At 49.3% G+C, this 432,857-nt stretch overlaps 5 protein-coding genes and 1 long non-coding RNA gene across 19 annotated transcripts; all 6 read left to right on the top strand.

Moving 5' to 3' along the window:
- The first annotated feature begins 7,641 nt into the window (after positions 1 to 7,641).
- Positions 7,642 to 215,190, top strand: GRIK4 (glutamate ionotropic receptor kainate type subunit 4). 2 transcript variants are annotated; one of them, XM_055695858.1, is made up of 20 exons: positions 7,642 to 7,696; positions 79,036 to 79,167; positions 137,392 to 137,556; positions 144,601 to 144,698; positions 148,148 to 148,313; positions 154,282 to 154,460; positions 157,650 to 157,703; positions 169,625 to 169,786; positions 175,731 to 175,883; positions 177,135 to 177,239; positions 186,043 to 186,150; positions 187,164 to 187,367; positions 196,297 to 196,410; positions 204,021 to 204,130; positions 206,253 to 206,426; positions 206,575 to 206,740; positions 208,200 to 208,425; positions 209,863 to 209,991; positions 212,763 to 212,881; positions 213,421 to 215,190. In XM_055695858.1, the coding sequence occupies exons 2-20, from the start codon at positions 79,086 to 79,088 to the stop codon at positions 213,784 to 213,786; spliced, it is 2,880 nt and encodes a 959-aa protein (XP_055551833.1). In that variant the 5' UTR covers positions 7,642 to 7,696; positions 79,036 to 79,085; the 3' UTR covers positions 213,787 to 215,190. The 2 variants fall into 2 exon arrangements, 1 of the variants encoding a protein (XP_055551833.1); XR_008729783.1 differs by lacking the exon at positions 213,421 to 215,190 and having other exon boundaries at positions 208,200 to 208,376; positions 212,763 to 212,877.
- Positions 215,191 to 225,771: 10,581 nt separating this feature from the next.
- TBCEL (tubulin folding cofactor E like) lies at positions 225,772 to 247,744 on the top strand. Of its 2 annotated transcripts, none has more exons than XM_055728486.1 (8): positions 225,772 to 225,906; positions 229,705 to 229,854; positions 232,119 to 232,258; positions 235,380 to 235,561; positions 236,633 to 236,889; positions 239,637 to 239,763; positions 240,236 to 240,352; positions 245,584 to 247,744. In XM_055728486.1, the coding sequence occupies exons 2-8, from the start codon at positions 229,722 to 229,724 to the stop codon at positions 245,900 to 245,902; spliced, it is 1,275 nt and encodes a 424-aa protein (XP_055584461.1). In that variant the 5' UTR covers positions 225,772 to 225,906; positions 229,705 to 229,721; the 3' UTR covers positions 245,903 to 247,744. The 2 variants fall into 2 exon arrangements, with proteins under 2 accessions (XP_055584461.1, XP_055584462.1); XM_055728487.1 differs by having other exon boundaries at positions 225,861 to 225,906; positions 229,708 to 229,854.
- A 2,429-nt stretch (positions 247,745 to 250,173) lies between these two features.
- TECTA (tectorin alpha) lies at positions 250,174 to 286,186 on the top strand. 8 transcript variants are annotated; one of them, XM_055728481.1, is made up of 25 exons: positions 250,174 to 250,299; positions 252,164 to 252,322; positions 252,556 to 252,936; positions 254,459 to 254,523; positions 257,551 to 257,684; positions 258,981 to 259,268; positions 263,314 to 263,451; positions 263,998 to 264,163; positions 266,632 to 267,044; positions 267,339 to 267,909; positions 268,474 to 269,066; positions 269,550 to 270,123; positions 271,285 to 271,895; positions 272,220 to 272,781; positions 274,138 to 274,337; positions 275,247 to 275,630; positions 276,232 to 276,518; positions 276,610 to 276,890; positions 277,057 to 277,167; positions 277,494 to 277,696; positions 278,406 to 278,569; positions 278,724 to 278,972; positions 279,486 to 279,648; positions 279,933 to 280,020; positions 280,664 to 286,185. In XM_055728481.1, exons 4-25 carry the CDS (start codon positions 254,460 to 254,462, stop codon positions 281,056 to 281,058), a joined length of 6,639 nt encoding a protein of 2,212 aa, XP_055584456.1. In that variant the 5' UTR covers positions 250,174 to 250,299; positions 252,164 to 252,322; positions 252,556 to 252,936; position 254,459; the 3' UTR covers positions 281,059 to 286,185. The 8 variants fall into 8 exon arrangements, 7 of the variants coding, with proteins under 7 accessions (XP_055584456.1, XP_055584454.1, XP_055584458.1 ...); XM_055728479.1 differs by having other exon boundaries at positions 250,691 to 252,322; XM_055728483.1 differs by having other exon boundaries at positions 250,174 to 252,322; positions 280,664 to 280,780; positions 281,183 to 286,183.
- Positions 286,187 to 286,798: 612 nt separating this feature from the next.
- On the top strand, positions 286,799 to 291,035 carry SC5D (sterol-C5-desaturase). Of its 3 annotated transcripts, none has more exons than XM_055728512.1 (5): positions 286,799 to 286,901; positions 287,472 to 287,689; positions 288,651 to 288,783; positions 289,340 to 289,440; positions 289,718 to 291,035. In XM_055728512.1, the coding sequence occupies exons 2-5, from the start codon at positions 287,480 to 287,482 to the stop codon at positions 290,141 to 290,143; spliced, it is 870 nt and encodes a 289-aa protein (XP_055584487.1). In that variant the 5' UTR covers positions 286,799 to 286,901; positions 287,472 to 287,479; the 3' UTR covers positions 290,144 to 291,035. The 3 variants fall into 3 exon arrangements, with proteins under 3 accessions (XP_055584487.1, XP_055584488.1, XP_014136234.2); XM_055728513.1 differs by lacking the exon at positions 286,799 to 286,901 and adding an exon at positions 286,911 to 287,071; XM_014280759.3 differs by lacking the exon at positions 286,799 to 286,901 and adding an exon at positions 287,176 to 287,323.
- A 12,731-nt stretch (positions 291,036 to 303,766) lies between these two features.
- SORL1 (sortilin related receptor 1) lies at positions 303,767 to 357,163 on the top strand. Of its 3 annotated transcripts, none has more exons than XM_055728510.1 (48): positions 303,767 to 304,052; positions 313,998 to 314,114; positions 314,437 to 314,562; positions 315,345 to 315,506; positions 316,892 to 316,959; positions 317,303 to 317,483; positions 319,559 to 319,660; positions 320,613 to 320,782; positions 320,957 to 321,149; positions 321,340 to 321,457; positions 321,997 to 322,070; positions 323,847 to 323,935; positions 324,046 to 324,224; positions 325,595 to 325,781; positions 326,862 to 326,990; positions 327,228 to 327,313; positions 328,905 to 329,077; positions 329,295 to 329,426; positions 329,947 to 330,038; positions 330,801 to 331,047; positions 331,530 to 331,668; positions 332,359 to 332,532; positions 332,708 to 332,821; positions 333,980 to 334,102; positions 334,765 to 334,884; positions 337,313 to 337,435; positions 337,660 to 337,767; positions 338,238 to 338,369; positions 338,629 to 338,760; positions 339,481 to 339,615; positions 339,990 to 340,145; positions 340,725 to 340,874; positions 341,282 to 341,410; positions 342,931 to 343,057; positions 343,579 to 343,748; positions 344,335 to 344,447; positions 344,794 to 344,898; positions 345,866 to 345,938; positions 347,140 to 347,222; positions 347,508 to 347,604; positions 348,189 to 348,373; positions 348,846 to 348,965; positions 349,051 to 349,215; positions 350,101 to 350,275; positions 350,817 to 350,923; positions 351,585 to 351,777; positions 351,897 to 352,109; positions 352,484 to 357,163. In XM_055728510.1, exons 1-48 carry the CDS (start codon positions 303,837 to 303,839, stop codon positions 352,549 to 352,551), a joined length of 6,570 nt encoding a protein of 2,189 aa, XP_055584485.1. In that variant the 5' UTR covers positions 303,767 to 303,836; the 3' UTR covers positions 352,552 to 357,163. The 3 variants fall into 3 exon arrangements, with proteins under 3 accessions (XP_055584485.1, XP_055584486.1, XP_055584484.1); XM_055728511.1 differs by having other exon boundaries at positions 337,310 to 337,435; positions 351,903 to 352,109; XM_055728509.1 differs by having other exon boundaries at positions 337,310 to 337,435.
- A 25,980-nt stretch (positions 357,164 to 383,143) lies between these two features.
- On the top strand, positions 383,144 to 430,627 carry LOC114016128 (uncharacterized). The gene is made up of 2 exons (XR_003560429.1): positions 383,144 to 383,297; positions 430,370 to 430,627. It is a non-coding gene; the product is annotated as an uncharacterized LOC114016128 (long non-coding RNA).
- Positions 430,628 to 432,857: the final 2,230 nt, after the last annotated feature.

Below are 432,857 nucleotides of genomic sequence, written 5' to 3'. Positions count from 1 at the left end.
TTATCAGCTACTCACTGCATTTTAGATTATTGTTTTTCTTCTCCCAAAATAGTTGTGAAGGTTGGTGTAAAATGGAAATTGTCCTGTCCTTAGCACGTATGCTTTGCCAGTTGGTCAGATTATCTTGAGGGTGAATATATTGCCAGAGAAATGGACTCGGGCAGGGCACAGCTGACACAAAATGAAAGCTTGGATGTATTTGCTTTAAGAGTGATCCAACATGCTGGCAGTAAAGACACGAGTGTCGTGCCACAGCATGGGACTGATACTTAGCATATGTCTGTTTTGAGATGTTGGCTTAAAAAAATCTTCAAAACTTTGTAGACACCTGCTCTTTAAAAAGGAGGGCCAGGGTAGCTTCTGAGGGGGAGGCTTAGGTAGCCAGAAGTTTTGTTAGAACCTTCAGTTCCACGCTGGAAATGTTGGAGCAGCGCGGCCCAGACGGTGTGAGATGGAACAAAGCAGGAAAATACGGCGGCTGCTGTGTGAGAGACTGTGGAGCTGGAAGTGTTGCAAATTGGTTTCCAGCCCCATTAACTAATTTGATCACTTCTTGGAAAATATTTCTGGGAGAAGTGTGTTCCTTGCTTGAGATGACTGTGCAGATCCCTCCTGCATCTCTCCATATTGCAAACAAAACAAACAAACAAAAAAAAACCAAACCAAAAAAAACCCCACAGGGCTTCCTCCTTCAGTCAGGGAGCATCTATTTCTCCCCTTCCTTGCCAGATGGGAGTTTACAGCTGCAAATCATCAGTCGGGCTTTTGGCAGAATAAAATGCCCAAAATATCTCTGCCACTTTCTTGTACCAGTTTGTTTGTTTCCAGATGTCTGCGGCTTATTCAGCGTGAAGTATTTTCCCTGATCAATATTTTAACCTTCTTGTTGATATTTACTTAGTGCTGCTGAATAAACTGTATTAAGTGGAGCTCCATGGATGGGAGAGTAAATCTACATTTCTATCAGCTCTCTGGGGGTTTTGCAATAATTCATATTATCTGAGGTTATTGTTATACTAGGATATTAATGAGCACATCTTCCTTCCTCCTGTCTCTTGAAGCTTCAATTCAGGTCCCACTTCTGGTGCTAAAACAACATCTCAGTTCTGAATTAGCATGGAAAGGAGAGAGCTTTGTGTTTGCCTCCGGTTGGTTCCAGTTTGAAAGAATGCTTCCTCTTTAGTTCTATAAAGTCGTGTTTGATATAACTCCATCTGTTTCCCTTTGACCTTTGTGATGAGAGGGAGATTAAACCCTTCTCTGTGGGTCTTCATTGCATTTTGAAATCCTGCTGGAGGTTTCTGCTCCTTCTTGTACCATCTTCTTTTAAACCTCTGAAGTCTAATTAGACAGCACTGAGCAGAAGAGATGCTCTCGCTTTTCTCCAGCAGTTCTGGTGTTTGTTTATATTCAACACAAGAACTTGATTATAGAACTGCCTGTTCTGTGTTCTGCTGTGCATGCCCTTTACGTAGCATTTCACCTCCAAATACTGACTCTTTTTAGCTTTTTTTTTTTAATAATTTCTGTCCTGGAAGAAACATGTTCTCAATGTTTTGAAAGCTCTTCTGACCCATTCATCATCATCATTTTAGTGAATGCATGCAGCAGAAGTCAAATAGCCTCAATTGTATCTTATATTGAACTCTTTTTTTTTTTTTTTTTTTTTTTTTTTTCCTCTGCAATGTCTTTATTCTGCTATAATAAAACTACCCCTGTCACTGCTGAGCTATTGCTCATCTGTCTCTCTCCATAAGATGGGCTCTGCTTCTAGACTGGAGTTGGCAAAAAGAAAATGCTTATGTGAGGTAGGACACCATCAGTCCACCTTCAAAACAAAAAAAGAACCCATCACAAAGTATTTCTTCCATGCTGCTGCTGCTGCTGTTGCAGGTGGCAGCTGCAGCGCACGTGGCGTGGCAGGGATGGTGGGCATCTCCTGTTAGTCTTACACGTGGGAGAGCTGGTGGTAGCTCAGCCGGTGGCAAAGGAGCAGGGAAAGGCTCCGCTCTTGGCTTCTCTTCCTTTGCAGTGAATGCCACCCTCCGATGGCACATGTTCCTGTGCCAACGTCTGCACCAGAAGCGTGTGCTGGGGTGGCTGCCTTGCTTCAGCTGCTCCTCTGGGATCTGCTCTGTACTTGGAATCTGCTTAGGAGACCTGGGGGCTGGATTCTCAGCAGATCTAAACCTTTCTGTTCAGGTGACCATGCTGATAGACACCATCCCAGGCCTGAGCCTTGGTCTTACCTGCTTTACTTTAACTCTTCAAGAAGTATTAAAGCTGGAAAAAGCCGAGCACTGTGCCCATGAGAAATACTGGAATGGGATGCTTGGAGGCCAACTTGGGACAACATTCGCTGGCTCGAGGCAGCTTGGTGCATGGACCTGCCACCCCTGAGGCAAGCGGGTCCGGGGCACCAACAGCTCCTTCAGAAACTGCCAAGAGAAAAGGTGGCTCCACACCCCCGAACGCTCCTTCCCTGAAGACCGGAGGTTTTATAAATCGGTGGAGATTTAAGGGCGCCAGAAGGAGCCACGGCGAGAGCAGAGACTCCAGGGTTGGAGTTCCCTGAACCGACGGCGCAGATGGGGAAGGTGCTGCGGCTCTCTGGGCTTCGGAGGTTGTGCCAGTCGATGCCAGAGCCTGGAGCAGCTAAACCGGCATCTCCTCCTCTCCGCGCTGCGTTCCTGCACCTTGGACTGACCTGCTGATGGGATCTCTGAAGTCAGTTTCATTCTTCGTTACTCCCTTTCCTAATTATTTCTCACCTGAAAGTCTCTTAATCTTTTGCTTTCACTGCATTTCAAAGAGAGGTGTTTTTTGTGGGGTTTTTTTTTGTTTTGCTTTGCTTTTTAAATTACTGCTTTTATTTTTCTTAGGTGCGTGAATAGAATACATACAGGAGAAAACATCCTTTGATGGCAGTAATTACAAGGAAGAGAACACCAAAAAGCAAGGAAAACTAAGATGCAAGTGAAGATAAACACTTTGCAAATAATCAGTGCGATATTTATTATTGTCTGGGGAGGACAGATCTCCTTGCGAAAGCCCAAGGCTGTGGATAAAGGTGGTCTGGGTTTCGTTCTGAGGTTTGCTCCGCAAGCCTGACCTTACTGAAACGGTGTCGTTGCTCCAGCCGCCTGTCTCCCTTCTTGAAGATGGCAGGGCACCACATGTGCTTCTTTAAACCTTATTTACGTGCTGTGATCTCCCAGGGTTGTCTCACCTTGTGCTCAGCACCTGAGGAGGGTACGTAATCAATCTCTCTGGAAGCGTTGGGCCCTAACTACATACATATATATATATATACACACACATATTTATGAGATTAAATGGCAGTTAAAGGAAGGGGTTGCTTTCAGAATTGGGGATGAGTGGGAGTGTGAGGATGGAGGCTGTTAACAGGTAAGATATGGCCTAGAAAGGAGCTGAGCGCCTGGCTGTTGATGGAGCCTGACCAGGCGTTCTGGTGAGCAGGGGTGCGTCACCATGGCCCGAGCAGAAACGGTCGCTGTGGCTGTGGCCATCCAACGGTCAGTAACTCCCGCTTGGCCCCAGGGCTCCCGCATCCCTGGGCAACAGGCCTGTACAGCAAGTCACCCCCCCAGAGCGCCTGGGAGACCTGTGTCCCTGGCTGCAGCGCAGTGAACCGGCGGATGCCAGCGGTGGCCACCACGTTTCTTATCTCGCGGAGCCTGGATCCTGCAACCACGTCACACCTGCTTGGTGCTGTGCACGATCCGGCAGGGGACCGTCCCTCACCCAGCGAAAAGCTTTGGACCTTTGTGTGCCTTGCGGGGTGTGTGTGTCTGTATTATACAACACAGGGTGTGCAGCAGCCTCTTCAGATGGGTCTACTAGTATCCCCCCGGATTTTGCATCAGGATCACAGATGCCATTTCTGACTTTAGCTCTTTTAAATTCACTCGCGTTTTCTTTTGCATAAAAAAGAAAGCAAACTGTTCCACAAAATGTTCCTTATTTATCTAAATCATCCTACTAACTTCTTTGAGCCATCTAAATATATATATATAATGAGATGTGCTTTTTTTATGTAACTACCACAAGATACTTACTCCGCTTAACCAGTTCCTTCGAAGCTGTTCTTATCTAGAAGATTGTCTAATTTGGACATGTTCTATTACCAATAGGAAGTTGTTATGAACCTTGAAGAAAAAATCTGGCACATATAGAATAGATTTATTTTTTTTATTTTTCAATCAAATGAGAAATCTTGCCTTTTGCAAAGTCTTTTATCTCCGGAAATCTCTCAGTACTTCATGCATTTGACTGATTTTTTTTTTTTTTTTTTTGCTTGGTTTTTTTTGGTTTTTTTGTGGTTTTTTTTTACAGTGGTACTGTTACTTACTCTTGTACTGAAATGCAGCCACCTATGAAGATAAATGTAGCAGTTGTTTAAATGATTCACAACTCGACTTAACGTCAATTTGAGATCAGAGCCCCTCTTAGTGCAACTGAGAGAGAAAAGATAATTTAATTGCTTAGATATATAATATGCCATGAGGTAAGCAGTGTGGTTACTGATGGTGGCTATTTCCCCCAGATGTTTGGATCTGCAGACGGATTATTCTGTGGAACAAACAGCCTGTTGTTTGTGAAGATGGGGTGGGCTGATCCATACGTGTCAGTGCAGGCGTGCTTACACCCTGCATGGGCACAGCTAGTAAAGCTGCTGCTGGGGAAAGCGTGTGTTGGGCTGGATGGGGCTGGCCCTGTGATAGCACAACCATTGTTTTGAGCTCCTGGTTTGGACAATTAACTTGTTTTCTAAGATGATCTGATCTCCCCTCTGTGTCTCGCTGACCTCGGGAAGCACCTGAGCAGTGACTCCCAGAGAAGGAGCTTTCAAGGGCTGCCTGGTGCAGCAGGGACCCGTGCTCTGCCCTGAACACCCCACAGGGTCCTTTGTCCCTGAGACCCTGGGACAGATGCTGCCTCTTCGGCTTTCTGAAGTGTCAGTGTCTCTTCTCTGTCTTTCTCTGCCTCCGCGTTTAAGCGGGATCCCAAACCCTCTGTAATCTCTGGATTCGTAGTCTTACAACAACAATAGTTCCTTCCACAAACACAATTTTCTAGGTCATCAAACTCCCTTGCTTTTGCAGGCAACTGTGTCGCATAACCTCATTCATAAAATGACCAAAGTCTATTTAAAAAACAATTGGATGGCTTCCCTCCCTCTCCTCTCCCCACGTAAGACTTCGTATGAGAAGTCAGTTTCAAAACCTCTCGTTGTTAGAATCCTTTTTATTTCCAAACCAAAACAGCTTTATTTGCAGACCGTTTCTACCCCATTTGTTCCCTTGCTGACTTACCCCAAGCACAAAGATCCTAAAAGGTTTTAAAGAAAACATAACTGTCTCGGAAAGTGGAGAGAGCAAATGAAGTTGGAAATAATTGGAATCCAGCCCCCTCTGCTCAAACTTGGTGGTGAGCAGCAGGAGGGGAGCTTTCCGCAGGCGGGGGAGGGGGAAAGGGAGCAGGACCGAGCTCAGCCATGCTGTCCTTTGTCATGCAAGACTCATAGGATGGGTCTGGTCCTGATGATATGGTGAGGGGTGCTGGGCTGCTCCCCTGCCTTCAGCTGGGCTGGAGCTGTGCCCACCGTGGGTGAGGTGAAAGGAGGGCATCATGCTGCCCGTCTGGGTCAGGCAGCACATCTGCCTTCTGCTTCCTAGGTCCCTGGCGGCCACACACACCTCTGGGGCAGCTGTCCCCTCCGCATTGCTTGCTCTCAGGGAGCTCTCGCCTGCTGCTGGCTGGCGAGGGTGCTCTGATTGATACCATGCCAGGGGATGGCTCACGGAGATTTTGAGGCAAAGGCTCTGTACTGGCTTTCCAGGTCTGAAGTTACCTTCTAAGAGTACAACAGCAAGGCTGAGGCTCCACATTGCATGAAGGGCTTAGGGCCATGCAGGGCTCTACCTGAGCTGTGCAGAAGATGTCTGAAAGAAAGCAGTGTGGTTGCACAAGCGAAGCCCTCCAAGGCAGGAGGTAGCAGGAGCCAAGAGGAGGTTGCAGCATCTGCCGGGATCATGCCTGCAAGAGGCAGGCAGGGGAAGCCCTGCCTAACTGTAAGAGGTGGGTTCTGTCTGTCTTCTACTTCTGGAGCTTGCACAGAGGCTGCTTTCGGTCCAGAAGCCCTCCCAGCTCTGCCAGCCAAGCCTGCGTGTTCCTGTCGCCCAGAGCCCTGCTGCCACCGGCTCTGTGCACACGCAGACACGAGCAGAAGGCGTCGCTCTGTGCAGTACTGAGCTGCGGTCAGTTGTGAATCTGGACCGTGAGGGCCACAATCATAAACTACAGGCAAATGCAGCGCAGACATAGGGAAATGCTCTTCTATTCTGAGAGTAATAAATGCTGGGAATGGACTGTTGGGCAGGGTCGCTGGTGCAAAGGCACAGGGATCCTTCACAAAGCAATTCACGGGTAGCTGTTGTCCTGAGGGAAATGATGTGTAAAAGGGATGAGCTCAAAGCACCCTCTGCCTGTTACCTCTGTATCTTATGAGTAATTTGCCTCTGAAGCAGAGGCGGGTTTTTTTGGTTTGAGATTTTTTTTTCCCCTTCTGTGAAGCTGATTCTTCTCTTCCAGCTTATTTCTTCTCAGCAGGAGAGGAAGATGAATTTCTGTCAAATAATAGTTCATTGCTCTTAATGCAAGAGTCCAATTAATTGATGGTTTAAAAGCTTTGCTTTTCTCGCTATTAAAAACAAACAAACAGGAAAACAAAACTGCAGTGTGGGAGAGAGGGCTGGAGCATTACAGCCCACAGGGACATCACGGCTCAGAAAAGGGAGCGTCTGGTACTGCATTTCTCAGCCTTGCACTATGAGACAGGTCCAGTTTGTCCCATTCCTGCCAGTTTCCTAGTGCGACATGATGTCTTTTGCCCAGCATACATTACTGTTCAGGGCACAAAGAGGAGATTAACATTTAATATGAAGATTTTTAGCAGCTGTGGGCAAAAGTGTCTCACCCTGTGTCCTTCTTGGGCAGCATAGATGGAGAGGACACAGGGGGGAGAGTCGGGGCCCTGGCTAATAGCCGGGAGTCCCAAAGCAGTTAAGGATTTGGGAGGTGAGGGGACAAGGTGCAGCCTTTCCAAAAACCAAGTGTCCCTCCCAGGAGCGCTCAGTCTGGGCTTAGGAAAACTGGTCGCCTTTGGAAGGAATAGTTCCAGTGCCCCACCGCTCCCTGCCCGCCCGCCCGCCCTCCTGGGTCCCCAGTGCTCCCGCCATCCTGACTCCTGCCCTCCCTCTATCCCCAGCCTCCTGCCACTCTGCCATCCTTCCCCTCTCCACGCTCAAGCCCCTGCCTTCCCTCCATCCCCGGCTCCCCCATCCCCCCATCCCGCCCTGTCCTTCCCTCCCGGCTCCCCGCACCAACCCCCCCCATCCCCTCCCGCCTCCCCGCATCCCCCCATCCCCTCCCGGCTCCCCCATCCCCCCAGCCCGCCCTGCCCTTCCCTCCCGGCTCGGCTCCCCTCCCCCCGGCCGCGGCCGGCCCGGCGCTGCCCCGCCCCCGCCTCCCGGCCCCTTCCCGCGGCGCCGTGCCCCGGCGGGCGCCCCCCGCCCCCTGCAGTTCCCGCGCTGGCCGCTGGGGGCCGCGGCCGCCGGAGCGGGGCCGAGCGGGGCCGGAGCAGCCGCGGGCAGAGCCGCGCCGCCCAGCGCAGGTAGGAGCCGCCCGGCGGCCGCCGCGGGCGGGGGGGGGACCGGGATGCTGAGGGCGGGGGCGGGGGGTCCCGGCGCCGGGGGGCGGCGGCCGCACGGGGCGGGAGCGGCGCCCGGGCGCGGCTGCGGAGCCGGGGGGGCGGCGCGGCCGCGGGCTGGGGGTGCCCGGGCCCCGCGTGGTACCCGGCGGGCGGCGAGGGGGCTGGCCTGGCCCGCGGCCCGTCCGTGCGGCCCCGGGGGTGGCGGCGGCCGCAGCGCCGGCAGCGCGGTGAGAGTTGCGGGTGTCACACTCCGGCTTCCCGGGGAGCTGAAGTTCAGGGAGCGCGGGGAGGGGGGGGCTCCGCTCGTCCGGGCCGCCCGGGTGGGGGCGCGGGGGGGGCTCCCGGGGCGGGGGTCGCGGAGCGGGGCCGGGGCTCCCCGTACTCGTGCGCCGCGGGGGGCGCAGCGCGGCCTCCCGGGCGCTGCGCTCGGGCTCGGGGTCCCCGCAGAGCCCCGTTCGGGGGCGCGCCGTGCCGAGCCGTGCCGAGCCGTGGTGGTCGTAGGTTTGTCTTAAGCTGCCCGAGGCGCTGGTCGCGGGCGCGGACGTGCAGGTGCGATGCTGGTCAGACTCCAGTGAAGAAGCAGCCTTGACTCTGGGCAGGGGGGGAAGCTCCCCGCAGAGACCTTTTCCCAGGCCTAACTTTATTCTGTGTTATTTGTGCATAAACTCTGGCACAGCCTGGAGCTCTGCATAGGGGCGAGATGCAGCCGGTGCTGTTCGCTCTCCTCATCCAGCGGTCTCCCCCTTTCCCAGCCTGGTAGGCTCGAGACCCCCAGGTTGCGACCCTTGGGAAAGTTCGCCCGACACACCGAGGTTCACCTCGCCTCCCACACGTGCGTCCTTTGTGGCGAGGGGCCACTTGCCGGAGGACCCGGGGCTGCGCCCTCACCTCCCTGGGGGCCTCCCGGGAGATGCCGAGGGGCTGCTGGCTCTGCCACCGCACCCCGGGCAGTGTCCCTGCGGGCGGCCACCGGCTGCCCCCGCCACGGCAGCGGGAGATCCCCCTGCTCAGCCCCGCTGCCTTTGTCTCTCCGAGGCGAGACAGCCTTTTCTCTCTGAAAAGACGTTCAGCAGCCACATCCCGGCTGGATGTGGCTGCTGCAGTCGGCGAGCAGAGCCCTCCTGCTTCCCTGGACAGGGAGCCGAGGCTCTCCGGCACCGGGGAGCGAGCGAGCGTCCCCACGGAGCGGCCAGCACTCCTGTAGAGCTGCCAGCGGCTGCTCCTGCGACCGGCTCCTGGCTGTTAGGACGTGTGTGCTCACAGGTAGGAGGTGGATGGTAACCGCGCTCGGTGTTTTGCCGCTGCGGCTTGCTTTAGTCCTCAGCTCGCACAGGGCTGGAAGCGTGCGCTCTGAGAGCAATCTGCGGCGAGGCTCCCCGTGTGCCAAGGCATTTTTAAAACGTCTTGATGCAAGTCTGCTTTAGTATCTGTGCATATTAGGCTGTGTATTTGAAGGGAACCATCTGGGTAGAGAAATAGACGGTAAGCGGCTGAACCTTTCCCCGTTGGTTTCCATTTCAGGGCTGGGCCTGATCAGCAAAGCCAGAAGTTGGGAAAGTTGCCGTGTGGCTCCTGGTTTGCAGGTGCCTCTTTCCCTGCGCCTGGGACGAGCGAGCACCCTGAGACCAGAGATACCTGTGCCTGGCTGTGGGGAGGGGGCAGCTGACACCCCTGCTCAACAGAAAGAGGGCTTCAGAGGGGCAGCACAGCAGGCAAGAATGCGGCCCCCCGCAAAAACCCACCCATTTTTCTTAACCCTTTGTGGGCTGCCTCCTGTGGGGATGGTGCCTCTGTTCTTGGCAGTGGGAACAGGGTGCCTGAGGAAGGTGAACCCCGAAATGAAGGGCTGTGGGTAGGGGCAGGCCAGCGTGTCTCCCCAGCTCCTGCCGGGGGGGTGGGAGGGGAGGCAGCGAGGCTGATGAAGGCATCAATGGCTGCCTAAGGAGAGTCACCTGTGAGGGGCTGGCTCTGAGGGGCGGTTAGAGCAGCTGCCTGCAGCTCTGACACACGCACACAGGCAGCGCTGCTGCTGCCTGCAAGTTTCTTGCTGGAGATTTCTTTTGCAAGCTCTGCAAGGAAAATAAGCCAAGGAGTCATGTGGGCTGGCAAAGGCCTGAATACCTAGATGCCAAGGAGTGTGCAGCAGTCTGTGGGTGAATGGCGAATGATTTGAAGGAGCTGGTCTTCGGAGAGCTCCTCAAGGGAACAGCCAGGCAGGTATGTGCAGTGCTGCCTCCAAACTTACCTGTTCCGAAAGTAAAGCGCGTGAGGAAATCCCACCTCAGCTGCACGTGTGCGTGCTCACGCTCATTTCTTTGCTTGATGGAAAAGCAGCGGGTGAACCTAACGCTCACCCAGGACTTGGGGGAGATCCTCAGCTAGACGCTGGCTGATCGCATGGGTTCTGCTGGGAAGGCATCCGACTGCAGCACGGGATCTCTGCTTTCTGCCACGGCAGCTGTGCTGACCGTGTTGGTTTAGGTTTCCCTTTCTCTGGAGCAGCGGCTGGTTTTGCACGTGCGATAGGGCCAGAGGAGACCGAGGAAAGGCCTTGGGCCCCTTTGGCTGGAAGACAAGCTGCGTGGTTTTACTGGGTGCGTGTACAGAGCGAGTGATGCTTGAGCCTGCGTGGGGAGCGAGGGCCTGTGTGGGTGGGAGGAGGGGTGGGCTTCCATGTTAGTGGAGGAAGATGAAGGAGGGAAAAGCAGGGGAGAGGAAGAGCATGGAGCGACACAAGTGATGAAGGACTGGGAAGGAGCAGATGTGTGCTTAGAACGGGATGCTGCTGGTCCATACGGGCAGATGAGGACTCCCTCATCCAAGAAACCCGATTTTCTTTGGAGATGGTTTAAGCTTTATTCTGTTCTCAGTCAGGACTAAGCATGTGCGGATGGGTCAGTGTCTTGCCCCTTTTAAAGGCTTGCTGCTGTGCCTGGGTTGTGGATATTGATTCTCGCTGACTTTAGGGGGGAGCTTTTCATGCGCAGCACTTGTTACAGTCAGATTTTATTTATTTTTCATGCTTCTAGGCAGCCAGGCAGAAGGCGAGACAGAAGTTTTGCAAGTCTTCTCAGGAATGTTTTCTGCTCTGGGCAAGAGGCTTCTAAGGTAGCATGTACAAGGCTGAGGTTTCTGTTAATACATGGAATGAATCTCTTGCTGTGTGTGAGTAGGAGGAACACGCTGAAATTGTGGTCTAACAAGGTGAGAACAGCTTGAAGGACGTCTCGTGGGCTTGAGGGAACGATATGGATAGATCAATGGGATATTAGCGATTCCATGATGAAAGCTTTGTACGGGGACGGAAAACTTGGCTTTCAGCTTTGTACAGAAAAGAGACTGTGGTACTACTGCAGAGTCGTGCCTGGGCACGGGAGACTACAAACTCCAGTTTCATGGGCTGCGTGCACTCAGGGGAACTGTGAATACCGTTTGTGGGTTCTCTGACAAGAAAAATGGGGGACTTGGAGAGATAAAAGTTGTAAAACCTGTGAGGAGGTAATGGAACAGTTTTAAGGAACCCCATCATATCTTTTCATCTTGTCTGTGGGATATGGCTTGGAAGGACAATTTGTGGTGTTAATGTAACAGTGCTTTTCATGGTGTTCTGGTGCCTGTGGAAGACTTCGTGTGCTAAGATGGGGGTTGCTGTGGTGGTTACTTTTAATGAAAGTGGAGGAAAATGTAGTGAGGGCCAGCTTGAACAGGGTTATTTCCACACTGGTCAACAGTGAGTGGCTGCTGGGTAGAACAGAGCTGGCAAGCTTCAAGCAGTTCAAAAGCTATCAAGGCAGTAAAACCAGAACTGTTTTATGTACCTTAAAATGCTCAACTAGTGTCAAGAGGAGCTAATGCAAATAAGTGAGCACGGGGCTCCCGGAGTACTTTTCAGCCATGCGTTTGCAGGTGCCTTGCAAGGCAGATGAGAAGGGAGCTCAGCTGTGATTTACGCAGCTTTCCCCACGTCAGCTCCTCTCTGTGACTCTGCCAAACGAGGTGAGCTGGACACGGGACCTGTCAGCTGTAATGTTGCCCTCTGCTTTGTTTGTTTATTGCTCTGCCTCTGTGGGAGACCTTGCTGGGGCTGGAAAAAATCTCCTTGTGTTCCTGGGAGCAGCGCAGGTGGCATCCAACACGGCTGAGCCACCGCAGGATGCTGAGATGCCTCCAAGGGCAGCAGCAGTGAATGGCGGCGCCCCAGGAGGTGTAGGGGGCTGGGGGAAAAGTGGAATCATTTCCCTGCACCAGGATGCTGAGGAAATCCCGGTTTGCGATAAATTAGTACTGATTGAATCATTTAGAGAGGAAGTAATGGGCCAGAGGAAGAAAGCTGGGTGTTGTAAATCAGTAGGACTGGGGATGATGCATCCGAGGGCCCTGAGGTGAATAAAGTGTGGAAGAGCAGCAGGTGTTACCGTGAAGGGGAGGACTCTTCCTCCTCACGGGGAGTTGCTAAGGCAGGAACCCAAGCGGCCAAAGGGAACTGCCAGGTACAGCAGGGGCAGTTTTGCCATGCGATTCCTTTCCAGAAATCACACCTGAGGAAGAGCGAGGATATCGGGCAGGTGAGTTTGGCTTCTGTGCTGTGCCTGGGGGGGGGACAGTCACCGCTCCAGCATTTGGATGGGTCAGACATCACCACAGCTTAGATGAAGAGGATGGGTGCGCAGCGGGGCAGCCTGCCTTCCTAATGCTGCTCGTGCTTTGCAAAGCTAATAAAACAGGAACTGAAAATGTACCAATGGACCTAATTTATTTGGATTTTTCATTAGACTCACCCAAAAGAGACTAGTTTAGGAAATAAGTAGCAGAATGTGGGCAATAAATAGCTGGTAGGGTAAGGGGCAGAGTTCGGTGCTGGCTTTCCTAGTTAAGCAGTAGAAAATACCAGTGTAATGGAGGAGCGCTGATCGGAGCGTAGATAGGTGATTATGAGAAGGTTCCTTACACTGAGTCTGGGCTTATTTATTATCTTTAATGATTTGGAGGTGGAAACGGATCAGAGCTGGGTTAGAGAGAGCGAGCGTGCCAACAGAAAGGGTGTGCTTTTGCTGCTCGTAATCTGGAAGAATTAAGAGACAAGGCTGCTGGATTTGAGTGTGCCGGTGGTTGGGCCACTGTAGCAGCAGTCAGGGTGTAAATCAGGACTGAGTGTTACAAGCATGTGCAAAAGGAAGAACCTGAGCGGGTCTTTCCCTGATGATGTGAGAATGCTTCTGTGGGATTCTGCCAGCAGGACGTGCAGGGGCGTGCAGGGGTGCGTGTGGTTTGTGTGTGCAGCTTACGAGACCCCCTGGGCGTGTGAGCAAGCTGCAGGTGATGGGGAGCCACAGGAGATGCTCTGATGTGGCACACAGTGCTCTGCATCTCGGGCACTGCCGTGGTCCAGGGGCTCTGTGGAGAGCGGTGGTCGCCGTGACATAGCAGTGACAGTCAGCTCTTCCCAAAGCCTCTCCTGTCGGATCAGGGATTCGTGGCTGCTGGAGCAGGGGCTGTGGGCATCCAGCTGGGCCGGCTGCCTTTAGAATGAATCGAGAGGAACTTTGCTGAGTCCTGGTGAGCTCCTTGACCGTCTGCTGGGACCTTCCCCAGGATTTTCCAAGGGTATAGATAGCATGTCAGTGATTTATCAGGGAAGGAGCCAAGATGTAAGCTGTCCATCGATGTGGGTGATTTCCCACCCAGACCCGCAGCGCCTCTTACCCAGAGGCTTGGGAAGCACTTGCAGTGCTGGAAGGGGAGTGTTACTGTGAAGTGCCTGCAGCGCAGTGTTGGAAGAGGCTGTGGTCTCGCAGTGGTGGGAGGGATACAGAGAGCCCGGAGGGTTCCTGCTGCCTTCTGCTTGGTGCAAAGCCCTGAGCCAGGTCTCAGTCAGGTGGCAGGGTAGCAATATTTATTCTGACCATCCTTCGCGTGGAGTTGGCTACATAACACAATACCCAAGCGGTGTCTCAACTGAGCACCCGGTGAGCCATCCAGCACGAGGGGATTTTCATCTCTGCTGAAATCTGCCAGCTTCAAAGTCTGCAGAATTTATTTGCATCCTTCATGAGGGAGAAAGCCAGGCGTACGTTTTTTCCTTAGTCTCTCAGTTTCCGCCCTCCCCCCCTTCCCCACTCTCTTTTTGGTTTGTTTATTTGGTTAGCTCAGCATCAGCACAATGATGTGGAAATAAAGCAAAGGAGCTTCATCCTGGCCTTATTGCATATGCATAAATGAGAGAAATAGATCATACTGGCAACTCCTAGCTAGGCTACAGTTAATGGAAATTCTTCTGTGACCTTATAAACCCTGCTTTGCAAGGGTTTATAATGAGTCTGCAAAAATACATTCTGGGCACAAACAAGTCGTCTGAGGTCTTAGACCCTGTGAGCACAAAGTAATAATAATACTAATTTCCCACCCACTCAGGCATGTACTCAGCTCCTTAAAGATTTTGCTATTTTTGAAAAAGCAGGTTTTTCCTTTCTGGGACTGTCACAGTGTGTGTGTGTATGTGTGTCGGGGGGGACGGTGGCTGGTGAGCAGCTCGCTCTGTGCAGCGTCACGCCAGTTCCCCTGCATCGCCTCCCTTGGGAGAACCACTGTGGGTCCTTCCCATGGCTCTAGCTGAAGCGGTTTACGTCATTAATGTTGCAGACTGATGAACTGTGATCGCACCTCGGCTGTTTCAGCAGAAAATCAGCTCTTTCCACATGGTAGTGGCTCTGCACCCTCTCTCCCCTTCCTACACGGACATCTGAGTCTGTTATCAAAGATAGTCTGGGCCTGATCGGGAGGGGATGGATTGTTAAAAATCCCTGCAACGTTTTGTTCGGCCTTAACAATTGATTTTTTTTTTTAACTTTTTGCTGAAAACCAAAGAGGTTTTGGCTCAGTGACGGAAGTTGACGTTTTTCAGTAGTGTGTGTTGCATTTTGATGCTAAGCGTTTTTTTTTTAATGGCTCTCTGGTGCTACTTGGGGACAGAAGGATTGCAGGGCTAGTTGTCACTGATATTCGAGTCTGTAGCGGGATTCATGTTGGGCATCGGCCCCGTGCTTTCTCTTTGTAAACTGTGATGAAGCAGCAGATTGCTGTGCCTGATAGAGTTGCTCTTATGTGGCTTGCCTCAGGTGAAGTGGCAAGACTGGGAAGTGACTGAGCCACGGGCAGATGCTGGCTGCAAGCACATTAGTGCAGTATCGTACTGCTACTGCACAGTTCATTGAAAACAATGCAAACTGTTACACGTACCAAAACTGCTTTTTTTTTTTTCACCCAAAAAAGGTTGATCAAAATAAATCTTACTCTACCCACGCTCATTGTTTGCCCTTGCTGTTTTCTTGTTTGGTCTTTGCTTATTTTCCATTTTTGCTCCACCTTGTGTGTGATCTAGTAACATCTGGTGTTAAAAGATTGTATGTGTGCATGGACAGCTTTGAAAGCAGGCTATCACATCTCTTTTTAGACTGAAAAATGTTTGGGGCATAGACTGTGCTAGTGTTCGCAGAGCATCTGGTCCTCTCCAGGTCCAATTCATCACTGTCTTGCAGTTTGCATTATTGTTCACACTAAAGGAAAGTGGGTGTGAAGCTGGAATAATAATGTTTCACACTTGCTTTGCATTGGTTTTGATATCCAACAGCATTTTAACCTATCAGAAAAGGCATGAAGACATTGAGTGGTTGGAAGCTGAAAACACAGTCTACAAATAACAAGTTAATGACCCTTTCTGAGAAAATGACCACTTGCGCTCGATCCTGTATCCATGGCAAATTTAAAATCAAGATGGGATTTTAAGGTTCTGACTTAAGTGTTCAAATCATCACGCAGGCATTGGTAGGTGAGGGCAGCAGCAGAGCTCAGTGCAGTGGTTTGCCCCAACTTCAACTTTCTTGTGGTGTCCAGACCTTCCAAAGGGAGCTCCAGCGTGGCTGGGCAGCGGTGATGTTTTCCTGATCGGCAGAGATCCTGAACACTGTCTCTGTGGTGTAATACACGCTGCTCATTTAAAAAGGGGTGTGTGGGAATACATGGTAAATGTCGGATGTCAGCGTTGTAGTTTCTTTAAGCAAACCTAGTAGCATAAACGTGGAGAGAATTTAAAGCCACAGGGTATACCTGAAGTTTTGTGTCTGGGAGACAAAGCCTTGCGGTATTATGGTAGTTGGACTTCCCGAGGGTCTTTAAGGAGACATGTCTTTCAGCGATTTGGACTGGCATGCCTTTTGTTCTGTTCCTGCTGAGTGTTAAATAAGATTTAAGTCCCCTCAGTCACTATTTAGTTATTGAAGAACATCACAGCCAACACAAATGCAAACAAAACTGTCTGGATGTTTGTTTATGCAACAGATCATTAGAAAGTCTGTAGGAAAAAAAAATGTTCTAGTCTGTTAGATAATTAATCTGCATTTTAAGAATTGTCTAAAGACATATTTGCAAGCTAGTCCATTGAGCTGCTTCTCATCTAGTCAATAATCCCCATCTTTAATAGTCCCTAAGAATGTATTTCCATAATGTGCGGCGAACAGTTGAGAAATCTGCATCTTTTTTGACTTAAGATGTCAGTGCTTGCACATTTTCTATGACAAATTTTTTTCTGACTGTTGGTGAAAAATCCAGACATAGCAGCTTCTAACTGGTAGGGCTGGGGATATGGAGAGAGAAAGCTTCTTAGAGCAAACCCCTGGGTCCAGATCCTTCAAACGCTGGATGAGTTTGCAGTTTCCATCTGGCCTCGGATGCCAGTGTCGTGGTGTGAGTCTGCAACGTGCTGGCAGCGTTGCCAGAACGCAGCTCGTGGGGAGAGCGGCTTCACCGGCTCTCGAAGGCTCCTCGTCCTGCCGGTGCCAGGGAGGCAGGAGCATGTCTGCAGAAGGAGGGTCTGAGGTACGCCTCGAGCTACATCTGACCCAGCGCTGTTGTAGGAGTAGCTCTGTCGGGAGGGGTGTGAGATGCTGTAGCCCGTGTGTGGTGGGCTTGTTCTGGCAGGAGCCCGGGGCGCAGGTACGCTGGCACCGCTTGGCTGTGGCTGGTGGAGCTCGCGGCGCTCCCGGGAGCTGGCTGTGCCGCGGCGGCACAAAGCGTGGCCGGGGAGCGCGGCTGGGTGATGGATGCCCCGTTTGTGCCCGGCATCCTGACGGCAGGCAGCTTCCCTCAGGGGCGGTGGACCAGGCTCTGATGTTGGGGTGTCCGCAGCACAACCAGCTGCCCGGGTCGTCTGAGCCAGGGTAGCCTGTGTTCTTCTACTGTGACAAGTGTGAGGGTTTGAGAAAGGGTGTGAAGTTCAGTCAAGTTATCTTGCATTTAGAGTGGAAGAAGGGTAAATGTACAGACAGCTCTTGCAGCGTGGCTGGCATGTGACAATTTACTAATCCACATTAACGAGAGCAGGGAGTAAAGCCCACACTTGGACAGAGGAGCTCATGGGAGTCACCGTGTCAAGGTGAGAAGCTGGAGCTTAATTTCATTATCTTATCAATAACTAGCTGGCCTTGTGCTATGTTGTGAATTCTCAGGAGCGTTAATGCTATCTTTGGCTGTCTAAGCAAAGAAATAATGAATACAAGTAGGAAGAGCATTGTGTGCAGTCATGGTATCTGTATCTTAAAAATGATGTTGGCAAACTGGTGAGAGATAAGAGCTACAAGGATGACGTGAAGTCTGTAAAGCATGCTGGGGAGAGACACTGAAGCTCAATCTGTTTCTTTTAACAAAGAGAACGTTAATGGGTGATTTGATTCTTGCGGTACTTAACCAGTAAGTTAACCAGGGGAAGAGACTTCTGCTAGCCAAAGGTATGAAGGCCGGACATGGTTCTGTGGCTGGATGCTCAAGCTAGATAAATTCAGGTGAGAAAAAGGCATGTTTTATTTTTGTACAGTTTTATACTTAAGCACAGGAGCAAATTACCCAGGACTTGGTACATTTGCTGTTTTTAAATTAAAACGATATATCTTGCAGTGTTCTTGTAGGTCAACTGCAGGCTGTGAAGGCTTGGTGTGGGAAAACTCAGCATGAGTCAATAGCTTGTAAACTAGTATTTTCAAAATGGTCAGTATTGTCCTTCAAATCTTTCTGTTATATCATGACTCCCATTTTTTTTAATTCTTCAGGGGGCACCACATGCAAAATCCATCAGGGCCTTGGGCTGCGGTTTAGAAGGGATTGGGTTGGTGTCAGCAGAGCCCATTTCTAGGTCCTGGCCAGAAGCTCAGGCCATAATGGCTCAGTGCCCTATGTGCTAAACTGTCACCCTGCTGAGTTTTTGCTTGTGAGGGCAACTCCTTTGAACAACAGTTAAAGAATCCCCTCTTCCCACTGCTGTTAGGACAGGAACAGGCAGGACAAGCTTTGTCCAAAAACTTCTAGCTTCTAGCATGACTTTACAGCTGGGGCTTGGGATGTCTTGGCCAGAATTGCTCCCTGTGGAGGGCAGAAGGTGGCTAGAAATCTGCAGTTACTGTTGTAGGGCACTGGGGATGAATGGAGCTGTGTATTGACTGTCTGAGGCGGGGAAGTTCTGTTCCTTTGGACAATGATGTAGAGCAGAGTCCCGGAGTTCCCTGTGCGCTGAATTTCAATACAGTTCTTTCATCCCTGCATCGCCCGTCTTCCTTCCCCGACTGACTTCTCCAGCAAGCTGCTTTTCTCTTCCCCTGCCCTTCCCCTTGGTTTCTTCCATCTGAGTGTTTGGGCATGGTCAGGGTGGCCGAAAGGGTTCTTTCGTCAGAGCTGCTTTCCTTTTGCTCTTCCATGAGACGCACCCCCTTTCAAAGCCTCCAGCATGTGCCTGCACGGAAACAAAGGATGCTGCAACCACAGATCCCTCATGCCGCCACCTAACAAGTGTTCAGCAAACTCAGGGAAAGAGATTAAGAGGCATTGTTATAATTCAGCTGGTGGCTGGCATGTTGATTTGGGCATACGGTATGCTCAGGAAGGTTACTTTCACCTAGCCCCTGGTCACCCTTAAAGCTGCAAAGCAGGGCAGAAGTGGAAAAGGAGCCATGGCGAGGAGATGCGGTGACAGACTGAGACTGGGGACAAAGTGATTGGGGTATGGGGGGGCACCGAGCCTGCACCTCCCGGCTGTGGTGCCAGCACGCTCGGTGGGGGGCCGTGCTGCGTCCCCTGGGTGGGTGGCAGATGTTGCCGGGTGGTCACCCTGCAGCCCCGCCGTGTCTCCTTCCACCCCTTGGCTCAGCTCTTTGTGGAGTCGAAGGGCATTCCCTTTCAGATGGTGGCATCTGAATTTTTTTCTTTTGATGTTGGTGCCTGGAAGAAAATTAAATTAGAGTTGTATCACTATGAAGGAGAGATTACCATTTGTAAAAGCATGTTTTGCTTAAGTTAGTAATATTGTAACTGTTAATTGAGTGTTCATTGATTGTCTGTCAGTACCTTGATGTAATCTGTTATTTGCCTTTCCGGCGGGTGGCCTGCCACTGATTAAATAGCATAGCTGCTCTCTTGCACCAGGTAGCTGCCTTGGCTGTTTGGCTTTTTTCTCCCCCAGGGATTCCATTTTACCAGCAGTATAATTAGCATCATCTCCTCCTCTTCGGAGTGATCTCAGCCTGCATCCCATCCTTGTTCTTTCCCAAGTACCTTTAATGCACCTGATACTTCAGGGGTTTTAAGTGGCTTGAGACAAGAATTTAAGCAGGGGATGCATTTGAACTCGGTCCAAGAGCTGTTGTCTGTGTGGATTTAGGGTCCGAGTTTCCCTAGGAATTGCCTCATTCATTAGAGGTTCTTTGTGACTGAAGGTTCAGTTATGGAAGTGAATGGTGTTTTAGGGTAATGGGAGGGGGAAAGAACACCCATAAACATATAAATGGCTCCATAGTCAGGTAATCGCGGACAAGTTGTCTGGGGTAACTGATATGTAGCAGTGAGGCTGCGTGTGCCCGTGTCATGCTTTTCACTGGAGACTTGTCCAAGCCTTTTCCAGTGCTTCAGTGAAGCTCCTGAGGCCCCCTGGGGAGGCTGGGGGGTGTGTGTTTCTGTGCAGGATACACACGCTGGTGGGCAAAGGCAAGGAGCTGGGCTGAGCTCTTGTGCAGCGTGGCCAGTGGGTGCAGCGGGCGGGAGGGTTTGACGTAGCACCCGCATCCCCAAGTCGAGGAGTCCTCCAGGTACCTCTGTAACTCAAGACAAGGAGCTGGCAGCACATTCCTGTAATCCCCCGCACTAAATGATGCTCCTCTTCTGTATCCACTGTGAGATCCAACGTGCACAGAGTAATTGCATTTTTTTTTCTCAAAGAATGAGACTTGTGGCATAACATGGTGTGATTTTGCATATTCAATTATTTCTTCTCCGGCAGATTTTGCAGGAAATCTTTAAGATTTGTAGTGGGCTTTTCTGAAGCCATGGGCTGGTCTTCAAGATCTTTCTGCTGTGCGTTTGGTGGACTGAAGCACTTTTCAAAGATTAATTGACCCTAGGTGAGAGACTATGATCTACCATTTATATAGGGGGGAAGGAAATTAATATTCTTTCTGCTGTGCTGAGTATGTTTAAACTTGTGCTTTCAGCTTGTCTGACTTGGAATATCTTCTAACTAGTACAAATGATAGAACAATTTGTTTTAGATGATGAGTTATGAGAATATTGCTTATATACCCAGAACACGACATTTTCAATCACATCTTTATTGCGTTGGTAAGAAGAAAAAAAAAAGATTTTTTGTGTCTTGACATGTTTATCCTTTGGAGACAGAGTCAATTATCATATTGTATGAGAATTTCACTTTATAGCTCTTAGGTCTCTGGGAATATCATCATGTCAAGGGGAAAGTCCTGCAGGGTTTATTCCAGCTGTTACAAAGTTGGGAGGATGGCACAAGTTGGTATCTGCAGGTGGCATTCGGCAACAGGAAGATGACCTCATGAGGGTGTGGTGCTAAAATATGTAAGCTAGAGCTCATTAAGTTCTGTGGAAAAGCTATCGTGGGGAAGCAAACTTGTCCTCAAATACTTTCTGTAGTTTACCCTGCTTTCATTTCACAAGAATAGTTCTGTAGACAAAATCTTAGAGGGATGAGGGACTCCGTGGTCAGCCTGTCTGCTGATGTATCATTGCACTGTTAACGTCAGCCCCCTGAGAGCAGTGATGGCTTCGCCATCCTGGGTTGCTGGGGGCTTTGTCACAGGCTCTGACCAGAGGATGGTTTGCTGCTGGGTGGTCCTGAGAGTCCCTGTGCCGTCCTTTGTTGCTTTCTCTCCCTCTCCAGCTCCAAAGTTGGGGTGCAGGTGACATTTCCCCCATGCAGTGCGTTAGGAATTGCAGAGCTTTGCCCACACGTCCGAGCGTGGTGCTGCGGAGCGGCTCTGTGCATCCTGCTGGCATCTTCTTTCAGCCGTTCTGCAGACACAGCAAGGAAAGGGGACTCCTTACTGCAGCTCCTAAATCCCTAATCACAGTGACGTTTCTTCAGCTTCTCTTCCGTTGCGCTGAACTTTTGGCTCCCTCTTTGTGGTCTTCCTCCAGAGGCTGCGGGGCAGGGAGAGATGCTGGAAGATGATGCAGTGACTGCTCAGATGGGGCATTCACGTCGCTGTCTTTTGCTGTTGCATGGTGATGTGGTCAGCCCAACTATTAATCGGACTATTAATCGGTGTCCTCTGAGAATGGCTCCTTGAATGAGGTTACCTGGACTGCAGAATGTGAGCGCTGCCGCTTCCCAAAAAGTCCCTGGGAAAGCTGATCAGTTTAGAAGCAAGCAGTGAGTTCAGCCTTGTTTATCTTTCATGCCCAGGAGTTATTCTGGTGCCCACGTCCTGCTGCGTCCCACCGCCGGCCATGTGTCAGTAGGTGCTGGGCGGCGGGTGCGAGGCGACAGGCTGCGCCGGGGGCTGCGTTGGCCCTGCCGCGGGGGCAGGTGGGGCAGTGTGTGTGTGTGGAGAGTTCGGCAGGACTGGGAAGAAACCTGTGGCAGGGAGGTTATAAAAGCTCAAAGAGAAAACGCTGATGTCTGTCTTTTTTTTTTTTTTTTTTTCTCTCTTATTTTATTTTTAGTATTCATTTTGCCTATTCAGTTTTTGGCAGTGTGCAGCTTTAAACTTTCCATCAGGGCTGCAAGACCCAGAAATTTCCTTTCCATCAGCCTGTTAAGATGAAGGTGGAGATTCTCTTGCAGATCCTTGAGCTGGGGATCCAGGGCTTTGAGCAATATAGCAGAAATCATGAGTTGAACGATCAAATCAGATTTGGCTTGAAGCTTTTTATGTGCTTCAGCTGAGGTAATTGGTGGAATTTGTGCATGGCTAGCAGTGGTCTGCAGGGTTCATCCTGCTGTGAACTGAGGGGTGGCTGAGAGAGCTGGGGGTGCTGAGGCTGGAGAAAAGGAGGCTCAGGGGGCACCTTCTCCCTCTCTACAGCTGCCCTGCAAGGAGGTTGTAGGCAGATGTCTGTCTCTTCTCCCAAGTGACAGAACAAGAGGAAATGGCCCCAAGTTGTGCCAGGGGAGGTTTAGATTGGATATTGGGAAAAACGTCTTCACTGAAAGGATGGTCAAGACCTGGAACAGGCTGCCCAAGGAGGTGGTGGAGTCACCATTCCTGGAAGGGTTTAAAAAACATGTAGATGTGGTGCTTGGGGACATGGCTTAGTGGTGGACCTGGCAGTGCTGAGGTAACAGTTGTACCTGATGATCTTAGAGGTCTTTTCCAACCTAGATGATTCTATGCTTCCATGAATTACAGCAGCGTGTGTTGTTCTTTTCTTTGTGCTGGCAGACTTGCTGGGTGCTTGGTGAGGGACACCGTACTGGAAGCCTCTCCTCACTTCTCTCTGGAAGCAAAGTGTGGACAAGACTGTGGCAGGTTAAAATGGGTTGATGCTACAAATGCTGCTCTGGAAGTACAACCCAAAGCAGTTTTCTCCTTGACTGTGTGTTGAGCAAATTTCTAGTCACAGCAACTAAAATATCTGAGTCCCATTTGCAGACATTGCTGTTAATACAGTGCAGCTGATATGCTCCATTTGCTTGCATAAATGCAGCTTTTAAAGCTGTCACATATGCTAGATAGAGCCGCTACCCCTCACCTGCTTCTTCTTGGAATGGCAGTGTTTGGGAGGGATTCCCAAGACGATGGAGATGATGGTGGTATCTATGTGTCTGTGCATATGCCAGGGCTAGAAACCCACCATTTCCAAGCTGGCGTGTATAGCAACGTTTCACATTAGATGCTCAAAATGCAGTTATACAGATGGAATTTTTGAGCTATATACCTTGGCTCAAGTGCTCCTGTTCCTGTAGCTTTGTTTACGTGGAGGTTTTGTGCTGGATTTTGATTTTGCTGTTATTGAGGTGGTTATGTTTTTATAGTGTTGCATTACTCATTGGTTCCTTTTATTCTCTTCAAGTTTGCCAGCCATGACTAATGAAGAGTTTTGCTGCAGCCCTTTTGTGGAGCAGAGACTCAAGCTGGGTTAAGGGGGGCTTTTGATTTTCCCTTTCCCACCACCAACATCTGATACTGAAGAGTTTGTGCTTTCAGTGGGAAGCTGCAGGCTGGGAAGTTGTGGCTCTGTTTTCCCCAACATCCAGACCTGGAGGGGACGATTCAGGAGTACTGGTGTCTCCAGTTTGGATGTGGCATGCTGGGAGCTGGTCTTTCTAGGCAGACTGGTGTACCCCCTGGTAAAGTACTGTCCCCATGTTATATCCTGGGAGTTCCTGACCGAGAGTTTTATGGGACCGTTAAGACTCACGATGGATGGCAGGGGTTTGAGAAAATGCACTACCTTTTCCTGGAGCAGTGGCAATGATATTTCTAGTTAATTTTATTTCCATTACTGGGGTATTTGTGCTTTAATGAAGAGCTCCAATCTGTTAAAGAAATTAGTCTCTCTCTTGGTGAAGGAATGAAGTTTTGTTCAAGTGAAAATCTGAAGCATTGAACCTGCCAGCAACCGGCCTGGCTTTGCAGTGTGAGGGTCATTATCTCCCAAGCTGTTGCCGCTGGGATGCCTTTGGTGTCACTGCACGTTCTCCCCGTTCCTGGCATAGCCGATGACCAATTTGGGATCATTTGGTGCAGACACTGTTGGTGTTTTCTGTTTAGCAATGGCCACAGCCATGAGCACTGGCCCTGAACGTTTTGGCAAGGTCAGATGCAGGTACCTGCACCTGTGCTGTGGACAGCTGAGTTATTTCTGCTTCACTGCTGAGTTGGTGCCATGGTTTTTATTGTTCTCTGCCTCTCTTATGCAGAGCTTTGGCTTCTACGCTGAGAAGCTCAGCAGATGACCGGGAGTCTGTCATGCCATCTGTTTGGGTCATGTCCCTGTGCCCCCAGCTCTGGCTGGTTGAACGGGCGCTTTCTTGGCGCCACGTATTTCAGGAGTCAGTCAAATCCTGGGAGTGCTCCCAGGGAGGGGGATAGGATGCGGGCAACAAAAAAGATGAGGGAAGTTAACAGTGCTTCAGATACGACTAATTCTCCCCTGCTCCTAAAACAAAGCTGTTTTGCCTGGATAGCTCTGCCTTGCCTGTCATGGGAATATTGTTTCTGCAGGAAACCCCTCTTGGTCTGATGGGAGCACTGGAGTAAGGGTGCTTCCCAGTGACCCTGGATCACAATGTGTTGAGCCGGTTGAGTAGCAACTGGATTTTGCTGGAGGTGGTGTGCCTGCATATGGCAGAGTAGAACATTTTGTCCTAGAGGTACCTTGAGCAGCAGGCACTGGACTTAAATGTGGGCGGTTTCTCCCAGTTGGAAGATGTTGAATTTACAATGGAGACATTGGAGGAGGAGAAAAGGATGGACTGTCGCTTGCTCAGTGGTGATGCCTGTGGGCTGGGGGAGGTGAGCAAGCAAGATGCAGAGGTTTGGAACGTGGCTGGTGCCACAGCCCTGGTCACTGTGCTGAGCTGCAAAAAATGAGCTGCCTTTAGATGAGGGGATTGTCCTTAACCCTCTTCTTCCCAGAGGTGTTGCAGGAAGATGGAGTGATCTGCCTGGGACAAAGTGAAGAACCCTGGGTTAGAACTGAGAGTTGAGCACGCATCTCCTGACCTGTCAAAATTAGCTTTGCTCATCCCACTAAACCTGCAACGCTAGCTCCCAACCCCCAGCTATAAACATGAAGTCACTGCTCCAAAATTAAATTTTTGTGCATGTTTCTTCTGCCAGCCTTTGGCTAATCTTATTTCACTCCCCCCCTCCCCGCCCCTTACTTCCTTCTCTCTCTGTAACTTACAGCCTGTCTAACAAGAACTGCATAATCGACTTTTAAAGGCCACCTAATGATGCAAACTTAAAAGTGCAGGGAAGGCGTGGCAAGACAAAGCAGAGGAGCTTGCAAAGGGACAGGGAAGATACCAGGCTCATATCTAATCTCCCAGAGCCCCCTGTAGTGCAGGAGGGGCCCCAGGAGGGCTGTGATTGCTGCTTTGCATGTGTAGCGTGCTCACCCCGCGTGGCCCTGGGGCCATCCGTTCTGTATTCTGGCTCTTTAAACTTCCTTGTGATTAAGAGAGCTGTGGTTGTCACAAGCATCCCAGAGAGCCGGGGCTCTGCTGCTTCCCAAGGCCAAGGCACACGGATAAAGATGGAGCCAGATGTCCAGGGCGAAGAGGCTTGGGGGTGGGGAAGAAGAAGGACTATCTGCAGGAAGGGGTGGTCGTGTACAAGGGCTAGTTCCTGGGTGTCAGCGTGAAAACCCAGATCTAGGGAGAGAAGTGACATCCCAGGAAAAGCTGGCTGGGTAGTGGTGACCCTCTGGGCCAACTGCTGATGCTTCTGTCTGCTTGTCTGTCTCACGAGCCGCTTCGTGCGCACCAGCTCTCGCCACAGCCGAACGGCATGACCTCACCTCCAGTGAGGTGGGCTGCAGCAGTGCGGGGGTGAGTAAAGCCGGTCTGTCTGCATCAGGACTTCACCTTTGGCGGGCACTGGGAAGATCCCTTTACCACTTCAGTTCCCCGTCGCATCAGCTCGGTTAGCGGTAGAGGCCAAGCGTGCACGGCCAGGCTGCAGGAGCCGCTGAGCCCTGATGGATGTGCGTAAGGTCCTGATGTGGTCCTCAGCAAAGACGCCCAGCCCTGCCTCTGGTTCTTTTTCTCCTGTTTGCGCAAGCAGACCCTGAAGTCCTGACTTGGAAAAGTGCATGAGTGGGTGAGTTCAGGGGCTGTGCTTTGAATATCTTTTCTGACGAAGGAAGCTCTTTTGAAATGGGACGTGAATCCATGAGCTGTTCTGGGCAGCATCTGGGCTGTCAGCGAACTCTGAGAACCCTCAAGGGACTCTGGTTGTGTGGGATCCCAATACAAAGGATTAAGTGGTTGGAAAAAACTTAATTCAGTTTTGAAAACCACCCATGAAGTTCGGTTTTGTAATGGTAGACAAGCTGGGTTCACTAACACTGGTGATGTGCTTTGGGGTCGTGGCAGTTTAGGATCTTGACAGTGTTAGGAACAGCAGGTGCTGCGAGTGGGTCCTGTTTGAGTGGTCTTTCACCCTATCTTCAGAGAACAATGGAGATATATAAATATTTATATATAACAGTTGTTTTCTATGTGAGAATTTGGATCCATATGACCCTGTGTCACCCTTCTTAACTGTGAATAATTCAGGATGTGGAAACGGGTAGCTTTGAACAAGCAGCTGTTACTTAATGTCTATTAAAAATTTCAAATACACTTCCTGTCCTTAAAAGAAAAAAAGGCAGTGGAAAACAGATTGAGATTGCTTTTTTTTTTTTAAATTTAAGGAAGCTGTTGACTTGTGTACTTGGATGTTCCCATGGAGATGAGTAGCTTTTGTGTTTTAATTCACTGCACATTTTTTGTTCACTTTTTTTCCAGATTCTCTTTACTGAACTTTGCCCTGTGGGTGGAACTAGTGTAAGCCCTGTTAGCGCATCTAAACCCTCTTAATTATTGGAAAAATGGCTTTCAGTGCATGAGAATTACCAAGCCAGCTGCTGTGTATGAGTTGGCTTTTTTTTTTCCCCTAGGTGTGGATGTTTCTACTTAATTTAAACAACAGGGAGCTTGTCAGTGTGGCTTGATTGGTGGGTCTGCGTTACCGGTGTAGTCTAGCACAATGAGGTGTACTTGTGTGTGTGTATGTTTTCATGCCGTGTATTCTCTGCTGTCCAAGAGAGCTCAGAATTGTTTTGTATTTGGGGTATTGTTATTTTGCAACTGTAATGAAGTAATATGGAATTTTTTTTAAAGGCATAGAGTAACATGGAGCCACCGGGAGCAGTTAGTCAGTGAATACGAAAAGGCACCAGCCCTAATGATGACAGGGAAAAGTTCTTTATGGGATCTGGGAGCAAAAGGCAGGGAACAAATGGATACAGCCTGCAGAGGCACAGGATAGAATTCATCAGGGAAGCAGGGCTTGCAAATAATTGCATATGCAGTTGTTAATGTCTCGGGTGATTAGTTAGGGGCTGCTGTCCCATCCTTCTTGGGCAAAGTGCCTGCAAGAAGGAAAAAGAAGGTTGCATGAACTAAAGAGAGATAAAGAAGCGAGACAAAGGGACTAACAGCATTACAGAGTAGTCTGGAAGAATGAAAAAGAGGAGGAAAGTATTATAATGGAGGCATCTATCTACATTCTAGCTATTTGCAGTCAAGCAGTTACTGGCGAGATGTTTAGTGTGCGTGTGTGAAAGCAAGCCTCCGGCGCATAAAACGGGGAGGACAGTTTGCTGCCTTGTTTTCTTTTCCTGCCTGTCTATGAAGATAAGCTTTTGGGTCCCATGGTCCTTGCAATGTTGGGCATAGGAAAGCCGGGCAGGAGAAGGCAGGAGTGACTGGTTTAGGAGCGGTTTCAAGATGATAATGTCCAAAAGTGCAGTGTCTGGTATCTGCTGCAGGGAGCTGGTGGGTGTCCTCCCTGTCCTTAAAGCGTGGCACAGGGATGGTTGCTGGGAGGCTGCTACAAATGAGCAGGACAAGCTGAATTGCTACAGCAATCCTATAGGCTTGTGCAAAGATGTCATTAAACAGAAGAGTGCTGCAGAGAGGTGGTGAGGGCTGCACAAACAGCAAATAAATACAGGAATGTGTGAGTACGTGCTGTGGACTTGCTCTTGCTCCCACTGCGGCCGGTAAGGGAGCTCTGGTGCAGTGGAAAATCCTATTGCCGTTGTGGAGCCCTGCTGAAGCTACGAGCAGCGCTGCGGTGGTGGCTGTACTGGAGCCGCCTTGGCAGAGCCACCCAGCACATGGTGTGGCACCGCTGGGTGCGGGCTGGGCTGTCTGTGTGCCCCTGGGCTTGTGCTGACCTGATGGGGGATGCTGTGGTGGGGCCCAGGGACAAAAGAAATTGCAGGACACACAGTGTAATGTTGCTTGGCGTTATGGGCCAGCTGAGGTCGAGGACCACAGTTCTGCCGTGCATTGGAGTGCACGGTGACCTCAACAGCTGATGGGGAAGGGCGAGGACCACAGGCTGCCCTTGGGTGGCTGGGGACGGTGGGGTCAGCAAAGCAGTGCCCTTCCTGCACAATGAGATGCAGGCAGCTCCCTTCATCATGCTACGCTTGTTCCGTGGTCTGTGGTGAAATGGAAGGGGTGGTGGGAAGAAGCTGGGTTCTGTGCGGGACCACGCTCAAAACTGACAAGGTCAGCTCTGGCTGGGGGGCAGCTTGCGTGGTGGGGTTGCATCCCATCCAGAGCTGGGGGGGGTGTTGGAGCAGAGAGGCTGCTCAGCGATTCTGCTTCAGCAACAGGTGTGAGATTGTGCCCATCTCATTTGCATTGTTACTCAGAGAGCTTTGTTTTGCTTTCATTTGCTTCCCAGCATGCTCCAATTTTTTCCCATCTATTATTTTGTTTAAAAACTAGCTTGTGTTGCTTTGGCCCTGATTGGCGGTTGCTAGGTCCCAGCTATCTGGCATGGCACCGCTTTCCTCTCCTCCTGCTTTCCCAAGGCCACAAGCCAACGTTTCAAAGTTGGGAGTTTAAGGTTGGACTCCAGCATCCAGTTCAGGCACTAAAATAACCCTTGGACTGTTGCATCTCTGAAGGTAATTAGCTTGTCTGGAACAGACGGCGATTCTTTGGGTGCCCAAATCCGAGCCCTGGGGTCTGCCTTCTCTGTGGCCGCTGCATAAGGGAAAATCCAGCCGGTGCCTTTAGGCAGTGGCTGTTTGCAACCGTCTCAGTTTGGGTTGCCAGCCTGAGACTCTCACGCACAGGGCTCCTGCTTGTGCTGTTGCTTGAGCTGAGCCATATGCATAGGTTTGGATGGTGACACAATGACAGCAAATTTCTGAGCTGGGCTTGCAGCGGGCAGTTCAAATAAGATGGCCCATCAATTCTGTTCTGTAATGTTTGATTTATTAAAGCATGGAAACCTGCGGCCATCTCTGCACTGAACAGACCCACAGGAATCAGAGAAACAATCTCGAAGAAAGGGAATGAACTCCTCTGAACAGCATAAATTGCAGCAAGAAAAATTGAGGCTGGACATCAGGAAACATCGTTGAACAGTAAAAATAGTGAATCACTAAAATAGATTGCTAAGGGAGTTTGCAGAGTATCTGTCACTGGAGATTTTAAAGAACAGATTAGACAAATGGCTCGGAAGGATTGAGCTTGTTGGATAGAGGAGGGGACCGACAGAGCTCTTCATTTGCTCCCGGTTTCCCACAGTTCCTTCATCAGTGCCGACCCGGTGCAGCGAGCGTGTGGCTTAACCTCTGCCTGGCACGGGCTGCTCCTGGGGCATGCAGACCCCTGGGGGCAGGGGGTCAGGGGTTACCTTGCTCTTTCTCAGGACATTATTTTTAGCCCTCTGACCACCCAGGAGTCTGTGCCAGGTGTTGACAGTAATACGTGAGCACAGCCCTGGGCTACTGCAGACTCGGGTTTAATTCGTAGCTCTGCCAGCGACCTCCCGTGACACCTTGGGCAAGTCATGTTAACCTCTTGAACATGGGCCACACATTAAGAAACAAGCCGAGGCATCCATGTTAGGGTCTTGAGATGAGTTATGTTCTTCTACAGTCCGTGGATGTTTGAGGTAGTTGTGATCAAGTGGAAAAGATCTTGACTTGTATCCCATGGTTCCTGAGAACAAAAGCAGGAGGGAACTTCACAGTAATAAACTGGTTTTGCGCTGTACCAACACCGCCGTGCCCCTTGTGGGGCGCACTGGGAGTGCTGCTGCCCCCCGTGATGTGCAGTCATTTCTTTTCAAGCAGGTTTTATGTAAATTGGGATGGTATTATATGAAAACATTATACCTCAAGATTTTCAGGGCCCCAGAAGGAAGAAAAATCCATTTGGAAAATTAAATATTTCTGACTGGAGCGTGATAAGTCTTTTGCTGTTTAGGAAGGTGAGAAATTAAAATTGCAAAACAGGCAGCAAGGGAGCAAGTCAGTGTGCATGGCAGGGTTGGCTGGGTCTCCTGGCCTCAGAGAGACTGTGTGAGGGAATCAGCAGGGAGACAGAGCTCGTTCATGTTCAGAGAAGTCTAAGAGCCCTGGTATGGCATGGCTCTGGTCTTCGTTTGCGTGCGTAGGATAATAGCAAGCTCTTACCGTGCAATGCTGAGCCTGCTTGTGTCTGTAGTTATTGAGCTTACGTATAAGTGTTTTCCCTTGTCTTTGTAGCGCTATGATATGAGAGTGCTGAGAAGACTGGGGGACGTGTATTTGTGTCCTTTCACTGTCTGTTTTAATCTACAAAATCTCTACAAAGGTAAATTGTGGAGCGAGTTGAATAGTAGGTTACAGATGAAAAAACAATTTACAAATATGTAAGCATGGGGAGAGAGAATGGAGAGAAACGCATGGGTTGCCTGGTGATCTGCTAAGTGCTAGAGTATGCTGTAGAGCTTAAGGATCAGATGCGTGATGGGGTAACTTCTGACTTGTCCTCCCTCTAAAAGGAAAATCACGGGGTGTTTTATTTGATCTGGAGAGACTGCATTCTCTGTCTTAGAGGGCTGTGTTAGCACTCACAGTGTACAAAGCACAAATTATGTCCTCTCTGTCGAAGAAAACCACTTCTGTTCAGCCTTTGCTGGTCTGCTGGATCCCTAAGGCCAGGTTTTGCTGTATAAAGCAGAAGACATCGTTGCATTTTATTTTGGACTGAAGTACATTCTCAGAGAGATAGCTGACACGTTAACCTGTCAAGCATCCTTACTGCGCTTCTGTTCAGCTGCATGTCCAGGTGCTCAAATGGGGAAAAACCTTTTAGAAAACCTGAGTTATAATCTCCAGGACTGCAGCAAATGGTAGATGGTTGATCTGGCCAGGTCAGAGACTCCGGTCTGAGATGTGAAGCTGCGGCTGTGTCCTAAGGGTGGGCTTGGAGCAGGGTGGCGAAGCAGCAGCGTGGTATCCCCATTTCACAGGGTGATGGAGTGGCTGGTCCAGGGTCGCTTGAGGACATCTCCAGCAGATGCCAGGAGCTGATTCTGCATCTCCAGGGGCCTCTCCCTTTTCCCTACTCGGCAGAAGCTTTGGGGGCCAGTCTCACCCTGCAGAGGGACAGGGGACCCCTTGCCCCTGTCGCCAACCCTCCGCAGCATGGTGGCAGGCAGGATGCCAGGCAGCAGCCCCTTCCTTCCCCTGAAGTGTGGCCCTGGCAGCTCCAGTGTCTCCGTTACTCTGGCAACAAACCGTAATCAGACAGCACCAAGCAGCTGAATTCAGCCCCTTGTTCCAGGAAAAATGCTCTCATTGAAGCCGAGCCGGAGCAAAACCCTCCTGCCTTTATTCTGCTGAATGACACTGACATCCATTCGTGCACTTATTAGTTAGTGTGTGTGGTGGGGAGCGCGGGAGGAGGCAGCCCCCGGAGAGGGAGTGGGGGGCACAGCCGCATCCTAATGCCCCCCCCCCCCCGAGTCACTCGCCCAGTGCCACCTCCCTCGTATTTGGAGGTGGCCGAGCCCCAGGGGACGTGGAAAGGAGATGAAGGCTTGGGGAGAGAAGAGTGCAAGAGAGACTGGGGATGGATGGAGGGGGGAGATGCAGTGGAAGAGATAAGAGCAGGGGAGACCCACTGGCAACACTGGGAACTGTCACCGAGACACGGCTTGACGTAAGCAGGAGATGGAACTTCTGCCCTCATCCCGCCAGAATAAAGTCTTGCAAAGCACTCCTCTCTCTCTGCCTGTTTGTCAGCTTACAACAGTAACAAAGGCATTTGTGGCACTGGGGATGTGCTGCTTCTCTGGGATTGAGGGAGCTGCCCGGAATGATAATTGGGTCCTTTTTCATTTTTTTAAAGAACTGAACAGGCTACTGCACAGAGTAATTAACTGGACAGATGGATACAGCAGAATTTGTGAACGTCGACAGCAACAATAAGGCACTTTTTTTTTTTTTAAAGGCCTTGTGTCAGCAAAAGGGCTCCAAGTTGGGGCAAGCTTTCAGGGAGGCAGCTAGAATAAATGAGACTGTAAAAAAATTAATTGTCTTGATAGCTGCATATGATGCAGGTGTCTGGTGATGGCTGCGAGGGCAGCCAAAAGGTGAAGGGGAGAGCAAAAAGACCAGAATTTGAATATTACCTCCTTGGGCATGTGTTTCATGTTGTCTATGTGGAACATCCCCTCTTTGTGCATGTAAAGGGGTAGTTTCTCACCAAGTGTGTGAGAGGACTGAGAAAATAGGGTTGTTGCAGTACCAGATCCAACTGATGTGTTTTTTAGACTGTTACCTATGCTCTGGGGCTGTCAGATCTATTTCAAGTTCTGTCTAATGGGTGATCAAAATGCTTATTTTGCTCCTGCCTCTTAGAGTTTGGTTAAAGAGGAAAGGCTTGTGTTTCTCCCACGCTTGCTAACCAATCCTTTCAAATGTCTGGGTCTTCCCTGTGCAACACATCAGTCTTTTTGATTCTTGCCATTTGCTGGTTTAATTATGTGTGGGATGTTCTTCATTTTGTGCTGAAGAAATGCTGGTCACTTCCTACAGCAATAGCCTCCAAGTTGACGGCCTGTCAACATGATACCAAAGGCATATAAAATACGAAGTAGAGGGCATGGCTGTAGGCAAGCAGCTCATGCAGCTCATGCTTGGGCACATCTGGACTGTGCTGCATTGTGCAATAGTCTGACCTAAACAAGAATGAAATACTGGTGTTCATTTATAACAGACTGGGCTGATACCATTCAAGACTCAAGCAAGACTTGAAGGATGTTGTCCTCCAGTGTCAGCATCCCAGAAAAGGTGTTAAAAGTTAGGCAAGAAGCCTGTTTTCCCTGACAGTTCAGTGTGTATCATCAGAACATCCAACCTCCAGGTGAAAATTGTAGACACGGGAAGGGAAACCTATTGCAAACATCTCCCTGTGAATACAGCCAGCAAACAGGTTTTCGGGCTTGCTGGCAGCTCCCTCCCCATTCCCACCTGCCGACGGTTGTAGCTCTGACCGCAGTGCTGGGCTTGGCTGGAGACCTTGCCCCAGGCTCGGAGGGAGTGGTTTGGGTTTTGGGTTTGTTTGCTTATTTGTTTGTTTTTAGCAGCATAAATATAAAACCCAAATAAAAAGTACTGTTTTTAGCACATAAAGTGTGCCCTCATTAGGGCTGGAATAGTCTGGTTTATAGCATGGGAGTTATGGTAATGTCACAGTAAGCACAAAGGCACTGCAAAGATTTTGATGCTGCACCCAAGGAGAACATCTTCCTCATCATCTACAGACTCTTCCTTTCCTTTAATTAGCAGGCAGGAATTGGGACAAGCTGTACCAACTGCATAAGTGGGGGCATACGGACAAAGAACCTGATAAAAACTGGTGTTGTATTAGCGTGGCAGACCTCGTTAGGGAGAGAGGGTGAGTGAAACACAAGAGGTGAGTGGTGTGCAGCGTCTCCTGAATTTGTAACAACCCCTGCCTGGCTGGAACACCCTCTCTCTGGCAAAGGGAAAGCAAAGGACTTGACAGATCAAACCCTGACAGGGAAACAAGGAACAGCAGTGGGGAACATGCTCGGCTAATCAGGTTAACTGTTTTATGGGATTGTGATTAGAGCTTTCAATACATTGATGACAGAAGGACCTTTCCTATGGTTTCTGCTTCTGGTTTCCTTTATCTTCTCCTTGTAGAGGTACCCTGCTTTCCCTCCCCTGAGAATGAGTTTAGTTTAGTTTTTTAATTGTAAGCCGTTGCATTGGAAAAGGTTTGGTTTTCAATTTTTTTAGTAGGAAAACAAAAATCATCAAAGTCCTGTCTTTCTCCCCTGAAAAAAAGAACAGAAGCATCATGATTTCCTGGTTTGGATGTAACACTTTGACTTACTGTTGAAAATTTGTTTTGGTTTTTTTCCCTGCCCCGCTGTAGGACCAGAGAACCTTATTCTGATCTAAATTGTATCATCTTCGCTAGTTTTAGAGACGAATTGAGAGTTTCCACTTTCATTAGTTGAAACTGCTCTTTGCAGTGAGGAGGCGTGCCAGGCTGATGCGCCAGGGTTGCATATGGTGTGCAGCAGCAGGGCAGGGTGAGCAGCGCCAGCATCCCCCTCGTGTCCTGTCAGAGGAGGTTGGCTGGGTCCTGCAGAAGGGGGCCCCGTGCTGGAGTGTGGTCCTCTGCTCTGCTGCCCGGTCTCCGGGTGAGCAATGAATTCATCCTTTTTCCACCTAACGCAGCATCTGCCTGCAGTCCTGGTTGCTACAAGATACCCTTGAGTTCAAAGTCATTCAGATTGGGCACTCACAGAGATAACAGGAGAAGCAAAACTGAGAAGAGCCAGTATTATGAAGTCAGGTTTTTTGGTGTTTGGGGTTTTTTTTTTTGTTTGTTGTTTTGGGTTTGGGGTGGGTTTTTTTGTCTTTTCGGTTTGATGTTTAGCGTTTGTAGTTTTGGGGTTGGTTTTTGGGGGGGGTGTTGGTTTTTTCGTGTGTGAAAGGCTAGAAATCTTTCTGATGCTGGACATGGCAAAGGCTAGCCATAATTCTCCCTCAGGACAGATTAATCTGTTTTTCCTTGCAACTTGTTCCAAATCATCTGGCTTGGTCAGAGACCAGATCTAGGACTGGCTATACCAGCACTGTAATCTTGTGGAACAATTTGTAAGTTTTGATGGTGATCTCTTGGCTTCTAGAAACTGAGATCCAGCAATCTCATGGGCCACTAGATTTCCTGTAAACAGCAGGCAAAGGACACAGTATTAAAATCCTTTCCAGCTTTGGTAGCTACGAAACCAGCTTTACAACAAACTGTTTTGTGGATGAATTGTCTCCAATTAGATTAACTGCCTCGTCTCATTTTATGAGAATAGCCTCCAGCCATTTCTGGGTGGCTTTACTCTTAAAATCAAGATGATCTGAACAGGTGAAGCCCCGTTTTCCTGAAGGCTCTTCCATAGGTAGAGGGGTTGCTGGGAGTACAACGCAAGTGTTGCATCCCTTGGATTTTTGTGCTCTACTCCAAAGCTTTCAGGTCACCAATTCATAAGATAAAAAGCTCCTGACTTGAACATAACAGCTCTGCTGCAAACTGCTTTTGTTCATTATAGTTGGGTAATTAATAGGTGCTCTTTCAAATCTACTGAAGCTTGGAGCTGTCAGGCGGGGAGCAGGGGTGGGTTGTGAGCCTTTCTGCGTAGCGCAGGGCACAAACCAAAGAACTGTCCGTGTCCATGTGAGTGGACACTGGCCCTGGAGCTGAAGGATGCAGGGCAGCCAGCGCCAGGGAGCCGGGGGGCGGCCCTGGGCTGCGGGAGGGGGCAGCAGTCACGCACACCGGGCAGCACCCGTGGGGGGTTTCGTCCGGCATAGCACTGGGCTCGCTCTTGCCGTTCTGCTGTTGGCTGTGTGTTTTGCCAGTAGTGAGCAGATAACAAAGGAATGGAAATATCCGAAGGAAGACATAGCAAGTCAGTGACGGCATCTGGAATAAAACCGAGCCTGTCCATTGACACCATTTCTGTGGAGGAGCGCAGCCCAGTAGCCAAGGAGGGCCAGGCAGGAGAGAGAGGTTATTACTGGAAGCTTCTTTAAACTATTAAAGTGGAAAGGAAAGCAGTAAAATTTTATGTGTAAAAAATATATGAATAGTATAATCAACTGGAGTATTAGCTCATATTAGGAGGCCAGAAGTGCTGCTGCATCTTGAAATTGAGGCATTTGCCTTGTAGGTCACAGGAACAATTGCACTGGGGACAGGAGGCAATTGCAGGTCGTGTCCCCACTGCTTGCCAGCCCCCTCCCTCTCCATCTGCTCGGTCAATTTGTGTGCAGATATAGGGCAGGTGTAGCTGCTGACCATGAGCGTGTTTGGCACCTTCATCAGAAGGGGCTCTGCTGTCTCGTGCTGGAAAGGTATATCCCCATCGCCCTGCGGTCTCGCCCCTGTGGCAGGGGAACTTGCTGCCTCAGCCTGGGACTGACCCAGCCAGGGGGCACACGTGGCACGGAGGGACCTGAGTTATCCCACCTGCCTCCTGCTCTCTGTAGGCTTGAGTAAACTTGTGAGGGTTGGAGAAGGCTCCAAAATGGTAAAATACATACGTGGAAAAGTAGTTGCAGTTTTGGAGTTGAAAAACAAAAGTCATGTTCTTCCTTCTCGTGGCTGCTTTTTCCATTTGTTCTTTTTTCTCTTTTTTTTTTTTTTTTACACCCCCCCACCCCTCCCTCAGTAATAGCATTTTTCTCCCATAACCCCTAATAAAGGCAATAGAACCAAGTGTGTTACTCGGGGGGCTTATAGGAAAAATTGGAAACTTCTTGGTGAGGGGGCTGAGTTGCAAAAGTTACCAATTTTTGGAAGAAAGCCATTCTTCTGACAAAAAATATTCAACAAAAAAAATTCTCCCCAGCTCTAGCTATAATCTGTTTTGGCCACCATCCTGTGTAATCACAGTTCATTATTTCTGAAGCACGGATGCTGCCTCATCTGAAATATATTTATGCCTCAGGCAGCTGCAGAGACCTGCTCTCCCTTCTGACCCTGCTGGCAAAATGCGATGGCTCCCCTGTACCCCAGACACCTCAGCTCTGTGGGCAACCTGGGAACGGTCTGATGGCTCGATAAAGCATTGCGTGCTTTGCCTGGTGGAGATGGGGCTTGGCAAGATTTGAGGGTCACGGGGATGCTATCGAACCCCTTTGGTCATACCTGCATCGTGGTGGAGCAGAGCGTGGGCTGGCCACAGCAGTGTGGCTGTTGAGCTGGCGCTTTGAAGCAACAAGGGGCTGTGGTACCCGGCTCTGGTGCAGAGTGTGGCTACTGCCTTTCCCCATCTTGCTGCCACCTTCCTGCCTTCTTGTGTGAAACTCTTGGAAGGTTTAGGAGACAATCAAAGGAGAAAAAATATAATAAATAAAGGCATGGGGTTCTACCTTGTTGCTTTGAAGCGGGAGACCTTCTGCCTCCCTTCCCGGCCCCTTTTCCTGCCATCCCCTCCCTCTGTCCCAGACAGGCATCCAGCTTCTGCGGTGCCTCTGCCTGCTGCCCTCCGTACCCAGACCTGGCTGAGGGTGCCTCTGCCCGCGGGCGGGCGCAGCTTGCCTGGCCTCTGCCTCCGCGGCGGGGCCAGGGCAGGGTGACAGACGTAGTTTTTCTTTGACTTTTGGTGATAGGCTGATTATGCAGTTTAAAGCTCCTTCTATTTCTTCTCCATGAAGGAGACACGAGCATTTTGCAAATGTTTTGAAGTGCCAGTGACAGCAGTACAATACCCATACCGTTCTATTTAGTTGCTTACTCTACCTCTCCTGCCTTCCCCCTCCCCTCAGCCTCCCTTCCTCCCTGAACACCTGCCTTTTATCCAATTTAATTTTCACACCTCCTCCTGCTGCTGCTGTCCTTGCCAGTTATCTCTGTGGTTATGCAGTGGGTGTCTCTTTCCTTTATTGGAGTGATTGGCGTCAAGACTCTTATCCCATCCTGAACTGCCTTCCATGAGCCCAGCATATCTGGTCCCAGAGCTGCTCTGCTGCAGCTTCCCGATGTCCTGGGGGAAGACACCTCAGATTCCCAAGTCATTACTAAAGCATAAGGTTAACTTCAATTTTGTGCTGAAGTCATGTTGGTTTCAATATAAACAAGTCCCTTCATCAGTTTGGTCATCGGTGTGTTACGGCCACACCAGTATGGTGGAGAGAATGGCACATTGCTCCTCTGTGGGTTTGTCTGGTGGCTGCTGTCAGGTGTAGTCTGAGGCATCAGTCTGGGTGCTGACTACCCTGTTTGGGAAGGAGAAGAAACTTCATTGCTAAGACATCTTTAATGGCTCTCTTTGAAGCTTTAATTGTGCATGTGGGGAGAGCGGGTTTCCTTAGTGGGGCATAGCCATTTCCGTTTCAGTCACGGTACCTAACGAACCTCCTGGACCTGTCCGTCTCTTCCTGATGACAGTGACCGTCTCATAGTCACTTTAGTATGGTTTCATCCTTAAGACACCTTTCTGCTTCTGGTCAGACCTCTCTGTGTTTATTCTCTCCTTGCTCCCGCTAGCCCTGCAGACAGCACAGCAGCTGGAAGAGAAGTCATTATCTGCTCTGGCACGGGCATCACCAGAAGTGCTGATGAAGTCTTAGCCGAAGGGCCAGGCAATTTCACTTCTATATCCCTGAAAACAGAGCCAGAATTCTCCTAGGTCCAGTAGCCTTTCAGGCTGTGTTTGGCTTGCCTGATATTTGTGACTCATAACGGCCAAAAAGGGAAGGACCCAGCGTGAAGCTCCAGCTCCCGTCTGAGTTTGCAGGGCTGGCAGTTAAGAAGAGGAGGGAGAGAGAGAGGGAATGATGTGCTCTTAACAGAGAAATCTGGGCTCATTTGATCACAGTAACTTACGTGCCGACAGGGTTGCTTGCTCTGCCATCCCATTTCTCAGACTGCTGTAACCTTTTAAAGAGGGCTGGGAGGGCAGAGTCTGAACAGCAGGGCCCAGGGCAGCGTGTTGTGCTCTGCCTCATCTAATGAGGAGCACCCTGTTTGTTACTAACCTCAGGTTGAGGGTTTCCGAGCACCTCAAACAGGGTCCTCCTCACCAGGTGAGAGACCTATTCCCTTTCAGTTTAGTGCCCAGTGCCACACTGGAGAGGATGCAGTAGCTTGTGCAGGACTCTGCCTTGTCTCCACAGAGGATTTTCTAACTCAGCTGGAAGAAATGGAAGGGAAGTGTTGGTACTGACCTCGAGGTACAGGTGTAGTAGAAGTAGAAGAAGGGAAAAGATTCAAAACATGACAGTTATGTCCATGTATCCCCTTTTAAAGGATAACTGTATCCCCCAGGTGTTTTTCTAAGTACTGGTTTTGCTCTGTGCGCAGTATTTAGCACTTGCGTGAAATAACGCGAGCTGGCCATCACTTGGAGGTACCGTTCTGGAGAGGACAGCAAGGTTTTGTAGTTTGCTGCTGCAGACACAGCAGTGTAGAAGACATCTCCAGGGATGGAGGGGCACCCTGGGTGGGCACCTGGGACTGCTGTCTCTGCAGCCCGTTGTCGCTGTACCAGTGGTCTCTGTCACTGCTGTGCTTTGCCTCTGCTGAGATCTGAGCCAGGGTGACGGCAGCAGGGCAGCTAGCCTGCATGTGCTGCATCCTACCAGTAACCAGAACACTTCCCTACTCAGCTGAAGTCTCTGTGTGAATGTGTCTGCAGCCCCATGCTGATTTATTCAATAAAGGATGCAGTCCAAGATGATTATGAGGGACCTTGATCAAAAAGACAGAGGTTATCCTAACTGGGAGGAAGAAAAGATGGTGCCTGCACAGCAGGGCTGTCTGCAGCTGGTAACCTGCCTCACATCTCCAGAGTGCCCTTTCTAACTGAGGAAGCAGGGAAGGGGGAAAATTGCCATCTTTTTGCTAGGATGAAAAGAAAACAAAGTATGAATGGTCATAATTTAGTGGGCTCCTGGGTAAATTTGTATTTCATTCTGATTATTGAGTGCATTCCCTAATTGCAGCAATAAAAAGGAATAGTCCATCTTCTAAATGCAAACGGTAGTGCTGATTGTTATTTAATTAGTTGATTCCAGTGGTCGAGGGGTGAGCTTGGAATTACAATTGTAGCTTGTATTATTTCACTGAGATTGCTGAATTAATTAGGAGAACAATGGGATTCTTCATTGTTGACATCTTAAGAAGTTGTGACTAACTTTAAAACGGAAGGAATAACAAAAGGCCATAATAGCTTTTTCTCCTGACACATGGACCACTGCGGAGGGACATGAGAGAACTCTAGTCCCCCCACCCCCCCCTTGTCTCCTCACTGCCTCCCTGTTCTAGAAGGTGAGATGTTTACAGTGAAGTTCCTAGCCTTGCTAGGGAAAGCGTCAGAGTAACGTTGTAGGAGAGAAGGAGCAACTCTACTACCCTGCAGCCATACGATTAGGTGTGCCTGGAATAGCAATAGCTGCAGCAGGCTCGGTGTCAGATGCTGGAGCAGAGCTTGCTGTTGGGATGACACGAGAGAGAGGAGTCCTGTGGTGTGGAGGGACAAGCAGTGTGCATCTATTGCTTGCCACCGTGCACTGCTTGTCTTCACTTTGTCATGCTTTCCCTCCCCACTGCGGCTGTGTTGGACTGAGGGAAGGTCAGTCTCCAGACAAGGAAACCTAGCACAGGTGAGTGGTGCTGCGATGGTTGGTGCTGGTATGGGAGGTGACCTGGTTGCTGTGTGACTTTGCCGTGCGTGGTGCCAGGGGGCACGAGGCTGCCAAAGCTCCTGTCTGCTGTGGGCCAAACTCCCCTGGGCTTGCTGGCCCACCTGCGGTTTGCCAGGTGCGCAGGGGGCATCAGCAGCGGCACCGTGGCTGCAGTGCTCGGGCAGGGTGGTTGCCTTAGCATCTGAAGAGGTTAGCTAATGGGATTTGGAGACCAAACCCTACGTGATAAGACAAATTCACACAAGAAAATATCCTTTCGCTGCATTTGATGTGCAAGGTTTCCTCTATGATGAGCAGACAAAAATGGGTGGATGGCTCATTCAGGAAAAACCATCAGGAAAGACAAGGTAATTTAAAGTCAGACTGGAGTTGCTGACGTAGGTTAATTCCAAAGTATTGTGGAAGAATAGCCCGTGGTGTTTTTTCCGTGGTGTCACACAGTATAATTGTAACTGAGAGTAGATATTTATGTGGTTTATCAGACTTTTTACGGAGTTGTTAAGTGTAAAAGCGTAAATGAATGGAAAGTTATAAATACTTGTGCTTCGGGATATGATCTAACTTCTGCTTAATGAGAGCTGAACAGAAACTCAACCTTAGGACAAGCTGTCCCTTCTCTGCCTCTGCACTTTCTTCTCAAGAGCTGGGTGCTTGGCTGCTGTCAGGTGCTGACAGCCAGACCAAAGAGACCACTGGTGTGTCCCAGGGGAGGTCGGGTCCCTCTTGGGAAGTGTTAATGTGCAGCTTAATGACCTGCTGGTCCTCCAGCCCAGAAGGTGCTGCCTTTCAAGGTGCATCCCACTGTGATGGTTGTGTGCAACAGAGGGAAAATCAGGAAAATCATGGGCCCCGTTCTCATTGCTGTACCAGTAGAGGGTGGTTTGCATCCATGTCGGAATATTGCTGAAGAAAATAAGGTCTTGCACTCTGCCACCATCATCCAGATGCACTGCTGGGGAATGCAGGCTTGTGGGAAAGTGCATTTCCCTTAGGGCTGCTAATGACCTGCAAAAAACTGTTCCTGAAGTGAGAAATGGAGAAGTCTTTAAGAGCTGAGGCAATTTGCAAGTTTGTCCATGAAAGTGATGGGCAAGAGGCACTGAGGTTTTGCTCTGAAAATGTTGGCTTTATTGGTTTTTTTCTCTCTTTTTATTTTATTGAAAATGTGTTCCATATAATGGTCTTTTGGCTGGTTGATTGTGATACAGCTTTTATTATAGCTGACTGGATATTTGTGGGGTTATTACAGCCTTGCAGTAGAAGAAAACACAGAACAGGTTTTCTCAAAATACATGTGGGGCATTATTATGTTAAAGTAATCATCTTTCCTGGCCAAACTTGGCTTTCTCTTTCATGGGTGCTCTGCAGAGAGTTGTTCCTTTCTTGTATTTGTCTTTGTATTGTCAGGATTAATTTTTCAGAGGGAGAAGTCTTCATAAGCTAAGCGTTATCCACTCCTTCCTTTTTAGAGACAGGAGGTTAGCTTTTTCTTTTCTCTCCCCTGCAGAAGTACTGGGGCTTGAATCTGTCATGTTGCTCAGTATCTTCCCCTCCAGGGCGTGCTGCCAGCCTCTGTTTTCCTCTCTCCTTTTGTACGAGTTGTCTGTGTTGACTGGAATTACTTTGAGGTAGGCTCCTTTCCACCCTGATCCCTTCTTCGCAGGAATTTACAGGGCCATCCTGGGTGGAGGGGGGCTCAACCGAAGGCTGCCGTGCCCGGGGTGAAGCAGTGGCACGGCTGCGGTGCTCCTGGGGCTGCCTGCCCGGCCGTAGCAGCAGCGTCGGGGCTTCTGCGTCCCCCTGGGCTCCCTCAGGGCTGGCTGAGCTGGCAGCGTGCCGAGCTGGCAACCCTCGTGCCTGGGCTGTAGGCACTGGGGTGGGCGATGCTGAGCAGGGTGAGGTGGAAAGCCGTGCGAACGAACGCTGTGGTAAATATTCAGATGTTTACCAGGGGTGCTCCTTGGCAGGCATTTGTCTTCATCTGCTCAACCTCGGGGAGAAATGCATCCCCTGCTTTCACAGCCACCTTCCCTCTCCCCCTGGTTGCTCCCGCTCCCACCCCCCCTGCCCCTGGCTCTGGCGTGGCTCAGCGCTCCTGCTCCTGGCTCATGCGGGGGGCTGTAGTCCAGCTGCTGGGAAGACTCTTCGCTCTGTGCTTTGCTGCGGCGTGAGCAGCTGCTGTATCTTGGCGTAGCCAGGGGCTTCGTGAGGGAGAGCTGCGCCGGAGCCGGGCCTGGGCCGCTGGGCCACGGGGCAGCGTGCGCGGCCCCGACACCCCCCTGTGCCCCCCTGGCTGCTTCTTGGGGAGTGGGAGCCGCGGGGAGAAGAGTCGGTGGGCTGAGGAGGAGGGGATGATGCTGGGGGTGGGAATGGGGTAGAAATCTGTGTATGTCCCTTTTTTGGGAGGGGAGAGGGAAGGGCTGAGCGATAACCAGACACTGGGGGGGCCTTTGGGAAAGGCAGCATGGAGAGGAGATTGTTCAAGAGCTGGGTGGGTGGTTTTGGGCAGACCTGTCCCTGTCAGCTCTGTCACTTTCTGAGCATCTCAGCAAGCTGCAAAATCTCCTGAGCCTAAACTGTGGTCTGGGAGCCGGGGAGAAAGCGTGGGCCCGTGTGTGCGGGGAGGGAGCGGGAGGTGGCTGCGGTAGGTGGCTGGTGCGAGGGCATGGCCATGGGGAGCGCAAGGGTGGAGAGAACACAGTTTTCCTCGCCCGCTCTCTGGTTTTGATGTTAGAGTGCTTTGAGCTCACTTTGCTTGCATCAGAAAGAAGCAGCTTGTGGCATCGGTTTCTTCTATTCCCTCCAGCTCAGTTTGAGGTACAGGGCTGAACTGTGCAGTCCCTTCTCTTTTGTAGTCTGGCTTCCCCCTTCTCCTGTCCCTTCTTCACTTCTCAGCCTATTTTCTCCCCTTAGCTTCTACTTGTACTGGCAAGCAAATGTCTCCTCTCCTTCTCCACAAGAACCTTTTCTTTCTCCATTCACTGATTTTTCTCTTCAGACTCCAGAACATCTCTAATCTCTCTTCCCGCACTGATAAGTAAAATGAGTTGTTCTTTTCCCCAGCCAGCAACAGCTCAACTTGGACAGGGCTGAAGGGCGGGTTTGCTCAGCCTGTGATTGACAGGGGATCTTTGGGATATTGTGGACTGTGATGATATATTTCCCTCTCTCACCCTCCCTCCCTCTGGGAGTTTGCCACCTGCAGAGGAAAGGGCACCTGAGCTCCATTCCCAGGGTGCAAATAGCAGGGGAAGAAGACACCAGCCTGACAGGGGCATGGGTGAGATCAGCCTTGCTGGGCATTGGTGGTCATGAGTCCATCAGCCAGGAGCTGTGGAGATAAAGAAACCTCAAGGGAGAGCAAGGTGAACTGGAGAGGTGAAGAAAAGAGAGCAGCAAGGAAGGGAAAAAAAGAATGGCACCCTGGAGATCTGGCCAAGACGCAGAAAAAACAGTGTACAAAATACCAGGGAACTGACAGTTAACTTGCGGTCTCCAGGAGAGGAAAGAGGGGAAGGGGGCGGGGGGGGGGGGGGGGGGGCAGAATATGTCTTTGTTGCACAGAGGCTGGGACCTGGGATATCTTTTTTTGCTGCAGATTGGATTTGAAGGGGACCACTCACCCCCAGTGGGCATCTGCCCGCTCAGATCAAAGCGTGTCCATGTGGGGAAGCATGGTTTCTTGTTTGGGTGTCCTCTTCTGCCCCAGAGAGGGACAGCACTTTGCTCTCTGGTCTGGCTTCAAGCTTTGCCAGGTGCCATTTTCTCCTTCTGCCTTCCTGTACAGCAGAGTTTCTGGATTTGCTGACCCTTTGCTCAAATACAGTCCAGGGTCTGTCCCTCAAGGAACCGCTGGGGATTGTGCTTGCTTTCTTCAGAGCCAAGGTTGACTTTTCAGTATGCATCAAGTTCAGGTTTTGAGAGACAAAATGGATCTTGTGTATGCAGCGATGGAAAACTTTGCCTTCTGCCTGAAGGTGGCATGGTCCCCAGAAGCAAGAAGCCTTAAGACAAGATGTGCTGAAGGGTGAGAGGAGACCAAGCTGTAAGAAATGCTGTTTCTTTGTCCTCTGAGTTCCCTACAGCTCCAGTCTGGAGTTGTTGGAGTGAGCAAGTTGTGAGGCATATGGTGACACACCTCACATCACGGTGGTCCCTGCCTTTCCTACCAGGAAAGCATTGCTGGTGGTTGTGAACAACTGCTCCAGCACTGCCTGCCTCTCAGAAGGCTTCTGGGTCGGTGGTCTCAGCTCAGGACCAGTGCTCCCAGCTGGAGCAGCATCTGTGCCAGCCTCCCTCTTCCCAGGACCTGCTGCAGAGCCGCCTGCACAGAATGGCTTGCTCCTCCTTAGCTCCCCATCTCCCAGCTCGCTGGGACCACCAGCTGCTCTTCTGTTGATGTCAACGTATATGACTCTTCAAAGCCAGCATGTCCCCCTTCGCTGTAATTGCCATTTGCTGAATAATTTACAGATTCTGTGGTTTTGGCATAGATGCGGTGTCCTTTCCTGGAAGAATTCCTGTTTAGGTTAATGGGATGCTCTGAACTGCATGAAGCCATGCATAGTAGGGAGAGACTGGGATGCTGTGGAGATGGTTTGCTTAGTGCTAGAACTGGGGAGTTTGGGAGTAGCACAGAGGATGTGTCCAGGTAGTTCATTCCCTGGCCGATCAGCCACTGTCTCCTTTGACAGGAATATAGATGCAATGGTTCTTTTTCACTCTGTCTGGAATAGCTTTGTAATAACAGTAGGAGTTTGAGAGCCATTTTTATTGATTAAACAACTGAGGCTATTTGTCTTTACAAAACCAAAAATATAGAGGTGTCTTTTGCTTCCTACATATACACTATACACATTTATTATATGCAAGTCTTTGTAATCAAGGTAATGTTTATGATGGAGCAGTTTATAACACTGGATTGAGATGGTATGATGGGAACTGAAGTGCAAAGGAAACCTGATGCTGAATACGCTGAATAACAAGGACCGGAGTAGAGGCAGCCCGTGAAGGCGGGGAGGGAAACCGGGTGCTGGCTTCTTGCAGATGTGTGATGTGAGCAAAGAATTACTTTTGAAATGTCTGCTCCTGTGCTCTCTCCTAGCAATGCACCAGTGATTTCTAAGACATTCCTTTGGTCAAACACCATTTCGGCTACTGGAAAATTTGTAGCTGCATCTGCCTCTTGACCCTTTCTGCCAATGGTACTGCATGACTGCAGAGTGTCAGTGCTTCTCTGAGGCTAAGGCAGGAGACACCTGCGCCGCGTGTGTGCCTGTGCAGAGCAGGGGTGTCTCTGATGCATGCAGCTTGGGCAGCTCTGGCTTTGGCACTTAAGTCCTCTTGTTTTGTTGCTTTCTCTGTCCTCCCTCTTGATTGGCTTTATCTGTTTCTAGGTGGTGCTCATGATGTGCCAGCTCCAGAGCACTGATACAGATCTCATCTTCTTATTTGTGTGTTTGTACTGGCTCATGTGTAACCGAATGCTTGGGAATTATCTCTGACTGCATTTACTCTTACAATATTTTTTTTTTCTTTTCCTTTTCTCCCCTGCTCCAAGTGGGTGCATGAGCATTTCTCTGCAAACAGGAACAGGTGTGGTGGAGCTTGGACGCCCTTAGGCATGTATGGACTTTCTGAGGTTAGCCACTGAATACAGTTTGTGTAACTTTTTCCAGCAGTGAAATGTGAGAGCTGTCTTAGCTGCGTGTCCAACTGGATCCCTAGCTTTGGGCTGGCAGAAGGGGCTTATTCTGGCAGGCCTGCATTGCGTTGGCTGCACTTCTTTGTTTCACGCTTGCAAGCTCCCTTACCTGCCTTCAAGGCAAGAAACTGCGGTCCTGGAAGGGACCCGAGCCTTCCCAAGAGTGAGGGGAGGGAGTGGTTTGTCCAGATGGAAGTGAAGCATCTTGAATTTGACTGAATTAAGTGATCATTTAAATTTCAGCACTTGATGCTGATTGTTTGTTCTGATTCTTTAGGGCTTCTTTAGGAAGCTGTGGCATACAGATTGGAGAGAAACCAGTTCAGCATGAAATGTCTTTGTAGGTGTGTTTGTTTATGTGGTATCTTAGGTGCACAATATGTCTGTGTATGCCTCAGCCACCTTCATCTTGAAGAAGTGGAGGGCTTGGCGGAAAACACTGTGTGTGTGGCACATATGTACGCGTTGCTCTGTTCTCTGTGTGTGATGTGTTGAAGGAATATTGGATGTGTGCCTGGACAGGGACCTTATGAGACACAAAGTCCCTGCAATCACAGGTACCTGCCTTGGTAAAACTTAGCAAGCACCATCTTGAAACGGCTATTGCTTTTTCCCCCTGGTTAGTTTTGGGAAGGCTGTTCTAGGTCCTTGCTGCTCTCATGGATGGGAACGCCTTCAGGACGCCAGCCTAAATTAAATCGAAGTTGCTTAGCCCCATTAGTTTTTGTGTCATTGTTATCCTTGGACATAAATAGTCATATAGAGAAGTTGTCCGCTGCACTGATCTTAGTCTGTAACTGTGCAGTAATATGTGCATCACAGTAGCATGTGTGTGCAAGCTCACTTGGGCTGGATGTTGCCTGAGAATCCCTTTCAGCATGAAATTACAAAGGTGCCCTTGCCACTGCAGCTTTGCTGGGGGTGATTTACATTTCCACAGAGCCCCCTTCAAAAGAACTTGTCAAACTTTTTCCCAGAATAATAAGAATAATGAAGAAAACCAAATACAATTGGTAAGGAAGATGTATCTTGTGAAAAATGTTCTTTAATGGAAAAATGTCTTTTTTGATGTGACAGGCTTGTGTGTATGTGAAGTAATATCACAGCTTTGATTTTTGCATGGTTTAAAAGCAATCAACTTTGTCACTTCTTAGAGGGGAGGAAAGGAAGCAAGACCAGTAGAAACAAAGTAGAATGTCAGTTGCTTTGGGTGGGAGTTGTCTGGCCTCTGTCAGAGGGCCAGAGGAGGGATGGTTGGTCATGCGCTTCATGCACTTGGCTACAGCTTTTAGACTGAGGCCTAAAAAAAAAAAAAAAAAAAAAAAAAAAAAAAGGCTGGAAAAATGTCATTTTCCTGTATCTGATATTTGAGAATCTTTTTCATTTGAATGCTTTCATAAAAACCATTTGGCAAGGTCAAGTGTGGTCAGGCCCTTAGGGCATGGCAAAGGTGGCCAGCATGACCACCTGTCCTGGCTGTGCTATGGTCAGCATGGAGACAGCATGATCCTGATAGTTTGGTGGTTTGGGTTTGTTGGGTTTGTTAATGTAATGGTTGTACGAGGTTTTATGTAGAGTTATTTTAATTGTGTATGATTAACGCCAGTATAGGCATTCGCTCAGTAATGGGTGAATAGTCCCTTGCCACAACAACATTGCGAGGGTTTGTTTCCCTTAGTTTCTTCTGAGCCGAGCCAGTCCTTGTGCTGTTTGCCCATCTCTTGTATTCATTTAGTGTAGTACAGAAGAAATAGGATGGTTTTTTGGGGGGGGGAGGTCGAGGGGCAGCTACAGAGACCGGCTGGCGGCGGGCTGAGCCGGGGTTCCAGCAGCCCTTCCTGCGGTGGGGGGGGGGGGGGGGGGGGGCGGGAGCTGCCGGGGGGCTTCATGGAGCTGCTGGCAGGGATTAGGGTGCTGGCTGCCACCTTCCCGCCGTGGTTTAGGGTTCATCAGGATGGCTTCATTCTGCTCTGTTGTCCCTTGATTCTAGTCCTGCTCTGGCTGCCTTAATTGGCTACTGCAACAGTTATATATGTTAAGATAAAATGAACTTTTTACTGCAAAAGGGGAAAAGAAAGACAGATGATCCCTCAGCAACAGCTGTTTGGAGAAAGAATCCCACAGAAGCTGCTTCCTTCGCTAATTAGAAATCTGCTTTCCTTTAGGAAGAATAAAGTCTACATTCTTGACTCCTGTTCTTGCCTCTAATTACTTGGAGAAATGAATAAAGACGCTGTTCCGTGTGTTTTACTTAGAGTTGCTGAGGCAGAGGATGTTGGGTGGAAATGTCTTCTGAAGATGGGGAGGAAAAAGGAGAATGAAGTCAAGATGTGAGATGGCACTGTGAGGGAAGGGGGGTCGTGTTTATTCCAGCAAGAGCTGCCTGAGCACCGGGTTAGAAGCAGCAGCAGAGCGAGCTGGTCTGTGGGATCTGCTGGTCTCTGGGGGGACAACGCTGTTCCTTAGAGAGGACAAACCTGTGATGAGCTGGTGCTTGCAGAAGAACGCATGGCGAGATCATGGACAGCCGAACGGCTTTGCTGTAAAGCCAGGAGCAAAGTGTTCCCTCTCCCCCCCGCAAATTACAGCTTTCTTGCACAGTGGCTTCTCTGCGTAATTTAAGCAAAACCGAGTGGTGGTGGTTGCGGCAGCTGTGCCCAGCCGGGGGGGAAGGAGCGATGCTGGGCAGAGGAGCCTGTTGCTGTCAGAAGGGATGCAGGACAGAGGTTTAAGGGAGAGCAAGCAAATGCCAAACCTGTCTGTGCATGAGGTTGGGTTTAGGTTTACAGAGGTGTCACTGAAATCAGGAAATCGCGAGGAGGTTTAAAACAATTGCTGAGAGGAGCCTGTTGCAGGCTGTGGTGGGTGGCGGTGAAGTGAGGGTGCAGCAGTTCTGCAAAACAGCTGCTGTGGGAGGGGGGGAGGTGAATCACTGCGAAGGCACCAGAACCTGCGCGGCATGCTGCCGGGGGCTCGCTGCTTCCCCTTGGGTCCCAGCCTCCCCCCGTGCAGCTCAGGGTTTGCTTCCAAGGAAGGGAACAAATGGAAATAAGCCCAGATACTTCCATACGCACCTGTCATTGCGGACGGTGGGAATTAATTACATCAGGCACTTTGGGGCCCTGGTTGGTGATTGCAGTAAAGAGGGGCTCCACCAGCACTGCGCGGTATCTGGTGAACAGAGGAACTTCTTGTCAGAAGTTTGCAGTAAATTCATCACAAAACAAATGCTTAGAAAAATGGAACGTTAAAGCTAAAATTCTAGAAGAGTGAATGTGCTAGTTTGGCATCTTAGAAAAAAAACATGCTTTGATTGTTTTCCATTAAGAAATGATTTTGTTTTGAAATGTGTTTCATCTTTTGATTAAGGTTATAAATATTGAAATTGGAACAAAGCATTTTATTCAGCCTGAAGCAAACAGTTCCGTGTTTTCCCTGATAGCTGGTGAGCAGTCTGGGGTGCAGGATGTCTCCTTCGGGCTGGAGCGGGCTCCCTGGGACAGACAGGTGCGGCTTGTGCTGCTGTCCGTTGGAAAAGGCACGCGGGGGGTTGTTGCTGTGCAATGGTGATGATCTGAGCAAGGCCTCCCTCTGTCTCTGCTGAACTTTTTAAAGTCTTGAGCAGGTGTTAGTTTGCAATCCAGCAATTCAATTACTCTGGGCAATACATTTCAAGGTAAGTGATGGAAGCTCCATCACTTGGAGTACCAATGTTTTTCTTTTTTCTCCCAGTCTTCGAGGCAGTATCATCAGCAGTGGAAGTAATGAAGCTTGGTTTCCTATGGATTTCTTTCTCATGGTTGGATTCTTTGATAACTAAATAAGTGTGGGCTTTGACTGAATGGCCCAGCCACAGAAAAGGCTTCAGAAAAGCTGTACTGTGTGTAAATTCACTAATAAGACGTGAGCTTGCATTGCATCCTGCCTGTCCATGAGGATTCTGAGAGACTGGCTATTGTCTGTCAGCTATTTTTGTTTACCTTGAAGTGTGTGAGGGAGCTGGCTCTGTCAGATGTGGCTGCAGGTGCCTGGTGGGTTCGTTGTTGGTTGTGGGAGGCTGACAGCTGCCGGGGAGCCTGTTTCCATAGGAAAGCAGGTTAGGTGGGTAAAGAACAGCGTGGAAGACGTGCCTTCGATGTGACCCTGGTGGAGTCAGTGACACCATTTCTGGACTCTGCGGGGAGGAAGGAGCATTTTTTTCCCCCTTGGGAACTGGTTTCTTCTGGGACTGTGTGAATAAACATGTCCATTAACACAGTGACAAACAGGACTTGGCATGCAGGGTGGGTAAGCGTGGTACTTAAATTAAAACTGCTAGCTTACCGTGACCAGTGGATGGGATTTAAATGCATCAGTTCTTGTGTTTGGTGAGTACCATATCCACAGTTACCAGAGGGTTAGTTAAATGGCATGCAGTATATTAAAAAATGATCCATTTCTCCACTGTAGACGCGCTCTTCCTAAAATCACTTTACCTTTTCAGTGTTAGTAATTTTCAGGAGTGTGTTTAAACAAAAGCAGTAATGAAAAGTGTATGTGTGTCTGGGCAGTAAGAAGGAAGAGGAGTAAAATATGTATTTAATTTCTAGCCTAGGAGCCATACAGACGGGTTCCCGTCTGCGGAACCTGTGGTTTGCCAGATGAATTCCCCCGGCTCTAAAGCTGATGGGGTGGTGCCGTGTGTGCTCCAGCTCTGATGTTTAGCATCCAGTGCAGAAGTAAAAATCAGGGGGCAAAATCAGTATGGGAGAGCCGAGTGACAAATCTTTCTGTACAAATAACAAGTGATAAGCTGATAACTGGTCGCCTGGATAGGCAATTAGCACAACGGGTTACATTAACTGATGGCAGAGATCGCCTTTATGTAGGGGTTTGCCTCAAGTCTTTATGCTCTTCCTGAAGGCTTGCAGGGAATAGCTGTGGAGGATAGACATCTTCAGAAATTAGCAGTGACTTTCAGGCAGAATAGATGATTAATGAGAATTTATTGCTTTTGATGGACAAATGAAGCACCTCCAGTTTTCTTGTGAGTGATGTTCAGCTTTCTTTTCTCCAGTAAATGATTCAGCTGCTCAAACTTTTCTAAGAACAATTAGAGGTAAAGAGAGGGGAGAGAAGGGAAGAACTGGCCCCTCTCAGCTTGATTTATGATCTAACTCTTTTGTAACAAGATTTCCAGTGTTGTAAAATATTAAATACATCCTTATATTCAATATCACATTTTGATACATTTCATGCCTCATTTGCTACGGGAGTCAAGGACAACTTCACATTTTTCATGGCACAAGGCCCAGATTTGTCTATTTATTTATTTTTAATCACTACATTTTTCTTTTTTTTACCTGTATCAATTTGGATTAAATCTTGGCAACCATAGCAACCTGTTCCACTGGGTGGTTTCAGGTCTCCAGCACGTGGGAACTTTTTGGCTTGGCTTATCCCCCCTGGGCTGCTGTGCAGTAACCATCCATAGAGGATCATGGTTTGTAGGGAATGGGTGGGATACGGTTTTGTGCTGAATGTTAGACTGAGGCGGGTAGCTCTCTGTCACCGGCAGTCTCACTTTTAGACAAAAAGCTTTTTTGTTTAACAGCTCACATGATAAAATGGGGGGACGGGTTAAAGTGGAATTTGCTGCCACAGTTAAAGGAAGATGCACGTAACTCCTATTACTTAGAAAGGGCTCAGTATGTGTCTCTTTCTTGATCTATATGGGAGATTTTTTATTATTGCTTCCCACATTGGGGAGCAACACTTGAATCCCGTTGCCTTCTGTATGGAGTCACGAGAACACAGTGACTGCTTCTGCAGGTAGGGGCAGCAGCTTGGGATGCGGCAAGAGCCAGTGCTGCATCCTGGTAATTGGAACATGGGCTCCATCCTATTTCTGTTCTTGGACCTTGGGTGCATCCTTTTGAATTCCCATGTTAAGCCAAGGAGTTTCTACAGGACTACTTTAACAGCTGGGCTTTGTGGAGGCTGAGCTGTGAGGTGCCTTGTGCTGGCTAGGGGTTAGATTTTTTCGGGGAGAGCTCAATTCGCATAGACATACCTTGCCCTGGATCCATTCCACTTGCCTTCGCTGAGGTGTCTCTTCTCCTCCTTAAGTCAACGCAGAGGAATTAGGCTGTGTTTCCTTTGGAGGAGATATCTCAGATGTGAGTCATCCTCCTGGGCTCAGGGTGTCTGACTTTAGAAAGTCCTATTTTTTCCTCCTACTGGCAAGGTGACTCCAATTTTTTGCCTAAGAAAGTACAGTCAGAGCCATTTGCAAGTAACTGGAGCTCAAGAAGCTCTACCTAGAAATAAAACAGACATTTTTTAACCAGTGAGAGTAATTAGAAACTGTAATATCTCCCCTAAGGCTTGTGGTCAATTATCCATGAATGGCAACTTTGCATTGTGATTGGATGCTTTTTTCCTGAAAGATGTGCTTTAGTTGAAATTGGAATGAGCTCAAGAAGGCCCATGGCTGGTTGTTTTGGAAGGGGGCCTGGACAACCACAGGGGTCCTTGCTGATCTGTAAGTGGGAGCTGGTTTAGCAAAAGAGTGCAGTGTTCACAGATTTTTTTCAGCAATCTCTTTTGAACTGCTCCAACTTTGCCACTGAAGTTCCTGAAAGAACGGCCACGAGACTTGGAAGAGTTTGGCTGGATGGAAGATTTCACAGCCGACCTATTGATGCTCTTGCCATTCCAGTACTCAAGAGTGCACGTCTCCTTTCCTAAGCAGTCAGTACCCAGAAACTAAATCCTTCTGAGTTTGTTGTAACATCTCCTAACGGGCAGGCACTTGGCTGCCTTTAGGGACAGGTCATCACCAGGGCGATGGCGCCCTAAATGAGTGGTCCACTGGCAAAGGAGTCTGTGGAAGATCAGAGTTTCACAAACCACAAACAAATATATTTTCTCCATAGGAGAGCTTGTATCTGTACTGGAGATCTTCTAAGATTTTGCATCAAAAAAACTTCAAAGCTCGTCTTTTTAAATGAAAGCGTGCATAGGAGTCGGGGGCACTATTAGTTTAGGGGTTCTTAAAAATCCCACTAGATGCTTGTCTGCCTCTTTTGGCGGCTGATATCCTTTGAAAATCTGTCCCAAAGGGTTTAAATCACTCCTGAAAATAGAACTTGCACTTGTAAATTACCTGTTTGCCTGAAAACACTACCCATAGCATTGCCTTTTTTGAGTAGCCACATCAATTAAAAACCTTTCTGCATCTTGCTGTCAGCAGGCCCTTGTGTATGGTAGAGAGTGCAGAAGTTTCACCCAAGATGCTTTTTATGATCCCCATGCTTTGCAAATGAAACAAAATTTAGTGAGGGAGCCCATCTTTGTTCCCCTCCTTCTCATACAGCAAACTAATTGAAAACAACATGAATGTTAATGATGCATTTCACATTTGGAAGTTAGAGGGGTGATTAATACATTGTACATTGTACATTAACACCTTCTCAGGGGCATAATGAAGACAAAATATACGCTCTGAGATGAGGTTGTTTATTTCATGTGTGTTTCCTGTGTTCCACCACCCCCTTTCAGTTGAAATACAAGCTTTCCAATTCGGAGGGTTTTGTTTCAAAGCATAATTTTAAATCAATCAATAAACTTTTATGTCTTAATCCTTTTTTTCCATCCCCTTTTGATTGGATAGCTGAAACAAGATGCACAAAGTGAATGGCGATGTGAGGAAGGCAGGAAGAAGAAAGAGGAGAAAGGGGAGGATGTGAAAGGGCAGTGATGTGACAGGTTCCTGAAGCTGTCACCTCTTGATGTTGGTGGAAATGATCTGTTATTGGAGAGAAGACTAACAAAAGGTAACTTCCCGGAGTCCAGGGAAAGCTTTTTCCTCTCCTCTGCTCTTTGACCGATGGCTGTCTCCAGAATCCTTGTAATGCTTTTTTTTTTTTTTAATTATTGTGGTAAATTGCTCTTGTGAAGTCACTGGCGTGGCTGGAGGCTGAAGCATTTGATTAATCTGTAAGGCAGCTGGATGCAGAGTGCATTCACGTGACAAGCAGAGATCAGTGACCTCTGGCCCCGGTTGGTACTGGAACGACAACTGCTGTCTTAACTGGGCTGCTGTGACCGGTGCCTGTGCCGCCGTGTGCCCGTGCCACCATGCGCCCGCCTGCCTGCCCTTCAGGGGCACGTCTCCTTCCAGAGTTGAGCTGGGACTCGGGCGCCGTTGTGGCCCCCCTTGCTGTCTGAGTCTCCCAGCTTCTTGTCTATGCTGCGTTTCAAAACCTCTTTGCTTCCAGGAGGGCTTTAAACAGGGCAGGGTTCTCCGCGGCGGTGCCCCCGGCCAGGTGCCTGCCTTTGGCACGGAGGGGAGCAGCGTCAGTGCGGCTGGCACTCGGCACCTGACGTACCGCCCGCTCGCAGCCGTGGTGGGGGTTTTGGCTGGGCTGTGGGTGAGCGGTGATAAACCTGCTCACTCTGCAACTTCACGTTCTAGAAGAGTTTGGAAGTGGCCAGGTTTTCTGATTTTGTGGCAGATGTTTGAATGGGCTCGTAAATTTGCAATTTTGGAGTTCCTGGTGTCCTGCATCCTCCATGCAACTTCTGCTTTCCTTTTCTAAACCAAAATAAGTCTCGTTGTTTGTGAAACAAACCTTAGTCACAACAAGCATGGCCAGAAACCACAAGGAAATTAATAATACCGGATATACTGGTATTCATATGTTACTTCTTATGATAATACGGGTTTGGGGGTTTGTTACTTTTAGTGTGATCTTGTGTAGTGACATTGGAGTTGTTTACTCCGCTTGTGGTTTTGGCTGGGGTCATTTATGATGAAAGGCATGGGTGTGTGTGTGTGTGTGTGTGTGTATGGGTTTTTGTTTGGGTTTTTTTTGTAATAAGGTATGTGCCTACTTCAGTGCCTAGATGTGCTCACATGGAAATGTGGCACCCATTGCACTTCTCATAAACCTGCAGGGGCAGTGAAGCTGTATCCTGGGAGAGCCTCCCAAGTCCGTCAGGTGGGGAGGCAGGACATCAGTGTTGCGTGCCTTCAGTACCAGACGTTTCAAGGGAAGTCAGCGCATCCGCAGCCACACGATGGACGACACCCTTGGCACCAGCCGGGGGCTGCAGCTGTCTCTGAGATCTCTTATCCCCACAACTTGTCCAGGTCGCTGCCGCTGCTCTCTAGGAGCAGGCGTGGTGCTTACCTCCTCCCGTGGTCTTGCAGGTTTCCTGAGGACCACAAAAGGTGCTGAGCCTCTGCGTGTTTGCGTTCCTCAGGCTGCTCACAGTAATATGCTCTGGGAAATGACTGTTCAGCGTGATCTGGCCCTTATGCTGTAACGTTGTTGTCGTAGGTGGAAGCATGTGGTGGTGGCTGGTGATGTAACTCACTCCGGGAAGGGAAGGAGATCACACGAGCTGTAACACGTCTATAATTAAGCACAATGAATAGCTTTAAAACAAAAAACACTTTTAAATGCCGTTCTCGGCCGCAACTGAATTATTTTTCTCCTTTGGCAAAGTCATTAAAGGGGAAGGCAGGGGGGTGGAGGGGGAAACGTGTGTGCATCAATCCACTCGGTATGTTTGAAACCTTTTTTTATTATTTTTTGATGAATGAAAATTAAAGTCTGAGAATGGGTAGAAAGTCCCGGTGAGAATGGCTGAATTTCTCCAGGCTGTAGGCAGCCTCTTATTAATAGCACCTGACACTGCTATTCCCACTGGTTTGTGGATAAAGAACCCCAATTCTGATGTGTTTTTCAAAAGGTGGGGGAGGAGGAATCAACCCATAGTAATTATTACTTTACAAGTTGAGTACTTATCGACTTTCTGAATGATGATGAATGGAAATGTGCTTTATTTATTAAAAAACAGAAAATGCCTTTTAACTTCAGAACTGGACATATTTTTCCTGTTCTTGCTACCCCGTAACTGTTTTTAGCTGCCGTTAAGTCATGTGCTTGCATGAAAGTAGCTCCATCTCTGTTTTGTCTGCAGTTATAGTAGGCTCAAATCAAGGCCCTCGAGCTTCTTGATGGCACATTCCACCCGATCTGCCTCTGTCTCGCTGCCTTAGGAGCAGTGTCCTGTGGCTGCCGGTATGATCTCAACCTGCTGTGGCTTGGCTGTATCTCAAATGGCTTCCTCATTTCGGTCTAATTAATCTTCCATTAGTAACGCAGCCCAAAAGATACAGCTACAGATTTCAGTAGTCCCATATAGAAAGATCTAAGATTTAGAGCAATGCTACCAAAACCCCCCATGTCATCTTTTAGGATTGTGTAATAGAACAGTTTTATCCTTCTTCTGTAACTTCCAGGCCAGCTGTGGTAGGAGGCAGGATTTACTGCTGCTCTTCTCTGGCAGGCAGGGTTGTTCCCCTGACCTTCTGCTCCAGCAGACATTCGAACCTGGATATAAATCTGGGGCTATTGCTTCGCCCAGTCATCTTGGTGATCTCACTGCTGCCTTGTGCTCGCTGTTGCATATCTGTCTGTCTGCCTGCCTGCCTCTCCTCTTGTGCTCAGTTCCCAGTTTTTCTGGGGTCGTAGGGCTGTGTCCTTGCTTATCTGCAGCTTGCAGGGTGCTAGAGAGGCACGTGAAGAGGGAGGGTTATACGTTCATAGTTTGGGCAGCATATCTGCTGTGCAACCTGATGTGGCCTAAGCAAAACTTGCTGGATCTGGGAACAGGATCAAGGGGTAACTGGCTGAGGCTGGGTTACAGTGGACTGTAGAAATGGTGCAGGAAACTCCAGGAGATGTTGCAGGAGCTGCTGAGGCTTGGGTATCATCTATGTCCTTTAAGTTAATTATTATTTCCTATAAGGGAAATAATTTTAAAAGAGGAGATGTAAGGTTCTGAATTGCTCAGCTGCTCATGGTCAAAGATTTCCCTCCCCGCTTCCTTTGGTGCAGTTGGTGGCCATCCTTCTCTGCTCTGGAAGTGCTGGAGTTGTGCTGCCCTGGCTGCCAGCTCTCAAAAACCTGTGAAGATTGCTGATGGCATTGCTCAGTGATCTTGAGATCAGATGGGATGATCTGATGACCGCAGCAGCAGTTCAAGTGTGCTGGAATGGTCAGGCAGGAGCCGTAAGTGACGGCTCTTACAACTATTCACATACAGGAGTTTCTTTCACACCTTGATGCAGTAGCGCAGAGTAAATCTAAACTGTCATAATCTATAAGCGTGAGTCCTCATGTACGACCTCTTTAGCTGACTGCAAAAGCTGCTTCCAGAACAGTAACTCGGGTAATAAGGAGTCTCTAGGTTCAGCTTAGTAATTGCTCGTAATGACTCCCAGCGAGTGATTGCAGCCTCCGTAACCCACCTTCTGCAGTGTCTGTGGAACCCCACCTGCGTCACGAGCAATCTCATCCCTTGTAGAAAAGCGGAGTGCAGTGGTGGTGGTGGGGAGAAAAGGTACAAATCTGGGGAGGGGGGCGTGCGGGGAGATGGAGCGCCGCGTGGTTTATTTGTCACGGAGTCGGGCACAGCGTGTGGGAAATGGCACTGGGGCAAGGAGCAGGCAAAGGGGACTGGGCTGGTTGGCTGAGCAGGTATGGGCACAGAGCTGAATGTCATTTTAGAAACCTTGATCAAAACAGCTCAAACTCAGAGACTGTTAAGACCGGGATGAAGGCTCAGATCAATAGGCTTTGAATGAATTCCTATAAAAAGGAAGAATTTGGTTTTGACTTTGTAGGCACACTGCAGGAGAATCTAATCCATTGTCCCCAAAGGAGTCGTTCCAGCCCTCTTCTCATCAAGATACACAGGGTGTTTAAAACCTGCCAGGTTTTAGTGGGGTTGGAAAAGACAAAAAGGTGGGGAGCGGCAGAAATTAAACCACAAATGTTCACAATAAAATGGTGATAGAAGTAGAGGTGGACAGGGAAGAAGAGGGCATCTGAATTTAGTCTCAGGAGACCAGTAACTTCTCAGGGCATTTTTGGCTGTTCTCAAGGCTTCTGCCTGTGTGCTGCAAAGACCTGTGCAGGCTGAAGTCAATCTAGTGTTGGGGTTGTGGTGTGTTTTGGTGTCAAGCCCTGTGATTCCCACCCAGGAAAATGCTTGGGTATCTGCCTTTCGAAGTAAGAGTCACCTGAGCCCAAAAGCTAGGCACAGAAGTGAGCTTTCTGATGGCGAACGTGTGCCCAGGTGTTTTGCTGGAGCAAGGCTGGCGTGCCTTGCCTCTTGTTGAATCCAGCTTCTACAAGCTTATCTTCTGCAAACAAATAAGTTTTCCACCTTGAAGCTGAGCTCTGTGTATATGTGTGTGTGTATATGAGAAGCTTACTCTTTTTTTAATTGTGATACTCTATTTTTCTGTGGCGCTGCTCAGCTCTAGCTCCCAAATCTCCTTACAAAGGCAGGCATGACCTTGTCAGCATATGCATATGTTGCTGAGTGCTCTGGGAAGGAGCTGAAGGCACCTTCTCTCCACGTGGCGGGTAAGGAGTCTTTAGAAGCAACCTTTGAATCCATGTTGGGACTTCCAGGGAAGTGTATGGTTTAATGGTGCTTTTGAAGCTCATTTGGGTAGATCCATGCAGTACCGAAGCAAGAAGACCTAGTAGGGAATACTTCCCGTTTTATAGAAGGGGAAACAGTGGGAAGAAGAGACAGTGAGTTATTTCAGGATAAGTGAACAGGGCAGTTGCAGCGCTAAAAATGGATTTCTGGAGTCCCAATTCAATAGACCAAGCTATCACGCTGTGTGTGTTATCTTTTACAAGCTCACTAGCAGGCACAAACATGTACCCACCCACACAGTTTTAATCTCAGTTGCTGTGTCAGACATTGCTGATGGGTGAACCCTGAAAACTCCATGAGGCAATTTTAGAGGCACTGCCAAAATTTCCCTGGCTGATAGTCTAAGAACGTCCGCCCCTTGGGTCTACCAAACTGCGCTGGGAACCCTTGGAGAAGCATCTGTTATTTCTAGCAGCGGATTTCCTTGGGGAGTGGATTCCCCCGCAGACTGTTGAGCTGTGATTTTTGTCCCTTCCGGTTCCATACGGAGCCAGAAGTGGGAATGAAACCATGAAACTCATGCCTCTTCCCCGTGAGCGTGCCGAAATCCGGGTCGCGTTTTGATGGGGCATCTAGAGCAGCATCTAGAGCATGCAGGTGAGGCTAGATTCTCTTTGTACTTGCCCAAACCTGCCTTCTCGGCAGGTGGATCAGGTACTGCCAGACCCAAATCATGTCTGAATGCACTGACAATGCTTTGATTTTTTTTTTTTATTTCTTGTTTTCCTTGGACCTCTTGGACACTTACAAAGTCCAAACACTGGGAATTCCAAAACTGAAAGAAGTTTGCTAGCTATATTTCACGAAATCTTGTCTGTAGTGGTTTTTGTTTGTTTTAGTGGGAGGATGGGCTGTTTCAGGGCTTGCAGTGGGCCCCAGTGATCTCAGTTCAATGTCCTATCAACCATCGGCTGCCTCTGTGATCCTGGACAAATTGTTTGGTCTCTTTGGGTCTCAGTTTTCCCTTGCGTGAAGTGAGGATGGATGAACGTACCGAGGGGTTGTGAGGAGGAGCAGTGTGTGAAGTTGCTCTGAGAAGGGGTCCTTGTATCTGTTGCCTTCTGACTCTTGCTGGTGGCAAGTACCAGGTTTTTTTGGACACGGCTGTTTAGAGAGGGCTGCTTAGACTCCTCTCTAAGCCCCAGCAAATCTGCTGTGGGATAGCATGCTACTTGACAGCCGTTACTGCTGAGCTTTGATACTCTTATTTACACATGACAGAAATGAATTGTAGACACAGTGGATGACTAAACAGATTAGTTACCACATCGTTAATTACCTTCATCCCAGCACTGTTCTGGACGATGCTCTGAGGCAGAACAGTGACCTGACGATACCAGTGCTGTGTTGCCTGTCCTGAGCTGTCAGTGGGAGAATTATTAGAATAGCTTGAACTGGTAAATCACTGGCAACTGCTTTTGTTTAATGTGAGAGGAGTGTCTCTATAGAAGAAAGTTGCCTCGCATAACCCATTTGGTTTGTGTTTACGCTGAACTATTGGAGTGACTTCCATATGTCCTGTCCCACTGTGGAGGGGAATAGAAGTGGCTGAGCTGGCTGTGCCACAGGACAAAAATCCCTCTGAAATTCAGTGGAGGATGTTGTTAAAAGATGTTATCTTCTCATTTTACTGAATATTACTCTTTTCTGTGAGCACTGGCTGAAAACTAAGGGTGCAGAATGTTAACAGCAGCATCTTCTAGTGAGCAGAGCACTGCCTTGTGAGGGCTGGGCTCTGTTTCAGGGTCCTTTCCTGGCTTTGTTAATCTGTGCGGAGCAAGGCTTGTCTTGGTTTGGATGACAGGAGCATAGTATTTGAGGACAAGGATTTTATCTGGAGCCTCGATGATTTCCTTTAGAGTGCTGCTGTAGCTCAAATAAATGACAAAGTCCAGCTAGGCAGAGGATCAGGGTGCGAGTTTAGTGGGGTTGGAGGGAGGAAAACGCATTCCAAATGCAGCTGGAAAAATGGTGCTCCAGGTTTCCAGGCTCCGGGTTATTCCTGGCCAGAGTTAATGATGATATGTAAGTCTTGCAGAACACTCTTCTTCCTGAGACCTCAAAGCCCTTCACTGAAGGAGGTCTGCAACATTATTCTCACTTCGTACAGATGGTAAAATTAATGCATTAAGAGAGAAAGTAGTTTAGCCAAGCAGCAGAACTGGGGATGAATCTTGGTGTCCTGAAACAGTGTCATGCTTTGCCTCATAGGAGCCATTGCCTTTTCCAGCTCTTGGACATTGCTGGTACTTTGATTAGTAAAGTCAAGCCATGCTGTTTTGGAAGGTCAGCAAGCTTATACATCGTGTTCATGCATACTTGCTTGCTTGTTGGCTGGCTTCTGTGAGACCCCATAAAGCGCCCTTAACCCTATCTCCCAGCATCTGCTGTGTGCTTACAATGACAAAATCAAACACAAGTTCATCATCATCATCATCTTCCTTCTGCTGAGCAGCTGCTGTGAATACCATGCCAGTGCTTTAACTCTCATAAATAGCTCAAAAAGCCTGGGCAGAGGTGTCACAAATTTTTTTAGGGCTTTTTTTTGGAGAATGTAAGAGCTTCTGCAGCATTCTGAAAAGCCCTGGGAAAGAGTGAGCCCTGTGGCTGTTTTGGGAGATGGCCCTGTGCTCCCTGCAGGGTCACATCCCTGCGTGCAGTGCTGTCTGGTCCCATTCTTTGCTAGGAAGTGACTGCAGGTACACAGGCATCTCTCTTCTTATTTCTGGCTCTGAGGTAATCTGGGATATAATCCTCAGGTTAGCATGGTCAAACCACGTTGAAGGGTTGAATTATTACCAGTGAGGGAGTCCAACACACTGGCTGCTCCTGAAATGCAGCTGTGTTCCTTTTTCTCTCCCTCTCTCTGTTCACTCTCCTAGGGCGCAGAGCAGCTTTGTGTCCCTCTGCCTTTTCTTTGTTTGCTGCCCTGTGGCTCTCAGCTATTAGCAGTTGAAGCCTGTTTCTCGCAGCTTGTGTGTGGTTCCTCCCCCCCCCCCCCCCCCCCCGTCTTTTTTTTCTCTTTTTTTCTTTTTTTTCTCCCCACCTACATGGATCCTGGTAAGCCATTTCTCACCAACTCAGATATCTGCCAAGCGTGTACCTGGCGCTTGCTCTCTGGCTGCAGCTAGCGCTGTGCCACCCTCACTCAGGCACACGTGTTAACTGTGGGCATTTTTCTCATCCTCCAGGCTGCATGTGGTTCCCTCGGTCCTCTCCTCCGCTGCGTGCTGTGCAGCTTGGCCGTGGGCATCTCGCTTGGTATGATTTGAGCCGTGGTTTCTCAACTTTACATAAGACCGCTGCTGCCACCCTGGTGCCAGGGGGGTGTGCTGGGCCATGAGGCAGCCGGGTACCTGACAAGGAGGGGTGGGTCAGCACCAGTGGGAGCGGGACCCTGCAGAAAGCCACAAAAATCGGGGGAACTCCAGGAGCACGTGCCACCCTGCCTGGCAGAGCCCCCCTCTCCGGGAGCAGCCCCTCCTGGTCTCTTCCTTGGCTCCCCCTCGGTTGCCTGGTGCAATTCAAAGGTGTTGGCCTGGCTCCCTCAGCATCTTCCTCGCCCCAGGGAAGAGTTGCGTCTCTCGGCTGCGCAGGCAGTCTGCCACCGCCGCGGAGAGCCCAGGCTGTGTAGGTGGCTGCCTCGGAGCGCGGAGCCAGCGGCGTGTGGGAGAGAGCGGGCTCTGCATCCCTCCTTTGCACTCCCGGCTCCCTGTGCTCGCGCCGGCGAGCTCACCCTCGGAGATGCTAACGTGCAGCGCACAGATGGCCCGAACAGTCTGGGGAGCAGACTCTCTTGCATTTGTGTAAAGGCAAATAGGCTTTGAAGTGACTAAACTGCTACAGCGGGAGTGACAGGGGAATGCAAATTTGTTCGGGATTTGTGCTTGGGCTCGGTTCCTTCAGTTGCAGCTGCAGGCTGTGGCACGCGCGAGGAAGCCCTCGGCACGTTTGCGCTTCCCTGGTGGCATCCTGAGCTGCCTCTGACTGCGGTGGCTGCTGCGGCTTCATGCAGAGCTGTGCCACGAAGTCACAGTTTGTCCAGCGTCTGCCGATAGTTATTCGGGAGGGGATATTGCCTCTCTTTTGGGAAACTTCTTGTTCAGTAAGGAGTTTATCAGTTTCCGCTGGGGTGGAAAGAGCTATTTCTGCCCTGTGGAAAATCCCTGTCGTTTATTTTGTGAGCTAAAGGTCAACTTGGCCATTTAGATAAAATATAAAACCTTCCCTTCTCTGCTGTAAACCTACATTTGCTGGACCACTTTTTGGTATGTCAGCGTGCCTGCAGGAGGGAGTAATGGATCGGGGAGACTCTGGTGCTCTTTAGGTTTCTTGCTGACTTGGAGGCTTTACACACATGCCTGCCGTACACGCAGAGATTGCTGCTGCCGACCATGAGCTGATTAAATGCGACGCATCGAAGTTAAAGAGAGCTTGAGATTGCCACTGCAGCTGTGATCGGCTGGCAGGATGTGGCACAGCCCAAAATTCTAGTCAGGGTAAAATCAAATTAAAGTTTCCCAGCATGATATTTTAGGAGGGGAGGAAAAAAAAAATTAAAAAAAAAGAGATGGAAAAAGAAAAACCCAAAACAAAAAAGCCCCCCACAGAGTTCATCTGGTGGATGGAGTTACATTAAGCGAATGGAAATTAAAGGCTTTTCATAGAGATCTTCAGTATAATTTGATGGAAGACTTTAATTATTTCAAAGTGCCTAAGAAAAGGAGCTTGGAAAGATTTCGAGGGGGGTGAGCTCTCATAAAAAGATCTCTCTTCACAAGCATTTTGAGCTGTTGTTGGGCTGAAAGGCTGCTGTCAGCTCCAAAAGAGGGATTTGAAAATCCTATGCCCCCCATCCTCCCCAGAGACCAATTCCTGCATGAGTGGCAGTCAGTCTCGTAAGAGAAGGCCAGGGAGCTGCGAGCAGGCGGGTGAAGGAAGAGCAGAGTCTTCAGTGCTGCCAGGCAGCTCTCTTTATCAGCCTTCACAAGGCACGTAGGATGAAGAGGGCTCCTGGCCGTTAACGTGAGGATGGCAGCCTGTGGTTGATTTGGATCTCTCTTGGCATTTTGGAAAGTAGAGCCAGAAAGAGAATCTTCTCCCTGGCACCCAGGGGAGATGGTCCATTGAAGTCGTAATGCTAAAGTTGTCACTCATCCAGCTCTTGCTTGGACAGCCCAGGAGTTAATGGCTCTTTGTCTAGTCTCCAGGTTGACATAAATTCAAGTATCTGGAGACCATCCACTCTTTCCCTGTGACTTGGATGCTCTTCTCTCCTCTCCAGCGCCTGCTCATTTTTAGGCAGAAATGTGACCTTTTCCAGCTCTGAATACTCAGTGTTTCCAGCTCCTCCTCTCCCCCGACACGCCGTTCTGCATATCTCCTTTACCTCCATATGTGCCTCTGCGGGAGGGTGGCCCGATGGCGTTGCAGGAAGGTGTGGGCAGTGGGGGGGCAGGACTGTGCCCCCAGCCATGGGTCTCACAGCTGAGCCCTGCCTGCGTGCAGGGCTGCTCCCTGCTGAACGGAGGAGGGTGGTCAAGCCTGGCAGAGTTTACAGTGAGGAATGGTTTTGGCTGAACAAAGGGGCCAAGGTTAAAATGCCCCAAAAGACAGAGATTTCACATTGCTGCCCAGAGCTGCTCTCACTCCTGCAAATATGTACCACTCTCGCGGGCTGGGGGGGAAACGGCAGTCGGAGATGGCAGGGTTTCAATGGAACTGGGAGTCTTGCCTGATTTGCTACAGCCCAAGGGTTGTGTAGCACCAGGTATTTCCCATTAAACTTCAGGATGCCTTTCCTTGCTATGTCTGCTCTCACCACCCCTTCCGATGGTGCAAGCGGTCCTGATGCTGATTTGGCTGTGTGGGGGCTGCGTGTGCCCTGCCAGAGACCCGCCGTGTCCCCTCAGGCGAGCCAGCCCGTACGCTGGGTAACAGCACCGCTCTCCTCTGTAGAGGTGCTCTGAGGATAAACGCAGCCAAGGAGGTTTATAGCAAAGGAGTGGGAAAAACATAACCAGCTTCGATAAATGAATGAGACGGGGACAGCAATGGGATCCTTTCCCAGGGAATGGGTTATATAGCAGCAGAGGGCAGGTGCTCCTTTCTCCTGCCTGTGGGGATGGGGTTTTGGCAGATAACTGGCAAAGAGGCAGCACTGGTGTAGCTATGGGGATGGGAGAAGTGGGACGCTGAGTTGCAGGTAGGAGCCAGGGCAGAAAGGACAGGCTGGCATCTCCCTGGCTGCACCAGGCAGAGCAGGCGGGTGAGCTGCCCCGTCCGCAGCAGCCTGCCCTGAGCCATCTGCAGAGTTTGGGGAGCCATTGAGTTTGCACAGCTCAGGGGTGGAACAGTCCCAAAGAGGGAGCTGTTGGGATAAACGTCCACACCAGCTGTCTAAAGAAATGGACGCCGTTTTTAGGAGGCTTGAGCGACTGCAGAGTCGTACAGCCCACTTGCGAAGGAGGGAGGGAAAAAGAATTTCAGAGAGAAGCCTGGTCTGAAGGGGTGTTGCATTTGTTCAGCCCTTCGTGAGCAGCGCCCTGGGAGTGCTGTCAGTGAGGTCCCGTACGGTGGCATATCTGAGGCTGTTCAGGGGCCAGAGTTATCCCAGCCCTTCAGTAATAGGAAGTTATGCACTGTTTATTGCCGGGAATGTGGGGGTTTTTTTTTTGGTTTGGTTTGGTTTTTCTCTCCTTGGCTTGTCAAAGGTTTTCTGTACTGATCATTCTTTGCTGCGTTTCCTCTCTAAAGCAGCTCTTGAAGGAAAAAGGGTTTGTGCTGTGCACTTGGCCGGGCTCCTGCATGGTGCTGCTGCAGAAGTTTGGGCTGTGTGGTTACCCATGTCTGCCTTGTTGTGTCAGTATCTGACCCGCTTCCTCCCGCATCGCATCTCCTGTGCTCTCCAGGTGCTTGTCCCGACATGCGCTTAGCGTCACTGGGTGAAATCAGAGTCCCTTGTGAACCCCGTGGGCCCCCACAGACGATGTCCACATCAGTGGCTGAAATCCAGGTGTGAAAGAGCCTTTGCCAGATGCGCATCACCTCAGCAGAAGAGCTGCTTTGGCAGAATAGCTGTGTGAGGGCAGAGGGTGGAGTGGTGGATGCAGACAGCTTCCGAAGCGGCATGTCTTCAGGGCAGGGACTATTCTTATAGCAGGAAGCAACTGAGGTGGTGGCAGATGGTTTTATTTTTAATTTAAGGGTCTATTTGCACGCACCAGGCTGTCCTTGTTCTGTTAATAACGGCATCTGCACACTGGGGTCACTGTCTCACTGCACTCTTTGAGGATTTGTTGCTTCAGCAACAGCATTTGTTGGGGGTGGCAGAGAGAGAATGACCCCCTGATGTTAGTGATTTAACTTCTGGCAAAGCAGGCTGAGAGGTGGAGGGGCTCCGTGGGGGGGATGGGGAGCTCAGGCTGGAGGTCTGACGAGTGACCCCCTTCCTTCACCTTCAAAATGCTCAGGGTTACCTGTCCCTCTGGGTGTTTGTCCCTCTCCCTCCAGCAGTATCTAAGCTACTTTTGTAAAGGAGTAATGTGGAGTTTAGCATTAATAGCTTTTCTTTCGGGGGCAGGAGAAGATGCAGAGGCTGCCAGGCTGCCATTTGATGGCCGTTAGCAACAATCAGCTGGGCTGATGGCTACTGGGCAGCTGGAATAGCTGGAAGCCTGCTGGGCTCAAAACTGGTTCAAAATGAGTTGTGCTGAATCACAACCACTCAAAACTTCCTCTGCTTGGAGTGTATCCCAGCTGAAGTGAATCCCAGAGGGTGGGGGGAGAAACCCAAGTGGCTGCTGAGAGCTGGGAGTTGAGGCAGCCTGGCATACGGTTTATGCCTCGTGGCTGAGTTCAGGAAGCTCTAATTGATGATTTTCCCTGTATTTGGAGCATGTGTAATGTCTTTCCCTTGTGGATTCCTTGGTGCCTAATGGGAGTTGAGCCAAACTTGCAGTCCTTCCCTCTGTGGAAAAATCTTTCTCTCCTCTACTAGACTATTATTTCATCAAACTCATAGAAACGGTTAGTTTTGTGAGTCTGCATCCCCATGAAATTTGCTTGGAAACTGGCAATCATGTTCCAGGTTGATTATGGATTCAATGGATATTGAAAAGACAGCTGTGTAAACCTCGCTTTCTTTGGTATTGCGACCGAACCAGAAGCACCTGGATCAGAAGGAACAATTTCAGGATGTCAGGTGCCTGAGTCCTGTTGGCTCCTGTGGCCAGACAGGCTGTGAATTTGGGCTTAAAGATAATAGCTGCATTAGAATATGGTGCTGGATTTAGGATGGATTATAGGTCAAGATGCAAACATTAAAGTTCAGCTAAGGCTGGTTAATGAGGACAATTTATGCTTATAGCTGCAAGAGAATGATGTGAGCAGGGTTTTCAGAGTGCTCAGCATGGGCATAACTTAGTCCCTTTGTACTTTCCTCATTTAACTGGAATTGATGTTAAGCCAGCGATGAAAACAATGGAAAAGCCATCTCTGGAAAGCGTTGTTCCTTGCTCGGTTTGGAAATTGGTTATCACTGATGAGGACGAGTGCTCTGGGAGCAGTTTTGAGAATGCTGCTAAGTCAGGAGCATAGGCAGCCTGATTATAGCTAACTTGGAGCAGCACAAAGGCAAGGTGGTCAGGATGAATTTGTTCTGTGAAAAAATTTAGTTTTCACACTAAAGTCAATGACCTTCACCTTTGTGGGCCTGTCTGTTATGCTTTGTTAATGGAGCCAAGTGATCTTTGCCTGCTGCACATTGAACCCCTGGATAGAGTCTGGAGCTGTGGGGTCATTCTTTGGCTGGTATCACGCTGCAGATAAGAAGGGAATTATTGTGCTCAGGTAAGAATGGAGTAAAAGCCCCTTAAGTGGCTGTGAGATTTATCCCGTGCTCAACTCTTCACAGTGATGGTAAAATGCAGGCTCCATCTGACTCAACGGTGAAATTCTTTGCTGTGTGCAATTTTGCTCAGGCCTTTCCTAAGGCTGGTTTTCATGGCAATTTGGGATGCGAGTCCCATCAGCACTTTGAAAGATGTCTGCTGGCTTTAGTGTAGAAGAGCTTAGATCTCTTGCAGGAGTGACTCTGTCTGGGCAAGGTCTCCGCAGGTGAGAGGGCTGACGGCATTTGGCTTGCTAAAGGGAGAAACGGTAAATAACTTGGGCAAAGCCATATGTGAAGTCTCGAGCTGTCCTGGAACTGTGTACTTTACGGCTGTGTCTGAAGCAGAGTGGCCAGATATTTGAGAAACAAAGGATAAGCCAGACGTAGAGCAGTTATCCTGAGACTTATGAAACTTGAGTGGTGCTTTGTTCAAAAGCACTATTTGTATCATCAGGCAAGCTGCTCTGTGCCTGTATTCCCCGTTACGCAAAAGACTCTCCAAGCCTTAGAATAAATACATTAAAGGCCATGAGACAGAGAAGAGGATGGTGAGAAGCTGAGCGATGCCAGAGCCAAGCCTGTGGAGAGAAGTCATGTCTTTTACTGAATTTTCTGTGCTGTCATGAGGGGAAAAGCTGAGCAGCTTTTTGCCAAGGATATGTGTGTGAAGATTTCTCTGGTCTTTCGCCCAGTAATGTATCGACAAGCCTAACAAGAAATTTTCTTTTGTCAGCAAACATTGCCTCTCTTCTGTCCTTTCGCCATCACTGCTCCTCCTGCCGAGCCGGGAAGGTGAGGGCTCATTTCCCAGTGAGCTCTTTTTAAAAATCTCTGTTGGATTAAAAGAAAAGCCTGGTCCCTCAGGCTCAGATCCTCTGCAGTGACCCAGTGAGGGAGTTTAGCAAATTCTGCCGGCCCCCCAGCACTGTACGCTTGCACTTGCCTGGGTGGTATTTCTCATGTGGCCGGGGCTGCCCGGCTCTGCTGCTGCTTGGTGTGGGGTTTGGCACGTTGCTGCAACGGGCTGGGGGAAGATGCCAGAGCTGCCTGTTCTCCTCCATCCCTCTGGGACTCAGATGTTCCATCTTGGTAACACGGTAGCACTGCACCTCTGGTTGGATGCATTTTGGTGTTAAACTGTTAATCAAACACACAGGTTTCTGGTTTGAATTTTTTAATTTTTTATGTCCTTTTTTTTTTTTTTTTTTTTTTGGTCACTTATGGTACAAGCAGGGTTAAAAGCTTCTGTCATGCAAATTGGTGGCTTTTAAATGCAACATCACTTACCAGTTTGGACTTCGGTTCTGCTTTCCTGTGGAAGACTATTTATTGCTACAAGCCGCTCCACTACTTTAGCAGCTCCCTTTTGCATCTGTTCATGGTGTGCAGTTCTGCTGCTGTGTGTATGTGTATCTCCTAACTCCTGTGTTTTCCTTGGGTACCTTAAGTTTTGGAGGTTTCTTTGCTGTCTTGTGCAGATTCTTCTCCTCTACTCCTCCTCTGTCTGCTCTCATGCCTATCACCCCTGTGCTTTCTTGGGCATATTCTTAGCTTGGCATCAGTTCTCTTTCCCACCTCCTTTCAAGTGCATATGCTTAACATCTTCCAAAGGCACACCCAAAAATGCTTGATCCATTAAAATATAAAAAATAGGTCATACAAACATCATCTTCAGCCATTCACGGATTACCTCCTCCTAGCCTCAAGGTACAGGCTTTTTGAGCTTGTATGTATCAAAACGTTCTTCGGGTGATAGATGGCAGATTAATCTATTTATTTCACTTACAGTGTTGGCAGCTATAAAAAGGAGCAAACCTAGCTTTTTGGCCATAAACCACTTCTTGCAGGTTGATTTGGTAGAGGCTTCTTTGTTTTCCTTTCTTTCCCCCCTTGAATCTGCCAGAGACTGTAAGTGAAATAAATAGATTAATCTTCTTTCTGTAGCCCAGAGATCAGGTTGATGCATTTAAGAGCTTTTTCTCCCCCTAGACTTCTGATATGTTCACAGATCCGATTCATATTTTAGAACTTCCCTCATGTGTAAAAAGGCTCGGTGGTAGCAGTAATTCTTCACTAACAGCAAATAGGGGTTAGTGCTGGTTGCACTTCTTTTCTTCTGAGCAAGCTGAAAATTTTCCATCAAAGCATTTTTGATAAAAGGAAATGTTGTGGGAAGATATCAGTCTTGGGGGAGGGGGGGAAACCACCCAAAACCTGAAGATCTCCTTCAAAAAAAAAGTTGGTATTTTGAAAGACCGTGTGTCTTCAAGAAGGTTCAGTTGTTGCGAGCCAAACGGCTGAAAGCAGATTTCCAGAAGTGTATGTACTTATCAAAACAGAACTGTGAAAAAGTGTGGCAGAACTGGAGAAATCATCGGTTTTGAGGGGCGGAAAATGGTTTTCTGAGCAGCTCAGTTTTCTGCGGTGAAAGAGTGTACGCTGAGTGTAAGGAGGTCTCATGGAAAGGTTTTCTTAATGCAGTTCGTTCTGAACACAGTCCTTGGCACGTTATATATAAAGCTGGGGTCCTGGTGATTGGTTTTTCCTTCCAGTGTGTGCACTCGCAGCACGGCTTAGTGAGAAGTCAAGCAATTTGAAGAACTGAAGGTTTAATGCCATCCAGGAACTAACACTGCCCGGGGAAAAATAACAGTATTGCTACAATTGCGTGGTGTGTATGTGTCCTTTCCCGGCACAGCACCAGGAAAATGTAGATGCCTGGCTTGCCCTGCTCCTGCCAGGCTGCCTGGTGGTCTCTGGCCATTTGCTAGACGAAGCCTGTGTCTCCGGCTGCCCCCGTAAGGGTGAGTGTTTGACCTTGGTAGAGCTGGGCAGAGGCTGACGTGCCTCAAACCGGGGAGGCAGTCGGTGGCACAGTGGGAAGTGGCACCAGGGTTGCTTTTGCACTTGCTCTGACTCTTTGGTCTGATTTTGCTCTTGATTCTTCTCACCCCCATACCCACAGCCCACAAGAAAGCAGTGCTTGGGCTGAGCTTGTGTCCTGCCTCCTGCTTTGAAGGAACGGTTTGACTTGGGGCTCCTCCAGTGACAGGAACTTCTTTGCTTTGTGTTTCCACGTTTGCTGTAGGACAGTGGTATTTGGCTGGGGCTGCTGAGGGGTATTTTCTGCAGAAGAGCTGACGTTCCTGATTTCATACAGTGGCTTGTCTCTGGTTCACATGTTTGTGTTGGCTTTGTTCTTTGTTGGAACAAAACTGAAATTTCAAACCTCGATTTTCCTCCATTTCTTAATGTAAAACAATTGTTGGTTTAAAGGCTTTTTCTCCTTCCTGGTTAAGCTTTTTATGAATCCAAGGCTCTGACTGTTTTTTATTTATTCAGGGTCCCACAGGTCTCTCTTCAAGAAGAGACACGTTGAGCAACAGATTCTGCTTGCCTAGGAGTTTCCCCATGCCACCTCATCTGGAGAGATCCGTTTGTATTTCCCCTTCTGAAAATACTGGCTTGTACCTGGCCGCATGCTGTATGCAGTGCGTGCCAGCCACGCTCTCCCGCACCAGAGGTGGTTTAAGGGAAGCGATGACCTGCAGAATGGATAGGAGTCTTCTGCTGAGTAAATGTAGCATCATGTTTGATACGGGAGCCCTGGCCTCTTTATGTGGGAGAAATGGCTGGTGCAAGGCTGTGCACAGAGGATTTTGTGAGTGCCAGGTATGGGCAGGCAAACAAAGCTTGTCTTCCTCCTTTTTTAGGTGATTTGGAATCAAACCTGTCCAGAAACTTGTATCGAAGGTAAAAAGCCCTAAACCTTATAATTACCGTAACCAGTGTGCTTAAAATGATTAAAAGATTGAGGTGATGTCATGCCATGCAGCTCTTAGACCAGAGGAGCGGTGCTGGTGCAGACCAGGCTCCCCTGTTTAATGGCAGCTCGCTGTCCTTCTCAGCTGGAGGAAAACCTGCCTTTCCCTTTCCACCTACAGGCACTCCCCTTCCCAGGGCTTGTCGTGATTTTTCCTTTAAGATAGCAGCTTAAAGCCAATTAAGAGTGTCTGAAGTGGGTAGAGCAGCCATAGCTGTGTGAGACCGCAGTGCTTTTAACTGCTATTGTTTGTTAATAAAAATAAATTGTGGGCACCAGGGAGAGAGAAAATCCCACATGGTCTTAGTTTTCTCTTTTCATTATTTTTTCCCAGTGAATTGTCACAGCCAGGGAGGCTTTTGGCAGATGATCTCCGGAGGGTCGTGCTGGCGCGGTTTGGAAGGGTACCGATCCTGTAACCCCCTTGCATGTGTGTCCCCCATCGCCCTGGCTCAGCCACTCTGTGTGTGGTATAAATCATTGCTTACAAGCTTCGGTGACGGGCTGTGAGCTGGAGGGGGCTGAGGCACAGGCAAAGCTGCCCTTTTGCTGCCTCTGCTCCTGGCAGAGGGATGGGGCGGCCGAAGGCAGCATCCTCCTTGCCATACCGTGACACTGGCCAGAGCTCGTCCATCTCAGCCCCCAGCTGCAGGAGCTCAGGGGGCTCCGTGAAGGAGGTGAGGCAGGGTTACACTGCATATCCCAGCCGAACGGTCCTGGCGCTTTCATATATTGGGGCGTTTTGCTTGTGGTGCTGCGTGCATCCATCATGTTACGCACCTTGATGTCTATTTTCTCAGCAGCTGTAGGGCTTGCTTTGTTCTGCAGTGCTTGAAGGCTTCGCTGTGCCTCACCGTGCCCTGTGAAGCAGGGCAGAAAGACAGGGGACAGCAGCACGAAAACTGGATCCTTCTATGTGCCTGAAGGGCTTTGCCAGGGTGGTTGTACTGGCAAACTTTCCTAGTAGAGAACCAGCTTAAAACCCTTCATAGAATAAAATAAGCTGCCCCAACAAATGAGTTTTAATGCTACCAAGTCGATATCTGTAATGTGACTTTTGTAAGCCTGACTGAGGGGGCGGGTGGGGTTTTCACACAGTAATTCACTCCCCTGTGCCAATAAAGCTTTCAAGTATTGACCAGCCCTGGGGGGCCTGATGGGTCCTGTGACAAGGCTGCGGAGAAGTGGATAATTGAAGGAAGACATCCTGTGACTCAGCCTGGAACTGGAACTCCTTGTGTTCACAGGTCTGTGGTTGATAATGCCAGGGAAAATGTAACTTAGAGATAGCTGAGTCTATATGCAGCTTGTATGATGAATTAGGATGGGTACATACTGCTTTTATCTGTAAGCAATGATAGGAAAAGTTGATCAGGCTTTGCTAATGCTGGGGAGGATTGAGAAGGGTGAGATGAGAGAACACAGGATTGTGGAGAGAAAGTTAAAGAAAATAATCCACAGGAATGAGAAATGTCAGGAATACATTCATCCTTCTGCTTCACTGCCTCCAGAATTCTTTTCTCCTTGAAGTTTCTTGCTGCTTTTTCTGGAAGTCACGAAGGGCGGAGGAAAAAAAGAAAAAGAGAGACATAAAAGAACACAGCTAGGCGAAATAAAGAAAATCCATTTTATCTATCAGCTGGGCAGGTGTCTACCACTAGTAACACCTTCCCTTGAACTTCACGTGCTCTGGTGCCAGCTGAGTGACCCTCGTGGAGCTGTGCCATCGCTGTGGTGTGGTGGACCGTTGGAGGTCCTTTTATCCCCTCGACACCTGGGGAGGAGAGATACCACTGGTCTGTCTCTCACCTCAGATGGGTTCATCCCTGGCAAGCCACAGTGCACGTACTGCGAGAACAACGCGAGGAGAGGAGGGGCGTGGTGGCTCAAAGTAAAGCAAGCTCTTTAATGCTGATGAAATCTAAAAGGAGACATAGGTTTTTATAGGAACATAGAAATTGCTAGACTGGAACAGAGCTGTGCTTCATATTGTTAAGTATCCTTTTTTAGTACTAGCTGTTTCCAGAAGCAGCGTAAGGAGGCTTGCCCCAAGGGGTGATTCTTCTAACCCTCGAACATAGGGAGTTAGACAGTGCCTTGCAGCGGGAAGGGTTTACATACCATCCAAAATCTTATGCCATCCAAAATCTCATTTTCTTTCCTTTTTTTCTTAAACTTTACTACTGTAATTCTTGCTATTCATTCTCTTCATAAATGTCTGATCCTTCTCTCAATCTTACTGAGGTTTTGACTGCAACAATACCTAGTGGTAATGATTTACCCATGCTAATTATGCATTTTGCAGAGGAAAACATATTGTTCGTAGTTTTAAATGGAGTGATTTTTCAGTTTAATTGAACTTACATCTTTGTATCCCTGGGGCAGGCTTGCAATTTAGTTCCTCCCCTCCCCCTGAGACGCACAGGCGCTTTCTCAAGCCCAGCAACAGTCACTTGTTGAAATGTTTTTCAGGTTCTTTCCCTCTTGTCAGTTCCATTTAAATGTGAGCATCTCTGCAGATGAAGCTTTGCAAAAGGAAATGGCTATCTTTGCTTGTCAAAAGAATGAAAAAGGCTCTGTTAAGTTGTTTGTTGATATTTCCTGACAGTTTTTCAGAATTCCTTGCTGCTCTGCAGCTGTTAAATTTGTTGTCTCAGCTGTGAGGATTACTCTAGCTTTGCTTGAGCTGCATGTTCTCACCATTCATCAAGCTTCTGGTGATGCACAGAAAGATCCATCAACACCAAAGCCACCTCCAAACTAGCATTTGGGTAAAAGTCTGCCTCCCGATTGCCTGGATAAGATTGAAGTTGCTGCCAATTTTTAAAGGGTGTTTGTGGTTTCTCAATGAGCTTGCAGACGATGGCGTAGGGGTTTTGCAGGAGAAGTAAGCGGAGGTCACATCAGGATAAAGCACACGCTGGGATTTTTGAACACCTGGTCCTGGCACTGCCTTCCAGGATGGTGGAGTGAAATGCCAGTGCAGCTGGAGATGCTGTGCCGTCTCGTTGGGATGCAGCCCTCTGCAGCTTGCTGGGGCCAGATGTGGCAAGACAGATGTGGCAGGGCAGGTGGCAAACAGATTTTGCAGGGTAGCGGTAGCTTTGGAAGTGTGACCAGGAATAGCAATGCACCTGGATTTCGTGAGTGTCCTTGTCAGGCTGGGCAGAGGGAAGAAGAGGGAAAGAAGAGAGGTGGCTGGTGTTCCAGGGATATCTTCACTATTGGTGTGGCAGGTTCAGGAAAGTTTTACTCTGTGATTTAACATTTTGTTCTGCTGTTTGGATGTACTGTCTAGGAATTTTTTCTGCAAAAGTCTCAAAATATCAGGAAGATGTGGTGATAGCAATGAAGAAGAGTACCATCTCACACAGTCATTAAAAATGTATAAGCAGTTTCAGAAGCAAGTTGCTTCCTCTCAGAAGCAAATTGTCCCTAATTCTGCTTGGTATTTAGAGACTTTTATCTCCAGACGGAACTCAAAACTATTCAGTATGGTCTGGATTTATTTTATTCTCTTGAATTTTCAGAGCTAAATATGAAAAAGGGCTTAACATAATAACAGTTACATACTTATGCTGTGCAGAGAGAAGCCAGGGGCCAGCTCATGATCCACCAGCTATTCAGCAATTCACGTAGCACCCTGAAGGACCTATGAAATTCCTATCTAGCCAGCCCATTCCTTTTGGGGGTAGCAGATTGCTTTATAAACAGCTTTCAATCAACCAGACTCCCTTGCTATCATAGCATGCTGCCAGTACAATAAAGAGCAGCCATTAATGCAAGAGCTGTAAATGTACAGGCTGACATGTTCTTGGTGGAAACTTTAGTACAGTAAGTTGGTTTGATTTATTTCCAGCAAACCGTGGTGAGGATGAGTCGGGTAAGTCATCTTCACATGCACAAGAATTAGTGCAGCAAGATGCTAAATGTCCTTGTCCTCTGTTTTCTTAAGGCTTTCTGCTTTGTGTTGCATGAAAGAAGAATGTGACCTTCCTTCCCTCTCTGCGTGGAATTTCAGGCTGCGCTGGAGTCGATACCCTAGTCGTACCTATGATTTATTGCTGCACCTGGGCAGAAAGCATGTTTTATGGCTTCTCATGAGGAGGTGAGACAGACAGGTGCACCTCGCAGCTGTAAGGAAGGGAAAGCTGTTGGGAAGATGGCTAGCTCAGCAGGGCAGAAATTACTTTACGATGAAGGGGTTTGAACTGTGTTTACTACCCTTTCGTGCCTGAATTCAGAGAGTAGGAGGCAGGAGGAACTTGGGGACTGGGGAGATGAAGACAGGCATGAGGCATGAAATACCTCTGAAAGTAGAAACCTTGACATTAGGCTAAGAAGAAAAATCCTCTCTCTCTTCCTTCCTTCTCATCCTAAGTCTTGATTTCCAGTGTCTGTTCCCACTGCTTGATGGCACAGGTGTGATGGTGGGGAAGCATCCTTGTGTTGCGCTCCCTGAGCATTTTGCAAGCACCTTCATCAAGCAGATGGTTGATGGTATGGGTTGTAGGGGCTGGGGTAGTTCTGCTGTTTGGCAGACCCCAAGGTGTATTTCTATTGCTGACAGCTGTTCCTTGGGTTTGTGCTCAAAAATCAAAGTACTGGGGAGCTGTTCTTAGCAGTGGGTAATGCGTTAGGTGAAGGCAGCATCCCTCTGTGCTCCATGTTCTAGGTAATTACAACCCTGCCGCTCACGTAGCAGAGCACAGCGGGTGCCCTGTATTTATTATTTAGCTTTCCTATTAACTCTAAGCTGGTGATGCAAAGGCAGCTGCTTCTCTGGGAATCTTGTAATTCGCCTCTTCAAACCAGACTGCAAACAGGAGAGGTGGCCTTCACATCTGTCCCTCAGAGCTGAAAGTCACGCGGCCCTTTCCCGGACCTCGGCTGTTTGTGGTTTGTCCGGAGTGGTTACCCTTGCGCGCTTTGTCTTTGCAGAGTCTAAAATGACAACCCCCCATTTCAGCATGGTGATTCCATAGTAGTTTGGCAGAGTACGATGGGGACGTTAGCTCCAGCATCCTCCTCATGGCAGTCAGGCACTTCGCTGCTTTGGCTGGGCGGTGGGTTATCTGCCTTACCTTGCCCGAGTCCAGAGGCGCGGCTGGGCTGCTGCCCTGCTTTTCCAGCGCATCCCTTTTAGACGCAGATACAAAATGTTTGCCGCAGGTGGGATCGCTGTATTTATCTGCACAAAGACATGATCTTAAAACTCCCTGCTAGATGGTGTTAGACAGATGTGGCCAAGGTCATGGAGAGGTGTGTGCTGCTGGAGGCGGCGGCTGTGGGGAGTGTAGCCGGAGACTGTCGTCTCGCACTGTCCCTACCAGAGGAACCAGCACAGTGCTGTGGCAGGGAAGCCAGCACTGACATCCTCTCAGGCCTGGCGCTTTTTGCATCTCTGACCTCTGCGTGAGCTTGCTTTTATTGCTTCTCATCTGGTGTGAGAACCGCTGACAAACCTGAGTGCTTGCCCCACCTTTCCCGGGGACCGAGCCAGGTGAGGCGGGGGCGCAGGCACCCTGCTAGGGATGGTGGTGCGCTGCAAAGCGCCGGAGGTTTCTGCTGGTTTCTGGTACAAACACCTTTTGATGAGTTGCTGAGGAGGTGACATGTCAGTGGCTGGCAGACTGCGGCGGGGCTGTGGTGGGGAGACAGCAGGGACGAGCAACTGCCAGTTTTCTCAGTCTCAGGATGCCTTGGACACCTTGACATTATCAAGATGCTTTGGAGCCTTTCTCCGCCTCTCTCCCTTCGATGGCTCTAGGACTGTCTTCTAGACTGCCTTGGCCAGGCAGGAGGCGGCAGTGGAGGAGAGAGAAGACAAAACACATCTGAGGTCCTAATCAGATGCTCTGCTAGTTGAGCTGTAGGTGGTTAATTGCCGCTGGCTGGCCGGGGCAGCTCCGGGTGTATTTTGTGCTGAAAGCATGCCTAGGATGGCGGGGCAAGAAGTAAGACCTAAAGGAGGAAGACAAGACGCTGGAGCGGCTTTGGAGCTGACCCTGAGCATGGTGCAGACTCCAGCTCCTCTTGAGGACCCACCTCGGGGGGCTGGGAGGGGATGCGTGCGTGCCTGTGTGCCACTCGTGCTGCAAGCGCCGGATCCACAGCCTGGGCTGTAATACCAGTGTGAGTAAATTTGACGTGATCCTGCTGTTTTGTCAATAACTTGGAAAGTTTTGAAATAACTGCTTCAAAGTGCTCAAATGATATGTTGCTCCACAATCTGTCTCTGCTGCCGCCAGTGCTTCTAAGTGACCAATTTACCATGCGCTTAACCCCTTAGGGCTTTTCCTTCCTAGGCGTTACTGTAACTTCCACTAAAAAAAAAAAAAGAGAAAATTGCCCTAGCCCTCCTCAGAGGTGGCTAATGATTTCCAGGTGTTTTTTTGGTGGCAGCTGCTTTTTAAAAATGTGTTGAGCACACAACTTCTGAAAGCAGGATGCTTTTCAACCGTCCGACTGGCATTTGAGCTTGAGGCCCCTCAGTTTTCTCAGTCGGAGAGAACTGGGCTCAGGAGGCAGCGCTGCTGGTGGGGGCTTCTGCAGGGAGACGCGATCCAGAGGGCGACCAAGCCCCAGGCAGTGGGGATGCGCAGCGACTCCCTGCGCGGCCCCGGCATCGCCTTCGCTTCTATGGCCACCTCTCAATATTTCTCCTGCATCCCTTCCCCGTCTGTAAAAAGGGGATAGCCCCTCTGTGGCCTGCTGAGGTGAGATGGAGGAGGTCAACATATAGTCTAAAAATAGATTAATTGAAAAACTGCAAGTAAAAAGCTACGTCTTTCTCAAACAAAACTCCTAGTAACTTCAAAGGCAAATTAAAGATTTTGCCTGTGTCAGGACTTCAGTATTTGTCCCAAGAATTAGACAAATGGAATAGTGTGAGAATGTTTGCCAGAAAACCGGAGAAGGGAGAGATAAGGTAACAGACGAAATACTCAAAGTCAGCATTTAAGGATGTTGCTGTCTGTGGAGATAATTTTATCAACTCGAGGGACAACCATTTCTCCTATAAAGTAAAATCTGCATTCTGCGTAGCTGCTTAAAATGGTGTTTGTTAAAAATTTGTGTAACTGTGCTGTGGGAGTCTGCTGTGGGACAACCAGTGCCGGTATCTGTGCTAATGGTAGGTTTGTGGATTCTCCATGTACTGCTCTACCTTTTGATGGTGTTTTGACGTTGAAAGATAGACCTCTGTGTGTTGGCGTGGGATTACCGTGTAAGAGGAGAAAAAAAAAAAAAAATGGTTCTGATCTTGGTCTTGTCCGGAATCCTCTTGTGCCCGAAAGGGAGGGAAGGAGGTGGTGATGGTCATTGGGGCAGGAGCAGTACAAAGAACTGGTTTCTAGTTTGGTGGCCAAAGTGACTCTCTGTCTCAGATTCCCATCCCTCAAATTATGTTTTGGTATGAAAATGTTTTTTCCTATCCTAAAGCCACAAATCAGTATTATAGTTCAAGTTGCAGGCTGCTTTGACTTAAAAAAAATAAGAAAAAAAAATAGGAGGGGGGGAGGGGAGAAATTAAAGATGTGATTCAGTATTGATTTCCACTTGTTTTTGTGGAAATGCTAAAAATGCCAAGATGAAATATTTGGACTTTTCCTTGTGTTTCTTTCCCATTTTTTTTTTAGAAGCTCTTTGCCCAGTTTGACTCCAATTCCTGAATAATTCATAGTCTGTAAATAGCTTCCTCCTCCTCCTCCTCCTTTGGTAAATAGACTCTTTGTTCCAAGTGCTTGGCAAGCCCCAAGCAGTGTCATCCTGCTGAGTCGCTGGTTCGAGAGCAGAGGTGCTCACGGTGCCATGTGTTCTCTCCACAGAGTTATGTCATGCCCAGACCACCAAAGGGCTCCATGAGGATTTATAGAAGATGCCCCGTGTCTTGGCGCCTCTGGTGCTCCTTCTGCTGTGGCTGATGAAGATTGCTGCCAGCCCCCATTCCCTGAGGATTGGTGAGTACAAAGCTTGCTCTGACCTGTGTTCAACCATCGTTTCGCTCATTGTTTGGATCACTCTGTGTAGAAATGCTCGGACGAAGGACACGGAGCCTTGCCTGCGGTAGCTGCGCTCCCTGCAGTGCGGTGTCTTCCCATGCCGGGGTGCTGAGGCCTTGCTGGGCCATGGTGTCCCACCTGCCTTTTGGAAGTGTTTGCTCCTTCATCTTGTAAATGAAACACGGTTTATGGTGACTGTACATATTTGCATTGATTTTCATGCCAGTGATGTTACCTGATGGGAATCCCTGTCTGTATAAATTTGAAGTGAAAGGCACTCCTCAAAGAGGCACCGAGGAACGGAGCTTGCCCTCTGTGCCCTGCCCGCCTTGATGCTCCCCTGAGCTCCACACAGAAGGAAATAGTTTTCTGTCACAAATTTATTTGTTCCCACATTGATGAGCAAGGAGCGTTTGAGCCTAAACTGAACCTACTTAAGCACTGCCACAAGAACATGAATAACTCAAAAATGCTCCATTTTTAGGAAAGTCCTGTGCATTCAGTCCCCTTTGGGCTTTATTAAAAAGTGTTTGGGAAGAGGCACCATCATCTTCGCTTGCTGCCTGCGCGGATTAGGGAAAAGACATGCATCCAGAAACCTTGTAATGAAACTTGCTTCATAGTGTTGACACTTCGCTCAGTTGTTTAGAAAGGAAACTGCTTTTCCTGACTGTTCTCTCTGGAGCTACTAGCTGGTTTTATTAACTATTTGTTGCAGATAAGCAGCTCATCTATTCCTGTCCCCATTTGCAACTTTCACAAGTGACACTTAAGTAAAATTACTTCTCCCCTCTGCTAGCAGAGCATGGAGCAGCTCAGATATATAGCAAGGGAGGGTCTGTGCTGGCAGGAGCCTGGGAAGGGTGGCTGGGTGTTTTATATCCCCAGCAGCTGTGATTCATGTGGAGCACTCGTGCTGCATAGTCTCAGCTCCGCAGACTGCATTTCATGTTGATCGGCAGATGCTCCACTTGAGCCCGCAGACGGGGTTGGGGATGTGTGATACGTTATCAGGATGCTGATGGTGAAGGATCCTTTCTTATACCTCGTACCCCAGCCATCTCCTTCTGTGGGGGACGTACTGTGGGTGCTTGGGAGTGAGAGAGGAAGGGCAGCTCCCCTGGCAGCGCATGTAACAGCACTGGGCTGCAAACCAGTCCGGGAGCTGGTGTGGTTGCCCACCTCCACAGCACAACCAGAGTGGGATGGGAAGGTGTTTGAGAGAGGTGGGACGGTGCTTTTATGCTCCTGGCCGAGGACTGGGAATGACAATGTGTGCTGCACCGCACCAAGGGCAGCTGCCAGGGGGGATTAGCTGATGCCTTCCAGGTCTCAGCTTGGTGCACGCTCAGGGGTTCCCCAACCGGAGCTGATGGTGGCTGCTCTAAGGCCCTGTCAGCGCTGATCCCGGAGGGCAGGCAAGAAGAAGCCCCAGGATGTTGGTGTGTTCAGGGGGACATATGAGCAACCGCAGTGGTGGCAGAAGATCTGTCTCCCTTCGTCTGTCCAAATACTGATTTTTGTCTTCTGTACCTGGTATCCACTGCTGGGTGAAGGAGATCTTGGCACACTGCTGGGGCCTGAAGGCATATCCATAATAGAAATTACTCACACGCCTGAAGACAGGCATGGTCCATACATCCTGGTCCCACCATATCCCACCTGGTACCCACAGGTATAAAGCTGTACAGCTCTGCACTTAGCAGAGACACCTGATGGTGAATAGCTGAACCCATACTGGTCAGACGTAAGCATCTCCTCCTAGGCTGTGTGCCGAGATCCATCCCCGAGACTGCTCCACCAGTGGCTTTCAGCTCTCTCGCACTGAGGTTGTGCTCCTTTGGACTTGTCCCTCCAGTTTTAAAGTCCTCATGCATTTAGGAGTGCTTTGCTTTTGACTTTCCTTGGCGAAAATAGTGGAGGTGCTCCAGACACAGTTGTTCTTAACGCTTAGACCATTGCTGCCGAGTCCAGGATGGAAATGCTGGATTTCTGTAGCCTGCACAGGGCAAGGCAGTGCAAATATGTTGAAACCCTCCTAGGACTGAAGAAATTGTATCAGGGTGCTGCAAAGGCAACGTGGAAGTCAATTTTCCAAAGAAGGAGTGATGCTGTTGAGGGAATGGGAGGCAACTTTGCCAATCCTTCTAAAAGGCACTGGAGGTCATGGCTTCTGTGTCAGATGGCATTAAATGTACAAGCAGACAAAGACCCTGCAGTCAAGTCACAGGTATCTCCAGTTGCCTCCTGAGAATGGGACACCAGCAGTCCTGACATTGGACCTGGCTGATGCCCACACGTGATCCTAAAGCAAGAATTTACTGTGGGAGGGGAAGCTCTGGTAGGTATGTTGGTGCATATCTACTGCTTTTACTTTGCTTGTGGCCACAGTGCTAACTTCTCTGACAATAGTGTCTGAAGCAGATGGGCAAAGAGCTGAGGAGGGGGTTGGGGTTTTGGTTTTGTTTCTTCAAGACACGGTTTTATTTTAACAATATATCCAGCAAAAAAAGTTAATAAAAATAAATTAAAAAATGAAAGGAGAGAAAAAAATATTACTAGCAGCCCTGAAATCATTCCCAAATGCATGCTTTTGGCAAGGCAGGGAAATATGGTATCTAGCAACATAAATCAATGCACCGCATCGAGAAGGAAAACAGACCAGCCATGTACATTTAAATATTCAAAGAAAATGCAAGCTAACATTTAAAATAATTCTGAAAGCCATCTGGTAGTGGACCGCTCAAATGCACAGTTATATGATTAGTAAAGTGAGGTGAACATAGGCAGTGTCGCGTCTGCGTTCTTCACTGTGTCGGTAGGAGAGATTATTGCCTGCTGCACTTGGCTTCCAGGGTAGGAGGAGGCACGGTGGTGCTGAGTCAGGGGCACTTGGCTTGGCTTTTAAGCTAAGCGCTGAGCTTCCCTGCTGCTGCTTTCTTGGGGTTTGGGTGGATCTTGGCCCTGATATTTCTCAGTGGAGTTTCTAGGCAGCAGATGGCTTAATCTTCGAGCGCACAGTGACAGGAATTTTTGCTAGCCTGGACGGGGCCAACAGTGAGTGTTGCATTGCAGTGAGCTCTAGAAACATCATCATCTATGCAAAAAAAGTGAGCAGAATATAGGCTACAGGGCGACCTTCTCCATGACTTTGGCATGCATAAGAGCAATCTGTAGGCTTTGGCATTCTATATTTCTCTCCTTGATACACAGGAAAAAACATCGGTGCAAACATTTTTTTTCATCCTTAAACGCTGCGTATTCCTTTGTGATCCAATCCTGGAGAAAGTCTCCTGTTCACATTGTTCTGGAGACCTTTGGGGGGAAAAACACTGACCCACATGTCCAAAATAGTGTCTTTTTACTAAGAGTGTCTTTTGTTTATCAGTCAGCTCACCTGGCCTGTCTTGGTGAAGTGTTATCTCCATAGATGCTCAAAAGTGGATTGTGATTGGGGTATGAGGAAGCAGGCAGGAACAGGCACGTTCTCAGAAGTTTTCAAGAGCTCCAGGAGGTGTGCAAGGAGTTGCCTCGAGACATCCTGTAGCCCTTGAAAAAGCCAGCATGTGTCCTACCAAAATGGCTTGGGAGCAAAACCCAGTAGTTGGTGCTTGCCCGGTGTGTACATTTGCACATGCTGTCTTGCATCCAACCACACCAAAAGCATGACAGACAGCAGGTCCCTCCTGCCCACCCCAGAGGCAGGCAAGGAGGATGGCTGGTGCAGTGTGCTCTTAGCTAGCATCTCCCCTGGCTCTGGTTTCCTGCAGTAGAAGTAATTCTGGTTTTGTTTGTTCACTCGTGCTCAATAAAGTGTCAAGAAATTTACTTGAGTTATTTACTGAGTTATTTACTTGGTCTTATAGAGCCGACCGTCAGAGCCCTAAATTGGTATTCTCTTGCTAGATTCATTGGGTGTACTACCAGCTCATTTAAAATTCATACACAAGCCAAAGTTGTAGTTTATACATGGCATTGCCCTAACTAGCAGTAGGCTCGGTAGCGCTGACATACGATCTACTGACAAACTCCTTGCAAGACCTCCTTCAGCCCTGCAGCTCTTTAAAGTGCTCTTTCCTGTAATTGCTTCTGTCTGTCCAAATCCCTTCCCTCCTTCTACCTCCCAACTTTGCAAACTTTATACAAAAGGCAAGATGCAGCTCTAGCATTAAGGGTATTTTCTTTGGTGAAACTTGGTGTTCTTTTACCCCATACCCAGTGAACATGCATCTTGCTCAGCTGATAATTGAAGCAATCTGCACTGCTGTCCCAGTGCTTGTCGTAGGGTTTCATCCACCAGAGGAGCAATGTGTGGTCAAAGTCTCCACGAATCTAACCTGACAGTGGAGTGTCACTAGAAGGGCCAGCCTGGGGCATCTGTCCGTGTTTCTAGGCATGTTTCCAAAAATCTAGAGTACCTGAAGGGCTGTGAATCTCCTGCATCTGCTCTGACCATGGACTTATAATGTCAAGAAAATGTTCTTGGGATCCACCAGAGCATGTGGAGTTGTGGGAAAGCACTGGCACTTAACTGTGGATGCTGAAGTAGGTGGAAATGGAGACATGCATGCAGCTTTTCCTGCGTCACTGTGATTGCATAAGGCCCTTCTGATTCTTCCCTGTCGCCCTGTTACAGACCTGTGTAGCAGAGCATCACTTGTGTGGCCTTGCCTCTCTGCACAATTGCCCTCCCGAGGTGCTTGTGATGCTAAGCTGCTTGTTCAGTGAGCTGAAGGCCCCGTGGCTGCACTGTGTGCTTCTGCCCCGTCAGTGCAGTTTGCAGGCTGGTGGGTCTGAGCGGGGGGACTGAAGCGAGGTAGGAGCTCTGAGCATTACAAATGTGTACGGCAAAAATGAACGATAATGGCAATGAACAGAATTGTGGACCATTTAGTTCAGCTTCCCCAGCTCCCAGAGGATATACATAATTCTCCTAAAGGCACTGCGGAGGAGATCACACAAGGCAGCATGTTATTTAACATTAACATTTTGGAGGGGGGTAGCGCCACTGATGATGAAGGTGCAGTCAGTCCCCTGGATGCTGTAAAAGAAAAATGTCGGTGTCAGCACCAGTGCGCAGGTACAAATGCTCCCTCCCAGGGGTGGGGGCTGAGATGGGGACAAATGCGACTGTGCCCTTTATGGCAGGCGGGGAGAGCTGTGGCTTTGTGGCCGGTTGGCTTGTGGTAGCCCCATACCGCCACAGCCCCATGGCAGCTGGCTGACACCGTTCGAAGTGCCGCATCTCTCGCCTGCATGGAACCAGAGGAGCGTGTTTAACGCAGACAGGCAAAGCATCAACTCCTTTCCGTAGGCAGCGCTGCTTTCTGGCGTATCTCGGGCCTTTTTGGATGACACCAACGCAGCTGCAATAAACTGCTGGCCACCGGTTTGCTCTTGCTCGGCAGAGAAACAGCCTTACCCTGGCTTGGAACCCAGCAAAGCTGTCGCGATCAGCTTAAAGCAGAGAAACAGTCTCGAAGTCTCACATGGTGGTGCTGTTGCTGGAAAACCTTTCCACTTGTGATTACTGTCAGTATTTAAGAAAACAAAGCTTGTGGCAGGGGTTGGGCACTCTCCCCCTGCCCAGCTGTACCAGTGGGGAAGCAGAGGTGCTGGGTCCTGCTGGCGCAGGGGGGCACAGCCAGTGGCTCCTTGCAGGAGGCACCAGACTGGACAGGAAGAGCTGAGCTGGGAACAAAGCCGGTTGCTGAGACATGTCTGATTAGCTGGTTTCTCTGTGCACGGACCTAATTGTTTTCGAAGGATTAAAAATAATCCTTAGAAATCCTTACAAAGAAACCACTGCGAGCCGCAGTGCCTGCGCGGTGATGCTCCGTGGATGCTGGCTTTCAGGTCCCATCGTGTTGGGCTGTGATAAAACCAGCCTGGCATGAGGAGTGGGGTGGGAAGGGGGTGTAGCTGCTCTGGGGGCCAGGTGGAGGGGTGCCTTCTGGGCACGAGGGGCAGCGGAGGAGTTAACTGTTTGTAAAACGTTTGCCCAGTTGCATCTGGAGGAGCAAGTCGTGAACTTCAGGGGCGGTGACAGGAGCAGGTGTGGGCTGCAGCTAGGTTGACATTCAATGTGGGCAGATGCTTTCCATGTGTATGTTGGGGTGCTAGTTGCTAGGAACCTAAGCTAGAGGCTTGCCCGGGGTGCCCCATGGCTCCCCTAAGCCCACATGGTCATTGCCTACCAGCTGGAGAACTGCCCTGGGATGTGGCCCACCAGCCCTTGCAGCTGGGAAGCGCTGCTGGGTGCCTGAGCTTGGGTTCCATCCCCTGCTCAATTCATGCCTCACTGGGCTCATTTCAGCACTTGTATGTCGTGTTTGGCCTATATTGATTTCTTTTTTTTATTTTTTTTTTAAAGGCTTTCACATTTAATTCAGGACTTTTTTAGACTCTGAGAGTCTAAAGAAATAGAGAATGATGCAGGAGGAGGTGAGGTAGCCACATCTTTGTTGATGCATGACATAGTAAATTTTTCTGGCTAAAGCAGTACTAATATTTCCCCCAATATTAAAAAGGCCCAGTTAGGTTCGTTAAGGTGAAGTAGTTTCATGGTTATTTGTCATTTGCTGCTTAAGAGTGGTAAGAGGTAGAGAAAAATACAATATTCGTTTGTGAACTTTTTGCCCTCTTAATTTTGCTTTCATTATTCTTCTAGGAGAGTAATATATTATTTATGTTTTCTGAGTTACATGCATAAATATTTATTCTTTAAAAAGTCACCCGTATAGATGCCAGGCTCTTTCAGCAATGCCCTGTCTAGACTTGCCCTTTGATTCCTTGCCGTTCTGCCCAGGTACTGCAGTGGTGTCCCAGCTCCTAGCCATACCTTCCCTGTCCTGGATGGTCTGGTAAAGGTAACTCATCCATGGAGGCCACTTCCAGGATAAAAGGAGCTGGTTTCTTCAGGAAAAGGCAACTGAAGCTGTTAAAAGAGGGGCTGCATGCTGCTGGTGATTGCTGCGGTCCCTTATCTAACCCATTCTCTGAAATGATGGGGTGAAAGGGGGTTCTCGTGCACGCCCTCGATGTCGGACACCAGGGCAGAGCATTCGGGCTCCCCATGTGTGCGCCGAGGCTGGTGCTGGCTGCGGGCCGGGGTCTGCATGCTGCTCCCACCGGCTCTGCAAAGGCGAGTCCTCCCGGGGATGCGCTGGGCACGTTCTCTGCCTGCAGAGGCAGGAGGCTCATTAGCACCATGGAAGTGCGAGCAAAAACTGCGGGAGGAAAGCGAGCGCGCCTCTGAGCGAGGAGCCCTGCGGGAAAGCGAGTGGGAATCGGCTTGAGCTGCGAGTGCTTGGGCGGTACTCGAGGGATGTAGCAGTCCTGCATCCCTGCTTCAGTTTGCTTTGATTTGAAAGTGAGGGGCCTGTTTGGCGTGGTGGCTGAGGACTGGATGCCGAGATGTTTCTCCATGAACTGCATGTGGTCAAGGTTGAATGCGTTTGGCTTAAGATCGACTGAGCCGCACACTCTAAAGAGACTTGTTGGCAGAAAGAGGGGCTTGGTGCAAAGGGGGGTGACCTGCCCTGCCACTGGTGGCTCTGCAGGAAGAAGGTGCCCGTGGCACGTGCCAGGCAGCCCGTTGCCCACCAGGCTGCCCCTCGCGTGGGAGAGCGGGGTGGGAGGCTGCGGTGTCTCTCCAGGCTGAGGTTTTGCCACATAAGACATAACGAGCTGCTGGTCTACAGCTCGGGAATCCAGTACGATAATAATATGAATAATATATAATAAATAGATGTAAATCTTAGATCAGTGCTACAGGGCGTGGAGTGAGGAGTGGTCTGGGTTCAGTGAGACAGACCATCTCTTCAAGTGTTTTGCACCTCTGTGGCAGAGTTATTTTTACTGATCTGTTCCTGATCATTAATGTCTGAGAGGCAGGCTGCATCGTACAGCCCAAGAGGCCTTAAGCTTTGTTTTGATTCATTATATATCCACATACATATTATATTGGTATAGTGCTCTGTGGGCAGAGCATCTGGATGGGAAAGTCAGCCGGTAGTTATGGAAAAGAGCTGTGTTGCTCAAGTAGCAAATCAGCACAGAGCTCGATTTTTTCATTTGCTTGTTTAAAGAAAATTATTTGCTCACCAGCATGGTAAAGCTGTGGTACCTGGGCACAGCAGCCAGCTGCTGCCCCACGCTGTACTGCTTTGGAGATCTGGAAGGTGACCGGGTTCAGAGTAGCTGCTAATTCAGTGGGAAGAGGAAAATCTGCTTTAAGGAGAGGAGCTGGGGAGAGAGGGGCTGTCCACCGCGGAGGTTCTCTCTCCCTCTGTCTCCTGCAGGTGAAGCCCTGTGCAGTTGCAGGGCAAGAGGCAGACGGCGAACGTGGGTAGGTGCATGTTTTGCTTCAGAGGGCTGATTTTTTACTTCTGTGTCTGAATGCTGAAGATTCTCCCAGAGCTAAGGATCATGATCTGAGAGCTGTATAACTTCTTTTATATCTAAATAGGGTTACTGCCCTGGGCAGCACTTCGTGTATTTAGCTGCTGAGCCATTTTTAATACAGATCTTTTTGTTTCATTGAGTGAAAGCTAGTCATAGCATTATTTTTTATTCACATATATATGAATAACAAAGTCAATTGCATGAATGAAAGATGCTTGGTTCCTTGCCTAAACAGCTGCCAAAATTAATTCCAACTCTGAGCCAAACCCAGCAAAGCTGGAATTTCTGCAGAAAGCTCCAGTGCGGCGTGAGATAGGCTTGTGCACTAGTCTGCATTACAGATTACTGCAGCCCAGCCCCTGGCTCTTGGCTATCTGTGTGGGCAGTTGAGGAAGGAGAGATTTCACACACTCTGTGGTGAGCTTGACTTCACCACAGAATAAGCCTGAATTAAATATCCTTAGCAGACCCTTGCTGGAGTGAGTGCCATCACAATGCAAAGCAGTGCTCGCTTGATAGAGAGCAGCTGTCTTGGCAGCTCAGAGCACCTGAAAACTTCGTGCCAGCATCAGCAATACTTTGAGCGTCAAATTTGTTCCTCCCCATGGACCAATTCACTTGCATTTAAAGAACCGTCTGAATTGAACAGGAGATTTTTTTGGATGTGGACTGGAGCTGGGTTGAGTTACAAAATGCGAATAAGCACGCAGGTTAAGCCAGTCCCCTGGCCGGGCAGCAGCTACAAGGCTGACTGCTGAGGATGGGGCACCTGTGGATACGTGGCTGAAGGATGTGGTTGCTTGCTTTTAGGGAGCTGCACATCTGTAGTGACTGCAATGTGATCTGAAGGTCATTTTTCAGGAAGCGAGATGGAGGATAGCCTTGCAGATTAAGGTGGTGGCCCAAGTTTCTAAAGGTGAGTTCAGGTAAAGTTGAGGCCGTGAGCTATTACAATCTTTCTGAGAAGGCAAGCTGGAGGATGGCAGGTGGGAGAAGGACAGCAAGGCGACTCCAGCTTGTAACAGTCTGTTGGAGCAGAGCTGAGATCCTCACGCTGCAAGTGTAGTGTTTCTTTCTGTTTGAAGCAATACGCCTTGTGCTCAGAGGTTTATTCCTTGTTCTCCTGCTGCATAACTCTTGGCAAGTTGACTTGTCCTTGCTCTCCAGATGGGTGGGCTGGAAGCTCAGGGGCCCGCTCTCCTGGATGCAGTGTGTGCAGTGCTCAGCTCAGTGAAGTGTTGAAGCCCTCTTGTTAGCATTAGGCACTGTGAGACTGTTGGGCAGCCTTCCCAGAAAAGGTGCTTTTGACCTGAAAGGGCACTTATCTCAAGTGCCCCTCTGCAGCTAATTGCTTGTGGCTCAGTTTAAGATAAACACACTCCTGTAAAGCTAAAAGCCCAAATTGTCCTGGCTTGGATTCAGAGGCTCTAGCTCTTGATATCCAGGTGTTTTGAACCTATAGCATTTGAAAAAGTCTCAATCCCAGAAGCAGAGAACAACCTGCAGACAAAGCAGGTGAGGCAGATCCTGGCTCCTTGCGTGCTGCTGCTGCTGGGCTCCAGCCTCTGCGAGGGGTAGGTCCTGCCCTTCCCCCTGAAGCCTTGCTCCCAGCTTTGTGCTCCTTTGGCTCCTCTTCTCCCTCATGAAGATCTCATTGTGTTGAGGTTGAAGCTACTGGCTGAGGTCGCTGAGGAAAAAAGGGAAGGATGGATGAATGTGAAAGAATGAATTTTGCTTTTCCATAGGATGTTGGCTATGAAAAGCGTGAAGTGCAGGCTGTGCCGAAGGGCACAACACCCAGGGCACAGTCCGTACCTGAAATAGCTGTGGGCAGGTGTAGAGGAGTGAAGGCGGTGGGCTGATTAGCATTGATAATGTGCAGCTGTGGCCTTGCCTCAGAGGCAGTGGGCTGATTGACCTGGATGATGTGCAGGTGTAGCTGGTTCCCGCTAAGTGGTTAAATAGCCCTGAGGATGGTGGGAGAGGGGGGTCAGATGGAGGAGTAGCAGTGTGGTCTGACCTCTGGAGGAAGGAGATGCAGCACAGACAGTAGAATCTGACCAAGGGTAAAGCCTTATTGCAGCCTACTACTTTGTGCTGTAACAGGCAGGCAGGACGATGGGAAAGCCATCCAAGAGGGTGATGTTACGTTAGGGTAGCATTGCTCCTCAGAGCCCTTCTTTGGGGTGTTACCTGTGGAGGGGAGATGAGTGCAGGAGCTCTGAGAAGCTGAAGGATAAGATCCCGGCTAGAGGAGAGCTCATGAAATGAGGAAGACTCAGGAGATGCATGGAGGTGGGTGCTCATAACCATGGTTGGTCACACCTGAGAAAGGTAGCCTTGAGCAGTGGCAGAGCATGGACCGCAGGGCTCCTGGGGCTGGCAGAGCCCTCGCTGCAGGGTGGGACGTGCAGACCTGGTGCTCGTAGGGCTGGGGGGAATGAGGAAGCTCCATGGTCCATAGGTAAAAATGAAATGTGAAGCTCAGCAGGCAGAGAAGCAAAGCAAGCAGATACTCATGTGTCAGCGCAGAGGTGGACTTAAGCATGGAGTTAGAAGGGAGTTACAGGGGGGACCTGCAGTTGAGGAGCAGCTTAGCCCAGCGGTTGCCAGCTCTGAGTCGACCCCTGCCAGATGAGGACTGCGCAGGTAAGAAGGCTGCAGGGAGGGATGGCTCGTTTTCCCAAAGACACCACTAATGAATTCCTCTTGCACCTCCAGATGCTGTAAGGGTTTGGAGAGACTAAATGGAACTTTATGTGAAAATGATGGCTGAATGTCAGTTCTGCTGTCGAAGCCAATTTGGGAGCCGGAAAGTGCTAAAAGAATTAAGATTGTTAAATGGAAATAAGTCTACTTGGATGAGATAAAATAGGGTTTAAATGAGTGAAATTATCTGTGGATTACCCTTGTTAGAGTACTGCCTTATTTAATAAACTGGGTTTTAATCTGCTGCAGGGATTCCTGAAGGAAAAGCTTAGCCTATGGGGCTACGTGCATGTGATGAAGGGGAAGGACCAGCTGTGCTGTCATCCTCCAGAATGGAGCCACAAGGGTAAAGGGGAGGTGATAGTTTGCCCCTGAGTGCTTTGTACTTTCACAAGGAGCTCGTTTGCTGCTTTGTAAGTGGTTTGATCTTTGTTCAAGTTTCTTGGGTAGTTCTTCTCTTTTGCTGGCAGAATACAGGAGGCCGCTGCTTCTGGTTAGGTGATACCTGTTCTGGCTACCACATGTTGCTGGGGAGCATTGCTCGTGCTGGGCCATGCAACACTTGATGCTTCCTGGGATAAATACAGTCAGACCTCTCCTCGAGCACTTGGAAGGAGTGCTGCAAGGAAACAAACTTTTGCTGTATTTAGGAGGGAAAGAGAGAGTGCTGGAAATCTTGAGGGCTGCAATTTCACTGTGAACAGAGACTGTAGTAATTATTAATGGGCACTGATTATCTGCTTCTGTAAGAGCAGATCTGAGGCATAAGACCAACCAGGTACTTTTAGCTAACTTTAGCTGGCCACCACTTAATGCAGATGTCACCTGTCATCTCGCATGTGTTTCTAACCCATCTTTCCTTGGTGATAGTCAAGAAAGCATAACTGCTCCAGATGCTTCTAAAATTGTGGAGGGAAGGACCTGATCTTAGCACTGTGCAGTCATCTTTCAGCACTGTAGGAGTCTGCTCTTGGCTGCTGGAGCCAGTACCTGAGCCTGGGAGCGTACAGCACGCAGGAGGGACATGTGTGGAGGGGAGGGTCTGAATGCAAGGTTAAAAAGGCTAAAACACAAGGAGGGTTGAGACCTGATTTTCCTTTTAGTTGTGTAACTCTGAGGTTTCAGGATATCTTATGTTCTGTACTTGGAGGATTCAAGAATTTTCAAGCTGTTTTCCGACAGTTCGGAGAGAGAAGTGAACTCCAGAGTCACTGGTGGGGTAGGAGTCTCGGACGGGATGCAGGCAATCCAGGTTCAAACTCCAGCCTCTGCAGGAGTCTGTGGGGAACCTGTCTGGGTTGTGCTGTGATCTGGTCAAAGGAGCCTGTCTTCTGGGAACATTACGTTTTTGGTGGCCCTTGTTGTTGACATCAGAGCTAATAAAACTGGCTAGCAGGCAGAGCTGAGCCATTGCCTGCCAGAGCCTTCCCATCCTGTATTTTTTGCTGTTTTTCCTGGTCCTGGCCTGACAGCCTGGTCTCTGTAATAAATGCTGAAAGTTCATGCATCTCATGCTGCTAAAACTGTGTTCAGGGAGGAAGTCAGAGCTGGGATGGCAGAAGGGAGGAGCTCTGTTTGCCCACATATTTTTATCTCGCTGGGGGGATTGCTGTTCCCTACCCTGTGTTGTAGCACAGTGCAGACTCACTGGAGCTGGTCTTTATGTGCCGTGTCCTCTGGAATTATTCCTGGTTTCATATCGTACAGGTGCAGGCTGGGATGAATGCCTGAGATCTAGCCTGAGGCTCATCCTACGTGAGTTTAAGACTTCTGTGATCTTCCTACCAAGCCCAAGGGATAATGAAATCTGAAAAGGGATAATGTGGTGTCAGCTTGGATTGTCTGAGGAACTCCACATTCATTATATATTCCACCCCCTTTCCCACCCTGACTTGTGGTTCTTCTGCTTGGCAAGAAGCATCCACTAACCTGTATCTGATAGGATCAGCTGCCCCATCTCGCTGTTAGAGGGCTTTGTAGTCTCCGTTATCTTACAGAATTTGTGCTTATGGGTACATGTGTGCGCGCCCCATAGTGTTCGACAGCACATTTGATAGCCTCTACCTTGTACCAGGTTTGATTCGCAGCCATCTGGCCCTACCATGGCAGGATGCCCCCGATCACACTCCTTGTTCAGCCTGCAGAGTGGTTTTGTGGTCGTGCTCAGCTGCCCCATGCATCTTCCCATTTGACCAGCGGCAGAAGTCCATTCTGCTGTTTGGCTTCGGCACTTCAGAACATTTTGTTCCACATCCCTCGCACAGAAGATAGCTTGGCAGTTGCAGACCTTTAGCATTTATGATCTGTTGTGTTTCTATCTGTTTCAGTGGCATGTGGAATATTTTGGCATGCTTGTTTCATTGGGGGCCCTGGTACACTGGGAAGAAGTGCTTTATTATTCCAGGCGTGTTCAGAAATACTGTGATCTTAGCGATCACACAAGACAAAACAAAAGAATGGTTGAGTTGGTGATGAAATATCTCGCAATACTTGTGCGAAGTAGGCATCCCATGCAATAGCCACCCCAGATGCCTCGCCAGCCCCACTTGTGCTGCTTCACTGGCAGAAGCTGGTGCCAGACTTTGGGGCCGGGTGAGGCTGCAGTGGCTTTACCCAGGCAGCAGGCAGTGCCCCGAGCACTGCAGCTCGCAGCAGAGCTTGCCTCGAAGTCCACAGCATGACCGGTCTCTGAGAGGTAATGCTATGGGATAGCTGCCTGCTGGGTCTGGAAGAAAGCAAGCACTGTGGTTGTCCAGCTTGGCATGGCTGAGGAGCATTACCAAGCTAGGACAGGGCTCTGAGCTGAGTGACTTGGGTTCTGGAGCAGAAAGCTTGTTTTCATTGTAATGGCTCTGGTTGAAAAGCCTGTTCTTCTCTCATGTGCTTAAATCCCATGGAGCATCTCATTAGGAACAAATGATGCCTCAGGCAAGTGGAGCTATAGAAAAGTAATCTTTATTAAGTACCCTCAGTGGTCAGAATTACTTGATGAGCTCCAGAGTTTTATTTGCAGGCAGCTTGGGTTGTCATTTAGCAGGAAAGTGCTTTGAACTCCTTTCCTTCCCTGTCTCTAGGTTACTGTTTTCTATTTCTGTGTGTTTTCAGTCCCTACAGCCCTGCAAATACTGCTGGTAAAATTGTTGACACTGGGAACCAAATTAATGGAAGAGAGGTTGGGTATGTGTGGGTCAGGAACGTGCAGCCATGTACGAGGTGTCTGCAGCGCACCGTGAGTTGCCCTGAGCAGGGTGCAGGCACAGCCACTTCCATGGGAAATGGTGTACAGAACGCACGGACTGATGTGGTGACATCCATGGGAAATTCTGCCTCTGAATGCTTTGTTGCTGCATGCTTGGGGTGGGGATGGCCACCAGGAGAGCAGCAGGTCCTCTTGGAGCCATCCCCCTTGCCTGTCCGTGCTGGCACCTACAGTAAGCTGGACAGCTGGTTGTCTTTCATCTCTGGACTTTGCAAGTTCTCCACAGGTGATAGAAAATGAGCTATAGACTGTAATCACAAAGGCCAGTGAAAAACAAAATGGATTTAAAACAGCATCCTGCCAGATGCTTTGCTTTTTGCTGGGTAGCTAGAGGGAGAAAGAATAAAGAGCTCAGAAAAATAAAGGGAGACCTGGGTTGTGAGCACACGGCTGCACACAGCTGCTGTGTAGCTGACCCCGGCGTTTGTTTGAGGCTCTGCTGCTGCCTAGTGCCGGGTGGGATGTTTCTAGATTGATGTGGAGGCACCCCCAGCCTCGCCCTCTGCCTGAGTGGTATCAGGGCATCTCAAGGTATGCCCAGGAAGAAAAGGGGAGAGAGAAAAATTAATCTGTGACCACTGTACTTGCCTTTATGAAAAGGAAATGAAGTGAAGGCAGGAGACTGAAAAGTTCACCTGCGTCTGTCTTGTCAAGCATGCGAAGCTGACACAACGATGCAGTCATTACAGGCTTCCCTGTAAATACAGCTTCTCCCCCCCACCCCCCCCATTTAGTTAAAAGCCTGTAATTGCTCTGGAGGAGCAGTCACTGTTTATCAAGGAAGAGCCTCTTGATCATGTCAGGCAGCTCTAGCGTTCATGGTCCGTCCATAGGAGCTTTTTGGTATCAGAGCATCTGCAGAGCGCAGCAGCCAGGAGGGCTTGGTGAGCCCCTCGCACGGGGCTCTCTTGGCTGATGCTTTCAGTCCCCCAAGCTCTGCGCTGTGATGGGGACCCTTTAGGAGGAAGGCATTTTCCATGGTGCTGGGGACAGTTGTGCAGTTGAGCTGGTCACTCTGCTGCCTCGCTTCTCCTCATTGCCCGGCTCCTGCTCTTTTGAATAGCAAGCTGCAGTGGGTCGGTGGCTGTTTGTTATCCTGGGACTGTCAATTTTATTGCAAGGAAATGAGAAGCATTTTCAGGCATTGGCTAGCAGCGCAGAGAGGCTTTGAGCAGAAGTTCGTGCCACTAAGCATGCTTTTGAAAGATGTGTAGGGAATCAATTAACCTTGAAAAGATTTGGTGGCTTGGTTCAGAAGAACACTGGCTTTGAGGGTTTCTTCTCCTGCTACTAAAACAAGCTACCTTTACCATGAAGCATGGACACTTTCTAACACCGAAAGGTGAAGTGAGTACAAAAATAAAATCAAAATAAAAAAAACAACCAAACAACCTCACAGCAAAACTCCAGAAGAAATGCAAGAAAGAGCATCTGTGTGCCTAACACCAGAAGCCCATCTGAAAAACAGTCGTTTGCTGAATATAGCCGTATGCTTTTGTTTTAAATGTCCTGACTTCGTGCTCAGCTCTCCCCCACCCCTCGCTCTGGAAGCGCTCCAGCATGATCCGTGCTCGGAAAGGCAGCGCTGGCTGGCTGTCCTGAGCTGCCCGAGCTCCAGCCAGCACCCGCAGGGAGCTGTGCGACGGGTTACTGCCCGCTTGCTTTTCCCAGCCTTCCGCAGGGAGAGCGGAGCAGTCTGTGGGGCAGCACGTGCCGTGGGGACGCGCGTCCTCACCTGCTCCGCTTGCTCGGGTCAGTGCCACGCTTCAGGGCTAAAGCTCGCTGCCCCGCTGGGAGCCGCCCGGGTGCGGGCTCTGCTGTGCAACGTGGTAGTTCAGGTTAGTTCACGCTTCCTACATGGAGTATCGTTGCTTCTCTGTGGGTTTTACAGAGCTCTCTGCTCGAGCTGAATTACGCAGGTGCCCCAGTGCTGTGGGGGAAAGTGTCGCTAGCTTCCTGACCAGAAGTTTCTAACTGCCAGGAACATCCTTCCCAGTTTTGTGGTGGGCTTGAGGGAGTGAATTTTGCTTTCAGTTGGCAGCAATGGAAAACACAGTGAAATTAAATGCAGGCATTACTTTTCTTCACACCTCTCCTCTTTTTTTCCCTTCGGATTCTGGCAACAGGCTTCAGCCAGTGTATACCCGGGTTTTGAGACATCTGGGTTGTCTGTAGGATGTAGCTATTTCCAGGAGAAATACCAAACTCTGTCTTTTCCTTCTCAGATAATCTCTCCCCAGGTAGTAAATCTGAATGTACTTGGTTAAAAGCTGAGAGTCTGGAAATGTAAAAATACTAGAATTGCTTTTGGTATTTTTCTAGCCAGGGTATCAATGCCTGAGTGGTGAGACGAAGGGGATTTCTTGCTGCACAGGAGGGTCTGTCTCTCGCAGAGCAGCAGGGTCTGATAGCTGTGGTTGTGATACAGGGTTCTGCTCCTGGCCATTGGATTATTTTTTTTTTTTCCTTTCTTCTTTTTGTAAGCCTGGGCATGACATCACATACTTTAGATTTCAGTGTCAGCTAGCTAATCTGCTTTCTGACCTATAGAAGAAAATAGCCAGTAATTTCGTTTACTTTGTGCAACTCAACTGTGCAAGCGCTTCCTTAGACGAGCCAGGTTAGGTGATTAGCAGAGGAGGTTTGTTTTGTTTTGTTTTCCCTGTCACATTGTCTTTTTAATTTGGTAGGACTGAATTTCTTGGTTTTTCCATTTGTAGGAGGCCTGAACTCTGTTACTGCATTGAATCTGTAAAACTGCAAAATCCCTCAGCCTGAAGCAGAGGTGTTGTGAGGGAACAAAAGGTCAGTGCTACGTGCTGTACCACCAGCACCGGGAGACCGGAGCTGGCCAGCCCCAGCGGCATGAGCCAGCCTGCCCTCCCCCAGCACAGATCTGGATGGGATGGTCAGGCACAGTGTCTGCTGAACCCGCTTCCTTCTCCCCAAAGTCCATCTGACCCTGCTTTGCACTGCATTTCCATGAAAGCAGAAGGGTGCTGAGCATCTTGCAGATGAGAGAACCTCTCTTCTAGGCTGGGATTATTCAACTAATCTCGTGATTATGGTGATAATCCCTTTTGCAATGGTGCCCCTCTCCAAGGAGCTCTTCCCTCAGGGACTTCCAAGTCCCAAATCGCATTTTCTCCTAGCGCCGCAGTGCTCTGTATTGAATTAAGGCGCTCTCAAGGACCAGAGGTGTGCATGTCCTCCAGTATTGAAAGCTTTGGAGTCTCTGGTGTATAGTCTCTTACCTTATCGACCTTTTTTGGGCTTGCGGTAGGGATGAAGACTGAGGGGCTCTCCTGTTGGAGAGGAGATGGCTTTGCAAGCTCGAGCCCGTGTCCCTGCAGCAGAGTGAGCTGGAGCTGCCCCACCAGCCGCAGGCAGCATCGCAGCCTGCTCAGTGATGCCCGGGGGCTGCCAGCTTGCTGGCTTCCAAGGTTCGATGTTTTTCAGACAGGATTTTGCTGCTGCTGAAGAGGGCAGGCAGGGAGGCAGTAAAAGCGGCACTGCTCTCCAAGCTGTAATCCCTTCCCACTCCTGCTGCCAGGTACTTGGCGGCAAATAAATATTTTGCTCACAACTCATTGGAGGTGGCATCTAACCAGATGTGCTCTCACTTGGTATGGCAGGAGATTTATTTGGTTGTCCATTTATAGCTTATTATTTTCTTCTGTCTCCCCCCCATCCCCCCCCAACTTAATAGCAGTTTGCTATCCACCAGGGTATACATTTTCTTCTGATTAAGTGCCATTTAGCCGTTGGCTGCGTGCTCATTTTACTTTTATAGACACATTTACAGCAGCACAGACAGAGGCACAAGCGCCTAGGAGCAAGGGTAAGGAGAATGGAGAGTCACAACAGCTCAATTAGATTGCATTTTAATAAAGTTTCCAGCTAAGCTGCATCGCAACTGTTCCTCGCAGTGGAGGTGCTGGGGTTGCACAGCCTCTCCCCTGGTGGGACAGCCAGCGGGACCTGCGCTGGGGCCAGCTGCAGGCTTCGCACCAGATCCTTGACCATTGGGGCGCTGGAGCTCTGCGTAGCTTGGAGCTAGTCTCTCTAGGGTGAAGAGCGATTTCCCAGCTTTCGGCAGCTGCTAATTAGTTGCAGATGATGAGATAATTTATAAAAATTAGGAGCGATTTTCTTCATTGTGCTAATATTGCTTGACAATAGAGCCAGCCTTTTAAAAGGGTGACTTTTCTCTAATGTAGGGATCAGGGCTAAAAATATATATGTGTGTATGTCAGTAGGGTGAGAGCACGTGCTTCTTAACCGCTCCGAGGAGGTGTTTCTTAAATTCATTTGAACCATAAGAATGAATTCAAATTGAAATGCAAACTTCAGTGTCGCTTAGAGCGCTGTTCGGAAAAAATGTTTGATCGTGTCACCTTGGTGGCAGGGCAACAGAAAGCTCCTCTCCAGCATGCTGTGGAAGGAGGCTCTAAGATGGAGCAGACAGCTTGCATTACATGGGGGTTTTGGCAGTGAATCAGCAAAACTAAGGTCGCTTCTCTCCCCTTTCCCCAGGAGCGACAGTGACTCACTCCCAGCTCCTAACGTAATGCAGGAGTGACTACTACTCCAGGGAGCAGAGGGGAGAGTTACAAAAGGAGTGTTTTGTCTCTCATGAAGAATGCCCTGGGGGAAACAAGATGTGTAGGCAAGGGGAAGGCGCAGTGTGGCCGTGGCCGGCAGCTTCCCGTGGCGGTGGAGCTGCAGCGCAATGCGGTGGTGGGGCTTGTTCCCCGTGGAGGTGGGGTTAAGACCAGGTGGTGGGATTTGTTCTCTGTGCCACACCGGTGTTTGAAGGGGAGCCCCTGTGCGTTGCTGCTGGATCTCCATGCTTCTCACGCACCTCAGGTGTTGTTTGCCCCTTTAGCTGGTCTGTGTCAGCTGAGCCCTCCAGCACGAGCATGCATTTCTGGCTGGTCTAATGGGAACTGAGAAACGGGGGTGTTGCTCTTGTTTGGAAAAAAAAAATAAAAAAAAATCATTAGGCTGAAGAATGAACTTTCTGCAAACCCAGACGGCCTCCAGTGCTCCATCAGATTTCTAATGATTTTGTCACAGTGTTAATCACTCAGGTGAGTGGCAGTATTTTGATATCAGCAAACAAATTACGTTTCTGCATAGATAACCCAATATGGACTCAAGCGTGAGAGCCGAAAACAATTCATCAGCTTCTAATGGGGCCAGCAGATTTCAGGCAGGTCTGGGTTCAGCTGCGGCTGGAAGGCAGCCTGTGCCTGGAGCAGCCCCTCTAGCCCTGGTCTGCACGGGACCCACCAGCAGCTGGGTCTGCCGCATGGTGATGCCCAGGATTTCCAGCTGGGATGGAGTGCCCTTAGTGCCCCTTGCTGTGCAGCGTTACTTGGGGCAAGAGGCAATGTCTGTACTGGAGAGTTTACTGGAAGGTGAATTGTGAGCAGACTGGGGAAGGTGGAGAGAATCGGTTGCTCGATGTCTCTCCTGGTAGGAGAACCAGAGGATGCTGAATGAGGCTGGTAGGAGCCAAGTTCAGAGCAAACAGCAGGATGTCGGTTCGCTGCAACAGCCGATTGATATGTTGAGCTTGAAGGATGTTGTGTGTACAGAAAGTTTTCATAGATTTAAGGGGAAACTGGGCAAGCACAGGGAAGAGGAAAGCACTTAAAGAGTTATTAAATATATAAACAACATCAGTTTCAGAAGTTTCCTAACCTGAGAGCAGCTGAAGGCTGGGAGGCTATTAGTAGGAATTATTGGATGGACTTTTGGTTTGACAGTAACATTTGTTCTTACGATCTAGATATGAAGCAGAGGCACAGAGAAAATGAAAGGAATTGCCTGTAGCAAGCTCTCAAATTAGCACCTACATCTCCCATGTCCCATTTCGGCATACTGTCCATCAAGACTGAAAGGTGTGGAAATCCGGCTAGGCTGTTAGCAACACGCAGTGGGAACCTGTGGCGGCACTGAATGCCAGTGCAAAGGGCCAAGCACCAGGTGTCAGGGGATGGGGGTAAGTGTGGGTGCTGTAAGTTGAAGGGGGGTGCAGTTTGCTGTGTGCAGATGATGGTATCTGTGTGCTGGGCCACTGCTGCTCCAAGCATCTGATGGTAATTACACGGGAGCCTCCAGTATGCATGCATACACGTGACAGAAAACAGCACTATGTAAGCATGGGATTGCCTTCCAAGCTGGGGTGGGGGTGGGGATGCTGGAGGGCAAGTGTGTGTGAATGGAGTAGGGCCCTGAGAGTGCATCAGCGTGGCAAAGACCAGGACACACAGCTGTGTGTGCAGGGTAGCGGTGAGCTGGAGCTGGGTGTCCATGTGTGAAACAAACTGCGGTGAAGCAGGCGGGTACAGGGGGGACGCGCAGGAGGAGCAGGACTGGTGGCAGCTGCTCGCTTGCAGAAGCCAGACGCTGCGGCGTGCTGACAAAACCGGGAGCGCCTGTTTGCTGTAGTGGTGGCAGGAATTGCCAGGGGACCATGCTGCTGGGGTGCATCTTGGCACAAGCAGGGCCCAGCGCCCCTTGGGGTCTGATGGTTGGGGTGACACAGAGAGGCCATATACCACCAAGGCTCAGCCGTCGTTGGCCACAGAGCCACGGCGAATTCTCTGGGCCACGTGGGCTCTTGCAAACTGATCCACAAAGCCTAGTGCTGGGAACTACTGCTTGAAACCGTTGCCTGGTTCTGTGGAAGCAGAATTAGTTTAAACCTGTTTGTTTTTTCTTACATGAAACAAAACACCCTTCTCCCACTTCTGTAGCTGCATGTTCATTTCTTCTTTTTAATGCCATCCTTAAATATATGCTTCATTTCTTAAGTGATTCTCTCTTGCACTTTATGGTAGAGTTATCTTGCTCTCTCAATCTCTCCTACCCACTCCATTATCAGTTTTAGTTGCCACTTTTCTAGGAAAAGCATGTTATGTTCCTTCAACCTCTATGTAGATGTTGGTAGATAATTCTTTCCAGCATTTTATTAGCCTTCCTTGGATCTCTTCTAATTTAAATGCCTTTGGTTTTATAGTTTTGGGTGCCTTGCTTTATCTCTTTGTATACAACATAGAGCTGTGTGCGCAGCCTCATTGAGACTCCATTAGGAGGACTTATATCCTGGCCTGATCTTATCCATGATGTGCCTTTGAATCTTTCCTTACCGCAAGTCCCCTTCTAATTCAGGCTGTCATACATCTTTTCTTCAGTCTTGTTTTTCAAGCCAGAAGTGTTCTGATGGTGTTGCCTAAAGCTGCGTGGCCTCGTCTGACAAGATGTGCCGTGGGAGGTCAGCAGGGGTGGGATGTGAGCAGGAGACCACCACAGCAGAGCTGCAGTATTGGGCAAGGTTGTTCAGCGTGGTCTGTGAAAACATTGCTTGAACGAATGTGTGGTGTACTGGGGAGCTGCTCTTCGTTGTTTGTGGATGCTTCACGTGCATCCGTATGCCGAAGGTCCAGGAGACAGGACTTTGTAGTAGGCACACACAGGAACTTTCCTAGCTAGTGTGGGGAGGCACGTGCTCCTTTCTTCTCTGGAGTTTTTTTGGTGCCTTACAGCTTGTGTGTGCCCAGATGCCTGATAGCTGCTGGAGACAGTGTGAAGCCTTCTCTCTTGTAGTCCCAAGGAATGATCTGAGTCATAGATGCTAACCCAAACACCGATGGCAAAGCCTTGGAATATTAGCTAGAATGCCCCAGGCTTGCCATCAAAAGGACTTTGTTTTGATTTTCCAGTCGCAAAGACTTTATCGGCTCCTACCCTAAGCATGTAGCTCTGCTATGTGTTAGTAACCAGCTTATGCAATAATAGATGGAGGCATCCCCCGTTATATATAACGAGCTCAGGAGGATCATTTCTCCTGTCCGCTGGCTAATGCGGACCTTTCTCAGGATGAATTCGTCTCTCTGCATGTACCAACCTTTTTGCTGCTGTGATGCTTTGTATAAGGTAAGACTGTTCCACCGGAGCTCATCACAATGAGTTACAAGGGTCCATTTTTGCAGCACACCTTGGGTGCTGGAGCCTTCATTGCTGTGCAGAGAAAGTGCAGGCTGAATTTGGGCCAGAGGGGTTGGAGGTTATTTTCTGTATCACTGTACGTGGTGAATCGTGGCAGCACTGCTCACCAACCTTCTAGCTGAGCATTATGTTGGGTGGCCACTGGAGTCAGAGAAGGGGGCTTCCCCTCCCAGCACAGTCTCCTTTGAAAGCCTCTTTCAGTGGGCTTGTTACCCTAAACGGAGAAGCTGTTGGGGATGCCTGCTCTAGGAGAAGTCTGGATAGCAGGGAGGTGTGTGTTTGAAGCACAAAGAGGCTAGAAGCTGGCACAAGTCCGTTCTTGGCTTTCCAGTTTGAAAACTGAGCAGGAATGCAGCTGACTTTGGTCATCACTCCTGCAAAAAACCCTGGGTAGCATCTGTCTCTGGCCTCCTTGAAATGAGGTGGATCAGAGTGACTGCTGCGTGTTTGAAGGAACAAAAGGCAAGGCAGGGGGAAGCAGCTGCTGCTTGTGTAGGTCCACCTTGCCAGAGAAGGATTTTGCTTCGGGCTGCTGCAAGGAGGCAGGTCCACGTGATGCAGAGAGGGAGCTCCGGTGCGGGCAGGTTAGGAAACCTGTGGGAAGGGAAGCGTGTGGATCCGAGAGCGTGTGCAGCGGCGTTGTGACGGCCGCGCGGGATGGGTCAGGCTGCTGTGGGTGGGTGTCAGCTGTGGCTGGACAAAGCCGAGGAGGGAAAGGTGAAGCAGAGAGATAACGAGGAGGGAACCAGGCCATCTCTCATTAGCAAGTGGTGCTTCCTTTTGAAAAGGGAAGAACAAAACATCTCAGTCCCCTTGCCCTTCAGGTCAATAAAATGAACACTTACTAATGGCTGAATCAGAGACTCAACAACTTCATTACACATGTAAAATCAATCACCATTATCTAGCTCGCTTTCTATTGATCCATGCTGCAGTATGTCAACATGTTCTGGCAGATGGCGATGAGCAGACAGTGGTCTGCCTAATGCGGCCACGTGCCCGTTCTGCTGAGGCCCATCAGAAGACACACTGGGCAGGCTGGGCTCACCCTGCTGGGTCAGACCTTCCCTGGGTCTTCCCTCCGGGCTCCCTGAGGTGCCTCCCCACAGCAGGACACTGGTGAGTTGCTGGCCAGGAGGTGTGCTGGAGCAGAGAGGCCACCAGCGAAGCAGAAGGGTCAGCTTGCCGCGCGGAGGGCCACACAGCCTTACAGAGGGGCTACTGATGGGAATTTGCAGCTTCTGGACTGCTGCTGGGAGCCTTGGGTGTAAATGACAATGCAACTAATAAGGTCTAATTGGCTATTAAAGGGGGAAGCGGCCCCAGAGATGCTAAGGGCCAATTAACCCAGGGAGCCAGGAGCGTGACTCTGTATTGCTGTGCAGTGATGTGTGCGTGAGCCTTTCATAAATGGATATAGAAAAGGAGCAGTGGAGGTCCTTGCCAAAATCCTTTTGAAGTAGCTGGGGTTATTTCAGGCATACAGCAAGTTAAGTGTTGACTTGCTTTTGTAGCAGACTGGAGACTGGATTAGTGGGCGACTGGCGCAGGCACACTCCGTGCAGATCTTACAGAAACCCCATGGGGATCAAAGGGGCCCTGGAGAGATGAAACATCTCGGGTGGCTTTTTTTTTTTTTAATATCTGCTTAGCTCTGAGGAACTAAAAGCTGTATCAGGTGGGATGGATCCACGGGGAAGCCGTACTCCTGCATGTTGGTGTGTGTTCCTGGTGCGCGCGGGCGGTGGGAGGATGCAGCGGGCTGCGGTGGAGGCTGGTGCTCAGTTGGACCAGGGATGTGGTGAGCAGCAGCTCAGCAGCCGCAGGATCGGGCTGTCAGCAGCTGGGGACCAGCAGGGAGGCAGGTTGCTCTGACAGGAGATGGGCCTTGGAAAGCTGAGATCATTTCTTGAGTAACTCAGTCCAAAGCCTGTTGATGTCAACAGGGGACTGTGGGCAGCTCAATCAATCATTCTGCCTCAAAACCTCTTCTGAGATCAGGGCCGTAGGGAGCCATGTTTTGACAAAGATTTGTCACTAATTTAAATAAACAAATTGTCTGTAATGGCTTTGTCTTCTGTTTGATGCAAGTGTCACCTTCGTAAAGGAAAATCGAGATAATTATTGTTGCAAGCTACCTATTTTTCATGGTCTATTTTTCTGCTAGGAGTGTGCAGTCAAAAAGTGAGGTTGGGTGGATTTGACTAGGAATTGGGACCTGGGGGTCTCCGCATCATGCGGGCCATGTGGTATGCGTCGGACTCTATTGCTTTCTGAATCTTTATTGCATGAGGCTGGCTTTGTATGTTGCTGTTGGGATGATGATCTTTCTCATGTTTCTCTTCCTCCCATTGATTTATTATTTCTGATTTCATTTTTGCTGCTCTGAACTTTAGCCGTTCTGCATTCCAGTGGGTCCAGTCGAAGTAGAAGATGAGTTTGACCGTAGGGCTCAGCTCACGGACTAGGAGGAGCAGCAGAGTTGATACTATTTGTCTTCTGCTTGTCCTTTTGCAGAGCAGAGAGAAGGGGACTGTGATTGTAGGCTTTGCCCTACAGGAGCGCACCCAAGGTTTGGCCTCTTCCAGTGGAAAAAGTAAGACTGATGTACTTCTAATAGCACAGTTCTCACTGTGGTTTTCCATGAAAACCAGAGCTCAGCAGAAGGGAAGAGCCGTTGTCCTCACTTTCTGGTGGTTCCCAAGGACATTTCTCTCTTGTTGTGTTTGGGAAGCAGATGGAAAGAACATCTAGTGCTCACCTCAGCAGTGTGGACAAAACTGATTAGCTTCTGTAAACCCGTCTAACCATCTCTTAGTATGTCTGGGTCATGAGACTCTTGTGATCATCTCTAGTTAATGCAGTTGCTGATTTGGAAGCAAACAGGCCTGAGGTGGAGCTCCCGTTGGCAAGAGCCAGGCAGCGTGCTGAGTGCTGAGACCCGCTGCAGCCCCCCATGGACAGGGACCAGCCTACAGGGTGGGGGTCAAAGCCCCCGTCACTGCCCTTGGGCTTTGTGGAGGGGGAGAGGGGATTTGGAGGCTACTTTCTATCTTGACTCGGGTACAAAGGGGACAAAAACTTCTTTTAGTCACATAGCCTACAGCGCTTTGCTGAAACAATTTCTGTTACCTTTTATCTGCCTCAAAGGAACACTTAAAAAATCATCCTGCCCATAGCGGGTAACCTGATGAGTCTAATTTGGTGGTATGAAAACACAACCACTTGGAGCTTTCCGATCCATGTTCTGGCTAATTAGACACTTCCCCTGCTAGCTTTTGCCTGCTGTGCAGTGTTGCGTGTGTTCAAACAGCCTGTCAAGAGCAGGAGGTGTCTATGTGTGTGCGTTTTGGCTAATATGTTTGTGGAGGTAGGAGTTGATATTAATTGTCAACCCAACAGCAAATAGGATGTACCGTCTCCGGCTGTAAAGGGAGCACGTGCCTTTCTGGTCCCTCACTCTCTGACAGCCCACAGCCAACCGTGTGCGGTGGCAACATCATAGCCTGCTTTTCCCTTTTGGCTTGTGGTTTTGTTTATTTGGGTAACCTGTGTTTGCAGGCAACATTGGAGACGTTCGAGGGGAGGAAGGATGATGTTCTCCAAGGGGAGCAGGGGTTGAGAGTCACTCACTGTGAGCGGTAGGAGGCTGCGGTGGCGGAGGGAGGATGTGGCAGGACTCGGGGCTCATGCTGGGGCAGCAAACACACAGCAGCTCGGGGCCAGTGCCACTTCCAGTCAGTAGACGAGAGGGGATGGAGGCATCCCATCGTGGGGAGATGACGCTGTGCACTTGAGGGGACTGCTCTGGAAGGGTGGCCGTAACTGTGCAGCCGTTGCCTCTAACCCTCCCAGCATCTGGGCTTACAGCTGTCAGGGTGCGTTGTGTGTGGCATGGAGATGGAATTGACTGAACAGTTTGTGTGCGTCTAGGTGCAGCACGGGCTGAACGAGACCTGGCCCGGTGCTGGGTACAGCTTGCAGGTCTGGGTGACTAAGTAACGCTTCCATGCCTAGGGACGACACTGTGGTGCCTTTCCACCAGCACCGAATTGCTTTTGAAAATTAACTTTGTTAGAGGCTTGCTTGTGGAGAAAGTTGGAGCAATGTTTCTCAGGAGGTGGCAAAGCTGCTGGTTTCCCTCCAGGATGGAAAATGTTCTCTGTGGTTCAGTGCTAGAGGAATAAGAGAGGACCTCAGAGCACAGAGGGAAGTTTACTCTCCCACCAACAGATTGTTTTGTGTCCGTTTCTGGATGCCACCGACGCGTGCCCTGCCTGCACACACACTTTCTAGCACACACATCAGCTGTGGGGAAAAGGCACAGAAACTCAACAGGGTCTCGCTGGTGTTTTCACCTAGGCAGAAAGTAAATTGGCTGCTGCTGCTGTTCTGTTTTCTAAATTGGCAGTACCTGGAACAGGGCCAACTTCCTTTCCCTTTCTCTGGGAGACACCTATTACTTCTCCAGGGAAATCTCCAAGAGGACCTGGGGAGCAAGATTGGCTTGTCGTTGTAGTAAGCAGTGGGAAGCTGCAAAGGTTAATTGCATCCAGCTGATGTGCTGCTGAAAACCATCATTTTTGGAATGAAAAATGACTGCGAAACTGAATCCCTGGTGTTGCAGTAGCCTCTGCCCTGGCTGCGCATGTGTTCCTGCCTCTCCCTGTCTGTTGGGGTACGCGGGCACATCGTTTAGGTGCCTGGGCAGCCGTTTACAACAGTCTCGTACATGTTCATACCCAAGCTCTCCTACAGGTAAGTGTTCATACACTAATGAGCCTGAGAATATTATCGTTTGTGCCTCTAATGGCTGAGCACATGGTGCAAATTTTTGTTTAAATGAAATCTAATGCGTTCAAAGGCTGCACAAATCTCTTAAAGAAAATGAGATCTTCGCAGGAAGTCTAAAACCAAACAGAAGGCTCTTTATTGACCATCAGATGCTGTTTTTGAAAGGATACTGCAGGTGGCTGTTTCTGTGTAGTAGAACATGTAGGGTTGATCTGTATGTGTTTTTTCAGACAGTTAAGAAACCAATAAAGTTAAATTGGTAGAACTGTCTAATGTGATTACAGCAAGATGGGGATAAATGTGGTTTCATTAGATCTTGTTTTGAAGTAGGAGACTGTCATTTTCTGATGGAAAACTGAGATGACAGGGAGTATTGGTATTTGAAGTGCCTTTTTTAAGAATGACCTGCTCTGTCTTTTTGACATCAAACATATGTATGCAGAAAGAGAGGACTGTTTTATTTTTCTTCTAGTGCAGCAAAAAATGGAAAGCTCCATTTTTAGTCCTAAGTTTTCTATCACAGAATTTCATGAGGGAGTTAACAACAAACCAGCCTTGGATAAAAATGTTTGAATGTTGTTTATAGCGGGGCTTGTGTGCAAAACCTGGGCTTGAGCTGAGACTAGTTACGTGTGGGCATCTCCCATGTGGTGGGTCCTGTGACCCCAGGCGTAGCCTGCAAATTCCAGCTGCAGAAGGACAAGCCATATGGTGCTGTGCTGGGCTGTGAGGTGCTCAAGGAGGAGGATGAGTCTGCTGGTGAAGGTGGCTTCTGGCTACAGGCTCACACATTCAGGGTGTCCCAAGTCACATACTGTTCATAGTAGGGTTTGATTTTGATGGAAGCTCCTGAGTTGGTGGCGTGGGCAGGACAAGCCACATGCTTAGATCTGATGTTCCTATCTTTGAGGTTTCAGCTTTTGGGGAGACGGGGGCTATGTCTGGGATGACTCCACTCCCTGACCAATCTGAGTTGTAAAGATGGTTTTCTCAAGTGCAGGTGGTCTGCTTGCCATCGGTATTTAAGAAGAGATCCAGAACTTGCCCCTTGGGGTGCCATGTATACCTGCCTTGTCTTTTCTAGGGAGAGGTCTCAAAGCTGGTGCTCAGCTCCAGTCTGGTTTCTTCTGGATCTAATCTCACTGTTGGTTATGAAACAATTTGCAGGGACTTCCCACTGTCCCTGTGATGTTAATTAAAATATTTACAGCCTTAACAATTCCTTTGCGCTGTTGGTCTTCCACAAGAAGCTAAGTAGGAGGTTGGTGTTTATGCTATTAATCCCTGGTGTCTCCAGGAGACCAGCACTGGCTGGAGCCACGCACAGACTGATTTTTCCTGGGGGCTGGGAAGAGAGAGAAATGCAATGTCTGATGCCCCCTGGCCAGGAGATGAAATCTGGGAGGCCGTAGATGGAAAAGCACCAAGGAGGATGGGAGAGAAGAGGGATCGCCCAGATCCCATTATAGCAAAGATGATATGCTATCAAATGAGTAATGCTGATGGAAAATGTAGCAAATGACTAATGTTGCAGCCAGAGTAATTGTTTGAAGGGCTGGCATTTCTAGTATGAAAAGATTTAGAGTGAGCTTACAGTAAATAAAGGAGGAATTGGCCCTGAAGTTCAGGGCCAAGATTTGGCAGCTGAGATTGGAAAAGGGGTGTGTGTGGTTTTTTTTATGTACTTTAAGGAAAGAAAATAATTTTTCTAACTGCATTTGTCCTAATTGAATACCAACAAGAAGGGCTGGACCAAAAATCTGTATTCCATAGAACAAACAGGACAAGTGTCACCTCACCTGGGCTGCTCGTAGTGACCAGCCCTGGGCATCAAACTGTGCCCTGCAGAGCTGGAGGGGACCTTCCGCATCCCTGCCCCTGTGATCCCATATAATTATCATCCCAGTCTCCCCTTTAGTGTTGTTACAAACACTAACCATTTCACTCCTTGGGCAATCTCTGGTGTAGGACGAGGCTGCTTATGCAAGATATTCTGGAGTTTGCTGTGTGTGTGGTGGCAGCAGCAGCAGCTTTTCTGAGCAGTGGATGCTTCCCTGCAAGGTGGGATTAGTCCATTTCCTTCATGGATGTTGGGTAGTCAGGGCAAGGTAGAAATCCCTTTGTGATGGGCTGGCTTTATTCTGGTCTGTAACTGGGATTTGAGGCTGTCTAGAAGAACATGTTTTTGTAAACTAATGATCCCATTTTCTTGCTCCCTTTATCCATCTCATGATCTTTTTGCTCTCTTCTTCAGCAGTATCTTTTCCACTGGGTTAAATCAGAGTACAAAGCTCTGGTTATCTGAGCGAGTTAGTGATCCTCAAGATACATAAGAGCAGGGCAAACGGGATGCCATCAAAGGTCAGCTTTTGACTCTTGTTAAGGGTTTTACCCATTACGCCTGTGGATGGGTGCAGGAGCAGGGGTTAGTTAATAGGAGCAGAGCTAAGGCAAGCCATGTTCTAATAAGATGCCGTTTTTGGCTTTTATTAAAGGTCTGTGGAGCTGCTTGTGGCTTCCACGGTGTGGCAGGGGTCAGCCTTTTCTTCCTCATTTCTCCCCAGACTCACTGGTCACGTTTAACGTTAAGGACACGGGTCTGGAGGTGGACCGTCGGGTTCAGGTCCCAGCTGTGCCTCAGGCTTGTGTTGGCACCAGGCTGGGGCTGTGTCCTCCCTACGGTGCAGAGGTCAGCGCCACGGGGGGCCTGGTACAAGAGCTCGGTGTTGGGGGGGTACCATGGGTGCGCAGAAGCTGGCAGGGCAGGAGGGGAAGCAGGTGATGGTTTCCATTCAGGGCGCAGTGTCTTCGCAGCCTTTGTCCCTTCCTGCCCGTGGTGGGAAGGGCAGTGTTTGCAGCGCAGAGGGGGTGGCAGGGCACCCGTCCCCCTCTGTCTTTGGCAGCCCACAGGTGTGGAGTGTGTCACGGGAACCTGTGAGCCTGGGGCTGAGCTCTGGGCTGCTGACACTCTGATTAATACTGCAGCAGGGCTTGTTATGCTGGAGAGGAACCTTTACTCCAGAGACATTAAATATTAATAGCAGCAATAGAGACACAGATAAACAAGAGTGAGTTATAAACTGTTCATTTTGGGGGCATCAGTGTTAACTCTGGCAAACTCATGTTACAGCCAGCTTGGGAACATGGGGCCAAAAGCTGATGCTGCATTTAAATGTTTGGATTTCCACCTGTCCGTAGAGTTCCTGACTGTTTGCCCAGCTCTGCCCTGCAGGAAAAAACCCTCCCTGCCCACGGTCAGGCTGCCGCTGTGAAGTGGCAAGGTCTTTAACCTGATGCCAGCGCTCTTCCTTGGTCTGCGCTTCCCCGGCAGCTGCCACCTGCACACCGTGCTGTCTCATTCTACTTCAGTGCATTGGGTCCGTTCAGGAGTTTGTTCAGAGATAGCTGAGACATGTATCTTTAAGCCTTGTATCTTGCCAGGTCGTTATAAATTACCCAGGCTGGGTCCTCTCAGTGCATCAGGATGGGGAGGAGAGCCCAGTGCTGTCAGAGGTGGCAGGGATGCTTTGGTAGGATGAGACCTGCCGTGCGCTGGTCTCAGCTGGTGCTGGGAAGTGCTGTGCTGCTGGAGCCGTAGGTGTTCGGGTCCCTCTACGGGCATCTGTGACCGAGTGCTCTTGCAGCGTAGACCATCCCATTTATTTGAAAATCCTCCTGATGCATGGTGGTAGTTTACAAATCAGACTGAGTTTGGCATGTTTAAAATTTACCACTTAATGGTGGAACTATCTAAGGCTTTTTTGATAATATTAGCTGTGTGGGCTGGACAGTTATCCCATAACTCCAGGAGCTGGGCATATAGGAAAAACACTAAATATTGCTAGTGCAAACTGAGAATCAGTAACAAGCATTGTGTTTACTACTGAAACAGCTTTCAGATGAGAAACGATTGTAAACCCATATTTTAGTAATGCTAAGTATTATTGACTGAACTCAAAGTGCAATCATTTATAACATGTCACAGCAACTTTTCTACTGTAACTTATAATGGATTCTTCTTCCCAAGGGTGGGAGCCAGGGAGAGTGTTGCTGATGCACCACATTGGAAGTAGCTGCATTTTTGTGTTTTGTATGGTTTTGGGTGCACTTTTGGTTGCACCCCATTATTTAGGGAGGACTACTGGGACTGGGAGTATACAGCGTGAGCACAGGTACATGAACGAGCCTTTGGGGCAACCTGCCGGTCTGTGAAATGCTCAAGATGCCTTTTTGAACAAGCAGGTCTAGAAACTGATTCTTGTTGAAGAATGTGAGGTTGGAGGGGAGTTCCAGCCCCTCCTGCAAAGTAAGATGAAGCCCTAATTGTGCAAAACCCTCTGGGCAATGATGTGATCATCTTGCTAGGTGACTTGGGAAAGTCCAGTGATGCAGAACCATGGGGCTGACCAGCTGTTGGTGTGCAGAGCAAAAATAATAATAATTAATGTTAAAGAAAACAAAAGCCACCCAATGGCTGCAAGGGGGGAAAAAGCAATAAAATGAGCACTGCTTTGCTATCCAAAAGCTGACCAGTGGGGTTTAAAATCCCCTCTTAATAATGTATGTAGCAGCAAGGAGAATCAGACTGGGAATCTACAGGTTTAATATTTGGAAAAAAATCAGGCAAACTTTTGTTTCAAAATTTGCTCCCCTTGTCAGAGAATTATATTAAGTTTCTCTTTTTAGTGCCATTGGGACAAATGCATACTTTAATCATTGGATTTTAGCATGGCCAGACTCAATATATTAAGGTGGTATTTGTTCAGACCTTTTCAAGCATTAATAGGTGTTTTTTGGTTCAAGATCTAATTAGTCCTTATACTCATAGTCCTTTCACCACTTAGCTGGGTGTCACCACATGCTAAAGCCCTGGTGAAATTTCTACACCCTCCCAGAGAATAAATTAATGGTACAAGTTACCTACCTGGTTAGTCTATATGATAAATGGCTATAAACAAATTGCTACTCAAACCACTCTGGAAAGTAATCTGCAGGACTCTGTCGTAATAGGTTTTCTGTGTTCAGAGCCTGCATCTATCTTTTCCTGACCTCGGTATTTACACAGAATATGAAGGATACTTTCTAGCCCTTTGTTGTACATGGTTGATAATCCGTATTGATTAATCTTACCCTAGGTGTCCAGCCTTTTTAGAAAAGCTTCAGTAATTAGCTCAGTAAAGCAACACTTCATCTGTTTTGATGGTGCTGGTAGCTGGTATGGAGTAGTCCCTCTGCATGCTCGGCCCTGGCTGAGGACAGCTTTGGCCACTGGAAGAAGCTGTCAGAAGCCTGTTTCCATGTCCTCACGTCAGGAGTTGGTTCCTTCCTGGAAGGTCTCTCTTAGTGGATTGTGGGATGTTGGGTTTCCTGCGCACACAGTGTGACGGGGGTGGCAGGATCTGTGCCAGCCTGCTGCTTCTGGCTTCCCTCAGTCCCATCTTGTCGTTGTACCTAAACCCACGAGGTGAGGCTCTGAAGACTCTGATACATATAGTTGGACTATAGCAACAACTGTTTCCCCATCAGGTGGATGTGCTTAGCGTTTGCATGGCTGGGTTAAAGGTCTGCCATGAATCGCTGGTGGTCACAACTGGAGCAAGTGGGGCTGCATTAGGTGACAGTGGCACAAAGCCAGGAGGGCAGTGAGCTCCCTGGGTCCGGATGCTGCTGTGGCCCTGGCTGGGTGACAATTGCCTGCCTGCCCTCCCTGCTTGAGCTGCCCTTGGCGCCGGCAGCCCCTGGCGTTCCCATGGGCGCCAGCGTGGTACACGGAGCCTCGCTTTACGATGGATGGAGGGGAAAGAGTTGTGCAGAATTGGATGGCATACTTAGAAAATGGCCTTTGTCACTTATATTTATGTTACTAATTCACTCTAACTGGCTATTGTACAGAGCCACCGTCATCTTAAGATTGCTGCAGCAGTTTCTTGGAGAAATTCTGAAGGATATTTTGGCAGGGAGGAGGGAGGAATGAAGGGTACAAGCAGGCTGCCATTGCATATCTGACTCGTTTTCCCCTCGTTCCCTGTGATGCTGTCAGAAACATCTGGAGGTCGCCTGTGCAGAACACGTGCCTCCACCCCAGAGAGACACATAACCACCTTCTGTTGCGCAGTATAAAACTTACTGTCTTTTCTTGAATGAGACAGCTTAAAAGGGGAAGAAAAATATGGAGCAGAGTGTTTGGCTAATGCTTGCTTTCAATGCACCAAGACTTGCTATCATTATTTTCTTTTGGATGGCTTTTGGTGGCGTGGTTGGGAGATGGATGGAGCTATTGTGAACATTGTGATGGGAGTTCAGCAGTGTGGAGTCAGAGGGAGAGGGCTGTGAATCTCTTGGAAGTGTATTTCAGCCAAGAGCCTACATAGGCAACAGATGTTGTACTGGTTTAACGATTGATTTTTATAAATCCATTTCACCCTTGTTTGAATCTGTTGGTAAATTGCTGCTGTTGATAGCCACTGTGGTAACACGTGAGTAGCCCCATTTACTGTTAGGTGCTGTACAAATCTAGGCAGGAAGGGAAGCAGAAGTTCTTAATGTCAAACTGGGAGGCACCAAAATAAACCAGCCCAGTCAGTCAGATGGGGTAGAGCATTCACGCTAGCGCATGGCTTGAGCTGTTCATTTCCATGGCCATTACAGCAGAGTTGGAGTCTTCTGCCCACGGAGCTGCACAAGTCCTTGCATTTCCAGGCTTCCTTGGCAGCTCGGTGTACTTGTGTACTCGGCATTAGCCAGCTAAAGTTACTTGTGCTTTAATTTACCTTTGTGGGAGCTAAATCTACCCAGTCTTTTCTCTTTGGAGCTCAGCTATCGATGCCCCCCACATCGTGCCCACCCAAGTAGTGAGCTGTGGCTGTGACTCGGGCTCCCCGTGCTGCCAGGGAGCTGCGGAGGCTGGGGTCTGCTCAGGGAGCTGTGGGACAGCTGCTCTGGCTTCTGTGCTGGCAATGTCCAGGGATCCCCCCCCTTCTTCCTCCTGCAAGGCTGATGGTGATGCCACTGAGCAATAAATTTGAGCGCAAAAAGTTGCACAGTGTTGGGGTTTTTGGTGGAGTTTTTTTTGTGGCTCGGAGGACTCAAAGGAGAAAGAAGTAGTCCAGAGTGAAAATTTGTAAGCTGAGGAAATTGATGAAAAAATTAGATCGAAGAGACCGGAAACTCTCTCTGGGTGTTTTGTGATCAATCCACATCTAATTGAGGCTGCAGAACAAGGAGAAAGCTGAGCTAGAAAAACCTCTGTTCTTCTCCCCTTTCCTTCTCGGGGACCAAAGTCAAGAAGGCTCCAGCAGCCGACAGAGCAGGGCTTTTAAAAATCATTGTGTGCATGTTGCACGCTTCCAGTAAAAACAAGAACATTAACGATAGCCGTGCCTGGAGTCTGAATTATTGTAATATCATTTGTCTTGGTTATTGCAAAATACAACCTGGTGCAGAGCGTTGCTGAAGGGATCATAAAGTTTGTGTGAAAAGAGCTGGAAACAAAACAGAAAAGGGTTTTACAAAAAATGCCACCCCCCTAAATCAGCCTGGCCGAGAAGGAGGGCATGCAGGAGGGATGCCATGGTTGTCAGATCTGTAGCAATGCTGACACTTTTGCATCTTCCACCGCCCCTTCTCGGTGCAGCTGGAATAACCTGCCTCTGCCTGCCGGGAGGTCACAGTCCCCTCTGCTCTTCGAGGCTGAGCAGCATCCCCGCACGCTTTAAGCTGTCGCTAATCAGCACGCCTAATGCACCTGGCTTGCAGCGCGTGGGGGAAGTGGCAGTGCTGCCTCTCTTCTTGAAGCAGCTGGGACAAGTCCTCATGCTCACCCTGCCCCCCCCGCCCCCCCCAGATGTGTGCCCAAGTCAAGCTGCTGTCTGTCACCCAGAGTCTGGAGCTTTGCAGGAAGCCAGGCATGTGTAGGACCAGCAGCCCTCGAGCCCTGTCTTTAGTGCCAACTGATGGGCTTAATCCATGTCTCCTGTGGGCTCCTGTGAGCAGCCCGTGAGCCTCTGCCTGCTGCCATCGCCCCTTCTCGCCCTCTGCATCTTGGGATCTGAGGAGCTCCTGGCAGCCCCGTTGGTCCTGCTGGAGCTGCACCAAGCGGCAGCAGCAGGCGAGGTGTGGAGGAGGAGGGGACAGAGAGGCAGGGCTAAGCATCGGCATCTGCGAAGCGGCTTCATTCTGATGGTGATGCCAAGAGGTAGGGTCGCTGCTGCCGAGCCTCCCTCACCCTGCTGCTCCTGATGGTGTGCCTGGGGGGTGAGATGGAGGAGCAGGTTTTCAATGAGGGCATCAGTGAGATGGGGTGCTGGAGGCCCCAGCCATGCCCCCCGCCGTGCGCCCCGGTCCAGGGAGCAGTGAGCACTGTCGGAAAGCTGCCGGCGATGGGGCTGTTACCGTGCCAGGGCGCAGGGCGCACGGAGGAGCAGTCGAGTGCTAGCCAGCAGTAGGCAGAGGAAATTAAAACCATGGCACGCGGTCAGGGGAGCAGTGGCTCTGTCGTGAGGGACAGCCAGGCCCGTACTGATGCTGGCCGATCTCCTGTACCAAAGCAGTGCCTTCGGGGCTGTGCCAGCCCTGCGGCCCTGCCCGGGCTGTGCCACAGCATGGGGTGCAGGGACGTGATGCCGCAGGGATGTCACGCGGGTGCCCAGGCTCGCCCTTGCACTCGGCTGTCAGTGTCGTGGGGGCTCGCTCGGGTTTGTGCTGGGGTTTTGCCCCGTCTGAGGGAGAGGCGAGCTGGCACCTCAAACTGTCTGGACATCCAGCCTCCTGCTGTTTGGTTGTTAGTCACTGGTGAGCTGCCAAAAACTCTGATCACGCAGGAAGGCAGGCGGCCTGTCCACATCTTTCTGAGCTCTTTGGTAAGTGGTGTTGTGCTCTTACAGCACCCTGGGGAGACTGCGTTTCCCCAGAACCTTTTTTATTTATTTATTATTATTTTCTCTCTTTAACCCAACTCTAAGCTGCACGTTGAACTCTCACACTTCAGGGTAGACCTTTGGCAGACCCATTGTGATGGAGTTATTTTAAATCGAAAATAATTTCTTTTGTTTCAATTGTTCTTTTTGAAAGCGGCATGCAGAAAGTTCCTACTTAAAAGTATGGTTTGATGGATGTTGAATGAGAGTCAACCTGTGCTCCTGGGTTTGTGCATCTTGTTCTGCCACCAGTGGAAGCTACGGGCCATTGAACCAGGTTCAATGCAAGAGGTGACTTTTGATGAAATCAGTGCATTTGTGAAAAAGAGGGTTGGCCTTAGAAAGGCCTCAGAGGCAGATCTGGGGTCCTCATCTATAGCATTTGAGTCCCTAATATTTGTACCCCAAAATGGAAAGGAGGAGGTAATCGCAGCTTCCTACGTTTGAAATGCTCCAAAGAGCAGCCCCAAAATGAAATACATCTCATGGAGAAAACCAGGAGTTCTCCCCTGTTCCCCTCCACATTTATTTATAGTTAATAACGCTGTGTGCTCGTCTTTGGATCTATCCCAGCTGAAACCAGGGTATAGATTCTGCCGTACTTTGTAATGGGAAGCCTCAAATGAAATGAAATGTATTTATTTCAATCATCTATATAGACAGGCTACCTGGTAGCAGAAATGAAAGAGGAGATGTCATTTATTTTTTGCTTTAAAAAAGGTGTAATAAAAGATTTTAGGTGGTGATACTCATGTGGTAGCCTCAGACGGTTCTTTGCTATACAGTAGCATGGTGTGATATATGATGTATATATTACTTTTTTTGCTTCAGCTGTAGTTCCGTGAATCTGTTCTCTGCGTTAGGCCTTATCTCAGACACAGGAGAGGGTAAGGCGTGAACTGACAGTGCCTGAGCTCTTACAGCAAGGTTGTTCGTTCCCACACAGGGGGCACACACTTGGCATTACCCAGGTCCTGCTTAAACCCCAGGGGTGTACCTGATGCACTGGCTTCTTCAGGCGGAGCAGGATGCAGCCAAGGACCAGGTGCTGTTTGTACACAGAAGGCCTCAGCTTGGCTCTAGGGTCCTTTTTTGCTGGCATCATGTCCCGTGTCCTGTGTTAGATGGCTCAACTGACTGGGCTCCTTGGAAAAATTATGAGTTTAAATTCACTGCCTGCTTGCACCACCTCCTCCTGCACCCCACCCCCTCCTTTCAACAGTCATTTTTAATGGAAGCCAAGGTGGCTTTTGACAGTGAGAAAAGGATTTCAGTGATGTCAGCAGTGGATGTGAGGATAAGGGCAGCATTCACCCTCTAGTGACAGCACCTCCCAACTAGGTTTTTAGTCCCACGTAGGTCTTAACATGTGCATAAGCCTGAGACCGCTTCCCTTCCTGGGGTCAGCTCCGTACTTTGGCTGGTTGGGATTCAAGGGTAGGTATCTGGTCCGGGTCAAGTACAGAGCGGTGTCTGTAACTGCACCTATAAGGATAAGTATTTTGTTTTCGTCATTGTTGGGCTGATTAAATTTGTCCTGCTCTAGAAGTCAGTAAGGAATGAAGCTTTGTTTGGCTGCACTGGAGAGAATATGCATTTCTACAGTCTTCCCTTGGCCCTGCAGCAAGTAATAGTAGTAATAGATCTATATTTCTGCTCATCATGTTTTCTGTTATCTGGATCTTCCTTACTGAGATAACACGGGGAGCAAGAAATGTAGTGTTTTTCTGGTTTTTTTTCTTTTGTCTATGTTTTCATATTTTAAATTAACCTTATCAGCTGGAGCATTGCAGGCATTGTTCTGCTGGCTCCTGGATGCTGCCTGGATGCTTGGAGCTGCCCCAGCTCGCAGGGAGGGTAGAGCCGTAGTGGCCGCCCTGCTCTGCTGTGCCTGGCACCTCTTCTGGGCGTGGGTTTTTTGCACCTAAACCACCCTCACCTTTGGTGCATTGTCATCTGCGGGGGGGGGGGGGGGGGGGGGGGGGGCAAAGACTGTTTGCCACCATCGTGAAGATTTTTATCTGTTAACAATCAAAACACCCGACTGGGTGGTTTACTGGCTGGTAGTGGGTGGCTGTGTCTTTGCCCAGTTGCTCCCCAGGGGGCCGTTGTCGGGCCATGCTGGCAGGGGGACGGCCCGTGGACCCCACTGGGCTTTCAGGGCAGGCATGTAGTGGATGAACCTGGGGGGGCTCAGGGATCACCCCGTGCCCGGGAATTGCCTCCCTGCTTCCCTGGGCCATGAGAGCACTTCCTTGTGTTTCTGTTGCCAGCGCTGGTCTGTCTCTCCCAGACATTGGCCTGTCCCCAGTGAGGAGCTGAAGCTTTGTAGAGCATGTGATTCTTTCTTTTTTTTTTTTTTTCCCCTTTAAGCAAGCAATATATATTCAAGACTAAAATTAAAGATATGCAGGAAATGAAATTGCTAGCATTGCTTCTGCTTGGTCGGGAAGCTATTTCTGTTCCTGCTAATGGAGGAAGGGGTCCTGCTCCCAGCTCCGGGGGGTCTGAGGTGGGCACACAGAATCAGCAGTGGCTGCAAAAATGGGAGGAGGAGAAAGGATAACTAGAGGCAGCCAGGGAAAGCCTCTGAAGGCGCTTTTGCATATTGGCTGTGTTCAGGCTGTGCTCCATCCCCCAGAGTTTTCCTAATAGCTGGACACACACCTAGCCCTGGCTGTAGGGTTGTCACTAGGAAAACTGCTAAGGAAGCCCCCACCACCCTGCCAGAGGCTCTGCGGGGCTGATGGATTCCCTGGAGAAAGGGGTAAACCTCCTCGAAAGCCTTCCAAAGGAGCAGCTGATGCTACTATAGGCCCATGTAAGCTGCCAGGCTCTGGACAGAGGGGTGTCCCTGCCGTTCCCACGATGTGGAGTCGGTGTGCTTCAGCTGCCAGGGAAGGGCCAGGGCACAGAGGCGAGAGGTGAAATCCCGAAGAGGCTACGAGTCCTCCAGCCTCCCCATGGGACAGCAGGGGTTTGCTGGGTTCCTCTGCAGATGGACCATGGGGGGCCCGACAGATCTGTGCCAGAGCTGTGCAGATCTCTGACGTTGTCTCCTGGGGCAGGAGGAATTAAGAACACCAGGTTAAATAATCTTTTATGGAAAGGAAAATCCTAAGAGTGAATGAGCTCAGAAACTTAAAGGCAGGGATTCAAGTTTCTGTTGCTGTTGATTAATTCAATGTGAAATACAAAGAGTGGGGGTGGGAGGGAGTTCTGGAGCGATTTCAGGGTTGTCTTTAAAGAGAACCCACTGCAATAGCCTGAAGGCGACACAGAGATGAGCAAGCTCTGTGAGGTCTGTATAAGAGTGGAAAACTGGCAGCTTTCTGGCCGGCTACTGAAAAAGCACCTCAGGCAGCTGATGCTACGTGAGAAAGGAGAGGCAAGGAAGGACCCCGAAATACCCGCTGGCTGCAGGCGGTCTGGGGGGTAGTTGGGTTGATGCTTCAGACCTTGCCTTTGCTCATCTTCTAAAAGGTCTCATCCCTGGGCTCAGCGCCCAGCTGTGCCCCCATCACACCACTGCCCCCGGGGCACTGCAGGAACCCTGCTCCCAGGGGAGAGCTGCGGGTGCCCGCAGATGTCCTGGTCTTGTGGAGCGTGGGTAACGCCTTGGCATGGCTGGAAAGATTGCTTTATTGGTGCAAGCCATTGGAGTACAGCGCTGGGAAATGTGGAAGAGCTTTATGTTTTTTCTTGAAAACTACGTTAATGTGACAGTTTTAAAGAAAATAAAGAAATAGAGCTGGAGGTGAGAAAAAGCACATATATAATTTCTCAGTTACTGCTCCCATAGCTTTTTCGATTTGACTGTTTCCCCTCTGATGTGTGAAATCTGAATCTGAATCCAGGCTTTCTCTGCTCCTTCCCTGTTGACCTCGTCAGAAACACTGAATGCAAGAGAAAGGGAAAAAAAAAAAAAAACCCAACAAAAAAAACCCACCACAATAAATTGCTTTATGGTAACTCCAGACAGGAAAGCCCTGCACTTACCCTCGCTGGCAGTCTTTCCCATCTGTTACCTCGCTGTGTTGCCTCTGGGTTACCTCAATAAGAAAACTTAATTGAGGCAATGTCATGTCAGGAGAGAATGATGCATCCATTTTCACCAGCTCACTTTCGTTCGTAACCTGTTCCACTCTTAGTAGAACTACATTGGGCTTCATGTCTTGCAAGATTTTTCCCGTTGTCTTTCTAATAATAAGCTCCTTTCATAATATTTTTCATTCATACACAAACGTTTTTGTGTTGTCACTCCTTTTAGTTTCAATAGCTGTGTTGCAGCAACTGTCCTCTGCGTAACCAAGTGTGTTTAATGCATAGATGCATAATGAGGGAAAAATCTCTGCTGCTCGCAGGCTGCACTAGATAAAGTGTGTGAGAACAGAAGGATTGTCCCCCTGCTTCTTCAGACAGGGAGATGACTCGAGGAGACTAATGGGAGGTTTTTAACAGTAGTTAGAGACTTAACGGGCTGTGAGCTTTCCCTTCCTGTCATTATAACCTGAGGTGGGTAGCTGGTGTGCATTCAGGAGTTACAGGCTGAGCCTGTCCTGTGTGCATTCTGCTCACTTGACAGCTGGGGCTGGACCTCCGTCGGTTTTAAGTGCCTTTGTAGCCCAGGAAGCAGAGCTAGTTAATTTAGCTGCTTTTAGAGGCTTTCGTTTGCTCGCTTCATTTTCAGGGGCTGCGTCATCTAGGGAAGAGTGGTACAGACAGGCAGCCAGGAGCTCAGCAGTCTGTCTCTGGCATCGTGCCTTTAATAAATAACTAGTTTTTAAAACTAGTGAACTGGCTTGAAGAACAGATCAGTAGACGGTTGGTGGCATGCAGGTGAAACCCTCCTGGCTCCTCAGTGCTTGCAAGCTTGCGACCAGGGCCAGAAAACGGGAAGGGGAAGGTTTGGGGCGGCAGTTCTGGTCAGGGGGAAGGTTTGGGGCGGCAGTTCTGGTCGGGGTGCCCTCTGTGCGTTGCCCCTGTCATCACCCACGAGCCCCAGGGTGTCCCTTTGCAGCCAGGGGGGCAGCAGGGTGTGGGGAGCCAGCACCCGTCACTGGTGTGCAGCACAGTTTGGTCCAGCACCTGCCCAGGGCATCCTGCCGTGCTGGGAGGTTTCTTAAACTGCTCTTCAGTGAGGAGTCTGTGCCTGTCACTCTCATCCCTTTTCAGAGTCCGTGCTAATAAATGGCAGCGGAGCGAGTGGGGGAGCTGTGTTTTTCCCATGGATGCCAGGCAGACAATGAACCTCGTCTTGCCCAGATGGTACAGGCTCTCCTCCAAGCAGATAAACAGGGCTGGTGCCATTGAAACGGTCCCAAACAGGCCGAGTTACAGTGATGGTGTGGTAATTACAGCGCCTCCAGTGACCATCTGGACACACAAACTGATTTTCTATTTGGATAATAAAACCTTTCCTATGTCTCCAATATTAGCCATGTATGGGGATGCTAATTGATTTAATTGAAGCTCTCAATGTTGAGCCGTGGGTACTGCCAACCTTTTCACTCTAGGTACGTGGTGGATTTTAATGTCTGTTTGAGGCAAGGAAATTGGGGGAAGGGGGTTGTTCTGCTTTTGAGATAGTATCAAAAGGAAGGTCTGTTGGAGGTCCTGGTATCCTGGTCCTGCTCCAGAGTGAGGGCAGATGGGGCAGCTGCTTCAGAGCTCCTGTAAGCAAAGGGACAGAACTTTGCTGCTCTTGGTAGGGCTCGAGTCTTGAGAGCTTGTCGGGCGATTTCAAACAAAAGTTGTCTTTCCATAGTTTATTCATATGTACACACACAAACACATACTAGATTTTGGTTATATGGAAAGTAAACTCATGACAAAGTGATAAATATACCTTACTTTCTACTTGAGTAGCATCTCGCCACTCTGGTCACGAGCCATGCACTGGGTCACGCACAAATACCAAAACACAGAAGAACACATGCATTCAGAGGCTTCCCGCGTAATGAGAGCCCTCTCTGCGCATTTGAAAAAACTCTTTACTAGGCTTGTTTTCATGAGAAATATTAATTTCTGTCATGGTTTGAAAATCAACAGTTTTGCTTAGAAAACAGGGTCAGAGGTTCCTATGCCAAGAATGTATCTGGGACTGTCTTTCCCCCCGTCCCCCTTTATATGACCTTTTGTAGCAAGCAAACAAGAACAACAAAAAAGAAAACCAAAACCTTGTGGCAAAGTTATCCACCTAAAGAAATAGCAAAAAGTGACCTCTTGCAGCAGTGACACAGTCAGAACCAGTTGTATTAGAAACTATTCCCAGATGATCTCAGGCTATTACTTAGTGCTGAGTAATATTCCTGACCATTAGCGCGCTTCATTGTGTGAAGGGTTTGGAGCAGTGTAACATCTGCAGTGTGTGTCCTTAGCACTTTGCTTCTTCCCCTGTATTTTTTGCTACTCTTCTTAGGGAAATATTTTGGATTTTTTCTTGTGATTTTTCTTGTTTGAAATCGGAGGGATGCAGTGGCTCATGTTGCTTTAATTTCCTGTTGATTTTGCTCTATCCAGATTCCTCATTAACTGTTTAATCAGGAACATGGGAAACAGAGCCAAGCGGTTTTTGTGAAAGGCATGTTGAGTTTGGAGGGAGGAAAAGAGCTCAGAGGAGGCACCTGGAAACAACCAAATTATTGGCCTGAAATCTTTTTATCCCAGTAGGCAGCTGATTGGGAAAGGGGAGAATATTTTGATTCTGCCGAAGCAGGGGTGGGGCTTTGGCAAAAAGTAGGAGAGTAGAATTTCTTCTCCTCTGTGAAGCTGATGGCCTCCTTTTGGCCATCAAACAGCAGGAGCTGGAGAAGAGCGAAGGATGGGGAGCATGTTGCTGGTGAGGTTTGGTGACGTTTCTGTGAGCGTAGCCCAGGCTCACAGGCTCTGCTAGGGTTAGTTCTTCGGGGTCTGCGAGCAGGCACTGCAGCACCCGCTGCCCTTGGGAAGGGTTGGTGTGAAGCAGTGGTACGCAGCCAGCAGCTGACCAGAAGAAGAGTCGGGGTGACTGCTTGAACAGCAGGTAGTTATCTTACCCAGTGCTTTGCATCACCTCTGTGCAACTTACTCCCACTAAGCCCTATTTGAAGAGATACAGTGACACGCGGATGTCACGCTGACCTCCGCGTAGGGGCTAATCCAGCATGAAGCTACTGGGCGTTGCAGGACATCTTGCTCCTTCCACACCTAATAACCCTCGAGACTGCTGAAAAGCTGATCGTCTGGCCGGTGTCTAGTCCGTGTACCTCAGAGATCCCGGGCTTCCAGGATCAAAAATCACAGGTGGGCATTCTTCAACATGCAGGTTGTCCTCTGTTGCCACCAAAGGCAGCTGCTGCAGGATGGGTGTTGCATCCTCCCCTAGGGAAGATCCCATGGGGAGCGGTGGCAGGATGCTGGGGGCTTTACTCCTGCTTCTCAAGGGTGGGGGCTCCTGTCAACTGAGTCTCACAGGAGACTTCAGAAATAGCCATCCCTGATGTCAGTGCACGTGCTAATTGGACTTGACAGATGATAATGAAGAAGACGCTGTAACTGGGAAAGGGTAGAGGGAACATCATAACTCTTGGGTGAGGAGGAGAAAACAGAAAAGTCCAGAAGTTACATGAGGTAACTCAAAATATTAATGTCTGCTATTTCTGGTGCCGGAGGTGGCAGGTGCAGGGGAACATCAATAACTCTAAGGTAGCCTGTGAAGGTGGTTTTATCTTCAGTTCACATTCATAGCCCGGTCTTGCCGTTAACCCGTTTGCAAAAATCAGTTTTTTGGTGAGGATCCTCCTCTGTTGTGAATGCTGTCGCTAATGTGCCTGCATGTGGTAGGGGGGGAGCACCTGCCTGAGGGACTGAGTTACCAGTTGTTCCTGGCAAACAGGGATGAGGAAAGGGAGACAGCTTCGAGGGTGCCATGTCTTTGAACAGAGCTTGTAAGCAGAACGTAGCACTGTTTCCTGGAGCTGTGGTCCTGTGCCCACGTACCTCACAGCTAATGTGTAATTAGCCTTAATTAGCTTAATTAGCCTGGAAAACATCTTTTTTTGCCTTTGCTAGAAGGTCAGTGTGTCCTCCCCTTGCTGGATGGACATTCTGGCCTGGGGCTCTTGGCAGCACGGCAGGACCCCAGCGATGCAGGTGAGCTGTGGCGTCGGAGGGGGTCTGCCCACCCTGGGCTGGGGCAGGGCTGCTGCAGGGCTCTGCGCCCCAGCACTTGGGAGAGGCATGTTTAATTCCCAATCCCAGCTGACCGGCAGGCCCTTTAGAGCCTTGAGGCTTTTTAAATGCGTGACTTCCATGACATAAAACTGCAGAGACTAGCTCCTGGAAATAGGTGGAACTTTACTACCCTCAGGGGCAGGATTGGCATCTAAATGCCATTGTACAATTGGGCGGCATCTGTTTTCTGGCTCTGCCTCCTGTAAGCTGGAGGCGACCAGACTTCTCCTCCCATGGCTGAGAGATGGTGGCAGAGGGGCTTGCCTGGAGCACCACAGGCAGGGGTACAGGCTGTCTCACGGTCCTGTGCAAACAGTTGATAGTTGCAGACTCGGTTGCCCCGTGATTGTGTAATGAAAAGAACAGTCTTGTTTATCGTCATCAAATCAGATAGAAGTGGCATCTGGCAGTTGCATTTGTAGTGTGCTCAAAAGAGGATGCCGTGTGCCAGAGGCAACATTTTCCTTGTGCCAAGAGCCTACACAAGAACCCAGCTCTGCTGAGGTGACTGTCACCCTAGGATTAGTTCAGAATAACCTCTTCAGCAAAGTCATCCTGCGATCCTTCCTCCAAGGTTTCAGGGAGGACAGAAATCCTCCCCATCACAGCTCCTGATGTGTGTTTCCTGATTGTGGGCTCTCACATTTTTCTTGTAATTACCAGCAAACTGCCTGAACAAGAGCTGAGATGCTTTTCCCTGACTGGCAGGAATACAACACCCACGATGAGTCAGGGGAGGAAGAGCTCCTGCTTCACAGGAGAAGGTATTGTGGGGAAAGGGAGGGGAGAAGGCAGAGAAGAATAGCTGCCAGAGAGTTGTGGAATAAATTACATTTGTTTAAAGACACATTAGAAGATTAACAATGGGAGTTAAGGTATGAAAGCAACAGGGCCTAAATGTAGTGTTAATGGAATCCCTTTTCTTTGCTATCTCCTGCAGGAGCTCTTTGGAAGTACGGAAGGGGAAAAATCACTTTACAGTAATAACTGTTATTTATATAAGAGAACAGCGTTGGATGTATCAAAATGTGAGGTTTCAAGGTAATAACTTGACCCTCACAATCATTGTTATCCATTTAAAAGGCAATTTTGGTGGTGGTGAATAGATGGAGGAAATAGCCCCAATCCTGCAACTGATCGTAAACGAGGTTTATTTTATTATTATTGTTATTAGTCAGGTCCCAATCTGGTAAGATTGTGTTAAGAAAAAGGGAAAAGACTGCAAGAGATGGAGGAGCTGATAATCATCCTTGCAGAATTTGTTGGGACCATTTGATGGGCTCATTAGTGACTTAGGGCCTCATCTCGGCTCCCTCCAGAGTCGATGTCAGCTGTCCCATTGCAGCATCATTGATTCACATCCCATAAAGAGCAGCAAGCAAGCAGATGGTGTGGCCTTGTAGCCTCAGAGAACTGCTCCTGTTCTCCACCTGTAATTCACACTGGTGGAAGGTCACTACAATGTTGTATCAAGTACAGGGTGAATTAATAGTGCAAGCAAGAGGATAATGATGGCTGCACGCAGTGACTGTGTCACTCCCGACGTTAGCTGCGTGCACGTAGTATAACCAAATCCCACGCGTTCCCATCCTGGGACTTGCCGGTGGCCTTTGGCAGGAGTAGCTGTGCTTCGTCCGCTCACGTGGCTGTCCATGCGTGGTCACACGAGATGGGCCATGCACCACAGGGGCTGTCGTGGTGGGCCAGCCCAAGCCACGAGGCTGCGTCTGTGTTCGGGTGCAGCTGAAGTGGACAGGCTGTGGCCGGGCTGAACAGGCAGAAAATCTGTTTTTCACAAAGCACCAGCCCACCTCTTTTGCAGCAACCAGGATGGGTTAATGAATGATTCATGAGGAGGGGTTAGGGGTAGCAAGGAAGGATGATAATATTCTCTATGTGGTGAAAATATAACAATAATTTTACCAGCTCTAATTTTTAATAACCACTGGGTTTGTGAGCAGATGTGATAGATGAACTTGAGCAAACCGTAGCCTCCCAAGCTGGATTTTCACTTCAGAGCAACTAGGGCACTCTCTGAAATACCAGAGCTCTGTAAAACCTCGCAGGCAGTGGGAGAAAGGAGCAGAAAGTTGAAAAAGAGAGGGGAAAGGGTCTGTCCTGTTTTCATAATATTCCGATTAGTGTTAGACATGAGGCTCAGTTCATCCTGGTTCGGAGCAGTGCCTGAATGGGAATTTTATCTTTAAACCTCAAGTCTCTGGGAGTGAAGTCTTTCACAAGGGCCGGGGTTTCGCCCCTTTCCCCCTGCGTGCGCGGTGTTAGCTGGAGCGGGGAGACAGGCTGTGATCCATGGGGTGGGAGGGGTGGCAGGGCGTGAGTGACGGGGGGGCAGGCATGGGTGTCTGGTGGCGAGAGAGCTGTTTTCTGACCCTGAGGTGGCCCTGGACATCCCTCACGTGGGAAGCGGCTGGGGAGGATGACAAAGCAGCCCTGTTTCGCCAGGCAGGTTCTGCTAGCTGGGATAATGAAAAAGAATTGGATCTGTGAGGGCAGCTGACACAGCTCGCTGTCTTGAAGATGTTTTCAGTGTTTTGTTAAGATGCCTTTTACAGACTGAGAACTAGCGGGAGCGTGGTGCTGCCTGCAGCTAGCAGCCCTAACTCTTCATGTGACAGCAGCAACAGCAAAGCCCCAGCAGAGAAGCCTGGGCCACCCGCTGGAATGCAAGCTGGTCCAGCCTTCTCACGGTGGGAGGCAGCCTGGGCAATGTCCCCTGCCCTCCCCGGCTGCAGTGTACTTGGTTGCAAGTGTCAAAATCTGTGGGGCTGGATTCAGCTCTTGCAGGTATCTTCATTAAAGTGGTTGAAAACAGGAGGATTTAATGATCTGAACCATGACTTTAATTAATCAGTGTAAATGTTGCTTATTTATAATATAAACCACAGCCTATGGATAACTCTTGTTTAATTAAGCTTATCACTGTGAACCTGATCCAGCTCCTTGCTGCATTCATGTAACTAATGCGGTATCTTCTCTTAAGAAGCATCATAACAGACTACAGGGGATGTAATTCTCTCCACTCATCCTCCGCTTTACAAGTGTGGCTGGTTCTGGCATGTCTAATTCGTGACCCAGTGTCGGTACCGAGTCCTCTCCGATCCCACCAGCTGCTCCTGCATTAGTGTGCTGCTGCTGCTGTCACACCTGGCGCCTGGGAGTCTGCAATAGCTTTTGCTTTGGGTTTTTTTCCACCTTGTTCACTAAGAATTTTTGTGTCTGATTTAGTTTAGTCTGTGCAGCTGAGCTTTCTCTTTATCCTTGCCTTTTGCTTTCTCTTCTTCACTTGTCCTTTCCTGTTTCTGTGTAGCATGTTTAAAACTTTTTTCCATGTTGCACAGATGTAGGGGAATCTGTAATGAGCTCCCAAGCTGAAAGCAAAAGCTGTTTTTCTAAAAGTTGTTCTTTACCTACATTGAAGAGCGTAGCATTAGAAACCTCAGAGATTGATTGGGAAAAGTTTGAGTCACTTTTAAGGATTTGCGGTTACTTTCTGTTGTGCCAAGGATTCTCCAGGCAACGTCTGTTGCCTGACACAGGGATAGTCTCCAGTGGATGCTAAGACAAATTGCCTCGAGCGAGGATGTTTGTGTGCATCATTTCAGTCACTTAGGTCTCTAGATCCCTTTCCTCAAAAGTAATCTAACAACAAAGCAAAGTTGGGTGGGGGTTTTTTTTCCCCCCAAATGAGAGCATCCACGTGAGAGTTTAATGTACTGTAACTGGTGCACGTTGCCTTCAGATCTTAACTCATTTCAACTTTTCTGAATATCTGCATGTTTCCTGACCTCTTTAAAATGGACGTAGCGGTGTTTCTTTGCTGCATGGAGGTATTGCGAGGATGAATATTTTAGAAACTCAGGTTGTGTTAGAGATGGTGGAGTTTGCAGGAGGTGCCAGAGGGCTTAGTGCTCAAGGCAGAAGATCGGCCTCTGGAGATCTCGGTGGTGGGGCTGAGCTGGTTCAGCTCAAAGTCTCGCAAGTGACCATTTCGCTTGGGCACTGAAGTTCCGTGTTCAGCTGCCATGTGGATTCAGTGCAAGGCAGGTGGCACAGGTGCTGATTTGGGATCAAACAGGAGCCATTGACAAAAGCAAAGGAAAAAAAAAAAAAAGCAGTTCTTTTTGGGTAAGTCCCTCATCATTTTCTCAGCAAACAAGTATGCAAACTGGGATTAGATGAATTAGGAGTTTCCTGCCACGACAGATGGAAAGGGAGGGAAAGCCATGTCAGAGTCCAGGGAAAAGAAAATTCCTGGTTTGTTTTCCCATCCAGAAGCCAGGGGAAGAAGTCATCAGGGGGAAAAAAAATGCAATGAGCAGAACACACTAAAGAGGAAAGGCAGGAAGACATTAAAGTAACCTATTAAATTGCTGAAGGCTGAGTGGCAAAAAATAAATAAATAGAGGCTGTGTAGATTGATGGATATTGGATCTGAAGGGCTTCCACATCTGGTGTGGCAGCTCTTTAGCATCTCATTTCAGTGTGACTCAGCAGGAAAAGTTGTTTGTTCTAACAGCAAAGCAGAGAGATGAAAACAGTCGTGAGGCACATCAGCAGAGGGTCTGGGTGTCATTGTTTTATAATTGGATCAAACCCTTTCATGTAGGTTAATACATCTGGATCTTCTGCGATAGGGGTGAGGTTTCCAATGTCACCTTTTCCCACCCTTGTTCATCTTCTACTCAGCTTCTCTTACACTCTTAGGCCACACTCTCTTCCCTTGCACATCTGTGCGCCAACATCTGGGTGGTGTGGTGGTAGGGAGGCAGTGAGGTTTCCTATGGAGCAAGTGCATAGAGAAGAGCAGAGACTGAAGGGCAGCTTGTTGGAGATAGATTCTTACCTGATTTAGGTGCCTTGAATTACTCTCTGTAGGTCCTGACGCCCTCTACATAGTTTGAATCTTCCAACCAGGCTGTGCTCAGCCTTGTAGTGTTGGCCTTGGTCCTCATTTACCTTCATACATGTTTCTTTTAATACACTGCTGCTTCTGGAGATTCCCGTCTCCCAAAAAGCTCTGTTAATAGTGCCCACTTAGCTTTTGTGGTGCACTTGGATGCCTGTTGATTGAAGCAAAGCGTTGCGTTTCGGTGGCAGTAAGTGAAAAGGCTAAGGTGCTAAGCACGGGTTTCTGAAGTCTCTTGGCATATTAACTCTGTTTATTTGCCATGTGGTCTTGCAAAACCTTGAGGAGTCACTTTATCATTTTGTGCCTCTATTCTTCATCCATCATAAGAGAATGAAAGTCATTCCACCGATCATTTGTTTGTCTCATATCTTTAAGACAATTGTCACGTCTGGTATCTACATCCAGCACGGTAGGTCCTTGTCCTTGGATTCATCTTTTAGAGATTTGTAATAGTAGCAATAGCTAATGATTTGTAACAAGAATAGAACTGGTGCAAAATCTCTGTGAGCTCTCTGTATTAGGGAAAGCAAAACCCTAGATCCCATTGCTACAGCCATTTTTTTCCCCTTCTCACCTTGACACCGGGGATATGTCCAAGGCTGTTTGCTGTCTCTGTGTATGCAATTAATCAGCTGGCTGGGGAAAGCCTGGCACTCACATACTCGGTCATTTGGTGTAAGCTGTGCGTCCTCTGCGGTGCACCTGGTGCTTGCCAGCCTGGGAGGAATCAGCAGGTGGTGCCATCCTTGAAACAGGGAGGTGCTGAAAGAAGAGCAAATGCACCATGAATTCTAACATCCCAGGAAAGGTTAGAGGAAAATGGTCACTAAAGGCACCGCTATTTACATAAATGAAAATCCACCGGCTTTAGAGGGGCCGCAAATTCCTTTAATCCTGAAGCATGCTGGAGGTTCAAGGAATGGTTCCCTCTGCAAGAGGTAAAGTGTCAGTTTTGGAAATGTTGCTGTCTTTACGTCACTGTCGGTCAGAACAACCCAAAGCATTGCAGCCAGTTGTGTGTGTGTTGGAATACCCTTGGCTGCTCCTGAAGTACAGCCGCCTCTGGAGATGGAGCTCTGGGCTTTTGTGGTCATCTGTCTTGCGGGTACAGAACATGCCTCTTGTGGATGTGTGACCAGGAAAGCACCTGTGTCGTCTGGGGCTCTGCAGTGGTTTCCCTCCCTCTCCCGTCTCCCCGTCCTGTCGCAGGCTCTCTCCCACACCGGAGCTGCTGCCTGCTCTCAGACGCGGAGTCCCACAGCTGCGTTGTGCATTGCCATCTCTCAGATCTATGATTATAACTGTAAATCCTAGCAGACTTTTCCCATTTGTTTCTGGGTTTGTTGTGTTTTGTTGTTTTTGTTTTTTTTTTTAACTTAGAATTTTACACGTTGTTTCTTCCATCCTCATTCTTTTTGTTTGCCTGGAAGTGGCACTTGGGGTTTGTGTGGTTATTTTTCTTGTACTTATACTCTCCACTGACTTAATTAAGTTCTTGCTTATTTCCTGGTCTTGCCAAGTTTACTGGCCCCACCAGGGCTTCCCAGTGCTCTCCTCCCAAAAACCACAGCTGCTGCCATTCACCTGAGACCACAAAAACAGGCAGAAAAACTTCCTTTTGAAACTCAGCTTGACATTATTGAAACAAAAGACACACAGGAAAACTATACTCCCAACTTCCATTAGTGTTTTTAGGCTGGTTTCCCTACGAAAAGAAGATTTAGTCACCTAGACTGACTTTGTCTGGATGTGAGTAAGTATCTACCCAGCAGCTTGAATTCAGTGGCAAACTGGGTCCACTTTGACAGGTAGGCTTTTCAGAGGTGCAGAGAGTCTGTGCTAGCGTGCTGTTGTGAATACCTCCTGCTGGGAGCACAGCTTCAGCGAAACAAAAGAGCATCCCGCTGTACCATGTACACATGTGCAGAAACAGGCTCTTGGTGGCTGGAATTGCCTTGTTTTCTTGCTGGAAGGTTTCCAACACCCCCAGGAGGCTCTTCCCTCCTGATGCCCATTTGCTTCCATGCACCTTTGATAGCAGCATCCCAGGTGTCCGTGGCTCTGGGGATGCCTCAAGTGAAAGGTGTCCCACCATGCCTTCCTCTTGTTCCATTTGTAGTTAGACCTTCACCTTCTTCCCTTTCTGCCCACATGAGATGGAGAGCCCTTTTTGTTCATTCCCACAGCTTGTCCTGCTAGTGGCCTCATGCATCCCTTTCTTTCAGAGCTGTGATCATTTATTCCCTGCCACAGCCCTGACCTTACACCTCAGGAAAGTTAAATCAGTCATTTCTCTTTCTCCCTGCCTTTCTGTCCTGGTTTTTGGGCTGTCTCTTGACAGGCTTTTCAGGGGATTAAGTGGGATTTATCTAGTTGCAAACACACGATTGGAATTCACCGATCAGGACTTCATCCATAGCTGCAGCGTGCCTCAAGTCTGTGGCTGTGGAAACCGGCAGGAGTTACTCTGTTGGCTTTGAAAGACCTCAGTTTGCCCTGCTTTTGTATGAGGGGATGGCTTCGATTTCATTAGGCAGCTCTGGACAGGGCATTTCCATTTCAGACCCCTTTCTGATCCCTTTGTGCTCTTCTGCTGCTTCTTCGTGCTGAGGGTGTTTGCTGGCTGCCTCATAGTGCGATTTGTATTCTGAAAAGCAGGCGATTTTATTGGGAGGGCAGGACCTGGCCTCATTACTGTGTTTTCCTCCCCACACATGGAGCGAAGGAGCGAGAGGCGAGACGAGACCTGTCTTGCAGATGCCCGCTCTCAGAACGGCGGCCGCAGTGTCTGCTCCATTCCCACCCCTTTTTGGATAGGAACAGCCATCTCCATTTCACCTAGGTGTGTGGGGAGGAGGGAAGAGGAGCCTGGCAGTGCTTTTACCTGTCTGGACCAGAGGGACAGTGTTTGCTGAGGCTTTGCATCCCAGCGCTGTGACAGGTCCAGCATGATTGACAGGTCGTCACGTCCGCTGTGCGGGGAAGTGTGACAGCATCCTCTGTCTTGCTGGAAACTCCAGGTCTCAGAGAATGTTATTCTGATTTTATGTACGCAAAGCGATTATTAAAGAAGAGAAAAGAGAGGTGGTGTTTCAAGCAGTAGAAACTAAAGCACTCGGCTCTTTTCATCATGTCTCTCCTGAATTCACTCTCTGGATAGCAGAGTGAGAGGGAGGCTCCATTTAAATGCAGATTTCAAATGTTGGCCAAGAGCAATGAATAGGCCTCTGCTACACTGATCAGACAAACATTATCAAGTCTCTTTGTGAAGGAGATTTTATGTTTTTAGATTTTCTTTCTCCTTGATGAGATCCTCTTTCCTCTGAGAGTAATAGCATATTGATGACTTTTTATTTTATTTTTAAGCAGCACTTCAGAGATTATAATGGAAACACAATCCCACCTGTTTCTCCACTGGAGCTATACTCAACAGCCCTGTAATGAGGAAGCCTGCAAATTGCTTACCCTTTACTGTGTTGACAGCCTGAAGCGTTGGTACCGTATTCAGGAGAGGGGAAATGTGCAAAATAAGGCAAGCCTGCAACCGATTTTGATCAACTGACCCTCAAACGAATCTGCCGCCTCGTGGCTGAGGAGCTGGTTGGGGGCCGGTGAAGCCAGGAGCCGCGGCAGGTGGGTCTCTGGCAATAAGGTAACGCAGGCGGCCAGGGAGCAGCAGGCAGGGGAGAGGTGGGGGTCCGGGGGTGATTCCCCCACGTCCCAGGGCATCTCCCGAGGCTGGTCTTCCCGAGCTGGACACTGGTGTTTGAAGAGCGGTATGTCTTCCTGGCATGCCTTTGGTGTGAAGGGTTTCTGGTTTTGAGACCAAGGAGCGATCTGCTCCAGCAGTTGGTATTGGATCTTCCAGGTGTCTGAACCTGGATGAACGGAGGTTACAGTTCTGAATTGGAGGATCCATTGTTAACGGGAACGCAGAGGGTCTGAGGACTGTGTTTACAGTGTAAGTCAGAAGAGATTGTAGGTGTGATCTTAACCTGTCAGAGAAGATGCCCAAGAAATATTGCGGATGGCTTTATAGCTTCTTAACTTGGAGAGACAGGTTATGAACAGTGAAATACAATGTTTATTTAGCCAGTGATTTGCTAAATCCACATCTTCAAGAGGTGGCTTGAGATGGCGATTGCGTTTCTGAGTATGGCTTTACATCTCAGTGATGCAAAAAGCATCTGAGAAAATGTAGCAATAGTTAATAAAGTTAACAGGGAAAGGTCAGCTGAACATTGTTTGAGACAGCAGCGTATAAACCTTCCTTCCAGTAACATCTGCTCCCTGTTACTGTTATAAAAACACTACTTCATTAGATCTTGGTTGGATCATGAATTAAGTAGTGATAGGTAGTAAAACTTGCAGTCGTATTAGGCTTGTCAGAGCGTGTATGTTGTGATTCTGGCTGGTGGCGGGTAGCACCCTGGGGAGCTGCGCGGCCTGGGGGAGTGGGAGAGCGGAGGCTTTCTTGCTTTCTTAGCACTGGTTGAAACCCAGCTGAGGGTGGAAAGGATTAAATTTCAGTGCTGTCTGTAAACTGGCTGGTGCACTTAATAGGATGAGTTGCTGTGTCTCAGCCCAGCTCCAGGAAGACAGCTGTCTCCACCGCTGAAAGCACGCAAGCTGTCAGCACTGCCTGTCCCCATGTTCGCTGTTTTGGCAAAAAGGAGTAGAACTGAATTGCTCAGGGTGAGAAGTGAATGTTCTTCCTCCTCCTGGAGAAGTTTCTCCAGGGTAAGAGAAGAAAAAGCAGAAGAGTTTGCACATCTGCCTGTCACACTGCTGTGGCTGTGCTCTGCTGGAGTGGAGCGTGAATGCTGCAGCCAGGTGCCACCGTCCGTCCCTCTGTGTGGGGCAGCCGTGTGGGCACGTGCTGTGGGGCCAGGGCTGGTGGGGTTTAAGGAAGCCGCGTCTCCAGGGAGCTCTTTGTGCAGCTCCTGTCTGGACGAGGCACTCGCAGACAGCCTGTGTGCTGCATCTGGGCAGTGCAGGGCTTGGTCCGGGTGTGTGCTCCCACACACGCACATGTGCGTGCATCTGCACACACACGACCCACCAATTCCTGCCTCCCATCCCCTGGTTCCCTATCGTGTCTGCCCACCGCCGAGGGCTGGAAGATTGCTGAGATGAGGACGACCTGTAGGAAAGTTACTGAAATCTGTTTTTCTCAGAGGATGCCGTCATACATCATCTTGCATTTCTTTGGCTACCAGTAATACCTTTTGTCTGGTTCTTGCTGTTAAATCATTAACTTTGAGTGTTGCGTTTGAAATGTGTGCTTGATGGAAATTTACAGTTAAGTCACTTGTTGCTTGAATTAGCAACTCTAACCCAGCTATTTTCAATGCCTACGCAAAGCAATAAACTCTTCTGGGTTGTAGCTTCTTGGGTTTGTGGGTTTTGTGATAAGTGTGAGGAAAACCTGGGCATATTGAATAAAAAAAGAATTATGACTATATAGAGGATGCTTATGTATCAGGATTGAAACATCCCATGGGAGAAGATGTTTCCAGCCAATTCTTCCTAAGAAAAGCTCAGCCTCTGGCAGTGCTTTGCAGACTTCACTTGAAGTTGTTTGATTCTCAGTCCCTGTGAAATCCTAAGCAGCCCTGAATTGGTCATCGCAGACCCAGGTGGTCCTGACTCCCTCTGAAAGAGTTTTCTCATAATTCACAGAGAAGGCAGTCTGGATTGGAGACATTTAATATGATGAGGAAGATAGAAGTGATTTTTGAGGCCGGCAAAGTTCAAAGACTGCGGTAAGTTTTCAGGATTAAAGATTTACTTGATGCATCTTCCCATATTTAATAGACAGGAATAGATGAAAGGGAATTTCTATAAAGGTTTTCGTTCATACTTAATGATGCTGCTATTAGGTGAGTTTTGACACTGTGTCCCAAGACATGGAGTTTTAAAACCAAGCTTTTTTAAACACTGAATGACCTTTTTCATCCGCTAGCTTTAATAAATAAAGATCAGTTCAGCCTCATTACCTAGTCTGTTCAGGGGGCTGGTTTAATATTTGGTAAAACTAACTGCTCTCCCAAAATGCAACTGAAAAAATGTTGCTGGTTTTCTGTCACGAGCCCCGTGGGGAGATTGGGAGCGGTAATGTAGTTTGATTAGTGGCTGGGCTTTCGGAGTGCCACCGCCGTGGCCCTCCTGGGACTCGGGCTCTGCGGCTGTGTTCCCTTCTTTTGCAAAACCTGCCGCTTGCCACGCGCGTTTTCCCCTTCCTCCTGTCTTTGCTCCCAAGGTGGGCTGCAAAGTTCAAATTCGGGCAGAGCTGAGTAAGGAAGAGGGTTTGTTGTTTGCTGGGGTGGGGTGGTTTTTGGTTTGGTTCGATTTGATCTTTTTCTCTCAGCTGTAGGGAAGTTTTCAAGATTTCCAAAAATAAGAACAGAAAATCCCATCCTGAATAGAGACAAAAAATCTTTGTGCAAATATTTTTGCCTAGATGGCCTGAGGAAATTATTTGAAATACTTTGGTTTCGACTCTCCTGCTTTTAAAATGTGTTTAGCTATATATTAGTGGAAGTGAATTTTGTTTGAAAACTGACAGTTGAAGAATATACTTGAAAACATTGTCCAATTTAGTGATTTTGGAGCTCTAAATTAGAAAATAATGAATCTAAGAATGCTGACATACACTCCTCCACTACTGATCTTTAATTTTGCCCTGTCAGCACCTGGAACATAAGTAGCATTTTGTGATGTTCATCAGATTCAGTACGTTGCTTTACTGTTTCCTGGAAACAGGACCGTAGTGAAAAGTTTGCACACATCCGACAGTTTTGTGTATGTGGACTTTCTTCTCTGTCGTCTGCTGCTGAGAAGTGGGGAGCTGAGCAAGCCGCTTGTTGGGGCACTTGAGCCTTCCAGCTTCTTTGTAATTAAGAGCAGTCACCAGCCGTATCGATGTCTTAAAAAACGTGAGATCCATGCTCCTGGCCTTAGAGGAAAGCACAACCTTTTTTGTTGCATAATGAGATTAAGATTAACTGCCCTAGCTTTGCAGATAATGATGGTGCTTGCGTGTTAGCGGAGCAGAGGAGATGGTGTCGCCTGAAGGACTGGGAATGTTCGCCAAGACATCTGTGCATATCATGCAAGAAGAATTGCTGTGTGTTTCTTTCTCAGTACTTTGTTCAGTTTAGCTCCCATAAAACTGGGAAAAAGTAGGAAGAGAGGGAGCATCATATCGATGGGTATCATTGGGATACAAAGTAAATTAGGCTAAGGCAGGCCACCTTTGCTTCCCCAGTGGATTTGGTATCTAGTTACCTTCCACAGCTAGGGCTGGGGCAGGGATGCTCCGCGGTTCTGTCCTGAGAGGAGCTATTTCACTGGGACGAGTGTAGCAAGGCTGAGAAGAGAGCCCTGATCCGCGATGTGTGAGAGTTGTTGAAATCAAGCTATGCTTTGAGTTTTGTGGCTGATAAAGCAAGACTTAGGGGCAGGAAAGCCAAAGGAAAAGGAGCCTGAGCCCAGGACAGGTTTCTTCACTGGGCTGGGCTGCGTCGGAGGCTCTGTGTGTTGGTGGCTATGGAGGGTGATTGGTGCCCATGCACTGGGGAAGCAATGAGGACCTTCGAGGCACAAACTAACCCTCTGTGGAAGGTGTTCTCAGTCCCACCGACAGCACAGCACCACCGTGCTTCTCTAGCAGTGGTCCCAGTTAGCTGTGTCTTCAAAATATATGTATCCTTTGGCTCTGCTTCCAGCCCTGGCTCTTGGGGAGGAGGTTACCTCCTGTTCATACCTGATGTGCTTTACTTCAGCTGCCGGCTGATTTATGTGTTACACACTGCTTTCCCTATCTAAAATAACCCACCGAAACAACAAAACCCAACCTGCCACAGCACAACGACACGTTTCAAAGCTTCAACAAGGCACCTAGCTGCTGTAGTTAGTTCCTTATTTCCCTGACAGGCAAACGAGCAGAGCCCCACTAATCCCTGGTTTGCAGACCTATGCAGTGCAGGGCCAGATTTGGTGCTGAGCTGCGACTCCATCTACACCCAAGCAGTTCTGAATGGCATCGCTCCCTTCGGAGAGGTTTTTGGAAAGGGAAGATAAGCGTTGGTGCCTTTCTGATACATGCAATGAAACCCAGTGCTGCTCTTCCCCAGGTACAACTGAATAGCTGCATTCTGGGAGGAGACCTCCTATTAGCAAGGATAAACCCACTGGGATGCAAAAGTTGTGCCAGCTCATAATGAAACGCTGTGATTAATGCTCGACTCAAATTTCTTTTTGCCTTCCGTCAAGAAAATAAAAATAATACCCCACACTATCTCCCTCTGCCTAACACAGATTTGAGTGGGCAGGCCCAGGAGCTGGGTTCAAGAGTCAAGTGCTTTCTGTTTGAAAAATATTTGTCCCTTCCCACCCACGGCTGCCCACATGCTTCCTGAAATATTCCAGCTATCGCCACCGTACCAACGCTTTCTCAAATGAACGAACGGAGGCTATCTGGGGACGTTCTTCCTCTGTCAGGATGTGCGGCAGTGCCCGGATCCGCGCTGCTGGGGGCTGCACAGCTGGATGTGCCCTCCAGGAGCGCCCGGGGTGAGCAGGCGGGTGCCCGTGCCTCAGGGGGTGCTGGGCACCGCCAGGACCCCAGCAGCATGGGTGGCCGTGTTGTGCTGCAGCGCGCCGGCAGGTAACGCAGCCGCTGCTGCAGAGATTTTGCCACCCACGTGTCTGGCAAGACCTGGGAGGTGGGCGAAGCGGCGGGAAAGGCCACACGTGGGAGGGAGGATGCGCTGGCAATAGTGGCAGCAGGAGCAGAAGTGCCAACGCGGCGGCTGCTCGCGTGGCAGTGGAGATCCCGGAGGGGTGCTGAGAACGGGGGGGACGGGGAGGTGCGTGGAGCCGAGCCAGGTCCCTGCCAAGCCTAACCACTGCCAACACGTTTGCTCCTGCAGCTGCCATCCTGGATGACCCCATGGAGTGCAGTAGAGGGGAGAGGCTCTCCATCACCCTGGCCAAGAACCGTATCAACCGCGCACCCGAGCGGGTGGGGAAAGCCAAAGTGGAGGTGGACATTTTTGAGCTGCTGCGAGACAGCGAGTATGAGACGGCAGAAACCAGTAAGTACCCCTCGATGTTAGCTGGTCCTTTCCCAGGTCTTCTCTCTGCCAGCTCGCAGGAGGTGTCTGACACACTGCACTTGCTGCACAGGATAATTTTGTGACAGTCAAGAGGGGTACACAGGGTAAAAGACACCTGTCTGCTCTTTTACCAGCACTTGAAAGAGCAACACGTGCTTGCATGAAATGCTAGCCTGCAGCAGGTGTCTGCAAAGCCCCAGGCCTGCCCTGGCTGCCCGAGTCGGGGGTTTGGTGCGGCCTGGATGGGGCGCAGCATCCCCTCGGGCGGGGCGCGGGACCTCCAGCAGCGTGCGCGCTGTGTTCAGCACCAGCCACGCGTTTGGCAGGTGCATCCACTGCAGGGGCACAGCGGCAGGTAAAGGGAGGTTGGTCTTGGAGGGTGGGTGCTGAGACTGCTTTTCATTTGAGGGTTTAGCGTGGTGTTGTGAGGTGAGCTTTGGTGTGGACAAAGAGGGTCTGGGTCCTCAGTGTGTTTTGTCACCATTCGGCTCAGGGGTTTGGGAGAAATTACTTTCTTCAGGCTGTGTGTCATTAAACAGAGGTAATGATAGCAGAGGTGATGCTCCTTTGTAAAGTACTTAATGGCATGCAAATAAAGAGATTTTGGGCAAGTTCAGTGCAATTAAGTTATTTTTAAAACCTCACAGAACGCTGTGTCAGTAAACATGATAGCTCTTCCAGTGCTTTAGGTTGGCAGTGGATTTGTTTACACAAAGTTAAGTTGTCAACTGATGTTTAAAACTGTGTGGATTAAAAAGAGTTAATTTTGTAAGAATAGTATACTTCCCTTGTTGCTTTAAAGTTCCTTAATGCAAACAGGTCTCTACTATAGTTGTTCCTCTAGATGCCCAACATGTCAACTCCATGCTGATGAATAAAAAAGAAATTGATGTTCAGTGTCCCTCAGACCAATCGGGAGCCCAAGCAAAGGAAGCCAAAAAGTTCTATGATAGTTTTTTCCTGTAAGAGGGAAAATCTTTTCAATTTAGAATCATTTTTAAGATGACCTTTACAGTTCAAGGGAGGGCTATAATTTTTTTTTATTGCAAATTGGCTCGAAAAAGCTGGAGAAATCATTTTAAATAATACGGATTTTAGGCTTTTTTCCCAATGGATCTCTGCCCCAAGCCTGTGTAATCTGCAGGGTATTCCCAGAAGGTGCAGTGGTATGTTGTGGTCTAGAATGGGCTGTTTTTTCACAGCGCTTTGGTGTTTGCTCTGCTCGGCACTGAGCATCCCTGTGCCTGGGATGCCCCATGCAGCCGCGTACCTGGTGCTGCTCAGGAGCAGGTCTCTGGTTAACTGGTAGAAAGGGCTTAATACGGCTGCGAGATCAGCAGATCGCTCCTTCATTTCCTGAATTAGCATTTGCATTATTTATAGAAGCGTGCAGTTAATAAAGCGTGTTTCAGCAAGTACCTGTATGTCTATTTATAGAGCCTGATACCCATGAGGCAGTCTAGATTAAGATCATCACATGCAGCATCACAGGGACTGTTTAAAACAGCAGTTCTGCACATTTTTGGATCCCTCATCTCTTTTAACTTTTTCTTGGTCTTTCCCATCTGTTCAGGGTTGTGCGCACCCTCCCATACCCTCGTTTGTCACAGCAACAGGCCAGACCCAACCTCGCGGGCTAGGCTGTGCAGAAGGGGTGGGGACTGCCTGGGTTTCTGAGTGCATTCCCAGGTTTTGCCCCTGAAAGTATCCCAAATCTCCCCGCAAGGAGTAGGGAATGAGAGCAATGCTTGCCTGCGTGAGCTGAGCCTTCTGCATCTTTGAAAGAACCAGCAGCATTTTTAGTTCTCTTCTTTTTGCTTTCTCATAAATCTCCTGCATGGAGCAGTGTTTCTGGTGTTTAACTTTGCTCAGGAAACAGGCTCGATTGCGAGTGACCCCAGAGCTGTGGTAAAGACTGCGATTTCTGTCTTACTTGCGTCCCTCTAACACTGCTCAGAAATTTTTCTGTTGGAATGTTTTTCAAGCAGAAGAATGCTAATTTGCTGAGAATGAAGTATTATGCAAGAAACTGTTGATTTCAGCAAATGTGGTGTTTGGGGAGAACGTGGAAATGGGATAAATGAGGAAGAGGCAATCTTCCATTTCAGATTTTTACCTTGGGGTGATTTTTTTTGTTTTCTTTACTTGGACTTATAGAAGGTAAAAAGTAGAAATTGGAGCAAACTGATTTGATTTTGGTGAAGTGAATATTCACATAATTTTGCAATATGTTATTTGCCTTTTCTTCAGAGGGAAAAATGTCTTGAAGCATTTCTTACGAAAGGAAAGATCTGGATTCCGCATAGCTCCTTTATGAATGTCACTGAAGTTATTCTTGATTTATACTGGTAGCAGAGGAGAATCAGATCCTTTAACTTAAATTTCAAGGCTTTCATGGCTTTCAAATGTCTGACTTCTCAGCTTTAATGCGACACTGCTATTTGTTATCGCATGTAATATTAATAAAAGCAGTTTAGATGTTTTAACCTGTGACTGCAAAGCTGTTATACATCTGTTTAATACTGTTCTCAAATTTCACGCCCTTTGAATCACCCATAAATATCACAGCTAGCATGCTTAGCCGGCTGATCTAGGAATGCTGTGATTACACACCCCATAAGTGATATTCTGTGTACAATTAGTGCTTCAAGAGAGGAAAGAATTTTTGAGAGTTAGTTTCTGGTTTAGTGTTGAGCTATTTTTCTTTCTTATTTCCTCTTGACTGGCTAAGGCACCTTACTGTTAGGGGCCCACGAAATCACACTTGCTGTAGTAGGTAAAATATGAGTCAGTCTTAATCACATTCATGCATGGTTCGCTATTTCAGCTTTATATATGGATGAAGACAAATATTGACTGCTCTTGTATGCAACATCTGTCAAGTCCTGTATTTTGAAGTGAGTTTGCAGTGAAAGGTTATGGATAGAGCTTTTTTTGCCATTATAAGTAAAGCCTGTTCTTCCTTTGCGTTTGATGTTTCAGCTCCTTTTATGGAGATCCAAAATGACTTGTTTAATCATGTCTTTATCTGAAACACCTTATTCCTTTTGATGTCCAGGGAGGGACGGATTTTCTACCTGTCACCCTGTCCCCTGTCATCTCATCAGCTTTTTAAGCATCATTTTATTGTTAATCCAAACATCTCAGGGCAGGTCAGTAGTCAGAGTGAGTGAGCGACTGGAGGATTTTAATTTTTATTTATTCACGCCAATATTTCAAAGTGCCCGGTACATCCTTTCAGTGACATTAGTTCAAATGTTCCATTAACTGTCCCACAGTTTTTGTGATCCAGTTGGATTTCACATTTAAGCCTGCTGTGGTTCCTGTTAGAAGCATAAAGGATGCTGCAGGGAGCCGTCCTGGAGCCATGGTGCGGGACGTGTGCTCTGTAACACTGTCTGTTTATGCAGCTGGTGTTTTTGTATGGGAATCCCATCCTGACCAGTCCTTGTCGTTCAGGATCCTCTGATAAGTTTTACAATCATGGAAATGTTGAGGTAATTGCATACCTTCCCTGCTCATTTGTTTTCAATTAGAGGCAGGAATCTTCTTTGCATGCTGTTTGAAACCTTGTACCAGGTATCTGTATGCACTGGAAGAGATGCTGTGTTCTCCACGGTGAGTTGGTGCTCTCACCTGAGTGCTTTCAGCCGTGCTTTGGTCAGGGAGGGTTCGTGGAAGTGCTCCCTGCCATCCTAGGAGGTGAAGGGCACTATCTGACCGTGACTAAGTGGATGTACGTACATATGTAATGTGAGAGCTACTTATTTCTTGTGCTCGTTCATGTTCAAAAATAAGCACGTACTTCCATCTGCCTTTAAAACATACCTTGCTGATTCCTGAGTATCCAGACCTATACTTGATTCCCAAATATACTTGTGGAAAACTACTGAATGCAGCCCTTTCCCGCTTAGGTGGCAGGACAGACCTGCTGGTACGGAAGGAGGGTCACCGTTGTGCATTGCACATCAAACGCACACCTGAGCTGGTGTGAGGGCCACCTCCTAGCCTGTGCTGGGAGGGGGGCAGGAGGCTGACCCCACTCCTGCCTCTGGGCAAAGCCCTGAGCTGTGGAGGTGGAGGCACCGTAACTGGGACCCTGAGCTGCGTGAGCGGCAGGGGCAGGGAGGTCCACCCACGAGTAGAAAGGCAGCAATCATCAGTTTGCACCTCCAAGGAGCTGCCCCCAGGTGACGGCTGGAGGGATCCTGTCCTGCCTAAACCGGTGCAGGTCCCAGCAGAGGAGGAGGTACCATGGGATGTTTTATTTTCAAAGATGTACCTATTTTAAGAGTGGTGTTAAGAAATCTGTTTGCTAAGCCTGTTTCTTGTGTGTCTGTCCCGCTGTCCTCAGGGATGTTAGAACAGCTGAGTGCAGGCAGTTGGTAAAAATAGCTGGAATAGGAGATTTGGGATGTCTCAGGTCTTCCGATCAGGGGTGATCAGTAGTAGCCACATCCCATCTTGTGATAAAGAGGTTTTTAACATGATGTCACTTTAATGGCCGGTATTTCTTGAGGTAGTGAATTCTAAAAAACATAAAAATTGGACACGATCTTGGGCAGAGGTATCTGGGTCTGCAGCAATCAAATAAGTGTCCTGCACACTATGTAGCTTACCTGGCGCCCCTGTGTTGATGTACGAAGTGACTCGAGTGGCAGGCACTATGCCAGTATCCGTGGTCATAGTCCATGCAGTTATCAGGGGTGAATTTTGGTACAGGGCTGATATTTCTACATCCCTGCAAGTGCTTGAATCCACAGTGCCCATGGTAGTAGCAAGGTTGAGCCTTTTCCCCCTGTGGAGATTAACAGCATCAGGTAATGCTCTGAAATAGCAAATGTGGTTGAATTACAAGAGAAACCTTCCAAACATGGTCGAAACCTTTGCCTCGGGCACCTCCACTTAGTTTCCATTCATTTTCCTTAATTGTACTGGTTGTTTCACCCTTGGAGTGATAAGCCACATCTTTTTCTTCTGACAGTTGTTGCAACTCTGTTGCTATGACTACTTAACCCACTTTCTGTTCTCTATACCAGAGATGAGAAGAAAAGTGCTCACCAAACTTTCCCCTGCCTGCACAACAAAATTTCCCCTAGGACTCTTTCCCTAATGACCTGTGGATAAAAAGGACTTGGAGTTGCTCCTTCCTCCTAGATGCTGAATTGCAGAGCACCCGAAGGGTCTGCTTGCAGCCCAGAGGGACTGATGAGTGCCACTGAGATAGCGTGCAGGGTTTTCAAATTGCTGGTGCTCTTATTTAAAAGGATCTTCTGAAGAGGTGTAAGTGCCTGTAAATTTCTAAGCACAGAGGAAAAGCAAGTACTGGATTCCTTTGAAGATGCCATAGAAAAATATCAGTCGTTCTGTAGCAGGTAGAGATAGCAGAGGGTGAGAGAGCATGGAAGGAAGGAAAACTCCAAGAGATGTTTGCCTGTTCATCGGCATTTTCTGTAAGAAGTCAGAGCAACCAGTATGTATAGAGACCTAGTAGTATATGGAGTGTTTCCTTCGAGCAGCACTTGAAGAGAAGTAAAACCGGTTCCCCAAACTGATAAACTCAGCTTTTGGCTTCATATAACAGTCATGAGGCTGTGGTGACTTGTGAAGTCCATGGCCAGAGATGCCCACCTTGATGAGCTGAAGTTATGAAGGCCATGCTGAGCCCCATAGCTTGCTGTTCTAAAAAAACCCCAAGCACAGTATGGACTCTCGTGTCACATCCAGTCTTGATTTAAAGACTTGAAGTTGATAGAAAACTTGCTCTGATCTGTAATACGACAGTTTTGATCATTAATTCCCTTTGCTACAAAAAATGTGTTCTGGTTTTAATTTTTCTAGCTCCTTTTTCCAGCCGCTGAATCTAGGTAAGTTTTTACAACCATCGCAAAAGCTTGTCTGACGTGTAAGCCCAGGGACCTGCGCTGGTGATGGTGCTCTGAAACACACCAGCCATTTGATACCGGATCTCGGCTTTCTGAGACGGTGGTTTAGTTTTTACATACGGAAATGTTACGAGGTTGCTCTTGCCAGAACTGATAAGTGGATGCGGTGCCTCCTTTCTCCCCTGTGGTATCCTTTTTCTTCAGAAAGCAGTCACTTGACTCCAGTTGAGCAAATGTGGCTTTGTCTGTCCAGGCAGAAAGGAGCCGGGTGCGTGAGGACACGGAGGCAGGTCTGGTGTTTCAGAATAAGCTGTGCCCAGCACATGTTCAGACGAGTCTTTTGGAGCTGGGGGTTCAGGCGCGGGGGGCTCTCTCCTCCTGTTCGTGAGGCTTTGCCTGGGCAAGCTGCTCTCAGGAGCATTTCTGAGTGACATGGTTGATTGGGATGGCAGCAGGGAGGTGACACCAGCTGGGGCAGTCCTTGGAGTGCCATTCAGCTAAATTTGTGCTGTGAATTAAAAGGACAAAAGGTTGCAGTTTAACCCGGGAGGCTTGAGGGAAAGAGATTTAACTTACTCATTTTGTCAGGTTCTTTTTATTGTTCTGCTAACCTTGGTGGCATGGAGCCAGAAGATTAACTACTGCCAGGAAAAAAACTAAAAAACAAATGAAAACCAGTAATATGATCCTTATTATTACCACTGAGGTCTGCAGAGCATGAGGGAAGAAATTCATACAAGTTTGTTTGCTGCTAGATGATGCTTTGAAGCTAGGTTGCTGCTGTGTTTAGCATCTTCCATAAGCTTTAGTTAATGTTTTTTCGTGGAGAATAGAGATGGGGCCAAAAAGAGATATTATAAGAGAGATGCCCCAGTTAGGAGTCAGAGCTGAGGATACCAGGGCTTCAGGAAGCGTTCAGGTAGGATTCAGAAAGGCCGTGGAAGGATGGAGCAGAGGGTGTCAGAGGTGGGGTGACAATGCTTCAGAGAGAACAGAGGGATTTTTTGGGGACATCGATGTCAGGGAGTATGTTGGGCGAAGGTGGTGATATTGTGTCCTTAGTACGATGCAGCAGGTACTGTAAGCATGACTGCTGGAAATTGAAGTCTAATGCATGTTTCCTCTCTGTTGCCCACAGTGTGCCAGATTCTCCCAAAAGGAGTGGTGGGTGTCCTGGGACCTTCCTCAAGCCCAGCCTCGAGCTCTATTATCAGCAATATTTGCGGAGAGAAAGAGGTAAGTGGAGAAGTTCCATGTCAGAATAAGTCTGTGTCCTCGCACTTGGCTGACTTGGCCCCAGTGCCTGGCGGCTGCCCCGGGATGGGAGGGTGACGCGGGAGCCCCGGCTCCATCCTCTTCATGATCCGTGGCAGGCCGGGGGTGAGAGCAGGGTCCCCCACCCCCCACTACGGGTAAGAGGCACTGCAGAGGTGCTGGCCCGTTCCCCAGCCCTGCCTTCTGTACGTTGTCCTTCAAACCAACGATGCTCTCGGTGGGCTCTGATCGCAGCAGTGGCTCCCGCTGACTGCTGCCTGGTACCTGGACTGCCTGGGAGCACAGTGTTTTGCTGGTGATTTAGTAAGCATAGATTAGGTTTTTAATTTACTGCTATACCGAGCATCAGTGCCTCCTGTATGGATCCCATGCAGAAGGGCTTTCTGCAGCCTTGAAGGGTTTCATTTGAGAGATGCGCATCAATGCCAGGTTCCAGCCACAGCCGCACAGCTCACTGCAGCTTCCACTCTGCCTTACGCTGCCTTCTCCCTTGCCTGGGGATGCCTCTTGCAGTTCTTGCTCAAGCCTGGTACTCTGTTTCTCAGTTGTCATTTCTGTATGTGCACACCTCTGCTTTCAAGCTGTGCTCCCCAAACCTTCTCCGGCTGATGTCCACGTGCCTCATTATCCCCAATGTATTCTGTCGTCATGCCCCAGCTGCAAGGCAGAGCAGGGACGTTACCTCCATTAGACAGGGACAGTGAGATACCTGCCTATGGTACTCCTGGACATCCTTGGCAAAGATGACTTGCTGTAGTCATCCACGGTACCGTCCTTCCCATAATCTACCATGGCTTCTAATGATTAGAATTATCATCCCTTTTCCTAATGCAGATATTCTTTCAGATTCTTCCTTTTTCTTCTCTCTTTTCTGCCCCCTTTGTCCTTGTTTTCACCTGTATCACCTTTTACTTCAGCTTCCCTCACATGCAGAACTGATGCAAACCATGTCCCCACTGACTAAGGGGTGCAAAAACCAAAGCCTGCCCTGGCGGATGCAAATCCCAGCCAAAGTTCCTGGGTGTGACGTGACTTTGTGCACGTACCTGGAAAGCTGTAGCCATTTCTGTTTGCTGCTGTTCCATCAGTGCAAACCCTTTTTTTAATCTGTGTCCAGACTCTGTGCCTGACAATATTTTATAAGCCTTGAACCATCTTACACTGATCTGGCTCTACTCAGGGGAAAAGAAATTGAGTTCTCTTCTCATAGTTCATCCCTTTAAAGCCAGATAACATCTCTCAGCCACTTAGTGGTCTCTCTCCAGAGCCCAGCCTCCAAGGAGGGGAGTGCCTGGAACCGAGCACTGTAAATAATTTGCATTCACAAATGACTGCTCTTCTTTGTTCCCTGAGAATCACCAGTGTTGAAGAGATGGAAGAAATCTTTTAGACCTAGTGCTTTGGGCTGCAGCAGGACAGGTCTCTTGAGAGTATTTTGTAGTGCTTTCCCCAGTTAAATGTCGCAGACATGTGCTCCATCCCAGACAAAGGCAACTCTGCAGTAACAGATTGCAAGTGTTTTTCCCCTGAAATTCATATTCAGCCCGAGCCTCTGATCTAAGTCTCTTCATTTTTTAATTTTTTTTTTCAGAAATGAAAGGTGAGTGCTAGTGCACTTCTAAGGTATTTGATTCTCACGCTTGATCTCAGCTGCCCTCCTAGTGATGTAAACCTGCAGTAACTCCCTGTGATTTATATCACAGTAGCATCAGTTGGTGCCACTGTGTTAAACGTGATACAGCAACCCAGGCAGAGCCATTGTGCTTCCAGCCATCCATCAGGTAAAGGACAGAGTTGCCCACATTTTACCACTGAGGTACCAGGTGGTGGAGAGACTGGCCTGGTGTTCACCGGGGAGCCTGTGCTAAAACTGGGGGATGAAACTGTCTCCTGTGTTGTCCCTCCAGTGCCTCTGGCCCAAAGGTTTCCTTCCCTCCTGTCCAGAAAGGGGTGCTGCACTGGGGCAGAGCTCTTGGAACAGAGAGGAGGGCTCCGGGACGGAAGGTGAGGTGGAGCAGGGCACTTGCAGGAGCTGCGGCGTGGCGGCTGCTTCACCCCTGGGTGCAGCTCTCTCTGCTCTGGGAGCGGCTGTTGCTGCAGGTCTGAGTCCATCTGGCTCCCCAAAGCCATCAGCGCTCTTGTGCCGGAGCTACCCTGTCTGCTCTGGTTAAAGAAATTGGCCTTTTGCTTACAGGCTACTTCTCTCCCTGTTAACAGAGCCTGGGATGAGGGCGGCAGACTGAAATCAAGGCCGATAGCAGCTTATTACTCTTTAACTTTCCTATTGCTAACCAAACAGCTTATGCTGTCAATAAAGCAGCTATTACAAGCTACTAATAGCCTTTCCCATGAGGAGAGAGATGGGAGGCATAGGATGATAGCTTCAGAAGGACTAATAATGAAGGAAAAGAGGACTTGACACTCCTCTAATAAAGCTGAAGCAGATGTTTCCCATTCTCTGTCTTCTATTTCTTCCGAATAATTCACTCAGCAAAAGGAAAACAATATTCCTTCTTATTTGGCTGAACTCCCGGTGTCTGAGCTTGACCTGTCTGCCCACCCACCCGTTCCCTTTAGATGAGACTGCGAGGTGTGCAGCAGACCTGCCTCGGCGGGAACCCTCAGGGTGTCCCCCCACACAGCTTCCCTGCTCCCCCTTCCCCGAATTCCCTGGGAAACGGCATCCCACTCCCACCTCCTGTTCCATTGTAGTAGTGACAAGTGCAGCATTATTAGGGTTTGTGGTTACAGTCCCATTGGAGCTTGCCCACCGTATGGCCACCTGTTACCTCTCCGCTGATTGAAAAAGCCCAAAGCTTCTGGCTGCTGCATCTGTTCCTCTCTCTCCTGAGCCTTGCCAGCGCAGGGTCATCTTGTTCTTCCCTTCATCTCTCCTAATTACCTGACGACACATCCGTACTGCAGGCAGGGGTGGATTTGCAGCACTTCATCCATCTAGCACACAGCAAAGGTCTGGGGGTCTCCAGCATGGGCTGTGTAAGTCCCCGCCTGCCTGCAGTGCATCCTTCATATTTACCCAGGCAGCAAGCCCAAAATGAAGTGTGGGCCTGGCTACAATTAGTGCCCAAGCTAATTAGGTTGAACTCGTCTGGAATGGTTTCCTGTGCTGTAATCACAGCCCCTGTTGCCTTTCTCTGAGTGGCTCAGCAAGACTTTTCCTGATCCACTCCTTCCTGTGGCTTCTTGTTGCTGTGATAATTATTTTCCTCTTACTATTGCACAAATCCCACCCTCCTTTCTTCACTCCAGTGATGCTTCTGCAGTTTTATTGCGATATTCACTTTCTGCCTGCTGTGCATTTCACACCAAAGGTCTTTTATGGTAGATTTACTTGTTTTTATTTCTTTTTCCTCTTTAATTATGTTTTCTTTCCCCTCCTCCCCACTTAGGTTCCTCACTTCAAAGTGGCACCAGAGGAGTTCCTGAAGCTGCAGCTCCAGCGGTTCACCACCCTCAACCTCCATCCCAGCAACACCGATATCAGCGTGGCTGTGGCAGGAATCTTGAATTTCTTTAACTGCACCACTGCCTGCCTCATCTGTGCCAAAGCTGAATGTAAGTCCTTGCCAGGCCAAGCCTGGCTGCCCCTCTGCTCCCAGTGCCTCCTGTTCTATCTCCTTCTGCACGTTTGGTGCCTGCTGGAGACGGTCCCACAGGCAGCGTGTGAGAGCTGCCTCGCTGCTGCATCCCAGGGTGTCCCAGGGTGTTCGTCTCACCTGGCCGTGGTGGCAGGGTCTGTGGCAGCAGCAGGCACTCGGTCAGAGCTACCCGGAACAGCGGAGGACCGTGGGGCAGGTTTTCCACCCTGTTGCTCTCTTGGAGGTGTTTGTGAGAGGAGGAAAGGGGATGAGGAGAGACTTGCCTGCCTTCTGTTTGATAATCTGAAGAGAGTTTTGCTTGCACAGATGGGGTTTTGAAATGGAAAAAAAAAAAGGCGGCTTAGATTTGTTTCTGGAGATTATTTTAGGCAAGTAAAGCTTTTTGAAATATGTCTTTCTGAAATCCACGTGCAGTTTGTGGCCTAAAAGTAGAGCTTGATTAATGGTCAATACGCTGCACACCCTCTTGGGCTATGCAGCCACACATCTGCTGGTAATTGTGCATCTGGATGCTGGAGCATTCACCTCAGCAAGACCGTATTCATCTCTGCATAACTCTCCTAACATGGCAGGAGCAAGCTCTGCATCGCAGTGGTTAGAGTAAACTGTCCTCTGCTTTTTAAGGTCAGCTTGTAGGTAGGTAGCTGGTGTGTAGTGGCTACAGTAGTTTTACTGTTGTTATCCTGTAGCCAGATTCATTAGCACTAGAGTTTACCATACAAACAAACTTAGAAGAGCGGCTTTGAAAAGTCACATAGATCCAGTGAGAGCTTTGGGCATACTGGCAAGAGCTTAGTGGTCTCTGGCCATGGGGCCAGGTACAAAGGAAAGGCAGCATCCTTTCCAGCTAGCCCTGGGCAACTTCACACCACCAGTTGTGTGAGGAGCGCGGTGTTGTGGCAGACTCCTGCACAGGGACAGAAGGATTAGGAGCGTCTTTGCCTTTTCTTTTTGCTTTACTTACCTGAGGAGACCACATCCTCAGCAGATGTAAGTCAATAAGCATGCTCAGATTTACCCGAGCAGAGGACCTGACCCAAAATTATGCAATTAAAATCATGCTAATGGTCTCCTACATTACTTCTAGTGCTGGAATTTTTCATTGTCTAACCTTAACCTTAAGCAAAAAGGAAAAAAAAAAGAAGCAGAGAAGAAAAGATAATTAGGTTTTCTCACCTGCCATGCAGCATGCTCACAGCTCTCTCATCGTGCTGCTGCCAGACACGGAGCACATACACATCAGCACACCACCGTACACCCCTGCCCTGCCACCCAGCTGTGTGCCAAAACGTGCAAGGGCCTCCCGTTGAATGCAGCCTGGTATTAATATGATTCTTCATTTAAGTGGATCCAAACCTTGGGAACCAAATAGCTCACATTAAAATAACACCCTTTTTAATTGAATCAATCCAGTTTATTTTACTGTGGTATTCCTAGATAACTAAGTATGTAGGATGTGCTGTGCAACCTGAGTCCTTCCCAGACCCAGGGAAGCAGTGGGATGGGTGCCTTTCATGAATCCTGCTCTTTGTGCTCCGGTAGGACCTTATCTGAGCTAGGCCTGAGGCACAACATGCTCCGATGATAACAGAGTGCAGAAAAGGCATAACGCAGCTTCAGTTAGGAGCACAGGCCCCCATTTTCCCTTAGGACAAGCAGTGCTCCTAAGCACAGTCCTTAACTCTAACTCAAGGCACTTTGGGTTTTTGGAAGGTTCCTTGGAGGCAAATAAAGGGAGCTTATGAGCTGTCTGCTCATCAGTGAGGAAATGCTGTTTTGAGGGATGTTACTATTTAGATCCCAGGAGGGAGAGTCATAGCTGTTTTGGCTTAAGTACCAGGCTGTGATGGGACTCCTGGGTCCTATCCCATCATGCTCACACTATCACTGTAAGGAGTCACATCCTTCCTCTGGGGGCTGATTGTAATTTCTTCTGGCAGAAGCAGAAAATGACCCTCAAAGTCAATGAACTTAGGCCAGCCTAAGTGTAATGCAATGGTGAACAAAATAAGATTATGTGACTCAGTTTCTCTGCAGAGTGGAATAATTAGTTGGTTTGTGAATTGCTCTGAAGTCCTAACTTGGAAGCATTTGTGTGAATCCACAGAAACCTTAACACAAAAAGCAAACACAGACTAATACAGGGGTGCACAGACTTCGTAGGAGCTGCTCTGTGGGCTCTGATTGTCAGAGGGGAGGAGATAACACCCAGTGTTTAGAAAGGGAGGCCAGGGCACTGAGGTCAAAAAGCTTGTGCACGGCCTCAGGTCCCAGGGAGGTGTTTGAAGCAATGCTGTTGGGTGTAAGAGCGAGGCTGGAGGATGGAAATCACCGTTTCTCTTCCCAGCCGTCAGGATCAGGCATTGCACCAGCACAAACCCAGTGCAACTGTAAACAGAGCTGCTGGTCCCCCAGGCCCTGGGCAGCAGAGCTCGGAGAGAAGGAGCCTGTCTCCTCTCCAGTAGCCTCACTGGCGAGAGCAATAAACATGTGGAAGGTGGGACTCCACAAAAGCCTTCAGGTCCGGCCTTTCCTGCTCCCCAGGGCCGTTCCCTGGCAGCCAGCTGTAGGGTGGAGCGGGTGCTCTGGGGGGAGGCCATACTTGCAGAGAGCTTGGGGGTGGGCTACTCCTGCCAGCTCCAAATTTTTGCATAGGAAAAGGAGAAGTGAAATAAACAAGTTCAGCACTTCCCACCAGCCAGCTCGACCCAATGACATGCCCCAGTGTGTGCCTGTGGTCCCCATAGCGCTGTTCAGGCAGCACGTGCCTGATGCCACCTCTGCATACGGTGGTGACGGTGGTCCTCGCTGCAGCGATTCAAAGCTGCTGGGAGGGATCCACAAGCCCTTGCTGGTGTTGGGCCTGTGGAGCACCCTTCTGAAGTGCCTGTCTGTCAGCAGCAGCATCTCACACCCCTTCATCACCACACAAAAGGGAATCTCTTCAGATAATAGAGACTTCTCCCCACCCGGCAAGAGCAGCTGCAAGCAGGAGGCCTGATGAGGCTACAGGTGGGATCTAACGTGCTGGAAATTATAATTTCCGTGAGCCAGAGGAGGAGCTCAGTCGCTGTTTTTTTTTTTCCCTGCTCCCACTTCCTCCTCTCTGTGCCTGATGTGCTTTGGGAAACGTCGCGGCTGGGCTCTGCCTTCCTCAGCGCAGAGGCCAGGGTGGCCCTGGGCAGGGGGAGAAGGTGGCCACAGCGGTGCAGATGGAGCCAGCAAAGAGGACAGTGCAGAGGAAGCTGCGGGTCCGATGTGAATCACAAACTCGTAGCGGTTGGCAGAGGGATGCGCTCCAGTTTGCAAGATTAACTTACAGCTGAGATATACAACCTTTGGCATTAAGAAGCAGGATCTGATTTTATTTCTGCAAGAAATTAAATCAAAAAGGTATATTTCCAAAGGGGAGGGATGAAGATTTCCCTCCAGCCACCTATGCTTTTCTGTGAATTTCTGTCCTCTTGAAAGTCACATCATGGTGTAAACCTGGGCTTCTCCCACCAGGACAGCGGTGTGCAGAGCAGTGCAGTTTCCCTTTTTCCTTTAGGTCTGTCCCAAGCCAAGCGCTGCAGGGCTGCAGTCTCTGGTGCGCTCCGTATGGACTGTGGTGCAAGCACTTGCTGCTGCTACCCCCTGCTTTGCCATGATGCTTGCCTGGGAACATTCTCCAAGGGCAGAAGTATTTTAGGTTCAGTGATAGTCTTGGTGGGTGGTGCCCAGTGGGCTGCACCTAGTGCTGCCTCCCCTCTTCCTAAACATCCACTTCTTACCGAGTATGGTGTTAAATGCCATGAAATTTAACATCGGTTCAGTTCGTCATGGAGAAAAAGGGTAAGTTCCCATGTCTGGTTTTTTTTTAATGCAAGACTTTTATAAAGGTAATAAAGTGCCCTTCCTCAGTTTTGCAGCAGCAGATTTTGCTGGGATGAGCTACAAGCAAATTTTATATTCTCAGGGCTGTTACTTGCAGCAACCTGTCTGGTTCCTTGCAGATGTGGAATAAGGTGAAAATAAATCCCACAAGGATCAAATGGAGAGTTTAGGGAAAATGTACTGTTCACTTGAGCTAGCATGCAAAAAAACCCCGAAAAAATATTCAGGTGCGGTCTAGTCCGTGTGTCCTGGACACAGAGTGATTTCACTGGCTAGTGAGAAAAAAAAAAAAGAGGTTGGTGTAATCCAGAGAAGTCCTGGCTGCAGCTGTTTGTGTAGTCCCTTGCTGGGTTCCTGTGTATACTCAGAGAAAAGGTAAGAGGCAAATGCATTGTAAAGAGCTCGGTGCAAACTTGGCGTCCTGAAACACTCACTGTAAATGAGAGGCTCCTCATCTTGGATGTGTCCCTTTTAATGCACTGCTTTGTTACCTTTGTGAAGTGCTGGGAGACCTTGAAAGCAGCGCGCTCTGACGCTAATTGCATTGCATTGTGTTGCTTCTGTGGTCCCCGACCTTCTGGTGAATGAGCGGGTTTATGCAGTCAAACGTACGGTTAGGTTAAGAGTAGAGCCCTGACCTGAGGATGGGTTTTTCCCCTCCACCAGCTGTGACGTGGTTCTGCTGATCATTACGTTGTTTTCAGTTTCCCCCAGTTCAGCTTTCCTCCTTCTTTTGGGATTGTTTTTCTTCAGAGACGGGATGTGTGACCATGCTAGCTGTGTGTGTCTGGGTGATGGTTACATCTGGTGGTCTCTCTGGTCAATCAGGTTTGAGAGAAGGCTATTCCCTGATGAAACTCAGCAGCTGGATAGAAGAGACGCTTTCTTGCCTAAGAAAAGCTGCAGCGGAGCTTTGACGTCTTGTTAGACATCAAGGAAGCTGTGTTGGAAGGAGCCCTTGCAGTGACCTAGCTGCAGGAAGAAGCTTCAATCAGAAATGCCGAAGGCAATAGGGCACAAATCCAGGGAAGTCAGGGCTCATCCGTGTGGGTGCTCACTAATTATTACTTATTTTCTTCAGCTGCCATCTGAAGGGAGAGCCCGGTCCTGTGGGCTGCGTGGGGAGTGCTCAGGTACCAGAACCCTGGCTCTTTTCCATGGCTGATCACATCCAGACGCTGCCCAAAGAGGCGGAGGGCTGTGCTGTGCCAGGGCACTCGGAGAGCCGGGCAGGGGCAGAGACGCAGGTGGCAAGGCGGAGAGAGGGAGGAGGGCTTTGACGTGGAGGTGGGTCTCCAGAGACCATGCCCAGTGATGGAGCCACTGGACTGCAAACATCCTGCTTTACTCTCTAACTTCTCCACAAAGCACCTTGGTTGGTGGGCTGGTTTTATTGGCTTCTGTGCTGCTCTAGGAATCCCCAGTCCACAAGCAATTCCACACTGTGCTAAGACTGTACTCACAATTTTTTCCACGATTTTTTTTTTTTTGCATAGACCTAATGTTGTATTTTTTTCAATGACCTCTGCTTTGTCTGACTCTCAGCAGAGCTTTCCATCCCCAGGGACACATGCCTTTGGAAGACAGCAGCTCCCCATTAAATTGCTCCAGGATCTCCAAAGTGTATCAGTTGTGCCTTGCAGGGCACTTAGTTTGGGAGATAATAATGCAAAGGCTTAGGAGGAGGAATCGTCCTCTAGCAACCAGTGATAACCAGAACAATCTCACATGCAAGAAGGTGATGCAGAACTTGTCTGGACTCTGGGGTCCTGAGCAAATTTGTATCAGCAATCTTATCTCTTCCCAGGAGGCCTTTGGGGCCACTTTTTGCCTGGAGAAGAGCTGGCGTAGCTCCGTCATTTCCAATTCCCTGCTGGCCCACGCAGCGAGTCTGCGCTGCACCCCCAGATCCTTTCTTTTGCAGCACATAGGCACGGAACTACAGGACTGCTTCCTACTGGAGATGACTGTGGGCCATGGGTGAAGTGCCTTTTGAATCAAGCATAAAATTTAATGGTATCTGTTTTTTTTCTCCCTTTTATTTGAAGGCCTTTTAAACCTAGAGAAGTTGCTTCGGCAGTTCCTAATTTCCAAGGACACTCTCTCAGTTCGGATGCTAGATGACAGCCGGGATCCTACCCCTCTCCTAAAAGAGATCAGAGATGACAAAACTGCTACCATCATTGTACATGCCAACGCTTCCATGTCTCACACCATTTTGCAGAAGGTAAGTGTCTATTAACTGTCACAGTTGTAAATGCTGCTGCTTCCACTGAACAAGATACTGTGTGTGGTACATGAGCGTGCACATGCAGGTGCTGTATGATAATGGAGTGTAAAAATTCCTGCAGCAGCACTGGAAATGGTCTCTGCTGAGAAGGGAATTGCCACTGATGGAGTTTCTGAGGAAAATAATTTGCTCTCTCTTTCCAGGACTGTATCTGTAGAAGCAATGGTTTAATTGCTCTGAACTGATGTGTTTGCTTTCTAGAAGTGGTATGTGCTTTTGGCTCCTGTTGCCGTCAGACAGCCGTGGCGGGCTGCTTAGCAATCTGAAATTAGTCAATCAGTGCAATAGCTTTTTCTTTTTTTCTCCAAGTACATTTCTAACTTTTTGCTTCCTTTTTTATTGTCTTATTAACCAAGATTTTATTTTAATCATGTTTATTTTTAAATGGTCTCCTGCTGCAGTTTTTAGCATTTGTTTTGATAGTCTACTTCAAAATTGAGCAGTGGCTCCAGATGGAGTCTAAAGTTGTGTAGAGTTTCCCACATCCTGGAAGGAACAAGAAGTACTTTCTGGAATGGAGGCAGGATCCAGGCAGTGGGGTCCCCCCTTGGCTGTTGGTGCAGGCATTACACATGGTGTCCTGGCCGTGGTGGCAGGGAGTCAGTCATTCAGAGGCCTTGACTGTGTAGCAGATTTAGCCCAGATGACAGCCAGCAGAAACCATTAGAGCTGGTTTTATTATTCCCCACCCTATCCAAAGATTTTTATTCCACTGCTTGCAATTTTGCATTTATAAATAGGCAGATTTGGGGGGTTTTGGGGTCCCCTCTATGCCAGGGGGGGTGGCTTATGTGTTTTTTACTACTTTTTTTTTTTTTCTCCTGGTCCCTGTTTCGTGCTGCCTGGCTGCTGAGGGCTGTCCCCCTCCTCTGTTGCTATAGTGACTTCCCACAGGCACACAGCAGTGCTTTTCAGGCACCTGCAGTGTCCCTTCCTGGCTCGAGCATCCTTCTGCCACAACTGATAAAGATGTCAGAGATCGCCACGATTTTTCAGCAGTTCAGTAAAACCTAATGTAGTCTACCTGGCTAGAGGGTTGTAGGAATGGAAGGTAGTAAATAACGAGCTTCTGATCTGGCAACTTCTTGCACCTTGGGATCCTGGGAAGTATTTTCTTTATAGAGGTGCAAGCAGAGTGGGGAGTGAAGTTGTGGTGAGCAAACTGGTACATCCTTGGCCCCTGCCCATAGGTCACCAAAAGCAAGAAAAACGCATTTGAAAGTGCTTTGTGTCAGACCTGTCTCAGGGGACCAGTCCTGGCCTCAGACAATGAGAGAAATTGCAATTTCTCATCTCTTACCCCTCTGCATATGGTCTGGAGACACATGGTTGCTTCCTCGATTACCAGCCTGTCCCGGCTGCCCACCTGCCAGCGGGCACATTAAATGGATGGGAGCGATGCTCACGGGAAGCGCTTTGTTGCTCGCTTTGATATTCTACCCTTGAAATCAAATGCACTGACTTCAAAGGGGGTCAGAGGGAGAGCTGACATTATCACTGTCTCCAGGAAGGGAAAAGGGAGGGAAATGGGTGCCAGGTTTTATTGTGTAGGGGCTTAAAAATGAGGTAGCTCTCTGGAGAGCTGGCTGAAAGGCAGGTCGGCGGCCGCCTCTGGAGTCACAGTGCTCTTTTGGTCAAATGACTTTGCTATGTCCGTTTTACCACCTGTGCAAGGGACAGGGTAACCATGTGCAACTGAAGTGCTGGACAGAGCCAAACCTAAGCCACCATCAGTCTTCTGGTGGCATCCGAAGCTTTCCCCACTGCCCCCCGTGTCCACTCCCAGTGCAACAGTGGTGGCCTCGGTTTTGCACAGAAATAGGTAAGGAACAGGCAGGAACAGGGAGAGGTGCAACCTGAGCCACCTCTTCTCTGTTGTCACCATCTCCAGCTTCTGGGGGAGATGGAAAGGGACTAAAACCAAGTAAGGGGGTGCTACCTTTGGTCCTTCCTTCCCTGCCTCCAATTCCTCTGTGTGGTCTGGGGTGATGGGAACACCTCTTTGCCAAGGTCCAGAAGCACAATTTGAGACCAGCTGTGCTTGGCAGTGAAACATTGGCTGTCAGGAGGATCTGCAGATTAATCCCCCACTTTCCTGAGCATCTGTTCCTGTAACCAACTCCTTGTTTACTGAGAATTTTGAATTTTGGAAAAAGGACTTCAATTATCTGGTCTGTGGTCTCTAGAACAGATAATCCTGTGGAAAAAATCGCGTCCATCTCTCTGCATCTCATACACTTTTAGCCTCTTTTTTTTCTATTTCTGTGGCCATTGCAACCCTGTCTAAATTCTGGAGAACAGGCCGAGTGACTAAATTTCATTTGTGGGACTGGAGCCCAAATCTGACTGATACATGTGGGAAAACCACCACTGGGAAGACTGTCCTTTTTCTGTAACTCTAGAAGGGCTCATTCTGCCTTGCTCTCTGCACCAAGGTGTTTGTGGTGCAAGGAGACAAGCCCTGAGCGCTCTCAGCTCCTGCTTTCCCTCACTGTGTTCAAAAAGGTGGTGGTAGCTGAACAGGAGAAGAGCAGCACCCGCTTCCCGAGCAGCCCACCTCAGCCAGCCCCGCGTCCCTCCGGGCACACAGCGTGCCCGAGGAACTGCTCAGCCCAAGGGGCTCTGGAGGTCTGGGGGCTGCGGGAGCCCACCTCACCTTGCCAGGGTCTGTATGGACCGTTGCTGCTGGGGGTGCAAAAGCTTTGGCTTTCAATGGGTGTCCTTCTTCCAGGTTGTCTTTGGCTGGATACACCCGCAGGATGGGGCTGGGTGCAGAAATCCCGTACGGGAGCAAGGATGGCCACCGGGGTCCGGAGCTGCGGCTCGTGTGGTCTTGGGTGGTTTCTCTCTGCCAGGCAGCCCCTGTGCAAGAGCTTTGTCAGTGCTGTTGCAGAGAGGAGACCCCAGAGGTAGGCTCAGTCCTGCTGAAAAATTGGTTCCCCAGACTTTAATTTCACAGGTCAAATTGTGTTGCTGCGTCCCACCCTCCCCTGCCTGCAGGAAGACAGCAGCACTTGCACGGAGCGATAAGGATGAAAAAGCAAATGTGGCCCAGTCTCTGCCTTGCTGGAGTGGAGACTGAAGATTGTCAGGCTCTGGTCTAATCTCCTTTCCTCTCCTTCACAGGCAGCTGAACTGGGAATGGCATCTGCCTATTACACGTATATCTTCACTAATCTGGTAAGACGTTTTTCTTGGCTTTTCTCCCGTGTGCATGTAGACTCATGTTAATAGGAGCTGATCTCTCCGGCCCATGGGAGCGCTGGGGAGAGCCGTGTGCTTGTGGATCAGGGAGTTTGTGGCAGAGGGGGAGGGAGGCACGGACGGGTGTCCCCCTGCAAACCTGAGCATCAGCCATGGGGAGTCTCGCCCTGGCCTTTGGGACGCGAAAGCCGACAGTGTCCAGCAGCGCCGATGGATCCTGTGTAGCTGCCAAAGGCAGAATTTGTGGCCGGAGCTGGTGTGATGAGTTGTGTGTGTCCTTGGGAAGCACCAGCAGAGGAGTGGTTCCTGGGCGAGGGCTCGGGAGGGTCCTGCAGGTGTCAGCCCCCAGACCTGTTCCCTGTGCCGGGACAAGGGCCGGCTGTGCCGGGGCGTGCGTGCAGAAGGCACCACGACTCCGTTCCTTTCTGCTGCGCCTCTGAGAGTGGCTGTGTAAGACAAAGGAAGGATGATACCATAAATGTTGAGAGGCAGAGCGGGGTATATCTTCAGCATGGCCCCTAGTGATTTGGCTTTATAGCTACTAATAACATTAATGGGGGGATCGTGTGGTTAAATCCCGGAGTACTGTGCTAAACAAGGAGTAATGGGCTTAGGCAGCAGCAGGGAAAACCCAAAATAAATATCAGAGAAACTTCTCTTGCTGCAGCAGCTTACAAGGCTCTTGAACAGGCTGCCAAGTGGCGTGGGGGAAATGCTGCCGCCGGGGGAGACCAGATACCTGCCTACCTACCTATTAATGCTGGCGCAGGGATGATGGAAACCTGAGTGCAGCAGGATGGGCTGGATGATTAAGTGGAGGTGCCTTCCAACCCCAAATGATACTCATATTCTCTAATTTCTATTAATATTTATGCCAGGGGGTGTGTGTGCCAGGAAAGCCGAGAGCTGAATCACGCTTTGTGTTTGGGTGGGAGACAGACGGGAACGGATGGAGCCAAATGTGTAGGCAGGAGAGCTGGAGTGGAGAGGAGGAGGGGGAGGGAGTGAAGTGGAGGGGTTGAAAGCCAAGAGAGCCATTGGGACAGAGAATGGAAAACGGATAGGGAAAGGAGATGTCAGAAAAGAGAGGAATGCAAAAAAAAAAAAACAGAAAAAGTCACAAGCTCCCTACCTGAACTAATAGCGTTCTGATTCCTGCTTAGCGCTCAATCCATAGGTCCTAACCTTGCTCAACATCAGTCCAGCAAGAGCGAGCTTCACTGCGGCTGTTCATTGCCATGCAAACGATTGGCACCCAGCAGGAAAGCAAAAGGAAGGGATGTGCTTGGAGGGGATCAGCCAGCGATGGAGCTATGCCCTTGGCAGGTGAAGGTCATTTGTTTTAAAGCAGTGGCTGCTGCTCTGTGATTTCTCACCCCCGCTGCCAGCCCCAAGTCAGAGTGTAGCTGTGCTGGTGCTGCTGGTAGAGCTGGTGAGGGACAGTGGCCGTCCCCATCAGATCCTGCTCACGACACTAAACCACTGCCGACATTTCCCAGTCCCAGCAAGTAGTTTTCCTGTTGCCCTCTGGTCCCAGCAACTGTTTCTTCTTCCACTTGCCCTCCCCAGTCCCAGCCATCGCTGTGCACCCCTCAGACTGGGACTATGCACGCAGCAAGGGATTTCTGTTTGCACCTCACCAGTGGAGTCTGGGTTCATGGATGGTGCTCGGACAACAGAAATAACTATAAAAATCAAGCTTGTCACCACCCTAATTTTGAGCGTGAGTGGATTAAGCACTTGCTTGAGGTCCAGGGGTGAAAATTGTCTTTAAAACCCATTCATGTGGTGTAATGCAATCATGGCAGGTGAGAAGGAAATAAGTTTTGTTGCCATTCGCTCTCACAGGACATTAATCTGTTTACCCAGGTTATTTTACCGCTTTGTCCAAAAGACCAGCCCTCAGCAAAACTAACTGGATTTTTGTCAGGGACCGTTAAAGAAAGGTGACATAGGGCAAAACCTGGGCAGATGGAAGAGATGTTGAAGGAAATTAGTAATATTTAAATGGGGATGAGAGATAGGAGTGAGCAATTTAGACTAATAAATCTGGAGGGATTATCAAGCTCCTAATGAACCCTCTGAGGTTTTGCAATCACTGCCTAATAGAAAAGATAAAATCATAGTGAACTGCTGTCAAGGGAAGCAGGCAAAAAGATGGCTTTAAATGGAGGGAGAACCCATCAGAAAGGGAATAGGCAGTCTGTATAGCATTAAGCTGCTTGGAGATGGAAAAATATTTCAGGCAAAAAAAGAAGAGAAAAGGGGATAAAATGCTGAATTAAACACCTGCCCTGCGGCACTAGAGGGGAATTCTGTTTCTGTCTTCTAGCATTAATTTTATTTAATAAGCACATCCCAGCCGACAGCTAGTTCTGTGTCGCAGCTCTTCTCTCTGCGGAGTGTTAGATGGAGGCAAGTTGCTGCAACTCCCCTGGCACCAGTCCATGGGAGAGCAATCCGGGGGTGACGGCTCCTCCGTAGCCAGCCTGATGACTGCAGATAGCGCCCGCGTTGCTCTCCCTGCCGTTCAACAGGGAGGCAGAGCGGCGCGTGAAAGCAGATGCCAGCCTTTGGCAGGAGATTGCGGGAGCAAATGAGGAGGAAGTTCTCGGCCCCCAATGCATTTCCATCGGAGCCGAGGCGAGCAGCCTGTTGTAAAAATATCCACAGGCTAATTTACTGTGTGCGAATTCATTATCAGCCTCCTTCAGCCAGCTCAGGGGACCCTTTTTGTCAGCAACAGAAGCTCAACAAATTTTCCAGGAGTCCTAATGAAACTCACAGAACAGAGCAGATCTCTTACGTTTTTCCTCCCCACGTCCATCACCTGCATACAGGGTACTTGTGGCAACTGAGCACCCTTCTGTCCTCAGTCCCCTTGCAGGAAATCTCAATCTGACCCGTTTCTTCTCGGCGCTTACCCTTCTGGGAGACCTGAAATTTCCTGGTGATTAATGGCAAACGCTGGCCCAGGGGCCAGCTGCTCCCTGTGCCTTGGCTTCGTGGTGCTGAGGTGAGCTCAGAGCTGCTCATCGTCCCTTCCTCGCTCCCTGGCCGGGCACAGGGTTTCGGTGTATCTGCACAGCTTCTGACCATGTGAGGGGGTGATGGTGTGCTCCATCATGGTAATAGTAATAAAGCCAGTGCATAAATAGAGCATTGCAAGCAGGCTGTTGTGCATTGAAAAAAATGTTCCTCCTAGTGCTGGAAAACCTTGAAAACAGCAGCGCAGAGCAGGACAGGTGTTGGATGCTTCCAAAATCCTGTGCTGCAATTAATTCTTTTAGTTCTTTTAGCTTGTTAATTCTGTGTAGCTTGTTGTTAGTTTTGTCTTCTCCCCCCCCCCTTTTTTTTTGTTGTTGTTTGTTTTCAATGTAACATATGGACCTTGAGCTGGGTTTGAATTTCAAAACATTTATCAAGGAGATTAGATGGAAATAATTGAAACAATTGAAATTATTACTGTAAGAAGGAAGGTGTAAAGGAGTTCTAGTAGTGCCTTGAGTCAGATGCTCTGTTCATTGGATGCAGTTTCGTTCCCCAACAACATTGTGTGCAGGTGTTGTTGCTGATAAAACAGCTCCCGTATTCAATTTCCAGAGACCAGATAAATCAGTTTTGGGTTGGGTGTCTTGTTTGTTTCCTGTTTTTTCTTCTTTGTTTAGCAATTTATAAAAAGCTTGGTCTTCATATAGGATGAGGTTTTCAAAGCCAAATTGTCGCTCTGGATGCCCTGTTGGAACTGGACTTTATGGCAGCGTGCTTTGGAAGGAGGGAATGGTGTAAAGTAAAGCAGAGGGAAAGTGGACTGCAGCTTAGTATTTGACCAGGGCTGCGAAGCTTTGGGTTTTAGTGCTGCTTTATGACATTACCTTCTCTTGGTGGAATGACCTCTTTCTCTGTCTGGTTCTGCAACGTGAGCTCCAGCATGGGCCATGGTGTTTGGCCGGGCTGCAGCAGCTCTGCTGGCTACCAGCACCCTTGCTCTTCCTTGCACCAGTGAAGAAGGCAGACTGTCTTGTTATGCTTTGACAAATTTTACCTTGCAGTCCAGCCAGCCCTCCTGATTCCCAGTAGCTGATGCAAACCTTTTTGTAGAGCCCAAATCGTTCCCTGGATTTATGGTTCATATTTTCAGTGGCATGTGGTAGCAGGGCAAACAAATCAGGCTTTTGCAAGGATGCCAAAGCAATTTCTCCTCATTCTAGTAAGCATGAGAAAAGAAGGATTTAGATGAAGCAATAACTGTACTTCCCTGCGTTTTGCTGCCTGTGCTACCTTACCTGTCTGGGTCATCTTTATGTGTTGTTCGGAGTCCATCCTGTGCTTGATTTCCAGTTGAGTAAATCATTCTCTCAGACACAGCCCAGGCCCTCTGATGCAAGAGCAAACCTTTCTCTTTTCCTCTGCCCTCATGCTGTCTTGTCCTATTTGTCTTTCAGACTTTCTACCCCTTGTTTTCCAAGAGCTGTGCTTTTCAGGTCCCAGCATCAGCACTTGACCCCTTTGCTTTTTGAGGATTTGTCACTCTTCAAGCCTCAGGCTCCCTGCAGAGAAGTTGGAGTAAATTGCTTTCACTAAGGGTGTAGGCAATGTGTTTTCCTAAAGTGCTCTTATCTGAAGAACAGCCTCCCAATTTTAATAGCTCTTCTTGCATGAGGAGGTAAACGGCCCATCCCTACTAGTATACGGCACACTGATGCCTTTGTGACATGTCAACTTTGCAAGAGCTACTGGATTATATATGGATGGTTCCCCTAAATTGCCCCCAAGTTCATTGAGATCACAGTTCCTCTTTAACTACATGAACGAGCAAATAACAGTGCCTTGGGTAGATCTCCCACATCCACTTACCTACTCAAAAGGCCACAATTTGTTGCTGTGATGACTTTTTTTCTTCCAGAGAAATTGATTTTTACATGTGGCCCATTATAAACTTATTGACTCTGTCAATAGTTTATAAATAAACTGAGCCTTTCAAGAAAACCATAAAGCACTTAATATAATATTGTCCACTTGAGTGAGTAAATAAATGTGTTTTTTAGAGGAGCTTAGGAATGATTAACAGGCTTGGCAGCTCAGCCCTGAGGGCAACAGGATCCAGAGAGGCAAAAGGCAGGTGTTTCCTCCACTGCTGTATCTAACAGAGGAGGTCCGATGACCTCTGGGTGGAAATCGGTCACCAGTGCCAGACTGTGAAGAACTGACCATAGCAGGGCCAAACGTCCCAGTCACACATGACCACGCAGAATGCACGAGGCCAGTAGTGATGCTCCGGTGCCAGCCCCCGGCGTGCCTCTGTTACGGGGGGGACAGGAGGTGCCGCCAGTCCCCTGGGAAAGTCATGGAGTTTAATCTGTGTTTTGTGTCCTTTCTTCATTTGCACGTTTTTCTTCCCTCTTGTACTCTTGCTGCTTTTAATGATCTCTGTCTGTATGAGAGCACTGTAGGGGACCCCTGTGGCACAGGAGACTAAAGTCTTTTCAAGCCTTTTGTGAGGAATCCATGTTTTAGCTATTTGTTTGGGTGTCCCAGGAGGAAGGGCAGTCCTCCTGCTCCCCTCTCTGTCACCAAGTCTTGCTCCGGACTTGACATGTTCACGCCTGAACTGTGAAAACCGGGAACAGCTGCAGAGCAATTGCACCAGCCCCGTTCAGTGCAGCTAGGACCAGGACAGCACCTTCTGCTGCCTTGGACTATGTGAACTAATCCTGCCACCCATGGCCTGGGGAGAGACTCCCCAGAGTTTTGTTTGCCCAAAGAACCAGGAGCTGAGATACTTATCTCTTCTGATTAACCCTAAAAAGGTGAATAATGGTGCACATCGGCATCCAGTGATGTCAGCGGCGGAGTGAGTGACGCTGTGCTGACTTTGCACTGGCTGAAGGTTGGCTCATGCATAAAGGCTGCCAGGCAATCTCAGGATGGGAATTGGAGTCTGTATCTGGAGGGTGACAGCTTTTCTAAGCACCAAATACTCTTGAAATGGAGGTTTTGCCAGAGTGAGGGCTTAATAGAGAAATGGAAGCCTTGGCCCAGTATTCTGCTTCCCATCCCACATCAAAATAGAGAAGGAACAGTACAGTGTGTTCTGGACCCACGGTGAGCCTGTCTGGTGCGAGTCAGCCGTCAGTGCCGTCACAGGGCCAGATCCTTGGCTGGGGCTGAGGGGAATGAGGTCGGTGCAGCCTGCTCAGCTTCCAGCATGAGGAGTTTCTCCTGCTGAGCACTGGGCAGTGACAGCCTCAGAGGGTGTTTTGGAGGCTGCTAATCAGCAGGTCCAAAAATCCAATGAAGTCCTTGCAGTAATTAAGAAAGGAAGATAACCACGTGTGTGTGTGTGAGCAAGAGAGAGGAGGGGGGGAGATGGACGTCTTACTGTCAGTGTAGGTTGAATTGATCAGGTCCTGTGCCTCCCAGGGGCTTGGGATGGAGTGTGGGAAGGTCTTGGAGCCTCTATAAAAGAAACAAGCCCACTTTTATACTTGTTGCCAGCGTGTGGGTAGTAGTCATTGTCTCCCTGCTTCCCAAGTGATCTAGCTTATTAAAAATGTGATAAGAATCAAGCCAGGGAGCGAGATTCTGCACACACAAATGGGATGCAGAACAATATCACCAGCTGAATCGATAAAGCTGGAAGGAGCTCAATAGCTGATGCAGGGTGCTGAATAGCACGCTGGCCGCCTCGCCGCTGTGGGGGGAGCATCACCAGGAGCCACTTGCTGAACAGAGGGCACAGCACGGCAGCACCACACTGCAAAAAACATTTGCTTATCAGGCAGGTGGCTGTGACACTAATAATCCCCTGCTCAACTGGCCCTTTCCAGGCAGGAGTCTCCTCCGGCCTCTTCCCAGGCTTGAGAGGGAGGGTGTCATCAGTGCCAGTGGGGAGCGAGGACCTGGCTGTTGTTTATGGGGTCTACTTTGGTCTGGCAGTGGATCGTTTAGGTGCAGATTTGGGAGGATACTTCATTAATTACATGCTTAAATATGAATGCTGGCTTTGATGCTTTGCATTGTAAGGCGTGTTGTTAACTCACATCTCTTTTAGGCTGAATTTAGTGCTGTTAGGTTTTTAATTGCTTGCTGTTTTTTGCTCTGCACCTCAGTTTCCTCCTCTTATTCTGGGCATAATAATTTTCTGGCAGGAGTCGCGGCAGGGGGAGGCAGCGGTGGTTCTGTCTGTTGACCCAGCACAGTGCTGGCGGTGCGAGGAGCGGTGTGTTGCTGCTGCTGTGTTACAGAGCCAGAGCGAAGCAGGCAGGGCAGGAGCGGGGTTTCCATCAGAAACTCGCTGTCATGGGCTGAGATGGGGGAGGGCTTGTGGGCGCTGAGTCCCGGTCGGGGTCGGCTGACCCGTGATCCGAACGTGCAAGTCCAGAGACTTGAGCTGAGTAACACACTTGTACCTTACGGGCTTACGGTCCTAATGGAATGGAGACTATAGGCTGTAAATCTCCTGGCGGTAACTCACAGCTAGCAACGCCAGAAAATCCAAGCTCATGACTTTAAAAATCATGAATTACAGAGCCTGGCTGTGTGGCTCTTATTAGCCAGGTTGCCCAATGATCTAAATGTTCAGGTCACTCCATAGGTTTCGTCTGCTGCTGTAAAGTGTGAGTGCAGGTCGAGTGCCGCATGAAGCACAGAAACCCAAGAGTGACTTCATCCTCTAATAACTCCTCCAGTGCTGTCTCCCAGGGAACCCCTTTATATTCAATTAGCTAATGTGTGCCTAGCACTTTGAAAATATAGAGTGCCATAGAATTGCTAAGTGTTGTTATTTAACAGCACATATTTAGTGGTTGCAGCCCTGTAGTAGAAGTCAGAAAATCCACACTGTAATTGCCTGGTGCTGCTGCAGAATTTACTGTGATTTGAGCAAAGCCTGGGGATTTTTCTTCCGTAAAAGTTCATTAATTTTGACTGCAGACCCTCCAGGCCTACTTTTTCTGAGACCTCATGAAGCAGAATATTGACTTTTGGTGGATGCTTTAAAAAGTAGACTGAAAAGACGGGGGGAAGAGTTCAGGCAGCCAGGATTTGCGTATATGAAATTCACCATGGCATGATTTTTGATGGTCTTCTCTGTGCCTCAGGTTGCACTGGTTGGCGTAAAGGAGCTGGACTGAGATGGAGGGCAAAGTGCTGGTCAACTATTGCAATTGTTCCAGTGCGGGGAGGGGGAAAAAATAATTGGCAGTGGAATAGGAGAATTGGCAGTGGAATGAGGGAGATGTGGTTTGCACCCATCACTTTGATTCTTGTGAGCACCCTCTTGTGCTCACCAGGTACCCTGATCTGGCCCGAAAGCATGTGGTTACAAAGCTGTATTTGCACAGGCGGGGGTGGCTAGGACAAGCGTACCAGGGCTTGGAGTCCTCCTTTACATGGAATCTGCTGACAGGTGTGCGTTATTTTCCTAATGGCTCCTTGCTTTTATTGCATTGGAAAGCTATATTCCAGCCTGCAAAAACACCAGCCAGCACTGCAGGTAAGGAAGAGTGACAACAGAGAGGAGAGGCAGCTGTGAAACTATCGTGTGTAAGCACCTGGCCCACCAGCTTTATCTAGCAGTCAAGGCAAGGTCAGGTATGTATACCACAGCTGTGCTCAGACTGTTTGAAAATTTGCCTAGCTTAGGCTAAAGTCAGCTTCAGTACGTCTCAGTGAGAAATCCGTGGATCTGACACCAAGTCTCTGTGCACCTGCTACAAAGCCATTCATGTGTCTTCTCAAATCTGAACAGTATTTCTCTACCTCGGCCTTGTCTTTGAAAAGGAAAACGCATTAACACTTGCATGCAAACACGTGGTGAGAGGACCCACTGAGATCATCTCCAAAAGCAGGGTTTCCACCTCTTTCCCTGACGGTGCTCGCCTCTTGCCCGGCAGCGTCGGAGGCTCAGCTGTCACTTGCCGTCGGGCTGGCAGGGCGGGAGGTAGGACCGGGGCTGACGGATGGGGCGTCGAGCTCTGGAAATCAGCTGCGTGGTGCAGGCCTTGAATGGCAGATGAGTTTGTGCTTGCAGACCGTGGGTTTGGATATGTCAAGCATGGTGAATGACTGTGTAGGAAAGGAAAGAAAACAAACAGGGACAGAAGCTGAGCCGGCAGCTACTGGACTATCTGGATGCTCTCACCCCTTTGCCCTCTGTAGCAAGCCTGACCTTACCAAATCTCTCTTATCCCATTGCAAATGAAGTGTGTCCCCCAAGGACGGTTTATCTCCATCTCATTGCGTAGGCAGCTCATGGCTCATTTGCTTGTTTCTGACCTGGGCCCTCAGAATGCTCTTGTGCATGTCTGATGGAAAAAAATTTAAAGGCAGAGGGCTGGAGCCAGAGAGGAGGGAAGGGACAGGGAGCAGCGCAGAGAAAGGGTTGCGTACAGGCCACGCAATCCCCTTGTGTTGCAGAGGTGGATGCTTTATGCATATGACAGCAACAGAAATGTGGTTTTCCGCAGCTGGAGGCTTGCCTAGAAAAAGACAGATAGGGAGAGCGTTGGCTGCAGGAAAAAGACCAAAGCTTGCAATGACCAGCCACCGCTAATGGGAGCTGGGAAAAAGCTGCTGTTAACATTTGAACCAGAGCAAATTGTTGACTCTGGGGGGAGCATGCCTGGGTCTGCCTGCGGTCGTTTCTCAGGCAGCAAGCCCTGGCAGCTGCCTCCATCCTCAGCAGGGCACAGGATCCCCAGGGAAACTGGGCTGATGTGGGCGCAGGGAGCCGAGGGGGGCTGGGACTGACCCCGTCACCCAGCCAGCCCGAGTGCACCCGTGGGTTCAGCCTTGCGACTGCTGCGTGAGCAGGGCAAACCGCACCTCTGCCTCAGTTTCCCCCACGTGAAGCCGGACCAGCAAGACTTGCTCCCTTGCCCGGTAACTGCTGATTTAAGGTGTAGAGTGTAACAAACCTGTCAGGGCCTCAGCAACCTCAGAAACTTAGAAATGTTTTCAGGGGAGAAAAGGCGTAATAAATAAAGGCAGTAATTTCAGCTGCCTTTAGATTGGGGCGGTCTGGCCTGAGCCTGAAGCCTTGGACTGGTGTGGCTGTTATGGTACATAACATCTCATTTTCCTTCTGCATATACCGAAGCCAGGAGGGCAGTCGTGCAGCTGCTCGCCTTGCGCCCTGCACAGTTTGCCTCCTGGCTCTGGCTTGGGAGAGGTGGTATTTTGCAGGGGTGCAACGGATCTCGTGCTGCTCTGCTTGCATCCAGGATCTCCTCGGGCCCAGGTCCTCATTAGCCATCTGCCCTCGTTGCATGGGTTGACAGGATGCCGTGGGTAAATGGATAACCTGTCAGGAAGGCAGGAGGATAGTATCATTCAAATGAATCAATAGTTCACAGGCAATTTCATGTTACCTAACGTTAATGCGGTTGTGTCCAAAATGCACTTAATCCTGTGTCTGATCACATTCTCATGGGAGTTTGCCGTGCTGGAATACTCTTGTAACTCCATGTTTCAGAGATTTACAGACATTGTTGCTACGTGCACACATACGCAGGAAAGATAAAAAATGACTTGACTTGCTGAAATCTCGCAGTCCACAGAGCCAAAAGACATTCGTATTGGTGATGGAAGAGAATCGGTATCCAGCAGTTTCTGAAACTATTACTCCCACCTTCTCACTCCATTTTAGCAATTAGCAAAAGAGAAATTAGTGAGGAAGGTACCATTATTTCCTGTTAATAGGACAAGGAGGGCTGGACTCTTCTGCAGGAAGCTGGCTTTGTTGTGTAACTGCTTCCATTGACGTTAGTAGCAAAATAGAGCTCTCCCTCTTTGCTTGCTTTTTTTTTTTTTATACAGTCATTTTTGTACATCTTATGACTTTGCTCTTCAGAAATGCAAGAGGATGGGCCCCACTCTGAAGCCCACTGTCAAAGCAACTTCCCACCCTCCACAGGGCATTAGGATGTCCTGTGAGCAGCATCTCCTGATACCTGATGGCAGAAGGGAGCAGTGCAGGATTGCTGGGTGGGGAGGAGCTGGTTTAATTTAACAGTTTAAACCTGGTACCACCAAATAGGACGTGGTGGTGGTAGAGCAGCTTCACTCAGCAGATGACGCTTGCTGCCCAGCCTGGGGTCCAGTTCAGCGTGCTCTCAGAGGCAATTAAGAATAGTAAGGAAAGGATGTTAGTTTCACACCATACGTGGGTCTCCGCAGTCTGGTAGTCTTGGTATCGCTCCTGCCCCGGCTCTGGATGGACAGCCGTTGCCCATGTTCTCACACTGTCTGGGCCTCTCGGCCATAGCGGTATCTGGGCACAGCGGTGTTTTCGTGGTGAACGCAGCAGGGATGTTTTTCTGGGAGTGCCTTGGAGAGAGCATCGCTTGGGAGGTATAAATCTGCTAAGGAGCTCTGTGCTCTGGACCTCCCACAACAGAGCTGACCTTCTCTGGCCAGTTACAGCAGGTTACTGGGTTCATCTGAAAAATATCATTCACCTCACTGCCTCTGCTGTAACCTCTGCATTACAGGGAACCTCCTGTCAGAAGAATTGGTTTATAAACTGCAAAGAATAACACCTCGCTCAGGCACGGTTGGCAGGAACCACGGCTCAGAAATTAAAAGTTCCCAGAACCCACTTTGGAGGGGTTTGGGTCTGTTTATGGAACTTGGCCAATAAAGTAGTGGACTTGGCTGACATCTTCATTAAAAGCCTGAGATGGGCAGCACAGTGAGTCGAGTCATGGTCAGCACCCAGGCTCGCTCCTACTGGCCATGGGTGGTTTTCAGACCCGGCTTGGGGGTGGTAGTTTCACGTGCAGGTTTGCGTAGCCGCGTGGTTGCATCTTCCCTTCGAGGGTGTTGAATGATTTTTGAAGCTTTTAGTGCCTGTTTTCTTCCCTAATCCCGTTTTCTGCTTTGGGCTGCTTTAGGAGTTTTCCCTCCAGCGCCTGGACAGCCTGCTGGATGACAGAGTCAACATTCTGGGATTTTCCATTTTCAATCAGTCTCATGCTTTCTTCCAAGAGTTTGTCCAGAGCCTCAACCAGTCCTGGCAGGAGAACTGCGATCACGCTCCTTTTACTGGGCCAGCAGTAAGTAAAATTCATTCCCATCACCCACAGCCTCTCTGAGTTGAAGGTGCTGTAGACCATCAGGAAAACCTTGTGGAAAGAGCCACAGGCTGGTTCTGAGCAGACACTGGCAATGCAGAGGACCATGCATAGGTAGAAACTCTGGTCTCAAATGTACATGGTATTGACTAATTGCTTAATCCAAGTAACCCCTGTGCAAAATTGCTTGGGCACATCCCCGGGCTGCTGTCGTACTGCTGTACCTTGGGTTGGCTTTCCTGGTGGTCGGTCCTGGGGAGGTGGCACTCCAAGAATGGCAAGGATGAACCAGGCAGAGCGCCCTAGTTAAGTAGGTAGAAGAGGACTTGGGGTGTCAAGCTGTGACTTACAGGGGAGCCTCCTGATCTCGAGAACACTAAAGCAATCGTGGAAGTCTTTGGTCACCCGGACGGATCTTGGGGAGCCATGTGGGTGCAGAGCTTTAGAGGGCATGTCTGTACAGCTTTAAATTCAAGCCTAATTTTAATTTATAATTGTATGTGGGTGCAGGGGTTGATGCAGCTCTGATTCAGTGCTTCCCTTGTGAAATTTGTCCCTGTGTATTTCACCTCTAGGAAAATGTTTTGTGGAAGAGGGAGTCTGGATGCAAGTATCGTAGAAAGGGTTGGGCTTAGGCAGATGCTAAGGGACTGCGTTACGTTGCACGCTTTAACATCTCCCTGATGAGTGTGCAGATCAGCACTGAAATCTTCCCTAGGGACTCTTCATAACTGGGAAGATTTACAAAGCAGATCTGCAAAATCGGGGCTGCAGGGGGCTGCAGCTGGAGCTGGGAGAGGGGAGAGAGAGAAAAAATGCCATCAGCAGAACCCTTTGCATCATTTTTAATGAACTCAGAGTCCCCTTGACAAGCTGAGGCAGCTGTGTACTGATGAAAACCTCCTTATTATCACTACAAAGTGATCTTACGCAGGCAAAATAAGGAGCTTTCTGCCCTTTTTGTCCACATCCTATTGGCTTGGCATGGAACTCAGGCCATAGTTACTATGCGCCTGGGACCATCCTGCTGTCCCTCCTCCCAGCCCTGCTGCGCAGAGGCGGCTGCAGTGAGCGTGCTGTCTGCCCTGCTAGATCTCTGTAGGATTGCTAATGGGAAGCTTCCCCTTTTAGTCCTGGGAAGCCGCTATCTTGTGGGATAGCTCATACTAAAGAGAAAAAAGGAGGCTCAACAGCTGGAAGTGACAGGAGGGAGGTTTCCTATGAGCTGCAAAATCCCAGGGCTTTCTTGCTAGAGCTGAGAAAGCATCTGAGGAAGGAGGAGGGAGCTGCTTGCTCTAATGCCATTCTCATTAATCACATTGCAAAGAAAGGAAATCAGAGAAAATCATTCAAATTACAGATGGCTAGATTAGGTAATTAGAATTTAGGCTAAAACAGATGTTTGTAATTAAGTGTTTATGTCATTGAATAAAATCCAGATTGTAAAGTCTATTTCACAGGATTTTAATGGTTTTAATTCTCTGTGTTATGTTTAGGGGCAAAGATACAGATGATAATGTTTTAGGAAGAAAAGAAAAAAAAAACCCACATGGCAAAATGCAGACTAGCCAAACCTGTTCGTGTTTCCCTGGAGATCAGCTTACCTTTAAACATGGCCTTTACGTGGGAGCTTTCCATAAATAAAAAAGTGGGATCTTCTACGTAACCATGCTTAACCCACTGTTAGTTTCTAGAGGGGCAGTTTTGGTGTTGGGAGGAAGATGTGCTGCATCCAGCCAGGAGCTGTGGGGCATCCGATGGCATTAGATGTCTGGAAGGTGCTTGTCGGAATCGGCCTGCCAGCTGATGTGCACAACGGCTGGAGATCTGTTTCTTGACCTTTTCTTGTTGGTGAGTTGTTCCCAGGGCTTCGTGTCACAGTTGTACCTTGCAACACCTCCTTAGTTCTCAGATACAGCCTCTCCTCGCGCAGCTGACCAGGGTGCCGAGGGGAGTGGAGCGGTGAGCCATCTGCCCAGCCCGCCATCTGCTCCCTTCTCTGGAGCCTGGCTCGGGTGAGGCATCCATCAAGTTGCAATTTTTATCAGCAACTTTTATTGTCAAGAATTAGGCTTTAGGGATAGAGGGAAGTCCCCCGAGACCCATGAATCTGGGAGTGGAGGACCACCGCTGAGCTTACAAGCCTTTCACATGCAGCTCTTGCATTGCAGAGATGGTACAAAAACAACAGGGATCTGCACAAATCAGATGATGCATGCAAGGAAAAGAATCAATTTGTTAACAGGAAAATTGGCTTTTTGTGACAGAGTGACAAAGCTGTGGTTTAAAATGAGAACATAAAAGTAGTGAGAGATTTTATAGGCAACATGAAGAAAGTTGAGGCGACATACACAGGAGCAGTGACAGATTCCCCCTTGCTGAATCTGCCTAGAGGAAATTAAAAAAGGTGCTGCCTCCCGCTCTGTCCCCACTCCTCTGCTGAAGGCTGTGGCCCCAGTGTGAGCGCCCACATGGCTGCTCTGCGTCTGCTCCAGTGCAAAGTCCAGCAGCTTCACTTACCACACCGTGACTTAAGGGAGCCTGCAGGGAAGTGGAGTGGATGCGCTACAATAACCCAGTCCTCGTCTGAACTTTCTGGGCTGTGGGAGACAGCTGGAAGCAGCGAGCTTGTGTTAACCACGTTAACCCCATTTAACCTCATGAGAACACACTTGCCTACCTACGAAAGCCGAAGAGACCAAAGAACCCAGAAGAGCTGCTGCACTCCAGTGCTGCGCAATTGCGGTTTCCTCCACACAGCCTGCATCCCAAATCGCCTTACTGTGTTGGATATGATTTATTTCATGTGAGTCACCGAGTGAATAGTGGCAGAGGGAGATGGCCATTTGGTAGGTGGGGCAGGACAACAGAGCAGATGCTGCTGGCAGGGTTGTGGGTGGTGGTGGAGCAGGACAATCCCACACCAGCATCCACGGGAAGATGCGGAGTGCCTTTGAGGATTTTGATACCAGAGGAGAGAGGAGGGAATAGAGCAAAGGCCGTGAACCTCCCTAGGCATGATTCCTGGTGGCTGTTCAAGAGATACTGAAGGGGGAATCAAGGCAGGTGTTTAAAAGGAGGTGCGTGGGTCTGTGTACTGGCATGCTGCTGTGTTGCAGGGCTCCCATGCCTGCGGGTGCTGTGCTCCAGGGCCCACAGAACTGAGAGGGTAGCACAGGAGCCGGGGTTTGAGCCCACCGGGGCAGGGAATGGCTGTCATAAATGATAAGCAGCATCAGGAATGGAAATGTGATGCTTCTGAGGAAAGCTGTGATTTTTCTTTGAAAAAGGGAAGAGATACGTTGAGTGCACGGGAGAGATTCCCATTCCTTACCAAGGGGGCTTGATTCTGTGTATCACAGCCCCCACCGCAACCCCTAAATTGCTTGAAATCATAAGGGGGCTGCCAGAAATCCTAATAAATTGTTCAAGACTAAGGAGTAAAATATTCCGATCAATAATGTCAAATGCTTCGCTAAGATCTACAAGTCTCTTGCTCACTAGCTAATAAGAGATCATTAACTGCTCTGGAAAAATGGAAATGAAAACCCAGTGGGAGACAATTAAAAATGCTGGGCCAATATTCTGATTTGGTACGAGATGGTGAAACTTTGGGGTCACAGGGGTTGCGTTTGCTCTCATAATGCTTCCATTTGGCCAACTGTTATTAATATGGTTCCTGATTCAGGAAAGCAATTGCTAGGTGTGTACGGTATCCTGTAACTCAAATGGGATTCGGTCCACAGTTAAAATTCAGTATATGCTAAAGAGCTTCATGGAACAGGAGCTGAGGACAGGACAGGCTGGAGAGGTCCTATTAGGAAAAGAACTTGTATTGAAGGTAAAAAAGAAAGGTAGGAAGAAGGATATATCAGCTCCGTTAAGAAGCTCTGGAAAATGTTTCCCAGGAGGGGAATGTTTAGGTCAGATGTAAATACTAAGCAAAAAACCTTAGCAGGCTTACCCCCGAAGAGAGGGGAAGCAGTGCAGGAGAGAGGCTTGCTGCTGTGGCAGAAGGTCCTGTAGTATCTCATTGCTGAGGCAGGATAGGAAACGGGATGCCCAGTTTCTGTTCCCACTCTTACCAACTCCTTGTGCGTCCTCAGGATGCTCAGCTCCTCTGGTGTTACAGTTTAGCTCCTGAACAGCTGTAACAAACCTTCATGGCTCTGGAGCCAGTCAATCCTTAGTATTAGCAGAAAGCTGTCAACATACATGACCAAAGGTGCTGCCCGTTGCGTGGGAGACAGGCCAAATGCAAGACAGACGCCGGTCAAGTTGCTTGGTGCTCACCGGAAAGCTCCCGGCTGCTATTTCTGTAAAATAAACTGGTACGTGCAGGAGTAATGTGGTAGAGCAAATGTGAGTCTGCACCAGGGTTGGAAAAGTGAGAGGTTACAGGTGCCATTAGAGCTGGTGTTTGGGGTTTTGCTAGCATTAGGCTGGGATCCTGCCTTTTGATTCGTGCTGGCTTGTAAATTTGAAGGTTTTGTGCTGGTTTTGACTACCTAATCCCAGGCCATTGTGGTCATTGAGGTCTTACCACTGATCTGAGTAAGACCAAGCAGGGTTAAGTCTGACTCACTCTGTTCAAATTAGTAAAACAGCTGAAGCCAAAGGTTCATTGGGATGATTGAACTGGGTGAGATTGTCCCTGCAGGGCCACTGGCAGAAGTGAACAAACCTAATCAGGCTTTGGGAGGAATAGAGGATGCAGATACCGCTGGAGTGCTGCAAGTCACAAACAGGGTAAGGTGGGGGAAAGAGCTCCGGGCTAAAGACCGAGCCAGCTGCTGGGAGCTGGGATGGTAAAAGGATGCTGTCTGAAGTAGCCATGAGGAAAATGTAGCCTTGATAATAATGAGCTGCAACGGCTGAATTCCAGCAGAGTCAGGAGGCAACAATAATTAAAAGCGAAATCTTAGTCACAACAGTGAACACGAGAGAGCAAATGGCTGATTATTAACTAGATCAAAACCATTGAAATGGTTGTGCATGGGCGAAAAACACAGGTTTGCAAGGCTTGATAAGCAAAGAGATCTGATTAAAGGCAAACAAAGCAAAGATGAGAAGGAGAGGGGATGAGCTCTGTGATTCTGGACATTCCTTCAGCAATGCCATTGCAGAGCAGGTAACAACCAGCAGGAAACTGGAGGTTTTAGCAAGGGACTAGATGATCTCTTCAGGGTCTGAAAGCCAGGGCTTGGTTGCTTGAGAAGCAGATCTAACAAAACCTCATTTCTTGTGCATCTGCTGTTCAAAGCAGTGGCCAAAGAAGGACTCTGGTGCCTAATGGAGGCTAAAGCACCACAGTCATCATTCCTTCTGTGGCTGCAGGCACAGGGTCTTTATTCTGCCCAGCTGCCTGTTTAAAGAACTTCACAAACCTGATGCGCCCAGGAGTGTTCCCCCTGGCCAGCAGATTTGATCAGAGGTCAGCAAAGCACCAAAAACCCACACCTTGACTAGTTAGTACTTTAGGAAACTGAGACAGGAAAGAACGAGAAGGGACAGGGACAAACAGAGATAGAAAAATGATAGTGATGGAAGAAACCCTGAGGAACAAGCAAGGACATAAAGGGTAAGCAAGTGTGCAAGACGAGAAGGAGAAACATAACAGACTGGGGCTGGCGAAGGGATTGCACTTGCCCTAGTGATGCCTTCGCAGGCACGGCAGTTCAGGGATACCACTGCTGGTGTTCTCCCTGCCCTCAGGTGAGTGCAGACGGCGTGCAGGGTGTTGCTGGAGCATAACGGCAGACAAGCAGGGCTCGCTGTCTGCACAGCCAAGGATTTTGCTCCTTTCTGATCCCAGCTGAGGTTGTGGAGAGGGAACTCTCCTGCTTGCTGCTAGGTCCTGAAGGTGCAGCAGGAGGCTCGATTTATGTCTTCCCATCTCAGGTTTTTTCCTTCCTTTTCCCTACAGCTCTCTTCCGCACTGCTGTTCGATGCTGTGTACGCTGTGGTGACTGCCGTGCAGGAGCTGAACCGGAGCCAGGAGATCGGTGTGAAGCCCCTGTCCTGTGGGTCTGCCCAGATCTGGCAGCATGGCACCAGCCTGATGAACTACCTGAGAATGGTGAGAAGGGACTGAACTTTCCTGGCGTGTTAGGAGCCAGCGCTCGTTGCTGCCAGAAGCAAAAGATGTGTATGTACGTGCGGGTGCTGGCACAGTTCTCAAGCAGTGTCGGTCTGTTTGAAGGTAGCACTGGGAATGAAAAGAGAGGAGATCTGAGGGCTGGTTTGTCAGTGGTCTTGGAACAACATGAAACTCCATTTTTCAGGCTTTGCTGCAGGAAAAACTGGAATTCAGTGATTTTTTTTATTATTTTTTTTAAGTATGAATGTTACCAAGTGATTTGAACTCCGTTTTGAATGAACTTGAGTTGATATAAGGTCACACAGTACAATTGCGTAGAGCTCAGTGGCAAGATGTGAGTTTCCCGATGAAGGGATTTGGGCTCCTTTGAACCCGAAAGTGTGGTTCTGGCACGAGAACAGACCCTGAAATTTCAGCTTTCTGAAATAGCTAGAGTTTGTCAATGTGATTCCTCAGAGCTGAGCTTGACCATGCAGAAGGAGCGTGTTTTTTCCAAGTTTGTTCAGGGAGCAACTGAAATGTCATGAGGTGGGGAAGTTTCATGAGGCTTCTTTCCCCTCCCCCCAAAGGAACACTCAGCTGAGCTGACCAAAGTGGTACAAGGTTCTGTGCGTGCGAACCTTGCTTTAAATCTCACCTTTAGTCAGAGACAGCAAAATCCTTCAGCTTCCCTTGGCTCTGCTGCTAGGAGGCCCGGCAGCTTGCCCTTGCTGCTGGAGCACCTCTTCAGTGACAAGTGAGCAGTGGTTAATCTGCACAGCGAGGGAGGCACTCATCCTGCCTCCACCGCAACAGGCTCTTGCGTTAAGTGCTGGCCCGGTGCTGTGACACAGCACTAATGGTTTGGGGGGGGGAATCCCCAGCTGGCGACTCAGTGTGACACAGCGGAGGGCTTGTGCCTGCCCCCGGGCAGCGCGGTGTTAGCCTTGGGATGGAGGGAGCCGGCAAGGGGCTGTGGAGGTGGTTGTGGTTGTTCCGAAGCAGCAGGGTTCCCTGAAATTCTTTGCTCCAGCACTTCATGGCGCTGATTCTCCGGCTCCCCTCCACATCTCTCTGCTACCCTAGCCAGGCTCCGAAAGCAGTTACGACAGGTCGTAAGGACTGCATTAGTGTACCTGCTGGGAGGGTGGATGGCCGGTGCGTGGGGTGAGTGGCTGCCACCCTCAGCTCTGCTGTGGGTGGGGGATGAGCCACCCTGATGGGCGCTGTAACTCATTCTCTCTTGGACAGGTAGAATTGGAAGGTCTCACCGGCCACATCGAATTTAACAGCAAAGGCCAGCGATCAAACTACGCCCTGAAAATCCTGCAGTACACGCGCCGCGGCTTCCGACAGGTAGGAGCGGCCACGCTGCCTGGGGGTGATGCCGAGGGATGGTGCCCGGGGATGGTGTGTGCGTAGCCTGGCGAGGGTCTGGCTCCGGCTGCTGCTGCGGGGGCCAGAGGGGGTTGAGGATACCCCCCTTTGCAACATAAAAGTGTTCAGCAAGTGACAGCATGGCGTGGATGTCACAGTAGCCACCGCTGGGATTGGGTTGGCAAACACACAGTGTTCCCTTCATCAAGAACATGTCTTGAGATAATTTAGATTTGTCTTAATTCGAGTCCCTGAGGTGCTGATGTTAGAGCCAATGTCCGGCCTGTCACAGTAACCCTCCTGTGCAGGAGATAACTCAGTCACAAAGCGTGTGCCAGATACAGGCTCACACTCAAGACACTTTTGTTCTTAAGCTTGTGGAGACACGTGTGCTCAAAGTGATTCAGATGGGGAAAAATGGGAAAATTTCCCATGAAATGGGCAAAAAAGGGTACTATGAACCTTTCCAAACTACTGCCTCTGGGAGGAGAGTGAAGCAGTATGACAGGAGCTCCCCACCATCTCTCCCCTGGCGTGGCACGTGGGAGGAAGAGCAAGGTGATCTGCCTCTCGGTCTGTGGTGCGTGTTCCTCTGCGATGGGTTTGCTTAGCTCAGGCTCTCGTTTGCTGAGATTCCTCACAGCGCTGGTCCTTCTTCTGCTTGTTGCCCTCTTTCTGTCCAAGGGATATTTTCTGGCATCAGCTAAGGTTAAGGATAAATGTGTGGGGCCACAGTTATCAAACTGGTGAGATTATGTGACACAAGGCCAAGGAATTAGGGTTTTACTGGTAAATCCAAACCTCATTCAGGAAAAAAAAAAGGAAATCTGAGAAAGAGGGTTTTCATCTGTCTTATTTCCCTGCTGTCAGCACCACACCTGCCCATTTTCTTGGAGATTGCCACTTTTAGACGTTGGCAGAGAACAAAAGCTATTGTATCTTACCCCACGCTGACAGAGAATTTTGGCGTTAGGAAGTCTCTCCTGGTCTGGCAGCAGTGAATTTTAGCCTTGGCGAGGATGTTGCCTGCCAGTTCTTACCTGTCAAGTGACAGCTCAGCTTTGATATGCTGCCTTTAGCTGAGTGAGCAGGGGATCAGGATGGCATTCTCCCTACAGTAAGATCTCTCATAGCAACAGTGCCCTTTTAATAATTTCCCAAACCCATCATACTCCGAGCAAAAGTGACAGATCCAAGCCCATCTGCATTAGTAAGAGCATGCATTCAGCTGGAGCAAGGGAAGCAAATGCTGTAAACCTCACTATGACAGCTATGGTTTTGATGTGTTTAAATGTGGCAGGGAGTTCACATTAAATGCATGGGTCCTCTTGGAGCAGTGCTTCTCCCAGAGCTCTGACTGCAGCCTCATCTGCCCCGAGACAAAAATCTCAGCTTTTCTCCACAAACCCTGTCTGACAGGAGAAAACCTTTTTTGACCTGTTGCAACAGCTCTGTAAATAAGCAGCTTCATGTTTTAGAGGTACCCAGGAAAAGCTGCGCTGAGACTAAGCTTTTCAAATTCCCCGTCAGAGCGCAGTGGTGATAAATCACTTCCAGTCACAGTAACTAGGTGCTGGAAGGACGGGGCAGTCCCTTGGTGTGCGTGGCTGCTTGCTGAGCGCCGGTGCTGGCTGCCAGCCCCCTCCTCTCAGAACCCACCAGGGAGGAGTTAGTCTCCATAAAACCGTGTGACTGTGGCAGCCTTTCCACCGTCTGCTCCCCCCACTGCAGGCAGCCCCCTCTCAGGGGTCTTGCCTGACTGATAGCAATGCCTGGAGGGGTGCTGGGGACCCTCACAGGCTGAGTTTGTGGCAGTGGCTGGTTGGGAAGGGCAGCCCTGGATGGAGCTGTGGAACCTGGGCAGGGTCCTGCCCCATCCTGCCCCACCCCCTTGGTCACTGCAAGGGGAAGCACATAGCTGGTTATGCTAGGCAACCCTGCTTCGTGCAATAAAAACGACTAAATAAATCATTAGACATTAAACCCACCATGAGGGGATGGGGTAACGAACAAATATTTGCATCCTGGGGACAATCATGTTCCCAAGGGTTATAGGAACTGATCTGCTCAGGCTCTTGTTTGAACACTTTGTCTGGGTTTGACCCCAGCCGCAACTGAGCCCCACCAGCCACTTGCTCGCTGCCTGCCCCACAGAGGGATGGGAGGGGAATCGGGAAGGAATGCAGAACTGGAGGGCTGAGACAAGAACAATTTAATAACTGAAATAAAATAAAGCAAAAACCAATAATCATCATCATAGTAATGATGATGATGATAGTAATAATAATAGTAATAACAACAACTACCATTATGATGAAAAGAAAAGAGAAGGGGAGAGGAATGAAATCCAAAGGGAAGGAAGAAAAGAAAACCAGTGATGCATAATACAGCCGCTCACCACCCGCTGACGGGTGCCCAGCCGGTCCCCGAGCAATGATCGGCAGCCCCAGCCAACCCCCCCAGTTTATATGCCGAGCGTGATATCCCGTGGTATGGAATACCTCTTCGGTTAGCTCAGGTCAGCTGTCCCAGCTGTGTCCCCTCCCGACTGCTCGTGCCCCTCCAGCCTCTCGCTGGCAAGGCCTAAGAAACTAAAAAGTGCCTGACTTAGTCGTTGCTAGGTAATGTTTATACTAAAAATGTCAGTGTGATAATCAACATTGTTCTTACACCAAATCCAAAACATGATAATGCACCAGCTACTGAGAAGAATATTAACTCTGTCCTCACCGAAACCAGGACACGCTTCTGCTCCCTCCTTGGTTTTATTCAAGCTGACACTCTGCCCATTTCTCTTTCCCTCTCTCTCCTTCCCCTCCCCAGCTGTCTCCTTCCATCTATCGAAGCCACAGGGACTTCCAGCTCATCAGCTTTAATAGAGAATTCACCAGATTTTGAAGCTGATCCAGCCAGCAAACAAATTAAAGACATTTAGATTTTCTAACTTGCTGTTGCTTTTGGGCAAGGAGAGACAAGGCTTTTTGACATCCAGTTTTTAATACATTTATGTAACGCACCAAACGTGTCTTTTCCTGATTTAGCTTAACAAGTGGAAATTTTCCCACAGCCATATGAGAACTGCTCCCTGTTCATAGGATGCATGATAAAGCACAAGCTCATTAATGTGTTGGTGATCCATAGATCTGACAAGGACCAAGTTTGTAAATGTCATCTTTTTATTTTTTCCCTTTCTTTACCCCATTAAAAAACATTGCAGCACACCCCTCCGTTTTCAGCGTAGTGTTTTACAGTAAGCCGAGAGCTAAGGTTTGGGAGCTTAACGGAGTAGGGAGCGGAGAGGGGCTGTGATGTGTACAGCCCCAGGGAAGGCAGGCGTGCAGGGGGGACAGGGGAAGCTGCTGTCCTGCCATGGGCACGTTGTCCCCAGCTCTGCCTGTGACCCTTTGCTCTAGCCCGGTGCTAGGTGCAGCTGCTTGGCCACCGTTCAGCTAAAGGCTCTGCTGATGTCCTGAGACAGAGCAGTGGAAGTGGCAGGGGTGTCTAATTGGTATGTTGATGAGATGCAGATGAGTTACCAGCCGATAGCTCTGAGACCCTCGGCAATCCCGCCACATCAAACCTTTTTAACTTCGCAGTGGCTAATCAGTCTCAAAGGGACTTGTTCCTCTTTAGCTGTTACCCCCGGCAAGAGTTCAGGGACAGATTCTGCCAAGAGCTGAATGTCGTTTGCCCCCCAGGACCCGACGAACTCGGTGTGTGTCACCATCAGTCCTGGCTGTGCCAGGTGTCAATCACGTTGTCTGAAGGGGATGTCTGGGGAGGAAGGGGATCGCAGGGGCTGCTGCGTGGCCTCAGGGGTGGGTTATGTGCGTGTCTCGTGGTTGTACAGGTTTTAATAGCTGGCACTCCGTGTGTCCCGTGCTAACTTCTATGGACGAAGCTTTTGCCTGCCCGCCTTGCTGTCCCTCGCAGCAGTGTCCTTCAGGAGCGCCAGCCACATGGCAGCCCAGTCCTCTCAGGGCTTTCATTTGTTTGTTTTATTCCTTTTTCCACCCCCAGACACCCCCAAACCCCCTCCTCTTGGGGCCAGTGAAGGCACCATGTACCAAGTACCTACTTAATTGCGTTTCCTCCTGACACAGCGTCTTTCCCCTTGGTGCCCACAAGGCTCAAGCGCTGGCGCGGTGAGAGCGATAGCATTTTGCTCTCCTTCCTCGTCCTGGGGACACTGAGGAAGGGGGTGATTAATGCAGGCTGTAGGACAGTGCTTGCTAGTTAGAGCCCAGAAGGTATTTGCAGTGGTGGTCCCCTGCCTGTTTTAAAACACCTGTATTCAGGACTGGCTGTACCTTCATTTTTAGCTGGGGAGAGGGGTGGTAAGTACCTGTGGCACCTTAGAAGCTTTGGACAGGTCTTGCTGTGTCATCTCTCCCTGTCACCAGCTGCCATTCAGGCCTGTGGGGCACTGAGCACACCATTAAAATCATTAGTTTGAGTGGTATTTTGTCCTCTCATGCCACAAGGAGCTTGACAAGCCCAGGCATCTTTAACTTTGCTGCTTCTGAACGGAGGAGCTGAAGGGCTGAAGGAGCGAGCCAGGAATGCCCACTTGCGTTGTTGGCCGCTGGTGATTTTCTGCCGAGATGATAAGTCTTTAAGTGTCCCTGACCCAAGTAATGCCTTTTGCAGAGCAGCTGGCTTGAGGGACCTTGCCTGCAGTGGGGATGGAGCAGTGTCACGCGAGTGATGGCACTTCTTGCTTATTCCAGGCTCGAGGCTGGTTGGGCTGGTTTGTGCTGAGACGGTGTGTTTGCTCCCTGCCTGGGACAAGGACACATGGCAAGGCAGACCTGCGGGCAGGACGGGCAGAGCGGGGCTGGCTCTGCTTACAGCGGAGGGCTGAGCGCAGGGAGGCACCGGGGGGTGCAGGAGTGACCCCGCAGGGGGCTGCAGTGGGACCACACAGCTTGAGGACGTGGAGGGAACTTTCTCCATCCAGGCCGTGGGCTGTCACCAGGTCAAATCATCCCTCTCACAAGGGTATCAAGCTCCAGCTTGCTTCCAGGTGGTTGTGTTGCCCTCGTTGCTTTTCTGGGAAAGGTATGCAATCACTCAAGCTCCTCTGATCATTAGGAACCCTCTTTTAATTTTCAGCCTGTTTATTTCTGGCTGGTTTATATCTATTTATTTTTGTGCCAGTGCTATCATTTTAGCTTCAAAAGCTGTTCTACCTCTTTGCTATGGACCTCCTCCACCTGATGTATTTATACAGACCAATCATATCTGCTACAGAAAAATCCCAAGTCCTAAAATCTCTTTAAGTCCTAGTCCAGAGCCTTAACAATAGGATCATCTTATCCATGTCCACGTAAAGCATTTGATTATTTTCTAATACATTGCAGATGAATATGTTTTCTGTTTTTCAGAGGCTCTTTATACATAGATAGAGATGATTAAAATCACCTTGACATCCATCTTGCAAGAGAGGGAGAGATCTGACGATCCCAGACATCCTCTGACACATTACACTTCAGAAACAGCGAACAGCGAGAGGAGTCAATTAGCAGCTTTATCATACTGCGAGGGGGACAGTGGTGAGCTGGAACAAGCCAGGATGGGGTGGAAGTACCCTGGCACATGGGAGTGTTTGGCTTTGGTGCTGTGTTAAAAGCAAGGTCAAACCCACTGCACTGTCAGAGGAAGCAGCAGTCAATTAGTCTCAGTATGCCAGCAGGGGAGGGACAAATTTGAGAACAGCGAGGGCTGTTAAAATTAAAGTTAATCTGTCACTAATCTCTGGTTGTGAAACCTGGGAGAAAAAAAATAAGGCAATGTTTATGACTGATCACTTGCTCAGAGAGGCAATTGCTGCAGAGGGTCTGCTGTTTAGCAATCACAGCAAGCGGCAAGCACCTTCGTGCAGGCTTGGGGAGGACAGCTGGGATAAATCCATCCCATCACACTGATGCAGACTCTGCACAGGCCAGCTGGAGCTGGACTCCCTGTCCGTGAAGAAGTACATGGTAAATCTCCCAGTTTGGGGCAGCTGTTCCCAGAGATGAGTCCTGCGCTACAACATCACTGTGATGCTAGGAGCTCAATGGTAGTTAACTCACACCATGCGGTCAGGAGAACAGGATGCCCGAGATCTGCCCTCAGCGTGCTCCGACACACCGTCACTGTGCCTCCGTCTCCCCGTCTGCCAGGTGAGGCTAATAACCCCCCAGCACCTCTCCCGCTAGCAGGGAGCCTCCGAGAGTTAATGCTTCCGACACTTTCAGAAGTCCTTGCCATGACGGGTGCTTTTAGCAGAGCATTATTAACGTTGGCGAAGGGGCTGGGCTGACACTCAGAAGAACAATCTCTGTTGTGTTATCGGGAGTAAAACAAGCCCCTGTCCCCCGCCAGAGACTTGGCTGGCTCCGTGCTGCTGCATCCCGGTGCCTCGGCTCCAGGCAGGGACGGGAGCAGACGTGTGTGGTGTCCTTTGCTTTCCCTACCTGCTGTCCTTCCGCAGGGCCGTCGAGCATAAGCTGTCCTGTTTGCACTTCCCACTGCTCCTTGTGCCTGCGGCCACTTTTGTAATGGCTTGTGAGTGAGTCACTTGGGCCGGGTTTGCACCCACAGCCAGGAGAAGGAAGGACCCGGCCCTTTCCTCACCGTCCAGAGCAGCGCAGTCTGCCGACAGCGTAGCAGCACGGCTGCGGTTTCAGGTCACGTTTGGCTCAGATGCACAAGCTGAGAAGTGACTCTGAAGTCCTCGAGCCATCAGTCATGCCAGAGGCAAAGCGCTGCCAAGAAAAACAACTGAGTGCATGGAGTCAATCCTGGGGCGGTGTAAATCAGCGTGCCTCCCATTCATTTCCATGGGGGTGCATCCGCCTGGCCCGTAGCTCTGCATCATCTTCCACCCACCCCTTTGAACATAATAAGATTACTCTATGACGGAGGAGAAATCGGTTTGTTCCTACCACCCTGACAACTGTGGCACAGCGAAAGAATAACCTGCCTCAGACCCACAGTGCCCGAGACAGCTCGTGTGGGTGCAAGGGAGCCAGGAACAGATTTCTCTGGCACCAAGGCTATGGGGAGCTGTGGAGACACCCCTGAACGCTGGGGACACCTCTTAGGGCTGTGGCGGCTTGCTTCGGTGCTGTCAGAGGACTTAGGCTGTGGCCAGCAGTCCAGCACACAGCGGGCCGGGACCTGATGGGGCAGTGAGGCTTTGCAGGAGAAGAAGGAGAGAGAAGAGGTCTCGCAGGCATCTGGCCTCCCTCAGCTGCCGCTCTCTCCATGAGAATAAACAGAGGCTCTTTTAGGGAGCATGAGGAGAGCCTGATCTGCATGCTCTGGACGAGCTGCTGGAGGTGCTCATCCTCCTGCCCAGAGCTCTGAGGGAGGGAGATTAGGCTCTTGAAGTTAAAATTAGGTTTTGCTGAATATTCCTCCCCCTGGCTGAAGGCAGTGGCTTGTTGCATTGCATCACAGCTGAGTCACAGTGTCCTCCCAAGCGCTGGGGGACTGGTCCTTGCCACCGGTGGTGGTGGGAATTAGGTTTGCTGCAGTGGCACTATGCTTGGATGGGTGAATTAGGCTATGCATGGAGCCACTGGGTGTGACAAGCCTGAATCAAACTGGAGGTTTTTAATCATAGTAGTTGGCATCCATTGTAGCAGATAGAGGAGATGAGTCACGGCGCAGCACCGCTGAGAACGTGGCTTCGTTTCACAACCTGCCACCAAGGTGGAGCTGCTGCTCGGGGCTGGAAGGCACCTGCCCCGTGTCAGCGCTGCTGCCCTGGGGTTGCAGTGGAAGCTGCAATACTGCGATACTCTCTGTGAAGTGGCATTTTCCTCTGAGGAACTCACAGTGCCTCTACCAACCTTTAACTAATGACAGCGATGCTCACAGGACAGCAGGAGGTTTTTCTTGCTTTCAGGCAGGTGAAACCTTTGTTGCAGAGACAGTATAAGGCAGGACGGGAGCTGGAGGCAGGAACCCCCTCTCCCCGTTTCTGGGCTTTCACTGTGGATCACAAGACTTCAGCACTCCCTGAAGTTCTTCGGAGCCATGTCTGTAACACACAGCGCCTGTGTGAGGAGCTCAGCATCACCAAACCTGACCCTGCAGTGTGCTGGTGGGGGGGGTCCCGCTGCGGGACGGTGCAGCTCAGCCAAACCCCGGCTCTGGCATTGCCTTTCCTGCAGCCTTCTGCGAAGCTCCTTTTGTGCCCTGTTCCCTCTAGGAGCTGACCTCCAGAGAACTGAGGAGGTGAAGGGGTCAGGCAAAATGCACCAGGCTGAGAGCAGTGACCAGGTCTTCCTCCCGCAGCCACGACCTGGCTGCCATGCCGTCGTGTGAGGGACGGCAGAGGCTCCCAGCGCATCGTGCTGGGGGGATGAGCGTGCAGGTTTGGCTGTGTGGGCACCGCTGGGTAAGATGGACCCATCTTGGTGGCATCTGGGGACCACGCAGAAGGCTGCTTGGCTGCCGTGAGCCCCAGGGAGCTGCCCACCACAAGGCTTTCTCTCGGTGCAGGGCTTTGCCGCAGCTACAGGCAGGACACGTGGGAAGGCAGCACCCGCTATGAGCAGGGACAGGTTTTTGGCATCGTAGTGCAGGTGGGGGTGTGCCGGGGCCGTGCACCAGCGGGTTAATCTCTCTGCCGACCTGTTGTGGGGGTGCATTGTAAAGGTAATGGAGTGTTCATAAACACCTCTTCCGGGGCCAACTTGACGGTTGTCAGTCACCAGAGCCATATGGCGGGTGCATACTGTAATCTGCCCTGTAAATTCCCTTATTGTGTTGTTTATCTCTCCAGATCGGCCACTGGCATGTTTCTGAAGGACTCAGCATGGACAACAGGATCTTCTCTTCCAACATATCAGACAGTCTGTTCAACACCACACTTATTGTCACCACCATCCTGGTAAGTGGGTGGGTCACCTACCGTTCCCATTAGCTCCTCGCCAGCCCAACGCTTAGGGGTGTCAATCAGCTAGAATATTACTCCCTCCTCCTGCCCCCTTGGCCCCCAGCATGCAGCATTGCACACTGATTTCATAAAAAACAGACAATCAAATCTCTAATTACAGCACTGAGGACAATTCATGACAGTGTAATTAAACTCAAGTTGATGTTTCATATGGAAATGATATTTGATGAGTTCAGAAGCAGCTGGGGAGAGGACTGGGATGGGGCTAAGTTACCATTTTACATTCATCTCTGAATGATGTTCTTGTTTTGTGTACAGCTGGTAAGTTGGAAGGGACAGTTGTCCCTTCTACCCACAAAATTACTGAAATTGGCCAAGATGGGTACAACCTCTATGGACCAAGAGTTCACATCTGCAGGCACCACTGTCTTTATTTGACAAATTCCCCTGCTAGGGGCTGCCTGTCCCATGATTTTTTCCAGTGCCTCTGCTCCTTCCTTAAAGATGCTCAAAATCCTGAAGAACTGTGGGCATTATTTCCTCATGTCCCACAAAGTTTGGTGAAAAGGGGGACAAGCTGGTGAAGTGGCTCTGTTCCAAGGGAGGCTGGGATCTGTATGTCCTGCCATAACTTGGAGCAGTCACTGGGCTGCTCCAGCATATGCCAGTTGGAAACAGCCCCCAAAGCATGATCCCTTAGATCTGCTTCATATCCTAAACCTCCAGCACATCCACGACACAGCAGGAGACTGTGAACACCAGTGCAGAAACAGCTCTGGTAGCTTTACACCACCTGGGTTCCCAAGCAATCAAACCAACTTTCCATATCTCTTATACGCTGGTCGAGAGGGCTGTATTGGGACGGGAGGTTGGCCTGGGTGCTCTTTACACGAGCCTCTGCCGTCACAGCACTGCCAGAAAGCCCACGGCTCTGCCCCATGCTTGGCGCCGTGCTGGTGGGATGCCTCGGCTAAGATGGGAATGACAGCTGCCCAGTTTCAATGCAGGAAAACCCTTACTTAATGCTGAAGTGGAACCATCAGGAGCTGGAAGGCAATGACCGCTACGAGGGCTTCTGCGTGGACATGCTGAAGGAGCTGGCAGAGATCCTGCGTTTCAACTATAAGATCCACCTCGTTGGTGATGGTGTGTATGGAGTCCCTGAGGCAAACGGCACGTGGACAGGCATGGTCGGGGAGCTGATTGCTCGGGTAAGTGAATTAGCTGCTCTTTTTAACTGCGCTCTAGTGGGACTTGGCAATGTCCGTGCTTTATTAAGTGCTCCAGGATGATAAGGATGGATGGGGGTTTTAGAGGGACTTTTACCAGAGGATCTCCATTTAATGTGTTATGCCAAATGGCAGGCGTATTTGTTGTGTTGATGTGACAGCGTGTGACATAGTCAGGCAGGAGTCGGGGCCCCTGGGCGTTCTAGGGGTGCTCACTTTGTCGGAAGGGAGGCCTGGGCTCCGGGGTCCCTGTGTAAGACCTTGATACAGAACGGAGGATTTTTTTTCCCCCAGTGGAAAAATTAAGGAAAACTCAAAACAGGAAAACATGCAGGCTCTGGCAGGGGTTGGTAGGAGCTGAAGAAAAATTACAAAAACACGCTGTTTGGGAGGAAAGCAAGTAAGAATCACATTTCTACCCAGAAAAGTTTTGGCAGATTCATTTCAGCTTCTTAACTTTGAGCGTTGTTTTTGGAGAGTAACATTTTTTGTTTGCTTCAAGTGGGTGCATCAAGATCTTTTCACGGCTCTGCTTTGCGGCGTTACTGCACAGCAGCTAGACTGAAGGATGGATGCTTTTTCTGGGTTTGACAACAATTCTGCATACATGTGTGCTCAGTCAGCCTGTACCCCGCTCCCTCCCTGCTCTTTGTTTTCCTCCGCTGCTAAAGGTAGTCCTTCCCCAGGGATCCTGAAGCTTAAATACAGTTCACAAAATGCTCTGAGATCCTTAGTAAAATAGGCTTAGCCAAAGCTAACATTAAGATTGATGGTTATTTAAGCCAATACTTCCTCGCTCACCGATTTCTACCCTGCCTTGTTATTACCGAAGCGCCTGTGAGAACCCAGAGACAGTTTCTCAGCTGGTGGCAAATCCGCAGTGAGGTGTATTTATGATAATCCACACCACTGTGCGAGAGGAGCCCCTGAGCCACCCCATCATTATCCTCACAACAGCAGCACATCCTCCTGCACAGTGGAGGGGTGAGGGCCTGAATCCGTGCCCTGTGGCTCTGGGCAGGGCTCTGGGGCTCCTGCCGCAGCTTTCCTCCCGGCTGTGGCGATGCCCACTGGCATCAGGCTGCTTCTTCCCTGGGTGGCAAAGGGGACCTGGCTGATGCTTGTCCTACCTTAGAGGCTTCAACTGAGTGTCTGAAGACAGGTGGGAACAGCTCTAGGTCTAGAAGACTTGCTGAGGGTCAGGGCCCTTCCCCGATGGAGCCATAGCTCTTGATGCCAGCTGAGATCCCACCTCCGTCTGCTTCTTCTAAAGAGCCTTCTGTACGGTTGTTTGCAAATGCTCTGGGCTATTGGCATAGTTTTTATACATCTCTCCCTCTCTCTCTGTGTATATACACACACAAACACACACTTAGAGTTCTGCAACGTTTCTTTTGGGAGGCACGAAGGAAGGCGCAGAGAGCAGCGTGTGATCTATGCAAACAAAGGAAGGGAACAGCCATCAAATTTTTGGCCTGCTAACCTTGGCAGTGCCTCTCCATTAAATGGGAGCTTCTGGATGGTTCTTTTTCTTTAGCAAAAGTGTTTTAACTTCATCTTCACATAGAAGCCATTTGTTTCTTCTGCAGCTCGAGCCTTATTTAGGAGGATTTTTACTTCTGCCTCAGCAGGGCAGAGCTGGCAAAGTCTGTGTGAGGCTGAAGCAAAAATTAGAGAAGAGAAAAAGCTTTCTCTGCTTTGTTCTTCCTAGGCCCTTTAGAGTCTTTGTAATGGTTTTGGTGAGTTTTTGATCAGTCCCAGGATCTGGCACTTTGGATCAGGTCAGCCAGGGCAGAGCTGGACACGTGCATGCTGTGGTGTGTGTTCAGGGTTGCTTGGGATGTTGCTTTCTGAGGCCATTTCACTGCCCAAGGGGTTCCTCCTTCCTTGACAGCCAGCCCCCAAGGGGGGTTGTCCTCAGTTCCATCCGCTTGTTCATCCCCTATCCCATTTCAGGACTGCTCAAAGCAGAAGGTACAGCAGATCCTGTGTTGGGTGCACACATTCCTCCTTCAGTGGATTTATCACTTTGGTGCTTTTCTCCATACAGCCTTTAGCACAGAGAGGGCATCGGCTGGGACACAAACCTGTCATGGGTCAAAACTTCCCAAATCCTACACAAAATGAAACCTCTGCACCTGTCTGTGTGGTGCTGTATTGTTGTAGGAAGGTGATTCATCCTTGACCCTGATGAGCTGTGGGAACGTAAAGTTTGACTCGCATGCACCTAGTGTGCAGGACCAGGTGGTCAGAAAATTATCCAGCTCCATGCAATACCTTTCCACTACAGTTTCTTTTTTTCCTCTGTTATGCCTCTGTGTCACTGAATCTCTGCAGAGCAACTATAGGCTTTGTGGGAAAAGCGTTTCATTTTATTGCTTCTAAATTAACCAGCTATTGATTTATTCTTAAGTGCTGAAAATTCTATTACAGCTAATTGTGCACTGTGATATGATTGAGAAGGATGCTATATGAACATAAATTTGTTGTTGACCCAAATTCACCAGTACATATCTTATCGACCTGCTCACAAAACTAATTAAGAGCTAAGGAAGAGGGGGACCACCGGGATGGCTTGGGAGATTAGTGGAAGAGCTGTAGAGACTCCTGTGTCTAGGTCAGCAGTCTGACTCGTCATCCGATCAGGAAACCTGTACACTTTGTGATCAGCTGATGGAGATTTGGCTTGGGAGAAATCACTTAGAAGGACTCGAGCCCATTCTTTAGTGAGAGATGTCACAAACTCAGAAACACTGAGCTAATTGGTCCCTCTGTGCATGCAGGGCAGGGAGGCTGAACACCCTGCTCATTCCTTGAGCGAGCAGGGGAGTAAAGCCGCTCTTAGGCCAGGGTGGATTTCCCCCGTTAGCATTGCTGGCTCTGGCACAGATGACTGCAGCCTCCAGCAGTTCAGCTGACACCGTACACATGTGCTATCTGTAACAAGCAAACAAGGGGGAACAGCAAATCTTCCGGTCGTCTCTTTTTTTGCCATCAGAGCCTTAGGGGACAATAGGGCTGGAAGAGTTACGTCTTGCTCCTTCCCGCTGCCGTACGGCGTCTGGCTCAGAGTCCCTGATGGTTGTCTGGTATTCCCTGCTGAAACGAATTCACTGGTCTGATACAAGCCAACGAATGTATTTGCAGGGCAATGTGACAGCCTTCTCCTTGTTCTGCCACGGCTGCCTTTGCTGTCTCGGTAGTGTAGTGCCGTGGTGGCTGTGCTCGGTGGCTGTGCTCAGTGCCTGTACATCAACTCGCAGCAAGCTGTTGGCGCTCGGCTGCCTTGCTCCTCCCTGAGGGAGATGGGATTGTGTCGGAGAGATCCCTCAGCAACAGTTTCTGAACCTACCCATCTCGGGAATGCCCCTAGGGAACAGAGCTGAGCTAACAGGAGATGGTGCGGTTTGGTTTTGCCAGGAAGTTTTGTTGGCAGGAATCCAATGCTGCAGTTTTGCTACAAGACCTCCCAGAAACCTCCCTCAGAGGATCCCTCTGAGCCAGCTGGGACCAGTGCCCTGGCTGGCTGGGTACCAGCGCGAGGCAATGCTCCCCTCCGCAGAGGACCCATCCCACTCACCTGCAGCAGGGTTCAGGGGACGGGAAGGACAGAGCAGCCCTGGCAGAAGCACGCTTTGGGCAGACTGGCCGTGTGTTCTGTGCAGCCTGTATCTGCTGCCCAGGCTTCCTCTGGCATTGTTTAAATAACGTATCACTTTTGGTGATGGTAACAGCAGATCCATGAGTGCTTCCAGGGCAAGCGTATTTGGGTGAGGCTGGTGCTGCTGTAGAAGGCACCTTAGGGTGCCTGGAGTGAGTAGGAGATGACTGGGGACAGCATCCTCCTGCTCTCCCCTTCTGCACAGCATCATATGGGAGTGAGATGTTGTGGAATAATGCTACACCTTTGGCGTCTGTGTCAGTGGTGTGAATCTGGCTGGGATCAGCGGTGATCATAGCTCTTTCTATGTGAGCTCTAAGTGAGGGAGATGAAGCTGTCCATCTTCTGGCCTCAGGAGCAGCAACACCAAGAACTGAAAGGACCATAAAGCTTTGGGGTGATGGTTTTTTCCAGCTTGCTTGCTGGTGATCAGGTGGTGCTTTACAATCAGAGGTCCTGTCCCTTCAACTGCTCCAAAGATAGGGAATGGCAGGAAGGGAGAAGATATTTCAAAATTGGCAGAGTCCTGCTCTCCGCTCGGCAGTGGGTGTTGGTGTTCAGCAAGAAAAGCTGTGCGTGGGCAAGGGGAGGGAGGGGGAGTCTGTTTGCACGCTATCGCACTGGCAAGTGTGACATGGGGGGGCTCGAGAGGGTGGGAAGTGAGGAGGCGTGGGTTGTTGAGCAAACACAGAGAGGGTATGGGCAGAGAGGTTTGCATCGCGCTGCTGATTTTGCCAAAATCACACACAGGATGGTGGGTGTGGTGTGAGCTGGTTAGGTCTCACTGCTGTTCCCTGTGGGCTTAGGATCCCCGTTCCTGGTGTTTCGCCTTAACTGGCTTTTGCCATAGGCACGGTGAACACCTGGCACAGACTTCTCCCTCCGATCTGTAGAGATCGTCCAGGTGAAGAAAGATGGGTGAAGGCAGCCTTGAGGCTGACATCTGTGATTATTGCTGGTCATCCCGTCCCTGACTGTGGCTTGAACGGAGGGCTGCAGCCTCCAGGGTTTTCAGGCTGTCACTTTTCATATGGCAGGATTCATACACGTCCTTTAAAAAAAACCCAAACGCTGGTTTTGAGTGACCCTCATCTGGCCCTGTTTTTAAATGCAAGAATATGCATCCGAGCACACAACCTGGCTGCTGCTCACTCCATCACAAGGAGCTGCACAGCCCAAAATAGCTCCTGTCAAATTGGATGAGCAGCTGGAGCAGAAGCAATCAGTACATTGATACAGCAGCCGAGCCATACCTGTCGTGCCATGGGACAGATCTGCAGATGCAGGGAGACTGCTCTCTCACTGCTGTGGTGGTGCGGCAGCTGCTGCCCAGCTGAGCGGGCTGCAGCCAAGCTGCCCTATGGTGGCTGCTTCTTATTTCACAGAGTTGCACAGAATAGCAGAGGACCTCCAGAGATCATCCAGTCCAACCCCAGCACAGAGCAGGGCCGCCTCCAGCCGGGTGCTCAGTACCGCATCCGGATGGGTTTCCAGTGGGGCATCTTCAGCAACAGTGCTGATGCGGATGGGTCTGCAACGGGGGCAATAGCTGGTGGTCAAGTGGGTCCTGAAGACTGAATGCTGACTTCAGCTTTCTAGAAGACCCTCCAAGCACGGGGGCAGTGTAAGAAATAGATTTCCCTGACCTTGGTCATGCTACCAGTGGTCTGGGGGTAAGGATGATGCTCTCATGTGCAGCCAAGGGATGCAGCATCTGAGGTGCTGTTCAAGTCAGAGTCTCTTGCCGCTCCTGGAAGAATTCCCTTCCTTGTGGTCCTAGAGCTGTCCTTCAGGCTTGTTTCCTGCACGTTTGGTGCAGAGACAGCCCCAAGCCTTTTGCCACTTGGACTTTCTCACTGTGTTTGGTTTCCATAGCTTGACAGGAGGCGGTTCCGGCTGTGGGACTGGAGCAGGGCCGGGACCCCTGCGGTGGGAGGTCAGGTACCCCCGCGGTGGGAGGCTGTGGCGGGATCCTCTCTGCCCAGGCGAGGGCTGACGTCAGGCCCCATTCATCACCATTAGCGCCGAGATGAGCCTTGTCAGCATCCGCAGCGAGGAGGCGGCCGCCTCCGCCGGACTGGCAGTCCCTGCAATTTGCTTCTTAAGTCTGCTTAATTGTTGTTCCTCTTCGGGAGCCTGGCTCAGCCCCCGTGTTTAACATCCTTTCCAGTGGCAGCCGAGCCTGTATGCTAATGCGGGCAGATCCCACGGTTAATGCCAGGTACGCTGGTGGCAGTTCAAACACCAGCCCACCTGGGCTTCCTCTCACCTAGTGAGAGTTTGGCCTTGTTTAAGCAGTGTTTTGTTAAAGAGATGTCCGTCTCTACTCCCAAAATGCTCTGGGTCTTTTCCTTAAGCCTATTTCACACTGACATTTATAGCTGCAACTGTGCTGGAAGGATGAAAATCAAGCAGTGTTTGGCTCCTCTTCCCTCCATCCTTTGCCTCCTGTTTTCCCTCTCCCCAGGGCCGGGCTGCAGGCAGAAGCACAGAGCACAGCGCATTTCTTCCCCAATGCATCGTTTAGCCTGTAAAATGCCAACTCCTACCCGTGCTCAGGTGGGGAGGGCTGGAGAGCGCTCAGGTTTACAGAGCTCTGTAACTAAGACACACTGACCTCAGTAAATCGCAAGAAGTTTTGTGAACGTCAGGAAGCAAAGTAGAAAGCATGAAATGGATGATGTTCAGGCAATACATTGAATGCCATTCCCAGATCAAAGTTTATGACTGTCAGAAATCAGCTCTTAACATGCATGGCTTCTGAGCCTGCAGGGAGAGAGCGCTTCGGCCACGCACAGCCCCGGTGAAAGCCCCAGGAGCCGGGTCTCCGCTGTGGGGAGCGCTGGCACGGGGGCGGGCAGGTGGGCGCGTGCACAGGGCAGGGCAAGCTGCGAGCTGCCATCGCTCTGGTGCTGGCAAAAGTCCCGAAAGGACAAAAGTTGACCAGGCAGGGCATGAACAGGAGGAAATCGGCTCTAATGGAATGGCAGGACCCTCTGGAGCCAAGAGAAGGGACCTGGGCACAAAACCTGTGTGCCTGGGGAAGGCTGCTCTGCTGTGCTGAGTTTCTGTTCTGCAGGCAGCGGGGTGGGTTTGCATTTTATTTTCCATAGGGAAGAGCAGCTTTCAGGGTGTTGTTCCCTGCGTGATCTGGAAGGGTCCCAAAGGACCATAGTTGGGGGATTAACCAGAGCGCACAAAGTTCCCTGATGACACCCACGTCCCACCCCTGAGAAGGTGGGGGCTAGCCACGGATGGTGACTTAGCTGGGTAAACCTGGGGGCCACCCCACCGCTTTCAGCAGTGCCTTTGCATTGGCCCTTCTCTGGGAATGGAAATGTCCTCAGAGCTTTTGCATGAAACGCCTTTGATACAGCATATTTACCACCTGTTTAGCCTAAGACTTTGCTGGTAGAATTGTGTTCAGTTTGGAGAACTGGGAGAAGAAATCCATTGTCAAAGTAAGCTGTATCTTCACAAGGGGATTTGCTGGGAGAGCTCTCCCCAGGACAATAGTACCTGCAAACCCTTTTAAGTATAGACAAGAGAGGTTTAGGAAGCTTTAGGCTTTCTTTGTGGATAAAATTCCTCACATGCCATGTTCCACGGATGAACTGATCCCATTTTAGTAATCTGCTGGTGTTTACACAGGGCTCAACTGCTCACACACCACATTGTGATTATTGGTGCCTTTTAAAAACACTGTGGGTAAATGGCTGGCTGGGCAGAAATTCTCGCTAGCTCATAATTCATTCCAGCCAGAACCTCCTAGGAATCTCTAATAGCTGCTTGGAAACGATTGCAAAAATCTGGCACGAGGCTTGTCCAACAAAGCAGTCCTGCACGGACTGTGAAATATCACCTTCTCTGTGAGCCCCCTTACTGGGCAGGCTTGCGGATCACCTTGCCTTTCCTTTCCCTCTCCTTCATCCTGCAGGCTCCAACAGTGCTGCTCTTCCCACATGCAGCTCCAGCCTTTCACTGGCCCTTCCTCCCCGCCTGCCAGCACATGAGTGCGCCAGGGGCAGAGGAGGGGAAGGACCCCCTGGCAAGTCCCCTTTCTCTTCAGGAAAACAACGCAGGGTCAGAGAGCATAGCAAGTGATGCACGCACAAATTTGCCTTTCTATTTTTTTACAAGCAGTGCACGGATCCAGGGAGATAAGCTCTATATTTTACAGGGTCTTCAGGCCTGGTGGTGCCTTGGCTTCTGCACAGACCTTATGCAACTTAGGGACAGCAAGTGCAAATAGCTTTTCTTCCCACCCCTTTCTCTTTTTCCACTTGCATAATCATCATCTTGCAAAGCGGGCAAACAAATGTGTAAGGGAATGGAGGAGGTTTCATTTTTACAGAAAGCAATTGCAGACATTAAAAGAGCTATAATAATAAAAATAATATTTAAAATTCAAATCCCTTATCTATATTACAAGGGTATTAACATTGGAAGAAATAATTTTTATTTTTTTCCCCTAATCTCTTTGCTTTGCAAGTCAATCTGGAAATTTTTATGCCAGTCCTCTGAATTTTTTGGAGACTGATCTGCAAGTTTGGAAGTCTGGGGTTGACAGGCTTGTAAACTTCATGACTCAGGGTACGGGAGTAATGATGCTGCTTTGTTATGCTTTTCTACCTGTGGCGCTTGTAAGTAACAGTCTTGTCTGAAGGGGACAGCTGTGTTCAGCAGGGGCTTTGGAAGGGAGAGGATGTATCTTTAGGGTAGTACAATAATTGTTGTCTTGATGGCTCCTGTTTTGCCAGGAGCATTCTACTAATAGAAGGGGCAATCAGGCTGCGAGCCCTTGGGGCAGGGGCTGCTCTTTTGTTCACTGTCAGTACAACCCCTAGCACCGCTGGCTCCCCACTGCTGGCAGCTTTGTGCTTTTCCAGCCTGTAAGTATACAGATAAGAACGCCCAGGTGAGGGAAGGAAAAACGGGGGAAAGTGGTCTGGAGCACAAGGTGGGTTAAACTTTGGGGTGTGTTTGAGCAGGGCTTATGCGAAACCCACTCAGGGAGAGGGATTCAGTAGCACAGTCGGAACTAGTGGACATCACCAGCAACACTCCCGTGGTTTCCACAGAGTGTGGGTTTTGCCCCACAGCAGATGCACCCTGTCCCAGAAAGACGGGACATCCATCCTCCAGGACTGGGTGTCGTGTGTGGTCTCGGGCATGGTGCTGCAGCTTTCGCTGCTCGGCGCCTTTCCCAGGCTCAGGGTTCTGATCTTCTCTGCTATCCTTTCTCTCCAGAAAGCTGATTTGGCCGTGGCGGGGCTGACAATTACCGCGGAGCGGGAGAAGGTGATTGATTTCTCTAAGCCATTCATGACTTTGGGAATTAGCATCCTCTACCGAGTTCATATGGTAAGAGAGTTATTTTATAACCTTTTATGTCCCTCTATTATTTGCATGCAAACGTGCCTGGTTATAGAAGAAAAATGAGTGACTCGTAAAAATATTTTGGTTGCTTATTTAAGCGCAAACATGCTTTACCTTTACTTCCTCCTTTTCTCTGTCTTTCTGCCTTTGCTGCCAGCTCAGTGCATTCTTTTCCCGTTGTTCAAACCCTGTTGGCTCCCCTTCCCCATCGTCCCCAGGCACAGGACACTGGTATCAGATCAGGGCTACCAGGGGAGGTGTGGGTATATGGCAGCTTGTGTGGCTCTGCCTCAGGCCTGGCAAAAGCCTTAGGATGGCTTTAGCGTGTCGCTGAGCCCGCCGTGGCGAGGTGTGCTGGAGGGCAGGCCAGGCTGGATGGGCGCAGCAGCACGGCTGGGCAGCACCACCACCACAGCAAACCTGGCCGGGAGTCACCGTCCACTGGCACTTCGCGGGGAGGCTGAGCTGGGACAGCGGCAGGGTGCACCGAGCTGGTGCTGGGGCCCAGATCAAGCCAGGAAGATATCTGGGATCACTTTCTTTGCTGTGACCTGCTTTAAATGCTTTACGCGCAGATTGGTCCTCTGCTTTCTTAATCACAGGCAGGAAAGGGGAAAAACGGCGCTGCTGGGTGGCCCAGGGCACCGTCCCGGAGCAGGCAGGGCGGCAGGCTGAACTCCACTGTGGGCAATTAGCTCCTTGCCCTGCACGGGCTCAGCCTTCTCATCTGCCTTCCCTCAGCTGTTTGGTACCCTAAAGATCAGCACGCCCTGCAGCCCAAGGAAGGCATCTTACTCTTAGGGCGCTCCCTGCCCTGCCCGGGTCCTCTCAGACCCCCTTGCTTCTGCGTCGGCCAGGGAGGAGCGAGAAGGGAGGCACGCTGTTGGTCAGCAGCTAGCTCTGGTTGTCACTCCGCTGCATTCAATACTCTCTTGCAACTCGGGCGGCAGCAGCGGCATGGTTATCCACTGCCGCCCGAAAGGCAGGTCGGGCATTCGGTGGTGGCTGTTTGGCAACATGAGGGCTGGTGGCTTGGAGCAGGGTAGCTGTGAATGTGCCCAGGGGATTCACATGTGCAAGCGTGCACGTGGCGTTGTGTCGTGTCTTTGCTTAGAGGCAATACTTGTCTTAAATTCTCGTGGATTCTCTTGCATTCCCATTTTAGTTGTTCTAGCTTCTTTCTGAAGCTCAGGAGACAACAGATTTTCCCCAGCTACGCCCATATGGGCCAGGCAAAGTCCCCTGTTCCCTGGTGTCACAGGGGGCGAGTTCTGGCAGCCAGGTCCTTTGCATCAGGATGTCATACTATTCCCAGTCTGCATTTTGGAAGTGTGCTCTGTACAGTGCCGAGTGTGATGCGAATTACAGTCTTGGTTTCCCATCAGCTCAACAATAGCAGCCAAAAGGATAAAACAATTTTAAAGCTACTTCTCCCAGCCCCCCTCTCCATTCGGAAGGCTGTTAAGGATGCAGCGTTTGGTATGAACATAAACAAACTTGCACATACATCTCTGTGCTGTGTGGCTTCTGCCAAGAACAGACAAGTAATTAAAATCTAGTTAAAATTCTGTTTCCTCTGGTACGTGCAGAAGTTAGGATCAATGACTTAACTGATCAGAAAGGGTCAGACTCTTCAAGCTCCAAGAAATAAAATGTAACCGATGTAACCGTCCCTTCCCTGCTACACGTACTCTTCAACAGCATCAGCTGCCCCGTGGATCCGGGAGGTGTTCCTGCCAGCATCCCTCGGCTGGAATTATAATTGAGTTTCTTCCTTTCTCGCATACACTTCTCAAGTTTGGGGATTGAGTCCCGTGCATTCTCTGTCTCCACTTTACACCGTAACCTTCAGCAAGTCCCTTAAGGAGGCATCATTCCCTGAACAGTGTGAGGCTGACGGTGCTCCCTCCGGAGGGAAGACGGGAATATTGGTGCAGGGTTTGCATGTGATCTGCTTTATAAGTGCAAAGCATTTGCTGCTGCTTCTGCACGAGCTCGATGTAAATGTGTCTGACACATCTACTTAGAGTGTAAGTTCTTCAGGGCAGGGACCATCTGCTGCTTGCGCTGGTACCAGAGTAACACAACACAGCCATGCTCGGCCTGCCCTTCAGGCATTTACCAAACTGAACAGGATTAATAATTACAGTCCTAAAAAGTGTTTGGCAAATAGTCCCCTGCCATCAGTCAGGACTTGGTCTTCAGCTGCCTGATAAGGACCCGGTTAGGATTTTGGGTGGGGAAGCTGCCCAGTGACCCAGGCAGGCTGGCACAGGAGATGCAGGGCATCTCCCAGGTCTGGTCACCCCCGCAGCGAGCCCTGCTTTGCTGCGTGCAGGCGGTGAGGCGCGATGGTGGGGCAGCCTGGGCCCCTGCCCTCCCCGGGAGCAGGGAGCTCCGAGCTCCCCCTTCCTTCTGCAGCACTTGGCCCCTCCTTGTCCAGACCATTCCTGCTTAGCTGGGGGAGAGCGTCTGCGAGCTGTGTGGTAATTAACTTATGAAACTGGTAAATATTTATTTAACGAGGACAGGCAGGATAGCTAATTGCTGTGGTTTCCCTTGAAGGACGGGTTTGCGGAGCGGGGCAAGGCAGCCCCACAGCCCATCTGCTCCCGGCCCCCTCCCTTCCCCGCCCCGATGAGCATCTCTGCAATGTTGGAAACTGCAGCTGACGTACGTTGATCACGGCGCAGAGCAGCCATAGCCTAATAAATAACCATAAATAAATCTCTTGCTAAGGAGTTGCCTCCACACCCTGATCTCCTCCCAGTGTGATGACATTTTATTTTAATTTCCATGTAACTCCAGTGGCAAGTCATTTCTCCCCCCTTTCTCCTTCCCACCCCGCCAACCCAGCGACAACAGTGTGTGTGTCTCTTATCACACGTAACCAAATATGGCAGCTTTAAATGGGGCTGTCATTTTTCTCAATTTCACTTGTGATATAATCAAGGATGGATTTCCGACACAGGGACTCTTAATAGGCTTTCTCACTTGCAGGCTGCTAAGAGAAAAGGCTTGCTTTGTTTTATAATATTCCCATTCTGACCGGCTGGTGGGACCTGTGGAAGGCAGGAGGCAGGTGACACTATGGCAGGCAGGTGACACTATGGCAGAAGCAGAAACCAGGTGCCCAGTACCACTTCAGGGCAGAGGGATGTTGAAAATCAAGTTTGTTTGTACCATGCACATACTTTTGCTCACATACCTGCCTCTGTGGCAGGGAACAGAGGAGACTAACTAGCACATGATTCTGCCTCATTAGCCCTGAAAGTCTTTTCTATGCTCTGTCTTAAGATGAGAAAATGTAGATTTGGCAAGTATGCTGGAAAAGCTGAGTTTAGGTTATGAGAACTGAGGCTTAAAGTGGTTCTACTTGATTGCTGCAGAAGACACGAAATGGAAGGAGTGAATGAATAGCTCCTTCATTCCAGCCAGAGGAGGCTTGACAGCTGGGGCAGAGGAGCTGAGCACCCCTCCTGACAACCTGTGCCACTCTGCCAGCAAGCCACCTGCCTCACTGACGCAGGGATGGAAGCAACTGCTGGCCCCAGGCATGGCCAGGACCATGGTGCTTGTTGGCCTGTTAGCTGTGGACCGTCTGATGACCCCAAAGGATTCACAGCGCAGGATTCACAGCAGCGTGTGCTTGGGTTTTGCTTATCGACTCCAGAGGAAGGGCTCTGGAGAGGGAGGGCTCTGGATCAGATGTGGTCATCCTAGAACATACACACTTTGTTCCGGTGAGACCGAATGCTCTGCAGTTATACCTAGCACACATCAACGTCTCTGCCTTCCCAGCCTGAGTTTTCTTGCTTTACTTCTGACTTAGAGAGACAAAAGAGAGTTCTCTTGCCTGCCTTTGTTAGGGACAAATGTCTATGAGAAATGACATGGGTTAGGGCTGGCTGCTTCTGTGAGAGGGAGCAGGCAAGCGCTGGGGTCCCTTCGGACCCTGTGTGCGTGCACAGGGCAGGCAGGGAGTTGTCAGGTCTCTTACAAACCTGAACACAGACAAATATAGGACCGTGTCATATAGCTCCACTCCTCCTCCTCTTCCCAGATGTCCTGCAAATTCAGGCTCTTCGGTCGCCAGTATCTGTCCAGAAAACTGGTTCTCTCGTGATGGAAAAGGAAGACTTTCAAGAACAACTGAAGAGGGTAAATGAATCTCTCCTGCTTCCATCTGAGGATTTGCAGGAGGTCTTCATCAATTATTGGACATTTTCAACATTTCTATTCCAGGAAAAATAGCTCTTCCAATTAACAAAGCTGTATTGGGAACAGCTAAAAATATCTGACAGATTCCAGATATTGTCATTCCCATCTTCAAAACAGACAGATAAGAGAGAGTTTGTGCCCTCCGTGGGAACAGAATATCTTTATTCTTATCCACAACTGTGAATGAAAGGAATATGTAGCAGCAGCCTGAAAATTACTGTAGCTGAAAAGAACCAGAACTACTACTACTGTAAAGTCACAGGAGAGAGTCATTGCCAAGCCTGAGACTTAAAGCTTCCAACGCATTTTCCTTAATGAGTGTAATTTATTGACAAACTGCCCCAGAAACGTAGAGAAGACATCTAAGCCTTAATTACAGGAAGGAACTTTGTTGCAGGAGCATCTTATGAGGGAGCCTCGGCTGAGGCACCGCCAGTGCCTGGGAGTTTGATGCCAGGGAGGGATAAGTCACCTGGAATGATCTGCTGCTCGAGAACCTCCAGTTTGCTTGGCGGAGGGCAGGCAGTAAAGCCTTGCAGGTTCCCATTGCCTCATTTGGTTCTTGAGGGTGTAAACACCTGTGGAAGAACAGAGGCAGCTGAGGCAGGTTAGCTCTAGATGAAAAAGGAACCAGGCACCTGTGGGGCATCCAGAAAAGCCATGCAGTTGCTAAGGAGAAGAGGTTCAAGGATGCTACCTTTGGCATCCTGTTGGCATTGAGAGGTCCGTGATCCTCTGGGCGGGACTGGAGGGAGTGCATCCTGGAGCTGCAGACCACTCATGAGATGGTCTCACCTCTCTGAACTAGTGGGAGGAGCTCCAACAAGGTGAGCAAAGGTCGGTACTGGAAGTGAGTTCCTCCAGGATGCTGAGGGTGTAGTCTCCAGCAGCATCTCTGATTCTGAAGGGGCTTGGTTTGGGTGCAGATGCTGGCTGTCGCAGGCATTTGTCTCTCTCTGAGTTTATGGGAAAAATATAAGGAAAAGCAGAAAACAGCGGAAATTGACCAAAAAAAAAAAAAAAAGAAAAAAGGAAAAGGACAAAAGAAGAATGTAGTATCTTTTCACTTTTTGTACCTCACCTGCTTATACCAAGCACAATAAGGTAAAGCGGTAAGGAAAAGATCTTATCTTAAAGAGAGACTCTGGAATTATACCTGGGAGAACCCGAACCTTTGCTTGGGAAGTGACTTTAAATTAATCTGAAAATGGATGCAGGATGGTCTGAACCACTGATTCTTAACTCATCTCTTTTTGTTAAAAAGCTTAATAAGCTTTTTACCTAAATGTCTAAAAATGATAATGTAGATCCCAAGCTCAAGCTCATTTAGTCCACGAGGATACAGGGGTAGGATGCAACGATGTGGTGGGTCTTTACATTGTGCAAGACAGAGTTTGCTGAGATGTTACAGTCCCTCTGGAGCTGAGAACATCACAGTTTCCTAGATATTTTTAGTAGAGGAAGATTTTTGTGCAACAGCTTAGCCTTCAGAAGAACTACCAAGACCTTGTAAAATTCAGGTTCTGCATAAGATAGGAATACTTCAGTAGTAAAACTGTTTTTGACTAGAAATGGAATTTCTAGTGCTGGTCTGAGACTGGAGAAAGGGAAAAAAAAAAAGCAGCTATGTTTCCTGGGGACTTTTGTGAAAACAGAAAATTATTCACCACCTTTGGATTAAGCACAGCTTTAAAATATCAGCACTCTGGTCTTTGATGGCTCTGGGTTTGCAACGGCAATTGAGGTGAGGTGTTATTTATTACCAGCTATTATTAGTTTATGTGGTGTCACAGACAGGCAGCGTAAGGCATCGGACTAGGGAAAAATGAGGCCTCTGTGTGTCAAAGATGATCCTCAGCAGAAGCTTTTGTGTAAAGCAAGCAACCTACAGCGGAGCAGCTGCCATGCTGCAAGTGCTGGGAAACGGCTGCTGGAGCGAGCTGCATTGAGCAAACAGTGATAGACGCTTTCAGCACACAACAGAGCAAGGTGCCAGTAAGAAATACACTGACAGCCTGGCCGAGATGCGATAAAAGGCTGTTTCCACTCTGACTTTACAGTAAAAGCCTTCTCAGGAGCTCTGAGTCGTGGGCAGCTTCCTGGCTACATGTGCTTGGGGGAACTGTAGAGCTTGAGGTCTGGTGATGCCGGGACCGACGGTGGTGTGGGGCAGAAGATACAGGCTCCTGTGAGCAAAGGGCTCACATTCCCACGGGGTTACCGCAGGCCTTTAGCCCTGCGCTGGGAGCTGCATGCTTTTGCTGGGAGTCTCTCAAGAGGAGACGAAATGCCTGAGATAGAGGAGCATTGCCCGGATTTGCAGTGTTTGGGGTAGAGGGGCATACCAGGGGTGTGCAGTGCTAAAACAAAGCGCTTTCTGCTCTGCGTGGGTATTATAAATTGCACAGGAAGCAAAAGAGCACTTCTTTAGTCCTGTGGCTTGTGCTGTATTTCCAGCTCGCCCATTGTCGCCCACAGTGGCGCTGAGTGTGGTCGGAGGTAAACTAGCGCTCTTCCCACCCCGGAGGGGCTGCGTACGCAGAGCTGGTGGTGGCGGGAGAAGTACACTCACCAGAAAGTTAATCCTCCCTTTGCACAAATTGTGCTACATTTGACAAGATTTCAGTGGTGGCAGTGTCCTTGTGAAAATTTAAGGTACTTTGAGAGAAGATCAACTTGCTTTTATTAGCAGTGAGGCCTTATTTTTCAAGGAAAGGTGGTTTGCTGAGAAAAAACAGGAAATTCTGACGCATCCTGGAGATAAAAATATCATGTTCCCTGAGATAAAAGTAATAGTTTTATTGAGTTTTGTGGAGAGGAAGCATTTCAAGGCTGAAGAAAGCAAACCAGAAATATTGCAAAAGTATCTTTTTTTCTTTTTCTCCCCACTCTGCTTCGTGCAAAGGATCCCACCCACCTCTGCGCTGAGCGTGCTCTCCCAGGGGAGCCCCCTCCTGCCCAGCAGCCATGGTGTGCAGCCTGCCCGGGTGGGCAAGGGCTGCGGGTGGGGGGCTCTGCGGGTGAGGGGTGCAGCACATCCCACCCTGGGGAGGGCAGAGCGCTGCGATTGTCTCGACTCTTCTATCAATTCACCTAGTTCTTTGCCTGGAGGAACGAAAGTGGTTGAGGTGGGCAGAAGAATAGTCTAAGGAGGTGAATCCCAGCGAGGAGATGCTGCAGGACCCGGTCATTTGTTGCATTTGCTGTCACCTCTTTCCCCGGCAAGGCTTTTGCAAAGCCCTGTTGATTTCCCTTCTGTCGCTCTCATCTGTTGGCAGCGTCAGGGCAGGTGCATTTCTGTCTGTTGTTTCCGGGTGAACTATTTAATTTGTAGAAGTACAAGCAGGTCAAACTCCTTTTTGTTTCCCTTCCAGGGCCGCAAACCTGGTTACTTCTCGTTCCTGGATCCTTTTTCCCCTGGCGTCTGGCTCTTCATGCTGCTCGCCTACCTGGCTGTCAGCTGCGTCCTCTTCTTGGTCGCTCGGTAATGTGGCTGGCGGTGCCTTTTCCTTCCTCACGGTGCCATCTAGCGTCCCGCTCCCGGACCCGTGGGGGCGTGTGTGGTGAGGGGCTGGGGGGGGGACACTGGGGACACCCCCCAGGTCAGCAGTGTGGAGCGGGCAGTAAGGGGGCAGATGCCTCCCAGCCCCCTGCCCTCCGCCAGCTGGGGACTGGGGCTTTGCTGCTGAGCGCCCGCGCAGGCACGTCACCGCTGCGTATGGCAGCCCTGGGATGGCCTGGGAAGGGCTGGGATGGGGCAGCCAGGAGCAGCGTGCCGCCAAGGAGCGTACTTGGCCACAGCGGAGGGTGCCGACGCGGAGAGCTGCGTAGGAAAGGTGGGAGTAGGGCTGGTGCTGGGCAAGTGGTGCTGCTCTCTGTAGATGCTGGATCTGCAACAGATAAAGCAGCCACGTGTCTTGGACGGGGAGGGTGGAGGCTGGCAGGTACCGGCAAATGCGTTCAGAGATACGAACACGAATGCCAGTAGTGATGTTTGGTTCCTCTGGCCTTGTAAAACCCAGTGTGTACAAAAAAGAAAATTCATTAATATCTTTCAGCAGCTTCTTGGTTGATGTGCAGAGCCTCACTTGGCAGCTCTCAGTTCCGTTTCCCTACGACTAATTTAAATCAGCCTTAAAATATATCACTGAGTGCTTGTGGGCAGCGTGTCTCCCATCGAGGCCCCGGGTCCGTGCTCCACTGCTGTTTTCCCTGGCCTCCTAACAAACGGCTTGTGGCTGGTGGCATAGATGGGCCTTTTCAGACAGAGTTGAACCGTGTCCCAGCAGTGTGCACCAAAAATGTGCTCGGGGCTTGACAGCTCTTTCAGGACACAGTTAGCACCCGATCCTCATTACAAAAAGTTGGAACTGTGCTGTCACCCTGTCCCTTAGCATGGCTAAAGTTGTCATCCTGACAGGACTTTAATGGTTTCTTCAAATACTATTACAGCCTCAGAAATGTAGTTCTGAAGAAAACATTGAATAATGCAGTCCGGTGTGCTCTGCAGACTGAGATTTGGTGCCTCTTTAGCTCCCTCCTCATGTTTTAAACATGATCCTCCAAAAAGGTGCCTTTACAGAGCTTCCCGCTGGGGATGGAGCTTTGGACACTGCTCTCTGCCTTTCTCAGCAGTGAGGAGCTTTTGACCCTGTGAATTGCAGAAGACTACCGGAGCAGTGTTCTTTACTGCTAGTGCTTGATCCAACCGTAGAAGACATAACCTCTGCCTCCGTGGCATCACAGTGAGGTGGGAGATGCCGAAACAAAAATAAACACCTCATCTTATTTAAATGATGTGTAAGCTGGCAGAGCCCTGCAGCTGTATCAGCAATATCCCCAAAATGACCCCTCCCAGGCACCAGCTTGGTTAACCATTAGCAATAGAGTGTACTGCAGCACAGGAATCAGAAGACTTTCTTAACAACTAGGGAACTGAGGATTGGAAACAGCAAAAAAAGAGCGCTAGGCTACAGTCACTTCAGTGACAGGCTGTCATCTGTTTCAGATTCCCACCTCTGTCCTGTCCCTTGAGCCCTGAAAGTATGTGATGCTTTGAAAGACCAGTACTTGGCTTCAAACTGGACCTGAGACCTAGACCTTGCCAGGGCAACCATACCTTCTCAGCACAACCATTTGCACCAATACAGTTATTGTTATGAAGGTGTCATGCAGTTGGGTCTCACACACTTCACTTTTGAACTTCCCATTGATGCTCATTATCCAGCAGGGAACATGGCCAGAGATGTTTGATTTCAATTTTACGTCAAGTCTGTGCACATCTGGAATTATTGTTGTGGTTGTCTGTGGCGCGAATTTACACACAGGGCTCCAGCCTCCCTGCAGCCCATGCCCAGATTTTCAGCAGAGCCTCTCAAAACTTTTGGAAATCTTTACAAGAAAGCCTCTGGCTTCTGAGTCTTAGAGCAAGCATTTCACACAGCTCTGAGCCCTGGGCATCAATTGACAGCAAAGAGTTTCCTCCTCAGAAAAATCTGCCTCCAGAAGAGCTAGGGCTTCACAGCTTTTCTGGTTTTTGCTTCTGTTCTCCAAAGTGCCCCATTTCCCAGTGAAATTACTGAGCTACCTGTATCTTGTCATTTTAGATTGACACCGTACGAGTGGTACAGCCCCCACCCCTGCTCACAAGGTAGATGCAATCTTCTCGTGAATCAGTACTCTCTCGGCAACAGCTTGTGGTTTCCAGTCGGGGGATTCATGCAGCAGGGCTCCACCATTGCCCCCCAGGCACTGTCCACGCGCTGTGTCAGTGGAGTCTGGTAAGGAGGTCAGCCCTCCCCTGACGGAAGGCTTCTCTGCAGGTCTTTTCTGGGCAGCAGCAGATGGAGAGGCGGAGGGTGGGGATGGAGACCAGATTCAGTCTGTGGGGAAATCTCAGGTCACCATCTTGAATTTCCCTTTCCCTAGGTGGGCATTCACCTTGATCATCATCTCCTCCTACACAGCCAATCTGGCAGCCTTCCTCACTGTGCAGCGGATGGACGTCCCCATCGAATCCGTAGATGACCTGGCTGACCAGACAGCCATCGAGTACGGCACCATTCACGGTGGCTCCAGCATGACCTTCTTCCAAGTAAACCCCATTCTTCTGCTAATAACTGGGGCAGGGGGTGCAGATGGCACCCGTTAATCAGATTTGGAGGTCAGCCCAGCCTGTTGTGCTGGTTCCATTCCGGTTTCTGGCATGGAGGGGGCTTCTAGAGACCCCTGGCTGCTTGGTTGCACAGGACTGGGTCTCTCTGCAATTTTGATGTGATCTTGACTTTTACATGACAGTCCCCTAGTTGGGTAAGCAAAGAAACATTTGCAGACCCCAGGTAGGCTAGCATAGTCACGGTGCTGGAGTCTGTATGTGTGGTCAGTGGCACTGAAAACAAGTCAGTCAAGTGTATGCAAACTTATGCAGGCAATTTAGCTGAATTTAATTTTTATCTTCCCTGCTCTATTCAGAAGGGAAATAAATGAGTGAATCTTTTCTGCAGTGCTCTGAATGCACAAAGATCTGCTTGAGGATTATTTATTTATTACTTGTTGAAATTCTGAGAGGAGAGAGCGCTTTTCTCACTTTTTCCCCTCTCTGAGTCTGAACTGAATTGAGAAGCCTGAGAAATCTCTCGAGTGAGCCTGAGCTTTTCAGCCCAACTTTACACCCTTCAGGGGTTTGGCAAAAAGCTACTTTAAAGCAGAACGTTACATCTAAAATGAGCTGAACAGAGCCCAAGTGGCTAAGGTGGTTGTATATGAGGCACTCGGTTCTTTTCAGGAAGGCTTTCAAGTTTAAAATCCTGACTGTGATTCTGCACTGCCTGGCGGGTGTGGGAGCTGCTGAGAATTATCGGAGAAGAAATTAGGAAAAGATCCTCTTGTACCATTTGCAACACTTTAAACTGTGTTGGGATCCATTTGCCTCTGGTGTAACGATGGTGGGTTGAATGTAATGGTGGGTTGAGCAGGTGGCTGAGGCTGTCCTCACCACCCCTCAGTTCCTGGCTGCATGAGACCGATGTCCACGCTGGAGCACCTTGCCTTGTAGCCCGTCCTGGCAGCTGTTTCCCCTGACACTAACACACAGGATTAAGGTTTAAAAGTGCAGCGAATCAGGAGCAAACACACACCCTGTTCGTCTGTCCTTTGCCCAAGTGACTGCACCCAGGGGACAGAGCTGGACAGATGAGGGCAGTAACTAGGTCAGCAGCAGATTCCCTGAGGCTCTCCAGCAAAAATACTCCATGTATTTTTCTAAAATTGAATTTATGCAAAGAGCTTTGCTGCAACCTGTTAGAATTAGGCATGCATTTCATGCCCAGCTTTGCCAACAAAGTCTCAAATCCACCAAGATATTTGGACCTCTGAACCTCATTGAAATAAATGGAGGTTAGGCATCCAAATCCTTTGACTCTTTTCCCAATTGTGGCCTTTTCATAGTGGCGTCTAATTTGTGTGACGTCCTAATTTGTGTGACTAACCTAATTTGGGTTACGCTTCAGCAAGGTGCTCCTACCTTAGTTGCACTTGCCTCCTTTCTCCTGCAGAACTCCCGCTACCAGACGTACCAGCGGATGTGGAACTACATGTACTCCAAGCAGCCAAGTGTCTTTGTGAAGAGCACGGAGGAAGGGATTGCGCGCGTGCTGAACTCCAATTACGCCTTCCTGCTGGAGTCCACCATGAACGAGTATTATCGTCAGCGCAATTGCAACCTCACGCAGGTCGGGGGCCTTCTGGACACCAAGGGCTACGGGATTGGCATGCCCGTCGGTAGGCAGTGAAGAAAAATTCTAGTCCTTCTCAGCTGTCGACAGAGGACCGGAGCGTTTGAAAGGCTGAACCAGCTCTAAAGCCAATGTCACGTTTCACAGCTCTGCCCAGGGTCGTTTTTTATCTTGGGAGGAAAAGCAAATAGATTGCAATTGCCCAAGGTGCGCGCTCAGAGCCAGATGTACGAGACCCTGCTCTGCTCCAGAGCCATGTGACACGCGACTGCGGCTCTTCAAATAATTCATGTGAAAGATGTTTCAAAATTGCTGCTTATTTTCTGCATATATGCTCTTTGCTGACTGTTTCCCTTTTGAACCAGTGTTTTTGAACGTTTTGTGCTGCTTGTTTTATCTCAGAAGTGCTGTAAAAGTAATGCTGTTGCAACCCTTGTAGTTTTTAGCACAAGTTTCTTAACAGCTGGTGGTTCTTAAAACTCCGGGACAGAGAATTGGGCAATTCAGTGACTATCTGAGCTAATAATCAAGTTTAACAAATGCAGGGGTTTTGTCTTTCAAATGCGAGAGCTACCAAGAGAACGTCATCTCCCAGGGCAGCACAGAAAAAGGATGTAGTAGTTGTTATTCCAAGCAATCGGCTGATCTTTCAGCCAGTCTCGTGGGCTCGGGAAGCGTTGTCCTGACCTTTAAGCACCTGCACTTAGCAATACAAAGTTAAGGTGAATTACATAAGAACCGTCACACAAACAGTCACTGTAGTTTAGCTAACATGCATAAGCTTGTAAAGCCACAGTAGCCTGATGGTGAATACAAATCCTTACTTTCAGGACTAAATTTGTTCTGACATTGTCTTGTTAAACAGTGAAACTGTAGCAGATAAGAAGAGCAGAAAGCTGCTGGGTGGGACAGTAGTGCAGAGTTACCAGCAGAACTGTGTCTTTCCCACGGCCCTTCCTCGGGACCTCTGGTAGCAGGTGCCAGGAGCGCAGTGGAGCTCGGTGCTGAGCGCAGAAGTGAGCCTCCTCTGCCGTGAGCATCTGGGCTTGCCTGTAGGCTGAACTGGCTGCTGTTGCAGTGCACCAGTTTGAGGGAAGGAGTGTTAGAGCAAGGTTGACGTTGGAGGCAGAACGACAGAAGGGACCTCAGTGGCCTGGAGGAGCAGCGGTGCAATGCTGAACTGCCTGTTCAGACCCTGCCCCTGGAGCCAAAGCCCCCCTCCCCCTTGTAATGGGCCTCTTTAAACGGCCTGCGTGGGTCTCGGTGGACAAGTGAAATTGCCACCCGCACATGACATTAATCAGTTCACAGTCCCAGCAGGGAGGCTGCAGGTTTCAAGGGCTTACATGGACCCAAGCCCCTTCCAAACCGTTCAGAGATGAGCGTTTGTAGTGGGGCACGCTGGCAGGGCATCGTGGCGGGGACAAGTGGGGAGGAAGGCCGGCCGAGGCAGTGCCTTACCACATACCTCTTGGTGTTGCAGGCTCTGTGTTTCGCGACGAGTTTGACCTGGCTATTCTCCAGTTGCAAGAGAACAACCGCCTGGAAATCCTGAAGCGAAAGTGGTGGGAAGGAGGCAAGTGCCCCAAAGAGGAGGACCACCGAGCCAAAGGTAAGCCACACCACTCCTGGTAGCATGCTGAAGGGGCCAGGCAGCAGAAGCATCTTTGCCAGCAGTGCAAGGATGAACGTCGATCTGCACGTGAGCGCTGCCAGGTTTTCTGCCTGAGAATTACTTTTTCCTCTTCTTCTGATCTGAGATTCCTTCCTTCACAATTCAAGGAGAAAGCCAAACAGCTCTGCTGTGCCTCATGCTGTGTGTTTTTGCCTGGGGCAGCGATAGCGGGAACAACCAAGTGACAAATATTGGAGGCATATGGAGGGTAAATTAGCTTCTAATGAACGTCTGGGAAAATGGATGGCTAAAGGGATCAAACCAAAATCCTGGGTTCCTTCAAGGGAGATGGATCTCCACCACAGGCCCGCTGGTTAATGGCTCCAAGTGAAAGTGCCTTTCAAACAGCCAGGGGAAGGGACACAAGGACTTTATTAGTACATCTGTAAACTGAGGAGCGAAGTCTTGTGGCTAATGCTATGTAAATTGCCATAAAAGCTACCACATTAGGCTGAAGTCCCAGCATGAGAGCAGTTGCCAGCTTAACACAGTTGCTGCATTTTTTTAGTTCTGGCAGTCACCCCTTCCTCAGCAAGTGGTGTCTGGGAGGCCCGCAGGTCCCCCAGCCGCAAGGACAGTCCGCTGACCTTTCTGAGCGCAGAGACAGAGCGCCAAGCTGGGTCTGTGGTACCTCTTTTGTTTTCTTGACATTGCAGCAGGTGTAGGTGCGTGTCTGTGCGCTCCGGAGCTCGGCTGGATTCGACCCCGCATGCAAGGTGGTGCTCCGTGCTGGCAGTGCCGCCGGGCTGTGAGTCTCGAGACAGAAGGTGTTGGCCCAGTGTAAGACATCAGGCCTCAGGGCAAGGCAATAAGCTATTTAAGAAGTTACTCTTGGAGGCCAGCAGGCACATGGGAGCCTTTTAATCCACGGACTGTGCAAAAAGCAGCTCGGAAGCGGAATTTAGTCTGCGGGCTGTTTTGAGATGCCTTTGGGGCGGGACGGCTGCGAAGCAGACTCTGGGTGCTACCCGGCATGCTCGGTGATCCTGGACAAGTTGTTCTGCTGTTTTCTGTGCTCTGTCATGGCTCACTTCCTCAGTTTGGGAAATGAGGAAGGCTGTAGCCTGCTGGTACATGTGTATGGAGGAAGGAAATACGTCTCGGTGAGCTTGGAATGGGCATCTGAGGTGGCACCCTGGCAGAATGATGGGCGGATGTAGAGAGAGGTACGGGCCCTGAATTCAAATTTGAGAGCTGCTGGGAGGAGAGGATGGCCTTTTCCTTGGGTCTAAACTGTGATTATGGGCTGTGTTTTCTGCCCTGCAGTTGCTTAGTGGAAACATCTCTGCAGCGAGCTGATTTACAGAGTCGCTAAATTGCTCCAGAGGCAATGCCAAAAGAATGACGGAGGAGGAGGGAGAAATGTGACCTCCTAAGTTTTAGAAAAAAACAGGTCAGCAATTTACAAGGATTTTGGTGAGATTTTATATCTAAAAGCCAGGCAGAGATTAAGTCAATAAATCATTGATTCTTACACTTTGATTTAATGCTACAGAGGGGAGAGGAAGATTTTTATAGATGTTCTTGTTGAGTAATGGCCTCGTACAGTCACCTCAGTGCAAAGCACCACATGCTTTTTGTAATCAATCCAATCAGGGGCCCAGTCCACTTGAGACCCGAACCCAGCAAGCACAGGAGCAGAGCTGTGTCTCAGGCAGTGTGTGCTGAGCCTGGCACTGCTCCCCAGCTCCTCTCACGGTCCTGTTCTGCAGGGCAGGATGGAGGCACAGGCTGCAGTTTTGGGGAAAGGGGCCATGGTGGGAAGGGAGGTGACAGCCTTGGCACACGGAAAGCTCAGAGCGGGTTCCTGAGGGGTGGATTTTCCTTCCAGCTGGTGAGCTTTCTGGAGTGCAAGCTGTGTAGAACAGGGCTGGCAGCTGCCGTGTGGGCAACTTGGTCCCTTCCCTAATCGAAGCTGTCTGCCTGTGAAGCGTTTGGCCCAAGTGGCCAAATGGCTCCTACAATCAGCAGAGGGGGTAGTCATCCTGTTGTAAGCCAGTGGTCCAAAGGAGGTGAGATGAGTCACCCCATGGAAGGGGTTGTTGCCTTCTCGTGGGCCAGAGGGTGCTGGGCAGAGAGCACCCGATCCATAAACAGGCACCACTGGTGGCAGGGACCCCATTCAGTCACTGTACAGAGTGAAAAAGTGTTGGGTCCTCCTGGTCTTGTTTGGAACTTCTCCTTGCTACTGCAATGCAAGCAGCTGTAATAATTTTTTCAGTGGCACTTTGCAATGCAATCAAAGGAGCTTTTTTTGGTGTCAGCTTCCTTTAAAACCCTTTCTTGTCGTCTTCATCTCTGCTTCTTAAACAACATTGCTCATCTTCTTTTGCAAAGTTCAAAGAAACTAGAGCTGGGTGAATAATTTGCAGGGATTAATGTGCCTGATTGATCTCTCATTTTTTCTCCTGTTTTCAGTTTGTCCACAAATTGCTTTGTACTTCCCTCCAGTATACTTGCTGTTTATCTGCAAAATCATCATTTCTGAGAACATGTCTTCGATCGTGCAGTTATTGCAAGTCATTCAGTTTGCCATCTGAGTCATGCGGTTAGCTATTAATAAGACAGGGCTGGCTGTGTGTTTTTGGTCCCTTGCCGGGTGCATGCAGTGCCAACTGAACAGCAAAGAGTTGGGATTTCTGTACGGCGATGCTTGCAATTTATGTTGTTTCTACCTCTTCACAGCATTCTCTTCTCCTTTATTTCAGGCCTGGGAATGGAGAACATTGGTGGAATCTTTGTGGTTCTTATCTGTGGCTTAATTGTAGCAATTTTTATGGCAATGCTGGAATTTTTGTGGAGCCTTCGGCACTCTGAACAGTCAGAGGTAGGACCTGAAAGTGTCCTGAGGGGATAGTGTGTGTTCATTACTATCTGCAGGGTGCTCGGCAGTGCAGTGCTCTGGAGCAAGTAACGCACCCAGGCTGAGATGAGCCTTCCCAGTAATGAGACCTCACGTGCATGAGAAGGCTGGGTGCATTGGGCAGGGTCTAAAGTGCACGAGCTTCTCATGCACTCCTACTCAGATTGAGGCTGTAGGGATGCTCCAAGGGCTTTTGAAGGGGTCAAGGATGTGTATAACATCCAGGTGCCTTTCCTGGAGACAGGATCACCTCTGAGCATTTCTACCTGCAATAGGTTTGGGTCTTGTGTTGATCTGGGGATCCAGAACACTGGAGGGCCTCTGACAAGAGGCGGAGTCTGTTGAGCTAAATCAAGTGTAAATGTCCGAGCATTGATGTCGAAAGCTGGTGGCCAGATTAACGACTGAGTCCGTAATGCTTTGGCATCAGTATCCAGAGCAGACGCAGCTGCTGGGCTCACAGCTTACTTAGGTGAGCAGTATGTCTCGGGTCTGCCTTCCAGGTGTCGGTGTGCCAAGAAATGGTGACGGAGCTGCGCAACATCATTCTCTGCAAGGACAGTTTCCACCCTCATCGGAGGCGAGGGGGAATGATACGGACTCGCCCCATTATCCCAGAGGAGCGCCGAGCCCGCAGCACAACCACGCTCAGCAATGGGAAGCTGTGCAGTGGGGGCGAGCCAGATCCCCTGGCACAAAGACTGGCACAAGAAGCTGCCCTGGTTGCCCGAGGGTGCACGCACATCCGAGTGTGCCCCGAGTGCCGCAGGTTTCAGGGGCTCCGGGCACGGCCGTCCGCGGGCTCACCCGCACAGAGCGAAGAGAGCTTGGAGTGGGAGAAGACCACCAACAGCAGCGAGCCCGAGTAGTGCTGGGGCAGGTGGTGTTGGGGTGGGCCAGGAGGGTCCTGTTCCATTTTACAGAACACGGACTTGTACAATGTCAACTTGTTTTTAAATTAAAAGCAGTTACCCAGCTTCTCCAGAGCAAGGCGGACCTTTAGGCTGACGTGCAGGCCTGGCCAGAGGGTTTGGTTTCGGCGTCCAAGAGGACCCGTGTCTCGCCGGAGCCTGGGCAGCGGGGGCAAGGTCCTCTGGCTGGCCTGTCTCCAGCACTTGTCTCCGTGCCACCGCGCGGCTCCGAGGCAGGAAGGAGGGATGTGGTGGGTAACTGGTGTAGCAGATATTGCCCACCCAGGGCCAAGAGCGGTTCTTGGAACTTCTCCACTCCAGGCCAGGAGAAAGGATGTTGGCGCTGTCTCCCCATCACGTAGATTTACTTGGGGGATGTTCTCAAAGGGCGGGGGGAGGGTCTTTTTATTTGATGTGGATAAGGGACAGGAAGGGAGGAGTCATTATTTTGTTTTGGTTTATTTCGGGTATGTCAGGACCTAGTCTCCAAGGCACCAGGTTTCAGGTGCTGAAGTCTTTCTTCCATTTCAGAGTGTGGGAGGTGGACTGAGAGAGGAAGGGAGGGATGGGATGGGACACGCTCCCCATGAGAAGCAGCATTTGCTGGAAGTCCATCTGAGGAGTTGTTAAAATACATATATATATATATAAAAATATATATATATACATAGATATATATTAAAATGCCAAAAACCAACCAACAAACACAGTGAACTCAAAGAGGCCTTGAAACGCCTGGAATTTCAGGGGTTCTGTGTCTTTTGTTTAGTTCTGGGGTTAGCTTTTGCTTTTTTTCCTTTCTGTTTTTGGGATGTGGGTGGGGGAGCCTGTTGAAGAAGGTGAGGTGGGAGCAGGTGAGATTGGGGAGTGCTGGGGAAGGCTGCCCTTCCCGTCAGCGGAGGGAGGTGGTATTTGCTGCCCACCATCGCTCCCCAACACATCCGCAGCCCGTGCTCTGCACACTCCCAAACAAGTGACTCTGAGCTCTGCCCCAGGCTCGCAAGCTCCCCTTGTCCGTGACCCATGGAGCACCCTCAGCTTTGAGGGTGACTTACAGCCCATGTCTAGCAGCAATGATGCCGCACAGCATTTGAGAAAACTATTAGCCTGGGATCTGATGTAAGGAAAATATTTACTTCCCTAGCAACAGCAGCAGCTCACCCTCTGCTTGGTACAGACATGGGTTTTACATTGACAAATTTAATTTTCTGATTGAAAAACAAATTCTATGCAATTTCTGATTGTAAAAGGAAAGAGATGACAATGGAGAGGGGCAGGGGGGATAAAGCCTTGAGTGAAGGGTACATCCTGTTCTTGAATTGTTTTCTTTTCTTTTTGTCTTGAATGTACTGAAATAAAAGATGTCCTTGTATAATCATGCTTTTTTTTCCTCTTTCCTTCCCTGTTAACATTCACAAAAATCGTGAGACAGTTTGAGGCCCGTCTGCTGAGGGAGAAACGCAGCAACTCTCCAGCTGACAGGGAAGAGGTGCTTTGGCTGTTGCAGGTCTCTGCTGCCTGAGTGCGTCCACACCTGCAGCGTTGCTGTTGTCTGTAGCTGAATGGAAACAGGAGGAAAAAGTCCCCCAAAAGAAAGCCCACGACACGTGGTGGCAAGGGGCAAACCCCTAACTAGCAGCAGTGAAATCTGTCCAGGGGGCCCAGGTTTCCATGTGATGTGGACCACGATGGTTACAGCCTTCCCAGACTTGCTAATCAGAGCCCAGTTGACCCCAGGGCTGAGGGTTAGGTACCGCCAGTGAAATCCATCGTGTTGCCGTGGTCAGGAGCCTGGCTCCAGCAAATATTTCTGAGGAGGATGTGCAGGGAACAGGATGTGATGCCATGGTGATGGGCACATTAGGGTTGTTCTGTTGTTTCCAACAGCATGTGAAAAGAAGTGCCTGCCACACAACAGCAGTAAGATGTGCATGCACAGAGTGTGCCTGTGCGACGTGGAGGAGGGGATTTAGAGCTTGTTACGCAGGGAGGTGTACACAAAGGTCATTCCTGGCCTTTGTATCTGTAAATCTGTGGGGTGTTGCCCTCTCCCTGACTAAACAGAACAGTGGAGGTGCAAGCATGAGATGAAGTAAGGTTTCGCCAGAGCCTGGGCATCTGGTGCCGTGGGATCGGCGGGGCAGATCCTCAGGTGAGGTAAGTCAGTGAAACCTCCATCCCTGCGCTCTGCGAGGAGCCAGGCTTGGGCTTTCAAAGTACTGACAGCAACACCGGAGACATCTGAGTGTGCCTGTGTTGTGTTTAAAGGCTGACATGTTTTTACGAACAGTAGAATATATTCATCAAAAAGAAGCTGCTTTTTAAAATTTATTTACAGATTAGCAGAAGAAAAGGTTCCATGAATCATTTATCAGACCTGATGTTTTTTCACCCCTTCACCACAGTGAATAAAGAGGGATCTTGACAGAGTCAGACATTATTCCTCTCTTCTCCAAAGACCTTGTAGTCATCTGCTCAGACAGAGGATGTCAGGGAAAAAATGATGAGAAACCACCTGGTTTCTCACTGTCTTTGCTTTTTATCTGTGTGTTAGCTCACTCCACCCATATGGTATTTTATATCTGGGTCTGTATTTTAAGGTTTTTTTCCATGTCCCTCTTGCCCTCTTCTCTCTCTTTTAATTTTTTTTTTTTTAAAAAATGTTCAGAGTGTTTGCACTCAGAGCAGGAATGGACCTCGGAAGAGCAGTGGAGGGATAAAAGCTGCTGTCATTTGGATGCCTTTTCTCCGTCTCTGTAGGTCCTATATTTTCTATTCGCTGGTACATACCTATAGATTTTACACCGGAGAGACCCCACAGCAGACAGCATTATGCATAAGCCTGGGTCCGTGCTCACATACATGTGTGCCCAGATGGGTTTGCATCTCACATGTTCTCTCTCTCTCTCCTCAGTGTTTGCTTTCATCTTTGAAACTGTTGGGGGGGCTCTTTTGCTCCGCTGGTCCCAATGCTAGTGCAGTTCAAGATCTGGAGTCGTTTGCCATCCAAAAGGCACTTTCCCAGTATTGCTGTCTCCTGATAAAACCTGAGTAATTCTAGTAAGATATCTCTGCAAATTCTACTGGGAGGCAAAGATTAGATCAATTAAAATTTAATACTTTGCTTTATCCCCTCTAACTGTTTTGTTTGATCCTCCTGCTGCCCGTTCTGTTCAGGGAGCCCAGCAGTGAGGCCGAGGGCTTACATCTCTCCCTGCAGTGACAGCCAACTCTCCAGCTCTGGCTGGGTCAACAGCAGTCTGGCAGGTTCCTAACTAAAAGGCCTGGGATCTCTCCTCATGCACTAAAACCCGTGTTTCTGTTGTTATTCCAGGCAGTTCCATTTTCACCTGATGATAAAAAGCTATTTTCTCCCCAGGGGTTGCATGGGTGAAACCTGGGGGCATTTACTGAACTGACTGGCATAAGTAAAATAGAAAAGGGTTGTCCCGTGAACCATGAGAGTCCACAGGACTTCAGGAATAAAGATGGTGAGCTATAAATTATAGAATAGAAACTGAACCCTTTGGACCGTAGTGGTCCTGAAGCAGGAATCTTTTTAACCATTTCAGATTTGCAGAAATCTTGCCTGCTTCTGCCCTGCCAAGTCTGCTTTTCTCCTTGAACCCTAAGTGCCTCACCAGGTAAGTGACCCAAAAGGTGATCCGAAGAGGTCCCCAAAGGAAGACACCAAGGGAATAGCAATTATTTTGCTTTGCTTTTTTTGCAGAGATCCTGAGTTACAGAAAAGGGTGTTACAGCTGGAAGGGGTGAGTGTCCAGCTGTCATGTGTAAGCTGGCGGAGATACCTATAGTGCTGGTACCTGCAGCTGTGGGCACAGGGTAATTGGGCTGGACACAGGAATGTGGGCAACTGGTTTTGATGGTTCTTGGGTGATGACTCTGAATGGTAGAGACATCCCATGGGAAAAGAAAGGGACCTGTAAGCAAGGCCTGCTGGTGGAGGCTGGATGATGACTGGTTTCTGATGATCTGGTGAAAGAGCAAAGAAACAAGGAAGGGCTGCTTTGGTGTTAGGTTTGGGGGTGAAGCTGTCACAATTTGGCTATGAAAAGGCCTGCATGAGTGATCAAAGGCCCCTCCATCAGCTGTTGTTTCATTCAGCTCTGAGATTACCCACAAGATATGCATTTCTCTCTTCTACACTCGTGTATTCAATGAAGGTGATGAAATTTCTTGTGGGGCTTTGACTAGAGGGAAAAAGTAGCACTGCCTGTCAGGGGGAGAGCCTGCCAGTGAGGCACTGCTCCAAAGCAAGGGAAATAGCCCCCATGACCTAGAGGCATAAGTGGAGACAGAATCAGGCCAGTGATCTGCAAAAGGAACTGTAAACTGCTATTAGAAATGGTAAAAAGTAAGTCTGGGCTCGCACCTGACACTTGCAAGTCTGCTGATTTTGGTCCCTTCTTTTGCTGAATATCTGAGGGGACAGCACATCTGCGATGAGGAGCTGCAACCTGAACAGAGCTAGAGGAGCAACGGCTCAGCGTGCCGGAACGCCTGCTGAACAGAGGATAAAGCACCCACAGTTCCAGAAACCCCATTACGAGTTTGATGGCCACTAACTGATTGAAAATACAGAGCTGAACTCTTCTGGGTACAAAGTAGCACTGATGAATTCAGTATAAATAGGCTCCTCTGGAACCTGATAGCATGCTGAGAAAATCAGCCCTGTTATCAGCTGGATCTGACAATGGGCAGGTTTATGCATCCTTCAGGGAGACTTTTTTTTCCTCCACAGGGGAATCTGTTGTGCTCCAGTTGAGTTAATACTCTGATTTGTGGCAGGACTGCAACATTTCATCCCAGAGAGCATTCTAGCCGGCAGATGAGGATTGCCTGCCTCGCCACCAGTGTGCAGCTGTCGGGGGGGGGCGTGCAGCACTCCATCACCGGCACAAAGGGCCACACAACAGCGGCTCCCCGAAAGCACTGTGGGGGCCAAATCAGTAAGAAAATGAAGGAAGCTAGCTTAATTAACAAAGGCTTTCTCCTCTGCTGGGTTTAGGTCTGCAGTTATCAGTGTAGCTGGCAGTTCTCAAAGACTGAAATGACAGTAGTTGGCTGTAAAAGAGATAACTGTCAGATTAGCCGGTACATATCTTCTGCCTGGGTTTTCTATATCATACCTATCTTGAAGCATCTCCATGTATCAAAGAGACTGGCTGGCCATTTGCCTTTCAGAAGTACCCTTTCCAATGTGATAAATAAGGGTCTATTACAATGGAAAGACCTAACATTTCTTGGGTTTTGACTTTAGGCTCTTTTGGAACAGTATTTTTCGTGCTTTGACCAATTTGTCCAGACTAACCCTTTCTGTTGTTTTTATCGTGGTACTTGTGTTTTCGGTGTATCGTATATTGAGCTTAGGGTGCAAGGGAGAGAAAACGTCTGTTGGAGTGCAGAGGCAGTGAGAAGGGCTGCTCCTGGCAGACGGACGTTCTTCTCGGCCCGTCAGGACTGCTCGCATCCTCAGCTCCTCTAAGTCAGCTGTGAGCTGCGCTGGGGCGAGCTGGTCCAAAGTGGCTGCCAGAACTCCCGATTGGTGTGCAGCATGGAAAACAGGGAGGACTTGCTGCTTTGTTTGGGACAAAATGTTAACTGAGGTAAGGGGGGGAACATCACTGACATTGGTGAGGAGAAGGCAATTTAGACCAGTATGGGTGAAACCTGTTATCTTCTGTCTTTTCTCTTCCTCCATCTCTGCCTTCCAAGCACCTTTCTCTTTCCTATTCATACCCAAAATACTCCTCCTCATGTTGCTCAGTCATAGAAAAAAGGTCTCAGATTGGCTCTTGCCTGAACTCCCAGGAAATGTTCATGAATGTAGTCTCCTGGCTTTTCACGCTTAGCTCTTGCTGAGCTGAGATTTAAAGCAATTTATTTCAAAGCCAAAAGTGAATGCAAATGAGGGGAAAGAACTAGGGGAGGAAAAGAAAAAAGACCTCTTATTCCCAGGTGAGCACTAAGATGTCTGAGCTGCCTGCCTAAAACTGATTGTTCTTCCAGAGTCTACAGTAAATACCCTTGCGTGTTAGTGAGCACAGCTGTAGAGGATGCTCTGATTATTGCTTGCTGAACTAAACTGGGACAAGGAGGTGAACACACAGCCTCTGGTTTTATTCGTGAGCTATTGATCAGCCACAACATCTTTAGCCCTCAGACAGCTGAAATGGAGGTCACGACGTGGTAGGGAGCCAGACATTAGCAGGAGGCTACCAAGTGTCCATGCTCTGAGGTCCTGTGAGCCAGATCGCTCTCTTCTGTGAGGAAGGTTTGTTTGCTGGCCGTTTCAGATGGCCCTGGCATGCTGCTGGCCATGTGCCTGAGTCAAATGGATTGTTATTTCTTTTTGAAGCTAGACCTTGAATGTAAAAACGGAGTTTTGTAAGGGAGTGTCTTTGTGGGGGATATCTGCTGGTTTAGCAGAGGTAATAGTTACCCTGACCAAGCTGTTTCATTGTAATTCCCCCATGTGGACACTGTATTTCAAGGGAGCATCATTATTCTGGAATGAAGGCCCCTGCTGGTTTTGTTTGGGTGGTTTTGAACAAAATCACGTCCACAAGGAGCTCTGAGAAAGCAGCAGCAAGGATGGCAAAACCGAATGGCAAAAATGCCACCAAGCCATAGCAGGCGCAGCGGGAGATGCTGTCATACAGGCCACTGTGCTCTGGCTGCCCCATGCTTTGCTCGCGGTTATTTCTGTCTGCGGTGGCCATTGCGTCACAGAAGTGAGAACAGCAGCAGAGTTATCGCCCTACCAGCTTGCTGATCTGTGTTGGACTTTGGGCACAGCCTGCATCCCCTTTCCTGCTTGGGCTTCCTTGCCAGTGAGATAGGGATGACGCCCTGCCCAGCACAGGAGGGATGGTGCAGGGATGGAGGCTACAGCCGCTCACTATCGCTGCACCAGCAGCGCCGGCTGGGGCTTTGGGAATGTCACTTCACCACCCTGGGCCTCCGCTCTACGTTGTAAAACAGGGATGACCTGAGTACTTTCCAACCTCGCTGTGTTTACCAAATACCCTGTCAGAGAACAGAAGTGGAGGAAATTCTCTGGATTAATGGGTAGGACTGGAAGGGGTCTGGCAAGGTTTATTCTGTTCATGTTTGCAAAGGACTCTGAGCGCTCCGGATGAAAGTGGGTGGAGATTTGCCAAGTGTTTGCTAACATTAATGGTTAATTATTATGAATGCTGTCAGCCTACATGCTCAGCCAGCATCGTTCTCCAAGTGAGATCCAGACCTGTAATGGAATCATTACACACACAAGGCGAGACAGCTTCTCTTTTGTCCTGTTCTCCCAGCCAAAGTCCCATTTCAAAATCAGACAGCAGTGGCACTTCTCATCTCATCCTAACAACTAGTTATGAATCCAGAGCATTTGGCAGAGGAAGACCCAGCTATTTTCATGTCTGCACTCATTTTTCTCTGCTGGTGCCCTCTTTGTCTGGCTGCACAGAATGGAAGCCGTGGTCCAAAATGAGATGTGTCCCAACCAGGGGCACAGGTGAGTGCCGTGCTGTGCTGCACAGCAGGGACAGATCCAGAGCTGACTGGAGAAGGGCACTAGGTGCAATACATGCCCAGGTTTGCCCTTCTTGCTGCTCAGGCTGCATCAGTGAGCACCTGACCATGCCACGGCACTTCCCAAAGCATGAGATGCCATGCTGGCGGATCAGAGGATCACACATGAGTTTGGGGAGTCTCCTGAGCATGGCAGGCTAGCTGAAGAAGAGCGAGCCTCGTATGCTGCATCCTGCACTGTGTGCCCAAGTCTGGGAGAGAACCCACGTCATGATGGAGAGGGTAAGGTGGCAGCCAGCTCAGTGAGTCTAGCCCCAAGTGTGTGAGATTTGATCTGCCAGACATAATTTGATGGCCAGTACCATTGCAGTGGTACCTGAGAAAACTGCCTTTATCTAATAGTAGTCATCCAGAAAATGAAATCAAATTAATAAAAGGCTGAAGGTCCATTTGGTCCTATGAACATGCCTAGCAATTGCCAAATTATGAAAATCCATATGACTGCACCAGCACTGATTTATTTTTTATTTCTGTGTTTGAATGTGCAGTCTGAATTTCTGAAGTTGAAAGCTGCATTGTTCCTGTCTTTTGGCTACTGATAATATTTTAGAGTTATGACCATGGAGTAATGTTTGCTCTAAAAGGTAACTTCAAGGTGCATTAGTCTCAGGTAATTGACAGAGACTGAAGAAGTGATTTGGGAAGCGCTTATGCGGAACCAGAGATCTTAGTGAATTGTTACCTGAAATTAATGGTGTAGTGAGAAGCTGCTTGGAGTTGACCGGCTGGTGGTAGCACTAAATGAAGTCAGGCTTGAAAGTTATTAGCAAAATATCTATGAGGCAGTGCTGCTATGGATTTATACAGTAGCATTGTGTCTTAAGGGGCTCAAATCTGCAATGTGCTCTTGAGTCCACAGGACTTCCCTGGCTTCAGTGGGAGCAGGGAGTGCTCAGTGTCTCTCAGGATTGGGCTCTTTAGTGTGCCAAAGCTCAGGTTAGGCCAGCGTGGCTAACAGGATTCACACCTTTAACTCCCTTCTTAATCCCCAGCTGAAATGAAAGGTCTTCTCTCTACAGTTAGTAAATCTCCAATTTTATTTCTCATTATTAAATCATGGAATTGGCCATAAATGTTTAAATTAAGTGAAAGGAAGAGATTTGTGAGAAAATTGAAGGCTCTTTGAGGAACTGAAGAATAATCTCCAAGGGTGAAGAAAGTTGCAGTTGCCAAACCCAGAAGCGAAAGGATCGAAAAGCTATACAAAAGAAGTAGAAAACTGCATATGTTTTGAATCCTCTCCCCCACCCTCCTCCTAAAACCTCTGGTGACTTAAATATAGGGAAAATTATTCTGAGAAGCAGCAGAGTCTACTAGATGCTCCCTCCTCTGCTGCTGCCATTATCTCCGTGTGTGACCCGGACAAATTCCGTGATCTTGGTGGGTCCATGTCCCCATGTGTGACAGTGACACTGCTTCCCTGGGTGCACTGAGACCTGTGGAACGTTCTTAGCGTGGGCTGGGAATTAATTGGGTTTAGGTGCCTCACTCTGACTAGAATGAGGCCCGTTTGGGGTTTTTTTTGTTATTGTTTGGGTTTTTTTAATTAACATAGTAAGTAATTAACTGTTTGATTTTTCGCAGACTGTGTTTGATTCTCTGTCTCCGGTAATTTTTCAAGGGTACATGCTGGTGGCTTTTTTTGGTTGTTTGGGTTTTTTGTGTTTGTTTTTTTTTCCCCTGAAAGATCTGCTCTAGATCAGATGGGAGTGAAACTAGGGGAATCTGGCTTATATTCTGGACATTAACAGTGGTTCCCTTCTGGCCTCATGAACCTGCTTGGACCCTGATAAGTGCCCCTGTTGACAGTGGGTGACATTTATTTGTGGTGCATTAGAAGTGTGAGTATCGAGGGAAGGATTGTGACTGGAATTTTTTTCAGATGTTGTGGATGTTTTGCTCAGGCTGATCAGGTCTGGCTCTAAAAGTATGAAAATAATGAACTTGTATTTGGGTTGCTCTGTCACCTAACGTGGATGTGCCACTGGCGTGAATGCCTCTTAAGTGGCACTTGTTCTGCGTGCATGAACTAGCGCCAGCATTGCTGAGCACCACCCTTGGCATCCCCTGCACGACCAGATAAGGAGGAAGCAAGTAAAGAGGTGACTCCAGTTCCCACGGCCTGTTTAACCCCGGGGGAGGTGGCAGTGGGAAAGAGGGGAGCCTGCCAGGCAGGGGTCACCCGGGGTGGCCAATGGTAGCAAAAGCTTCGGCAAGCGGATATTTGTCTGCCAGGGAGGAGCAGATTGAGACCCATCAAACTTATTTCACTGAACAATGAGATAGCCAACAGATGATCAGCACCTTGAATCAGCGCTACCTTGGGCTGAATTCAAACTGGCCCCTAGAGGTGAAAGACTATATTGTGGTCGCAGTTCCCTGGCTCGTCCCGTCTCTGTTGAAATGGTCTTTAATGTAGGCCAGGGGGATACACTGGTCACTTTCTCACACTTGCAGCACTGACCCAGGCGAGGTTAATGCAGACATCTGTTCTATCTAGTTGATCTGTAACTATAGAAAGCAGCAGCTGACATGTATTTCAAATCAAAATGTAGCCTGCTGGTGCCAGTTATCCACTAAAGTATGCTCTGTCTGCCTTCTAGCAACTAAATAGCGCAGGTAAGCTGTGCAAAAAACATGAGGATTGTCAGTAAAAGTGTAGTCTCTGAATGCAATGGAGTTCTTTATCTCACTGAAACAGATACGAGAAGTAGGGTGGGGGGAAGAAAAAACACATGGAGACAAAGCTCTCTCTGGAATGTATTAAAAGAACCAAATAAGCTATTCAGAGCATGTGGGTAGATGGTTTTTTATGGAGCATTAGCAAGGCAATGTTCATCTGTCCTGGCCCACATAGGAACAAAACCAACATTTTGTCAACAGGGTAATAAGAAAGAACACCAGCGTGTTTTTTCTCTGTTAAAGGGAAATCAGGCCCGTGAAAGCTATGCATATATTTCAGCACTGACAGCTTGGGCTGCCAGTGCTTTACTGTAAGGAGTCTGGGAATGACAGGCTGATACACAGAAGCATTACAAGGAGACAGTGCATGTGATTTGGACCATGACACCTGAAAACCCTGAACCCTTTCATAGGGGCACTGGTCAACTTGCCCCGGGATATGTAGCAGTAACGAGAATCCTCCATAATCCTGTATCAGGCAAGGCTGGAAAGCCACTCAGTCTTTCTCCACCGATGGCTTGAAGATACATACCCAATGCTTTATTTAAAAAGCTGCGGTGTGTGAACCAAGTCCCAGCACCAAGGAGAAGCAGAGAATGGGAGACAGAGTAGCTGAATTTTAGGAGCAGTCATAGGCTGGGGCACTTCTGATTAAGCCTAATGCCGCTTTTAACTTTGCGGTTGGGGTTAATGTAGTAACGTGCCAATGGCTCTAACTCTGGCAGCGGTCTGCCTGAGGCTCACATTGCTTCTTGGGATGGGCCTTGTCTGCTGAGAGACCCTTAGTCAAACTGGTTCAGCTCCAGGTAGGTGTCCCAGAAGAATTGCCTCTTGGCCTAGTATGAGTTTTATGTCTCCCACTTTAGTGTCCTAGGCACATGCCTATGCCATCAGCCCAAAGTCAGGCAGGAAATATGTGGCAGAGCAAGAGTTAAACCCCCATGTCTCATGCCCTGCTGATGTTGAACACATTTTCTTGTTCTCCACCTGGGCAGCACTTACAACGCTGCCATTGTATTCTGCTGCATCAGCAGAGTGTGCATAAATTGAACTAACAGGGTTAAGTTGTCCTGATGATGTACCAGCCTGGGAGCGTGTGTGGATGTGCTGGAGCGATTTGCCATGGCTAATGCAGCTCTCCTCCAAACTTCCCCACCTGCGGCAGGTTTCTGACCTTTATCATATAATCCTGTCAAGGATGGAGACAGGGAACCAGGCAGGCTTGTCGCTAGGCGGGTTCATGCACCAGGGCCTTTCTCCCTGCATGATGCCTCAGCCTTCCTTCCAAGGTCATGGCCAGCCCACGGGAAAGACAGCGCTGAGTGAGCCAGCAGCAGAGGGACAGGCACGCTGGCCGGGCGCTGCCAGCAAAGGGGCGCAGCTGCCGGAGGAGCTGATCCCTGACGTCACACGCCAGGATCACGCAACGCTTGCGGGTTTTGCACTGCTCCGCACACTGCCGGGCCTGCCCCTCCGGCCCCCAGCGACCCCGGGCTGCTGGGGCGGCCGCTGCTCCCCGGCAGGCGCTGGGGCTGCGGCGATCTTGGCGTCACCTGCCTCTCTGCCTCTCTGACGTCACCGATGAGGTTAGGTGACGTCAGAGGACAGTGCCCCGGCAGCAAGGGCGGCGCGGTGCATGACGGGCCGCGGGCGTCGTCGTCTCCGTGGCAACCGGGGCGCCTCCGTCGGCCGAGCCCCCGCCACGTGACGGGGGGGCGATCACGTGATGTTTGGCTGCCGCGGAGCTGCTTCCGGGTCAATGCGGGACGCGGCCGCCGGGCCTGGGTGAGCGGGGCCGGGGGGGGCGGCGGGGCCGTGGTGCCGGAGCGGGGCAGGCCGCTGTCAGCAGGGGCGACCCGCAGGGTCCGGCCCGGCGGGGCCGTGTGAGGGGACCCAGCGGCGGTTTAACGCGTCTCTTCGAGGCGGCCGGGCCGGCGGAGGGGCAGCGCTGTGGGGTCGGGCTGGGGACCCCGACCTGCCGGGGTGCAGCTGAAGGCGTGGCCCCCGCCGTGGGCCCCACAGCACAAAGGACCGGCAGACGGGCTCCCCGCCGGCTGCGGTGGCGGCTCTTCCAGCGGCCCCGGCGGGGGTCAATGCCAGAGCCCCGGCCGGCAGCATGTCAAGTGATGTGCCGGGCATCTCCTGCAGCTCCCATCTCCTGGCCACAGTCCCTGCCGTTAGCATTGGCTGCTTCCAGGAGCGTGGTGCTGTGGCAGGCGAGCAAATAGTTATGCTTGCTTTGATGAAGTCCCTGGCAGCATTTTGCGTGTTGGGGTCGCTTGCCTTGGCAGCTCAGAGGGTCGGCCTGTCTACCCTGATAGCATTCGTTTATCTGTCTCTCAAGATCACTTCAGAAATAATTTCCCTGAATCATGTCTTAGGAGAAGGACATACCAGCTTCTTTTAGGCAGAAGTTTGTTCTGTTGCATCCATCCCTTACGCTTTGTTTTTCATGTAAACAAACATGTCAACGTGTGTTCGGCATGTGGCTGGTTAGGATGTACTCTGAAGGCGTGCGTTCAAGTGACACTGGAATGCATTAGAATGTTATTAATGATGTAGTTCTCCTGAAGGTTCTCTTAGGCTCCTCGTACACTTACAGCGTGGGGCTAGAAATATTTCTCATCTCATTTCTAGTGTTCTCCTTTCATGTCACTCATCAGCTGCAGCAGCCCCCTGGGCTTCCCTTGGATCTCAAGTCAGGGTTGTGCTCTTCTTTGCAGACACTTGCCATGTTGTGTGTCACTCAGGCCACAGTCTTCCAGCAGAGCATTTAAATATAGACAACAAAGGCTATTCGTTGACATCTTTCAAAGACTGATCATGTCTTTTGCAATCTACGCCATCATTTAGTAACCCCAAAGTTATTTTAGGATCTGAATTGTGCCATCAGTAGGAAAACACTCAGAAATGCGCACCTTGCAAATCATCCTGTCCTGCCCTTGTACAGACAGCATTCACTTGAAATGTGTCATGCTTTCTTTGCATGTTCTGTTAATCCTTGCTCTCAAGCAATTGTAGTGATTCAGAGAAGCCAAGTGCCTGACAGATGATTATACTGAATGTGAAATTTGACAAGAAGGGAAGTGGAAAAGGTGAATGCCCACTCGCTGACATTTTTTGTCATCTGGTAATGGCATTAGCATGCACAAGTAAAGCTTGAGAAATAAAATGTTTGTGATTCAAAGTTGTTGAATGTAAATGTCATTAGTGTTTTTTCCCCAGTTCTAGATTGTTCTCATATTGTAGCTGAAAACATGATTTTTTTGCCTGTAGTGCGATGTTAAGGTGACTTTCTCATGTGGAATTTAAAGCTGATGTTTGCTCAGCAGATAAATGGGAATGGGGTTGATAGAAAAGCAACATGAAGGACAGAAAGCTTTATGCATGGGAGAGTTCCAGAATTTCCAGACCAGGAGGTTTGAATGTGCTTTTAGAAAGAAGTATCTGTCTTTCCTACAGTACTGAGCTCCCAAACCACTCTGGAATGAGGCTTTTCAGCCTAAAGCCTTGGCTGACAATGCACGTTGTTCCTATAGCATGTGGACTGGTTTTGCATAAAGTTAAATGACTTGTTCTTAACATAAACTTCAATTTGAGGATTTCTTTTTTGATGCTAGATAGACTGGTGACATGAAGTTAAGTCTGAGCTATGAATCTACCAAGTTGTTGAGGTCTAAAAAAGGTGTGGGCTTTTTTTTTAAAGTAAGATCAATCCTTTAAGTCCCTATTTGTGACATGTAAACTTTGTGTATAATATAACAATTATAACAGGCTTCAGTCAACTTACTTCTTGTTATACTGAAGTCCTTTGTGATAGAGGTGTTTTAGATAGTCCGCTCACGAAGAACTAAAGTAGAGCTTGTTAAACAGATGACTCTCAGCAAAGGGAACCTGAACCTTAGTTACATCACTTTTGTTCAGGATTTTATATCTATATTGCCTGTAATAAATGTAAAGGAAAGTTTATGGCAGTGGGCAGAAACTTTAATTAGGCATTGGTTAGCACTGCTGCTTTCAACATACACATGGACCCACCGTTAGCTCAAAAGTATGGATTTCCACTCCTGGAGGTGCAGGTTTATGTGTTGGACGTACATATTTGTGTGATGCATATCTGTGTGAGCTAGGTTTTGCTAGTATACTAGAAATGTAATTATGCAGCACTCACTGAAAACACTGCTCCATGACTAATTGTACACTGTAAAAATCTGCAATTGATTCCTGCAAGTTTGTGCCCTGTGTTGTTAGAATGGGCAGATGTGGATCTTTCCTCCATATCCACGATGGGCAGCTGACCCCGCTTTGTACTACAAGACCTCTGGGAAACCTGGGAACAGTGTGGTTCTCTTTCTTCATGCATGTGTCAAGCTCGACTCCTTTATTACCCAGGAAAGCATAAAATGCCACGTTCAGAGTATGTGCGGGAAAGTAGGACAGATAAGCTTAGTTCCACCTAGGGTATGGCAGAATGCCGACCATCGCGGTATCTTTCTGCCAAATATACTTCCAGCTGACACTCGGTATCTTTCTAGGCAGGTCAGCAGCCTGCGATGTGGTGAGTCCTTTTTCCTGTACTGTTCTGTGACATGCGTAGATATGGAGGGCATGTTTATCTTCCAGATACATTAAGCAGCTGCAAAATTGAATTGGCAAAACTTCATTTTTGGTCTGGCCAAATGATGTGCTTGAGAGTGTTTTGTGACACAGCAGTTGTGTTCTAATTAGAAGCCTAGGTTTGCAAGCAGGATGGAAGAACTATAGTTCTTTGCAGATGTCAGAGGAGAAATGGTCATGCTCCTTTTGAGGCCAAAGCTTGTTTTGAATGAGCCACTGGTGTCAGTGAAGGTGAGAGCCCTGAGATACCCTCAGTAAGCTTTACTATCAAACTTGAGTATTTCCATGACATGCAGTGGGCCAACTGATGGAAGTCTGGCTAGCAGAGAGTATTGAGCTCCAAGCTGTTTACAGCATTGGCCTGATGTTACAAAACCAAACCATAACCTGCTTTGTGTAGCGCTTTTTTCATAAACAGTTAGGGAGCTGCGGATCCTTTTTCCTTTTTTTTTCCCATCCAAAAAGCTGATCTTGACTGCAAGTCTCAAGTTAGACAAAAGGAAGTTACAGGATTAAAATAACTGTTTGAGCAGTCTCTTCTTACTCATGTACAGCTCTTTGCTCTTTCCCCTCCTTGCTGCCCTGGAAATGTGTTTGAGAATATCTGTGAATATCTCACTGTCCTCATGTGAGGTACAGAAGTCACCTTTTACAGCTTGGGGCGTGTTGGGAACTGTCCTGTAAGAGCATGTGGGTCAAGGAGGTCCCGTACTTGGCCTGTAATGGCTTGATGGAAAGCATGGTTGTGTAGCTTGGGCCCTCTGGTTTTGTTTTCTTTTCAGGTAATGTTTTCCTGTAATCTTGAACTTCAAATATGACCTGTTAGACTAATCTGTAGTTCAGAAGTAAAACCCATGACCCATCTGGTCACTCTCTGTCCCATGTTCTCAAGGGCCACTGCTGGAGGCGATTATTAGTTGGTGACTCTTCATATGCTCTGTTTATATTTTTTTCTGCATTAACCAGAAGTCCAAGAAGGGAGCATGGACCAGCCCAGCGGAAGGAGTTTCATGCAAGTTCTTTGTGAGAAATACAGCCCTGAGAACTTCCCATATCGTCGTGGACCTGGTATGGGGGTGCACGTGCCAGCAACTCCACAGGGCTCACCTATGAAAGGTAGGCTTCTGGTCTTTCTGAGCATCTGTGGGGTACTGGGTGGGATCAGTTTCTTCATTGTTCTGACTTACGTTGAAAGAAGAATCAACCTAAATCTACCAGAAAAAGAAACATCGCAATGTATTGTAATATGTTTCTTACTGAAGGGCTGAGAGACTGGAATCTAACAAAGACAGCAAAGTTGATGTAGTGATTGAACCAGTTGCTTTAGAAAACAAGTAAGTTTCCCTACAGCATAACAGAATCAGAATCCTGTCCATGAAAGATGGAAACAAAGCACTGTGCAGTGCTCAGTTTTGAGGGTTCAGCAGTCCCTGGAGCTTACTTTCTTCAGACTAGTGATACTAACTATTTTATTATTGACTGCAACAACAAGTATTTTGGCAGAAATGGCTTAACAAATATGTAACGCTTGATCTATATTTGAGGTTGGTTCACATGGTAGTGGTGTCATGCAGTGCCATCAGCTTGCATTGACACCTGCAGGTACAGGAGTCCAGTGTCCACAGGAGTGGACCATGTTTCAAGCCAAGCAACGAGTCTCTGAATCTCCAGGTAGGCTTCTTTTTGTGACAAGTGATTCGAATCTGTGGTTTACTTTGGCTCTCTTCTCAAGGCATCAAATGCTCTCTGACTGTGCTTATGCTGACCTAGTGGAGAAATACCTTATCTGCTTTGCTTCTGACCTTACTGCTTTGAGGGAGTTTCAGACAGATGTGTGTCTGAAGCGCTGTGCTGCTTATGTATGTCCTTGAGCCTCCTAGATGGCAGAATCTGTGTCACTATTTCCTGCTCTTTGAACTGGATCCATTTGACGCCCTTTAGTCTTCCCTTATGCTCTAATATTAGCATTTTGTTCTTGGTTTGTACAGATGAACCTGAGATTAACATTAACATCCTGCCAGAACTGCCCCTTCTTTCTGTAACCTCTTGCCTGTCTTGATCTAGAAGAGTACTTTAAATTTCCGTCAGGTCAATTTGTATCATAACCAGCCCCAAAGGGGAAAATAGCCATGGAAGTCAGCTAGACGAAGATCACAGTAACTGAGTTTGACAGAGGAGAAAAATGGGCCTGAGTTCAGCTGAGGATAAAATCTACCACGTGTCGCTGAAAATTAACACGAACAGAAAATCAGCCTGGTGCAACATCCAGTTAATGCCCTCTCTTCTGTGGGCAAGCACCCGCTTACCTGAGCTGTTTGGATGCTGAAAAAGAAGGCACATTTGTAAGTCCTAAAACGTGACTGAGAGATGACTTACAAGTATGTAATGACTAATTCCCAAAGCACACCATCTTCTAAAGAAGTTGAACACTAATGAACCAGGAAACTTGAAAACTCAGATCACTCCAGATAATTATCTGCTGTGAGAATCCATTTCTAGTTGTGTAGCTGTCAAGTATTAAGGAGAGAGAAGAAGGGCCACCTTTTTAGGAGAAGGCTTGTTACATTTTAACAGATTTCGATACTCCACAGGCATGGGAGAGCCATATTGTGTGTGAAAGAGTGTAAGCCTGATAGCTTGCCTTGCCTAAATGTGGACTTCTTGTGTTGAAATGGTTTCCTGTTACAAATCCACAGCTTTTAACTATATCATGTTTTGGCTTTAGCAAATCAGGCTGACTGAGATCCGAGTCCCTATCTGTGAAATAGCTGCAAGAACATTCACCTGCATGAGAAAGAACTAGGGCAAAACCGAAGTAGAAACGTACAAGGCAGAGTAGACACCTAAGTTCTTCCAGGATGTAAGAATGCTAAACGTTCTACATTGCTGAAAAGGGAAACCTTAGAAATGAAATGTTTAAATACATCCTTGCTGTTACTAACCCCAAGGGGCTAAGTACAAGAGGATAAGGGACTCTGTCTGTGCAATTAACGGCCCACCTAGTCCTGTATCCTGTCTGCAGCAGCAGATGCCTGGGGAAGAGCGTAAGTTCTGGCAAGGACTGATATGAGACATACTATAAACTACAAAGGACTGGCCCATCCTCTCTGTGATGTGGACAGAAATGCCTGTAGTAACTGAAGAGCACTGATACTGAGTGGTACTTCATGTTTAGACACAAGAAGACTTCTTGACTGATGTTGGTCACTTGTCATAAAATCCATGTTTATCCTTAGATCCTTAAATATGTGTAAATTGTGGAATTACTGGTAGATCTTTTCTTTTGCTGAATGTCATGTTTGTTTATGCCTATTGTTACCTGCTGTAACTAAGCGATTTGATGCTGACCAGAGGGCATCTTTTCTTTTTCCCCATTTCAGATCGCCTCAACCTTCCGAGCGTGCTAGTACTGAACAGTTGTGGCATAACCTGTGCAGGGGATGAGAATGAAATTGCTGCCTTCTGTGCTCATGTCTCTGAGCTAGATCTTTCTGACAATAAACTGGAAGACTGGCATGAGGTAAAATGGCTACATGTGCATCTCTCTGAATAACTTTGATGGCTATTACTATGACTGCAAACACATTGCAGGTTTTAAGAGTACTTTGTTCGTTTAAAGGAGAGAGATTTCCATTGTGTCTTCTTTCTCATCTTTGAAACATGCTTATTTTCTTTGACAACAAGCGAGCAATAGATGTGATGAATTTAATCCATTTGACCACTTCGTTTACCTCATGACTTAAGATCTTGGCTTGTCACTTGCAGCTGACAAATATGTGTGTGTGTGTATCTATATATATATTTTAAAAATCATGAAAAGCACCAGAACTGGCATTTCTAATGTCAAGAGGTTAGTGAGCAGTGCAGTTTTTAACAGAGTAGGAACTGAGAAGGTCTGAGTAATGGCAGCTGATTCCCAGCTTTGCCACCGGTTCTATGATGCTGGATAAGGTGTTTATTCTTTCTTTGCTTTTGTTTCCCTATCTGCAAAAGAGGTTTAATAACATTTACCTCAAAAGATATTTCTGAAGCCTCTTTAATTAATGCTAAATGCTATTGTATAATCCTCTGAAGTGCTTGGATGAAATACGCTAGACAAATGCATTGTAATACAAGTAAAACAACTGCAATCTGTTCAAGTGTCATTAAGAGTTCCTCACTGGCTTATGCTTTGCTTTTATGTTAGTGTTTATTGTTGGAAATACATGGAAAAGAACAGGATGTGCAACAAGGTATCATGTGTTTCAGTTGCATGAAACTGTCTTTAAACAGGTAGTGAACGCAGGGTTTGCAGAAATGTCCCAGCTCTGGCACAGGGGGTTGCAAAATCAGAAGTGGGATAGGCTTCCCTGCCCCTGTTCCTGTTATTTCCTTGTTAGCCTAGAATATTAGCTCAGTGGGTGGGAGAGAGATCTTAGGCTTGTCTGTTGAGATCAGAGCCAGGCAAGATGGTTTTATACTGAGGGCATATCTCCTAAGAACTGGAATGGTATCTCCAGACTTGTTTTATTCTGAGCCCGAAAAGCCCCCTCCCACAGTAATGGGGTGCTGCCTCTCTGCTCCCTGCTCTGCCTCTTACTCTCAGTGGGGCTGACCTCATGTCTGGTAAGCAGCAGGGAGAGCTGCATGTACCCTTGTCACTTGCAAGCTGCATGCCTCACACTCTGCTATTTGTTCGGTCTGTTTAGGCTGCCCTGGACAGCGTAATTTACCGGCTTCTGCATGAGCTGCAGTAAAGCAGGAAATGAAAGGCATTCTGTGTACTTTGGCCCCTTCCTCCAAGGTGGGATTAAGTTTTCATAGCCCATCCACAACAGATAAATATCTACCCAACTCTTAAAAACTGCCAGTGATGAGAATTCCAGATCCCTGGGTAGCCTGTTCCCATGCTTAGCTAATAACCTCATAGTCTAAACTATGTAACTTAAGTCTCCCATGCTGCAATTTAAGCCAATTGCTCCCTGCCCTGTTCTCAGCAGGCATGGAGGAGCATTCATCGCTGTTCCTTATAATGATAGCCTTTTATACCCACAAAGAAGAGCTTTCATGTCTCCTTTTCCTATTGTATTATAATACTGAAAAAAAATCAGTTCTTCCAGTCATTTATTATAGGCCATTTTTTCTAAATCCTGTGTTGTTTTTGTTCCTGTGATGTCATTCCAGTTGGTCTCCTTCATTCCTAAGGCATAGTGCCTGAAACATGACATCACCTAAGGTGAGGTGTGAAGTGGGGCAGACTAATTGCCTCCAGCATCACGTATGCAACACTTAAGGTCAACCTCTGCCTGAGACAATTGTCCTTTGTTAGGAACTGGGCCTTGATATTGACCTGTATGTCATGGTCTGTCTCATCTCCTCCCATCCCCATCACTTTTTGGAGTGGAGCTTTCTAGCCAGGTGTTCTCTGATTCATAATTATTTTCTGGATGAATGTCTTTTCCCCCAAATGTTAGTACTTTAACTATTCTTGAACTGAACTTCCATCTTATGGGTTTCAGGTGGTTTTGCTTTGGCCTCTAGCCTTGTACCAATATGTGATGGCAGCCTTTCCCACCTTAGTATCACCCGCTGATTAAGAAAACACGTAGTGTTCAATTATTCTGGTAATGAGTAGTATTCTGCTAGAACACTCCCTTGGTATGTCTGCTAGCTTTGTATTGAACTCTTAACTTACAGTGCTATCCCAGGCACTGTAAGTCCCCAGTTTGCCAGTGCGACTGGTGTGCTGATGGCGTCGGAAGCTGTCATTCCCTTATACTACTTCCTGCTGAATCGGTTACTCAGTCAAAGAGGAAAATTAAACTGACATGACGTGTTCTTTACGGACTGATGCTGCCTGGCTGTTCTGCTCACTCTTAGAGAACTACAAATGGATCGTCTCAATACCCTGTTCCCATACCTTTCTAGTATCTAGGTCAGCACCTGTCCTGATCACACAATCCGTCCCGCGCTCTGGAGCTGTACAGTCATTGCCTTTGGCTTTTCTTTCTCTTTCTTGATCTTTCTTTCTTGCCTTTTTGCTACTTTGCCCTCGGGTGCATATCTGTACACACAGAAAGAGAAGGTAGCCCTAAACAGCTACCTGAACGTTTGGATTGATTGTAAGAAATCTGTTGAATAAGTAATTCATTGTATGTGTACAGTGAGCTTCTATCTGTCTTTTACATTGGGCAAAATAATAAGATCTGTGGCTAGTGGGGGGCAGTGGAAAGCTAAGCACATGACCGGAGTGTTGTCCATAAACTCAAGAGACATACCTGTTGCCTCCCTGCTAAAAGAGGGGTGTGGCGTGCTGGCTCCTGTAATGTGCTGCTGCTTCTTAAGCTTGGTGTTGAGGTGGATTTTATGACCTCTCCCAAGAGACTGGCCTTCTCTTATCAAGCTGCTTGGAGAGTGTAATTAAATGAACTGTTGAGGTGAATGAGCAATTAACCAATCAATCTAGATCAGTGAATAGCTGGAGTATGAATTACAGGTAGTTATCCAGAAGCCTTAAGGCTTTTTCCCCCATGTCATTTTTTGGCTTGTGGTGATTCCAAAAGGCCCCCTTTTAGGAGACGGGATATTATTGCATGAGGTCCGATTACTGCCTGATATGCATTTCTTTCTTTCTCTTTTTTTTTTTTTCCCTCCCCACTTAGGTCAGTAAAATTGTGTCCAACGTTCCCCACTTGGAGTTTCTAAACTTGAGTTCCAACCCTCTCAGTTTGTCCGTTTTAGAGAGAAGGTGTGCTGGGTCTTTCGCTGGTGTTCGCAAACTTGTGCTTAACAACAGCAAAGCTTCCTGGGAAACAGTCCACACAATCCTGCAGGAATTACCAGAGTAAGCATGGGGAGCTGGGCATAGAAAGGGGTGCTCGCTGCACGCAGGTCAAGGCTGGCTTATCAAATCACTTGGTGTGGGATGAGAGGGGTACGAGGATGCAAACATGATCAGTAGAGAAGAAGGGAATTTTTTTCTTTGGGAGATGGGGAACTGGCCAGGTGAATGCTTTACATTGTCTTAAAAGCTGAACTTGAGTGGCACAGCAAAGCCTGGGGCTTCTTGTTCAAATCTAAATTTGCTTTATCCACGAGAGGTGGATAATCACCCTGACAATTTAGGAGGTGACATGCTTTCCTCTGAGTCACTGCAGAATGAATGGTGTGGTGCATACCTATACTAATAGCTTTTGAATGGGATGCAGGTCTGAGGGTCTGGCCACTTGTCAAGTAATATTTCGTCGTGCTTTTCTGTGCAAAAATGTTGATTTCTGTGGCTTGGCCACAGTCCACCTTGGCAGTGGCATTCTGGTTCTGCAAATGTCCTCAGTGTCTTCATTTTGGTAAGATTCCTCTTTGTACGGCTTTGTAAGCGGGGATGATGACAGCAACATATCCTGCATGGCCAATGCATGCTTCCCTGGGATTAGGAGAGCTAGTTCAGTTGTCTGAAAACTTAGCGGGACCTGTTCTTTCTTTAATGGGGATCTTTGGCAGAGGCAGAGATGTGGGGAAAAAACGTCATCTGTGTTGTATAAAACCACCTTTTTAAATTAAGTGGTGAGCACTGAGAGCAAGTACCATCACCATTGGAGTTGGGTTGGTGGCTTATTGGGCACAAATGTGGAACACCACCCCAAGCAATCTGTTACACAATTAATACTGGGAGGCTAGGGGTACACTTAGAAATATTTTTCATCTGTGGAGGAAGTTTATGGATGGGAGCAGAGATGTAGTTGAAACGTTCCACTTGGAGTGCTCAAAGGTCTTCTCTGCACCAAGGTTTCAAACCACATAAGAGCTGTTACAGAAAGTTGTGTTAAAATTGCATATGCATGTCCCTGTACCCAAGAGGGTAGCCGTTTTTCAGTGTATGTTGAGATGATGATATGATCTTTCTTCCTCTGTGCAGCTTGGAGGAGCTCTTCCTGTGCCTTAATGACTATGAAACAGTGTCTTGTTCTCCGGTTTGCTGTCAGTCTCTCAAATTACTCCACATAACTGACAATAATCTTCAAGACTGGACTGAAATTCGAAAATTGGGAATTATGTTTCCATCATTGGACACACTTATTCTGGCTAACAACAACCTCACGACCATTGAAGAGTCGGAAGATTCCCTAGCAAGGCTGTTCCCCAACCTGCGTTCCATCAATTTGCACAAGTCAGGTGAGAGTCTGGAAGCGGTATGCTTTTTGTTCTCAGCGTAAGTGACAGTGGTTGATCGGAGTCTCTCCTTTTGAGTAAGTGAAAAACACACTGGCTTTGTGCTCTTCAAACGTTGGCCTTGCGGCGGTTGCTTCTTTGGCCTGTGTTAGCAGTAGGTTGCCTGTAGTCAGCATTGCTTCCTGCAAAGTGTGAGAAGGGGGCAGGTGAAGGCAGGAGTGCTGAGCAAGAGCCTAAACCTTTGGGATAGTTCTGTTGCTGTAGCAGAGATGAAAATGTCCAGTGCCCTTTGTCCCGGTCTATCCTGGCTTCCCGGCAGAATCGAAAAGCTGTTGATAAATGTAGTCCCAACAGCTCTACAGTGTTGAAATCAAGTTTCTTAATGGTGCTAATGCAGGGCCACGCAGGCAGATGCACTGAAGTGCACTGACCTGAAGAACTTAGTGTTAGGAGAGGAAAACAAGGCAAGGAATCAGCTTGCCTGTCTCTGTGGGCTTTAGCTGCTGCTTATGGTAGTTAGTCGTTATCTAAAAGGTGAGTCAGAGTAGCATGGGCTGGCAGTTACTCAAAATGAGCTGGCAAACATTTTTTATGTTAGTAGTTTGCCTCTGTTTCCTGTCCCTGCCTGAGGTGCTCCTGGGTGGAGAAGGATAAATAAGTATCTGGCAATGAAGGGGATGAAAGAATCCCATCTGCCTTTTATTCCCTGTTTTATCTTGGGTAAAATGAACATATGTGTAGGTATGTGGCCTGTAAAAGCTGAGCATTCACCAGCAAAAGCTGTCTCTGTCATCTGTGCTCATTTATTAGAAGCTCATCACAAGTTATGCTTGAGGCTGCTTTTATACTTCAGCCCCAGAGAATTTTCAGCCAACGCTGCAGAAAAAGAATAAGCATTTGGCGTGTTGGTGAGGGCACCTCGTGCTCAGAGAGAGGAAGCTGGTGAGGACTGTGACATGTTTGTGAGGTGACACGTATGCCAGAAGTTCTTCTGCAAGAGTACTTAATGCATCATCATCTTTCATTCTTCACAGCTTTATATGCTGTGCAAGTGATAGTTAAGTTATAGCTAAGGTAGAAGGTACTTTATTAACATGCTCGGCAATGTAAGCATCAAGGAATCCCTATGACAAAAGCTTAAAGCTAACTAGAGGAAGAAAAGCCGGTTAAGCTGGATTTGAAAGCACTGTCTCACTGAGGAGCAAGCGCTCCTGTGGTAAGTAGTTTTGCAATTTTGATGCCAGGTATTTAAGTACTCTGGATTCTGGATTGCAGTTTGATATTTTGGGAGCTGAAAGTCAAATAGAAATCCCAAAGAGTATGTTAAATATTTTTTTTTTTTTTTTTGAGAAAGCTGCTGTACTCCAAAATTCTGTCACATGGAGACTCCAAACTGGCGCCTCTTTGCAGGCTCTTTCAGCTTAATGGAGATCAGGGATGAGCTAAAGATAATGGGTTTTAGTGAAGTTATAACACAGCGGGGTCACAAGGGGATGAACAGATTTTCCTGCAGAGACAGATGCCACGGCTGACAGCAGTTTCACCTTCAGAGGTGGTTGACTCTCTGCACTAGCTTTCTGCCAGCTCTGACCCTTTCAGAGCGGTGTACTTCAGAAAGGTACCGGCCACTCTTTGGTGACGTTGCACCCCAGAGATCAGGTGGAAGAGTTCTGTCACAAACTTCTTCTCAATTTGTCTGTAAACATGGCTGATATGATACCCGGATGATGGCTTTAGGCATAGGTGACCTTGGCAGAGGCGTTTTGGGCACTGTGGAGAAAGGAAAATCTCTCTGCCCACCTTGCATAGTGTTGTAACACTTACAGTTTTGTTTCTGCTCTGAAAAGAGCCCCTTTCTCTGAGTTGTGGTTGGCATGTGGTTTGGGCTTGAACTTGGCATTTCCTGACAGGCTTAGCTCAAATAAGACCACTGATGTTGTTTGAACTGATATTTTTTTCTGGTTTTTTTTACATTTTCCATACTGTGTGGGTGAAGCTGTTGAACGCTGTTCGGAGAGACCAGTTTTCTAACTCACATTGCCAGTGTAAGCTTCTGGAACAGTCATCAGAAAAGCATTGTGGTAAACATTCCTGCAGTCACAGCAAAAGGGAGCGAAGATGAGTAGTGTTGATCTTGCCACATAATCAGAGCTGTACTGTTAGTTGATCATCAGCTTTTTTATTTTACCCTCTGTGCTTGCCTTGTTATCCCAAATATCAGGTCTTGAGGGGGCTGAAACTGAGTTAAGGCCTTGTTCATTAAATGGCTGGATGACTTCTGGGACTGTTTTACCATTGGGTCATGAGTGGAAATGGGACCCAAGGTGGTCATGTGTGGAAGGTAAAGCCATTTGATGGCTGTTTAGTGATGCCTAGAATGACAGAAGTCCTGGCAACTTTAATACTGCTTAAGGCAGCATCCCTTTATAGATGCAGCCATCATAACTGATGCTAGTCAGTCCTCAGCGGTGAGGCCAAAGACTGAATAGTCCATAAAAAGCTAAGCTTCCTAATCAGCCATGGAGTTCATCCTTCTAGACTTACAAAACAGCATGAGAGAATTTAAACTACTCTGTCTCGTAAGCAAATGATGGAGATTTTTTTCAGCACATCAGGAGCAAAAAGCCAGCTCCTCAAAGAAACAGCAGCTGATGCTCGCCTGTCACGTACGTTCTTTGGCTGTGTCTGATTAATTTGGATATATGATGTATTAACTGTGTTTGTTTAAGCAAGTCTTTTCTTCTGAGCAGGTCTGCATTGCTGGGAAGACATTGACAAGTTAAATTCTTTTCCCAAGCTCGAGGAAGTGAAATTGCTAGGAATCCCTTTGCTGCAGTCCTACACCACTGAGGAACGCAGAAAGCTGCTAATAGCCAGGTCTGTTGCTTGTTTATTCCGCTCAGCAGAAGTGTTACATGGCAATAAGTGGCTGGGAGTGGGCAATGGGAGAAAGAGGATCTTAGGAGATGGGATTTCGTATGAATTCGCTGCTCAGAATGACTTGAGCTTTCTTTTTTTGTTGTGTGGGTAAGTGGGAGTAGTGGAAATGTTAAGTCTAACTTCCCTAATTCTCGGAGAATTTTTTGAGTCTCATACATACCTGTGCACACAGTGGATGTACGTCATGAAATGAAAATGCTTAGTTTTCAATGTGCTTGGAGAAACTGCATAGAACTTGCCCTCTCTCTCAAGGGGACCAAGGCGTAAGCTACCTGGCACGATTCTCCCGGTGTTAATGATGTGGCATGTAGCATTGGTAGATGCTGCGATGTAGATGGTGACTGTCTTGTTGGTCACCCTGTCTTGGTTTCTCTTCTTGCTGACCATATTTCTTGGTGTCTGCATGCAGGTTGCCGTCTATCATCAAGCTCAACGGAAGCATTGTTGCCGATGGGGAGCGGGAGGACTCAGAGCGATTCTTCATCCGATATTACATGGAGTTCCCAGAGGAGGAAGTCCCATTCAGGTATGAATTCTTTGTCGTGGGATGGAGAGCCGGGGCAGAAGGGTGGCAAGGCAAAAGGAAAGGTGACTGAACAGGTGATGTTACATGGGAAATCTGGGCTAGCTGTTCCATGAAAAACCAGCCCTCGCCTTCCTCCTCTCTTGCTTTCTCAATCTGTTTTAGTTAATGTTGTTACGTTAGAGTGTTGTCTGATGACTTGTAGAATCACTCGTGAGTCAAATTTGGTCTTAAAATGCCCACGTCAAGTGCCATTAAACAACATGACTGTTCAGTTCATGATCTTCATTGCTTTCTGGCCTCCCCGACGGCTAGCTTCGTAATCCACCTGTGTTTGGGAGTCCCCAAGCCAGTACAGATCGTGCTCTCTAGTGCCAGGCTGGGGCATCTAATTCTTTTGACCATCTGGTGTGTGGAGTGTGACTGGCAATGAGAAGCTGTCCCCTCACTTTCAAGCCCGCAAATCACAAGTCTGATGGGTTTTCTTTGCCAAAAAAGTATGCCCAATGATCCGTTAATCTTGGTAAACTAATGAACTTTGACAGATGCTGTTCAGTTGGTATCTTCTCTGTGCCAGCATCTACTTACTGCTTCTTAATGGACTGAGGAAGGATCATGGAGCATCAAGCCATGCAGACATTTACGTGCCTTTTGCCCTAGAACCCTCATGCGATTTTCAGACAACAAAGCTTCATAGCCCTTTCTTTACAGAGAGAGGGCAGGGCCAGAGTGTGTGTCTGGGGGGTCAGACAGAAGCAGGGACAAACCGAGGTAGAGAAGGTCAAAGGTATGGCCCAGTATGGATAACAAAAGGGCGGACAGAATCTGGTCAGTGTTTATATTGGCTCGTCAGTGTTTTCCCCAGCTTAACTCTTAGGTAAAATGTCTGTTGTTTTTCGAAAGCGCTGTGTGTGTGACCTGCCAGTACAGAAAGGTCAGGGGAAGGCTGGGATGGGGAATGAGGGCATGGTGTTTTATATGAATACTAATAGGTCCAGCAATTACAGTATTTGTTCAAGGCATACTGGCGTCAGTTCAGAGGCGAAGGGTACTAATGTAGTCAGAGAGACCAGACAGCTGGTGATCCCTCTTGTGCTTTTTTCTGAGGACAAGTCCTGGCTTGTAATTTTAGAAGCCATTGAAGCAGAAAAATTGAAAGAAGTATTGGAAAAGATAGCACCAGAGGCGGAGAATGGAGGGGAAGAGGAGACAGACGGGGACTGTGAGCTCATGGTGCTGCTCCCAAAACGGATTTTTTCCGTAACATTTTATTTCTAAGAAAACTGTTTCATGTCTCTGTGTTCATGGCTCTAGAAGGGGAGAACAGCAGGGCAGCTGAGCACAAGAGCTGCAGTGTAGTCCTGCCTTTTGGCGAACAGGCTTGGGCTGACCTGGAAAACCAGCCGGGAGAAGGCAAGGCAGGCCCTCATGCTGAAAGTGGTGTATTTGGGTGCAGACTGAGACGGGAACTGAGGTGCGAGTAGCCCTTTGATCCTGGTGAAAATGATGTGGCCCCCTGAGCTCAGGAGGAAGGGTTTGCGCATGAGAGGGAAGGTGAATAAATAGCTGGCAGGCTTGGAATCTTTTCCTGCTGGATTTGTGTCTCTGGGTATTACGGTGACAGGTGCCTTGCATGTCCAAGACCCATATATTGTTGAGAAGGACACAGTGGGATATAGCCTTAGAGGTGCACAATGCTACTGTTTGGACATGGACTTTGGGAACAGGCTGAGTGCGCCCATATAGTTACACAGTACCACACACAACGGGTTGGTTTCCAGATGGGAGCATCCATCCAAAAAAGCTGGGCTGATCTTGACCAACATACTAGCTTTATGTTGTTTTGGTAAGATACAGGAGAATTACCCTCCCCCTCTGATTTCTTAAAATTTAAAGAACGTTACTGCTGGGTTCATGGTCAATGGGCTCTTTGTCTGAATCCCTTCATCTGTGCAATGTTTCCAAGAGACTTGTGCAGCTGCCAAAGAGGGTTGTTCTGTTTTGGAGGAGTTGTGTGCCACTACAGACTATTTTCTAACAAGGCTGCAGGCAGCTGAGAGTGTCCGTGCTGCCGAGGGCTAGGTTTCAGTTCCTGGACCTGTACGCAGCAGCCGTTTCGGAGGGGAAGCCTGGTGTTCTTTGCAGAGGGATTTTGTTTGTGTCTGTTGCTAAAGCTTCCTCTTCTTTGCTCCCAAATCTGGTGCGGTCTCTCCAAAGGTGGCTTGTAATTAGAATCTAATCAGAACACACACATGTTGTTGCTGGGGGTACAGCATCTGCATTGCAGTGCTGCCTGAAGCGGAGGAAGAAGATGCACTTGGGTACAGAAAACTTACGAGTGTGTCTAAGCAGTCCCCCTCAAGACAGCTGCGGTGTAGCATGCGGTCAGTGAACAGCACGCTGTCTCACAGCAGCCCCCCCTGCTTGTATTGCGTGTCTTCACGGGCTGCAGCTCGAAGGGATTGGAAAGGGAGGGAAACGGAAAGAATAATTTTTCTCTCTGGATATCATGCATTAGAAAGGAGTGCTGAGCATACAATCCAATATTGGCTGTCTTCTAGAGTGACGTCTTTGTGTCTGTGGGTTTTTAATGAGTTCTCTGTTTGTCTGGTCTGCTGTTTATCTGCAGAGTATCAGAGACACTGTTAGCCAGGCTCAGTTCTTCAGCATCCTCTGCTCTGGCAGCCAGTGTCTGCCAGGCTGCAAGGGGTGATTATAAAAGCCTCCAGGGTGCCTATTATTGGGGTACAAAAGAACCATATGAGCAGCGTGCCTTCATCCTCATTGATTTGAGGAAAGCCAGTCATTCAGACTGCAAACTTTCTTTGCAGGCTGCAGCTAGTGTACAAGGAGCAGGCTGTAAAGCTTGTTCTGCCTTTCCTCAACATGAGAAAATTTAAATCAACATTGCCTGACCCTCCGCATATTTACAGCAGGCATTTGATAATTTTAGCCTACTCATGCTACTTCTTTCTCTCAGCTTGCTTGAAATTTGTTCCCCTCTGTACATTCTTCCACTATCAGTCCTGTTCACTGCAATTTCCTTTAGTGCATGAATCGTGGCAGTACTTCTAGTAGGCACCTGAGAAATTGTTTCTGATATGCAGTGCGCGGAGATGGTGAGAGTTGAAGGGACATCCCAAAGTGGGCCAAGGGCCAGGGGCAACAAGGGGTGGATTTGCTCTTTCCCCTTGTCTCATTGCCTGTTGCTGCTGACCACATCCTTCCGGAGGTGGTGGAAGCTGTGCTGCAAAGAAATCCTCCACGTTGGCTAGCACTTGCTCTTACTATGGGCAGTAGCCCAGTGGGTAAAATACGGGGAGCGCACTGTCTGCTGTCAGCGCTAATGGCTTTTCCAAATAAACAGGCTTGATCCTATCACCCGGGTGACTGTGAGAGCAGGGCACTGGCCTGCCTTTGGACACTCTGCCCTGGGGGAGGCTCGTTTTGTCCGTGAGACTGGGGAAATCCTAGTGCGTTGTGGCCCTTACCTCATTTCCCGGCAGACAGAGGGACTGCTGTTCTCCAGGAACACTCCTGCCTTCAGCAGACCTCCCTGGGGTCACCCGGCCTGCCAGGTCCCATCGTCTCTCAACACGGGCTGTGACACAGCACCGATCGCATTCAGCTCAGACTTGGATTGGGAACAAAAAGAGCTTTCTGTACGGCGCACAGTGGAGGGCCTCTGAAACGTTACCTTTTCTCGGCAGCTCTCAGTCTTTGTCATTTCAATCACATTGTGGTTTGTGTTGCCGTTTCGCCTCTTTCCCAGCCAGGCAGGGGAGATGCAGCTTTGCCTGATAGGAGCGATACCTGCTGAAAGTGGTGGGAGGGTGAGAGGGGCTTTCCATTGCAGGGAATGGCTCCCCGGGATGGACCTTGTGAAGGACAGTCAGAGAACTTGGCTCCAAGGAGAAAGTGGCAGTGGAACGTGTGGCTCTGCTAGTAAAATTCCAGTGTTGTTTTAGAGTAGGTGTGAAGGATCCATTGGCAAGAAGAAGTCCATTGGTTGTCAGCTTCTAAACTGTGCGGCACCTCACCTTGATTTGGTGATCTTGGTGATACCGTGCTCAGTGGAGTGTAACGTTTGGGACCTCGCTGACCTCTTGGAAAACAGCAGGAATGTTTGAAAATCGGTCAGGCCTGGAGGCCACAGATATGAGGAATCTGGACTGAGGGCTGTATCCTTTGTGTAAGCACTAGTTTGGCTCTGGCACTCTTTAGTAAAGTGTTTTCACTGGAGCAGGAGGCGTAGAGTCTTGTGAGTGTAGCGTCTTTCCTCCAAATCCCACTGCAGCCAGGACTGGGGTTTCTGAGATTATTAGAAGCTCAGTAGAGAACTTCACTGCTCAGGTTTTCTTAGGAAGCTGTTTTGAGACCAGTCAGTTCAAATGTCTCAGATCAGTGATAACTTCACCTTCTTCAGCTAAGATACTCCTTCCTAGCTGGATGCTCACTTGGGTTCATGTTGGTGCTTCAGTGCGGCTTGGGAACTGTGAGACAAGGTGACTGGAGTGGATGGGCTTTCTGGGTTCTGTTTTCCTCTTTTCAGCATCTTGACTGAGAAAAACTGTGTGCTCTGTGAAGTGTCATGCTGGCAGGAGGGGAAACAGGACTCATACCATCTGGATTTATTTCTTATGGATGCCTCTTCAGGTCATCAGACTTGAATCGGGGTGAATGTTGTCTCGTGTGAGGAACATTCAGCTCCCCAAAGTGTGTGAGAGATTTGGTGGCAAACGGAGAAGAAAGGTGGGGTTTTCCTTTAGTTGCTACTGGGTGGGAGACTTGTGTGGAGAGAGGCATGCGCTCATGGGCTTTGAATGCTAGCTCGGCAGCGTTCTTTACTTGTGGGAGCCTCATCCATCCTCCCAACCTTGAGCAAAGCACCGGTTAAACTGTGAGATGTTTCAGAAGAGCCATATGCCAGCTCGTCACTGACATGGAGGATGAGGAGAGCTCATCGCTGCCTGGGTTTTGGTTTTAGCTCTCATCAAAGAGTTCTGGGCTTTAGGTGAATCACACCTTGGAACCTGCACTTACCCTCTTGTCATCCAGTCACTGTAGTCTCTGTGCAGGTGTTGGTTTATATTTGCAAGCACTCGTAGTGTCCTTGGATACAGTGGCAGCTGAAGTGGGGTAGTATCGTAACATGAAACAGAAACTGACTTGTGAAACGTGCATTGGCTGTAAGAACAACTGTACCATAATTCTGGACTTGTTTAATTTCTCAGGTATCATGAGCTGGTCACTAAGTACGGGAAGCTGGAGCCCTTGGCGGTTGTGGATCTTCGGCCACAGAGCAGTGTGAAGGTCGAAGTCCACTTCCAGGACAAGGTGGAAGAGATGTCGATTCGTCTTGATCAGACTGTGGCAGAATTGAAGAAGCACTTAAAAACTGTAGTGCAGTTGTCAACAAGCAACATGCTGCTCTTCTACTTGGACCAGGAAGCTCCTTTTGGTCCTGAGGAGATGAAATACAGCTCACGAGCACTGCATTCTTATGGCATTCGGGATGGAGATAAAATTTATGTGGAACCCAGAATGAAATAGCCTCTTTTGACCTTGTGAGTGCACGTACGTGCACACACATGCCCCCACACACCCACACACATGCATTAAGGAGTTTTTGCAAGGTTTTTATTTTGGTTGGTTGGTTGAGGTTTGGTTGTGTTTCTGTAGCAGGTAATTTCTTAGCCCAGAGGAAGTGCCCTGATCCAAGAACCATGCCCACCATCCACTGCAGGTGACCTTGAGGTGACAGTTGACTTCAGTGCGTGTGTTTCAGTGTGTGCAATACCTTGATGTTTTCTTTGATGCTCCGGTATACTCGTGATTGAGCATGAATGGTCAGTTGTTCAAGCTAAAGAACGCTAGGGTCCATAAGGGAGAAGATAGCTCAGCGCAGAATTTGACCTGTTGTTTTCTTTTTCTAAATTTTTGGGGGTTTGGCTCCACTACACTGGAGTGCCCTTTGGCCTAGCTGTATCTGACTGTGGCTCGAGCTTGCTGAAGTATTTTTTTGTAGCTGGGTGCTGTCTCAAACTTTTGTTGTGCTCGAGTTCACTGAAGAGACCTAAAACAGTGTTCGGCTTGATTCAGAGCTCAGGTACTTAGTGCATCCACTTAACTCCACTGGTTTGTTTTGTGTGAGTGCACAAAATGGGGGAAAGAAAGAGACCTTATTAGAAAGAAACTATTTGTTTTCAAAATGCATGCTCTATATCCACGCTGTCCTATTCTGATTTTGGGGGGGAATATTTTGATGTCTGTACCCATCTCACACAGTGTCTGCAACCTGTGGCACTGGCAGTCTGGAGGCAATGGGACCCTTGCTGTGTGCGTTGCAAAGTGAATTTTGGAAGACGGTGGACGTGTGTTGCATTGGAAGGGCTTTTAGAGTAACAGGTCAAAAAGTGGCTGAAGAGTCGATTCCCCTGTTGGCCGTGAGTCATCTGCACAATGCTGAAGAGATCCTCCAGTATGCACTTCACCTTGTATCAGTTTGTACTGAAAGTGGAATGGCTAAAATTGCTCTCCTGGCAGAGAGTAAGAGTAAAATTGAAGTTTGTGTTTGTTGCTGTTGCACCAGAAGTGAAACCTAGCACTTTCCCCAGGCCCCCCCAGCTGTGGGGTCCCTGCTTAGGGTCCGAACTAGGAGAATGTGTTGGCTCGGATCAGTTTCTAGAGGATGAGTAACAAAGCAACTAGACTCACGTTACTGTAAAGCAGGTTTTCACTATCTGTATTGGCTTCCCCCAACACACACCTCATAGGTATCGCGTGCTGCTGCTTAAATTAGGCCCTGTTTCCTACTGCAGAGCGGATTCCCTTTGTTGTGCAATGAAATCCTCTTCCTTTATGTCTCTTGTTCCACTTTCCTGTGTCCTCCCTTATTCCTCTGTCCCCCGACAAGTTGAAGACTTTTCAGATTACCTAGTTATAAGCAGCTGCATAAAAGCTTTCGAAGCTGTGCAGTGAGGGCTCTAGTTACACATGAACTTCTGACCTTCATTTTAAAATGCTCCCTTATCCCCATGTGCACTTTCTTTCCCATGATGCTTTTGTCCATATCACTGAGCTCCTTTTATATTCTTGGAGTTGTGTATTTCTCTTCATATTTTACCTAGATTGTGGGGCAAGGTAGGATGGGGAGGGGATGAAGTATTATTTCATAGTCTTCAGGTTCAGGATGTGGGGACCATTTGGAGGGGAGTAGTTCCGCATCCAGAGTAATGATTAAAAACGGGAAGTTTTAAGACAAGTTGGTAATTTGTGCCTCATCCCCCTGCCAAAAATGTCAATCTCCTGACCCCGCTGAGATGAGCACTAGGAAATGGAGCAAGATTCTCCATAGGTAGCATAGAGGCCATGGCACGTAGCTGTGGAGCCGTGGTACCCATAAAACAAAAGAGCAGGGGGGGGGCAGCAGTGTAACATAAGATGACGCTTTTATAAGCTAGAGCTTTACTGAAGATGTATTTTCCATTTGGGCAGTGAAAGGCATTTGCTGCCTTATAGCGGAACTCTTAAGCCAACAATTCTGTATGATATATACATACATACGCATAGGAAAAGTTGTGTTTAATAAGATATTTTGTTATAAAACAAAGTTTTATGAAGATAAGGTTGTTTAATATTAGAAGCCTATTTCTTCCCTTGACCTCGTAGGTTATCCCTCGTTTGCTGCAGTGTCAGAGGTAAGTGACTGATGGGGATGCAAAAGTATCTCTGACCTAATTCTATAGAGCAGTAATTGCCTATGTGGGTATATTTATGGCATTGTAACTTATATTAATGAGATGCTGTAACTATTGACCAACTTCCTCAGCACAATTAAATGTCTCTGTTTCAGAGAAGGAAATACAAAGACCATTAAAGAATTGAATGGGATGTTAAAGAAGACCCAAGTATGTGGTTTTAAATTTGTTGGCCCACAAAAGGTTAGTCTGTCCATGGGGGGAGCGGTATTGTCATTGCACCAGCTCAGAACTGTCAGTAAATCGTGCTTTTATTCATGACGGATGTGGTGGGTACCGAAAGATGGAAAAAGAGAACACCTACTGGCATACAAGGTCAACAAGCGCCATGTAGCTGCTGGTGATTTGGTGCTAACACCCAGGCTGGCTCCCCTGGTCTGCTGGGGACAGCAAAAGTCACAATATGAACATCACCACCTTGCCACTTTGTGGAGGGAAGGTTGTTTCTGGACAACATTCTCAAGCCATTCACCTTCTGCGCAGCTGGCAGAGCACTCGTGGGGTGGAAACCAAAAATCTTGGTTGGCTTCCCAAGGAGGAAGAGTCACATCCAAAACCTGGGGACAGTTTATGCATCCAGATGATTGACTCTGGAAAGCAGGGCCAAATGGCACGCAACTGATATGGCAAATATCCCAAGTGGGTTTGTGTTCCTTTGAAATACCTTTTGGGAAAGGGTCTTATGTGTGTGCCATATTACTGATTAACAGGGGACCGTGTCTTGGTGAGAGAGGGGAGGGCTCTGAGCACGAGAGAAGGTTTGGGGCCCATGGTGGGTGCCGAGAATCCGAGAGGGTCCTGAGATGGCAGGAGCTTTGATTTAAATCTGTATGATGTCACAAGGGGCTGTGTCCCGGTGTTGTTGGCATAGACCCATTCTAGCAAAAGGTCCCTGGGTCTGTCGCATTCCTTTTGAGAAAACAAAACAGATTTGCAAGCTTCTCTAGCTTTTGCGTCCTTCTCTCCAAGGACTGCTTTTGTCAAGAACTGTTTTGTTGTTCATGCTAGTTCATGCATAAAAGTCTGCTGCAGGCAGTCTGCACAGTAGGCAAAGCACCTGGTTCGGAAGGAATTAGGTGACAGCTATATACCAAAGTGTCGCACGGCTCCATGTACTGGGATTAGATGCTGTGCCATGTTGTTTCTGGATACATTCCTATTGAATATCCGTGTTTTGACCAGATGTTTCAGGCTGATAACTGAACTGGTGGTACTAATAATAGGTATAGAATGGTGACTGTCCTCTGCTCCCTTGGTGGGATTTGCGTGCATCCTGGTGGCAGATGATAGTGTGGCCCACGGTGGCTTGGAGCAGCTCAGAGGAACTGTGCTAATGGTGCTTGTTGCTTTTGGGGAGAGGCTCTCGCTTTGCCCTCGCCTTGTTCGGGTCTGTAATCTGAAGAAGGTGACGTGGCAGCTCTGCCTCCGTCGGTTACAGTTTTTGCTTTTAAATGAGATTCTGTAGGTTCTGTTCATGTGCGGATTTGAAAATGCAAACAAGGTGCTGAAAGCAGCCCAGAGGCTAAAATATGTATTCCTGGCAGCTGTGCCTCCCTCATCTGAATGTGGCACTTTTGTAGGTGGTAGAGAGACACCTTCCCCAGGGCAACGTTAGAGGGGCTTTAGCCATCTCGAGCCTTTGCCTCTGTATTGCTTTTCTGCAGTTACTGGAAACTTCAAATACAATTTAAACATGAAGGTCTGTTGTTGCTCCCTGTTAATGATGCATTCATATGTAATTTTAAAGAAAAAGCAAGAACTGTAAGTCTGTCTTGTTTTTATTCTGGTTTCTCTCACGGGGAATATACTTCCCACTCCCACAGTTTGCCTTTGGTTTGCTCGCAGACTTAGCAGTGGAATTCAGGCCAAATAGGTAATTGGTTTGGATCAGTTCAATAAACTTATGTAAGTTTTTACACAAAAAAGAGCATCCTGAGTTTTGCACTTCTGTATTCCCTGAAGCAAAACGTTCCCCTCCATCTCACCTTCATGCCTGACATGCACCTTCGGGAGAGTGAAAGCTGCCGAGATTTTTTTTTTTTTTGTTCTGCTGACTGTTGAAGCCAGCTGTCTGCCTGGTGAGCTCGGGCGCAGCCACCTCATTTGTGTGAGATGCCGTCTGCTGAAAGGAAGACCTAGCCCTCTTCTGGACTGTGTTCCTCCATGGTGGTGACTCATCTCCACTTCTAGGTGAGGAACAAGGCTCCAGCTTGCTCTCTGTTACCTGCTCTGTGTCCTCAGTGGAACTGGCCTTGGGGTTAAAAAGAGCTTCACCCTTGAGGAAAGTCTTGTAGTTGCTGATGGGGAGGGCAGTATGGGCCACTAAAGCAGCAGTCATGGGCTTAGCCCATGCTGGCCTGCACCAGATGGCCATGGGGAGAGGCAGGAGGAGGGAGATGCCCCTCCAGATTAGACGCAGCTCCTGGGCAAACCCCCTCGCCAAAGTGTCTTCCCTGGCTTGAGGCAGGTCCCTTGAAATGGGGAATGCCACCAGGCACTACCTGCAGTCACTCTGCCGAGGTCGAGCAGCCAGAGACCCCCCCCCCCTTGTCTCATCTTTTAATGCTTGTCTTTTCTTGAGGTTGGGCATGGGAATGAAGTTTTCTGCTAGAAGAAAAAAGAAAAAAAGAAAAAGTGGTTGGTTGTTCAGCTCTGATGTGCTCAGCACTGCATGATGGGAGCATCCCCTGCCAAAAGAAAATTGCCTAGAAGACAAAGTCTTCCCCAAAGAGACAGTGAAACCTAATCAAACTTCATCAGTGTAGACTTGCCCAGGATGAACAGCACCAGAATATTAAACTAACAAAGGAGCAGAGGGAAACCTGTTTTCACCAGTTTTCTCTATGTTATAAAACAGGATGAGAAGTGGCTTGTAATATTTAAAATTTGTATGGGAGGGAAAGGAAGAGCCAGGGTGTATGGAGTGGCAGGCTGGAAGTAATCTGCCCCTGGAATATCACTCAGTACTTTATAATGCCCCTGCCCCCCTAAAGTAGTTGATGTAGAAAAAAAAAAAACCATTAAAAAAAAAAAAAGAAAAGAAGAAAGCTTCCTGCTAGCAAGGGCATGCTTGGAAGAAAAAGAGAAACTGGGATTTGCTGAGGAGGCGGTGTACTGCCTGGTGCCCTGATGTACTAAAAGAAACTGCTGAGATAAGACACAGCACTTCAGGGGTGAGCTTACTAAACACGCTTCTAGGAGCACCCACAGTCCTGGGAAAAACGTCAGGATTTCTAGGTGCTTCTCTTTGGCTGTTGGCATTCCTGTCCCCTTTCCATTCCTGATGAAGGAATGGGGGTGGTTGTACAGGGAGCGCAGGAGGAATAACTACCTCCTAGCAGGGAAAATTGGTAGTAAAAGGCCTCCATCCAAAGAGTCAGAAGGGAAAATCCTTCTGCCAAGGCTGGGCTGTGTGGTTATGTCCATAAGAACGTGGCTGTTTCCCCATGACGGACTGCCGGGGTTGGAGCACCGCCTGTCTAAACAGAACCTTAGTGCAGGTTGTAAAGTGCAGCTCTAACGGGGCACTGCCCGTTGCCGCCTGCACCCCCCGGCCGCTGTTCCGCCTCTCTGTCCCTCTCTCATCTGACATCGATGTGAACCAAAGTAGAACGGTTCTTTCCTTGGGCTACAGGCTGGGCTCCAACGAGGAGCTTTGGTCTCTGTAACACAGCCTGAGGCTCACTGCCCTGCGAGCCCTTGGTGAGTGCTGCGCGCTGGGGCTAGCAGCCGTTCCGCGCACCGCCGGTGAGGGTGTGCGGGAACCAGCCCATCAGCACGGGTAGAAATGTTCTCCAAGCAGCAGCCACCACAGAGATCCAACGAACAATAAACATCCTTGGTAGCTGCTCAGCTCAGGTGGCTGTGGGGCACAGGCACGGAGGGCCAGGGCATCCTCGCGAAGCCCCCGTCCCACGAGCACATAATTGCACACTTGTGGACAACATGTCCTCACCTCAGCTCCACCTGCAGCCCCTGGTTTTGGCCCTTAAGGTAGTTGTGTATCTAACAGCCCAGACACCAGAGGCAAGGAAAATCCCTGTGGAAATTGCAGGTTGTATGAATGAAAATGGTAATAACGCTCACAGCAGTGCCCCAGTGAAACTCCCCACAGCCTTCAGTGAAAGCATCAGTCAGTCCTTCCAGAGAGGGTGGAAATGGGAACACCGATGAAACCCTCTCCAGCGGATTTGGAGAAAGCACGCTGCACTGGGTAAGTTTTTTCTTTTCCACCTGTAAAAGCAGAAGTAAGTTACAGAAAGTAAAACGAGACTTGGATGGATAAGTAACTCCATTGAAACTTTGGGGCACTGCCTTTGAACGGTGCTTTAAGCCTAGCACTGTTTAATGCTAATCCTGTAACATTATATAGATGTTTTTTTTTTCACTTACACAAAGGAGGAAGGGGCTCAATTCTGGTTTTGATTTTTATTTTTTTTCCTTCAGCGAAAGGCAATGCTGAGCAGCACCCAGCTCCGGCTCGCTGACATTTCCATCTGAATCCACCTGAAGGGGGTGAGATTTTGGGGAAGAAAGAGGCTTCTCTCCATCTCCAGGCCAGAATCTGATCTCCAGACTACCTTGCTGGTTATCAATAGAGGCAACAGTTGTGATTGCAACTCAACACTCCTCCTGCCCTGGAACATCATTGAAGAAAACGGACTTTTCAATTGCAAGAGCAAGGGGACTGAGACATCGTTTCAGTCATCAGCAATAATTGGCAACGAAGGACCGGCATGCGTTCTCCATTGACATAGGATTTCTTCCTGGTCTACCAAGATTGGTCTAAAATTTCAGACCTGATTGCTCCTCTAACCTACGAAACAGGTTGGTAATTTTTTTTTCCATACCTAAAAAACTGTAATTTTGAGTGTGATACGCCAAGTAACGTATTCTTTGTCTGTCATGTTTCTCAAGCGGTGCTGGTCTCGCTCTTGTTCTTTGACTGCCATAGTCTCCACTAGTCATTGTCTGCCTGGTCTCTCTAATGAATCCACAGTGACTCAGATTTACGATCTGTATAAAACTCTGTCATCCTCCTTTCATCTTTCTGAGACAGACAATGTGGGAAAACTTCCTTGGTGGAATGAATTTTTCTCAGCACAGAACGCAATTGCTGGCAGCAGGCTGTGGCCAGCGTTGATGCGAGTGGCACACCGAGGAGCAGTGAAGCAGGGAGAAACTTTCCTTCCACCTTGTTTCACGCTTTCTGAGCTCCCAGTAATGGGAATCAAGTGGAAGTGATGTGGGACAGACAATGGCATATTCCCTGCTGTAGTCCTGTGCTCTATGCGTTATGTATGTGTGTGGGCGTACTTAGAAGGAGTTGGATCTCTTGATCACCATATGCTACAGAAACACATCTGTAGGGAGCACATAAAGAGATGCTGGGTGTGTCCACACAGCTGAAATGCGTGGGGTGTATAAAGCTGAGAAGGTAGAGAAGCTGGTATTGAAATTAGGGCTGTACCTAATGCGTAGATACAGTTTGCATCTGAAGATGATGGTGTACTTTTCCGGCGGGCGCATACCTGCTGGGAGCACACGATACCTTCCTGGGAGCTCTACGTGAGCTGTGCCTGTGTGTAATGAACAGAAGCGACAGGTGAAGAAATCAAAGCAGTTGTTTAAGCAATATTTTCTATTGGATTAATAATGAGTAACAAATTGCATTAGGCGCAGAAGGAATTACAGCTGGTGCAGGATTTCGCTTTTATTTTCCCAGCCCCGTGTCTGCTTCTCTCTCTGTCACTGATTCCTGTACAGCAAGGAGTTGCCCAGCTGTGTTAATGCTTGTGCTTCTTCCACACTTGTCAAAAATGGTAAGCAATTGTGTTAGCAGCCAGCAAAAGGATTAGTCCAAGCAGTGTCTGAAGCCCCTTAGCTGTGAAAGCACACCGCAGCTCTGCATCAGCGCTCACGTTTGGAGCAGCGCGAAGCTGTTCCCCTTGAAGTCAGGCAGAAGTGTCCATCCTTGTACTGAGCGGATCAGGGAGGAATTGCTTTTTAACTATCAGGAGAATAAACAGCCCACAGAGAACGGGCTGTTTAAAACTCCCAAACACTGCATGAAATTAGCAGCAGCTCTTCTGTGTGGTTATGGGCTTACTTTGACAATACTGGCAGGGCAATTTGCTGTTATCACCTGGGAAGTCTCAGCACACCACTTTATGGAGTAGGCATTTGGGGTCTGCCTGGCAGGTGAGGGACCTCCATCTCTGCAGCATCCACGTGTCAGCAGCAGTCAGGCACTTTGGGAAGCGATGGCACCCGGGATCACCCGAGGTTTGCTCAAGGATGCGGTTTCCTACCAATGTGACGCATGTCCGGGTTTCTCTCTTTCCTGTAGGATGAACAAGCGATCGTTTCTCGGAACCTGGGTGGCCCTTTTGGTGATAACTGCGCGACAGCGAGGTGAGTATATCCCACTCAGGTGCTGGGAGCTGTGCTGGGAAGGTGGTCACCTCGCAGCAGCACTGTGCTCGGAGGCCCCAGAAGTACAGAGGGCTTGGAAAACACACCCAGCCCCTTGGCTGGAGCAAGGAGAAGAACCAGGGTGAACTTTGTGTTTCCCATGGTGAGGGAAGGACCACTGATTTTAAGGGTGAGCACTACGTGGGGAGATTTGTGTGCCTTCGTGGGGAAGCATGGTGCCAGCTTTGCAGAAGTGACAGCTTGTGTCATGGGAGATGGATTGGCAGCCTGCACAAATGGCCCTCACTTCACTGGGAGCAATGAAGTGATGACAGTTTCCACCGAATGAGGAGCTGGCACAGCGTGCTGAATACAAAGCTGGCAAAGCCAGCGGGATGTACAGGCCACAGCGACTGTGGAGTTTGGTGAGCGTTTTACATATGTGTGCGTATGTATCATTTATAGGCTGTGTGTGCGTGCATGGGTTGTGATTCCAGAGGCTGTGATGGTCTGGCCAGTTGCTATGAAATTGGAGTTTGAAAAATTTCTGGTGTTAGGACTGCTGAGCAGGCTGACCAGCCTATCTATGCCCAGTAAGGGGTAAAGTGGGTGAGCAGTAGCGAACTGTCACGGTTTGTGGGTAGTGAGGTTCCTCCTATGCTCGCGGAGGACATCCGACAGCAGATGTGGAGGTGCTGCAGTGGGGTCGCAGGGCTGCAGCCTGTAGCAGGAACTTCTCCCTGCACTCACACCCCGTTTCTCGTGGCGCGTTGTGTTTTGTGAAGAGGTGGTGTTCACATCTGGGCTGGGTGAGGCCACGAGCAACCTGCTCTGACCATGGGGTCAGCCCTGCTTGGGGCAGGAGATGAGACCAGCCAGCAGCTGGGGACCCCTTCCAAGCCATGGGCTTCTATGATGTTGAAAAGCATGGGAGCAGCTTGCTGGTCTCATGCAGATATTAATCTTTGTCTTGTTTCAATTTGAAGATGGGCAAGCAGAGCTGGTATGGGCAGGAAAAGCCTCTGTAGTGTGGTAACATGGCAGATCTGCACCGCGTGGCTGGCACTAGATGTGTGGCCAGCTTAGGACCTCTAGCAAGGGAACCTGGAGCTGGGGAGTCTAGAAGCCGTTTCCCTGGTCAGCTGCTAAGTCGCCACCAGGCTGAGGGCAGCTCAGGCGAAAGCTGTGGCTCTCTTTCCTCGTGTGGGAAGTGAGGCTACCAGTTCACCCACGGGAAATGCCACCAGGGCAAAACCCGTGATCAGTGGGGCCCACTGGGCTGCTTGGCTGGATGAGGCGATGCATGCAAAGTTATGCCGGTGTCGCACTAGCAGTGCTGGAGAGGCTGGCATCGAGAAGTTTCTGCCGAGTTTCCTGTTTAAAAAATCAGTAAAATCTGTGTGTCATAGCTATGCCTCAGCTGTAATAACTCATCAGGTGCTAACAGCTGTGCAACAACTTGTTTTACTGCCTGGCAGCCAGGAGTTTTGCTGCAGCCTTTTGGATATATCTGTAAAACCAGGCTTGCAGCTTGGCCGTTCAGGCCACATGCATGTGTCTTAGAAAGTCAGGATGCCCGTGGGTTAGGCCAGGCTTTCCCTTGTCTCCTCTTCCCCAAGGAAAGCTGGACCAGTTACGCCTGTGAAGAAGGGTCAGATGGTGACTTTCCTTACTCCCAGGCAGTTTCAGGCAGGGAGCATCCTCCGGGTAGCTAGGAGAGAGCATTCCCCAGGCCGGGCAGCACCGAGAGCCCCTCCTGCATCCCTCACGGCAGAGCACAGAGCAGGCTGTCCTCAGCTGGAGGCCCCTGAACAGCACGGGATAGTGCCTAGGAAATAAAAGCATGTCCTGAATCCAGGTGAACAGAGCCGGGATTGTTCAGAGCCTGGTGGCTCATGTCAGCCAAGATTGAATGTCGCAGGGACAGGGTGCTGCTTTTCTACATCAAAGAGGGGAGGAGGGGGAGGAAAACCCAGCAAAATTTCCATTTTCTCTGTGAGGAACCATACCAGTAGCTAACTGGAAGAAACAGGGTGTGAGATGACAGCAGCAATCTGGCAGGGGTTGTAACGGGAAAGGACATGTGCCCTAGGGCCAGAAGTGCCCACTTGTGACTCGAGCTGGTAGATTGTAGTCTGGTGGAAACATGTCAAAACCATCTTCTGAAATATTTTTAGAAGAGACAATTATGTTCATCAGCAGTGCCTTTTAGCAAGAAACCTAATTTTGCCAGGAAACATTGGAGCAGTTGTGGCCCCTTGAGCTGTAACCCAGCACCAGGAGCACTGGGAGTCCGGCGTGGAGGGCTGTCCATGGCACCCAGGACAGCTCTGCCATGCCGGCAGGGGCAAGGTGGCTGCTGCCAGGAACGTGGCTCTGGGGGTTGGTCTTGGTGCTTTTTGGTCTCCAGGCACCTGAGCACCTCACCATCTGAAACAGCATGTCCTGCCCATCCTGGAGCAGGAGGGGGTGGACCTGTTGTCCTTGTTCTCCTGATGTGAAGCCAAGGCATTGGTGTTATGAAGTGATCACGTGGAAAGTAAAATGTGCAGCTGCAAGCTGCATGCACATCTTGTGGTCACCTTGCTGTTGCCCTAAGTAACCTTTGGATGATGCTCTCTGATGACCCTGTCCCAGAGCTGGCATCTCTGCCGTGGCTTGAGACAACCTTTGGCTGCTGGCAATGCTGGATTTTGGCGCTGTTTTCCTCAGCGGCTGTGATGCAGAATATGGCACTGTGGCCAAGTACCAGTCTGGCTAGTCACTGTTAGGTTGCCACCTCAAGTGCACAGCATAGAGTTTCGCCCCCAGCCCGAAGCCTGGCCTGGCTTAGGCACAGGCTGGTGGCCAGCAGACCTTCAGCATCACAAGCATGTCCACACCGGCAAAGGAGGGGAGGGCAAGGCAGCTAATTTGCTCTTCGCAGGAGGTCAGTCAGCATTTGGGGACAGGCAACCCTGTGGCCTCTCTGAAGTCAGGACTGGTTCTGACATTGCCATAAGGACTCTCTTCTCCCTCTCCTTCCAGCTCACGTCATGGCAAGTCTGTATCCATTCTGGCAGAATGACACAAAAACGCCTAAAGTTGATGATGGAAGCTCTCCTGAGATCAAGATCTCTGTCCCATTCATCTTTCTTGGAGCCCCATACAGAAGCATTTATGTAAGTGAAGAAGCAGACCTTACCTTTATTCTTTTCCTTGCCATTAGTGGCTGCATTTTAAATGCGCTCTCGCCATCATCAGGAATTGGAAGATTTATTAGCACCTACCTGACAAGTTCTTAGATTTCATGAACTGATAGGTTTTATGATTAAGAAAGTCAAAGGTATATTTAATGGGCTAATGTTCGTGGGGAAGGAATATAAAAGGCAATAAATTTTCTTTGTAGGTGATTAAATGGTACAGCAAAGCTAAGGTCTTGACACAAGGAACATTATTCCTGTTACATGACAAGAAACAAGAACATGCAGGGACCTGCAGGGAAAAAAAAAGGGCAATGGTTTGGACCCATATGTAGGTGCCCAAGACAAGGACTGGCTGCTGCCATTCTCAGATGACAGCACAGCGAAAGCCTGGCAGGGGACATTGATTCCTCCAGGCTGGGCTGAGAGAGGGTTCACCTGGGTGCATCAAAACGGTGCCTTAGATGGGGGCCTCACTATGCCAGATCCCCAGTGCGTCCACGTTTTGTGGCAAGCCAGTCTCTGTGTGTATGCCTGATCCAAAGTACGATATAAACCTGCCAGCCCTACAGGCTCAGAAGAGGCAAAGGCTCAGTCGTTCCCCTGCCTGACCAGCTCCTATTTGTACACAGCAATACTGGGAAGGCAGTAACCCCGAGGGGGTTTCAGACCTCTGTGTGGTGGGAGATTTCAGTGTCTGGGACAGCAGTTGTTCTCCAGGCTTTGCAAAAATAATTGTTTTGGGGAGCATCTTCAGCAGACTCTGGGGAGGCTGCCCATGGCACCATGTGTCACGCTGCTCTTGGGGAGCCCCTGGGTGTGTTGCAGATGACAAACCCGAAAGCATTGGGCCCGATGCTTTAGCTCTTTTTCCCTGGAGCCCTCATGCCATGCAGCCACCCGTGTCATACGGCTGGGTCTCAGTGCTGCGGAGCTGCTCTTCAAAGGCTGAGAAATCCCGAGGCCCCAAGGCAGGTTCCCAGCCGAGCTGAGTGCCATCCCACTCTGGAGGGTGCTTCTCCTCTGCTGACCTGCAGAAGCCCTGTTTTGCAGACTTTTCAAGGGTTTGTCCTGCTTGGGGCTTCCTGCACTCAGCCTTTGGCCACCACTAGCAGGATGAAGTTGAATCTCTGCCTAGAGGGTCAGGCTCTCACCAGCTGTCAGTATAAAAGCTGCCTTCTGGCAGAAGTCGCTCATCCCCCATTTTCTGATAAACCAGCAGCTTTCTGCTACCTGCAAAGGTTTGCTCAAGCGAAAGCAGGTCTCCTTGTGCAGGTCAACAACAATGGCGTGATTTCCTTCAACGCGCTTGTCAGCCAGTTCACGCCAGAGGCCTTCCCCCTGACGGACGGCCGGGCCTTCGTCGCGCCCTTCTGGGCAGACGTGCACAACGGCATCCGGGGAGAAATCTACTACAGGGAGAGCACAGACCCCGAGCTGCTGAGGAGAGCCTCCAAAGACATCCGCAAGCACTTCAAAGACATGTCCTCTTTCTCCGCCATCTGGATTTTCATCGTCACCTGGGAGGAAGTCACTTTCTATGGAGGAAGCAGCACAACTCCGGTAAGTGCCACCAGCTGTGCTTCTTGATGGGTGGTGGTTGACTGAATGCATGTCTGTATATATGTAACTGTCCTGGCCTTTGTGTGTAAAATTGAGTGGGCAGCTTTGTGTTCCTGCTCCTCAGTTCCCTTTTGGGCAGAGGAACACCATAGTCCTTCCATTCTCTCCTGTGAGAGCCTGCATGAGCCTTGCTCCCTGCTCTCTGATCTCCAGGGAAAGCATTGCCTCTTCGGTGTTTGTAGGCAGTGAACCTAAAAAAGGCTTTGACACCAGTTAGGAGGTTTTGGCTTGATTGTAGTATAGTTATTTTTTGTTAGATAGAAATGTAGATTTCATTTTTCCTCTGTACTATGATATGCAACCTCCGCTTTGGCTGTGCTTCCACAATGACAAAATGGAGCTATTTGTGCAGGGGGCTACAGGCACCTCGGAAGAAAGGCCTTTATTAAAGGAGCTGAAGTTTTGGCATTGAACAGTAGCTGTCATGATATAAACCAGTCAAGGCTTCCACTTGTTCCTGACCCATCAGTTTATAAGGAGTGACTCGGTCTGAAGGCACATTATCATGGGGCCAGGGTGTCGGGTGAGACCCAGAGCACCCAGTCGCAGCTGCCCGGTGCCGAGAGCAGCCCCACGGTGTGTGCAGCAGCCGCGTGTGCCAGGGCACGTGTGCTCGAGGCGTGCGCGCAGGGCAGGCCCCTCCCGAGGCAGTGACATGGTGAGCGGTGCCCAGGGGTGCAGCAGGGAACAAGGGGCATGCTAAAGTGTACGCGTGCTTGCGTCCTGTCCTGAAGTGGGACTGGCAGGCAGCCCCCCGCTGATCCCCCGTGCTGGATCAGGTCTGTCCGCTGCAGGGGATCAGGATAAACTGGCCCCACACTCAGCCCTGGGGCAGAGGGAGCAGGGCTTCCCAACACAGGGGGAGGAGAGCATGAGGGGCAATGGGAAGAACAGGCTGTGGGGTGGGCTGGCCGGCCAGCCGTAATATCCTGCTCTGTGCTCCATTCTTTTCCTTGGTCATCCTCTTGAGGCTGGAGTTCACCCTTCTCTCCCCACCGCTCATGTCCACCCAAGATTCAGTGCAAGTCTGCTCTGGTTTTACACCTCAAGCTCACCTTGTGAGGCCACGGCAGCTTTGAAACAAAGCTAAGGTTGTTACTTGCTCCTTGTTTCTGCAAGAAGGGAGGGCTGCTCCAGCAGAAAATGAGCAGAAATCTGCAGTAAATTAAGTTTTGGAAGTAATCCACTCTCTGAGGATTTGGAGACAAGAAAGAGAAAATGGGAGTTTTAATTTGTATTTATTTGGCAAAAGAACCTGTTCCTTTCAAATTGTGATGGCTTTTTCTGTGGCAGAGGCTGAAACACTCTCTGCAGCACTCATCCAAGAGGGCGGTGAAGGCATCTCATAGAAAAGGGTTGAACAGTTGCTCTGAAATCCTGTGTGGACATTGAGATACAAAGGGGAAAACCAAGGGGAATATTGACAGCATTTTTGTGATGACAGCTGATCTGCCTGCACGGAGAGACTGATCCAGGCTGACCAGAGAGTCATGCTAGTGACTCTGCCACGGTAGCTCCATTTCCATAAATGTGTGAGTCATATCTCAGAGGATGGAGATGGCAGTGTGATGTTTTTCAGAGCATGAGCAGCTTTTAAATATTTGGTTAATATGTGAGCTGTGACCGCGGCTGATGTTGGTAGGCCCATGCCGGGGTCACTCATGCATTGCTGGTAGGGCCCATGCAGCTCGGAGCACGGGAAACAAGTGAGGGATCCCTGCTAGATGTTTGAGGAAAGGCTTGTTTAGGATTAGGCTGTGTATTGTGAGTGCCAAAATCTGGCTTCTTCTGTCTTGAGGAGTTGGCTCTGATAAACAGTTCAGCTCTTTTCCATTTGTTAGAGAGGTTTGAGATTTAATGCATATTTTTTGCCAGTCCTGGCAGCACTTGCAGGAAGAAAAATACATATATATATATATTTGCAGACAGCAAGCAATATAGAGATTCGTGTATTGCCTGAAGAATTACATTTGCAACACAATGCAATTTATTTTGTTATAGAGCAGCCTTCCTGTTCAATAGCGGCCAGGGCTCCAGGTTGGCACGCAGAACAGCACGACGCAACTTAAGCAAGAAATTCATCGCAATGCAGAAAAGCTGCAGAAATATGTTGTGAATGTGGCCTGTGGTTACTGTCCCTCAATGACACCCAAGCAAACAGGTTCAGTTTCTGAAAGCCTTGTTAGACAGCTAGGGTGCTTGATGCATGTTTGGCCGTGAGCACCAAACAAGGAGATGTTTGGGGTTCGTGTAAGTGCTCTAACGAGGAGTGCCAACCGTCTTACACCTCCTGGTACCGGCTCAGCTCCTGCCACCCTCCAAGAAGCAGCTGGCCGGAGCGGGCTTTGTTGCTCCATCGAAGAGCTGTTGTTGCACTATCAAAGTGAAATTGTCTTTATGTGTTAGTGCCTTCTGATCTCATGGTCATGGGAAAAGACTTGGCAAAGATGAGCAAGTGTGCCAAGGTGGTGAAGAGGAAACCAGATGTAGGAGGCAGAATCCCAGGGAAAGGATGGAGGCAGGAGTGGAAATGGTGCCTTCCCATTAGCTAGCTCTCCCACTTGCCCTGGTGTGAACTGTGCCTTTTGCAGCTCCTGTGAGGCAGCTCTGCCCCCATCTCTCACTCTCCCTGACAGCTCATGCAGGCTGCCTCACCTCCGTTTCCAAGATTTCTCATGGCAGACTAATATGCCTTGGAGGTGACATCCCTGGTGGCTTGCAAGTAGTGAGTGCAGCCCTGGGGTCGCCTCAGCCTTCTGGAGTGTGTGCTCACCTCAGTGCCAATAATCAAACTAGTGGGTTTGCTGTAAGGGAATGTAAAGTGGTGCAAAGTGGTCTCCAGCCCCTCGGTTCTGGCATCTTCCCTTCCTCCAGCAGCATGTGTGCCCTGTTGTTAATGTGGAGCAGCGCAGTTGCAGTTCTCTCTCTCCACTTGCAGTTCTCAGGGGCTGCTGGCAGGGTAAGCCCTAACACTTCCTAGCATGAGATGGTTCAATCAATGTGCTTTCCGTATCGCCTGGTAATTGTTTCTGTGGCTGTAGTTTCCTTCACAGTTTGCAGTGCCCAGGTAGCTGGGACTCCTAATATTCCCCTTGAATAATTAAAAAGGGGGCAGCCCAGACTTTGTCCCCTACTAAAATCCTGCTCGCTCAGAGGCAGGAGGAGCAGTTGTTCACTGTGACATGGTCCTGGCACAGAGCAGTCTAGGATGGGCAGGGATGGGAAGGACAGGAAAACATAGAAACCTGAAAGAAGCGATGGGCTTTTAGTTCCCAGTGATGACCTCTGCTGCTGGATCTGCATGGGTGGAGGGGATATCTCAAGGGGACAGGCCCCTTCTGTCTTTCTGTGCAACCATGAAGGGAAGAGCTCAGGGCTATGCCACCCTCGCCAGCTGACAAAGCTCGCCCTTGCCGCCCGGGGCCCAGGCTGGCAGTTGTGTGAATGTACCCGGAGTTTGGGGGGCTGGAAATGCAGAGTCATTTCAAGTGAAAGGAAGAGCATGAGCAGCAGATTTAGCAGGTAGCAATGGGATTTGGCAGCCAAGCAAAGAGCATAATATACATGGCTGACTTGGATGTAATCCACCGTTAACAGTATTGTAGGGTACGAATGTGGAAGGGAACCGGGTAAGACAATGCAGCGAGGAATAAAGCTAAGATAGGGTAATGGAAGATAAACAGGTCGTAACGATCCGAATCCTGCCGATTGCTTTTTCCCTGTGAGCTTGTTCTCACGCTGCCATCTATTGGTGTCAGATCAGATTGGAGATGGTCTTCTCATCCTCACAGGTGGAGGTGGTGATGGGGGCTGGTGGAGTTGTGGCAGTGGGTGTGAGCCCATCTCGGGTCTCATCTGGCTTCTGCCGCTCTTCACTGTGAGGCTCCTGCATCTCACTGGGCCAGAGGCGAACATGACAGAAGGGCAGGCAAGCAGCGTGGGAAAAGCAGTGTCACCTTGTGAATGTGCTCATGGTTTTCAACAGGTAAACACTTTCCAAGCTGTCCTAATCACAGACGGAGTGTCATCTTTTGCCATATTTAACTACCATGAAATCAGCTGGACCACAGGGACAGCCAGCGGAGGGGACCCCCTAACTGGTCTTGGTGGGGTGATGGCCCAGGTGAGGCTCTTGTTCCCATATCCCCACCTCTGTTGAGCTCTCAGATGGCTGCCTGTAGCTTTCCCAGTGTATCCATGCTCACTTATGCCACTCGGTCCCTCAACATCCCCAGCACTGGACTTGTAAGCCCACTGCGGGGCACAGTGGGACAAGCGCTCCAAAATTTGATGTCAGCAGCCTTGTCGCAGCCAGTCCATCTGCCTGAGGGGGGTGAGGTTCCCTGCGTAAGGGGAGCCTCCGTCTGTCTCCTCCTTACTTTATCTTGGCCATGCAATACATATACCCATAGATCTCAATGTATGTACGTACATATAGATGTATATATATGTACATAAATCTGTAAATATACTTCCATACTGCTTGTAGTACTTGTTGAGCTTTTCACTGATATCCAAACTACCTGAAAACTGAAATCCCTGAAAAGAGACTTTAAAATTAAAGAAGATACACTCGGGAGTTACTGTGGGGGACAGAGAAGCACAGAAATACAGCACTGCTTTCCTGTAGCAAAGTTGTGTGGTGAAATTTGCTCTCTCTGTCTTTTAGGCTGGCTTCAATGGTGGAAATGTCACCAACTTCTTTAGCATCCCAGGCTCCAGAACTCCTGACATTGTCAATATTGAAGAAACAACCAATGTTAATGTTCCAGGGCGCTGGGCTTTCAAAATAGATGGCAGGGAAATAGATCCAGCCAATGGTTGCAGCCTGAGAGGTAAGGGGGGAAATGGCATTGCTTTTGTTCAAGTTTTGGGGTGCAGTGTAGCAAAAGGTAACACTGTGGGGATGCTGGTGGAGAGCTGCCCGTCTGCTCTGGGCTGCTGAGTGATTTGTGGTTTTGCCAAGGCATCCCCTTGAACTGCAGCTGCAGGGACAGAAACATGCGAGCAGGGATGGGGTCCCATGCACATCTCCAAGTTGCTGCATGCCGTGTGAAGTCATCACTCGACTTCCAGTAATGATCATCAGTCTGCCCACAGCAAAAGGCTAATGCCTTGAAGAGTGGACAGAGAGCTTTGTCATTTGTGTCAGCGTGGACAGAGAGCTTTGTCATTTGTGTCAGCGTGGACAGAGAGCTTTGTCATTTGTGTCAGCATGGCCACGTCTTGTTTGATGGGAGAACATCCTTGGCAGTGTATGTGAAGGAGCCATTGTCAGCCGTTATTTGGCCTTTGTCTTGGCTGGCATGGCCTGGGTGTTGGCACACTCACAGCTGGCCAGACCCAGCACACAAGGTGTGTTTGCAGCAGATTCTCAGTGTGGATGAGACCTGACTTGGTAGCTCTGAGAAAACTGAGAAGGGTCCATAAATACTTGAAAGTCTTCTGTGTTCTCAGTGTTGCTTTCAACCACCAGTGAACAAAAATGTCATAGGTGCTAGTTTCTTTTTTTTTTTTTTTTTTCCTTCCTGGGATTTTGGTACCTTGGTGTTGCTGTAAGCCTCCATTTCTTTAGCCCAGGAGAACCCTAACCCAAAGTCAATCTCAATTCTTTTTCTGTGATGCTGATGGTGGCAATGGGAAAGACTTGGGGACAGCAACTTCCTCTTGCTCCCAGAGTAGGAAAGCTGATGGTGTGGTCCCATTCCCCTTGTTTCTGCAGGAGGAATAGCAGATTTTCTGGGCAGGACAAATGCCATGTCCCTGCACTAGTTACAGTGTCTGTGCAGGTGTCACTGACAGCGTGGGCGTATAAAATTATTAATAGATGCAACAGCGACTGCGCAGGGATTCTGCTGTAGAGAGATTATTGCATTGCCATTTGACAAATAAAACTGTCAGGAGCCTCCACTGTGCTCCAGGGGTCTTTCTAGCAAGAGAGGATCGTCACTTGCTGACGGACACTGGAGATGTCACCATGCGGTGAGGCATGCGGCTTCTTTATGTCCTGGTTTAGGACTTCACCAAAGAAGGCCCATGAGACTCCGAGGCTCTTGCAGCCTCAGCGAAGCTTTCAGGTCCTACTGCTCCAGCCACTTTGGCTACTGACCCCAGGGAGAAAGGCTGGACTTTGCAAAGGGGCTGACAGCCAGTCTCAGCTTTGCATATGACAAGGGCAGTGTGGCTAGGGCCTGCCGCTGGATCTGCGTTTCATGGTGGACAGCCAGTTGCCCTCCATGAGAGGAGATGCAGCACAAGGCGCTGGAGGCTCACCACACCTAATGGCACTCATTTGCCCAAATCCCCCTCACCAGGACAGGTGGTGTGGGAGCCCTCACTAGTGGGTCTTGCTAAGAGGAGATGTTGTTGCAGGGAAGCAGAAAATAGCTTTTTTTGTAGGAGGCAGGGAAGAGAACAAAAAGTTTAGGAGAGGTAAATTCAGGCAGCGCACACGGCGGAAGCCACGCGCATGAGAAGTGTGAAAGATGGCCATATGGAGGAGAGGGAAACTCTCACGGGTATTTGCCACCCTTGTTCTCCCATCTTCTCTCTGCCTCTCACGTCTCTCACCAGGCAAACCTGCCTCCCTTTATAGTACCGCCGTGTAACAAGTCTGCTCAGTCTATTGCTGTGTGATCACTCTTCGTTTTCCATCGTCACTGGTGTATGGTGTGGAAGTTACTTATCAACAGCTCTTTGGTTTCATAACTACTATGAGCACTTTCTGAATGGGAGTGAATTGCTTCTGGGCCACTGATGGCAGAGTCATTCTTCAACCGGCAAATATGAATGGAGGAATTATGGAGATGGCAACAAAGACGAAGGACTGCACAAGTACAGCAACAATGCTGGAAATGACCTCCAAAAGCCATGACCTTTACCAGTGGAGTTTCCCTTTAAGAAAACTGCAAAAATGGCTCTTGTGTACTGAGATACTGAAGCAAAATATGGGTGGTGGGTGTCCGAAATGGAAGGAATAGCCTTCAAGTTAGCCAGCCTGCACAGTGCAGCACTGACCCTGGATTCGTGGCAGTGCTCACACCATCCCAGGGACTTGTGGCATGGGTAGGACTTGAAGGGGACGCACTGTACATTGAAAACGAAGCTTGTGATCGCAGTGCTTTGCTGAGTGGCTCTTGCTGGGAGTCTGAGCAAAGAAGGCGGCCGAGAAGCCTCGTATCAGGCGGCAGTCTCAGTCACAGGGCCAGCAGACCCCTCCAAGGACTGATGTGGTGCAGTTAATGCATGTTTCTCTGTTTAGAGAAGTGATGTAGCATGGGTTTTTCTCTTTCTGTCTTTCTAGGACAGTTTCTCCGTCAAGGGGAAATCTTCTGGGACAATGCCAACTGCACCACCAAGTGCCGCTGCCTGGATTTCAACAATGAGATCTTCTGCCAGGAGGTGGCTTGCAGCCCCTTTGAAGCGTGCGAGCTGAAGACCAAGTTCTTCCAGTGCGTGCCGGTGGAAAGCAGCACCTGCGTGGTGTTTGGAGATCCACATTACCACACCTTCGATGGCTTCCTCTTTCACTTCCAGGGTTCCTGCTCCTACCTCCTTGCCAGGCAGTGCTGGCCAGACTCCCAGCTGCCCTACTTCAACGTGGAGGCCAAGAATGAAAACCGAGGCGGCTCCTCCGTCTCCTGGCTGAGGGATATTTTTGTGGAGGTCTACTCACACAAGATTGTCCTCCCTAAGGGCAGCTTTGGGAAAGCAAAGGTAAGAGCCCTACTGAAAGGGGAAAACTTGCTGGGTAGAATCCTCCGAGGTTGTGGCTGCAATGGCAGCCTGGAGAGCGTGAGATGGCACTTCTGGGCTCCAGGTGTCCCTCAGGGAATGGGCACAGGTAACAGGCATGGAGGAAAATGCCTGTGGCTTACCAATGGCTGTCCTTCTGTGCATGTCCCTAATGCTAAGACCCCATAACAGGGATGTACAGCTCCTGTCCGTGTCCCGGTATGACTCCTCTGCTATTTCATGTGCCAGGTCATTCATCTGGTGTTGTTCCCACAGGTGGATGACTTGGTGGTGTCCCTACCCATCTCTCTGGAACTGGGCGCAATAAAAGTCTACCAAAGTGGCTTATCTACAGCCCTGGAGACTGACTTTGGCCTGCTGGTGACCTACGATGGACAACACTATGCCTCCATCTCTGTTCCGGGCACGTACATCAATGCCACATGCGGTCTGTGTGGGAATTACAATAAGGACCCCGAGGACGATACCCTCCGCTCAGACGGGAGTTTGGCCGTGTCCGTGCCGGACCTGGGCGAGAGCTGGCGAGTGCCGCACCCTGAGCGAAAATGCTCAGCTGGCTGCTGGGACAACTGCAGCCTCTGCGACACTGCCACCGAGTCTCTCTATTTCACCTCCGAATACTGTGGCTTCATCAACAAGAGCAGTGGGCCGCTGTGGGAGTGCAGTGCCGTTGTGGACCCCACTGCCTTCGTCCACAGCTGCGTCTATGACCTCTGCAGCAAACGGGATAACGGCACCAGCCTGTGCCAAGCCATCCAGGCATACGCCGCAGTGTGCCAGGCCCTGGGCATCTCGGTGGGAGAGTGGCGCACCCAGACGGGATGCAGTAAGTGTTCGCATGTGTGTGCCGGCAGCCTTCCCCTCTGGAAGGGGAGCGATTTCAGGGGTCTGTCCATGTTCCAGCAGTGCATGAGATGAGGGGGCAGAAATCCAGGGGAGGGAGTTGTCCAAGGCAATGGAGTTGGGCAGGAGCCGATCAGTCCCTCCTCTCCACGGCATCAGACTCTTGTGCCAGCAAAAGGATGGCACAAATCAGGCACGAGGCATGAGCTCCACATTGCTCTGCAGATGGTTAGCCACCACAATGAGAGATGGAGGCTGGACTGGAATGGGGACTGGCCAGCAGCATGCTTCTCGGCCCGCCCTCCTTGCTTGTGGCCTTAAATAGCTGTGGGTGGCTCTGGGACTGTTTTGGAGAAGCTATTGCTTGCATGAGAGGAATGGCCAGGGAGGTGCTGGAAGGAAACGCAGGCACCAATTCTACCATCAAGTGAGGCTCCCAGGTCACTTTGTGTTGTCTCTGTTATGGGTCAATGGGAAAGAGGCAACTGGCCCTGAACCATGGCGTAATACAGTCCTCCTGTTGTTTGTCTCCCCTCTGCTCCCACAGTGACAGCCGTGCAGTGCCCAGAGCTCAGCCACTACTCGGTGTGTGCCAGCAGCTGCCCCGCCACATGTTCGGACCTCACGGCCCCGCTTGCCTGCACATCCCCGTGCATCGAGGGCTGCGAGTGCAACGAGGGCCATGTCCTCAGCATGGACCGCTGTGTCCCCGTCCAGAAGTGCGGCTGCGATGTGGATGGCCGGTACTATGCCATCGGGGAGTCTTTCTGGGCAGTAGCAGACTGTACAGTGGAGTGCCAGTGTGAGGATGGCGGGGAGGCCAGGTGCTTTAATACCACCTGTCCCGAAGGAGAGGTCTGCTCCATTGAGAATGGCTACCGGGGCTGCTACCCCAAGCGAGAGAGCCTGTGTTTGGTGGGGCAGAACCAGGTGCTGCAGACATTTGATGGTGTCACCTTCCCCTATCCACTGGAGCACTCCTACACGCTGCTCAAAACCTGTCCAGAGAGACCAGACTTCATCGAGGTGGACATCAGCCAAAAGAAACCCGGATCCGCTCCCAATGGACCACGTGTCGTGCGGATCCAGGCAGTTGGCCAAGAGGTGAAGATTGGAGGCACCAGCCTGTCAGAGATCAAGGTAAAGGTGCTGCCATCAGGGCGGCCCACCCCAGGGCTGCAGTGGGAGGTGGTGGCTGGTGGTGTGATCCAGTGTCACTTTGGAGAAGGGCTCGTGGGTCTGTGGCTCTGAATCATTCCTCCAGGTCAGGGCCTCAGGCACCCTGGTGGCACTCGCAGGCAGCCTGCGTGGGCCATTGCTGTGTGGAGGCCCTTTAGGTGCCTGCGAAGTTGTCACTTGGTGAGAGTCAGCTCTGGAGGCTTTCCTGACATTGTGGTTGTCTCCCATAACTTGTTTTTTCCCTGGAAAGACAACCTCGGTGGGGCAAAAAGCAAGGAAATAGCTGTATGCCTTCAGTCAAAGGAGGCTCTGGGCCTTGGAGGGTGGGTCTGGGTCAGGGAGTGTTTAGCGTACCCAGCGCAGTGCGACCAGCAGCTGGGAAGGATCATTCAAAGTTGTGTCACCCTCCCTGAAGCATCTTGATCTGCTTGTTACTGAATGTAGGTGAATGGTTATGATGTGGAGCTGCCCTATTTCCACCCTTCTGGCCGCCTGGAAATTTACCGTAGTGACAACGGCACCATGATGGAGTTGGAGGGGCTCCTGGCTATCGGCTACTATGACTCAGGCCTCCTAGAGATCCACCTCTCCACCACCTACTTCAACTGCACTGGGGGCCTGTGTGGCTTTTTCAACGGCAACGCCAGCGATGAGTTCTGCTTGCCCAAAGGCAAGTGTACGGACAACCTGGAGCTCTTCCTGGAGAGCTGGACCACGTTTGATGAGATCTGCAATGGGGAGTGCGGGGACCTCCTCAAGGCTTGCAATAATGACTCAGAGCTGCTCAAGTCGTACAGGAGCCGCTCCAACTGCGGCATCATCAACGACCCCACCAACAGCTCCTTCCTGGAGTGCCACAGTGTGGTCAATGTCTCAGCCTACTACAGGACATGCCTCTTCCGTCTCTGCCATAGTGGGGGCAACTTGTCGGAGCTGTGTGACTCGGTGGCACGCTACGCCAGTGCCTGCAAGAATGCCGAGGTGGACATTGGCCAGTGGAGGAGCCACAGCTTTTGCCGTGAGTCTGCCAAAGTTTTCAAGTACATGGGAGTACATGGAGAAGGGGACATTAGACCCCATTGCCCTCAGGCAAAGTCTTTTTGTTGGGAGCTTGTGGGTGTACAGAGGTAGAGTAGCTTTTCTTATGGGATGCCCAAAATTATGGGCTCTCTTCCCCACCATCTCCTCTCTCGTCTCCAGTAGGTACCCCTTACCCACAGGGTGCTCCTCTGTGGTGGAGCTGGAATGCACTCAATAGCAGAAGGGCTCTTTGGGAGGGAGGCCCTGACCCAACAGCACTAATGGCAGCATTAGATGTTCAAGGTCATATGAAGAGGTAGGGGCAGAGGTACCTAAACGCTGGCAGTCTGGGGCAGTTTTCCTACTCTCTTCTCTACTGGTCAACCTAAGGTCAGCTTTGCCATTGGAAGAGCTATGCCCAGTAGAGCCTTCTACCATGAGCAGAGCCAGCACGTATGAAGCGTGCTACTGGGTAGCATACAGAAGGGAAAGGGGAACTGTGGTAGGAATGCAGCGTCTCATGAGCCCGAAGGCCAGGCAGCGCTGCTGCGTGTACTGACAGTAGTTTCTAGCCAGCAGAGACAGATTTCCCAGTGAAGTGATTTCAGGGTGGCATTTCAGGAGGCATGAGAAGTTTTATGATGCAGTGTAGGAGCATTCCAGAGCTTCAGATGGTTCTTACAGTGCTATACACCACCACCAGAGGATAGTTTGAATAACGCTTGGTTTTAGCTGTCACTGTAAACTTGCCGTTGATGGGAAAACTTTCATAATTCAGAAATGAATGTGAAAAATGCCCAGCGTGGAAGTACATGGTGGGGAGGCAGCCCCCATCTCCACCACAGAGGTTTGAGGGAGGCATCCGTTCAGGAGCCCTGGCCTTGTACCCTCCAAAAGAGCAGAAGAAGGTGTTGCTCAGCATGTGGCAGGACAGGGCTGTGATGTGAGGAGGGTGATGGCTGGGAGGAGAAGGGGTTGCAAAGGGGAGGGGAAGAGCCAGTGGGTGGCAAGGTGCTGGGACCATTTCCCCTCTTGCTTTTTGTCCCCCTGAATCAGCCACCACTCTCCCCATTCCCACCTTTTGCCTGTTTCCCCACCCGGTGCTGCCCTGGGGCTGCTGGAGCTAGGAGCTCACGTTCCGTGTTTGTCGGCCCTGCAGCTCTCATCTGCCCAGAGAACAGCCATTTTGAGGAGTGCATGAGCTGCGTGGAGACCTGCGAGACCCTGGCCACCGGCCCTGTCTGCGCCGACACCTGTGCAGAGGGCTGCCAGTGCAATGAGGGCTTTGCTCTCCGTGGCACCCGCTGCGTTCCCCGCAGCGAGTGCGGCTGCAATTTCGAGGGGCGCCAGCTGGCCACCAACCAGACCTTTTGGATGGACATCGCCTGCCACTTCCTCTGCTACTGCAATGGCTCCGACAACAGCGTGTATTGTGAGAATGTCTCCTGCAAGGATGATGAGTACTGCCTGGAGGAGAACGGCCTTTACTACTGTCATGTCCGCACTGATGCCTCCTGCATCATCTCCGGCTATGGGCACTACCTGACTTTTGATGGCTACTCTTTCGACTTCCAGAGCAGCTGCGCATTGGTCCTGTGCACCACGATCGCCCGACCGAGGGCAGAGCGCTCGGACACTTTCCCAGCGTTCACTGTTACAGCCAAGAATGAGGATCGGGACACCTCTCTGGCCCTGTGGGTGAAACAAGTTGAAGTAGAGGTCTTCAATTACAACATTGTCATCCACCGTGCTTACAAATATACTGTGCTGGTGAGTGCAGGGCCGTGAGAACTGTGGTTATTTTCCCCTGCTGTGGCTCCCAAACGCAGAGTGATTCTCTAGCCATGAGGCCTTAGGGCTTGCAAGATTTTCCGGGGGTCAGGAAGTGCATATGCTTGGGCTTGTCTGTAGGGTGCTGCCAGGCACAGTTTTTGGAGGGAGCTTCTGTTGTGGCTGCTTTGTTTTGGATGTAGAGGTGAGGTTAGTGAGGACCTTGCTCTGGGAGTGCCAAGCCGCCCTCATACGTGTGTGTCCTCTTGTGGCAGCTCTGATCATCATTCCTACTCATGATGCGTCTTGTTTCCTTCCCTGCAGATCAATGATGAGCGTCTCTACCTGCCCCTGAAGCTGGGCCAGGGCAAAGTGAACATCTTTGCCTTTGGCTTTCACATTGTGGTTGAGACCGACTTTGGGCTGAAGGTGGTGTACGATTGGAAGACCTTCCTCTCTGTCACCGTCCCACGCAGTTTCCAGAACCTGACCTACGGCCTCTGTGGCCGCTACAATGGCAACCCTGAGGATGATCTGACAGCAGCAGGCGGTGTGCCAGCTGCCAGCGTCACTGAATTTGTCCAGAGCTGGGCGAAGCGGGATGCATTCTGCCGTGTGGGCTGTGGTGACCGTTGCCCTGCTTGCGGGAAGGTGGAAGGCTTTTGGAAACCCCAACAGCTCTGCAGCCTCATCCCAAGCCAAAGCGGCGTCTTTGCTAAATGCCACAGCAAGATCAGCCCCAGCTTCTTCTACAAGAACTGCCTCTTTGACACCTGTGTTGATGGGGGAGCCATGCAAACAGCCTGCAGCTGGTTGCAGAATTACGCCAGCACATGCCAGACACAAGGCATTGCCATTACCGGCTGGAGGAACTTCACCTCATGCTGTAAGTGCCACCCTGCGTCAGGGTCCTTCTTCTCTAGAGGTGCTTTCTGGTGTTGCCCCTGTAGCTGTAGCACTTGCTGGAGCTCAGCCTGTAGAGAGGTAGCAGAGCACCATATGGAGCACCAGCAGGTGCCAGCTACCTGTGGACCATTGACCCAAAAATGTCCCGGGTCCCTGCAGTCAGCGCCTGGGGATGGCCCCGGGGGTCCCCTCTTTGCCTGCCAGATAAGGGGGCAGTCGACAGAGCAGCGAGGTAAAGTAGCACAGTGGGTGCACACATAGCCACTGGCGAGCACACCAGACCAACCTATCTGCAGACCGGGGAAGGGGAGGCTGACAGCCGGGCAGCCGGTCCCTCCTACGCTTTCTGCGTGAGGCAGAGGTGTGGGATCAGGCCTGGGGCGCTACGCTCTCTTGGAGTTGTTACAAACTCTGTGCAGTATAGCAGGAGCAGGGATGGAAAGGGGGAATCCTCAAGTTCAGAAGGTGTCAGCCATCCCTCCATTGTTAAACAGGAATTATATTAGCCAGCTTCAAAGCCAGGAGTATGTGTTTGCTCTAATGAAGCCGCATGCTCTTGTCAATAAGATTATGATGCGATGTTCAATTAGACTCCTGAGGATGGGAGCCGCAAGCCTCTCTGGCAGCCAATCTATCTGGCAAATCAGATGGGAAGTAATTGTCTTTGCTAACAAGACTGAAAATTAAATTTATGTCATTCTTCCTTCTAACGAGTAAACCCATGGCTCAGAAGGCACTGCTGTCACAGAGCAGGGGTAGCAAGGCTGCTGACCAGCACCCCGCACACCAGATCTGAAATGGTCCCCAGAAGGGCATGGGGAGAAGTGGCCTCAGGCACCTTGCAGGCTTCACTCTCGAGCAGCCCAGCAAAAAGAATGTGATTCTCCTGGAATGTGTCCCCACACAGAGAGCCTGGAGGCTCCGTATGCTGCCTGAAAGGCCCCAGGGCCAGCACGATATGCTTCCTACAGGGCAATATTAGTCTGCTGTCAGTGAGCAGGCTTGTTTGTGGGAGGGCAGAGAGCATGGGGAAAGGGGTCTCAGGGGAACTGGTGTGCAGCAGCTCAGAGACAGTGGTGAGTAATGGAGAAGTGTTGCTCAGCTTGGACTAGGAAGCTGGCAAGTGGTGTAGGATGGAGGAATGAAGGGTGCCTTTTCCCTTCAGTTGTGTGCCCGGGAACTCTGGGTCCCTCTCTGGGCAATGTGGTCCATGTTAACTATCTTCAGGGGAGTTAGCAGCCTGGTGACACCAGCAGCAGGGATTATGGCCCCATGCCGGGTTGGTTTTGTTCGGAGAGCTGATCTGTATCCATTCTGTCCGCTGGTGACATCGCAGCCGTCAGCTGTCCCCCCAACAGCCACTATGAGAGCTGCGTGTCCCTGTGCCAGCCCCGATGTGCTGCCATCCGGCTGAAGAGTGACTGCAGCCACTACTGCATGGAGGGATGCCAGTGTGACCCTGGGTATGTCCTCAACGGCAAGAGCTGCATCCTTCCCCACAACTGCGGCTGCTATTCCGATGGCAAATACTACGAGGTACGTTGCTCACATCCTTCTCTCAGGGCTTTCTGCCACCTTCTTTCTGGTATTTCTGGGCAGAGTCTTGTGACCTGAGCAGGGATAGCAGTCCGGCCAGGCCAGTACCATGTGTCGTGCTGGGTCCGTTTGCTGGGCTTATAGCCTAAGTCAGAAAGAGCGCTCTGCAGGGCTGGAGGGACAGGTCCTCTCCTTCATCAGCGTCACGTGTGTCTGCCAGTCCATGGCCATGCTTGGGGATTGCTCTGAAGTGTAGTGGTTTTGCATCAAGCAGAAGCAGACGGAGGAGGGAGGAGAAAAGGGTGGTGACTGGGAAGACTGGCTTTGATGAGTGCCAAAGTCCAGCACTGTATGATCACATTGTTCCAGGTATTCCACACAAGACAGGTTTACTGTTTCACGTGAAATACTTATCTGTAGCTATTGGATGTTACTTGGGAGTTTGATTCAGCAGGGTGTTGTACCGGTGGCATTGCTTGTATTGTAGTGGGTTGTATTTTGTGCTGGTAAAACTGTTTTGCACAAGGTGTCTTTGCCAAGCCCTGCACCCATAAGGGGCCAGTATTGGGGTACTGTCGTATGGGGACCCAAGCAGGATGGGGGGTGGCCAGCAGGGCTTGAGAAAGAGATCAAGGATCTATTTAGCACGCTGTGTATTTTGTGCGTGTACAAGAGGCAAGGGAGGTTGTGGTGTCAGTGGAAACATGCAGCTGCCTCCTGCCTGTGGGTAGCAGAGATGTTGCAAGGTAGGTGCAAGCTGCAAGCATGTTCTTTGCGCCTTTTCCTCTGTCTTTGTTGCCTGCTCTTGCTCACCACGTGGCAGAGGGGCATAAACCTTGGCCCAAGCGTCCGCAGAGGGTAGGGCAGGGGTTCCTGGCCCTGCTGGCTGGTGACGGGTCCCTCTTTCAGCCCAAGCAGCTCTTCTGGAATGGGGACTGCACCCGCCGGTGCCGCTGCTTCCGGCGCAACCTCATCCAGTGTGACCCACGGCACTGCAAGTCGGACGAGGAGTGCGCCCTGCGCAACGGCGTCCGTGGCTGCTTCAGCACCAGGAGCTCCTTCTGCCTGGCAGCAGGCGGCGGCGTCTTCCGCACCTTCGACGGGGCCTTCCTCCGCTTCCCTGCCAACTGTGCCTTCGTCCTCTCCACCATCTGCCAGAAGCTGCCTGACTTCTCCTTCCAGCTCATCATAAATTTTGACAAGTGGTCGTCGCCCAATCTCACTGTCATCTCCCCCGTGTACTTCTACATCAACGAGGAGCAGATTCTCATCACTGACAGGAATACTGTCAAGGTAAGGTCTCAACCAGCTCCCAGGCAGAGGAGATGGTGTCAGGGCTGCGCAACAGTCTCTGCGAGGGCCATGGAAGATGCTGTCAGTGGCTTGCATCCCCACCCAGGCAGGTCTATGGGTGAAGGATGTCATCTGTTGGGCTTTGTGGAGGGATGCCATCCAGGACAAAAGGGCCAGCAGGAGTCGAGGCTGTCTGTAGCCTGGGGGTTTATAGTCGTGTACCCACCCCCCTCGGTGGTACAGGCCAAACTGTGCTTTTGAGCAGAGGGCAGGCTGTCGCTGTGGTGTTGCTCAGTCTCTGAAGGACACCGTCTGTGGCCTTTCCTGGTGAATGATGAGATCCAGGCTAGAGCCTCTACATGTGAGTAGGGTTCCCTCTGCGGCGCAGCTGCATTTACAGCAGGCATTTAAGGGAGGTGGTATGCTCAGAGCAATCCATCAGGCTGGAAGGAGGAGGGTATGCCGGTTCCGGCCAAATACAAGGTGGTGTGTTTTCATGGCTGGGATAGTGGGAGGCAGTCATGGAACTGTTTGCGGACGGCTCACGCTTGCGTCCATAGGCAGAGGAGGGATGTCAGCCTCGTGTCCCCTCCTGCGCCAGGTGAACGGCAGCCACGTGAGCATCCCCTTTGTCACGGGGCTTTCCACAAAGATCTTCAGCCAGGAGGGTTTCCTGGTCATTGACTCCAGCCCCGACATCCAGATCCGCTACAATGGCTTCAATGTCATCAAAATTGTCATTGGGGAGCGGCTGCAAAACAAGGTGTGCGGCCTCTGCGGCAACTTCAATGGCGACCAGACAGATGACTATGCAACGCTGCGGGGGAAGCCGGCGGTCAGCAGTGTGGTGCTGGCGCAGAGCTGGAAGACCAACGGCATGCAGAAGAGGTGAGCGGTTGGACAGCCCTTCCCTGCTGGGCGGGAGTGGGGGTGGGGCCAGCTGTGATGGGAGCCCCCGCGACATGTCCGGTGCCCACAGCTGCAACGAGCTGCAGTACTCGCAGTACGCCGCTTCCTGCGACAACGTCCAGATCCAGGAGCTGCAGAGCGACAGCTACTGCCTGAAGCTGACAGACATGAAAGGCTTCTTCCAGCCCTGCTACGGCCTCCTGGACCCCCTGCCCTTTTACGAGTCCTGCTTTCTGGATGGCTGCTACAATCACAAGAAGGTCCAGCTGTGTGGCTCACTGGCTGCCTATGGCGAGGCCTGCCGCACCTTCGGCATCCTGGGCACTGAGTGGATCGAGAAGGAGAATTGCTGTAAGAGAGCTGGGGGCTGTCCAGGTCAAGGGGAGCTGTGTCTCGCCGGGACCGGATCCAGTGGGAGAGGGACCACTGGGGTGGGAGTGGCCCATGACAGTCAGAGGCACCCACCCCATGGTCCGAGGGTAAAGATCGTGTTTGTGCTCCGTCTTGTGCTGTTTAGCAGGAGTGGTGGAAGATCCCTGTGTGGGCGCTGACTGCCCCAACCGCAGCTGCGAGCTGGACAACGGCGGGGAGCTGTGTGGGTGCATCGAGCCACCACCCTATGGGAACAGTGAGTCTCTGGTCCTGGCACCAAGCGGCGTGGGCACATGTTAGGCTGTCATACCACTGGAGCTCGGGGAAGGAGGTGCCAAGGGCTGGGACCTCAACTGAGATGGGGTTTCACGACTGTGTGCGGTTCAGGACAGGAGCAGGTTTTCTGGAGTGCATGTTATAGGCATCTGTGGCTTGGGAGCACTTTGAGCAGTAGGGATGTCGGGTGGGCAGGGTATGCTGCAGGAGATGATTCCAGCCCATTTCTGCTGCTGGGGAGGGGGGCCGGCAGCCTGGGCCTGTGGTGCCATTTGTGGTGACCTGACGCTGTTCTGTCTTCTCTAGCCACCCATGACATCATTGATGCAGAGGTGACCTGCAAAGCTGCCCAAATGGAGGTGTCCATTTCCAAGTGCAAGCTGTTCCAGCTGGGCTTTGAGCGCGAGGGGGTGCGGGTCAATGACCGCCACTGCCCCGGCATCGAAGGGGAGGACTTCATCTCTTTCCAGATCAACAACACCAAAGGCAACTGTGGCAATGTGGTGCAGGTGAGCTGGGCACAGGGTACCCGGGGCTGGGAGTGGAGGCCAGGCTGTTCGTCTTGAGTGTCTTCTCATTCATGTGAACTTGAGGGTGGAGGAGGCAGGGGGGGAGTGTGCCTTTGGCAGGCAGCATGATGGAGTGACAGGGACCCAAGAATCAGCTGGTACCTGGGACATGCACATAGCTCTGACTGTCAACTGGGGCACCTTCCACTTGGGCAGTAGGTCATGGATGGGCTTTGTAGTGTGCATGGTCATTCAGTGCAGTGGACACCTTCACCTTACTGACTGGCATCCCAGTCCAGAGATGCAGGAGGAGACAGAGGAATAGTTGGGAGGCTGAGGAGAGCAGTCTGTGTATTCTGAGCTGTTATGTGCAAGGAACTTGTTGGCATGGGGGACATTGAGGCTTCATGCCAGCCAACAGTCCTTCTCCACAGCAGCCTGCTCAACACTGGGGTAAGGGCAGGGTTGTGCATCAGTGCAAGCAATGTTCAGGAGGTGCTTTCATGGGGTGGGGGCTGGGGAAAACAGAGGCGAGTCTTGTAGAGTAAGCCTAGCGGTTCCTGGCCCTGCCATACTGCCCCCTTTCTGGTCAAAGGCAGCAGAGGCAGCAGCGCCCTCAGTGTCACGCAGCTTGTTTAGGGGCCAAGGTGTTAGGAGCAAGGGAATACAGAGGGCCGGTCTCGAGCAACACACTGTGTCCCTTCTGCAGTCGAACAGCACACACATAGTGTACAAGAACACGGTGTGGATTGAGAGTGCAAACAACACAGGCAACATCATCACCCGGGACCGGACCATCAACGTGGAGTTTTCCTGTGCCTACGAGCTGGACATCAAGATCTCCCTGGATTCAGTTGTGCGGCCAATGCTCAGGTAGGAACCAGGACGAGCTGCGCAGCCTCTCCCATCACATGGGCTCAGGAGCGCATGGGCGGAGGGTGAGGTGGTGAGGGTCCGAAACAAGGTGCTGAGCTGGGGGTTTGGAGCCTTTCCTCTGTCTGAGCCATTATGTTTTCGTCATCGTTAGCGTGATTAACCTGACGGTGCCGACGCAGGAAGGGAGCTTCACAACCAAGATGGCCCTGTACAAGAACTCATCCTACAAGCACCCTTACCGGCAGGGCGAGGTGGTGCTCACCACCCGAGATGTGCTCTACGTGGGGGTCTTTGTGGTCGGGGCTGATTCCAACCACTTGATCCTGATGCTGAACAAGTGCTATGCGACACCCTCACGGGACAGCAACGACAAGCTGCGCTACTTCATCATCGAGGGAGGGTGAGCAACCACAGGCCAGGTGGCCCAGCACGCCCTGTTGGTTTTCATCTGTTCAGGAGGGTGCTGAAAGGGGTGATGGCATCAGTTGGAGTGGGGAACCTTTTGGTCAATGAGACAGTTGACCAAGATCTGGAAAGGGTGGGGAACAGAGTAGCTTGCGTTAGTGCAGGAGTCAGTTCACTTAGCACAGAGGTAGTCAGTGGCCCCACATGTGACAAAGTCCCAGCTGTGGAGAGAAGTGGCCTTCCTCACGTCGCCGGTGCCATGGGTGTCGGGGCATCTGTAGGAGACAGGGGTATTTTGGGAAGCAGGAGTACAACAAAGTCAGAAGTGCCAGAGAAAGGTCGTGCTACAGAGGCAGGGCACGATGCCCTTGTCAGAGGAGGCAGGCACAGTCGGATCTAAGTGTGCCACATTGAGGTGAGGGGCTTTATGGGGATGGGGTGAGTGGCACCCCTCAAGGGAGGGTCCCAGTTATGGGAGGGCCAGGCCAAGCATCTGTGCCTTGTGCAGGTGCCAAAACATGAAGGACAACACCATCGGCATAGAGGAGAACGGGGTGTCATTGACATGTCGTTTCCACGTCACCGTCTTCAAGTTCATCGGGGATTATGATGAAGTTCACCTCCACTGCGCCGTCTCGCTCTGCGATTCAGAGAAATACTCCTGCAAAATAGTAAGTGGGACAAGTGCTGAGGGATGGGTCGCTCGCTTTGCAGGGCTCTGGCAGAGGGCGGCGAGCCCGGATGACCCAGCATCAGAGAGGCAGCCGGAGATGTAGCCCTAGGGGTGAGGCCAGGAGGGTCTCATGTCCCTCTAGGCACTGGGAGGAGAGCCCCGCCACGGGCAGATCGCCTTGGGACCCGTGCTCTCTGAGCCTGGTCACAGGGCTCCTTCGGGAGCTGGAGGGGGCCCAGGCAGGGGCCAAGAGTGATGGAGGTGGCATTTATCCCCGCGTAGAACTGCCCTCAGCACACGAGGATGGCCAGCGCGTTTGCTGAGGAGCCCAAGGAGCAGATCATCTCAGTGGGGCCTATTAGGAGGAAGCGTAAGTGTGTGTGACCCCAGGAAAGGCTGCGGGGGTTTGTCTGCCATGTGGGTCAGGCCCGGTGGTGTGCTGTGGGGCAGTGGCTGGGTGCGGCAGGATCCTGGGGCACTGGGACAAGGCTGTTCCTTTGAGCAGAAATCAGGACAAGTGCAAGACAGGGGGGGTTTGCTGCTGGGAGATGAGGGCTGTGGGTGCACGGGTGCCAGTCGGATGGGTGCAGGCCACATCAGGGGTCCGCCTTGCTCAGGGATGTGAATTCCTAGGGGTCTGTGGGTGGTTGCGTAGGATACAGCGCAATGGTAGCATGGGTGGCGGGAGCCTGGGGTGGTGTGGGGCACTCAGTTTCTGGCCACGTGGCCCCATTCTGGGGGTGCTCCTCTTTGTCTTCCCAAAAGGCTGCCTAGAGAGTTGTGAGCATCAGGCTAGGTGTTGCTTTGGGGTCATGGGGGTCGATGGGGGCCTAGCTGGGTCCTAGCAGCATCCCCATGCTGTGTGTGATGTGAGGGTGTGCCTGGCAGGTGACGGGCATGCTCTTGTGGGCCCCATTGTTGTAGCAGGGGGTGTGGGTCTTAGGCAGTCAAGGATCAGGGGCTTGGGGTCTGGGGGCATTACTCAGATGTCCTCCTTTGCTCTTTTTGCCCAGGATCGGACTGGTGCGAGGACAACGGTGGCTGTGAGCAGATCTGCACAAGCCAGGCAGATGGACCCCTGTGCAGCTGCGTGACAGGGACACTGCAAGGGGATGGCAAGAGCTGCAGGGGCAAGTACTGCGGGCGGCACAGCAGAGGAGCCTGGGGCAAGCATGACGGGGGGCTTCCGAGTCCAGGGGTGAACAGTGCAGGGAAGGTGGCTGGAACATGCAGTGTGTCACAGATAGGAGGGAGGCAGAGAGCAGGGGGACAGAGGTGCCTGGTGGCATGGCACCTGAGGGCCGTGAGGCCAATGACGGCAGACTTTGAAGAGCTGGCAGGCAGTTGCAAGGGTGGTGATGCCATACAGCATGGTGCAGGGCAGTGGCAGGGTAGAGACCATGGATAGAGGCTGGAGGACAATTAGGGGGCTTGTGAGAGAGGGGCCCAGCAGCAAATTGCAGCTTGCGGGGCACCGGGGGGGGAGGGTTGTGCCAGGGCCCCAGCTCATGTGGGTCTTGTTGTGTTGGCAGCCTCCAGCTCTTCAGGGGAGCACCATGCCCGTGTGACCATTCTGGTGGCAGCCCAGCTGTGGCTGCGTGCAGCTCTGCGGGACCTGACCTCGTAGGCACGGCTCTGCCGTCCAGCAATGTACTGTTCTCACGTCAGCCTGAGTCTTTGTAGGGTAGGAGACAGCACCCCCACAGTGGCCAAGCTGCCGACGACCCGTTCTGCATGGAGGTGAGAGAGATCAGATGCAGACCCGGACATGAAGGTGGCACACAGCAAGCACAGCAGCAGCGACAGCGAGGCAGAGCTGGATGTTTGCTGGCATCGATGTGGGGCTTTGGCGGGGGGGGGGGGGGGGTGGGTTGCAGGTTTCCATCATTGGCGTGGGAGTTGAGGGGTTATTTTGCAGCTTTTCCCAGGCTTTCCCTTGTAGCATGCACTGTAGGTGGCCTGCAGCCCTGTCAGTAGTGCGGGATGGGATGGAGTGCATGCTGTCCCCTTGCACAGGTGGCTGCAGGTCTCCATGGTCCTCAGGAGCTGCCGTCGGTGACTCAAGAGTGCATGGACTCAGCCAGAGGTAGGTGTTGCAGCCAGTTGCAGGCTGGAGTGCTGTGTTGTCATCGGACGCTGTGACACTTTGGAAGTGTGTCGCCCTCCATCTCTCCAGAGCACAGGTGGTGTTTGAGGTGTGTGGTGGAGGGCTGAGCTTGTCCCCAGGGGTCTGGGAAGCTTGTTCGTGCGCTGCAGTGGTGGCAAGCTGGTACCAATGTTTGGAAAGAGGTGCTTTCTGGTGGGCAGGAGCAAGAGCCAGAGAAATGAGGGATGAAACTACCTCCCATGTTTGGTGGTGTGCCACAGCGGTTTTTTGAGGGTGAAAATGTGCTCAGGGTCCAGAGGCATGGGGTGGTATTGGGGTGCCCAGGAGGAGAGTTGAGAGCAGTCTTGGCATGCTGGTGGGTGGGTGGGTGGGCTGTCTGTGTTGGTGTCTTGTCTTGTGTTTGTACTTTGTGAAATGGCTGTGTGGGAATAAAAAGTGTTGTAATCCTTCGTTAAGATGTGTGGTCCTGTATGATGATGATAAGGATGGGGAGATACCGCATGTGGTGTGTGCCAGAGCCAAGGAAGGAGGTGCACCTGTGGTTTATTAGGTGGATGGGATGGGGCAAGTAGTAAGCTGTTGTGGGAAGGGGGCACCCAAGTTCTCTGCCAGGTTTAAAATTTTCAGTGTAATGAGAAAAAAGGACAGCAGAGTTGCTTCCTTGCTGAGGTTACTCTAACCTCAGTTCCTGGAAAAATTATGAAGAAGATTATATTGGGTACTATTGAAAGGCATTTAGCGAGTAATGCAATCATCAGGCACAGTCAGTGTGGGAAAACCTCCTATTTAACTAATCGGATGTCCTTCTCTGATGAGGTCAACTGCCTAGCAGATGAAGGGAAGGCAGCAGATGTAGTTTTTTCTGGATTGTAGTAAGGCTTTTGATACTGTTCCTCACAGCATCCTGTGGGCATGTAGACATGATGGTGCGGCTGGGTTGGGTGTGTGTCAAGGGGGCTGTCAGGGTGCCCGGTGTGGAGGGAGGGCTGTCCAGCAGCATGTGGCTGCTGGGTGGGTGTCCATTTGTCTACAGGCAATGTGTGGTAGAAGCTGGGGCGCTGGCCGACGAGGCTGGTCGGGGACATGACCAAGTCAAGCAGAGGTGTGGGGTCTGGTGCTGTGAGATGGAGCTGGGATGTAGCGGAGAGCATGCAGAGGAGACTGGGGCAGGAGGAGGGCAGCTGGTTCCCCTTGCCTTGAGAGAAGAGGTGTGTAGTGGGGTGTTGTGGACTCTCTCTGCTTCCTTTCTCTGCCTCTTCTCTCTTTGCTTGTCTGCTTATGCTATGCTCCCTTGTCTTTCTCTGCTGTCTTTGCTCTCTGACTTACCTCTGTGCACTCTCTGCCTTGCTGTGCCTCTGCCATACCTCACCCTTGGAAATGGTGAACTAACCCCGTCCGTCTGGCTGTCTTTGTTGGGGGTAGCTAGCTAGCTAACTGGCTATGTTGTTGGAGGTGGCTAAGTCTGTTGCTGCTCTTGATGACTGGGTGCCTGGGCAGGGGGGTGGCTCATTGAGGAGTGCTTGGCTTCATTGGTGGTGCAGGTGGCAGAGGGACACTGAGGGAGGAATGCCTGCTGTGACTGTCTTCATTGCTGTGATTGGGGTGCCCAGAGGAAGGTCAGTGGGTGAAGCAGGGCAGCCAGGCAGGTGCCCAGGCAGGCTGTGGGAGCTGCCCAGGTGCTGGAGCCACAGCCGCATTGCCAGGCCAAGTCCTCCCTCCATTTGCTTCAGTCCCTCTTCTGGTGTGCTGCTTTTGGCTAGGCTAGAATTATTTTTCTTCATAGTAGTAGTCCAGGGCTGTTTCAGATCTGTGCTGAAAACAGTTCATCCTGTTTTGCTTTGCTTGCGTGCGTGGCCTTCTGCTGTGTGACTATTAAACCATCATTTTCTTGACCCGCTATTTTTCTCACTTTCACCCTTTTGATTCTCTCCCCTATCCCGCCGGGGCAGAGCGAGTGAACAGCCGGCTAGGTTTAAACCACATCTCGCTGCCACCTTCTTCCCCCTCTACCCCTGCTCTCTGCCACAGCCATGCTACCACGCTGCATGCCCCCTGAACCATCTGCTCCGCAACATACCTACATGCCACATCACTCGAGCTCCCAAGCAGGGTGTGCATACCAATACATCCAGGCAAATGGGACTGCTGTCCTGCCTCACTGGATGTGAAGATGACACCACCATCAATGCAGAGACCCCACGCTCCACAGCGCTGCCCCTCAGAACTGACAGTGGTGCTCCTGACTCTGTGCCTCTGCATGGCACAGCCTGAAGACACCCCACACCCTGCTTCCTCCACTCCCCACCCTTTGTGGTGCTGATGCACGCCAGGGCCACCGCCAACTCACACAGAGAGCTCACCTTTCCAAACGCTGCCTCCTTAGATACATTCCCTCGACCTCACAAGGTGCTGAGAGACTGCTAATCAATCCCCTATTTCCTGGCAAATGCTCCTGCCAAGCCCAGTGCACCTTAGTGGTCCACGCCCGCAGCAGACCCCTCAGGGCAGATGCTCAGCAAGTAGGCCTGCCAAAGTCGTTCCTATTATCTGAGGCCTTCATCGAGAATCTCACACATAAACCAGCAAACCAGTTTGGCCAGAGACTGGGCTGATAAGTGGCCAAAACTGCATGAACACAACAGAAAATCTGACTATGAATCAACCGCTCTTCACACTATATCTGCAGCCATCAGGCTGCTTTGCCCTCTCCCTCTGCAGCAGTGGCCTACATGGCGGCAGTCTCCCCTCAAGGCTGAGAGATGCCTTACCCGTCACCACACGTCAGTAGGTTGCTACGTGACATTTTTTGCACACGTATAATGGTTTAAGACACCTGTAGTCAGCTTAACACAATAATCTCTGTATTCCATGCTAACATGAAGTGCAGCAGAGAACAGTGTTGATGCAAGATTCATCTAGGCATTAAATATTTTACATACCTCAATTTACTGATTGGAACTCAATAAACTAGCTACTGTGGATCACAGCTGTCTGCGTGATCTCTAACTCTTCTCCTGCAACACCCCTCCTGCCCACAGTGCCTGGCACCTGACTTGCGATGTCCTCACTGATACCAGCCCCTTGGGCCATGCCAGCACAAACACCTGGCAGGGCCAGTGTGACACCTCCGCACAGTGAGGTGTGCAGCAAAACAGCGCAGTCGGGCTGGCCATACCTCAGTCCTAGATTTGCCATCCCACACCTTGGTCAGGGCCCTTACCACCAACAAGGGCCTCTTTACCTGTGTCAATTCCTCACTGCCCCCAGGGACACGATGTCCTTGCCCGCCCTGGGCAGCCTGTTCCTCTGTCTCGCCACTCTGATCCTAACCCATTGCTACCTGACAGCCACATCACGGGCACCGACCCAAAGACCATGTAGAGCAGGAAGGGATCCCCGAGTCTCCCTGAGGCTCTTTCCTCACAAAACAAACCTAATTCGCTGTGGGGCTCCACCGCACACGCTATGCTTTCCCCACCATCACTTTTGTCCCTTCCCTCATGTCTTGTCCCTGCGCCAGGGAAGATGGATTGATGCCTCCCTCTCCTCCTGCATAACCTCCACTGCTCTCCTAAATCTGCGCACTCCACACCTTTGCCTGTTTCCATTGCCACTCTGGCAGACACCTTCTGAGTGTTTCTTCACATATGAGGTGACATCTGTGTGCCGCAAAGCACTCTCCTTTCCCCTCTGCAAGCTGCTGTATGCCCAAAGATCTCTGAGACGTGGTGAGTGCCACCTGCTGTGCCCAGATTCTGCCAAGACCCCTCCTTCTGTATTTTCTGGTGCCTCACACCACTGTGTTCCCAGCTTCACAAGATGAGAATGTACGATAGAGTCACCTGGGGTTCTCAGCCCCTGCTCATAGGAAGGGCCTGCTAGCCCCACTGCCCTTGTCTGGACGTGGTCCAAAGCCTTCCTGCCTTCGTTAGCGAGTGGGGCCCCCACAGCGCTCCAGGTGAGGCTTCACCCATGCTCCCTACTGCAGAAGTGCCTGCTCAGGCTGGCCACGGGCACCACCTGTGCCCCAAAACACGGTCTGCCCGCCCGCCCTGCTGGCACCTTCCCACACAGCCCCGCTCTGGCTGCTTGCTTTAAAAAAAAGCCGACAAACCACGCCACAGTCTCCCAGGAACCTCCTCTTGCCCTGGTCTGTCTTGCACTGGTCTCCTGGGATGGCACGCAGTGCTCCCGGCAGGTTTGGGGGTGATGGGCCTGAGTATGGGCGACTGCCTCCCTCGAGCCCACAGCCACGCTTTCCCTGACAGGGCCGGGGGAACCAGTGGCTTCCCGCGCGGCAGGCGGCGTGCCTCGCTGCCTCCCGCCCCACTGCCGCCCCGCCGGCCCCGAGCGCTCCCATGCAGCGTACACGCGCTCATTCTTCACCCCGGGCATCGCCCTGACCCAGACGCCCACACACAGGACCTCCTCCCCGTCAGGGACCTTGCCAGAGAGTGCCAACCCGGGCCACCACCTCCCCATGCCACCGCCATCCTGTGACGGCATCACCTGCACGGGGATTCGCCCACAGCACACGTGTGCCATGACCCTGATGCCGCCTCTTCCCAGCGTCACGGGGACCTGTGCCCGGCAGCGGGGAGGAGCAGCTGCTGGCTCCAAGGTTCATCCCAAGCCCTGAGCGTCATGTGTATCGCCAGGCCCCTCACTGCCCACCGGTAGTCGGAGTCGGCGGAGGAGGCGGGCCGGGGTGCTGGGCACGCTTCGCCAGCCTGGTTGCCTCGACTCTTCGGTCCCACCAAGCGGGGCGGGCGCCACGCCTGCGCCGAGCCAGCCCGGTGAAGCCACTCGCCCAAGCCGAGGGCCGGGCGGTGCCGCGCTGCCTGCCGCCCGCCGGGCCCCGCAGGCGCAGCGCCCCCAGCCGGCCGCCCCGCCCCCCCCGCCGGGCCGCCCCGACACGCCGGGCAGGGCTGCCCCGTGGGCCGCCACCCCCGCGCCACCGGCAGCAGGTGCCGCCCCGCCCCGGTGGCCCCGCGCGGGGGAGGCGAGGCTGCCCCCACGCCCCGCCCCGCCGCGACGTCACCGCCCGCGGTGGCGCGAGCCGCTCCGGCGGTGACGTCGCGTGGCGCTACCGGGCGGCACCGCCCCCCCCGCCCGCCCAGCGCCGCGCCGGGAGCCCGCAGCAGGTACCGGGGAGCGGGAGCGCGGGAGCGGGGCGGGGGGGCACCCGCAGCCTCGGCCCCGCGGGGCGCCTCGTGCCCACCGCCGCGGCGGGGGCGGGGCGCTGGCTGCGGCCACGGCGCCCCCCCGAACGCACCGACTGCCCCCGGCCACGCACGGTCCCGGCGCTGCCGCGGTGAGCGCTGCCGGAATCGCCGCCCCCGCGGGACCCGACGCCGGGGCGGGGGCCCCAGGCCGCTGAGGGAGCGCCCCCCCCCTCCCCCCTCCCCGCGGGACCCGGACCCTGCAGCCCAGCGCCGCCCGCGCCCTGCCGGGGGACCCGCTCGTGCGTCCTCGCCCGCGGGAGCCAGGGCAGCCCCCGCACTCCTGCAGCGGCCCCGGGCCACGCGTCGTACCCCGCTGCCGGCGTGTGCCAGACCCCGCCGAGGTGACCCGGGCAGACGGGCACCCTCCCCGCTGGCACCCCGTCTCCTGCGCCACCTGGATCGGGCCCGTGTGGCCGCAGGGGTGGACCGGGCTGGAGGGACGGGGAACACCTGCACCCACTCACGCTGAGCCCACTCTCCTTCCCGCAGGAGCCGCCATGGATCTGGTCCTGGACGCCGCAGACCGACACCTCCTCACGCCCTACGTGTACCCCACCAGCTGGCCCGAAGGCGAGCCCTGCCGCCAGCTCCTCAGCCTCTTTGTCATCACCAACCTGGGGGCACTCACCCTCTACCTGCTCTTTGGCACCCTCAGCTACTACTTCATCTTTGACCACGAACTCAAGAAACATCCCCAGTTCCTAGAGGTGAGTGCACCCCGCGTCACCCCCTCAACATCCCGCCTTGCCCATGCTGCCAGTGCCCCCCTTGCCATCCTCCTGTCGGAGGCTGTTCCGAATGATGCGTGCTAATGCCTTGGCACGGGCTGTCACCACTGCCTCTTTGGTATCTGCTCTCATTTGCACCTCGAGGGATGCTCTTCTCCCGCGTACCAAACCCCTACCCTGCACAGGGCTCATGAGACACACGTCCCTGCCCCCCACCCCTTGACCGCCAAAGCGAGCCCCTGGGAAGCCCCTGAAGACGCAAGGACGCTGAGACCAGCTCACAGCCTACCACTGACATCTACGCCTGGCAGAGATGCTGGACTGCCCGGTCCTCCTGAAGCCAGGACTTGTCGCTCCATATGTGGGTGACCCCCCATCCGCTGAACACCCGACCCTACAGATACACCCACACTCCCAGCTCTCCACCCTTGCCCACCACAAACCACCTCGCTCCAGGCACAGTGGCAGCCTGGGGGTCCCCGGCCACTCCAGAAGTACACCGTCCCTGCACACATCCAAACTGACCACACTGGCACCGGCACCCTGCGTTCTCCGGCACGCGTCGCTCCCTTGCTGTGGCAACCACCGCTCACACACGTGGCAGCTAAAGGCTGGCTGCCGACGCACACAGACCGATGCAGGTCTCTGCACTTGGCTTTTGCAAATCAAAGGCTGCCTGACTGGTGGTGGCAATTGCCCTCGCAGCCCTCCGGTGCCCCTCCACACGGCACCCTCAGTCATCCCTGACCAGAAACAAGGACCACTTGCACAACACACCAGGCCCAGCACCCTGCACCAGCCCTGTCCTACCGTGAGCATGGCTCTCCCCAAATGGGTGGCACACAGCACAGACGTACCTGCCTCGCGAGGGGTTGGGGCTCTGCCCGGCTCCTGCTGTGCCCCCTCCCCTGACCCCTCTCTTCTGCTGCTTCCCCCGCAGAACCAGGTGCGTCGGGAGATTGTCTACGCGCTGTGCTCCCTCCCCTGGATCAGCGTGCCCACCGTTGCCCTGTTTTTCGCTGAAGTGCGGGGCTACAGCAAGCTCTACGACAACATTGAGGACTCCCCGTATGGTAAGCTGCTCGCCTGCACCCCCTCGCCGGGCTGGCACCCCCTCGCCGGGCTGGCACCCCCTCCCCATCGCTCAGGTTCCCTCTCTTGGCCCCCACCCAAGGTGGGCAGTGCACCCAGCACGCCCTCATTTTTCCTGACGACGGTGTATCTTGTACGAGCCCCAGAAAATCCCCCTGGGTACCTCCCGCCTCGAGCTGGTCTCATCTGTTAGTTGTAATCCCAAATTCTCTTTAGGCCAACAAGGGGAGGTGCCCATTTTCCCCAGCTTGGGGATGGGGTGTAGTGGCCTGTTTGATGCACACCCTCCCCTCCACAAAAGAAGCCCTTGGCTTCCCTGGGTGCAGCTCCTGACAAACTAGTGCCTGAGTCGCTTTCTCCAAGTCATGCGAGACCATCTAGCTCTACTGCCATGTCTCTTTGATGGGACAGATCCCAACGCAACTCACACACCTCCTGCTGCAAGGGCCATTATGTCTCCCTGGCCCCCGCGACCCCCAGCTCCTTACCGGCTCTTGGCACCTGCGGGTGCCACCCCTAACATCCCTGTTCCCCTAGGCTGGTCAGGCGTCTTCCTCAGCATGCTGTCCTTCCTCTTCTTCACTGACATGGGCATCTACTGGATACACCGTGCTCTCCACCACAAGCTACTCTATAAGGTACATGATGGGATGGTGGGCCCCAGACGAGAGCCCTCGCCCTGCGATGGGGCCGCAGCTGAGTGGCTTCTCCCAGGGAACGCGCGCCCTGCGGGGAATGGTGGGGTTGCCTTGCCTCAGTCCATGATGTGACGCGAACCGAAAGCCCATTAGGGCACATGTTCCTCTCCTGCCCTTTGGGCGTCCCTGGCCGGGGGACCCCCTAAAAGGGGCCAGCCTGCATGGGCCCTATGCCCACCCCTGCCTTGGGGACCGATGGCACATCCTCTCCCCACAGCGTTTCCACAAGCCCCACCACCTGTGGAAGATCGCGACGCCCTTCGCCAGCCACGCCTTCCACCCTGTTGATGGCTTCATGCAGAGCCTGCCCTACCACATCTACCCCTTCCTCTTTCCCCTACACAAAGTCACCTACTTGGGCCTCTACATCTTTGTCAATGTCTGGACCATCTCCATTCATGATGGCGACTACCGTGTCCCCCACCTCCTGCGGCACGTCATCAATGGCTCAGCCCACCACACCGACCACCACTTGTACTTTGACTACAACTACGGGCAGTACTTCACCCTCTGGGACAAGATCGGTGGCTCCTACAAGAGCCCCACAGCCTTTGAGGGCAAAGGCCCCCACGACTACTTGCGCAAGCTCCGAGAGAAAGGGCCAGGGGTGCCCAATGGCCCCCCAGATGCCAAGACTGAGTAGGCTTCCGCCTGTCCTGTCTTCATTCTGGGACAAGATTCCCTGGCCACATTTTGTCCCCTTTCTCCCTGGCCTCTTGAGACTACTTTCCCACAGACAAAGAGCCCGTGTCCCCTGATGGCACGACGGCACGGGGCAATTCTCAGCGAGCGCTCCAGCCCGCCCCAGCTCCCAAAACGGTGGCAATCCAGCCTTGTCCTGCACCACAGACCTGCTCTGTTCCCCCTGTTGTTTCCCCTCCTGGCTGCCTTTGGATCTCTGCTAAGGTCCCTGCGTTGCTTTATTACCGTGCTGCTGCTTTACAAAAAGAACAATAATATGGCACAAATAGAACAATAACATGGCTCTTGGCAGGGTCTCCATCCATCCGTGCTGTGCGCCTTTGTTGTCAATTCGCCGTTGCCATCGCAGAGTCCATCGGGATGGGTTGAGTTGGATTGATTTGAGACAAGAGGCTGATGGTGCTACATTTTTTTCTGATCTGTATTTAGCGAAAAAAAGACGCAAACACCTTTCAGAGACAGTGTGGGTCCTCCCGACGGCTCCTTAGCGTGTTGAGGGCCTGGCCTCAAGATGCGGCAGGACTCCTTGGTGCTTGCTGCACTCTCCTCCTTCCTCTCGCCTAGGGATGTCCTGCGGGCACTGGCGGGACACATCCCAGGAAGAGCATGGCTGTAGGATGAAGATACACTTTGAGTCCTCGGGGTCCCTCAAGCTCCCTGAGAACATTGAAGGGGGTGGGGGTGGGGGGATGAGGAAGAACAGGCCCCTGGTGGCGAGGGGCAGGGACTTCTCCTCACTTGAGGGTTCATGGCTGGCCTTCCCCCTTAATGGCCGGCGTGCTTCCTGCCCTGCCTTTGGGTCTGACCTACATTTAATAAATCTCACTTGCCAACTTGGGTGCCGTTTGGTCCCTTTGCCCTTGCTCCCAATGGCACGCGGAGCCTGCTGGGGCACCCTGTTTCTCCCCCGTGACAGGCTTACCCCGCGCCGTTCCAGCAGCCAGTATGCCCACCACCTCATCCCTCTTGCCGAACTGGCAAAGGGGACAGGGAAAATATGACCGACTTCCAGCCCCCACGACTTCTCCTCCTGCAGGTTGGCCATGAGGATATGCTTTCCCCATGCTTTTGCCTCCCCACGTGCACGGGAACCCTGACCTCTGTTTGCTGATTAACTTGAAGGCCAGAGAGCTGCCAAGGCTCAAGGCAAGGCCCAGATCAAACAGAGTGACAACGTTGCTGACCTTTGCCAGCCACCACGGTAACCACATTAGACCTTTGGGAAGAGCCCTGGGCTTTCTCATTGCCCGGTCTCTCCACCTCCCCTGAGCCCAATGGCCTCACTGACACCTACACCCCATGTTCATAAAACTGTTGGGATAACAGCCACGGGGTGAGGCATGTCTGGCTTGGGGCAGATGCTCCCTGGGAAGACACCTGGGGACTGAGAGGCAGCCAACAGCCAAACCCAGCCATTTTGGAGCTGGTGGGCCGCATGAGCCTGGCAGAGTCGTCACCCTGCCCAGCTCTGTGGGCCAGGAGGTAAGACATGCTGTGTGCTGCTGGCCCCCACCACTTCTCACCAATGTCCCTCCTGTGGGTGACCTGCTTATGCCCATGCCCTCACAAAAAAAAGCCTGCAGGAAATCCTCGGGGACTGGCCATGTGCCATGGGCGGGAGGTCCAGCAGGGTCACCCCGATGGCTCTGGCTGTGACAAAACCTCTCGTTTTTATTGCAAGTCACACGCCAGCCTCTATGCGCTGTGCAAGCAGCACTTCGCACGGGTGGTGCATTATGGGACATACCAAAACACAAAACACCCCATGCTTTGCACCATGCACGTGGCAACGTGTCACCAGACTTGGGCTCCGGCCCACTCTTACCTGCGCTCGTGAGCCACATGCTGCCCTGTGCCCCAGGGGCGCCTTGTGCTTGCTGCAAGCCCTTGCCTTTGACCATGGCAAAGGCAAAACACTCTGTAAGCTTGACCGCTTAAACTGCACATCCCTGAAAGCCAGCAACAGGATGGAGGTGACACATGATGGGACAGAAGAAATAAACCTCCAGCTGACCTGAGCCATCTGCCTACCTCCAGGTGAGGGGCTGCATGGGGGTTTGCTCATGGTCGGCGCGAGGGCTGTCTGCACAATGCGGTGAATGCAAAGGGGGTCCTGGACACAGAGATGAATTCCAAAAAGCTATGCATAGAAGTGAAACCCCAGAGAGCGGGAAGGGGCAGGCAACCCCCGCAGGAGCTGTGGGGCTAGCAGTGACCCTTGGCAGCCAGCACCTTGAGGGAAAGTCCTATGAATGAAACTGCATCGCCTCTGGCACAACGAGACCCTGCAGCCTCCCGTGGCCCTTCTCCTACTCAAGCATAGCTGGGCACCTCACATCCCCAGCAGACAGGGGTGCACTTGCAGCAGAGGACAGGGAGGTTGGGACCTCCTGGTCACACACGTGCCATGCAGAGGCTGCTGGCATGGGACGTGTCCTCCCCTGTGGCCTTGGGCTCTGTACTGCAGAGACACAATTCTGTATCTGGGACTCTGATACTGCTGTTACCACAAGATGGAGGTGTTGCTTGCTGCACGCCAGCAGCAGGAGATGAACCTGCCGGGCAGCCTTCCTCCTCCTCTTTGCTGTCCCAGAAGCATGGGGCTTAGAGGCAGGAGCAGCTTCAATGTGCCAGCTCTGCTGGAGGACACGGGCGCAGTCCAGAACCAGCGGAGCCTGCATGAGGCATAGTGGCACAGCAAGGGCAATTCCATGAGATGTGCAGGAAGCCCCAGAGCCTGACAGGGCCACCCTGCTGCAGTCCTTGCATTGCTACCCACCTGGCTAACCCGTACCCCGTCATGCAGGCTGAGTGACAACCCTCATCCCTCCATTCCCGCCCTCCTGGAGGCACGCAGCCTTGGGTCACATCAACCCCAGCACCTCTGAGGAGTTCTGGAGTGCATGCATGCTGCTTCGGACTCTGTTGCATCCCCTTGCCCCAGATTCATGCTCCCCTACCCCGTGGCTCCCCTTATTACCCTCTGAACCCCAGTGCCCCCCAAGTGACAAGACCCCTGCTTATGGACATGACACCGAAGGGGCTGGCATTCAATGGGCTGGCGGCACGGCTGGGTGGTCAGATGCACTGACCCCTATCCCGGAAGCCCTCTCCTGCCATCTGTGGTTGTGTGGCTGGCTGCAGACCTCTCGACCTGAGAGCTGTGGCCAGCATGCTCGGCCCGACGGTGGCATGAGCAACTCCCCCACTCTGCTGAATGGGCCTCCTGGCCGGTGCTTTGCCCAGTCCCTGGTAGCAACCGTGAGGCACGGCTTGAGAGCTGAAGATCTGCTGAACTAGCCACATCTCCCACCCATTTTGGCACAGCTGAAGATGACCTCAGCACCATCGTGTGCCACCAGGTGAGCTGGGCTAAGTGCCAGTCCCTGGAGCACCACATCTCTTGCCTGCCCACAGGTCCCCTTGGCACTGCAGGCTTTGCCCCACACCCAGCTTCACACAGGCCCTCAAAAGACTGGTGTGCCTGCTACAGCCAGCCGGGGTTAGGAGACCCAACTGCCTCAGCGGTGAGCCGGCTGGTGTGCTGAGAAGGACAAACAGCTGGATTCATCACAAGAGGATGAGTTACACACAAAGATGAGGAGACATGTGGCCTGGTGGGACCGGTCAGTAGAGCCTTAAGTGACGCGAAGGGACTGCTTGGGCAAAACATCAGCACAGCTCAGCCGGGGAGCTCAGATTTCTTTAGACATACTTCTTATTACTCAACTGCACCCTCCTGCAGGGAAGAGGCAGGTGTGGGACCACCGGCTACCTGTCTCATTGGAAGTGTGCCACTCTGGGGAAGCCTGAATGCCATAACCCCCGAGATGGCCTCTGCTCATGCAGTTTTTCACATGAATGCTGATGTTTACCATCACGCCAGGATGTCCATACCTGGCCCTTCATGAAACAGCTTGGCATGGCCCAGCACACGGGGGTGCTCACCAGAACAGCACGCGACGGCATCCTGTGGCTCCACTGCCCCCTGCCCCTGCCTGCACCAGGCTGCTTTTGTGACACCACGCCTGTCTGGGGACAGGGGCAAAGCCACCTCTCTCCTTTCCAAAGCCTACGGCAGAGACGTCAGCCATGGTACCTGGCCCTGTGTCACTGTGCCAAGCCCTGAGCCCAGCAGCCCTCCGGGGTCAGCTCCCAGTTTGGGCACATGAGGCAGCATGCTGCCACACAACAAGCTGCTGACTTTTAATAACTTATTCTGGCTGGTTTCTTGAGACTGAGATTTTATAGCCTGTTAGCGCCGAGTGTGCGCTAATGCCTTTGGATGTTTGTCAAACAAGAAAGACAGGGAAGGCACAGGGAAATAAATTACATTTGAGCAAGAGCACATTCTGCATACACGGCTCCTTGTGCAAAGGTCACCGGGACCATTAGCCCTATCGGACAGTGGCAGCAAAGGGCGCTTATGCCATAGTAATTCCCTGTCCCAAGGATAAAACCTATCAACACTATTCATAGTAACCAGTCTAGTTGCAGGGCAGATTGTGAACACCTCAGGGATCCCCCAGCAAGCGACTTTAGCAAATGCCCCTTTTCACGCAGCCTCTTCTATACATAAAGCCACAGGTTCCAAGTTGCTACACTTTATGAGGATTAGGATGCACACTTGGAGACATCCTTAAAGCCAAGAGAAAAGCCCAAAGCGTCTTGCACCGGCTGCTGCTAGTCACAAATGCATGTTGCAGAAAAGCAGGGCTCTTTAGGCTCATGTTGGGCCCCATAGCTGATGCTGGTGGGGGTCTCCTGGTACAACCCCCAGGCTGCTCATCTCACATACTCTTTCATATTCACAGCAAGCACTGGCCTGGTAAGCGGATACACACTTACCATCAGCATCATTATTTTACATGGAAAAAACAGTGGCAAAGCCAGCTCTGACCTCCTCCCAGCCGCGTTCTGTGGCATAAAAGCATCCCTGTCTCCCCGCTGCCACAGGCAGGTAACGCCACTGCTGTCGGCCTCCTGCAGCCCTCGCCACTATGCAGCAGTGCTGCAAGCACAATGCCCCACCTTGCATGGAGCCCTGCCGCTGCCTGCCGGAGGGGAGCCGGTTCTGCCCCTCACCTCGGAAGCAGGATGAAGAGAGGTCACGCCACATGCTGCGCTGCTTGCCTTCCCCACTCCTTGAAACCTGTCCCATCCATTTATCCTCTCCTCCTGCTCTTCCCCAGCTGCCTCCCGGCCAGGATGGCTGGCCACTGCTGCTGTGACAGATGCTAAATAAGGAGCTAAGCAAGGAGATGCTAATGTGGCAGCTCATACACCAATGTGACAATTACATATAGTAATTAGCCTGCACAGTAATTTCTACATGAGGAAATGATGGCAGATGTGGATAATGGCTCCTTCTTCACGCGCTGACAAACCCGTGGTGAGGCAGGCTTATTAATGACCACACACCAGGCGATGGGCGCGCAATTTATGGCAAACATCTTTGCTTTCCAAGCTGGAAATGGCAGCCTGTGTAGCTGCTCCTTTCCCTTAGCCTATACAGCATCTATTCACAGAAGTGCCCCCCACTCCCAGCTTTGGCTCCAGCTTTCCACATGCCCTCTCGACCGTGTGTGGCAGCACCACTCTGCCAATATCAATAGGCCTGTGCCTGCCCACTCCCGTGCTCTGCCAGCGGCAGGAGGTGGGATTCAGGAGCTGTTCTTGGTGATGCACAGATAAACAGGGCTTCCCAGCCTCACCTGCTCCAGTTCGCCAGCCCCCCAGCTCACTTTGCCAGATGTTGGAGCCTTTTGTGCCACTGTTGACGATGGCTGAGTGGATTTCCTCTGCACCTCAGCTTGCTAGTCTTGTCTGCAATAGCTTCCCTGTCCCACCACCCCCGGAGAGTTTTCTTGCCTCCTTTCACCTCATACACAATGCTCTTCCACACACTAGGCAGTGCGTGTTCGTGGACAGCACACTAAACACCATCCCTGTCAGAGAGATCCCAGGCACAAAAAGCAACATGCAACGCACAAGTGTAAACAACCAGATGCCTCTGGTGAAAGCCCTTAGCTGCTGCCCGCAGAAAACATATACAACCACTGTCCTCCTCTGATGAAAACTCTGAGGCCAAACCCACAAGTGAGATGATGTCTTCCTCAGACCTGCCAATGGCCACTGACGGCACGGAAATGCCATCCATCTCTCTTGTCGGGAGCTAGGTTGTGCTGCTGACCTGCCTGCCTGATCTGCCTGGTTTTGGCATCGTTTCCTGGACAACTCTTTGCAAATCTGTCCACACCACTGAATGTCTGTGCTGGCATCTTCTCTGGAGCAGGGGCTAACTCACCTAACCCCTCAAAACAGATGCATCTGCCCAAGAGCCCATCCTGAGATGGCAGAAAGGCGCAGCCATCCCTGGCTGGCTCCCTTTGCAAGGGGATGCTGACAGCTGGCTGATGCTGCCAATGGCAGACCACGGTTGAGATTCTTTGGAGCCCCCACGCCCTGATGATTGTGCCCTCTGCCTTGGCTGAGGTATCTGGAGATGAACATCCCCGTGCCCGCATGCCCTACACCGCTTGGCTTTTCTTCGTTAAGAAAATATTCACACACCCTCACCCCAACATGAATATGTGTATATATAAATCTGTACAATTTTTATGTGTGTGTGTACACATTTTTATATGTAAACATAATTTCTGGTATATTTACAATAAATATTTATATTAAATATATTTTATACACATATTTATACACACATCTAACTGTGTATATAAATATATATATATTTATATGCATGTAAATACACACACAAGTATCTACACATATACACACACTTACTTTGTATACGCTTCATAAATGTGTGTATATAAGACCCATGAATGAGCTTCTGCTGACTCCTGATGGAGGAAGACCCTGTCTGAGGGCTCCATTTTTTAAAAAGGACAGTGTGACCGGAGCCTGGAGGGACACATACTTAAAACCATCCATGCTTGCATGAAATGCAATACTATATGGAGCCTGTAAATGCTCCAGTAGTTTTATTGCTACATAAAAGGGGCTGCAGACACAGGAGAGGGATGTGGCTGCTGCGTTATACCGGTCCCACTGCATCAGGCTCCCAGGGAATGTTACCCCCACAAGACACCCCTCTCTCGGCTAGGAAGTGTCCATGCCTCTTGCAAAACACACGCTCATCAGTGCGGTACCGTTACCAGTCCTTAGCCAAGGATGCCTGGGAGTGGACCCTGTCTGCCATAAGTGTGAGACTGGGCACCGTCAGTGCCCTTCGACCGCACAAGTGGCCAGTGCCATCTGCAGAGCGAGTGGGAACGATCATGACCCCGCCGTTGCCGCTGACCTGCCAGTCGCTAAGCAAGCTACCTGTGATGCGGTTGCCTTACGATGGGAACATGTACCCAAGGACACATTTACGTTCCTCGCTCAAAGCCGTACTGCCACAAAGTGCAGCCCCGAACAGCACCATGGCACCGCAAGAAACTGCCAGAAAGGTGGAGGTTCCCTCATCTCTGGTCAGGAGAACTCGAGAGACCAGCAGCAGACCCAGCGATGCTTTGCAGTCCCTAGCTATTTACCTTTTTATCTGGGCATGGATCAAACCTGTTACCCTTGGATCCATTCAAAACCCCCACAGATGCAATGCCTGCCTTGCCTCCACCTACACATAGGGGGAAAACATCACCGCAGCACCCCTGGTGCGACCGTCCCCCAAAGGTACGGTGTGCTCGCGTGGCACGGACCTGGCTCTCCCGAAGCCTCTTGGTCCACGGGGCCACGGGCTCCTCCCTGGCGGCTTCCACGCAGGCAGAGCCTGGCTGATTTCGGGTGCGTGGAACAGACACCGAGACGCAGTGCTGCGTGTGCCTGGCAACTTGGAAGCCTCCAGCCCTGCGAGGAGCTAGCCTTGCTGACAAAATACGTTATGGGTTTGGCAGATGACCTGTCCCTCCCCAGGTACGGTGTCCTTCCCAACACCCACTGCGTGACACTGCTGTGTGAGTGGGCTGAGACAAAACTGGAGTCTGCTGCTTGCGTGTGCAAATGGAACGCACCCTCCAGCAGCACCTTCTGCTCCATTTGGCAGGCCTGCTGCCCTTCAGAACCGCATCAGCCTTGGGCTGTCCTTCCCACATGGTGCTGCCTTCCCCTAAGGTAGCTGCAAGTGATTTTTTAAGAGGCTGCTTTACTTGTGGAACTACAAAAAAGGTCAATCTGCCTGGAAAATGGCTCCCTTATAAAAGACATTGCATTTCCGTGCCTCAGTCTCAAGGGTACTGCTTTTACCTTGGGCACAGATTAATAAAAACCCCCGCCCTCCCACTGAGCATCCCCAGGACCCACATCAGGACCTTCTTGCTACACAAGGGAACTTAGCACACCAGGCTGTGACTCCAGCCTGTCTGCCTGGTGCTCAGTCAGAAAATCTGGGGCACTCTCGTGCACCACTGCTGCTCTGGGGGCAAAAGTCATGCAGGGGGGCCGAGACCTCTCTCTTCTACCATCGCAGTGCTGTCACTCCAACCCCCCCTGGCCCAGCTCTCACCTGTGCCGCTTGCTGGTCAGGTGCTGGACACAGACCGGGAGGGAGGTACTGCAGCTTCGTGGGCATAATATGCAGCACAATGCGACCTTGCCAGGCTTGCAATGCCAACCACACTGCATTTTGCCCTAGTTTGCAAGGGATTTCTTCCCAGCCTGTCTGTTCATTCATTAGTGACCTGCAGGGCTTGGTTTATGCCCCACTGAGAGATTTGTTGTACGCTGATGTGCTCTTTGCTGGGTAAAAAAACCAGCTGGATGGCTGGGCCCGATGAGTGGTGGTGAATGGAGTCAAATCCAGTTGGCGGCCAGTCCCAAGTGGTGTTCCCCAGGGCTCAGTACTGGGCCCAGTTTTGTTTAATGTCTTTGACAGTCTGGACAAGGGGATTGAGTGCACCCTCAATGAGTCTGCAGACAATACCAAGTTGTGGGGGAGAGCGCTGATCTGCTGAAGGGCAGGAAAGCTCTACAGAGGGATCTGGGCAGGCTGGGTGGATGGGCTGAGGCCAGCTGTATGAGGTTCAACAAGGCTGAGTGCCAGGTCCTGCATGTGGGTCACAACAACCCCACACAAGAGCCACAGGCACAGGCTTGGGGCAGAGTAGCTGGAAAGCTGCCGGGCAGGAAAGGACCTGGGGGTGCTGGTTGACAGCTGGCTGAACATGAGCCAGCAGTGTGCCCAGGTGGGCATGGTGGCCAACAGCATCGTGGTTTGTGCCCGAAACAGCAAGGCCAGCAGGACCAGGGCAGTAATCATTCCCTTGTACTCAGCACTGGTGAGGCTGCACCTTGAATCCTGTGTTCAGTTTGGGGCACCTCATGATAAGAAAGACATTGAGGTGCTGGAGCGTGTCCAGAGAAGGACAACAGAGCTGGGGAAGGGGCTGGAGCAGCTGAGGGAACTGGGGGTGTTTAGCCTGGAGAAAAGGAGACCTGGGGGGACCTTATTACTCTCTACATCTACCTGACAGGAGGCTGTAGCGAGGATGGTGTCCATCTCTTTTCCCAGGTAACAAGAGACAGGATAAGAGGAAACAGCCTCAAGTTGCAGCAGGGGAGGTTTAGATTCGGTATTAGGAAAAAATTCTTCACCAAAAGGGTGGTCAAGCACTGGAACAGGCTGCCCAGGGAAGTGGTGGAGTCACCATCCCTGGAGGTATATATGATGTGTAGTTGTGGTGCTTAGGAATATGGTTTAGTGGTGGGCTTGGCAGTGCTGGGGTAATGGTTGGACTTGATCTTAAAGGTCTTTTCCAACCTAAACAATTCTATGCTTCATTGATTTGGCTCCTCTGGTGAAAAGGCTGCTAATTGCTCATATCAGAACTGGAAGACCCACAGATCAAGGCCTCAGTGACTGTTCAGAGCAGTACCTTGCAGGGCTTCCCAAGGGCTGGGCACTGTGGCACACAGACACAACTCGGCTGCACCAAGCTCCCATGTCCATGCCAGATGGGATTGCTCCTCAAGCCTCTGCTCCCTCAGCAGACACCTGATCTCAAAAACACAATATGTGGTGGCCCAAAGGGGGAGCTCAGATGTCCCGTCCCCTGAGACCTTTGGTTCAAAGGCAGGTCCTGCTGAGACTGGACACTTTGCTCTTTGAAAGCTCCCTGCGTCCTGTGACACTGCAATGAGGTTCCACTTTCCCTGGGCAGACGCTCTCTTGCTTCCCAGATGAGCCAGAACAAAAGGGAATGACCATCCCTGCTCAGAGCCCTGCCTGCTCGACACACACCTCGATCTGCTCGCGCCAGCAGTGACCCACGCGTGGCCCTTCTTCCTGCGGCAGTGTGGCTCTCGTCCCCGCCACAGGGCTCTCCGCCACGGCAGGGCTGAGACCAGGCTCCCACGGTGGGGCGGGCTGGTTTACACCCCGATTCAACTCCAGCAACAGGCAATGCATCCTTTAAACAGCTCTACCCGCTCTCCCGTTGAGGCTCCGCGAGGGAAGGTTGTTCTGGCCCCCGCGGTCCCCTAAACACTCTGAGACCTCTAGAGCTGCACCAGGGAAAGGTGAGGGGGAGAGGGGAAGGAAAACCAGGGGGCCGGGGGCTCCTCAGCTCGCTCTTGGAGTTCACAGTATTTGCCACTGATGAAATCCAGACGGACCTTAAAATAAACTCTGCTCTGTTCCCTCTGCCCTTTACAGCAGGAGACAGGTTCTTTTTTCAAGAAACAAAAAAATACCTTGGCCAAGGAAATGTGTATTTCTCTCCACAAAGAAGGAGCTATTCAACTGTTCGCATTTACCAGCGCTAGGTTCGTCCGAGCAGTCCTTGCTGCTGCTCTCTCCCTCATGCCCATCCAGTGGCCTGGCGGGAGGTAGTCCCACAGGGAGGGACAGGGACCCATCTTGGCTCTGTGCATGAGCAGACGGTTGCATTGCTCGAGGTGCCCTGCGAAGAGTGTGAAACAGAGGCTGGGAGGAGGATGGTGGCCCCCTCCATGCATCGATTTCCTCCATTTAGAAAGTGCTACAAAGCCAGTTCCTCATTTCTTCCTACTTATTCTGTTCTCCCTCTGTTCCTTATTTTCGGGGGTATTTGGCAGGTGGAGCAGGTCATTTTGCAGACAACAGGATGGATGCTCGGACGCAGCAGTGCTTTTGGGAAATGCCACGGCCTTTTTGGGTCCCTCTCACCTGTCTGCCACATCCACTCCAGAGGGCAAGTGGCTGTAGGCATTCCCAACAATAAAACCCCCTTATTGACCCTACCCTCACCCACAGTGACCTCCAGTCCTCCGGAGGGACTGAGTCAAGACTGCTAAAAGCTTTATTAGGAGGGCTTATAATTGTATTGACTCAATAATTGAAATACACTAAGTAGGTTTCTAGGTGAAAGCACCTCAGGGAAAGCTCTGGACAATATTTCTGCTATTAAAGCAAGCAAAATAAGGGGAAGCAAGACTACCTTGGGGCTGTCCGTGGGATTTATAAGCTCCCATTCCTTCACTGTCGGGTCATATCCATTTTCTCTGAAGATTTCCTGACAGCGCCAGAAATGCCAGAATGGCACACAGCGCACAAGGTGAAGGAGACGTAACCCACTAGTCTGTTCTCAGCACTTCTGAGACAAAAGAGTACAAAAGCAGGTAAGGCCTTTTCTTAGCAGCAAGACTATGGCCAGAAAAAACTCCTCTGACTTACAGAGACAAGCTGAGGCTGAGCAACTGGCACAGCTCGGCTCTCCCAGCATCTCCCACAGTCACCCCACTTCCCATCCCCCTTGGCAGGGGGGACCTGTGGACAAGTGGGGGCAACCCCTCAGCCCGGCGTGGCAGAGCGGATGGCAGGTGCCTGCTCAGGCTGGCTTGCCCAGACATGGCAGCAAAAGGAGACTGCACCAACAGCAGGGGGGAGGGGGAGGAAAACGAGAGGCCTTTGTCTTGTCACTGGCATTTGTAAACAAGACTTGTTTTCCTTGCACTGTGCTAGACTCCCGAGGCATGACCTCAGCTGGACAAGTCACACAACAAGTAACCCCTGAGGATGGGCTGTAATGTCTCTGGTGTCTGGCATGAGCAGAGCTCGTGCCTCAGGTGCACAGGCACACTCAGGTGCACACTAAGCGCAGTGCTGAGACGAGCCAACATCTTCTGCCAAATGCGGACCCTGAGACTGAGCCGCACGTCCCTCCGGCTGGCAGGACAGCTGGACACTGACCACCAGGAGCCCACACAGAGCTGGCCCCGGTCCTTCCCTGCCACCTGGGCACAAACCTGCTGCTCTTCTTCTGCCTCAAATTCCCACTCCCCTTTCCCACCCCTACTCCGTAACACCCGGGACATGGCACTGCCCAGCACTGAAAACCAGCTCTGCATTAAAAAGATTTCCTTTAGTATGGCTGCAAGAGCCCTGGGCAGGGATGGGGCAAGCTGCTCTCTGGAAGGGATGCTCGAGAGCTGCATCTCACAGGCTGCGGCAGCACTGGGGAAATCCCCAGGTCTGCCAGTCCAGCGCTCTGTCCTGCCCCGACAAACCAGGGTTGCAGCCACTGGCAGCAGTCCTGCACCGCCACTGCACAGGCACGCGTCACCGCCGCCACAGCCATGATTTATGAGGGCTGCACAGGCACATTACCTATGCTGGATGTTTTATGGGGGAGCATGCAGCCGGCTAACTTGAGCCTGGGTGGAAAAAGCCACTCTGCTGGCACAACTTGGACCTGCCTGTCAGGTGCCGTGGGTGGGAGATGTGGCAGGAAGGCCCAGAGGGACCCCGGGGCCTCCAGCTTCCCGCTCCTGCCAGCAGCTGGGGTGAGACAGCACTCACCACCCCAGCTCTGCCTCGTGGGAAAATGGCAGAAATTGGGGTGAGGAGCTCTGGGGGCTACAAGAACCATACCAGGGGAAGCCTGTCACCATAACATATGAAATCACTTGCGCCTTTTCCTCTCTCGACATCCATCCACACCTTCATGTTCCCATCCAGAGGCAGGCACAGCTCCTCACTGCACCCAGCCTGCCCTCTGGGCGACCAGGACCCAGCCCCATGTCACTGGCCGGGGAAACTGCGTACCCGAAACTGCCCCCTGGCACCACCACAGTGCTTGGGCAAAAACTGGGCACAAAGCTAAAACTGGATACGAAGCGTTACTGTTAACCCACAGGGTAATCTTTGCCGTCCTGCAGGGGCACCCGTGGGAGGAAAGGGGCAGTGAGGGGTTTTTTTTTGGAGGGGTGGCAGGAAAACCTCATGAACCCCCCAGCCAGAAGCAGCTGTATGTTTTTATTTGATTCCGTTCGACTTTTTTCCCTTCCCTTGCCCTCCGTTCGACTTTTTTCCATTCTATTTGCCTTGCTTCCATTCACTTCCATTTTACTTGACTCCTTTCCCTTCCCTTCCACCGTATTCGATTTTTTTTTACTCTCATTCCAGTCGACTTTTTCTCCTCGCCCTCCCGTTCCATTTGCCGATCCTCCCCGGGCCGCTGCTCCGCGGGCTCCCGGCGCGGGGGGCGGCCGTGCCGTGCCGTGCCGTGCCGTGCCGTGCCGGGGGGCGGGCGGGGCGGCGCGGCCGGCCGCACGCTCTGTCCGGTTGCACATTCTGTCCGGGCGGCGGCGCGGCTCCCGCTGCCTGCGCTGCGCCCGCCCGCCCCGGCGGCACCAACATGGCGCCGCCGAGCAGCGGCGGGGCGCGCCGGGCCGCCCCGCTCCCCCGCCGGCTCCTGCCGCTCCTGCTGCTGCTGCTGCCGGCGGCGGGCGGCCGCGGGGCCCCGGCCGGCCCCCCCGCCCTGCTGCTGCGCGCCCCGCCGCCCGCCGCCGAGCCCCCGCGGGGCCGCCGCGCCGCGCCGCGCCCGCCCGAGCCCATCCAGGTGTACGGACAGGTGAGGGGGCGGGGGGGGGGGGGGGCACGGCGGCATCGCCCGCGGAGCGCTGCCCCCCGCCTGCTGCGCGCCGTGGGGGCGGCAAGGCGCAGCCCCGGGCCCCGGCGCCGCGGGTGGGCGGCGGGGAGCCGGCCCCGGGGCGGGGGCGGTGCGGGGGGGGCGCGCTGGCTGCCCGGAGAACAGCCGCCGCGCTTGCGGGGGTCCCGCAGCCCCCGGTCGCAACTTGCCCGGCCCCGCGTGGCCGCGGGCAGTCGGGCTCGGGGCCGGCCGCTGCCCCGGCAGGTCCGTGTCCGGCGCTGCGAGGCGTGCCGGGCGCCGCGGGGTGCTGGGCTGGACGGCGCTGCGCTGCGGGGCGGGGGGCGCCGTGCCCTTCGCTCCAGGGGCTCCTCTGCCGCCGCGCTCGGGGAAGGGGGGAGGAGCCGCTCACCGCAGAGCGCCAGAAGCTGCCGTCCGAGCGCATCCCCGGCCGGGCGCGGCGCGCCGGCAAGTTTTGCTGCCGGGACCACAAGGGCTGCCCCTCGCCCCCCGCTTCCAGCCAGCCGCCGCTGTGGGGCCGGCGGGGAATGACACTCGCTCTGCCAGGGTGCCTGCTGTGGGAGGCCTCAGCCTTAAAAAGCCTGCTTCATCCTCGAGCTGCCTGCGTGCTCGACTACACCGAGTTGCTGCACTTGACCCTTCCAGCTTACACTACCTGTGTCCCATCGTGTGCCCAAAAAGCTGCCGGGGGAGCAGGGGGTGGGTGGGGGCAGCCCTCGGAGTGCTGAGGCATACTTGGGGAGAGGCTTCAAGCCTTCAGCGACATCCACATCTGCCTCCTCAGCTAGCGCTTTCCCTTCTGGGTGCCTTATAATTTCTCCCCTTTTTGCTGCTGGTAGGATGAGAAGGAGCGGGCCGCAAGGCAGGGCTGGCCCTAGAGCAGCTGGAGGGGCCACGCGCAGGGCTGGTGCTGCTCCTGAAGCCCTGCTCCTGTTCCCCCATTTAGAGAATGGGAAAAGCTGTTCCTCCTCCCCTTGAAAATCTGCTTCACCTCCTCAACATTTGGCCATTTTTAGCCTAACACAGCTACCCCATTTTAGGAAAAAAAAAACCCCAACCCATGACGCTTGTTTCTCATCTACAGAAAGACATTTGTAGCAGTTTCCCTTCCATCTCGCTGTAGCTTTCATCTAACTCACCTGCCCGGGTCAGTTGGAGAGCTGCTTTGGCAGGAGCAACCTCTTATCACCTGGATGTGTAGCTGCGGATCTAAGAGAGTGCGGTAACCCCAGTGCTACCCAGAACAGGGCTAATAGGAAGCAGAGGAGTTAAATGGTTTGCCACTGTTTGGTCTTTCCTTCTTGCCTTAAGCTTTCAGAGGGGATTTGCCTGCAGAACAGCATCACTTTCACTGTTGACATGGCACAGGGTTTCAGGCTAGCATACAAAACCTGGTTGTTCCGCTGTTTTGGGACAGGATGCACAAATTTTAAAGCCCAGGTAACTACGCATCACCAGGAAGAGTTTATTGGCACTAAACAACAGTTCTGAGTTCTCCCAAATGCTACAGTGCTTTAAATCAGGGTCTGCTTTAATAACAGGGACAAGAGAGTGCCTGTGTGTCGTAGCCTCCATTACAGATCTGACTGCACAGGATTACTAACGCCTAGAAAGCCAGAACAATGTGCAATGCTGTGCTCAGGGGTCTCACACACCTAGTAATCCCCATGACTCCCCTAACCCAGGTCGCTGGTGCTCTAATACCAGCAGAAAATTACGCAGTCACAAAAGCAGTCCACTCGCAGGGACATCATTGTAAGGGGCAGTGCTTGGACTGAGCATCCTAGAGCTGTGCCATTGCAGTCCCTTATCTGGGACCCATCTTGCTCCTGTGTTTGGCAGGTCGCTTGGCCATATGCTGTGCGCTGGCTCACACCCCAAAACTCCCTGCCCTTCCCTGGCTCTTGACTGCAGTCCCAACACATCCTCGTGGGACAGCTTAGAGCCCAGGCTCAGCTTAGAGGTGAAAGAAAGCGCATCATGGGAGGTCAGTGCTGCCTGTTGCTGATGTGGGTGATGTTGCCAGGGGACTGGAGGGAGGGGGAGGGACACATCACGTTATCTGGAAGCAAGGAGGGGAAGATAGTTCAAACCCTTTGTGGTTCCTTAAGAGCCAAATGCAGCTTACTCGGCACCATCTATAACAGGCTCAGAACAGTCTTGCCCTAGACTCCAAAGACAGAAGCACAGAACATTACTTGGATTCCTCAATGATCTGGATCACCACTGCTTGCATCTTTGCTGGGCAGGCTTGTGTGTGTCACCACAGCAAAACTTTCCAGGAACCTCTAGCAAATAAGAAAAGTAGCCTAAACCCCTGTGCCTTTGTGGCTTTTCTGACTCCAAAGCACCAGCAACCAAGAGACCAAATGCATGACTCCAGAGACAGTCAGCTCAGAGAGAGAGCAGGGTTTGTTGCCTTGCACAGCCCTCACCTCTACAGGACTCTTGGTGAGCGTTACAATGGACGGACTGTTAATGAAGCAGGCACTGACATGAAACAGCTTTTCTAGGGTTCCACTAACAGCAGAGAAGCATCCCCAGGGCAAGACAACTGCTGCTCACCCCCCACCCCAGGGCCAGCAGCACTCTCTGAACCCCTTGTGGCAACCACAGCACTGTGCCCTGCCCTCCTCTTCCTAGCCCCTGGGTACCGAGGCAGTGGCTCCTCTGCAGCCCACCCTCCCACCCCTCAGCAGCCTCCCTGCTCAGACTTGGACCCAGGTACTCAGCTCCAGGCCTTTACATTTCCAGGGCACATCCCCACCATCCCACATAAATCCCATGCCCTCTTAGGGGAGGGCCAGCCATGAACCCCATCACCTGCAAGGTCTTTGCTTAGTGAAAGAATCAAGGAAAAGGAAAGTAGCCACTTTGGATGCCTACCTGCGTGCTGGGTTGAAGCGCTTTCTGTGACCATGACACTGGCTGTCTAGGAGCGTCATGATGTAGCTGAGCAGACAGCACAGAAAAGCACCGGCGTAGGAGGCTAGCCTCTGCCTGCCGATCCTGAGGGGTGAGGGAGAAGATCACAGTTACAGAGAGCTGGGCTGCTGATACAGGTCTAGACATACAGGTCTAACTTTTATCTGCAGATATCCCTTTCCCTTCTTTGCAAAGGGCTTATCTGAAACCTCCCCCAAAAAGCACACAATCCACAAGAAACCTTTGCCTTAAGCTGGGAGAGAAGACACCTTACCTAACTGCTGGTAGCTCCCGCAGCAGCCAACTCGCCCTCTTTGCTGTGGCTGCAAGGCCTTGAGCTTCTCCCCATACTGCTAACCTGTGTGCAGCCATTGCCTCTGCACATCCCCTGATCCAGCAGTTTGGCTGGCCCTAACAGCAGCACATCCTTTCCCCTTCCAGAGGGACCTAATTAATTGCTCTCAAGCTTCCTGTTTCCTGGTGATAACCAGTCCTGCCTTTGAGGAGAGGGACTAGGTTTTCATCATTTCCAGGCCATTTACTACAAAATGACCTTTGGTAAGCCCACCTGCATGATGGTAACACTCCCTGCCCCTCTGCACTGATGAAGACCTGAGATGAACTCCTCAGCTGCTAGTGCCTGGAGTGCCACATGCTGCTGCAGCCTGCATTAGATTAAAACTGATGCTGCACCATGATGCTGCTTTGTCTTTCAGACAGAAGTTTTTCAAGACAGCTGAGGAAAATGTCTCCCATTAACATAACACCACAGCGACGATTTTGTGCAGGAGATGTTAACGTCTCTGTGTCTGTGACACAGCACACTTGCAGAGTACCAAGAAAGCAGCGGCCTCCCTGGGAGATGAGCCCCCTTCCCTCGCTAGAGCAGTGGGCACGGAGGGGCGAGGGGCGCTCGGCCGGCAGCCACGCTGCGGCTGGTGGGCACAGCTGTGCTTGGGCTGCGGGAGTCCTTTCCCACCGCCCTCGTGCTGTGCGCTGCATAGATGTGGGTCATGCTGGCCAGCTGCCCTGAAATACTGCTAGCACGTTGTCAAAATAGCGCCTGAGTGGGGAGAGGTGGAGCTTCTCTTCTTTTGAGGCCATTGGCACGTCCCAGGTAGAGAGTCCACCTTAGCTCCCAACCTGCAAACTGGCAAAGAGCCCTTCTGCTTTCAGAGCGCTTTGTGGGGTAAATACCATCCGGCTGTGCGAGCGGAGACACCAGTCGCGCTGCATCGGAATTGAACCGTACTTAATTTTGACCTAGTTTGCCAGCCTGGCAGAGACCTTCCCAGATTAGGCTTTAACCTTCTGGAGGTGCACTGGGTGGCGATGGCACATCCCAGCAGAGGGCTGGCTGCAGGCTTCTGGGCCGCCCAGCCTTTTCTTCCTTCCTGGCGCTGGCAGATATCCCCCCCCATCGCTGTGTTGCTGTGTTTGCCTGGGGCACAGACCCCCCTGTGCCTTTCCCAGCAGCCCTGGGAAGGTTCCCCACTCCTGAGCTTGCCAGGAGAGATGGGTGTCTGGAAGCCACACACTTTCTGTTCCTGGCACCGCAGCGGCCTGGAGAGGTATTTGTGGTTTTATTCATTGTTTCCCTTTCGGCAGGTTCCTCGCATATCCTGCTGTTGGACTAAGCAAGCATTGCAGTGTCCCATGGGCATCACTTAAGCTTTCTGTAGCTGTAGTGACGAGCTCATGGCGCGTTTCACTGGCAGCGCTTTAGACCTTTTCTGCAGCCTTCCTCTGTGCCTTGGTTATGGGGGGAGTGACTTTCATTGGTGCTTACCCAGATTTGCAGAGGCAGCCTCGATTCCCCATCACACCCGTTCCCCCTCCATCAGTTTAGAAAGAGAGCCCATCTTCAGGACCTCCTCATCCAGAGTCCTGCTCATTCCTGGGGTAAACAGGGCTCTTGCCTCGACCCCAGTCTTCCCCTTCCCTTGGCCTTTTCCTTTCTCCTAGGAACTACAGCTAACAGAGAGCTCTGTTGGTGGTAGCAGAGAGAAAACAGCCCTGCAAGCAGATGATTTCAGTATTAACAAAATTAACATGGGCCTGGCACTCTCTGAAATGAGTCACCCGTGTTTCATATCAATGATTTCAGACCCTGGCATTTTCAGTCCAAGCCACAAGCAGTGCTATGGCAAGCACAGATTGTATTTTAAATATCGTGGCAGGGCTGGAAACAGATGCTCGGGAGCAGAGCAGAAGGTACAGTAATGAAGCTTTAGTGGGAGCGCACGGGGAACGCAGCGTGCTGGGAATGCAGTAGCCACCCATGACACACAACTCATCGGCGATGCCGAGCTATTGCGTCAGCCTTGCCAGGGTGCGGGGGGAGGCAGAGGAAACAGGGACGCAAAGGTTCAGCACTTGTTCGTGGTTTCCAGCGAGCCAGAATGATGAGGAGCCTGGTGAGAGCACCTTTCCTTTTAAAGCCCTGTGCTAACTGAGCTGCAGCTTTGCTTCTGACCCCTTTCAGCAATAACTTTGTTTAGCCCCATCCTCGTTTCCCCGGCTACTGGGTGCAAAATGTTTAGCCGATTCCACTTCTGCAAGCATCTCCTGATGGCCTTCAAGCCAAGATCTGAGCTGCCAGTGAAACTTTGATGGTTTTGGCAGCTGCTCGCAGCCACAGATTTGCTCTCCAATGCCCTCGCTTATTGAGCCATAGTAATAACCTATTAACTATTCAGAAATTTCCTAAGAACTGCATTTGTTTGTAGGCATCCCATTTTCAGTTACATAACCAGGACGGGAAAACACATAAATGATCCCTAGGAGTCTTTTTTTTTTTCTGCACACCCGCAATTTTACAGTGTTGAGCCTCAGCCCCCAAGAAGTCGCACTCCAAGCGTCACCTCCCGATTAATGGTGAGCACCCGGGCAGAGCTGTGGTCCAAGCCCTATAGCTAGCGCGTTAGTTCTTGGCAGAGCATACCCGCCGACACACGCAGTTAGCTCCCAAGCCCACTCAGCACCAAGAATAACCCCTAACGCTGTCCCGACACTTGTCACTGTGCGCGGGTGCCAGGTGCTATTACCAGTCAGCAAGCGCACAATATTTCTGCTTGCAGTTTGTCACAGCTAACGGTGTGATTTCTGCACGGGGAAGTTATGCTTCCTACGCGGAGCAGCTCAGCCTTGCTGGTGGATCCAAGGCTGGGATTTGGAGTCCTCCAGTGATGGAAAGGCCTGAGATAACTGCTGTCTAGCTTGCCAGCAGCCGTACGAGTAGCTACAGCGAGGTGCCCATGCCAGAGTCACTCATCTCCTGGCCAGCCTGCACTGTTGGAGCCCAGGGCTTTTGCTAATGCTGCAGTTTGTTATGTGTGAGGGGTGAGCCACCTCCGCCAAGCTTGGCAACCAAAATCCTGCCCCAGCCTCTCAATTCGGGGCATAAGCAACTGAGTAATGCAATGGGAAGGGGAACTGGCACTTGCAGGTGCTGAGCAATGCAGGACCAGGGTGCTTCCCCAGGTCCAGATGCTTAAGGAGCTTGGCACTGCTCCCAGGTCCGCTCACCAGCTGACAGTTGTCCCCTCGGTAGGCTCGGCAAGGCGGTAGAACCATCTTAGCGCAACCCCACGCATCCAGACGACAACATTCTGCGTCCCAGCCCAGTCTGGGAGCACTCAGGCTCCAACTGTGCTCCTTGAGCAATGAGGCAGCTTGTACCAGCTCTGGGGCATGGGCCCACAGGACCTGGGGGACTGTCTTCTCCCCCCATTTCTGCAAGGGATTCATTTATTGGGAGATACTGTTAACAAAAAATAAATATATGGTGTGAGCAAAGCTAGCAACATTAACTACACAAGCAGCTGCCGCTACATCTTGGCTCCAGTTCTCCCCTCCTGGACTTCATTTGGCACCTTACATATTAGAAGGACAAATTAGAATTTCATGCATATTTCATATACACTTAATCACTTGGCAAAGACCAAACCACTTCCCCATTAAGTGGAATTTATGCTAAACGCTGTTTCCATCAGGCACCAGCCGTTGCCCGTTCATAGGTTAAACCGGTTCCCGAGAAAGGTTTTCCCTGTTTGGGGAGTCTGTGACAGTGGGCTCCTGCCAAATGAGCCTCATCCCAGCTAACGGGGCAGGGCGACTCGTGTCAGGCATAGCAACAGCTGCATTGCAAAGCTATTTCACAAAACCTGTCCTGGTCAATGGGGCATCAGGTGATTTTTCACCTGGGGCACAATGCAGTGCTGCTGCCTGGGACAGCAAGGACATGGGGTCCTGTTTGTTGCTCCCGAGCCGTTCGAGTCCCCACAGGGCTCCGCAGGGCCACAGCAGGGCCATGCAGCTGCCAGCTGCGGTCCCTGCACCGGGAACCAGCGAGGCAAACATGCAAGGCTCTTAAACACGAGACACCACTACACAAGCCCTTCCTGGGGGGCTTAGCAGTGTAAGGCATCCTTCTGGCAGCTTCTCTTTCTTTACACCCCTTGGTAAGACATACTCCAGCAGTCTTTAGCTACTCCAGACTTTTCTGCTGAGCGCAGCCCCTAGGCGCTGGGTGCTGCTGTTCCTCCCTCCCAGGGAACCAAACCTCAACTGGTGCCATTTGGCCTTTCTGTGAGCACTGCTGATGCGTAACGAGGCTCAGACCAGCCCAGACACGGTCCCCCTGGCCTTCGGGCTTTGCCAGTGCTGCCTGCTCTCAGGAGAGGTCTCCATGGCTCGCTGTCTCTTCCAGCTCATGGGAAAAAGCTGTAGAGGTTTATTGCTGAGGTTAAAGCAAGGTGCAGGTGGGAGTTCCCAGTGGTTTTTCTGGTTTTGAAGCTGTTCTAGTGTTGGATTTCGAGCAGGAAAAAAATGCCAAGTGCTACTGAAGTCGCCACAGAGGTAGCAGCAAGCCCCTCTTGGCTGAGGGGAGCTGGGGACGATGTGTGTGGGGCAGGTCTGGCACATTGAGACTTTGGCTTTCCCTGGGGAGAGCAGACTGGTCTCCCTCTTGAGGGGCTTTTCTGGGGAAGGGGGGCTGGGCAGGGTTGCTCGCTTCTGTCTCTGCACAACTGCAGGCTCCCCCTCGCTATCCCACCCCCCGTCCCCCCTCCATATATCAGCAAAAGTCTGGACAGGCTAATAAAGCTAGCTGTTTGCCTGAAGCCAGCAACCTCAGCTGGGCACAGCAGGGAACCCAAAAAAACTGCACCCAAAATAACTACTATAGATGTAGGGGGGTCAGATGGAGTTATTCTGCTTTTAGAGAGGAGGGAGATTGGGGCTGGCAGTGCAGAGCTGCTCTGGGTTTCAGACCTGAGGCTGTATGTCGTCGGTCTCAGTGGGCATCAGCAATTCCTTCTTCACTGCCCTGTTTCCCTGCATCCTCAAACAGCATCGCTTCTTTTTTTTTTTCCAGCGGGTGCACAAGGCTACCACTGGCTTGCTTTGTAGCTGATGCTGCTGCCTGACCTAAATCTCCTCTGCGTTTGCTGTCCGGGCGCCATGGCATGGTTTGCCCAGTGGGGGGGTCTCTGGCTGGGCAGGTGGGGGTGCAGCTGGGGGCACCAGCCCAAGGAACTGCCCGTTGCCTCCCTGCCAGGTTTTGTTTATTTTTTTCCCCTTGTGTGAGCCTATTGCATAATAGGGATTTGAGGGCTTCTGCTTCGCTCACCCCCCCTTCTTCCAGAATAAAGACCTTGTTTTTCCAAGCGTTTTACTTGCCGGCCACTTGCAGAGGTTAAACCAGTCCCTTACCCTCACCCTGGGCAGCACTCCTCGCTGATCCTGGGGTCAGCGGGAGCTGCAGGGTGTCAGGCCTAAGAAGGGCTTAGCCCTGTATTTTTACAGCTTCCCAAGTCCGTGAGCTTAGGGGTTACCAGCCGTCAGCTGAGCCGCAGCCACAGTGGCGTGCAGGGGCTCAGGCACGCACGTCTGCTGCTGCAGCCACCAGGGCACCCATCTGTGGCCGAGCTACTTCACCCTGCTTCCCCGCAAGGCTGGCCATCCCCTCGCGCTGGCAGGCTGGGTTTGCCCAGAGGCTCCTGCATCTCCAGCGGCAGTGATGCTGCAATAGCTGCCTCATAGAAACCGTCCCCTCCGACCGGCGCTGCTACAGCGCTGCCAGATAGAACCGCACGTACGGAATAACGGGATTGCGTACAACGGCATGTGTTGGAAACCAGCATGTCCTTTCGGGTACAGAAGAAGTCACTGTAGAAAGGTGACTCCGTTTCCCTGTGGTCCTTGGCCCAATAAGCCTGGATTTGAAATAACTTCTCAGTCCTTGGTTTTAATTTTTGATCTCATTGTCGCTCAAATCCTATTTCTCTGAGGAAGAAAAAAGGGAAAACTATCCCCTTTAGGCTCATGCATTTTGCCAACACCTTCCTGAGAGAAGCTGCTTTACCTGAGGCCATGCTCCAACTCAGCCACCCCCCAGGGAAGCATTTTCTTTAACTGTTTGGTGGCTTGCAGTGAGTGCTTGAGTATCTCGCTGCAGTGGCCTTGGTATAACTGACGGCAGCCCTGGCTTGGTGGCACTGTCTGCGTAATCCCTGTTGCGTCGGCAGAGATTTCCAGCCTCCATCATGCAGAGCAGCTACAGGTTTACTTGGCTGTGCTTTAAATGGTGGGGGAGCTTTAAATGAGACTTACTGGGGGAGGGGGGAGTGGGATGAAGGCACAGCAGTCTCAGAAAATGGTGGTGGAAAAATAAAGTCCTTAGCACACACTCGACAGCCGTGGGCCATCCAGTTGCATTTTAGCACCCCAGGCTGGAGCTGAGCTCGCCCCAGGAGTGTCTGTGAGCACACCTGTGAGCACACCCCAGGCCCCTCTGAGCAGCAGCAGCTCAGTGCCCCTCTGCTGTCTGCCACCTTTAACTCTTTAACTTCTGCCCCTGGTTAGAATGAGTTTCCCCAAAGTCTCTGTTTCCGAGGATGAGGGGTACAAGCAGGCGTTTGCTCTCCAGCTGTCGCTGCAGGAGAGGCTGTGGCTCAGGGTGCCTTTTCCTTGGTGTTGCAGGTCAGCCTCAACGATTCCCACAATCAGATGGTTGTTCACTGGGCCGGAGAGAAGAGCAACGTGATCGTGGCCTTGGCCAGAGACAGCCTGTCTTTGCTGGGTCCCAAAAACAGCGATGTAAGTAATGCAGCCTGGCACTGGCCCGGGCTGCCTTTGCCGCTTCTGTGCCTGGCGAGGTGGCAGCAGCTGCTGAGCTGCAGCCTGCCTTCCTTGTCTGCTGTGAAGACAAAAGAAAGGCCCGTGAGTTTGAGTTCAGAAGCACAAAAAAACCCCCATTTAATATCCTCTGTGTTGCCCCCCCTCTGTGTTCGAGCCCTGAAAGGCTGGCTCGGGCAATCTGTAAGGCTTCTGCCCCTTGCAGTTTTCTGACTTCTTACCAGATCTGTCAGAAGGGAAGCCAGGGCATTGCACTTCTCACGCTGGGGCTTCTCCTTTGCAGGTTTACGTGTCTTATGACTATGGGAAGAGTTTTAAGAAGATTTCGGAAAGGTTCGGCTTCAGCGGGGGGAACAGCAGCGAGGTGGCCATTGCCCAGTTCTACCACAGCCCAGCTGACAACAAGAGGGTGAGGAGGATGCGGCAGCCGGCCCCAGCGGGCTTCCTCCGCCGGGCAGCACTGCTTATCGCTGCCCACAGCACAAACACGCGCGGCCCTCGGTGCCAGGGCAGTTATCCTGCAGTGGCGGTGCCTATAGAATAGAGCAGCGAGCTGCATGCCCATCACTAGTATCATTACAGAGCTACCAAGAGAAATACTTGTTTAGGCTTTCTCTACACCAAGGTCACCTTTTTACTGACTGAAGCCCTCCTAGGGAGAGGTGACATGTCCTTGCCCTGCAGCAGCTGAAGCTGCCACTTGCTACTCCGTAGGTGTTCTCCTCTTCAAAGCCAGGCCGGGGGAACTGGGTGTGCAGTCATCCCGACCCACATCTGTGGGTCATGCTGAAAACCTGCCTTTGCACAGGGCGAGTGCTCACTTGGGCCCTTCTTCTGTAGCAGTGGGGAGGGGCAGGTCCCTCCTGCAGGCAGGGACTTAAGGCTGATTTTGCATGGTCCTCTCAATTCCCAGGAGAGACCCTTGGGGCATCCCAGGGGTCCCTGGGGCAGAGGTGGGACATGCTGGGCATGCTGCTGCATCTCCTGTATGGCTCTACAGCGCTCAGGCGCATTGGAGCATGGCAGGAGAGGGGACGGCTGGGGCAGGCAGATTCCTTTCCCCCAGACTTTGGCCCCCCAAAAGCCCCCCCTGGACATGTGCCTTTGTTACTGCTAGCCTGAGCTCTGCTTTGACCTCCTGGAGGCTGACTGCCTGCTTTCTTTCTTCCTTGTCGGTCCCTCTCTTCCCAGTATATCTTCGTGGATGCCTTTGTTCCGTACCTGTGGATCACCACCGACTTCTGCAACAATATTCAGGGCTTCTCGATTCCCTTCAGAGCAGCAGACCTCCTCCTGCATGGCAGGAACCCCAACCTCCTTTTGGGCTTTGACAGGTCTCATCCTAAAAAGCAGGTGAGCACTTCTGCTCAGATGGGAGGGCCAGTGTCCTGCCTCTACCGTGCTGTGGCATTTCCCCTCGCTGTTAGGTGCCACACAGCCTTTGTGGCATGCCGAGAGCCACCCTGCCTCGTGCCAGCACCGTGTGGGTTTGTGCTTTGACTATGCAGGGCATCTGAGCTCAGATTGCTGCACGCAGATCTGTCCCAAATTAGCCAGCACACCCCCTTCCCTACAGGTCAGCCTGGTTTCTGACCTGTGGGGCAGGGAGGATATAGTACCTGCAGGATAGTTGGCTTAAACATTTCCTCTCCCTTTTCCTTGATTTACGCTAATCCTTAATCCACACCGCTCCTGACTGCATTGATCTCCCCGACTATTGCGGTCGTAACTCGCCGCAGAGAGCTGGCAGCTGAGGCAGAGCTGACCTCTGCAGTATTTCCTGTGGGCATGTGGTTTGGCTTTGGGTCTTGCATAACAAACTGTTTCTTGAAAACAAAACGCTTTTTTTCCCTTGCTGGGTAAAGATTGTAAATAGTGACAGCACATTCAGATAGACACAAGTCGCTGAAGCAAAACCTGGAGGTGAAACAACCATCCCCCAGTGTGTGAATGGGGAGAGCCCAGCAGGGACACGTGCAGTCTGTGCTGTTTTCGGTCCAGTCATAGCAGGGTGTGTGCTGGGCACTGCTGATGCCTTCCTGGGGGATGGAGCAGGCTGAGAATGGCACCTTCCCCAGAAGGGCTGCTGGACTGACTGTCAAGTCTGGAGTCTGGCCGTATCCACATACCTGCAAAGAAAGAGGCAAAAATTGCAGCTCAGGTGCCACCAAAGTCCTTGGAAAAAAACCAGGCATGTTTCAGGGGCATGGGCCCTTCAAGGGACGGATATGCAGAGGGGCTGATGTGTTTGCAGGCTGACATGTTTATCCCTGCTGCTTTTGTTGGTGCAATGAAAGATACTATCTCTCCCCTTGACCTTTGTCTTACTGGTGCCCGCAGATCTGCAACAACTGTCTGTTGCTGTGCTTGGTGGTGTAGCGGCCTCTGAGGGGGAGACAGCTCTGCCCGGATATTTACCCTTGCTATCACACTCCACGAGTACATTATAACAAGTTATTTTTATTTCTGAGTTAATGTAAAACCAGGTGCATCAACAGACAGTGGGAAATCCTTCTGGTAGGAGACTGTTTTTTTCCTGTTTTGGTTATTCTCCTGCAGCTCGAAAGATTACTGTTGCCCCAGGCAGCTGCCCTGTAAAGCAAAGTCATCAAAGTAGTTCACAGTTTTGCAATGGATGCACGTCCATCCTGCCTTTGCTGCCTGAGGTTGGGTTTCTTAAAGGACAGGGTCTGTTTGGTTGCCCAGTCCCACTGGCATCTCTCACGTTTCTGTTGCAGCTCTGGAAATCAGATGATTTTGGCCAGACCTGGATTATGATTCAGGAACACGTGAAGTCCTTTTCTTGGTACGTATTGCACCTATGCATTATGCCCAGCTCCTGTCTCTCACTCCTCACCTCTTGCCTTGTTTTCTGGCCTGCACAAACCAAGGACCTGGGTACCAAAGCGCGCTGCAGCCCCAGCCACCTGCTCCCCTCACCCAGCAGACACCCTGCATCGTGGGGCTGTGGCACGGCAGGGTAACAAGAGATAGCCACCAACACAGGCAGTCACCCAGAGGTGCTGCACTTTCCCCCTGGTTCTAGCCCGCCCACCCCATCTCCTGAAAGGGCTTCTGCTCCTTGGCACCCGCTGCCTTCTGCGTTGTGACTGCAGAGGTAACACCACCACCTTGTTTTTTTTTTCCAGGGGGGTTGAGCCCTATGATAAGCCAAATACAGTGTACATTGAGCGGCATGAGCCTTCTGGGGCATCGACAGTCATTCGAAGCACCGATTTCTTTCAAAGCCGAGAAAATAAAGAAATAATTCTGGAAGGCGTTGAAGACTTCCAGCTCAGGGACCAATACATGTTCGCAACAAAGTCTGTGGTAAGTATCATGTGAGCAATTCGCCATCAGGGGTGACGGTCGACGTGTCAGTACAGTACCACTATGGCCAGAGCGGGCAGTAGCTCTGCTTTCAGTGGAATCTGTGCCTAGAGCGTGGTAAGAGCATTTGCTAGGGTGGCGTTACTCGCTGCCGTACCTTGCAGCTTTTGGATTGTCACTTTGGACCTTTGCTTGATGCGGAGGTGTCGCTCAGGATGCCTGCAGCTGCCTTCCCTGCTTGACCTCGCACCACTGTGGATGAAGCAACACCCACCGATGCTGCTCTCCCGGAGGGGCTGGCAGCGGTGGTGTTCTGCTCAGCCTGCCTTCAGGAGGCTGGGCAGAAGTAGGTCAGCCTGCGAAGTGCTGGGACCTGGGAAAAACCACAGGATGCCTGGGCAGGCGGGCGAGGCGGGGGGCATGGGGTGGGGGAGGCGGGGGAAGGGGAAACGTGGCTCAGAAGCTCAGTGGTTAGGAGGCCGCTTGTCAGAGAGGATTACCATCAAATGTGGATAAGGGCCAAGTCGCCTAGCATGCTCCAGCTTGGAAAGAAAGCTGGATTTTCAGTTTGCTTTTTTAAGAAAAGAGGATGTGGGTGAGTGAAAGCGGTCTTGTGGTCCCTCTGCAGCCAGGGCCCCCTATACTTTTTGTAGCTGTTGGCCAGTTTCAGGCAAACCTGAAAGAAAGCTAGAAAGCATCTGTGGTTTCTTGGAGGACAAGTCCTTTCTAGACGATCAGAGACACTACACCAGAGGGGCAGAGTCCTATTCCTTCTAGAATTAAGGAGCAGTTTTCTTTTTAGAAGATGCTAGCATTGCTTTCCTCCTCCGCTGCTGCTATCAAGTCTGTTTTCATGAACAGCCTTTACCATTTAGGGGTTTGCAAAACTGTGTGGGATTTCCTAGGCAGTAAGCGGTGAGCGTGTCACCTCCGGCCACCCAAGCAGCCGCAGTGGTGTGCGACGCTGGCAGGGGATGTGTTTGCAGAGCGCTTTCTGTTTCTCAGAAGTCTCTCCTGCAGGTAGCACAGCCTGCAGCTCTTAGGGCCTGTCCCCTCAGTGCTGCGCCTGCTCTGAAGCCTGCTGTGGTTTGCAGAAGATTTTATCTAGGCTTGCTGCTGATGTTGGGTGGAACACGGAGGAGGGGTGGTCCATGTCTCTGCAAAGCCACTGGGCCCGGAGGGCAGCAATTCTGAAAGTGTGAGGCGGTTTTGAGTCGGGACCTTTCCAAGAATGAACTCGATCTGGGGGTTCTTTGGAGTTGGTTCTGCTTCTGGAGGGCTCAGGGGTCACAGGGGTCACCATCACCCTTTCTCCTGCAGATCTAATGACTGGTGTTACACTAAACAACATTAAAAATCACCTGTATTCCGTGCTGGGGCAAAGACCAATGGGAAGCACAGAAACTAGGAGGGAGGCTGGCCTGGCTGCAAACCACAATTCAGAAGTTACGATTCAGAAGTTACATCCCCAGGTCCGGAATCAGGCACTTGCATCAAACCCTGGCTGCAGCAGGAGCGGTGCTGGGGAGAGGACAGGCTGTGTGGCAGAGCCACCCAGGACACTGACTTATGCTCCTTTCTGTGGGAGGCACAGTTGCTTAGTGATACAGAGCCTGGGAAAATCAGGCCGCTTATTTTTGGAACCTAAATCTGGGTTTAGGTTCTTACCATTGGCATCCCATATGAAATAGGTTGCCCCCAGCTTTTTACCTTTTTGGCTCCACCTTGGTGCCTTTCATTTTGTGCAAATTGTTAAAAATAGGGAGGAAAGAACAGACAGCTGTGCAGAAAGGGGAGGAATTAAAACCAGCCCCCGTACCTCCACCCGACTGGCAAGAAAGGGCAGTTTGTCTACTTGCTGAGCTCTGGCTGTGGCAATGCAAACCAGTAGCGGGGGCAATGCTCCCCAGCGTCGGTCCTGGGCAGCTGCCACACTCTGCCCATGTGCAGGGAGGGTGAAGTCCTGGGCGTGTGGTTTGTGCGTGTGCCCCAGTCTGCCTTTCTGCTGCTGCTGGGGACGAGGGTGATTTCAAGGGTGAGAGCTGCTTCTGACACATCCTTCTGCTCTGCCACAGCATTTGCAAGGCAGCTCACAGCCGCCTTCGGTCCAGCTCTGGGTTTCCTTCAACCGCAAGCCGATGCGTGTGGCACAGTTTGTAACCAAGCATCCAATTAAGGTAAGTGGTGCTTTCCGAGAAGACCTCCTCTCTCCCTCCTTTGCCAAGGAGGCCCTCAGATGTCAACAGCAGTTCTCTGCGTTCCACCAGATGCTGCAGGAGCTGGAGCTGGGAAGGGACCTCATATGACCCTGCTCACAGGGGTTTGGCTAAGCAAAAGCTCATGTTAGGATGACCTTGTGGTTTATGTGATGGTACTTGATTCTAGTGGTTCATGGCACTGGAGAAATACTGGGAGCACTGTGCAGGGCCAGCACCGTCCTGGGCGCGAGGCTGTTTGGAAAGAGATGGTCACTGACTTCCTCCAGCACTGGTGATGGAGGCTGGCAGCAAAGCCCAGATAGCCAGAGGGGGGCTGGTCTTGGTGCTTTGGCTCTGCTTTTGGGTACCTTCCCTCTTCCCGTGGTGTGGGGTGTTAGGTCACTGGGCACACGCTGCCCCCACCGGCATGGCCCGGAGCACCCCTCTTCTCTGCAGGCAGAGGAAGCCCAGGGGCACAGCCAGGGTTTGCAAAGGTTCTGTGGTCTGTGAACCTGATGTGATGAGGTGTCCCTGGGCTGGTGGGGACGGAGGAGAGCACAAGAAGTACCTTCAGCGTTTGGCAGAGCAGCAGGGTGTGCTCCCGACTGCGAGATGCCCCTGGCCTCGGTGGGGTCCAGGCACAGAGAGCTCTGGCACCGACGGGGCTTGGCACCCAGCGCTGCTTCTGGGCGGCTCTGCCAGTGGGTTCTGCAGCGTGGAGGGTGGAGGATGGTGATTGCTGCAGGAGAAACACAAAAGAAAAAGCAAAGGGAAGATACTTACTTGCCAAGTGGAAAAAATAAATACAAATGGATGGAGGGAAGAATAACTTTCAGCTAGCTAAGGGGAAACACTAAACCAGCCTGTACATAAACCGCGCTTGTATGCCCACACGTGCAAAGCCAGCTCACCTGTCATTTACCTCCCAAAGGAATATTATGTTGCTGATGCCTCGGAGGACCAAGTGTTTGTGTGTGTCAGCCACGATAACAACCGTACCAACCTCTACATATCGGAGGCAGAAGGCCTGAAGTTCTCCCTGTCTTTAGAAAATGTGCTTTACTACAGCCCGGGAGGAGCTGGAAGTGACACCTTGGTCAGGTAGCGGGGGATGTGCTTAATCAGCTGTGGTAAATGAGTACATCAGCTGAGGTCTTTGTAGATTTTGCTTACTTTTGATTTGATCAGAGCATTGCCCTGACCCCCAGCCTTGACAGTTCCCCACTCCCCAGACCCAGTGAGGCTGCGATTCATGGATCCCACCTTTGCTTACAGGTATTTTGCCAACGAGCCCTTTGCAGACTTCCATCGTGTCGAAGGTGTGCAGGGTGTCTACATCGCCACCCTGATCAACGGCTCCTTCAGCGAGGAGAACATGCACTCCGTCATCACCTTTGACAAGGGGGGCACCTGGGAGCTGCTGCAGCCCCCAGCGCAGACGCAGTACGGGGAGCAGATAGACTGTGAGGTAGCACGGGCTGGGAAGGGGCAGGGGTGCGAGCATGGCAGAAGGCCCCCACAAAAGAGGCTGAAATGGCAATCCCACCGTGAGGGAGTCCCTCCTTGTCTTTCCCAGCGGAGGGGGCTGGACTAGGTGGGACGAGGGCACGGGTCAGTACAGGGTAGAGGGTTAATGCCACTGTGCTTTTCTTTTCCAGTTTTCTCAGGGCTGCTCTCTCCACCTGGCCCAGCGCCTGAGCCAGCTGCTTAATTTCCAGCTGCGCAGGATGCCCATTCTCTCCAAGGAGTCAGCGCCGGGGCTGATCATCGCCACTGGTACCGCTTTCCTTGCTGCAGCTGTGCGGGGGCTTGGGCGTGTTGTTGTCAGGTCATGAGGAACTTGGCAGCGCCTGGCTTGTCTGTGCAGGTTACAAAAATGCAGTTCAGTGGTGCATTTTGCAGGTTTTTCCTTTCTCTGTTGCAGTCCCCATACAGTAATTATAACATGTATGTTTTACTGCAGCATGGTGATGTGAGGAACCTTGCCTGCTTTATTCTGATCCTCTTTCCTGCCACTATCCCTGTGAAGGGTTTCTTGAACATACAGAAGCTCCTGTTTGTCTCACTCTTTTACTGAAGAAAACACACGTTTTGTTTGATCGTGTTTACAGCCATAGGTCTTTCTCCAGCTGCTTTTAAAACTTGTGCTAGTCTTTAAAATACTTGCTTTTGAAGGGATTAGTTCATAGTGTGGAAGATCGGCTGCCCAACTGTTGTCATTTTGCTCACAGATAAAAATAGTTTAGAATCTCTGCCTTCATTTTAAGCAATAGCTTTGCATTCCTCAGGAAGAATGATTTCTCCTGTTCTCCTAGGCTCCGTTGGCAAGAACATGGCAAGGAAAACCAATGTCTATGTCTCGAGCAGTGCTGGAGCAAGGTGGAGAGAGGTAAGGCCACCCTTTTCCGTGCCAGCTCAGACAAGGTGATGGAGGAGCAGGTAGGACGTTGGCAGCAATACAGATAAGTGACGTGCAGCTCTTGGGCACTAAAACTGACCTCCACATTGACATCCAAGAGCTGTAGCTGGAAGGTGCTGAATGTCCCTTGAGACCAAGACAAAAAGGTCTTTAGATGAAGGACTAGGCGTGGGTTAACATTGGAGGAGAACCTCCTGGGCCTCTTGGTGAAGGTGGTGGGTTCAAATGCAGGAGAGCTCCCTCCTCTGTTCTTTTCAGCTGGCAGGACTTGCCCTCAGCATGGGTCATCTGGCCCCTTTTATACAGGACTGACAGCTGGGACCTTGTATGTGAGAGTGTCTGGAGAGGCTCTGGCACCTTCCAGAAAAATGGGATGCTGCCCTCGGTTTATGGGGAGTTTGATGCTGTTTACTAAGTGGGTGTTCTGGTCTGTGGCAGTATTTGTAGTCTGCCTGTGCATTCTGCAGCCAGTGTAATGTGGTACTTCAACATCTGCAAGCTATTTACTCCTGTGAATTAAGTGGCCTCCTTTTCCTCCCGTAAATGCTGCGTGGTCTGGGTTATGGTCTGGGCAGCTGTGGCAGCAGGGGGGCATGCCACAGGTGTGGCTGCTGCCAAAGCCGACCATGGTTCAGAGGCCAGCCCTGGCTGGGAGCTGGTGCCTCCAAAATTCATCTGGGGAGCGGCTGTGGAGACCTGTTTCTCCCTGCAGGAGCCTTGTGGCAAGACAGGGATGCTCATGGCCAGGGAAGCTATTTGAAAGCCGAGACTTTCAGGTGCCGACCTCCCCTGGCTCGCAGGCAGGTTTGCATTGGAGTGCAATTAAAACATGCCGAGGAAGCTTTGACCCACAGTTGATGCTGAGCTCCTGGCTGGTTTGGGCCCTTTGTATCACAAGCAGGGGTGCAGAATGACCCAGCAGTGTTGTTCCCCGGCTGAGCAGCAGTAACACAACTCCTTCCTCAGCTTTGGCAAGCAGCAGGCTGGAAGGCTTGTTGCTCTCCGGATCACTGGTATGATTTCACAGCACAGAAATGAAAGAAACAATACATTCAGTGCCCTGTGTAAGAACTCCCCAGGTGTGTTAGGCATGTCCCGCAAGCAGTCAGGTACATACATGCTTCCAGTTCTCATCTTGAGCTGTGCCGGGCTCCCCAGATAGGAAAGCAAAGATGATTTTGTGTTGGTGGTCACTGAACAGAGCTGGAGGTGAGGATGAAGTACAACTTTCTTTCTGTGGGATGGATGCATGAACTGTCTTGGGGGCTTGTTTCTGCACTCCGTGGCCCTGCTTCAATTTAAGCATTCAAAAAACCTTACAGCACAAGAACCAATACTTACCTGCAGTCCTAGGAAGGCGGTGAGTCCCTGCCGAGCATTGAAAAAGCCTTGCAGACATGACAAAGAGCTGGAGACTGAGAGGGGGAGCAATGGCCTCTAGTTTCATGTAATGGAACTTTTTCCATTGATTCTTTCCCTGCACGTGGTGTGGGAGGAGCAGAGTCGAGAGCACAGTGCTGCTCTTAAACACAGCTATACATTTAGGGAAATTGGGCTGGCTGTGCTAGTCTACAGCTGCTGGCCCATAAACACTTGAATCTCTGGTGCCTCCAGATCCTTGGCTTGGCCCAGGCAAACCAAAACATTAGCTTGGGTCGAACAGCATTTCTGACAAAGCACATATTCCAGCCAAGCTTTTCCCTTTCAGCACGGCTCTGATGCATCTCGGCACTGTTTCTCTTCCAGGCGCTGTCTGGACCCCACTATTACACTTGGGGTGACCATGGTGGCATTCTTGTGGCCATTGCACAAGGCACTGAGACCGACCAGCTCAAGTAAGTGGCAGGGCAGGGGGATTGCCTCTGGTGCTTGGGCTGGGGCCGGGAGAGTGCCCTGTGGTGGGCAGGACCTGCCCCTGGCAGCTCTCCCAATCTTCTTTCTCCAGGTACAGCACAAATGAAGGAGAAACCTGGAAAATATTCACTTTCTCAGAGAAACCGGTGTTTGTGTATGGCCTGCTTACCGAGCCTGGCGAGAAAAGCACCATATTCACCATCTTCGGCTCATACAAAGAGAATGGCCACAGCTGGCTGATACTGCAGATCAACACCACAGACGTGCTGGGTAAGGGGACAGGTGACAGAGCCATCGCTGACGCTGGTTGTGCAGGTGGGAGAGCTGTCCTGTCTCCACCCTGCAGCTTTGCAGGTTGTGCACGCTATAAGCCCGTACCTGAAACCAGACAGTCCCCACGCTGTGCAGCCTGCCCCTAGCACCCCTGTGGGTGCAAGGGAGATCTTCACTTACCCTCTTGGGGGGACTGAGGGTGAGGAGGGAGCGCAGGAGAGGTTTTCAGAAGCCCAAAGTGACCTAGAGTCCTCAGGCTGTGAACCAAACTATTTAGTCATCTAAGGCTCTGAGATTCCCTCTGACAGGCACCGCAAGTTGAGTGCCTAAATACAAATTGGGTGTAGAAACACCTTTGTTGCTATTGCCCTCTATCCTGTTTTCCAGAAAAGACCCCAGAGAGATGCCCTCAAGTCCCATAGGCAGCCAGCTGACCCCGCTGTCCCAGCTGTCCCGCAGGAGCTGTGGGGGAGAGGGCATCCCCTGCGGGGGCTGTGGTACAGGGTGCCCTGTCCCGCTGCCAAAGGCTCTAGGGCCCCCTGCACTCTCCCCGTATCCCTTTCCTCCTCACTGAGGAATTTGTTGAAAAGGAAAAGGGGAAAAAAAAAAATCCTTCTGAAGGCTTGTGCCTATGAATGTTTTATAACCCGTTTCAACTTTGATTGCAAGGCAGCATTTTAATCAAAGAGCAGTTAAACCCAGCAGAGGAATTTGCTTGACTAAAATTTATAACTGATTCCCTTGACATTTTGTTAGAAATGTTTGGTAACCAGAACAACTTCATTTAAATGAGGCATCGCAAATTCACTGTCACCACGACCGAGCTGCTTGTTGCCGCCCGTCACCAAGTGCTGCTGCATGCTCTGAGCTGACATGCTTTCTGCTTTGCCTTTTCTTTTGGGCCGGGGCTAGAGCCGTGTAGTGGGGGGGAAAACTGCTCGTTTCATGCCCGGGAGAGTGACGGGAAGGAAGCAGCAATGGGTGTCTGCGTGGTGCATGGCTGGGTGCCAGTGCGCCCTGCACTTGCTGCAAGTATCCTGGGCCTTGATGCCACAACACCACCAGCCGCAGGAAGAAGCCGAGGTTCATGCAGCCTCCTCAGAGGCTGGGCTGGCTGCTTGGAGCCTGCAGCTTCCCCTGGGAGGCCTTTCGCACCTCCTCTGAGAGCAAGGCTCTCTCCGTCCCCACAGTCCCTGGAGCACAGTGTGGTGCTGGTGCAGGACATGGTACTGTGTTTTGCACATCCCTGCTGGGCACGCGTCGACAGCAGTGACCGAGGGGAACCTGCCGCTCTTGCTTCCAAACCCTTGGTCTGGGGTGCCACAAGGACTGTGCCTTTCTTTACCCCAACCTGTTGCTTCTCTTAGGGGTCCCTTGCACAGAGAATGACTACAAACTGTGGTCACCCTCCGACGAGCGAGGCAATGAATGCTTACTGGGGCATAAAACTGTTTTCAAAAGGAGGACTCCTCATGCGACCTGTTTCAATGGTGAAGACTTTGACAGGCCTGTCATGGTCTCCAACTGCTCTTGTACAAGGGAAGACTTTGAATGGTAAATACCAATTAAATTCTCTTAGTCTGGACTGTAAGTCTGAGATAAATATCTGTGACCAATCGCTCAGAGTGAACAAACATCCAATTTACTTAGCTCTGTGTATCGCTGCTTGATTTTATAGCAGAGAGGAAACTAAATAGACTGAAAACATCCTTTCATTAATAACAGGGCATGAGACTTAATTAATGTCTTTAGAGCCTTTCGGGAGCCTCTGAAGGGTTCCATAGAAGAGGGAAGTATTGTTAATCCATCACCTTCTTTCAAATGATGGCGGACACTTTCCCATCACATACAGAGATCCTCTACTGAAAAGCTTAGTGACCCTTTAGCCACAGGGATGCAGCTGGCCCTGCTGTGTCATTTCATCTGCAATCTGCACATTACTGACACCGCACAACTCTCAGGATTAGGAAACACGCTCTGGCAATCTGATGCAAAGATTTGGGGTTAGAAAGTGAACGACTTTTCAGGGACTGGACTTTCAGCAGAGCTCATGGCCAGTCTGCTCAAGTGCCCGGTACACACAGTTAAGGACAGGCGTCCCAGACCTGCCTCTCTGATGCAGAGACTTGGGTCTGGCTCGTTGTGAACAGACTGAGGATAGTGCTGGTGGGATTTGATTCTTGCCTCAGAATCGCAGCCCTGGGCTCCCTACAAAATCAGTTTGACATAGCCTCTTCCACAGTGTTTTCCAAAGAGCAGACACATTGTAACTCCTATTTTACCAGCAGGAAAAGCCAAAAGACACACCAGTGACCTAACCCAGTTAGTTGGAGAGCTGGGGCTTGCAGCCAGATTTTCAAGGCGCACTGGCTCAGCTGTGTGCTGCTGCCTTACCTACCCTAGTCTGCTTGGCCACTGGCAAGCTTATTTGTAAAATGTTCTTGAAACGTCCTGGAGACAGAAGCTGCTCGGCTGTAAGATATTATTATGCAGCTAAATACTGATAATGAATGATCTTCTGACATTCTTTGGATTCTTAAAACTTCTATGCAAAAATAGAACAGAGTAGTAGTATATAGCATGGCTGTCTTTTTTCCTTCTTCCCCGTCCCTCATTACATCTTTCTTCTTGCAGTGATTTTGGCTTTAAACTGAGTGACGACTTATCGTTAGAAGTTTGTGTTCCTGACCCTGAATTTGCTGGGAAACCGTACGACCCGCCAGTCCCTTGTCCTGTTGGCTCAACTTATAAGAAGACTCGAGGGTACGTGTTGTACTTGGGAGGGGAACCTGGTTTTCCACATGCTGGGATTTATCCTATTGGTGATTAAAAAACCCCCAAACAACCACAAAACCCCGTCACAAACACTCCTTGAGTGGCAATAAACAAATTGCATGTTTGGACATCCATTGTAACTAGGCACTGCTGCTTATTCTGGCTGAGCATGATGGCATGTTAACAGTTTCCATGAAATAAACTGCCTGCCTGTCTATGTTGCAGCTACCGAAAGATCTCTGGGGACACTTGTACAGGTGGAGACATCGAGTCACGTCTCGAAGGGGAGCTGGTACCATGCCCTCTAGCTGGTGAGTATGTACAGGACTGCTTTGGGCACAAGGGCTTCATTCATGAAGCCTTTGGCTGATGTCTAAGGAACCATGCACAAATTCCCAGAGGGCTCTCAGACAAAACCTATGACAGAAGAGCTGAAGTGCCTCAGTGGGTTACAAATCAATCATCTCCTGTCCTGTCCAGGGACCAGAGAGCCTCTGAGCGACCTGCGCAGGAGCAGCTTCAGCCTGCTCTGCTGCTGAAGGCACAGGAGGCTGAAGCCCTCAGAGCAGGCTGTGGGCAGGAGCCCTCTTATCCCAGTCACATCCTTGCTGCAGCTGGCTTGAACCCAACCAGAAAGACAGGAGTTAGCTCAAAGATACCCTCATCCTGGAGAAACCCTTGGGAAGGTACCACCCTGAGACAGGCCACCGTATGCAGTTGAACGATGGCTGTTTGGGGCAGGACCAGGGCAGAGGCTGCCCTTTAGTTCTCACACCCGTACCCGCCAGCTTCGCCTCTGTCCTTATTTTCTCCTCTCAAATGTATGAGGCATTGGAACGGTCTTGTTCCCCTGTACTGCCAAAGTTATTTGCATTCTGCTTATTACAGATTTAATTTAATCTGCCATCATGAGCTGCGTGATTAGCATGCTGCTGCACAGCAGCTCAGGAGCGAGCCTGAGACAGGGACGTGGCTCATGCAAGGGACAGGGTGGCTGCGCCGGTGCTGCAGGCAGGGCAGCCCTGGGCTGTGGCTGAGCAGAGCCACAGGGCCACAGAGCAGCCAGACCAGCCAGCCTGAGATTTCTCTGCACTATCCTAAGATTTTTTAGGGTGCAAAAGATATTCCAGGTGCAAAAGGGCTCATCAGGTCCCTGGGGAAGCGTTCCCTCTGCTGGGATTCGTGCCAATGCTGTGCTTAGTTTTCCTCGTCGTTCAGAGCCCGAGACATTATTCACCCCTCTGAACCCTCTTGAGCTATTTGGAGAATTGTGTTAGTCATGCCGAGAAGGACCCTGCCTGACTGGGCTGGGCTTTGAAGTGCCGTGTTCCCAGAGTGTTTGCTGATCGTCTTCAGATACGTGTTGGCTTGCACCATGGTAACACTTTCATGTACAGTATCTGTTTCGTATCTCTGCCTAATCTCGTTAGGGATGCACAGCCAGAGTTACTTACCGACATTACACTTACTCATTAATAGCATTATTGGACTTCACCAGTAGTGTGCTAATGCCCAGGAGACTTTGTCCTGGACCAGGATCCCATTACACTGGATTTGTCACAATTCAGAAACAAAACCCACTCTGGGATATTCACTGCCGTGCCAGCGTCCCCTAGGACTCGCAGATTTACATCATTCCCACCTATTTTATGATATTTTTGAGGAACAGGAGATCAGTATTTTATTTCTAATTGGTGGCATTGCGCTCCGGACCCACATAAAGCTATTAGTGTGTTCTCATTAACCTAATCCCGCCGAGACAAAGGGCCTTTGCCTCCCTTATGCTGAGGTGCTAAAACGTGCAGTCACGGGTAAGAAAAAATACCTGGTATTTTCTTTTTGTCCCTTGAGTAGCCTAAACTGGCCAGAAGTGTCTAAATAAGGCTCTCCCTGTTCTTGCAGAGGAGAATGAGTTCATTCTCTACGCCACCCGCTACTCCATCCACCGCTATGACCTCGCCTCTGGCGTCAGTGAGGAGCTGCCCCTGGCTGGGCTGCGAGGGGCAGTCGCCCTGGACTTCGACTATGACCACAACTGCTTGTACTGGGCTGATGTCACTCTGGACATTATACAGGTGAGCCAGGGAGTGGAGATGCTGCCGCAGCCCCGGCTGCCCGTGTCATCGCCTCTGTGCACCACAGGCAGGTGGTGCACATACACCCTGAAAACCAAATGTTTGTCTTGGGTACTCCTTCCCTCTGAGCTACGGCTTGCCTCGCACACCTGACCGTGCTCTTCTTGAGGCTGTGGAAATTCTTCATCTTTTATTCTGATTTTTTTTCCCCCCCCAGCGTCTTTGTCTCAACGGGAGCTCTGGGCAAGAAATAATCATAAGTACTGGGCTGGAGACAGTGGAAGCTTTGGCCTTTGAACCACTCAGTCAGTTGCTGTACTGGGTCAACGCCGGGATTCCCAAAATTGAGGTACAGCTACGCCGACCCATGCTAAAAAGAGGTGATTGTGTCAGTGCATCCTTGAGGCTGGGCCCTGAGCTGGGTGCTGCCCTGAAGTCTCATGGCGGGGGGGGCATTACTGCACACTGACCCTTGTCCCACATGCCACTTTATTGGATCTAAATGCAAACAGGATACGGTACCATGCAGCCCTGTGTACTTAAACCAAGGTTGGTCTGTGAGACTGAATTGCACAGCAGAAATCGGGGGTGGGGGTGGTGGAAAGCAGCGTCCTCGTGCAGTACATGCAGCCAGCACAGGGTACAGACAGAGCACTGCAGCAGCCGGCTGCTCGCTCAGTCACACAGAAATGTCAATACCTACACCAATCCATCCTCTTTTATCACCTGCCTCACCGTAACCGCTCCCTCTGCCCATGGAAGCTGTTTTATGAGGGAGCAGTAATTACCTGCCACAGATTTTACCTAACTTTAACCAGTGCAGTTGCCCACAGTAAATGCACAACTCCTCTTTTTGGTTACGACTTCAGGTTGCCAATCCAGACGGAGACCTGCGACTTACTGTCCTCAATTCCTCGATACTTGAACGACCCAGAGCCCTTGCTCTAGTTCCCCAAGATGGGTAAGAAATCAAGCATCACAAGTAGTCAGGTACCCTGGTATTGCCCAGGGGTGCCATGCTGTTACAGCCCCTCCTTCAACACTACACTTGTAAGACGCAAACGCAAGGGAGAGTGCTGCTCAGAAAGCTTGGCGAGGCTCAGCCCCAAAGGGTGCGACGGGGGGATGGGAGCAGCAGCGGGCAGTGCAGCGAGGCATGGCTCAGTCCTGCGCCACACTCTTGCCATCGTGTGCCCGACCAAGGCACCAGCTGCCTCGCAGCAATCACAGACTTGGTTTTTCTTTCAGTTTAACTGCTCTTTTCCTACCCATACTTATCTACTAGTAAATAACTTTTCCTGCCAGTAAAACTGGCTGGTCAGTGGGGAAAGCTGCAGTGATGCTTGAGAAACCGAGCCGTGCTCAAATTCAGGAGCCAAATGCAAGTTACATCTTCTGAGTATGGTTTTGCCGTGGCTGCTGCGCTGCAAGTGTAGTGCTGACAAACCTGAGCTGTCTTTAGGTGTGTGTGCTAAAGCAAAGCAGTTCAGCACAAGGTAACCTACAGCTGCGCTCGCACCACAGAACCTGCAGCTAAATAAGCCTCTGTGCTGCTTGTAGGTCTGCCGCTGGCATTCATTAGAATTGCAAAGAGCTGCCTTTCCAAAGGCATTTCTTGCAAGAGACATGGAATGTGAAGTACTCAAACCTCTGCTTCATAACTTGTTTCCTTTTGATGAGCTGTTTTGTTATGATTTTGAGTAACCTCTCTGCCTGTTGTCAGATTGATGTTCTGGACAGACTGGGGAGACTCCAGAGCTGGCATTTACAGAAGCGACATGGATGGGTCATCGGCTGGGTGCATCGTTTCAGAGGGTGTGCGGTGGCCAAATGGCATTTCTGTGGATGAGCACTGGATCTACTGGACTGAAGCCTATATGGACAGGATTGAGAGGGTCAATTTCAATGGGCTGCAGAGATCTGTGATCCTGGACAGCCTCCCTCACCCTTACGCTATTGCTGTATTTAAGGTATGTTTGCAACGGCTTGTTTCCCATCGGTATGTGTTTCCATAGTGTGCACACTCTGAGGTTAGTCTGTCTATGAGGTGGGTGGCGAAGGAGCGTTGAGCGCACTGGATTTGGAGGGTAGGAGTGGGTGCGATGCTTGCTCTCTTTCTTGCTCCTGGCATGTCCCCACAAACCCTGAAACAAGCGGGCAGGTGCAGTTGAAACTGGGACCAACATCCAAGAGATGTGCAGCTTTCCCAAGCAGCTGCACTGCGCTATGTTCCCCAGATTGTTTGCCACTCAGCACATGTGACTGCTGCTTCCATTCCTGCTCAAATCCCAGCTCAGGTCTTCCCCTTCTTCTGCCCTTTGGGCTGGGGAGACTTTGCACTCTTGATTGCTCTGCGCATCCAGGCAGTTGCTGTGGCTTAGTGCAGTAACCGCTGATGGGCACGGCCCTGGCAGCACTGCTCCTCACGCTAAGAGCAAAGCCTCTGTTTCAGAATGAGATCTACTGGAATGACTGGTCACAGCTGAGTATTTTCAGAGCATCCAAAACCAGCGGCTCAAAAATGGAGATCTTAGTCAGCCGGCTAAATGGGATCATGGATATGAAAATCTTTTACAGAGGGAAGACAACAGGTGAGTGCAGGTGATCTTTCCTGCGATTTAGAAGTGCGTTCATCCCCCGTTTCTGTAGGTTGCCAGGCCACTGGGCCATCCCAGCTCACACTTTGTGAGCCTGAATATATCCCTATTCCTGCAGAGTCTGAATCGCTCAGGCACCGTTGTTGTAAGGAATGTGTTCCGTGAGCAGTGCACCTGCCTTTTCAGCTGCCCGGAGAGATGCTCCCCATCAGGGAGACAGACCATAGGGCAGTCAGCTGTGGTGGCACCTTAGAGCTTAGGTCACAGAGCATGGCCTTCCCCTGTAGAGGGCTGTAGGGGCCAAAAAAAATACAGGGTCTCAGAGCTGCACCAGCTTTGCCCTTCACTTAGTCATCCATCTGGGCTGCGATAAGGGAGAAGCAGCCCCTGTGTGTGAATGCCCTGAAGGGACTGGATTCATTTTCAAACAGGTAAAAGGCTGTCAAAGGGCTTTGCCAGTCAGCAGCCTGCAACAGACTGGGAGGACCTTTAAGGCCCTCGATCTCCCTTGCAGCAGATGGCTCTGTACATTTCTAAGGCCAGCCTCAGCACTCAGTACCGCAGAGCTGGCTCCTAATCGGGGTCTGAACCCAAAGCCTGGGATGGAAGGTGAAACCGGGCTTCCTACGGCGTCTCCAGCCCTCTGTCCTGACCATGTCCTCTTCCCCCCTGCTCTCGCTCCAGGGGAGAATGCCTGCATTGCCAAGCCCTGCAGCCTGCTTTGCCTGCCCAAGTCGAACAATGGCAGGAGCTGCAAGTGCCCCGAGGGGGTGTCCAGCACCTTGCTGCCCACAGGGGAGGTGAAGTGTGACTGTCCTCATGGCTATATCATGAAGAACAACACTTGCATAAAGGAAGGTAAAACCATGCTTAGTTCTTGCTGCTGCTTTACATTGAGAGGCAGATTCTGCTGTTGCAAGAGGTCAGCACAACCTTTCTGCTGCCCTTTGGACGGGGAGGAGTATGTCCTATCTTCTGAAAGCGCAGCGTCATGCCTAATGCCAGCTTGGTTTTGTTTTCCCTTTTGCACCAGAAAACACGTGTCTGCCAAACCAGTACAGATGCTTCAATGGGAACTGCATAAACAGCATTTGGCAGTGTGACAATGATAATGACTGTGGGGACATGAGTGATGAGAAGAACTGCCGTAAGTGTCCTGTGGTGGCGTTTGCTTGTTCAAATGTAGATGTGTGCTCTGTCAGCATTGCACCTGAGCCGATGGTCTACGCTCTGTTCATAGTCATGGAGAGCAAGAGGTGCTCTGGGGGTGTATCTCATCTCCTCTGGCAGACATCGGAAGCTGGTTGGATGAGTTGTCCTGCAAGGGCCGGTATTTCCCCCTTGACCAGCTCAGATGTAAATGTCTAAAATTTGGTGAGATTGATGCCAGCTGTCATGTGATGGCGTGTGTTTGTCTCTTGCAGTAATTGTCTTCTGAGGCCAATTGAGGGCACAGCTGATACCAAGGAAAAGAGTGTGGATAGAAAGTGACTTTCTGTCTGCATCATGCAGATGTGGGTGTCTTGTTGAGCTAATAAATTGAGTTCACACATTAAAGATGGAGGTCACCTTTTCAAGTAAAATTAGGGACCACTGATGCAGGAGGGGGAGATGTTCCACAGCTTTGCAGAGCCTGAAGCATTTGGATTAGTGCACTGTGGAAAAAGGTCCAGGTTTAAAGTTAGGAATCAGTGGAGGACCAGGTGTTTGTGGACAGATGCTGTTTATGCCCATTTTGTACTGATAAGGAGCTTATTTTCCTGCTAACATTGAGGTACTAGTCAGCAGAGTCCAAGTCTGAGTTCATTGTCTGGCTCCAGGTGAGGGAAAGCCTCTGGGGGTACCCGTTCCTCTGCATGGGTTTGCTGGGAGGCTCACCAGTCTGGCACAGGGATGCTGCCTTGGATAGGAACACTCGGGCCCAGTCTTTCCCCTCCTTTGGCTACCCTGTCTCATCCCACCACCCATGGTTTCAGGGCCCCTTTTGTGGGGAGCAGCCATCTCCACAGCCTTGGCTTTCTTGCTCCCTGGCTGGGAAGTGCTGCCTCTGGCTTGCAAGTGGACATGACAGTGGCAGGAGCTTCAGTCCTGACCCCCAGACAGACAGCTAACCCTGCCCTACTCTGCTTTATGGAGAGTGCCTCATAATGACAACAAAATACTGTAACAGTTACTCAGGCTGCATTGAGCAAAGCCTGAAGGATGCTGTCCCTCTCCCTACACCGATTACTCGGGCAGCAGAAACCATCTCCCAACCACTGCCTTAGCCTCCTTCTCCTTGTCCTCTCCCTCCCTGCTGTGTTAGCCACCACCATGTGTGATGCTGAGATGCAGTTCCGCTGCCAGGGCTCAGGGACCTGCATCCCGCTGTCCTACAAATGTGACCTGGAGGACGACTGTGGGGATAACAGCGATGAAAGTCACTGTGGTGAGTGCCCTCACTCAAACCTCCTTCCCTGTCCCTATGCAAAGGTGGAAAGCCCAGCAGTGGTTTGGGGCAGGCTACTACTCGTAGACACTGTAAAGTAAGGCAGCGCTTTGCCTGATCCCCCATTTATTCTGGCCAGCAGCTGCCTCCCATCATTTACTGGGTGCTGGGAAATGAGGGACGGGAGCAGAGAGTGAGGCTGTGTGCTGGTTCTCCCTCTTGCTGCGGTCTGGCAGGGAGACTTCTGAGCCGTTATCATCCAGCTCTCCGGCTCTGCTCCTTGGGTGCTCCTGTGGCCCAGAGCCAGGAGAGATTGGTATAGGTTTGGTAGAGATTACAAGCTGGCCTTGGGCAGCTGCCCAGCAAGTGCACGGGAAGGCATGGGTTGCTCAGAGGTGCTATATTTGTGGCCATCCACCTCCAGCTTAGCCATTTGGAGAGGCGGGGTGCTGAACTGAAGAGGCTAGTAAACAGCAGGGCGGTAGGTCTTGGTCACTCAGGGCTAGGGACAAGGCAGGAAAACATGCTTTCAAGATGAGTCCCCTTTGCAGGACTGTCTAGTCTGTCACCTCTGAGATAGCAGCCTCAATAGCCCACGTGAAGCTTTCCTTCTGCTGTCCTCTGGCTCCAACAACATCTGAAATGGGTGTGCTTGTTTGCAGAGGCTCACCAGTGTAGAAACGATGAATTCAGCTGCAGCTCAGGGATGTGCATTCGTCTCTCCTGGAAGTGTGATGGTGATAACGATTGCAGGGACTGGTCTGATGAAGCAAACTGCACTGGTAAGCACTTTGATGTGATCAATAACCATCTGTTGCAAACACTCATTACTTAGAGCCTGAAGTGCTGTATGCATTGGCCAACATCTTGTGCCTCAGTTTCCCTGCTTGTTACCTGAGCCGCCCAGCAGGGCAGCCAGGAAGGCTGCAGCTCGGCTCGGGGTGATGTAATGCTCCAAAAGCAAAGGGCTTCTTTCCTCCAGTGCCTTCAACAGGCCATAGGACCTGCTCTGAATTTGCTGACAGCTTTGTGATGCTCGCACAATGATCCAGCTTTGCTTTTTACTTGCAAGATTGCACCAACAGGCGTGCCTGGCTGTGGTGGCCACAGGGCCGTCCACCTTTTGTGTGCCAGCCGGCGGCGGCCGTGCCTTTGAAGCTGCATTGAATGGGGTAGCAGGTCTGTGGCTGCTGGGCAGCCAGAGGATGTTTCTGCACAGAAAGGGCTCCTTTGTTGCATGGAGGCAGCAAACAGGCCAGCATGCACTGATGGCGTTTCACAGCTTGAACTTTGGCCATTTTCTTGCCATTCAATAAGTTGCAGAAAATGGACATGTTCTTTACAGCTTCTCTGCAATTAATTGATCTAATGGTGAGGCAGATTTAATTTGGGAAGTGACTTCTCTTCTAGTAGCCTCACTTTGCTCCATGAGCGTGAGAATCTAACGACAGCGTTACATGTGAAAGATCCACTCTTGGGTTTGCTTACAGCTCATACTGATGCCAGAAATAGTATTGTTCCTGGTTTAGGATTCCTGTGCAGCACGACCTGCACCTGTGAGCCTCATTCTGTATTTGCAGCTGAAAGTCACAACACTCAACCATAATCAGCACCACAGTGTAAAACTGATGTTCCTTAGCAGTCTTCTGAGGTTAACACCCAGGCAGAGCCTTCTTTTTCATTAGAAAAAACCAGCAGATAACAATGTATCGGCCTTTTCCATTAAAAAAAACACCCCAAAACCAACCAGGCCAAAACCTTAAGTATTTGCATGAGAAGAGAGTTCTGAGAGCAGGCAGTGCTTCAGTTCATCAGTGAAAGACACAAGACCATACTTGTAAAGCAATACAGGGGATATTTCAGGATAAAAGCAGTGGTTTCCACGCTGTGTGGCTGAGATCAGCCTGTCGGAGCAGATGGGCTGATGGGGCCAGGGGAGCCCTGTGGGGAGCACGAGAGCCCCGGGGGATACCGACAGCGGCTTTGCTGTGGCTGCAGCCCTGGAGCTGCTGGGGCAGACAGCGATGCCGACTGCTGTCCTGGGGCTCTGGCACGAGGATCTAGGAGATCCCTTACAGGCCTCTGAGCTCCTGTCGTACTCACCCCCTGTGGCACTTGCCGTGCCTTGAGCGTACGTGCTGTACAGCGTGGCACTGGGGATCCTGGTCATTAGTATTCCAAGTACGTGGGTACATAAGAAGGTTTAATTTATATTTGTATCACTTATCTCTCATACGAGTTTCTCCGGAGAGAATTACTACAGGAAGGGAACCTACTTCAAAAAGCATATTGGGTTTGTAAATCCTAAAGTTGAAATTATCTAAGAGGATCGCAATTATTTGAGAAACATTTCATCTGACTTCACTGACTGCAATTATTGCTCTTATCTAAAATAATTACATTTCATGCTGAATACCTAATAGAATATTACTGCCACAAGATTGTAGTATTTTGAAATACCTGCAAGTGCATGGCACTCGCTAACCTAAAATTCAGTAGCATCCAATTTAATTAAGTTGAGCATTGCTTTTCTTCTCAATAATAATGAGTGCTCTTCTGCTTGAAGAGTAGTATTTGTCTCTAAAGTGACAACATAGACTAGGCTTCAACCAAGATACCCCAAAGGCAGATATTTTCGTGACAGGAGCCTAAGGAGAGCCAGGGCCCTACTCCCTTGGAAACCCAAGGAGAATTATATTTCTAGTTTGCTTTGGCAACACAGAAAAGCCTTGCCTGCCTTAATTAAAGTCTGTCTCTGAGTCTGTCCTGCCCTGCGCAGGGGACCCTGCTGCTCTGCCAGGGCTTGCTTGCTCACTGCGACATTTCTTGCCATCTCTGGCAAGGTACCACCACTGTCACCTTTGTGCACACACCCCAACGACCCAGATCAAAGGGAAAGAGGCTCCTAACTTTGGGAGAGCTCTGAGAGGGCTCGCTAGCCTCTGAAAGCCATCCCTTAGGCACAGCAGGCTTGTGAGCAAGCACAGCATGGAGGGGAAAAAGCCATGGCATGACCCAGGGAGAGTCTGGACTCCCAGCAATCTCCTGCCCACGGGGTGGTCAGCTGTGCTCAGTGCTGGGACCTGCTGCAGCGCGGTGTCCCTGTGCAGGCGGAGGGAGCAGGGGTGCATGGCAGGGCCCAACTCAACGCATGCAGGGATGTGGTGTCACCCCACGCTCAGGCGGTCCCCCTGGCTCTGGTTTCAGCAGTATATCACACCTGTGAGGCCTCCAGCTTCCAGTGCCAGAACGGCCACTGCATCCCACAGCGCTGGGCCTGCGATGGGGACACCGATTGCCAGGATGGCTCTGATGAGGACCCTGCCAACTGCGGTAATGCGTGCCACATGCGGAGTGGGATCTGCTACGGGGTGGGAGGGATTTCTACAAACTCTCTGAGGTAATGCTGCGGCAGACTCACGGGGACAACTGCCATCCCTCCAAAAGCAGGCAGACACAGGGAGAAGGCAACTGGGGCCATGCCAGGGTTTTTTGTAGCTAACTAAATGCAGCTTTAAAAAAACCCCACACAACATCCACCCAATTCTGAATTTCAGAAAAAAAGTGCAACGGCTTCCAGTGCCCGAACGGCACTTGCATCCCAACCAGCAAACACTGCGACGGCATCAACGACTGCTCCGACGCCTCGGATGAGCAGCACTGTGGTGGGTACCAGGGCTGCAGGGAGCTGGCGGGGCCCTGGCAGCGAGGGCTGACAGCCTTCATGGTCTGCCAGAGCTTGTCTCACTGGGAGAAAAGCCCTGGTGAGATAATGGGAAAGCTTTAGTTAGCATTCAGGAGCCCCCTGGGAAATCGGCTGGTCTGCAGCATCAGCAAAAGGCGCAGTAGGCAGGGCTGTGACAGACAGGGAGGATACGCTGCCACAAGCTGTATTCAGGGAGGTGCCCACACCCCTTCTGGTGTGTGTGCCAACCCGCTTGCGCCCCGGCACGCCATCAGGCAAGGGCAGCCTGTGCAGGGACAGAGCTCGAGCGATTTGTCTTGGAAACTTTCTGTAACTTCCTGAAATCCAGCCACTGCGCTCAGGTCTGTGCAGATGACAGCAGGTGGCATTCCTGCTGCCAAGGACAGCAGAGGTGCCATCTCCTCTCCTTTTGACCTCCCATTTCTCCAGAACCGCTGTGCACCCGCTACATGGATTTTGTGTGCAAGAACCGGCAGCAGTGCTTGTTCCACTCCATGGTGTGCGATGGCATCATCCAGTGTCGAGACGGATCAGATGAAGATGCCAACTATGCTGGCTGCTGTAAGTGTGATATTGTGCATCTTTGCAAAAGCGGGTTTGGCTGGGGAATGAAACCAGAGGCATGGAGAGGAGAGTGCATTCCCCAGGGTACCAGAACACTGCCAGATCTCCTAAGAGGTGGCTCTGGACTGTAGTGTTCTGCTTATAAATCCATGATTGCCTCTGAGTGTGCTCCTTCCTTCCTCCTCAACAATGAGCTTCCGTCAAGCCCTTGGTCTTGACACTTAAACCTTTGATGTCTCTCCATGCCGCCCTGCAGCCCAGGACCCTGAGTTCCACCGGACCTGCGACCAGTTCAGCTTCCAGTGCCAGAATGGCGTGTGCATCAGCCTGGTGTGGAAGTGTGATGGGATGGATGACTGTGGTGATTACTCTGACGAAGCAAACTGTGGTGAGCAGTACCTCAGGGTCTCTTGTTACCATAGCTCCAGCCTCCTTTGAATTTCAGGAGCATAGCCTACTGGCTTGTTCATGTTTTATGTAGGCATTCACGTATGTACATACACATGCATGTGCGTAGCATTCCACTTGCTCATCGCAATGTCTTGCATGGAGATCAGTATCGTTTTCCTCATCTTGCATGCAGGTAAAGTGAAGCACACTGAAAATCGGATACGGCTGGCAGATCTTGTGGTTGGCTAAATCATGTGTGACCGGATTTACTCCACAGATTCCCAGCCCAAAGCAGACAGGCAGTTTTCAGCCAAACTCAATATTTACCACTGCTCCCTGGGTAGCTGTAGGAGTGGTACCCAGGCAATGAAGCAGCTGCGTCTTCATTTCAGACTTGCAGGGTTTGCTTCTCCATTTCTGCCATGCTTTGTCTGAATTTTGCCGTCAGCTCTGGTTCTGAGATCGTAGGTGGTGTCTGGCCATGAAGCACTCAGCACGTAGACATAATAGCGGTGGCAACAGGCTAGCGAGGGCTGTGAGAAGTGGGGATGCTGAAGATGAAGAAAAAGGACCCTGCCTGTGCTGCTCAGGGAAATAGGGTGATGCTTGATGCTATCTGGGCCAGCTGTAGCCTGGCCTGAGGTGCTTCTACATCTCAGCAGTGCTGAAGGCTGGTGAGATAACTGTAGGGCTGATGGGACTCTCCTCTCATTGTCAGAAAACCCAACAGAGGCCCCGAACTGCTCCCGGTACTACCAGTTCCAGTGCGGGAATGGGCACTGCATCCCCAACCGGTGGAAGTGTGACGAGGAGAATGACTGCGGGGACTGGTCTGATGAGAAGGACTGTGAAGGTCAGGGCACACAGAGCTCTGCTCTGCTCGCGGGAGCCCTGGCCCAGGCTGGGCTGTGGCACACTGAAAGACCACTCTCAGCATCAGCTGCCTTCCCACAGCGCTGCTTGGGGCAGCCTGTGGCAGCCCCCATGGCTCTGAAAAATGAATGGGCTGAGTGTGCACTCATATATCTTCTTACTCTGTGTTTTTGGCAATCCTGATTAGGAGCTGTGCAGATACAATACAGATGAAAACATTGGGCTCGTAATACTATGCCTGCTCCCCACTTCCCTCCATTACTAGTGGCTCTCAATCTGCTGGGAATGGGCCCGGCTTACAGCCTGTGCGCAGGAGCAAGGATCTCAGATCAGCTCTCCCTGCTGCATTTTTAGGTTCTCCAGTTCATCCCATTACTACATCGATCTCACCGACGTGTTTACCAAATCACTTCCGTTGCAACAGCGGCACCTGCATCATGAACAGCTGGGTCTGTGACGGCTACAAGGACTGCACCGATGGCTCTGACGAGGAAGCCTGCCCAACTTCACGTAAGCTTTTCTCTTCGTCACCCTTTTCCTGTAGGGTCACATCTGCAAGGACTGTGGGCCTTTCAAGTCTCAGAGCCTTCCCACATCACAGGGTTAAATTACACCGTGGTGTAAAAGCCCACCCACCTTCTCCTCTCTCCCTGGGGTCAGACCTCCTGCTACCATCTGGGACACTGCTCCAGCTCCACATGCACTGAAGTACTGCTGCAGCAGGCCCCTGCCCCTGCTCACTGTCATGTCTTAGACTGTGTAGGGGCACGGAGAGCAGGGCTGCAGGCTGGGTTTGCAGCTCACACCTGCACCGAAGGTAAAAGAGGGCTCCTCGCTGCAGTCCTTGCTAAGGCTTGCCGAGCTCTGAGGTGCTGCAGGACATCCCCCGCCGGGCGGGCAGTTGCTTTTCCCAGCCCTCTGCGGTCAGGAGAGAGGATGGCTTAGGTGTCTTTCCAGCAGAACCTGCTAGATGGGAAGAGATTGCCATCTAGTGGAATCGGGACCTGGGGACAGGTTTTGGTCCCTCCTGGTGGCAGCAGCCGCCTGGCTGTGCCTTGGGGTCGTTTCCTCACTCGCTGGCGTGTGCAGGGCCCAACGTGACGGCCACCCCCCCGGGGCTCCCAGGACGCTGCAGCCGGTTCGAGTTCGAGTGCCAGCAGCTGCACAAGTGCATCCCCAACTGGAAGCGGTGCGACGGTGTGCGGGACTGCCAGGATGGCACGGACGAGAGGAACTGCCGTGAGTGCCGCGAGGGGAGAGTGTCTCGCCTGGCTCTTTCCCTTGGGAAGTTCTTTGTGAGATGGGGGAGCCACTGAGGAGTTTTATCGCTGGTGAAATCCTTGCAGTAAATGCAGTGTTACAGTAAAAATAGGAATAAAGAGCCCAAACAACCAGTGCCATCCCTATTAGAAGTCCAGTTGTTTTCTGTGGGATAAGCTCCAGGTTCTTCTGATGCCACCATGTCAGAAGATGCAGCCAGAACAAGACAGCCCTATGACTGACACGCTCTGCCTGAGCTCCCTCCCCGACATGCAGCCACCCCAGCATCATGCCTGCTTTTGAAGCAGCACTGGCACTGCAGGCAACTCAGTGCTGGTCAGAGAGTGTTCCTGCGCTGAGTCCTGAAACCATTCTGCCTCTTTCAGCTACTCACAGCACCCTGTCGTGCCCTAATGGTTACAAATGCGAGGACGGAGAGGCCTGCATTATGGTGATGGAGCGGTGTGATGGATATCTGGACTGCTCAGACAGCAGCGATGAGAGGAACTGCACTGGTAAGCAGCAGCCCTCTCCCATTTCTCATGCCCTGCTCTGTGTTAGCACGCAAAGGTGCTCTCCTGGTTACGTGACCTTTCGTTCACAACATCCTAGACGTACCTGCCTGTGTTCAGTTGTCCAGGCTTCCTCCTCACCCATTTATAACCTGCTGGGACAAACTTCCCAACCATCTTCTACACTGACAATTTGTCTTCCAGCAGCCTCAGACATAGAAAAATAACTTTAGAATGGGTAGGAGCAAAGCTCTCTATTTTATGTGACACACAGGTGAAGCAATAGTCTCCAGCTCTGTCTTCTTTTGCAAGGTGACCCTGGGAGCCATGGCACGTGCCCTGCTGCCTTCGCTAGTCCTCCCACGCTGGCCTTTGATGGCCCTGTGGAGGCAGGCGGGATGCACACAGCAGCGCGCCCTGGGCAGATGACAGCGATCAATTGCTGTCTGGCCAGCCATGAGATTCAGCTGCTTTCCTACTGAGCTGCTTGGGGGTTTGAGCATGAATCAGGTTCTAGTTCTTTAATTAAATATTGATTGGGAGAGGCTAGCAGGTTCCGGGGAGGGGGAAGGAGCTGCCGAGATTCATGGCTTGGCTGCTACGCCAAGGGGAAACCATCTCTTTTCCTTCAGACAGCTTGTCTTGCTGTGCTTGTCCATGGACCCACGTGCCTGCTGGGTTTCATTTCCAGTTGGTTAGGGGAAGTGAAGCAGCAGCAGTTTGGCTCGGCTCTGCTTGGTTTCTGAAGAGCACTGGGAATGAAGCTGAGCACCCGAGCGGGGCCAGCTCACAGTGTTTGGATGTGGGCTCCGACACACATCCCCAGAGGGAGAGAGCAGGGAATGGCCTAGCAGGAGCAGGGCGTGGATTTGGGCCGTGTCAGATAAGCACCTCCAGTCCCCACCGCTGCCAGCGCTGGATTTCACAGTGCTGCTGTCCCCTAAATGCCTCTCACAAGGTCAGGTAGCGATTCAGCCACAGAGCTTGCGTCAAGGCAATCCCCAGACTACTGCCTTAATTACCAGCCTTCACCTGGGTCCTTCTGCTGAATGTGAGATGTGATAAGGAAAAACACACAAAGAAAGGGTCTGGGTGGCCTGCAGTGACAGCACAGATTCATCACATGGGTAGAACAGTGGCTTAGCTTGCACTGATCAGTTTGCACTGGTACGCTTCCAAAGTGATGTTCAGTATTTCATCAACAGCCACACTTTATCTTTCCATAGGGGAAAGGGGATGCTTGTATGATGCAGCATAAAGACAACCAAGACATTTTGGGGAGAACTAAGAGCACCAGGGGTATGTTCCTGCTCCGAACTGCCTTCTGGCAAGCCTGCTCTTCTCCACTGATAACACCCACCTAAATTATGCATCTAATTTGAATGGTGCAGATACTCCCTTCAGTTGTTCTACTGTTTCTGCTTCTGCATGTTGTTTGTGCTCCAAGCATAACTCCTGTTTCTATTCTGGGCAAAGAGCTCATTTCACTCTGACAGACTTAACTTTTCCTGTTGTCTGCTTAGATGACACGATTGTGTACAAAGTCCAGAACCTCCAGTGGACAGCTGATTTCTCCGGCGATGTAACTTTGACGTGGGCTCGGCCAAAAAGAATGTCCTCGACCTCCTGCGTCTACAACATCTACTACAGGTACACCACCCATTACACCCATGACCCGTTACTATTACAGGAGAAGCATGAGGTATCAGTTTGCCCCTGTTTACAGCAAAGTACTGTACAGAATCAGGCCTGAAAGACTGAGAGCTGCACAATCTAGTTCTGCTTGGAAAATCTTCTAATACTTGGTTGCAAAGGAGACCCAAAATAGCTGTAACTAGGGGACCTTTGCGAAGAGCTGTATTTGTTTCCTCCCTGATTGTTTGCTCAGACAGTAACATAGCTATGTTCGGGGGTGCGGGTGTGGCGTTCCACTTGGGTCTTGTGGGACCACTAAGAAACCTTAGAGGGTGGTGCTTTTAAGTCACTAAGCTATGTTTAGCTCAGGCTTTCAAAGAGCATCTTTCCAAGCCGGTGGTGTGTTTTTTACTGAAAAGAAAACTAAGCAGCAAGCTCTTAACGTACAGAAAGATGGTTTCACCCTTTGGGCCAAGCTGTATCCCCTGTGGTACTGAACACCATCCTGACTGGAGGGGTGTTACTATCTTGTGCAGGATGGTCGGTGAAAGCATTTGGAAGATTTTGGAAACCCACAGCAACAAAACCAACAGTGTTTTGAAAGTCCTAAAGCCTGACTGTACCTATCAGGTGAAAATCCAAGTGCAGTGTCTCAGCCGAGTCTACAACACCAATGACTTCATCACTCTGCGGGCACCTGAAGGATGTAAGCAGACCTGCATGGCTCATACCAGTGACCTGATGCGTGCCGCTTGGGCTTAGAAAGGAGATACCGTGGAGGTATCCCTGTTAGGAACAAAAGGAGCCTTTCCACAGGCCTGGGAATTGTACTGGACTGGGAAAAACGGCTGCAGGTTCCCTGCCTAGAGTGGGTGCTGCACTGAGTCACCAACCTGCTCTCTTTCGTCCCCGTGACTTAGGGGTTTAGTACCACTGGGAAGCCCATCTCAATTCACAGTGCAGTGCTGAGCCTGTGGGGCTGTTTGGTACCACACACAGGGAGCGAGATCTGTCCAGCTGCGGAGTGGAGGGCAGGCGAGGAAAGGGATGCAGGATAAAACAAAGAGCTTAACAAAATCCTGGCTCCACCACAGTTACAAAAAAGGCATCATTGCTCCAGAGGGACATGAAAGGGACTTGGACCACCACTGCAGGAATAAAACATCTTCCATGAGCCGGGATTGCTTGGCCATCCCTGCTTTGTCCCGGCCTTTCAGGGGGTCCCTGCTTTTCCCCATGTGATCTGGACACACAGCTGCGACTGTCACTAACACCTCTGTTTCTCTCCCTAGTACCAGATGCTCCCTTTAACCTTCAGCTGTCCCTGAAAAAAGAAGCTGAGGGTGTGGTGACAGGCTGCTGGAGTCCCCCCGTGAACGCCCATGGCCTCATACGGGAATTCATCGTGAGTCCTGCTGCCCAGCGGGGCTGGTCGGCGGTGGGATGGGGAAGGCTGCTGGGGGCTCACAGCAGCGCGGGCTGGCCTGGTGGAGCACAGCTATCTCTGCAGTGGCAGGTGGGCCAGGAACAGGACATTTTGTAGAGGAAATCTGCTGAGGGCATTGGGCATGTTGGGAGAAGAAGTGCTGCAGGGCTGTAGGTAGCGACACAGTTCTCAGGTTCACAGTTTCATTTCTGGCTCCCTTTCTAAGCTTTTGTAGTTCTTTCTCCTGACATTTTGACACAGAGGGACCTGTCACCCTGTAGTGTTGTTGACTGTGGAGCCTTATCCCTTGTTTTGGTGCTTCTAGGTGGAATACAGCAGGAGTGGATCCAAGGAGTGGTCATCCCTTAGAACCACCAAGAACTACACTGAGATCAAGAACTTACAGGTCAACACGTTATACACAGTTAGAGTGAGTATTTTCAAAGCTTTACCTCTGCATGCTCTCATTACTTTTCACTAAATGGTCTAAGTCCTTCACAGTCAAGTACTTGTTTAAAGTATGTTGTTAAAATCCTGCTCCTTTAATGGCAGGGGGCTTGGCATTTGCGCTGTGAATGTATATAGTTTCAGGGCCTGAATTAAGGCCCTTGATTTGCTCCTTCTCCCAGAAGACGAGGCTGTATTATGAAATCTGCACTACTAATTGCCCATTCCAATGTCACTGCAATCGTACTGGATCTGGGCCAAAGATAAATTTGGTCCTTACTGTATCACTGGGAAAAGGAGCAGATCTGCCTGTGGGGAATGTATGCACATGGGAGAAGCTGGGTAACGACAGACAAAAGTAATAAGAATAAGAGATGCCAGTCTGCACAGTGAGCCCTGAGAAATATATACTCTGCCACATCGTCCATCCGCCCTGTGCTGAGCGAGCATGGGTTCTTGGGGGAGGTCACTGGGATAAATGCCCCTCACCGTGCCCCATGAATCAGTGTTATTCTCACAGCTGGTTGGAGCAAGTCTTTCCTTCCATGATATTCCTTCCCATACTAATCCGTTCCCAAATAAATCTTTGGAACTAGATTCAGCACTCACATGGACTTCACCGGCATGGTTCTTGCCTACACTATGGCAAATAAGAGTCCAGAGCTCCTTATCTTGGTGGACTTTTCATAAAGATCTCATGAGAGAGTGGTTATCTGCAAAGAGGGTGCACCTCCCTCCCCTTAGATTCCTTTAATTGACTTAAAGTAGTCTGCTTTATCTCTGTAATAAGCATTTTATTGCCAAGTAATTAAGCTATTGCTTGCTTCAAAGTCCTTTTCCCATGAGCTCCACCACATCCATAACCTTGCTCTGACCTCATTCTCTGTTTGCATTATACAATTTTGGTGGCGTACATTTATTCTTATTAACTAACCTTCTTCTTTGAAAAGGTTGCTGCTGTAACTAGTCGAGGAGTGGGAAATTGGAGTGATTCCAAATCCATAACCACCATAAAAGGCAAAGGTAAGTGTTGTTGTTTCAGTCAACTCAGACAACATAACAAAAAGGCAGAATATAAGCCTGAAGTGTTAGCAGCAGCATGCATAGCCATCTCCTCACCCTTTATTCTTCCCTGTTGAGTGTTTTGCACTATTTAACAAGTTTGCTGTACCATTTCCCTTAACTTGAGCTGCCTCAAAGTTCAGTGGCAAGTCTGAACGGGTTGCTGCGTCTTCCTCTGAACTCTGTGGCACGTAGGGTGGATGTATGGCTCTGGAAGTGGACGAGAAGCCTGTCCAGAAGGTGCCCCTCTCTCCTAGACTGCAGATGGGTTCCCTCTGACTTGTGTAGGCTAGATCCTACCTTCAGGCAGGCAAGACGCATTACCACTAACTCCTTCACTGTTGCTGGCTGAAAGGATGGTTGCTCATTCTTCCCCCTCTTAGCTTATGCTTATGATGGTTTCTGCATCTCATGTAGTTTAGACCACCTAAAGATGGCTAAGGCTCCTAGGAACTATCACAGCCTTACAGTCTGACAGTAGATAAATTCAAACACGGCAGTAAATCATTTCCCTCCAAACTGTTTTTTTAGAAAAGCCTTTTGAACTTACTTGTTTTCATGCCAAGTTTTTCTTCCAAAGCTATATTCTGATGTCAGAATTGTCTGCTAATTTGTTAGATAAAAGTGCATGCTCGCTATGTTGACAAAGGAAGGAAGGAAAACACCATGCTACTAAAATTGCAGGATTCAGATAAAATGAAGTACATGAGTACCTGATGGTTAGAACAACAGAGATAGAAGAAACTATAATAGCTTTCACTTCAGGTTTTGCATGAGTGTTTGGCAGCTGTCCCCATCGATAGTTCCTGACCTCCCTCACCAGTTCCTCGGAAGGCCAGAAGCCATTAATTGGGATATGAGCTTGTCCCACTGAGTTCAGAAGGACAATACCTGTGCCCAGACCCCTGTGCTCCCAGCCTGTGCTGAGCAAGGCACAGGTAAAGCAGCTTTTAAGTGATTGACTGAAAAAAATGGTGGAGGTACAGCAGGGCTTTCTCTGAGGCACACGGGAGACAGGCAAGGTTGGGGCTGGAAAGATGGGCAAATTCCTGGTCTGAGAGCTGGTTGTCACAACAGAAGCTTGTATTTTACCTGTCCCCTCTCAATAAGAATTTGTATTTCTTTGTGCTGTGGTAACAGCTCTTTCTCTCTCTCCTTCCAGTCATTCCTCCACCTGTCATACGCATTGAGAGCTATGGCGAGGACTCCATAAGTTTCAGCCTAAAAATGACTACTAATATCAAGGTAACATTTTTACCATTACTTTGAACCTAAAATAAAGAAAAGAAGCCTTTCATTGGGTAAATGGTAGATACTGGATGGGATAAGCTGTTGCCTATTTAATTTATTGCAATAATTTTTAAAAACTCCTTATTTCATGCCAAATAATTTCTTACTTTTCATAAACAACTCCAGCTCTCTTAATTAGGATGGAAAATACCACACAAAGGCTTTCAGCAGTGAGTCTTTCACTGCATGCAAAACCAGCTGAACTGATAGTTTGTATTGTGTGCCCTTGCTGTTTGACAGGTCAGCGGTTACGTTGTGAACATCTACTGGACATTTGATACACACAGGCAGGAAAAAAGGACTCTGATCATAGAAGGAGAAAAGTCCATCCAAAAAGGTAAATTCTGTGCAAAGTGTAAAATTCTGCTTTAGTCAACATTGAATGGAAGGCTTTGGTGAAGGCGATAGGATTTTTTTTTCTTTTTTCCTTTTTTGCAACTAGTAGTTTCTGTTTAGGAAAGAGTAAATCTGGAGAGGACAAACCAGCAAACCCTTGGCCTCTGTTTTTAGGGCTTGGAGATTTCAAGCAGATTTATCCCCTAGAGCTGCACTGGCTTTTTCTCATCACAGGGGATTTTGTTTGTGGTTCCTTATCTACTCCACAAAATGTCAACAATTTCTTGAGTTCTTGTGTATGGTACCTGTCCATATTATATTTCTGGTTTGGAAAAATCTCTGGTGTGCTCAGTCTAGATATGGGAAAGCATCCAGACACAGAAAAGCACAGGCTAGGTTGGATACCAGAGTCCCAGGTGCTTCTGTATAAAGGAGACTACTCAAAATTAATGAAGACACAAACCAAGAGAGGCAGGCTTCTGTCTAAGACTGTTTGATGACGATGGCCGTTCCCTAGTGCTCTCTCCCTGCCGCCGTTGCAGTGCTTTGCCTCACCTAATAGTACATGTTTCTCTTCTTGCTTAGTGGCAAATTTGACAGCACACACACCCTATGAAATCTCTGCTTGGGCGAAGACGGAGCTGGGTGACAGCCCTCTGTCTTTTGTACATGTTGTGACCAGTGGGACAAGACCTGCATCGCCAAGTCTCAAAGCCAAGGCCGTCAACCAGACTGCAGTGGAATGCAGCTGGACTGGACCGAGGAATGTCGTAAGGCACCGACTCTCCTTCCTCGCCAGCCAGGATGGGGTCTAGCTCAGAGCCTTAAAACACAAGCAAAATCTTAAATCAGGATTATTTGTTGGGATTGAATTCCCAGGGCCTGAAAATTTTATGCTTACAAGAACAGGGCAGGCACCTGCTGCCCCTTAACCAGAAGCAAAGCAAGCCGCCTTCTCTATTTGTTCAGCTGCTGATTCAGTGAAGTGGCTGTAATACAGATAGCATGATGCAGTGGTCTTTCAATTGACGGCTGTGTTATCAGAGCTGAGCCCAGGATTTTAGGGTGGGGAGTGCAGAGGCAAGTGGGCAGAGTGAACCTGACCTTGGGCAAGAGGAAGTGCCCAGGAGAAAGAGGGTCTTTGATTCGTGTCCCTAAAAAATGACAGCCAGTGAAAGTTTGGATGGATGCTCTGGGCTGTGCCAGACTCTGTACCGACCCTGTTGTGCTCTTCCCCTGCAGGTCTATGGCATCTTCTATGCCACGTCCTTCCTAGAGCTGTACAGGAGCCCATACAACACCACCACAACCTCCCACAACATCACCGTGCTCGTGCAGCGGGACGAGCAGTACCTGTTCCTGGTAGGCTGCTTTTCTGTTCCCATTCCTACCTGCTTGCTACCGAAATGTGAAGGCACCGTCTTAACTGCTGTGTTATCCCTTCAAGGTCCGTGTGATGTCTCCCTACCAAGGGCCACCATCCGACTACGTTGTGGTGAAGATGATCCCTGACAACCGGCTCCCCCCTCGGCACCTCCACTCAGTACACACCGGGAAAACGTTCGCCGTTATTAAGTGGGAATCGCCCTACGACTCACCTGACCAGGACATGGTAACACCTCACATCACTTTCTCCTCTCCCTTTGCACACAAAACATTGGCTCACAGATAGATCCCTGCCCTGCTGCTCATGGAGAACTGAGCCTGAGATCAGGTCTAGCCTCCATCTAAATAGTCATCGCCAAGATGCTGACGCCTTGGAGACCTGCATGCCCTCTCTTTCTGTTACTGGCCATTAGCTCAGGCCTGTAATGTACATGCTGCATTTAAAAGGAGTCGGGTCTGGGATATCTGCTGCTGAATCTGAAAGCAAACTTGAGCATGTGCTAAAACACCTTTCTGGCTTCAGCTCTGCCCTGGAGTCTGGGCTGGCCGGTGCCGGAACACAGCCCCCAGGTCAGCAGGACAGGTGTCGGGCCAGCCAGGCTGCGGGCGCCGCTTCCCCCTCCAGCTGCGCCGGCACAGCCCCAACAAAGCCCGGTTCTGTTTTCTGGCATGCTGGCATACAGTCAGGTCTCGCTCCATTGAAGGCGAGTCATTTTCTCAGCAAGCTTTCCACTCCTATTCTGGTCCAGAGACTTTAACAGCAAAGGTTTAAAGGTATAAGTCTTCCTGGAAAACTGGAAAGTTTGAGAGGGCAAGAGTTTGCACTGCATCCTTGTGATTCATTAAGGAATACAACCTGAGATTTTCCTCCTGCCCTCACCTGTTCCAGTAACTGCATTTTCTATATCTGTAAACACTGATCTCTGACAGGGATCCAACAAGTCCAGCAAGAGGCTTGAAATCTTACTTCCCAGGCTTTCTGTCGAGCACAGGCATGGCTTAATGCAAATTTAGCCCCCCCTCGTCAAATAGCCTACCATTGTATGAGATTGCTAGCAAGTCTGCAGGAAAATAAGATCTTTCACTGTGTGTGCCTTTCCTCCCTCTCCAGTTATATGCTGTCGCGGTTAAAGATTTGGTAAGAAAAACAGATAAAATCTACAAAGTGAAAACTCGCAACAGCACGGTGGAGTACACCATTAAGAAACTTGAACCGGGAGGCAAATACCATGTGATCGTTCAACTGGGAAACATGAGCAAAGAATCCAGCATGAAGATCAACACAGGTAAAGGAAAGAGTACCACTGGGTGGGTGCCAGGGCGAGTCCCTGCAGCACTGTCCACTAGCAGGAATCCAGTGCCTGTCGCACACACCATCCGTCCCACCCCTGCGCTAGGTGGAGGCTGCAGCAGTGTTTCTGCATCGCTTAGTCCTCTCCCACAGCCAAAGCCCAATTCTAAGAGGCCTCCCTGCAGCTCCCAGCGGAGGCAGTTAAACCCCTGAGCGGCAGCAGCAGAGAAGAAGCCCCTCAAACGATAGCTGCGGAGTTTTTCTCCTGCCTAGATGGAGATGGAAAGGCACCTGGCTGGCTGCGCAGACACCATGAAGCACCATTACAGTCCTACCATAAAAACCCACTGAAAAACTCCTACCAGATTACGTGCCGCAGTATCCTCTCCTGCAGTACAGCCCTTTTCTAAGCAGAGTATTGTGCTGATGCCTAAAAACCCACTACGTTGCAGAAGTGACCCCACTGCTGTTTTTCAGCCAAAGGAAGTGTCACCAATGTTAAACCTAACCTGCCTGCCATTTTTTCTCATTTGCAGTTCCACTGTCTGCACCAGACGCCTTAAAAATTATAACAGAAAATGACCATATTCTGCTTTTTTGGAAGAGCCTGGCATTAAAGGAGAGCAATTTCAATGAAAGCCGGGTAAGTTGTGTTGGCTCTCCTTCCTACAGGCAGTGTTTCAGAAAAACCTAGAGCAGAGTCACTGCAGGGCTCCTTTCACAGACTCCTTATAATACACTCTGCTCCTCTAAGTGTCCTTGATGAGCCCTTTCTGTATCTCCAGTTTGTATCACCACTAAGGCACTAAAGCAGGTAGATCCAATTGGTCACCTTTTAGGAACAGAATTGTCCTCTTGGAGAAGGTTAACTGTCACACATGTGAAAGGACTGGGGTTAGGACACTGCCCCATGGTGCCAGGAGGCACATCGGTAATATGTAAGAATTGCCATTGTTTAGACTTTGATAGAAAATCTGTGACATGTTCTCTGTCAGGTAGCAAACTGCCAAAAAAGCCATCGCTGTTACTGGACTCTCTGGTTTGTGTGGTCACTAAGAACAGCGTGAACCTGAACCAGACAGACGGAAATCTTTTCTCCTGCCTGACCTGGCCAAGGTCAGTGCACGCCGACAGGGATGCCCGAAGGAGGCTCCGCGTGGCTGTCTCCCGGCTGGCAGCCCAATGCATTTCATCACAGCTCCATGCAGGAGGGAAAACAAGTTTCAAAGCCCATCAGAAGGAGCATGCCTGACCTCTGCAGCCGAGTGATTTGGGGTTTGTGTCTTTGTTTTCACAACTTTCAGGGTTATGAGATTCACATGTTTGACAGCTTGATGAACATCACGGCTTATCTTGGGAACACCACTGAAAACTTCTTCAGAGTCTCCAACCTGAAGATAGGCCACAACTATTCATTCAGCGTGCAGGCCAGGTGCCTGTACAGCGGGCAGATGTGTGGCGAGCCGGCCACGCTTCTCTATGATGAGCTAGGAACTGGTAAGCCCCTGGCACTTTCCCTATCCTCCTTAATAGACTAGGGAAAGCCTCACAAACTCACTAGAGAAACGTGTTGTCGGTTGCAAATGGTTCTTCTCTCTCTCCCTCCCTCATCTTAGGTGAAGACTCTTCTGTGGAAGAAAACAGTAGATCCACAGATGTGGCTGCCGTCGTGGTACCAGTGCTATTCCTGCTGCTGGTGACCCTCGGGATCAGCTTCGTGGTGCTGTACATGAGGCACAGACGGCTGCAGAACAGCTTCACTGCCTTTGCCAACAGCCACTACAGCTCCCGCCTGGGCTCAGCCATATTCTCCTCGGGAGATGATTTAGGTATGTAGCCCTCGCTTTCGCACAGTGTCATTTCAGGACAGGATTAAGGACATTACATCAGTGCAAGACCTAACTTCTCTACCGTGCTTTGGGCCACCTTTGGCATAAATATCTCTATGGATTTGATCTTGACCTAAGAGTACAAAGCTGGCCCTGGCTAAATGATTTTAGCAACTTCACTTAAACCACTCTCTCTCTAATGCAAATCCATTAAAACCTGAATATAACAGATACAACAGTCAACTACAGCACAGGCAAGGCTGCAATGCATACTGGTTTTGAGGGCTGCGTTGTGGCCACCTTCATTAGCCTGTTTAGTCGTGCCCCATGAACCGCTGAGGGCGGCATAACAGCACTTTGGGTTTGTTTTTCAGGAGATGAGGATGACGAAGCCCCAATGATAACTGGATTTTCAGATGATGTTCCCATGGTCATCGCATGAAGCATATTTCTGACTGTAAAAACCAAATGGTGTAAATATTTTATTTGATAAAAATAGTTGATTGTTTATTTTAAAAATGCACTTTGAGTTGCAATATGTTATTTTTATATGGGCCAAAAAAAGTTTTAAAAATACACTTTGTAGTAATCGACTGTGAATTGCAGACTAGGTTGGTTTAGTAACAAATTGCTTTGATTTAACATTAATTTAGTCTTACAAGGCTATGCTTGCTGGGCATGCTTTTAAGTCTGTGAGATATTTTCCGTTGACTAAATTGGCTACTCGTTTTATTTTTCTAAGACAAGAATAAATTTATTTTAAAAAAATTCAGGAGATTATATATGTAGAGAGAGATAAGTAATATAGTCCCTGAAAGTTTTGCTTTTACTTTTAAAAAAATCCTTTGGACTTTGTTTTATATGGAAGTATTTTTGTTGTGTTAATTTATTGGGAAATCTGCTTGAGAACAGATTTCCAAAGCCGTCAGACATTGTACACATTATTGTGTAGAACGTGTGCCACTTTATCTTGCAAGACAGTACTATCTTGGCATCCCCATCATTGTTCTTGCCATGATAATAAAAATCCTTATTTTTACATATTTCCCCCCCTTATTAAAGACCCAGTCTTTCAGCAATCTCAAAGCCTGGGATACTGCAGCATCTACTTTACGTATGAGTTCAGCTTTGTGCTGCCATACCTACAAGCATCCCTGTGATGTCGTGCTGCCAAGGGTCACACAACCCCTTGCACATGGGTGCAACACCCCACAGACCGTTCGCAGGAGGGTTTCTGGGGCTTTGCCTGCAGCACAGAGGTTTCCCCTGGGCAGCAGCGCTACAGCATCCTTTGGCAGCGCTGTGCAAGCAGCCAGGCTTTGCAGACCCTCACTTTCAGGTATGCAGTAACAACACACCGTACCCTCCCACCTCTGCCCAACCCCCTTCGGAGGGCACCTGCGCTTACTGAGATGTTGCCCCTGCCCATCACGTGTGGCGCAATTAATCTGTAGTTCAGGTCAGTAACATCACTGGAAAAAGTCGCCACTACCTGAAGTTAAAGCGCATGCCATAAAACACACTTCCCAGCTGGTCAGGACACCTTTCCTCCGTGGAGCTTCTCTAAGATGCAGCATGTCGATGGACAGGAGGGGGAGCCTCCACTGTGCACAACTAGGAACCGGCTTCCCATACGGATTTTCCAGTCATACATTGCAGTAATTGCTGAACATCTACGTTCATTTGGTTTACAGCAGGGATATGACCCTCCTTCAATAGCATTTCCTAAAAGCAGCTGTAGTTGCACCTTCAGCTTTAGAAGTAACACATATGTATACACATATATATATATTATTTTCCCGTAACTAGTCATCTCACATTTCCAGAAGACATACTACTGGCTACAGAGGTAACAGTAGAAATGTCTGGTTAGCACTGTCGAGCTTTTTTTGTGATAGTGAAATGTGAATCTCACCACGAATCCAACTACTTGCCAACCCAAGAGCAATGACACGAGTGGATGTTCACGGGTCACGCCTGTCCGTGCTCTATATATGCAAAACTTCACAGCAGTAAGATACAGCACGCTGTCTTGTCACACTGTTTTTTTTTTTTATTTAAGCCAAAAGTATTTTTGCTGTGTAAATTAAGTTATAATTGCAGTCTTCCTACAGAAGAGATGAGAGGCCAACTATGTTTTGATACACGACTGATCCATTTAATTTCACATACAGAAAATGTATAAAAAAGTTAAAGTTCTGTAAGGTTTGATACTCTAGAAATACTAACTCTATTTTCAATTACTGGTGTTATCATTCCTGGTGGCAGGTTTTTTTCCCCCAAAGCTGGGACCAAGCTATAATCAGATTTTTATAAGTAGCAGCAAGCTTGCAGAGTTAAAATATTTTTACCTTGTTAGTGGGTCAGGTGTGGTTTGGGAGTAAAAATTTTGAGTAAATCAACCCAGCATATATAGCTCACTTTGCCTAGAATTACAGCTACATAGAGAGACCAGAATCTGATCAGAGGCTAAACTATTCTAAAGATATAAATCAAAAGATTTTATACAGGAAAGAAAGCTAAAAGCACAGATAAAGAGTGTTGAACCCCTTCCTTATTAAGCAAATATATCTGGCACAGGTAACTGAAAACTGCAGTATAGTATCCCAGAAGCTGGTACCTCTCTGGTGAGAATTACTATTGGTTAAATACTGCTGATTTACTCCCCCCCAAGGTAAATTCTGCTCCAGTAAGGCGAGTAGAATTTAGCCCATCTCTACCTGGAAGACAAGATACCAAGGGGCACCCTTGTAACCACTTTATATTCTGCAGAAATCCCTTGGTTGCTTGCTTTCAAGCATCGGCTGGGGGACGGGTTACTTCTGGCCACTCTGAAAGGCTCCTTTGTATCCGTGACTCAGCCGCACTCGTGTGGAGCTCAGTCTATTGCCAGCAAAGCATGTGGTTGTAATGCTGCGCTCACAAGCAACACTCTTGGTTACCCGTGCCCCACTAACGAAACTCGGGCAGAACAGCCCTCTGCGCTCTGCCTGCAGTCACCCCTGCATGCACAGGGGCCTGGGGGCACTGCAGCAGCCAGGCTTTGTGCAAAGCTGACCTCACCTTACGTGCACCACACTGTAACAAAGAGGCATGCCCTGCCCCCCCAGACTTCCCCTTCATTGCAAAAATCGCCACTGTGCTCTCAGCAAAGCAACTTCACAGGGCTAGTGTATTTTATATACAGATAGAGAAGTCTAAGCCCCAGGCAGGGAGTGAGCAGGACAGATGCAGTTCTGGGTAAATTGTATATTTTTATGAATTTTTGAAGCACGGAATCTTGTTCACAGAGATGTATAGGGGGTGGGAGGGTTCTGCTGTAAATATGGTACAGGGATGTGGATGCATATTTTGTTCTGGTTCTGTTTCAGTAGCCTTACGCAATGTGACATGACTCCTGACTTTTGGGAGGTGACTTGGGGTTACCTCATATGAGCCCAGGGAAATGTTTGGATCCATAAGGAAAAAAGGGGGTATGGGAAGTACCCGGGTTAGGAGGAAGTCTTTCCAGTTAATTTGTGCTTGCATCCATTTCAGATTTTGCTGCAGATGCCTGCTGGTACTCTTAAGTCCATTTGAACAAGACTGGAGTTGCACGCTAAAATCTGGTGGGGTTTGGGACAGTGAGATTTGTTTTACTTTGGCTTGGGTTTTTCCACAGTTTTTTTGGGGTGAGGGTTTTGATTATTACAAGAAAGGACAAGGAGGTACCATTTTCTAGGCTCGAGGTCTGAACACCCATTCAAGGTCAAAACAGCAATCCTTTCAGGCTGAATAAATCACATCAGTCAGTCTGTCGGCTGCCGCCTCTGTGCAATGGCTGCGGCGAGCTGCTTGCCCCAGCTCCCGCCGTGACCTGCAGAAGCCACCACCTCCACAGAGCCCAGCACCACTGTGGGCACCAGGGGCCAGCCGGAGCACAAGTTCACAACTCCTCTGCCGCTCGGCCGGCAGCCCGTACCCCGGGTACACACTGAGAGGAGTTTCGGAGAGGGGCGAAGCATGTCACGTTGACCGCAGGGGACAACTCCGCATGCAGATATTTAATCTGCCGAAGAGCTGGCGTGCTGTAGGTTCACGCCCTGGCTAACCCTGCCGTAACTTGTTCCATGTGCTCCCACCTTGACATGGTTGCAGATTCAGTGCTGGGAGAAGGCTGTTTTCCTTGGACAGAGATCAAGTTACATACAGATCTATAGGAGCCGCATACCCAGCCAGAAAGGGGAGGAGAGAGCATATGAGCGTGAGGGAGCACGTGCCGTGACAGTGGCTACCAACATCCACACAGTCATCTTTTGGCCTCATGACCAAAGGACCTTTGTGTTTGCAGGTCATCTTGGTCGCTGGTTTCTAGAAATCCTGGCAGAAGTGACTGGAAATCTCCTGTCTGGGTGGGGAGGGACTTGCCTTGCCCAGACGACCGACGGGGCAGGAGTATTCACTCACCCCGTTTCTAGAGTCACCAAAAGCAGACCCAGCTCACATTAGCCACCAGGGCAACCTCACCTGAGCCAGCGACTCTCCCTGCACAGTATGCCCTTTCCTCACAGGGCGGGTTTCAGCCTGAGGATCTGCGTGCTTGAAATCTCTTAGCCAGGACACTAGTATGACAAATCTCACTGATTCGCTGGTGGAAATGTAAAATTGTTCAGGAAAGGCCAAAAGAACTTTTTCCAAAAGAACTTTCAAGTCAACTTCAAATGGACTTCAGAAGGGAAATGGTGCAATTGACTTAGTTACTTCTTAGACCCAGAGAGCATCTTCATTACTGGAACTAGCTGTAACATTTGTGATTAATCCTTCAAAATGTGCAGCAGTCTACAAGCATCCAGTCTCTAATGAGTTTTGTTTAGAGGTAGTGTCAACTTCTAATCTGGTTCCTTAAGTGAAGCTTAGTACTATACCATTTGAATTGCTACTCTGTGTCTTTTTTTTTTTTTTTTTTTTCCATTCACTGAATTCTGCTGTGTATTATTGCACAATTTTGAAGGAATTTTTGTCTGTCAATTTTTCCCACTTAATGATAATAATAAAAATGGACTGGATAAACAAGATGATTTCTAGTTTCCAGAATTATTATCTAGCCTCTGTGTCTAGTGCAATAAAAATGAGAGTTTTTCTGAACCATATTTGATTTTTGTTTTACATTAGAAGGACGCATGGTATAACCTAACAGGATGATCAGAAACAGAAAAATCGAGCTTTCTGCAGAAGGAGCAGCAGAGCCCTACTGAAAAGGTACCACTAACCATTCAATCAGTCACTTATCTGGCTAGTCCTCAGCCCCTTCCTCCAGGGCCAGCACCAGCCAGTAAGCAACACCCTCAGACACCAGACATTTCAGGTCTTTCCGAGCTTCACCTCCATGTTTGCAGGACAACATCTCCAGTGCTAAGCCTGGCTCGCTGCTCACATCGTGCATTATTCCCCTGGTTAAAATCCATTTTCACAACAATCCCATCCCCGTGCCGTGTGGTGCGTTTGTACTGTTTGGCTGCTGCTGTTTGAAACCCTGTGTGTGCAAGTACAACCTAACACTTGAGCTGCTGAAAGCAAGCGGAATTACTACTCACAGAAAGAGGTAATGAGCAAACAGCAGTCTCTTCACACATACCTCATTTTTTAGCCTACATAATTGGAAAGGCAACGTGAGCTTGGTGGACATAATTGAGGCATGTGAGCATCTTAAGTGTTGCACTTCATTAATGTTTAGCTTAAGGCAACATTAACGAACAGCGATTCCTTCCTCCCTGTTGCCCCCTTCTTCATGAATGAAACTGATTTTTCCCTATTGTTGCTAAACAGATTGCTCCCCCAGGAGGTACAAAAAGTTACACCTCATTCCCATGCACCTACTTTCTGTTAAAGTAGTCAACGTGACTTCTAAGCTTCAGTGCTGTCACTGAGAAAATCTTGACAGTGTAAAAGCCTGACAGAAAAGGGATCTGTTCATGCCTCCCCTCCTAACAAAACTTGCAGATTTTTATGGATAGGAAAGATTTTCCCCCTAATCATTTACTGCCTTCACCAGAACTGTGTTTATCCGCTTACCTTGTGATGCACTGAAGAAATACTGGCCTGAGAGCCTGAACAACCCAGCCTCTCCTGCCCACGGTCCCACTCACAAACCATTCCCTGGGCTGCCCATGAACTTCTTACAGGAGGACCCCACTGACCCTCACCTGATCCTCATCTTCAGACCCATTAAGGGGAGAGCAGCCAGAAAGTCACAGGTGCAGACTAAACCCACCTGCCCTGGAAGTCTGTACTGGAATTTTCCCCTGGCTCTTTTCTTTGCATCTTCTCCCCTTTTATTGCTTGTATGACCTGTCCTTGTTATCTAGCCTCTAAATGCAACAAGCTCTTGAAAGATAAGAGAGTTTCTCGTAGAGTCTCTATAGTACCCATGTGAGTAGGTATACCCTGCTCTCAAACACTTCAGGTAATGGTATTAGGCAATGACTCCTAACTGCTGAGCATGTTGGCAGTTCCCAAATAAATCTCCCAGCTTTGCTCATTGCGTGACATCATTTTCTCTTCGAGACCCCAGTTGTCTCTTGTTTTACATCCAAACCCAAGTGTGCCACAGGAAGCATCCAGCTCTCTTTTTCCCCACTGTTTCAGGCTGGTGTCAGAGTTCTGTGGAGAAGCTCAGCTAGGCATGATTGCATTGCTCACACGTGTGTCTCCAAGCTCCCTCTTCTCCACAGCACATCTGACTAAGGGGGAGAGGTCTCAAAAAGATGCCACTATCCCATGCGCTCCTTGAAAACACGTGTCTATGCAGGGGAAAGAGATCCAAGTGAGCATTCCTGCTGCAAAACATTTTTCCCCACTATGGTACTTAAGAAGGAAGATGCCAACTGCCAGAGGAGCTTTGGTTGGAGTGCATGGCACAAACCCAGGCAGAAGGCCTGGATCCAGGCTCCCTGCACCCTGCTGCTCCTGACACTACATCTCTCTTTCCCACAAATAGCATCAGGGGCTGCTTCCAGCAGATGGCCTGCAACCACATGGAGGGGTGGATGGGGATCCATTGGTTTGGGACTTAGTGAGCTGCCTGCAGGAGAGAGGAAGCCAGGTGGAAACGCGGCAAGGCTAAGACTGCAAAAGCACTTCCCAACGTGGGTTAAACATTTCACAAAATAGATGCACCCTGATCTTGAAAGAGAGCAGCTGAAGTTCTGGCTTGCTGGTCCTCTTTTGAGTAAGCAAAGTTTCTTCTGCCAGACTGCTGAACGTTTGTTTAGCCTTTCTCCGCAGGAAAGATGAAATAACTGAGGACATTTCACAGCAGAACTCAAGCTGGAATTTGAGATGGAGGAGCCGAGAGCTCCCAGGTAGCCCAGCCCCTGCTCTAGGGAGGGAAGAGAGGGTCTGTGGGAAGGAAGGATTTCATGCTAACGATCAACATCTTGGCTCCTGCCACAAACCTCTCAACCTGCCAAATGTGGGATACAAGAAAAACGGCAGCCCAGGGCTCTTCCAGGATGTGTGGTTTATCTCTTCCCTGTAAATTACAGGCATCCAGAAGCCCACATCCCCCAGATTCTCATAGCTGGGCTCACATGATGCCCAGCAGATTTGCTTTCCCTGGGCCCTGCAGAGCAAAGCGCGGAGCAGACCTGACCTCATATTCAGCAAGAGCACCTGCATGGGGTTGGGCTGGAAAAAATCCCACAGCTTTGGAGGACAGTAGAGGGTGATGAAAAAGGACCTAGGCAGCGATTTGGGAAGGAAGGCTGGGAAGACAGTCAGTGAATGGTGAACAAGGGTGTGAGCTGGTAAGGAGTTAATTAAATACACTCTGAAGCTGGCTACAACTGGACACTGGCTGTACAGGAGGGGAATGTAATTTAGAGATGGAGGATCTGAGGCAGAGCTGGCCGAGGTGTGGCATTCACATCACCAAGCCTCACATCTCCAGGGTGGCTCAGCCAAACGAGAAGGCTTATTTTCCCTGGATCTTTCTGTAGCCAGCGGAGGGAGGCAGATGCCCTCCAAGGAGGAATTCGGAACCTGAGTGAGCCATTCTGAAATGTTCTTCTATACTTTTTCATTCCCCTTCCCCTGCGAGAATGGCTACCTGCACATTTTGTATTTCCCCAAGCCTGAGATCCCGAAGAATAACGGCAAGAAGATAGAGAAGAGGTTGGAGGTTCATCCTGGCCTGGGCTCTGTGTAATGTTTGGCAGGATTCATCCTTACCCGAGCTGAGAGGGTCACTCCAGGCTCCTTCTGTGGCCAAGGATGAGGCACAGTAGTTCAGAGAGTGCTTCCCCTCATCTTAAAACAGGTCAGATACTCTTTACTATAAAGGGAACTCAAGGTGACTACCTCATACTGAGGCCTGTGACTGTAAAAGGCACCACAGCCCACATGAAACAAATCCCAGACCCCATGATTTGGGTAGGAACGTTCCCCCGCTGGCCCAGGGGCTGCTGGATGCAGCTTCTTTCTGCTCCTGAAGCACATGCGCTGCCTTCAGAGCCGCGCACCCCGTGCTGCAGGCTGGAGAGGAGACCTTGCCAAATACCTCTGTGTTTCTAGCACCCCTTCCCCAAGCAGCTTCCCGAGGCTCTGCTCACGCTGCCAGCAGAAAGCAGTGTGGCAGGTCCTCTCCTAACACCCTCCATGCTACCCCTTTTGAGGGCCACTGGCCCGGCATTTGGCTTAGGCTGGCTTTCTGAAATTACACAGCTTTCCTTTCCCCCTGCCGTGGCTTTCTTGAGATCCCTCGGAAAGCCAGAAACAGAAGCCCAGAGGCTAATTCCCAATTGTGTGTTTAGTCACAAGATGAGCTTCATTTTCAATCCAGTTCCACTTTGCAGTAGCTATATGTAACTCAGCCAACACGCCTATGTACCCAGGAACTTGCCACGGCAGACTCAGAGCTGGTGAAGACAATAGCGTGTTTGGCTCAGCACCGTTTCAAATGTACTCTTCCTCCTAAACTTATTTAACCTCACAACCAAGAGCCACAACGATGGTGAGCTGTTTGTTTCAAGACCAGATCTCCTGGGAGAATAGGCACAAAGAATAGAAAGCAGCCTGGAGAGATGGCAGAGAGAAAATTGAGAAAGGGATTCGAATGCATCGCCCTTGGAGACCATGCCAATGACCTGCTAGAGTCCAGCCATCATAAATAAATAGACTCCGTTTATTGTCTAGCCAGGCCAGCAAGCACGGTAATGCTTGAGCCGGTTCCAGCGGGTGGGGCTACCGACCAGCATCGCTCTTTCGTGCTGCGCTTTCTGAGACAAAACAGATGTCGGTCACCGAGCGCTGGTTTTGTCGTGTGATTTGTGATGCAGCCACTTGCCTGCAGTTGATGAGGGCTTTGTTAACGGCCCCCCAAATCGGAGCCAAAAACTTCTTCCATGGTGGTGAATCCTAAGCAAGTGGCAACAACGCAAAATGAGCGCGGCTCAAAACCTGTGACAATCCAAGCACCGTGTCCCTCTCCCTCTATAACAGACCCACCAGATGCTCCACAGCAGCTGGAGACAAGCCTGGGCCAGACCCCCACGCGAAGGGCTGAGCGGGGTGTGCGGAGCTGCGAACCCGCTCCATCCGTGCCAGACCCGATGTTCACTCTTTAACCTGTTTTGTGGGCAATTCGGCCCAAAGCGAGCAGCTCCCAGCCGGCCCTGCTGCCAGCCATGTGCAGTAGGTGGCAGCAGAAGCTTTAGTCACTGGCCACCAAACTCACCAGGATTCCTCCACCCCCCACCCCCCCTTTTACCCCCACCCCCTTTTCTTTCCTTTTTTTTTTTTTTTTTTTCACTTTTTACTTTTGGTGGCCTCAAAAATTATTAGTTCCAGATGAGCTCCTGCCATTGTAATAGTCCATTTAACCCGATCCACTCTGAGCAGAGTCAGTACAAGTTCAAATGCAGCATTTTCACATGTAAACTATACATCAGAGACATATTTCTGCACAGCTTTGGGCATTCCTTGTGCAGCCGAAAAGGGGAAATGCAGAAGGTTAAACCTCACACACACACACACACACACACACGGCCCCGGCCGTGGGCAACAATGGCACTTTGTCAAGCAAGTGCTGCCAGAGCGGAGCTGAACTTATGAATTGAACCAGGAACCTCAGGACTGCTTCTCCCTTTGAAGATTAGCACTAATAAGCCAAACCAGTGGGTATTTTGTTTGATAAGGAAAGAGCATTTCAAGTCACGTATGCTGCTGCTATTGTTGGACACAAAACATGTACTGTCTCTGCCTGCGGTGACTCTAGCAACCGCTCCATGCCTGTCTTTTGCTGGGATTACCTTTATTTTTATACTATATTAAATTTACCTCCCACCATCTTTCAAGCCTATTAAAACTGATGACGTTTCCCATGGCTAATTACACACACACATATATTTAGTTAAAAAAACTATTTGTACTATTTTACCACTGTATTCAGATTTTATGCCTTATGTGGATTACGTCTTCAGAAACAATAATCAAAACTACCAGATTTCCCTCCTACTGGAATAATAAGCACATCCTATATAAACAAGTTACATGCAAGAGGTACATTAAATTGTTTCTGGTAAACGAAGACGGCTCTAGCACAACACATGGAAAATTTCATGTTGTTTGCTTTTGTAATTCACTGTACGCACAGCTTTTAATCTGAGGATCTCTGAGAACTCCGCACAGTTTAATTAAGCCCCACAACTGCCATGTTGGGGAAGCATATTAAGTGTTGTTATGCTGATTCTTTACAGATGGGTAGATTCAGGGACTGAGTTGTGTGCTCCAAACTCCCCTCTCCCCATTCAGGATCGGTCCTTAAAGCTCTTCCATGTGGCCTTCCCAGTGACAGCCAGAGGAAACGTAAGAGCTTAAAACCCCAACCAAACAAGAAAACCCTGCCTTCCTCGAAGGCTGAGCCTTCCAATGACATACTGTACCTACAGAGCAGCTGGCCATTGCCACCTCATCAACACTGGTGGAAACCTGTGCTCCTGTCCTGCAGATCAGCATGGTGCCCCGAGCTAGGCTATCTGCAGTAACCCTTTCACCAGCCTATATACAATGGGTTAAACCCTAAACCCGTGTATCAACATGACCTCAATATCGGGTCAGGAGCCAGACCCCATCCCAAACCTAAACCTGCCAGGCCCCAGATCTGCTCTTTCACTGCAGAGCTGGGAAGAAAAAAGTCCCAGCATCTTGGCTCCCAAATCCCCATTTTTCCACGGTACTCTCTCCTGCGGGATCTGTATGGAAACCACTTGCACTGTCAAAGCCACAGGACAAATGAGTGGGAATTCACCCTGCCAGTGATATTCATCATGAGACACAACTCTTTACAGGGGAGGGGCACGCTCAGCCCTAACCAGCTGCACATGTACTGTGTCTGCTTCATCCAACCCTCAGCTCGGGGATTAAATGGTTGCTAAAACTTGGGAGCGAATTGTGCACGGAAGCAGGTGAGCCGCCCCCCGCTCCCGGCTCTTGCCCTCACACCTAACACGCTCAAAGCCACAGCTTCGGCTTCCTTGATGGCCTCAGGAATCGGTGAGCAACAGCTTTGGCCAGGGTATGAACAGGTACTGAAGTAATCCAGCTTTTCCCAATGTTGTTTTAGCTTTGGCTGCGAAGCAGATCTCCATCTCTCCCTTTTCCTTGTTCCTTCCCCCTCTCCTCTGCGAGCTCCTTTGTTCTCCTGTTTACAGCAGCATCGATTTGCTGTCAGAAAGCAACATGGCCTTGGAGTTTCTGTACACACAGTCAAAATCCAGCCGACTGGAACCTTCCCCTCTCACATCCCCGCTCCCCGCAATGGGCTGCACTCAGTGCTTCAGGTGCTGGTGCCCGTTCCCACTCCCCTCAGACTCCAGCGGCTCTGCGGGGGAAGCGCTGCTGGGGGCGGTGGGGGTGCGAGCCCTTCTCCCCGGGGAGCAGCACCTGGGCAGGGGCTGAGGGGAAGGGCCCCACGGCTCATGGCCCGTCCATGCCCCTCCATCAAGCTATGCACCCTGCAGGAAAGCGCGTCCACTCCTCCCTCCTCCCCAGGGCTTGAACTTACACCCCAGAATGTTCTTCAATGCAAGAGTGAGCTGGTGAGCCCTGCTTTTCTCTGTGCAACCCCAGCTTTCCAAACCATCAACCACATGCACAGCAGCCTTCTCTCTCTAGACCTCGAAGCACTTCGCAAAACCCAATGCATCTGAGATGTTCTGGGAGGTAGGGCTCTGTTTGCTCACTGGCAGAGAAACTGAGGCAGAGAGAGATTAAAAATCCTGGCCAAGGTCACAAGGAATCACAAGAAAGTGGGCAACAACAAGGAAATCTAGTTCTCTAGACTCTTATGGTCACACCACATCCTTCTGCTCCTCTTTTCACTAGCTAAGACATCTCAAAGGTTTTGGTCACATTTTCCTGTTATGACTTGATAAAATTGCCTCCCTGCTGTCCAAACAAAGGTATGGGTTACATTTTGCAGAGTGAGCTGATTCGTCCTCAGTCGCTTCAGGTACCCAAGCAGTTGCTTTCAAACACTAGGTAAAGGGAATCCAGGCACGACCCTACATACCCATGTTGCTTTTGAAACCTTCTGTGGGGATTTTAGCATCAACCGGGGAAGAGTGCCAGGTTAGGAGCCCCAGGACTGCAGTCTTCCATGCATTTGCAGAATAGAGACGATACGTATGAGGACAGGACAAAGCTCCCCTCCTGAACCCACCTCCCTCCTGGCCTACCAGGATGTGATCCAGCTTCTGCATCTCCTTGGTGTGTCTGTCCAAGAGTAGGTGGCGATCACTGCTGGTCCTGCTAATGCTTTAAACAGGGCCATGGGCTTCATTTCATGTCCCAGATGTCCCAACAAGGGCAGCTGGGGGAAAAAATTGCCAGCGGTCCCCATGCTGGATGCTGTGGCAATTGCCATGAGCTGTTAACAAGTCCCTGCCTCACTCCACTTCCAGCAAGCATTGCACCCAGCCTACCCGTGCCAGGATGCAGAGTACCAGGCCTCCGCTCAGCTCTGCTAATCGCCAGCACACACCCCTCCAGCCTGTGGCAAAACCTCCTGCGGCAGCTCCCCTGACGTGTGGTAACTCAAGTTCCTTTAATAACTTCTCGGAGGGCTGAAGCCCCCATTTCTACTTGGTTCCAGTTTCCAGATCCCCTCTCTTTTCCCAGCTCCATTGCTTTCACCTGCTTTTGTTCAGCTCTCCTGTGAAAGGAGGGGTTTGAAGGGGTGACAGGTCTGTAAATATATCGTATTGTCTACTGAAAAAAAAAAAAAGGTAGAGCAGAAAGAGTGATGGATATACTCTTCCCCTCCCTGCACTTGGGACAGATGAAGGAAGATGGCAGATAATTGCTCTTTATTGTGCCCTGGGTTCACCTTAAGATGAAGGAAGTGATAAGATTTCAATTAATGTCATTTAAGACTCCCTGCAAGCTGTCCTGTTCCTTTCTTGGCTTCTTTCCTTCTCTGAAATTGTGGTCCTCAAAGCTGCTTTTGTAACCCCATGGGAACTCCCTAAATGGGCCACATCCTCACCTGGTGAGCACTGTCAAGGCGCCATCAACATCAGTGGAGCAATGCTAATTTAGACCAGATGACAATCCCCCTCCAACTCTGCTCTCGATTTATTATAGGGCAGGATAGATAACATACTTCATTATACAAAGCAGGGATCATTTTCCAGCTTGCCCAAGAATGAACCGAGAAGCTTTTCTAATCAGCTTAACCTGATCAAGATATCCAGGCACAGAAACCACGATATCCAGGTTTCTGTCTAAGTCACCTTACGCTGAGCTTTCTTACTTTCCTGAGTAACTGCATCCAATTCCCCAGGATTTCTTTCTTGAAAAGGGAGAATACAGTGAGCTGCAGACCAGGGAGCTGGCTCCTCGCTGAATAATACACACACACACACTGGGGCAGAGTGAAATCTTTCTAGATATTTTTTCCTTTAAAAAAATCAGAAAAAAACCCCCACCAAAACCAAACCTAAAAGAAGGAAATGGTGGAACAAAGCTGCTTGTGAGACTTTGTATACTAGAAACGTTTTAATTTTGATCTCATTTTATCTAAAGCCAGAAGAAAGCATTGAATCACCAAGGTATTCCAGAACAAGCCCCAACACCTTGAAGATGTTCACACTGATCACTTAAGATTTCCAAAATGTCTCCTTACAAATATCCGCTGGCATGCAGACATACCATCTTTCTTTCTGACTGTGCTGTTTTGGAATAAACCAGAGGTTTCACTTAAAGAACGACTGCTGGGTTTCACAGACTTACTAATTCAAATAAATTAGATATATATTTATTTTTACAAACAGCAGTGAAAAGCCACTGACAAAAATCCACAAAAGCAGCACAAATAGCTGAAATTCTCCCCCACCCCCCACCCCCCATCGATACACTAATGTTTATTGTCCCCAGGAGCATCCATTTTTTGCTCCTCTTCTATATATACACGCACGATGTTTCCATATGTTCTTTAGCTTAGCTCCCTGGTAACATACCACCCTTCAGGGGAGGGAGAGAAGGCTGGAAGCAGGGGGTTCAGCGAGTGGCCCCCGGTCACACAGGACACAGGAGCAGGGTGGGGAAGGAGCGCAGGAGCCAAGGTTTCGTGCCTCCTCCTCCTCCTCACGCACCTGAACTGCGCCAGCCCATGTCCTCCTGGTAATGACAGACTCTGCGGCGAGGACCTGATAGAGATGCCACAGTAAACAGTCATTTTCCTGCCGCATGTACATCCACTCCCCCCAGCCCATCCCCTGCAGCAGGCTGCCTGTGCTGCAAACCTTCGCCTGACTCAGATCGGCAGCTCCCTTTTACAATAGCCATTACAAAGGTGTGAAATCTGCGGGAGGGGGGGAGGTTGGGAAGGGGATATGCATCTGTGAATATGATTACAGGCTTAAAAAGTGTGAAGTCTTTTCAGATTTAATGAACCAGAATGTGGCTTTCATTTTGGCTGTGCATATTTTGAATTCTAATATATGTTTATTTAGTCTAATTAATTGCCTTTTTTTCCCCCCCTTTAAAAGATACCTGCTCAGTTCTCCCAAGTATTTTGCGGTATCCACACATTGTGTCTAACAAAGGCTGCTCCTCTGCAATATGTGGACCGAGACCTCATCTTTCCTGGCTACTGCACTGCATGATGGTAGGAGGAGGGGACGAGCTGATTTGAGAAGAAAACACTGTCTTCAACAGATTAGAAAGTAATTTTCTCCTCCTAGGTCAATACCAAGGCGTTACATTTACCTGATCTGGTTTTAGCAGATACAGTCTTTTGAGATGGAAAAGTCAGATGGGGGTGTGGAGTTATGCAGAAACATGAGATTACTGAGGTGCAGTGATTGTGTGAACGCTGCATGCGTGACCTCGTCAGTGAAAGGCAGGCTACTATACGGTATTTACGTTTGTCCTCTATGATTTAAGTCCTCCAGCTAAATATAGGAAAATAACATGGCAAAACAAAACAGGAGGAGGTCCTTGAATAGCAGCAACAGATACCCCAGTACACAGCAACCAACCGAGTCACCAGTCTGAGGAGCAGGTAATGTGGTCATGAGGGCAATCCTTCTCAGTAGCTCAGCTTGTGAGCAAAGACTAAGGGCAATGTCAGCAGGGGATGGGAAGATTCAACCAAGCCACCTTCCTACGCATAAGATGATTAAATAGGTGATACAGTGCACATATAGCATAGATACTGTAGACATATAACATAGAGCCTTTCATCCTGAAACCTGTTTTTTCTTTTAAATGCCTTTGTCCTAGTAGGTGATGATCTGTTCAAAATTATTCATCTTTTCCACCGTGCTCTGGACATGATGTAGTAGACAAAACCTCAAGTACTGAGGATGAATCAATCTTGCTCAAGCGATTATTGTTGATCACGGATAGCAGAAATCCCTGACTGCACTGGCAGCTGGGGGACCCATAAGCACCCCAACAAGGGGAAAGCTGTTGAGCAAGGAGTGATTTGCCAAGGGCACGTCCTTGTGCTCCTTGCAGACCAGGGGTTCAAAATCTGGAACTCGCATCGGGCAGTTACTGATCGCATTTTCCTGCCCTTGAAACTCTTCACCCAGACGTCAAACAGGAGTTGGTTTTTTTTGGGTTTTTTTTTTCCCTCTACTATGAAAAGTTTTTCAGGACAGGAAAACCGTTTCCTGTCCAGACCAGACACTGGCTTCCTGCAGACTCTCCAGTAGATCATGTAATCCTACGCCCCTATTTGTAAAATGAAGATGATCGACTGCCTTTGTCTCCTTTACTTAAATGTACAAGCTGTCGACCTTAATACACGCACGTGACCAGGCATAACTCTGCCCTGATCTCATATAGCACTGTGGTAATACTCATAAATAATGACAGAGTTACGAAAGTAGGATTTACAGTAATGCGTCAGAGCAGAGAATGACAAAATTGCCTGGGTTTACTCTTGATTTACATGAGTATAAACAAGGCCAGACTTTTGCCCTAATTCTGCAGCAGGGCTCTGGTCTGTGTGTCTGTGTTCCCTCTTCTCAGCCCCCTCCTAGCCTCATACGTGGAAATTCATTTATTTTAACACAGTGAACTTGCAAACAAAAGTTTCCTCAAGCCACGCAGCCCTGTGGGCTCTGCTCGGAGGCAGCCAGGCTACAGGTGATGGATAGGGATGTGATGACAGGACACGGCTGCACACACAGTAGGCACGACCCGGCTGGTACAGGAGAGCCAAGCAGAGCAAGCCTGTGGCTGCCCATATGCATCCATGAGCACACCAACAAGGATGGGATACTCAGTATGCTTCACCCTCCAGGATATAAACCCATCTAAAACGGCTTCTGCTCTGGCAAGACAGAGGAACTGAAATGGTTAACTGGCTGCTTTAAGGATGAGCTCTGGTTACACAGAGAAATGTTTTTTATATGTATTTTTCTTACGTTACAGACATGGGCCGCAAATGCATATGCTCGGAAACTGGAATTGGTATAGGTTAGACCCAATGCTTCTGTGCTGGTATATTTTACATCTGGTCCAAGAACCGGTGGGGCTTCTGCCTGTGTTGCAGAACGAGCCATCCTCCCAGCCGCATGAGGAAGTGTGCTGCACAGTAAGCTCAGCAGCAGTGCTGGGGAAAGGGGCAGATCATGGGACGTACTCCTTCCCTCCTACAGCCCCAAGGCCTTCTCAGCAGCTGGAGGCTTATACCATGAGCCAGTGCTGACACACATGGTACCTGCTCCCATTTCAGTGGGCAAGACCAGAGCGTGGAGCCCCCGAGAAGCACTGCTCCCCACCTCACGGCACCAGCTGGACAGGAGCTACCTCCCTGACCCTGCACCCCACAGGGATTCAGAAAAGCAACTCTCCACTTTTGGCCCCCAACAGCATTGCAGCCACCTTGTCCCATACATGCCACTTGTAATTATGTTAGTGGAACCACTGTCCCCGTGGGCCACCCTGGCGCATGTACAGCTCTGCAAAAGCATCTCGGCAGTGGCCACGGAGGGGGAATTGCATGCCACTGCAGAGCCATGGGAGGCAATAGGTACATCCCAGTGGTGGGTCTGCACTCCTGACAGAACGGGGACAGGCTGGGATGACTCTCCAGTGAAAGTAACGGTGGAGAGAGAAGAAAAGAAGAGGCACCAGCCCCATGGAGGTTGGAGAGGGAGCTCCATCCCTCTCCGAGACAGACTGCTCACAGTGGCTGCCAGCAAGTGAGGGAATGGATGCGATGACCCAGGAGATGCCTCACTCCTGTGGGAAGGGGGATGGCTGTGGAAAAGCCGGGTGGTTATGTAAGAAAACCACCTCTACGGCAGCGTTGCAGGAGTGTGGCGATAGCAAACAGTTAAGGATGACAGGCAGGCAAATCTGCTTACTTGGCTATTCCTCTGTCAGCCAGGCACTACTAACAACTTAAGTAGGAATGCTTTTTATAGCCAGGGTCTGAAATAACAGAATCATACTCAATTACACTTTATAAAGCGATACTTTCTACTCAAAGACCTTTGCAGAGAGCAGGCTCCTGCTGGCTTTTTGCCGTCGCTGCTGCAGTGCTTATTCCAGAACCACGCAGGGTAGGAGCCCAACCTTTCCCACGAGCTGCTTTCTCCTCTCTCCTTGCTCCTACATGGAGGTGCTGCAGTACACTGGTACTGTTTTCTCTTTGCATGACGGACTTATATTACAATAATTGCAAAAATTAGAGGAAATGAATTCTACCTATTCTGTTTCTGCAGGCTAAAGGTAATAAAAGTGTTATGTAAACCCCTGCGCCATGCAAGTGCAAAACGTCCTCTTTCTGTGCTAGCCACCCTGCGCTGCTAACTCAAACAGAAGGCAGCATGGCTGCTAATTGCCTCAGACCCAGGGCTGGTCCATTAGGGCAGCATCACCAGCCTACACAGGGGAAGATTTTTGGTTTAATTGTACCCGCACAGTACTTTGCACCACAATTTGCTCTGACACTGCAAACACATTAATTGTCCCAGCCAGCAGCTTTTCTGCTTCTCATTTCTATGCCGACTGCTCCCCCACGATTGGCTGGCTGGGAAATCCCCGCCAGCCAATCGACAGCCACTTTTCCATTCATGTCCTAGCAACAAGGCCTGTTCCAATCTTGCTCCAGCAAACTGACACCTGAAAAAATGACATCATGAAGAAGCGGGCGGCAGTGGGGCCAGGGCGCTTTTTTCAGCTGTCTGCTGCAGAGTTCATTTAAGGTGTTTCAGTCTCGATTCTTAAAGACACACCACGCTGACTGTCGGCTGCACTTTCCTCGGCTTCCCGGCCCCATATGTAGGTTAATAGTTTGCAGAAAACGCGTTTAAATCCTCTCCCCAGCTCACTCCCCCCAGCCAAGCACAATGCCACCACATTGCCTTTCCCGCTGCGCTGCAGCTGAGACAAACCCAGCTTGCCCAGCCCAAACACTCTCTGCAGCCTGCCGGCTGCCCACGCTCAAGGACCGCTTTGCGCTCCGGGTAAAATAAACCGGTGGGAATACCTGAGGCAGCACCTGCGAGACAGACAAAAACCCATGAGGTATCTTCCCAATCGTTTTACCCTGTATCTGACCAAATGCATCGCATCCCACCATGCTGCTGGGGAAGGGAGGCAATATTTTAAGACATAAACAGCCCACTGAGATTGCACTGTGTGAAAGGTGCACTTAAATCGCTTGCTAAAAGGTTTTAGCAGAGGCTGCATACTGTTTTCTCGATGTAAAGATCAAAACCTTTTGCTTGCCTTCCTTGCTATCATTTTTAATTAATGAAGGCAGAAATGCCTGCAGATACGGAATCGGAGAGAACGCCCTCCCCATCTTTGTACTGTATTTCCTTCGAGGGGAAAAAAATGGCAGGGAAAAAATCGTGATCAGCAAAGATTGTAATTGTACAACAGAACCAGGTGATTACCCACAACATTTCATAATTTTTCAAGGCATTGTGGACCACAGGGATGAGGGGGTTACATCTCAGGATTGGTCCACAGTTTATGTAAAACATTTTAGCACACCGGAAAATATACAGCAGAGAAAATCCAATTCCAGATGATTCAAAAGGCACAAAGACAATGGAAGAAAGGGACCAAGTTCAGCTCATTTAAATGTTGTTAATTGTTCATTCCCATAGTGAGATGGTTTCTTCTGCAAATGAGAGAGAACAAATCCTTTAACTTTTTTTTTTATTAGCACCATGCCAGGACCCAAGTGAACCCAAATAATCTTAATCACTGAATAGTACTTGCTGTTTTATGGCTTTTTAAAGAAAGCAGGAGAAGAAAAAGAAGAAAAGCCGCAGATAAAGCCATACTGGCACAAAGAGCTGGAGCCGAGGTTGGAAGTCACTGCAATCTGCGCCCAGACCTCTTGGAGGTCTCGAGCACTGCTAGAGACCAGCAAACGGGAAAAAAAACCACATGCCTTTCGGGGGGAACAAAGTTTCATTTATTGCTCACCGGTGAGGGCTGCAAGGGCGGCGAGGGATGCAAGGGGGTGGCTATACCTCCAGCTACAGATCTGAATTATGCTCTAGGTGTGCACCACTTTATTTATTTTCCCGTGTTTAAACACAAACAACGTCTCATGATGCAGCAAATAGTTATATTAGAGCCGCAGGTCTGACTAAATTTTCAGCTCCTGAGAGCAATCGGGTTGGCAGGGGAGGTCGGAGGCTCTGGCAAGCTGCCCTTGCTCCCTGAAGCCATGCCTCCCGTGACTATATAAGGCCAGAGGAGGAAGAAGAAGGGGCACGAGAAGGAGAAATGTCGCACATACAAACGTGAACATTTAGCAGAGGCAGGAACCCATCTAAATCCAGTTTGTCACAGGCGGCGGGAAGGCGGCTGGGGTCACAGACCTGGCTGCCAGCCTCAGGCGCCCCGTCGCAGGCTCCCTGCGCTTCTCCAGCCCCTGGCTCCCGGCATGGATCCCTCCCTCCCCTCTTCAGCTGCTTCCCTAGGTCTTGGGCTGCGGGTGCTAAAGCAAAACGAGATGGTCGTAGGGGTAAGGGACTCTCCGCCTGGCTGGGCAACAGTGCCCCTACGTCTGTCCCACCTGTGGGCTTGAAATGCCCGCACACCGTTACTGATCCTCCCCCACCCCCGGCAGCCCGCGCCCGTTCTGCCTTGGCTTAGCCCGGCAGAGCAGGAGCAGCAGCAGCAGCAGCCAGCCTGGTACTTGCCACTGGCAACAAATAAACAGAAGCAAGGTAAAGACGTTTTTCAAAGGAAACCAGAAAACCCCTCGGACATAGTTGAAAAACACAGAGAAAAATAAACTCAGCTTTGCAATTACTTGCCCTCGCACCTCCTCATCTGGACTCTAGGAGGAATTCCTGGGTCCCAGCCCCACTCAGACCAGCTGAGGATGCAGCCCTGCTGGGACGGGAGCAGGGGATGAGACTTGTACTGAGGACCAGCCACAGGCTGGGACTGTTCCTGCCATGGCACTTCAGATAGTGAAGAGACCTGGAAAATGGTAACACTTAATTTTCCCTGCTCTCTTCCTGGAGCACACTGCCGTTTGGTGTAGCCTGAGGTCTCCCCTACCATGTCTTTTGCTGGACAAACAGCAACCTGCCTGAACTCATGCACTGGATGTACAGAGGAAAAAGCATCCATTTCCCTAGCAGGAATGATGCTAGAAGCAAGGAATGTGATCACAGCCATATTCTCGCTGCAATGCTGCTAGGATAAGTATCCCTGCGTATTCAGGCTGTTGCAGAGGGCAAGGCTCTAGCTCTTCTCTAAGGACCTGGCCATCCCATTTAATTCTCCATACCTCCAACCCTGCCGTTCCTCTGTAAAATGTAAATACATTCAATATTTGCAAATCATCGGGCTCTCAAAGGAATCACTGTCATTAATAGCTTTATACATCACAGACAAAACATTTGGTTTTGTCATTAGAAGAGACAGTCTCCACAAACCGAAACGCAACATCTCTGTTGTCTGCCTGACAGTGTTTTTGCCCTGATCCAAAGTACGCTGAGGGAAACGGGAGTCTTTCTGTTTGTTTCAATGGACTTTGGAACAGGCCCCTCATGCAATATGCATTTAGTCATATAGTGCTCACAGAAAAGGATCCTGAATGAGACAAAATATCTAATCAACTGCATTTACCCCATGCTTCAGTCACCCACCTGCACCAGGATTATATTTGATAGCATGCAAACTGTACCAGAGTTTTCTCTATAGCATCAATCATGACATTATGCTGCCGTATTTTGAATTGGTTAGAGAAGCAGTTTGTAATTGGAGATGACTTCAAGTTAGGAAGCAACTGATTACAGAACAAGAACTTTGTAACTCCACAAAATTATAAACCCACGACTTGAGTGAATAATGTGCAAATTTAAATTATGCATCATTAAAATGGCTGCCATACCCCACTTTGGAGATAGTAAAATACGCTAGTGAGAGTTGTGGTGGATCCTGAAATCTTTATGAATGAAAATGTCATCTTAAGTACATATGCAGTCCCATTACTTGTAAATGGAAAGGTGCTATTTAAAAATCTCAAAATACTTCAGTCATATGGGGGAGGTCTCTCTCTTTTTTTTTTTTTTTTTAAGTGAAATATAGATCTGACAATAAAGCAGAACTGGAAGTATTTGGGAGAGCTGCTAGCCTGTGATTTTCTGGGCAGAAGTTACATTCCCCTGATGCTATAACCAGCATGATTTGGGGAAGTTTTTGCATGGTGGGTGTCAAACTTAAGAAGTTGTCATGCTCTTATTTCTATCCTACATTTTCCATAATGACCTTGACAGAGAGTATGTTTATTAAATTTGTGGACAACACAGAGCTGGGAGAGACCGCCAGTATGTTAAGGGCAGAATTAGCCTTCAAAATGATCTGGATAAATTGAGAAATTGTCTGAAATAACTGGATGAAGTCCAATAGGGATATAAGTACTAGATATTGGACACAGGCAGGAATATTCAAAGCATAAATAAACCCCAGGCTTTGCAGAAAAAGACCCGGCAGGCAGAGTGGATAACAAGCTGAAGGCGAGTCAGTAATACGGCGCTGGGGTGGGTACGCCTGGTGGGACGGAGCCTGCCGGGTACATGGAAGAACATTTTTGCTCACCTGCTAACTGGTGAGGATTCAGCTACAGCACTAGATCTAGCTCAAGGTTCTGAGCTTGCAGATAGGTGGAGACCCTCTGGAGGAGCTCAGAAAGGGCGCTCACATCCTGGGAAAATGACGTACAAGGAAAGCTAGAAAGTAATTGGAGTTGTTTAGCCTGCCAAAGATAAAAAGGTGCAGGGTGGGGTGGGGTGGGGTTGGGGGTATAATACACAATCACCTTTTCCAGATAAGCAAAAGATTTCTGGAAAACAAATGCGAAGTAATAAATTCACATTTTAGCAAAGACTTGGTGCCACCATTCAGGTTGGGGAAATCTGTTCTTCCCTGAACAAAAGGTTGGCTGTCTTTGCTCGTTGGGCTTTTAATATTTTTTTTTTTCTTTTCCAGAAATGAGATACTGAGAAGCCAAGATTATGACAAACTACAGAGTAATATCGCTTCCATGTCAAGACAGAGGGGTAGCTGTGTCCTCACTGAGACTTCAGTACCCTGAATTTAGATCCTTGTGTGTCTCCTACAATTCCTATGTCTGGCCTTGGTCAACCCACCCTAGCTATAACCACATCTTGTGTGTGAGCTCCAGAACCCATCATGTCCCAGAGGCACCCCCAAACAGTGCCTTAGCCCCCTCTTCCAGCATTGCCATCCACACCCGCCCTCCAAACAGAGCCCTCAGTGGAGATGGACATTTCTGGAGGGTGATGCAACCCACCAGGATCTTGGCTGGGATAACTTGCCTACCACAAGTGTCTGTCTCCTTGCTCCTGAGCTGAGCCTTGTCTGTTGCCTCAAAGTGATGCCTGACTTCTGGAGAGCTGCAGCAAGGTGTGGTGATCTCCTTGCGTGATTCATTTTCCCTCATGTAAATCAGGGTACTTCCTATTTTACAGGTGCTGCCTTGCTGATTGCAAAGTGCTTGCAGAGCATGGCATTACCAGCTGGAGAGCTGTGTTCAAACCAAAAAGCTGCATTTCCTGTGGGTTAAAGCATGTTCTGGCACTCAGGAGGTGATGATTTTCTTTCCTAGTATGCCACTAAGCCTACAGATGATCCTGAGCATCTCTCCTGCCCCTGTTTCCCTCAGCCATAGAGGAGATGCAACACCAGCATCCCAGTACTAAGAGCCTAGCGTGAAAGGTATCCTGCAAGAGCAAGGTGTTATCCTTCTTCATCAGTAATTATCCTCATTTACCAGCAGATCACCTCAGCATTTCTGCTTCCTCCTCTGGAGGGTAAAGCCCTACTTGCAAACACGTGCAAAGCGATGAAGGTTTTATTTTCTCTGGCATGTTCGACAGCATCCTAGATTTTTATGTAAAGGACAATGCTTCAGGGATACTACTTCCAAGAGGGTAGGGAGTCCTTCATTCTCCCTTTATTGCTAAACAAAACATGTGCTACCCCAATATTAGGCCTTTGAATATATTGGTACTGCAGATATAAAGCAAAAAATGGCAAATTCCTGATAAATACAGCCAAATATTCAAGAACTGTACTCATTTCCCTGTTCCACAAGCACTTTAATGGCTTTGGGGGCAAAGTAATGTAAGATCTGCTTTTTCTCAGGGCATTACCATCACCTCAGAAGTGAAATACCATGAGGAGATCATAAATGTATCCTTGAGGTGCAAAAGAAAGGCAATGAAAAATATAAGCACAAATAAAAACACTGGCTTAGGCTGCACACCCTGAATATTAATATTTTCCAAAATAATGTCATTTTTTTAAGTGTAAGGATATATTGCTTTATAGATAACTGTTAACCTGACACCAACCGATAAAAGTAATTGTAACCTGGGGGCTATTCTCTTCCAGGGAATGTTTAAATAATAAATAATAACAATAATAATAATCAGAAATCATTGTGAGTTTTCCCAGAGGGAAATCCTAACACTTTAGCAGGTAGTTGGCTTCACATTCAGGTTCTCCACCTGAATTTTCCAGGCACGCTGTGACCCAGCAGTTCTGCCATCAGGAGCCAGCGGCCACGTCCACCCCACCTGCAGTAGCTACAGATGAGTTGGAGGCCAGGTTCTCCAAGCCAGAAGACTCGTGTCGGCACACTGGCATTCCCGGCTTGGAAAGCCATTTTTCCCTCACAGACCAAAGCTCAAGCGAGAGGCAGTGTATTGGGGTGCGAGGGGTTGGCCATCGGGGCTCAAGCCCTGAGCAAACATGGTGCGACTGCTGGGTGTCTGTCACCTCTGCACTGTCCTGGAAGTCAAGAAGGCTTAAATCACTTGACTCTGGCTCTGGGAATCAGAAAATAAACTGGACTGACTTCCCCTCTTTTGCTGAGCTGTTGTGTTAGACCAGTTAAAAGTGGAAGCTTCAGAAAATTACAGAGTTTTTCCTCTTTTAAAATATACCCTGCTTGGGGTTGGTTTTACTACATTTTTTTTCAGACGTGACACAGAACTTTGTTAAGGACACATTATTTGGCTGCAAAGTCAAGTATCTGAAAGTCCAGTATGCCAAAATTCAAACTGCCCGTGCAACTCAGTCCACCTCCCTTTGTGCCTATATGTTACTGGGCAAGCTTTTATGATTGTCATAGAGTTGTAGAAGTGGAAGTATCAGACAGGCTTAATGGTGAATTAATCATCATTATCATAATAGGCCCCGTCCATAACGCACACAGTCCAAATTATGCCAAGGACTGCGCTTGCCCTGCAGTCACTGTTCCTGACATTTTATGCATGAGCCCTGGCATGAAGACAGCAAGGGGCATAAAGTGCAAAATCCTGAGCCAAATCCTAAAGACCTGCTCCTGCAAACTTCACGTTGATGGGAGCATTGCCCGCTCCAGCAGCTCAGGATTTCTACAGGCGGTAGCTCCCTGAGAAAGGTTAAAAAAAAAAGAAAAAAGCAAAAAAAAAAGCATGTTGAATTCTACGGCCAAATTTACATCTGTGTCAGTATAAATGGAGCGGGTAACTAGCAAGTCCAGCAGAGGCTGGGAGAGCTGTCTGCAGTCAAGTATGCAAAGGAGCGGAGGAAAGGCACTGCACTTTTTCAACCCCCTTTCTCACAGAGTGAAAAAAGCCTGGCCTAGCTCCCTGTGCCAGAGCCTGCCTCGAGTTTCTATGTCTCCCTACTATTCATTAGTGATTACATGCCCCCCGAACACCTGCGAGAGCAGCTCATAAAGCACGCATTCATGGGTCCTGGCAGCACCAGCATGGGAACTGCAGGCTACAGGGCGACAGTCATTGTATCTCCAGATAAAAACATTCTCTTACCGAGGCCTCTGAAAATAGAAGCTGGCTGTAATTTCAGTTCGGCACCACAGGGTATTTAAAAAAATAAAGAAAGAAGGGTTACTTCACCTTGGCCCCTTTTAAAGTCAGTTAAGTGCATGGCTGCGGTGCTGTCGGGAGCCCTCTGTACAGCAGCAGCCTCTGCTATACAGCAGGGGGAAATCACAGGGCTCCAAAACTGTTTGCTCGCTGGAGCATCTGGCAATGGTGCCATTTCTTCCCTTGCACAGCCATCCTCTGAAAGCTGCTCCTGCTCTCTGCAGTTTTGACAGGGGCTACTGTGTCAGGGTGGTCAGCAGCACAAGGTGAAAAAGAAAGGCAGTGGCTTCAATAGTCCCACTGGAAATATCAGAAAACTTAAAGAAAATAAAAAGATCATTTAAAAAAATAAAAAAGCACCTACGACACTTAAATAAATGCATGCCTAAGAAGTAGAAACAGCGGCAATGAAAAGTTAGATTACAATGGTGCCTCACATAGTTCCGTGTTTCTTGGAAGGGTGTGCTGAGAAGCGTTGCAGCAGCTGTAGGTCGGCTGCTGTCAGAGACCGGCTCAAAGCGTGCTCCCAGGCATGGGCTGTGGGCCAGCGAGGTGCTGCGAGACTTACAGGTGCTCACTGCCTGCCTGCAGCAGGGCCACGTTCCACTGACCCTCCGCAGGCGCATCGGTACCGTGCTGGCTGGCAATGCAGGGAAAGTCACTGCTGCAGGGAGATGCTGCCACGGGGAGAGGGAGCCCTGTATTTCAATAGCTGAGATGCCATAAAGGAGCCTAATTTTGTGCAGTTGATGAGTCTGCTTCCTCAGAAAGCAGGTCTCACTCGTGCCCCACATTTGGGAGTACAGAAAGCAGGACAGCAAAATGAACCACCCTAGGTCTGAAGTTCTTTCAAAGGTAAGCGACACAGTGCAAGGCCAGAGACAGCGCCTGCTGGTGCAGAGATCTGCGACACATGCAAGGACCCTGACCACTGGGACATGCTTCTGTTCAAGACTGTCACCTCCCGGGAGAGGTTTGGGGTGGTGGCTGTAGTGCCACAAGCACTGTAAGTGCAGGTGAAAGCACGTTTATCTGCCACACAGGGATCTGAACGCACTGTGCACACACAGTCCAGCCCCGGAGTTCAAACTGCGTATGAGAAGTCCCTGCTTAGTCTCCCATGTTGGGCCCCTGAAGAGCAATGAAGATGAAAAATGCTTCACTGCAGTCTTTTTGCCATTAGCGACACTGGGCTGCTCACTGCTCCAATTCATACGGGGCAAAGCACTCTAGAAATTGAGAGATAAACGCTTCAGAAATACCTTTCTTTGCTGCTGACATAAAGCAAACTCAGGGGGAATGGGGAGGCTGCCAGAAGAGTTTGTGGTGTTGCTCAAAGCTACTAAAAGAGCAGCAGAAGAGACTGCAAGGGACACCTGGAGCCTTGCTGCTGTCAATGGATGGACCTGGGGTCTTGCAGAACCAGAATGGCATTCATTGCTTACACCAGAGCATCGCAGTGCTGTACACAAAAGATGACTAAATAAAGATAACAACATCTTTTGGGTGGGAAAACGCCCCTGCTGAGTTATCCAGCCCAAGGCTTCTGTGTGATGGCAGGGCTTACCAGATCATCCCCTGCCTAGGGTAAGCCCTAAAGCTGCCACAGTTCTGAGGCAGATCCACACATACTCAGAGCCTCCTTCATTATTAACGTAGTCTCCCCTCCCACCATGAAGATGCCACGTGTACAAAACACAGTGCTAAAAAAACAGGAGGTACAATCAAGAAGTCCTTGTATGCTGAGTCCCAGGCTAACAGTACGTATTTTAACATTTATGATTCTTGAGGGCATGTTGAAAACAACTGCATTTTTAAAAATCTGTTCACAGATTTGCTTGACACTGATTTCCCAGGCAGCCAACCTGGGGATCACCTCATCTAATTTTTATTCCCCTAAAAAATTCAATGTCTAGTCTGAAGTAGCTATTTAAACTCCCTCTCTAGTCAGCGCAGAGGCGTCGCTACCTCCAGAGGGTTGTTTCTCCCATCCTAAGACCTCCAAACCATAGGATTATAGCAGAAACTGGCAAATAGTTACACAGTGGAAACATGTCAGGACCATTGCAGTTAAATGACCATCCAAGAGGAGCACCAGAGGGATCTTTAATGGCTGCACAAGGGCAGAAAGTTACTTTTGCACTTCAAAAGGGAGAGAAAAAAAGCTCTGGCAAGCTCTTGCTGGAGCAGTGACTAGTGGAAAGCAAGCCATCCAAATTAAGTCACCCGTACCTTTCCAGAAGCACAGCTGCTGAGGACCTGCTGTTGGAGTCAGGGTGATGCTGCAATATGCCTGCCCTCTGCCCACACAGCCACTTCATGGACCACCCACAGACGATCTGGGGCCATCCCATCCGTTCAAAGCTGCTGTGCATGCCCCACATCTAGGAGCCTATGTGCTCTGGTGGGCATACTCCTGCCCAGTGCCACCCTCCCGGGCTGGCTGCACAGCAAGAAATACTGGCCTTTGGGGTCACCTTTGGTCTGACACTGTCCTTGGGTCAGTTGCTTTTGACTATTTGGATTGCCCCTGTCAGCACCGTGACTTTTAGGACTTCAGGAAGAGATGCCGCATGAATAGGAAGCTCTAGGAGGATGCCAGGCACAGTGACCTGCATTTCAGACCACAATCCTGGGGTCCTTTTGCAGAGAGGGAGGAAGACTCCAGGAGCTACAGCCACAGAGCTGGAGGCAGATATCTATCTCCAAGATCAGTAGATTATATCCTACGTCCTGAGCTGTCTCAAAATTCTGCCATTTCTATTCACTTGCCATTCAGGAAAGTGAAGAAAATCACATAATCTTTCAAAGAAGGAAAAAAGGAAAGGAAAATATGCAGCAAACTCTCCTGTGTGTGTTTTTGACTTCATAATATCTGTACCCAATTTTCCCAAGAGACACAAACAAACACATGCTGAACCAGAATATCAATGAGGTCTTTTTTAGAGCAGGCACATTAAAATGCAAAACAGGAGATAATGAGATAAAGCAGCAACTTACAGGTTTCTTAATTCCAGATTTTTAAAGCCCATGAAATAGCTTTAGGAACATAACTGGGTTAAACCTAGTGGAGGGCTTGGCTGAGGGCAGTCTCCTCAAGCTTGTGAGGCTGAATGAATGAATGAATGAATGAGGGTAGAAAAAAGGAGCAGAGAGAGAGGAAAGGATATCAGGGACTCCAAGAGATGCAGGTAAGAGCATTTATTAGCTATGAGGTTGAATCCTCCTCTAAGGGATACTGTTCTGCGCTTGCATGCCCTGGATTCGGAGGGGCAGATGCTGACACACGTACACCAGCAGCACAGAGACCTATGAAGGGAGAGGAGAGGCTGGGAGAGCAGGTTCGGCTCAGTGCCCAGCCACGCACAGCTCTGGCTCAGAGCGATGCTGCTCATGGCAGAGTCAGCAACTGAACTCTCACATCCTGCATCTTGCCGTGATGCTTCATCCTCAGACTGCTGGTCCTCGCTGTTAGAGCAGTTTAACACAAACCATAACACAGCTACACTAAAAATCCTGTATATTTCCACTGGCACTGCTGGTGTGGGAGAGGACATAATCTCTGCCCCCTGAGAAGGGTGCCAGAGCATCCTTCCTGCATGTACACCCCTGGGATGGTGGGCGAATTTGGGCTCCAGGGCCAGCCTGCATTCAGCTGACAGCACGGCTGCAGCCTCAGAGGCTTTTCTGGACTCAGTGTGGCCACACTGAGAAGCAGAAAGCTGGTTTTGTTTCTCCTTTCAGAGCTCCATCCCCGCTGAACAACTACATTTTTCCCCATATGTCTGCCTGCCTGTGCTCCTGCAGCCCTGTAGGTGACACTGTAAAATTCAGGGTCACTTTGAGGAGGTGACATTTCGGATACTGGTGCCAAAAAGATCATGAAAGGAAAATTAAAAGAAGAATGAATGAGAGCAAATGGAGAGAGGGGGAAAATATAAGAAAGAGCCATTATTTAACCAGACCTGGCCAAGGGTAAAGGTTTTAATTCTTTCCAAGTGCCATATGTGGTTGCCTATGGGGAAAAGGCAAAGCCATATTTATCTGACTGAACCAATAATTCATATCTGTTTCAGAAGCCGACTTTGGTGGACTGTAGATCTACAGCTGTTCCTAGTCTAGGTCCAGACTTTCCCGGTGGGAATCACTGTAGCAACACGTCTAACTTATAGGATTCATATGGAGGGGGATAGGAGACCCAGAACTGTAAATTCAAACCGTGTGTACATTACTTCTATGTATTCAATTCAAAAGCATTTAGGGCTTTTCAAAACAGTCCTTTCACTACAGGAAAACTCCCCCACACTCACAATTTAAAGGAAACAGATCTTTCATGTTTACCCTTCCTGTTTCTTGTAGGAGGTCTTGAAATAAAGGTAAGAATGCAAAGCCGTTTTATATTTTTCCAATAAAATTCAGAGCAGTTGCCCTGGTGCAGAGTGTATGTGTGTGCATGTGTGTGTGTAGGGGGATGGTGGATGTGTTACATGCTGCTGGGGAAAAATCACAATGTAGTGATTAAACAAAGAAAGCTCAAGAAATACTGTGACTTCCCTTATTTTGCTAAACACCATTTCAAGATTGTACTTCTCAAATTTGTTTTCCAACACACACGTCCCTTGCAGCTTACATACAATTCAAGAGTGACAGAAATATCTGTTAGGGACTCAGTTCATTAAAGTTAATAGAGCTCTAACATCTTTTAACAGCTGAAGCTCTGGCATATTCTTTTACTTGGACTGTTTGAGGAAGACCTACCTTTCTCTCAGGATGCTCAGAAGACCATCAAAACCTCTGTTGCTGATGGTCACACGGAGCTAACCAGGTCTCCATCACTCATAATTTCTTGGTAAACTGACCCAGGAAAAGGGGAGGCACCAACCCAAACACAGAGACAGGGAAAAGAGATCCTCACCCAAACCCCATCAAGCTGACTGTCTGCAGGCCAGCTCAGAAAATGTCAAGAAGGACCATGCACTAAGGAGCAGCACCTCCCTCCCTGTATCTGCAGCTGAATCCATGGCAGAGCCCTACAATCCCTGACTATAAACGCCACTGCCCGTAGAGAGAAAACTGTTCTGCCAAAGGGCCAAAGTACAAAGTCTGGCTTAAAACCAACTCTGTAACTTTCCCTCTTTAATGATTACAGCAGCAAGCTAGGTGCCCCACAGCTACTGCAGGAGTCCGAATTAGGCAGCACAAGTAGAGTCTTCCTGTGCCTGGCTTAAACACCCGTTCAGCCATGCTGTGTGTGGTTACACAGTGGCTGTGTTTACCCTTAGGGATGGCGGCTTTTCTCCTTGTGGAGGTGAGCAAACATTTCCCCCTCTCCTTCCTTCCAATGGGCGCTGGGAGGCTGATTGATTTAAGTTTTGTTTTCTACAAGATACTTGGGGATCCTGTGTTGAAAGGTGCAGGGGAGCCACTGCTATTGCTGTTAGCACCAGTACACAAGTGGTGGGTTGCCCTATACCGCTGTGTATCCTGTGCATTTGATCTTGTTTTTGTTTGCTTTCTGTCTTTTTGCTTGTTTCATGTATTATGTATGATCGCCATGTTAGGTCTCATTTCTCACTATGTCAAGGAAAATAATTTTGAACTCTGAGTTAATATGTGCTCTGTGTGTTGGAAAATAATCACTGCTGTGCTGTTCACCAGGCCAGATTCTCAACATGACAGAAATCTTCCCAAACCAGGGATGCCTTGTTCCTTTTACACCAGTGGAGGCTTCAGCCTGTCTTCTCATTCATTCCTGCCCTTCCCCCTCCTGAATCATCCTGCTTGTGGGCTCTCCCCACTTCACTATATACCAAATAGATGTAACATTAAAAGGGATGCAGGCAACTCCACAGATTCCACAATAAAAATCTGAAGTTAGACACCTTGTGTGCTGCAGAACAATGGAGAGAAATTCTTTTTCTCCTTCTCCTAACACATGAGCTGGTAGGACGTTTTTTCTCCCACCACACTCTGCAGTGCAGAGTCTGGCCAGAGGTAGGAGGGGTAGATGATGAGACATGCGCTTCTAGCAAAGCAAGAAGTAATGGTGGGGGGTGGGAGGGTGGGGTGGAGAGAGAGAGATCCTAGATGGGCCAGGGCTGCTGCGTGCTTTGTGATAAGGATTCCCAGGCTAAGCTCACTATGGGGTTAAAAAATAAATAAATGGTGGTGGTGGCGGGGCTGAGACAATTAGCCAGAAAGTTGTATTTACAGCACTGTTCAGACAGGTAGGAGAGGGGCAAGATGGTAACTATGTCAAGTGTGAGGTTAATGTTAGGGGAGTTTTTAAACTTGAAGGTAACCGCATGGCAGTTTTGATGCAGATGTCAAATCTCTGCTTCCTGTAATATTGGTTGCCTACAGCCTTTGGCCTGAGAAGCACGAGGCTTACTTGAAACCATATGACAGTGCTGTTGTACTCCTGGAACCAAATGTTTAAAAATGTAGCATATTGGGTATGATACAGATGCATTTTAACAGAGGCATGGAACTTACATAGCTGCAACACAGTCATATCAGCCCAAACCTTCACTTTGGCTGAGTGGTACTAACATCAGTAATTCAAAGAAATACCTGGGCTTGCAGGACTTCAAAGGATCTATAAGATTTTAGCTCAAACAGTCCTAGCTATGGATGAACATTTTCTTTTATGGATCCTAGCCCCTCCCTTTGAAAATACCAGTGAAAAGCTGTTGCTTAATACCGATAACTTTTCCTTTACATCTTATGAAGGATGAGGTGTGGGTGTGTGTCAGTGGGACTGCTCAGATACTTGGACCTAGATGAATGCTGGGACACATCCCTAGGTGGGGGGCAATGTTTCAGGACTCTCCCTTGACCCTCAGTTGAGCTAAAAACTGATGGCACTGTTGGTGCAGCAGGGGAAGGGTGGATGGTGGTAGAGAAAGGGGGGAAATACTTTTAACTACATTTTTGGCACAGCAGTCCTCCAAGAGAAATGTGCCGTTACATTTCATGAAGGAGGTTTTCATCAAGAATATAGTTATTTAAAGCCCTGCTTTCAAAGCCTTTCTTGCTCTTTATCGGTAAATTGAAGCAGACAGAAAACCGCTTCTTTTTGAATTTCCCTGGCTGAGGTGTCATGTTGTGCTATGTGATAGATGGGACAGGGAACGACAAGTCGTGGCAATTACTACATCAGTGCTGGCTGATTCCAAAGGAGGTAGGTCTCGGCAAGAGTGGGATTTTACTCTTGGAAGACTGGATTAAGAAAAACTAAACCAAGTCAGAGTTGTTAACAGTAGTTCTTAGCACTGACATCAAGCTGCAGGCCTTCTGGGCCACACACTGAACAATAATACCTTTGTCCCCACGCAAGGTTACTGCAGTTGGCTGTTTCATAGAGTGATACCTAGACAGGAAGGGAGACATTTTCCCACCTGCTCTGGCTCCTATAGCTTTGCTGACCACAAAACAATTTCCTAAGATCAAATCATCCATCTCTCTTGCATGATGCAGCAAAGAAGGGTGCCAGAAGTATGAACTAAAGAAGGACCTAACACCATCATGGGCCACTGAGCTGCTGTTTTGCACCAGTCTGGAGTCATATTTGAGAACTTACTTGAGAGCATGTGCCCATCTCAAGATTAACAAGCAATGCTGTGTGGACAACACCCTCTTTCCCTCTATCTGCCCTTCAGCCTGGACTCTGGTAGGGCCGGGTTTCGATACAAGGACTAACACTGGCGGGTTGCATGTGCCTTACACATTGCCTAAGCCACGAACAGGGAACCACCCACCTAAACATTCAGAGAGTGCCCTGCTCTCTGGCGAGAATAGCTTCTAGTAGCTATATCTTTCCATCATTCCCTCTCTGTTTTTCTGTGTTCAACATTAGTTTTGCTAAATATATGCTAGCAATGTTTTATTTATTTTGGGTCTAGAGCTTGGAGACCTCCAAGGGTCTCCTCCTTCTCTAGCAAATTCACAAATAAAATGCTGGCAGAGAGCTAGGAATACATGTTTATGTTCTTCATATGGGAGGTGATTTCCCTCAGACCCTGGGCTGTGCATATGCTCTCCATCATACAGGTCACAGGGGGATTTGCTCCAAGTATCTTGACAACTGCAGCTGGTGTCAGTGCTCCCTGTGGAATCTCCGAGTGGCTTGTGAAAGCAGGGGGCAATGTGACAAATTCAATGAGATGATGGTTGTACCACCTTGAATAGGAAAGGTGTACAGATGTGCACCCTCTGTTAAAGAGGCCTCCCTGAGCCCTTCAACATGTGAATCTCACTGAAGTGAATTTGCTCTCTGTGGTGCTGCGCCTGCAGAGGCTTGCCAGGTTCACAGACTCACAGCAGCCCTGGGTGGCCTATCTCCATTTCCACCTCGGTGCTACACCAGTACTGCTTATGCCTTGCTATGCAAAACCCCTGGAGACTGGTGGCTGGGAAGTGCTAAATACTATTTCTATGGAGTAGGGAATCAAATCACATCACTCAGCATCTCTTCCTTATGTTGAACCTAGTGAGGGGCTTGCCCGAGGTCCCCATGTGGGGATTCAGACTGGTCCCTCTGGACACTGGGCATACTGGACCTGTCAAGGACCAGCCCAGGCTGCACTCCCGGGTGCTGGGCTCCAGCGCAGCAGCTCACACCCAGGCTGGGCCAGCACTGAATTAATACCATCTGCTTTCTGGTTTGTAGAGACCCCCTCCCCACTTCTCCCACATCTGCTGCCCGAAAAGGAAGCTGCAGAGCACAGCACAGGATCTGGCCCAGAGTGCCTACAGTCTGCTAGGAACCATACTGCAAATTAAAAAAGGGATTAAATGGTTTATTTTCCCTCGTGGGCTCAGCTATTCCCCACCCCCTCCACCCCCACCCCCCCCCACCCGCCAGGACTGGCCCTGGAACTGGTTTTTGCCTTTGCCTTTTCTCAGGTGATGGGGGAGGGATCCTGCGGTGGACCCGGAGGCCCCTTCCCTGACTTTGCTGCCTGAAGCACAGACCTCTTAGAAAACACAGATGAAAGGGAAGCTGGGGGAGGGCTTCAGACTGGGAGAAACAACCCTCGTGGCAGGTCCTTTGGCAGGGGTCAGGCTGCAGGACACAGAGGAGATATATTAAAAGGGGAAACTGGAGGAATCTAAATAATCAGGCTCCCCACTGGATAATGCCTTGACAAGAGGAGATGCTGTGAGAGCCAAGGAAAACTGACTCACACAGAGGGGTAGAAAAGCAAAATGCCTTCTCTGAGGGCCTGGGGCTGGCAATGGAGCAGGAGACTTGGGAGGCAAGGGGGAAGGGCTGTAATCTGGAAGGAAATTAAATAATAGCCTTAAATTCCCAGGTGAGGAACAATGGGATTAAAACCAGAAAGGCCCCCAAGAGATAAACAAACCAGGACTGAGAAGCAAAGCACAGAGTGGGACCTGGGGGCTGTGGGGCAGCTCACAGCACTGGCCAAATTCTGTACCCCTTTGCTGTACTGCAGTCATGCCCTAGTACACCATGTGGAGCTGGGGCATGGTCCTGCCAGACACCCAACAACATCAAGAGAGATGCTACATGCCTACCCTGAAAGTCCTTATGACCTGAACTGGCAAAGCCATGTGAAAAATATCAGTTATCCCCATTTCACAGTTGCAGAGCTGAGGCACAGAGAGATTAAACCTAATTCTCATACACTGTAAGGATCTTTTACCCTATGGCATTCTTCTAAAAGGACTTTTAAGACAGTGTAAAATGTCCCTTCGTGCTGCTTTCACTGGGTGCTCAGGCACACAATCAAACCTCCCTGTTATCACAGTAGGCTGTGCCCCTGTACGGTTATTTCGTGTGCTGCAGCTGAGTCACAGCAACAGTTAAGCCTTACAAATGGAAATGGTGCATATGAGTCCCAAGCAGAAGCGTAAAAGCTGGTTTTGTGCACAGACCTGTGGGGAGTTTGCAGCAAGATAAGGAATTCAATCTATGCTTGGGAATCCCGGGAAAGAGCCCAGAACTCGCAGGCCATTCAAAAGGCCTGTTTCATGGAATATCCATTAGGATCGTTGGGAAACAGAGATCGGTGGAACAGCTTAGATAAACTTCTGACATAGGTGTTATAAACTGATGGAGCCTCACTGACTGCAACAGATGTGTTTTGATTGAGGACATGGTCCTTAGGGTGTGGGAAATTATTGACTTGGAACGAAACCACAGATTTTTTTGGCAATTCTGTTGTGTTTTAAAAATTCATGGACAAGCCCTGAAAGCACTTTACCAATAAGCATTAATATTCCCAGAGGAGAAACTGAGGCTTAGGGGGTGGGAGTTACTGCACCATGAAGTGACACAATGCAAGAACAAGGCAAGGAGCCCAAACAGCTTCCACAGTGTTTCCTTGTTCTTGGTACGCAAAATATCCACATAGTGCCCCACTCTACCCAAGGAACCTCACCACTTTGACATTGAACCCACTTTGGTAACTGCCCTACAAATGGAATAAATCACTGGGGCTTGCTGCCCAACATTTTTCAGAAAACAGAGATGCAGATCTGAATTTTTGACTTCAACTGCTCCCCCATATTTAATCACCTTTCTTCCTGAAAAGGAGCACAGCTGTCTGCAAACCCCTGCATTCTACTACCACTAGTCCAGTTTGTGTTCAAAAGCTTTTTCTATTTCCTTTTCCAGTGCCGCATGCTGCTGTGTCAACATAATACAGGGTCTTCCTAAACAAAGGAATGTGTGTCTAGAAACCATCCACGGAGAATGATAGCCAGAACCCTGCCAGCAGAAAAAAAGGAGGTCCCCCACTCCTTTTTACAGCACAGCTTAAAAAGTGAGAGTAGCACCGGGAGACAGAGCAGTTCACACGTCCCCTGTTCAGTAGGTAGCACCAGTACATAGCACTAAGTAACTGTAGCCAAAACCATATCACATTAAGTTTCGGAGTCTCAAAAACATTCACTGCTTAAAGTCCATCCTCCCTCTCTGGATCAAGGTGAAACAAAAGACGTGGTTTACAGCTGCTGACATATCTCAGATACAGGGTAGATGCCTGACTGCGTGGCTGGGAAAGTCCAACAGCCTGGAGGTACTTCCATGGGGGAGCCTAAGGATTACCTCTGTAATGTGCAACACTGCAATGTGCATAGCAGATTTAGTTTTCTTCCTTCTCTTTGCTCATCAGAAACATACGAGCAGATGAAGGTGTGCATGACATTAATAGGATGGGTTGGCGTTCATACTGTGCTCATCAGCCACAGCTATAAAGAACTACCCTTCAGTTAAGAGACCCCATTCCAGTCCCAGGTCTGCTACCAACTTGCCATTTCATCTTGGCCAAATAATTTCCTCTGTCTTGTTGACTTAACTCAAGCTGGTTATGAGGCTGCAGCCAAAAAGATTTTCATCAGAAAATATGGTTCAGAGGGGAACATATGACCTGCAGCTGAGCACTGTTGGGGTGTGAGACCATTGGATTGCACAGTGGCATGCCAGACCTCATCATTACCATGTAGGAGACATTCAAAGGACTGCCAAGGAACTGCAGGAAGCATATGCATTTGTTTACCATGGTGGTGGCACTAGAAGGAAGCTCAGGAAACATCAAGCTTGTTGCAAGAGATATTGCCCTTGAAAGCTCAGGTCGAAGTACAAAAATGACCCAGCCTGAGCCAGGATGGAGTTTTTCCCCAGATGCAGAGTAGGTGCCCTGTGGCACATTGTAAAGGAAATATGGAGTAAAAGTCAGCATCCTGGTAACCAGATAACCTCTACCTTTTATGCCTTGCCTATCACTGTGATATCTAAGCTGAGGGATGTGCCTAAGGGAGAGGACATACCTTCTGCCCAGGAGCTCAGCCAGCATTCTTTCCCTCTGGATTTTTAGAGATTCTATAGTCCTTTTTATTTTTTATTTAGGTCCAGTGTGATTTTTTTAATGACGTATATGACCTCTGTAGTCCTTCGAAACTTAGTGCTATTTGCATCTGTCAGGAGAGCAAGGGAGGCCTCTTTATCCAGTTCAGATCTGCCAGACTTTCCTTCCAAGGAGTTGGCCGCTTCATTTAGAAGAAATCCTAAATATTTGTTTTAATTGCGAAATGGATTCTCATAAACCAGCAGGACTGTGTGCTATCAGGCTTTGGATTGCATCAACCCTGGCATGTGGGCTCATAAGGCAGATGGTCAGGGAAAAGCACCTTGGCACAGTCTTCACTGGCATCTTTCAGACAAAGGGCTGCACCAGGGACTTTGCTGCCATCATAGTGCAGAGAATTTTATCTTTCATCGCAGATTTTAAAGTGCTGGATCCAGCAGGGTGCTAAGCTTCTGTCAGACTCTGTCAGCCCTTCACTCCCAACGTCTTTCTCCCCACAGTCTGGCTGGTGAGGGAGTGAGGTCTCTTGGCAAAAGCCAGAGCCACGGTTCTGTTTCCTGAGCTGTCTGCGTGACCGTAGGCAAAACACCATCTCTGTCTGCACCTGCACCCCTTTCCTATCTCCCTTTCCTAGAGGTTTTGCCTGGCTCCATCCAGAGAGTGGCCAAGCCCACCCTGAACAGTGTAAGATTTTTCACAAGTACTTGGCTGAATCTGACCCCAGTTACAGTACCTCTAAAAATTCCTGTCCAGGTCTACTGAGGTTGGATCTGAGGAACACTTTGCACTTACTGCTGAGGACAGTGACACTGTTCAACAGTCGGGCAGCTCTGCCCCTCTGGGGAAGGGGAACCCAGTATTTACAGATGTTCTCCCCTCCCTTAAACTAGCAGAAAACAGCTTCTGCCATTTTGTCTGAGAAGCAGTGGCCGTCCATGGAGACGGAGGAACCCAGAAGAGGGTTTTACTTGCAAATTGGATGAGAAACACTGATGAAGATTGACTGTCTATGTAGCACAGGCTGGACAACCTGCAAATGGTTTTGCAGATGAAAATGTTGCCTCTATTTAAAGCTTTTGAGAGATGAGGGCCACACAGCTACGTTGAGAAGAAAGTAGATCCCTATGGGTGCAAGTGATATTCCTCCTTGTCTTTCCTAATAGCTGTTCAGATGAGCCTCAATCTGAAACGAGTGAGAAACCTTTTTATGCCTCCTTATGTCCAGCATGGCAAATTTAGCCCATTTTAGAAGATCCAACACAGGCAACGTCACAAACACAGACTGTTACAATGTATTTAAAGTATTAATGTCGCCCGGCACATTAACTCCACAGATCTTTCTGCCATTATTTTAGGTAATTGTAACTATCACCACAAACAGTTTGAGATGTATGGCATCTGCAATTACCTGTATTTCCCCCCCACTGCAAATGAAAGGGATAAGAAGTAAAACCAACAGGGAACAACTTAAAGCTTCTATTTTCTGGGGGGAACATCTGAGCAATTTCTCTGACAGCTTCAAAAAACTGATTGTATAAGGAAAAAGGGGATGGACGGTGGCAAATTTATTTGCAAACAGGCTGAAAAAGGGGCCCTAGAAAGTGCTGGTGCAGAAAATCTGAAGAATGAAAAAAAAAGGCGATTGGGGGAACACAAAAAAACTGTAGAAATAATTGAGGCACAGATCCTACGCAGGTAAGCCCAGGTGTTTATCGTATTATAAAACAGCAGAGATGTTTCCTTTGCTTACATGGGTTCCCACCAGCAAGCTTGGACAGAAGTCACATTAGCTGCCAGGGGAAAGCCAGACCGAAACGAGCTGCCCCCCGTTCCCTGGCCCCGCAGCAGCCCCAGCCGCGGGGGCCCGGCCCGCTGCGGCTCCCCCCGCCCGGTGCCCACCGCCCGCTCGCAGCCCCGGCCCCGGCCGGCTCTCCGGCTCCCCAGACTGGAGACCACGTCAACCCCCCCCCCCCCCTCCCCCCCCGCAGGAAAAACATAACGCTGTAACCAGTCACGCCGTTGGAGGACAAAGCGTAAAGCAGGGCCGCGGGGCGGTTTAGCTGCGTCAGCTCAGGGAGAGAAACACCTTTCGCAAGGAGGGGCTGGCACGGGGGCGCAGGGCGGGTGCTGCTGTACCCCCAAACCTGTAACGGGCTGCTGGGAAGCCTGCCGTGACGCGGCCCCGCTCGCAGGGCGCCTGGGCTCCGGCTGCCCGGGGCAGGACGCGGCAGGTGCCGCCCCGCCCGCCGGCCGGCCGCCCGCCATTGCCGCGCAGGTAGGGCCGGCGGCCCGGGCTGCGCGCCGGGGGCGGGAGGCCGAGCGCCCGGCGGCGGGGCCGCTAGAGGGCCCTGGGCCAGCGCCGTGCGGCGGGGCCCGGGCCGCGGGGTTAAACACCCTCCGATTGTTCTAGCCCGGGCGGCATGGGCACCTTGCCGCCGCCGCGGACCCACCGCGGCCGCCCGCGGCCTCACCGCGGCCGCCCGCGGCCTCCGGCCTTGCCCCGCCGCGGCTCTCCGGCCCTGCCCGCGCCCTCGCGGCAGCAGCGCCAGCAGGGGGTCGTCCCGCTCACGGAGGCTCCGGTGCTGCTCTGGAGGTCTTCCATCTTGCCCCACACCAACATCTATTTAACATCTAATAAGTCAAGTGCAGCCTGGAGAGGTCTGGTTTTCAAGCCAGCGTAGCATGTTGCACCCATTTGAAAATGTCCATTTGGAAATTCAGTGTGAATAACACAAACATAAGACAGATGCTGCCACTTACCCAAATGTCTTGGAGGAACAAATGGGAACCGAGTTTGAAAGCAAATGAAGCAACCAGATTGCAGCTCTTAAGTGGACTATGTACTATGGTGAGTGAAAAACTTGGCAGGAAGGAACTAAGTATTCACTGCTTTGCCGCTTGATCTACATAAACCGTAAATGCACGTGTGTGTTTTAGCTCTAAATCCAAAGAGATGATCAAAAGCAGGCAACAGACAGGAGAAAACCCATTTCTTTGGACCACAGTTTGTACCTCCCTGAGGACAGGCCATGGTCAGGTGCAACATGAGGGGTCATGCTGGACCACCACAGGTCCGGGGAAAGCAGTGGCAGCTGCTTCGCTACGTGCAGCAGCAGGTGTGCGGGGAGCGTGTCGGGCATGACAGACGTATTTTCACCACCTCTGTCTTCGACATCATGATCCTGCTTGAGGGTATTCCATGCAGGAGCAACACCGAGATTTGGCAAGGTGACAAAAGTAGCACCGCGACGCTTAAGGTTTGGCTGCGCAGGAAGCAAATGAGCTAGAAATGGGACTGACTGAAAACGCTGGTATTGTATGAGAGCTATCAGCCACCCAGACACTGAGCATTCAGTCCGAGAGCACATTTAGTGCAGCTGGCATTGTCAGACTAGACTTGCTTCGTGCAGGAAATACTGAGCACTTGGACGCTCTGAGCGAGGGCTGGGAAAGCATCCAAGATTATGCTTCACATCTGCTCCTGCGAAGCCAGTGCAAGCCCTGTTTTAACATGTAGTGTAAACAACAGCATCACTAGTGAAACACAAGCACAAGCAAATGTGCATATGCTATGGGAGCCATCTTGAGCCCAGCACCTTCGGAAACAGAGAGGCGCCTTGTCTGGCAACAGCAGCAGAGGAGAAAACACCTCCTGTGCTGGGCTGCAGAGCGATTCTGCAGGTGAACATTTACCACTGGGGATAAAACAAACTGAGCCCTGACAAAGGTGCTGGTTGTTGTGATCATGCTCGCACGCAGCCCCTGGCCCTTGTACACATGCCGGTTGGATCTGTATCCCTTCTCTGCTAAAAAAGCCCCCCTGCCGAGGTTAGCTCCCCATCTCCATCTTGGTGTGTGGGAGCAGGGCTATTGGCCATGGCAGTGGTGGCGTCCCCAGCCCTTCCCTGCTCTCTGAACAAGGGGATGCAGCATTTCGGCTCCTGCACAGAGCCAGTTCCTCAGCAGAACAGCTCTGGTTATTCCCTGGGTGCACTGCAGCAAAGATGGAGGCAGTACATGCTAACCGGTGACTAAAAGAAAGTCAGAGCTGTGCTTCATGAAATGGCAGTGCTTGAACCGTCACAATTCAGGCCAGCTGGCCACAGCAAACTGCTACAATATCGGTCAGAAAGGGAAAGGTGCGACCTTAAAATTCAAATGTAATATTTTGTCAGCAATTTAAGGTCATGACATCAATTCCCAGATGAAATGCTGGAATTCTGACCAGTTTTGCCTGTAGCATATCCAGCATCTTACATCTTGCATATTCCTAAAAATCATCTTTTCTTCCAGCAATCAGAATTTATTCTTAAAAAAAAAAAAAAGATAAAAAGAAAAAAGTCATTGATGCACAATTTGACCATCCTTGCAGCCACCTCCTGACTTTCCTTTGCTTTTCCTCATCACCTCTGTAGAGTACAAGACCATTAAATGTTTCCATTCCTATTTCTGGCACCAATAAATCTAAATTTTCAAGCCTGGCAAACCCAGCTAAACAACTGGCATAGAGATAAATGATTCTTCTAAGATAATGTACAACTCTCATTAGCTGAGGACTTTTTTTTCCAATCCCCCCAATTCCTGTCCCAGAAAACCATAGCTTTCTCCCCCAGAAATAAAGGTATCAGTTTAATATAATGGAGTGTTCCCTGCAGTGCGGTGATGGATTCTTAGTCCTTGCCATGGAAAATGACTTGTGATATGGCAGGTTTTATCCAAACTGGGAGCAAATCATGCATTTGAAAAATGCAGCATCCCAAAACAGCCTACAGAAGAAAATCTTTGAAATGAGACTTAGCAGCCAGCACACCCTCTAACAATCTAATAAATAGCATTCAGCTCAAACTCTCCAACACTGCAAGGGAACAGGAGAACAAAGGGATTTGAAGCATGGATTAGATCATTCCAAATGGTCTCAACATTGGTGGTTTGGAGGTTTTCTTCCCCCCCAGCCTTGTGGCAAAGGCTGGATTTGAACCTTTCAGGACAATGTTTTGACACAAATATTTAAGGTATCTTAAACAAGTAATAACCTTCAGTTCCCTTCAAGAGTATTATATTAAAAACAGAGAATGGGATTAAAACAGATTAGCTTCCAATGTTTCTTAATGTGGCAAGCAGCATCAATCAGATCATATCAATGAAAGCTGACAGCTCAGGGAAATCCAGAGGAACAGATTCTCTTAGAAAAATGAGATATTAGATCAATTTTTTAAAATTCCTTTTTTCTAAGCTGTTAGAAACTGCTTTGACTTCATAAAAATGTAATGACAGCTCAGACTTTGCTTAGCATAACATCCTGAAAGTGCATGAGAACATTAAATTAGCGCAACTTGGTAATGCTGTGTGCAATATGGAAGTAAATACTATTGTCAATTTACTGTCCAAATACTATTGCCCATTGATTTTCTACTTGGCGAAATAAGCGAAATACCTTGCTTGCAATCCAAACTCTGATCTTGCAGCTGATTCAGTTTCTTTTCCTTATGTATTGGAATCATCTATGTGCAATGATATAGCTGCTAATAAAGGAGAAGTTTTAGACTTTTATGTTATTTGTAAATTAGCCACCACAGTTTTGCACACAGGCAGCATACGTGTTTAGCGCATGAGAACAACGCATGAGAGTATCTGGCAGCTAGTGAGGATCGGTGAAAACAGAGCAGCATGGCAGTGCCACTGTCACACAAGGCACCTATGTCATATTTGTGCTACAGGTAAAGCCAAGCAACAACTCACAGTTGTGCAATCAAATCAAGCATGAATGTAGTAGAGCCCAGTGCTTGAAATGGCATTATCCGCGCGTTCTGTGGGAACCAGAGATCTAAATCCCATTGCATTCACTTGGTATAATCTTTGAGAAATCTCTTCCCAACCGTACTGAAATAAATCCTGTTAAATTCTGTAGTGAATTGTCCTTATCTCTCCACACCTGTGGGCCAACGCTGTTTTCCGCTACCTTTTTTCCCCATGCCTGGACAAAAGAGAGTGTATCTGCGTGTGTCAGTGTGTATGTATGTCTGAGATGAACTAAAGAGACAATTATCTTCAGCTGAAAATAAACATCATGAAACTATAGATGCCTAATTTTTGCACCTGGAAGATCCTGTTACAGCTATTCACTACTAATCACTCTTAGCTAATAATTGAATAGAATAACTAATGTGATTAGAGTAATTTGCCTATTCATCAGGAATATTAAATGAATTGAATATTTTGTATTTGACTAGTCTCTCAGCATTTCCCTGATACTGTAATTAGCCCTATGTCTCTTCCTGTGGCAAAACCACCACATGGCCTTCAGAACGTAATGATGCTTTGGTTCATTCTGCATTGTTGGACAAATGGACACCATGTTCCATAGACATACCTTTCAAACTAGACTTATGTAGGATAAACTGCCTCCCGTCCCACCAGAAAAGGCGCTCAACTTGTGGTGGAAGGAAGTCAGGGCAGAAAAAAAGGATAAAACTGTTTCAAGCAAGCAAGCATCCAAAAAGACAGACTTTATAGGCCAGTCATTCCTGTTTACCTTGGAGGTTACCCTAAGGGATGGCAATGCATCAGGGAGATGGTGGTGACAGAGACGCTGGTTCTTGGCTGTCAGGAACATTGGTTAGGAAGGTGCTCAGGAAATTCTTGGCCACTGTGGCTCTCTACCTTATTTTCTAGTTGCAAACGTGGCAGCTCTCAAAAGACATCTAGGTGAACTCCTAGACAGGTAATAGTCCTGCTAATGTATGCCAAGAGATTGGCTGTTATACTTTAATCTCACAGGGGAATCAGGCTGAAGTTGAACTATGCAAATAACCAGTGGGCACATATTCAGATAATGATTTCAGATATATAAATAAAGAAGAAAGATCATTTTGATCTGGGATACAAGTTTCCAAATCCATACAAGATTCTTTGAGAGAAGACAGGAAAGGTTTAGAAAAATAATGCTGGTCCTCATCTGTTTCTAAAAAATAATGGGGATATATAGAACAATACAGAAAAGATGCATTAATAAAATTGCCAAAGATGACCTGTCACTTCCTCTTGGTGAGAAGCCAATGCATTTTATAAATGCATTTGCACTTAACCAGACTGATATCATAATCTTCCTTAGTCATATCTTTTCATGCCTTCCTGATACTCCACAAAGCAGACATCAAGGTTTTCAGGAGACATCCTTAAAATGATGCATTAAAATTAAAAAGACAAGAAGCTGCATCTAAAAGCTGCACAAACAGAATCACCTTCAGCAAAACCTTGAGCATGAAATACACGGCATGGTGCATGTTCATAGCAGGAAAGGAAATTAAGAGGAGAAAACAATGAATTATTGAAGGCTTCAGGGTTCTCTAGTCTGGATAGAACTAAAATCAAGATGTCACTACAATCCCTTTCAAGGTCTCTTGCTGTCTTTGATTGGAGTGATGCAAACGTGAGACAGTTTTACTCTTTGAGAAGGGACTGGGGCATAATTAGGGTTTAATTTGGGTTTCACCTCCTGCTTTTAACAGATGTTTACACAGACCTCACACAGTTCCAAGTCCTTCTTTTGGTAGATTTCTCTGTTTCTGTTTTGGGGTTATGTGGTTTTTTTGTTTGTTTTGGGTTTTTTTTTAGATAGTTGCAGAGAAAAACATAGACCTGGAGAGTTTCAAATGTCAGTATCACTGCTGTTCTACTAAGGCATCAGCCTCGATCCTTATTAATTATGTCTAGCTAAATCTATACCTTAGCTCCCAGATGTCCATATGCTGAACCAAGATCTGGATTCCTGCTTTAGAGATGAGGTACTGTGTATCAAAGCTAGCTGGAGAACATCCTTCAAGGTAAAGATGAGGCAAAGTCTCTTCTAAATTCTCTTTCATCTAATGTTACACAACATTGTAGTTTCCTTTTCAGCTACCCACAGCTCCTCACCGTTATTTGTCTTTCTGCTTAGACCTGGAGTTTTCACTGTGAACCTCGAATCAGTTTCACAGATTTACTTTGGTAGTTTTAAACTCTCTCCCTTCCCCCAGAAATTCTTCTTTCAGATTGTTTTCAGACTGCTAAGTGTAAAACACTTTGATTCCTAGGTTGTTGTGGAAAAATGCTGTATGAATGAATAAGTTATAATAATAATAATAATACATTACAGTGATAATGATGGATGTGTTTTAAACAAAGCCTCTGGCTGCCAGTGTGGAGAAGCTATGGAAAAATCAAAGATAATCTTGCATGAGGAGAATTGTAATGAGAAAGACCTGGAATATGTTATCTCTGAATTGCTCCTATCTGCTCGCCCAGAACAGGATTGTCCCAGTTCGACTTGAAGAGTGTGTCAGGTCTAAAGCTAAATTTAGGACCAGGTGCTCGGCTGGTGTCAGCTGGTGCAGTGCTGCTGACAGAAAGGGAGTTGTGCGAATTCATTCTGGGTTCATTTCTTTTACACTGGGGCTTAGTGTGTCGGTCCCAGCATGGGGCAGGACCCTGTTGTGCTCAGCACTGTACATGCACACACAGCCCATTTCATCCTCAAAGCCCTTGCGATCTAAATAGATGAAAGCAAAGAGAAATAGATTAAAAGACTCACCCCAGCCTCCCAACAGGCCAGTGGCAGAACTGGGAAGAGCTCTCATGCTTTCTGACTGTCCCGCCAGTGCCCCATCCACCGCACCATGCTGTCTGCAGTAGAAACCTGCTCTGAAAATCATGTTTTACTGCTAGGTGGAGGCAGGTTAAGCTGTAGTTTAATACAGCTTATTTTCTATAGGCAAAACATGGGCATTAGGTCAAACTCATTGCCTGCAGAACGTTACAGATTAAATCAACAGGACTCTTAAATTAAAACATTTAAGAAAACCTACTAGTTTTCCTAAAGAACAAGATTTTTATAATAGGGGCTTCACAAATTATCCTGGTGTGCGTACATACTTTTCAGTTTTATTCCATCAGTTGTTTATCAAAATATCACCTCTAACATAGGCAGATATTTGGATGATATTACACCCACAATTTCTTTAGGCATGTGACCCTGTATAGCGGTTAAGTAGTAGCTCCTCAGTCACAGGGGGTCTGGAATACAGTGGACAGGCTGAGTCTAATGCAGAAACACCACAACAATCTTTTCTACTCCAGCTTCAATCCTGAGGGCTGTCAGACCTATTGATACTAAAACCCTGAGGAATATCCTTTATAAAACACAAGGCAGAATACTATACAGGGTGCCTGTGTTCAAATTTCAGAAGTATCATGGGGTCTGGGTGACTGCAAAGCAAAGCCTCTTCAGCAACCGAAGATGTCAGCTACGAAGCAGCAGAGCCCTGTAAACTCCCCAAATGCTTCAGAGGCTTTGCAAGCCTTCCCTCCTACCAGCACCCCCCAGCCTGTGCAAATCCCTCGTGTGTGAGCCACACCACTCAGGGCTTGGGGTGGGGTGCTCTCCGAGAGGTGTTTGCTTGTGCCCATTGATTTGAACGTGTGCTGAGCAAACATCCTGATTTCATCTGCTGTCTAAATCTCTCCACCCGCAGGATAGCTTTTAGGACCCTGAGAAAGTAATCTCATGATTTATTAGGTTTTATAACAATGGCAATAAGCAAGGCAGCTTTTAAAGCAGCTAACTGAATTGTGATGTGGTTTGGTGCTGGTTTTTTTTTTTTTTTTCTTCTTTTTTTTTTTTCACAGCACAATGTGGATCTATTTAGCCTTATAGCTTGAATTTCAGCCTTTCTTTGCCCATGAGAAAGCCTGGTAAATGGGATTTGTGCTGGAAGCTATTGGGGAGAATATCTTTTAATTAAGCTGAAGGGCAGCTCAGGGAAGATCTAGCACTGTCTCTTAGCTGAGTTTTCAGCTTCATTGTGAGAAAAACATACACAAATTAAGGTAGAGCAGTAGCTGCAAATCAAATTCCCGATGACTTGGATTCCTCTCCCCGGATTTATCTGGGCTCGTACAGCAGCTGGGACGGCTCCAGCGCAGGTGCAGCTTTGCAGGCACAGACACTGCCCCGCAGCCTGGCCCATTTCACTTGGGGTGCCACTGGGATTGGGGAACCTTGCTCTGCACTCCCTAGTGCCCGAAGCTGAGGGGATGTAAACATGTAGTTTCACTGAGATGAGGGAAGCAGTGCTACTTAAGGGCAGAGGAGGACGGTCTCTTTATTTTCAAGGCAAGGCGATCCAAACCTCTCATTACGCTGCTGGTACAGAAATATTTTTCCTAAGAACACACAGAGCTCCTCAGTCCAGAAAGTACAAACTTGGCACAGATCCTGCCCTATCTGCATCACCAGCATTGCTGGGTTTGGCATGCGTTCCTGCAGAACGGAGGCTTGGGCGGTCACGCTGACCACATCTCCATCCCTAACTCCTTTGTCACCTGCTCAGCAATTTCACCAAAGGCAGAGTTGTCTCAACAGAAATGACGGCCCCATGATATTCATAACTGTAGGCATCTCAGAGTAGAGGCAAACCCTCTGGTTTGGTGAAAAGCTGAAAAGATACACCTTATCAAAGGCCAGAGAGCGTATGGCAGAGAGCACTTCTCGCATAGCACCGCCACTACAAAAGCCTTAGTGGAGCTCTCACCTTGTTAAAGGCTGAGCGAAGCAAAAATGAGGCACAACTCCAACACAAACCAAATTTTGTTAGGGCCAGGACTCAGGGAATGGATACACATGCTTCGAGCGTGGACCTTAAGGATGGAGCTGAGCCCATAGCCTGTATACCGATACCCCTGCTACTTCACTTCATTTAGTTCTGGACCACAACCAGGTCTGTCCCTCCTGTGGCCCTGTCTAGCTCTCCATATTGCACTGTGTTAGTCCTTGCCAAGTCTCACAGTGTTTTACTGGACAAGGCATGCAAGTTAAATTTACATTTTATTTGAACAATGTTTCATCTTGTTCCTGTGTGTCTCTGCTGGTGATGAGGCAGGCAGTAAGAAGCTGATGAAATTTATCTCCGCTCTTTCTGCCACACTGTATAAATAAAGGAAAAGAAATAAAATACTTCTCTAACAGGAAGTGTGAATGCTTTAATGCTTTGTTTAAATATGCAGTTGAGAGACTGCATTTATCACACAGCATCTGCATGCGTCTACAGCTGAAATTTTCTCTCTAAAATTAAAAGATCTCATTTACATGCATTTTATACCTGTGTCGCACCACTGAACTCAGTGGATTTACTCTTAAATCTATGCTGGGTAAGAATCACGCCTAAAGCTTTGCAGAAATAGCGTAGCCCACTGTATGCATGTTTCTCAGGTACCGCAAATTCTAGCTGGCAGGCTGCATTTCCCAAGAATAATTGGTGTATACATACACCATGTGAGATTTATATTCCCTGCATCTTTGGCTATATACAATATGATTTAAATGGCACAGGCACTAGAGAAAGTGGACAGTAAAGCGTACAGTATTTGAAAATAAACATAAAGCAAAATGGTTTGACATCCTATTTCACTTAAAATGTAAATGGTGAGCATTCAGAGGATGATCTACAACCTTTTTAAAAGCACAAATGTTTTTCTTTTTGGCCCCCTAACTCAGATGCCACAAATCAGGAGAAATCTTTGCAGCATCAGGAAATCCCCCTTGCTGGTTTTCTGCCATCTTTTTGTTGCTATCCAAAGAAATGGACATGAATCCCTCAGATGCGTTTTCTTGACATTTTTCCCCCCGGTGTCTTGAACTGAAATTTGGCTGTATTGTGAACTTTATGCTATAGGCTCATGGACAGAGAGAGAGAGAAAGGAGAGGAAGTAAATGCGCGAGCCCATTGCTCATCAGCTCACTATGGCAGCCTTTTGCCCAGGATTAACACCTTTTCATACCCACAAACCTGGCTGTATCACCGCTCTCATCGCAAGGCAGTGTGTGCTAATGTTGTGAAACATCTCTCACTTCATTGACTCCTGCTGCTGCCTGGAGCCGTTGACCCAGGACACTGTCTCCAGATATGCTCGCTAAGTCTGCGACCATCACTTTTTGGTGTCCAGCTTAACCTGCTTCTGCCTTGTTTTCCAAGGAGCTGCAGCCTGCCAGGGCAGTGGCATTGCTCTGCTCTGGTACTGTTCGTACGACACCTTTCTCCTCCAGCTCACCCAGTACTAGCACAGCGTAAGTGACTGCAGGAGAGAAGCCCCCAAGAACAGCCAGCCAGCAGGGCAGCATGGCTCTCCTCCCAGCAAGGCACAGGGCATGTAGCTGAGGGGGGCTTCAGGGACGGAGCCACTCAGCTACACTGAGTTGACTGCAAGAGCTGACCAGGGTTCAAGCTCTGACACAGATTCCAATGCATTGACAGCATCTTTTGCCCCAGACTGCAGCATACGTGATCAGCATATCTACCAACTACCTGCCCCTAAACAAGGCACAAGTCCATGAAACTAGATCCTCATGCAATCTTCCTGCATGGAGAGAAGGAGGAGACAGCCCCACCAAAGTGGTCCTTGCACAATGGCCCTTGAGCTCTGTAGTGCCGGCAGGTTCAGGTCTCAAACCTGATGACGTTGGAGCTACATCAAAGGGATGTCCCAAACATGCTTCTTGCCAACTACTCTCCCCTTTCCAAGTCACTGGGGAAGTGGGACACTGGTTTGAACATGGAGGGCTTGGCATGGCTGGAGCATAGGAAGGCAAACCCTTGAGCTGCTGCCCTCCTCCCTGCCCTACAGCAGCACAGCAGCAGGAAAAGTGAGCACCAAGTTTTCAGCTGAAACCAGATCTTAAATCTTTAATAACCTTTCCTTTCTTTACTCAGAGCACAGAAGTATGAGCACACATCTTAAGAGATCAAACCGAATCCTTAATTTATCCATCTATTAATAAGGGTTAAATCTGCAGGCTGCGGTGGCCCCTTCGCCCATCTCTCCCTTGTCTGCGCACACAATCAATGGAGCAGGGAGCCTGAAGGGCGTCCATTTTGAAAAGCCGTAATGAATCATTTTTCCTTAGCAAATCTGGCAAACTTCAATCCTGGTTCCTGCAGCCTCCCTTTCACATGTCCAAGCCCTCTGTGACACATCAAATTTAATGAGACTGCACAGACCTCAAATAAGGCACTGTAGCACTGCTGGGATACTTTATTAAGGAGGATCAGACAGAACGTGTTTGCTGTTTAAGAGCCTTTAAAGGCAAATTACACTTCTTTTGGGGGGGATGAGAGGGGGGACGAGGGGAAGCCTCCCATTTTTGTTCAGTCTCTTGCCCTTCTCAAATAGTTATTCTGCAGGCCAATTCAAACAGAGCATTAAGGTTTCTGCAAACAGGGAAAGCAGCAAAATTGGCAGCAAGGGCTGGGAGACCGGCGACACCCTATTGAAGGTTGCGGGGTAGGATGCAGACGAAGAAACGTGTTATTTTACAAAATCATAATAATAATAACCTGCCTCTGACAAGCTGTGCAAGGGAACACCCCACCCTGCTAGCAGGTGCTTCCCTTGCTAGGTCCAGAGAAAGGCCAAATTAACCCTCTCTGGCTGGAGGAGAGGTGGGAGTAACTTTCCGGAAAGATGGATGGTGTGAGATATGTGCTGAGCCATCCTTGGGGAAACCCTGGGGCAACCATTCCAGGGAAGAAAGGGGAGAATCAAATATATTTTTTTATTGTAATACCTATGTAAATAAATATAAGCACCAGAACAATGCAGAGTTCAATGCTATACATTCAGGGATTTGGGGTGAGGGAGGCTGTTTGGTTTTGTTTGGTTTGTTTGTGGGGAAATGGATGCTGCAAGAGGTATGAGATGAAATCCTACATGACTTCAAGGTTTGGTTGTTTTTTGTTTTGTTGGGGGGTTTTTTGGTGGGTTTTTTTTTGTTTTTTACAACCACAGCCACCTAAGGGTATGTCTTTGTAGACTTTTTTTGGTTGGAAAACCCCATTCTATGTCAGGACTCAATACTGTAACTTTTCTTAGAGAACACAGCAGCCCCATGGCATAGCAACCATCCGCTTAATTCAGAGCATTGCTTTTGAGATCATCATCTTCAGCTTATCTACATCCACCTCTGGCTATGCTCTAGCTCTAAAAAGAGACCACAGGCTACCAAGACAAGAGGCTCCTACAAGCAGGAGCACACGCTGACCATCTCAACACACTCTAGCTGATGGAGATGTTTGAAACCTGAATAAAATACACAGAGAAACAGAGGAAAATGAATCTTAAAGAAAATAATTTCTTCAAGCAAGTGTCCAGGCTGCTGGACAAGGCAGCATGTGACAGGGCTACAGAAAGCCAAAAGGTCTATCTTACCTTGTGGATTCTGACCTAATTGGGTTTTGTAAGGAGATTTAAAAATTAGACTAGCTTTCAGAGAGCTCCCAAGGGTATTTGGTTAAAAGCAAAGTGAATACAGTTAGTAAATTTCATATACTGAACCTGGCTCCCTGGTTTGATGCTCTACTGTCTCAGAAACTAGAGCCCCTGGGGTTAAAGGGATAGTTATAGGTTAACACATCCAGGCAGCCAGGGGCTCAGAAAGGCTGGGACACTGAGTTGGAAGCATAACACAGCAGGACTGCTTGGTCCTGCTAGGCTAAGCTTGCCTGTTTTCTTCTAAGCAGCGTGCCAGAGCATGCACAGTGACTGACCCTTACTCAGAGACAGCTGGAGATGTGGGAAGAGCACACAGCTCAGGGAATGTGCATGCACTCTTAGTACGTCTGTGCTAAAAGAAGAAAGTCTGTGTCTCAGAAGATTTTTATGTGAATAAAGGAAAACGATAACATTTTTATTTAGCTGAAGTAAGGACCTAGTCTTCCAAAAAGTGCAATAAGGAGAAATGAAATCATTCATACATCAGAAATGCTTTGGTTGCAGAATAAAACCCGAGATGCCTCCTATGTCAGGACCACTTCAGCAGAATCTGTGAAAGGTCCACGGGGTGACTGGCTTTGTTTAACTTTTATTCTTCATATTTGGCAATCTGAGGAGGTCTGAGGCTTTGCACAATGAATTCAACGGTGATCTGGATCCAGGTCATGTTTTATCTGAACCACCTGCATTTCGAGTCACAGGAAGAGTGTGGTTAATGGATCAGTTTAATGGCATCAGTTCTGATCCATCTCTAATTAAGGGCTCTGCCAGGAATACAGTCAAGCAATTCTAATGGCCCAGAGGAAAAATTGTGAAGTCAGGTAATGAAATTTGCTTATTAGACAAAATGGGAAGAAAGAGTGCAGGGGCACAGAAATCAATATGGTAAGCAGGACAGTAACATTTAGAAAGCACTGCACATGGAAAAAGCATAGCTAATGAAGTTCGCTGCTGAGAAGTATAATAACGCTGATAACAAATCCTGCACTGATAACATCCTTGAAGATGTTCACCTGGAAAAGGTCCAGTTTATGTGAACTTCTAAACAATTTATTCCATGCTCCAGCTTACTTGGCCGGAGAATTTGATAGACTCTGACTTTTTGTGTCTCACTGCACTTTTATAGACAACTTCTGCCACATCATCTTCTAGAGCAAGTTTCCTTCCAGTGGTACATATAGTGGAATATGCCTAGCTTTTACAAACAGTATAGTGACATGACTCTCGAGGATGCTGGTGAAGATGGAGAAAGGCAGGGTCACAGCTGAAGCCTGGAAAGTAGTTGGATAGATGCTATAATGTCCCCCATTAGACTCCAACAGACGTATGACACAAGTACCCCCACAGAATTAATCACTTATTTTACCTTTATTTAATGAACATTTAGATCTGCTCCCACCTTACCCATTAGTACAGAGAAGACACACATGAAAAAAGCCAGAGAGAAACACTGTTATTGCCAAAATATTAAAAAGTATTTCTTCTGTAGTCATCTATGGAGTGCTGGGAAGGGAAATATTGATAGGTGAGATAGCTGCAGCTCAAAAGCCTTCATTTTTAGCATGGTAGGAAAGGAGGGGAACAAACCAGACCCTTGTCAGCAACATCCTCTTTATTTTTTTCCTTTTTCTTTTTTTTTTTTTTCCCCTTCTTTTTCCACCTTTTATTTTTATTTTTTTAAGGGAGAAAGTTAACACAAGTTTATAAGCTTTAGCTCTGGAGCAGAGCCTTTTGTGTCTTGCTAGCCCACATAATTGCACTCCCCCCTCCTCTCACCCGGTGGCAAAGGAATGTAGGTGGAATGTCTTTACATAGAGACCAGCTCACGCAGGGACTACACAATAAGGGGAAGAAACAGGAGCCAATCTAAGTAAAGGATCAGGCAAGCACTGGAAGGAAAATAATATTGGGCTGTCTGCTACCACATCTAACCCTGTGAAATGCCTCCATGAATCCCTTGCTTCCTTCTGTCTTAAAATGTCCTCCTCCTTCCCAGAGGTTGAAAGGACATATCTTGTTACAGTCTCCTTTTTAACACTTAACTTTTCCCCTATCTAATGCTACTTCTTTCATTCTGCTGCTGCATATATATTTACTGGCAACGGAAAAAATCAATAAAGGAGAAGAAAATGACTTGGCAGCCTTCCGCAGTGTTAAAATAATTCTCATCTAATTGAGCCCCATTGTTTTTAAACAATATTGCCAGCAGTGCAGCTAAGTAGCTTGGCCTCAATTTTTAAAAGCAACTACTGATTTGGGGTGGTTCTGATTTTCTGGGTCCTGCTTGAAGTCCCCTTAAAGGGACCGGTTTGGTGCACAAATTTGTGCACTCGCATGCGAGATGCAGAGCCCTCTGTGCTGGGAACCTCCGAAATTCAGCTGTCCCTCAGAGATTTAGCCCTGGGAGCTGATAGCGTGAGTCTGATTTGAGGGCATATCTAAGTACGGCAGCCCTAGGTATGACTGTATGCACCCATTAAGTATCCTAGCTGGCTTCCACCAGAGAAAACTTGGAACGATATTAGTAACAAGCAGCTTGAACCAGGTGCATTCCAATCTGTCAATTCTTTGTGTAAATTATTGCTACTTAAACACAGACTTTCAGTCCCAACTGTAAAATATTCTGGTATGTGCTGTGCAAGAGCATATACAGCTAATCTTTCCACTGATCTGCTTATTGGGACCGGTTGTAATCTAGAAACTCTTCTGTGGGCAATTCTGATTTTTCCACATTTTGTTGATGTTAATGCTTTTTAAAAATCAGGACGACTAAAATACTGAGAATTCCTAAAGATCCTCTCTGTTCCCACCACAAAATATTTCCTCCACAGAATGGTTTCACTTTAATAAAACCCAAAGTGCTTAATTTCAATTTTGACTTTTTAAAAACAAACAAACAAAAAAGTATTTTTATTGTACAAAAATGGAAATGAAAAGTAATTTTCAAATGGAAAATCGAAGCATTTAATTTTTAAGAGGATGGGAAACATGTCTCAGCTTCACTGGAATGCTCCATCTTGATCCGAAACAGAGTAAATAACTATTTTTTTCAAAATCAAAGGCTTTTCTCAGGAAGGTAAGAGCTTACATGAAAAAAATCCCATCATAGAAATTTTAGCAGCTTAACATCTATAGACTAAGCATTCCCTTTTCTGCTTCTATGTAGGGTGAAGAAGGATACTTTGCTGCAGTCTTGCAGAAGAGCACAATCCCGTTTCTCACACCTACATTGCTGTCTGAACAGAGTACAAACCTCCATTTGAGCAGAGCAAATACCAGCCTATACCTTGTGTCCAAGCTGTCTCCCTCTAGCACCTAAGGAAACAGCTATTAGTGTTGCCACTGCTATGCTTTTCTGAGTGAAACACTCGTTACCACCTTGGCACCCCGAGGTTGTACCTCATTTATATAGCAAGTGACCAACATGTGTAGTGCCTGGATTTTTCACAGTTCTCTTATCTTCCTGAAATGCATCTTTGATGGGACTGTGCCTGAGTGAGTCAAGATTTCTGTTGAAAGGAGCTACACATGGAAAGACAAACAGCATCTCCCAATCAGTTGCAGCAGCACAGCACTTTCTGGTTTTGAGTTAACTCTCTCTTGATCTTTGAGCTTCACTCATGAGGGGCTCAGTTTGAGACACTGAGAGCTTGGCGTTCACATCTTCTGCCCACTGTCTTCCCTGCCACCCTTAGCGTGTGCCCATTCTGGGTGTCAGTCTAAAGCTAGGCATCCCTTTTTAAAAACTTGAGCATAAGATCTCACCCTCTCCAAAAGCATTTTTATCAAAGAAGCATCACCACAAGCACAAACGATCAGTAAATTATTCTGATATGCTGCAAAAGAATGGTCCTAAAGTACAGGTGTGTTCATGCTACAGACCCCTCACCATGCTCCAGCTGAGAGCAGCCGTTCTCCTCTGACACTCCTCAGCCTGCAAGCATTATTTCTGCTGGGCATGTGAGCAGACTGCACAGGAAGCAAGTTATCTGCTGCTACGGAAGGGTCAAATGTGAACAAATATGCAGAAATGTGCACCTCTGAGCCTTCTGCTGCAGAGGTCCTGGGGAGCAGCCTCTCCCTCTCTCACCCTTAGAGGAATGAGCATTTGGGTGGGAAACATCTGCCCTTCAGCTCACTCACAGGGGGTTTCTGGGTTTATTGGCAGGAGCAGAGATCCACATGGCACTCATAATGTAGCCCATTGTGTGTGTACAACCACAAATAGGTTAAATCAATAAAACAGGAAAACCTCAGTTCTTGTATCAAATACCATCCATATCTAATGCCTCCAGGATGCCTTCTGATCCCAGAAGGTCCTACTTATTTGATGCCTTTGCTTCCTGGGTATCCCACAACACTTCCCAAAGGAAAGAGCCAAGATATTAGCTTTCCTTTACAAAAACGGCTTGTGAGAACATAGGGCCGGTGAAAAGTTTCAGCTTCACCAACCTCAGCGTCTCCATTTGCCGTATGGCAGAGAAAAGAGTCTGGCGTGCTTCAGCCCTGACCTCATGGGAGCACCGGAGGGGTGGGAACCCCGCACCCCCTCCAGTGGCACTGCCAACACCCGATAAGGAGGTGAGGCTGCTGCGCTACGTCACGCCAGCAGCCCCATTGCCCTCAGATGGAAACTAAATTCATCTAAATTCTCTGCTGTAGAAACTACTGCCATCATCTCTACAGCTAGTATAAAATGGGTGAATTTCCAGCTAATTGAAAAGCAGCTCGATTCAGAGGAGAGAGCAGATTTAAAGCATCTAGGGACCAGTGAAAGCCCTGTCATTGTCCTACCAGCTCTGGACACAGTTACCCAGTACCCAGGTCAGCCTTTATTTCATGCAAGCTGGCACCAAGAGAGTTAGCTGTATTTCAAATCAATACCAAATGCCAGCATTTGGCAAAGGCCTTAGAACAGAATAATGATGATGGGATTAGGAAAAAAGAATTCATAAAAACTAAATTAAAAATCACACCTCACTTCACATTGGAAATTGGACTCAGTCACCGCACTCTGTTTGGAGCAAGCCTCTTTAAATGCAATCCATTGTGTAGGGAAATTCTCCCTGGAATCTGGGTTTCCAGCACAGCATTACTATAACTCTCCACGTCCATGAAATCCCTAGAAAAATTGCAGCACAACAGAAAAGGCAACCTCTTGGCAGGTATCGCCGCAGTATGCATGCATTTCAGAACAAGTCTCTGCAAGACCTACTGAACTGGAGAGAGAAAACTATTGGCAGAGGGTGGCAAAGGCAATCCGTTTCACAGCTCCTCTCAAGTGATGTCTGATAAGGAATAATCAACTGTCTAGAGATAATTTTTAATTTCCCCTCTCCCTGTCCCCCAGAACACATGCACAAGTTTTGAGTGACAGACAAAGGGAAAAACGTGCTGCTTTTTTTTGTTTGTTTCCCTCCTTTCTCTTCATTTCCTCATCCCAGCAGAAAAATGAGAAATCAAGGGGAGAGACATGACCTAGTTTGTACTGAAGGGGAAGCAATAACAGCCTTCCTGTATGCAATAACAACCCCCACCATCCCTAGATATCCCCAAACTACCAGAAATAAAGACATTGGAAAACACTTTTTTTTGCCCGCCCATCATAAAATATTTTCCTCCACACAGATTTATAGTCGAGTAAAAGTAGGAGGGAAGATGACAAACTTCTGCACCTTCTGCTCTGACTGCAAATGCTCCCAAGGAAGAGACTCTCCTTTAACCCTAGTCTGTGCAGCAGCAAGCACACTTCAGGTAGTCACTAAAATAAAATAATAATATTATTGTCACTCACTTCCCACAGATTTAGGGCGCTCTTGTGAAATATCTACATTAAGGGTGAAAAGGGAGGATTTATTCTGTGCTTATAGCTTGTTTCACAGATCCAGGGACTGCCACAGTCTGTGGTCAGGAACGCGCCTGGTGCTGCACCAGTGACAAACTGGTGCTGCAGTGACAAACAAGCCACCCCGCAGGATGGTTTCCCTGCAGGTGTTTAGGAGGAGACATCCCTTGGGGCTATAGTCTGATTTGTATACTTGGCCTTTTGGGGCTTTGCATTGCAATAATTCAAAAAGAAAGGACAGCGGGGTTGGTTTTCATTTTTTCTTAGAAGGAACTGGAGCTAGGATGAGGCATTTCTGAAGGGGAAGGGGCAGCGGGGGAGGCAGAAACCCTCCTTGTGAAGCACTCAGGTGAAAAAAACAAACACTGCTGAGTTATTTGGCAATAGTTCTTCTCATCTAGGGGTATAAAAGACTCCAAAAAAAGACCACACAATAAAAAGGAAAGCCTGTCTGAAGTACCACGTTTTACACATTGTTAGACTGAAGCAATCTGTTCGAGCGAACGCTTTTAAAAGGGGCCATTTCTGTGTGAAAAGCCAGCGGTGTGGAGCTGGGAGGCATACAGCTGTAGACAGCTGTGGGGCTGGTACTGTAACTGAATCATTTTAAGAGTCAACTCTGGCATGTCGACAGGAGGCCCAAGAAGGGTAGCACAGCCAGAAAGTACAGTTTGCTTCTGTATGAGCTGGGACACATTCACCTTCTTGCACAGCTTAAGTTAATGAATGCAGAGCTGGTTGGAACTAAATTCATGCAGGCTGCTTCCCCCACCTCCCTGCCCTCTTTTTTTTTTTTTTAATTATTTTTAAGAAATTTAATTCTGAACACACAAGAAAATACTCCCTTTTGACCACTGCCTTCTGGCAAGCTTCCAAACACTCTGAGGAACCAGACTGGACTATCGGTATCATCACGGGCTGGGATGGATAAGCCTACAGCTCCCAGGCACTCAGGAAGAGAATGCTGCTGCTCTCCAGTGCATCTAAATCTTTCCACGCTTCCCCATAAGGACAAACCAATACCAGAAGGGTGCATCTGTTCTATCTTCCTAATCTTCCCGACATTACACAATGCATATGGACACACAGATATTTGGAATTAATAACTACTTGGAAGATTCTGTATTTAAACACAAAACAGGGTCCCAGCAGAGCACTGAAATAAGGGTAACATCAGATTAGGATCTGGCTGGCCACATCAAAACAGGCACGCTTCTGTAAAGATATTAGTTTATTGTCCCCAAGAAAACAGCTAACCCTCAGGAGGAAGCATCCTGTGTGCGCTTACTCGTGTGAGTAGGAGGGACATGAGATGACCAGCGGTTATTGGAACAGGTGACAGTAATTGTGAAAAACATCAACACAGATCAGCTTTCCTTCACTATGAGCAACCAACTGCCAGACACTTGGAAGTACCAATGTACCTGATGTCTAGAGGAGATCATTAACATGGTGGGGTCAAACCAAGATCCCAACTTGCTCTAAAAATGGGTCTGCTGTCCAACGAACTGAGTCTTATTCAGCCATTCGTCAGCGGGGTATGCAGTGTCACAGTGAATGGTAAAAAAAGAATAAAATAAAAAATATTATTTTAGTTCTGGCTTCTATCCAGATCTCCAAGTTAGTAAAATGGGAAAGTAATGTGGGATGGATAACCGTCTGTTTGAACTCTACCCACTTAAAAGGTGGCGCTTCCGTAGAGATGCTGGTGGGGGAGACAAGTGAAGCACTAACTGCATTTGGAGGAGGAGGAAAAGGATCAGATGTAGGCAAAGAGTTTGGTTCACGTTAAAGGGAGTATTAGAAGCCCAGAGGTAAAGAAATGAATTCACTAGACTGACATTTGAAGGGTTAATGGGGTTTAAGCTTTGATCTTCCAAGAAAACATGCTGAAAACGTAGCCCAAGGCATGTTCACCATTTTGTTTGCTAGTAAAACAATGCAATTTGATTTTTGTTGGCTTGTTGTTTTTAAGTGGAACCTCATGGGTGTTCTGTTAAATTCAGCCCACAAAAGCAAGTTGTGTCATTTTAATGTAGCTCCTGTGTTAGAAATGTTTGTTTTTAAATGCAAGTTTTATTGTTTTCATTGTTTGCACATTAAAAGCTAGATCAATAAGAAAAGCAATTCATGATGTCGTTCTTCAAAATTCAAGCCTTATCTACCCCATAAACTGGGGGAAATATGGAATTGCGAGAAATAACAAAGGCTGATTGTTTTGGAATATGAAAGGAATAATTTCAGATCTCCTCTGCATTGACCTATCACTATCTATCATGTGTCTTAATATTTACAGGAGAGTCAAGTAGAGATACAGCCCTATGACCGATAGGACGGGACAGAGCATTCTGCCGTTTGTTGCAGTGGTAGGTAGTTATATTCTAGTTTGCAGATGTGTAAGCATCACTGTAGCTTTTCTAAAATGGAAGAGAAGCCTTCTTTCTGCAAGACAGACATATCAAAGTATTTACCAGATATTAAGTGTTTGCGTATGTATTTTTATTAAAAAAATATCCCAATACAGAAGGCAAGATGGGGACAACTCCTGCAAGGGTCAGACTCGAGGGCCAGATTTGGGTTCTGTCTCCTGATATGCTACTGGCTTTACATTTAGCCTTGTACAATTCTTTCTACCTTTTTGGGCCTCCATTTCCCACCTGTACCCAGGGGACAATACTACAATGTGTTTCTTGCTCTTTGATATCTGAAACATGCTTAGAGATTCTTCAGTTGAAGGTGTCAGGAAGAAGTCATTATTGTTATATTTTTATAGCCCATTTCTTCCTGCAGGGTCCCAAAGGTATTTTAAAGTCTTGGGGAGGAGGGAGTGAAGAGTGCCCTGGCACATCATACTCTTCTCAGCTGCAAGCTGGCAAGTCTGTGAAAGTACACTGTCACCAGATACACATCTAAAGCACAATTTTCTATGGTGGAGTGAAGGAGAAATACCTATGTAACTGGAAAAGTGAAATTTGAGCAAATAATCTTCCAAACTATTAGGTGACAAGTACACTGAATTCTACTTATTCTGAGGCACATTGGTAGTGAAGAGCTTGCTTTTGGCTTTCAGTGGAAGAATGGCACTTCCACTGGTTGTGTCGATGGCAGTTATGACACCTACAGAATCATGACTCTTCATTCTGCAGTAAAGTGTATTTTGATGGTAACATGCCCTTTAAAACATCTCCAAGCAGACTGGCAGATTATACTTCAGTAATAGGTAGATTGATACAAGACAATCAATATAACAGTGCAGAGCAAGAGCAGAAGTCACCACATTGCTGGATGTGGAGCTGTACAGAGTCACTGCTTTTGTTGCACATCAGGCTTCTTGTTCTATCTTCCCTTAAGCATCCCTTTTTCATTTCAATGCATTTTTCCTTAAAGGGTTGGTGTTACAAGCAGGATCAGGGATAGTATAAGGTATGACTCTGCATGCCTTCACACCTCATGAAATCCCATCTACAATGGTAAAAATAATGAGGAAAATTGCCTACTGCAACAATTTCTGAAATGGCTGTAAATGTTTTATTGCTTAAGCATATGCAACAGCAACTTCAGCAAACATACTCTGCTGAGTATGGTAGAGAAATGACATACACAGGATCTTTTGGAAAAGCAGGCAGCCATGGCTAGACTATATTTCTAAATAAATCTGTTAATTAACTGGTGACTACACAGCATACTGTAGCAAGCCACGCTCAGCAGACACATTCCTGTGCAAGGCCAGTGTGGTGTATCTCCTGCGTTTCCTAATAATGCCACCCTACTTCTCAGGAAGCAGACTGGTGGTTTTTACAAAAACAAGCAAGCTGAGAATATGCTCATTGTCTCAAAGTCAAAGATGTGACTAAATTAGGTTTGGATTGGAGCCCCAATAGGTACAAGGAAGTGGACAGTGAAATGAGCATCCGCTTGGAGTTCCCACACACTGCCCCCCCCCCCCCCCCCCTGAAATGATTACACTTGGGTCAAAGACCATCTCTGCTTGAAAAGTTAGAAATGACTGCATGCTAAATCTGGCAGGCGACTCTGCCACCACACCACAGTGAGGAGATGCTCCATCACAGCAAGCAATAGCTGCAAAGGCAGAGCCCTTTGTCCATCCTGCCGACCCAGGGTCACTCCATCTGGGCAGGGAAGCAGAACACTGGTATTTAAGGCAGCGCTCACTTCCCAGATTGTTCCCGAGCTCACTGCCAGTGACCGACTGATGGCCTGTACCAGGGAGGCACTGAGGAGCCATGTTGCAGACCCACAGGAAAGACGTTTTGCAGTTCAGATAGGGGCAAGAGACCAGAGGCTGTGACCTCCTTCTGCTGGCGCCTGGCCACAGGCTATACCACCTTCTCATACTGTCACCTCCCACTGGCACAGCATGTGCTACCAGCCCATGAGGTCATACAGCTGGGTTTGCAGACAAGGAGAAAGTGCCAGGGCTACTCTATTTGCCAGAGTACTTGTGGCAGGAGCGTTCACGTGAACGATTTGAAAGGCCCTTGAGAGTCACTCAGTTAGGTAGCAGAAAGAAACCCACGTGATTTAAGTGGCCACTCCACACCATGCAAATAGGATTTGAACCCAAGAGGCACAGCACACCACGAACTCCCATTTACTCAGACCACAGCCTGGGGTGTTTCAAAAGCTTTTGGCATCTCACAAATTCAGCTCAGAACAGCAAAACTTACTCAAGAACAGCAAATGGCTGGTGATAACTAATCTATTTGCTGGAAGTTGCTCTCATAAAACATTTGCTAAATAATTTAGGAACAAAACCCAGTAATAATAACCCCCCCCCAAACTCTAAGTCTACTCCCAGATGATCTGCAAATACAAAACAGCAATAAGTCTATTAAGTCAACCCACCGAGCACTACTCTCATATTCCCTACCATCCTCCCAGTCCTGATTTTCTTTTGATTCAGCAGTTTTCCTCCTTTTAGCATTTCTGGCTGGCAGGTCTGGATGTACTTGGTTAGAATTCAATACCACGAGGGGTTTTAGTAACCAAAAGCTGCTTTGCCCCCCAGCTCCAGCAGCTCAACAGGAGGTAAACTAAAGTTCTAAGTATTACCTGCATGATTAAGGTCGATTGAGTTTAAACTGCTTTATTTCTCATCAGGATCTACGAGTAAAAACCAGAAGCTTCCTTTACTTTCTTCTGCTAAATTAAAAAAAAAGAAAAATGAAATTGCTATTTTATATCTGCATCAGCTGAAAAATACATTGCAATGTGATAGCAAAGCACTTGCCAGGGCTCACCAGTGTTCAGTAGGTGCTTGCCCAGCTGACTACTCCATGGCGCTAGGTGTTACATAAAAGTAGATTGTTCAAGATGAGTCTGGACTCTCATTAACTGACTTTAAATGAAGTAATGCAAGGAAGAAAAGAGTGAGAGATTAGGAGTATCAGGAGAAATGCCTTGCATGAGGCTTAACCAAGACCCAGGAAGAGCAATAAATTAGAATTCATTTGTTGGCCCCAATCCAAGGAAAGACTCTGTTGTGTGTGTTACTTTAAAGATCAATGTCATCCAGTTGACTTCCGTGAAACATCTGCTTTCTGCTGTAGCGGATGGACAGCTTTTATCATGGATTAGGTCTCCCTCCTGAAACCATCCCTCGATAGCAGCAGCAAAGTTCTGAACTACAACACGCATCCTTAAATCCAATTTTCAAAAAGTTGAGAAAAATATTAACGGCAAGGAGACAGATGGTGCCATAATGAAATCCCCTCTCTATTTTTACTTATTTCCACTGCTTTTATGATAAAGACATGCGCCCCCCCCCCCCAAAAAAAAAAAAAAAAAGAAAAAAGCAGATCATGTTTGCACTCCACATGTTAGTTCCTTGCCTGCTAGATGATCCAAAAAAAGCACTGAAAACCTTTTAGAGCTGATGGCACTAATCTGATGACCTGATGAAGCTCAAACCAAGAACCAGTTACTAGGAAATAAAGACAAACCATGGCTGCTATCCAAAAGAACTCATAAATCTAAACATCTCCTGCTTGCTCTCTTGTAACCACTCTAATATTTCTTCTACTTCTACTTTGTGAAGATTACTTTCACCTCTTAGCCTCCCTCGGGATGTCAGCTCCCCCTGCCACAACCTATCTTAGCAAATACAGTTCAGGTGCTCACTTTTATCCTCCTTCTGAATTCTTATACTTGACATAAGGCTTAAGAATATGTGGTTATTTTTTCTTCCCAATCAACATTCTGCAGTCTGCTTACCTCTTGACTTGGTTTTTTTTTTGCCTGCCTTTCAATTCCCAATCACTCCCTTCTCATTCTTCATTTTATTCTTACCTTGGAATTACTGAAAGTGATACAGAACATGATACATCTTCTTGCTTAGTAATGCTTTTGCAGAACATCTCAGCTGCCACTTTAGCTTGCATGTTAGCAACGAGAGAATAAACTCTAATTGTTTTGACACTCTACCATTTGGCAACCCTTAACACAGCTAAGACTGTAGGCTTCAGCATTCTACTCTGCTTCTAGGAGCAAGGAATTTCAGTCCTTATTGACTTGTACTTGGCTACTCTCATACGAATGTTTCCTGAACTTCTTTTGTCTTCACCTTACCACTGTTAAGCATGTCATTTTCCACCCCTGTTATTCAACAGCCTTTATATTCATATGCAGCCCAATTTTCTGCCAGTATCATCTTTTCATTTATGTCAACTGGATTACATGTTGCTCCTACTTGCCTCCAACTTACTGCTCACTTTCTGTGCCAGATAAAGTTATTGCACATTAGACTGAACAGATTTTATTTCACAATTGCATTCCTTTATGGAATTCCTTTATGTTTTCAAATTGCTTGCCTAGTAGGCTGTAATTCTCCTACAGTATAAAGCGTTCATCAAGACAAAACAGAAATATGGGAGCTGGCACTAAGAGTTACGGTCAGCCATTCCTCCGATGCAACAGTCTCTTTCCAAGAGCTACAATAACCAAACATATTGCACTGAAGAGAATTCTAATATTGGTGTGATGAACAGCGCATCAGCAGGTGAGGCTTTCTCTTTTGTCAGATTAATTAGCAGTCATGTCCTTCCTTTAAACATAGGACTATAATCCTTCCAAGACTCCTGGCCTTATTTATTTATTTTGTTACTGTAACTGGGTATTTTTCCTATATTTTTGTGACTGGCGTCAGTAGATGGCACTGTGACATACACTCTTCCAGGTTCTTTTTTGTTAGCCTGCAAGCAAAGGTTTTATGATTTTTTTTTGGTGTTATAATTAGTTTTGTTTATGCAAGGTTCTGTAGTCCTTCGGGAGAAAACTGTGGAAACAGTGAGATAATTTGCTTTCTGTATATGCCCTGCACTCTGATTGAGGTCAGTTCTTGAGCCAGAATCAGTCCCTGGGTACCAGTCACTGAGGTTAGGTTGAAATTCCTATAAGAAGGGATTATCCTGCATATTATTTGACCACTCTTGCTCCAAGACTGGTACACCAGTCTAAATAGGGCAATTAAACTGAGAATGTAAGAGTATTCCCTTCCAGCAGAAAAGCAATCTGCAATGCCCAAGCCATCTTTTTGCCCTGTGACAACAGATACATGTTGCTATGTGTAGAATAGGGCTCTGTTCTCCAAAGAATGGCACATGCAAATGGAAATAAATTTTTTGAATCCTTTGGTCTCTGAAGGTAAATGCCTGATGTTGGGAACCCAAACTGCAAATTGAGGAATCCACATGTTCAGGTACTATCATTAGTAAAGTGGTGCCTTGAAAGACAATTCAAAATCTGATTAATTTTCAGAGATGTAGACTATGGCTAGTCTAAGACATCAAAAACTTGTGGAATGTCAAAAGAAAAATAAAATAAAATTCAGTGCCGAAATATGAAATGAGATACCTTCAAATTCAGCTTGAAGGCTGACACCTTCAGTGTCAGATGTCTTAATGTATTTGCCTTCTTTTTTGAGGGAGAGAATGGTAAATAGTGTTATCTTTTGCCCATGCTTAAGTTGGGACGCTTGACATAATACCTAGAAATCTCAGTGAAAGTACAGAGTCCTGTTGAGCTAAGTGCTTTTCAAATGAGATAAAAAAAATGGATTTAGATGAAAATGTCATCAACTGATGTCACAAAACCCCTTCTCTTTTTAAGAAAAAAGATGAGAAAGACTGTTGAATGTTTATCAGTTTTTTACAAAAGCACCTTTAACATTTCCTTACATTTTTTCCTCAGTTTTAAGCAGCAAATTCACCTCTACCTTTAAAATTTTGTTAATGGTTTAGCAATGGAAAGTATTTGCTAAATAAAAAAAATGGGAAGGAAGAAGAGAAATATCGAATATACCAAAAAAGTAGTGTCAGCATAAACATCTTTTGTAAATATAAACAGACACGTAGATTCATACACACATATGCACACAGTGCATTTAAGTGTATAAAATGTCTTTATGACCTCATAGGAGGAAGTGTTCTTTGCAAGAATGACAATTATCATCAATGGTTGATTAACAAGTGTCGAACTGACAAAGAGCTATCAGCAAATATAAACATACGCCCTAGAAAGCATAGGAAGCCTTTATGGAAATGTACTATTAAGCTAATAGCTCCTTACAGCATTGAAGCTTGATGTTCTACTTCTACATGACTTTTTTAATCAAAGAATGTCAGAGAGAACAATAGTTCAATAGACTTTCATATCTGACCATGAAGAGTAAAACACACTCTTCAAACTGTGACTGACCAGTTGTAACACCCATGAGACAAGGACAACTTTGAAAAAGCTGCGAGTTACTTACAGGGAGGATTTTTGACATCAGAGACCCCAGAAACATAGCGGAGAATTACTTTCCTTTAACATGCTTACAGCTAAAGCATTGGCTTCCATTCAACTAATAGAAATGTTAGTGCTTAGAGCCTGCGTGCCTTGCATTCTTGCAGTAATACAATTCTGTATTAAAATCTATTCCAGTTGCTTGATTTATGAAAATTGTTAAAGTGTGCTGCTTTCGTACCAAGCTTATAGGATGATGGGGGGGTGGGGGGGTGGGTAAGAAAAAGGAAAATAAATTTTTAAAGAGAAAGCAAGAGAAAGCGAGAGAGCATGCTGTTGTCCCTATTGAATATGTGAAGCTTTAGTCCTTATAAAAGTTGCCTGTATCCAAAACGTGACAATTTTATTTCAGAAGGTGACGATGTTTTAAGAATTTGTTGCAACTTGTGGACAGAGTCGCGGTTGATTTGGTCTCCAGCATTCCTTGGATTTTGTAATATGTCAATACATCATGTTAATGCAAGTTTTTAAAAAAGGGGGAGAGAAAGCAAAAGCTCCCTTCCTTTTTAAGTATGAGTAATCTATCCAAATCCTACTGAGACACACAAAGGAATGCCGGCAATTTTCCCTTTCATAAAATGCGGACTTTCTTTAAATACTTCCTCCCTACATTTTCAAAGCACAGTTGTATGAAATGAAGGGGAAATGACACCCTTACCCATTGAAAAGGAGATTATGTAAAACTGGTTGGAGAAGCCAGCCGTGTTAATGCAAATACAAGTATGATTTTATTCATAAGTTGCTATTGTGCTAGAAGAACATGCGTTTCCTATATGTGTCTACCTAAAACTCTGTGCAAGGAGAAAAACATTTTCTCAGGTTATATTACCCTGTTTTGCAAATAAATATGAAACCCAAAAGATCACTTTAAAAAGTGAAGGGCTTGATTTTCCATTGTGCTGAGCACTCGATTCCACTTGAAGTTAATGAGAGCAGTCAGCAGCCTCGACAATAAGACACTACAAGGATTTTGCATGCCCAAAGGTGCTGGAGACACTCCATGAGGAGCCAGGGATCAGCTCCTTTCCCACTCATGGCCTAAGTTTTCTTTGTACTGATAGTAACTGCCTGTTTTTTCTAAAGTAGCAACTGGGGACAGTCTGTACCCAGTAAGTATTTTATTAAGTCAACCCCCTAGTCTGCCTTTGCAATGGCCTATGCTACTGATTGCATCAGATGTAGTCTCTCATTCTGCCAGCTACTCAAATGCATCCTTCAGCTGGAAAAATTACAAGCAAGTCATTCCCATCACTTTCCGACATCCTCAATTTGAGTACATGCTGCATTGGCATCTTACTCCCCATTGGTGCTGTTTGAAAGATTAGCTTAGATCCTAGGCCTGAAACTGTATGATCAAAGTACAGGATCACTGCAAACTTTATTTGAGCTGTACACCAATTGAGCGATGTCTCAGGGGAAAGCAGATCAGAAAGGTTTTGATGGGACTTCAGAGTTTTGCAATGGTAACTTTTCTATCTCATAGTCTAGACTAAACTTGAAAAAATTAAAAGTAGGTACCCGAATTTGTTGTTTTTCTAGGAAACTGATTGTATCCGATAATAGTGTGCTTGAAATAAAGGAGAAGCAACGCCCTCAGCCACTGAAAAGAAGATTATGTATAACGTGGTTGGAGAAGCCAGCTACGTTAGTGCAAACAGACGTATAAACTTATTCCTGCATTACTTTTTGCTGGAAGTACGTGTTATGACATTTTATACTTGCATGTGGATAAGCAAAGTAATTACTGGTACATTTTTAAAGTAACTTTGCAGAGGAGTTGATCCTCTTTCTTCTGCTTACCACTGTTTATTCTTCTTGGCTTTCCATGGAAGCTCTTTGGTAGTGTGAGGAAGCCCGAGACCTTGGATATGTGTATTTAACGTCAGATCGGTAAATAAGGTCTAATTAATCTTCATTACATGGAGTCATTTGAAATAGATACCTATATTGAGTGCCCTTCCTGTTCAGCTCTGGTCCAGATGAGTTTCTGGCTCGCTCTGTAGGACCCTGGGGTCTTATCATACGAAAGGCTGGGCAGCATTTGATCAGGAAATGATTATACAGTCTTCCTACCCCTTCCCACTTATACATATGACAGCTGTTACCAGTCAAAACTGTCTTCTGTTTGTTAACTAAAGGTAACCTAATGGCCAGCCTAAACCAAAAATTCTGTTAATTTTTAGGAATCAGTACTGTTTCAAAGGAGAGGTTTGATTCCCCTAGAACACCTTTTTCTGCAATTAATTTCCTTGTTTTAAAGACAGTAGTACTAGGTCCTTTAACAGAAAAATCTACCCATTTTAAATTTTTGAGGGGTTTTGTTTTGTTGTTTGTGGGTTTTTTAAGCAATACCTCAAAAAATGTCAACAGGAGTTTATTTTTTGCAACACAGAATCACAAGTCTGAGTTAGGTTTAAAAACAGGATCTCAGAGGCAAAGTTTTTAAAGCTAAAAGAACCCCCAAAATATACTAATATATAGTTTACCAGTGTCAGTGCAAAGACCTTCAGAGCCTGGCTTCACAAGTTGCAGGCCATTTGAAGATGTTTGCCAGGGAAAACCCTGCATCACTCAGATACCTGAAGGCCTCAGCAAGTGACAGAATATATGGGTAAAGCAGGAAAAAAAGCAAAACCAACACTGTGATCGAAGGTCTGGCTTTTTGGAGACGCGTAGGACTTCATAAATCACTACACAGTGGAAACACCGATTTCCAAGCGTTCAATTACTTTGCTTTTTAGATCAATTTCCACTGGACATAAGCGCATTAGATTGTTGTCCACAATCTTTATCCGAAGGGTCATATTTCCAAGTGTTTATCTTGTGCTCAGACTGTAACGTGACATGCATCCAACACCCAAAAAAAGGTGGTGTGGGGATAAGCTTACTAAGTTTAGCTATTTGCTCTATTTACTATTTTGACAGAATCGAGGAAAGAAACTTCCTTTCCTCCTCCCACCCAGTTTATTCTTTAATCTATCAAAAGAATTATTAAATCTTTTAAAAGATCAAACACTCAGATTCTTCACAAAGGTTGTCACAATGAATTCATTTGCAGAGCTTTCATCCCTTCTTCCCCACTGTGCTGAAATAATGTTGACTATTTTTCGCTGTCTCTCTTGCTCGCTGTAAAGATCCAGTTGCAAAGGTTGTTGCAAGGACTCAATCTCCCACTCTTTTCCCACCTGGCACCAATAATTTCTAGAAATTAAAAATGCAGGTGTTGATACCTTACTGTTTCTATGTTGTCCAAAAATGATCTCATAAAAGAAGTCTTTCAAAAGGTGGTTTATGATACTGCAGAGCAGAGAAAAAAGAACAGCAGCAGTGAGGGTGATGCCCAGAAGTTCCATTCTGTAAGAGTGCTATTTCTGTTTTAAGAGGGCAGATCTTTTTTGGTAGTCTGACTAGTACCAAGCAACACTACATAGAATACGAAATTCCTTTGGCTTGATCAGAAGATATTGAAACTAACAAAAACTAACACACCGCAGAATTAACACATGCGGAGATTAAATCAAAAAACTATGTAATCCTACTCAGTTTCTTATAGAACCAGAGAGTCTTTCCCCCCAGAACTTGTAAAACCAAGAAATAATGTTTTATATGCAGGATGTTCATTACCTGAAAGACTGGTTTTCCTCAAATGAGAGGGATTTTTAAATAAACTACTTATGCTCTATGAAAACCAAACCAAATAATCTTGGTTTTCAAAATTCTTCCTGAGTTTTGCCACACATCAAATGAATCCTATTAGAGCAGCAAAGTATTTTTTTAATTAATTGTTTTGCCTTTTAGTGGGATGTGGAGTTGCAGTGGGAGTAAATCCAGAAGAGTTGCGTATCCATTTTGCCAGGTCTACCGCCAGATGGGTCACATTGCCCTCATGATATTGCATGTGCACTAGGACTAAGAGCAGCCAGGATGATCACAGTAAGAGGAGCAGAGGAGGAATGCAGGAGAGTGTGATGCTGGTGATAAAGGAGAGGTACAGATTGTTTAGTCTTTCACATCATAAATCCACCTCTTACTGATTACAAAACACAGTTTTTAAAGGGCTCAAGGAAGGGATAATTCTGTTTTGAAAACCCTGCTCTTAGATCAAAGAGCATCAACTCTCTCTTCAGGCTGAGTCCTAAACTTCTTGTATGACATAGGGAGCTATCTTGAGACCACATTCGGGACCGCAGTGTTATCTGGAATAACTGAAGAGGCAGAGAAAAACACATAACGTAATGGAGAATGAATAGAATAATGCCATTAGAAAATGGGGTTCTCTCATTGTCATAAGTATCCAGCTCCCATCAGTTCCTCTCTGACTACCAGCTCCCCAGCTGTTAAAAGAGAGAAATAACCAACACATATGATTTCAGTTCTTAAGTTTTCACAGATTTAAAGTCATCCATGTTCTGGTTTCTCTGAGGTAAGATGTTTTCACAATCCCATCACAGAGGATGATCTAGAGTCTCAAAAAATAAGCATTCCAAAATAATGCACACCTCCAAAATCTAATTGAATAAAACAGGACACCACCTCCACCCCCTGGCTGAATGAGAAAACAGGACCTTGTAAATTTGAGATGGAGTTGTTTTGCGCTTGCTGGAGCTAATGGTAAAGTGTACAAGCCCATTGCATTCCCAAAAGTACTCAAAGCTTTTGAGGAAAACCAGCTCCATTTCCAGATAAAGAATGCAGCAAGGTGAGGAGATTCAAATATCCATCACATTTGGTATAGGCAAGAAGAAGGGGATCCAGTCCCAGAAGTTTTGAAGCAGCTGGCTTTCACAAGGCTTTGGCTCATACTTGCAGTTAATTGCATAATCTCCCCTCCAAACAAACTCTGACATATTTTGCTTCAGTTTTTTTCAAAATAGACATTGCTTCCTTAGGCATCATATGGGGTTTTTTTTTCTTACCCGTGAGCAAATTTAACTATGCCTGCTCAGTAGACCAAAGTATTAGGAATTCCACATTACCACCAAGTCAGGGTTAAGTGCAGCACCATAATGAAAAATGTATCATATCTGACCTGTGCATTAATTGAGTTTCCCTGCATGGTGAACTTTTCATCTTTATAAACACAGATGTGAAACCTTTTGAACGGCTTTATGATACAACAGGAGTTCTATAGATCTTCCCTTTCCCCCAAATTACAGAAGAGTTCCAGTCTTCACAGGTAATGATCACTTGTCTAAGAATTTACCCATTTTGTGTAATTTAATACAGTCAAAGTCTTGCTATAGACTTCTAGAAGATAGCTAAATAAAAACCCAAGAAAAGAAATAACCTTATTGTCTAGTAAGCACTCTAGGTTCACCAACAAGTTTTTCCATTACTGGTTTTATTATTGTTAAATTTCATAGAGCCATTCCACATGGGTCTTGATTTCATGTGTGTCTGCACCCAGAAAACATTGATTATATCAGAACTGCAGGCTTTGTTTTCTAAAAGGTTAATTTGCTCAAGGACTACACAATGGGTGGGCACTGGAGAAATGCGAGCAAGTATGCTTTCTACTGTACCTCTGTGGAGAGATTAAGGTTCAAGCTCATTTGTTCCTAAATCTTTCTTGACAACAGCTCTGTTGACAGTGAAGAACAGAGTTGTTCTGCTCTGGATGAGAGTCAACAGCTTGTACCAAAACCTGGAGTCACAGAAACACTTCTTAAGAGTCAATCTTGTTTAGCTGGTTAGAGAAATAAGGTCTAAGTCAACTTATTCTGTCAAAATTTAGAATATAACAGTTCAGTTTTTAATTCTTTACTGATTTTTCTGAGACACAGTGCAGAGGGATCATAAAAATCAACAAGATGATAATTCAGCTCACAGACAGACCTGTCACTGACCAAATGTTGAAAGCTGAACTTGTTCCCACCTCTCACTCTTTTGCCCAAACTCCAGGTCTCCGCTTTCCCTGTCCCATGGTTGGATCTGCCTGTGTTTTGGCTGCTATTGCTTTGTTATTTGCCGCTCCCAGCAGCTGTAGGCAACTATTTCCTCCATACCATCTGCCCATTCTGGATTGCTTTACTCTCATACTCTCTCACGCTGTGCATTAAAAAAGATCTCACACAAAGCTAGGATAAATTAGCATATGCAGTACCTTTACCTTTGGAGGACAGAGCAGTTCCTAGCTCTGTCCATGCAGGCTAGTTCTCTATGTCAATATCCAAAAGCTTCTGGAACCATCCTACTTTCTACAATCTTCCTTCACCTGACCATAAATAACCAGGCTTTTGCAGTCTAGTGTACTCAGAGATATCTTGAATCTGATCACCAAGGTGAACTTAATAGGTTACCACAGACACATAAGCTCAGTATTCTTACTGAGGTCCTTGACAGCCAGTGTTGTGCTGCAAAGCAGATGACAAACTGTTGTGTACCTTCCAGTCCTGTTTTGTCATCAACATGTCTGCTTCACTGGCATTCAAACCTGCATTCACCTTTCAGACCCAAAATAGCCTTTTCTTGCATTTTCACTTAAGCATGCTGAGAAAAATCCCAAAGCAATAGCTGAATTATAACATTGTGATGTCATACCAAGACATCATATTTCTATTGACTTAGCAGTACTGAGTATTGAAAGAGATAGCTGATCTAAAGTATGATGAAAATACAGCAAGAAAAAAAGATAATTGAGAAAAACATCAATGTTTCAAGGAAAAAGAAACCAACGAAACATCCTGTTTGCTTTAGACAAAGCAGCCATCAGCCTTGTTAAATATATAAAATTGCACTAGCTAGTGAAACATTTTTTGATAAAAATTCCCAAATGTTAACATCAGTTGAAATTCCTCTTGGCATGTAAGTTCCTTGATACCTTTAGAAGTTTACTTGCCTTACATGTACTGCATTTCTGCAAAGGGAAAAATTACCAGCACTGTGGTTACCAGTCAAAGATCTCCAGATGCAATCCTGTAGCTATGTACCTGCTCCAGGAAATAAGTCATACTTTTAAGGAACGATGAGAAGTTTCTCCATCCTCTGAAGCTGAGCAGAGATATCTGCCCACAGCACCGGTAAGAATCTTCATAATCTTACATATGTACCTAATACCAATGCTGGGAGCGGGAAGCATTGAAAAATGCAAAGCAGCAGAAGTCTAGGGAATTCAGAGTTCAGCTACAGTTTCACCCTAATGGAGTCACAGGCCAGAAAGAGTAGCCATGGGAATTATATATCGTGCTTAAAGATAAGCACATGCTGAAACATTTCCAGGATTTGGACCCTAATATAAAGCAACTGCAGGCACCCAGCAAACTGAATGCTATGCTATAGAACTGTAATGTCAGGTTACAATTCCTATCCATTTAAGGGCTGGTTCCAATTTTGCTGCATTAATTTTAGCTTCCCCCCCCCCTTTTTTTTTTTTTTTGCTTTCTAATCCTGGTGCTGTAATGAGGCTGGAATAGCATATTTATGCATTATATAATGTGTGTTGATATTTGAGGTCCCATACATCATCTAGACAGCACTATAGTTAACAAAGCAACTGCAAAAGAGGAAAGAAAGTGATGGGACTTTAAATGACTTATTTTAGTTATAAATGACTTATAAATGACCCAAATTGCGCGACAGACTCAGGAAATCATATTGTCGTTCCTAGGTTCAATCCTCAGTTCCCTTAAAACGGTGATTTTACTACTGACTTAATGAACAGTGGAATTAAGCTCAGAGCTTGCTCCGTTCTCCTTGCCAGCAGAAAAGTTATTTGTTCTATATCCCATTGCCCTTCCCACATGCAGACAGCAGCTGTAAAACTGATGCCATGAAATCCAGGCCGGTGTCCCTGCCTCCCCCACAACTCACTTCAATGGAGCCAAGATTTCACTCAACATATGGTCTAGAATTTACTCCCATAAATCATTTTGACTGTCAACTCCTTCGGCAGATTGGGTCAGACCCAGAAAAGACTTAGGGGGTCTTCAGGTACCGAAGTCTGTAACATGGATCCAAAATTGCCTTGATTAGTAGCCAGCTATTCCAGGGGGGAGCCTCAATCCCCTTTTTCTATCTGAAAGTTCCAGCATTTCGGTTCTGCAGCAAGCCAGTGTCCAGAATTGACTGAAATGGGTCTAATAAGCTCAAGATCTGTTGTAGGATCCAGACACTAGATGCATTTGTGCCGATTTCCCTGTATGAGCTAATCCTATGGTAATTGGCTAGGCTGTTGCTGCCCCCCTCCCCCCAAAAAAAAAACCCACACACAAAAAAGTTTAAGTAGATATAGCTACTCTCTTTTGGGGAAAACAAACTGCCAGAAAGGTGGGTAGTGACACCTACATTTTACACAGTGATGCAGAGGATAGAGCATTCACCCAGAAGTTCATTCTGATCTGTCCCCACCTTTAGACCTTCGAAAGGGTTTAAACAGCTCCAGAGTCTTCCAGAAAAGCCAGTCCGTGCTGTCAGTACAGCAGTGGTTTTAGGAACCAAGGAACACAGGAGCAAATTCAGGAGGAGCAGAACAAGTGGCTAGTACATGCAATGGAGAAGGAGGAGCAAATCTGGGTGCTGCTTCCTGATTTCTGGGTGTTTATTCAAGGGCTGCTGAATGTAAAATGCATAAGCTGTCCTGAATCCATGCATTTATTGTTAAGGACACTTGAAGTCAAAAGCTTACCGATTCATTTACTGGGGAATAATCATTTACCGTATTAGCTAATCTATTTATCAATATAAAGTCAATTATTATGAAGCATCAGGAATGGGTAGTAATTATGCAATGTAAACATAAAGGATGGGATCAGTAGGTAATAATATTTATTCATTATTTAAAATATTGAAAAACATTTGTAATAGCTGCATACCGCAAAGCCCACCTTAAAGAAAAAAGAACATATTACTCTTGAAATGAAGATTTTGTGACACAGGGGTATTTATCTTGGTCAATATTTTTAACTATTAAAATATTTATACTTGTGACAAATTTCTATAATGTTACCATACACATGAGCCATGTAAACTTATAAAGTACTTCTATATATCAAACAGGATAAGTTGCAGTCAGGATTCCGAGTATCCCACAGTCTACAGTTTAGATGCTCCCAAAACATACTTCAGTGAGCCCATCAAATTTAAAAGGGTACTTGACATGTATTTACAGGGATGACCAAACAAGAAGTATCTTTCTAAAGAGACAGAGAGTCAAACACCAAAATAATGTACCAGTAAACTAGGATTTTACTATGAGCTTGGTAAGAACGTCAATTATAACTGCCATTGCTCAAGTAAACAACTAGAATAAATCTAATCTGTTTGAATTATTTTTGGTTTGTTTTTTATTTATTTAATAATTTAATGTATTAGTAACCTGGAAAAGGAAGTTCCACTGTAAAGATAGTTTTGACTGTGTTGGAAAAATTATAGCAACAATAATTGCTACAGTCTCTCGGAGGACCCCGTCTTTAATGTCTGGCTAACACAGTATATAAGAAAAAAGCCTTAAGTACATATGGTAATCTCATCTTCCACTTCCACATTTGTTTATAAGAACCCAATCAACCAAGCTGAAGGGTTGCATTTTTTAAAAAACATCTGAATATGATCAGTTCACTTATTTGTTCAGTTCAATGTATGCCTTTCAAATTAGATTGCCATTTAATAGATGATTTACTTACACAATCAATATTAGAGGTTCCAAGAATTGCAATTGTCTTATTTCCAATAATTTGTAGCATCATATTGAGGTCACCTACCCCATTCCATGCTAGAATTAGCAGCTCTGCAACAGCAAGCAAATTTATTGGTCTTAACCTTTTTAAAAGTTATCTGTACTAAGAATAGCACAACATTACTGTGCACTCAATTTTTAATGGACTTATAAGAGAAGAACCTATATTGCTTCAGCACTCACATCCCTCTTTCCTTATGCTCTCTGCCAGGCATAATATATAATTATGTGATATTTTACATCTATAGTATACAAGAAAGTATTGGCACATATGGTCCTGATTTAGGTACTCAGGTTGGAAGGGTTATCTAAGCATCTTTTCCCAATAATCAATGCTCAACACCCAGAATGCCAGGACTTCCTTGTTGGCCACTTTACCAAGAAAAATAAATAAATGAAAAAAATCTTTGCAGACAGCAGCAAAACTCAGTTTTCTTCCTTCAAGATCTCCTAACCCCTAGCAGGTATTATCTCACCTATCAGACAGGGAATTGTGCATCTCCATCAAGACTAACATATTGAGGTGAGGGCACCCATTAGGGGACACCCCTTTGTTCCACAAAAGGAGCGTGATCACTGCTACCAAAGGAGAAGAAATTCAGCTTGCCTTTGTGCAATCCATCCACCCACAGCATGCAGAACAGCAGATAATAGCAGAGCATCACCAGTCGCGGTTACAAGAGTAGTGTTCTGTTCTGGTGGGTATACGCACAGCTAAATTCAGCCTCTGCTCCAAAGTTTACTATCAAAGTATCAGTAAAGGGGTAGAAAAATAAAAAAGCTGCTCACTCGGTCTTACAGATAGTTATCAGAGGTAGCAGAGAAAGAAAGGCAAGTGACATGCACCTTAAGGGTCTCAAAATTGAGTGGGTAATGGAAGTGAACCCAGGGCAAACAAGATGGTTTCAAGCTAACCTTAAAATTTAATTTGCAGGTCTTCTCCTTTTTCCCATATTCTTGATGGGTGCAGATTGGTTACTATTCTACAGACAAGTATTTACTTATTATACATGTATAAACTCGAAATCTACAGGGCTGAGAGAATTATTCCTCCTCTGTATTCTGGACATGAAGCTCTACAGGCTGGTCCGTCAGTTACTAACGCAGTTATGAAATAAACAACTTGGAAACTTCCTAGGTCAGGTTCACGTACCGTAACATGAAGGTATGCATCAGTCTCCAAATCTGCATATACATATACTGTTGCATCTCTGGATATTCCTCCAAATGCCACATTTTTCTCTTGAAACCATCTAAGCCCTTGGATTTGGTGATGTCCCATGGCAACGAATTTCACTGATTTGCATTGGTGGGAATGCCATTTACTTTGGTCAGTTTGGGACAAATCATAACCAACTAATCCTTGAATAACGTGAGAATCTTACACTGTTGTATTGTTAGTCTTCTATTTCCCTCCTGGTTCATTTTTTTTTTTGATTGGAAATGAACCAAACTCATAGTTACTGCTACAGAGAGTGCAACGGTAGTACAGACCAGCATTTCATGCAGTGTGAAACCCGACTGAGGAGAAGCTTTGGCACATAGTTCTTAAACCCTTCTATCCTTCATTTTAAAAAGTATCAAACTTGGTAAAACCTTGAAAAAAAATATTTGCTCTTTAGCTTTACGTTCACATATAACGTCATCGCACTCCGGCAGTGATGGCTCAGCATCATCCAGAGGTAGAAAGGGGTGAATTTCACAAGAGGCAGAGAAGTCACCTCAACACATCTTTCAGATTGCTGTAGGAATTAACGAGCAGCTCCTGTTAACCCTCAAACCAAAATGTCACCACAGTAAATTTCTAGCTATATCAGAACGCACCAGGGGGCACAAAGGGATGAATCTTTTTTTTTTTTTGCCTACAAGCTTTAATTTCATTATCTTTAACTCTGTCATTCCCATTGGTCTCTCAACAGGAAAGCAAAATATGAATGAGAAGCTGAGATGCCTTGCAAACTGTGGAAGAGAAGAGACTTTTTGCCTCACTTCTCCCTCCCCTAATCCTCATCACCCTCCGGACAGGGTTTATGTGAAATGGTACCATGCGGCGGTCTTACCGAAAGACAAAGTAGCAGAAGATGGTGAAAATCACAACTCGCTCCCTCCTCCACCCCCTGAACTCACTGAAGAAGGGGAAATGGTGGGGTTAAGAAAATAAAGTTCTCTCCCAGTAATGCTGCCACATAATGAATACAGCATTATTATGCAGAAGGCCTCTTGAGACATCGGCCTAAAAAAATTCCACTGAAAATGGAAACACCTGTTGGAATATTAACTAGGACAAAGTCAAGCAAGGAGAAAGAGGATAGGTGGCCAAGAGGTTAGAAAGTCTAAAGACGAAATGTTGAAGGGATTTTTCTTTATTTTTTTAGGAGTGTGACATTTCTAATATTTGAGTTCCTAAAACAGCAAACCACATTTTCTTCATGCAAGTATCTAGAGGTAATGGAAAAAGCAGAAAAAAGCCAACATTAGGTAAAATATCTATATTTCAAAGAGCAGAGCTACTTTGGACATCCTTACGCTGTATGGCCTACAGTCAGACAGCTACCGGAGCAAATGGATTCTGGGTATGGGAAACCATTTACAGCTCGTATTTGATAAGAATTTTTTATTTATTTATTTTAATCTCAGAATCATTAGCAATTCTATTTTGGCCACAAGAAGCGTTCTATTAAGCTGAACCCCCCACCCTGTTTTACAGGTTTGCGAAGATCTAATATACTGTAATAATAAATTCCACTTTGCTTTCTCATAGTCTCCAAGTCCCTTAGAGAATGTCAGAAGCTTCCTTCCTCATCACCCTGCCTGGCAGATTGAGGCACAGGATGAGCCTCCTGACAGAGGGAAGACCAGAGAGCTCTGCATTGCTCTGGGTAACTAGAACTTAACCTGCAAGACCCTAATGTAGAAAAGAGTTTGGAAAGATGTCTAAGGACCATCACAGTTGTGATCCCAAGGCTACACCCAGTACATCATAAAAAGTATGCCGTGAGCTCTGCTATACTTCCCAGTGCCAGATATTCCCCACTTAGTTTTTCACGTGAGTGTAAAAAGGAGACCAAAGTTCACCTGTTTTGCAGTGTTTGCTGCCTTACCAGAAGATGTATCATCAGCCGGACACTATCTTCAACTGAATATCCAATTCAGACTGAATTCAGCAGGACTTAGCACAGGTTCAAGAGCACTATAAAGAACAGGAGCCTGCCAGCAAGAGCACTTATACTATGCTAGGAAACATGATACTTAGTTGTAGTGCACTTGTAAGCATTTTTTCCCCCAATACTTTTATTTTAAAGGGAATAATGTTTCTTTCTCTGTAATACACTGAAGAAGTACCTTAATCCTCCTGTAAAAGTCCCTGCAGAGCATGAAAATAGTATGTTTCAAAGGTTTAAGCTTGACATATTGAGGGGAGGGAAGAGGGACCCTGTGCTTTGCAGGGCAGATATGCTTAGTTATACAGCACAGGTCTATAGCCTTCCTATAGACAGAAAGAAATTCTCAGTCTCCCTGCATCACAGATAGGATGCCTGTTTCTAGAACCCCACCCTTTCACATAGGCTGGATGCAGAAAACAATAGTGATAAATGGGAAGCACAAAGCTTCACTGACATTCTTTTAGCAAGGCAGCCATTTCCCACTGCCTGCCTTGGAAGAAGAGAGAGAAGAGGAAGAAAAAAAAACCAAAACCAAACCAAAACAAAAACCCAGCCACTTACAGAGATCTGTCTTGGCAGCTTAGCAAAAAACCCAGCGCAGCTTCGGAGCAGTGCTTTCAGATTAGCCCGTGTACCACACCCAGGATGTACGAACACTATCAAAACCTCCTCTGCAGCATATTGATTATCCAGTACAGCCTCACTAAAGAAATAATAAATGAACAAGCAGCCATCCTCAGACCTATTGACTGGGAGGAATAAAACCTCCAGCCTGCCTTCCTGCCTCTACTCCCTGACGCTCTCTAAGAAAGCCGCCCCACCCTCCTCTAAGGTGCTTGTATTTTACAGGCAGCTCAAGCTCAGCCCTGTTATAGTGAGCTTCAGTTTATCCCGATTACCTGGAGAGCACATCAGCCTGTCATATCCAGCTCTGTTAATCTTTAACCCTTTGCATGCTGAATCCATCCCACAACAGGCTATGAACAAGCCTGGACACCTATTTCCCTTTGGGCATTTTTTATGGAAAATATCAGTGGCTACTCACAACATCATGCTGAAGCCTGAACGGCTGGGAATATTTTCTTAATAACAATCAAGGTTGTTTCTTTACAAGAGCAGCTGCTTTCATACTCCCAGTGAATATTTTAGCAGAAGCATGTGTGTGAAGGAGAGAGCAGGAATGAGCGTGACTACGGGTAGATGAAGTGGGGGGTGGGGGTGGGGTGGGGAAGTACCTGTGGGG

This window comes from Falco cherrug, chromosome 17 (genome assembly GCF_023634085.1).
Source record: "Falco cherrug isolate bFalChe1 chromosome 17, bFalChe1.pri, whole genome shotgun sequence".
NCBI lineage: Eukaryota > Metazoa > Chordata > Aves > Falconiformes > Falconidae > Falco > Falco cherrug.
This window is presented reverse-complemented; position numbering and strand designations above follow the sequence as displayed.

Coding starts and splice junctions, on each gene's coding strand:
- SC5D (XM_055728512.1), top strand. CDS start 287,480: ATGGATCTGGTCCTGGACGCCGCAGACCGACACCTCCTCACGCCCTAC. Junction 287,690..288,650: donor AACATCCCCAGTTCCTAGAG/GTGAGTGCACCC, acceptor CTTCCCCCGCAG/AACCAGGTGCGTCGGGAGAT. Junction 288,784..289,339: donor CATTGAGGACTCCCCGTATG/GTAAGCTGCTCG, acceptor CTGTTCCCCTAG/GCTGGTCAGGCGTCTTCCTC.
- TECTA (XM_055728481.1), top strand. CDS start 254,460: ATGAACAAGCGATCGTTTCTCGGAACCTGGGTGGCCCTTTTGGTGATA. Junction 270,124..271,284: donor GAGGAGCCACAGCTTTTGCC/GTGAGTCTGCCA, acceptor TCGGCCCTGCAG/CTCTCATCTGCCCAGAGAAC. Junction 274,338..275,246: donor CCGATGGCAAATACTACGAG/GTACGTTGCTCA, acceptor TCCCTCTTTCAG/CCCAAGCAGCTCTTCTGGAA.
- GRIK4 (XM_055695858.1), top strand. CDS start 79,086: ATGCCCCGTGTCTTGGCGCCTCTGGTGCTCCTTCTGCTGTGGCTGATG. Junction 177,240..186,042: donor CGCGCCGCGGCTTCCGACAG/GTAGGAGCGGCC, acceptor TTATCTCTCCAG/ATCGGCCACTGGCATGTTTC. Junction 186,151..187,163: donor TTATTGTCACCACCATCCTG/GTAAGTGGGTGG, acceptor GTTTCAATGCAG/GAAAACCCTTACTTAATGCT.
- TBCEL (XM_055728486.1), top strand. CDS start 229,722: ATGGACCAGCCCAGCGGAAGGAGTTTCATGCAAGTTCTTTGTGAGAAA. Junction 235,562..236,632: donor ATCCTGCAGGAATTACCAGA/GTAAGCATGGGG, acceptor TCCTCTGTGCAG/CTTGGAGGAGCTCTTCCTGT. Junction 240,353..245,583: donor GAGGAGGAAGTCCCATTCAG/GTATGAATTCTT, acceptor TTAATTTCTCAG/GTATCATGAGCTGGTCACTA.
- SORL1 (XM_055728509.1), top strand. CDS start 303,837: ATGGCGCCGCCGAGCAGCGGCGGGGCGCGCCGGGCCGCCCCGCTCCCC. Junction 337,436..337,659: donor TGAGGACCCTGCCAACTGCG/GTAATGCGTGCC, acceptor TCTGAATTTCAG/AAAAAAAGTGCAACGGCTTC. Junction 340,146..340,724: donor GGAAGCCTGCCCAACTTCAC/GTAAGCTTTTCT, acceptor TGGCGTGTGCAG/GGCCCAACGTGACGGCCACC.